Source organism: Felis catus, chromosome E2, assembly GCF_018350175.1.
Source record: "Felis catus isolate Fca126 chromosome E2, F.catus_Fca126_mat1.0, whole genome shotgun sequence".
Classification (NCBI taxonomy): domain Eukaryota; kingdom Metazoa; phylum Chordata; class Mammalia; order Carnivora; family Felidae; genus Felis; species Felis catus.
This window is the reverse complement of record NC_058382.1, coordinates 15,463,787-16,035,054: the sequence shown is the minus strand read 5'-3', so window position 1 is coordinate 16,035,054 and position 571,268 is coordinate 15,463,787. Positions and strand designations below refer to the sequence as shown.

The following is a 571,268-nucleotide window of genomic DNA, read 5'->3' as shown; positions in this document are numbered from 1 at the left end:
CTAGGTATTTAAAACATTAGCATTAAATCCATTTACTGATTTTTTTGAGGGTGAAGCAGGCAGAAGGAGAGGGAGAAAGAGAATCCCAAATAGGCTCCATGCCCAGCACAGAGCCCACCAGGGGCTCAATGCCATGACTGTGAGATCATGACCTGAGCCAAAATCAAGAGCTGGACACTCAACTGACTGAGCCACCCAGGCACCCCTCCATTTACTGATTCTTAATACCTCCCGTAACTATCTACAGTTAGTTAAATCTCTGATAGTCCTAATTTTTATAGCTTTCCTTTTGCTTGATGAATTATATTAAAGTTTTGTTTATTTTTTTCCCTCAAAACCGGTTTGCATTGTTATAAATGATACCTTCCGTATTTTTGCTTGCTACTTATTATTTCATTAACATCTGATGTTTATTATTTCATTTCTTCTTTCTTTGAGTTTCCTTTTTAAAAACTATTTGAATAGAAAAATGCTTTATTTTCAACTTGTTTTGTAGTTAATGTATTTGAAGCTATTAATTTTAGATGTCCATTTTGACATAAAGTTCTTTTTAGTTTTAAATGTTTTCTGATTTCCTTTACAATTGCTTTTTAACCTATTAAAATTTTAAGATTGTTCTGAGTCTCCAAACATATGTGCTTTATTTATTTATTTATTTATTCCAATTTAATTATCTTGTAGTCTAGCAGGTGGGCCATACAATATTTAATCTCTGGAGTATGGGCAATTTCGGAGAAATACTATGTTTCTGCTTGTGAAGAAGTATAAAAAAGTATTTTTGCAGAGAAGCTTTCAAAATATAGCTTATAAATCAAGATAGATGTGTTAAATTTTAACGTATTCTTACTGTTTCTCATTAATCTATCAGTTTATGGACTTATGTTAAAAAAATCTATGATTGTAGATTTGTTAATTTTTCCCCTTGTAATTCCCTCAAGTTGTGCTTTACATACCTTGAGACTATATTAAAGCCATACACGTTCTTCACTATTAAATCTTTATGGTGGAGTATTTTTTTTGCATAGGACATTTTTTCCTTTACTTTCAGTCTTTATTTTTCTTTCAATCTGCTCTTAATGTTTATCTTTTATAAATACTATATACCTAGTTTTGTTTTGTCACCTTTTCTATAATCTCTTTTATTTTTTTAAGATGATTAATTTATTTTTTGAGAGAGAGAGTACACGTGCGCACGTGAGTGGGGGAGGGGCGAGGGAGGGAGAGCGGGGGGGGGGGGGGAGAGAGAGAGAGAGAGAGACTGACTTAAGTGGCTTCACGGATGTGGGGCTCAATCCTACCACCCCAGGATCATGACCTGAGCCAAAATCAAGAGTTGGACGCTCAACTGACTGAGCCACCCAGTCGCCCCTAATCTCTGTCTTTTAATAAGTGAGGTTAATCTCTTTGTATTTATTGTAAGTATGATATTTGAATTATTTCTGCCATCTTGTTTTGTTTTTCCTTTAACATGTTTCTTGTTTCATTTATTCCCTTCTTGCCTTCTATGAGTTGACAATATTTTCTCTTGTACTATTTTTAAAATTAACTTATTTATAAGCTATTGACCTTTTTCAAGTGCAGATTCTCAAATTACACACAGTCTCCTTTTTGCAACAAATATTTTATTACAACTCTTCGCCTTCCTAAAATTAAGTTCACAGGTAGTATAATCCCTCACCATTCATAATTTTTTAAAACTCAGTATAATGCCCTAACTTGACATAAATAGGAACATTAATGGAAAGAAAATTGTAATACAAAAATGCCCAAGACAACTAACATATTGTTACACCTGTATATACACTTACCATAAACATTACAGCTACAAATGTAGACTTCTACACATATGTTGGTGATGTAAATACTGTAAGCAGTGTTGCCACCGTTAATGTGATTTTTCCAAAACGACAAAGCTCATGATAAAGTTCTGAATAGAAAGTGCAATTTTGCCTCAACTGCCTTGGTAGTTACATACCTAGAAAATTTAGTATGTATTGAAACCATCTAAAAAAAAAAACAACACTGTGTTTATATGTAAAATAGGCTATAGGCTCAGGTAATCATTAGCAGGTTTTCACCTATTTAAATATCCAGCAGGATATTAAAAAACTGTGGTGGTGTGGGACAATTCTTCATTTTACAAGAATGTTTTTTGCATTTCAGAACATCAGCATTTGTGGGCTCCCCACATTTAATGGCAGCAGTTGTCCCACAAATGTCCAGCTCCTCATTCTTGGATTGGTTTCACCCTTACTGAGAATCCCTGACCTTCATGAATGTTCAGTAATGTATTCAAAAGAAAGAGAGGGCACACAAGCAGCAGGGGCGGGAGTATGGGGGGCAGAGAGGGAGGGAGAGAGAGAATCCCAAGCAGGCTCCATGCTGTCAGCACAAAGCCCAAAACGGTGCTCAAACTCACAAGCCATGAGATCATGACCTGAGCCAAAATCAAGAGTCAGTCACTTAACCATCTGGGCCACGAAGACTCCCCAGTATTTCATATATTTCTATGTTTATTATTTCTTGTATGAGTTCTTCCTGGTTTCTCTTGTTTACTATTCTTGCACTTGTGGTTTCATGTTCATTCACACTTGTCCATTTACCTGGTATATTCCTCACTCACAGTATCTTTATAATTTGGTCCCTCAAGCAGGTTTCTGCTTTCTTCTTACCTCCTCAGAATGGCTTCCTCTTGGTCAATCATCAATTAAGAATACCTTCATCTGCTACAAACTATAAACCAGGGCAACTTTTCTTATACAACAAAAAAATCTGTGGAGAGACACCCCAGGCTGGAACAACATAACCACGATGTCATCTGTGTCCCAGGTTCCACTATTTCTGCTCTGCCATCCTTAGTGTGAAGTGTAATTTGTCTTATGCCATGTCCCCATATCCCTGGGCAGTAATTGTGGCTTTTTTTTTACACACACACCCCTTTCTTGGGCAACATCCCACACTCTACTTCCATACCGAATTTCCCTTTCATTTCCCACTGGGGGATGCGGTGCCATGCAGAATTGATCCTTATGAGCCTGATGGCGAGGCCATCAGCATTCAAGTGCAGCAGGTCTCTGTGGTACCAGCTTTGCACTGTGTGCCTAGCACTGGCGGTGCCTGTGCCCAGCATCAGCAGCAACTGTTCTCCTTGGAGGGGTCTAATGGCTTAATTCCTGACCACATAGCCTCCAAGCCTCATTCTCTGGCCCTCATACACAGAGAGAATGAGTTATTCAGTATCTTTTAACAAATCCTGTTTGGGGTTAAAATTAGCAAGAGTAGGTTGTTCTGTTTGCATCCAAGTACTGTGACTGGTACAAAGAAGTGGCATTGGATGTGATAGCAAGCAGCAGACCTTAAGGAAATGAGATTATGGGACTGTTTTTGTGGCCTGGTTGGATTCAAAGGCCAGCAGAGACCAAGAAAAACAATTAACAGCTAGAAATAAGGTGGTTACAGTTAAGGGCAGCAGGGTCTGAAGGTTGATTAATGATAATTTAGGCTGGGACTAGGATGAGGCAAGTGAGATACTTGCCATGGGTGTAAAATGTAAAATCACACCAAAAAAACTCAGTAATCAAAATAAATAATATTTTTTTTAATTTTTTTTCAACATTTATTTTATTTTTGGGACAGAGAGAGACAGAGCATGAACGGGGGAGGGGCAGAGAGAGAGGGAGACACAGAATCGGAGACAGGCTCCAGGCTCTGAGCCATCAGCCCAGAGCCTGACGCGGGGCTCGAACTCCCGGACCGCGAGATCGTGACCTGGCTGAAGTCGGACGCTTAACCGACTGCGCCACCCAGGCGCCCCAAAATAAATAATATTTTAACGCAGTATTTTTTTCATTCAAAATTAGTACCCAAAAGCCCCATGAACAAAATATCAGTATCATGCCAAGCCATATTGAAGCCTGAGGCTAAAAGAAAACATTAATACTGATTCTGTCTTTCTTTAAAATTTTGATATTTTGCACCCTACTCTCAATTTGACCCACAGGGACCGTTAGCACTGAACGGACCACAAAATCCAACTTGACCTGTACAGCAGTCAAAATCTAGCTCTGGTGGTGAAGGCCTTGCCCAGTTTCAAGCATGCCAGTAAGACCTGGAGAGTAGAAAATAGCAGCTTTTTAGCTGCATTGGTAAGACAAATGAATGAAGGCGGTAGGAAATAAAGCCCTCAATTACACAGAGACTTGTATTTTCATGGGCTTTCTGCTGCCAGATGTCAGGGTATCTCTCCTCCCAAGGTGAAAGAAAAGTTCCTGAACTTCCCACCATATATCTGTTAAGACAGAGGGACAATGCTTGTTTTCTTTGGATTTTGGAGAGCAGCATGGTTGGGTCTATTTACTCTGTGCTTCATAAGGCTATATGGTCTGAGTGGGACTCAGAGAAAGAAAAGGCTTTGCAGATGGTCCAGGCTGCAATACAAGCTCTTTGACCACTTGGTCCTTAATCAAGGATCCAATGGTATTGAGAATGTCTGTAGCCAATCAGGATGCTGAAGGAGTTTGTGGAAATCCCAAGTAGGAGACACTATGGCAGAGGCCCCTAGGATTTTGGAGTAGATCCACACTCACTTTGATAAGAAATTATCATCCTTTTTTGTGAAATAGCTCTTGCCTTGCATTGGGTCCCTGGTAGAGACTACACACCTATTTATGGTACACAGACAACTGCAACCTGGGTCCATATTATAAGCAGAATGTCATCTGGTCTACCATGTTATTAAGGCAGGATCAACAACATTTCATCAAGTGGAGGGTTATAAATAGGAAAGGCCCAAGCAAGTCCTAAAATGTCTCATACCCCCAGTGTGTGTACTCTCATTGCTACTTCTGCCTCTCTCAGAGCTACAGATTCATGAAGAGTTCTGTATGACCAGTTGCAAAAAGTTGAGCCTGATCTCTAGATAATGGCACGATATGCTGACAACCACTAGAAATATACTGCTGGAGATTTGCAACCCCTCATAGGGAGTTTTATAGACTGATTGGGAAGGGAAATTCACCCAATGGCCAGAACTGGGAGAGCTAAATCTCATGTGTGTTCTACATTTAAAAAAGACAGCATGAGGTATCTACACTGATTCATATCCAGAGGTTAGTTTTGAGGATAAATGGCTTGAAAAGAGCACACTTGGGAGTACTGATAGCGAGTGCATTTGGGAAGAAGTAGGTGGAAGGACCCTTTGCAATGTATCAAGAGAGTGAGAATATTTGTATCTCTTCTCTTTGTCTTACCTCTGTAGAAGTGCTTTGTGATTAAGAGGTGAGGATGACATGCTCTGTGGATATTAGCTTCATCCAGCCACCCCAATGCTTGCTCATTGGGTTCATGAACCATATAGTTATTCACAGTATTAACATTGTGGATTTACCCTTACTAAGGATTACCTCACTACCGTCAGTTTGCTATAGTATCCAACCATGAGCAACAGGATTATGTCATCACCATGTTGACCAGTCAGCTAGATTTCTTCCACATGAAAGAGGTGATGATTTTTTTTCTCCTTACTGGGGTAGATACTCCTTGGAAATTAAATTTGCTGCCAGCTATGGATATTATGAATTCCTTATTCATGATCATGCTTCCCACATAACATTACTTTGGACCAAAGAGCTTCTTTTATAGTGAGAAAAGTAAAGCAATGGGTTGATGCTCTTGAGATTTGCTGGTTTTATTCAGTGCCTCATCATCCACAAAGCTCAGACATTTTAGAGCTCTACTATTCTAAAACTGTTAAAAACTGAAAAAGAGTACCATCTAGAAGACCATACCTTGCAAAGGTGGGTATTGCCCTCACATCCAGTACATGGTCTCATCAGAACCAATATGTGGTATTTTTTTAGGGTCTGGGTACCCAAAATGGAGACTGGGATAGCACCTATTAGTATTAACACCTAATTATCTACCACTAAAATATTTGCTCCCTCCTATTTAAAAAATTACCATCTATGGGCTTTGCTGGTGAGGTCTTAATGTTCAAGGAGAAACTATTCCCTCATATTTATTCCATTGAATTCAAAATTGAGAGTGCCACATAGCCATTTTGGTGTCCTCAAAATCACTGAGTAACATGATATAAAGAGGGTTCAGCATTTAATGATTAATTCTGATTTGCACAAGGAAATAAGGTTCCTGCTACCCAAAAGGCAGGTAACAGGTTTTCCAGGTAGTTTTAAAAGGTTATTGGCTCAGGGCTCCTGGGTGGCTCAGTTGGTTGAGCTTCCGACTTTGGCTCAGGTCATGATCTCACAGCCTGTAAATTCAAGCCCTGTGTTGGGCTCTGTGCTGACAGCTCAGAGCCTGGAACCTGCTTCAGATTCTGTGTCTCCCTCTCTCTCTGTCCCTCCCCTGCTCATGTTCTGTCTCTCTCTGTCTCAAAAAGAAATAAAAACATTAAAAAAAAAAGGTTATTGGCTCTACCTATATTTTCTTTCACACTTTGTCTTCTACAGATTCATAATATATTAGAAATTTATTATTACCTGTCACCCATCCCCCTATTATTTTATAAGGGGCATATTATTTATATCTTAAACAAATTATTTTTATGTTTATTTATTTTGGAGAGAGAGAGAGAGGCAGAGTGTGAGCAGGGGAGGGGCAGAGAGAGAGAGGGAGACACAGAATCTGAAGTAGGTTCCAGGCTCTGAGCTGTCAACACAGAGCCTGACATGGGGCTTGAACTCACGAACCCCGAGATCATGACCTGAACCAAAGTCAGACACTTAACTGACTTAAGGCACGCCATATCTTAACCAATTATTCCACAAGATAGGATTGTGACAGAACCAGAAAATGAATGAACATCACCTAGAAATTCCAAATGTGAAGTTAGATGTATTGACTAATGTTACCTGGGATTCACTCTTTTGGAGACTGCATATTTTGATTTGTACAAGTTACAGTTGCATTATTTGAGGGAGCATTTTTGTTTATTTGCTTGTTTATTTGGTTTATGTTTGGAGGGAGAGTACATACTGATGTTGGGCAACAAAGGGATGGACTGTAGTGGGCATTAGTCATGCCTTCTGGCTGCCTGGCACATTTTGCACACCCTATATTCACGGGGTTTGCTACATTCTGAGACCCATCTCCTGAAGCTCCTAACCAGAAACTCCCCTCAAGGTAAGGTACCCTTGGCTCAGAGAAGAATGATGTGGAGAATAAAGACATACATAGAACTGATTCTGCTGAGCGTCAAAAAGATGCACCAGAGGCCATAGTCCTAACTGCTATATCCCATATCTTTGTTAGCAATACAAGCTGTGGTACCTGCGCACAGTGGAGGTAGAAGTAGCAGTAGGCAATCTGGGCTACTGCAGAATCTTCCCAACTGATCTTCTTGCTTTTTCCCTTGTCTTCTTCCCCTCAACTCATAAAAAGCAGCAAAAGGGATCCTGTTAAAAAGTTAATTAAATGATGTCACTCCTCTTTTCAAAATCCTCTATGGGTCTCATTCACAGTAAAAACTGATGTTCTTGGGGGTGCCTGGGTAGCTTAGTTGGTTAAGTGTCTGACTTCAGCTCAGGTCATGATCTCATAGTTCATGAGTTCAAGCCCCATGTCAGGCTCTGTGCTAACAGCTCAGAGCCTGGAGCCTACTTCAGATTCTGTGTCTCCCTCTCTCTCTGCCCTCCCCTGCTTGCATGCTCACTCTCTCTTTCTCTCTCTCTCTGTCAAAAATAAATAAACATTAAAAAAACCCTGATGTTCTTTTTTAAATTTTTTTATTTATTTTTAAGACAGAGAGAGACAGAGCACGAGTGGGGATGGGGCAGAGAGAGAGGGAGACACAGAATCTGAAGCAGGCTCCAGGCTCTGAGCACAGAGCCTGACGCAGGGTTCGAACTCACAAATTGTGAGATCATGACCTGAGCTGAAGTTGGACACTTAACCAACTGAGCCACCCAGGTGCCCCCAAAAACTGACGTTCTTAGAATGGTCTTCAAGGTCTGCAACCTGGCTCCCTCATCACCTCTTTGACCTCATCTCCTTATCATTTTTATCCTGGCTCACTCTACTCCCACTGCACTGGATTCTTTGATATTCCTAAAAGTCTTTGTATCTGTGGTTCGTTCTTTCTGGACACTCCCTAGACACTCACATGATTCATATAATATTCATGTTTTATAATATTCATAGTATTGGCTACATAAGTTTCCTCTTCTATGAAATGCCTCTTTGTATCTTTTGCTGTTATGTATTGGGTTTGTTACGCTTTACTTTTTTTTAAGATTTTATTTTTAAATAATCTCCACACCCAACGGGAGGCTCGAACGCACAACCCCAAGATCAAATGTCGTATGCTCCACCGACTGAGCCAGTCAGGTGCCCCTTGTTACGATTTACTAAGTGATTTGGAGTTGTTCCTGCTACCAGTCTCCTATAGGCTTGTATTCTATCTGTCCCAGTTTATAACTTATCTTTTCATTCTCTTTACTGTCATTTGAGGAACAGAAGTACTAATTTTAAGATAGTCAAATTTATTACTCTCATATTTCTTTTGTGTTCTGTTTAAGAAATCTATTACCATAAGGTCTAAAAAATATTTGCTGATATTTTTTACTAACAGTTTTATTAAAATTATGTTTTGACATTTGAATTATTAATCCTTCTAGGGTTGATTTTTTCATATGGTGCCAAAACCATTTTCTTTATAGTTTTTGACCTGTCCAGCTTCCCTTCATATGGCAATTTCTTCCTCTATGCTTTTTTTAGAAAGCTTTGTATTTCAGTAAGGCTTTCAAAGTCATTACTCAAAATAACCATAGAATTCTCCTGACTTTCAAATTCTTTCTCTATAGGAATGTCCCCCTTTCTTCCTAATGTTGTTTGTGTGTATCTTCTCTATTTTTTTTTTCATCTTTCTTAAAAAATGACTTCTGATTATCACATTGATTACTCCTTCCCAATTTCTTTGGGAGTATTTTTTTAAAGTTTATTTATTTATTTTAAGGGGGAGGGGGGAGAGCAAGCGTGTGAGCAGGGGAGGGGCAGAGAGGGAGAGAATCCCAAGCAGGCTCCACACTGTTAGTGTGGAGCCCAGTGGGATCCAATCCCACGAACCACAAGATCATGATCTGAGCCTTCATCAAGAGTCAGAGGCTTAACTGAATGATCCACCCAGGTGCCCCTCTTTGGGAGTATTTAATAGGACTTTAGTAGAATGTGATGGAATTAAAGCTTAATTAATGTTTTCAGTCCTCCTGGCATCCTAATTTTAGGTTAGATTTTCTTCTGGATATCACTTTGGTCCATCCCTTAGATTTTTCATGTATATAGTACTATCATTTCCCTCTTCATTCTAAATAGTTCGCAACATCCCATATTATGTTGTCCTTAACCCAAGGGTTATTCAGATGTGTGTATTTTAATGTACATGCATTTGGAACATTTTACATATTCTGTTGTCTGTTGTTGGTTTCTATCTTCATTTTTATGTAGTCTCAGACACGGCATATGTGATATCAGTTTGGGGGCTTTATAATGTCTTTTATGGCCTACTTTTTGGAGAATTTTTATGATTGTTCCATGTATGTTTGAAAAAATGTAATTTTCTGATTAGAAATAAAAATAAAATGTAGATATATATCAAACAAATTAGTTATGTTATCCCAATATAGTCTTATACCTACTTTTCTTCTATTTGATCTGTTTCTGAAAGATATGTTAGTTACTGTGATTGTGAGTTCCTCAAAATTTCCCTGTTTTACCAGCTTTTGCTGTATATATTAAAGAGCTATATTGTTAGATAAATTTTATTAGTGTTGTATGCTCTTGGTAGCTGCATCTTATTAAAACATGGAACATCTCTGTTAATAGTGTTTGCTTTGAAATTTGTATAATCTAATACTATCAACACACCTGCTTTCTTCTTGATAATATGCCCTTGTAAATGATTCTTAAATTCATTTCCTTTTTAAATTTTTACTGTGAAATTTTCACACAAATACTAAAGAAATGAGAACATTATAATGAGCTTCATGTACCTATCAGCTGCTTTCATCATTTACCAACATTCTGTTATTTTTGTTTTATCCTTTTACCCTCCTCAATGAAGTTTTTATTTTTATTTTTTTAAAAAAATTTTTTCAATGTTTTTATTTATTTTTGAGACAGAGAGAGACAGAGCATGAACGGGGGAGGGGCAGAGAGAGAGGGAGACACAGAATCGGAAGCAGGCTCCAGGCTCTGAGCCATCAGCCCAGAGCCCGACGCGGGGCTCGAACTCACGGACCGCGAGATCGTGACCTGGCTGAAGTCGGACGCTTAACCGACTGCGCCACCCAGGCGCCCCGTCAATGAAGTTTTTTAAGCTGACATTCTGCTAGTATTTCCACATAAATCACTAAAAGATTAAGTCTTCTTGTAAACATAATCATATTACCAACAAAATTAACCGTAATTCTTGGGCCTCTGGTAAAAAAGTGCGTCCACTAATAGACTTCCACAGATTTTTCCTTAAACCAGTTTTGGGAGAAGAAAGACAAGCTGGTGAAAGCACAGTCCAACCCTGTAACTGGCCCAGTTTTGAAGCTAAAGCCCAGAGAGGGGCGTAAATAGCCTGAAGATACCCAGCATGCCCACATCAGAGCTTAGGTCTGGTTCCCTCAAAACACTTCCCACCGCTGCGACTGCTAAAAGCCTTTCAGAAGAACCTCCTACCACTGTCAGATAGAACGTCCTGGCAGAAGCCAGTATTTAGCTGGGTTTTAAAGAATGTTTAGGAATTCGCCAGATGAAAGGAATTGTGTCTCTACAACCTCCCCGTCATAAGCACCCCCGTGGACTTTAGGCTTCATTCACATAATAATGACGTTCTTAGATTTTAATTTACAAATAAACAAAAATAGTAGTTTCCCTTAGGTGCTTTTCGTCACACGTTGACGATATTAAAAACTATTATTATTTTTGTAATTGTCGCTACTAATGGAAATGAATGAGGATTCAAGGCTCCATTTCCCTCCACCAGCCCTTTGGAAAGTGCCGTCTTGCCCTGGCGGCATCCCTCAGGAGAGATCTCGAAGTCACCGACAAGTACCTTATATCCCCGGAGGGGTTTCTCCCACAAAAGGCTAAACTACCCTGCCTGCAGCTGACTGCCCATTCTGACATCTATGTTGCCGGTGGTTTCGCCCAGAAACGGGGCTCCCACTCTGACCTCTCCACATTCTCCCCGAGGGTGTCTCCAGAAATCAGATTGTACTGTCGTGACTTCTCCCCTCATCCGCCGATTTCTCCCAGGATTCAGCCGTAGCACATAAGACGTTTGTCCTCATAACTTGGTGATTTTTCCTCCCTTGCTCCCCTCATCCCCGGTGGTTTCTTCCAGCAGAAAATTAACTCTCAGCCGAGCGGTTTATCCCGGAAGGCAAATTAGCTTTTCTAAATATGACACAGAGCACCGTACACCATAGCCAAGACCTCCCTCCTCCCAGAAGCCTACCTCGACCAGAGCTCCACCCCTGTATTCTACGTTGCAATGCCCGCCTCGCGCTGAGAAAACGCGCGGGAGGCCTATTCCTCCGCCGTACGGAATGGACACGCCTCAAAGATGGCGGCTCGCGCTCAGAAGCACCATTAGGCGAGGCCATGTTCTCGGCCCGACAGCGTCTCTTACGGAAACTACGCCATGTTGGCTATTGGCGTATGCGGCTTCCAAGGTAACTCAGAGCATGCGCGATAGCGACTGTCCGTGAGAGGAGGTGCCGAAGGTCAAACCGGAAGCGGAAGCGGTCCTCGAATGCTTTTTCGCCGATGATGTCTGGAGCTTCTCCGCAGTTTAATTCCGAGAGGTCTCTGAGGTGATTTGGTTGGTCGTGATTTAGGGATTCTGGGGGTCCGTGACGGGTGTGTTGTCCGTGGAGTGAATGATGGTGGTTTCTGGGTCTGTGGCATCCGTTGCTGTGAGGGCAATGATAGGAGTCTCTTGGTTCAATGATGGGGATCTTGAGACGAGTGTGGGATTTGTCGGCTCAGTGATGGGAGTCTGTGGTCAGTGACTGATCTGTGGCGTCAGCTATGGGGTTCTCTGAGGGCTATGATGAGCTCGCTTTCTAAGCATTAGTAAGCTGTGGTGTGTAGCATTTTATTGTTCAAATCTAAGTACTGTTTTTTTCTTCAGTTTTAGTAATTTTTTTCTTATAGTCATGAGTTATTTAGAAGTGCATTCTCTATCTCAAATAATGTCTCTGGGTAATGCTCGAATTTAAAAGTTGCTTTACGGTCTGGTTCATGGTCAGTTTTCATAAATGTCATTTCTATTACATCAAAGCAATGTGTGTCCTCTGTTGTGTTTCATATATAGTCTCACAGTTTATCTTGTTTGCTTACCTAATTACAGAGAAAGGTGAACTCGTGGAGGTGATATGTTCACTTGTCCTTTCTGCTGTCAGTTTCTGCTTTGTATATTTGAAATATTATTAAGATCGGTTGTTTATTTTTAATAATAAATATGACTAATAACTAAAAAGATACAGTAACAATTCAAGCTGTCACCAATAATTTATAAAAGGGGTCATTTTCCCAATTTCCAGCGCTGGATTTTTTTAAATTTTTTTTTCAACTTTTTTTAAATTTATTTTTGGGACAGAGAGAGACAGAGCATGAACGGGGGAGGGGCAGAGAGAGAGGGAGACACAGAATCGGAAACAGGCTCCAGGCTCCGAGCCATCAGCCCAGAGCCTGACGCGGGGCTCGAACTCACGGACCGCGAGATCGTGACCTGGCTGAAGTCGGACGCTTAACCGACTGCGCCACCCAGGCGCCCCACACTGGATTTTTTAAAAATAAGTTTTTACTATTCTGAGGTGAAATTATATCTAATTGCTCTAATGCATTTTCCTATTAGTAAAATGGTATCTTTTTGGTTACTTACCATTTAAATTTCCTTTTCTGTGAATTTTCATATCCTCTGTTCAGTTTTTATGTTTCCAGGGCTTTTTTTTTTCAATATTGATTGCTAGATTTTTTTTAATTCAGAGATAATCTATTTTCACATTTTGAAAAAATATATATATTTCTTCATTTTTATTATTTATTTATATATCTTTAAAATTTTTATTTATTTTTGAGAAAAAGAGAGAGAGAGCATGAGCAGTGGAGGGGCAGAGAGAACAGGGACAGAGGATCCAAAGCAGGCTTCATGCTGACAGCAGAGAGTCATGCAGGGCTCAAACTCACCAATCCTGAGATCATGACCCGAGCCAAAGTCAGATGCTCAACCGACTGAGCTACCCAGGCGCCCCTTCATTTTTATTTTTAAAGTATGTTTTAACATGTAATTAGGAAATACCATCTAACCAGAAATATCTGGTTTTTTTCTTTTACAGCATCTGGGTTTTCTCACGTGTGTACTAAAAATTCCTCCCACCCCACCACAATGTTGATACAAACATATACTACTAAAATTTATTTCATTTTTTTAAATACAAATACTTAAAATGTTTAGTTCTGCTGGAATTCAGTCTAATATATAGTGTGTGATGGCAATCTGGTTTGTTTTTTTCTAGGTGGATGGTCAATTATATCAGTGCCACTTATACAATAAATGTTCTGTGCGCACTCAGTTGAATGCCATTTTTATTACATCCATAAGTCAGTACTGTCTGAGCTATTGTTTTCTCTGTTTTGATTACATTGTTTTTATATTTAAGTTTTAATATCTAATAGAGAATGGTAATTGCCAATATTTATTGTATGCCTCTTGCGTGCCAGGGAGATGTTGAATACTTTACAAGCATCATCTCATTTAACTTTTATAACCTTTTTTTTTTTTAATGTTTATTTATTTATTTTGAGAGAGAAAGAAAGTGAGCAGAGGAGGGGCAGAGAGAGGGAGGGAGAGAGAGAGAGAATCCCGAGCAGGCTCCGTGCTGTCAGTGCAGAGCCAGACACGGAGCTGATCTCATGAACCATGAGATCATAACCTGAGCCGAAATCAAGAGTCAGACACTTAACTGACTGAGCCACCCAGGTGCCCTTAATTTTATAACTCTTGAAATAGGTACTTTCATCCTCATTTTTGAAACTAAAATGGAAGTAACTTGTTCGTATTCTCATAGCTGAAAGTTAGCAGAGCTGCAGTTCAAATCTTAAGGAATATTACTCCGTATCTCATTGACCAGTACTCATCACGGGTTTTGTTAAACTTTACGTTCTCCACAGCAGTGGTTCTCAAAGTGTGGTCCCTGGACCAGCAACATCAACATGACCTGGGGACTACTTCAAAATGCTAATTCTTGGGCCCTGCTATGGTCTGAATGTTTATGTCCCCCCAAAATTTGTATGTTCAAATCCAGAAATACCGTATAAGGAGGTGAGATCTTTGGGAACTGATTAGGTCACGAAGGTGGACTACTCATAAATGGGATTAGTGCTCTTGTAAAATAGATCCCACACAGAAGGTGCTGGCTGTGAACCTTTAGTGAGGTCTCTCACTAAAATGTGACCACACTGATGCCCTGATCTTGGACTTTGCAGCCTCCAGAACGGTGATCAATAAATCTCAGGTGTTTATAGGCTGCCCAGTCTGTGGTGTTTCATTATAGCAGCCTGACTGGACTAAGAAAGTTGCTCCCCTAGGCCTGTTGAATCAGAAACTGGGAGTGAGATGGAGGGTTTTTACTGTATCTTAACAAGCCCTCGAAGTGTTTTGAATCCACATTAAAGTTTGAGAGCCTCTGCTCTCTGTGTCTAGTTCAGGGAACTTCACCTTGGTGCCTTGGTGTTGGCAGGAAATGTTTATGTGATGAATATTGAGTATGTGACCATGTGGACATTGTCTTCTAGGTTTCTTGTTGTCTCTGGGGAGCCCCTGGGTTAGATCTTTCTCCAGACTCCAGCCTGCCTCCCCCCAGCAGCTCTGCTTGGATTTACAGATGCCTACCAGGCTTTAGGCTCCTGAGAGAATAAAGTTTGAGACCTACCATGACGATGTCAGCTAATCAGACCTCGCCCCAAAAATCCCTGATCCTGGTTCCAGAGGAATATGACAGTTCATATGAGGTGAGAAGGAAGAATGTCGGGGGTAAGAATTCATCCTGGGAGTAGACACCTCTGATATGTCACCAGAGCCTCTGGGCAGTGGCAGATGGGCCACAGGAAGCAGCCACACTCTCTTACTACCCTGAAGCAAATCTTGATCTTTCTGCCAAGAATAAGAAACACATAGGTATTGTCTCCACATCTAGAGACCAACTGTGTGATAGTGGAGAGGTGAAATGTCAGAAACTGTCTTTTATTCTTTCCTCATGCTATATTGATCTTTTGGCTGAGGATAAACTTCCTGATTAGAAATAATTTTTGTGCACGATGTTGAAACTATTTTATTTCTTCTTAAACTGTGTCTCCCACATACATATTTCTCTATTCTCTTTCTGAAATTTAGATGTTGGTTCTCTGTTGATCATTTTTATGAGCTACTTCCAAAAACTTCTTAATCCTGGCAGATAAAAAATATGAAACTTTGCTATAATATTGATTTTATTCTCTAACCAAGAGCATTAAATTAGAAATAAGAAGTAAAAGACTTTTGCATGGAATTGGGAATAGACTTAATATCACTGAACTATACATTTTAAAATGGTAAATTTTGTTATGTACATTTTACCACAATTTAAAAAAAGTAAAAGGCTAGCAAAAGAAACCCCTATATGTGAAAACTTTGAACATTTTTTTTCTACATAAATATTCTTTAAAGGGAAAACCATAAAATGTCTTAGAAAATTCTTTGAGTTGAATTTCAGTTAAATAAAGAACTACATTTTAAAGTTGGGTGGTGAAGCTAAACTACAGAGGAGCAAATCATAGATTTAAATGCCTTTTTAAGGAATCCTTGAAGTTTAGGGGGGAAAAGACGTAAGATATGAGTAACGCTTAAAACTGAAGAAGTTAAAAAAAGAACTCAATAAATATAAAGTAACAATAAGGAGTAAAAAACAGTTAAGGGAAGAAATTAGTCACATGGAGAACAAAACTAATTGATGAAGATGTCTGATAGAAGCATAAGTGGCTTCTACACGCTGATAATCAAGAACAGAGAGTAAAGATACACTTAAAGAGTGTAACAAAACATCGGAGACAGTTACTGCTTCATCAAAGATTAAAACCATTGTGAAAAAAAAGATTAAAACAATTGTGAATGAATATTATATAAAATCATATAAACAACAGGAATATAGCTTTACAAAAAATAGATGTCAAAATTGGTGGATACAAATGGTTCAGAAGCCTTTCAAGAAATTAAAATGTTTATTGAACACACAGTTAAACGTGGTGGTAAACTTCATGGGGATTTACATTTGCCCCGTATGCCAAAGTTTGGGTAAAGATGGTATCTAAAGATATTTCCAGCCTTGTTTGTGGTATTTGTTTTATTTTGTTTACTACCTTAAACTTGATGCCCAAACTAATCAAGGACAGTAAAAAAAGAAACAACTGGAAATTATGAACATAGATTCAGAAGTCAGATGTATTAATTAACTGAATTCAAGAATACATGAAAACAGTAGCCAAATAGGGCTTATCATAGGGACACATGTGAAGCAGACACTACTTTCTCATTTAGTAGTCAACTCCAAATCAAAGAAGTTAAGATAGTAAAATATCTAAAACAACAATAACAATATTGTGTATCAAAATATATAGCAAAACAGCATTGAGAGATAATTCAGAAAAATAATTTGTGTCACGCAAATAAATGTAAAAATATAGATGAAATGGATGACTTTCTAGAAACATAGTAAATTTCTCACCAAATCTTTAATTACTGTTTTCCACATTTTCACTTTTAGATATTAAGATTTTTAGTTAAGTAATTCTGTTTTTTTATTTTTTATTTTTTTTAATTTTATTTTTTATTTTTTAAAATTTACATCCAAATTAGTTAGCATATAGTGAAACAATGATTTCAGGAGTAGATTCCTTAATGCCCCTTACCCATTTAGCCCATCCCACCTCCCACAACCTCTCCAGCAACCCTCAGTTCTCCATATTTATGAGTCTCTTCTGTTTTGTCCCCCTCCCTGTTTTTATATTATTTTTGTTTCCCTAAGTAATTCTATTTTTAATAAAATTAGGATTGCAGCTTTGGAGAGATTTATTTGCACTGATTTTATTCTGCTTCTTGGAATGTTAAGTTTTGTGTAAAGTGTGTATGTGTGTATGGGCAGATTTTATGTTCAATATTTCTGAATGTTACATAGGCACCTGAAAAGACTGTCTCAGGATACAGAATTTGCTGTCTTATCAATAAGCTATCTTATGTAGTTATGAAGTTTTACAAATGTGGTTTATTTATTTTTTACTTTATCTGTTGGAACTGAGAGATACTAAGTTTCCCACCGTGAATATATTTGTCTATATTTATCTGTAGTTTCTGTGAATGAATTTGGATGCTATGAAATTTGTGCAGTGATAGTAATGACATCTGAAATTAATTTTGGATTATGTTCTTGTTATGTTTAATATTTTTTCCCTAGAATTCAGCCCTATCTGATTGGAGGCTCGTTTCCTTCCTGTTGGCATTTTGAGATACAACTTTTGCTCATCCTTTTTCTGTCCTCGGAGTCCTTGTGAACTTTTTTTGTATAGCATTTAGAAAAGATATATTTTATGTACACTTTTGATAAAGATAGTTCTTTTATAGATCTTTCACCTTAGACCTTGTATTCTTGCTTTTGTTTCTTTGTCCCTTTCAGTAATTTGGAAGGTTTGGTTTCTTTTTTGTATGGTTGGCCCTTTTAGTGTGATCTTTATCACATTAACGTCTTCAACTAAATCTTTTCTCTTGTTTTAGACAATATCTATTAAATTTATACTGTGAAAAATGATAAAAGGTCTATGTTTCCACTTCAAGGATTCTTCTGTTTATTAGATGTTTTTATTAAATTCTATTTTTTTTCTATCTTCCTCTAAAAGTTTCACGTTGCTCAGTTGTCTTAATCTTATCCTTGTCGCTTTTTGTGTTTTCACGTGGTGTTTTACTGCTTTCAGAGAGACCTCCATTTTTGTGTTGCTTTTCTTTTTCACCTCTTTACAGAGTGCTGCCAGTTTATTTTTCAAAAACTTGAATAACCATTTGCTTTAGCCTGTTTTTCCATTATTTCCTCCTTGGACTCTGAGATTCCTATTTATTTTAGGTAGTTTTTTGTTTGTTTTAGTGAATTCCTTGAAATCATGGTGAATGTGTTTTCTTCTGTCATGTGACAATTTATTTCTAGCATGTTCCTTTTAATTTCTTCTTTTTTTCTCTCATTCTTTTTACTTATAGTATCTTTGTACATCAGGAGATGTTTATTATTATCTTTGAATGAGGAGATTTTTTCCTGGACAAACTGTTTATAAGAAGCTCATTTTGGTAAGGAGTCAAAGCTACTAATATAACATCTTCTTTATTCGCCATTAATTCTGACGATGTTGGGTTTGGGGGCTGGGGTTTTGGTGTATGTAGGGTATGACTGTGCCAGTGTGTGAAAGAGAAAAATCGGAGCACATGTATTTTTGCAAGTATATAGGGAACATTTTCAAAGAAATGACAGTGTTTTAAGCCCCATAATCAACACATCATAAAGAAGCAGACTATAATCTCTGAACACAATTAAATGAAGAAATAAAAAAGATAGCTTTCAGATAACATAATTTTAGTCATTAAAAGCCACAGGTATCTAAGATATACTTCCCAAAGAGAGAGATATACTTCTGTATTCCCTTGTCCTTCCTCTATGCTCATTCCCTCCCCTGAATTCAGTGGCCTGCTCTGTACATACAACTCCCAAATCTTTATCTCCATACTATCTCTCTATTCAACTACTTAGTATATACCCTTATATATGTCTTATCACCTAAATTTCAATATGTACAAAATTTAAATCATTATTTCTTGTCTTGTTCCCCCAGCCTCCTCCTCTAATCCTTAAATCCATCGGTGACACCAAAATCTACAGTTGGACTGAACTAATAACTGATATTGGACTGAACTAATAACTAATATTTATTTGAGTCCCTTTTTCTCACCTTCACAGCTGGTGTCAATTTTATCTTCTTAATATCAATTCCTTCTATAGCCTTACTACTCCAGTCTTAAGTTTAGTTAAGTAAGAAATTCATATTCTCTCACATGAATTGTGCAGTGGGTCTCATGACTGATTTTCCACTTTTGTCTATTCCAAATGTTCTGTTTTAAGAATACACTTTCTTCAATATATTTTTTTAAACTTTTTATTTATTTTGAAACAATTATAGATCCTAAAAGGGCATTGCGAAACATACTACAGTGGTGGTGCACAATTCTTTTTTTTTCATTACTGGTTGTAATTTGGTAATATTTTTTGAGGATGTTTGCATCTAAGGTCATGAGAGATAGTGATCTGTAGTTTTCGTTTTTGTACTATCTTTGTCTAATTTTGATATCAAGGTAATGCTGGCCCCACAAAATTATTTGGGAAGTGTTCTCTTTTGTTTTCTGGATAAGACTGTAAAAATAAGGCTAACTCTTCTTTAAATATTTAGTTGAATTCTCTAATAAAGCATTCTGGGCCTGGAGATTTCTTTTTTTCAGGAGCTTTTAAATTAAGACTTTAATTTCATGATTATAGGATCATCTTTTCTGTTCCATAATAGTTGTGTTTTGTTAGTTTGTGGTTTTTGAAGAAGTAATATATTTCTTCTAAGTTTTGGGATCTATTAACATAGAATTTTTATATTCTCTGTATTTCCTTTTAAATTTTTTTTTTTTGCAACTTTTTTATTTATTTTTGGGACAGAGAGAGAGAGAGCATGAACGGGGGAGGGGCAGAGAGAGAGGGAGACACAGACTCGGAAGCAGGCTCCAGGCTCTGAGCCATCAGCCCAGAGCCTGACGCGGGGCTCGAACTCACAGACCGCGAGATCATGACCTGGCTGAAGTCGGACGCTTAACCGACTGCGCCACCCAGGCGCCCCTGTATTTCCTTTTAAATGGCAGCTGCATCTATAATATTTCTTTTCCTTTTTTTTTTAAAGTATTTATTTATTTATTTTGAGACAGAGCATGCGCATGTGCACAAGTTGGGGAGGGGTAGAGAGAGAGGGAGAGAGAATCCCAACCAGACTCCTAGCTGACAGCATGGAGCCCCACTTGGGGCTTGATGTCACAAACCACGAGATCATGACCTCAGCCAAAATCAAGAGTCAGATCTTTAACCGACTGAGCCACCCAGGTGCCCCAGTATTTCTTATTTCGCTACTGACATTGGTGATTTGTATCTTGTTTTTATCTTTGCCAGTCTAATAGCTCAGTCAACAGAGCTTATCAATTTTATTGATTTTTTTCAAATAACTGCATTGTATTTTATTGATTTTTCTTGTGTTTTTTTTAAGTTTTTGTTTTTAATTTCATTGATACCTGCTCTTTATTTTTCTTTCTTCTCCTTGCTTTGAGTCTATTTTGCTCTTCTTTTTCTAGTTTCTTGATTTAACGATTTTCCCCTTTCCTTTTTTCTTAACTGATACATACTTGACATAAAATATTATATTAGTTTCAGGTATATAACATAATACAATGTTTCTATATGTTGTGAAATCATCACCACAATAAGTCTAGTTAACATTCATTACTGTACATAGTTACAATTTTTTGTGTGATGAAAAATTTTTAAGATTTACTCTTAGCAACATTCAGTATACATTACAGTATTACTAACTGTAGTCACCATGCTGTAACATTATAGCCCCATGATATATTTATCTTATAACTGAAAGTTTACCTTTTGACTGCCTTCACCCATTTTGCCCACTACCTATTCCCCACCTCTGGTAACTACCAGTCTGTTCTGTGTATATGTGACTTTAGGTTTTTTTTATTTTGAGTTTCACATATAAATGAGATCATATGGTAATTCTTCTTCTTTCTAACTTATTTCTCTTAGCATAATATCCTCAAGGTCCATCCATGCTGTTGCAAATGGCAAGACTCCTTTTTTACGGCCAAATGGTATTCCATTGTATATATATACCACATTTTCTTTATCCATTCATCCACTGGTGGACACTTAGGTTGCTTCCATGTCTTGGCTATTGTAAATAACACTATAGTAAACATGGAGGGATGCATGTATCTTTTTGAGTTTGTTTTCATTTCCTTTGGATGAATATCCAGACATGGAATTGCTGGATCATATGGTAGTTCTAGTTTTAATTTTTTGAGGAACCTCCATACTATTTTCTGTAGTGGTTGCACCAATTTGCATTTTTTTTAAAATTTTTTTTTTAACGTTTATTTATTTTTGAGACAGAGAGAAACAGAGCATGAACGGGGGAGGGGCAGAGAGAGAGGGAGACACAGAACCGGAAGCAGGCTCCAGGCTCTGAGCCATCAGCCCAGAGCCCGACGTGGGGCTCAAACTCACGGAACGTGAGATCGTGACCTGAGCTGAAGTTGGATGCCCAACCGACTGAGCCACCCAGGCGCCCCTGCACCAATTTGCATTTTTACCTATAGTGCACAAGGGTTCCCTTTTCTCCACATCTTCATCTGTACTTGTTAATTCTTACTTTTTGTTTTGTTTTGTTTTTTGATAATAGTCATTCTAACAGGTGTAAGGTATCTCATTATGGTTTTAATATACATTTCCCTGATGATTAGTGATCTTGATCACCTTTTGGCCTTCTATACGTCTTTGGAAAAATATCTATTCAGATCCTCTGCCCATTTTTTAAATTGTTTCCCCTTTTCTAATGTAAACATTTAGTGCTATGAATTTCCCTTTCAGCATTGCTCTATCTGCATCCCATAGATTTTGATATATTTTCACTTTCAGTTCTATGTATTTTCTAAATTTCTTTTGAGAATTCCTCTGTGATTTATAAGTTATTTAGAAATGTGTTACTTCATTTCCAAATATTTTGTGGCTTTCTGGATAGCTTTTGTTACTATTTTGTAATATAATTCCTTTGCAGATTTTTCTGTTGTCTTTGTTACCGATTTTTGGTTTGATTCCATTATGATCAGAGATGCTATGTGTTATTTTAATTCTTTTATATTTGTTAAAGTTTGTTTCACAGTCTAGGTTATGGTCTGTCTTGGTCACTCTTCTGTAGGTGTTTGAAAAGAATGTGTACTCCACTGTTGTTAGTTGGAATATTCTGTAAATTTCAGTTAGATCCTATTGTTTGTTTCTTCTATATCATCGATAATTTCCTGTCTCCTGTTTCTATAAATTGCTAAGTGTGCGTATTCAGGTCTATATAATTCTTTTTTAAAATGTTCATGACTTTAGGTAGAAATAGCCATTCCTTCAATTATGCATTTACAGATGAAATTTTTTAAATATGGAGGATCATGTTTTTAAAAAACATTTTATTATGAAAAAAGTAAACATATACAAAAGTCAAGAGAATAGTATCAGGAGCCCTTGTATTTCTCGTGCCTACCACCTAGCTTTATTAGTCATCAATATTCTGCCATTTAAATTCCATCTAAAACCACCCCCCCCCCCACTCCCACAGCTGCTAGATTATTTTAAAGCAAATCCCAAACACCATATCTTATCTGTAAATAATTTGACATGCATCTTTAAGAGATGAGAATTCTTTTTTTCTTTCTTTTTGTTTAACATAACCACTAAGCCTTTATCACATCTAAAACAACAGTAATTCCTAGATATCATCTAATACCTGGTTATCATTTGAGGTTTTTAAAACCCATCATAAATATCTTTTTAATATTGGTTTGTTTTAATGAAGGGCCAAACAAGGTCCTCAAGTTGCATTTGGTTAGTATGATTCTGAAGTTTCTTTTAATAAAGAAAAGCTTCCTTCCTATTATTTTTTCTATTGTAATTTATTTATTTATTAAAGTTTATGTATTTTGAGAGAGAGAGGCAGAGAGAGAGAGATAGAGAATCCCAAGCAGGCTTTGTACTGTCAGCGCACAGCCTGATGCAGGGTTCAAGCCCACGAACTGCAAGATCATGACCTGAGCCAAAATCAAGAGTTGGGCACTTAACTGACTGAGCCACCCAGTCGCCCTTATAATTTATTTTTTGAAGAAAGGGGTCATTTGCTGCCTTCTGGGTTTAGCTTACGTTTCAGTCTTAATATTGTTCAGTATGTTTCTCTCACTTCCACTTTACCTGTGAATGATTTGTTAGATTTAGAGGCTGAATGAGATTCAGGTTGGATTTTTCTTTTTCTTTGTTAAGAATACTTAATAGATGGTATAATGAAATCAATTACTATATAATGTCAGGAAGCACATATTTGGTTGTCTCTCTTTTTGTGATGTTAAAATTGATTGTTGAATGTAGATGTTATTAGCTGGTCTATCATTGTAGACTTCTCTTCAGTCTTTCACCTGAAACAGTTAAGCAATTGTTTACTGAATTAGTGAATACTGAATAAATTAATGATTACTGAATAAATTCATTATTTCATTAGGAATTACAAAATTATAATATTCTAATTCTACCCTAACAACTTCATTTATTTGCTAGAATTGTTATGTAAGAAACTTCCTTCATCATTTATTTGGTTATCCTGCAATAGGGATCTTCTATGGAAAAAAGTTCACATAAATCTGATTACCTTAATCACCTTTACTAAAAGTAAAAAAAATCCCTGTTTTATGATCAAACTGTTTTTTCCATAACCACCTTCCTGACATGTCATGCAGACTTCTCTCCATTATATATATATTATTGGTGTTCCCCAAACTCATCATGTATTTTCCTGTCTCCTCACCTTTGCTTCTGTCTTCTCTGGGAAGTGACCTCCTTTACCCCCCATTCTCTATTACACTTATCATATTTCAACTTAAATTCAACTAATACAAACTCACTGCCCCATGTCGAATACACTTTTTCCTTTTTTGGGTCCTCAGTGTGTTGTTCCATTTGAGAGATTTACTTTTTGACACTTAAGTGAACTTGTGTCTATTTTTTCCCTTCTTTTAAATCTTAGGTCTTTTAAGTTGCTGGAAGATTAGAAACATAAATAATCCATTTCTTTGTTCTTAGGACTAGCATAATGGCTGGTCCTAAATTGCTCAGAAACTTATCATAGGTCATTCGTCCACTTGCTAGAAGACTAAGAGAGAGCCTATTCTTCAGTTTTGAAAAATAAGTAATTGACTGACTGTAGTATAGAATAAATAGCAGAAATTCCTTCTTAGATTTCTTTCTCCCACAAAATGATTGTGTAAAACTAGATATTTTAATATGCACCCTGAATGAAATACCATTTTTTAAAAGTTTCTGTACTACACAGGTGTAGGCATTTATCAGAACTTCAAATGGTACATTGTGGATTTGTACATTTCATTGTGTGAAAATTTTACCTTAAAAAAGGTAAACAAACATTATACTCTAGTTAAATGATTTGCATTCTGATGTATTTAGGATGAAGTGTACTGGCATCTACATTTCACTCTGAACTGAATAAAAATGAGATGGATTGATGATAAAAGGATGGATAAATGTATGATAAAACAAATAGAGCAAAATGTTAATGATAGATTCTAAGTGGTTGGGAAACAGGTTTTCACTCTACAAATTCTTTTAAATTTTCTGTATGTTCAAAATTTTCCATAATAAAATGTTAGGGAAATGGGAGGTGAGTTTTTAAAAAGAGGAAATAAATTAATAACAACAAAACCCACATTCCATATTCCTAGTCTCCATCCCCCAAAGCTAACTATTCATATTGAACTGGAAATGTGCCCTTACAGGGATCGGTGTCCTTCAGGGATGTGGCTGTAGATTTCAGCAGAGAGGAGTGGCAGCATCTAGACCTTGCTCAGAGAAACTTGTACCGGGATGTGATGTTGGAGACCTACAGTCACCTGCTTTCAGTAGGTAAGCACAGTTACTCAGATCCACAGTGAGAGTATTTCTGTTCTCAGTTGCTGAATGCTGTGAGATATCTGAAGTATGTAATGTTTTTGACTTTGATTTGTCTAGGGTTCTTTATCCCCTTGGGCATTCTGAACATTACTCTGTTCCAAGAAATAAATGGTTACATTCCTGAAGAACAAAACTTCATTGAACAAGACTATTGATTACATTTTGAAACACAATTAGCTGGATCCAGTCTTTTATCATTTCTCATAAACAGGGTATGAAGTTCCCCAACCAGAAGTTTTCATGTTGGAGCAAGGAAAGGAGCCCTGGGCATTGCAGGGTGAGAGCCCACATCAGAGCTGTTCAGGTGAGTGTGCATGACCAGACAGGTGGGAGAAAGGGGAGCTCTCAGCTGTCTTGAAAAAGACTGGCATCTTTAAAATGCTATTAAGATGACTGTTTTGGAAGGTTCTAATTTTTTTGTTCTAATTTACTGCTTGAGGACCCTTGACATTGGCCTCTCAAATAACTAAATGCTTTCATCATTTCTAACCATCTTCTTTGGCTTTTTGGAGTCTGGATCACATGCTAATCTGCCTCATTAAGGATTTTTTTCTTTCTTTCTGTCTTCCCCATTGTCTATGATTCTTTATGCATTCAGGCATTCATGGATCTGCTTTCTTTCAAACTTACTATATATCACACTCCCATTCCCATAGTCCTCTATCATTTCTTTTTTTCTACTATGGGATGCTTCAGAATATTATGTCCATCCAGGCTCTCTTCCTATTTTCTCCATAGGCACTGACATAAGACTTCTTATTTCCTTTTTCCCCATGTCTTTCACCCAACTGATGACTTGGGGGTAATTGTCACTTAACCTTTAGAAGTACTTTTCTGCTATTTCCTTCCAATATTAGTTGACGTTACACTAACTGGGGTCTCTCTGCCTCATTGCCTGATTTTTGTAAGTGCTTTATTTCTATACTTCACGTGATGAAATTTGAGTTTAATTGTGGTCCGCATTCAGGACACACTGTCATTATCAGTCTGGGTAAAGATTCTCTATGACTGCAGTTTCACTTTTTATGGTTTTGATTACCCACAGTCAGCCATGGTCTGAAAATATTAAATGGGAAATTCCAGAAATAAACAATTTATAAGCTTTAAATTGTGTACCTTTCTGAGTAGCTTTGTGAAATCTTATGCCATCCCACTCCATCCTGCCCACGAGTTGAATCATCCCTTTGTCCAGCATATCCACGCTGTATATACTACCTGACCACTAGTCACTTAGTAGCCTTCTCGTTTGTCAGATTGACTGTCATGATATTGCAGTGCTTCTGTTCAAGTAACCCTTATTTTACTTAACAGTGGCCCCAGAGCAAAAGAGTAGTAATGGTGGCAGTTGTGGTATGCCAAAGAGAAGCCATAAAGTGCTTCCTTTAAGTGAAAAGCTAAAACGTTCTTCACTGAATAAGAAAAAAAATCAGGTTTGGTACCTCTGAGGATTCAGACAGACATCCACTGAGTGTCTTGGAACATGTCCCCTTCCGATAAGGGAAGGGACTCCTGTATTTTGTTTTTTGATTTATTCCCATTTCTTTCTTTTTCCCCACACCCATCTCACTTCTCACTGTAGGCAACTGTTTTATGTGATGGAAACATATTTTTTAATTCGTGCATATTCTTTTAAAATTTAAAGTGACTTGGGGTATGTATTATTATATAAATGTTACTGTGCTATATAGCTTGGGTTTTGCCTTACTTTTTCTACTTCTGTCCATGGTGGATTATGTTCATAAAGTTTATTTCCTCTAACCATTTTATTGTATCCCAGAATGTTCCTATCACCACTGTTACCGCCTCCTCCTCAAATGAGTCACCCTCACCCTCTTCTCTGTGTTCAACTTGGATGATCCATATGACCCTCCCCTCTAGCCTCTGCTAGCTGCTCTTTCAGCTAAACCATCATTCTCCTCTGTGAAGGAGAGTTTAGATTGCAGACTTCACAGCAGAGAATCCATGAAAAAGCTTCTTTTCTACATTGAGAAGGAAGGTGATGCTACAAGTGATATTTTGTTGTATTTCATTCTAGAAGAATTGTGGCAGATTGATGACCAGACAGAAAGCTATCAGCAAAGAGAAAACAAATCTTTAAGCGATGTTGTTTTCATCAAGAAAATACTGACTGCAAAGAAGGATTATGAATATAAGGACATTAGAAAAATAATCCATGTGAGCCAAAACATTCTTTCCCCCAAAAGAGCCCCTCAGTGTGATTCATTTGGAAACGCTTTGAAGCATAATTTAGATTTACATAGTCATTATAGAAACAGTGCATCAAAGAACATGAATAAGATTACTGAATATGGTAAAATTTCTTCCTCTACTGACCCTGAGTGTTCTCCAACAGGAGAGAAGTTATGGGACCATAATCAATGTGGAAATATCCTCAGCTATAAACAAGCATCCTCTCAACATCAAAAAATTCATACTGGGGAGAAATCTTACGAATGTGCTGAATTTGGAAAGATCTTCACCCAGAAGTCACAGCTCAGGGTACATATGAAAGTTCATACAGGAGAAAAACTCTATGTGTGCATTGACTGTGGGAAAGCTTTTGTAAAGAAGCCAGAATTCATTACACATCAGAGAACCCATACTAGAGAGAAGCCCTATAAGTGCAGTGAATGTGGAAAAGCTTTTTTCCAAGTATCTTCTCTCTTAAGGCATCAAAGAATTCATACTGGAGAAAAACTTTATGAATGCAGTGAATGTGGAAAAGGCTTCTCTTACAACTCTGATCTCAGTATACACCAGAAAATTCATACTGGAGAGAGACACCATGAATGCAGTGATTGTGGCAAAGCATTTACACAAAAGTCCACGCTCAAGATGCATCAGAAGATTCACACAGGTGAGAGATCTTATATATGTATTGAATGTGGACAGGCCTTCATACAGAAGACACACTTGATTGCACACCGAAGAATCCATACTGGAGAAAAACCATATGAATGCAATAACTGTGGGAAGTCCTTCATTTCTAAGTCACAACTCCAGGTACATCAACGAATTCACACAAGAATGAAACCCTTTATATATACTGAATATGGGAAGATCTTCAACAATAGTTCCAATCTCATTACACATAAGAAAGTTCAAATTAGAGAGAAATCGTCCATATGTACTGAATGTGGTAAGGCCTTTACGTACAGGTCAGAACTGATTATACATCAGAGAATTCACACTGGGGAAAAACCTTATGAATGCAGTGATTGTGGAAAAGCCTTTACTCAGAAGTCAGCACTCACAGTGCATCAGAGAATTCATACAGGAGAAAAATCTTACGTATGCATGAAATGTGGACTAGCCTTTATCCAGAAGGCTCACTTGATTGCACATCAAATAATTCATACTGGAGAGAAACCTTATAAATGTGGCCACTGTGGGAAATCCTTTACTTCCAAGTCACAACTCCATGTACATAAACGAATTCACACAGGAGAGAAGCCTTATATGTGCGCTAAATGTGGGAAGGCATTCACCAACAGGTCAAATCTCATTACACATCAGAAAACTCATACAGGGGAGAAATCCTATATATGTCCTAAATGTGGAAAGGCCTTCACACAAAGGTCAGATTTGATTACACACCAGAGAATTCATACTGGAGAAAAACCTTATGAATGTGGTACCTGTGGAAAAGCCTTTACCCAAAAGTCACACCTCAATATACACCAGAAAATTCATACCGGAGAAAGACAGTATGAATGCCATGAATGTGGGAAAGCCTTCAACCAGAAATCAATACTTATTGTGCATCAGAAAATTCATACAGGAGAGAAACCTTATGTATGCGGTGAGTGTGGTAGAGCTTTCATCCGGAAGTCAAACTTCATTACTCATCAGAGGATTCATACTGGAGAGAAACCTTATGAATGCAGTGATTGTGGGAAATCCTTCACGTCCAAATCTCAGCTCCTGGTGCATCAACCAATTCACACAGGAGAAAAACCGTATGTGTGTGCTGTGTGTGGGAAAGCCTTTAGTGGCAGATCAAATCTCAGTAAACACCAAAAAACCCATACAGGAGAAAAGCCCTACATCTGTTCTGAATGTGGGAAGACCTTCAGACAGAAGTCAGAGTTGATTATACATCATAGAATCCACACTGGAGAGAAGCCTTATGAATGCAGTGACTGTGGCAAATCTTTCACTAAGAAATCACAACTCCAAGTGCATCAGCGAATTCACACAGGAGAAAAGCCTTATGTATGTGCTGAGTGTGGGAAGGCTTTCACAGACAGGTCAAATTTGAATAAACATCAGACAACACACACTGGAGACAAACCCTATAAGTGTGTAGTCTGTGGGAAAGGCTTCGTCCAGAAATCTGTGCTCAATGTCCATCAGAGTATTCACACTTGAGAAGAACAGTGTGAGAGAACCTCAGTGAGATCAGGTCTGATTGTATATCATTAAATTTGTTAGCAGAAAAATATGCATATTATAAGTAGAAATACCCCATCAAAGTGTCTCACATTATTGTAAAGAATAGGGCCCTGAATGAAGGGGGCCCTTCCCACATTAACACCACCTTCGTTAAACCTTGAAGTGTTCATACTAGGAAAATTGATAGAAGGCTTCTCATAAAAATATGATGGGACATTGTTACCAGATTCTGCATAGGAGAGGTTATATTAAGTCATGTTAATGATAATCCTGTTTACTGTGGAATAGGCAGATTACCAACAGGTTGAATGGTACAACAACATAATGTATATGATAGTGACAGATCCTAAGTTCTGTGAGATGTTTGCTGCAGAACACATTAGCTAACACTGTTTGGGGTGTTTTCTCATTCTTCTGCTGAATCTAACATGGTTGTGTGTGTCCGGTCCCCCATTGAGTATTTCCATCAAGAAAGAGATAACTCAGTAAAAAAGTTCTTTATGTATGCAGACACAAACCTCCGAGTGTATGTTGACCCATTATCCTCTAGCATCATGACTTGTAACCCCACCCCTTATCATCTCTACCACTAAAGTGTATTTGACCCTCATTAGTTCCTAGAATATTGTCTTCTGACACCCACATAATTGCATTAGTGCTAAATACTAATGTCTGCTGACTACCATTATCTCATTTAGCTCCCAACATAGTGTTTTGTGAACCTCCACTACCCTCAGGAAAGCTTCTGAAAAGAATTTTCAGGTCATTTTGGTCAACTTTTCATCTCCATCTCCCTTTTGCTGTCATAGTTCTTCCAGCTTATTTGTCTGCCTTAATGCCCTGACATTTATAATAATAACAAATTAGAAACTCATATTAAAACACACCTCAACATTTGTTCAAGTCTTCTCTGTGTCCCATCTTTATGCCATGGACTCCACAAGCACCTTCTCCCCATATGCCTCAAACATATCAGTTCAGGTCCTGCCTCAGAGCCTTTGCATCTACAGCACTTATATCTGTGTGGTTAGCTCCTTCATGTCTTCCAAAGGCACCTCTTCACAGAGGCTTTCCCTGTGCTTTCCTGCCTGGTTTAAAATTTTGACCCTCTCCCCTCTATCCTTTATCCTTCTCCATAGCACTTATTGCCACGATGCCCTGTATATTTTACTTGTCTGTGGCTCCTACGTTAGAATGTTTTTCTGTTTTGTTCACCACTGTGAACCTTGACCCGTGCCTGACAACAACAGACATTCCATGAATGCACACTGTGAAGTATTGACCCTGCTCATCACAACTTTCCTTTAATCTTTTCTGTATTGCAGCATACGATGCTGCAATGGGGAGAACCAACTTGCCTAAAACACCAGGCTTTTTCAGCTTGTTTTTACCTGGCCTCTGCCTCCTTTCCCCAAAGCTGAAACATTATTATAAACCTTTTGCCTGATGCCAGCCAATTTAAAGAAGGGAAAACTGAGACAAGAAATCCCACATAGATGCTTGGTGTTCAGGATTTCCTACCATGATTGTGAAATTCGCAGCTCCAAATACCCCACCCCAGACCCTCACCTACAGACCCACTCCTCATGTCCCGACAGGACCACAGCTCTAATAGTATGAAGAGGCTGAGAGCAAACAGGGCAGACCTTCCTGGGAAGTTAGGTGTCTGACCCAAGACTGGCAGCAGTGGTCTCTCAAATGCAGGCAGAGGGTCTGACTGAACACTCAGCTGTTGGGCAGCCAAATTGGAAAGAGCAGAATGGTTCCTCCAGGTCAGTCCACTGGTAACAACTGGGAGTGGCAAGTAATGGGGTTGTGCAAGGTGCTGTTGCCTTTGTGAACAACAGCATTGTGGTTGAGGATGGGGACAGAACCTTGTCAGGGGGCAAGGCTGGGAATACTCCAGAACCCTCTCACCCAAATTTGGTAGTGCCATTACTCCACCTTGGATCGATGTCTGATCCATCACTAACTCCCTTCATCTCACCCTTTGACAGTATCTGATGATCCACCATACTCTTATTCCTATCTTAGAACAATGTATGGTAGGTGATCCACTGTTAACCCCCTTTATCTCATTCAGTACTGTATCTAGGGCTTCACTAAATGTCTTGCAACCCACCATTATGCCTCAATTTATGACCGTGTTTGCTGACCCCCTCAAGAGAGTGTCTGAAGGACACCCCCCCCCCACTTCTTACCCCACTGCAGCACAGTATTTGTACACCCATTATCCCTCTTTTAGTCAGTACTACTTTTATCACCCCTCCTTAATTCCAGGAAATAGTGTCCTGGAGATGTCATTACCTCCTCCACAACTAACCTCCAGTATGATGTCTGTCACTTCACTTGTGACAAAGCCTAGTAATCTCCATATTCCCCATTTATTCCCACTTTTCACGTAAGTAGTAACTGATGACCACTTCCTACAATCTTCAGAACAGGAAACTGTGGTATACCCCACCTAATCCAACTATTAATAATATCTTCTGATACTTTTACTACACTTCTAGTAGGATGCTTTGTGATCCCCCTTCATTACTTGTCCATTGCAACAATGGTGACTAATGATCTCCCATTTCCCCATCTAGCAGTGTTTGTAACTGTCCCCAACCCAGCATGTGGTGATGCCCTCAATACGTTCTCTGAACACTGGTGTCATTAACCTGCTTCCCTCCACACAAGTAAGGGCAATGACTGATAATGCACCATAAACTCCACATTATCCATCTGCATTTTGGAGCCTCCACTATCCCCCTCTATAGTACCTACATTAATAACCAGCAAAAAGTCTGCTGATGTCCATTACCTATTAAGAGTGTCTGTGAACCTTCCATTAAACCTTCCATTAAATCCTGGTAGTTTGCTTTTCCCCATTGGTCTCCACTAACATAATGCTGGTTCCCCATTGCCCATATTGCTTCATGAGGCCCCTGTGTGGCTACTGCCAAGTTCTCCAGCATTGCTTCTCCACATCCCCACTGTTTACATGGACGAAAAACCTGGAAGAGAGAGAAGGGATGAGGATGAGGTCCTCGCCTCATAGGCCCCTCTGGGGGAATTAGTGACCCAGAGTGGGCTGGGGAGGATCTGAGGGGCCCAGGAGACCACCAGCTGGGATTCCCATGATGCAACCAGAATAGAGAAAGCTGTGGATGTGGATTCAAATCCTGGTGCCAACACTGATCTGCTGAGGATTCTGGGCCAGTCCAGCAAACCTTCCCCCTGAGCCTCAATTGCCTCACCTGTAAAATGGAATTATTGAGAATGAAGTGACTTAATCAGGGCTGAATAAGGGAGCAGGGCTAGTGGTTACCAATTAGGGTATCCTGTTGTTGTTAATATCATTACTATTTATAAATGGACACAGCATCTGACCAACATCTGCATGACGGTGCCCAAACCTCACAGAGGGAAACATGTTATTTTTTTTGTCAATTCAAATTATTTCTCTTTTATATGTATTATGGTATTATAGTACTGAGATATTTTTAAAGTCAGATTTATTGAGGTGTGGATAATCACCCTTTTTAGTGTAGAATTCTGAGAGTTTTGACAAATGACAATTATGTAATTAACACCACAGTCAAGACAGAGAACATTTCCTTCACTCCCCAGCATTCCTTCCTATCCCTTTTTAGGCAGTCTCCCTACTTCCAGCCTCTTGGAGTCACTAATTTGATCTGTTTCTGGTCTGTATAGTTTTGCCTTTTCCACGGTGTTACAGAAATATATGGGTATCTGTATGTACATATGTATGTATCCTTTTGAGTCTGACATCTTTCATTTTGTGATGTATTTGAGATTCATCCACATGGTTGTATGAGATACAGGTGAAAATAAGCTGATGATAAGATGCTCAACATCATTAGTCAGGAAAATGCAAATTAAGACCGTGATGAGATACTACTACACGCTTAGAATGGCTTAAAATAATTTTTTTTTAAATAGTACCAAAAGTTGTCATGGATGCAGAGCAATGGATACTTTAATGCGTTACTGTTGGGAAGGTAAAATGATATATCCACTCTGGACAAAAATTTGGCAGGTTCTTATAAAATTAACCATATACCATATACTATGAACCAGCAGTTCTGCTCCTCAGTATTTAACCTAGAGAAATGAAAAATTATATATGGACTCAAATGTTGACAGAAACTATATTCACTTGCCAAAAGATTGGAAACAACCCAAATGTAGTGGGTGAATAATTCAATAAATTGTAGGACATACAATGAAATACTACTTACACATAAGAAGGAATAATTTATTGACACAAGTTACAATATGGATGAATCTCAAAAAAGTATGTTTTACCATGTGATAATTTATATTTGATAAAAGATTATTAGATATTAGATTATAAATATAGGTTTGTATAATTTTATATGTGCATATTACTATTATAGTAATGTATATTTACAATATATAGCACATTATATTTATTGTATATTAAAATGTTTATTTATATAATATCTAATATGTATGATTACTGAATTATGTAACTTTTATATCAGACTTTCACACTTCAGTTATTTATATTTTTACATGTTTACATTTAATGTTTATAGTGTAAAGTTATAACTATAATAAAAGGGGCATATGGTCTGGAGAGCCTGCAGTTGTAGCTGGTCAGCATTTTTATTATTTGTCAGCAGCTCAAGCATCAAGAAAGCTTGTTCCACTTTGGACCTTTGCTCAGCTGTGTTCTCTGAGAGTACTCTGCTTCCCCAATGCCCATGCTGCAGCTTGCTGTCCTTTTCTATTCTTTGGAGAACCCCCTGCCACCACCATCTCCACCATTATATGTGGAGTAACACACTTCTTGGGATCACTATTTTGTACTATATTTGTATTGCAAGTACCACTATCTGACCTGATATTAAATGTTTCTGGTTTGGGTTTATCATTCCCCCCTCCCCACTGGACTGTCAACCTCATGATGCCCAGGCTTTGTCTTCTTCCAACTGTGTTCAGGGCACCCAGCACAGCACTAGCACAAAGTAGACACTCAGTATAAGTTTAAGTGGAAAAATGAATGATAGTAATAACATCAAGGTTGACCACGTGCCCCACACTGAGTGAGCTAAACTCCAGGGGTAGGGGATGAGGAAGGGAGGGTGGGTTGGTTACAGTCCCCTAATTCAAGATTTAATGCCCCTCCCCACACTTCAGCACACCTAAGCCCTAACCCTTTCTCACCCAACCACCCCATCCTTCCCGTCCCCAGTGTATCTGACTTGCATACTTCCCCAGTGTCCACAAGGTCAGTGCTGTCTCCGTACTCAGTCTCCTGGTTGCTGTGGGCAGGCCGTGTAAAGTGGGGAGGGACAATAGTGGGGAACCAACAGGCAGGGAACATTCTGTCAGCATCCACCCCAGAACTTCTGTATCCCATCATTCCATGTGGTCTGCCCTCCATGAGGTCTACCTCCTCCACCAGAGGAACCACCAGTGGATATGAAACCCTGAGGACAAGAGGAATGTGGCAGGGCTGAGGTTTCCCAGCCCCAAGCACGTTGCTGGACAATAAATATGACACAATGTGGCAGGTGTTGACATTTATGGCAAGGTTGGGTTAAAGCCATGATTGTCGGGGTGCCTGGGAGGCTCAGTCGTTTAACTGTCCGCTTTGGCTCAGGTCATGATCTCACTATTCATTGGTTTGAGGCCCGCATCAGGCTCTGCTGACAGCTCAAAGCCTGGAGCCTGCTTTGGATACTGTGTCTCCCTCTCTCTCTGCTCCTCCTCTGCTTGTGCTCTGTCTCTCAAAATGAATAAATGTTAAAAAAAAAAAAAAAAGCCATAATTGTCATGGGCACTTGCCCTAATGGCAGGATAGGCTGAGCACTCCAGCCTCAGCCATCAATTGGGACTACTGGTACTGATGTGCTGTTACCTATATTATACCCTACCCCGCCCCACCCTACTTCCCATGCCATACATCATACCATACCATAACCATACCATACACTTACTAACCATTTTACATAATTCCATAACTATATTAATTATATTATTGTACTAAAGTATAATTAACATAATTTAGAAAAGCTCTGTCATTATTTGTACTATGCCTGTAATTATTAAGATACCATGTTTTAATACCAACTCTGATGCTAAGTCCTGTATCCCTTCCGCCTTCTGCCACCTTCAGGTGGCAGTGATGTTTGCACTATATTTACCCCATAGTGCTACCTCTAGAAGTGACGTTTAACCCCCTCTGTCAAATGAGCTCTATTAGATTACTCCCTTAGTGATATTATAATTGTACTATTTTAATATTTATTATAATAGCATTGCTATTAAAACAAAAATTGGTGTTTCCATCCGTGAAATGGGACAATGTAATCACCACTTTAATACAATCATTTGAATTACATTAAGGTTATGACTATAATTGGGGTGCTTGGCTGGCTCGGTTGGTAGAGCATGTGACTCTTGATCTTGGGGTCGTGAGTTCCAGCTCCATGGTGGGCATAGGAATTACTTTTTAAAAAGCTTATGACTACAATTAATGTCAATTCTGAAAACCTATGGTGTGTTCCATTACACTCTGGAAAATGGCATGTTTATAATGCATCCCTGACTACATTATTAATTGCTATGTAACAAGCTACTCAAAACTTAATGACTTAAAACAACAATAAATATTTATTCTCTCAGTTTCTGAGGGCCAGAAATTTGGGAACACCTTAGCTAGGTGGTTCTGGCTTAGGAACTCTCAAGAGGTTAAGTCATACTGTCAGGAATGATGACAATTTTATAAACCATAGGGAAATAGTCCACATATTACAAGGTCTCTGTGAGGTTTAAATGACAGAACCCAGTATACAGTACTATTAGTGATTGATGATGATGGTGATGATTTATTGAGTGCACCAGTCCCTGTTCTAGGCACTTTAAATCTATAATAAATCCATCCACACAACAATGCTTAAGATGGGCTCATTATTCCCATTTCATAGATGAAGAATGTGAGTTGTAGAGAAGTAAAGTGTCGTGGACTCTGGGTCTGGAGTTCTCGCTTGTCCAGCAGGACAGCAGACTCAGGATTGAAATGTGAGAGGCTAATGTCTGGGAGGAGACAAGAGCCTCGAGTAAGAGTTCTTGCTTCGTTTTTATTGGGATCAGAAGGCTTACAAGTGTGATGGATGTGCACAAAGAGACATTGAAACCATGAACATTAACTCATGGGTGTGAGGGAAAGGGGGTTTTGAAGATATGCAGCGTTAGGGGTTTGGATCAATACAAAACAAAATCCTGGCACCAACATCCTTGCACCGGGCAGATGGTTTCTTCATTTATTTTACAGCAGGCATGAGGGGCCACCTCTGTTTACCTAAACTGGCCTAGGGTACAAGAAAGACTGAACATGCTACCTCAGGGTCAACAAGGCATGTTTCTTTTGCTAATTAGCTCCATTCTGGGCAATTTCACCCTGCTGCAGGTTTATAGCCTTGTTTACTAATTTGCCTATGTTGATCCTTCCTTCCTGTGAATGCAGCTTTCTGCTATTGTACTAAATTGGGGGGTGCTTCCACCCTGAATACCTAATCTTGTTTACCTAATCTTGGATGTTTTCATCCTGAGATTTCCTATTCCTCTACCTTTGTCCTATACTGGGGGCCTTTGCCCTGTTTACCTAATCTTGTTTACCCAATCTTTGGTGTGTTCATCCTGTGGCTTTCTAATTCTTTATGCCTTGTTAGCCTATCCAGGGAATTCCTAAACTTATTCCCCACAGTAAAGGAACTTGCTCAAGATAAAAAGCTAATAAACAGCATAGGGGGATTCAAGCCCAAGCCTGTTGGCTGCAAGATCCATTATATTAATCCCCTTGGAATGCTGCCCCTTAAAAGTCATCGTTAGTATAATCACTTACAATTTGAATTATAGTATATACAACTATAGTTAAGGCGTGGTTGTAATACTTCTCTCTGAATAGGCTGGTTATTCCTATACCCCCACTGCACCCCAAGAAATAGTACATCATTAACATCATTATTATCTTAATATTATAAATGGTGTAAACCTGGGGGATTCCTAAGCTTATCCCCCACACTTTACAAAGAAAAGTCACAAGTATTCACACCCTGGAGAGAATGTAGTTATATACTGACCCATCATTCCTGAAGCAGGGAAGGCAGAAGGTCAGGGTCGGAAGCAGTTAAGAGATTGAGGGTGACACAAACTGGAAAATGGCATCAACCTCCCATCACCAGAAGCCTCCTGAGACTGTTTTGTTGACACAACATGGTAATGAATGGCTTAATGACATTAGTGATTATGATTACACCAGTTCTAGAAGCTGTTGAGAAGAAAGGACATTTTCTGTTTCTTATGCTAGAAAGTAGTAGGAAGGCCTAGAATTATTAAACTTGAAACACAGAAATTGCATAGTGAGTGCTGACTGCAAAGTGAGCTCCCTAAGATACTTAAACTGTGGACAGGGATGAAGAGGATGCACACAGAAAGAATTATACTGGGGTTCTCTAGGATGTTTGTTGTTGTTGTTAATTATTATAGCTGAGTACATTGATATTGGGCCTCACTATTCATATCTAAATTATCTGGATGATTTTTTAATATATAGATTTCTGGGCCCCACCACCAGTTTCTGTTCTAGCATATGTGAGCTGGGGACCAAGAATCTAAATTTCTCACAGGTTCTCAGGTGATGGTGATACTGTTGGTAGTCAAGTCACACTGTGAGCAACAAAGACCTAGAGAGGTCAGTGGTTCACTCAAAGGCATAGAGCTTAGTAAAAGGTAGATGGCAACTAAAGCCAGCAAGTATGAGTCTAGAAACTAAGGGATATCTAAGAGAGAGGATGGATGGCAAAAGTTCAAAAAATATCCTCCTGTCAGAGGCCTGGTAATGATTGATCCAAGGAATCTTTCCTGGTCCCCCAGACAACTCAATGAAGTTGAAGAACATGTCTGGGGCAATCAGTCTTTAGTGGTTAGGAGGGCACTGGAAGCAAACTTAGTTGTATTAAAAATGAGATGTTGGACTGCCTAGAAGTGGATAAATGTGATGAAAACCATGACTATGCTTAGAAGAGACAGATGTAAATCTCTGTAAGCCTGGATTAAGCAACAGTTTCTTAGATGACGTTTAAGCACAAACAAAAAACAAGTAAATTAGACTTTACCAAAATTAAATACTTTTGTGAGTCTAAGGACGTTATCAGGAAGATGCAAAGACAATCCACAGAATGGGAAAAATATTTTCAGATCATCTCTCTGATAGGAGTCTAGTATCCAGGATATATAAAGAACACTTAGTAAAAAGACAACTCAATCTCAAAATAAGCAAAGAATTTGAAGACATTTCTTCAAAGGAGACATACAAATGAGCAATAGCCCATGGAAAAATGCCCAACATCATTAAAGAAATGCAAATCAAAACCATAACAAAATACTATCTTGTACCCATTAGGATAGCCATTTTTAAAAAATGGGAAATAGTGGAGTGTCTGGGTAGCTCAGTCAGTTAGGCATCCAACTCTTGATCTCACAACTTGTGAGTTTGAGCCCTGCATCAGGCTCTGTGCTGACAGTGTGGAGCCTGCTTGGGATTCTCTCTCCCTCTCTCTCTGCCCCTCCGCCACACTCTCTGTCTCTCTCAAAAATAAATAAATAAACTTTTTTAAAAATGAAAAATAGTAAGTTTTAGTGAAGTTGTGAAAAAAATTGGAACCCTCACAGATTGCTGACATAGATTTCATATACCTGTTGGCCATTTTTATGTCTTCTTTGCAGAAATGTGTATTCAAATCTTTAGCCCATTTTTACATAGAGGTGCTCAGTGGATTTTGTTTATTGTCTTGCTATTAAGTTGTAGGAATTTCTTATATATTTTAGAAATTAACTCCTTATCTGATATGGTTTGCAGTTATCTGATATTCTCTTCTAGTCCACAGGTTGCTTTTCACTGTGTTATTTCCTTTGCTGTGCAGAAGCTTTTTGATTTGATGCAGTCTCACTGGTCTGTTTTTGCTTTGGTTGCCTCTGCTTTTGGTGTTGTATCCATGCTGTAAAGCTTTCCCTCTATGATTCCTAGGAGTTTTATAGTTTCAGAACTTACATTTAAGTTTTTAATCCATTTTGGGTTGATTTTTATGTATGGTATGATACATAGATCCAATTTCATTCTTATGTAGGTGGAGATCCAGCTTTCCTAACGTAACAATTTGTTAGAGACTGTCCTTTTCCCATTGTGTATTCTTGCCATCCTTGCTGAAGATCAATTGATCTTGTACATGTGGATTTAGTTCTGGGCTCCCTGTTCTGATCCATTGGTCTATAAGGTCTGTCTATATGTCTGTCTTTTTACCAGACCATAATGTTTTAATTACTAAGGCTTTGAAATATATTTTGAAATTAGGAAGTGTAATGCCTCAGTTTTGTTCTTCTTTCCCAAGATAGTCTTGGTTATTTGGAGACTGTTTCCATGTGAGTTTTAGAATTCTATTGTAAGAAAGTAGCCCAGTCTCATTCCTTTGTATGTAAAAAATTTCCCAGCACCATTCATTGAAGAGACTATCCTTTTCGCCATTGTATTTTCTTGGCTCCTATGTTGTAAATTAATTGACCATCTACATGTAGGTTTATTTCTGGGTTCTCTATTCTGTTCCACTGAACTATATGTCTGTTTTTATGCCAGTACCATATACAGTTTTGATTACTATAGCTGTGTAATATAGTTTGAAATCAGGAAGTGTGATGCCTATAGCTTAGTTTTCTTAAGAATGCTTTAGCTACTTGGAGACTTTCAGTTCCATCAAATCTTAGGATCATTTGTTCTATTTCTGTGAAAAGTGCCATTGGAATTATAAGAGGGATTACATTGCATAGTACAGAAATTTTAATATTAATTCTTCTAGTCTAAGAACATGGAATATCATTCCATTTATTTGTGTCTTTTTCATTTACTTTTATCAGTGTCTTACAGTTTTCAATATGCAGGTCTTTCACTTCCTTGGTTAAATTTATTCCTAGGTATTTTATTCTTTCCAATACCACTGAAAATGGGATAGTTTTCTTAATTATTTCTGATAGTTTGCTACAAGTGTATAGAAATGCAAGTGATTTTTGTATATTGATTTTGTGTCCTGCAACTTTACTGAATTCATTTATTAGTTCTACAAGGTTTTTTGGTGAAATCTTTAGGGTTTTCAATAGATATGCTCCTGTCGTATGCAAATAGTGATAGTTTTACTTCTTCCTTTCCAATCGAATGTCCTTTATTTCTTTTTCTTTCCTAATTGCTTTGGCTGAGACTTCCAACATTATATTGAACAAAAAAGGTGAGTGTCGGTCCTTGTCCCTGATCTTAAAGGAAAAGTTTTCAGCTTTTCACCATTTAGTATGATGTTGGCTGTGGGCTTGTCATATATGACCTTTATTATGTTGAGGTACATTTCCTGTCTACCCAGTTTGTTGAGAGTTTCATCATAAATGGATGTTGACTTTTTCAAAGGTTCTTCCTGCATCTATTGAGATGATCATATGATTTCTGTCCTTATTTTTGATAGTGTGGTGTATTACATTGATTCATGAATGTTTAATAATCCTTGCATACCTGGAATAAATCCAGGTCATGGTGTATGATCCTTTTAATGTATTGGTGAATTTGCTTTGCTAATACTTTGTTGAAGATTTTTACACCTATGTTCATCAGGGATCTTGACCTGTAATGTTCTTTTCTTGTGGTGTCCTTATCTGGTTTTAGTCTCCCACTACTGCTGGCCTCATAAAATGAGTTTGGAAGAATTTGAGAAGGATTGGTATTAATTTTTCCTGAAATATTTGGTGGAATTCACCACTGGAGCCATCTGGCCCTGGAATTTTGTTTGTTGGGAGGTTTTTAATTACTGATTCCATTACCTTACAAGTAATTAGTCTGTTTAGATTTTTGTGTTTCTTCACGATTCAGTATTAGTAGATTGTATGTTTCTAGGTATTCATCCATTTCTTCTAGGTTGTCCAATTTTTTTGTGTGTATAATTATTCACAGTAGTCTCTTTTTTATTTTTTTTAAATATTTTTTTTTATTTTTTTTTAACGTTTATTTATTTTTGAGACAGAGAGAGACAAAGCATGAACGGGGGAGGGTCAGGGAGAGGGAGACACAGAATCTGAAACCGGCTCCAGGCTCTGAGCTGTCAGCACAGAACCCGACACGGGGCTCAAACTCATGGACTGCAAGATCATGACCTGAGCCGAAGTCGGCTGCTTAACCGACTGAGCCACACAGGCGACCCCACAATAGTCTCTTATAATCCGTGGTATCAGATGTAATGCCCCCTTTTATATTCTGGTTTTGAGTCTTCATTCTTTTTTTTTTTCTTTTGTGCGTGTGTGTATGTGTTGCTAAAGTTTATATTTTTTAAAAACCCAGCTCTTAGTTTAACTGATTTTTTCTATTGTTTTTAGTCTCTATTTCATTTATTTTCACTCTAATTTTTGTTATTTCCTTCCTTCTACTAACTTCCAGTTTCATATGGTATACTGCATTTCCATTTTCTTTGTCTCAAGATATGTATATCTTTCAACATACATTTTAAATTTCACTTTTTATTTCTTCTTTGATCTATTGGTTGTTTAGTAACATGTTGTTTAATCTCCATATATTTGTGAATTTTCCAGTATTTTTTTCATATAATTGGATTCTAGTTTCATATTATTGTGGTCAGAAAAGATGCTGATATAATTTTAGTCTTTCTAATTTATTAAGACTTGTTTTGTGGCCTAACGTGATCTATTCTGGCAAATGTTCCACATGCACTTGAGGAGAACACATATTCCGTTGCTTTTGGATAGAATATTTTATATATGTCTGTGAAGTCCATCTGTTCTAACATGTTGTTTAAGGCCAATGTTTCCTAATTGATTTTCTGTCTGGATGATGTATCCAGTAATTAAAGTGTGGTATTAAAGTCCCACAGTATTACTATATTACTGTCTATTTCTCCCATTAGGTCTGCTAATATTTGCTTTATATATTTAAGTTCTCCTATGTTGGGTACATAAAGATTTACAAATGGTGTATCTTCTGGTCGAACTAACACCTTTATCATTATATAATTGACCTTTTTGACTCTTATTATAATCTTTGTCTTAAAGTCTATTTTGGCTGATATAAGTATTGCTGCCCCAGCTTTCTTTTGGCTTCTATTTGCATAAAATATCTTTTTCCATTCCTTTACTTTGAGCCTATGTGTGTCCTTTCTCTGAAGTTAGTCTCTTGTAGGCATCATGTAGATGGGTCTTTTTTTTTTTTTTTAATCTATTCATCCATTTACATTTGAAGTAATTATGGGTAGTTATGTACTTACTGCCATTTCAGTTATATTCTGGCTGTTTTGTAATTCCTGTTTCTGTCTTCTCTTGCTCTCTTCCTTTGTGATGATTTTCTGTAGTATTTAGCTTAGATTTCTTTCTCTTTTGTTTATCTACTGTAGGTTTTCACTTTGTAGTTACCAGGTAATCTTACAGAAAACAGCTTGTATTTATAATAGTCTATTTTAAGTTGATAACAACTTAAGTTTGAACACATTCTAAAGCTCTACAGTTTTACTTCTCTATCCCCACATGGTTTTTTGTTTTTTGTTTTTTTGAGACAGAGTGTGAGTGGGGGAAGGGCAGAGAGAGAGGGAGACACAAGATCTGAAACAGGCTCCGGGCTCTGAGCTGTCAGCACAGAGCCCCATGTGGGGCTCAAACCCACGAACCATGAGATCATGACCTGAGCCAAAGTTGGATGCTTAACCGACTGATCACCCAGGCACCCTCTTTTTAAATACTAATAAATAGAATCCTTGGGGTGCCTGGGTGGCTCAGTTGGTTAAGCGCCGACTTTGGCTCAGGTAATGATCTCAGGGTTTGTGGGTTCAAGCCCTGCGTCAGGCTCTGTGCTGACAGCTCAGAGCCTGAAGCCTGCTTCAGATCCTGTGTCTCCTCTCTCTGTCCCTCCCCCACTTGCTCGCGCCCTCTGTCTCTCGCAAAAATAAACATTAAAAAATTTTAAAATGAATAAATACTAATAAATAGAATCCAATAATATAGATACAATACATAATATAGCATAACTCAGTGGAACTTACCCGATTAAAACAAGTTGGATTAACATTTGAATATCAATTAATATAATTAAACACATTAATAGGTTAAAATGCAAAATGATAAGATCACTTGAATACTTAGACAAAATTCAACACAAAGTCATCATGAAAGTTCTTATCAAACCAAGAGTAAGATGGGAATGTACTTTCTCAAATAAAGGGCATCAAAAATCTATAACATCATATTCAATAGTGAAATATTGATGGCTTTCTCCTTTAAATCAGAAGCAATGGGAGTGAATGATATGTTCATAATCTTTATGATGATGGTTTCACAAATATACATCAAAATTTGTCAAATTGTATCTTGGGCCTTTGAGGGAAACTTTTCATACAGTATCTCAAAGGAAAGACACTACTCTGACTGGTTTGGGTTCCTTGCAATGCAATCCCCTATTGATCCCAACACTCTCACTTACTTGGACACCATCCTGCTTCTCTACCCAGCCAGGGTTCCTTCCTTGTTCCAAATGGGAAATCATTGCTGGCTTAGAAATAGCAAGTCATGTTCAAAGAAACAGAGTATTAAAAATGAATATAGTGTCAACTATACTGTAATTAGAATGAATGAATGAATGAATGAATGAATGAATAAAAACTTTTTTTGATTTAGAGTTGGTTTCATTTTTTTTAAGGTTTATATATTTATTTTGAGAGACAGAGCATGCACACAAGCAAGGGAGGGGCAGACGAGAGGGAAAGAGAGAATCCCAAGCAGGCTCCACACCATCAGCACAGAGCCCGATGTAGGGCTCAATCTCACAAACTGCCAGATTGTGACCTGAGCTGAAATCAAGAATTAGATGCTTAACAGACTGAACCACCCGGGCACCCCAAGAGTTGGTTTAACCTAAGCAAATTCAGATCAAATTGTTCATCAGAAAAATGATGGAAACAGCAAATCACCATTTGGCAAATACCAGAGTAATAACTGCTGCATGCAGCAATCATCGTTGGAAACTAAAATAAGAGGGAAGTTATCATGAGAAAAAAGACAGATGTAGAGTCTTCTCAACAAGCTACTCATAGAATGCAATGCTAAACGAGTGGCTTTATAGTGCAGAAGTCTGGAGGACACTCCTATAACCAACTGATTAAAAGTAGCATTGGTTTGGCCTGTTAGTTCAGTTGGTTGGAGCCTGGTGCTAAAAGTATCATTGCTAGTAATCAGATACATGAACAACCTGGTATCATACACTGAAAAGGCCATAACATCACTTCTGTGGTATTCACACTAAAAATATATAATCTTAATCTAATCAAAATATTAATCATAAAATGTCAGACAAACCCAAATCCAGGAATAATCTATGTAATAACTGACCAGCACAGTTCAAAAGTGTTAAGATCATGAAAGAGAAAGGACTTATCTAAGAATGAAGAAGACTACAGAGACATGACAGCTTAAGTGAATTGTAGGATCCTGGATCAGTACAAGTACACTACCATGATAACTGGTGACATTTGAATAAAGTATACAGGCAATTTTTTTTAATTTTTTTTAATGTTTATTTTTGGGAGAGAGAGAGAGAGAGAGAGAGACAGAGCATGAGCAGGGGAGGAGCAGAGAGAGGGAGACAGAGTCCTAAGCAAGCTCCAGGCTCGGAGCCGTCAGCACAGAGACTGACTCGGGGCTCAAACCCATGAACTGTGAGATCATGACCTGAGCCCAAGTCGGATGCTTAACCGACTGAGCCATCCAAGTGCCCCAAGGTATACAGGTAACTTAACAATATTGTATCAAAGTGCACTTTCTGGTTTAGATCATTGTACTGTGCTTATGTGAGTTGTTATCATTAGGGGAAACTGGCTGAAGCGCATGTAGAGTCTTTGCTTATGGCTTAGTTCTAACTCTAGAATAACTTAAAAATAAAGTTTAAAACCTGGGCCTCAGAAAAGCTAGAAGCTTTTTTCATCTAGAAGATGAAAAAATAATGAGAGGGTTGGAATGTCGTCATATTAGGCTGATTTAAGAATCACCAGAACAGGGGCGCCTGGGTGGCTCAGTCGGTTAAGCATCCGACTTCGGCTCAGGTCACGATCTCGTGTTCCCCGTGAGTTGGAGCCCCGCGTCGGGCTCTGTGCTGACCGCTCAGAGCCTGGAGCCTGTTTCAGATTCTGTGTCTCCCTCTCTCTCTGACCCTCCCCCGTTCATGCTCTGTCTCTCTCTGTCTCAAAAATAAATAAACGTTAAAAAATTTTTTAAAAAAAGAGTCACCAGAACAAAGAAGAAAACACCATGGGAGGAAGGTCTTATTTAAATTTAAATATACATGGGGCACCTGGGTGGCTCAGTCCATTAAATTTAAATACATATGGATTCTATTGCTAGTTATTTTGGTAAGAAAAACAAGAGGTTTCACGACATAACTAATGGTTCTTCCTGTGAAATTTCTTTAATATTAAGTGCAAAATGCCTAGAATGTAGCTTTCAAACACAAAAATACCATGGTATGTGTTTCCCTAAAATTTCTATAATTAAAGTAGGAAAGTCAATTACATACATAAAGAGCCAGAGGAAGGTGTGAAAGTCAGTGATAAAAGATATGAAGGTGACTGAGAGAGATGTTATTCCACACAACAAAGCTGAAACCAATTTTCTAAAATAGGGAACATAAATTTAGATATTTAATACAGCCTTAGAATTTCAATGGAGAGAGTACTGTATTTTCTGAATTATAGGGGAACAAATGAACTTACCCAGTGATGATACAAAGTTGCTATAGTCTCCAGCATCACATCTCTGTATAAGTCTCTCTGAGCAGAGCTCAGACATTCCCACTCTTCTTGAGAGGTCTACAGCTACATCCTTGAATGTCATCAAACCCTGAAAGGAAAAATCCATGTAACATCTCTAATAGTAAAACAAAAACAAAAACAAAAAACCCTGTATTTCAGATCAACAATAAGAATATAAAAAAGCATTTTCCTGGAGGGATTCTATAGTAAACAATAGGTTGGAATGGGATCCTTAAAATACACGAAGGGGAAGTAAGGAAATTAATACATCTATGTTGAATATCACTGTGCTTTGGTGTGGATATAGCCTCCTGCTACTGTGGGAAACTTCTGAGTCAGACGTGTAGTGAAGCAAACAAAGTAAAGCAAGACCGTTAAGATCCATTAGTTCTATAAATGCTAAACACCACATTCTTCTGTAAAGGGTTAACTCAGCAGGTTAGGACAGCTCAAACCATACGCATTCCAAGAAAGGACTAGCCTTTGACTAGTTCCTGGAAGGTAATTTTTTTTTTCCTGGAAGGTAATTTCTGAGCCCTTATATAATAGCCTGCCTGATAAAGTATTTTCATATGCCGAAGAACTTGGGCCATAACAATTTGGTCTCTATGGGTCTCCAGGCTGAATAGCTAAGGTCCGATGGCTGCTGGGAGCCCTGAGAGCCAATAAATGGGTCCTGATAGGAATAGACACATAACATTGGACTAGACTTTGCATGGTAGATGTAAATGCTCAAAAAGAACTTGAATAGAAGACTGTATCAGTTGAGACCACTGTGTTATATTTCTTCAGACCAGGAAACACACCTTACACCCCCAGTGTCCAATAATGTACTAAAAGGTACCATATCAGATGGACATATTATGTTGCATATCATCCTCAGAGTAGTAGTGGTTTGATAAAGAACTGGCAACAGGAGAGTAATATACTTGTTAAGACATGGTCTCCATGCCCTCTGCCCACTTAACAGATGAGGTCAGAGAGACACTAGCATCTTCTACTCATCTTTATGTCAAAAATAAAGTCAAGGTTGAAGCTACAAAAACCAGGGCTGCAAACTCCTCAGAGGTCCCAGACATCAATCTGGGGCAGTCCTGTCTTGGGAGGGTTTCTAGGAAGTATAATTTCTTCTATAGAGCTCCCAGAAGGATCCACTCTTCCTCAGGTGTCTCTCCTTGATATGGGGTCTCCTTCAGCTCTAAAATTCTAACTCAAGAACAAAGCTGTGGCTCAGGGCTAATGAATTTTGGCTGTTAATCTCACCCTGTGGAACGATGACTGTGAGAGCATCCCCTGTTCACACCATCACCCCCTTCTGTATCAATCTATCCCCTAACCCTGACTTCACCCCACAAACTCACACTTCATCCCATGCCCTCCATTCCTACAGAGCCAATAATCACAGTGTGAACTATCTGCAGAGAGCTTCCCACATCACACTCAGAGGTTTCTCTGTGGACCTGCCCACCTCATAACCGATACAAATGAAGAGGTTCTTGACCTGCTAATTCCAGGTCCAATGGCCTCTAAGAACATAAACTCAAACTGAGAGAAGTCTCAGAAACATCAAACAGTTTCAGCAGGCATGGGTTGGGTACATGTGTGGGTTCTGGAGAGAGATGTCGCTCTTGGCGTGAGTCTCCCAACACAAAAAAGACCTAGGAATTTAACACTTGGGTCCCTGAAGCTTTGGAGAATTCTGGCCCTCACTCAGAATGCACATGCACTTTCTATGGCAGCTGCTTCCTGGCTGAGCTTTATTCTGGTGGGTGTTTGGCCCTAGCCTTGGCATATGCCCTTAGGTCGCATTATTCTGAGTGATCATGTACTTGCAGGCATGTTTATATTTTTGCTATACTGATCTGTGTGATGCTTTTTCTTGTTTTGTCAAATTGGGGATGAGATGATTAGGATTTGAGACTGCCCACATGTTAGAAGCTTCAAAGAGTAGTTTGTAAGTTTGATTTTTGAGACTTAAACACTATCCTTGGATCCAGCAGATCTAAGATTCCATCCTTTGGAATCCTTCCATGCTTTGATGGGCCAAATTTTTATTTATGTATTGATTAGAAAGAAAATGAAATGGTGACATAATCCTTTATTAATTAGCTTTTTTCTTCTTGGAATTTTTAATTATTTTTTTTAAAGTTTATTTATTTTTGAGAGAGAGAGATAGGGCATGAGCGGGAGAGGGGCACAGAATCTGACGCAGGCTCCAGGCTCTGAACTGTCAGCACAGAGCCTAACGCGGGGCTTGAACACATGAACCGTGAGATCATGACCTGAGCAAAAGTTGGACACTTAACCGACTGAGCTAACCAGGCGCCCCTTGATTATCTTTTTAATGTCTGCAGGATTCAGAGTGACCCTAGTTTTGTCTCTTACTCTTTCTGTCTCTCTGTCCATCTGATGGAAATGGAAAAGTAATGTGGCATGTTTTATACAAGGAAAAATAAATGTAGCATTAGACACAAAAATGAATAATAAATAACCTAGAACTACATGCAACAGCATACAATGGGTGAATCACACAATGTTGAACAAGAGAATTCAGACACAAGAGTATATACTGTGTAATTCCATTAATATAAAATAAAAAGATTGCCAAGCCAATTTTTGCTGTTAGAAATCTGGATACTTTATGATGCCGAAAATGTCCTGTGTCTTGATCTGGATAGTAAAATAAATGGATGTGTTCAGTTTCAAAAAATCCATCCGGCAGTACTTAGGCTGTATGTGCCTTTTAGGTATGTATATTACACGTCAAAGAAATTACTATTACCAAATCAGGAGGGTTTCTGCTGTTTTGCTCCAAAATGTAAAGAGCTTATAAATGATCACCACTACCCTCACAGCACCAAAATGTTAAGCAAACTGAACACCAACTGTGTGTGGACCAGCTTGAGCGTTAAAAACTTCTACAGGCCCCCACTGTCTTGAGTTTGACCTCTGAGAACACCACCACTTTCTCAGAGAGAAAATCGGAGGAAATTCCCCACAAGCTTCTAGCAGAGGGGAAAGTAACCATTTTGAAATATTTCTAGATATTCTGTTGTCCACCTGCCCGCAGGTGATGAGAGAAACAAAGACAAAAGTAGCATGAATTAACCTCCTTACAGCTTACCCACTGACAGACACCTGAAACATGCAGAGCAGAGAGTGACCTTCCTCAAGCACCTCACGGATGCCTTATTTCCTTCATGTTTTTGTTTCATTAAAGACTAAAAGAAACCTTATCTTAGCAGCAGCTAGTCCCTCAAGGTCCTGAAAGCCTTGCTTCCAAATGCCTTAGAACCTTACTTTATCTCATTCCCCCCAACACCTCCCACAAACCTAAAAATATATAATCAGTCACTCCTCACAACCCCAGGGCAGCTCTTTCTGTCCCCGTCCTGTCCCCGTGCTTTAATAAAATCACCTTTTGAACCAAAGACATCTTAAGGATGCTTTCTTAGCCCTTTGCTCAAGAACCCCATCAAAGGGAAACTACCAGAGACTAACCAATGTAAAAGAAGGGAAATAAATACCCAGCCCCCTCTAGCCATCATGTGTCACCTAACGGGTTGGGGGAGGAGTGGTCCTGAGAAGAACTTGTGCAGGTCGCAGCTCAGGGTCGCAGGCAAATTGAGAGAGGAAGACCCAACCATACTAGTCTAAAATGCTTCCCCAACCCCTACATTGACACGACTCATGTGTAAAAACAGGATTAAAGCTGAACAAAGAAAAACCGATGATTATCTCAATTGATCAGAAAATTATTAACAAAATTCAACGCCCTTTCATCATAAAAACATTCAACAACAAAACCCTTCCTAATTACTTTGTGGATATCGACAAACTAATATTAAGGTTTATATGGAGAGGCAAAAGACGGAGAATACCCAATACAAAACGGAATGAGAACTAAGTGGAAGGTCTGACAAAGAACCGTCCAGTCAAATCTTAATATATATATATATATATATATATATATATATATATATATATATTACATTTCTCTTTGGTTATGCTTAGAAAAACTATTCCTACACCGATATTACAAACATACAAAATTTTCACCAGATCACTTTGACATTTAATTAAGTCCACATTGAATATAAAAGTATTAATACTACTTCACTCCTACTCACTATTATTAAATGTAGCTAACACGATGTAGTGAGAAAGCCAGCCCATTTCTGGCAATATCAAAAGTTACTTTCCTGTATGTTATCACCAGGTTGCAGCTACCTTAGGGAACACTACACCAGATCCCCGCCTTGGCCCTGGGGGCCGCAACCAATGACCCAACCTTGAGGCTCTGCACCCACAGGCCTGAGGCTTCGGACAGCTGCCAGTTCCGGATCGCCCTTCTCTGCCTTCTAGCCTAATCTGGACCACCAAGACTCGCACCCTGCGCCCTCGTCTGTTTCCAGGCGAGCCCTACCCGCCCTCGCGTGACGCGTCGCCCGGCCTGGGAGGTTCCCGAGGCCGACTAAAGTTCTAGCTAGGCTGCTGGGACTTGGGCTACTTCTCCCATGAGCCATCACGGCCACGGACAAGCAGGCCCGAACTACATTTCCCAGAGGGCAGCGGTCAAGCGGATCTTCGGCTTCTCTTCCATTTTCGCGCCATTCTGGAGCTGTGCAAGGTGAGTTGAACTCCCCTCGGGATGTAAGAGGCACGGAGTGCCGAGAGGCTGGGCTCTGGACAACCAAGTTCATGAGGGGTGTGGGAGGAAGTCTTTGAAGTATGGAAGCCAGTAGTAGGGGCGACTAGTTGTTACCTTGATCTCAGGCCTGAGGTTCAAGCACCACAGGGGAAGGTGGTGTGTACCGGTGGGGCCAGATTGGGGGTATGGGGGGGCGGGGGGGGGCATGGGGGGCGTGTGTGTGTGTGTGTGTGTGTGTGTGTGTGTGTTAGAAGAGCAGAGATGAGAAGCACAACTTTACTCTAAAAAAGAGATAGAATTGTTTCTTTTGTAATAGTGAATTAGAGAACATGAAATGTTCTTCAGTAAAATAGCTAACATATTAATATAGTATTACAGCATATTATTAAGTTTTTATAGAGATTATCTTTCTCCAAGATATTCATATTTAGTAGGTGATTTTCATACTCTGGATTTTACAATGAGAAACCAAGGCAATCAAATCTCATAGACTCTAAGAACATTTTCACATTTAGAAAATCTGAATAGATTCTGTCTTAAATTCAACAGGATACCTACCTTGGATACATAATTCCTACATTATGTATACTTCTTTTAAGCCTGGACTGATATCATGATGAATAATGGTATGTATACCATCATATAAAGAACCAAATTAACCTGTTACCTACTGTTAGGTTTTTGTGTAGATATTTAATTAATATAAATTCCTAGGAATAGAATTTGGGACAAAAAAATCAGACTCTTGAAGTGCCTAGGTGGCTCAGTCGGTTAAGCCTCTGACTCTTGATCTCAGCTCAGGTCTTGATCTCAGTGTGGTAAGTACTGGTCTCACACTGGGCTCCATGCTGGGCTTGAAGTGTGCTTAAAAAAAAAAAATCAGATTCTTACTAAATGCTTTTAAGATATGCCTAACCATACCATCTTAGTATTTGGGTTGATAAAAAGACTCGAATGACATGGTTGATATTTTTCTGTTCCTTTTAGTAAGTAAGGCGAACACTGAATGGAAATAAATGCATCTAAGTCCACTAGGGAGGTTCAGATACTGTGCCTTGGGAATTCATAAGGCAGTGATGTTACTCAGAGTAGCCGCCACCATCTGCTTACTATCAAATTATGCTGACCTAAAAAAAAGCACTGTGATGGTAGGAATTTCTGTTATAAATTTTTATCTTTTTAAATAGATATAATTCTTTAAGATACACCTTATTTTCATTTATTTGTTTGTTTACCCATCCACCCACTCAGCATGGAGCCCAACACAGGGCTTGGACTCACAACCCTGAGAGCAAGACCTGAGTGGAGATCAAGTGTATTCAGTAGTCTTTAATGTAGTCACAGGGTTGTATAACCAGTACCACTGTTAATGTGCCACTATTAATTATGTATAAATACTTCATTTGTTTTTTTATGTAGTAAAGTGTACATAACAAAGTTTGGGGCACCTGGGTGGCTCAGTCGGTTAAGCGTCTGACTTCGGCTTAGGTGGTGGTCTTGCAGTTTGCAGGTTTGAGCCCCGCATCTGGCTCTGCACTGGTTGTGCGGAGCCTGCTTGGGATTCTCTCTTTCCCTCCCTCTCTGTCCCTTCCCCATTTGTGTTCTCTCTCTCCCTCAAAATAAATAAATAAACTTAAAAAAAGTATACCTAACAAAATTTGACATTTTAACCATTTTTAATGCACAGTTCTGTCGCATTAAGTACATTTGTATTGTTCTTGCAGCCATCACCACCATTCATCCTCAGAACTTTTTCATCTTCCCCAACTGAAACTCTACCCATTAAACACTTCCCATCCCCCATCTCCCCCTAGTCCCTCATCCACTTTCTGTTTCTATTAATTTGACAATTCTAAGAATCTCATATAAGAGGAATCATACAACATGTGTCCTTTTCTTTTAAATATTTATTTTTGAGAGAGAGACAGAACGCGAATGGGGGAGGAGGAGAGAGAGGGAGACACAGAATCCAAAGCAGGCTCCAGGCTCCGAGCTGTCAGCACAGAACCCAATGCAGGGCTCAAACTCACAAACCGTGAGATCATGACCTGAGCTGAAGTCGGCCACTTAACTGACTGAGCCACCCAGGCACCCCAATATGTGTCCTTTTGTGACTAGCTTATTTCACTCCACATAATGTCTTCAAGTTTCATCCACATTGTAACTGGTATCAAAATAATCATTTTTATGGCTGCATAATATTCCCTTGCATGCATATACCACATTTTCTTTATCAGTTTATGAACATTTGGGTTTCTTCCACTTTTGGGCTGTTATAAATGCAAACATTTGTGTAAAAGGTTGTGTGTGTGTGTGTGTGTGTGTGTGTGTGTGTGTGTGTGTGTGAATGTATTTTTTATTCTTGGGTATACACCTAAGGGTGGAATTGCTGGATCACATGGTATCTCCTTCATTACGTGTTTTATTCTTATGATGTTACATTTGGCAGCTTTCTGGAGCATGTGACTAATGGAGTGGGAAATAGTTCTGTGAAGTAAACTTCCCAAAGGATATAGCAGTGAGACCAGCATCAATACAAGACTATTCTCAGAGACTGTCCATATTTTTAGGCAGTAATCCAACAATAAGCATACATAAAAATCTTATAGAACATCATATTACTGGTAACTGAAGAAAACAAGAACCATTTAGCAAAAGAATTCAAATTTACTGTACTCCTCCAAGACCAAGTAAACACTGTTTAAAAGAATGAACTTTGCACATTTTGGAAAACAGCTTCCACTTATAACAAATGTTCATAATGCATATATATTTTAAGACATGGCCATTGAACTGATAACTTCATATACTTAAGTTCTCATCAAAATCAAAATATATTGTATATATACACAGGGGAATATTATTCAGACATTAAAAAGAAAATCTTACCATTTGCAACAATATTGGTGGATGTTACCCTAAATGAAATAAGTCAGAGAAAGACAAGTAGCAATACTGTATGATCTCATTTATATGAGGAATCTAATCCCCCACCCCTCAACAAAACCTGAACTCCGATACAGAGAAAAGATTGTAGTTGCCAGAGGTGGGGGTTGGAGGGTGGGTAAAATATGTGAAGGTGGGAAAAAGGTACACACTTCCAGTTATAAATGAATCATGGGGATGTAATGTACAGTGTGGTGACTATAGTTAATACTGTATTATAATAATAATACTATATTGTATATTTGAAAATTGCCAAGAAAGCAGATCTTCTAAGTTCTCATCACAAGAAAAAAAATAACTGTATGGTGATGGATATTAACTAGACTTAACTGAGGTGATCATTTTGTAATATATAAACAAATTTTGAATCCTGCTATATGCCTGAAACTAATATAATGTCATATGTCAGTTATCTGTCAAAAAATATCTAAGTTTTAGGTTAAAGTCTAATGCAACAGTATAATATCTCAAAAAAGTGGTTACTGAGGCACAACCTTCTTGAGGTTACCTTAGGTATTTTCTGTCAGCTTTGTTTTCTAAGTATCTAGTTATTTGATCCCTGGTGAAATTTTGAGATTTTATGATTCAGATAACATAACAGTATTTTGGAACACAGACACATACACACGTATACACACATATATATACACACACATACACTTTGGCTAAGATTAACCATGTGAACTTCACCTTTCTTCTATTCATCAGTACTATGAAATGTGTACATCAAAAGAAATCTTCAAACATATATGTCATTGAAACAGCAAAGAAACCTGCCTCTTGTATGTAGGCAATTATTACTTTTCAAGAAAAAAAAAAGATCAAGAGAAAAAGACAAGCACTGTTAATGTATGGGTGTTTTGCTTTCTGGACTTTCTCTGTCTACTGAAATCTGATGATCTGTCAGTCTTTCAATATTGAAGTATGCATGTATCTTACAAATAATGTAGTGTAAATATGGTTTCATAATGTGATTTTTCTACTGACAGTATTTCTGGAATATTGTCCATATCTTCATTATTTTTCCCTTACTTCACATTTGGTATGTGATATATTTCAGCAGTTTTTCTGGATTGTTGTACCCTGCCTGACCCAATTTAATGTCTTTTCTAACCTGTATACTTTTTCAACCTGTTCACCCTCACCTGATCCCAAAGCCAGGAAGTAAGGTGTGGTTTGGATGATGTAGGTCCTTTTCAGTCCTGAAAGCCGTGAATGAAGGGGGAAACATGTGTTCAGGGCAGGACTGAGCAGCACAGTCTCAGGTGCAGAACAGCTTTCCCAAAATGGAGCACGGACCAGAAAGCTATCTGCTGAAATATCTGGATTTCCTGGGGATTAGGGGAAGAGTTTCAATTTATCTAAAATCCTTCTAATCTTTTGCAGTTGTGTGTGTTTGTGCTGAAGGAGATATTAAATAAAATGGAATGGAGAAGCAAAACATTTAAGTTGTTACATAGTAACACTAAAGCATGCTTGCTCTCACAATCTCTTTTTCCTTTCCCAGGTTTGGATTCTCTGTTTTTCTCCAGTAGGGAAACCCGTGGGAGAACGGATCAGTTTTTGCAGACATCAAGCTATGACATTTGTAAGTTGGTGTTTCCTTCTTGTTGAAATAATGTGATATAAATGTTTTCATTAGTTGTCCTAGAAGCTTCCTACCTAAAAGAACCCCAGTCAATTATGAACAATGGTTCCAGATAACCTCATGTTCTCCGTATGTGGCCCAGTCTCCTCCAACCAGTGTTTATGTATATACTGACCAGAGTATTCATTATCTCCTCTGTGCCTAACTTATTTTAAGAGCAGTGAAGGGAGAATGAAAAAGTAAAGTCCTGTAAAGAAATGATTTGAGCTTTGCAAGTCAGGATTGTAGTTGATGAATTAGAGATGAGGATCCCATATGGCCAAACTTCTGAAGATTCTGACATTCTCACAGACATGAGTTTTCTAGGTACATGTGACAAAGCCTGGTAATAAATGGTATCTGTCTTAGTGTAGATTGAGATTAATACTTTGTGAGGCTTTTAAAATTGAATAGACATGTGACTTAGTACTTGCAAATATATGAATCATGGGTTTTACTATTAGTTTTTATTTTATTTTGTGAGAGAGAATGAGGAGGGAAGGGGCAGAGAGAGAAGGAAAGAGAATCCCAATAGGTTCCACGCTGTCAGTGGATGATAAGCCTGATACTCAACTGACTGAGCCACCCAGGCACCTGTAGATCATGGGTTTTAGTAAGGAATTTCTAAATGATAAATATCATGACTACTGCTGACTAGATAGGCTGAAACTAACTGACTGATATAATTCTGGATCAATCTTAGTATCCTCTAACTCAGAAACCAGAAGAGTGTTAAGTGAGGGATTGTTGATGGCCATAAAAGAGAATAAAATCATAATTAGTAAGTTAACAGAGATCAAGAACTGTGTAAAGACCCTAGAAATGTCCAACCTAATGCATACACCTAATCATCTCAAGATGATTAATTATAATTCTTAAGTTAGAATGCTATGCAGTCATTCAAAATATTTGTCGAAACAAGAAAACTGTGTGATAGGATTCAACATAAAGAACTTGAGGACTGAAGACATCCCTTAGTTTTCTCAAACTATTGTTTTTCTATTCCTTGTGACAATGTCTTTTTTTTTTTCCAAATGTAGTGTTTAGTCCATTTACATTTAATGTAATTACTGACACAGTAATCCATTTTATTTTGTTTGTTTCCATCTGACTTTTGTTCCCTTGTGTCTCAACTTTGTCTTCTCTTGCATTAAATACTTATTTAAAATTCCATTTTAACTTGTTTTTCACTATGCTTTGTGCATATTTTTAGTGGTCACTGTCTGTATTAAAATATATATTCTAAACTATTCACAGTCTACTTAGAGTTAATATTGAACCACTTCACATAAAGTGTAAGAACCTTGCAATGCGTGGGTCCATTTATAGCCCCTATCTTCTATATTATTGTTGTCATATATGTATTGTACATAGATATGTATGTACATAGATATGTATTGTATCTATGTTCATTTAAGACTATAATACCATGTCTTTAACAACATCTCTATTGACATGTAGTACATGGCACATATTTAAAGCATACAGTTGGATTCAATTTTTTTAATTGAGATATAATTGACATATAACATTATACATGGTTCCCACTGAATTTTTCAACTTTATGATTGTGTGAAAGCAATACCCACACAACCATTTTGTTTTTCACTTTCAATATAGTATTAAGTAAATTACATGAGATATTCAACACTTTATTATAATGTAGGCTTTGTGTTGGATGATTTTGCCCAACTGTAGGCTAATGTAAGTATTCTGAGTTAGTAGGCTAACTGTGATGTTCAGTAGGTTAGGTGTATTAAATGCATTTTTGATTTATGAGATTTTCAGCTTACAGTGGGCTTATCAGGATGTAACCCCATCATAAGTCAAGGAGCATCTGTGTATTAGTTTCAGGTATACAGTATAATGATTTGATATTTGTTTACATTGTGAAATGATTACTACAATGAGTCTGGTTAACATCCATCACCACACAGAGGTACAAATGGATTAATTTTGAAATGCGTATATATTCATATATAGATAATGAATATAATCAGAAAAATGAACAAATTCACTGTCCCCGAAAGTCTTTGCAATGCTTCCCTCCCGGCCCTCCCTGGCCCCTCCCACTCTGCTTCCAGGCAATTACTGATCTAGTGTCTGTTAATAAATTAGGTTGCACTTTCTAGATTTGTATGTAAATAGAATTGAACAATATGTACTTTGTCTTATTTCTTCCATTCAGCATAATTATTTTAAGATTCATCCATGTTGTTGCATGTATCAGTTCAATCCAAAATATGGTTGAATAGTATTCCATTATATGGATATATCATAATGTATTCATCCTTTCTCCTGTTGACATTTTGGTTGTTTCAGTTTTGTGCTATTATAATAAAAGCTGTTAAGACCATTGCTGTGAAAGTTTTTGGGTGGTCCAAGTTTTTATTCCTCTTAGGTAAACTCTTAGATATGAAGTTGCTAGGTAGTATGATAGTTATGTGTTTGACTTTATTTTATTTTTTTAAGTTTATTTTATTTTGGAGGGAGAGAGTGCATGTGTATGCACGAACCAGGCAGGGGCAGAGAGAGAGGGAGAGAGAGGATCCTAAGCAAGCTCTGCACCTGCAGTACAGAGCCTGATGCAGGAATCAAACTCATGGAACATGAGATCATGACCTGGGCCGAGTCGGAAGCTTAACCAACTAAGCCACCCAGGCGCCCCATGTACTTGACTTTAGAATGAATTGCCAAGCTGTTTTCCAATTTTTAAACCTATTTCATAGTCTCCTATTAATGTGTAACAGTTCCAGTGACTCCACATCTTTGTAACTTATTTTCAGTATTTTGAATTTTAGCCACTCCCTTTAAGCCCCCCCCCTTTTTTTTAGCTGAATGTCACAAATTTTGATGTGTTATCTGTTCATTATTATCCAGGTGAACTTCTCAAGCTGTGGGTAAACGGAGAGAGATCACTCAGAGCGGATTCCAGATACAGAGACTTGGAAGGCCAGGGGGCAAGAAAGGATAGTTAAGAGGTGAAGGGGAAATCACAGGAATGTTAATTCCTTTGAATCTAATTAACGAACACCCAATACACAGAAGGCTCTATTCTAGTTGATGAGAACATAAGGGTGGAATAGACAAAGTCTCTGCCTTCATGGGGGCTCTGTTCCAGTGAAAGAAGATGTGTGGAGATAGTGTTTAAGGTTGGAGCTGGGGGTGGGAAGCCTTATTCTTAGGCATTTATATAAACAAAAGGGTGAATTAAAAGTTTGCCTTGATAATGGCAGAGATTTGAGTTCTCCTGAATGAGGAGAAAGGATGAGACCTGACTGTGACCTGTGCATTGAATTTAGAAACACCTGGGTTCCCATCTGTATCTATCCTTAAACACTGATTTGATCTTGATAGTTATCTATCAATTTTCTCATCTTCAAATTTGAGATACAGATACGCACACTCCAAGAGCCTTTTGAAAAAAAATTTTTAAACGTGTATTTATTTTTGAGAGATAGAGACAGAGTACAAGTGGGGGAGGGGCAGAGAGAGAGGGACACAGAATCTGAAGCAGGCTACAGGCTCAGAGCTATCATCTCAGGGCCGGATGCAGGGATCCCAACACACAAACCATGAGATCATCACCTGAGCCAATGTCGGAAGCTTAACTGATTGCGCCACCTGGGAGCCCAAGCCTTATTGAAATCTTAAAAAAAAAGAGGCCCTATAAACTGCCTAACATGTATTTGTTGTTGGATCATTGTTTTGCATTGACTGCCCTCAACATTGTATCTGAAATTAGGAAGATACTATTTTGTTTCCAGCTGTGCTCACTTAGTATTTGGAAGATTCCAGATATTTAACTGAACCTTAGTGAGCCTTGGTTTTCTTGTCACTGAAATGAGGTAAAAACAGCACCTAACTTGTAGTACTATTGCTGTTTGTCAACGGACGTTTGAGAAGCTCTATATGCATAGTAAGAATTAAGAGTCAGGCTGTGGTCTTTCAGCCATGGTTTCAAATATGGATTCCATAGCATACTAGAAATGTATGATATAGAGCAGGTTATTTAACCAACTTCTACAAAATAGGAATAATAATAGAATTCAGTTCCTTGTGTTGAGGAAAGTAAAGTTTAAGATCACTGCCCTTCACGCTTTAAACCCTGACAGTTAAACCCTGACAATGTTTTTGAAAAGTATGTTTTTATATTGCACAGTCACACTCCTTGGCACATGAAGGAATGGCTTGGATTTGAGGTTTGAAATCTGTCAAAAACCTGTACCCAAGAGGCATAGGGAAACCCCAATTTCTGGCACATTACATAATGGCCTTCCTAGTCAATAAATCCATCCAAGGCTATCTGAGAAAAATCCTTATCTGTAGGGCACCTAGTCCAGGAATAGGGGCAGCACCAGAGACTGAAATACAGTAAGTACCTTGAGGTGGCGAGGCTCTTACCTGGAGGATGGCCGCCACACTCCGGGTTCCTCCCACACACCCCTGGTCATTAGGATAGCAGTGGACAGCTGCCCGAGGCCCCAGACATGCCTACACGGCTTCAGACTCCACAGTCCCCTTTGGCTTTCTGGAAAGACCAGCCGATTTACTGTTGCAGCCTCAGCAGGAAGCGCCAGCAGCTCTTTGCAGACGCGGCTTAGCTTGTTTAGGGGCGGGTCCAAAATGCAGTAAAGTCCTTTGAACGTGAGGTGCCCACAGCCAAGAATTCTCTTGAAGGCCACATTTCCCAGAGGTCACTGAGGCCGAATTAACGGGGGGGGGGGGGGTATGGGTGGTGCCCTGGGGATTATGGGGCCACAAGGTGCGATGGTGGTGTCAAAGGAAGAAACCACCGCGGGATGTCCTGTACCCATAGTCGATGCCAGACCTAAACCTGCAGTGAGATTAGAGGTCGAAAGTTTAGAGCTGCGCTAGGTCAGAGGGCCTAGTGGGTAGACACAATGTGTCACATTTGCATGTGCCTGAGAAGCAAAAGAGGGGATTGTGAGACAGGGTCACCGAGGGTGGGAGCGAGCGTGCGGTGTGCGTGTCTATGCGTGTAACAGGCCCGGGTGGGACTCCGGTGACGGTCTATGCCATTGTGACCCCCGAAGGAGTGTGTGATTGTGTGCCTTTGACTAGGAAGAATGGCCTTTATGTGAGCCTGCGCTGTGGCCTCTGTGCATGTCTCTGTGCCCAGTGGTTATGTACTGGCTCCTCTACCCTCTCGTTGCACAGCCACTGTGCAGCTGCAACAAAGAAATGACCCTAAGAGAGGTCACATTTTGCACTAGCATAAAATGAAGGTTTCCAGCAAGAAAGCACACACCTCAACTTGGGGTAGTAAGTTTTAGAGCCTCAAGGTGCCCCTTAGACCAGACTCTTGTAAAGACATTATGGGGCCATCAGAGTCACACACTCTGGTGGAAGCCCTGCCCTTGGTGCCTGTGGGAACAGCTACAAGTCCATGACGGCAGCATTGCCACAGGTCTGACCCCAGGCACCCACGGTGAAATCAAATACAGGTTTCAGCACCCCTTCTGTTTCCGGGTTTGTATGTGAGGTTATGATTCACTTCTCCATTCTTGCCATTCTCCAAAAGAAGCAACACAAGGAGTAGGAAAGAGATGTTGCATTGTAATGCACGTTAAATATTGTTGATGCCAAAAAAAAAAAAAAATCAAACTTCAGGTGAGTTTCCTTGTTCACACAAAAAATTTTTTTTAATATTTATTTATTTTTGACTGGTTTGGGGGAGGGACAGAGAGAGAGAAAAGGAATTAGAGAATACCAAGCAGGCTCTGCACTGTCAGCACAGAGCCCAATGTGGGGGCTCGAACTCACAAACCATGAGATCATGACCTGAGCCAAAGTTGGACGCTTACCCGACTGAGCCACCCAGGCGCCCCACAAAATTTTTATTTGGGTGTGGAACATTTGATTTTCTTTGTCTGAAGTGGGCTAGGTGGAGACAGCCTTACGCCTCCCGTCCCCAGTCCATGATGGAAGTCATCGAGGTAAATCCTCCCTCAACAGTGGCTCTTATTTTCTCTGTCTTCTCCAGGTAATAATCACATATTATTTGAATGTCATTTGAATTATACAGTTGGTCTTTATTTTAGTTGGTGATTAAGCAAGGCAGCAGGGTTTATGGGGAATCACACACCAGATATCTTTGATTTTCTGCGGAGGCCTACTAATCAGCAAATGACAAAGGCATCGGCTTTGTGAAGCTTTTGGAAGGGGGATTATAAATGGGGATTGAGGATAGAGATCTGTGCCAACAGTGGAAGGAATGTGTTCAGGTGATCTCTAAGTTATAATTAGTAGTACTAGTCAGGTGTTAGCTTGTGGTCTGGCAGCCTGAGTGTTTTCAGGTATACCATTGTGTGGATTGTGAGGGGCAACGTGGTGTGATATTGAGGAGGATGGGCCCTGAATATCCAATATTTGGTTTGAATCCTGGCCCTGCCACTTCCTAGCTGTATGAGCTTGGTGTGTCCACACAGCCTCTGTGTTGCACAGTGCTCAGATGTACGTTATAACAGTACATACATCATAGGGATATAACAAAGATAAAAATGTAAAGCTCATGGCAACAGAGCTTGGAACATAGGAGTGTTCAATACATATTAACTGTTGTGATTCTGGGTGATTCCCCTTCAAGGTCCAATAGTGACGACAATATGAAGGTAATTGATGGTTATTTGCAAGGTAAGAAAATTATCCAGAGGCTCAACTGGTTAAAAACAGAGGTTCTTGATCTTCAATTCTTTGATTGCTCTTATGAGCTTTCCAGGGGCCCACAGATCACTTGAAATGGTATTCAGAAATGTGTATTTACTGATTATCAAAGGTAAATATAACCAAAATAATTCAGAAATACTGGTTTGGAAACAAAATGGTAATAATGGGTACAATCTTGTATAAAATGTTCAAGATTACAGAAATGGTTGAGTAAATCCCACTACATGCTATATACATACATGAGATAAAATAACTTACAGCTAATGAAATTATACTTATAAAGATTCTTCATAAGAACGAAAAATAGATAAGGTAATATGAAGCAATATTCATAGCTATGAAAAGTATTACTCAAAAGCATTTTTAAATTGTGTATGAATCTCATTTAACACTAGAGAGTTATATAAGACATTTTGCAAGGTTTGTATCCAAAATGGCATTTTAATTATATATGTGTGAAGGAGACATCTGTATCTACATTTATTGAGACTCTACTGTGTATAAAACTCTTTTCTATCTGCTTTTTACACATTCATTCACTCTGCTAATTCCACTTCCCTGAATTATGTTCATTCACAGAAAAATCTTGATAGTGAAACTTTTGAATTATACTGATGATATTACTCAAGGATTGTCCCAGAAATGGTAGGTGAAATTTATTTCAATAACATTGTTTTTCCAATTCAGAGTTAGAGTTCATAGTTTACTTTATAAGTGGAAAAATTCTCCCTATAATTTTACTTTAAGAGATATGTTGGATAATATTGATGCTGTATTTCCAGGTAGGAATTATATCTGACTGTTGCAGGAGAATCCAGTAACCTAAAGAATTAATGAACAAGCCAGGTGCCTGAATGGCTCAGTCGGTTAAGCGTCTGGTTTCAGTTGAGGTCATGATCTCACAATTCGTGGGTTCAAGCCCTGCATCGGGTTCTGTGCTGACAGCTCGGAGCTTGCAGCCTGCTTTGTATTTTGTGTCTCCCTCTCTCTCTGCCTCTCCCCTGCTTACACTGTCTCTCTCTGTCTCTCAAAAATGAATAAACATTAAAAAAAATTTTTTTTTTAATTTTTTTTTTCAATGTTTATTTATTTTTGGGACAGAGAGAGACAGAGCATGAACGGGGGAGGGGCAGAGAGAGAGGGAGACACAGAATCGGAAACAGGCTCCAGGCTCTGAGCCATCAGCCCAGAGCCCGACGCGGGGCTCGAACTCACGGACCGCGAGATCGTGACCTGGCTGAAGTCGGGCGCTTAACCGACTGCACCACCCAGGCGCCCCCATTGTTAACTTTTCAATCACTTTGTTAAATGTTCTCTTAAGAGGAAGAGTCTGTATTAAATTAAAATAAAATTTCATCATACCTGCCTGGTTCCTTAAATCATCTCATCCTTCTATTATCTGAAATCTGTATCGGTAACATTTAACCTCTATTTCATTACAGATTTAAAGAAAACTAAGGATTTTGTGAGTTTTGCTTATATTTCTATACCATGTGGCCTTTTTTTTTTTTTTTCTTGCAAGCAGGACACTCCATTTCTAAGCCAGATGTGGTTGACTTATTGGAGCAAGGAAAAGAGCCCTGGATGATTTTGAGGGAAGAAACACAAAGACAGTACACAGGTAAGGAGGGCAAAAGGAGGCCGTCAGGGCTGGTAGCAGCCTACATGGTAATGGGGAGGCGTACATCTCTGTGTTGTTTGTAAAGCCCTCCAAGGCACCAAGACTTGTGGAGCATGGGCTTGTGACCTGGGGAGGAAATAAAGGTCTCAACATGAACTATAGAGGAAACTTCAATTTTATTTACCAAGCACGTTATTTCTCTTACATTTCAAACCCATTTTCAGTGACAAGGAATCTCATTTTTCATTAGTGCAATCTTTTACCTGTATGTTGGATTCAACTGCTCTCCAGCTCCTCTTTTATGTACACACACATATCAATGCAATGATAGTGAACACGACTTATCAAGTCCCTGCTCTCATGGAATTTACATTGTATTAGAGTGAGCATAACAGTAAACAGGTAAATAGACAAATAATATTAGGCAATGGAATGAGCTATGACAGAAAGTAAGAAGAGATTGGGCCATTTGAGATAAAGTGGTTGGGGATGACTTTTCTGAGGTGATAACATTTGAGAGGAGGCATGACATAAGGGCCCAGGACATGTGTTTGGGAAGAACATTCCAACCTAAATGAACAGCTTAGAAGACTCAAGAGGTGGCTGGGGGCAGTGAGGGAAAGGAATGAGGAGACTGGAGGGAGAGGGCCAGAGAGAGCTTTGTGAGTTTGAGCAGCACCATTGTAGACCAGAATAGAATGCCTAAGGGGAGCGTAATAAGTAATGAAGCCACACTACTGTTAAGAGTCAGATCATATGAGGTTTTATTGGATTTGAATTGTTAGAAATAATGAGTATTAGAATCAATTATATAATCTGTTTTTATTTAATTAATTTATTTTTTAAGTCTTATTTATTTTTGAGATAAAGAGAGATAGAGTGCAAGCAGGGAAGGGGCAGAGAGAGAGGGAGACACAGAATCTGAAGCAGGCTCCAGGCTCTGAGCTGTCAGCACAGAGCCCGATGTGAGGATCAAACTCACAAACCGCGATATCATTACCTGAGCCAAAGTTTGACACTTACCTGACTGAGCCACCCAAGTGCCCCTTTTTGTATTTAATTAACTTTTTTTTTTAATCTTGTTTTTAAATTTTAAATTTTATATCATTTATTTATTTTTAAAAGTTTATTGGGGCACCTGGGTGGCTCAGTCGGTTAAGTGTCCGACTTCAGCTCAGATCATGATCTTGCGGTCCGTGAGTTCAAGCCCCACATCAGGCTCTGTGCTGACCACTCAGAGCCTGGAGCCTGTTTCGGATTCTGTGTCTCCCTCTCTCTCTGACCCTCCCCCGTTCGTGCTCTGTCTCTGTCTGTCTCAAAAATAAATAAATGTTAAAAAAAATTTATTTTTAAAAGTTTATTTATTTTAGAGAGAGAGTGAGAGAGAATGGGGGAAGGGCAGAGAGCGAGAGAGAGAGAGACTCCCAAGCAGGCCCCCCACTGCCAGCACAGAACCCAATGTGGGACTCAAACCCACAAACCATGAGATGATGACCTGAGCCGAAATCAACAGTTGGACACTCAACCCACTGAGCCACCCAGGTACCCCTAAATCATTTTTTTAATGTTAGTCAGGGGCCTCGGGTGGCTCAGTCAGTTAGGCATCCGACTTTGGCTCAGGTCATGATCTCACGGTTCAGGAGTTCAAGCCCCACATTGGGCTCTCTGCTAATGGTTCAGAGCCTGGAGCCTGCTTCGGATTCTGTGTGTGTCTCTCTCTGCCCCTCCCCTGCTCTCTCTCTCTCTGTCTCTCAAAAAAATTAACAAATGTTAAAAAAATAAAAAATTAAATAAAATGTTAGTCAAATACAGTGACATCTGGGTGGCTCAGTCAGTTAAGCATCTGACTCTTGATCTCAGCTCAGATCTTGATCTCAGGGTCATGAATTCCAGCCCTGAGTTGGTAGTGTCTCAAAGGGGGAAAGGCAAGGATGGATGTTATTGACATGGAAGTTTTGTTTAGGGCCAGTTTTTCAATGTGGACCCTAGGATTGCGTGAAGATCAAGATATAACAGTGGGAAATTAGTGGAAATTACATAAGAATTTTGAGGCTCAGGATTCAAAGAATCCTAGAGCACAAATTCTGTTGATGTTTTCCATTGAAGAGTTGATGGATCTTTCCTGGTAATGAACTTTCTGGTAATGAACAATCAAGCCAATTGCCTGTATAAGAAACTCCAGGAAAGTAAAATTGTGTTGTGAAAATAGTGGGATAATTACATCGTGTTAATGTAGACAGGAGGGTACATTCAGGGATTGGCAGTTCTCTGTGTCTAGGCTGAGTTGAGGGGAGCATGTCCTTGCAAACACCCTGAAAAGTATGCCTAGAGAATCCTTACATCAGACTTTGTAACCATCTGTGGAGCAGCCCACTTCTTAAGTCAGGGCAGTGCCCCCTCTGAGACATTACCAAAGCTCTTTGGAGGTGGTGTTTTCCTTTACCACATAAAGGTGACATGTGTCTTGTTATATTAATGAAAGTGATGGGCACCTGAGTGACTCAGTCAGTTGAGTGTCCAGCTTTGGCTCTGGTCATGGTCACACGGTTCGTGACTTTGAACCCTGTATTGGGTTCATTGCTGTCAGTGCAGAGCCCACTTCGGATCCTCTGCCCCCTTTCTCTCTGTGCCCCTCCCCCACTCACGTTCATTCTCTCTCTTTCTCTCTCTCAAAAATAAGTAAAACGTTTTTTAAAAAAGTGAAGGTAGGGACACCTGGATGGCTCAGTCGGTTAAGTGTCCAACTTTGGCTCAGGTCATGATCTCCCAGTTCATGTGTTTGCGCGGTCTGTGAGTTCAAGCCCCGTGTGGGGCTCTGTGCTGACAGCTCAAAGCCTGGAGCCTACTAAGGATTCTGTGTCTCCCTCTCTCTCTGACCCTCCCCCGTTCATCCTCTATCTCTGTCTCAAAAATAAGTAAACATTAAAAAAAAATTATGGGACGCCTGGGTGGCTCAGTTGGTTGGTCGTCCGACTTCAGCTTAGGTCATGATCTCACAGTTCACGAGTTCAGGCCCCACATTGGGCTCTGTGCTGACAGCTCAGAGCCTGGAGCCTGGTTGGGATTCTGTGTCTCCCTCTCTCTCTGCCCCTCCCCCACTCAAGCACTGTCTCTCTCTCTCTCTCTCTCTCTCTCTCAAAAATAATAAGTAAACATTTAAAAAATTTTTTTAATTAAAAAAATCAAGGTGACTTCTGGATCCCACCCAAGGGCAGGGGCTGGAGGACCAACCATGTGTTGGAGGGTTTCAGTCCCAACCCCCAGACTCTTGGGAGGGGAGAGAAGCTGGAGGTAGAATTAGCCAATGGCCAATGAGTTAGTCATGACTATGCAATGAAGTCTCCATAGAAACCAGAAGGACTGTGTTCTTCTGGGTTGGTGAACAAGTGTAGATATGGGGATAGTGGCACACCTGGAGAGGACAGGGAAGCTCCAAGCTTGCCCTATGTATCTCTTCATCTGACTATTGATTCCTATCCTTTAATAAACTGATTAACATAAGTACACATTTCCCTGAGTTCTATGAGCCACTCTAACAAATTAAAAGAACCTAAGGAGGAGGTCATTGGAACCTCCAATCTATAGCTGTTTGGTCAGAAGCACAGGTAATAAACAGCCTGGGGCTTGTGACTGGTGTCTGAGTGGGGGATGGAAAGCAGTCTTGTAGGGATTGAGCCCTCAACCTGTGGAATCTGATGCTATCTCCAGGTAGGTTGTGTCAGAATTGAGTTGAATTCTCAGACACCCTGCTGGTATCAGAGAATTCTTGGTGCTGGGGGTGGGAGGTAGGGAGGGGAGGAAAGGAGGGGAGTGCTTCTCCACCACCATGTTGGAATTGTGCCGGGAAACTGAAAGAGTTGATGTCAGTAAAACTATATATTGGTGCCAGCTCTTTTCTCGTATGCTTCTACGCTTATGTTAACAGACACATATCTTAAGGAAGACTTTAGTTGAAGGACACATTGGGCCCAGTTTAGTTTCAGTGAATTAAGCACAGGGCCATTCCAATATGCTTCTATGGATAAGTTTACAAACACCTACATCTCAGTGAATGAAGAGGTTACTTGCAAAAAAAACCAAAAAAACTGTAATATTCTTACAACATTATGAAAACCCTTGGGTGATCTGGGCAAAAGATTAACCAAACACTTTCCCATTCTGTATAAGGATTTGGTCTTCTAACTCTGCTTCCTTAAAAACAGACAAGCCAGGGGGCGCCTGGGTGGTGCAGTCATTAAGCGTCCGACTTCAGCCAGGTCACGATCTCGCGGTCCGTGAGTTCGAGCCCCGCGTCAGGCTCTGGGCTGATGGCTTGGAGCCTGGAGCCTGTTTCCGATTCTGTGTCTCCCTCTCTCTCTGCCCCTCCCCTGTTCATGCTCTGTCTCTCTCTGTCCCAAAAATAAAATAAAACATTGAAAAAAAAATTAAAAAACAAAAAAAAAACAAAAAAAAAACCAGACAAGCCAGAATGTGTCGACTATGTTAATCAGTCTCATTATTTACGGTAAAATTGACCCAGTTGCTGAACTGCACCTGGCCAGACGGAGACAACACTGTATTTTGGCTTCCTCTAAAGACAGTATTTATTTAAGTACATTTATCTAAACTAAGTAATGAACGTTTGTACCATACTATTAATACTATTTAATCATAGACTTTGTTCAGATTTTACCAGTTTTCCACAAATGCCTTTTTTTCTGTTCTCCGATCAAATCCAGGATGCCATTTGGTATTAGTCAAAATGTTTCTCTAGTCTTTACCAATCCGTGACAGTTTCATGGGCTTTCTGGTTTTTCACATCCTTGAAACTTGCATTTATTATTTCAGATATTCCTGAAGTCTGCTAGTGGACTGCTATTTACTGATAAGTACATTTTTGTTCATTTTTGGTGACAGTCCCACAGAAGGGATGGCATGATCTCAGTGCATATTAGAGGGTCCATGACATAGATATGTGTTGTTACTGTTGCTGTCAATGTTAAACATTCTGTTAAGGTACTATCTGCCAGGTTTCTCTACTGTAAAGTGGCTATTTTTCCCTTTCTAAATGTTTTTTTTTATGTTTTTGTTTTATTTTTGAGAGAGAGACAGAGTACAGGCAGGGAAAGGGCAGAGAGAGAGGGAAACAATCCTTAGCAGGCTCAGCGTGTCAGCACAGAGCCCGATGCGGGGCTTGAACTCACAGACTGCGAGATCATGACCTGAGCCACCCAGACACCTCCTATTTTTCCCTTTCTAATTGATAAACATCTTGGGGGAGAAACTTTGAGACAATGCAGATAACCTATTTCTCTTCCAATTTTCACTCGGTTTTCTGCAGCCACCAGTGTGGATTTTGCTTGGACTCATTTCAAAATTTTCAACCTCTTTTTCTATGGGAAGCAAATTTTACTATCCAGGATACAATATTTGCACAGTTCTCTTTGCCTTTAGCAGTACAGTATCCAGTCAAAATGATGTTTTCTAGAATTGTTTAGTTCTTCTTCATCCTCTTCAATGTGATTATATTATCCATTTTTTGTAGAATTAGCTCAATTTGTTATTTTAGGTACCTCTCCTGCCCTACATCCTGTTTCATATTTATTTATTTCTTTCAGGTGTATCTGAACTATTACAGTGGTTCTAAGAGTAAGAACTATACAGAAAAGAATTCTCATGGGGCGCCTGGGTAGCTCAGTCGGTTGAGCATCCGACTTCGGCTCAGGTCATGATCTCACAGTTTGTGGGTTCGAACCCTGCATCAGGCTCTGTGCTGACCGCTTGCTTAGAGCCTAGAGCCTGCTTTGGATTCTGTGTCTCCTTCTCTCTCTGCCCCTCCCCCGCTCATTCTTTGTCTCACTCTGTTTTTCAAAAATAAATCAATGTAAAAAATTAAAAAAAAAAAAAGAATTCTCATGAAGTGTTTTTGCCCTTTCAATTTTGTTTTGTTTTGTTTTTATTTATTCATTTTGGGAGAGAGAGAGCACGTGCAAGTGGGGGAGGGCCAGAGAGAAAGAGAAAGAGAGAGAGAATCCCAAGCAGGTTTCACACTGCCAATGCAGAGCCTGATGCAGGGCTGGGACCCACAAACCACGAGATCATGACCTGAACCAAAGTCGTATGCTCAACCAACTGAACCACCCAGGCACCACCCCCCCCCTTCAATTTTGATACCCTGGTCTCATTTTTTCTACCCTATTCCCACTCCTTCAAAGTAAGTGATCCCATCAGTTTCTGGTTTATTCTTCCTGATTTCGTTTACATAGATACTTTTATGAGGTCCCATTCTTACATTGAACCTTAGCATATCTTAGATTCTCAATTACTCCTTGCTGTTTTCCCTTAATAATTTATCCTGGAAATTACTTCTTACAGCAGATAGAGAGCTTCCTCATTGCTCTGTGACTGCTTAGTACTCCTATATGTGGATGTGCCATTGTTTATTCAGTGACTTTCTTCTGTTTAGGCTTTTAGGTTGTTTTCAATGTGTCGTGGTTATAAACAACACAAAAGCAAATAGTCTGGCCCGTATGTATTTTTGTAGTATCATTGGAAGTTTAGCTTCCAGGTTGATTCCTAGAAGTGTGGTTTCTGGTTCCAAAGGTACTTGCTTATGTGTTTTGTGTGTGTGGTTTTTTTTTTTTTAATCTTTATTTTAAGTAGGCTCCACGTCCCATGTGGGGCTTAAACTCATGATCCTGAGCTCAAGAGTTGCATGCTCTACTGACTGAGGCAGTCAGGTGCCCGATGCATATGTGTTTTTGTATGATATTGCCAAAATCACCCCCCAGTCGGGTTTTACTAGTTTGTGTTTCCACCAGCCGTGTATGAGAGTATCTTAACAACAGTAAACATACCTATTGTTCAGATCATAAAAAAATACTCTGAATAAAAACTCAACAACAGAATATATTGTCATACTTTTAACTTTTTACAAACCCAACAGGGAAAAAATGGTATCTCGTTTCAATTTGCATTTTCTTTATGAGTCAGTGAAACATTTTTTCATATGTTTAAGAGCGATTTCTGTCTATTTCATGAGTTGTTGGGTTTGTGTCTCTCCCCCATTTTCTTTGTTTTTTAAAGTTTATTTATTTTGAGAGAGCTAGACCAAGTGTGTGAGGGGCAGAGAAAGAGGGAGGGAGGGAGGGAGGGAGGGAGGGAGGGAGGGAGAGAGAGAGAGAGAGAGAGAGAGAGAGAGAGAGAGAGAGAGAGAGAGAATCCCAAGCAGGCCCCACCCAACTCTGGGCTCACTCTCACAAATCATGGGATCATGACCTGAGCTGAAATCAAGAGTCAGACGCTTAACCAACTGAGCCACCCAGACACCCCTTTATTTTTTAAGTAGGCTCCAGGCCCAGCATGGAACTCAACACAGGGCTTGAACTGAGATCATGACCTGATCTGAGATCAAGAGTCGAATGTTTAACTGACTAAGCCACACAGGTGCTCTTGAAGATTTTATTTTTACGTAATCTCTTCACCTAGCATGTGGCTTAAAGTTACAACCCTGAGATCAAGAGTTGCATGCTCTTCCGACTGAGCCAGTCAGGCGCCCCCGAGAGTGATTTTATATATTAAGAGTATTAGCCCTTTGTCTGAAGTATATGTTGCAAATATTTTCTCCCAGTTTCTCAATTGTTTTTTTTATTTTGATTATGGGAGTTTATTTATTTTTTAATATAGTCAAATTCATCAGTCAGTCTTATTATCTCCGAATTTTGTGTCGTGGTTAGAAACTATCTCAAGGTTAAGGATAAATATACATATTTTCTTCCATTACTTGTATGGTTTTATTTTTTACATGTAAATCTGTAAACCATTTGGAAATTATTCTTGTGTATAAAATAAGGTCCTGGGGCACCTGGCTGGCTCAGTCAGTTAAGCATCTGACTCTTGGTTTTGGCTCAGGTCATGATCTCACGGTTCATGAGTTCTGGCCCTGAGTCAGGCTGTCTGCTAACAGTGCAGAGCCTGCTTGGGATTCTTTCCCTCTCCCTCTCCCTCTCCCTCTCCTCCTACTGCGTGCATGGTCTCTCTCTCTCTCAAAAATAAACTTAAAAAATAAGTAAGAAACATAAATAAAGAAAGTAAGTATGGGTCTAATGAAATCTTTTTCCGTATGGCTACCCCAGTTGTCCCAACACCATTTATTTAAACATCTATCTTTGTTCCCTTCATTTGAAATGCCACCTTTATCAAATAATAAATTTCCATATATTCTTGGGTTGTTTTCTGAGCTTTCTATTCTGGTCTACTGTTTTATTTGTGTTTGCATGTACCAATACTGCATTGCTTTTATTATGGGTACATTGTAGCACATTTTAATGTTTGTTAGAGCTAGTCCTCCCTTTTAGATTTTCAGTGTTTTTCTGCCTATTTTTGAATGTTTGTTTTTCCATGTAAACTTGATTATTAACTTTTCTAACTCCATGAAAAGCTTGTTGGTATTTTATTTGCATTGCACTAAATTTACAAATTAATTTATGAGGAACTGAGATCTTTATAATGTCTTCCAATCCAAGAAGAGGGGTTGTTTCTCCATTTGTTTGAGGCTACTTCTGTGTCTTTCAGGAGTGTTTATAATTTTTCTGAAATAGGTTTTACATATTTTTATTAATTTTATTCTTCAATGTTTAATCTTGTTCTTTACTGTTATAAATCACATTTTCTCTCCCATTTTGTACTTTACCTAGTTATGGTTTTCCAGTAGAAAGACTCTCAATTTTTTCAACAGGTTTATTGCTATATAACTTATGTAACATGAAATCAGTCTTTAAAAATGAACAAGTAAAAAAAATTTTTTTAAGTTTTTATTATTTGTTTTAAATATTTATTTTTGAGAGAGAGAGAGACAGAGTATGAGAGGGAGAGGGACAGAGAGAAAGAGGGATATATAGAATCAGAAGCAGGATCCAGGCTCTGAGCTATCAGCACAGAGCCTGACACGGGGCTCAAACCCACGAACTATGAGATCATAACCTGAGCTGAAGTCAGACGCTTATCCAATTGAACTACCCAGGCACCCCATTTTTAAAAAAATATTCATTTATTTTTGAGAGAGAAGAGAGAGAGAGTGTGTGAGCAGGGAAGGGGCAGAGAGAGAGGGAGACACAGAATCCGAAGCAAGCTCCACGCTCCGAGCTGTCCCCACAGAGCCCTACTCGGGGCTTCAACTCACTAACCATGAGGTCATGACCTGCGCCTAAGTCAGTTGCTTAACCGACTGAGCCACCCAGGTGCCCCCTGCCCCACCCAAATTTTTCTTAAATAAAATGAACAAGTCAGGGATGCCTGGGTGGCCCAGTTGGTTAAGCGTCTGACTTTGGCTCAGGTCATGATCTCCCGGTTCGTGGGTTCGGGCCACCACAACAGGCTCTGCACTGACAGCACTGAGCCTGCTTCAGATCTTGTTTCCTTCTCTCTACCCCTCCCCAGCTTTCGTGCTCTTTCTCTCTGAAAAATAAACATTTAAAAAACAAAAAAAGGGCAAAAAGGCTCTTCCTTAAAGTGAACAAGTCAGTGTTTTTTTGTATAATCACATTTTGTGCAACCATCACCAGTGTATAACCCATCACCCCATGAAGAAACCTGATACCCACTAGCAGTCACTCTGTATACCCAGCATCTGATAAACCACTAGTCTACTTTCTGTCTCTAAATATTGGATTATTAGGAATATTTTTCTATACATAGAATCATGTAATATGTAGCCTTTTATGAATGTCTTCTTTCATAATATTTTTGAGATTCATCAACATAATATGAAGTATCAATACTTTATTCTTTTTTGTGGCCGAATAATATTCCATTCTATTATTTCTTTTGTTGCTTTGCTTTTAGTATCATACTTAGGAAATCATTGTGTTATCCAAGTCTCAAAAATTTACTGCAGTGTTTTTTTTCTAAGCAGTTATTAGTTTTAGTTCTGACATTTGGCCTTTGATCCATTTTGAGTTAATTTTCATGTGTGCTATACGGTGTGAGGTTCCAACTTCATTCTTTTTTATTTTATTTTATTTTTTTTTTCAACGTTTATTTATTTTTGGGACAGAGAGAGACAGAGCATGAACGGGGGAGGGGCAGAGAGAGAGGGAGACACAGAATCGGAAACAGGCTCCAGGCTCTGAGCCATCAGCCCAGAGCCTGACGCGGGGCTCGAACTCACGGACTGCGAGATCGTGACCTGGCTGAAGTCGGACGCTTAACCGACTGCGCCACCCAGGCGCCCCCAACTTCATTCTTTTGTGTGTGAATATCCACTTGTTCCTAACACTGTTGCTTAAGACTCCACTGAGCTTTTTTGGTTCCCTTTTCAGTAATGAATTGATCATAATTTGAGATTTTATTTCTGCACTCTGCATTCTATTCCATTGATCTATATATCTGTATATGCCAGCACCATACTGTCTTGATTTATTGTAGCATTGTAGTAAGTTTTGAAATCAGGAAGTTTGATTTCTGTTATTTTGTTCTTTTTTGTTTGTTTTCAAAATTATTTTGGCTATTTGGAGCCTCCTATATTTCTATATAATCAGATTGTCATTTTCAGCGACAAGAGCAGTTGACATTTTGATGCAATGGATTGCACTGCATCTGTTGATCAATTTGTGGAGCATTGTAATCTTAGCAGTATTGTCCTTCATGAACCTGAGAGGTCTCTCCTTTTATTTAGGTATTTAATTTCTTTCCACGGTATTTTTAAATTGTCAATGTATAGATCTCAGGCTTCTTTTGTTCAACCTATTCCTACATATTTTATTCTTTTTGATATAATTGTAAATGGCATTTCTTTCTTAATTTTGTTTCTGGATTGGTACCCTTGGTCTTATTTTTAAGAAGTTTTACCCTTTATATCCTGGTATACTATTATATCATCTATAAATAGGGATAGTTTTATTTGTTCTTTACCTCTTTTTCCTATCTCTGATTTATCTTGTCTAATCAAATAGTTAATATCTTTAGTACAGTTAAACAAATTTTTTTTTAATGTTTATTCATTTTTGAGAGACAGAGAAAGAGCATGAGCAGGGGAGGGGCAGAGAGAGAGGGAGACAGAGAATCTGAAGCAGGCTCCAGGCTCAGAACTGTCAGCACAGAGCCCAAACCGGGGCTTAAACCCACAAACCATGAGATCATGACCAGAGCCAAAGTCAGATGCTTAACTGACTGAGCCACCTCTTTAGTACAGTTTTGAATAGTTGCAGAGATAGCTTCCTCGATTTGTTCTTGATCTCAGCAGAAATCCCATGTTTCCCCACCTAATAAGATACTAACTTTAGAAATGAGAGAGAGAGAGAGAGAGAGAGAGAAAGAGTGTGTGTGTGTGTGTGTGTGTGTGTGTGTGTGTGTGTGTGTGTGTGTGTATTTTATGTTGTGGAAGTATCCCTGAGCTCCTGTTTGCTTGGATTTTTCTTTGTTAGTATAATATATGGTCTCTCTTGATATTCAGAATTTATTTTGGCCCATATTTTCTTTTAGTGTCTCTTATCAGGTTTAGATATTAATATTTTTTTCATAAAAATTATAAAAGAATTAGGAAGCTTCCCTTCTTTTTCAGTGACCTGGAACACTTTATGGAGCATTAGCTCTATAGCTAAAAGCAGTCATGGCCTTCTGCGACTTGTCTCCCAATAGGTCCTCCAAAAAGGACAAATGAATGAAAAAGTAGTATATCTAGACAATCCACATCCTAGCGTATCTTTAAGGCAAGATACCAAAAGTTCCAGATATCTGTAAGAAAAGGATTAAAGTTAAAAACTCCAGGACACTCTCCCAGTAAAGGTGGTTTTTCTTGCTCTATAATAGTAAAATTAATTAGTATTCAAAGTGCATAACCATGAAAATGATTTTTACATAGATCACCAACTGATAAGATTTTGCCATATCTATTTTATTTCTCTCTACACTACATTTATGGAGGTATTTGAAGGCATGTCTTAGGCATCATGACTTGACCCATGAATCATTCAGCAAACGTCTCCTGAGAATAAGGATAGTTCCACAAATAAGGGTATTTTTTTCTTTTTTTTTAAGTGTATGTGTATATATGTTTGTATATAATCTCTACACTCAACATGGAGCTTAAACTCATGACCCAGAGATCAAGAGTCACATGCTCTTCTGACTCAACCAGCCAGACATCCCAAGGGTGTATGTCTAAAAATTAATATAAATATTTTTCACAGAGAGGAGGTTCTGTTTTACATAATTGCTAAAATTATTCTCAGGAATTATTCTTTATGCATTTATTGACATAATCATGAGATATTTTTTTTCTCCATTGTTCTGTTACTGTGTTGAATTCTGTTTATTGACTGAATTCTGGAATCCAGTTCTAGTCATGGTGTGTTGATATATTATCCCTTTTCAATATTGTTAGATTTGAATTTTTAATATTTCCTTTACGTTTCATGAATGAGATTAAACTATATTCTTACTTTTTAAGATTGGATATAATGATTATGTTAGCTTTATGAATGTGTTTAGGAGAATGTACCCTTTCTCCCCCCTTTTGACATGGTGGGGTTGATGAAATATTCCAGAAAAACCATCTGGGCCTTCAGTTACCATTGTAGATTTTTTTAAAAAACTTACTCAGATTGGGGTACTGGGCTGGCTTGGTTATTAGAGCATGTGACACCTGATCTTGGTGTTGTGGGTTCGAGCCCCACACTGTGGGTAGAGATTACTTAAAAAAAAAAAAGTTTTTTTAAATAATAAAACTCAGATTACACCATGCTAGAATTGTTGAAGTTTTCTGTGTGTTGATTTTATAGAGGTTACTTTCTAGAGATTTATGCATTTCATCCACATTATTAACATAATGGGGTTTTTTTCATGATGTCATTTTACTGCATTTGAGGTGTGGAGGGCCGATAAGTGAGGTCCCTCTTAGCTCACATCCCTGCATTGGATATTGCTGCAGTCTCCTTCCTCTTTATCAGTCTTGAGAGAATCACATTAGTAACATTGCTTTGAAATACAATATCGGCATTGTGGATCCTCTATGGTTTTTGTGGGCTCTATTTTGTAAGATGACTTTTATCTTTCTTTCTAATTTGTTTTTATTTTGTTGCTCTTTTTCTGGCTTCTTGCAATAAATGTTTAGGTGATTCATTTTCATGTTTTCTCACATGTATGCATATCTGTTGTATAAATTTTTTCTACTGTAACTACATTAGATTGGAATGGATGCAGATATTATAATTTGGTTTAAAATTTCTTTGTTTTTAATGTTTATTATTTTTGAGAAAGAGATGGAGTGTGAGTGGGGGAGGGGGAGGGAGAGAGAGAGAGAGAGGGAGACACAGAATCCAAAGCAGGGTCCAGGTTCCAAGCTGTCAGCACAGAGCCCAACACTGGGCTCGAACCCATGAACCGCAAGATCGTGACCTTAGCCAAAGTCAGATGCTTAACTGACTGAGCCACCCAGGAACCCCTTGGCTCAAAATTTCTGTATAAAAGTTTAGGAAATACTACCTTAGGTCTACTATTTTCTTTCTCCCAGCTTTTTGTTTTTAAAATTCATCAAGCCTTGGGGCGCCTGGGTGGCACAGTCGGTTAAGCGTCCGACTTCAGCCAGGTCACGATCTCGCGGTCCGTGAGTTCGAGCCCCGCGTCAGGCTCTGGGCTGATGGCTCGGAGCCTGGAGCCTGCTTCCGATTCTGTGTCTCCTTCTCTCTCTGCCCCTCCCCCGTTCGTGCTCTGTCTCTCTCTGTCCCAAAATAAATAAATAAATAAATAAAAACGTGGAAAAAATAAAATTCATCAAGCCAAATGAGAATATTAAAAACATATACGTAGTTGAGGTGCCTGGGTGGCTCAGTCAGTTAAGCATCCAGCTCTTGATCTCAGCTCAGGTCTTGATCTCAGGAGTTTAAGGTCATGAGTTCAAGCCCCATGTTGAGCTCCATGCTGTGTGTGAAGCCTACTTAAAAAAAAAAAAAAAAAAAAGTGTGTGTGTGTGTTTGTGTGTGTGTATGCATATATATGTTAGTTAATTAGCCTTCACACAGATTTAACTTTGGGTATTAACATTTGCCTTTTTCTCTCTCTATATGCACCTTTCTTCTTGGCTCACTTGATGGTAAGTAGCATTTACCATTAAATTTTACCTCTCAAACACTTCTGTATGCATTTCCTAAAACTAAAGACTTCTATGTAGTCACACTATTATTATCATAGCAATTCAGCCCTACATCTAACATAGAGTCCATATTTCAGTTTTTGAACTTTTCTCCAAAAATGCCATTTGTAAAATTTGTTTCCAGGATCCATTCCAGACTCATATACTGTATTTGGATGTGAGGCTTTGTATCTTACTGTCATCCTACCTTTTTTTGTTTCCCCTTTGAGTTTGATTATTTTGTAGCATCCAGTGTAGTTTTCTCATGGAATATCTGCTTTCTAGGTTTGATGTTTTCTTCTTATGATTAGAATAAGGTTAAACATTTTTACCCAGACTACCGCAGAGGTGGTATGTAATTATCTTTTTTTAGTAAACTTTATTTTAGAATGATTTTAGATTTATAGAAAGTTACAAAGATAGTAGAGAGACTTCTGTATATATCTCTCCTGATTTCTATCATTGTTAACAACATCATTCAGATACATTTGTCAAAACTAAGAAAATGACCTTCATATTAACTAAACTCTAGATTCTATTTGTGTATTTCACCATTTTTTCCATTAATGTCATTTTTCTGTTCCAGGATCCTTCCATTCTGGGTATCACATTGCATTTATTTTTCATGTCTCCCAGTCTCTCTTCCAGTCTCTCCTGGTTTGTGACAGTTTTTTAATCTTTCCTTGTCTTTCAGGAATTTGACTATCTTGACAGACTCTACCAGGTCCTGCAGAATATTCCCTATTCTGAGTCTGTTGTTTTTCTCATACTTACACTGGAGATAGGGGTTTTTAGAAAGACTGCAGCAGAAGTGAAATGTCCTTTTCATTGCATCATGTGCGGGGTACATGATATCCACTGGTGATGTTAACCTTCTTTCTCCCCTCCAAAGTTACTATTTTTCCTTTTCTATACTCTACTCTTTAGAATCAGCTCACTAAGTCTAGCTTACCCTAGGGGGCAGGGGGCCTGGATTGGGAATTAAGCTTCTGTAGGGTAGGAAATCTATATATTTTATCCGGAATTCTGTATAAAAGATTCGTCTCTTGGGGCACCTGGGTGGCTCAGTCAGCGTCCAACTTCAGCTCAGGTCATGATCTCACAGCTCATGGGTTCAAGCCCGCATCGGGCTCTGTGATGACACCTCAGAGCCTGGAGCCTGCTTTGGATTCTGTGTCTCCCTTTCTCTGCCCCTCCCCCGCTTGTGCGTGCTCACTCTCTCTCTCTCTCTCTCAAAAATAAATAAAACATTTAAAAATTAAAAAAAAAAGATTTGTCTCTTCCCCCTTTATTTCAGTGTGGGCTTATCCATATTTATTTTAGACTTTGAGTTACAATTAAATGTTATTTCTTTTGCTTTGAACATTGATAGCTCTTTTAGTTTGGTTCTTGTGTCCATATAATATCCCCATCCTTTTGTTTTTTGAGGATTTCTTTCCTGGTACTGTTTTCAGATTCATTTTGTTTTTTTCCCCTTCCCTGGTCCTAGAATCAGCCATTTCTCTTAAGAGCCCTGGTTTCTTTTACTGGAAGATAGTATTTAGAAACCAAGATCTGAGAACTAGGTATACTAATTGTTGCTGGTATGCCATTGCTTCTATGCCCTCTAAACAACCTAACTAGGGGTGCCTGGGTGGCGCAGTCGGTTAAGCGTCCGACTTCAGCCAGGTCACGATCTCGCGGTCCGCGAGTTCGAGCCCCGCATCGGGCTCTGGGCTGATGGCTCAGAGCCTGGAGCCTGTTTCCGATTCTGTGTCTCCCTCTCTCTCTGCCCCTCCCCCGTTCATGCTCTGTCTCTCTCTGTCCCAAAAATTTAAAAAAAAAAAAAAAAAAAAAGTAAACAACCTAACTAGGTAATAAATGTCTGCATAGTCACCCATGTATATATACATGTATCTGTAATTGTTTTATTATCTATCTGTCTGTATTTACATTAAGCTAAACATGAGTTCTTACTGATGTCTGCAACTCCCATCCAGTATTTCAGGATGCATTCTAGCCTTCTTGTCTCATTTATCTGTAACTTTCTCCTCCAACAGTGACAAAAGTGGCTTCTACCATCCATCATCCATTTACTTATTTGTTGACCCCCAGTGTACATGGAACAAGGCTTCAGAATTGTTTTCCCATGAGAAACAAATTTACTAACTTGGTAGTGCTTATGTGCAGTTCCATTTGCTTTTAATTTTCAGTCAAAACATTGATTTTTTTTTTAATTTTTTTTTCAACGTTTATTTATTTTTGGGACAGAGAGAGACAGAGCATGAACGGGGGAGGGGCAGAGAGAGAGGGAGACACAGAATCGGAAACAGGCTCCAGGCTCTGAGCCATCAGCCCAGAGCCCGACGCGGGGCTCGAACTCACAGACCGCGAGATCATGACCTGGCTGAAGTCGGACGCTTAACCGACTGCGCCACCCAGGCGCCCCAAAACGTTGATTTTTAAAGTTTATAACTATTATTGTAGCGTAGGGCACAGTTTGTTTTGGTGCATTGATCAACTACAAGCACTTCTTAATTTCCCAATATATGTCGATAATATATATTTTTTATAATATTAATTTCTAGTATAACTTGTGATCAGACAACATAATTTGTATGCTTTTGATCCTTTGAAATATGTAGAGACTTGATTTATAGCAGTTTATGGTCTGTTTTTATAAGTAATTTGTGACTGAAAAGGAACTGAATTCTGCAATATTTGGCTTATAGCCATTAAGTTCTAGGTCCACGTTTATTAAATGTCGCACCCAGAGTTTGGATTGTGTCAATATTTGGTTTATTTCAGGCTGTGTTAATAGATGAACACAAAGTTAATAACCCTTATTAAGCAATCCTCCATGTGCATTGTAGAAAATTAGAAAATAGAGACAGGCAAAAGTGTTTTCAAGATATTAAAATACCTTATTCCTACCACTTTAACACAGTGGATATAAGACATACATGCATATACGTGTTCCTCTTTTTATTAAAGAGACATCATATTCTTACTGTTTTATAACCTGATTTCTTTATCAGTGATTTTTCTATTTTATATTTCTATTACATTTTTATTTTATTGCATCTTCAAAACCCAAATCCTATTCATATTACCCCATTTGGCCCAGTCTGATTTGTTCAAATCAGTATCCCAATGCAAGACTGTGCATTGTCTCTTTATCATATCACTGAAATCCCTCTTAATCTAAAACATTCCCTTTATTTCTAATACTAACCCTTTGAAGAGACAAGGCCACTTATGTTGCAAAATTTGCCATCTTTTGAACTTATCTCAGTATTGTCCGTGGTATAGTTTGTTTATTCTCTACCCTTTGTATTTTTGTAGATTGGAAATTATTTTCTCTCTTGAGGGATTCACATTAAACATTTGTGGCTCAAGTACATCATAGGTGGTTATGGGTACTCTATCAAAAGACACAACATGTATTGGATTACACTGTTAGTTTTGGAATGTTAAAACTTTATTAAGCTAACAGCTTGATTCCTTCATCATTCAGTTATATTTTTTGCTTTTGTAACTGAACAGAAGTCCCTCTGATCTTGCTTCGGCATTATGACAGCAATCAGTTCTGCAGCGATTACTCTCTTCATAGTTGTAAGAACGGTATACTTAATACGATTGGGAATTGTAAGGTAGTTGTTTCTTTCAATTCTATCATGATTTCTACAGTTTTTTATTGACATGATCTATTTGGCTATTTGGTTATGTTGAAATATAAATTGATTGGAATGCACAGGAAAATATATTTGAAAAAAAAAGAAAGAATATATTTCATTTTTAGTTGCACATTATTTAATGAAAAAATAACTGGGAAATGGCTTCTGTTATCTGAAAAATAATGTTTTTTTTATTTGAGAGAGAGAGCAGGGGAAGGGCAAAGGGAGAGAGAGGGAATCTTAAGTAGGCGCCACACTCCACGTAGAGCCTGAGACGGGGCTCATTCCTACAACCCTGGGGTCATGACCAGAGTCGAAATTAAGAGTTGGTGGCTTGGGGCGCCTGGGTGGCGCAGTCGGTTAAGCGTCTGACTTCGGCCAGGTCACCATCTCGCGGTCCGTGAGTTCGAGCCCCGCGTCAGGCTCTGGGCTGATGGCTCGGAGCCTGGAGCCTGTTTCCGATTCTGTGTCTCCCTCTCTCTCTGCCCCTCCCCCGTTCATGCTCTGTCTCTCTCTGTCCCAAAAATAAATAAAAAACGTTGAAAAAAAATTAAAATAAAAAAGAGTTGGTGGCTCACCAGGGCACCCCATCATTATATTTTTATCTATCTTTCATTTACTTAATATGTTTAATCCAACATGATTACTTTTCCTGCTTTTTTTTTTAATTTTCACAATTATGACCAAACACAGCATAATATTCAGAAGCGTGTGTTTTTCAACAAAGCCATAAATCTTTTAAACTTTCCTTACTTTTTTAGCCCAAGATTTGTAAGCATTGTCTTGTATCTTCCCTGCCTTGGTCTTGGAATCAAACATTTCTAGGGGCGCCTGGGTGGCTCAGTCAGTTGAGCGTCTGGCTCTTGATTTCAGCTCAGGTCATAATCCCAGGATTGTGAAATCAAGCCCCACATCAGGCTCCACACTGAGCATGGAGTCTGCTTAAGATTCTCTCTCTCTCTCTCTCTCTCTCTCTCTCTCTCTTTCTCACTCTCTCTCTCTTCTCATAAAAATAAATAAATATTTCTTTAAGGATACTCTGATCATAATATTGGATATTTAGAGATGACACTGTAAATGATCAGGGTGCTGATTGCTATACTAGCCTTTTTTTCCTTTTAGAGAGAGTGTGCACGTGAGTAGGGAGAGGAACAGAGAGAGAGAGAGAGAGAGAGAGAGAGCGCATCTTCAGCAGACTCCACACTCAGCACAGAGCTCACCACAGGGCTCAATCCCTTGACCTGAGTCAAAATCAAGAGTTGGAAGCTCAATCAACTGAGCCACCTAGGCGCCCCAACTACTAGCCTTTTTGACATTTTTTTCTATTCCATGAAAATTGACCTGTTTCAGATATTTGTCCTTTGTAGGATAGTTTTTGGTCAATATTTTCCTGTTTGTCTTTCCCTTTCACAATTTTAATTTTTTGTTTGTTCTCCCTTTTGTTAATTAGTTTAGCTAGTGTACCATCACATGTTGATTTTTTTTCCCCAAGAAATACCTTTTTGAATTTGTATGTTGATTTTCTGTTTCCAAACTCATTAAAATCTGGTCTTTTATCTTTATTCTTTTTGTTTTCCTCTCACTTACTTTGATGTTTTTTCTAAGCTTTTATTAGTAAATTATTTATTTAATTTGTGTCAAGGTGACAGCTTTTCTCTGGGCATTAGGGCTGGATGTTGTACCTTCTGAAATGTAGTATTTTCATCTTTTGCCTGGTTATATTTCTCTACTTTCACTGTTTATTTCCTTAGTACAATAAAGATACTGACTCTGGTTTTTTTTATTTTTGACTGCTGACAGCTTTCAAGCCCCACCTCTCCTTCTGCTCCACTTTTGGGGAAGCTGATAAAAAGCCTGAGAGCTCCCTACATTGGTCCCCATGGAAAGTTCAAACCATGCAAACCCCTGCCCAGGAACCCTCAGCCCTGCACCACACCCTAACCAGCATAAAAAAAAAAAAAAAAGAAAACCTAAGTCAATCTCTTTCCAGTCACTCAAGTCCTTTTCAGATGTATTTAAGAACCACTCTGCTCTTTCTAGGAAGCCTCATTATACGAGTAATAAATCGTTTCACACTTACATGATGTATGCATGTCATCATCAGTCTTGACGTCCAAGTCAAAGTTTGTGTGGTTATCCATTCTGCCTCTGCTGGTTGTCCACTACATTTATTGATCTAGCATTTAATTAGTAAAGAGCCTTTAGTTTTCTAGATGGAGTGCTTTTTGTTTTCTGATGTTTCTCTTATTTTCAGTGTTATTTTCTGAGGTCAGAGTATGTATCATTCCACCTGCTATACACATCCCACAATTGAGTCACAGATGAATACTCTTTGCCCTTGACTCATGCCCCCTTCATTGTGCACTGATACTCCTGAGTCTTTTCCTGAATCTCGATTGCCATCTTCCAGCTTATATCTGATATTTCCTTTTAACAGTCAGTCCCAGACGCTCTGGTACCCCAAAACATTCCTCCATATTATAATTTCTTGATTCTCTCCAGCATCTCCACATGGAAGGAATTTCTTATTTGATTTGAGTACATATCTGTGAATTGACTGAAAACATATCAAAATACTTATCCGGGAAGTAGAAGGATGGCTGGTCTTGAAAATAAGGAAAAGGAAGAGAGGATGTGGTAAAGGAGATGAACCAACACAGATTTAGTATATTTAGAATGGAGAAGGAATAACAGCACTGAAGGTAAGCAAGATCAATTAATTATTTAGCACCTATAATACATCATAACCCTGTAATTCAGTGATGAAAAAGGAAGAATTGTGTCTGCTCTGGGGAAGTTTAGGGAACTGTTTAGAATATCAAATAAGGAGGGTCGCCCGGGTGGCTCAGTCAGTTAAGCATCCAACTTCAGCTCAGGTCATGATCTTGCGGTTCATGGGTTCAAGTCCTGCGTTAGGCTATGTGCTGACAGCTCAGAGCCTGGACCCTGCTTCGGATTCTGTGTCCCCCCTCTCTCTGCCCCTTCCCTGCTCACAGTCTGTCTCTCTCTCTCAAAAATAAACATTTAAAAAATTTTTTGTATCTTAAAAAAAAATCAAATAAGGCAATTAATGATATCATAATTGGAAACAAAGGGATGGTGGAAGGAATGAAGTGCTAGAGCATAAAAAGGGAGACATGGATATAATACTTAGAGTTAGCAGGTGCAGCCTTTCTAAGGGTAGGATATTCATTCTGAGACTAAAAGATGAGAAGGGTCAACCTACAAAGTGCTCAGGTCTAAGGATTCTGGTCAGATGAAATCGTCTGTGGAAAGCATCAAATGATAGGGAAGTTTGTACCATATTCTAAATGCTGAAAAGAAGGAGACAGGGCGCAGAGGGGTCGGTGTTTGGACATGATGCCATATAGGAGGAGGAGTCCTGCTATCCTCAGAAAGGGGTTTGGATCGTATTCCAAGAGTAAAGAGAAATCACTGGACAAACCTAGGATGAATTCTTAACTTTTGATCTGTATTTAAATCAGTGATAGATTCAAAATAAAGATGCCATCCAAGGTATTTTTTTCCTCTCACTTCTAATGTAGTTGTCCGTGACACAGGCAGGATATCAGATTTATGACAAGCTTGCCAAAGATCGTGGTCCACACCTAAATTTCAGAAACTTCACTATCTTATATAACTTCACATACATCTCTGAATTCTTGACCTTTCAAAAAGTTCATAACCATATTTTACAATTCAATAAGCGCTTCATTTATTACAAGTGTTGGTTCATATTTCTTTCACAGAAGTCCCATATTCTCTGTATAAGAAATATAAATATTTTTTTGTTTCTTCTTTTCTTTCAGATTTGGATTTACATTGTGAGGTAATCAGCTATGTAGAAATGCCCACGTATGAAAAAGATGTATCTTCTACACAACATCAGAGCATATATAACAGAGAGAAACTCTATGAATGTAAGAAATGTCAGAAGAAATTTAGTAGTGGCTATCAATTTATTCTACATCACAGGTTTCATATTGGCAAAAGACCCTATGAATGCAAAGAATGTGGGAAGAACTTTCATAGTGGCTATCAACTTACCCTACATCAAAGATTTCATACTGGCGAGAAACCCTATCAATGTTCAGAATGCAGGAAGAACTTTAAAAGCGGTTATCAACTTACTGTACATCAGAGATTTCATACTGGTGAGAAAACCTATCAATGTAGGGAATGTGGGAAGGCCTTTATTTATGCCTCACACATTATTCAGCATGAGAGAATCCACACTGGCGGGAGGCCTTATGAATGTCAGGAATGTGGGAAGGCCTTTAGTCAAGGTGGACACCTTAGAATTCATCGAAGAATTCATACTGGTGAGAAGCCCTATAAATGTCAAGAGTGTGGGAAGGCTTTTAGTAGGCGCTCAAACCTTGTTGAACATGGGCAAATCCATACTGATGAGAAACCTTATGTATGTGAGAAATGTGGAAAGGCCTTTAAAAGAGGTCATCAACTTACTGTACACCAGAGTGTTCATACTGGTAAAAAACCATATGAATGTAAAGAATGTGGAAAGGGCTATACCACTGCCTCATACCTTATTCTACATCAGAGAATTCATAAAGGTGGGAAACCATATGAATGTAAGGAATGTAAGAAAACCTTTACCTTGTATAGAAATCTTACTCGACATCAGTGTATTCACACTGGCGAGAATGTAGGCAGTGTGGGAAGGCCTATACTACTGGCTCAAAACTTTTTCAACATCAGAAAACTCACACAGGTGAGAAGCCTTATGAATGTAAGGAATGTGGAAAAGCCTTTAGCTTATATGGATACCTTCATCAACATGAGAAAACTCATACTGGTGTGAAACACTTTGAATGTAAGGAATGTAAAAAAGCCTTTACTTTGTATAGAAATCTTATTCGACATCAGAGTATTCATACTGGTAAGAAACTTTTTGAATGTCAAGAATGTGGGAAGGCCTATAGTACTGGCTCAAACCTTGTTCAACATCAGAAAACTCATACTGGTGAGAAACCCTATGAATGTAAAGAGTGTGGAAAGACCTTTAGTTTGCATGGGTATCTTAATCAACATCAAAAAATTCATACTGGTGTGAAACCCTATGAGTGTAAAATATGTAGGAAAACCTTTACTTTCTATAGAAATCTAACTCTACACCAGAGTATTCATACTGATGAGAAACCTTTTAGATGTAAGGAATGTGGGAAAACCTTTAGACGTAGTTCACACCTTACTGCACATCAGAGTATCCATGCTGATAAGAAACCCTATGAATGTACGGAATGTGGGAAATCCTTTAAAATGTATGGATACCTTACACAACATCAGAAAATTCATACTGGTGGGAAACCCTATGATTGTAAGGAATGCGGGAAGACCTTTAGTCGTGCTTCAAACCTTGTTCAACATGGGAGAATTCATACTGGTGAAAAACCCTACGTGTGTAAGAAGTGCGGAAAAGCCTTCAGATATGGTTCAGCCCTTAAAGCACATCAGGGAATGCATACAGATAATGAAACTCTAAGAACATAAGGAATGTGAGAATGCCTTTAGGTATGGCCCAAACTTTTTTAATATCAGCCAGTTCACAGTGGTGAGAAATTATTGAATGTTAGTCTTTATAGGTATGTCTTCACCAAATGAGAGAATTCATAATATAGTTATGATTTCAGTGTCACTCCTGTTTTAATGGAATATCTGGCTATTTAAACAATGGCAAATTAAACCCTGAATAGCCAAAGCAGTCTTGAAAAAGAACAAAACTGGAGGTGTCACGATCCCAGATTTCAAGATATACTACAAAGCTGTAGTAATCAAAGCAGTATGGTACTAGCATAAAAACAGACACATAGGTCAATGGAACAGAATAAAGAACCCAGAAGTAAACCCATGACTATATGGTCAATTAATCTTCAACAGAGGAGGCAGAAATATGCAACTGAAAAAAAAAAACAGTCTCTTCAATAAATGATGTTGGGGAAACTGGACCACTTTCTTACACGATACACAAAAATAAACTCAAAATGGATTCAAGACCTAAATGTGAGATAGGAAACTATTAAAATTTTAGAAGCCAGCATAGGCAGTAATTTCTCTGACATCATCTGTAGCAACATTTTTCTAGATAGGTCCCCTGAGGGAAGGGAAGCAAAAACAAAAATGAACTATTGAGATTACATCAAAAGAAAAAGCTTTTGGGGTGCCTGGGTGGCTCAGTCGGTCAAGCGTCCAACTTTGGCTCAGGTCATGATCTCACAGTTTGTGAGTTCAAGCCCCATGTCGGGCTCTGTGCTGACATCTTGGAGCCTGGAGCCTGCTTTGGATTCTGTGTCTCCCTCTCTCTGCCCCTCACCTTCTTTCGCTCTGTCTCTCAGGAATAAAAAAACATTAAAAAAATTTTTTTTAATAAAAAGCTTTTGCACAGCAAAGGAAACAGTCAACAAAAACTAAAAGGCAACCTACTGAATGGGAGAAGATATTTGCAAATGACATATCCGATAAAGGGTTAGTACCCCCAAAATATAAAAATTTGCAGAACACACACACACAATGTAATTAAAAAATGAGAAGACATGAACAAACATTTCTCCAAGGAAGACAAGATGACCAACAGACATATGAAAAGATGCTCAACATCACTCATCATCAGGGAAATGCAAAACAAAACCACAATGAGGTACCATGTCACAACTGTCAAGATGGCTAAAGTCAGCAACACAAGAAATAGCAAATATTGGGTGCCTGGGTGGCACAGTCGGTTAAGCGTCCGACTTCAGCCAGGTCACGATCTCGCGGTCCGTGAGTTCGAGCCCCATGTCGGGCTCTGGGCTGACGGCTCAGAGCCTGGAACCTGCTTCCGATTCTGTGTCTCCCTCTCTCTCTGCCCCTCCCCCGTTCATGCTCTCTCTCTGTCTCAAAAAAAAAAAAAAAAAAAAAAGTTAAAGAAATAGCAAATATTGGTGAGGATGTGGAGAAAAAGGAAACCTCGGGCACTGTGGTGGCAAGGCAAACTGGTGTAGCCACTGAAGAAAACAGTATGGAGTTTCCAGAAAAAATTAAAAATAGGATTAACATAGCACCCAGTATTTTCACTACTGGATATTTACCCAAAGAATACAAAAACACTGATTCGAAAAGATGTATGCACCCCATGTTTATTGCAGCATTATTTACAATAGCCAAACTATGAAAGTGGCCCATGTGGCCCTCAACTGATGAATGGATAAAGATGATGTGGGCATATCTACAGTGGAATATTACTCAGCCATAAAAAAAGAATGAAAATTTTGCCATTTGCAATAACATGGATCTACAGGATATAATGCTAAGTGAAATAAGTCAGAGAAAGACATACCATATGATTTCACTCATATGTGAAATTTAAGAAACAAAACAAGGGGCACCTAGGTGGCTCAATTGGCTAAGCATTCAACTCTTGATCTCTGCTCAGGTTACCATCTCATGAGATCAAGCCCCGTGTCAGACTCTGCACTGACAGCGCAGAGCCTGCTTGGTATTCTTTCTCTGCCCCTCCCCAGCTTGCACACGCTCTCTCTCTCAAAACAAAATAAACTTAAAAAAATAAGAAACAAATGAAGAAAAAAATAGACAAACCAAAAAACAGACTCTTAACTATAGAGAACAAACTGATGGTTACCACTGTGGGGAGTAGGAGAGGATGGATAAAACTGGTGAAGGGGACCAAGAGTACACAGATCATGATGAGTACTGAGTAATGTATAGAATCGTTGAATCACTATATTGTACACCTGAAGGTAATAAAACACTATGGTAATTATACTGTAAAAATTTATTTTTAAAAATTTTTTTTAACATTTATTTATTTTTGAGACAGAGAGAGACAGAGCATGAACGGGGGAGGGTCAGAGAGATAGAGGGAGACACAGAATCTGAAACAGGCTCCAGGCTCTGAGCTGTCAGCACAGAGCCTGACGCAGGGCTTAAACTCACAAACCGCGAGATCATGACCTGAGCCGGAGTCGGACGCTTAACTGACTGAACCACGCAGGCGCCCCTAAAAATTTTTTTTAAATAAATAAACAATGACAAGGAAAAAAAATAGGAATCTCAATTTTTTCATGCCTACAACGTGCATGGAATTTTCAGTTAAATTTTTGGCAAGGATACTACATAGGTGATGCATTAAAAAGTATATTAGTGTTGGGTTTTTCCAGTATTAAGGAGGCAAGATGTTATGCTTATAATGGTGACTGGTAGATGTTGCTACCGTAGAGATCTATTTTGTCACTTCCTTTTCAAAGTTTATAATATCATGTATATGCCCTGAAGTAATGGGAAATTTAAATTGAAGTTAGGGCCAGAAGAATGAAAATCAAAGTCCCATGTATCAGTTGGGAAATTGCCAGTCTCCTACTCTTTGGAAATTCAAGGCATGTGGGGAGCCGAGAATGAATGATAGAACTTTGTTTCTGTTCACTAATCTATTTCCAAAACCTATTCAATGCGTGTTACTTTGCTGGCTTGGTAAAATTGATAAAATGATGAATAAGCATTCAATGTACAAAGCTAGAAAAATAACAAACTCTCAGCCAATATAAAGCAACAGTGGATACAAATAAAGAATTAGAGTTTAATGATAGTAATCAAAATAGCATTCTTTCAAACATTTTCCCTGTGAAAAGCAAGGAATACTCAAAGGGTGGACCTATGCCGGGGGACTCCATCTTGTTCTGTGTCCTCCACCTTGAGTAACTTCCCGATCAAAACACGCCCGGCAACCTGCGTAACAGGACTCCGACCCTTCCCCAGCCAATCGGCGGAGGCCACAGCCATTACCTCACCAACTGCCCCTAGACCCCAATAAAACCTTTGTGCTTTTGAAACTCGCTCGCTCTCTCCGGCATCTCACCGTTGCGTCAGTGCAGGTAGGAGATTGAGCTCGAGCTAGCTTGAATAAAGGCTCTTTGCTTTTGCATCGGACTCAGCTCCCTGGTGGTCTTTGGGGATCACGAATTCTGGGCATAACAAATACGTCTAGAAGTACATTTTAGTGATTTGAAGATGAAAGTAATCTTTGGAGGTGTGCCACTGGTCTCAGACCTTGCTGGCTTGATGATTTGCTACAAGGACTCATGATTTAGACTCAAAATTTAGAAAAGTTGCTCTACTTAAGTCTAAAGTTTATTAGAGTGAATGATAATGATTAAATAAAGGGGAAAGATGAGCAGTGTCTGTGAGGCACTAGGTCAACTTCTAGGTGTCGCCTCTTATTAGAATTACATGAGGATGTGCTAATTTCTTCCAGCAATTACGTGTGATAACGCGCTTAGTGCCAAATATAGAAGCTCATCTGAACCTGTGTCCCTGGCTTTTACTAGGGCTCTTGTAGACATGCCGTACCCACATGACTGACCTGAGCTTCTCAATCTCCAGTTCCTCAGAGGTCAAACTGATAATGCTGACTGAGGGCTTTGGGCATACAAAAGCAAGCATTCACCCTAATTTGCATTGTTAGTATTAATTATCTGGTCAAACCAGTACAGCATATCAAGGCAACTATTCCAGGGACTCAAAGGTTTTCTCCCAGAAGCCAGTCAAGGGCCAGTTTTCCTTAACATAGGTCTGCCTTTGGAATGCAGAGTGTTTAAGCACCCTGAATCTGCTGGATAATCCTTTATTGTACAATCAGGCAGTTTTCAGCATTCTGATTCAAATCACTTGATTGCTTAAATACATTATAAAATACCCAGGCAAGAAATGATAGGAAAAAAAATTATTGAGGACATGGAAAATGTCTCAGAAAAAAAGTCAGTAGAAAAATCAGGTTACAAACTATATGTGCTATATACTATTTGTAAAATGTATGCAGGATTCAATATAGAATTACAGACCGTTAGACTTAACTAGGACAAAGAAGTCTTGAGTGTTATAAACCCATATATTTTTTTTCAACGTTTATTTTTGGGACAGAGAGAGACAGAGCATGAACGGGGGAGGGGCAGAGAGAGAGGGAGACACAGAATCGGAAACAGGCTCCAGGCTCTGAGCCATCAGCCCAGAGCCTGACGCGGGGCTCGAACTCAAGGACCGGGAGATCGTGACCTGGCTGAAGTCAGACGCTTAACCGACTGCGCCCCCCAGGCGCCCCATAAACCCATATATTAACAATGCTTACGTTTTTGTTTTCGTCTTGGTAGGGTTTTTTTATTTAAATATATCATAATTTTTGGTTCAGTGCCCATGCCTTACTTGAAGTATATATGTGTGTGAACATTTTTATGTTTTAAGAGGAAGCTATTCTTCAAAGAAGTAGAAAGTTGATTTATTGAAACCATCTATACTTGGTCTTAGACAAATACATTAAATTTGGATTTTTTTCTGTATTGCTTTTGGTTCCTTCAGTTTCTTAGTACCTAAATCTCTAGGATTTCTATATAAATTCATGCATGCCAGATTTGTCTAAACAAACAAACAAAAACAGGTGAAGTCCCTGCGTAGAGTCTCCCATATATTGATGCTGGTCTCGCTGCTACATCCTTTTCCAGATCTTCTTTACAGAAATATTTCCCATGTGTTAGTCATGATATAAGCCAGACAGCTGCTGAATTGTTTCCTTGTTTTGCTTTTTATCAACATGAAACATTGTTTGCCATTCCAACTTTTCGATCAGAGAAAATTCCTATATTTTTAGCAGTTGTGGACATTCACAAGAAAATTGAGTTTCCTGGCAGCTTTGAAACTTAATGAATTCTTTAAGAAGGTATGGAGAACCAAAGTTTTTCCTCAGCAAACTGTATAAAAGCTTTGCTGTTAACTGTCCTGCTTCTAATCTAGAAGAACCACATATCTGATTCTGTATTTTCAAAATAAGTAATAGATTTTCAAAATTATTTAGAAGTATTTGGAATTCTTATGCTTGGAACACTATCCCTATGGTAGAAGTCTGGGCTGGGAAAATACCTTGAAATCAACCTAATAAAGCTTCCGTCTGTTGTCCTGTTCATTCCCCTGCAGCTGAAAATGTTATGGAATTTACTCAATATCCCCTTTTGGTTCCAGGTGATTTTTTTTCCAATTCCAGCAATCACTGAGGCATCTGAGTCTCACATTGTTATCTGGTGCTCAAGGAAGAAGTAAGTAAACCAGCTAGCAGAATGTGATCTTGATGAGATCTAGTTCTCTTGATGTTTAACATGACTTGATAATATGCCCCTTCCAGAAAAGATAATCACGTAGATGTGGCAATCCATGAGTATCTTTTGGTTTTTACTCATTGTTGGCTTTCTTTTCTACTTAAACTAGTAAAAGAGGTAAAAGAAAAAAAAAATAGAATTGACATGAGAGGAGTAGGTTCTCTTTGACTTTGAACAGAGTTCTTAAAATCTTTAGAACTCCAGGCCTTGCCTCCTGCAATGATTCCCTCTGTGATTGCATTTCAAGACTCACTGTCCCAAACTATTAAAAAAATTTTTTTAAGTAATCTCTACACCCAATGTGGGGCTCGAACTTAGCCCTAAAATCAAGAGTTGCGTGCTGCACCTACTGAGCCAGCCAGGCAGCCCTGTCCAAAATTATTAAAAGAAATGGTAATCAGATATAGTAACATAGGATACTGAGAGCCAAAGCAGATGTTACATACTGATAGGTGTTTTTGTTTTTTAACGCACGCCAAAAAATCCTTACAATGCACATACTAGAGTATTCTGGGAAGATTCTGTAGTAGAAAGCACCAGGAATCTGTCCCTCCACTTGAACAATTCCACTGGCAGAATCTGTCTGATGTGATGATTTTCTAGCTCTGGAGTCTACTGAAGACGTAGTTGAAGTCTTGGTTAATTTCAGGGATCTGTGCTCTAAAGATGGTGAAGATGGTAAATTTTACGTCTGTTTTACCACTACAACAACAAAAAATTGGAAAAGCGGCACTTGGGTGGCCCAATTGGTTAAGCATCTGACTTTGGCTCAGGTCATGATCTCTCAGTCTGTGAGTTTGAGCCCCGCATTGGGTTCTGTGCTGACAGCTTAGAGCCTAGAGCCTGCTTTGGATTCTCTGTCTCCGTCCCTCTCTCTTTGCCCCTCCTCTTCTTGCACTCTGTCTCTCTTAAAAATAAATACACATTAAAAAAATTTTTTTTAATTGGAAAAAACACTCTAAAATATCATACTGATTTTTATAGTACAGGTTTATTATGAATATTTAATCTGCTTTTCAGTTCCAAATTTTGAAATACTAATTTTTATAATGAAATTACTAAAGAGCAAATATTTCATGTTTCTTCCTTCTTTATTCTGTATTTTAAGGCCTAAAATTTCACCTGTTGTCTTAATATCTTTAATATCTTAATGTCTTAGCCTCACAGGACCCCCAAAGGCCTACCCGTGAGTTCCCTTGCTCTAACCAGAGATGCCCCAGTCAGTAGGAAAAGCTCTCAGCCAGGTAATCCAAATATTAGCTGGATCAGCTGCACCCTAGTCCTCAACCTAATGGCTTTCACCTCCCTACTAGCCCACAAAATTATTCAAGCAAACCAATCACATCTTCCCATGGAAATAAGGGGCACCTATCTTGCTGCTACAAAATCAGCCTCCCACAGCCCCTGCTGGTTTACTCTGCTCCCTAGTGTAGCCACCCCCATGGTATATGGTGTCGTCCTTCCCTGGGATGTGAGGATATATGATTAATAAACTGCTATCAATCTCATTTATCCAGTGTCTAGATATCATGTGTTCAGACATCTCCAGAACCCTAGGGTGGGACTTCTGTCACCAAGGAAGTGAGGAGGAGGCCAACAAAAAACACCTTCCTACTCATTTGTACTACTGTTTCATGAGCTTTCTGTGCCCACACTGCGTAGGATTTTTATAAAACTCAAACTTCAAATAGAGATGCTAAATCCTGTCCTCAGCCTAGTTTTTATGTGTTGTCTGAAGTTGAGCTACCTAAAATAATCTTAGAAATAGGTCTTTGATTGAAATTTCATTTTGCTGAGTCTACAGATTTAAGAGAAATATTATTACACTGTTGTCCTCTTTATAAGACGTATGAGGCTAAAATTACAGGTGTAGAAGCCTCATTGAACTTGATTCAAAGGAAATAGATGCTTTTTCAGGCTTGGAGAAAGTGGAGCATTAGAATAAGAACTAGGCAAAATGAGTTGTGTTGAGTATGGAAATAAATACTCCATACATTGCTGCGAAAATGTAAGATGGTACAGTCATGTTAAGGAGAAATTTGTCAACATCACAAGTCAAAATTTACATAACCCACTTTTGAGAATTTAATTTACATATCAACCTAAAAATAAGCAAACTGATGTATATGTAGGAATACTGATTAGAGTATTGCTTTTAACAAAGGAAATTCTTTAAAATACTTAGAAGACTTGTTTCTTAAATTAGGGTGTAGCCATACTTTGCACCCTTAGGCAACTGTTGGAAATTATGACACTATGTACTGATTTGGAAACACATTTGTGTGAAGAAAAATACAAACGTATATGCATATAACATATAAATGTACTTGAAATTATGTATATGTGTTTGTGTGTGTGTATATATGTATATACACATATATACATATATACATTTTATAGTAAATGTGAGTATTTGTATGTGAAAATAACTTCCCCGGAAGGATACACACCAACAAAATCAAAACGTTGGAGACTCTAACGTGAGCTACCGTATGACTGAGATAAATAAAGGTTGCTTACCTTTTTAAACGTGTTAATACCTTTTGAATTGCTACACATATATTTCAAATATGTAATAGTGATAAAATTTGGGCATCCTTTGACTAACTTTATATTTCCCATTTGGTAAACTTATGATTCTAAATACATATGGACACAACCCTGATTCTTATGATAGCGCCTTCTTTCTAGATTTTTGAAGTCTGTAGCCCAAATTTATCTTATTGTCCGTCTGTCTGAGACGGAAAATATTTTTCAATGGGATCTCATGACCAGGAACACAAGTTAAAGATGTTAGTTCACCTATGGGCTTCTTTACGGTCAAGCCGACATCATTCACAACACAACAGAAAGGGATGAAAAAATTCCCTGTCACAAAAGTCCGTTTCTGGTGGGCACAATATTGTGAAACGTGAATAAAGTATTTTTTTCTGGATAGTCTTTAAAAGGACCCAAGTTCACTCTCTCTTTCCCTACAAAGAAAAGGCATTATACAGTACAGTCTCACATTATCCACGTTATCTCACCTGGAAACAAAACTTTGCCACTAAACTGTATAACGTGTACACAGTATGTAACCTCCTTTTATCTCAGAAGCTTCAATTCTAAAATGGAAACATAATAGTACCTGTGACATTTCAGGTGTAATGAGGTTTTAGTAAAGAGATACACACCTGAGCATGCATACACGTATACACACACACGTACACACAGTTTGGCTAGACTATGAACCCACGTTCAGATGTTCACACCCATGCAAGCACGCCACGGTCCTCAGGGCCACGTCGCCGATTCTACAAAGCGGATCCTCACACACAGGCCTAAGGCCTCGGAAGGGAAGAGCTCCGCACACCCTTTCTCAGAACTCCCTGGTACAGGACCATCGGGGACTCGCCCTCTCCCCGCCAGGACCAGCGCAGAACACGCCCTCAACCTCAGGTCCGGGGCCCCAGCAGTTCAGTGATCTGCGCCTGCGCACGCCCGGGCCGCGCGGCCGTTCCCAGAAGTCTCCGGGGCTCGGGCGGGGGGCGGACCGCTTTACTTCGGGACTTTTAATGACCCTGCTCTCCGGCTCCCACAGTCGGTGTGGTAACTTGGACACGGGGCTCCTTTGCATGTCCCTTGTTGCGTGCCGCGCGTGAGCGGCCCCGTCTGAGGAAGAAGTCGGCGTGAGTCGCGACGGAAAAGGCTGTGCAGACGTAGCGTAGAGCCCACGTGGACGGGGAGCGGCGGTGAGAGTGGGATCGCGGGAGGCGCTGTGAACACGGGAGCCGGGAGCGCGGGCTGAGTCTTCCCGGGGCTCAGGCTTGTGGGTGCTTGAGCAGCAGAGGAGGGTGCTTGTATCCCTGTGAGAAAGACGGGAAGCGAGTGTGTCTATGTGGGAGGCGGAGCTGGGGGTGCAGACTAGGGTAAGGCCAGGAGAGGTGTGTGGGTGCCCTCGTGTGACGGAGACGTAAGGATGCGTGTCCTTCGTGTGAGCTTGGGTTGTGGTGGCTCTGTGGTGAGTGTCTCTCACACACCGTGGCTCTAGTTTTGCGGCTGCTTCCTGGGACTGTCCTTCCTGGGAGTTCTCCGGGGTTCGTTTACATGTTTGAGAATGTCCGCATTCTCTGAGCCTTATAGGCAAGAACCAGCTGTGGACGCTCTTGCTTTATTGTTTATCTGTATGAGGTTACGGCAGGTGTAGCCATGGAGAGTAGAAGAGAAATGCTCAGCATGGTGGTGACTCTGATTATTCCCCTTCAGGTGTTTGTAGTTAAGCAACGAAAACGTGAAATTTATTGTGACGTGTGTTTACAAGAGACTGAGCCAGAATTCAAGTGTCCGAGAACAGGAGTTCTTAACCAGGCGTCCTTTGTATCTATGGGTGTCGAGGGAACCACAGCTCCCTGAAATTCTGTAGATAATTGCTGCATATATTTGGAAACTTTCATTCTCATGATTCAAAAGGTTTAGACCTGGTTTTATTTAGAATCAAAAAGAACAATTTTGTTATACCTTGTGACGATTTTGCACAAATCAAGAGATTTGATCAAGAGATTGATCAAGAGAATGGGAGTGGTTAAGAAAGCACATGACATCAGTGAGACAGTATTATGCAGATAATACAATTTCTGTTTATAAGAATTAGTCATTATAGGGGCGCCTGGGTGGCGCAGTTGGTTAAGCGTCCGACTTCAGCCAGGTCACGATCTCGCGGTCTGTGAGTTCGAGCCCCGCGTCAGGCTCTGGGCTGATGGCTCAGAGCCTGGAGCCTGTTTCCGATTCTGTGTCTCCCTCTCTCTCTGGCCCTCCCCCGTTCATGCTCTGTCTCTCTCTGTCCCAAAAATAAATAAACGTTGAAAAAAAAAATTAAAAAAAAAAAAAAGAATTAGTCATTATAAAGAAAGATTTAAGTAATTAAACCATCTTCATAGTTGTGGATAATAGTATTCAAGAAAATTTTAAAATAGAATTAAAATTAAAATAGAATGAAATTGAAATTAGAATTAAATTATAATTAAAATAAAATTAAATAGAATTTTGTAAAACCCTTTTGGGAAGATTGTATCCAAAATGACATTTTAATTGGTTATTCAGAGAATAATGGAAGGTATGTAGTCATATTTATTGGACAACTTCTCCGTACTCAACTTTCCTGCCTACTTTACATACATAGTCTTATTAATCTGCAAAGCCTATTTCCCTTCTGTTAATGGAAAAATCTTTATAGTGAAATATATCTGATTATATCAGTGTAGTACAGCTACAGGATATTTAAGAACAGGTAAATGGTGGTTGTTTCAATCACTTTTTTCACAGCTGGCCTCATATGTACAGATTTTTTTTAACGATGTAAATATAGCATCTGTCATAACAGTGACTTAAAATATTTTAAATACTTTCTGATATCTTTATGTCGTATTTATGATGATAGAATAAATGCAGAATTACTGCAAAAGAAATTAATGTCCTAAGAAATTTAAGAAAATAAGAATACCCTTAATCTTACTGCCTAGAAATAATCACTTTTAATATTTTGGTGTATGTGTTTCCAATTTATTATGTGTGAACATTTCTGTGTGGCTTTGTTTTGACAAAACATAATTGGTGAAACAAAAGACGCAGAGTCCTACTCTTAGTTTGAAAAACAAATCTAGCCCAATCATGGGTTTCCTTTTACCTCTGTTAGGGAGGAGGAAATGCCAGGGATCTCCTTGTTTGAATAACATTAAATTTTCACCTTTTAGATATGACAAATGTTACTGAAAATCTTGTAGCACCAAATTACTAAATAATGCATACTTTCATAATTAATAATTTAGTGCTGGACACAGTTGTGCGTGCCTATAGTCCCAGGTACTTTGGAGGCTGAGCTAGGAAGATCACTTCAGCCCAGTAGTTCTGTCCTGTAGTGCGTCATGCCCATAGGGTTTGTGCAGTAACTTCAGCATCAGTATGGTGACCTCCCAGGAGTGGGAGACCACCATGTTCCCTAAGGAGGGATGAACTGGTCCAGGTCGGAGATAGAGCAAGTCAAAATGCCTGTGCTGATCATAATAATTTAGAGATTTAAGGTTACTTACAGAGAAAATAGCACTAAATTCTAATTTAGTGTCTGGCAAGTACAAATAATATTTCCAAAGGTAGTTATTATAACAGAAAATAAAGATTGTAATATAAATCCCCCTATTATGCAGAATAAGATTCACTCATTTGTTATGATTGCATTTTATCACATTCCGATTATAGATATATATATATATAATAATATATACTCTTTATCACTCCCTAATAGCTAGAGAGAGCAAGAAAAACTCCATTCAGCATCATAAACCACACCTGTGTGTGTTTATATAGCAGCTAGGGAGTGAGGAAAGAAACATACTGTCTTTTCCTGCCTGGTAATCTCTCTGTCTCTCTTATGTTACTCATGATTTTATTAAGAAGAATTATTTTTTCTCAAAGATAGGAACTGAAATTTTTTAAAAGTAAAGAGAAAGCCCAAGAAGCACAAATTTTCTATGAGAATAACATGATGCAGCAGAACTAACTTCCATGTATAATAATGGATTAAGGGTAATATAATGACTTTGATCTTTAGTAGTGATTGATAATTACATTAGCCATCTTGTTATACTTTTTAGTGTTAATATGGATTGCTTTGTTATTCTTCAGAACAGTCATAGGTAGTAGGTAATATTCTTTTTTAAACATTTTTTTATATATATTTTTAAGTTTATTTACTTTTGAGAGAGAGAAACAGAGCATGTGCAGGAGGAGGGACAGAGAGAGAGACACACACAGAATCTGAAGCCGGCTTCAGGCCCCGAGCTGTCAGTACAGTTGGGACTCGAATGCCGGACTCGAACTGTGAGATCATGACCTGAGCCAAAGTCAGACATTTAACTGATTGAGCCACCAAGGCACCCCTGTAGTAGGTAATATTCTTAACTTTTCTTTGCTGATTTTGTAATCAACAGAGGCACTGAGGTATTATTAACTCTGACAGCTTAAAGCTCATTTTCAATTCCTAAAATCTGACAACAGAGCTTGTGTTCTTAATTTCAACAGGATATCAGCTACATTACGCAAACCTTTTAAAACCTGCCTTCTTCACTGACTTAATATTGTTTTCCATTATTTCATATGGATTATTAATGAAGCCACAGTATGTCACCATATTGCAGACCATAATATGTTTAACCTGTTGCCTTCTATGAGATAGTTATGTTTTTAATTTTTGGTTATCAAAAATTATTCTTTGATGCACCATGCCTTACATGCTGCTATAGTTATTTCCTTAAAAAATTTCCTAGAAATGGAATTTTATGGTAAAATCAGACTTTTATTAAGTCTGATATTAAGACCTAGAAATTGTAGGATTTGGGGTAATCATTGGAAAGACATAGCTGCTTCTTTTAAAATGCTTATTATCTAAAATGAGGTAAAATCTGAATAGAAATAATTGTAAGGCAGTGTGTGGTGAAGACCACTAGCTAGATTTAGGTGACCTGCCTTGTGAATTCACAGGAAGACACACCAGTCTATCTACAGCAACAGTCAGGATATAAACAAAATATACAGATTCTATGAAATATCTATGGTAATAAGTGGATTTTGTGCTATGACTTTTATAGTCACCATTTTCCTTCTAATTTTGTTAGATGCACAGTAAAACTAATAGGATATCACAAAGCAGCAGCTGTCTGGGGGATATGATGGCTTAGCTGACAGGTTTATAAACCAAATAAACCCTTCTGTCAAGAAGACCTGAAATAAAGCTGTATTGAGATCATCAATTCATACAAGAGATTACACAGAGACGGGTTCCTATATCTTCTAGACAGAACTCCCTCATGCCTGAGAAGAAACGATAACATGAGTTTAAATAGTGAGATCCAAAGGAAGCAGACAAAAGATAAGCTGTTCAGTAAAACAGTCTAAATTTAGATAACAAATTATTTTTTTTGATTTTCTTTTTGGATATCTTCCTGTTAACAAGTAAAGGAAAAATACACCTGTCTTTCAAGTTAACCTGTGGTCATTGTTACAGTAATTATGAAGTAAGCTTTAAAAAAAAAAAAAACAAGGGGTGCCTGGGTGGTTCAGTTGGTTAACCGTTCAACTTCAGATCATGATCTCCTGGTTTATGAGTTCAAGCCTTGTGTCAGGCTCTGTGCTGACAGCTCAGAGCCTGGAGCCTGCTTTGGCTTCTGTGTCTCCTTCTCTCTCTGCCCCTCCTCCCTGCTAATGTTCTGTCTCAAAAACAAACATTAAACATTTTTTAATTAAAAAATAAAAAACAAGATCAAAATAAAAAGATAAACACTGTTAAAATGTTTTATAACCTTCCAGATTTTTTAATCTACTGATTTTAATTTATCACTTTTTCTCTACACTGATTGACGTATTCATATATTTAAAAAAATAATTATATTGGCCAATCTAATTATTCTGTTTAAAAAAATTTTTTTTAATGTTCGTTTATTAATTTGAGAGATCGAGTATGCGTGGGGGTAGGGCAGAAAGAGAGGGAGACACAGAATCCGAAGCAGGCTCCAGGCCCCAAGCTGTCAGCACAGAGCCCTACGCGGGGCTTGAACTCACAAGACTGAGATCTCACAGACTGTGAGATCATGACCTGAGCTGAAGTCAGACGCTCACCTGACTAAGCCACCCAGGCACCCCAATCTAATTATTCTGGACAGTATATCTGGAATATTTTCTCATATCCTTAAATATTTTACCCAACTTCACATTTGATGTCTACTTGGTATTGTAATACAGTGATGGTTTGTCATTTATTTAACTGGTAAGATTTTCTAGACTTAGAGTACAGAACACTGACTTTCCATCTCCAGTGTCTTAACCAACTTTACCCACTTCCTAAAGAGGTTCTCATTAAGATGATATAGGGCTTAGAAGATGAGAATAGAAGGAAGAGGATCTGCTCAGAGCAAGACTGCACTGCCCACTCTTAGGTCTGCATCTGCCTCGCCAGAGTGATGCAGTGGCCAAAGAACTGCTGATAAGTGCACATCTGACTTTAATGCACATATGCTTCTGTTCTTGACTTTGTTCATCAGAGACCCCTGGGATTTGGGGAAGGAAATGACCTTGTCTATAATCCCAATCTACCCAGATTGTGTGTGTTGGAAAGTAGATTTGGAACTTGGAGTGGGAGATCCTAACATTAGTTTATGTCCTGTTGGGAACACTAAAGCAAAACTGGTCTTAAGATCTTTCTCTTTTCCCAGCTCTGGCTTTCTGGATCTGTGCTATTCTGTTAGAGGAACCCTGAAGACTGATCCACTCTTGTAGGCCTAAAACCATGGCCCATGTAAGTTGATGTTTCCTTCCTTGACCTTTTTTAGGGTCATTACATTTTCTAGAGTTTACTACCAAGAAAAGGCCTCACCAATAACCTTTTACCCATCTTTTGTTCTGGTGAAATGTGATGCTAAATTACCCAGCATCCTTTCCATGCGACCTGTTCTAAACTAACCAGTGTTCATGTTATTACTGCAGAGTTATTCAACATGTCTTAAGTGTTCATTCTTTTATCAAGGGCAGTAATGGAATAGTAAAGGAGATATGCCTTTTGAGGTACAGGTTTGTGTTATGTGAGGTTGCACGATAGTGTGGTCAAATGGAAATAATGGTTGTATTTGACCATCCATGAGAAAACTTTGAAATTTTCCAGATTTGGGATTTCCAGGTAGATAGGATAGAAATTTGGTATCAAAGGACTTAAATCTCAGTATAGAGTAAAATCTCATAATTTGTTTGAATTGGTATATGATTGTGATTTGCAAATTTGGTCATAGACCTTGGCAGGAAATCTCTAGAAATAAATATGAAGACTCTTCTGTTGTTGGATGAGACATACTAAATTTAGGTGACATCTGCATAATTCATCCTTCTTAAGTATTCTTAACTCAATGTGTTAGTTATCTATTAGCTATGTAACAAATTACCCCAACACTTAGCAGCTCAAAGCAGTAAACATTTATCTCACAGTTTCAGTGGTTCAGAAATCTGGACATGGCTTTGCTGGACTCTCCTGTCTGGATCTCTTACAAGGCTATCAAGGTGTTGGTCAGGGCTGAAGTCATCTTAAGGCTAACATTGGTGTATCTGCTCCCAAGCTCACTCAAGTGGGTTTTGACAGGATCCAGTTGCTCATGGGCTATTGCCTGGAGGCCACACTTAGTTGAGCAAGTGAGACATCCAAAGAGGGCAAGCAATATGGAATCTATCAGAAATAACATTTTGTCACTTCAGTCATATTCTATTTATTAAAAGCAAGTCACTCAGCTCAGCCCACACACGTGAAGGAGAGTACACAAGGGCATAAATACTAGATGATGATCACTGGTAACGTAAATGGAGGCTGCCTACCATACTCAGCTAAGCTAGCTGTTCAGTGACGGATGGTAGATGGCAATGAGGAAACTATATGTCATAAGTAGTAGGTGAACATAGAATCACAGAATTGGGGAAGACCTTACAAATGTAATACATCCTACCTGTATAAATGATTAAATCCAGTATGTCCCTGAATTATGTCATGTGCCAGAAAGTACATGGGTTTGTCAAAACAAGAGAGAATATTTGTGGTAAGATCTATGAAAATTTAATACTTGAGGGAATTCTTAATTTTATACAAAGTCTGTTTTCTAAAATTGAGACTTCATACTACATTTTGAAAAATATTTGATTAAATTTTCTCTAAAAAGCAAAAATTTTCTTCAACTCATGTTTACTGAGAATTTATGTGACAGATAAAAAAACATTATGCTTGTATTCACTATTTGATTTAATAGTCAATGATTATTATTTTTATCTATTCTCAAATGATTCAGATATTTAAGAATATGCCAGGAAATTTGGTCTATTCCAGCAGGCTTCTTCAAAAATATGTATATATTCTGCTTCAGTCCCCTCCTGTATTATATATTTTTAACCTACATATTTGCTATGTTGCTTTCTTTCTGCAATATAGTACTTCTCCTTCCATCTTCAAAATATTCCTCTAATCTCCCCACTAATACATGGGTTTGCCGTTTCAGAGATCTGTGACATTCGGGGATGTGGCCATACACTTCTCTCAGCAGGAGTGGGAATATCTTGACTCTGTTCAGAAGAACTTGTACCGGGATGTGATGATGGAGAACTATGATAACTTGGTCTCATTGGGTATGTTCATCAGCCTCTAGTAATTTAAGATAATTTAGAAATAGGCATTTTTTCCCACTATGACTTTCAGGGTTGCTTTTAGGAAACTAGATACATTTCTTTGTTGTTATCATTATTATTATTTTTTTTTTTTTGCAAAGAAATAAATGATTTGAGTTTTGTCAGGTTGGAAATTGTAGCTCCATTAAACATTGTTGGGGAGGAAGAATTTTCCTTTATGCTTAGCTAGTCTAAGAATTAAATTTATGTGAGACAGATTAACAGGAGAAAAAACCAGAGTTTAATTATGTGTACACAGAGTCTCAAAAATGAAACTGAGACTTGAAGAAATGATGAAAGTAGTCAATTTTTACACTTTTTAGAGAAAGAGACGACAAACCTGTGAAGAATTGACAGGACAAAGAAAACTTATGTTCAGAGTTTCAATTAGTAAGGAATTCTAAACTGAATTTGGGCTGGGGTAGTAAATTAGTAAAAAGTATTTGGTTGTCAGGGCACCTGGGTAACTCAGTGGGTTAAGCTTCTGACTTCAGCTCAGGTCATGATCTCACAGTTCATAAGTTCAAGCCCCACGTCAGGCTCTGTGCTGTACAGAGCCTGCTTCAGATATTCTCTCCCTCTGTCTCTCTCTCTCTGCCCCTCTGCTGCTCGTACTCTCTTTCTCTCAAAAATAAATAAATATTAAAAAAAAAAAAGTAACAAGGGTTGTTAATAATAGCCTTGTCAGGTCTGAATTCCCTATATCTGTTATAAGGATGTCTTTTTATCTTCTGATACAGAGAGGGTACCTTCCATTAGGAGATTTATTTCTTGCTTTCTGGAGACTAAGTATGGATCATAGTGTTATTTTTGCATTTAACTTTTTTTTTTTTTGTAGACTCCATACCCAGTGTGGGACTTGAATTCATCCCTGAGATTAAGAGTCACATGCTCTAACTGAGCCAGCTAGGCGCCCCTACATTTACCCTTTTTAAAATTTTATTATTATTTTATTTTTGAGACTGAGAGCATGCATGCAAGCAGGAGAGAGGGCAGAGGGAGAAAGTGGGGGGGAGGGAGGGAGAGAGAGAAACTTGAACAGGCTCCATGTTCAACCTGGAGCCTGACACATCTGCATCTCATGACCCTGGGATCATGATCTGAGCCGAAATCAAGAGTCATATGTTCAACTAGCTGCAGGAGCCTTGCATTTAACTTTTAAAATAATCAGTATGCCAAAGTAGCATGTTTCGGGATGGTCTGCCCTTGGCCCCTACAGCGTCTTCATCTTCTCTGTCCAGTGATACTCCTACCTCCTTTGCAGTGACCTCTTTTTCTTTATGAAGAGGATCTTGTTTAGAATTCTCTGGCATTTATTATTATAACCATTGTTAAATGATTCAGTTTTCCTATTTATTTATGCTCAGAATGTCTATAGAGATTACATTTTATTACCCACTTGCAGGGAAATCAGCTTGACACAGGGTCCTGAATTGCTCTCATTGCCCTAAAAGGGCCTCTACAATTTTTTTTAAGTTTATTTTATTTATTTTGAGAGAGAGAGAGAGAGAAAGTGTGAGTTGGGGAGGGGCAGAGAGAGAGAGGGAGAGAGAGAGAATCCCAAGCAGGCTCTGCACTGTCATCCCGGAACCCAACCAGGGCTTGAACCCACAAACCATGAGATCATGACTTGAGCCGAAGTCAGATGCTTAGAGTCACCCATGCACCCCAAGAGCTCTACAATCAAAATAGTGGTGCATTAGATAAATGGAATTCGTTGAAAACTGAGGCATACACACTCTATTTCATAAAAAATTCTTTCTGTTTTGTGGTTGAAAGTTGTAATCTGTGAACATTACATTTAAAATGGAAAGAATATCCTGCAGAGAGCCCTTCTTGTGTACTCTTTGAAAAACAGCAATATCGGTAAAATATTAATAGCTAACATTGTTCTTAGTATGTAATCAGCAACACTCTGAGCGTTTTACACATATGTATCAACTTGTTTGATCCTCCTGACAGCCCTATTCCCATTTTACAAGTGAGGATACTAAGGCACTGGGTTTAAGTGACTTTCCCAAGGCCAGACATAGGTGGAAGGTAGCAAAGATGGGAACTGAACTAAAGCTCCAGATTCTGTATTGTAAACTATGGTATTATGCATTCTCTCAAGAAAAAGAGGATTTATGAGTATATGTTAAAAAACAAAACAAAACTTATTATACCTGATTTCTTGTTCTTTAGTTCCTTTACCCTCTCTTCTCAAAAATCTTATTCAACATCATTTTGACCTTTAGTTTATTATTATAATTTTTTAAGCATCTCTTTTTTTTAAATACTATTTTTGAGAGAGAGCATATGTGGGGAGGGACAGTAGGAGAGGGAGACACAGAAACTGAAGCAGGCTCCAGGCTCCAAGCTGTCAGCACAGAGCCTGATGTGGGGCTGAAACCCACAAACCATGAGATCATGACTTGAGCCGAAGTTGGATGCTTAACCGACTGAGCCACCCAGGCACCGCTATTACTATAATTTTAACTAAGCAATGTTTTGTTCTATATCATGTGCATTTTTTTTCTTTGTAAGCAGAACATTCCATTTCTAAGCCAGATGTGATCACATTATTGGAGCAAAGAAAAGAGCCCTGGATGGTTGTGAGGGAGGACACAAAAAGATGGTGTACAGGTAAGTATGAGCAAGGAATATATCTGTGTAGGTAAAAGCTAAGTGGTTGAGGAGAGACCTTGGAAAACTCCATGTTGGAGAACATACTTGTGATCTAGGGAAGAAATCTATGCTCTGCATGAGCTAGCTACCCAGTGAATTTCATCTTTACCCCCTTAACCACTCCCTTTGTTACTCTTGTCATATTTCCCTCCCAATTCAGTAATGGGCACTGTCCTTCTTCCTCATACACCATTTTGTCTGTATTTTGGACTCAACTGCTCTCCAGATCCTCTTGTGCAGTTGGACTTATATATACGGCTTCACTGCCTAAAGATAAATGCATTCCTATATCTGGCTAATGAAATTCAATTTATAGTGTATTAGGGAAGACATAAAATAAACCTATAAACAAATAAGTAGGTACATAACATCACATAGTGAAATACAGTGTCAAGGAAACTAAGGACAAGACAAATTAAGGTAAGATGGTCAGGAATGCTTTTCTGAGGAGGTAGGATGTGGATGGTAAGGCCCAGGCCATTTGAGTATAAGAGGAAGAGCATTCCAAGAAGAGTAGACAAATGCAAAGGCCTGAAAGAGAATATGACTGTTGTTTGTTCATGAGCAGCAGGTAGATCAGAGTTATTGAATAGTGACTAACAAAACAAAGTCAGTATGTTATGGGGGATCATATCATGTTGTGTTGTGATTCATTAAGAAAAATTATAGTTGTTTTTAAGATTATTTCTAAAGATATGATTTGATTAAATTTTTTGTTATCTTCAATGTTCAAAAATCAAACCTTACTAATTATGAGACTTAGAAATCTAGATAAAATAAACATTAAATGATTTTCCACTTTCTCTCATTTACTTTTTATGTATTTCTTAATTTTTATTTTTTTAATATATTAAAAAACATTTTTTTTTAACATTTGTTTTTGAGAGAGAGAGAGAGCACAAGCAGGGGAGGGGCAGAGAGAGAAGGAGACACAGAATCTGAAGCAGCTCTAGGCTCTGACTCAGCACAGAGCCCGATGTGGGGCTTGAACGTGAGATCATGACCTGAGCTGAAGTCATCCCCTTAACCAGCTAAGCCACCCAGGCTCTCCTTTCTTAATTTTTTTTTTTTTTTAACGTTTATTTATTTTTGAGACAGAGAGAGACAGAGCATGAACGGGGAGGGTCAGAGAGAGAGGGAGACACAGAATGGGAAGCAGGCTCCAGGCTCTGAGCCATCAGCCCAGAGCCCGATGCGGGGCTCGAACTCACGGACCATGAGATCGTGACCTGAGCCGAAGTCGGATGCTCAACCGACGGAGCCACCCAGGCGCCCCTCTCCTTTCTTAATTTTTATTTTAAAAAGTTTTATCCTAATATTAATCTACTGGGAGTTTTTTTCTTTATAGGTTCTGAAATCATTCTGAAATCATTTTTTCTTTATCTCTGCTGTATTCCTGAGCTCTATCATTTCATTTCTCAGTTTTTCTAATTCCGATTTATGTTTTTTTCATTTCATATAACATTTTTTAAAAATCAGAATACTTAATATTGTTAAAATGGCAGGGTGCCTGGGTGGCTTAGTCGGTTAAGCATCCAACTTCAGCTCAGGTCATGATCTTATGGCTCGTGAGTTCAAGCCCCGGGTCGGCCTCTGTGCTGACGGTTCAGAGCCTGGAGCCTGCTTTAGTTTCTGTCTCCATCTCTCTCTGCCCCTCTCCTGCTTGCACTCTGTCTCTCCCTTAAAAATAAATAAACATTAAAATTTTTAAAATATATTGTTAAAATGGCATTACTACCCCAAATCCTATCAGCTTATTTGTAGAAACTGACATCCTGATCATAACATTCATGTGAATATGCAAGGGATTTAGAATAGTCAGAAAATCTTGAAAATTGAGAAAGTGGAATTCATATTTTCTAGTTTCAAAACTTATTACACACCAAAACTTACGGGATGCGTTGAAAGCAGTACTAAAAAGGAAATTTATAGCTTGCATTAGAAAGAAAATTCTTGGGGCGCCTGGGTGGCTCAGTTGGTTAGGTGTCTGACTCTGGATTTCAGTTCAGATCATGGTTCATGAGATCGAGCCCTATGTCGGGTCTATGCTGGCAGCTGCTTGGGATTCTTTCTCTTTCTCTCTGCCCCTTCCCCCCAAATAAGTAAGTAAACTTTAAAACAAACAAAAAAATTAGAAAATTCTCAAATTAAAAACCTAACTTCATACCTCAAGGAACTAGGTAAAAAAGAACGAACTAAACCCAAAGATAGCAAAAGAAAGAAAATAATAAAGAGTAGAGCAGAGGTAAACAGAGAATAGAAAAATAATAGGAAAAAATCAATGAAACCAAGAGTTGGTTCTTCAAAATAATCAACCATAGTGAGAAAATGTTAGCTAGATTGACTAAGGAGGGGACTCAACTAAAATCAGAAATGAAAGAAGGGACTATGAACAATTGTATGCCCACAAACTGGGTAACCTAAGGAAATCCTGAAGACATACAGTCTACCAATACAGAATCATGAAGAAATAGAAATCTAAACAGACTTGTACAGAGATTGAATTAGTAATCGAAAATAAACAGACATGTGAAAAGATGGTCAGTATCACTCATAATCAGGGAAATACAAATAAAACAACAACAATGAGATATCATCTCACACCTATCAGAGTGGCTAAAATTAACACAGGAAACGTGTTAGGATGTAGAGAAAGGGAAACCCTCTTACACTGTGGGAATGCAAACTGGCCCAGCCACTGTGGAAGATAGTATAGAGGTTCCTCAAAAGGTTAAAAATAGAACTATCCTAGATCCTGCAATTGAACTACTACATATTTACCCAAAGGATACAATACTAAGTCAAAGGGATACATGCACTCCAATGTTTATAGCAGCATTATCAACAATAGCCAAATTATGGAAAGAACCCAAATGTCCATTGACTGATGAATGAATAAAGATGTGGTGTACACACACGCACACACGCACGCACGCACGAGTATTACTCAGCCATAAAAAAGAATGAGGGGCACCTAGGTGGCTCAATCAATTAAGTGTCTGACTTTGGCTCAGGTCGGGTCATGATCTCATGGTTCATGAGTTTGAGCTCCGCATCAGGCTTGCTGCTGCCAGCCTGTCAGCATGGAGCCCGCTTCAGACCTTCTGTTCCCCTCTCTCTGCCCCTCCCCTGCTTGTGCTCTTTCAAAAATAAATAAACATTAAAAAAAAATCTTGCCATTTGCAGTGACATGGATGGAGCTGGAGAGTATTATGCCAAGCAAAATAAGTCAGAGAAAGACAAATACTGTATGATTTCACTCATAAGTGGAATTTAAGAAACAAAACAAACAAATGGGTGGCGTGGGAGGAAGAGAGGAAAATCAAGAAACAGAATCTTAACTATAGAAAACAAAGTGATGATTACCAGAGGGGATGTGGGGCAGGAATAAGTTAGAAAGGTGATGGGTACTAAGGAGGGCACTTGTGATGAGCACCAGGTGTTGTGTACATATGTTGAATAATTCTACATTTAAGAATAGAATACTGTATGGTAAATAACTTAAAAATTTGGAAAGAAAAAAATAACCCTGTTAAAGAATTAACACCACTTCCCCTCAAACTCTTCCAAAAATTTGAAGAGGAAGAAGAAACATTCCCAAATTTTCTCTATGAGGGTAGCATTACCCTAATATCAAAGCCAGACAAATCCAGTGCAAGAAGAGAAACCCATAGATCAATGTTCCTGATGCATATTAAGTGAGGCAAAAGTTCTCAACAAAAATACTAGCAAACTGAATGCAACAGCATATGAAAATGGAGTTTTTTTCTGGAATGCAAGGATGATGCCATATATAAAAATCAAGCATGCAATACACCACATTAACAGAATGAAGGGGGAAAAACACAGGGTTATCTCAATTGATACAGAAAAAGAATTTAACAAAATAAATTTTTCATGACAAACACTTGAGAAACCAGGAATAGAAGGAAACTACCTCACCAAAATAAAGGCCATCTGTGTTAGTCCACAGCTAACATCATACCCAGTGGTGACAGACTGAAAACCACAGGGTTTGCTGCATCCTATAAGGTTCACTATATTGTTTTCATTTCCATTTATCTTCAGATACTTTCTAATTTCCCGTGTAATTTCTTTTCTATTGCTAATTTAAGTGTGTGCTATTTCCACGTGTTTGTGTATTTTCTACTTTTCCTTCTGTTATTTGTAATTTTGTTCCTTTGTGATCAGAAAAGACACTCTCATTTCAATCTTTTAAATTTTGTTGATAGTTGATTTGGGTCTAATGTGGTGTATCTTGGAGAATGTACCACGTGTACTTGAAAAGAATGTGTATTCTGCCATTGTGTACAGAATATACACGTATGTTAGGTTCAGTTTGTTTAGAGTGTTGTTCAAGCCCTCTGTTTCCTTGTTGACTGGCCTGGTTCTTCTATTTATTATTGTAAGTAGGATATTGCTACTGTATTTTAGCAAATTAGCAAAGCAATAAAACTTAGACTATATATTCTGTCCTGTTTGTGGGCAGTAGTTTAATTCTCTGAGGCTTTGCTTACACTGGTTTTTGTCCTCATGCATGTGTGATTCAGGTTTAGGCTAAGCTTTTTCAGAATGTTTTCTTCTCTCACTTTCCAGTTTGGTAGTGTTCCTTATCATGATTCTTTTTTTCTTTTTTTAAATATTAGTTTGTTATTTTGAGAGAGAGTGAGAGTTGGGGAGGGCTAGTGAGAGGGAGACACAGAATCCTAAGCAGGCTTTAGGCTCCAAGCTGTCAGCACAGGTCCCAACGTGGGGTTCGAACCCACGGACAGCAGACCAGGAGATCAAGACCTGAGCCGAAGTTGGAACCTTAACTGACTGAGCCATCCAGGTGCTCCTGCCATGATTATTGTAGCAACAAATACGTCAGGGCTTTTACAGCCCATTTTTTTGCCCCAGTATGACTGGGCCCCTCCCTTGTGGCAAGGTTGTGATATAGAAAATAGCAAGAGGGGCACCTGGGTGGCCCAGTTGGTTGGGTGGCCAACTTCGGCTCAGGTCATGATCTCGTGATCCGTGAGTTTGAGCCCTGCGTCAGGCTCTGTGCTGACAACTCAGAGCCTGGAGCCTGCTTTGGAGTCTGTGTACCCCCAATGCCCTCTCTCTGCCCCTCCCCCACTCGTGCTCTGTCTCACTTTCTCAAAAATAAATAAATGTTAAAAAATAAAAAGAAAAAAGAAAATAGCAAGAAACTCACCCTAATGTAGTTTACTTTTTAAGGTTTTCACTCCTCTCTACAGGTCTTTTTTTTTTAATTTTTTATTTAAAAAAATTTTTTTAATGTTTATTTCTTATTGAGAGAGAGTGCGAACAGGGGAGGGACAGGGAGAGAGAGGGAGACACAGAATCTGAAGCAGGCTCCAGGCTCTGAGCTGTCAGCACAGAGCCCGATGCGGGGCTCAAACCCACAAACCACGAGATCATGACCTGAGCCGAAGTCGGACACCCAACCGACTGAGCCACCCAGGCACCCCTTTAATTTAATTTTTTTTAAGTAGGCTCCACACACAACGGGGGCTTGGACTCACAACTCTGAGATCAAGAGTAGCATGCTCTACTGAGCCACCCAGGTACCCCACTACAGTTGTCGTCTTTTGTTTACTCAAATTTACTGACTTCATGTGTTTGATTTTGTTATTTTGTCAAGCATTTTTAGTTGATTATCAGTCAGAGAGGGAAATGACTATAAGGGATTTACATCACTGTGATGGAACTAGAACTTCTTCAATTAAGGAGTTATTTAACAGTGAAATTATATTTCATTTATTTTCTCTTGTGTCATTGTGGACTCGTTGCTTTTTATATTGTTTATATTTATCACAATCATTTTTATGCTACTATTTTCACAGTGTTGGCCAGTCATACTTCTGTAAGTCGTTGACATTTTCATTTCTTTTTTGCCTAAGATTTCTAGGTTCACCTTTTTTGACCTGTTCCAAATTGTTTTCTTTATCTAACCATGCTAGATCCATATAATGGACATTATTTTTAGAAATGATAATTTAGAAGTTAAAGAATACTCATTACAACTATTTCTTTTGACAACTTTTTCTCTTCTATTGTAATTGGTCTGTTTAAGCCTTCTAGGTGATTTTTTGGTGAATTTTGATGAATTTTTCTACAAAATTATCCATTCCATTATTTCAGAAGTATTAGTGATGTATTCAAAGTATTCAAAATTTCAGTAAAATTCATTTTAGTTTTGCATTTCCCCCTTAATCATTTCTTTTTATTTTTTGTTTTTACTTCTTTTTGATTGGTTTGGCTAATGTTTACTTCTTGATTTTTAAAGCACCAGCTTTTTATTTGTTACTACTACACTTTTCTAACTCATTACGTTGTGCTCTTAATTTATTTTTTCTTTCTTTTAGTTTGCTTGTTTTCTAAGTTTTGGAATTGGTTCCTTGACTCATTTATTTCTTCCATTTTAATAGCAACAATTACTTAAATCTTTGAATTCTCTGAGTGCTCAAATTGAATGCCTAAAATTCTGGTATGTACTTATTTTCTCTATTGTACCCTTTCCGTTTTTTTATTTCCATACTTTCCCAGTTTTATTCTGGAGAGGGTACTTCCGTTTCCACATCAAATGTGTTTTGGTTTTCTGGTATTGTTACTAATTCCTGTTGTTACTTGGTTTTGGAGAGAAAGTGTTTGTATTATCTCAGAATTTGGTACATACTATACTTACAAGGATCTACTCCTGAAGCCAAGAGTACACTGTATGTTAGCTGACTTAACAATAATTAAAAAAAAAAAAAAATAAGATGGCATTTCTTGTCCCCAAGTCTCTTCCCACTCATTCAGCACATAGAAATTTTTTCAAGATACCCTTTCATATTTTTTGTTATTCTGCAGGCTATGTCTGTTCAAATATGTTTTTCACATAGTTCCTGTAACTCTTTTTCCAGATTTCTTTGCTCTATAGTTGAGTTTCACTTCTTTTCCTCAAAATACCCAACTGCTCAAAATCCATAAGACTTTTAGCAGGGTTTATACTTCATCCCTGTCTGAAAATTCATTGACAGACTTGTAGAAAAGGACCTGAGAAAAGATATGAAGGAATAAAACAGTTGGAAAATTTGTAGAATGGGTACCTAATAAGAAAAAGCTCAGTGAAAATAAGCAAACAAGAACTTTTATTATTTTATTTAAAATGAGAACAAAGAAATGCACACATGGCTGTGCATTAGAGGGAATGACCACAATATTTGTATTTTATTATTTTTTCTTAATTTTTTTAATGTTTTTATTTTATTTTTGAGAGAGAGACACGGAGCAGGGGAGGGGCAGAGAGAGACGGAGACAGAGTTTGAAGCAGGCTCCAGGCTCTGAGCTATCAGTGCAGAGCCCAACATGGGGCTTGAACTCACAGACTGCAAGATCATGACCTGAACTGAAGTCAGTCGCCCAACCGACTGAGCCGCCCAGGCGCCCCAATATTTGTATTTTAAAGGGAAAATATAGTTGGAGAAAGATCAGGTATAAATAGTTGCCATGTTTTACACACACACACACACACACACACACGGAAACTGATACTGGAGAGAATACATTAAATTATTGTAGTAACGTAATAAATGAGTTATGGAGACAGTAATAATGCAAACTGTATAGCTGATTTTGGAGAATACTCTCTAGAGTATTCATCTTTCATAGGTAATGTTTTTAATTTTTAAAGAAATTTACTATAAAATATTTATGTCCAGGAAAACAAAATGTTTTTCTCATTTCTTTTAGACTTGGAGTCAAAATATGAAATAATCAGCTGTGAAAAAGTACACGTTTATAAAAAACATTCACCTCTTACTCTACGTCAGAAAATTCATACTAGAGAGAAACCCTATGAATGTGACGAATGTGGGAAGGCCTTTAGTCGACATACAGACCTTATAGTACATCAGAGAATTCATACTGGTGAGAAACCCTATGAATGTGAGCAGTGTGGAAAGTCCTTTAATCGTGCATCCAACCTTCTGCAACATCAGAGAATTCATACTGGTGAAAAACCTTATAAATGTGAGCAATGTGGAATGACGTCTAGTCGTAGGATGGACCTTAGAGTTCATCAGAGAATTCACACTGGTGAGAAACCCTATGAATGTGAACAATGTGGGAAATCCTTTAGTCGTGCCTCACATCTTACTCAACATGGGAGAGTTCATACTGGTGAGAAAGCCTATGTATGTAATGAATGTGGGAAGGCCTTTAGTCAGGGTGGAAGACTTAGAATACATCAGAGAATTCATACTGGTGAGAAACCCTATGAATGTAAGGAATGTGGGAAGGCTTTTAATCAAGCCTCTCATCTTGTGCAACATGACAGAATTCATACTGGTGAAAAACCCTATGAGTGCCATGAGTGTGGGATGACCTTTAGTCGTGGTATAGATCTAAGAGTACATCATAGAATTCATACTGGTGAGAAACCATATGAATGTAAAGAATGTGGGAAGGCCTTTAGTCGTGCCTCAAATCTTGTTCAACATGAGAGAATTCATACTGGGGAGAAGCCCTATGAATGTAAGGAATGTGGGATGACATTTAGTCGTGCTTATCAGCTCATTCCACATCAGAGAGTGCATATTGGTATAAAACCCTATGAATGTAATGAATGTGGGAAAGCCTTTAGTCATGCTTCAGCACTTATTCAACATGAGAGAATTCATACTGGTGAGAAACCCTATAAATGTAAAGAATGTGGGAAAGCCTTTATTCATGGTGGAAGCCTAAGAATGCATCATAGAATTCATACTGGTGAGAAACCCTATGAATGTAAGGAATGTGGGAAGGCTTTTAGTCGCACCTCAAACCTTGTTAGGCATGAGAGAATTCATACAGGTGAGAAACCATATGAATGTAAGGAATGTTGGAAGGCCTTTAGTCATATTGAAAGCCTCAGAGTACATCATAGAATTCATACTGGTGAGAAGCCCCATGAATGTAAAGAGTGTGGGAAGGCTTTTAGTAGTGGCCATCAACTAATTGTACATCAGAGATTTCATACTGGTGAGAAACCCTATGAATGTAAGGAATGTGGGAAGGCTTTTAGTGTGTATGGGCGACTTACTAGACACCAGAGTATTCACAGTGGTGAGAAACCTTTTGAATGTAACACATGTGAGAAGTCCTTTAGGCTTAGGTCAAGTCTTAAAGTACATCAGAGAATTCATACTGGAGAGAAGGCTTATGAATATAAGGACTGTGGAAAGGCATATATATGCAGTAGAGAATGTATAGTACATAAGTGATTTATAATACTGAGAAACAGTGTGAATGAAAGGAATATGGGAATACTTTTAGGTATGGTTCAGTTTTTATAAGGCATTAAGCAATTTATACTGGTGAGAACTCCTTAAAATGTAAATGATGTTTGGAATTTTTGTTATGACTCAAATGTTTAGATTAATAAATTTATAATGTATTTTTATATAACAGGGAAGACTTTACTAGCATTTCTCTATTTACAGATTATCAGAATATTCATCTTGGAGGAAAATTCAGAGAATGTGGATATTCCCTTGTTTTTTATGCTTTATTTATAAAAGCTCTCCAGCCCTCATCAATTATTGTTAAATTTGAGGAAACACATACCACAGAAAACCCCTGTTGACCTAACAAAAACCATAGTGATTGTCATTTGATGCTTTACAGCCTGTATGACATTGGGCAAGATATTATCCCTGTGGGAGTCATTTATAAGTGGTGATAACAGTACTTGCATTATAGTGCTGTTTTTGAAATGTAGAAAACTTGGAAAGCTATCTTAAACATAGTCTCTATTCAGTAAGTATTAGATACTATTTTTAATATTATTTGTATTACTATTAGTGAATTATTAAGAGACCAAGTCAATATGGGTGTAATGAACTTAGAAAATCTTTATTCCTAAGTAATTACTTGTGCCTTTTTGAGTTTTAAGTATTTTTTTCTGCACAAAGTCTAGTAGAATATGAAAATCATGAGGATTTAAAACGTGAGTTTTATTGGAAGACTGACATTGATTTGTTTACATACCACCTATGGATGCTTTCATACTCCTCTGGCACAGCTGAATACCTGCAGCAGAGGCCATATGGCCGACAAAGCCTAAAATATTTACTGTCTGGTTCTTCACAAAAATTTTTGCCAGTACCTGTTTTAGAATAACATCCTTGGATTTTTGAAGAGTATGAGAAAGTTGTCTTACTGAATGGTCCCATGTTCTGGGTTTTTAAAATTATTTCTTTGTGGGTCATTTATCCTGTTCTTCTATCTCTAATCGTTCTAGTAAATTAAAAGTTAAATGAAGAGGTTTGAGTCAATGTTGTGAATGTTAAGAAACATATAATGTTGAGTTTCCCTACTTTTAATGATGCTGGATGTTAACACCTGGTTATAGTAATGACTGCTAGATCTCTCCATTGTAGAAATCCATTTTATAGTTACTCATCTGCATGGTAATATTTTATCACCTCCTTTTGCAAATTGATAATCCTCATGTATAAGTTCTGAATTAAACAGAGAATTGAAATTAGGGTCTATTCAGAAAGGAATGATAATGAAATGCTTATATGCCAGAACTTGGGGATGTTATCAGTTTTATTGTACTCATTGGAAATTTAATAAATTGCTCACGGCTTTATCCCCAGATCATACATACCCATTGTTTGCCACTTAGTAGGTATTGACAAAATTGATAAAATAATTAGATAACAATTAATTAAAAATTTGTAGAATAAAAATTTTACAAAGCTAGAAATAAAATGACTTAAATCTAAGCCAATATAAGAAAGCAATTAATAAAACTAAAATTATTAGAGCCTATTGATTATTAATCAGATAGTACTCTAACAGCTTTGGGTTTTTTCTGTGAAAAACAATACATCTAGAAGTAGAGTTTAGTGATTTAGAAATGGAACAGGAGGGGCGCCTGGGTGGCGCAGTCGGTTGAGCGTCCGACTTCAGCCAGGTCACGATCTTGCGGTCCATGAGTTCGAGCCCCGCGTCGGGCTCTGGGCTGATGGCTCAGAGCCTGGAGCCTGTTTCTGATTCTGTGTCTCCCTCTCTCTCTGCCCCTCCCCCGTTCATGCTCTGTCTTTCTCTGTCCCAAAAATAAATAAACGTTGAAAAAAAATTTTTTTTAAAAAAAGAAATGGAACAGGAATCTTGAAAAAATGTTTTTTAACTTTAAAATTTTTCTGTTAGTATGTTAACATTAGATAGGCTGTGATAAATCTGGTCAAGATAAAAATAAGAATGATTACATTATCGTATCATTAATAAGAAAGGCGATATAATCCCAAACACAGAATTTTAAATTAAAAGAAAATGCTGGGTGGCTCAGTTGCTTAAGCCTCTGACTATTGATTTTGGCTCAGATAATTGTCTCATAGTTCGTGAGTTCAAGCCCACATTGAGCTCCATGCTGACAGTGTGGTGCCTGCTTGGGATTCTCTCTCTCTCCCTCTCTGCCCCTCCCTTGCTCATGCTGTCTCAGAATGAATGAATGAATAAATAAATAAATTTAAAAAATAAACAGTAACTTTCAGGAGCTGAACTGATACATTATTAGTAACTCAAGTCCATACTTCACTCAGATTTCCTTGGTTCTTAACCACATGTTCTTTAAAAAAAAAAAAAATGCTTCAGGGGCGCCTGGGTGGCTCAGTCAGTTAAGCATCCGACTTCAGCTCAGGTCATGATCTCACACTCTGTGAGTTCAAGCCCTGCGTCGGGCTCTGTGCTGACAGCTCAGAGCCTGGAGCCTGCTTCAGATTCTGTGTCTCCCTCTCTCTCTGCCCCTCCCCTGCTCATGCTCTATCTCTGAAAATAAATAAAAACATTAAAAAAAAAATTTTTTTTTAATGCTTCAGTTTTTTCCAGCATATTTAGAAATCTAAGAGAATGTATTGTGTTCCTAGGAAAAATGTAATTTATCAAAATCAAGATGATAGTGGATACTTAAAAAAAATTTTTTTTAATGTTTATTTTTGAGAGAGACCAAGCGTGAGCGGGGGAAGGGCAGAGAGAGACTGAGACACAGAATCAGAAGCAGGCTCCAGGCTCTGAGCTATCAGTACAGAGACGGACACAGGGCCCAAACTCATGAGCCATGAGATCACCACCTGAGCCGAAGTCGGACAATTAACCCACTCAGCCACCCAGGTGCCCCTGGACACTTTTAATTTTAATTTTTTTAAAGAAAAAGAAAATAACATCTTTCTTTTAAAATCAGCACTGTGGGGTGCCTGGGTGACTCAGTCGGGTTATTGAATATAGAGATATACACATCTAAAAAATTATGCCCCCAGGCACACCATTAGTACTTTTTAAAAAGCACTATGCAGATGGGGAATTCATAGTGCTTTTTAAAAAGTTTTTGTGCTTAAATAATAAAATACTGAATACTGAATCTCTACCTTTGAACAATGAAAAGCTTATATCAACCAAACATGATTAGAGATCTGTGGTAAAGAACATTTTAAAATATTACCAGGGCGGGGTGCCTGGGTGGCTCAGTCGGGTAAGCATCCAACTTGGACTCAGGTCATAATCTCACAGTCCGTGAGTTTCAGCCCCGCATCAGGCTCTGTACTGACAGCTCGGAGCCTGGAGCCTGTTTCACATTCTGTGTCTCCCTCTCTCTGACCCTCCCCTGTTCATGCTCTTTCTCTGTCTCAAAAATAAATAAACCTTAAAAAAAATTACAGTATTACCAGGGAATCCCCATTCCTAATATTTAACATCTCTAGGCAGATCCAAGGGGAGTGACTCTAAGGTTGGAATTATCAGTCATTATTTCATGTTATTAGTGACGACTGGATTGCAGACAGCTCACTTTATGACCCATAGTTATCTTCGTTTTTCTGAATATACAGCTCTATTTTTCTACAAACTGAAATATATTTTAGCCCAATCTTTATATAAACATACCTCAATAAATTTAAATCTTGTCTTTTGACCATGATACTGTTGTTGACAATTTTTCATAATTACAAAAACAGTGAATAACTGTGCTCCTATATACTAGCATATGTGAGCAGCTGTCTGTAAATACTCAGGCCTAGGTAGTGTACATTTTCAGCTTTGGTAGGTATTGCTAACTTGTTTATTTTTGATGTCTGCATCTGGCAACTCAGTCAAAGACGAAATGTGTTGTATGTTTCTCCCTCTAGTATGTGGTTTAGTTTTTAGTTTTCTAATTACTACTGAGTTGAATATTTCCCACATATTTTTATTGACCAATCATGCTCCTTTTTGTGATTTTTCCTAGTTCTTTTACCCCTTTATCCTTTTTTTCTCCTAATTTAGAGATGCCTTAAAAAATACTCAGTATCCAAATCCTTTGCTTGCTTTATTTGATGTCTTCATTTTTTTCCAGACTTATGTTGATTTATGCTGCTTTTTACTAAGTTCAGTACCCCTCATACAAATATTTTAAATTTTGATTTTTCAGTCCTACCAAATATTCTTATTTCTATTCACAATTTTATTACACTATTTAGTTTCCTAAATAATCAGTTATCTGAAAGTCAAAATGAAAATTCCTTTTCTTAATATTTATATGAATTATGTACTTTTATTGAAATAGCTTTGGCTATATTGTGTAATGGTAGTGATGTCATCAGTGGTATTGTATATTGGTAGCTATGGTGTCAGTGTGATTGTCCTTTATAACCAACACTTCTGTGTCTATTTGTTGCAGATGGGGAATTCAGTAATCTATTGATTCACATCTGATAGTTAATACCATTGTCCTATATAAGTTTGAGAATTAAGTATAACATAAGACAGAATAATTAGTTTTTCAGGCTTCTGGTCTTTTTCTCCAATAGTGCAAATTATATCAATTATTTCATGGTTAATATATTGTTAGTAATTGGTTATGGGTATTTCCATGTTGTACGTTAAGTAGTTTCCTACATAAGAAATGCCCCATTTTTTCCAAATGCCATTTCATTATTGCTTTAGTTATGTACTATTCTTCCTTAATTTATTGATATATTAATGAATATTGATAGATTTCTTGTTTTTTAACCACTCCTGGGATAAGCTAATGGTGTATTATTCTTTATACTGTTCAATATCATCTGTTAATATTTGATTTCGAATGTTTGCATCTATATATGTGAGCTTGTATTCTAATTTCATTGTGTATTTTTCATGTTTGATATTGCACTTATCAGGTTTTTTTTTTTTTTTTATCTTTAAGGTTTAAAGTCTAAAAGATACAATAGAACTTCTCTTTGGAAACTTATGGAGCTTTTTATATCTTATTTTCAATGTTACATCTTTAATTACCTTAAGTATCTTTTTTACATGAGACCCTCATGTATAGGTCAAGTAGCATGTGTTTTTGGCAATCCTAATTGGGACACCAGAGCTCCTCTGGAAGGACATAAAATGTAGTTTGGCTCTTTTACAAGGATTGTATACTTTTCAGCAACCACAGTAGAACTGATAGATTATTTCATGTCTGAGATTTTATAAAGAGTTAATCAATGGAAATATTCACTAGTTAGCAATATTAGAAGTACTACTTTATAAGTAGTTACTAATTAGAAAGTTACTAATTTAGGGATATTTACTATTTAGAAATACTCATATTTGCCTTTGTTTAAAGCCAATTTCTACTCTTTTAATCTATTAGCATTTTATTAAACAATCAGCATTTCTCTAAATACTTGCTCTATTTATATTGCTAACAAACCAAATCTTAAAGGTTTAACAAATGAAATGTCTTTAATTATATAGTGATCAGTTGCAAATATAAGCTCTCTGAACATCTGCTAAAATCAGAAATTTAACTTTTTTTTAATGTTTATTTTGAGAGAGTGTGTGCAGATGCACGTGTATAAGTGGGGGAGGGGCAGAGAGAGAGGGAGAGAGAATCTCAAGCAGGCTCTGTGCTCAAAGCTATGAGCACAGAGCCAGACGCAGGGGCCCAGTCCCACAAACTGCAAGATCATGGTCCAAGCTGAAAATCAAGAATAGGACACTTAACTGACTAAGCCACCCAGGTGCCCCTTAAACATTTTTTCAAATCACCCCAAGTCTGTAAATGTTGAGATGACATTCACGAAAGATTGAAATATTCATAAAACTTATCAATGAATTTACAGTAATTTGTTTTCAAATATATTGCTGTAGATCCAGTTATTTTTTTTTCTCTACTATGCTCTTTTAGTTATATTCTAATACCTTCCCACTTTTTCTTCGTTGGTCTTTTTTCCCCTTGGGAAAAATTTTATAGTTTATAGTTTCAAGATTCTTACCTGACAGACAACGTGGCAGGATCTGAGTGACCAAATAGTTGTTTTCTGTTTACTGGGGCTGGTCAGAGTCCATGTGATCCTTGAACTCCTTTAGTAAAGTCTTTTTTTTTTTTTTTTTAATTTTTCAATTGTGGTAAAAGTACACATAATATAAAATTTACTGTCCTAACAATTTTTAAGTGTACAGTTTAGTGGTATTAAGTACATTCATATTGTTGTGTAGTCATCACCACTATCCATCTCTAGAATTCTTGCAAAACTGAAACTCTATACCCATTAAACAATAACTCCTTTCCCACCTGTCCCCAACGCCTGGCAGCCATCATTCTATTTTCTGTCTCTAGGATTTGAACAATTTTAGGTACCTCATATAAATAGAATCATACATTTTTTTTGTATTTTTGTGACTAGTTTATTTCTAGCTCCCTGCTTTCTTTCAGCTATTGTTTGCATGGAATATTTTTTCCCAGCCTTTTACTTTCAACCTGTTTGTGTCTCTAGTGAGTCTAAAGTGAGTCACTTTCAACAACATATAGTTCAATATATTTTTTTATCCATTCTGCCAAACTGTGTCTTTGATTGTAGAGTTTACTCTATTTACATTTAAAGTAACAACTGATAGGGGCACCTGGGTGACTCAGACTATTGATTTTGGCTTAGGATATGAGCTCACAGTTTGGCTTAGGTTTGAGCCCGCATCAAGCTCTGTGCTCACCGTGCAGAGCCTGGTTGGGATTCTGTGTCTCCCCCTTTCTCTGCCTCTCCCCCACTTGCTCTCTATCTCTCTCAAAATAAGTAAATTTTTTTTTAAATAAATAATAACTGATAAGGACTTGTGTCATTTTGCTATTTGTTACATTCTACTTGCCTTACACCTTTTTTGTTTCTCATTTTTTTTTTTTGCATTATTGTCATCTTTTGTGTTTAGTTGATTTTTTGCATTGAAAGGTTTTAATTCCTTGCCGCTTATTTTTGTTTATATTCTATAGCTATTTTCTCTGTAGTTACCATGGGGTAACATTTAACATCCTAACATTATAACATTCCAAATTGAATTTATACCAACTTAAAGTTTGGGTGTCTTTTAATAAAGGTTGACAGATTCAGTTATAGGATATTTAAATCATAATTTGTTCTTATTATCTAAAATTTTGTGTGATTTTTTCCTCCACTATTAATAATACATCAAACAGTTCAGTTTGCTTTTTAAAATGTGTTCTTTTTTTTTTTAAATTTTTTTTAGCGTTTTATTTATTTTTGAGACAGGGAGAGACAGAGCATGAACAGGGGAGAGTCAGACAGAGAGAGACACAGAATCTGAAACAGGCTCCAGGTTCTGAGCTGTCAGCACAGAGCCTGACGCAGGGCTCAAACTCACGGACCGAGAGATCATGACCTGAGCCGACGTCGGCTGCTTAACCGACTGAGCCACCCAGGCGCCCCAAATGTGTTCTGCTTTTTAAAATTAATAGTTCTTGTAAAAGTAATTGGTAGATATCTCAACTCTTGAGAGATGACTGATTTAGTCTATTGTTAGATATTCTCTTTAGGACATTTGGCACTTTTTTTTTTTTTTTTTTGGAATGTTATGGACTCCTACATCTATTTGGTTATTATTTGTGATCTACCTCATACTGATGACCTGTTGGACGCTCCCCCCCCCCCCCCCCGCTTCTGTGTGGTTCTGAGTGATCATCAGTACTGATCCATTTTTCCTTTACTTAGTACACTTCTTATTGCTTTCATGCCTGCTTGGAATTCCTGGGTTTATTTCCTTCCCTACTTAACACAGATTAGCAAAATTAGAAATGGATATCTGTACTTTCTTTTTTTTTAATTTTTTTTTTTAAACATTTATTTATTTTTGAGACAGAGACAGAGTATGAATGGGAGAGGGTCAGAGAGAGAGGGAGACACAGAATCTGAAACAGGCTCCAGGCTCTGAGCTGTCAGCACAGAGCCTGATGCGGGGCTTGAACTCACGGAGTGTGAGATCATGACCTAAGCCGAAGTTGGACACTTAACCGACTGAGCCACCCAGGCGCCCCATAAATGGATATCTATACCTTCTAAACAAACAACTGATGATGGGGCACCTGGCTGGCTCAGTCAGCACGGTGTGCGACTCGATCTCAGGGCCATGAGTTCATGCCCCATGTTGGGGTGGAATCTACTTAAAAAATTCATCAGGTCTTTTTGCTAAACCAAATCACATTAAACTTGCAGTCTCTATTTGCGCATATATATATAGTATATATATATACTATATATATATATATAGTATATATATATATACTATATATATATATACACACACAATATATATATATATAGTATACTATATATATATATACACTATATATATAGTATATATATATAGTATATATACACTATATATATAGTATACTATATATATATACACTATATATATACTATATATATATACACTATATATATATACTATACACTATATATATAGTATATATATATATAGTATATATATACACACACACACAATATATATATATAGTAAACCCTAAAGACCACCTAAAGAACTAATAAGTAAAGTTGCAGGATACGAAATCAATATACAAAAATCAGTTGTCTGTGTACATGAATAATAAGCTATTAGAAAGAAATTAGGAAAACCCCATTTGTAATTGCATGAAAAAAATGTGTTTTTTTAAGTTTATTTTGAGAGAGACCATGAGTGGGGAGTAGGTGCAGAGCCCAGTGTGGGACTTGAACTCATGAACTACAAGATCATGATCTGAGCCAAAACCAAGAGTTGGATGCTTAATAGGCTAAGTCACCCAGTGCCCCTACCTAGGAATAAATTTAACCAAGGAGATGAAAGACCTGTATACTGTAAAGTATAAGACAGTGATGAAAGAAATTGAAGATACAAATGGGGGTGCCTGGGTGTATCAGTTGGTTCAGCGTCCGACTTAGGCTCAGGTCATGATCTCACATTTCGTGGGTTTGAGACCCGCATCGGGTCTGTGCTGACAGCTCAGAGCCCGGAGCCTGCTTCCGATTCTGTGTCTCCCTCTCTCTCTGCCCCTCCCCCACTCACACTCTGTCTCTCTCTCTCCTTCAAAAATAAATAAACATTAAAAAAATTTGTAAAAAAGATACAAATGAATGGGAAGATATTTTGTGCTCATGTATTGGAAGAATTAATATTGTGTAAATGTCCATACTACCCAAGGTAATCAACAGATTCAATCCAATCTCTTTCAAAATTCCAATGGCACTCTTCAAAGAAATAGAATAAAGAATTCTAAAATGTGTATTGAATCAAAATACTGAATAGCTAAAGCTGTCTTGAGAAAACAAAACTGGAGGCAAGACACTTCCTGATTTCAAACCATCACAAAGCTATAGCCATCAAGACAGTATGGTATTGGTATTAAAACAGACACACAAATGGGTGGAATGGAATAGAGCTCAGAAATGTGCCATGCTATTATGGTCAATTTATGACAAAGGAACCATGAATATACAATGGAGAAAGGATGATTTCTTTAATAAGTGCTATTGGGGAAACTGGACCATGATCTTATACTCTATACAAAAATCAACTCAAAATGGATCAGAGACTTAACATAAGACTTGAAACCATAAAACTCCTAAAAGAAAACAGGGGATAAGCTTCTTGACATTAGGCTTGTGGTTGGATTTGATACAAAAGCAAAGTCAACAAAAGCAAAACAAGTGGGACTACATCAAACATAAGCATCTACACAGCAAAGGAAACCAACAAAATGAAAAGGCAACCTACAGAATGGGAGAAAACATTTGCAAATTATATATCTGATAAGGGATCAGTATCCAAAATATGCAAAGAACTACAACTCAGTAGGAAAAAACAATCCAACTTAAAAAATGGACAGAGGAACTGAACAGTTTTCCAGAAAAGATATATAAATGGCCAATAGGTGCATGGGAAGGTGCTCAACATCATTAATCATCAGGGAAATGCAAATTAAAACTATAATGAGATATTCTTTCACACATGTTATAATGGCTATCATCAAAAAGACAAGAAAGAACAAGTGTTGGGGAAATAACCCTAAGAGTGTGGAGAAAAGGGAACCCTGTGCATTGTTGTTAGAAATGTAAATTGGTAAAGTCTCTATGGAAAACAGTATAGAGGTTCCTCAAAAAATTAAAAACAACTACCATATGATCCAGCAATTCCACTTCTGGGTATTTATCCAAAGGAAACAATATCTTGAAAAGATGTCTGCACTCCAATGTTCACTGCAGTATTATTGTAGTAGTCAAGACATGGAAACAGCCTAGGTGTCCATCTACAGATGAATGGATAAAGATAATGTCACACACACACAGGGATATTATTCAGCCATAAAAAAAAGAAATACTGTCATTTGCAACAACATGGATAAACTTCGAGGGCACTATGCTAAATGAAATAAGAGACACTGTGTTTTCACTTAGATGCGGAATCTAAAACAAAAACAAAAACTGAATTCATGATACAGAACAAATTGGTGGATGCCATAGGCAAGGAGTGGGGAGTGGGTGAAATGGAAGAAGATAGCCCAATGGTACAAGCTTCCAGTTATAACTAAGTTGTGGGGATATAATGTACAGCATGGTAACTATAGTTGACAGTACTGTATTATATATTTGAATGCTGCTAAGCGACTAAATATTTAAAGTTCTCATCATTGGAAGAAATTTGTAATTATATGTGGTGGTGGATATTAATTATACTGATTTGGTAATCATTTCACTATATATATATATATATATATATATATATATATATATATATATATATATATATATATATATCACTGTATATACACCTAAAACTAATACAATGTTATATGCCAGTTATATCTCAACTTTTTAAAAGCCCACAATGAAAGGGGTGAGTCAAAAGGATACAGGAGCCAACTAAAAAAGTTCCCAAAAACTAGAACTGGAACAAATTAAGGAACAAAATACATAAATATAATCATACTGGATTATAACCCAACATAAAAAGTAAATATCCAGAAGTACGTGATATAAATAAATGGTTTAATAAGTAAATGGAGGAGAATAAACAAATCTCCCATGCACTAGAATTTCAAATAATGTATGTAGATAACTCCACCCTCAAGAACGTGCATTATAAAAACTCTCCATTCCCTGCATGTGGGCTGTGCATAATGACTTCATTCCAAATAACACAGTATGGAAACGGGAAAAAGAATTAACTTTACAATGGAAAAATCTGACATATATAGCCTCAGGTTATCAAGTTAACTTCATCAGTGAAATTTTATGTCTGTAGTATTCTACTTGATTTGATTTGATGAGAATGGTACTTTACTTCTGTGGTCTTCCTCCTCCCCCCAAACCCATTAACCCACAATTGAGAAAAATATCAGACAAATCAGCCTCTCATTGGAGGGACATTCTACAAAATTCCTAACTAGTATTCCTCAAAACTTCCAAGGTCATCAGAAGAAAGAAAGTTTGATAAATTGTCACAGCCAGAGGAACCTAAGGGAACATGACAACTAAATGTAACATGGTGTCCTAGATGGGATACAGGAACAGGAAAAAAAAAAAAAAAGACATTAGGTAAAAATTAAGGAAATCTGAAAAATGTTATCAGGTTAATACTTTATCAGTATCGGTTCATTAATTGTGACAAGTGTACCATAATAAGGTAAGATAACAATAGGGAAAACTGGGTGTGTGGTTTATGGGAACAATCTCTGCTATCTTCACAACTTTTCTGTTAAAGTTTACCAACAAAAATTCAACACCCTCATGATAAAAGCTTTCAGCACACTAAGAGCAGAAAAATTTCCTCAGCCTGATAAAAGGAATGTAGGAAAACATACAGCTAACATATTTAATGGTGAACTTTTGAACACCTTCCCCTAAGGTTGGGAATAATGTAAGAATGCCTGTTCTCACTTGTATTCAACATCATATTTGAAGTCCTAGCCAGTGTGACATTATAATAAAAAGAATAAATATGAGAAAAGATGAAATAAAACATTTTTAAAGCAATTATAAGTTGAAGAATTTAGTTCCTTAAAAAGCTAAGTAGCTAAGTAAACAAAAAAATGATGGTGATAAGACAAATCTCCAAATTGGGTCTCTCTGTCTTGACTGACAGCAAGTGTCCTCTGCTTACTGATATAAAACTTTTATTTGCAAATAACGTGCTTACATATGAAAATAACTCTAGAATATTTTTAGAATATTATTGAGTTTATCAACTTCCTAGGATATAAGGTTAATATACAAAATTCAAGTATATTGCTATATTCTACCAACAATTGGAAAATGAAATGAACAATGCCATTTACCATAACATCAAAATTATCAAATTATTAGGGATTAAATCTGCCTAAAAGATGTGTTATGATCTCTATTTTGAAAACTAATTGACTATTGTTAGGATAAATCAAGGGAGACCTAAACAAGTGGGGGAGATTCCATGTTCATTGGATGGTTCAATATTCTTAAAATGTCCATTCTTCCTAAATCTATAAAATTAATGCAACCCCTTTCAAAGATTCCAGCAGCCTTTCTTGAAGAAATTACTAGTTGATTTGAAATTTTATATGGAAATGCAAAGGATCTAGGAGAGAGAAAATAATATTTTAAAAAAAAGCAAAATTGGAAGACACTACCAGATCTTACCAGTCAACAATAATGAAGGTAGTATGCCATTGATTTAAGGACAAATGTTTCAATGGAACAGAGCCCTGAAATAATTACTGTCAATTAATTTTTGACAGAAGAACCAGTGCAAGTCAATGAGAAAGTTTTAACAAATGATATTTGGAACAATTAGCTATCTCTGTGGGAAAAAAGATTGAAACTTGGCATCTTACCCCATACACACAAATTAATTTGAGATAGATCATAGAGCTAAATGTTAAACCCAGAACCATAAGGTTTCTAGAAGAAAACATAGATGGATATCTTTATCATTTTGGTTGGAAAAAGCAAAATTTTCTTGAACAGGACACAAAATGCACTAACCATGAAAGAAATTATATGTTGAACTTCATCAAAATATATCTGCTCGGGGCGCCTGGGTGGCGCAGTCGGTTAAGCGTCCGACTTCAGCCAGGTCACGATCTCGCGGTCGGGGAGTTCGAGCCCCGCGTCGGGCTCTGGGCTGATGATGGCTCAGAGCCTGGAGCCTGTCTCCCATTCTGTGTCTCCCTCTCTCTCTCTGCCCCTCCCCTGTTCATGCTCTGTCTCTCTCTGTCCCAAAAATAAATAAACGTTGAAAAAAAAATTAAAAATATATATATATCTGCTCATCATAAAACATTGGTAATAGACAAGAACATCTTTAAATCAAAATAAAAAGACAACCCAATTTAAAGGGGTGGGGAACAAATGACTTAGACACTTCACAAATGATATAAAAATGGCTTGGGGCGCCTGGGTGGCGCAGTCTGTTAAGCGTCCGACTTCAGCCAGGTCACGATCTCGCGGTCGGGGAGTTCGAGCCCCGCGTCGGGCTCTGGGCTGATGATGGCTCAGAGCCTGGAGCCTGTTTCCGATTCTGTGTCTCCCTCTCTCTCTCTGCCCCTCCCCCGTTCATGCTCTGTCTCTCTCTGTCCCAAAAATAAATAAACGTTGAAAAAAAAATTAAAAAATATATATATATATCTGCTCATCATAAAACATTGGTAATAGACAAGAACATCTTTAAATCAAAATAAAAAGACAACCCAATTTAAAGGGGTGGGGAACAAATGACTTAGACACTTCACAAATGATATAAAAATGGTTTGGGGCGCCTGGGTGGTGCAGTCTGTTAAGCGTCCGACTTCAGCCAGGTCACGATCTCGCGGTCTGGGAGTTCGAGCCCCGCGTCAGGCTCTGGGCTGATGGCTCAGAGCCTGGAGCCTGTTTCCGATTCTGTGTCTCCCTCTCTCTCTCTGCCCCTCCCTCGTTCATGCTCTGTCTCTCTCTGTCCCAAAAATAAATAAACGTTGAAAAAAAAAATAAAAAAAAAATGGCCAATAAGCGCTAGAAAAAAGGGGTCAACACAACTTCACTTGTTCTTAGCCAAAAGGCCGAGAAGCGATGGGGTCAACACAACTTAATCAGCACTAAGTCACAATGAAATACCTATGCCCATGAAAATTATCTATGCCTACTAGAAATAAAAGAACATGACAAGGTGAAATGTTGGCAAGTATGTGGCACAACTGGAATGCTCATAAATAGCGTTGGGGAGTATAAAGTGATACCTCTTTGGGAAAATATTCTTATAAACCTAAATTCCATCCTGAAGTATTTGCCCAAGAGAAATGAAAACATCCATAGTAACACTTATCCAAGAGTGTTCATAGCAGCCTCATTCATGATACATCTACCTGGAGATAATTCAAACATCCATCAACATGAGAATAAATAAATCATGGTGTGTTCATACAACAAGGAAAAACTAATATGCACAATATAGATGCGTCTCAAAAAATATGTTAAGCAAAATAAGCCCCAAACAGGAGTTTACATACTTTATAATTCCATTTATATGGAGTGCAAGAACAGGAAAAACTAAAGGTAATAAAAGAGTGGTTACCTTGAAGGAGGGAGTTGGAAAAGTGACTGGAACAGGGCACAAAAGAACTGGAAAGGGCCATTTGGAAATATTTTACTTTGGTTTGTGTGGTTGTTACAAGGGTGTATACAGTTGTCAAAACTCATCGAACTGAAAGTTTAATGGCTGTACCTTTCACTGCATGTTAATTACACCTCAATAAAATAATTTGAATGTTTAAAATAAAATTTTAAATACACCTAAGGAGCCTTATACTTTATTTCAAAGTTTGTGAAACACAGATTTAGATTACTGCAGAAAGTCAGAAGACAATCACTAGAATGGACCCTAATGGTATTTTTAAAATTATACCAGCTGACCATTTCTAAAAAAAAAAAAAAAATAGAAGTTCCATATGGCCCAGCAATTCCACTTCTGGGTATATACCAAAAACAATTTTAAGATCTTGAAGAGAGGTTTGTACACCCATGTTCACTGCAGCATTACAATAGCCAAAATTTGGGTGGAAGCAACCCAAGTGCCCACCAACAGATAAATGGATGGACAAAATGTGGTCTATACATACAATGGAATATTGTACACCTGCTACAACATAGATGAACCCTGAAGACAGGCACTATGCTAAGTGAAATAAGTCACAAAAGGGCAAATACTTTAAGTTTCCACTCATATCAAGTACTTAGATTCATAGAGACAGAAAATAGAATGATAGTTGCCAGGAGCTGGAGCGGTGGGGTAGGGAGAATGGGGAGTTATTATATAATGGGAACGGTTTTTGGGTTTTTTTTTTTTTTTTTTTTTTTTTGCTTTTGAGAGAGCTAGAGAGCAAGCACATGCAAACAGGGGACAGGCAGAGAGAGGAAGAGAAAGAATCCCAAGCAGGATCCAAGCTCTCAGTGTAGAGCGCAACGTGGGGCTCAATCTCATGAACCATGAGATCATGACCTGAGCCGAAATCATGAGTTGGACACTTATTGGGGCACCTGGGTGGCTCAGTGGGTTGAGCGTCCAACTTTGGCTCAGGTCATGATTTTACGGTTCGTGAGCTCGAGCCCCACGTCGGGCTCTGGTGCTGACAGCTCAGAGCCTGGAGCCTGCTTCAGATTCTGTGTCCCCCTTTCTCTCCACCCCACCCTGCTTGTGCTCGGTCTCTGTCTTTCAAAAATGAATAAACATTAAAAAAAAAGAGTTGGACACTTATCTGACTGAGCCACCCAGGTGCCCCTGAGAACAGAGCTTTAATTTTGTAAGGTGAAAAACATTCTCTGGATGGACACTGGTGGTTGCACAACGTGAATGTATTTAATGCACTAAACTGTACACTGAAAATGGCTAAACTGGTAAATTTTGTTATGTATAATTTACCACATTTAAAAATTATTTTTAAAGTTGTTCTGATATAAATAAGTCAAGCTTAGTTTCTTTTATATGGCTCTATTATTTCTGGGATTGTAAAAAGCTTGGCAAAATTCCCTAGTGTTTAAGAAAAACAAATTTCTTCATTTCCCCGCTGTAGCAAACCTTTTAGTAAACTATTAACGGTTTTCCTTACAGTAAACACAATTTAATACTTTTCATCTTGTTTTCCCCCTCTTCTGGAAATACATAGGATATTTGAGGAGATATTTGATGGGGGGGGGGGCTGTCTTCTTACTCACACAACACTTTTGACATCAGATGTGTGGTTTTTTTCCCCACACAGACCAATTCTCCAATATGAACTTGGTGTCCTGCAGTTCAATTCTGACACTAACCAGAGTAAGCACAGACCCCCAAGGTCTCAGTCCCACAAGACTGCCCTCTGCTTCAGACCCCAATCACAAGTAGTTGGTACCCAGGTTACCCAGAACTGTCTGACTTGGATAGAATTCACGGGCTCCCACAATCCTCTCCTCAGGTTCAATAATTTGCTACAACAGCTCACAGAACCCAAGAAAACAGTTTACTTACTATTGCTGGTTTATTATGAAGGATATGTTAAAGCATACAGCCAGAGAGATACATCAGGGGTGCTCTGGTAGGGTCCTAAGTGAAGGAGCTTCTGCCCCATGGAGTTTGGGTGCACCACCCTCTGGCACATAGATGTGTTCACCAACCTGGAAGCTCCCTGAACCCCACACTTTGGGGGTTTTATGGAGGCTTCACCATGTAGCATGACTGATCATTAACTCAATCTCCAGCCCTTATTTAGAGAATGGGAGAGGTGGCTGAAAGCCCCAAGCTTCTATACATGGCTTGGTCTTTCTAGTGACTAGCCCCTTTCTAGGAGCCCACCAAGAATCATCTCATTAGAACAAAAAGAGTTTCCTATCTCCCAGGAGATTCCAAGGGACTTAGGAATTCTGTGTCAGAAACAAGGGTCAAAGACCAAATATTAGCAGGAGCCAGAAGCAAAAAACATCTATATATAATTTACTGTTTCACAGGAGGGAATTCCCCCATGTGTAAGTATATGTTTTAAATCTTTGGAATTATTCAACTTATTCTGACCTTGCAGACTGCTTTTTGGGGTCTAGTTCCTTCCCTGGAAGCTTGCAGTCTTCTCAAAGTTTTGTTTCTTCCCTTTTCTCCTACCCTTCCCCATTGCACTTTGTGCACCTCTCTTAAGCTTCCAGGGATCTCCCCTGAGCTCTGGCTCCTTCAAGGGCTTCCTGGCTCCTCTAATCTCAAAATCTGCTTCTTCTGCTCATCACTTTTATGCCTTTGCTGAGCATGGGATCTGTTCCCAGGACTTCTTAGCTTCTGTACATTGTCAACTCCAGCTGTTCCCTTTGGGCTCTCAGACCTCTCCCCTGAGATCTGTCTCTTACTCCCAAGCTTCTGATCTGGACTCCCAAACTTTTTTTTTTTTCCTCAGAATTTGTCACTTCCCTCAGCAGTCTGATTTCTGATACCCAAGAGCTCTTGGGCTTCCAAGCACCTCCTTTGTGCTTGAACTCCCCCTCTACTCTTGCAGACTGTCTCCTTGAGCTCTGTTCCCTTTCTCAAGGTATCCTCAAACTCTCTTGAGGTCCCAGGCACCTCCTTTAGCCCAATACACTAAAATGGGTGTAGCCAGAATCACATTTGAGCCTCACAATGAGCCTCATTTGCACATGATAAAACTGAGGCTTACAATAAACAATTGAAAATAAAAAATAAAAAGCTGAGGCTTAGGTGAAATCACTGGCTCAAGATTATATGTCAAATTGAAAGGCAGGGATTCAAATCCTGTTTGAATCTTATAACCCACATTCTCATTCACACACTTAACTCCCATTAAAATAGCTACCTATGATAGAGAGAGAGGGAAAGGGAGGGAGAGAGAACTGTATTCCAGGAATTCTGTTGTTTCACTAAGGTAGTTGTTACTATCACCATTTTACTTTGAGGAAACCAAAAGCTAAGATTAAAGAGCTAATAAATGGCAGAAAAAGAACTGGAATGAGAGTTTTTCTGAATTCAACGTTGGCATTCTTAATCATTATTTCACTCTATTTCCCCCTTATGTAGATGAGAACGCTAAGGCTTAGAGATGTTCAGGAACTACAGATCAAAGTTTATGAAGGGGAAAAATTATGGGTCTTCTCTGCTTCCTCTCAGATTAATGCTAAATAAATAAAAGCCCAGCTGCACCAGACACTCTCCTCCTAGGAACTTTTGAGGGAGGAAATACTAACCAAAGAAAAAAGAGCTCCAGGACAGACTTTTCTATCAAAAGTTGATCAAATGCTGGCCCCTACCCTCCAAAGGATGTACCCACTGACAAAAAACAATCAGTCCTGTGAGGACAAAGATTATGTTTTCTCTGTCTACTTTCTTTTTTTTTTTTTATTTAATCTTTTTTTTTTATATATGAAATGTATTGACAAATTGGTTTCCATACAACACCCAGTGCTCATCCCAAAAGGTGCCCTCCCCAATACCCATCACCCACCCTTTCCTCCCTCCCACCCCCCATCAACCCTCAGTTTGTTCTCAGTTTTTAAGAGTCTCTTATGCTTTGGCTCTCTCCCACTCTAACCTCTTTTTTTTTTTTTCCTTCCCCTCCCCCATGGGTTCCTGTTAAGTTTCTCAGGGTCCACATAAGAGTGAAACCATATGGTATCTGTCTTTCTCTGTATGGCTTATTTCACTTAGCATCACACTCTCCAGTTCCATCCACGTTGCTACAAAAGGCCATATTTCATTTTTTCTCATTGCCACGTAATATTCCATTGTGTATATAAACCACAATTTCTTTATCCATTCATCAGTTGATGGACATCTCTGTCTACTTTCTATGGGGATCCTAGGCTGGGGAAGAAAGAGAAATCAAAATGTTTGTTACAAATGAGAAATGTCATTTTATTCAGTACAAGGTAGCAGGTTTCTGGAGCCAAATGAATACAAATACTTGTTTAGGCCCACCTTGAAGTGGGTACAGAAGGCTTAAAATCTATGGCCAGACTTATTTCCCAGCAAGGTCCCAAAGTCCTAATGTTAGGCCAAATCATAGAGTTGGAGTAGAGATGTTGGGCAGCCTCTCAATAAGGTAAGGACTGACTTGTGGTAGGCTTTTCCAGGCAAGTTCTAGGAACCCATACTGGGCAATGCCCACAGGTTGGATAGTATGCACCTTGCTCTTCCCAGGCAGAGGTACAACATCATGGAACTTGAGAGGACCTGCAGGGGCACAAGAATGACCACAAAACAGGCCACAGAACAACCGTTCACCAAGTACCAGCTCCTTGGCTTTCAGGGCCTTTTTATAGATGGTCTCTTGAGGTTGGAGTGCCTCTCTCTGCAGCAACTGTAGTAGGAGCCTCTGGATTTGGGGGGACTTAAATTGGTACAGATCCATGAGTTGGTAAAACTGTTCCATCCAAGCAGTGCGGTCTTTTGCATATCGTTGCTGCAATGTCCGCAAAACATAGTAGAGTGCCACAAATGTCTCCCATTGAGGCAGCTTTTCCTTTTTCTTAGAGACGGGCTGCGCCTTCTTCAACTTGGGCAATGTGAGGGGCCTGTCTTTTCCCTTAAAAGCTCTGAGATCCTTTTGAAACATCAATGCTAGAGTTTGTTTGTCCACAGAGTCATGGGCACCTGTGAAAATCTCGTGCGCGATAGGATAAAAGTGTTGCATTTCCATCTCTTTGAGGGCATTGGATAACTGCTGTACCCGAGCACTCCTGTAAGGTTCTCCTAAAAGATGCCAGTTTATAGCCTTTGGGACTTGAATCCTCTTGGTGGTTGATGGGAATACTGGTGAAGGGATGGGCAGTACTTCCTTCTCTGCCTTGTGAAATTTGGAGAGCTCTCCTTTCTCCCTCAAGACCTGGAAATCTTTCTGGAATATCAAGTCCAGGGATTTTATATCCACAGAGGGATAGACAGTTGTAGGAACATCCTTTCTGACTGGATAAAGGTTCAACATCTGCTTAACAGCAGAAGATAACTGTTGTGCCTGCTTCTTCCTGTAGGACTCATCTAAGAGAGGCCAACTGAGACGGTGTGGGGTTTGAGGCCTTGTGGCAGCCAATGGTAACACTGCTTCAACAACAGGGAATGGCTCTAGCCGGCTCCATTTTTCTTTTCTTCTAATTGGAGGGATCCCTTTTAAGTGCACTGGACTCAAAACATCCTTATAGGGTTGTGATATGTCTGCATGACTTACTTCTAGGTTCTTCCTGAAGTGTTTAGCAATGGCTTTAAGGTTGTATAGATGCATCCATTTCAAGTATCCCTTTGAAGTGAAGTTTCTGAGGAGCTGGTGCAGTCTTTGGAAACTGTTCCTGGAAAGCTGCTCTCCCGCTTCCAGCCTTATTAAGGCATTGTTAATCCAGTCCTCATCTGAGAAGCTTGCTTCTGAGTAGCGTGGCCTTTCAGCTGGTGCAGAAGTAAGGGATGGGGCTGAGGCTAGGGCTGGGCCTACGACCTGGCCCTCAGTTTTCCCCATTGGCAAATCCCGGGACTTCAAGAACCACTTCCACATGTCACCTTTGGGTCTATGTTCAGGTTTCTGTGGTTTCCTGATCATATCAGATAAATGGGACTCTGGCCTATGGAGCCCTTCTGGGATCTGGGCCTGTAAGCCTGTTCCCCTCCCTTGTAAAAACATACCCCTAGCTTTCTCCAAGAGCACATCCTCTTGTCTTCTCCAAGAACTTGTCTCAGGGTGTGCTCCAAGAAGTTGACTTTCCTGACCTTTGAAATCTAAATGATCCCCTAACACTTTCCTGGGCATTCTCTGTTTTTCCAGAGCTACTGGGAGTGGCATTTTGAAGGGGCTTTTCAGAACTGTTGGCCACATGACTTTATCCCTAAGTGTGGGATCTCTCTTTCCATCAAGCAATCTTTCTTTCTTAAAAGGCATTTTCCTTCTAGTTGTACCTTTTCTTTTCTCAGCAAGAGACTCATCTTCTATTGTTAGCTTTGATAAGCTCACTTCCTCCTTGGAGAGCTCTGTTTTCAATACTCCCTCTTCTGGGAGTATCACCTCCATAAGTCTGCTCTCCCCATCCTTCTGTCTTTCCTCCTCCTTCTCCCTTTTCTCTATCTTCTCCGTTTCCTCCTGGCTCAGGCTCTCCTCCTCCTCCTGGCTCAGGCTCTCCTCCTCCTCCTGGCTCAGGCTCTCCTCCTCCCCCTGGCTCAGGTGCTCCTCCTCCTCCTGGCTCAGGCTCTCCTCCTCCTCCTGGCTCAGGCTCTCTTCCTCCTCCTGGCTCAGGCTCTCCTCTTCCTCCTCATTCAAGCTCTCCTCCTCCTCACTCAAGCTCTCCTTCTCCTCCTCCTCACTCAGGCTTTCCTCCTCCTCCTCCTCACTTAGGCTCTCCTCCTCATGTGGGCCTTCTTTTTTCTTCTTACTCAGCCTCTCGTTCTCTTGAGTCAACCTCTTTCCCTTTCTCCTTCTTTGGGATGAACTTTGTTTTTTATGCTTCTTAGCCAAATTCTCCTTCAATTTCTCTTCACTCAGGCTTACCTTCTTTTTCTTCTTCTTAATTACATATTTCCCTTTCTCCTTCCTGGGCAGAATCCCTTCCTTTTCTTCCTCAGTAATGCTCTCCTCCTCTTTCCCCTTCTTAGTTGGACCTTCCTTTATTTCCTTCCCAATAAAACTCTCAGATAAGCCTTCAAACAGAGTATCTCTGATATTCTCTAATAACCACTTCAGCGGAGTCTTTTTTAGTTTATTCTTCTCAATTCTCCTCAGAAGTTTCTTTAGCTGCTTTTTTCCTAACATATTTTGTTCCTGGACTTCCTTTAATATACTCTCTACCTGGACTCTATCTAATAGTATCTTTCCCTGGACCTTCTGTAGTAACTTTTGGTTCTCCTTCAAGCTCTCTCCATCAGTCAGTGTTCTCTCTTTGGTGGCCAGCCTATCATCTTCTACTTTTCCCTCTTCCTGACCCAGCTCCTTCTCTTCTTTCATTATTTCCCCCTGTTCCTTAAAAAATTCCCACTTCTGGCCATCCATTTCACTCTTCCCTGTCATGAATGATCTCTCTTCCTCACATATTTCTGTTTCTTCTGGTAGCACTATACTCATTTTTCTAATTGTTTTAGCCAGGATCCTGAACAGGTTACTCTCTTTCTTCCTTATATCTTTTAACCTGGAACTAGCCTCTTTTTCTTCAGAACGAATCCCTTTCTCCATATCCAGTTTCCTCACTGCCTGTATTCTCTCCTCTTTGGTTCTTTTACTTTTTTTCTTGGCAACACCCATCTCCTTGATCCTAATGTCATAGGCCAATTCCCTCTCTTCCTGGGACAATTCCTCTTCTTCCACAACTTCTTTCTCTTCCTTAGTTTTTTTCTTTCTCTTAGTTGTGGCAATCCCCTTTCTGGCTACTGCTTTTTTTCTCTTAGCAATATGCCTCTTCTCCTTGGCCAATTCACTGTCTTTCTGGGTCAGTCTTTTCTTCAATGCTTTTTCCTCATTTTCCTGGGACTTTTTCTCCACTTCACCAGCGTGTTCCTCCCTTTCTACAAAAATTTTCTCTTTTACCCAAGCCCGTTGTTTTTTTTTTATCGCTCTCTTTCTCCTCTTTCTGACCCCATATTCTCTCTTCTTGGGCCTGTATCTGCTCTTGTAGGGCTAGTTGCTCTTTTTTGTGGGTCTGTTGTTCTTTTTTGTCAGTGGCTTTCCTGTCTTTCCCAACCCATTTCTCCTCTTTCTTAGCTTGTTTTTCCCCCACCATGGCCCGTTTCTCTTTTTGAGGGAACACTTTCTCAATTTCTTCTATCTTTTTCTCTTCTCCTGGGACCAGTTTCATCTTTTCTCTGGCCCATTGTTTTTTACCCTCAGCCTGTTTCTCCACTTTTTGAGCCAATTTTTCCTCTTTCTGATCCCGTCTCTTTTCTTCCCGGGCCTGTTTCTTTTCTTCTTGTGACCATTTCTTCATCCCCCCAGCTTTTTCCTCCTCTCCGGAGTCTGCTTTCTTTTTTTCCCAGGCCCATTGCCTCTTCTTCTCAGTCGTTTTCTCCTCTTTCTGAGTCCTTCTCTCCTTTTCCCCCTGCTTTTCCTCTTCCCCTAGGCCCATTTTCTTTCTTTCCCAGGATAATTGTCTGCCCTTGGCTTTTTTCTCCTCTTTCTTAGCCTGCCTCTCTTTCTGGTCTTCTTTCTCCTGTTTCCCAACTTGTTTTTCATTTTCTTGGATTTGTTTCTTTTTATAGGCCTCTTTTTTCTTTTTTAACCATTTATTCTTCTCTGTGGTCAATTTAATTTCTTGCTCTGCCAAGCTTCCCCTTTCTGATGCCTGTTTTTCTTCTTCCCCAGACAGTCTCTCCTCTTCACTAGACAAATGTTCCTCTTCCTGGGCTAATTCCCCCCTTTTCTGGGCCTCTTCTTCAACATGTTTCTCTATACCTTGAATGTGTTTCTTCTTTTTGTGGGACTTTTTCTTCCTACCTTTAACTTGTTTCTTTAAGTCCAGAATTAGTTCCTCTTCATCCCACGCCAGTTCCTCTTCTTCCTCACTTGGCTCTTCCTCACTGAACTCCTTCTCTTCCTCACAGGGCTCCTCCTCTTCCTCACTCAGCTCCTCGTCTTCCTCACCCAGCTCTTCCTCTTCCTGGGACAATTTCCTCTCTCCCCAGACAGGCAACACCTCTTCCTGGGGCCACATGTCTTCTTCATGGGCCATCATAATCTTCTCCCAGTCCCACTTACTCCTTTTCAGGGCTGCCCTCCCCTCTTTCTGGGTCACTCTCTTTCTTTCCCCTAGTCGTTTTTTCCCTTTTCCAGTATCTTTCTTTTCTCCTAAAACTAACTTCTGCTCTTCCTTGGTTAATGTCTTTTGTGGATAAGCCAGTAGTTTTTCCTCCCAAGCTATTTTTTCTTTCTGATGAGGCAGTTTCTTCATATCTTGAATCAGTTTCTCCTTACCCTGAATTAATTTCTTCTCTGGCTTACTCAGTTTCCCTTCTTCCTCAGCTATTTTCCCATCTTGCCTGGCCAGTCCCTGTGCTTCTTTTTTTAATTTCCTTTTCTGTAAGGCTAGTTTATCTAAGAAAGCAACTTTCTTTTTCTTGACTTGAGAAAATGCCTTGTCCTTCTCTAATGCTTCTTTTCCCCTTTGTCTTCCCAACTCTGTCACTTCTTCCTCGACAATCTCTTTATCCACCTTTTCTGTTATAGTGGATGGTTCTTCTACCACTCTTTCCTCCAATTCTGAGGAGTCCTTTAAAAGGGGGCAGATCTTTTGGAATAGATCCCAACTGGGCTCTTGGGGAGCAAGAATCACCCGAGCCAAGTCCACCAATTCTTGACCCAGATCCCTTAACATTCCTGGATGGGAACTTGCTATCCTTGAGGTGGCAAGATAGCAAATGTCATTCCGCCAAGACCTGGTGTCTGATTCACCCGTGTGTCCAGGGGCACCAGCCAAACCTTGGCCACCCTTTCCAAGTTTCTTCCTTGTATCTTTTTCTTGTTCAGCAATCTGCATGACTTTTTCTTTGGGCTCTTCTGCAGTCGTCTTTGAAATATCCTTCAAACTTTCTTTCTGTTTCAACTTCGCAGCTACTTTTTCATGGCTTTTTTCCACTGCCCTTTCCCAGAGTCTTTTCATGAGTTCTTGTCTTTCCAGCTTAGGGAATATCTCACCATAATCTTTCATGTCATGTTGATCTATGGCCCTCATAATCTGTGTGGCTTCCACTGCCTCTGTGACTGCCATGTGGCCTCTTCCTTCTTCTGTGGCTTCCATAGCTTCTGTAGCTTCTGTCATGACCTCCTTTGATTCAGCAACCTCTTCAGATTTGGCTGGGCTGAAAGTACTTAGTGGCAGCTCTGGCTCTAAGGCAACATCCTCAGTGTCAATTAGCTCTGATTTCTTGGCCTCTCTCTGTTCACCTTCATCCTCTGAAGGCACCAACATAGAGCTAAATTTTACAAGCTCTGTCTCTCTCTTCTTTCTGGAAAGTCTCAGGTCCTTTTTAACTGCAGAGATATTGAGGAAAATATTTAAGAAAAAACAGAGGCCCTGAGTGGTATCCTTTGTAATATACAGTTCAATGAACTTACATAAGAAGTACAGAGGCAAAGAGGACTGAGGCTTTATGGCACAGAAATGCTTGTCATTTATCCCAGCTTCCATATCCTGAAGAAATAAGACCTTGCTATTTGTTGTGGTATATGTGTTTCCTTCCCAGGAAGGTTACTTTCTATGGAAAAGAATCTCTACGTAATTATGTTCCCACTGATATAATTTCAGATATCTTTTTTTAATGTTTATTTATTTTTGAAAGAGAGAGGAGGACAGAGGATCTGAAGTGGGCACCGTGCTGACAGCAGAGAGCCCTACGCAGGGCTCGAACAAGATCATGACCTGAGCTGAAGTCAGATGCTCAACTGACTGAACCACCCAGGTATCCCCATTTTAGATATCTTGGCCTTACTGACCCTGTCTTTTGGTGTCCTAAGGTGGGCCCCAAATATACCCCATTTATTACCCCATACATACTAAGACTTTCTCTCTTTTCTTGAACATATGTCATTCTTTTCTTTTGTTTGGTGATCTCTTCAGGTATGAATGTTCGTTTGACAAAGGTCTCAGGTTCACCATCCATTGATATGTCTAAAGACAAAGGAGGTTGTTGGTCTCTGTGTGACAAGGTCAGGTTTTCATTTAGCTGCTGCTCCACCCGTGTAAGCAGGCACTGGATGTCGTTAGCTTGGATCCCCAGCAGCTGGTCCAGAGAGGTTTCTCCAATAAGTTCCCGCCTATAAAAGTCAAGAGGAAAAAAGGATGACACCAAGCCAGTGATAAAACTAGATTTGAAGAAGAAAGAGGAAGAGGAGGGAAGGAAGAAAGGAAGACACGGAGAAGGAGGAGGAGGAGGAGAAGAAGAAATTGCAATTGAAGAGGCAGAGATAAAGTGGCCATTTAGGACAGAGTAGTCTGAAGTAAAGGGTTGGTAAAGAAGAAAGAATCAAAGATAGCAAAGAATCAAGTCATCAGGGAGATAAAAGATATTTTTTTGGTTGGAAGGTTTGTAGACTTGAGTCTCGAGGAATCTTAAGGATCAGAAGAAGGGTAAGCACTGGGGAGAAAAGCAAAGAGAAACAAAGAACATAGTGGGAGGAAAAGAATAGAAAGGGTTATAGAAAAGGAGAATAAGCAACCAGATTCTGGAGGTTAGGAGCTAGAAAAAACAGAAGGGGGAAAGCCACTACACAACTTACTGCATTTTTTGGAGGGTTTCTTGTTCCTTCAGCAGGCCTACCAGCATGCTCTTACTTTGGATGCCTGTGACTCTTATCATAAGGTACAAAGCCTTAGCCCGCACATTTTCATCACTGTCCATCAATCCCAGACTCAGTGGAACAGCAAAGAGATGGCTCATGATGCCAAGCATATCTAGCCCCTCCCAGGCTAGCTCACGGATGCATGGGTTGGGATGGAGTGTATCTTCCAGCAGGCGACAGGCAGTCTCAGAGCACAACCTTGGAGACACTTGGTAAGTGGCAAAAATTTGTGCCAGGGCACTAATATATGTCGTGTACTGGTCTATAGAACAGTAAACTGTGAGGCTGAGGATTGCCTCAATTAAATTATTTAGAAGCCCTTCATCAAGTTTTCTTCCTGCCCAATTTCGGTTTATCAAGCTTGTTAGAACATCATAGAATGTTCGTTTCCACCACTTGGATTTATCCCTCTCTCTCCTCATTGAGATGTTCTCTTCTGATAGAGGCATAGGTGACAGTGTCTGGCGTCTGATGGGTTCAGTCATGTCCCAGTCTGTATCTCGGTAGGATGGGTACAGGTCATGGCGTAAGAAGACTGGGGTACCGTCAGGCCAAAGGCAGGCACGGATAACTGAGTTGGGGATGTAGCCATCAGGAGCAAAGGGCCATTGCCGCCCTTTACCAAAGAAGCCATGCAGTTTATGATAGGGGTTCAACCCATTCCAGCCAGCCAGCTGTAGCTGAGCAGGAACCACATGTGGGGGATGATTATGCTTGGGGTCAGGAATAGAAAAAGCAATATCCTTATCCTCCAAAAAATGTAATTTGGGTTCCACTTGAATCAGAGAAGGCATACGTCTCTCTTCCTCTACAACATGGGGCACAGTATTGTCAAAGGCAATGACCCGTTTGTTAACAAGGGCCTCTAGCCCCTGTAATTCCTGCAGCCCTTGTCCAAGATAGACAAATTTGGGTACAAGTACTATTTCAAAAGAAAAGAAGAAGCTAGGCAGAAAGAGTTTAGGGTCTTCTTGTATTTCATCTGGATTATTTAGGATAGCTAGGTGAATCAGCCGAGCAGGAGGGAGCAATTTTAAGCATGATACCAGGTAAAGACTCTGGTTGAAAGTCACAAGCAGGTCACCCCGATTATTGGCAAAGCAGAGTGGACCAAAATGCAGTGCTGAATCCAACTCAGTTATGAGTCTACCATGGAAGTCCCAGATCCGGACTGAGCCGTCAATGCCCCCTGTGACAAAAAGTTTCAGGGAGGAGCAGACATCAAATGAAGTGATGGCACACCGGTGCAGGCATTTTGTCTCTTCAAACATAGAGCTTTGTTTTGATGCTGCAGATTGCAGAAAATCTTGATAGTGCCAGAGACGCCAGCAGTGGTTGTCAGTGATGGCACCCACAGAACCCGGCAGCAGTATCACGTGTTGCAGGGGGCAACTACAGAGAATTTTGCTTATGGACTGCAGAATTACCTTGTTCTTCCACAGCAAAGCTTCTGTCAGGTATACAGTATTATCCATGCCATAGGAACAGAGCAAGGAGTTTTCCTGGGGACCTTCCAGGGTAGACAGGGCCAAAACTGCCCCAGAATGAACAGTCTTTTCTATTCGCGCATAGCTATAGTGGGAGAGGATTCTCACAATGCCACTGTCATGCCCACAGAACATCAGTCCTACTAGGCCCATACCCAAATGGGACTGTGCATAGGCCAGGCAACTTACTCTGTCCCTAGAGTTTACTGAAGTGCATACCATATACTTGGCTGTGCAAGGCGAGCGCGTTGCATCAAACACCAGCACCTCTGAGCTGCCTGTTGCCACAAAGAGCTCCTCATTGTCTGGGTCATAGGCCCAAGCCACAGCCTTATCCATGACAAGCAGAGGCCAGGTGAGAACCAGGAGATCTCCTGTCACTGGAGACAGGAAGCGCAACAAACCATCCTTAGTGGCACACAGGATCCGAGTCCAATTTCGGCCACAGCAGACCCGGTGCACCTGCTCAGGAGCAGAACCACAGACATTGAAGAGGCTATAAAAATAAGGCAGGTGGTGCAGTGAGAAAGCGTGGGTAGTCTGGCAGAAAAAAGTGGTGTTATCAATAAACTGCAGTTGCCGCAGACCCTCACCAATCTCCAGCTGCCGCAGCAAGTTCCCAACGGCAAGGTTCCATTCCCTTACTGTGCCTTCTCGGCCTGCTGTCAGTAAGGTGTGGATCTCTGGCCGGCTGTGAACACATATAACTGATGAGGAATGGGCCTGGAAGCTGTGGAGGAAGTTACCCTGGTCTAGACCCCAAGCATGGATCTCTCCATCCTTGTTTCCAGCATAGAAATATCCCTGAGAGACACAAGTGAAGGAGCAGGTGATGGAAGAGCCACTGCCTATGGGAGTGAACTTTCTTACCTCTTTCAGCTGGCCCTGACCCTGGTGGGTGAAGACCCTTACCTTATTCTCACAAAGGGCCAGGAGAGACCCCTTGGGGCCATTCAGGGAAAAGCCCTGTACAAGCTCATGACCAGACATGGGCACTGTTTGTGCCATCTGGAGGTCCCTGCCATTTGGTAAGATAAGCCAGGTAACCACAGCCCCCAAGGTACCAGACAGCAGCACCTCCGTTTCTGGGTCATAGCAGAGGCAGCTGATGAAGAAACGACAGGGCACTGTGCCCAGGGATATGAATGCTCGATGGTGATCTCCAAAGAGCCACAGGTGCATGTCACCACAGTAAGCAACTAACATGTGGTAGGAACCTGTGTGGACCATTGCTTCAATGGGTGGTACTTGATCCGTCACACAAAACATCATCTTCTCCATTGTTCCTTCTGCTTCTGTATCTTTCTTCTGTATCCAAAGTACTGCCTAGAAGAGGATGAGAGATGAAAGTTGGACCATGGAGGCAGATGATCTCCCAAGAGTAAGGGGTATGAAGGGTTGAATGTTTAGATCGCTGTTCCCTCTTGTAAGACTAAGGAAAGACCAAAGAACTTAACTTTGGGAGTTTCCTAATACTAGGATTTGGGTATAGGATAGAAACATGATTCTTAAGGCTCTTTCCTTGGCCTTCAGTCTGCTTTCTAAGGAATATGAATTCTCTGGACCTGAAACCAGAGGTGAAAAAGATCACTGCATCCAGGTCAGATTGGGAAATGGAGATAGATGTTAAAATGAGCTAACTCAGAATCCCCCTCATCATTCTGAGATGAGGACAGTTGAGGTATGATGAGTATAAAGTGGATTAAGAAGGAGGAAAAAAAAAGGGAGGTAGCTTTACCTGTATTTGGTTTGAATCTGGTTCCACCCAGTTTAAGGAGACGAAATAGTTGATGTTGATGGAGTAGAAGCAGATGAAAGGCTTGCTCTGGGGATGGTGAGGCTCCTGGTACAGAGTCTCAGGCCAGTCACTCAGTACAATCACCTCATTCTTTGGTTTCTCAGCAGACTGAGAGAGAAGAGTGGCCTGTTAAAAGGCCTAAGTCGCCACTCACGCATTCATTTAATAAATATTTACTGAGGATTAGCGGACATTTGTTGTTTTTTCATTAACCAACATTTATTTACCCTACCACTGGAAAGCACTATTTGGGGGAGTCATCCCTCCCTCACCCTCACCCACATCTTAATTCAAAGTACCTCCCAGCCTTTCTCAACCAAGTTTCCGTAAGAAGTAAGCCCTAATGTCCTAAAGTATCCATTCTACATGAGGCATTAATTTCTCCCCTATGCATCTAGAATGTTACTAGTTATGTATCATCCTTAAGAGAAATGAGAAAATAGCCCCTCAAATCTGTTTTCCATGGCTCAGGTGAGGAACACTTCAGAAAGGGTGGTATGTTCTAGGACACACACTGGGGATACGATGCTGAGCAAGAGAGACATGGCCTTAGCTTTCAAAAGATAAAGAGTCCAGTGGGGGAAACAGGTATTACAAAAACAATTAACAAATGTCTGTACACAACAAATAAGTACTTCCAAAGAAAGGAATACAATCCTATATGAGTAAGACAAAACAATCCAACCTTGGCAAATACTCTACCTCAGTTGGAACAACTCTTCAAAGTCCCTGCCTATACCCAAAGTACCACTCCTGTCAGCGTCACACTCATGATACACTGCCTACGGGAAACTCGTACTTCACGGACTTAGAATGCCCATGGCATGCCCGTGGGCATCAGAGCTAGACACTTTGGCATGTCCCTCTTTCACTATTCCGATATGCATCCAAGGAAAACGTATGCTATTCACAACATGGAGTGCTTCAGCTCTAACATTCTGTATTCTGACCCCGTAGGGTGTGTGTGTGTGTGTGTGTGTGTGTGTGTGTGTGTGTGGTGTATTAAGGACGATATATGTCTTTCAACATGTTCACAGTAGGACATGTCCAACATACACTATCTTCCAGTAACAGAGTTTATATCTAGGACATAAGGACATGAACTCCTTGTAGGGATCAGCCCAAACCGAGGCTCATAAGTCTACTTCTGAGGTCCCTTTCTCAGCAGTATAGCTTGTGCTTTACTGCCTCTTGAACACTACTCCATGAATCTAACTCCCCAAGTTTCTCTGCATCCACAAAGGACCTGAGACTATACTGAGGCAACTTAGAATCTCTTTATATTTGTCATATTCAGATCTTTGTGTGTTCTGGGAGAATACAGAACACAATGCTGGAGACAGCTTCCACTGCCATTGCTGGTTCAGTGACAGCAGCAGAGTTGAGAGAAAGGATGCTGGTATCTGAGCTCTCAATCTCCCATCCCTCTTCATTGAATCAGAAGGCTAATTTACAAACCCCTTACTCCATTAATTACCATTCCTCTCCTCCTTTTATGTACAAATGATTCACTTACTGACTCAACAGTATAAAGGGTTTTCTCAGGAAGACTCTAAAAGACTATCTTAAACCCAAGTAATGTATCTGTGCCTAGAAGTACTGTTGCCTACTGTGTATCAATCCCCCTCCTTCTATCCCCGTAAAACTCAGCCCTTGTTTAGGGTGATCATGGCCCCAGAAATTCTGGCAATACAGAGTGGCAACTGTAGCACTCTAAGGCTGGCACAGCTCTGTACTTTCTGACCTTCTCTCTTCTACCTACTTGCAATTTAAAGCTGATACCTGGAAGTACAGGAACTGTCCTGCAACCTTAAGATGATAAGCTAAAATATTAAGGATAGCGAAAAGAAAGAAAAAGAACATGGGTCCTTGACATGTAAAGACAAAGGTATCTCCTGCTTGTTTAATCCATGTGAACTCACTTTTTGGTTTTGTTTTGTTTCCAGCATAATGTGTTTTAATTGTTATCATCTTAGTTTAGAGGGAGGAATTGTTTAGGGGTATGGAAGGGCTCCTCCCAAGGAGGAGCTCACATGCTGCCCAGGAACAGGCTGCCCTGGCAGGGATAATTAGTCCAAGCCCACCAGGTGCTGATCTCCCATACACGTCACCTTTAGATCCTTCAGCATATTATTTATGAAGAGTTTCAAGTCCTTCCACTCAGGAATAAGTCTGGGTGACGGTGCCATCTTTGTGACATTCCAGCACTTTACAGACATCATGGCTCACAGAACCTGTGGGACGTAAACATGACTTAATCACATCTGATGTGAGACTGGAAATTGAGGGAACTGAGAGAGGGAAGAGCAACAGGGAAAGTGAGAGAAGGGGAGAAGCAAAAGCATTAGGAATAGAAGAACCTCTCTTATTTCAGAAAGATTGGAGTGACAATGAACTACTGACACTTGCAGCAATGTGGATGAATCTCAAAAACATTGGTGAGGGGAAGCCAGACACAAAAGAACGGGTACTACATGATTCCATTTAGATGAAATTCTAGCAAAGAGTAATCTGACCTATAGGGACAGAGCAGATCAGTGGTTACCTGGGTCTGAGAGACTGGGAGATTCCTGAGAAAGGGTAATAGGGGACTTTTTGTAGAAGTGAATGGAATCTTCTATATCTTGGTGGTTATATGAGTACACAAATTTGTCACAAGTCATTGAAACATACACTCAAAATGGGCCCACTTTATTAGATGTAAATTATACCTAATAAAATTGATTTTTAATTTTTTTTCAACATTTTTAATTTATTTTTGGAACAGAGAGAGACAGAGCATGAACGGGGGAGGGGCAGAGAGAGAGGGAGACACAGAATCGGAAACAGGCTCCAGGCTCCGAGCCATCAGCCCAGAGCCTGACGCGGGGCTCGAACTCACGGACCGCGAGATCGTGACCTGGCTGAAGTCGGACGCTTAACTGACTGCGCCACCCAGGCGCCCCACAATATAATTGATTTTTAAAAGAGGATAAGAGTGGAGTGGGAGTTTTAGGAAGTCTAGAAATGGAAAAAAATATGGCAAAAGAAAGCTGTCAGGTGAGCTTAGGCGAATCAGTTGCAGCACAGTTGAAAGAATACATGAGCCTGGCTTTGCAACCCTTCCTTTCTAAAAAAAATTTTTTTTAATGTTTATTTATTTTTGAGAGAGAGACAGAGCGTGAGAGGGGAAGGGGCAGAGAGACAGGGAGACACAGAATCCGAAGTAGGCTCCAGGCTCTGAGCAGGCAGCACAGAGCCTGATGTAGGGCTTGAACCCACAAACTATGAGATCATGAGCTGAAGTCAGATGCTTAACCACTTAACCGACTAAGCCACCCAGGCGCCCCCGCCCTTTCTTTTTTTATTAAGATTTTATTTTTTTTTAATTTTTTTTTCAACGTTTATTTATTTTTGGGACAGAGAGAGACAGAGCATGAACGGGGGAGGGGCAGAGAGAGAGGGAGACACAGAATCGGAAATAGGCTCCAGGCTCTGAGCCATCAGCCCAGAGCCTGACGCGGGGCTCGAACCCACGGACCGCGAGATCGTGACCTGGCTGAAGTCGGACGCTTAACCGACTGCGCCACCCAGGCGCCCCAAGATTTTATTTTTTAAAGTACTCTCTGCACCCAGCATGGGGCTCGAATTCGCAACCTTGAGATGAAGAGTTGCATGCTCCATGGACGTGAGCCAGCCAGGAGCCCCACCTTCCTTAATTCTCTTCATTGTGATGCTCATTGTTGTATATACAGTTTTTAGACTTAATTATATCTATCCTACTTTACTACTGAAGCCTTCATGTATATAAGTCACTCACATGTTCAACAAATGTTTATTTGATGTTCATCATATGCCAGGCCTCTCAACCTAGAGCTGGAGATAAAGCGAGGAACAAGAATGATTATCTGCCCGCCTGGAGTTTACTATCTAATATGGAAGGCAGATACTCAACAAGTTATAATAGATGTCAGGTTCTGGCCAGATGCCAGACTAAAATAACCTGAAAGTCTCCCACTTACGAACTTCTAGAAGTTGTGGATAACAAGAGGCTGAATTCCAGGAGCCAGCAATGAAGAGGGGAGAAAAAAGCAAGTAAGTGCAAAGCTGCCTCTGTGATAGTTCTGAGGAGGTATAGTTATCAGAACCCCAAAATGACTGTAATGGCTAGAATGGCTAGGGTAGTGTTGCCCTGACAAAGAGAGGACATAGGACTTGGGCTCATAGGAGATAGGGAGCCAGAACTGAGACCCCTTCATTACCTTGCAAACAGACACTTCCATGGACAGAGCTGGCTTATGACCCACTCTCTGAAAGCTTACACACCTTTAAACTTTTCTCCAAGCATGAGTCAGGAACCTACATACCTCCAAATTCCAGGGGATACCCATCAAGTTCTCCGAAGTGATTCTCTGACATATACCTCACTTGGACTGACAAGAAAGAGGAGCAAGGGGGGGGGGGGGGGGGGGAGAAGAAATACCACAAAGCACACCAACCATTCTCTCTAAAGAAATCATGTAAAATCTAGACCTGAAAGGGCAATAAGCTAAGGGTCATAAAAATCTCCTTTACAATCTTAGCATGTTCTGTATGACTTATCTGACATCTATTGTTCTCTAATGAAATTCCCAGAACACTGAGAGTCACATTTAATAACCTGTTATATGTGTATATTAAAAATGCTAAGGAAGAGGGGTGCCTGGCTGGCTCAATCAGTACAGCATGTGACTCTCGATTTCAGGGTTGTGAGTTGAAGCCCCATGTTAGGTGTAGAGCTTATTTTTTAAAAATGCTAAGGGGGCACCTGGCTGGCTCGGTTAAGTGTCTGACTTCGGCTCAGGTTATGATCCCATGTTTTGTGAGTTCGAGCCCCACATTGGGCTGTCTGCTGTTAGCGCAGTCTACTTCCGATCCCCTGTCCCCCTCTCTCTCTGCCCCTCCCTGCTTGCACACACACTCTCTCTCTCTCTCAAAAATAAATAAACATTTTTTTAAAAAAATGCTAAGGAAGGGGGGCGCCTGGGTGGCTCAGTCGGTTGAGCGTCCGACTTCAGCTCAGGTCACGATCTCACGGTTCGTGAGTTTGAGCCCTGCATCAGGCTCTGGGCTGATGGCTCAGAGCCTGGAGCCTGCTTCCGATTCTATGTCTCCCTCTCTCTCTGCCCCTCCCCCATTCATGCTCTGTCTCTCTCTGTCTCAAAAATAAAATAAACATTAAAAAAAAAATTAAAAAAAATGCTAAGGAAGAGAGCTTTCCTCTGCTTGCTAGAAGGGATGCTGCTGGATTCATGAATTGCTTAATAGAGTCAATTAGATCTTAAAATTTAAAAAAGTACTAAGAAAACTACCAAAAAGAAAGAAACAAATAGAATGTAAGATTGAACCAGTTGAGGAAGGGGATATGAAATAAAAGAAATACATATCAATCCAATGAAAGAAATATACGATGAAACATCACAAGGAAAAAAGAGGTATGACAAATAGAAACAGAGTAATAGAAACAAGTCAAAATATGTCATTATAGAATAAATACAGACTAAGCTCATTTGAAGACAAATTTTCAGATTAGATTTTTTTTTTTTAATGAATGAAGTATAGTTGCATGCTTTTAATAAGGGATGAATCTAAAATGTAAAAACATAGAGGGGTGCCTAGGTGGCTCAGTGGGTTAAGTGTCCAACTTCAGCTCAGGTCATGATCTCACAATTCATGGGTTCGAGCCCTGCATCGGGTTCTGTGCTGACAGCTCAGAGCCCAGAGCCTGCTTTGAATTCTGCTGTCACCTTCTCTCCCTGCCCCTCCCCCACTTGCACTCTGTCTCTCTCTGTCTCTCAAAAATGAATAAACGCTAAAAAAAATAAATAAAATGTAAAAACACAGAAACATTAAAGTATCATTATTACCATGTCCTTCTGTTCTGAAAGCATCTAAAATCAATAAAGAGAATCAAAGATCTTTGCAAACTCAACTTCAGCAAGACCAAGAGATAAGTATAATCTGTAAATAATAAATTACTTATAAAGGCTGAGAAAAACAGCTGAAATCAGTGGCAATTATGACAAAAGAATTGGAAATAAGAAACTATGGAGACAAATTTGAGATGGAGGGAATGGTAATTATGGTAATTTGTTATAGCAGCAATAGAGAAATCAGGCACTAACATTTTTTTTGGGAAAATTTATGCACCAAATACTTTCTGTGTATTGTCTCATTTAATACCAACAACCTTCTGAAGTAGGAGCTAGCTATATTCCCACTCTGCAAAAGAAGTTAATTAGTCTACCTATAGCCAGACAGCTAGTAAGAGACAAAGCCAGGATTCCAACCCAGAATGCGTGACTACAGAAGGCACCCCTTGAACTACTGAGCTACACAACCTTCCTAGAGTCAATGGAGCTCACAGAACTTATATTAAGGGTGTCCAAGGTGAAACAGTATCTCATCAGCTGAGCTCAAATGTGAGCCTCGTTTGTCTAGTTTCATAACTGCTAATTCGCAAACAATCAACAAATACTTGTTGAGATTCTACTTTGTAACATTTTGCTTTATAGTATTTTGCTACCAACTGGGGATCCTAAGTTCAAAAGTAGACACGGTCTTCAAGGAACTTCAGATTGTTAAAACTGGATAATTGCTGTAATGGAGCACCTGAAGGTGGATGAGGCACCACAGAAGGAAATGCCAGCACCTAGCACAGAAATAGCATGAGGAGGTTGCCAGGCAGATAAGGCTTACTCAGACATTCCAGGAGGAGAGGATGGGACAAACACTTATGTATGATTTGTGCCGGAAACTACATAGGAGTTAAATATTCTTACAGCACAATGTTCAAGAAGGCGATAGAAGAAAAATGGCTAGACAGTTAGGAGTTACTATTAAATGTCATACTAAGGAGTTCAATTTTCATATTGAAACACTGAAAAACAGGGGTGCCTGGGTGGCTCAGTCAGTTAAATGACCAACTTCAGCTCAGGAAGGTCATGATCTCACAGTTTGTGAGTTCAAGCTCCACATCGGGCCCTCTGCTGTCAGCACAGATCCCGCTTTGGATCTTCTGTCCTCACCACCACCACCCCCCGCCCCTCCCCTGCTCATGCTCGCTCTCTCTCAAAAATAAACATTTTTTAAAAATTAAAAAAAAAGAAACACTGAAAAACAGTGTTAGCAGGGGAGGGATGTCAGATTAACCTTTCAGAATATGTACTTGTCCAGCCTGGAGCTGGATTGGGAATCAGTCAAGACAACCTGCCAGGAGGCTACTGTGATAGTAGAGATGAAATATAATTAAATATTCTGATGGAGAGCAGAGGGAAAGGAAAAGCAAATGACAATAACAATATATTTAGGATAAAAATATTTGGGGGGTAGGATTTATAGATATTGCAGATTATTTGGGTATGGAGAGTCAGGAAAAGAGAAATCTAGAATGGTTCCTGGGTTTCTGGGTTAGGCTTTGAATAAAATTTGATATGTTCAAACGGGCTAAAGAAGAGTAGGAGTGGGTTGTTCCATTGGAGGAGGTTCCTTTGGAGGAACAATGATCAGTTTGATTTTGGATTTGTTGAGGTGGTTATAGAATATCTGAATGAAGACAACTAAAATGAATGGGTCTGGAGATTGGGTAAAAGGTCTGGGTTGGAAACAAATCTACGAAATGACCAGTCTGTAGGGATTGCTGAAGCTGGGGATCTGGAGCAGCTTGCTCACAGGGGGCTATGCTGCATGAGAAGGAGACTTGATAAGCAGACAATTAAGGGGGCACACACCGAGAAGGAACAACTATAAAGAGGTAAGACGTTCTTCCAGAAACCTGAGGAGGAGAGTTTCACGAAGGTAGGTCACCTGTAACAGAGAGGCCAAGTGAGACGAAGAGTGGATTTGGCGAACGGTACCGGTGTCCATTAAGGGAACAATATCAGCAGAGCAGTTAGTCCTGAAGTCAGCCTGGAAGGAGCTGAGGAATCAGTGAAAAGTAAGACCCTTAGAAAAGCTTCAGGATGAAGGGAAGAGAGGGGTAAGAGGAGAAAGCTAGAGAGAAGGAGAGGGACAGAAGAGTGATGTGGGAAAAAAAAATTTTTTAACTCCAGATTTTTCATTAAGTTCAACAGACATCAAATTATTCTGTCAAATTGCTATAAAAGTTCCTAACTGCTTATTCTGAATTTCTGCACTTGCCTTGCTGAGGACCAGGGCAAACAGCTCCCAAGCTGGCCCCAGAGTGCTTGGGAGGATCACGGTGGCGACTCCTATCTCTAGCTGAACATTTCCCAGCATTTTTCTTCCATCTAGCAACAGTCAACTACCTCACTTTAATTTCTACCACAAGAAAGGTTAAACCCTCCAGAATCCTAGATACAATTCTCAAGGACATTCATGGGAAAACCAAAAGATTGGCCCCTGGAGGGAAGGGTTTTTTTTGTTTGTTTGTTTGTTTGTTTTAATGAGATCATTGAACGTGTTTAAATGTCAGGAGGAAGAAACCATGAAGGAGAGTGAAAATACAAAAAAGAGAGAGCAGGCTGCTACACCAAGCTAATGTGATGAGAGATGAGGGTTAGATTGCACAAGCTCAAAGACTCTCTAAAACCTCCTCTGGTAATTTAGGACTAGGAGCTCTGGGAAAATGGAAAATGCCTGACACTTCTGCCCAAAACCTGAGCTAACACTCCTTTCCACCAGGTTTGCAGTGAGAGGCATTTCACTTTAACCAGTCTTGGCCTCAGAAAGGAATGCTCTTCTCTTTTTCCCTACTAAAGCCTTTATTTTTTTAATTTTTAATTGAATTTTTTTAATGTTTATTCATTTTGGAGAGAGAGAGAGAGAGATAGAACACGAGCAGGGGAAGGGCAGAGAGAAAGGGAGACACAGAATCCAAAGCAGGCTCCAGGCTCCAGCCTAATAGCACAGAGCCTGACACAGGGCTCAAACTTAAGAACCCTGAGATCATTACCTGAGCCGAAGTCAGTCGCTTAACCAACTGAGGCACCCAGGCGCCCCTCTACTAAAGCCTTTTCTTTTTTTTTAATGTTTATTTTTGAGAGACAGAGAGACAGAGCACAAGCGGGGCAGGGGCAGAGAGAGAGGGAGATGCAGAATCTGAAGCAGGCTCCAGGCTCTGAGCTGTCAGCACAGAGCCCAGCTTGAGGCTTGAACTCACATACTGAAGATCAAGTCAGATGCTTGAGTGTGATGCCAGAGTCAGAGTCAGATGCTTAACTGACTGCGCCACCCAGGTGCCCCAGGCCTTTAAAAAAATTTTTTTAATGTTTATTTTTGAGAGACACACAGAGCGTGAGTGGGGAGAGGGGAGAGAGAGACGGAAACACAGAATCCGAAGCAGGCTCCAGGCTCTGAGCTGTCAGCACAGAGCCCCAGGCAGGGCTCGAATCCATGAACCTTGAGACCAAGACCTGAGCCGAAGTCAGATGCTCAAACAACTGAGCCACCCAGGCACCCCAGGCCATGCCTTTAAAAAATAAAGTAAAATAATGAAATTCAAAAGGTTTTATAATGAAGAAGTGCAACAGAACTTCAGGGTGCTATTACTATGAGAAGTGAAGGAGCCATGCTGAGACTGAGGTATAAGACAGACAAAAAAGCAAAACTCGCAAATAGACTTACGTTTACAATCCTAGATTCTGCCACTTCGATGTTTCCTCTTGCCCTTTAGACTTCTCAGACTGAACAAAGTCTTATCTCACCTACAGACACATGTCTTAATGAGCTCAGTGGGACCGCTGCCACTCAATATACATTCTCCAAGTTGGGAAAAACCTATGACTCACGTCGTACAAAATCACAGGCTTCCGGATTCCCTCTTCATTCCCTCCTAGTTCACACACCTTTATCTTCCACAGAAGATAACATGCCCCTATTCTAGAAGAGACAGACTCTCATCACAGTTTTCCACGGAAAGAGTGTCACTAGCTCCAACATCATAATGGTTCAGACTCCCTCAATAACCCCCTCACCCCCACCCCCCACACACGTCTAGTGATACAGCACTAACATTACTAAGAACCTGAAAATCCCCATATGAATGTGCTAAGTGCCAGGACGTAGGAGGAATCTGGCCCTTTGTTATAGTGGAGTGGGGTCACTACAGTGCATTGGGATGGAGAGGGCTTAAAAACTGACCTTGTATGACAGAGTGGCATTCGTTCATATTACATCAGATTACAAGACACACTACTGTGTTGGGGTGGGGGAGGGTACACTGGGAGGAGCTTGGCCTGTTTACACCTGCCAGGAACTGCTTGAAGGGACTGTTGCTGCATCGTCTCCCGTAATGCCTTAAACCAGGGCTGTCAAATAAAATAGTTAAATTTGAATTTGATTCCCAGTTAAACTTGAATTTCAGGTAAACAATATTTGGGACATACTTATGCTTTAAAAAAGTATCAGTGTTTTAACTGAAATTCAGACTGGATGTTCTGCATGTTTATGCGCTGAATGTAGCAGCCCTCCTTAAAAGCACTATTATACACATCTGCAGCCACACAGCTAGATCGTGGTAGGGCCACACACTCCAGGCATGCCCTTGGCTGCTATGCCAGTCACCGGACATGCGGGCATGCGCGCGTGAGGCTCTGGCCTTTATGACAGAGGCCCTGCATCAGCGGCCTGCGTGTGCAGCTGGCTCTGTGTGCTGATAAAGGGTGTCCCTGTGCCCTGTACGAGGGGAGCGCCGGGGCCGCATCATGCCCAGAGAAGCCGCAAAGCAAAACCTGTTAATAAAAAGCAACAGTGATAGGAAACAGAGCAGTCAGTACCTAAATATTTCTCTGGCTTCTTTCTGCACCACCTCTCACAGAGGCAAGTAGGTGGGCAGGGCCGCCACTGAAAGGCAAACCTGAAAGAGATCACCTGGGCCGCCCCGCCTCCCTCCTTCTCCTTTGCCTTCGGTTTAGACGCCTTGACGAAACCGATGTCTGAGCGGGTTGGTCTAGAGCGTGCACGCTGCCTGAGCGGCAGCAATCTCTCCCTTCGGCGCTTTCCTCCGTGAAATCCTCCGCGCCGGCCGCACCGCCGCCTTGCTTGGGCTGGTAAAAGCCACCACCAAATTTTGGCGGGAAAGCACGCGAGACCCATCCGCTACGCGTGCGTGCGGGCGGGCACACGGGTGGAGCTAGGGAGCGCGCGGGATTCAGATGCGCATGCGCGCGCTGGCGCGAAATGGCGCCATCCCAGATGGCTCTGCACGGGACCCCACTTCCTACCCCGGGAGCGCGCGCAGCTCGCTCCGCCTCCTCCGTGGAGTTCCGCCGCTGCCTTCCTTGGTCGCGCACGCGCTCGGTTCCTTTTTTCGAAGGACTCGCGGCTCCTGTGCAGTTCCGAGCTGGACCCTGGAAGGGAGGGACTGAGAGAACAGCGTGAAAGGGTGGCCCGGCGGGAAAAGTGCGGCACCTGCTTTGAGGCGGGAGACTTCGTCCCTCCGGGCAGGGGGATGGAAAGGCACTCGGCGGCCAGCGGCTTCCACCCCCGGTTTGGGCCGCGGAGGCGGAACTTCATTTTCCTACGTCCCTCGTGAGATGCTCCGTAAGCCGTACCTTTATCCATCTCTGCCAGGCACGCGAGGGCTACCGACTAGATTTTACGGGGTGCTGTCGTGTCCTGCAAACTGCAGTTACCAGCATGATCCCTCCAAGTTACGGGAGTTTCGCCTTTGCCTTCAACTGCCCCTTTTCTAGAAAAACTGGAGTATATTATAGATATTTCCTGCTTCCAATTTCTTTTCTCTTGTTCTCTCTTGAACCCACTCCAATCAGACTTTTTTTGCAGCTATCACTCAACTAAGACTGCTCTGGTCAAAGCATTACCAGTGATCTTCATTTTGCTAAATCTAATGGTTGACTTTCAGCTCTTACTCGATTTATTAGCAGCACTTGACAGAGTCGATCTTTAGTACTTCCTTGATAGACTCTCTTAGTTTCTGTAACCTACATTCTTGTTTTTTCTCCTACCCAGTAGTCAGTCCAGCCATCTCTGTTTCCTATCCTGACCTTTCCCTGACCTCTTCATGTTAGAGTTCTTCAGGCTACCGTCCTTGGTCCTCTTCCTTATTCACACTCACTTCCTTGGTCATTTTATCCAGCCTTGTGGCTTCAAGTATCATCTATATATCATCTATATACTGCCAAATTTACAGTTCCAGTCTGGGGGCGCCTGGGTGGCGCAGTCGGTTAAGCGTCCGACTTCAGCCAGGTCACGATCTCGCGGTCCGTGAGTTCGAGCCCCGCGTCAGGCTCAGGGCTGATGGCTCAGAGCCTGGAGCCTGTTTCCGATTCTGTGTCTCCCTCTCTCTCTGCCCCTCCCCCGTTCATGCTCTGTCTCTCTCTGTCCCAAAAATAAATAAACGTTGAAAAAAAAAAATTTACAGTTCCAGTCTGGACCTGTCTCCTGAACTCTAGACTCCTATATCCAGTTGCCTACTACACCACTTCACTTCAGTGTCTGATAGGCATCACAATCTCAATTTGTCCAAAACTGAACTAATGAATTTCTAATCTTCTTCCCAGTATCAACTTCTAACTAACTTGATGGTGCTTCCAGCTTCCCACCTGGTCAAGCGAAAAACCTTGGAATCATCTTTGACCCTTTTCTTTCACATTTATATCCAATCTTATCAGCAAATCCTGATGGCTTTACATCTAGACAGATCCAGATCTGCTCAATATTTCTCACTTCTTTGGCTTCTCTCTGGTTCAAACCCACTATCCTCTAGACCCTCTGAATTATTGTAGTAACCTCCTCAGTTATCTTCCTGCTTCTTCCTGCCCCCATCCTCTGACTCTATTACCACAATTTATTCTCCATCAGAGTGTTTTTTTTTTTTAATGTAAGTTGGATTGTATCAATCCTCTGCTCAGAACCCACCTATGTTTCCCATCTCATGCAGGGTAAAAGCCAAAGGCCTTAAATGGCCCAAAAGCCATTATAAGATATCAGGAATATCTGTATGGTACCCTAGAACTAAGAGAGAGTACCCAAACAAGGACAAACTTGGAAGGATGGTCCCTCTTCCACGACGGGGGTTCAGACCTTATTGGAGAAAGTATATAGTTCAGCTCACTGAGTAGTAAAGAATTTTGCTGGTTTTCCCAGGATGGAGCTGGTCTACAATATCTGGGCAGATAGAAACCAACCCTCTGGAGTGCAGACAGTCCACAGATGGTCAACAGCCAGTGGCATGGGTGTGCAGAAGAAGCAGAGGCTTGCTGGGAACCGTCTAAGCTTCAGGCCAACAGCACAGAATGCGATCCACAGGTTGGGGCCCTGGTTTTCCCATTAGTGCAGGAAGACCAGACCAAGGCTGCAAGGTCACTGAGAGACGGCATGTTCTTGGTGGCTGGCAGTGGCAGGGCTCCTTTGGATATCCTCACTTCTATACTGCTGACACGTTATTCAGTAGCTGGTAATGGCAAGAGAGCCCCATCCTCCAGTGTTCTTCCAGAGACCTCCACTGAGAAAGCTTAATGTTATGCTCAATGCAAAGGAGAGATGCTTAAAGAACTCTATCCATAGGACAGAGCATATATTGAAGGGTAAATTTGAAGTTGAGAGGCAATCCATTGACAGCGTTGTCTCTAACATGACAAGTACTTTAGCATATGCTCAGGTCCGTTTGGTCTTCTCCCATCCTTGCCCCCTCCATTCATGTTGATATTGTTCAATGGATGTTTTCTTTGTTTTATTTGACCTAGCCTTTTAATGCAATAATAATAAGAAACAATGAACAATTATCAAAATATTTGGTGACTCCTTTCTTTCATTTCTCTTGTAGGATTATTCTTTTCTTATTTTTAATCCTTCTTCTAAAACCGTTTTCAAAGTGAGACTTTCTGTGACAAACCTTGTGAAGCCTTGTGAGCCTGAAGTTATTATTATTGTTGTTTAATTTTTATTTGAGAGAGAGAGAGCACGCATGCACAAGTTGGGGAAAGGGACAGAGGGGGAGAGAAAGAATCTCAGGCAGGCTCCATGCTCACCACAGATCCCTATGTGGGTCTTGATCCCACGACTCTGGGATCATGACCTGAGCAGAAATCAAGAGTCAGACACTCAATCAACTGAGCCACCCAGGTGCCCCCTGAAGTTATTTTTTTTTATAAAGTCTTCATTGATCGCCAATTTGGCTATAAACGTGGGTATAAATTTATTTCCCTTCAATATTTTATTCCACAGTCTTCTTGCATCCAAGAGTTACTACAAAGAAAGCTAATGTCAACCTGAACCTTGTTCCTTTGAAGATAATCTAATCTTGGCAGAGTTTGCTTTGATTTTCTTAAAATGCACTATGCGTCTAGATTTGTGTTTTTATTCTATTTCGCAATCTTTTTTAATTTTTTTACTTCTTGGAAATTATAATTCTCTCTTCAAGTATTTGTCACCATTTTTATCTCTTGGAACTCTTATTGTCTGGCTGTGGGCACTTTTATTTCTGTCCTCTATGTCTAAATGGCCTTTATTTTATATTTTTTCTTTGTACGTTTCTGGCTGTCTTCTGGGAGAGCTTCTCAAACTGATCTTTCAACTTACTAATTTCTGTGCTGTATCTATCCTACTTTCTCATCTATTTTGTTCTTTATTTCAGTTATTACATTTTTAATACCTAAAAGTGCCACCAAGTGGCAGTGGGTGTAGGATATTCAGAAGCACTAACTGGTAGGCTAGGCTACTACAACTGATAAAAAATGGAATGTGTAGAATGTCTAGTGGTTTCTAAATCTGGCTGTTCGTTGAAGCCCTATTGTGAGCTCTTAAGAAACAAACAAAGAAAACTCCCGCACTCCCAGACCTAACCTCCAGAACTCCTGCACCGCCAGAGGAACCACTGCCTTTATCCATAGGTCAGGAATGGCAGGAATTGGAAGGATCAGCGGTTGGAAGGGATGTGGGGAGAGTGCAAACCAGAGGGGAATGGCAAGGCACTGCCTCAGTTTATATTATTCTGTGTTTTATATTGCAGATCTCTTCCCTGATTTGCTTAAGAGTATTTATCTTGATTCTTGAATATTCTGTGTTCACATAGTTCTGCTCCAGATGGTGTGTTTTTCCATCATGTTGTCTCCCTCTTAAGGAATTTGTGCTCCTCAGGTTTGTGTCTACTTTGGCCTGGGAGCTCATGTTCTCTTGGGGCAATCAACCTCCCTACCTATTAACATGTACTGAGAAAGGACTGAAAACTAGGGAATGTTGTTGGCAGTTCTGGCGAGTTTGAGGACAGGAGAGGAAAGAGACCTAGAGTGGAGTGCCACAGGCCCCAAATAGCCAGTACTGATTATCCCCATTTGTTGATATTGCACTAGGAAACTTCTCCGATCAGTGTGTCACCTTCAAACCCTCAGGGAGAATCTAGAAAATTTCTAGATTTTTTAAGCATACATTTAAGTCATTTAATCCTCACAAGATGACTAACTGTCCATCAAAATTCATGTTTCTCCTCCCATAGTAGAGAACTGAGGTGAGGAAGGGACTGCCTAGCTAAGGCTGCTCAGCCACTTGCGTTTTAGTGAGACTATTAACCATTCCTGCCAATGGAATATAAACAGAAATGGTAAGTGTTGCATCAAGGCCAACAGATTTGTTTTCTTCACCTCCTCTTTCCTGCATGCAGAGGACTCCCAAAGCCCTAGCAAGTGGTAGAACCACAAGATGGAAGAAATCAGGGTCCCCGAATGATGGATGGAGTATGTATGATCAGGGATATTTGCCGTGTATGCAAAAGAGAAATAAGCTTTAATTTCATTCAGCCATTGAAATGTTAGTGTTTATGTTATAGTAGCTAGGTCCAGATCTGTCCAATAGTCTTCACTTCTGCTGCTTTCTCCATGGTTCAAACCAGCTGACCTCTTTCCTGTGAATTATTGTAGTAACCTCCTCATTTGCCTCTCTGCTTCCATTCCCTAACTAATACAGGTAGGTGTTAGTAATGCACCCATTTTGGGGCGCCTGGGTGGTGGCTCAATCAGTTAAGCATCCTACTCTTGATTTTAACTCAGGTCATAATCTCATGGTTAGTGGGTTCAAGCCCCACATCCAGCTTGGCACTGACAGCACAGAGCCTGCTTGGGATTCTCTCTAGGCCCCTTCCCCACTGGCATGCTCTCTTTCTCAAAATAAATAAAAAAAATTTTTTTAAATACCCATTTTACAGACGCAGAAACTTGACTTCATTGGCAAAGGTAGGATTTTAATCCGAGCAATCTAGTTCTAGACTCTATACTGCTTTCTAAAGTTCTACTGGACTAAAGTCTGTTTCTTTCCAACTGCATTTTACTGAAGACTGCACAGGATATCAGACACATGCTAATATCGTTACTTTTAATTTTTTTAAGTTTATTTATTTATTTTGAGAGAGGGAGGGAGAGAATCCCAAGCAATCTCCATGCTGTCAGCACGGAGCCCGACTCAGGGCTTGAACTCATGAACAGTAAAATCATGACCTGAGCTGAAATCAAGAGTCAAATGGTTAACCTACTGAGCCACCCAGGTGCCCCTTTACATTTTTGAGCCTCCAAACCCACCAATTACTGACTTATAATACGCGTGTGGTCAGATCCCAAGAGATCACAGGGAACTGTGACTATTTTGTGTCTCTGTGTTTTTGTATTCTATAAGATGGTTGGTCAGGTGCAGCCATCAGAGGAGACAGAGGAGAGGCTCAGGAAACCAGTTTATTATACTCACAGTTCCTAGAGATGGGAGGCATGGCACACCACACAGAGCCACGCGAGAAACACACCAGGGTGGTTAGGAGGCAGAAGACAGGACTCAGGGGAAGGCTTAGGCCGTAGTCTTTGTTGGGGATTCTGAGGGAAAGGCAGGGCAGGGCAGGATGAACACTTTAAGATTGGCTACTTTAAATGTTCTCATTAGGTTTTGGACCTAAGAGGTGGTCCCCTGTTGCCTGGCAACTGTCCCTGGCATGATTAAGCCAGAAGAATAGTGCCTCCTAGTCTTTTGTTTACTCTCTCCATTATTACTACATACCTGTTTTTCAACTGCATCAAGGTCTCCAATTGTTGACCTTTCTCCCTATTCATCAGTCTCCTCTTGGCTTCATTTCCTTCTCTATCCAGCCTAGGTACCATGAGCATTTGATTTATCCACTCCTCTGCCAGTGTACTTAATCCTCATTGCCTCTTTTTCCTCCCACTCAGCAAAACCTTCCACGGTAGATCAGCCTAGCTCTGCACATTGACCAAGTGTTGACAATTGCCCATTTTTTTAACCCTCTGCCTTGACTTGACCAAACTTAAGCGAGGTTTCTCTTCTCTCCCAGACAGCCCCTGACATTTAACTTGACCTCATTTCTGAGCAAGCGCTAAAATGCAGAACATCCTCCCTTAACAGCTCTTCCTGCGAATCGGCTATCAGCTGAACACAGAAATATTTCCTGTCAGATGAACCTGATCATGCTTGCTGCTTACCTCCTTACTTGCCAGTTTCCCCATAAAAGTTCCTGTCAGTCCTCCCTATAAAGAAAAAGCCTTTATCTGATTTAACCGCATTTACTGCCCTTGCATCCGTACTTCTATTAAGCACTCCTGGAGAATATTGCACATCCTTGGAGATTGTTGCCTTGCAGACTCAAGTCTTTTCTCACTCCCTGTACTCTCCCAGCAAATGACTTTTTACTTCTCTCAAGAAAGTGAATGTATTATTAGATGGGAGCTCTTGCAAAGATTCTTTGCTTGACCAAACTTTGTCAGGCTCCTGAATCTTCTCCTTGGCCCATCTATGCACTTTATTTTATTTTATTTTATTTATTTAATTTCATTTATTATTTTATTATTTTTAACGTTTATTTATTTTTGGCAGACACAGAAAGACAGAGCACAAGCAGGGGAAAGGCAGAGAGAGAGGGAGACACAGAATCCAAAGCAGGCTTCAGGCTCTGAGTTGTCAGCACAGAGCCCAACATGGGGGGCTCAAACCCACAAACTGTGAGATCATGACCTGAGTTGGAGTCGATGCTTACCCAGCTGAGTCACCCAGGCACTCCACCATCTGTGCACTTTAAAATCCAGTTTTAGGGGAGCATGGGTGACTCAGTCCATTGAGCATCTGACTCTTGGTTTCAGCTCAGGTCATGATCTCACAGTTCATGAGTTCAAGCCCTGCATCAGGCTCTGCACTGACAGCGTGGAGCCTGCTTGAGATTCTCTGTCTCCCTCTTTCTTTGCCCCTCCCCTGCTCACACACACTCTCTCTCTCTCAAAATAAATAAGTAAACATTTAAAAAAAGATTATAGCTAGAAGGAACCCAAGACACAGCATTACTAAGTTACAAGCTATAGCATTTCTCCTGGTAAAATGGCCACTATGATGAGTGCATAGATTTCATAGTTTTAGAACTAAATTTATTGGTGTTCACTGCATTAATAGCTTGGTATATCACTTTCCCAAACCACAAGAGCCAGGACTTGTCTTTGGTCACACGGAAGCTGGCAGCTGATGCATATTACGTTCACTTATTTAAGAAATACTTCTGGCGAGTTTAACTATGTTACAGGCACTGTACCAGGCACTGAGAGTAAGCGGTGAACAAAACAAAGTGATTTTCTTCATAGAGCTGACGTAAAATGGGGAGAGATAGATGATAAATACAGAAATGGCAGTTGCTGAGTACTGTGGAGAAAAATAAAGCAGAGTAAGGAGGACGGAGGATGTTAGGGGGAGAAAGAGAAGGGGCCTCTCTGATAAGGCAATATTTGAACAGAAATCTGAAGGAAATGAAGAATTAGCCATGTGTTTTTCTGGGGGAAGAACATTCTAGGCAAAGGAATCATAAGTGCCAAGGCTCTGCCTGGGAATTGCACGTCACGTTTGAGCAAGGTTGCTGCAGCGTGAGAGGAAGAGTGACAGGAAATGTACTTAAGAGAGGTGAGAAGAGGGACTTTTGCTTTAGGTGACGTAGGCCTTCTAGGCCATTGTAAGGACTTTGACTTTTCCTCTTGGGTGGGGCACAATTGGAGGATTTTGAATAAAGGAAGCAATGTGATCTGATGTCATTTTAAAAGAATCCTTCTGGTTGCTATGTGAATAGAATATAAGAGGTCCAGGGTGTAAGACAAGTGAGACAAGTGAGTTCTTTTTTTTTTTTTTTTCATTTAATTTTTTAATGTTTATTTATTTTTGAGAGAGAGAGAGAGAGAGAGAGAGAGAGAGAGAGAGAGAGCGAGCGAGCGGGGGAAGGACAGAGAGGGAGGGAGATACAGAATCCAAAGCAGGCTCCAGGCTCCAAGCTGTCAGCATAGAGCCCAACATGTGTGCAGCTCAAACTCCCAAATGGTGAGATCGTGACCTGAGCTGAAATCAGATGCTTAACCGACTGAGCCACCCAGGTGCCCCAACAAGTGAGTTCTTTATAATCCAGATAAGATGGAACTTGGGATGGTAAAGCTAGATGGGGCCTACTGATGGATTAGATGTGGGGTATATGTGAAAAAGAGGAGCAAAGAATGATTTCACGTAGCTTGAACAAATGGAAGAATAGAAATTGCCATTTACTGAGAATGAGAAAAACTGGGGTGGAGTAGTTTTAGAGGGATCAGATCAGGATGCTTTAAGTTTGAGGTGCCTATTATACATCTACATAGAGATGTTAAAAAGGCAATTCGATATACTAGTCTAGGATTCAGAGTAGAGATTCAGGCTGGAGAGAGAAATTTGGAATGATCAGAATATGAAAGTATTCAAGGCCAAGAGGTGGGATGTCAGCCCCTTTGCGCCACCTCCTCATTTCTCTATTCGTACTGCTCACTCCCTGGAGTTGTCCAAATCTAGTGTCTCTTGGACCCCAATACAAACTATTTTTTGATCCCATAACTTTTCACTGTGCTTTAGCACCCTCACATCCTCACATCCTTCTTTATCATACTTGCCCATGGTCCATGATCCATCATTGTAACCACTCTCTGGAATAGCCCCTCAACAAAGTTGCCCGTCTTTCCCTGCATAATTTTGAACTAGGAAAACCTCCGCCTTAGTTAAATTCAATTCCCTGCCTACTGCAGGCTTGCATCCGTGCAGATAAACAGCTGGAGAAATATTGACCGTGCTGACTTGTTTCATTGAAATTCTTGACCACTAACCTCAAATAGGAACATACCGCTGCCTGGCAATTTTACCACATGTTCCAAGTCGATTCATTCTGTCACTGTCCTAGATCTCCGTTTCGTTACTTCTCCTGAAACTTCTAGTACCTCCTTCCTCCTTCCCTTAGTTGATGACTTTGCATCCCATTTCAGTGATGAAGTGAGAAACAACCAGACGAAAATTCTTCATGCTCCCACTGTGACATTTATACTCACCTATCCATCCTTCTCTCGCTTACTATAGATGAACATTTTACTCGATGTTCTTATTTAGGACCCACCCCTGTGGTTGCACACCGATTGTTATTACTAACCCTCTCAAGGTTATTACTCTAGTAATTTCCTCCTGTCTCCTGGATCAGTCCCATCATCATATACATATACACTGATATCCCTCATCTTTAAAAAAAAGTCCCTTTCTTGAGCCCATATTCTCCAGCTAGCACACCGTTTCTTTCTCTGCTCCCTTTGTTTTTCAACATTTTTTATTATGGTAAAATACACATAAATTTACCATGGTAACCATTTCTAGTATACACTTCATTATAAGTACATTCATAATGTACAGTCATCACCACCATCCATCTCCATACTTTTAGTCTTGTTAAGCTGAAATTCCATTCCCATTAAAGTATCACTTTCCTTTCCATCTGCCCCTCAGCCTCTGACAACCACCATCCTACTTTCTGTCTTTATGATTTTGACATTTATGATTTTTGTCTTTATGATTCTAAGTACCTCAGATAAGTGGAATCATACAGTATTTGTCTTTTTGCGGCTGCTTATTTCACTTAGCATAATGTCCTAAAGGTTCATCCATTTTGTAGCATATTTCAGAATTTCCTTTCTTTGTAAGGCTGAATAATATTCCGTTATATGTGTGTAACACCTTTTGCTTATCCATTCATCTGTTGCTGGGCTCTTGGATATTTTAGCTATTGTGAATACTGCTGCTATGAACATGAATATCTTTTCAAGATCCTGCTTTCAGTCTTTTGGGTTTATAACCAGAAATGGAATTGCTGGATCATATGTAATCCTATTTTTAATCTTTTGAGGAACTGCCATACTGTTTTCCATAGTGGCTTTACCATTTTACATTCCCACCAACAATGTGCAAAAGTTTTAATCTTTCCGTGTCCTTGCCAATGCTTGCTTTCTTTTTTCTCTTCATTTTTTATTAATAGTAGTCATTCTAATGGATGTGAGGTAGTATCTCATTGTAGTTATGATTTACATCTCCCTAATGATTAGTGATGTTGAGCATCCTTTCATGTGTTTATTGGCCGTTTGTCTATCATCTTTGGAAAAAGATCTGTTCAAGTCCATTGCCCATTTTTTAACAGGGCTATTTGTGTTTTGTTGTTGTTGAGTTACAGGAGTTCTCTCTATATTCTGGATATTAATGCCTTTATCAGATAGATGATTTGCAAATATTTTTGTCCGTTCTGTAGGTTGCTTTTTTATTCTGTTGATAGTGTCGTTTGATGCACACAATTTAAAAATGTTCATGAAGTCCAATTTTAAAGTTAAAAAAATTTTTTTAAATGTTTTTATTTATTTTTGAGACAGAGAGAGACAAAGCATAAGCAGGGGAGGGGCAGAGAGAGAGGGAGACACAGAATCCGAAGCAGGCTCCAGGCTCTGAGCTGTCAGCGCAAAGCCTGACACAGGGCTTGAACTCACGGACTGTGAGATCATGACCTGAGCCGAAGTTGGATGCTTAACTGACTGAGCCACCCAGGCGCCCCTAAAGTATTTTTCTTTTGTTACCTATATCTTTGGTGTCATCCAAGAAATCATCACCAAATCCAAGGTTGTGAAGCTTTTATCATATGTTTTCTTCTAATAGTTTTATTGTGGTTTTACATTTAGGTCTTTGATACATTTTGAGTTGAGTTTTGTATATGGTGTTAGGTAAGGTTTTTCAACTTCATTATTTTACATGGGGATATCCAGTTTTCCCAGCCCCATTTGTTGAAAAGAATATCATTTCCCCATTAAATGGTCTTGGCAACCTTGTCAAAAATCATTTGACCATATATATGCAAGAGTTTATTTCTGGGCTTTCTCTTCTAGTGGTTTATATGTATATTTTATGCCAACACTACACTATTTTGATTACTGTAGTTTGCAGTAAGTCTTGAAATCAGAAAGTATGAATCCTCTAGTTTTTTGTTTTGTTTTGTTTTTCAAGATTATTTTGGCTATTTGGGGTCCCTGAGATTCTATATGCATTTTAGGATAGGTCTTTCTGTTTCTGCAAAAATCATCATTGGGCTTTTCATGGGATTGCGTTGAATCTGTAGGTCACTTTGGGTAGTACTGACATTTTAACAATATTAAATTTTCCAATCTGTGAACATGGAATGTGTTTTCATTTATTTACATCTTCTTTACTTTCCTTCAGCAATGTGTTGTAGTTTTCAACATACAAGTTTTTCACCTCCTTGGTTCAGGTTAGATTGTAACTATTTCATTCTTTTTGATGCTATTGTAAATTGAATTCCTTTGTAATTTACTTTTCAGATTGTTCATTGTTAGTGTATGGAAATAGCAACTGATTTTTGTGTGTTAACTCTGTATCAGGATACTTTGTTGAATTCATTTATTAGATATAACAGCTTATTTTGTGTATGGTGTCTTTAGGATTTTCTACATAGAAGATCATATCATCTGCAAACAGATAATTTTGCTTCTCCCTTTTCTTTTCTTTTCTTTTCTTTTCTTTTCTTTTCTTTTCTTTTCTTTTCTTTTCTTTTCTTTTTTTTAATTTGAGAGAGAGAACACATGCACAAGAGTTGGGAAGAAGAGCAGAGGGAGAGAGAGAGAATCTTTTTATTTATTTTTTATTTATTTTTAATGTTTATTTTTGAGACAATGCGAGAGAGTGCAGGCAGCAGAGGGGCAGACAGAGGGAGACACAGAATCTGAAGCGGGCCCCAGGTCTGAGCTGTCAGCCCAGAGCCCGATGTGGGGCTTGGACTCACCAACTGCAAGATCATGACCTGAGCTGAAGTCGGTCACTTAACCGACTGAGCCACTCAGGCTCCCCTTGAGAGAGAGAATCTTAAGCAGGCTCCACACTCAGCACAGAGCCCAATGCGGGGCCCAATCGCACGACCATGAGATCACGACCTGAGCTGAAATCAGGAGTCAGATGCTTAACTGACTGAGCCACCCAGGCACCCCTGCTTCTTCCTTTTCAATTTGGTTGCCTTTTATTGCTTTTTCTTGCCTAATCTAGCTAGAACTTCCAGTACTTGGTTGAATAGAAGTAGTGAAAACAGGCATTCTTGCCTTGTTTCTAATGTTAGAGGAAAAGCTTTTAGCCTTTCACCATTGAGTATGATGTTTGCTGTAAGTGTTTTATATATGGCTTTTACTATGTTGAGGTAGTTTCTTTCTATATCTGGTTTTATGAGTATTTTTATCATGAAAGAGTGTTGGGTTTTGTAAAATGCCTTTTATGTTCAACTGAGATGATCGTGTGTATTTTTTTTCTTTCATTCGGTTAATGGGTGTATTACATTGATTTTTTTCTTAATGTTTACTTACTTATTTTGAGAGAGAGAGAGAGCAAGAGAGGGGCAGAGAGAGAGAGGGAGAGAGAGAATCCCAAACAGGTTCTGTGCTTTCAGCGCAGAGCCCAACGCTCATTTTTCCTTCTGTTATTGATTTCTGACTTCATTCTCTTGTTGGAGAAGGTACTCTGTATGACATCTGTCTTTTAAAATCTATTGAGACTTGGGGCATCTGGGTGGCTCAGTTGATTAAGCGTCTTACTTCAACTCAGGTCATGATCTCACAGTTCATGGGTGCAAGACCCGCGTCAGGGTCTGAACTGTCAGAGCTTGGATCCTGCTTGGGATTCTGTATCTCCATCTCTATCTCCCCTTCCCCTGCTCACACTTTGTCTCTCTCTTGTCTCTCAAAAATAAATAAAACATTTTTAAAAAATCTATTGAGACTTAACTTGTGGCCTAACATATGGTCTGTTTGGAAAATGTTCCATTTTTCACTTGAGAAGAATGTGTGTGCTGTTGTTGGGGAGAGTGTTCTGAATCTATCTGTTAGATTAGTTGGTCTTTTGTGTTAAGTCCTCTATTTCCTTACTTATCTTCTGTCTGGTGGTTTAGCCATTATTGTGAGTAGGCAGTTGAAGTCTCCAGTTATCGTAAAACTATCTGTCTCTGCCTTCAGCTCTGTCACTTTTTGCTTTATATATTTTGATGGGCTATCATTAGGTGCATAAATGTTTATTTGTTTATTTTCTTTAACATTTATTTATTTTTGAGAGAGAGAGAGCATGAGCCAGGGGAGGGGCAGAGAGAGGGAGACACAGAATCCAATGCAGGCTCCAGATTCCAAGCTGTCATCACAGAGCCCAGTGAGGGGCTCAAACCCATGAACCGTGAGATCATGACCTGGGCTGAAGTTGGACGCTTAACCGAGTCAGCCAGGCGCCCCATAGGTGCATACATGTTTATAATTACTATATATTCTTTTTGTATTAAAACTTTTATTAGTATATATACTATCCCTTTTTATCTCTTGTAACCATTTTTTATTTAAAGTATACTTTGTCTGATGCAGGGCTACCTGGGTGGCTCAAGTGTCCGACTCTTGATCTAAGCTCAGGTTTTGATCTCAGGGTGTTGGGTTCAAGCCCTGCGTTGGGCTCCATGCTGGGCATGAAGCCTACTTTAAAAAATAAATAATTGGGGCGCCTGGGTGGCGCAGTCGGTTAAGCGTCCGACATCAGCCAGGTCACGATCTCGCGGTCTGTGAGTTCGAGCCCCGCGTCAGGCTCTGGGCTGATGGCTCGGCGCCTGGAGCCTGTTTCCGATTCTGTGTCTCCCTCTCTCTCTGCCCCTCCCCCGTTCATGCTCTGTCTCTCTCTGTCCCAAAAATAAATAAAAAACGTTAATAAAAATAAATAAATAAATAAATAAATAATTAAATAAGTAAGTAAGTATATATAGATAGCCACACTTGCTCTTTTGATTACTGTTTTCATGGACTAGAATGTCTTTCCCATCCTTTTCCTTTCAGTCTGTTTGTGTGTTTGGATCTAAAGCAAGTGTCTTGTAGAGAGCAAATAGTTGGATCATGTTTTTTTAACCCGTTCTGCCAATCTCTGTGTTTTGATTGGAGAGTTTAATCCTCTCTCTTTCTCTCTCTCTCTCTCACATAAAAATAAACATTAAAGGGGCGCCTGGGTGGCTCAGTCGGTTAAGCGTCCGACTTCGGCTCAGGTCATGATCTCGCTGTTCGTGGGTTCGAGCCCCGCGTCGGGCTCTGTGCTGACAGCTCGGAGCCTGGAGCCTGCTTCTGATTCTGTGTCTCCCTCTCTCTCTGACCCTTCCCCATTCATGCTCTGTCTCTCTCTGTCTCAAAAATAAATAAACATTAAAAAAATTTAAAAAAAATAAACATTAAAAAAAGAGAAAATGCTACCATAAAATTTTTAAAAAATGAGTAAGTGTATTTATGGTATTAGAAGTCAGGGTACTGACTGTAGAAGAAAAGACATACTAATATCAAATAGGGACAGGCAAAAATGACCTCTCTGGAGATGGATTGAAATTGAAGGTATTGGTGTGAACTCATGGTCTCTAAAATATGTATGTTTATGTAGATAAGCATGTTTATGTGCACATGCATATATGTATATTTATATGTATTTATACATACACATACAGTATTTCCTAGCTGTGTCTGTTGAAAGGGCCACAAAGTCACCCCAGTAGCAATGAGCACACTTAGTGCCCAAGTCTTAATTGTTTCCTAGGGCAATTAATAAATTATCACAAACCAGGCAGCTTGAAACAACAGAAATGTATCCTCTCATGGCTCAGGATGCCAGATGTCCCAAATCAAGGTGTCAGCAGGGTTGGTTCCTTCTGGAGGCTCTGAGGGGGAATCTGTTTGTTGGGGAACATCATCAAAAAGATGTGACAGCTGATTGACCCATGAACTGGACCCAGGCATTCGGAGGCTTCTCACTCCCTCCTCTACTCTTGGAATGCGGGCTCTGCTTGTCTTTCCCAGAGGCTCCCAGAGGCTCCCAGAGGCTGCTCCAAGGACAGAGCCTGGAGATAATGATGTGGTGCTGAAGGCGCTGCATGGTTTATGTGACTGAGCTCAGGGCCTCTTTATAAACTTTTAAACTTTGGGGATTTGGTGGGCAGGATCCATTCATCTTGCTGCTGCCAAGACAAGCCTCATATATAAGTTCCTTTTGCCACCTACCAACCTGGAGTGCCGTCTTTCTTCACTCTCTCTCTGCCCTCTGTGTATAGGGACCCATTTCAGATTATACCTGGGAAGCTCCCAAGAGGGTTGTGAATCGTTCTGTGCCTCTCTCCTGTCTTCTCATGGTTGCTGGCAGTCCTAGGTGCTCCTTGGCTTATCATTGTGTCACTCCAGCCTCTGTCTCTGTCATCACCTGGCCTTCTTCCTTGTGCATCTGTGTGTCTCCAAATCTCCTCTTTGTATAAGAACACCAGTCTTTGGATTTACGATCTACTCTAACCCAGTGTGACCTCATCTTAACTTGATTACATCTGCAAAGACTCTTTCTCCACATAAGATCACATTCACAGGTTCTGCAGGTTAGGGCTGTAATATATCTTTTGAGGGGACATAATTCAACTCACAAAAGAGTTTCTAATACCATTCCCCATTAAGAGGAACCAGGTCACCCCAGAGAAATAGCTATTTCCAGAGCTGGAGAAGGGTGGATATAAGATGAACCTGGAATATCTCGTTATTCCAGGAAGTTATGAAGTGCTAAAAAATAAATGAGGGGGGCATGTTGCAAGGATGCAAGAGTCTGAGGGCTGACTAGAAAATTTGGTGGGAATGCTGCAGTCAGAAAGCCACTTTACAGCCATTGTGGCAATGATTAGATCAACCAGTTAACTAATTAAGAATCATGAATGGATGTTCAATCCAAGGAGAAATTTTGATGAGGAGCCAAATATTTGATTTTCTTGGAGGAGAATAAACAATAAAATATAGTGGAAAAATTGGGCAACACATTCACTAAGTGATCTAAATTAACATTACCAATGAGGAGTAAATGGACATCATGTGCTCCAGATATGATGCACTAGCAGGATGAACATCATCTATACAGTATTCTCAAGAATGCATAATTTTGATCTGTTTATGAAGCAACGCCAGATGAATCCAAAACAAGAAATGTTCAACTAAGTGTGGGGATGGGTAGGTAGGGAGACTATATTTTTCAAAAATGGCAATGTTATGGTCAAAATCCTAGATACAGAAAATAGAATGGTGGGGTGCCTGGGTGACTGCATCCGTTAAGCATCCAACACTTGATTTCAGCTGAGGTCTTGATATCAGGGTTGTGAGTTCAAGCCCCACATTGGGCTTCATGCTGGGCATGAAGCCTACAAAAAAAAGAAAGAAAGAAAGAGAGAGAGAGAGAGAGAGAGAGAGAGAGAGAGAAAGAAAGAGAAAGAAAGAAAGAAAGAAAGAAAGAAAGAAAGAAAGAAAGAAAGAAAGAAAAAGAGAAAATAAAGCAGAATGGAGGTTGCCAAGTACTGCAGGGAGGGGAAGATAGGGAGCTAGTGTTTAATGAATACAGAGTTTCGGTTGGGGAAGATGAAAAAGTTCTGGAGATGGAGGATGGTGATGGTTGCAAAGACGTGAATGTACTTAATGCCACAGAACTGTACATTTAAAAGGTTAAAATGGTAAATTTTATGTCATGTGTATTTTACCACAGTAAAAAAGTGTCAATGTTGGGGCACCTGGGTGGCTCAGTCGGTTAAGCGTCCGACTTCGGCTCAGGTCACGATCTCACTGTCCGTGAGTTCGAGCCCCGTGTCGGGCTCTGTGCTGACAGCTCAGAGCCTGGAGCCTTTCGGATTCTGTGTCTCCCTCTCTCTCTGACCCTCCCCCGTTCATGCTCTCTCCCTGTCTCAAAAATAAATAAAACGTTAAAAAAATTTTTTTTAAAAAGTGTCAATGTTGTGAAATGCAAATAAAGGCTATAGAAATGTTCCAGATTAAAGGATATTAAAGAGACACGACAACTAAATGCAATACATAACTATAGACTGGCTCCAAGAACAGGAGGGAAAGAATGTTACAAAGGATACCAGGTCAAGGGACAACACTGAAATTGGAATTTGGATGGCAGATTAAAGTATTATATCAATTGAATTTATGGAATTGATAACTATACAGTAGTTATGTAAGAGAATATCCTTGGGGCGCCTGGGTGGCTCAGTTAAGTGTCTAGGTCTTGATTTCAGCTTAGGTCATGATCTCACAGTTCGTGAGATCGAGCCCTGCATTGAGGGTCTGCGCTGACAGTGTGGAGCCTGCTTGTAATTCACTCTGCCCCTCCCCTGCTTGCACTGTCTCTCAAAATAAATATTTGTTACATTTATTTTTATTTTTTTAACGTTTATTTATTATTGAGAGACAGAGAGCATGAGTATGGGAGGGAGAGACAGAGAGAGGAGGAGACACAGAATCCGAAGCAGGCTCCAGTCTCTGAGCTGTCAGCACAGAGCCCAATGCAGAACTCGAACTCACAAACCATGAGATCATGACCTGAGCTGAAGTCGGACACTCAACTGACTGAGCCACCCAGACGCCCCATAAATATTTTTTTTAAAAAAGAGAATATCCCTGTTCTTGGGAAATACACACTGAAGTGTTTTATGTAGCTTACCAACAAATAGTTCAAATATTATGTAATACACATACATACACACATACCTGTATGTGTGTGTATACAGATTGAGGTGGGGGTGGAGCTTGGGAGGAATGATAAATGAGGTAAAATGTTAACAATACTTAATGTGAATAAGGCTATATAGGTTTATTGCATTATTTTATTTTTTCAATTTTTTATAAATTTGAAATTATTTCCAAATGAAAAGTATAAAAACAAAAACAAAACCCCAAAAAGTTCATTGCTTTTATTCCATTCTTTTTATTTTTTATTAAAAAAATTTTTTTTAGTTTATTTTTGAGAGACAGAACACGAGCAGGGGAAGGGCAGAAAGAGAGAGAGGGAGACACAGAATCCAAAGCAGGATCCAGGCTCTGAGCTGTCAGCACAGAGCCCTGCGCAGGGCTCAAACTCATAAGCCATGAGATCATGACCTGAGCCGAAGTCAGACGCTTAACCAACGGAGTCACCCAGGTGCCCCACTAAACCCACTCTAGTCAGGCTGTCTATCCCACAACTCCACTAAAATACAGTTGTCAAGGTTACCAATTACATCTAGTTTGCCAACTCCACTCATCAATTCTTGGTCTTTTACTTGACCTATCACTAGCTTTCACACAGTTTATGATTCCCTTTACGAAACGTGTTCTCTGGAGTTCTGGACACCACTCTTTAATGGTTCTTCTCTCACACTCCTGGCTGCTTCCTGTCAGTCTCTTTGGCAGCTCCCTTTTAAGTCTCCCCCTTCTAAACATTGGAGTGCGCCAGGCCTAGAATCAAGCTGTCTCGGAGTTCCTTTGTGACGTCTGGGTCCATTTCCCAATCTCATTCTGGTGTCTTTATTCACTCACCCTAATTTGAGCACATGGTATTCTTCTAGGAAATGTAAGGTCCTCCTCCCTTTGAGGTCTTACCCAAGTTCAATTCCCTATTACCTGTTTCCTGGTTCAGAGCAGTTGATAGCTGTGCACAGTATGGGAAGTCTCTCATACTACCCTGAGCACACATTCTAGGAGAGGGATGTGGGGCTGGAAACTCTATTTTTAAAGTCCTGGAGAGGTCCTAAATGTAATTATCCCTTCAGAAATGAGAAATCTAGGGTCCAGTGAAGGGAAGGCCCTTGCTGTCAGCCATTCAGCTGATTACCGGCAGTATTTGAGCTAAGGCCAAGGTGTCTCTGCTGTCTCCTTAAGTGGTAACTTAACGTGTTTGTTTTAGGAACTTCAAGAACCTGATGAAAGCTACAGACTTTTTCCAGTGGTCAGTGGGGTGTAGCTAGTACATTCTTTTTCATCTAATTTCAGGAGCTTCGTGGCCCCTTAGAGCACATCCAGACCTCAGGTTGCAAACCTCTGCTACATCAGAAAAATCCAAAACGTGGAGAAATCTACAGGATAACTGATTCTGTATCTTCAACAAATCAATAGTGTGAAAAACTGGGGAGAGGAGAGTATAAAATTTAAAGATTAAAAGAGTTTTAGGAAGTAACAGTCAAATGCAGTATGTACACCTTGTTTGAATTCTGATTTAAACAAAGTGTCCCCCCACCCTGGGGGACCACCACCGAAATTTACATAGAGTATAGGATGACTTGAAGGAATTATTCTCTTAGATGTGAAATCATTATGTAAGAGAATTTATTTTTTTAGAGATGAGCATCAAAGTATTTAGGGTTTAAATGTCATGATGTCTGGGATTTATTTTATTTTATTTTTTTATGTTTATTTTTATTAAAAAATGTTTAATGTTCATTTATTTTTAAGAGAAAGGGAGAGAGAATGCAAGCCGGGGAACGGCAGAGAGAGAGGAGGACATAGGATCCAAAGCAGGCTCTGCACTGACAGCAAAGAGCCCAATGCGGGGTTCCTACTCACAAACCACGAGATCATGACCTGAGCCGAAGTCTGATGCTTAACTGACTGAGCCACCCAGGTGCCCCTGGGATTTATTTTAAAATACAAAGAAAAAAATAGATGAAGCAGTTTTTGCAAGAGGTTTATGATTAAATCTAGGAGATGGGGATCTGGAGGTTTGTTTTAATACTATTCTACTTTTGAGATTGAAAAATTTTCATAATAAAAAGAATATACCAACAAGAGGATATCTAGAGTGTCACAGCTAGTACCAAGGTTTTGAGGCTCCCTAAAGACCCAACCATAGGATTCCTGACTCTAGGACCACAGCAGCTAGATTGTGTGTGTGTGTGTGTGTGTGTGTGTGTGTGTGTGTGTGTGTTTTGTCACGGTGTCTTATTTTTGACTGGAGGACCCACTCACTGATATCCTACAAAATGAGTTAGATAGGTATTGCTGTTCCCTTTCTGGGAGTTTCAGGGAATTTGTCCATTTCACCTATGTTGTCAAAATTATGGGCATAGAGTTATTCATAGTATATAGTCCTTATTCTTTTAACGCCTGCAGGGTCTGTAGTGATGTTCATGGCTCTTTCATCCCTGATAATGGCAGTATGTGCACTATCGTCTTTCTGACATAGACAAACAGAGGTCAGAAAGGAAGGATGAAGGATGAAGCATGCAGAGCCAGCTGGACCATCCTTATTTCTGCTGCCTGGTCAGTCATCTTTTTGGGGCTTCCTGTCCCCGCCCATAACTCTTATACTCTCCATGTGGACCTATACTGCTTGACCTCTGAGGTGAATTCGCCTTCTCAAAATGTTCTCTTGCCCTCTACCCCTGGCTTCTCCCACAAAGCTAAACTCAGGTATAGAGAGTAGAATAACAAAGGAGAGCTTGGGATGAGGGGTAGAAAATGGCATAGATGGCTCACCAAAAGCTGATGGAAGGTTCAGCTTACCTGGAGAGAGGCAACTCTGAAGTTCCCATGGTAGGGAAAGGAGATCAGGGAAGGAACACAGTTACTGTCAGGGACAACTTCCTCCACTTTACCACCCCTTCCCTTTAACTTTTGTATCCTTCATCGCTAGAGGGAAGGGATCATGAGATACACTCAGGGTCTCCTCAACACTCATCACACCTGCCATTTGGGACTCCCAGCCATCAGCATGCAGAGCTATGAACAGTGGAGTAGAGTCTGCCTCCACTGCAAACCTCCAAACACGATGCCGGGTCTTCTGATTCTAAAGTCCATTTTCTTTCTACTATATCAGTGCCTTTTCTATTAATGCCAGATCTTCATTCATTTCTGTGCCAGATACTTTCCTTCCTGTGGTCTTTAGGGGGGGATGGAGGGAAGCAAGGAAGGAAGAGGACAAGGACAGACTCTTTTGGCTGAAGGCCTCCAGAGGGTAAGTGCCCAGTGCCTTTTGGGATCTTTTCCCACTCTCAGGAATATATATCTGGCCTCCCTGGCTACCTTTCTGGAGAAGCAATGTTTGAGGAACAGGGACACAAATTACAGGGCCTGCTGCAAATGAGAGCCTCCTCTTTATTCCATATATCAAAGCTTGTTTCTGGAGCTGGGTAGGGAAAGGGCTTTCGCTTGGCCCAAACTCTATGTGGGCCCTAGGGATAAGGGTCTAGATTATGGTGACAAGGCCTTTCTCCAGGTGGGAGTGAAAAGTCCTGACCTCCCATCAGTTCCAGATTAGGGGGTGGGAGCAATGATGTGGGGCATTTCCTTGGTGAGGTGAATATCCGCTTCAGGCAGGCTCTTCCAGGCGAGTTCTAAAATCCCATAGTGAGCAATGCCCATGGGAAGTGTGGTACAGACATTATTCTGACCTGGGAGGGACACCACCTCCTGGAACTCCAGGGGACCCTTAGAGTTCTGAGAACCACCACAAAACAGGTGGTAAAACAACCGCTCCCCAGGAGCTAGGTCCGTGGCCCATAGGGCCTCCTTGTAGCTGATCTCTTGGGACTGGGGCTCCCCCCTCAGTAATAGCTCCTGCAGAAGCCTCTGGATTCGGGGTGACTTAAGGTGGTACAGGTCCATGAGCTGGTAGAACTGTTCCATCCAAGTGGCGCTGTCATCTGCATATCGCTGTTGCAACATCCGCAGAACATAGTAGAGTGCCACAAATGTCTCCCATTGAGGCAGATCTTTCTTCTTCTTGGAGACGGCCTGTGCCTTCTTTTCCAGCTTGGGCAATTTGGGAAACCTGCCTTTATCCTTAAAAGCCCAGAAGTCCTTTTGAAACATCAGTGCAAGGGTTTGTTTTTCCACAGAGGCCCCAGCACCTGGGAACATGGCTTTTGTGGTGGGATGAAAGTGTCTCATCTCCATCTCCCTGAGAGCAGTGGACATCTGCTCTGCCCGTGCGCTCCTGTAAGGCTCTCCTAGAAGGTGCCAGTTTATACCCTTTGGGGTTGGAATCCTTTGGGTATCTAATGGAGGCTTTGATGGGGGGACAGCCAGAGGTTTTAACCAGCTTTCCTTTTCCTTTCCTTTTATAGGAGGGATCACTTTCAGGTACTTTGGACCCATGGGCTCCTTAGTGGGTTTTGCACTTCGTGATTCCAGGACCTGCTTGTGACGGTTCACAATGGCTTCGAGTTGGGCCAGATGTATCCAGTCTAGGTTTCCCTTTGAGGTGAGGTCTTTGAGAAGCTGGCACAATCTGTGGAAACTATCCCTAGAAAGCTGCTCTCCTGCCTCCATCCGTTCTAGGACATGGTGGAGCCACTCTACATCTGAGAGTCTTACCTCAGCGCCTGTTTTCTTAGCCAAGATTTGGGGCACAGGTAATTGCACCTCAGTCTCAGTCTGTCTCCTCAGAGATGGATGATGCCACAAAATCCACTGCCACTTGGGCCCTAGTGGTTTGCCTTGGAGTTTGTGAGCTTCCATGGTCTTCCTCAATATGTGAGATAAACATGAGGTCTTGAAGTCTGGCTCTGGGGACTGCAAAACTCTATCCAAAACTTGGAGAGGTATGGGCTTATGTTTCTTCAACAGTTCTTTTTTATCCAAAAATCTTGACTCTGGAAATGTCCTGGATGTCTCAAGTGTTCTGGCCTTTTCTTCCCAGGATACTTGTTTCATTGACACTGGCACTGGTATCTTCTCTTTCCTGTCCAGAGCTATTGAGATCAGTTTCTTGGAAGGGACTTTCAGAACTTTTAGTTGTATAGCACTGTCTTTGATATCAGGGATTCTTTTTCCAATAGAGGGGATTATTTCTCTTCCTCTTCGGTCTTTTTGTCTTTGTTCTTGAAACTTAGGTAATTTTTCTTTTTTTAAGATCTCTTTTTCCTTGTCTGCCTCTTCTTCCAGTGAGCTTTTCTCTAGTGAGTCTTTCTCACTCAGACTTTCTGACTCTTCCTCACTGATGCTTTCCTCCTCCTCCTCTGATACTTCCTCCTCCTCTGATACTTCCTCCTCCTCCACTGATACTTCCTTCTCTTCTCCTTCCTCCTCTTCCTCCTCCTCCTCTTTTTCCTCCTCCTTCTCCTCTTTTTCCTCTTCCTCCTCACCCTGTTCCTGCACCTCCTCCTCCTCCTCCTCTTTCTCCTCCTTTCCCTCCTCTTCCACCTCCACCTCCTCCTCCACCACCCCCACCTCCATCACCCCTTCCCTTACTGCCCTCTCCTCCACTACTCCCTCCTTCTCCTCCTTTTCCTCCTCCTCCTCCTCTTCCTGCACCTCTTTCTCCTTCCTCTTTTTCTTTTTCTTCTTCTCTTTCTCCTCCTCTCCCTCCTCTTCCACCTCCACCTCCTCCTCCACCACCCCCTCTTCCATCACCCCTTCCCTTACTGCCCCCTCCTCCACCACTCCCTCCTCTTCCTCCTCCTCTTCCTCCTCCTCTTCCTCCTCCTCTTCCTCCTCCTCTTCCTCCTCCTCCTGTTCCTGCACCTCCTCCTCCTCCTTCTTCTCTTTCTCCTCCTTTCCCTCCTCTTCCACCTCCACCTCCTCCTCTACCACCCCCTGCTCCATCACCCCTTCCCTTACCGCCCCCTCCCCCACAACTCTCTCCTCCTCCTCTTCCTCCTCCTCCTCTTCCTCCTCCTCTTCCTCCTCCTCAGACAAGCTCTCTCCCTCTATTTCATCTAATAGGCTTTCCACTTCCTTGGAAAAGCTCTCCCTACTTTCCCCTTGACTGGGAAGCTCTCCCTTTGTTGTAACCACTGTCTTTAGCTCTCTTCTCTTTCTCGACCTTTGTTCAAGCAATGGTATTACCTCTTCTTCCTCTGTTACTGCTCCCTCCTCTTCTTCCTGTATGATTTCTCTCTGTTGTCTGGCCAATCTGCTTTCTTCCTTGGTTATTTCTTCCTCTTTCTTTATCATTCTTTTCATTTCCTTGGCCAGTTTTCTCTGCTTCTTAGCCAGTTTCTTCTCATCTTTGGTTATTTCCAGTTGTTCCTCTGAAAAATCCCACTCTTTAGCATCAAGTTTACTTTGTTCCTTGCCCAATCTCCTTTCCTTTGCAAAGAATGACCTCTTTCTCTTTGTCAGCTCTATTTCTTCCTGGGTCAGTTTCGTTTCTTCTTTGATAAGGTTTTGAAGTGCCGTTAAGATTTTGCCGCTCGCTTTTGATTGTTCCTTGGAAGTGCCCTCCCTTTCTGTAGCCAACTTCCTTATTACTTTGGCCAGCTTCCTCTCTTCCTGGGCATACACTCTCTCTCCTCTGGTATATTCCAGTTTTCCTTTGGCAATGTCCCTTTGCTCTGTGGCCAATATCCTATCTTCATATGCCAGTATCTTCTCCTCTAGTGACAATTTCTTCTTGATTAGTTCTAGCTCATTCTTAGTCAGTTTCCCCTGTTTTAAGGCTTCTTTGGTCTCTCCTGAGAAGAGAGTTTGCTTTCCCTCAGCCAGCCTCACCTTCTCTTGGGCCAGTTTCTTCATTTCCATGTCCAGTGCCTTTTCTTCCTTGGTGCTCTCCCACTCTCCCCTGAGGAGTTTCAGTTCTTGAAATATCGCCCTCTTCTCCACAGCTAACTTCATCTTGTCCAGGGATAGATTGTGCCGCTTCTCAGCCAGACTTTCCTCTAATTGGGCCAGCTTTTTCTCTGCCTTAGCCAGCTTCTCCTTCTTCTGGGAAAGTTTTTCCTTTTCTTCCATCAGCGTCTCCTCTACCTGAACCAGTTTCTTCTTGTACACATCCAGTTTCTCCTTTGCTTCAATTAATTTATTTATGTTCTGGGTGAGGTTTTCTTTGAACTTCAGGAAGTTATTTTTCTTCTGAGTAAATTTCGCTCTCTCATAAAGCAGATTCTCCTTCTCCTGAGCCAGAGACTTCCCCCTCCAGGCTACGATATCCTTGTTCTTTATGAGTTTCTCCTTCTTCTGGACCAATTTTTCTTTTTCCTGGGCCAGTTTTAACTTGTTCTCCATCAGTTTTTTCCTTTTCTGGGCAAGCCTTTCCTCTTCTTCAGGCAGTTTCTCCTTGTCTTTGGCCAGTTTCCTCTCTTCCTGGATCAGCAACTCTTCTTCCAGGGCCAGTGCTTTCTCTTCCTTAATCAGTTTCTGCTCTTGCCAGGCCAGTGTCTTCTCTTCCTGGCCCAGTCCTTCCTCCTCCTCAGCTAACTCCTTCTCTTCCTGGCTCAGTTCTTCTTCTTTCCAAGCCAGCTCCTCCTCTTCCAGTGCCAGCTCCTCCAATTCCTGGGATAGTTCCTTTTCTTGCAATGCCAGATCTTGCTCCTTCTGCTCCAGTTTTTCCATTTTCTGGACTAATATTGTTTTTGCCTCAGCCAGCTTCCCTCCTTTCTTTGCTATTTTCTCTTCTTCTCGAGCCAGTGCCTCAGATTTCTTGGCCAGTTTCTTCCTTTTCTGGGCCAGTTTCTCTGCTTCCTGGGTTAGCTTCTCCTCTCTTTGGGCCAGTTTTTCCTCTTTGTGGACAAACATCCTCTCTGCCTGGGCCATTGTCCTGTCTCTTTGAGCCAGTTTCCCATATTCTCTGGCAAGTTTCCTCTCTTCCTGGGCCAGCTTTCTCTCTTCTTGTGCTAACTTCTCTTCTTCTTGTGCCAGCTTCCTTTCTTCTTGGGCTCGTTTTCTTTCAGCCTGGGCCCGTTTCCTCTCGATATAGGCCTGCTTATATTCTTTTTGGGTTTGTCTCAGCTCTTCTTCTTCTCCTCCTCCTTCTTCTCCTTCTCCCCATTCCTGAAACAATTTTTCTCCCTCCAGGGTCAATTCCTCCTCCTGATCCTTGAACTGTGGCTCCTTGGACCTGGCTGATACCTGTTCCCAGATCTCTGCCCACTCATCCCATCTCAGCTCCCTCTTGTCCTCATCCAGCTTTTTCTCATCTGCGAGTGGCTTCTTTTTATCCGTTTGTGCTTCCTCCTCTTCCTCAAGATGCTTCCTGTCCGAAGCTTCCTTCCATTCATTCCCGGATATCCTCATCTCACCACGGGCCTGTGTCCACTCATCCCAGGACTTCTTCCACTCCTGCCAAGACAGCCTCCTCTCTTCTGTAACTGGTCTTCCTTCTTGTACAACCACTCCCTCCTCTGGTTTGGCCATTTTCTCCACTTCCTGACTCACATCCCTCTCTCCTTTGGCCACTTTCCTCTGTTTTTTATCCACTTTTATTCCCTGCCAGACTGCTTTCCTCTCTTGTTTAAAGGGCTTCTTAAAGGATTTCTTCTCTTCTTTCTTTGATATTCGTTTTCCCTTGGTTAGGTCACCTGGTTCTAAAAACATAACTTTCTTTTTCTTGCCTTTTTTGGAAATCACCTGGGTTTCCTGCAAGTTTGGCATGTTGCTTGCTTCCTTTTGCACTTGCTCATGTGCCTCTGGTATCTCATCCTCCCTCCTGATCACGACATCTTCTCTAATTGCCCCATCATGAATGAAAATTGGTTTCTCCTCTGGCCAGGCTACATCCCAGTTGAGGTCCTCAAGCAGAACGTCACTTTTTTTCTTCAAAAAGGGGCAGATCTCCTGAAAAAGTTCCCAACTGGGCTGCCGATCTGCCAGTACCTCTTGAGCCATGGTCACTAGCTCCATGTTTAGAGCTTCTGACATTTTGGTTTGGGAACCAGATATTCTCAGGGTCATAAGACGGCACAGAGCATCCCGCCATGGTGAGCCATCTCCAGGGGTGGCCCTGTGGCCAGGCACTCCAGAGGCACCTCGCCCTCTGGCCTTCAGCGTCTTCACAACAGGTTCAACCTTTACAGCAGACAGAGATTTCTCAACTGTAACTCCAGATTCTTTTGTCTTCTTCTTGTGCCTCTTTAGGGGCTTCTTAACTTTTTTTTTCTTGCCTCTTCTGTCATGTAATTTCCTCAGCATTTTCAGGGTCAGGGCAGTATGGTCCTTTGGAGTGTCTTCCTCTGGAGGTTGTTGTTCAGCATCTTTTGAAATCTTTAACACACTTACGGTTGAAGACCTTCCAGAACGGATGGCTGTATCCTTCACCTCATATAGTGCAGCTTCACTCTGGTCACTTTCACCCTCTAAGGGACCTGGTGCTTTGCCAGCCCCTTTTATTTTCTTGAGGGCCCGCCATAATTTTCGGGCTGCAGGGAAGATCATGAGACATAGATAAGGAAGGCATGGCATGGAAGGCCTAAGTCACACCCTTCCCACTAATGGCATGAGCTAAGAGGAATTGCCATAAAAGAAGTAGCAACAGAGGGGGCTGAGGCTTAAAAAAAAAAAAAAAAAAAAAAAGGATTCTCCTTACTTTATTCCAGTCCTCCCCCCTCCCAAATCCTATGAACATAAGCCTTGAAGTCTCCCTGAGTTTGGGTAGATTCTTCCTAGGAAAGTTCTTTTGGTGAAAACATCTGTCTACTTGTCTCTAGTCCTACCTGGTTGATATCTCTTGACCCATGTTAGCCCTAACTGTGTTGCCTCTTGGGGACCCTGAGGCATGAACCAGATCACCCCACACATACTGTGCTTTTTTCTCCCTGCTCGGCCCCGTCTTTGGCCTTTGCTGGGCTTGATGGCAACTTCAGATTCTTTAGGAACTTCAGGTTTCTTGGAAAGGGACAAAAGTTCAGAAATTCTTGCAACCTCTAAAGAAAATGCAGGCTTTTTGTCTCCCTCTGACAAGGTCAGGTTTTCATTCAGTCGCTGCTCCACTTGAGTGTGAAGGATTTGTAGATCTGTTGCCTGCATCCCCAGCAGATGGTCCAGGGATTCCTCCCCAATCATTTCCCGCCTATGAAAGTCAAAGGAGATTCCTCTGACATGGTAAGTCAGAGACAACAGGGAGAATGAGAAGGAAAGAACTACCGCGGAACAGGTTAGGGGCTTGGCAAAGTGGCCAAGAGACAGCGTATGTTGAGGTAAAGAAAGTCCAAGAAGAAAGAAGAAATCTAGAAAGCCAGGGTGGCAATGAATGGAGTTGTTTGTATGGGGACTGTAGGGGTAGGAGAAAAGGATGAAAAGGGGAACTTCGAGAAGTAAGGGACACACAGGAGTAGGAGAAGAAATGGGAGACAGGAGTGAGCAGTGGGGATTGTCAGGAGGGTCTAGGAATGGAAAAAGACTATGAAAGAGAAAAAGGACAGGAAGAGTGAATGCACAGGTACAAAGAGATAGTGAAGGAAGGGAAGGGGAGAAGAAAACTAGAGGCTAGTCAAGAATTGCAGAAGGCACAAAAAACTTACTGCATCTCCTGGAAGGTCTCTTGGTGCTGGATCAAGTTTAGGAGTGAGGACTTAGTGTGGATTCCAGTGTCATCCATGAGGCTCAGGGCCTTACTCCTCACTCTTTGGTCCTTGTCCATCAATCCTTGGGCCAGAGGCATGGCAAAGAGATGAGTAATCATTCCTAGACGCTTCAGCCCTTCCCAGGCTAGCTCTCGGATCAGTGGATTGGAATTGGTGGTATCATCCAGTAGACGATGGGCTGTTTCAGAGCGCAGGGCTGAAGACACCTCGTAAGAGGCAAAGATTTGCCCTAGTGCACCAATACAGCATTGGTACTTGAGTGGAGAAGCATGGATCATAATGTTGAGGATTGTCTCCACCAGGCTATTAATAGCTATTTCACTCATCTTTTTGCCCAGCCAACTGCGGTTTGCCGAGTCTGTAAGGACACTGTAGGTTACATCCTTGGATAATCTCATTTCTATGAAGTCTTCATCCTCCTTTTCCTGTAAATATACTCCTCCATCACTTACAAATTTTGCCCTACTGTGCCAGAAGAAGAATTGTTGGGACTTGTCCCATTCTATTTCCCGCATAGGTGAATGCAGGGTGCACTGGAGGAATATTGGACTGCCCTCTGGCCAAAGACGGGCACGAATCACTGAGTTGGGGATGTAGCAGTCAGGAGCCAACAGCCATTTCCGCCCTTTACCAAAGTAGCATCGCAGTATTTGGTAGGGGTTGAGTCCCTCCCAGGTAGTCAGCTGTAGTTGGGGAGGAACCACGTAATGGGAGTGATGAGATTTTCTCACCTCCATCGAATCGGTTTCAGAATCGTGTCTGAAGGCAGACAGTACTATGGGACTCCCTTGCTCATCTTCTATGACATGCGGCACCGTATGGTCAAAGGCAATGGCCCGCTTATTGACCAGTTCCTCCAGTCCCACTAGTTCCTGTTGCCCTTTTTCAAGGTACATATACTTGGGCACAAACATGGTCTCAAAGGAGAAGAAAAAGCTGGGCATGAAAGGCTTAGGGGTCTCTAGCACTTCATCCGGCATGCTCATAAAGGAAAGGCGAGACAGCAGAGTTGGGTGAAGCAGTTTGAGACAGGACACCAGATAAAGACTCTGGTTAAAGGTCACAAGCAAGTCACCCCGGTCATTTGCAAAGCAGAGTGGGCCAAAGTGCAGTGATGAGTCCAGCATAGCTACAAGTCTGCCGTGGAAGTTCCAGACTCGGACAGAGCCATCAATACCACCTGTGACAAAAAGACTCAAGGACAGGCAGACGTCAAAGGATGTGATGGTACACTGGTGCAGAGGCAATGTCTCTATGAACGCCGAGCCTTCCTGTGACTCAGAGGACAGGAAAGCACGGAACTTCCAGAGACGCAGGCAGTTAGTCTCTGTGATGGCACCCACAGAATTGGGTAAGAGTATGAGGTGTTTTAGGTGACAGCTGCTGAGGATGCTGGCGAGGGGCTTCAAACGTACTTTCTTCCCTTCAAACACTGCTTCTGATAGGTGGACGTAGTCATCCATTCCATAGGAGCAGAGCAAAGCGTTTTCTCGGCTACCAAAAAGCCCTTCAGGCAGCGTAGAGAGTGCCAGTACAGCTCCAAAATGCATGAACTTCTCTATTCGGGCACAGCTGTGCTGGGAAAGCACTCTTATCACACCACTCTGGTGTCCAGAGAATATTAGTCCTTGTAGACCCCGACCCAGGTAGAAATGCCCGTAAGCCAGGCATTGTACCCAGTCTTGAGAATCGGGTGAGGTGCACAAGAGATACTTGGCCGGGCATGGGCAACGGGTCGTGTCAAACACCAGCACATCTGCGCTGCCTGTCGCTACAAAGAGCTCCTCTTTCTCTGGGTCATAGGCCCAATCCACAGCCTGGTCCAGGAGTGAGAAGGGCCAGGTGAGGAGCAGAAGATCCCCTGTGACTGGGGACACAAAGCGCAATAAGCCATCGTCAGTAGTGCACAGGATCCGGAAGCAGTTATCACCGCAGCGGACCCGACGCACCTGCTGGGGAGCAGAGCCACAGACATTGAAGAGGCTGTAGAAGCAGGGCAGACGGCGCAAGGAGAAAGAAAAGGTAGTCTGGCAGAAGAAAGTAATGCTGTCAATAAACCGGAGTCGACAGAGCTCCTCCTCGAGTTCGAGCCACCGCAGCAGGTTCCCGGAAGTGAGGTTCCACTCCTTGATTAAGCCTTCCTTGCCAGCCGTCAGCAGGGTGTGGGCTTCGGGCCGGCTGCGGATACAGACTACTGATGAGAAATGGGCCTTGAAACTATGGATAGAGTGGCCCCGAATGAGGCTCCATACTTGGATTTCCCCAGTGTTGTTCCCAGCATAGAGAAAGCCTTGGTCAAAACAGGTGAAGCAGCAGGTGATAGAGGAGCCACTGGTGGTAGAAGTGAACCTCTCAACCTCAGCTAGCTGGCCGTGGCCCTGGCGCTCGAGGACCCTCACCATAGTTTCACACAGGACCAGGAGGGAGCCGTTGGGGCCATTCAGCATGATGTCTTGGACAAGCTCATCACCAGGCATGGGAACCATGTGGGCTATTTGGAGGCCCTTGCCACTCCGCTCAATGATCCAAGTGACAACGGCCCCCAGGCTGCCTGACAGAAGCATTTTCATTTCTGGGTCATAGCAGAGGCAGTTGATGTTAAAGCGGCAGGGCACTATACTCAGGGGTTTGAATGACCGAAAGTGGTCCCCAAAGAGCCTCAGGATCAGGTCGCCACAGTAGGCCACGAGGATGTGAAAGGAACCTGTGTGGACCATGGACTGGATAGGCGGCAACCGTTCAGTCATGGAGAATACTCTCTTCTCGACCATGTCCTCAGTTTTGCTCTTCATCCATACTATAGCCTAGAAGACAGTAAGATGGAAACTGCCTAGAAGAGATAGTAGATGAGGAAAGGGCAGAATAGTCCACTATTTTCCCCCATTCTTGTCCTGAAGAGGACTTGGAAGACTCTAGAGTGTTTTTACCCCCTGGTTATGGGAATTGGGAATACGGTAGAAGCAGGAAGCCTGGGACCCCTTCCCTAACCTTAGCCTACTTTAGGGGAACCAGAAAATCTACTCAGTGAGGAGACTGTAATCGGAGAAAGGATGAGGGGGGAATCTTAGACCTAGGTCACTTTCATCAAGAGGTAGATTTTCCTTTGTTGGTCTGGGGTGAGAGCTTATGTGGGCATGGCCCCTGTAGAATGGGCTAAGAAGGAGAAGAAAAGCTTGGCAGTTTTACCTGTATTTCTTTTGTGCTTGTCACCCAAGAGAGGGAGGCAAAGAAGTTGGCATCGCTGAAGTAATGGCATATAAGCGGCATATTGTGAGGATGGCGAGACTCTCTAAACAGTATCTGGGACCGGTCGCTCAGCACAACTACATCCTTGTTTGAGTCATCCGAAGCTTGCTGGGGAGAGGTATGGCGTAAGTGAAGAGGCCAGGGCACACAGGCACTAAGTATATTCTCACACAAGTCACAACCGAAGCAGTTCCCAAAGTCACGCCTCGTGCCCATTACCCCCCCACATGCACAGCTTTATCCCTTGTAGGACACTCACGCTTCACAAGCGAGCCACACAACACCCAACACAAGAGAGAACCGAACCCCTACAGGGCCTATATGGGCAAATTTCATAGTGTGAGCACAGGGGAAATCATGTTCCCAACATACCTGTTCTCTATGTCATAAAAGACGCATTTAACACATTACCCAGGCAAGGGCACCACCGTATACCTACATTATATGTAACAGAGTGTGACCAAAAAAATCCATGCAGCTTAAAGTTCTTTTTATTTTTTTTATTTTTTAAATGTTTAATTTTAAGAGAGACAGAGCGTGAGCAGGGGAGACGCAGAGAGAGAGGGAGACACAGAATCCGAAGCAGGCTCCAGGCTCTGAGCTGTCAGCACAGAGGCCCACACGGGGCTCGAACTCATGAACCACGAGATCATGACCTGAGCCGAAGTCAGAGACACTCAATCAAATGAGCCACCCAGGCGCCCCCAGCTTGAAGTTCTTAAAGCTTAAAAGTGTATAAAGACTTTTAGGGCACCCTACCTGGCTTTTAAACTTGACAGAGGAAGCTAGTGTGTGTATTATCCCACCGTGATAGAGCATGTGCTATGAAACATGCACCTGGGATGGTTTACACAGAGCCAACCATAGCAAAACTGAGGTTGGCAAATGTTCTGTCCGGTGCCTTCTCCCTTCTCTTTGAGAAAAATCTCTCTCCCCAAAGGGTTCACCTTCCACTATCAAAGTGTACTTGCAAGAGATCCCTAGACTCATTTGGAAATTGATGGCCCATCTCCTACTGTGCCTGCTTCCTGCTTCCATGGAAAAATCTATGCTCCTGTGAAGTGCTCATAACGATTAACACAGATAGAGGCCAATAACAAGTTTATGTCCTACATATACATTACCTTGTTTTTATGTATGATGTCATTTATGAGGTATTTAAAATCCTGCCACGGGGGAATGAGTCTGGAAGAAGCCATCACCTTGATTATTCTGCATCAGGACCGTTGCTCAAAAACCTGTGGGAATCCAAAAGAGGACAGCTTAGCCATTACTACTTTTTGAGGAGCTAGGAAACAAAAATCAATTCATGAACTCATGTTTATTGAACACTCTTTGAATGTCAGGAAATATGCATAAGACCTGCCTTCTCATTTAATCCTGAGGTGCTACTAGTAAGGTAGGTATTATCCCACTTTATAGATGAGAAAACTGAGGCTTAGGGAGGATAAATAAAAGAGTGGAGGATTGAATCTCAGCATTGGCTGTCCTAACTCACTAGGTTATTACAGGTGAAGGAAGCAGGGAGAGGGGCCAGAAAAGAATACCATCATAGGCAAATAACATTTCTTTTCTGCTGGTAGTGTGTCAAGAGAGTATTTTGCAAGGACTAGGAGTAACCAAAGCGTGGTCCCTGGACTTCCACTATGGGGATTCCTAGGGAAGGGGCCATCTTAACATGGAGAGCCCTAGGTTCTGGTCTAGACCTACTGAAGCAGAACCATGGAGATGGGACCCAAGGGCCTTCACTTCTGACAACTTCCCTAGATGTTTCTATGGACATTCAAGTCTGACTACTGAAACAGAAAATTGAGAGGATGGAGCCCAGGACTAAGAGTCGACCCCTCCTTGCACTGCTGGAGAAAGGATCCAGCCATTTGACTTTGCAGGTTTTCCCAGGCTTGTAGAATCAAGTGTCTCTCTTACCCGTGATGCATCTGCTGTTCATCATCCTTTTCCTCATTCCCTTCCCTGTGGCCTTCATGAGGACAAACCTCTACTTTTCCTTCTTGGATTGGGAATCCTACTTTTTATTTTATTTCATTTCATTTATATATATATTTTTTTTTTCAAAAAAATTTTTTTTCAACGTTTATTTTATTTTTGGGACAGAGAGAGACAGAGCATGAATGGGGGAGGAGCAGAGAGAGAGGGAGACACAGAATCGGAAACAGGCTCCAGGCTCTGAGCCATCAGCCCAGAGCCTGACGCGGGGCTCGAACTCACGGACCGCAAGATCGTGACCTGGCTGAAGTCGGACGCTTAACCGACTGCGCCACCCAGGCGCCCCTAATTTATATTTTTAAAGTTTCTTTATTTTGAGAGAGAGCACACAAACAGGGCAAAGAGAGAGGGAGAGAAAGAATCCCAACCAGGCTCCTCACTGTCAGTGCAGAGCCCGACGTGGGACTTGATCCCACGATCCTGGGATCATGACCTGCGCTGAAATCCAGACTCAGCTTAACTGACTGAGTCCCCCCAGGCGCCCCTATTTTATTTTAATTTTATTTTGTTTTATTTTAAAGTTTATTTATTTATTTTGAGAGAGTGTGCACAAGCAGGTCAGAGAGACAGAGAGAGAGAGAGAGAGAGAGAGAGAGAGAGAGAAAATCCCAAGCAGGCTCCACACTCAGTGCAGAGCCTGACATGGGGCTCAATCTCACAACTGTAAGATCATGACCTGAGGTGATATCAAGCATCAGACGCTCAACTGACTGAGCCACCCAGACACCCTGGGAATCCTACTTTTAATAAGCCCCCTCTGTCAGGGAGTGTGGCATTACTGGTCTGACGATGGGCTTGTCTTCCTCATTTGTAAAATGAAAATATCAGTCTTGCCTACTTCACAGGATTGTTGCAAAGATCAAATAAGATAATTCCTGTGAATTCCTTTTTAAGTATACTCTGGAGCAACAAACAACGATTGCTGTTTTTAGACTGGTTTAGTTCTCAGACAAGTCTTTCTTTCTTTCCAAACCATACTTTGTACTTTTCAGTTGCTCTGGAAACGTGACAGCTAAATTTATAGTCTGGTCAGCAGAGGGCACTAGAGGCTATCCTTGTACCTGCCAGATGAAAGAAAACTGATGAACTTTCAGTTTTAAGAAGTGGCTCCTGAAGTGTGATCTCCTAGGCCAGCAGCGTAGGTTATCACCTGGGAACTTGTTCGAGATGCAAATTATCAGGCCCCACACCAGATCTAAAGAATTGGTAACTCTGAGGGTAGAGTTTTACAGTCTCTCCTGCTGATCTTTATGCCTACTGAAATCTGAGAACCGCTTACTTGGAGAGTATTTGGAGTTCTAGATCAGTTTGGCGTGGGCCTCCTGAGGCAAGGTCAGCAGAATCCACCCTCTGGCATGGCTAAGCCTAGACCCTGTGTTGCCACAGAGACTTGGTGGCTGGGTTTGGGGGGAAACAGTAGGCAAAACTTGTCATCATCCTCTCATGTGTAGAGTGGGTTAGAGCCCCCTCCCCGAAAAGTTTTCACACCAATCACTTGATTAGTTCTCAAAAGAATTTTGAGAGGGAGATAATATTCATCTCCATTATACATTAGGAGGAACGTGAATTCAAAAGGGAAAAGGGAGCTGTTGAAGACTACACAGGGTGGATCCAATCCACAGTTCAGATCCAATCCATAGTTCAGGATTCTTCTATCATATCAGAGGAGGAAGAGGTTCTGTCAGCTGATGCTCAGGAAGCTCTCTGACCCACAAACCTAATGGGAACTGGTGACTGTCAGGCACTAGTGTGCCTCTGTCTCTACTGTCCCCAAGGCTGCATGCTGCCCTCCTGCCATATCTTTCCTTATTCTAGTCCCCTGTAACCCTATATTTGCTCCTCTCTTGGACCACATTTCAGGATCCAGTGTGAGCTGCTTCACATCCTGCACATCAGTGGATGTCCCAGTGGGCCAGTCCCCATAGCTCAGATTTACCCCACTGGCTCCTCGACGCCCCAGAGTTAGGGAGAGAGTAGTCATTTGTAACAAATTTGTAGTCACTGTCATCAGTTTCCATTGTTTATAATATCTGCTCTGGTCCAACTTCTCTTGACTAGCCTGCAAAAAGCAAGCGGTTGGGACCCTTTGGGGGCAACATTCCTTGGGGGTCAGTGAGAAAGAAGGCCTTCAAACCCCAAACCTGTATTTTTTTTGCCACTCTCTCCTAACCCACATACCAGCTTCCTCCCGTTACCCTCAGAGGATACCTCTCTCCTAAAGTTCACCCACATTTGGTTCCCTAATCCCATTATCTATCCTTCCAAGCAAATCTGGAGTGAGCTCCAGATGCCTTAATACCAGTAGTCTTGACTTTTTACTATCTTGGTAACCCAAAGATGATCTAATGGGAGAATTCAAGCCCTGCAGTCAATTTAGGGGAGTTTGTACTTGGGGCCAAGGTTTGGTATGCCCTGCTATGGAGACAAACCAGGTCTGTGACTGGCACTGCACCACATACTTGTCTTAGCTGCAGTCCACTCCAAGCTACTTTGTCAGTGGTGGTGGGATGGAAGGCCAGATTTCGGCAAGCTCTGCCTTTGTAATAAAGAGAATTGGCTCTAGGGGGCACTGCACTCCATGACACCATTGGGCCCCTAGGCTCCTTGCGGTCATTCATGCTCTGTTATAGGAAGGTGAGGGCATACAGTTCTTGCCCTGTAGAGCTTATAGTTCAGCAGGGAAGGCAGACACCAAAGAGTTGTCATAAAATTGATTACAGTGAGAAATTCTGAGTAATGGGTTATATCATTCTTTGAACTTCTCTGCAACTTTTAATCTTCTCAAACTTAAATTATTCTATAGATGCAGTTTTAAGAAGGAAAGGAACACAGTGCTGTGAGTACATATAACAAGGAGACTTGGCCACCCAAAAGAAGAGTGATGTGCCCTCTACACACTGAGGTGGTCCTTGCATGGTGGCTCTCACATTAGGGAACAAGGGTGCAGAAAGTTGGCACCAGAAGGGCCTAATTTGGCAGGGGGGCTGTAATGCCAGAGGTAATCCTGGGAACTGACTAGGCATTTAAAATATATTGTTTTGTTTTAATTCTTATAATGATTCTATGACTTAGCTAGCATCCTCCCTTTAAACAACTTTTTAAAAAGGACATGGTAGTCTCTCTCTCTCTCTCTCTCTGTCTGCCCCTCCTCTGTTTGTGCTCTGTCTCTCTCTCAAAAATAAACATTGAAAAAACTTAAAAAAAAATGAACATAGTAAAAAAGAACCAAAAGATACTAAGAAGCATATAATGAAAATGCCACCTTTCACACCTGATAACTTGTTCTTGTTTCCCCTTCACAAAGGTAACCCTGGTTGTGTCTTTTTGCAGGTGTTCTATACATACTCAAGTGTATGTGTAAAAAATATCCTTAGAAATGGTAGTACACTCCATACACTGTCCTGCACCTCTTTCTCACCTAGTATGTCTCAGAGATTAACTCGTATTAATACTCAATAGCTCTGTCTCATTTTTCAGCAGTTGCCAGCTGCATGGTACTTAGCATTTATTTATCCAAACTTCTATTCATGGACGTTGGGCAGTTTCCAACCTTTTGCTATGACAACCTCTGCCACAAATGAGTGTCTTTGTTAATGCCTCAGAGGTTTAATTTTATTTCAGTTTTGGTTAAATGAAATTTTAAAATTGAAGCAATGTAAATGTTTTCTCTTTAAACATAACTTATTTTGGGGCGCCTGGGTGGCGCAGTCGGTTAAGCGTCCGACTTCAGCCAGGTCACGATCTCGCGGTCCGTGAGTTTGAGCCCCGCATCAGGCTCTGCGCTGATGGCTCAGAGCCTGGAGCCTGTTTCTGATTCTGTGTCTCCCTCTCTCTCTGCCCCTCCCCCGTTCATGCTCTGTCTCTCTCTGTCTCAAAAATAAATAAACGTTAAAAAAAATTTTTAAACATAACTTATTTTGGATATACAGGGTTAAATATTAATTTCACCTTCCTCTATTTTTTTAATGTAATAATTAAAATGGCAAATATGGTTGCATTGTATTTCTGTTGGGTAGTCCCGCTTTAGATTGTCACCGTCTGGCGGTGGTCTGATATGCCTACCGGACTTAGCTCCTTCAAGGTAGGCACACTCTCTTCTCGGTGTCCTACAGTCACCCAACCTGGCATGAAGTAGGTGTTTAATACGTTTCTGTTGAATTAATGAGCAAATGAGTGACCCTCTGCCCTCCCCCAGGAATATGTGCTTCCCTGCTTCAAGTCTTACTGAGCATCTTCTTGGAAGAAAGAATGAGGTGGGAAAGGTATCGGATGGGTTTTCTTGACAGAGGACCTTGCACTTCCAGCCAGTTCCCTCGGTAACCCCTATGGAGTTGGAGTGGTATCATCCAGTTTTTGAAAAAAAGGGTCGGATTCTAGATTATGTCAGCAGGTGGGCTAAATCTGAACAAAATTCCTAGGCGGTAGGTACCCAACAAGCACTAGACACCCTCAGAATGTGTGATCAACGACTGAAAGGTGGCTAACAGCGCCTCCAGGGCAGCCCTGTGGGTGGTGGTCCTGAGGCTTCCGTCGAAGGAAGGGCTCTGGAGCTGCTTGCGCAGGAGAGAGGCCACCACATCCGAGTCCCTACACACTCGGGCATCCCTGCCATCCGCGTGGGCAAGGAGGAGGGCGTGTCCTACTCTTCGAGGCTGGGGCTATGCCTATTACCTGTGACGACAGGACCCCCGACAAGGGACGGGTACGGCGTGTGTGGCGACACCCGGGAGCTCCTATGTGAAGGACTAGACCTAGAAGGAGCGCCTAAGGAGCGACCTTGGGGATGCTGCGGGAGGACTCGCCCGACAGAGCAGTTACCCCCCAACCCCGCGCTCCGCAGAGTGTCCGAAGGGAGAGGAGTGAGCGCGCGTGCGCACTGGCGCGCGCCCGTAGGAAAAAGCCCAGCGCGCGCCTCCGCGCGCGCGTTCGAAAGGGGAAAAAAAAAGTCTCCCCCGCGGGAGCCCGCGGCGTTTAGGCCGGAGTTGGCCGGCGAGCGCGCGTGCGCGAGCGCGCACAGACGCCCTCCTCCGCCGCTCCCCTCCACTGGGGGTCTAGCGCACAGCTCCGCTGTCCCCGCCTCTCCTGAGGCTCGCGCCCTCGGGGTAAGTACCTCGCGCCTTGCGGAGGCGGGGGGGTGGTGAATCCGCCGAAGGAGGGCTGGAGGCGGACAGGGCTGGGAGAAAAGGAAAAAGCGCCCTCGCGGAACGAAGAGCTCGGCCACCGGGCTGGAGTCTGCAGAAGACACGCCTCCATCTCTCACGCCCCTCGGGGCTGCGGAAGTGCTCTGGAGACTGGAGCGGCACCGAGGCGACAGGTGGACTACCATTCCCAGAAGGCGGCGCGGGGCTGCGCCTACTGCTCCCGGCAGTACCTGCGCGCCAGGCTTTTTTCAGTTTGCTGCCTCCTAGGGCGAAACTACAGTTCCCAGGAGGCCTCGCGCGAAGCGGCTTGGAAGTGGGCAGCCTGGAAGTCACTCGGGCCACCGGAGCTGGCGGCGTCTCCAGCGAACGGCGCGGGGCCGGACGCCGCGGTCGTGGGGCCCGCGGGGCGGGCAGCCGGGACGCCCAGGTATGTGGTTTCGGGTGCAGGGGTGGCCTCATGCACGGGTGGCGGGGAATTGGGGTCCACTCGGACCCTGAGGGTCAGCGCGGGCTGGGGACCCGGCGGATGGCCGGGTGTGGGCACCGGTTGTTGGGGGCGGCGGCGCCGGACTCGCGCCCTCCGGACCCGGCCGGACCTGTGCCCACATGATTCAACTTTCGAGACGTGCTACCCAGCGCTGTATGAAAGCATGGAGTGGGCGTCGGGTACCGATGGGTTCGCGTCCTGCTTCTGCCACTCGGGAGCTGCGTTCTGAGGAAATCGTACCGAACCTCAGTTTCCCCTTCGGTAAAATGGGGAGAAGAGTGTCTTTTGGTGGGGGATTCTGTTGAGATGTTGAGATATGGCGAATAAAGCATTTGGCACATAGAATGCACTTACTACGTGTTTGCGCTATTGTTGGCTCCCAAGAAATAGGGTGAGGGTATTATCCATAAGCATAGGGTTAGTTGGAGGTGTGCGTGTAAAGGGTCGAGTCCATAGTTACCACTCAGTGCAGGATGGCTGCCGTTAACAGAAATTATTTTGAGAGCTTTGGTTTGGGAGGCAGAGACCCAGATTCAAATTTAGGCTCTGCCATTTACCAGCCGTGTGACCTTGGGCAACTGACTTCACCTCTCTGTGGCTCGGTTTCCCTATCTGTAAAATGGGGATTTTAATAGCAGCCACCTCATAGAGTTGTTTGGAGGATGCAGTGAGAATACTATGTGTAAAGTGCTTAGAGCAGCAGCTGGCACATAGTCAGCGTTCAATAAATGGTACCATTTGTTCAGGCTTTTCCCAGCGTCCCAGAGACCCTTTGAGGGTGGGGCTCTGACTAGATCTAGGTCTGGGCCACAGGGGAGAAGTTGATTTCCTCTTCTACAGCCTCAGGTTCCTCATTTGTAAAATGGGATGACAGTGTCAGTCTCAGAAGGTTGTAAAGATTTGCTGAGATTGTATTCCTAGTCCAGAGCCATCTCTTACTAAGTAACAGCTCTTATGTATTATAATTGTTCTTCTTCAATGTTCTCCATCTGGCCCAGAGACTGTCTAACTGTGGGCTGTGACATGACAGCCCTGAGCTCCCCCACACATTCACTCCCAGCCTCAGTGTCCCATCTGTGAAATGGTAGTCATAGGTTTTTGTGCCAGGGTTGTTTTGATGATTCCAGGAGATAATTCATGTTTAGTGTTCAGCACAGGGCAAGGTGCATAGTAAGCACTTAATAAATGTATCTTGTTTCTCTTAATAAGCCTTTGCTGCTTATATTTATTTACAGAGCAGAGCAGGGATGAGGTTAGTGTCCCTCCCGCCCTAATTTTTATTCACGAAAGATTAAATTGTGGCACATATGTAGTATTAGAGCCTGAGAAGAGATGGTGCCGGCTGGCTGTCATCAGCCCCCTGCTCACCTTTCCCACACCCCCCCCCCCATTCCAGCACATTCACTCTAGTGCTTTCTGTACCACTCCAGTGCTGCCAGCACTTGACTCTGTCTCAAAGCCATATTAGCCAGCTCCACATGTGGGCCTGAGCTTCCTTGATGTCCTCTGGTGACTTTCCCTTGGGCACCATGAACTCAATGTATTTAACCTAAACTCCTTCTCCTCCCAGACCCAGTAGTCACCATCTCAGCAAATGGGCCAATACTGACCCAGTTGCCTAAGGCAGAAACTTGAGAGTTGTTCCTCTCCCCAGCCTTTCCAGGTCCAGCTGATGGGGAAGAAGGATGCCATTTCATAGAAGCACCATTTCATTGGCCTGTTTTGGTCTCCCATCTCGTGGGCACCGAAAGTGCACCTTGGCCACTAAAGATGGCTTTTCTAATAAGGTTGAGTTGTTTCTTTTAGATCACCAAGGATTAATGTGTGTAAAACATTAGTAAGGGGCAGAGAAGACCCTATGGACTTGGCCTGACTGCAGTGGCCACAAGTGTAGCATAAAGGCCTGGTTTCCAGGGGGCCCATTTTTACCAGTGTGGATGAGTGGTCAGTTTCTTTCCCAGAAGTTACACCGTGGCAGTGAATTGAATATCCTGTTTGGGAAGAAGGCCATCCTGAGCATTTGAGGCAGTGCACACAACAGAGAAGAGGCTGGAAAGGGAATTTATTACATTCCTGTGTAGGCTTAAATCTGTTGGCAGAAACCTGTCATTGTGATTTCATTTGATGATGGGAACCCATGGTCTCAATCACATTTATGATGGCCACCAAATTTACCTAAGTGGTTTTTTTAAAATTTATTTATTTTTGAGAAAGACGGAGTGTGAGCGGGGGAGGGGCAGAGAGAGAGAGGGAGACCCAGAATCTGAAGCAGGCTCCAGGATCTATCTGAGCTATCAGCACAGAGCCCAACACGGGCTCGAACTGATAAACTACGAGATCATGACCTGAGTCAAAGTTGGACACTTAACTGACTGAGCCACCCAGGCGCCCTCTAAATGTTTTTTTTTAATATGAGGAAATAAAGCAGTGACTTAAAGAAATCCTGGTCTTAATTTTTAGTGACAACAGCACATGGTTTTTTAGCAGTCTGTGCAGAATGGTCTAAGAGTTAAATGTGAGCCTGTTTTTCAGAGATTGCAGTTGTCAGGTGGTAAATCAAAAATGGAATTTAGGATGCGTAGATACTGGCACCTTTTTTTTTTTTCCCTATAAAACACATTTCACCGATATATTTCAAATTTAGGTTTAAAAAATGACACAGGTTGGGGCGCCTGGGTGGCTTAGTCGGTTGAGCATCCAACTTCGGCTCAGGTAATGATCTCATGGTTCGTGGGTTTGAGTCCTGCATTGGGCTTTGTGCTGACAGCACAGAGCCTGCTTCAGATCCTCTGTCTCCCTCTCTTTCTGCCCCTCTCCTAGTCTCATGCTTGTTCGCTCCCTCTCTCAAAAATAAAGGTTAAAAAAAGTCTTTTTTTTTTTTTAACGTTTATTTATTTTTGAGACAGAGAGAGACAGAGCATGAACGGGGGAGGGTCAGAGAGAGAGAGAGGGAGACACAGAATCTGAAACAGGCTCCAGGCTCCGAGCCATCAGCACAGAGCCCGACGCGGGGCTCGAACTCACGAACCCGCGAGATCATGACCTGAGTCGAAGTCGGACGCTTAACCAACCGACTGAGCCACCCAGGCGCCCCAAAAAAGTCTTTTTTGAAATGGTACAGGTTATGGTAACAGCTTGACCTTGATCTGTTTAACTCTAATAATCTAAATTAAATGTATTTATGTGGGGGTTTTTTTGTTTATTTTGGAGAGACAGACTGTGAGTGAGAGAGGGGCAGGGAGAGAGAGGGATAGAGGATCCAAAATGGGTTTTGTGCTGACAACACAGAACGTTTGAACACAAACCCTGAGATCATGACCGGAGCCAAAGTCGTACACGCAACCGACTGAGCTGCCCAGATGCCCCGAATGTATTTATGTTTTAATAAGAGAATTAAACAGTCATCTCCTTTAAAGTGTTTGTTTTTAGCTTTTAGAATGAGAATCTTTTGGACTAGTTCGTGCATTTGTGCTTTGTTTAAGACTGATACTGTTCTCATTGCTGAAGACTGTTCTGGTAATGGACTTACTTTTACTTTGCCTGTATGGGAATGGGTTGAATTTTGCTTTAAAAAAAGTTATGCAGCGATACACAACGCTTGTTGTAACATGTCAAACAACACAGATGAGTAAAGAAAATAACAGGTGCTGCCCTCCACTCTAAAATCCCTTCCCCCAAAGATAACCATTTATGCAGGCAGTGAGTATTTACATATCCACTGTCAGGTTTTGTAGATAAACACAATGGATATGCTTTCTGCCCTTGGCAATTTAGGTAGCTGCTCTCCCTTGCCTTTTTCTGTGCTTCTAAGGATGCACATACTGATTGTTTTCTTCCTTCTCTTTCACCACTCCCCCAAAAAGGAGGGGTAGGGATCAAGTGTCACATATTTGTAACTTGAGTTTCTCAATTGATGATAGTCAAGTCATTACGTACAGATCCTACTCATTCTTTTTTTTTTTTTTTTAAGATTTTATTTTTAAGTAATCTCTGTACCCAACGTGGGGCTTGAACTTACAACCCTGAGATCAGGAGTCGCATGCTCCACCGACAGAGCCAACTGGGAGCCCCTGACTCATTCTTTTTAACAGCTAGACCCACATTCACATTCTTCAGTATGAAGAGGCCATGCTTTATTCCCCCATTCCCCTGTCACTGGACATTTAGGTTGTTTCCGGGATGTCTTTTATCTTTGCAAAAACACATCCAGTAAGCATTCTGGTACATCTAGTGGCTAAAAGCTCTTGGACCGTGAACAAAACAGACGAGATCCTCACTCTCCTAGGGTGTACATTCTAGCTGGGGAGACATGCAATAAACAAGGTAATTTTAGATGGTTTAAGTCTTCTAGAGGAAATGACAGGCTGAGGGGATAGAGAGTGGCTGATAGGGCAGGCTGGTGGTGAAGAAGAGTTGGTTACATTACCTCAGATGGTACGGGAAGGCCTGCAGGAGCAAGAGGCAGCAGCTGTGCCAAGAGCTGGGGGAAGAACATTCCAGGCAGCGGGAACAGCAAATGCAAAGGCCCAAAGGCGAGAACGAGTTAACTACAAAAACAGGATCGGTGTGGCTGGAGACGGATGAAATCACATTTTTCAAGTTCATGCTACTTTAATTTTTGTAAAATAATAATAGCGCCTTATTTTTTTTTAAAGTTTATATATTTATTTTGAGAGAGAGAGAAAAACACAAGTGGGGAGGGGCAGAGAGAGAGGGAGAGAGAATCCCAAGCAGGCTCCACACTGTCAGCACAGAGCCTGACACGGGGCTCGAACCCACTAACCGTGAGCCCACAACCTGAGCTGAAGTGGACGCTTAACCAGCTGAGCCACCCAGGCGCCCCAGCACCTTACATTTCTTAGTGCTTCGTCTATACTAGTTGCTCTTGTAAGCATGTCATACTTTTTCTCAGCCAGTCCTCACCAAAGTCCAGTGAAGTAGATAAGTTTATGGGACTCACTTTACAGATAAGAAGTCGATTCCGGACTCCAGACTCTGCCCACATGCCACACTGCTGCTCTTCCCAGGCGCTGTTTACTAGGCTGAGGCAAGTTTGTGAAGTGGATTCAGCAGTTCCTTTTGAAGTTGTCTGACCTGCAAAGCACTGTGGACTATATTTAGTTCATCGTTCACAGACAGCAGGGGTGGTCTGGGGATGCTGTGGCATCGTTTCTACTGACAGTAAGACATGAGGGGGTCACTTTCTGTCGGGATGTTTGGTTGGTTGTTTCAGAACGGAAGGCCTGTCCTCAAGTCAGGCAAAGTTGACTGCTTGAGGCGTGGTGCTGAAGGAGAGTGAACAAGGGGAGGGTCCCATTTGGGTGAGCTTTGATGGGGAACTTGGGCTGGTAGGGTGTTTCTGAGCACCAGACCAGCATTTTTGACTGTTAAATATCAAATATGGTCCAGTAACTAAAAAGATACCTGGCTCTGCAGGTGCCCTAGCACCCTGTTCCAGCCACCATGACTGTGTCCATTTTGACTTGATGTAGCCTGGCCTTGTGGGTTGTTAAATATGTTGAACGAAAGCCAGGCCTGGCTAGATGTGAAGACAGCGGTGGATGCATTTTCAGACCAGGAGAAATGTGGAGAACATCTTTATCCAGCATCTATGAAACATTTTGTTCTACCCTAGCCTGTGTGCCAGGCACCGTGCCAGACGCTGACAGTATGGAGTCGAATGAGAAGACACTGGATGTCAGAGGTCTGCAACAACAATGTCCATTAGAAACCCACTGTGAGCTACCAATGTGGACCATATACAGAATTTACATTTTTATAATGGCCAGTTAAAAGTAAAAAGAGGGGCACCTGGGTGACTCAGTCGGTTGAGCACCCGACTTCGGCTCAGGTCATGATCTCCGGTTCGTGAGTTCGGGCCCCGCGTTGGGCTCTGTGCTGTCGGCTCAGAGCCTGGAGCCTGCTTCAGATTCTGTGTCTCCCTCTCTCTCTGCCCTACCCTGTTCTTGCTTTGTCTCTCTCTCAAAAATAAATAAACATTAAAAAAATAAGAGTAAAAAGAAATGGAAGAAACTAATTTTAATCGTATATTTTATTTGATCTAAAATACTATCGTTTCATATGTAATCAGTGTAAAAATTATTGAGATGTTTTACATTTTCTTCCCACACTAAGTCTTCACAATACAAAGTGTATCTTACACCTTTAGTGCATCTCCATTCGCGCCAGCCACATCTCAGGTGCTCAGTAGCCACATGTGTTGGACAGCGTGGGCCTGGGGTATGAGACTCACATAAATCAAGGGTGGTAGTTCACAGTGACAGATCAAAGATACTATCCCTGTTTTATCTTGGTGAATAAAGGTGGGTGAGTGATGAAAAGCATATTAATCACGGGCAGGTATAGCTAACCCCACAGCTGCCATCCATCAAAGGTGCCTTATGGGCCTGGAGTTGTGCTCATTGCTCGACGTGTGTGACTTATGTTCCGAGGTGGCAGGGACTGGTTATCCCTGTTGTACACGTGAGGAAGCTGAGCTCTGGCAATGAGAGGCCACTTGCTCGAAATTAGGAAGTGATGGAGGCTACATTTGAACTCTGGTCCAGAGACCATACTCTTAAATCTCTGTCGGATATGCTGTATTCGTGTTTGAGGGGGATGGGCTCTGAGTTTTGAGCAATAGAAGCCACAGGAAGGACTCGTCACACAAAATGGATCCCCAGAGTTTGTCAGCAACGATCCTTGAGTTTATGTTGGTGCTGGGGTGCTGATGTAGACCTGTGTGACTGTCACTTGCACTCCTTACTTTGAGCTCCCGGTTTGGTGGAAACAGGTCTTCTCTCCTAGGAAAGAGAGAGGACTTTGGAGACTGGGGAGCAGGGTGGGCAGGGACAGTGAGGGAGGCAAGAAAAGGGCCCAGCCTTTTGAAAGGCCATTCTAAACTGCTTTTTTGGGCACGAGGCCTCTTTTCTCCTACTGCTGTGGACTCTGTTCCCCGAGGCTGTGGCCCTCTGTGGGAGCTGTGTGGCATCTTCCAGTGAGCTCAGCAACAGCCGTACTTACCCAGCACGTGAATCTTGCCTTTGCTCCGATCAAAAGTGGCATTGCTGGATGGGGGGAATGGGGGGAGCGATGCCGCAGTGGTTCCCTCTTTCATCCATGAGAGTCATTGTTCTGGACTTGTAATTACTCTCCTGGTTCAGGGTTCCCCATCTCAGGGGCAGGATGAATCTGGACCTCCTACCCAAGTATGGCAGGTACTGGAGATTCTCAGTTTGCTCACGTCCCCAGGTAGTGGCCTGGTGCCAGTCCCTGTCCCCTGGTGATGACTCATGAGGGTTCTAACCTCTCCACAACTCTCCTCTCTTGCTGCTGGACAGTGCCTGGTATGTAAAAGACACTCAGTAAGTGTCTGCTGGTTGAAGTAATGATCCTAGCCAGCATTCACCAAGCTCTTATCGTGTATAAAGGCCCTGCTCTAAGTGCTTTTCTTGTAATTTCTCATTTAAGCCTCAGAATGACTTGATGGGGTAGGTACTGTTATCATCCCCCTTTCCCTGATAGGTCCTGAGAAGTTCATGTCCTAAAGCTGGAGTGTCAAAGTCAGGATTCAAAGCCAAGCCATTGGCTCCAGAGTCCAGGCTCTTGTTTAAGAGCGGTCTGTGCGGTCTCTTGTGGATGGACAGATGGATGAACGGGGTGGGCAAACAGGACCATACAGACTAGTTCCAACCTCTCCACTCCACGTGTGGTCTCTGTTCTCCTGTTCTGGGACAGCCCTTCATCAGGTCTCAGGCCCCTTCGTGCCTGGAGGCTTGAACACCTCTCTGGGCATGAGATTTTTCTATGATTCTGGAACCTGCGCTTCCCCTTTCTCTAACAAACGCTACCTGGATATTCAATATTGTTAAGGAATTCTTATTTTTTTTTAATGTGATAATGATACTGTGGTTCTGCTTAAGAAAAAAGGCCTGATCTTTAAGCATACATTCTGAAATACCTGTGAACTGTTAAGGTGTTCATGATTTGGTTCAAAATAATATGGGCAGGCCGAGAGTAGAGGGAGACTGTGTGTATGGGTGAATGAAGAGATGAAGTGAGATTGGCCACCAGTTAATAACTGTTGAAGCCGACCGATGGGGGATTATTATATTCTCTTTTCACCTTTGTATGTTTGAAATGTCTCATCCTGAAAAGTAAGAAATAAGGACAACGAAAGTCAGAATTTGTGTATTTTGAGCTCAAGTGTAGGTGTGGGGAGTTCCCTGCCCCTGCCCAGTCCACTTGTATGATAAAAACAGGGGTTTTTTGGTTTTCTTGTTGGTGTTTTCGTTACAGGAGTCAGTGGTTGGCCCAAGGCTTTGGAAACCCCTTAGGTAAAGCAATGTCCAGGAGCAGTGAGGACTCTGGAAGGTTCCAGCGGCCGCACGCTTCCCCGGCTGCTCTGAGCGCCGGCTGCAGTGGCGTCGGCTCTGTGAGTCAGTTTTCAGAGGTCCTGCTTCCCTGAGAAATGTCTCCCTGCAGCACCTTGACCGTGGGGCCCCTCCCACATTTTTTCCAAAGACATGTTTCAACAGGAGGCATCAGATCCTCCCCCAATCCTCCCCTCAGGACAAACCTGCACCCAATCCTTCCTTTGATGGGTCTCTGTTAAAGCCCCACATGGAACCAGAATCCGGCATTTGGTTTGCCTCTAGCACTGCAGTGGGAGGCAGGGAAGGTGCCCCCTTTCAGTTCTGACTTTTGCCAACAGAAGGAAAGGGGCAAGATGCAGCTTGTGACAGACAGACGGCGCCTGGGACCTGATGGTATTCCTCTTCAAGCCTACGGTTAGAACTCCTTCATGACACAAGAGTAGAGAGGCCCCTGTCGCATTTGTTCTTTTGGGGACTCTCACTTAGCCTGAATCCTTGTGTGGAAATGGCAGGAAAAGGGGACACCCTTGTTTGGGGGTTTCTGCTTGGTGTTTGCCTCCCAGGTGGGTAGAGATGGTTGCTGTGAACCTGCTCTGGCTCTGATCCTGCTAGAGGCTGGCATGTTCCAGCTCAGGATGAGTTCTTTTCTCCGGTGCCCCGTGTTCTACACCACATGCTTGGTTTGTGGGCAGGGGAGGCAGGAGAGCCCCTGCCTCAAACCCCTGCCCCCAGCATTCTCTTCGGTTCTGCCCTTTCTTTTTCTTTCAAAGGCTCTGAGGTGAGCCCAGTGTGGAGAAACCACTAGGAGCACTGTCACAACTTAGCTTGATTTTCCCGTGTTTCCAGTGTAGACCAGCACGTGTGGATCTGAGGGTGCCAAACCCCAAATAGTGACTCTACATCTGATTTTTCAGCTTACTCATTCAGCAGGTGTTCACTGAGCTGAGCAGTCCTCCAGGAACTGGGAATGTGGCAGTGAGCAAGACAGACAAGCTTCTCCCCTCCTCGGGCTGTCCTTCAAGTGGGGGGTTCGGACAGTAAACAAGAGGGTAGTAAGTGCTAAGCAGAAGAAATTAAGCAGGGAAGGGGGATATGAAGTATTAGGTTGGTAGAAGGTGTTGTGTTGAGGTTTTAGATGGGAGGGCCAGAGAGAGCCTCCCTAGGAGGTGACTTGAGTACAGGCCTGAAGGAGGTGAGGCAGTGTCAGCAGTGGGGGTGTCAAGGCAGAGGGAGCAGCCAGTGCAAAGGCCCTGAGACATGGGCCTGGTAAGATTGAGGAGCTCACAAGGAGGCCCGTGTGGCCAGAGCAGGAGATGAGGGCAGAGAAGTGACAGGCTTGCTGATCTTGTAGGATCTGGTACAAGTGTGTCTTTTCTCTGAGATGGGGAGATATTGCAGGGTTGATTGATTTATTAAATTTCATTAAATTTTGAAAAGTGGCCACATGTGCATGAAACCGAAGGCGCAAAAGTAAGACAGTCACCTCCCTTGCTCAGAGGCCACCACCATTCCAGTTTCTTGCTGATGACCAACTTCTTGACACCGCATTATTGGAGTGAGTTCCCTGGCTTGTATTAGGTTGAGCCATATGAAATTACCTTTTTGCCGTCCAAGAATGTGTGAATATTGGCAATTTTATGAGGTTCGGTGTAATAGCTTCCTTTGCACAGGCTGAGAAATCCGACCAGTGCTTTCCTGCTGCCGGGGTTAGTGGTCGGAGGCCAAGACTCCCCTCCCCCTTTCTGTATCCCACACTGCTCTTTCAGTGACCGGCCCAACAGTGTCAGCAGTGCCGGCGAATGCAGAACCCCGGCCCCACCCACACCCCCTACCCAGTCTTGCTATTAAGCCTGATTAGAGGCTGCCTCTTCCTGCTGGGACCTTACCTGGGGGTGGCGTTTGTCATTCTTTGGCTTTCTGCATCTTGGTGCCACCAGTTTTGAAATCACAGATAACCCCCAGAGGGAAGGGCAGCCCTGAACTCTTGCCAGATGTTTGGCATGACTCACGTGGTGGGGGTGCTCTCTGGGGCCGGGCAGAGCTTGTGGGCATTCTGGATCAGTAACTGGGCAGAGTAGCTGGCAGAGTGTCCGTGGGGTATCTGCTGGGGCTGCGGAGGTTCAGGCTGCGGGAGGAGGTCTGAGGAGTGATGGAGAAAGGCCTCAGCCCCTCCTGTGTGTCGCATCCCTGCACTGACCGGGACAGTCTCACGTCTCTAGAAGCCCCAGGGCCCTGGGCTGGGTTCTGGGTGTAGTAACATAAAGGTAAAGGAGTTCTGGATCCAGCTTTGGAGGAGCTCCGTTAGGAAGTCGTGTCAGTTGGTATGCCTTTGGTTGCAAACAATAGTAATAGCAACAAAAGCAGCACCGAATAGGTAATTTATATAATGTCTACCCTGTGCTAGGCACTGTGCTAGGTAGGCACATCCCACAGAGTGACTCATCCAGACCTCCCAACAATCCTGTAAGAGAAGTATTCATTTTATTCCTCTTTTGCAGATGAGGCAGCTAAATTTAAATAACTTGCCCAAGGTCACAAAGCTAGAGAATGGTAGTGACAAGATTTGGACCCAAGGACTCTTGACTCCAGAGGCCTTGCTCTGAAATGACTTGTGTGCTTCTGCAGTGATTCTCAAACCTTAGCAGACAGCAGAATCCCCTGGAATGCTTGTTAAATTACCGATTGCCAGGCCCCACCAAGAGTTTCCGATTCAGTAGGTCTGGCTTGAGAATCTGCATTTTTAACAAGTACTCAGGTGCTACTAGGTGCTCCTGGGCCTGAGAGGACATCTGGAGTACCACTGATCTATTGCAGTAGGAAACCCAGATGAAATTGGCCTGAAGTCAGATTTATGATCTCATGCAACAAAGAAGCCCATAGGTTGGCGCCACCTTAGTTGATTGACTAAGCACTTCCACAGTGCCTGTAAGCAAGCCCTCTGTTGTGTCACTCTGCCATCCTTGGTTTGTCGCCTGTGTCCTCAGACTCTCCTCATGGCCACAAGATGACTGCCACAGCTCCAGCTGTCACATCCCGACAAGGCTGCATCTAGTAGTAGAAAGAGGGCATCTATTTATCACTCACTGTTTATCTCCAACAAGTGAGGAAACTTTTCCTAGATACTCTGCCTCTCAGATTCCCCTCATATCTCATTGGCCAGCACTGTGGCACGTGACCACACCTGGGCAAATCACAGGTAAGAGCCGATCATAATGTAGTCTCAGGGCTGAGGCTGGAACTGTCCTTACCTGAAGCACATGACTGCTGGGAAGAGAGTGGCTACAGGAATAAAATTGGAGTACTGTTTTTTGTTTTTATGTGTTTTTTTTTGTTTTTTGTTTTTGTTTTTGTTTTTTTTTTTTTGAGTACTGTTTAGGAAAGGACTTGGAGAAAGGGATGGAATTGGTAGGCAAACACCTGGGTCTGCTGCAGAAGTTAGTAAAACAAAGTGGAAGCATTGCACTCATACATTTTCATGTCATTGTACTGACCCGCTTTGTTTTGTAGTTACCTGAATCAGGACATCACTTTTGTTCTCTACTAATGTCCACCTTCGAGAAGATGTACGCAGAGTCCCTGTGCTGTAGGAGCTGTCGGTCTTATCGAGAAACCCAATATTTTTTTTGAAAATAGAGGCAAACCCAAGCTGAGTGATGAGGCAGCAGTCTGAGGGGCAGTGTGCATGTGTTTGAGAGCATTTTCTCTGCTCAGAAACACTTGGCTCTCCCTCCTCTCTCTGCTCTTGACCAGTTGCTGTTCAAAGTGCTCCTCGCAGAGGCTCAGTTTCCCCTCCTGAGGACTGGCTCGGAAGGTGGTTGTATGGATGAAAGGAGAGGATGCAGGTCAGGTGCTTACCCCCGTTGCCGGCACGTGGTTGCTCACAAATATGATCTCTGCTATTAACACATGAGATTTATTAATTGAATAATTAAATTACTATTTAATGATCCTGCCCCCTCCTTCTAACAGCCTGTGAAAGTGACCATTCATTTTGCAGACTGACGTTTCCTGTGGATGCCGATTAGTCCCACTTACGGACAGACACAGTGTAAAGTTACTGCCCTGCCAGACTACAGAGGGACTGAGGAACGGAGCGTGGGCTTGAGCTGAGGTGGGGCTGGTAGTGATACTGACCTCCTAGGTAGTTGGGTGGATGCCGTGCATTAAAGTATGTAAAGCACTTAGAACGCTGCAGTCCTGGCCCCCAGTGAGCACTTAATACACACCGTATAGGTGGTCCTTGGACAGGTCAGGGGTTAGGGGCACTGACCCCCTGCACAGTTGAAAATCTGAGTATAACTTTTGACACCCCCAAAACTTAACTACTAATAGCCTACCATTGACCTGAAGCATTACTGAGAACATACACCTATTTTGTATATTGTATGTATTTTATATGGTATTCTTACAGTAAAGTAAGATGGAGAAAAGAAATGTTATTGAAAAAGTCATGAGAGGGGCGCCTGGGTGGCGCAGTCGGTTAAGCGTCCGACTTCAGCCAGGTCACGATCTCGCGGTCCGTGAGTTCGAGCCCTGCATCGGGCTCTGGGCTGATGGCTCAGAGCCTGGAGCCTGTTTCTGATTCTGTGTCTCCCTCTCTCTCTGCCCCTCCCCTGTTCATGCTCTGTCTCTCTCTGTCCCAAAAATAAATAAACGTTGAAAAAGTCATGAGGAAGAGAAAATACATTTATAGTACTGTACCATAAGAACTACATAAATGGAGCTGCACAGTTCAAACCCATGTTCAAGGGTCAGTGGTATTTTTTTGTGAGTGAAAAGGGCAGCAAGAATCTTTATTCTTCTTCCCTTCAGCTGCCCACAATTACCCCCTATTTTAAGGTATAAGCGAAATCTGATTGAATCTGAGGGCAGAATGTCATGACCATAGCTGATAGTTGTTGAGCATTTTTTGTGGGTTAGGCTAAGTGTTCCCCCATACAGAGCTCACCAACTCTCACACACATCCCATTTTACAGATGTGGCAACTGGGACCCAGTTGGGGCGGGGGGGGGGCAGTCTCTCATCTTGAAAGGGGATCTGGGTGTAGTGGTTAAGAACTGGAAACCCAGAGTCGCTGTGCTGGGATTACCTCTCTGCCCCACCACTTTCTTGCTATGTGATCTCCACGCTGTGACTTCTCTATTTTTGAACTTTCTCACTTGTGAAATAGCAATGATAATAGTACATCCTAGGAGGGTAGCTGTGTGGGCTAGGGGAAATAACTCCTAGGAAGTGCTTAGAAGGGTGCCTTGTGCAGAGTGAGCACCCAGACTCTGGTGGTTGTTAATATCAGGCAAAGCCATTCCGGGCTGTGCTTCCAAAGCTGGCCGGAGGGGCCCAGAGGCGGTGCTTAATCATTAAGCTACATTGCCTCTGCCTCTGCCTGAGTGAGCAGACCGGGAGTCCGCACCGGGAACGGAGCCCACCTTTGGATTGTGAGGTTGTGAATGAAGCGGGCAGGTGCCAGCCCAGGGCAGGGGAGGCGGTGGGCACGGATCCAGCCCTGGCTCAGTCAGTGAACAGGTGGCCCGTTCCTGGATCAGCAGTAACAGGCGAGCCGTCTTTGTTACCTTGGAGCTTTCTCTTAAGCCCATTCAGGTCCTCAGACCACGTGTCTGGTGAGTAAGGAGTCCTTTTTTTTTCCCTCCCCCAAAGGGACTGCTGGCGAAACAGTCCTCTTTGGGAGCACGCCTGTTTGCGCGGAGCTCCTCGTGGGGGAACTCCAGTGGCTGGCGTGTTCCCGCGGCTATTGAATAAGTCGCTGTTAGGAGCTGGCACGGCAGGTTCCCGTTTCCGCATTCCAGACACCCACAGTAGGCCGAGCGGGGGAGGCACCGGCCGGGGGCAGCCTGCAGAGCTCGGGCAGGTGGCCTTGCCGGGTCCCGGCCAGTCACCTGCCAGCTCTGTGATCAGGGCTGCGCTCAGGACGTCTCTTGGGTGAGTGATGTTTGCTAAGTTTCGTAGTAACTTGTAGAGGAGAGAAAGGTAATGATGTGTTTCTTCTTTTCGGGAATTAGACTGGTGGCTTTTTTGTTTTCTTTTCCTCCCCTCCTCTGGCATGAAGTGTTTACCTGTCTGCTCCTAACTGTGAAGAACGGTGGGCGGAGTGTCGAGGGAGTGAGAAGAAAATGGAGGATATTTTCTCCCCGGAGAAGGAACCAATTGGTGGCTGTTGAGCTCCTGTGGGATGCAAACTTCTGTGCCAGGGGCTGTGGGACATCCCGGCCTGGTACAGGGAAGCTGTGTGATCTCAGGCAGGTTCCTTTCCCTCTCTGGGCCTCAGTTTCCCCATCTGATGAAAGGGGAAGTAGGAGCAGTACCCACTCATCTTTCCAGTGAATCGTTATGTAAAGTGCTCACAGCCTGGGCAGGGAGTCGTCCTCAGTGTCAGCTAGCCCTGTGCCCCTGCCCCCCAAATTCCCTGGCCTTATCTTTGACTTCTCAACTGCTGGCCGCACTCCAGCTGCTCAGGCCTCCTTCTGTTCCTCCCTCAGGGCCTTTGCCCTGGCTGTTCCCTTGGCCTGGAACACTTCCCCCAGTCTCCCCAAGACTCCCCACCCCCTTTCAGGTCTCTGCTCAGATGTCACCCTCTCCGTGGGGCCTCTGTCCCTATTAAATAGCACTTTCTCCACCACTCTTAGTCCTTCACTGTGCTTTATTTTTCTTCATGGCATTTATTACTACTTGACATACTTGTTTATTATCTGCCCCTCCCCCCCACCTGTAGGCTCCATAAAAGGGCAGGGACTTCGGTCTTTATTCTTGTAGAGCAGTTCCTGGCATGTGGTAGGTGTGGGATAAATTATTTTATGAATAAATTTATGATATCAGGTGCAACATTGTCCGAGGATGGATGACTGTCCCCATTTGGGGTTTGAGTTAGAATGCCCCCAGACCTGCAGCTGTGGGGGAGGTGGCATTCCCACACCCTCCCTTTGATTCTCATCAGGCCTGCCTGAGGCATCAGGGCCTCTGGCTTCCTGTCCCTCATCCCCTGCAGTCTGGAGAATCCGGGCCCTGCCAGTGGCTCATCCGGGCAGCCGGGATTCATGTGTCCGGGATCAGACAGCCTTGGCCCTGGTGAGAGTTGAGGCTGCGTGCAGGTTAAATCGGGTGGGGAAAGCTTTGTCTAAGACACTGCCCGCACGTGCACACACCTGCGTGTATCTGGAGAGCCCACTTAATCGCCAGGTCCTGTTCAGTGTTTCTGCAGTAAGGTCAGGGAATGCCTTGGAAATCAGAATTAACTGGCCAGGCATGGTTTATTGGTCTTCCCTGCTTTAACAGGCAGTAATTCTCGTTCGGGGGCTGAACGCATTGAACGCATTGTAATTAAATGGCGAACTCAGAGAGTGTGTCGTGGCTGATCCCACCTCATCGTCAGTGCTCTGGCTCCTGGTGTCGGCAGTTGGTTCTGTAAAAGTGTCCTGGGCGGGGCTTCCCCAGGCTCTGTGGAGCGAGGTCAGTGGCCCTCTCGGATTTCTCCGGATGGGATGAGACACCGAGGCACCGAGGTGCTGATGGACTGCCGGCTGCATCATGCACTGCCACACCTTTGGGCCTGAATGTGCCAGGTGTCCAAGGAACTGCTCCTCTAGCAGTTAACTGTGCCCTTTGAGCCCCAGGGGCAGTGGTGCAGTTTCAGTGCCCTTCCTGAAAGACCGTGGCTCTTCATGCTCAAGTCCCAGCACTGCCCGCACTCTGGGCACAGTGCTTACCTTCTCCGGGCCTCTGTTTCCTGATCTGGAAAATGGGAATAATTAATAATTCCCACATTAGATGAGAAGTTCAGGTGAGATCAGGTGACCTAGTCAAGCACTGTATCTGGTGCATAGAGAGCACTCGCTACTTGGGGGGTGATGATCATGAATTAACTCCAAGCTCCTCTTCAATTTTTTTCTGTCCCTAGTTTGTGGACTTCTCTCAAGTCAAGGATGTCAGCATCCTCCCACAGTCCTTTACCCATAGTAACAATCGAGTACTTATGTACGTATCTTTCTACCTTTTCTCCCATGGTTATATAATCCTGTGGAGAGAAATAGAATCCTACAAGGGATAATATTACCTTCATTTTCTTGCATTTTGCTTTTTAAAAAATATTTTATTTTTGAGAGGCGGGGAGAGGGAGAGAGGGAGGGAGAGAATGCAACGGAGGGGCAGACACACACACACACACACACACACACACACACACACACACAGAATCCAAAGCAGGCTCCAGGGTCTTAGCTGTCAGCACAGGGCCGAGTGTGGGGCAGGAGCCCACGAACTGTAAGATCATGACCTGAGCCAAAGTTGGATGCTTAACCAACTGAGCCACCCAGGTGCCCTGCATTTGGTTTTTCTAACATGGCAAAATCATATAGATATGCCTCCAGATTCTCAGGTAGCACTCAGATTTGCTCTTTTTGATAGCAAAAGATGTGTGTAACACATGGTGACGTGGGTGTACCATAATTAATTTGGCTAGACCATCACTGATGTGCATTCCCTTTGTTTCTGTTTTTTTTTCAAATTATTATTTTTATTGATAGCCTTCTTTAATTAGTTTGCAGGCGTCCAACCTGCTTAGCCACCTTGTTAACTTAAGCTCTAAGCCTTTGAAAATGAATATGAAGTAGTATTAGTATAATGATACCTCTTGCCCAGATAGAAGATGTGTTTTCTGAGGGTTCTCACCAGGTCCAGCACAGTGTTGAACTTTCTACTTTAAATGCTTTTTAATTATAAAAGTAAGTAATAGATTCATCACCCTTAATACGGGTTAGTTGTGTTTAATGAGTACTCGTTAACAAAATAACAGAAGGTTCATATTTTTTTTCATTTTAAGGATCTTTGTTATCAATATGCAAGAGATTTTGTTGGGATCTTTGATCGATGGGCACATTTCCTTTTTAAGTGGCACTTTAATTATGGGATATATTTGGCTTTGTGAAACTTGTACAGTGGTGTGCCCAGATAGAGGTTTATTCTAGTTCTCTATTGCTACATAACAAGGCACCCTAAAACTTAAATGCCTTAAAATGACAGACTCTGCTTTACTGAGGCTCATGCGGATGGCTCTTCTCCTGGGCTTGACCGGAGTTTCTTACGCTGCAGCAGACAAAGGGTAGATGGAGCTGGAGCACTCAAGATATTTCGGCCACATTGTGCCTTGGAGATGGCTGGGCCCCTCTCTCTGTAGTCTCAGGATCTCTTCTTCCATGTGGCCTCGCCAGCCAGTAGCTGGACTTAAAACATGGCAGCTCAGGGCTTCTGATGAGCCTTCGTAAGGCATAGTCCAGAACTGGCCCAGCTCACTTTCAGCCTCATTCTGTTGGCTAAAGTGAGTCACAGGTCAGCCCAGATTCAGTGTGGGAGGGACAGTGGAAGACTTGAGTTCCGAGAGATGTGCCCACTGGGGGTCATCTCCAGAGACTACGATAGCCTTCGTTTTCTCACGTAAGGAGAGGTGCAGAGGTTAGCAGGGAAAGGTGGTGCTGCAGCTTACCATCTCTCCGGTGTCCCAGGCTCTTCTTTATCTGCACTGCTGCTGCCCTTAGCCTCGTAGCGAGAAGAAGGCTGTTCCACCTCCAGCCCCACATCCTTGTTACAGGCAGGAGGCAGCAAAACTCTTAAGGAAGGGAGACAGCACCTCTATTGTAGGACACCAAAGCCTTCCCTGAAATCTTTAGCTGACTTCTGCTTGTGTCACTTTGGCTAGAGAACTCCATGACGTGACCACCCCTGGCTACGGGGAAGTCATGGAAATGCAGTTTTTAAATTTGGACTTAACCACCACCCTAAATGAAGTGTCAGTATTGAAGAAGGGAGAATGGACACGAGAGGAGGCATCTAGAAGGGGTCTGTTCAGACAGCTAGAGAAGTGGTGAGGTGGCATCTTGTATTCGTTTATCATCTGTTCAGTAAGTACTTGGGATGAGCAGTGCACCAGGCTTCTTACAGAGGCTGCAAGTATGAGGGAAGGAAGCACAGCTGGGGGTTAAACTGACCAGGATCATTTGTAGGCCTTCACTAGATCATTGCTCAACTCATGGCTGTCCTCCATGTACATGTTAGAAGTTAGACTAGTGAGAATCATAATAACCAGTCTCATTAAGGGCTTCCCTCGTGTAGAGGAGCTGTGAACCAACCCATTCAGTCTTCACAGTGGCCCCATGAAGTAGGCACTGTGATCACCCTTCCTTTTCTGATACAGAAACAGAGGCACAGAGAAGTTAAATAACCTACCTGCCTACTTACCGCAGCCAGGAAGTAGTGCAGTCGACGCGTGATCTCTGGTGGTCTGGCTCCGGAGTCCGTGAACCACTGCGCTGTATTGTGTGAGTTCGTTATAGGTAACATTTCTTGTTGAAATGAATATTTAAGTGATGGCAGAACAAAACATGAAGCAGAAACCACCTACTACTTCATCCCCTCCGCTCCTACCTCCTGCCTCATTGGTCCCATATGTCAGTAACTTGGTGTACATGCTCCCTCACCTCTTTCTAAATATATTCCATTTTTTTAAAGATGGCCTTTGGGCATGCAAAATCAGATTAATCGGAATCCTTGGTGCATGAAACACTGGTGTTTTGGGCTCATGCAAAATTGTCTGTTATAATTAACAGTAGGCTATTAGGACATTTTAATGTCCAAGGAATTTAATGCCCAGGAATTAGGACATTTTAATAACACATGAACCTGTGTGGTACTTCCCATTCCATACCCTGCCTCCTGTCCCAGAGGTGACCACCATCTTGAGTTTTTTATTTATCATTCTTTGTCTTAAAAAGAACTATTTTTGAACTTTATGCAAATGATACTGTACTGTGTATAGTTTGGTGGGACTTGCATTTTTCCCATAGTATTGTGCATCTAAGAGTGATCCAGACTATTTTTGTATAGCTGTAGTTCATTCTGGTTTTTTTGCTGCTATATAATATTCCACTGGCTGAATGTACCACATTTTTATGTTAGTCATTTGCATGCCAATGAACATTTCATTAGTTTCTAGATTTTTTGCGATTCATGGGCTACTGTGAATGTTGTTACACGTTTCCTAGCATGTATTGACATGAATTTCTTTTGGGTGTTACTAGGCACGAGATTGGCGGGTCGTAGGATGTGAGCATCTTTGACTTCGCCAAATACTGTCAGACTGGTCTCTGAACGTTGCCACCAAGGGCTTGGTTTGGTAAAACTTTTTTATTTTTTGCCAGATATGAAATGAAATCTCATTGTGGTTTTGATTATACTCCTCTGAAGACTGATAAGGCAGAATATCTTTTATCTTTCTTCTTCTGGATAAAACTTGCTCATCACTTTGCGGCATTTTAGTATTGATTTGTAGGTGTTCTTTTTTTTTTTTTTTTTTTTCCCAGAGAGAGAGCTTGCATGAGCAGGGGAGGGACAGAGGGAGGGGGAGAGAGAGAGAGAATGAGAGAGAGAATCTTAAGCAGGTTCCATGCCCAGCGCAGAGCCCAACACAGGGGGGCTCGATCTCACAACCCTGAGATCATGAACTGAGCAGAAATCATGAGTTGAACGCTGAACTGACTAAGCCACCCTGGTGCCCCTGTAGGTGTTCCTTATATACGCTCGACCCTTAAACAGTGTGGGAGTTAAGGGCACATACCTACCCACATAGTTGAAAATCTGTATATAACTTTTGACTCCCTAGAAGCTTAACTACTAATTGTACTGTTGACCAGAAGCTTTACTGATAGTGTCAACAATTAACATGTATTTTGTATGTTATACATATTATGTACTATATCCTTAAAGTAAACTGGAGAAAAGAAAATGTTTTTGAGAAAATCATAAGGAAGAGAAAATACATTTATAATACTGTATGAACTATGTAAATGGACCTGCATAGTTCAGACCTGTGTTGTTTAAGAGTCAGCTGTGCTCTGGTTACTAATCCCGAGGCAGCAGCCTATTTAACCTAATTGGAAATGTGGTTCGCATGTCATTATTTCCTTGGTTGTTCCCACCCGTTTACCCTCTCCCCAGCTCCATGATAGCTCTTTGTGTATCTGCAAGCTCACAGTGATTCTTCTTTGGAATAGTTCTCAATTTATGGACGTTTTTATACATTTGTATAGATATAGGACTTGTTCCACTCACTCTGAATGGTCTTTTGATCCCAAGTGTATCAGGATTAGGTTCAATTGCATATAATAGAAAACCATATATAAAACAGAATACAATGGTCTAAGCAAGATAGAAGTTTCTTTCTCTATTACATAAAGGAGCCCAGTGATATAAGCAGGCCAGGGCTACATTCTTATTTTGGACGCAGGCTCCTTCTTCCTCTTGGATCTATCATCCTTGTCCTGCCACCTCATGATTCAATATGGCTGCTCAAGCTCCAGCCATTGCATCCCAGCCAGCAGGAAGGAAGGAATGAAGATGGGCACCCCTGTCTTTTTAAAAAGACTTAATGGAGGGGTGCCTGGATGGCTCAGTCAGTTAAGTGTCTGACTCTTGATTTCGGTTCAGGTTATCATCTCACAGTTTGTGAGTTCAAGCCCCGCATAAGGCTCTGCACTGACAGTGTGGAGCCTGCTTAGGATTCTGTCTCCCTCTCTTTCTGCCCCTCCCCCCACTTGCTCTCTCTGTCTCTCTCTCAAAAATAAATAAACTTAAAAAAAAAAAAAAAGACCTAATGGAAGTTGCACACGATAATTCTACTTATATAGATTCTTGCTCAGAACTTAGGGTACAATACATAGTTGCAAGGAGTCTGGGAAATGTAGTCTTTATTTCACATGCCCTTGTCCTTAGCTAAACATGAGATTCTGGGGGCACCTGGCCTGGCTCAGTCAGTGGAACATGGCACTCTTGATCTCAGGGTTGTGAGTTCAAGCCCCACGTTGGATGTAGGCATTACTTAAAAATAAAATCTTTAAAGATCAGATTCTGCTAAGTTAAAAGGGGAGACTAAACATTGGATCAGGCAGCCAGAGGCTTTACTAGTTCTGAAGTGTTCCTTAAAAATGGCTCTTTTTTTTTTTTTTTTTTTTTTTTTAACGTTTATTTTTGAGAGAGCACAAGTTGGGGAGGGGCAGAGAGAGCGGGAGACAGAATCTGAAGCAGGCTCCAGGCCCCAAACTGTCAGCACAGAGCCGGACGCAGGGCTTCAACCCACGAACTGCAAGATCATGACCTGAGTTGAAATTGGTGCTTAACCAACTGATCCACCCAGGTGCCCCTCCCTAAAAATGGCTCTTAAAGGAGCTGCCAGGCACTAGGATGGTACCTGAAGGTCATGTCGCTTTGGTTCTTTGATTTATTACACAAATATTAATCGAGCACCTGGTTTGTACAGATGCTGTTTTGGGAGCTGGGACGACTGTAGTGAACAAAACAAATGAAATTTGCACCCTCATGGAGCTTATATTATAAAAGGGAAGACAGATAGTAAAGAAAGACATATATAGTAAGTCCAAAAGAGATAATCGGTGTGAAAAAAAATGAAGGTGGGTACATGCAATGAGAATAAGTAGCATGTGATGCTATTAAATCTCCCCCCAATTTTTTTATTTAAAAAAAATTTTTTTTTTTAACGTTTTATTTATCTTTGAGACAGGGAGAGACAGAGCATGAACGGGGGAGGGGTCAGAGAGAGGGAGACGCAGAATCTGAAACAGGCTCCAGGCTCTGAGCTGTCAGCACAGAGCCCGACGCGGGGCTCGAACTCACGGACCGTGAGATCATGACCTGAGCCGAAGTCGGCCGCTTAACCGACTGAGCCACCCAGGCGCCCCACCCCCCCAATTTTTTTAATGTTTATTTATTTTTGAGAGACAGGGCAAGCGGGAGAGGGGCAGAGAGAGGGAGTCACAGAATCTGAAGCAGGCTCCAGGCTCTGAGCTGTCAGCACAGAGCTCGATGTGGGGCTCGAACCTATGAAGCATGAGATCATGACCTGAGCAGAAATCAAGAGTTGGATACTCAACTGAGCCACCCAGGTGCCCCTTTTCAAAACATGTTTTAAGGTTATTTAAGTAATCTCTACACATGCTCCTCCTACTGAGCCAGCCAAGTGCCCCTATTTAATTAAATTTTGAAGACTTTTGGTGCTGTTTGAGAGAGTGGGGTTAGGGAAGGCCTCTTTCAGAAGATGACATTGGAGCAGAGGTGAAGAGAGGGAGTCGCAGAGCCATGTGGGTATCTGGGGGAAGAGCATTTGGGTGAAATAAGGGCCCGTGAGGTTCTGAGGTGAGAAGGTGCCTGGCATGCTTGAGGAACTTCAGAGTGCCTGCAGGGCTGGAGAGTGGGGAGGGAGGGAGAGATGGGGCGGTGGCCGGGGGCGGGGGGGAATGAGAGGGGTGATGGGGGCCGATTGTGTGGGGCCTTGGGGCCACAGTGAGGACTTTGGCTTTACCCAGCCTGACACGGAGCTGCAGGAGGAAGATGTCATCTGATCATTAGCCCTTGGCGGTGAAAGTAATCACGAGCTGCTTTCTCAGCCACCCTCTCGGTTTAATCACCTCTAGACACTGTTTGAGAAAAGTCAATAATAGCTTCAGCTCTTCTTAGCTCATGACCACTCTGGGTTTATTTGTATAGGCTGCTGCCCACCCCCACGGGATTATTTTATAGTTAAATAGTTCAGTTTTTATCTATGAAAGGTAAGATTTTTAAGGACACAGTGACAACATCATGGTCATGATTAAGGTAACTAACAATAATTGCTTGACATCATCTAGCATCCAGTACATTTCAGATCCTCTCATAAAAGTCTTAGAATTGATTTGTTCCAATCAAGGTCCACTGTGGGATTTGGTTCACATGCTTGTTAAGTGTCATTTAATCTGTGGGTCCCCCCGCCATCCCCGTTTTTCCCCCCTTTTTTCTTGGATAGTTTATTTGTTGAGAAAAGCCACGTAATTTGCCCTGTAGATCTCCCACAGCCTGTGTCTGGGGTTGTATTTCTGTGGTGGTGGCTAACAAGTTCTTCTGTCCCTGTGCTTCCTGCAAATGGGTGGTTGGGTTTGGAGACTGGATCAGATTCAGGTGTGAGATGTGCGCACACACGCATATTGGTGTGTGTTCTGGGTAGGGATGGCAGGGCATTCTCCTGGCTGTTATGTGTTCTATCCTCAGCAGGTGGGTAAAGCCTGTGTTCTCTTTCAGTGACGTCCTGTAGTTAATGGCTGTGACATTTTACTTTACTTTTACTTTCAGTGACGTCCTGTAGTTAATGGCTGTGACACCTGTGATTTTACTTAGGGTTTGCAGAAATTGTGACACTCGTAATTCTGTCCTCTTCACTTATTAGCTGGAGTATTCCTTTAGAGAGCAACCTTTCTCATCTATTATTTAGTTACCCTGAGGGTACTGACTCTTTTGAACTTCTGTTTACGTTAGAAATGAGTATTGAACGACTGGGCTGGTGGCTTCTGATCTGCGGATTTTTCCTTCGGTGATCCAAATCCTCTTTGTTTTTGCATCCATTCATTCGATGTGTACGGGCCTCTACTGGCACACCTCATCTTGGATTTGGGAATAAACAGATGAACCGCCACAGTCATCTTACTGTTTGGGCGCAGCTGCTTCGGGCCTTACCTTTGACCAGGTGGGGCCCTGTGTTCGTGTGTGTCACCCACCGTAACCAGGGAGAGATGACTCTAGGCCGTTGTTGACATTTCCATTTTTTGTTCTCTTTCCCTGGCCATGAATTTTTCAAACCTACAGCCTCTAGAGAGTTCTTGTTCCATGCCAGGGGATTAAGCCTTTATGCTTGGGGCAAGAGGTTTTTGAGCATTTGGATTTCTTCTGATCTGAAACTCTCTTCCTAGACAAAAGAACAAAAACTGGCTCTGCTCCACGGAGAGGCTCTCCTTCTAGTAGCCTGGCCAGGGGCGCGCTCTGACCCCAGGCACTGTTGTCTGGGTCATAAATTCTTTAGAGCACTAGCACGCATGAAATCATTTGGATGCCTTGGGATCAGTTACGCATTATATTGCACACTACCTAAGGGCTTTCTTTTCTTCTGGAGATTACAACACATTTACTCCCGGGGGGGGGGGGGGGGGGGGGGGAAGGGCAGAGATTTGATGTAGAATGATGTAGAATTCATTAATTCATTCAGTCACTAACTTGTGCCTTTGGCAAATATTCATTGAGCATCACATGTGTTCCCAGTGCTCGGGTCAGAACCTGAGAAGGCCTGTCCTCCTGGGGTTTTGGTTCACATTGAAGGACACAGAAGAGAAAGTAGTAAACAAATTAATAAGGTATTTCAAGTGGGGCCGAATCATGCTGTGAAGTGATGAAGCAGACTGATGGGAGAGCCACCTGGAAGGCGGAGAGGGCTGTGGGAGGCTGGGGGAGAGCTTTGCCGGGTAGTGATAGCAGCTGAGACCGTAATGGTACGAAGGTGCCAGCCTCTCGAAAGATCTGCGGGAAGGGGTCCTGGCAGAAGGAACAGCAAATGCATAAGTGCTGAGGCAGGAAGGAGTTTGGTGGGTGGAGGAACAACAGAACAGTGGTGTGGCTGGAGCCTTGTAGAGAAGGAGGTGGAAGGGTGGGCAGGGGTGGGAGCCGGGGAGAGGGTTTGGTGTTTATTCTGAGTGTCCTTGCTGTCATTGCCTCTGAGGGAGTGGCAATGGAACAAGGAGGGAGGCAGCCTTCCCCGGAGGGAGGAGAGGTGCCTGGCCTGCAGAGTGGCATTGATGCTTGACAGAAGTGCATGGCCTGACAAGTTGCTAAGGGATTGGTCAGAGCATGGGGAGGGGAGTAGATTTTCCAGGGTTTCAGGCTTTGGGCTGCAGGTTTGGATGGATGGCAGTAATGACAGTCCCCGGCCCCCTTTAACTTGGGCTGGGGTGTCCTACTCACACACGTCTCCTGTAACCCTCTACGGTAGACTCTTACTCCCCATTTCGCAGATGAAGAAACTGAGGCCCAGAGAAGCGAAGCCCTTGATCCTTGTCACTCAGCTACTTGGGTCTGGTTTGGAACCTCGGTGGCCTGACCCACAGTCGGACCTTACTCCCCTTTCTCTCACTCCAGCCACAGCTGTTAATCCATGATGTTGACACAGCCTGTGCCCAGGAGGAGCTAATGTCCTACATTTATGAAACCAGGAAGGGATCAAGTCCACATCGGTGGCCCTTCCACCATCCCCACTAACCTAGATCCTGTCGTGCCTTTTATTACAGTATTTATTACAGGGCAGAAAACAGGGACTTTCTGGGTGCCAACACATACGTAACTTGACACTTGGGCCAGATAAGGTGTATATAGGCCCCGGACTTGGAGCTCCTGAGCCTGCTTAACTGATTGGGCTGAAAGCCTCCTTGCCCATCAAACTCTTCTTATCTCCTCCTCCAGCGATCCACATGTAAAGGGAGCTCACCTCCCACGGGGTGTGTGTCCTGTGTGATACCTCAGCCAGCCACATGGCTTTCCTTGGCATCATCTGGGAGACAGGTGTGAGCCCACCCTCCATCTGCATGTGGAGCAGGTGAAAGGAGGTGCTGACTTTGGTCCTGCTTGGTGCTCCCCTGTCAGTGGCACTGATGGACGCTGATCATCTCCTACTCCTTCTTGCATTTAGGTCGCTTGGCAGAAATTTCATATTGATCTTTTTTTTCTTTTTTGATTTAAAACTTACATCAGCCAAATGCCGATTGTAAACATTTCAAGCAGTGGAGCAGTATGTAAAGCAGAGCATGGCATTTCCTTGTTCCTGTCATGTCCCTGGCACCTGGCCCTCCCCCAAGTGTCTCTCGCCTGCCCAGAGTGACATTAAAGGCGCTCTTCTTGCTGTGCATGCAGTAGATCGTGTTGAAGAGCCTGGGCTCTGGGGCCACGGTTCTTCGGTTCAGACCCCAGCTTTGTCATGTACTGATTTGGGCCTTTACTTAATCATTCTGTGCCACAGTTTCCTCATGTGTGAAATGGTGGTGATGGTCCTAACGTCTTGGCTTGTAAGGATTCATCGTGCTAATATAGGTAAAAAAGTTAAGAGTGGCACCTGGCATGTGATAAGCACTCACACGTTAGCTATTTTTATTACACATACGTATGCCTATAGTTGTTTGTTGTACAAACATTCTCTCTAGGTATGTTGTTCTACAGACGGCACCTTCCTTTAACAGTCTGCCTTGGAAAGCCTACTGTGGCAGTGGGTCAAGGTCAGCCACGCTCTTTTTGATGACTTCATAGTGTTCCATCCTGTCAGTGCCCTGTTACTGGACATACTGCTCACTTCCACCTTCCATATTGTAACTCTGAACATCTCACACACAAAAACCTTTGTTTTCTCCTTAGATTTTTATTAGACAAAGTTCTGGAGTTGGCAATTACTGATACAAAGTATATAAATATGTTTAAAGACTTGCGATATTTGTTGCTGACTTGTCTATTAACCATAGGTATTTCCTTGTTTGTTGCCTGTTTTTCTAGGGGGTAGTTTTTACTTCTTATTGATTTGTAAGGTATCTTTATATTACTGAAGGTAGGAATCATTTGTTATAGGTTGCAGATTTACATCCCCAGTGAGTTGTTTACCTTTTAATTTTATAATGTTACTAAATATCACACTCAGGGTTTTTTTTGTTAATGTTGTTGTTTGCTTTTATGCTTTGGCCTTTAATTTAAGATGAGATAAATACTGTATTTTCTTCCTACTTTATAGTTTCTTTCTTTTTCTTTTTTCTTCTTTTTTTAAAGATTTTAAGTAATCTCTACACTCACCATGGGGCTTAAATTCAAAACCCTAAGATCAAAATCACATGTATAGGGGCGCTTAGGTGGCTCAGTTGCTTAGGCGTCCAAATCTTGATTTCGGTTCAGGTCATGATCTCAAGGTCATGAGATCAAGCCCCATGTCTGGCTCTGTGGTTGAGCGTAGAGCTTGCTTAGGATTCTCTCTCTCTCTCTCTCTCTCTCTCTCTCTCTCTCTCCCTCTCCCTCTCCCTCTCCCTCTTCCCCCCCCCCCCCACTTCTCCCCCACTGCACTCTCTCAAAAAAAAAAAGAAGAAGAAGACAAAGAATCACATGTATAGCTTCATTGTTCACATCCAACATCTGGAATTTTTTTTTTTTTTCTGGTGTTAGGTGGGATAAAGATCTTAAACCTACGCCCTGCCAATAGTTAATCAGTTATCTCTTGCAGTATTGATTGAATCATCTGTCCTTTCCCACTGACTTGAAAAGCTTAGTACAAGCCTGGTCCTGGTCTGAGTGTTTTATTGTTCACCTTCAGCCCCTGCCATAACTCAGTGAAGCAGGTTGGTAATACCCACTTCACAGCGATGAAACTGAAGCACAGAGAGGTGACCTTGCTGACTGTCTAGCAACTTGGATGAGGCATAGTCTGGTTTGGAATAGAGTGGATTTAGTCAATAACTGGCTGCCTTATTGCTAACGTATTTTCAGCGGCTTTTCCTGCAGTTCCTTGGCAAACTTTCCTTTTGTCCATGAGTGATTGTCGTCTTGATGGCCCCTCTGCTGCAGCTGACTGTGTTAGGCCTGCCCCCTGCCTCACTGCCCAGCCGGGGCTTCCACGATGATGATAAATGCCAGTGGAGGTCACAGGCAGGTGTGGGTGCCTCAGATGTTTTATCCTGCAGGACCGCCCTTGATGGGGGCCCAGTTAGGCAGGGCCCAGAATTTTTCTGAGTTCCTGAGAAGTCCACGGTGGCCAGTGTGTGGCCATGTCAGTGAAGGACTCATCTGTCCCCCATGGCTGGGCCCAACCAGGGAAAAAGCCGACGTCAAGGGTGACAACTTGAGTACATGCAGCAGTGGACAACATTCTGGGGCCTTGACTGAGATGAAGAAAAAAAGAAAAGAAAAAGACAGAGGTCTGCCAGTGGGGCTATGGGGAGCTGAGCAAGAAGATCTGGAGCTCTGTTGCTGGATCAGTAGAACTGGTTGCCCACCTGTGTGTCGTGAGGCCTGACATCAGACTGCTAAGCTTTGCAGCTTTGCCTTTTCTTGGCTGGGTGTCCTTGGGCAAGTAACTTAACCTCTCTGTGATTAAGATGAACCTCAGCTTCCTTTTCTGGAGTAATAACGGCTCCTACCCTTGGTTCTCGTGAGGAATAAGTGATCCCTGCAAAGTGCTTGGAACTGTGGTTGGCACATAGTAACCACTCAAACAAAGGTTAGTCATTGTTTCTTTCCTTGTCCCCTTTTCTGTGTTCCTGAGGGCGGGGATAAAGGTTCCAGGAGATGTATAAAAGTGTGTGTAGGCAGATATCATCACTTAGGTATTTCCTGAACACCTACGAGATGGCACACAAATGCTAGGGCCACAGCGGGGCCCAGGATAGACACAGTCCCCACACTTCTGGCCCTGACATTCTCGAGGGGAACTGGACTCTAAACAAACATAAATAATGTGATGTTAGGTAGTGAGATGTGCTGTGAAGAAAACCGACCAGGAGGAAGGCTGGAGTTTTAGCACAGGTGATCAGGGCAGACCTCTGAAGAGATGACTTTGATCAAGACCTGGATATGAGGAGCCAGCCATGGAAACATCTGGGAAAGAACATTCCAGACAGCATAGTAAACACAAAGGCCCTGAGGCAGGAGCTTACAGAGTGCGTTCTAAGAAGTACCAGGAGGCCCTGTGGCCAGAGGGCTATGAGGGAAGGGAAGGTGAGAATGGCAGAAGATGAGCTTAGAGAGGGAGCCAGGTAGGAAGTTCTTGGCCTAGATTCTTTGGGTTGAAAATACACGGGCCCATGTCCGATCCATCCAAGCCTAGAATTCTGAGATGCATCCTGGAGCTTGGGACAGGCATTGTCTGCTGGTGTTGTGATCAGCAGACCTGGGGCCCAGCCAGTCTCCCCTCTCCATTTCCCACCTCTGCCTCTACATTCTCTTTGGTTCCTTCCCTTTCTAGGCTTCTCCAGGCATCAGGGTGTCCCCAGGCTCCTCCCTTAATGGGGTGTCCAGGTCCCAGCCACAGTTGAAGACTTGACTGGCTGTTTCCATCCGGGAACAGGGGTCCGACCCAGCTTTGGTCTGTTGGCTCTCTCTCCTCCAGCGAGCTCTGGCAAGGCAATAAGCATGACACACACACTTCTCATAAAATGAAGACTTTCTTTGCCCACCTGGCCTGGGGCATCATTCCTGTTCTTACGTATGAAGCATTATCACCTTGTGGTGAAGAACCGGGGCCAGAAGGCCTGGATTCAAAGTTCAGCTGCTTGCTAGCTGTGTGACCTTGGGTTTATCACTTCACCTCTCTGGGCGTCAGTTTCCTCACCTGTAAAATGTGGATGGTAAATGTTTCTACCTCAAGGGGCCATTCAGAGCATTAAATAAGTTTACGTAAAGAATTTAGTTTGGGGCACCCGGTTGGCTGTTGATTGAGCGTCTGACTCTTGATTTTGGCTTGGATCATTTCACAGCTTTGTGGGTTCAAGCCCCGCATGGGGCTCTGTGCTGACAGTGTGGAACCTGCTTGGGATTCTCTCTCTCTCTCTCTCTCTCTCTCTCTCTCTCTCTCTCTCTCTCTCTCTCTCTCTCCCTCCCTCCCTCCCCCCCTCCCCCACTCTCTTTTTCAAAATAAATAAACTTCAAAAAAAATTAAAAAAGAAAGTAGTTTGAGCCATAATAAGCACTCAAGAAATATTAGTTATCATCGGCCTTATTTTTCCTCCATGAGTTGGATAGTGCTCTGTAGTTCAAGCTAGGACTTGGGAACAGAGTCTGGAATTGATCCCAGCACCACCCCAACTAGCTCTGTGATCTCGGCCAAGTGAGTAGCTTCTCTCTGCCTCGTAGGGAGAATCACAAGCTGACAGGACTTGTTCACTGCGTGGATGTGTGTTGTCTAAGGTTTGGGTTCTCGTGGAAATGCCAGCGATCCCAGGTGTCTGGGCGCAGTGCAGCCCTGGCTGCAGGTCTCACCCCATAAGTGTGAACTGATGGCAGGGGTGATGTTTGGACCTGCCTCACCTCCTTCACAATGGCTCGTGCAGGGCCCTTCTCTACGTGGCATGGCAGCACAATGCTCCCTGTAAGCACGTCCTTCACCTCTTAGGCTGAGCTCTGTAAGAGCAAACCCAGGTCTGACCTGCCCAGCCCCAGGCCCCCAGCAGGCTGTGCTGAGTGGGAGCACAGAAACACCTTCACCAGGTTTCTTGTCTTGTCAAAGACATCTGAAAAACAGCTCAAGAAGTGTCGTGTTTGTGTCTGATCATACCTGTTCCCTGGACAGTGGCACTCTGAAACCTGGCTGGGAATTGGCATCACCTAGGGACTCTTCTCAACAGTTGGGATTCTCTGGCTTTATTCCTGGAGCATCTGTTGGGGCAGGTGTAGTGGATATCATCTGCTGGTTTGGCCCAACAACCATTCATGATTGTTTTGTGGTTTTCCTTTTGAGGATTTGCTCCCCCACCATCCAGTTTATTCCTTCACTGAGCCCAGCTGTATGTATGATACTACTTTCTCTGGTGGGGGAGGGGGAGGGGGGTGGCAATGAATCAAAAGCCCTGCCCTTGAAAATGAAATGGGGGTAACTATCTTATAAGTTATAAATTATAAGTTATGCAATAGATAACTGTACATTAGCTAGCAGGATTATAGCACCAGCACTTTCTAATTTCAGTAATTACACTGTAATTGAGAGAATATCATTGTTCTTAGTAGACACCCACTGATTTCTGTAGGGGTTAAAAACAAGAACAAATTCATGGAAAAAGGGAGGCAAACCACTATTAGCTGAACAATCATAAAAATGGCTAAGAGATTTATCTTTTTTCAGTTTGGGGGTATTGTCATAAAGGCAGCCCTAACGAAATGCTCTGTTGTACGGAATAGGTTTCTACTCAACAAATCAGTACTTACATTCACAATTTGAGTTTAAAGATTCTGGGGCACCTGGGTGGCTCAGTCGGTTACGCATCTGACTTCGGCTCAGGTCATGATCTCACAGCTCATGAGTTCGAGACCCGCGTTGGGCTCCGTGCTGCCAGCTCAGAGCCTGGAGTCTTCCGATTCTTTGTCTCCTTCTCTCTCTGTCCCTCCCCTTCTCATGGTCGCTCTCTCTCTCTCACAAAAATAAACATTAAAAAGTAAATAAAGATTCTGAAAACTTTAGTATGTAGAATGTTTATAGATTGTTTTCATTTTTTTTTAATATTTGTATTTTTCAATTTCTGGAGAGAACTTTTAGAAACAGGAGTATAAAAACAACTTAAAAAGCGCCTCCCCCACCTTCTTCCGCCTTGCGGAGCATTCTGGTCCATGTGGTTTGGATGTGGAACGGGAGCAGTCCTGGGCCATTCAGACTGTTCTCTTCCTCTCTGCCCCAGTGACTGGCTCAGGAAAGGGCTCATGAGTCACATCAGTCTGTTCAGAATTTATACATGTCTTTGGCGAGAGCTGCCAGGAAAGAGGTGCTTTCTTTCTACTGGGGTGCTGAGTTGTGGAGCATAAGCCTAATGTTGCTGGGAGCCATCCTTGCCCAAAGGGTCAGATGGAAAGAACACTGGAAGTGATTGGTTCTTGATAAATTCTTTGGGTAACTGGAAATTGGAATGACCCCTGAACTTTTCAGTAACGTGAAGCAGAAAATTGCTTTTTATTTTATTCTTGAGCCAGTTTGAGTTGGGTCTCTGCCACTTGCAACCAAGAGTCCTTTAAGTGATTTGGTAATTCTTGTGGGCTCTAGAATCTGTACTTTAAAATTCTCCATAAATGGTTTGTATGATTCAGATGTTTGTGAACCACTTTGCTAGACTTTTCTCTGTGGTGGTCCTGAGACTTAAGGAAGCAACAGACTTGGCCTGGGGAACGTGTTAAAAATATAGAGGCTCTTTTCCACGCTGCTGGTGGTTCTGATCTGGGGCTTGGGAATATCTGAGTTCTGAGCAACATCTTGGGTGACTAGACATACCTCAGAGTTTGAGAACCACTCTGATACAGTGCAGGGATCATGCTCAGCCTAGGGCCTTACCCCCAGAGGGGACCCAGGGTCTTTCTCAAATGAATGAAAGTAGTATGAGTTAAATCTCTGGACAACAGTCCTTTCCTGCCTGTTACCCGGTCTTGCACACTATATCGTGCTTTAAGGGAAATTTGGTTAGATATGGGACCTTTATTAGCATAATGGTTTTTACCTGTGTGTAGTAGCCCCTCTGCTAACTTAGAAAAAGCTGGATACAGTGCATGGTGAAATGTTGCTTCAGATTCAGAACAAAGTCATCTCTTGAAGAAGGGTTTTGCTATAGTGGAAACTATTTAAGAGGGTAATTACTGACTCAATCCCGAGTAATTTATGGTGAATACTTCCCTCACGTGTGTGTGTGTGTGTGTGCGCGCGCACACGTGTGTGTGCCCATACTTACTTGGAGGTGAAGGCAGGGCCACAGCCCTTTTACTTGGGTGAAAGGGAATCTTTTGAGTTGACCCATTGGGCCAGAAAATCCCTTTTCAAATACTGTCTTGTAGCAGCTTTGCTTTTGAGGCCCCCGAGAGCTGAGAGGAAGAGGGTGTAGAGCTTGACTGACTGTCCTGTTTGGCTCTAACCCCAGGCACGTGTGACTTTGCCATTGTCTGGAGTCTTTTCCCCCTCAGGATTTGTACCCCATGCTGAGTTCCTGTAGCTCAGCCACCAGGAATTAGGGCTGGGCTGGCCAGGATTATTCCAATTTGAACTGATCATCTTCAAATATTTTTGTGTTCCCTCAAAAGAATTTTGATAAACCATATCTCCTCGTGCATTATAAAGCTGACATCTAAAATAATTGTGTGGTAACTGTAAAATATTGTTTGTGGGAGAAATAATGTACATATTTTATAAGGTGAGATAAGATGGAGATTGACTGTAATTGAAATATTTTATAATATGGTTAGATAAAGTAGGTTTTTCACTACCTTATTGTATAAAGCACACAGAATCTGAAAGAAAAATCACATACATTTTCCCCTGGGAATTTTTTTCTAGGGGAATCAAAATTTTGATGGTCCTGCAAAACATTCCCTTTAAACGAACCAGGGCCACTAACCTATATATACTGCTTTGAGTATTCTGAATTTAGGGAATCCCAGCACGGGCCAGAATATCCTGTTTTTAAAGCCAAGATTCATATTTAACAGAAAGATGTGTAAGTCAGTGAAGGACAGGCAAGCCTGGGGGTTTAAGGAGCTTTCTTATTCATTAAAGACTACTTCCTCCAAACCATTATTTTCATGTTTTGTGTTGTTTGGCGTCCTAGAGGCTTACACACCCCCTAAGCAGTGCTCCTTAGGATGAGGTGGGCAGGTGATAGTGTAGGGGGATGGACAACCGAGAAGGCAGGCTGGTTTGCAGTCAGATCAGTTTTGGGAAGGGGAACTTGGGGCCATCGAGGATCTGAACATTGCTTCCCTTAAAAAACATTTGTGCCCTTGGATCCATTAAAAGTCTGCATTAAACCCCTGGGGATAAAGACATTCAAGCTTGAACAACGTCACCCCAAAGAATCTGGCTGTCTCTTATCTCATGGGAAGGAAGTCCAAAGGTAGATGGGTTATAGATGGTTGATTGGTTCACTACCATCACCATCATCGCAGACCCAGTTTATCTCATTTCCTTGGTTCTGGAGACTTCTTTCTGTATGCAACCCTAGCCTGATCCCCTGCACTCTGGCAGTGTTGGGCATCCTTGGCAGACAAGACAGTGTCTAAAGGAGTAAGAAGCTGGGCACCTGTCTCCAGAAACCCTGGAAACTCATTCCTTTTATCCTATTGGCCCAGTGGAGATAGGCCAGCCTATCTCCTAGACATAAGTAACAGACTAATATGTTAAGATGTAAAATGCTCAAGAAAAAAAAAAAATCACTTCTTGAATACTAAACAGTTAATATGCTGGCTAAAAAACAGCTTTCACAGGCTTCACCCCGCCATTCCCCTCTGGTCAACAGCATCTCAAACTTGCATCTCCTCTGTTGACCTCAGCCAACCTTTTCGTGTCCACACATGGTTCTGACCTTCTACTGATTGTATTTAAAATGTAGTTTTGAGACTTCCTACTCATCATTTGTTAAAAATGTTACATTGAGAGCATACAATTTTCCCATATAAAAAGTAGATGAAAACACGTAATTATGTACATTCCACAAAGTTTGAATATTAAAAACCAAAAAGATATTTTACTGGGGAAAAAAATGTCAACCTGGAAGACATTCTTTGCAGCACCTGTCATAAGCCCTCAATAAATATTGCTGTTGAGTGAATTAAGTGGTGAGTGAAATAGGAGGAAGTACAGGACAGTGATTGAAGTGACAACTTTTAAGGGCCCTGGAATCAGACCTAAATTCTAATCCTGTCTCTGCTACCTTTCCACTGTGTGTCCTTGATCATATCATTTAACTTATCTGAGCCTCAGTTAATTTCCTAGTAAAAAGAGGATTAACTCAAAGAGTATTGAATTGGTAAGGATGGCTTAGGTTCTGCTGCTGTAACAAATAACCCTCATATCTCAGTGGCTTAAAAGACTTCTCATTGAGTCTCATTAATACCACATATTCTTCATGGTTTGGTGGTAGTCTCTGCTCTACATCGTCTTCATTTGGGGACCCAGGTACCACCATCTGCAACAGATTTACTTATGCAATAAGGGAAATACAGGGGTTTGTACATCAGCTCTCAAATGATCCCACATGGAACTGACCACCATTGCTTCTCTTCATATTTCATTGGCTAAGGCAAATCTTATAGCCACTGCCAACTTGAGGATGGCAAGGAAATGCAGTTCTGCTCTGTGCCTGAAAAGTGAATGAGAAATAATTGTTAGAATACTATCATCTAGGGGTGCCTGGGTGGCTCAGTCGGTTAAGCATCTTCTTCTTGGTTTTGGCTCAGGTCATGATCTCACGGTTCATGAGTTCGAGCCCCATATCAGGCTCCGTGCTGACAGCACGGAACCTGCCTGGGATATTCTCTCTCTCTCTCTCTCTCTGTCTCTCTCTCTGTCTCTCTTTATGTTCCTCCTCTGCTCTCTCTGTCTCTCAAAATAAATAAACTCTTAAAAAAAAATTAAAAAAAAATTAAAGAATACTGTCATCTACTACAATTGCCCTGAAGTTTAAATAAGGTAAATTGTATGAAGCTGTTATCATTAAGCCACAATAAAAGCAGGAAATGTAAGTACTAGTTTGTTATGGTTGATGATGGCAGGAGAATAAATGATTACTACTTTTAGCTTGCAGATTGCAGTGGGGCGGGTGGATGAGCTTGGTGACTAAGGTGCTGGCCTAGGTTCCAATATCAGATCCCCTACTTGCCCTGTTAATAAGAGTAGTTATAGTAGCAAACTCCAGGGGATGTGGTGATTTGATGTTCATGCATGGAAGGGATCAGTCCAGAGCCTGTGCTGGACACAGTCAAAAGTGGGTTGTTCACAAATAATAAAATACCTAGGAATAGGCTTAATCAAGGAAGTGAAAGACCTGAATGCTAAAAACTATAAAACATTGATGAAAGATATTGAAGATGACACAAACAAATGGAAAGGTACTCCATGCTCATGGATTGGGAGAATAAATATTGTTAAAATGTCCACACTACCCAAAGCAATCTGCAGATTTAATGTCTGTATGTACATGTGTATATGTATGCATATATGTATGTACGTACGTATGTATATGTACGTATATATGTATGTATACATATCCATTGTGTGTGTATATATTGAGACTACATCAAAATAAAAAACTTTGTAAAACTTTTTTTAAATGTATACACACAATGGAATATTAGTCATAAAAAAGAATGAAATCTTGTCATCTGCAATAATATGGATGGATCTAGAGATTATTCTGCTAAGTGAAATAACTTAGAGAAAGACAAATACCATATGATTTCGCTCGGGTGGAATTTAAGAAACAAAACAAATGAACAAAGAAAAAAAGACAAACAAAAAAGCAGACTCTTAACTATAGAGAACAAAATGATGGTTGCCAGAGGAGATATGGGTGGGAGGATGGGTGAAATAGGTAAAGAGGATTAAGAGTACACTTATCATGATGAGCACTGAGTAATGTAATGTATCTTGTTGAATCACTATATTGTACACCTGGAACTAATACTATATTTTATACCAGAACTGAAAAATTAAATTAATAAATAAAAATACATTTGTCTGGGGGAAAAAAAGTAGGTTGTTACTATTGTTGTCATCAATATTGCTTTGTTAGGTGGCCCTGAAATAGCCTACGTAGAGTTAACTTAAAATTACTTAGCCACTTGTCTTTTACTTCTTTCTCTATTACACTCTATTTACTCTTTCCACATACCCTACAGGTTTTGACATCATTTCTCATGAGTCATTCATTTCTAAATGATTTGCAAATTTTTTTAACTTTTTCAAACTTAAAAAAAATTTTTTTCTAATGCTTATTTTTGAAGGAGAGAGAGAGAGAGAGACAGAGAGAGAGAGAGAGACAAAGCGTGAGCAGGGGAGGGGCAAAGAGAGCGGGAGACACAGAATCTGAAGCCATCTTTAGGCTCCGAGCTGTCAGCACAGAGCCCGATGCAGGGCTTGAACCCACAAACCATGAGATCAGGACCTGAGCTGAAGTCGGACACTTAACTGACTGAGCCACCCAGGCACCCCCGAACTTTTTAAATTCTACACCCAATGTGGGGCTTGAACTCACGACCCCAAGATCTCAAGAATTTTTGTGTTCTACTGACTGAGCCAGCCAGGCACCCCTAAATAACTTGCAGGTTTTCTTTAATGTTTATTTACTTTTGAGAGAGAGAGAAAGAGGGAGAGTAGGGTAGGGGCAGAGAGAGAGGGGGGGACACACAGATTTCGAAACAGGCTTTAGGCTCTGAGCTGTCAGCACAGAGCCCGATGTGGGGCTCAAACTCACCGTGAGATCATGACCTGAGCTGAAGTTGGATGCTTAACCAACTGAGCCACCTAGGTGCCCCGTGTGATTTGCAGTTTTTGAACATCTTTATTGAGGTATGACTTTTTGCATCTGGCTTCTGTTACTTAGCATAATGTTTTTGAGATGTTCCATGTCTCAGCATGTATCAGTAGTTTACTTCTTTTTTTTTGCTGACTAATATTCTATTATATGGGTATGTCACATTTTGTTTATCCATTCGCCAGTTGATGGATCTTTGGATTATGTCCAGCGTTGGGCTGTTATGAGTAATGTAGTGATGAACATTTAGGTATAAGTCTTTGTGTGGACATATGTTTTCATTTCCACCTAGTAGAATTGCTGGGTCATTTGGTAACTCTTGTTGTTTAACTTTGTAAGAAACTGCCAAATTGTTTTCCAAAGTGACTGCACCATTTTATTGTTAGCAATATATTGAGGATTCCAGTTTTTTCATATTCTCACCAACACTTGTTATTATATCCTAGTGGATGTGCAGTGGTATCTTCCTGCAGTTTTGATTCACATTTCCCTAATGACTAATTGATCATCCTTAAATGTGCTTATTGGCCATATGTATATCTTCTTTGATGAAATAGCTCTTTGAATCTTTTGCTTATTTCTTCTTGAGTTGTAAGAGTTCTTTATATGTTCTAGATAATAGTCACTCATCAGCTAATGTAATTTGCAAATATTTCTCCTAGTCTGTGACTTTTCTTTTGCTTTTTACTGGCTGCTTGGAGTTTATTTTCCACTTGGTGGAAGGCACACGTTACAGGTTGTCAGGAAGGCTCACGTGTGGCTTTGATAGTAAAGTGTGGGGTTCTCTGAATTTCCTTTTTGGTGTTTTGCTGCTTTGATGAAAGAACCCAACTGCTTCTGCTTGCTGCAACCTGTCTCGTTTACTGGGTGGGGCAGGGAGGGGCTCTGAGGAGCTTAGTATATCCTAAAGTCTGGTGGCTGGTGATGGCCACCCAGGACTGGGGCCTGGTGTTGGCTTCACCAGGCTGGCCACCAGGCTGCTTCTTCATGGCTTCCCAGGCCATGCCATAGGTGATCATGCCACTGGAGGCCTGGGGAGATTCCGAGCATTCTGGGGACTCTAACACTGTGGCCATGAACCAGAGAGTGGACTTTATGAAAAAGAAGCTTGCCCACCAGCGACCTGAGTGAGCCTTCGGGGGACTGGCTGGTGTAGGATGGCTTCCCCAGGGTACTCTGTACTTCTACAGGAGCTGTTACTGGAAGTGGAACCCAGGCCAGTGCTGGTAGTAGCTGTCGGTGGCCACGAGTGAACGAGCCGCTGGAGGGAGTGGCTGCCTTTCTGTTGCTTGTGGGCTGGTGGAAACCTGGGCGGCAACCCCCCGCTCATCCCCTGCTTAGGCCCCAGCATGTGGGGACAGGGGCGCTAGGCTATGGAGCCCGTTTGCAGAGGAGACCATAGGAGGAGGCTACACCATGAGACACGGGGTGTATGTGTTCATTTTCGTTTATTCGTTCATTCATTCATTCATTTTGAGAGAGAGAGAGCACGAGCAAGGGAAGGGCAGAGAGAGAGGGAGAGAGAGAGAGAATCTTAAGCAGGCTCCATACTGTTAGTGGGGAGCCAGATATAGGGCTCAAACCCACCAACCGAAACCAAGAATCGGCAGCTTAACCAACTGAGCCACCCAGGTGCCCCAGTATTCATTTTCTAAATGATGTCTTTGGAAATGCAAAAATATTTAATTGCAGTGAAATCTGGTTTATCAATTTATTCTTTTATGGATTCTGTTTTAGATGTCATTTCTAAGAACTCTTTGCCTAATTCAGTATCACAATGATTTTCTTCTGTTTTTTTCCTAGAGGTTTTATAATGTTTAGCTCTTACCTCTTACCTTTAGGACTGTAGTCCATTTGACACAATTTTTGTGTATTAAGTGACGTTAAGGGTCTCAGTTTATCTGTTTGCATGTGACTATCCAATTGTCCCAGCACCATTTGTTGGAAAAAAGGCCATGTTACTACAACGAATTATGTAAGCACTTTTGTTGAAAATTGGTTAACTGTTAATGTTAAGGGTGTATTTCTGGGCTCTCAGTTCTGACCCATTGATCTAAAAGTCTGCCCTATTGCCAGTACCACACTGTTTTCATTATTGTAGCTATTTTTTATAGTTTGTTGATAAATTGGGAAGTATAAACCCTTACTTTTGTTCCTTATCAAAACTGTTTTGGCTATTTTGGGTCCTTGCCTTTTCTTGTAAATTTTAGGATTGTCTTGTTAATTTCTGCATAAAAGCCTACTTGGATTAGATAGAATTCATGTTGTTCTATATATAAATTCGGTGAAAATTCGCATGTTAACAGTAATCTCCCACTCTATGAACATGGGATGCTTCTCCATTTATTTTGATTTTCTTCCATTTCTCTCAGCATTTTTATTTTATAATTTTCAGTGTACAAGTCCTAACACTTTTTGTTAAATTTATTTACTTATTTATTTACTTAGTATTTATATTTGGGAGAGTGCAAGCCAGGGAGGGGTAGAGAGAGGGGGACGGAGGATCCAAAGCAAGTTCTATGCTGACAGGCTGGCAGCAGCAAGCCCGATGTGGGGCTCAAACTCACGAACCATGAGATCATGACCTGAGCTGAAGTCGGACACTCAACTGACTGAGCCACCCAGGTGCCCCACTGTTAAATTTATCTTTATCTTCTGGTGTTATTTCTTCTTGTCAATTGTCATCCTGAAGGACTTCCTGTCGTATTTCTTGTAAATCAAAATTTGGTAGCAGCTAATTCTCTGTCTAGGAATGCCTTTATTTCACCTTGCTTTTTATTTTTATTTTTTTTAACGTTTTATTTATTTTTGAGACAGAGAGAGACAGAGCATGAACGGGGGAGGGGCAGAGAGAGAGGGAGACACAGAATTGGAAGCAGGCTCCAGGCTCTGAGCCATCAGCCCAGAGCCCGACGCGGGGCTCGAACTCATGGACCGTGAGATCGTGACCTGAGCTGAAGTCGGCCGCCCAACCGACTGAGCCACCCAGGTGCCCCTCACCTTGCTTTTTAAAGTATAGCTTTGCTGGATATAGAATTCTTGTTTGGTAGGATTTTTTTCTTTCAGCGTTTAGAATATGTTATCCTGTTGCCTTTTGACCTCCATGTTTTTGGTGGGAAATAAGCTGATTGCATGATGCTTCCTGTGCATGATAGGCTGTTTTTCCTTTTTCTACCTTTGTATATATATTAAATATAGTATATGTTACATTTATGTTTATATGTATCTTTTGCCTCTCTTCCTTTTCTGGGACTTCCATTATGTTCACGGTGGTGCCCTTGATGGTGTCCCACATGACTCTGAGAGTGTTTATTTTTATTCACTTTTCTTCTGTTTTTTTATTGTTTGTTTCATATTGGTAATTTCTGTTGATCTGTCTTTAAGCTCACTGGTTCTTCCTCCTGCCATTTCAGATCTGCTGTTGAGCCCCTCCAGGTGAATTTTTTTATTTCCGTTATCGTCATTTTCAACTTTAGAATTTCCCTTTTAAAAAAATTTGTTTCTTTATTGACTCTCCTTTAATTATTTTTAGACATGATTTCCTTTGTGAACATGTTTATGGTAGCTATTTGAAGTCTGTGTCTGCTAAGTTGAACTTCTGGGCCCTCTCAAAGACGATTTCTGTTAACCACTTCTTCCTGTGTATGGATCACACTTTACTATTTCTTTGTGTGTCACAATTTTTTTAGGTCATACATTTTAGCAACTCTGGATTCAGGTCCTGTCCTTCCTAGGTCTTTGTTGTTGATATATATTTTTTAAGGTTTTGCTTTTAAATCACTTTCCTGGGCCAATTCTTTGGCCTCTGCTGCCTCTCTCTCCTCATGCTTCTGCTATTTTCTTAAAAAAAAAAAAAATTCTTGTCTTAACTTTAAGCATAAGTTACTAGGGGTTGCCTTTGGTTCAGTATGGTTTAATGGTCAGCTAGTGCTTGGTCAGAGGTTGTGCTGAAAAAAAAAAAAAAATAAGGCTTCCACTCTTGGCCAGTGGATGGGTGTGTGGGTTGGGGAATATTTTTAAGTTCAAGCAATTTATGAATCTGCCCCAGCTATTGCTTTCTGCTTGGCTATGTGGTGTCTTTTCTGCATATTCTTAAAGCCTCATGTTGCACCAGGTATATGTGGATAGCTAGGGCCCTCTCTAGTCTCTCCAGAACTTGTGTGCAGCCTTGTATGTATATGCATTCTTCAGATCAGCAGGGATGCAGGGGAGCTTACTAAGACCCACTATGGCTGGCTTGTTCTGTGGATCTGTTCAATTCTGGCTTGTCTGTCTATAGGTCTGCTCCTTGCTCCCACCAGATTGTAACCACAGTCTAGCTGTGATCGTGGTCTTTCCCATTTGTTTGCCACTGAGATTGCTGCTATTTCAGCAATCTCAGCGGGGCTTTTCCTTGCTCTGCTTGGAGTCAGTCAACCCCTACCCCCCTGCCCCCCAGCAGTGAAGTTTTCATGGCTTGCTCTGCTTTGGTCCGATTGTAGCTCCGACTCTAGCACTGCTGGAGTGTGTGATGGGAGCCTGTGATGGGACATGTGACGATCATGTGATAGAAACAAGCTAAGTTAAATACCACATACCTACACTGTGCATACTCGGAAGTTCAACAGTTTCCCTTGAATAATGTTTCTCGGGTTATTGTACACCTTTGATTTCTAGAGTCCTCAGATGGCTGTATTTAACACTTCAGTTTTATTTTTGGATTTTAGAAGAAACAATTTTCTGAGCTCCTCATTTCATCATTCCAGAGGTCTGGTTGGCAGTTTTGACTTTTGATTTTCTGTTTATCTTAAGACATACCCAGAGGTATTTACAAATTTTCAAATTTCAAATGCAAAACCTGGCTTTACTTTGTGATCTGTTGGGGAACTTTAAAAATTGTTTTTGGGGGGCACCTGGTGGCTCAGTTGGTTAAGCATCTGACTCTTGATTTCGACTCAGGTCATGATCTCACAGTTTGTGAGGTTGAGCCCCACGTTGGGTTCTGCACTGATAGCATGGAGCTTGCTTGGGATTTTCTCTCTCTCCCTCTCTCTCTGCCCCTCCTGCTTGGGTTCTCTCTCTCTCTCTCTTTCTTTCTCTCTCTCAGAATAAATAAACATTTAAAAAAACCTGTTTTTGTATTTTACTTTTTATTCTTTCTTACAAACAGTTGCAAACACAAGATATAGAGCAACATATATTATCTAATCATGACCAGTCTTATCTCATTTATATTCTGAATTCACCTTCCCCCTGCCGCCCCGCCTGTTATTTCAAAGCACACACTATATACATCATCTCCTTTCACCCACCAGTATTTCAGCATGTAGTTCTAAAAGGAGGTCTTTCTTTTTCTTTTTTATAAAATTTTTAAATGTTTATTTATTTTTGAGAGAGAGCATGGGCGCATGAGCATGGGAGGGGCAGAGAGGGGGGGACAGAGGATCCGAAGCAGGCTCTGTGCTGACAACAGCCCAAATGCAGGGCTCGAACTCACGAACCATGAGACCATGACCTGAGCCTAAGTCAGACACTTAACCAACTGAACCACCCAGATGCCTGGAGAAGGTCTCTTTTTAAAAAACGTAACCACAATACCATTATTATCGCTAAAACAGTAGTAACTCCTGAGTAACATCAGGTAGAGTTGGGGAACTTTGAAAAATAAGATTCCCGGTCCAGTGAGATAAGACTCGGTGGGGGAAGGTCCAGGCTTCAGGATAGGTTAAACTCTCCAGGTAATTGTGACATGCAGCCGAAGTTGTGAACCATTCTTAGATTTCTCGTTAATCCTTTCCCAAAATTGTTCTTCCTTGATAGTTTAAATGCATTAGAGTCAGAGTATTGTGATAGGAGAGATTCTCTTTTGGAGAATTTAAGGTTTTTTTTTTTTCTTTCTTTTCCTAACATAGAATCAGTTTTTATGAACATTCAATGGATATTTTATAAAGACTGAATCTCATCTGCGTTCTGGTAAAAGAGTTTTATATAAACCTTTAAAACCAAGTTGCTAGTTTGTGTTATTTGAATTTCTCTAGCCTTATTTTTGGCCAGCTTTATCTGTTACTCTCCTAAAAGAAGTGTGTTCTCGCAATGATTATGATTTTGCCAGTTCTTATACTTCTAAATGTTTTAAACATTTAATTTCCTTCATAACTTTTTGCCATGTAGAGTGAAGGAAAACAGCAGACTGTCTCCCTGCCGCCACCCGTCCCGCCAGCTCTTGCATTTTCCAGTCCTTAGTTGCACTTGGAATGTTTTCTGATGTTGGTGTCATCAGCTGTGTTGAGTTGACATCAAATGCCATTTCAGCCCTTCTGTCACAGGCCCTGTCTCTGCAGGGTTCATGTCAGGGACCCAGCCTTCAGCTGTGTCTTCAGTACAGCAGGACGTTGCCGCCTCCTGCCCACCCTCAGAAACACCTGCTGCATTTCTGATCATTGTGTGTGGTAGGCACTTTGGGGAAATACGCATATTAGAAGTGGCAAGCTGTGATTGAACACATGATTTTGCATGGCCCGGGTGTGTACTGGGCTAGTTCTCTACCCACTCCGTTAGTACCATTTGGTCTAGACACAGAGTCCCCCCCACTTCCCGGCTGTGTGATCCATGGCTCACTGTTTTTCCCAAAGGAAGTGCTAATAATTCATTTTGAATTCCTCTTGGGTTTTAATCCTTGGTCCAGAAACGATCTCTTTGAAGAAATGTTCCTCGGGAGGGAGAATCAGCCTTGCAGGGAGCTGGCAGGCAGCTGGAAGGGAGCTGCCCTTCCCAGCTTGCCCCAGTGGCCATGGGCTTCTGCCAGTCACATGTGCCACCTGCTTGAGCTCAACAAGGGATGCTTTGCAGTGACTTGCTCAAGACGACAAGGACAGGTTTGGACAGAGCTCCCTTTCCTTAAGGGAGAGTGACGGGGCCTTGATTTCGTGAGGGCTGGAGGGATGTCATTTGACCAGCTCAGAGTGGTGGGTCGTGGACTCCTGATCTGGGATTCAGGAGCATTCCTGTGTCTTCTGGATGACTTCTGCCACAGGCCTAACTCCCTGTGTGTTGCCCATCAGACGCCAACTCTGTTCTCCAGTCTGCTGCAGGAGGGAGAGGCCGGATCATGTCGTGCCAGCCATTCGGGGTGGGGAAGTGGTTTTGATTTGCCTCCACCCTCCTCTCCAGTGTTTTCTAATGCTCAGAATACTGGCCAGGATTGTCTTGCTTCTGTGTGGCCTCCAGAGACTTGCACCTCTGCAGCCATTCTTGTTTGTTCTCTTCACCTGCCAAGCAGTCGGGGGTCGGGGGTGGGGCAGGTGTCAGTCGTGCAGATGAAAAACAGGGAGGGCTCAGGACTTTTCTATATCCCAGGGTTGAGGGCAGAGCCGTTCCCACAAGGCCAGAGGAGCAAGCACAGTGGTTGGAAACATGGCTTCCCAAGGTGGACAGACCTGGGACTTAACACTGCTTACTGGGGAATTGGCTGCAGGTTACCATGCCCTTCTGGGCCTCAGTTTCCTCTTTGCAGTATTAGTTTCCCGGGGCTGCCATAACCAAGTACTAGAGACTGGGTGGCTCAAACAGCAGAAATTAATTGTCCCGTTGTTCTAGAGGCTGCAAATTAGAGATAAAGGTGTCAACAGGGCTGATTCCTTTTGAGGCTCATGAGGAAGAATCTTACTTCTAGTTTCTGGTGGTTTGCTGATAGTATTTGGCAATCCTTGGCTTCTGCTGCATCACCTTAATCTCTGCCTTTATCTTCACCTTGTGTTCTCTCTGTGTATGTCTGTGTCCAAATTTCCCCTTCTTGTAAGAACACTAGACATATTGGATTGGGGTTACACCCAGTGTAACCTCATTCTAACTTAACCAGCTACATCTGCAGCAACCCTATCTCCAAATAAGGTCAGATTCTAAAGTACTGAAGGTTAAGACTTCAACACATAAATTTGAGAGGGACATAATTCAGCCTATCGCATTGGTCATACTGCCCATGCACCAGGGCTGTTGGGTTATTAGCTCATACCAATAAAGCACTTAGCTCCGTTCCTGTCACATAGTAATTGCTCAGTAATGTTAGTCTTATTGAGGGGCTTTGATGACCTCCTCTCTCGATGGGACCGTTGCCATACCTCCTGATTGACTCACTGCTTCTGTTCAAGCCTCTTCCGTTCCATTCTCCAGAGATAGAAATGAAGTCCTATCATAGCCCATTCGTAAACACTCCAGTGATTTCCCATGTCTAGCAGTCAGGATCTTAGGGCTACAGGGAACAGAAAACCCAACCCAAACTGGTTTAAGGAAATTGAGAGATTATTGGCTTAACATAATTGAAGTCCAGGGGTAATCTGGTTTAGGTACAGCTTGATCCAGAGTTCAGATAATGTTATTACCAATACTGAGGTTTTTTTTCTCCTTGATCTCTCAGATGGTTCCTCTGAGCTGTTTTTACTCATAACATTTAGGGCACCAAATGTGTGGGGTTTTTCCTCATACCAACCGATTCTCCAACTCTCCAGATGCCAACTGGGTATGTTGCCATTCAATTCATTTCTGACACTAACTACCCAGAGTTAGCACAGACCCTGCAGGTTAAGGGCTCAGTCCCACAAGACTGCCCCCACTTCAGACACCAGTAGAAAATTCCAGATTGCCACCTGTACTTCTGACCAACTGGCTGTAAATTGGGGTTCCAATAACCCCCTTCTCGGGTTTGATGATTTGCTGATAGAATGGCTCACAGAACTTAGGAAGACACTTTTCTTACATTTCCTGGTTTATTACAAAGGTTGTGACTAAGGAACAGGCAAATGGAAGAGATGCATAGGACAAGATCCAGGGGAAGAGGCACAGGGCTTCCATGACCATTTCAGGCACACCACCTCCCATGTGTTCACCCACCTGGGAGCTCTCCAAACCTGGTGTTGAGGGGCTTTTATGGAGGTTTCATTATGTAGGTACTGTTGATTAAATCACTGAACGGGGATGGTTAGCTCTATCTCCAGCCCATCTCCCTTCCTGTAGGTTGAGGGATGGGTGGGACTGCCAGTTCCAACCCTTTCACCATGCCTTGATCTTTCTAGTGACCAGCCCCTTTCCTGAAGCTATCTAGGGGCCTCTCAGCCAAGGGTGGCTTTATTAGCATAAATGCAGGTGTGGTTGAAAGGGGCTTGTTAGGAATAACACAAGATGTTCCCATCACCCCTGTCATTCAAGAAATTCTAACGATTTTAGGGGCACCTGTGTGACTCAATCGGTTAAGCGTCCAACTTTGGCTCAGGTCATGATCTCACAGTTCGTGAATTCGAGCCCTCCATCGGACAATGTGCTGACACCTCAGAGCCTAGAGCCTGCTTCAGGTTCTGTGTCTCTGCCCCTCCCCTGCTTGTGCTCTGTCTTTGTCTCTCAAAAATAAACAAACATTAAAAAAGAATTAAAAAAATACATATATAAAAAAAGAAACGTTAAGGATTTTAGAAGCTTTGTGTCAGCCACCAGGGACAAAGACCAACTATATATTTATCACAGTTCTGGTCTCAAGTTGGTTGTTCTCTGATAGTTACAAGATGATTGCAACAAATCTCAGTCTCAGCCTTGAATTATGAGGCTCAAGTCCAGTGGAAAAAGAGAATGAAAGACCTTTCTCGTAGGACCTTCTCCAAAAGTTCTTAAATTCACTGTGTGTCGGCTTAGGTCACGTGCCGCAACCATTACCATTGCCACGACCGGGGGAAGACAGGATGCCTTCGTGGGCTTTGTTAGGCCGGGGTCAGGGCTGGAGCTCCCTGGATATCTATCTCGTGGCCTGAAAGTGGGGGCTGTCTAGACTCCAAGTGAAAATAGCGTGCTTTGTAGGAAGAAGTCCTTGTTGTGGCCTACACGTGCACCATGATGCGGCCCCTGCCAGTCTCGCTCACGGCGCAGCAGCCAGGCTTTCGTGTAGTTTCTCAAACAAGCCAAGCTGTTTTCCTACCTCAGAGCCTTGGTATGTGCTCTCCTCTGACCTTAAAATGCTCTCTGCCTGTTGGCTTGTCACCTGGCCTTGTCCTTCTTTGTTTATTTTTTTTTAAGTTTCTTTATTTATTTTGAGAGAGAGAGAGCATGCATGCACACACATGAGCGTGAGCAGGGAAGGGGCAGAGACAAAGAGAATCCCAAGCAGGCTCAGTGCTGTCCACGCAAAGCCTGTCATGAGGTTTGATCACATGAACCGTGAGATCACCACCTAAACTGAAATCAGGAGTCAGCTGCTTAACTGACTGAGCCACTCAGGCACCCCTGGTCTTGTCCTTCTTATCCCTCAGATCGCATCCTAAATGTCAAGTCTTCTAAAAGGCCCTCCTGGACCATCCTGAATCTAAACTAGGGCCCCTGTTATTCTCACCTGGCAAGCCTTCAGAGAAGTTATCGTATTTAATTATACATCATGTTTACCTTTACATGTTTAATGTCTGTCTTCCCCACAGGAAGGTCAAGCCCAGGCCTATTTATATTCCCTCCCATTGCGTCCCCGATACAGAATAGGTGCTCAAAAAAACCCCAAAAAAACAAAAAAACAAAAAGGTTTATTAAATGAATGTGGTTGGGGCGCCTGGGTGGCGCAGTCGGTTAAGCGTCCGACTTCAGCCAGGTCACGATCTCGCGGTCCGTGAGTTCGAGCCCCGCGTCGGGCTCTGGGCTGATGGCTCGGAGCCTGGAGCCTGTTTCCGATTCTGTGTCTCCCTCTCTCTCTGCCCCTCCCCCGTTCATGCGCTGTCTCTCTCTGTCCCAAAAATAAATAAAAACGTTGAAAAAAAAAAATGAATGTGGTTGAATTGGAATGGTTTACTCATTTAAAATTACTGCTAGCCTGTCACTGAACTGGAGCAGGGAATAATGACTAGCCGGAAGTATTAAAAACCTGAAGGGGAAGTTTTACTAGTTGATTAACTGAAATGCATGCTTCAGCCATATTTTTGTAGGCCTGTTGGCAGTAATGATGCCCAGAACTTCCTTTTAGAGCCTTGGGCCCAGTTGACCTCTCACCTACATCTCCTAACAATGAAAACTTCACGTTCACTGGAGTATGACAGTTAACACATGTTTTTAATTAGTCTGTTAGTCATCTTATATCTGAGGAGGCCAGGGAGTGGAAAGCTAAGGTCAAGTGTTTTGACCATGCTGCTTACACTTCAGAATCTCTGCGAGGAGATTCTTGTCAAGGATGGAAGCCTTGTTCCAGGTCACCCCCTTCTCTCCTAAAGCCACAGTCAGCCTCTTAGTGCAGAGTGAAGAGGTCACCAATTTTCTTCCCTGGCAGAAGGCAGGTGTGGGAACGCTCAAGGATGTGGGGGTGTATCTTATGGAAGAGTTAATTTGGGCAGTCATCAGGTAAAGCAGAAATACTGTAGAGTGAGACCACCTTTAACCTTTCCTTAAGATGTCGAGCATTAGTAAAATAATAGATTTGGCTGCTGTAACAGACCCAGAATAGTAGTGGTGTAAATGAGAGAGCAGTTAATTTGTTGCTCGTGAAACAGTTTGAGAGTGAGCAGCCCGGGGCTGACACGGCGGCTTCGCAGTGTTGGGGGCTTGCCAGTTTGTCACTCCCCATTCCCGGGATGTTGCCCTCATCTGCGTGGTCCAGGATGACTCCCCACCGTCATGGGCATTCCAGCCCAGGGGAAGGGAGGATGTGAGAGAAGACAGAGCCTCCTTTAGTCTTAAGGCAGGACATTTTTTTTTTTTTTTTACCTAAAATTCATACAAAATTTACCCTTTTGAGTGTACAATTCAGTAGTTCTCAGTGTATTCACAAGGTTGTGCCCTATCATCACAATCAAATTGCAGAACGTTTTCATTACCCCCCAAAGAAACCCAGAACCTATTCACTCCCCCTTTCCCCCTCCTCCCAACCCCTGGCAACCACTAATCTACTTTCTGTCTCCATGGATTTGCCTGTTCTGGACCTTTCATGTAAACTGAATAATGCAATATCAGGCCTTTTGTGTCTGGCTTCTTTCACTCAGCATAATGATGGCCAGTACTTCATTTCTTTCTATGGCTGAGCATTCCTTTGTAGGGGTGTACCACATTTTGCTTCTCCATTCATCAGCTGATGGACCTTTGGATTATTTCCGCTTTTTGGCTCTTCTGAATGAAGTGTGAACTTTCATTTATGTATAAATTTTTATGTGAACGTATTCTTCTGTTTTCTTAGATGTATACCTAAAAGTGGAATTGATGGGCCATGTGGTGACTATGTTTTAACTTTTTGAAGAACAAGGCAGAGGTTCTTAATGTTGGTGTGCCAGGGACTTTCTGACATCTACTTCTCAAAAGTGAAAGTAAAGAGGTCATCTCCATCTACCCCTCTAAATTACCGGAGTTCAGTTCCTGAATTCTACCACGCTTCAAAGGGGTGACCAGAAGTCATACACACCTCTTCCACTCCCATCTCATTGGCCTGAATTTGGTCAGGTGACCAAATTGCTGCAAGGGAGGCTGGGAACTATAGTCTTCATTCACATCAGCCATGTGCCTGGCTAAATGCAGGAGTTCAGTTATTAAAGGGAAAGGGAGAATGGGTATTGGGAGAAGAAGTCAATATTACACTATACCCCATGCAGCCAGTTTCTTTCTGAGGTCTGTTCTTTCTTCTGAGAAGCACCTGCCAAAGGAGTTTGCCTTTAGAGGCCACGTTGTATGAAAAATGTGCTTTTTGAAACACTAGATGCTACTCAGAGGGGCAAGCTGCTCCATGATGAACTGAGCTTGCCTGAGGGAAAACATATGCTTGACTCTCATCTCACATTCACACCAGAACAAATGCTCATGAAGTGGAATAGTGGACATCTGTGCTATTTAAATTATTTGTCCTTTTTTAGGGGGTGAGAGGATTGAGGGGGTCAGGTGCATCATTGAATATGTGTGAGGTAAACATTTGATGCAACCTCTTTGTACCTTTTTGCTGTGCCATAGATGTGTGGTTGGCTTCTCAAATGACCAAATGTTGGTATTGTATTGGAATGCTTGATTCTAAGTGTCAGAACTCATCTTAGATCACCCAAGGCAGATGGGGACTGATTTATCAGCTCAGAATCCAAGAAAGTTAGCAACAAAGAGAGTGGGCAGCTTGGGGGTACAGAGGTAGGAAATTGCAGGACACGTATGGCCCATTGGCAAAGTGACCTCCCCATGGTCTTGGTTGTAGGGGTTGAAGAGCAGTGATACTGATGATAATAATGGTAACAGCTGGTCTTTATTGATCACTTACTGTATACCTGGCAGGGTGCATGGATGAATTCATTTTACAGCAACCTTGAGAGCTGGACCCTGCTGTGTCACCATTTTCCTGATGCACAGGGATTAATTGACCCGCTCAAGATCATGTTTGTTTATTTGTGGTAGAGGTAGGATTTGTCCCCAGAGGGTCCACTTGTGGCCTGTGCTTTTAATTTACCTTAGGAGGAAGGAGAGGGGGAAGGTAAAGTGCAGGAGTAGAGGCTTGAAATTCTGGACAGAAGAATGTGTGTTTACTTTCATGCCTTTGTTTCCCCAGTATTTATTTTTAATGATGACTTTTGAGTTTCCATAATTGTGCCATCGCAGTGGTACATCTCCCCCCTCCTTAGCGCCACCATGTAAAAGCTCAAGTGACTACTGATCTCTTTCTCTATCAATTCTAGGCCAGCCCTCAGCCTGGTTTCAGGTTTTAAGAGCCAGTGTTTTACTGTCCTAGTTTTAAACATGAATTTTTAAAAAAAAGCAGTTGATTTGTTACTAAGCACATATTTACGGCGCGTACCAGGTGCCGGGGACACACAGGTACATCATTAAGCAAGTCCTTGCCCTCATGAAATTGACGATCTGGAAGGGAGGCAGAGGATTTAGACACTAAACAAATAACTTCACACACATTGATTGCCACCGTGATAAATACCATAAAGTGGAAATATAGGGAATTTGGAGGGCGTATTAATGTGTGGAGCAAAGGGCCAGACCCGGGGGTCGGGGAAGGTGGCGAGGGGGCTTCGTGAGAAGGTGTGTGTCTGTGCAGAGCCCTGAGGCCGAGAGGGCAGCATCTGGGCAGAGGGGAAGCAGACCACCTCCAGGGTGAAGTTGAAAGGCCTAAGTACTGGTCGTAACCTGCCAACTCCCACTGGACTCTGAGGAGAATGCCTGCTGTCAAGGCTCCGCCCACCCCCTCCCCCCCCACCCCCCACTCCCCCAGCAAGTCGGTTTCCTCATCTTTAAGATGGGAGCAGCGACTTTGGTCATGGTGTCCACTGCGTTGGTTCCTGTGAGGGGTAATTGAATATTGTAGACAAGACCTCTAGAGCTGCTCCAGGCATGCAGCAGGGGCTCTGTGGGTATTAAGTGATTAAACCTTTTATGTTGTGGGACTTAAAAACAGCTAATAGAAAACCAGAATCCAAGTTAGGAAAGTGCTTGACAGGTGGGCTACCAGACATGGTGTGGGGGTGTGAGACGCAACCACTGGATACCACCCCCCGGGAGGCATTCAGAAATGTGTGGAGCCGTTTGGTCTCACGGTAACATGGGGGCCAAGAATGTTAAATTTCCTGCGATGCAGAAGACTGATGTCGTAGCGCAGGATTGTTCCACCCAAAGTGCCGGCAGTGGTCCTCTGGGGACGGCATCCACTAACGTAGCTCTTTTGCTCTCCCTCCTGCTCCTGTTGGATTTCCTTCCCTACATGGAAATATGGCTGCGTGTGTAGGTGCAGGCTGCCCGTGAATGCCCCGGCCACCAGTTCCACCTCCTACAATGTTCACAAGCTGCCCCCACCCTGTGGCACTGGGAAGCAGTGCCGGCTCACTGGCAGGTGTGAAACCAAGTAAATAGTCCTGGTTTATCAGTCAGGGTTCTTGGGTTGCAGGCAATAGAAACCAGCCTGGACACGTGCACTAGAAGTAAGACTGGGGTCAGGCAGCCCTGGGGCATCTTGAGGCAGGTATTCGGGGCCACGTCTTCAGGGCTGTCCTGGCAGAGGAGGAGGCGGTGAGGTGGCAGTGAAGACTGTAGCTGGCGTGAATCCCAACCTCACTGCTGCTTCACAAGTTTCCCAGTCTTTCTGTGCCTCGGTTTGTCAGCTGAAAGGGATAAACGTAGAGTTCCTGCGAGGACCCTGTAAGGTGACACTTGGGACTTTTAAAACAGTGCTGAGTAGAGTATGTGGCTAGATAAAAGCCACTATTTTTATTTTATTCCTGTTATTATTATCATTATTTTGTTATTTGTGTCGTGAGTACGTTATTAGTAGCATTAGTGTTATTTTTATCAGCAGCTTGGAATTCACATTCCTGAGGAAGAGCAGCTGATTGGCCCAGCTTGGATCATGTGGCTGGGCGGGGCCTGTGATTCGCCATGCTGGCTGCCCACTGCCCTACCCCCAGGCCCCTGGTTACTTGCCTGTTTTGTGCCATGGCCTGTGCTGAGCACAGAGGACACAGAGGAGACAGTGGTAACACAAGGTATCTTCCTGACAGGTCTCGAAGTTCAGAGGGAAAGAGCTGGAGAATGAGGATCCTGGTTAAGACCAAGTGCCTAGAACAACACTTGGTCCTTAGGAGGTCAGTAAATAGTTCTTTTTTTGTTTTAAGTTTATTTATTTATTTATTTATTTATTTATTTATTTATTGAGAGCGAGCGAGAGAGAGAGGACCAGCGGGGGAGGGGCAGAGAGAGAGGGAGACACAGAATCTGAAACAGGCTCCAGGCTCCAAGCTGTCAGCACAGAGCCTGACATGGGCTCGAACCCATGGACTGCAAGGTCATGACCTGAGCCAAAGTCGGATGCTCAACTGACTCAGCCACACAGGCGCCCCCCACCCCCAGTAAATAATTCTTGAATGAACAGACACACAGGAAAATGCAAGAAGTTTACGGGAGCACACAACCAAAGCATCTACTCTCTATAGCCACCACTGATTTTAAAAGAAGCTCATGGTTGCACCTGCAGCTTCCAGGTAAAGTGCAGAGGGGCATGTGCCTGCATGTTCTCGCACACAGTAGATGTTTAATAAATGGCCACTGAATGATCTCCTAGGTGTGTAGCCCTGCAGCCCACCCAGTGTGATGGTTGGGGACAGACCCAGAATTGGGGAGCTGGCTGCCTTTTCTGTGGAACAGGATGTGTAGACGTGGCTCCAGGATGCATCTCTGTGGAATGCGGTTGCTAATACAAATGAACTTCCTCACGTCACAAGGCATCTATTATGTGAACAGTTGGATGACTCACTGTGGGCCTGGGCGGGCTCTCAAGGGGAGTTTCATAGCCGCGGTTACGTTTCAGGCTTCCCTTCAGAGAATGGCTTTTCTCCACAAAAAAGACTCTTAATAAGAAAGATAATAATAGCTAGCACTTTCCAGGTGCCTGACACTGTTCAAAGGGATTAACCCATGGAATCCTCATTACGTCCCATGAGGGCAGTATTAACATGATCCCCATGGCGCTGAGACTCAGGGAGGAAAAATACCTTTTGGGTTCCCAGCCAGTGAGGAAGAGAGTTGGTATTCTGGCCACGGTCTCTCACTCCAGAGTTTAGGCTCTTCACACCATACAGTCTCCTTTCTCTCCGTAGTACTGAGTTTAAAACAGTATTTCATTAATTTGCACACGGTACCTCAGTGAAAAATAAAATCAACTTTCTTCCTTCCCCTGAAGCAGTCACAGAAGCAGAAGCAGCCACTGTGGCCTGTCTCCTTTCAGAAAGTCTCTGTGTATGTACGACTACTGTATAAATGCTGGCCAGACTCTCATCAACACCGAGGGCAGCAGGCCACAGTCCACGGGCCATATTTGGCTCCACTGCCTGTTTCTGTAGGACCCAGGCTTTTACACTTTTACATTTTTAACGGTTGAAAAAAAATCAAAAGAACATTTCATGACGTGTGAAATCACACGGCCTTTGGGCTTCCGCATCCATGAATAAAGTTTTACTGAAACACAGCCAAGCTCCTTTGGTTATGTATGGTGTGTGGCTGCGTCCACACCGACAGCAGAGGTGAGCAGTTGCGACAGAGAGCACATGGCCCCCAGACTTAAAGTATTTACTCTCTGGGGGCTCTGCGGAAAGGGTTTACTGATCCTTGCACCACACGCTTTCCTTCAATAGTGTGTCGTAGAGCACTTTCCTTGCAAGGTGACTGTGTTCCCTTCCCCCTCACCCATTTGTTTCATGGAGACAGCTGGGCTGCAAATTGTGGGCCAAGCCCAGGTGTGCGGCAGGAGGTGGGTTGGTTGGTGCATCCACTCACGCTCACCCTAAGCGTTTCTTGGGCACCAGCTGCGTGGCAGGCTCCCGGCTGGCAGCCACAGCAGGTCTGGGCCTGCGCTCGGGAATCCACAGGCACGTGGGGGAGTCAGACATTCTCAGGCAGTCCCACCCAAGGATGCATTCCGGTGCCTTCTCTGACCCTCTCTGTCCATTACTCCTGCTTTGTTTTTACTTGTGACCCTTTTTAAAAATTAGGCCATGCATTTATATGCTTGAAAAGTCCACCTGTGTGTGTGTATGTGTGTGTGGACACACAGTGACAGGTCTTTCCCTGCTACTCCTTTTCCTGCTTGCCTTGTTCCTCCACCCCTTAAGCAATCATTTGTATTAGTTTTTGCATATCCTTCTAAAGTGTTTTAATGCAAATACTGATAATCTATTTTTATACCCCTTTTCCTTATACAAAATGTAGCTAACACCCTATTCTACACTTTGCAGTTTTTTGTTTCTTTTTTTTAAATCTCTGTTTATCCAGTCCAGTGGTTGAACACTAGGGGTTAATTAGGGGAGAGAGAAAGGTGTGTATTGAGGAAGAGCATGTATTGAGAAAACAGCATGAACAGCATGTGTGGAGGTCCTGGGGAGCGTGGCTTCCTCCAGGCAGAGGGAGGGCCTGTGAGTTAAAGCAAAGAGGAGGGCCCTGTTCTGTCTGCCAGGGCCTGAAGGTCGAGGGAGGAACTGTGGCCTTGATTCTAGGAGCACCTGGGTGTGAGGTTCTGCTCTGTTTCCTTACATGCCCTGCTTTTCTCTGTGGCCAAGTGCATGTGGCCTTTATCACGTGTGGCAAAGGAGAGGCCAAGAGTGTCCTTGAGATCAGGTTATTGACTGTGGTTGATAACGAAAGAAAATTTCTCTTGTAAGCTCTTCCTAGGAGTTGTGATCTAGTATCTAGTGGTTTGCAGGCCTGTGCCTCTGGCCTCAAGGGTCCTTACCAATCATGTGACACAGGACAAGTCCATCACCTCTCGTCTTTTCGGTAGACACAGTCACGATGCCAACCACAGGGGTTTTTGGAGGGTGACACACACACCGTGCTCAGTTCCGAGGTTGCTACATAGTAAATGCTCAATATGTGGTAATGAGGGCTTCATTTATTTTTATAGGCTTGACTTGGGCTCACACTTAACATAGCTCACAATGAAGACTTTTGATTTGGGAGCCTGATCACCTGGATACTGATAACCCCTCTCTGCCAGTTACTGTCTACGTTGGGCAAGTAACGTAACCCCTGCGTCTTGGTTCTTTGCTGAGGAGGAAAGGAGTTAACATTTGTATTGCACTTAAAATAGTGCATGCAAGTAGTGACATCAGTGGATGCCAGCTATTATTATTATTATTATTATTATTGTTACTGCACACACTCTGCTTTCCGTTAGAGTCTCTACATTAGACTCTGGGGAACTTAATGTCAGTGATAGCAGTGCCACCATCATTTCAGGGAAACAGTGCCCTTTGTTACCATTAACACCTCACCACTTCCAAAAAACACCCTTCTACAAATACCTGGAGCAAAGGATTGTCAAGAATGGTAATTCCACTAGACTTCTCTTTATATGTCATGGGCCATATAAAACCACGTGACTGCCCTTAACTGCAAGGACGGCTGGGAAATCTAGAATTTTCCTAATTGTCTCTCCCAGTAGAATAGAAATGCGCTATCACAGGGGTGCTCCGTAAGTATTTGCAAGTCTAACCATCAGGAGGGGCTCTCCTCCCAGCATATGACACACGTCCACATTGTTGGGGTTGATTTGCAGAAAGTGACCCCTGGATTGTGGCAGAACTCCTGGCTTCCAACCTGAAGTGCTGGAGGAAAGTTTGTGAGGGACACAGTTCTAAAGCCCCTTGAGTTGTATCCGTCTAATCAGGGCAACAATTATACCTCCTAGATCAAAGTGGAGAGGCAGGCTCTGGGGAAGAGTGCCTAGAGCAGCTGGAGAAAGGCTGTAGAACCGGTTTTTTTTCCGTGCAGGTCTGTTTACCTACTTGCCTGTTTGCCTAGAGGACCATCCCATTGGCTCCTAGAGGCCTTCCAGGTCATCACCTCCCTTGGGCTGGGCCTCTTTTTGCAGGTGGCTGGGCCCCCTTGGGCCAGGGAGTGCCTACTGTGTGTCAGGGCACTGTCCAGGGTGCTGGAGATAACAATAAGTAACACTGTGCACCGACCATGTGACAGGCATTGCAGGTGCTTGGTTAACTCAGTTAACCCTCTCAGCAGCCCCAAGAGATGGGTCTGCATTAGGCCCATTACAGACATGTGAAAAAGCAAGTCTTGATTAAAAAAAACAAAAAAAACAAAAAACTGGGTTCCTGGGTGGCTCAGTTGTTTGGGTGTCTGACTCTTGGTTTCAGTTCAGGTAGTAATCTTACAATTCGTGGGATTGAGCCCTGTGTCAGGTGCTGTACTGACAGTGTGGAGCCTGCTTGGAATTCTCACCTTCTCTGCCCCTCTCCAGCTTGAGCTCTTGTTCTCTCTCTCAAAATAAATAAACTTAAAAAAATCAAAATAAAACCCTTACTTTTCATAATGTTCATTTTTTTTAAATTGAATATCTGGTATTTCAGAATAACATGCACCTTTTTATTGATGGCTTATTTTGTTAGCCTAATTTTTTTTTTTAGTATTTATTTATTTTGAGAGAAAGAGGGGTGGGGGGAGAGAGAGAGAGAGAGAGAGAGAGAGAGAGAGAGAGAATATGAATGAGCCAGGGAGGGGCAGAGAGAGAGGGGACAGAGGATCTGAAGCTGGTTCTCTGCTGACAAGAGAGAGCCCAATGCGGGACTAGAACTCCTGAAACATGAGATCGTGACCTGAGCCGAAGTCAGATCCTTACCCAACTGAGCCACCCAGGTGCCCCTAGCCTGATTTTTTTTTTTAATAGTGTTTGCTTTTCAGAGCACTTTCAGATTCATAGCACAATGGAGGATACCCCCTACCCATGCACGGTATGGGGGTGCATACTTACCCCACCCATGCATGGACCTCCCCTGTTATCAACATCATCCACCAAAGTGGTACATTATTACAATTGATGAACCTACAGAGACATGGCGTCATCACCCAGAGTTCATAGTTTACAGACTCTTGGGGTACATTCCGTGAGTTTGGACAAATGTATAATGACACATACCCACCATTGTAGTACCATACAGAGTAGTTTCACTGCCCTAAAAATCCTGTGTGCTCCACCAGTTCATCCTTTCCTCCTCCTAACCCCTGGCAATCACCAATCTCTTTGCTGCCTCCATTGTTTTGCCTTTCCCAGGATGTTGTATGATTGGAATAATACAGTATGTAGCCTTTCCAGATTGGCTTCTTTCACTTAGTAAATACACTTAAGGTTTCTCTATGTCTTTTTACGGCGTGAGTAATATTCCACTGTTTGGATGTACCAGAGTTTATCCGTTCATCTACTGAAGGACGTCTTGGTTACTTCCAGCTTTTGGAAATTATGAGTAAAGTTGCTACACACATCTCTGCAGGTTTTTACATGAACAGAAATTTCTAACTCCTTTGGGTAAATACCAAGGAGCATGATTGCTAGATCGAATGTTAAGAGTATGTTTACTTTTATAAGAAACCACCAAATTGTCTTCCAAAGTGGCTGTACCATTTTGCATTACCATTAGCAGTGAATGGGAGTTCCTGTTTTCCCACATCCTCACAAGCATTTGGTGTCAGTGTTCTGGATTTGGCCATTCTACAAGGTGTGTGGTGGTAGCTCGCTGTTGTTGTTTCTAAGTAAGCTGTTTGCTCATCATGGGACTTGAACTCATGACCCTGAGAGTCACATACTCTACTGACTGAGCTAACCAGGTGCCCCTCTTGTTTTAATTTGCATTTCCCTGTTGAATATAATGTGGAGCATCTTTTCATATGCTTGTTTGTCATCTGTGTATCTTCTTTGGTGAAATGTCTGTTAAGATATTTGGCCCATTAGGGGTGCCTGGGTGGCTCAGTCAGTTAAGCGTCCGACTTTGGTTCAGGTCGTGGTCTCATGGTTAGTGAGTTCGAGTCCCACGTCAGGCTCTTTGCTGACAGCTTGGAGCATGGAGCCTGATTTGGATTCTGTGTCCTTCTCTCTCTGCCCCTCCCCGACTTGTGCTCTGTCTCTCTCTATCAAAAATAAATAAACGTAAAAAAATAAATTAAAAAAAGATATTTGGCCCATTTTTTAAATCTTTTGCAAATATTTTCTCATAATCTGTGGCTTGTCTTCTCATTCTCTTGACATTCTCTTTAACAGAGCAGAAGTTTTGAATTTTAGTGAAGCCCAGTTTCTCAACTCTTTTTTTCATGGATTATGCCTTTGGTGTTGTATCTAAAAAATGATCACTATACCCAAGGTCATCTAGGTTTTCCCCTGTGTTATCTTCTAGGAGTTTTAGGATTTTTTGTTTTACATTTAAGTCTGTGAACGGTCCATTTTGCATTAACTTTTGCAAAAGATGTAAGGTCTGTGTCTAGATTTGTTTTTCTGCATGTGGATGTTCAGTTCCAGCACCATTTGTCTAAAAGATTATCTTTGCTCCATGTGTCATCTTTGCTCTTTTGTCAAAGATCAGTTGACTGTACTTATGTGGGTCTATTCAGTTCCATTAATCTATTTGTCTGTTCTTTTACTAATACTATACTGTGTTAACTACTGTAGCTTTGGTTTTTGTTGTTGTTGTTTAATTTTTCTTTTAATATTTATTTTTTGAGAGAGCATGAGTGGGGTTGGGGCAGAGAGAGAGGGAGACACAGAATCCAAAGCAAGTTCCAGGCTCTGAACTGACAGCACACAGCCCGACTCAGGGCTCGAACTCACAAACCATGAGATCATGACCTGAGCCAAAGTTGGATGCTTAACTGACAGAGCCACCCAGGCGTCCCTTAACTACTGTAGATTTGTAATTGGGTATTATCAGTCCTCTGACTTTGTTCTTCTTCTTCAATATTGTTTTGGCTATTCTAGGGCTTTTGCTCTCCATGTAAACTTTAGAATCATTTTGTCAATATTCAGAATCACTGGGATTACATTGAATCTACAGATTAAGTGGGAAAGAACTGATATCTCTTTTTTTTTTTTTGAGATGAGGTTTCACTGTGGTGCCCAGGCTGAAGGCACTGGCTGTTCACAGGCATGATCCCACTACTGACTAGCACAGGAATTTTGACCCTGCTCCATTTCCAACCTGGGTTGATTCACTCCTCCTTAGGCAACCTAATGGTCCCCTGCTCCTGGGAGGTCACTGTACTGATGCTGAACTTAGTGCTAACACCCAGTGGGCATCCTCATGCCTCAGCCTCCCGAGTAGCTAGTACTACAGGCATGCGCCACCACACCTGGCTGGAAAGAACAGATACCTTGACAACACCGAATCTTACTATTTATGAACATAGAATATCTCTCCATTTATTTAGTTCTTTGATATCTTCCATCAGAATTTTATAGTTTTCCTCTTGTACATATTTTGTTAGATTTATACCTAAGTATTTCATTTTGAGCGATGCCAATGTACCAAGGTATTGAGTTTTTAATTTCAAATTCCACTTTTTCATTGCTGGTATATAGGAAAGCAATTGAGTTTTTATATTGACCTTGTATCCTACAGCCTTGCTATAATCAACTATTCCAGGAGCTTTGTGTTTTCTTTTGGTTTTTATTTGATTCTTTAGGATTTTCTACACTTATGATCATGTCATCTATGAACAAAGACAGTTTTATTTCTTCCTTTCCAATCTGTATACCTTTTATTTCCTTTTCTTGTCTTATTGCATTAGCTAGGACTTCCAGCATGATGTTGAAAAGTAGTGGTGAGAAGGGGCATCCTTGCCTTGTTCCTGACGTTAGTGGGAAAGCTTTGAACTTTTCAAATCAAGTACAGTGTTACTGGGGCACATGGGTGGTTCTGTTGAGCATTCAGCTTCAGCTCATGTCATGATCTCATGGTTCATGGGATCGAGCCCTGTGTCAGGGTTTGTGCTGACAGTGCAGAGCCTGCTTCGAATTCTCTGTCTCCCTCTCTCTCTGCCCCTCCCCCACTCATGTGCATGCACTCACTCTCTCAAAAATAAGTAAACATTAAACATTTTTAAAAAAATTAACTAAGATGTCATAGACTTTTTTTTTCATTCATTAGTTCACCTAAGCCAAATGTTTGGAAGGTGGGGACCTTGCATCCACATCTCTTAGCCCAATTCTGACCATGCGATAGGTTTTAAAAACATTTCTGAATGAATGAGTAAGTAAATGATGCACGTGGTACAGTGAACAGCTAAACAGAACTTACATGGAGTATCTTCTGGGCAGATGTCAAATCAGGGTTAGAGAGGCACTTAGAGAGGTGGAGGGCAGTGACTGAAAGCAGACTCGAGCCATGGGCTGAGGTTCAAATCTGCAGCTTACTTGCAAGGCAGTGCCATTTTCGGGACTTCAGCGTTCTCATCTGTGAAGTGGGGATAATAATAGGACCTACCCCTGAGGTGGCTGTGAGGGTTAAAAGAGTTGGAATTGTAAAGTGTCTGTCTCACAGGCACATGTGTAAGAGTTATCTATTGCTAGTGGGCCTTATGTGGGAGTTGTGAACAAGAAGAGTGATTGAGTTTTAGCTTCAAGTATGTGGAGTAACAGCAAGCTCGATTCCAGGGGAAGGTGAAGTTCAATCCAGTTCAACCAGTGACTTCAGCCAAAAACAGCTGTCCAGCAATGATCTTGTATTTTATATATAAAATATAAAATTTTATACCCAACTCTGATCAACAAATTTGCTTAGTACAGATCTGGTTATAGAGGTGGGATTGGTGGAGTTGTGAGCAACTATGTGTTCTTTGTGGGAGAAGCTGGGAGAAAGATACAGCTGGGCTGAGTCTCCTGAGAATAATGAGTCACTTTCTCAGATGCCCTGTTTTTCCAGTCTCAGGGAGCACTGCCATAAGCCCTGTGCAGGGGTGGCCTGGGCAGTGGTTAAGGGCCCTGCGCTGCATTTGCTCCTTTACTAAATTGTGACCTTGGGCAAGTGACATCACTTTCTCAAGCCTTGGTATCTGTCTCCGTAAAATGAAGAACAAGTTCATCACAGGCTTATTAGTGAGCCTTGAACTAGTGAAGCACCTTGTACAGTTCTTGGCACATAGTAAGTGTGCATTAAAGCTGCATTAATATTATTGTAATTGTTTTTGTTGTTTTTATTGTTCTTTGGTTGCTGTGGAATATGGCTGGTCCCATACTCCACAAATAGAGTTTACAACTCTAGCAAACTAGAGCCTGTTGTTCTGGTGAACCCTTCCGAAGAGAGTCATCATTTCCTTAAACTGACTAGAAATAAAGATTCATGTATTCATTCAGCAATATTTAGAGGGCTTCTGCTCTGTGTGAGACACTCAACTAAAAGAAGATACTGTGTGATATGAGCAATTAGTGAGAGGGGTACCTTAGTGGGGTTAGGAAGCACCTGTCTAAGGAAGTGACATTTGATATGAGATTTGAAGGATGAAAAGGGGCCAGCCATGCAAAAAGTTGAAAAAAGAGGGTTCCTGGCAGAAAGGACAGCAGGTACAAAGGCCCTGAAGTAGGAACGAGTTTGGCAAGTTGGAGGAACAGAGAAGAGGCTGGCATGGCTTGAGTTGGATGAACAAGATTGAGAATGTGATGGGAGAAGTTTGTAGGCCCTGAGTTTGCTCCCTGAAGCCTCCACTTTCTTCCATCCATGAGAGTGTTTGGAGGAAAGGGCTGTGGGAGGCTGATTTTGGCATCTGGGAAGAGGTATGAGGGGACCAGAGGCCTGGCACCTGCCTCGCTCCAACTTTCTGAAGGCCCTTACTCAGAGACTCCAGTCCATGAGGAAAAGACCCTTTACCCCAGAGCTAGGTTCCCTGATTTAAAAAACATTTTTTAAAAATGTTTTTATTTACTTTTGAGAGAGAGAGTGTGAGTGGGGGAGGGGCAGAGAAGGAGGGAGACACAGAATCCAAAGCAGGCTCCAGGCTCTGAGCTGTCAGCACAGAGCCTGACATGGGGCTTGAACCCACGGACCATGAAATCATGACCTGAGCCGAAGTTGGATGTTCGACCGACTGAGCCACCCAGGCACCCCCTAGGTTCCCTGATTTTTTAGACAATAGTGTGGTTTACATTTTTATCCCAAAGGTGGTGGCTCAGCTGTGCTTTTTTTTTTTTTTAAATTTATTTATTTTGAGAGAGAGAATCCCAAGCAGGCTCTACACTGTCAGCACAGAGCCCTATGTGGGGCTCGAACTCATGAACCGTGAGATCATGACCTGAGCCAAAATCAAGAGTTGGACACTTAATTGACTGAGCCCCCCAGGCGCCCCAAGCCCAGCTGTGCTTTGATGCTCTGTGTCTGAAGCCTACTTTCTTCTTCTCCAAAGTAGGACAACCGAAAGCTAGCTGCCCTGGCAAAGTGCCAGAGAACAGCGCAGCCAAATGGAGCCTGTTTCTTGGGGGGGGGGGGGGGGGGGGGGGGGAGGGGAGAGGCGGGGATTAATGAGCTCTTTCCTTTGTGCCAGAGGTAAGGAAGGTATTAAAATACCAAGGCTTGGTACAATAGAGCAGCAGGTAGACTCCTAGACTTGGGTTTCAGCTCTGACTTCCCCACTTCCCCACCCATGGGACCTTGGGCAAATGATTTACCTGTGCCTTGCCTTTGCTTTCTCGTCTGTAGAATGGGGACAGTAGTTCCCATGCTTCGAAAAGTGCACACAGGAAGTGCTGGCTATAATTATCATCACCTTGCGATTTTACGTCACAGTGAGATGAAGTCCTCTTTCCTCTAGTTGTTCATGAACAGTTAACGATGCTCGGATTTGACTCCTGTTTCTCCGCATCGGCCAGATTCTTGCGCAGAAGCTTGGTGTCTGGTAGACAGCCAGGTCTCGAGTGCCAGAAGCAGCTCTGCCCCTGGGTGGTGGGGCGGGAGGTGGAGGGGTGGAACAGGTTATTTGATGCCAAGAAGCTGAGGGTTGATGGGATATCTGTCGCTAGAGATCGAGGACTGTGTGGAACCTCCACCCTCCACAGTGGCTGCTCCCTCCAAAGGGCCAAAGGGCCAAAGACCCAGGAATGGAGATTTTCTCAGAGCTCCCTCATTTGCATTCACTGAATGTACCTGAGAACCACCTAGGAATCTTGCTTAAATGCAGATTCTGACTCATCAGGTCTGGGCAAGGACCGAGGACCTGTGTATCCAAGGAGCTCCCAGGGGATACCAATGCTGCCAAATGCCCCTGCTCCTTGGACCACGGCTCCTCCCACTGGACCCCTCTCACTGAATCCAGTCTGCATTTTCACCAAATCCCTTGATGATTCACTATTTTTTTTTGCACTTTGAGAGCCTAGATCCAGGGTTTCTCAACCTCAACACTGTTGGCCTTTTGGGTGGAATCATTCTTTGTTCTGGGGGCTGTCCTGTGCACTGTGGGACTGACCACTGACCACGGGATGCGAGTAGCAGCAGCGCCCTGCCCCCACTCGTGACCATCGAAAGTGTCTGCACATGTTCTCTGGGGTAGGGGTGGCAAATCACCCCCAGATGAGAACCAGTGGTCCAAAGCCCTCAAGCCTAGCTGTGCCCACAGATGCAGCAGAGGTCGTGGCTACTTTCATTCTGGGTGGGGTCAGGATCCACACCAAGCCTTCCTACTCAGGATGCATTCTTTAACTTGTTAACATCACCGCTCATTGGCGCAGCACATCCAGGCTGGGCCTTGGGTTTCCACCCACCCAGTGAAGGTGCTAGGTCCTTACTGAGCCAGCCTTAGAGGTGAGGATTTGGGGTTCACTGCTGTGTTTGTTGATGTTGCTTAGAAAGACAACCATGGAGGCCACCCACCTGGCGTCTTGTTTGGCCTGGTGTCTGTTTGCATGAGTAGAGCTCATATGTTTACTTAGGGTTCTGTGTGACGGGGTCAGGGAGGCACCTTCTCTGATGTGTCCTCTGCAGAATTCTAGAGTGGTGTCGGCTCCTGTTTCTGTCACTGCTGAGCCACCCGGAGTGTTTCTGAGTCATTTTATACCACATCTTGATCTCTGTGACCAGATGGACTAGATCACCAGACGCCTGGGGACAGGGATAGAGGCATCTTTTTTTGGTTTGTCAGGTCTGGCAGGTGGTAGGTGCTCTTGTTAAATAGATCTGAGGGCCTCATTCAGTCACTGGATGTCTCTTTGGGGGGCCTCTGGTGTGGCAGGCACCACCTTGGGCACAGCATGAAAGGGGAAAGCGGCAAATTGAGACAATCAGAGGGTTCTCTTCACACAAGACCCTGATCGTGGAGGGAGTGTTTATTGAATTCCGTCTCCTGCCAAGTCCCGAGGGTCTGGAACACTAGTCTCACCTTCATGGAGCTTTCTGTTTGGTCTGGGGGTATGGACGAAGTATAAACATGGAAACAACCAAACAAGCCAAATAATTGCAAGTGGACTGTAATTACTGCTGTCTCATGGCTGGTCAGCAGGTCTTTTGAGAGAGTCTGCTTTTTCTTGATGTGTAGCTGGTGGGTGATCGCAGGGTCTCAGAGGCCCAGTGGACATCTCTACCCACCTAAGGGGTGGGAGTATGTTTTATTGGGTCACTCACACTAATAGTAGCAAACGTTTATATAGCTCTGAGTGCCAGGGCCAATTCTAAGTGTTTTAAATACCCACAACCTTATGATGATGTACTATCATTATTCCCCTTTAACAGATGAGGAAACTGAAGCACAGGGAGGGGAGATAACTTACCTGAGATCCCACAGCTGGTAAATGGCAAAGCTGGGATTTGAACCTAAGCTCTCTGTCTTTAGAGTCCTTGCCCTTATGCACTCTGTGAACGCATTAGGCATTTGGACGGGACCAAGATGGCTCACTGATCGATCTGTCTGGAGACCGGAGGAAGGCTCTGCTGGTGCAGAAAGGGGAGCACCAGTGGCAGACCTTCAGGGAAGAAACACCTCCTCGCACCCCCAGAGCAAAGGCCATGGAGCAAAACCTAACAGAAGGGCAAGGGAGAGAGCAGTGTCACTGGTCAGTTACCATCACCCTGGAAAGACCTGGCCTGGCTCCTGGAGCCCCCCTGCAACATGAGTTCAGTGGGTTCACTGCTGAGGAGGGGGATGTGCTGATAGCTTCCTGGAGACCGTGCAGAGTAGCAGTTACCAGGAAAAGTGTGGCTGCTGAACTCTGTACTGTGCTGTGCTACCCTGTTACAGAGAAGACAGTCCACCCCATTTTCTCGGAGCTAGAGACTGATTTCTGTTAGGGGCTTGCTGGGAACAGGGAGATCTGGGATGGAGGTTGGGTATGAGGCTGTGAAGTCTTGTAGCCAATGGCTTCAGAGTCACACCGTAGGTAACTTTTTCCTGACTCCACCCTATACTAGCTGTGTGACCTTGGGCAGGTGACTTCACCTCTCTGAGCTTCAGGCTCTTTGTTTTTAAAATACCTACATTATTGAGCTGTATGTGTATGGGAGTGGTGGTGTCAGTTCACTGAGGTCATCTTACGTGAAGTGTTTAGTCCAGAACTTGGCACTCCATGAGCACTCAGTACACAAGAGAGATTATGCTGTGGGAGGTAGTGTCACCAAGTGCTTAAGGCAGGGCCTCTGGAACCACCACCTCCCAGCTCATTGGCCTTGGGCCACTGGCTTTAGCCTCCATGCGACTGCATTTCCTTATCCTAAAACAAGGGTAATGTTAGTCCCGTCCTCATAAGGATGCTGTGAGCATTCAGTGAGTCAGTACTTGTGAAGCATTTAGCACACGTTAGCACATGGCCTGACACTCATGGTAAGCCCCGTAAGCACGGGCTGTCATGATGGCCATCAATTAAGAATGTGAGCGTGAGGCCTAGCAACTAGGTGAGGAGAAACCTTCCACTGAATTATGTTATGAATGGGTTGGTTTTAGAAAACTACAGTTTGGTCAGCCTGCTCTCCTTTGGGCATGAGGGATGGTGACGTGAGGTTCTGTTTGGTTGTATCAGAGACTCTTGTCCTCCTTTCAGAGGAGAGTTGGCCTCTCAGGGCTGAGTGACGTGAGCTCAGTGGGGACAGTGAGGAAGCCAGGGAGTGGAGGAGTGCTGTGACCTCCAGGAGTAAAGGAGGGTTCCATTCAGGTTCTGCTATATGCTGGCTCTATGGTCGGTTGTACACGGTGAGAGTGAGCACGAGAATTGACAGACCTGGGTCTCAGGTGTTCCCAGCTACTTGACTTTAGGCGAGTTCCTCAGGCTCGCTCAATATCAGTGGTCCATCAGCGTAGATCTTGGTCAGTGCTGGCTGTTGTAGGGACAGCAGAGTAGCGAAGAGGTCAGAAGGGCAGCCCCAGAGTCAGTCACCTGGATTCAGCCCTGGCTGTGGGACCTTGAGCAAGTGACTTAATCCCTTCTGAGCCTCAGTTTCCTCATCTGTGAAGTGGGAGTAATACCACCTGCTTCACATGGTACCATTTGAAGATCGTGAGTCAATCTGTATAAAGTCCTTAAAGCAGCACATGGCACAGAGAATGTCCTTCATGCATGTTGGCTTTATTGCTGTTATCTTTAACCCATCCTAGAAGACAATGTAAGTAGAAGGTATAAACCATGGATGTGTCCCAGGGGAATGGCGCCCTAATGAGGGAGTTTGGGAGAGATCTCAGCCTCTGGAAGGGTTATTTAGAGCAGGCATTTGAGCTTTTGTGTTTCTAGAGTGGTGCAAGGTGCAAGGGAGAGAGCGTGCTGACTGGGAATGATGTCTTAGTGCCATGGGCACAGGTTTCCCAAGGTCAGATCATAACACTAGATAATTTGAGGTGATGTATGAACAAACACTTTAAACATTTTAATAGCTGTACTTTTATTTTAATGCGTAACAGGAAAAGAATTTCAATAGCACATCAAACCCAGTGTTCCATGGCTATTTCTGCTTTGGGTGAGGCTAACATCGGTATGTAAGCCAAAATAAAAGTGAATACAGTTAAGGAAAAATGCAGAGTAAGTGATAGTACAGGTGGTCTGGGGATAGACATGGCAAAAACGGTGCCAGTGTATATAGATCCTGGCAGTTGGGACACATGACGGTTGAAAAAGCAGCTCCCTCGCGAGGTTGCTGAGCCATCAGGCCCCCGCTGCCCCTTGCCTCTTCTCTTTCGTGCGACTGCAGTCACCTCAGATGGCTGTGGTTCCCTCCATCAGGTGCCAGGCAGGGGAGAAAACGTGCCGAGTATTCGATGCTGGCACCTTCTCTGTCTGCAGTGGAGTGTAGACACTGTGGAATGGCCTTGAGCAGCTAACTGTGATAATGGTTAACAGTCTTTAACCAACACTGAGTGAGTGCCAGCAACACGCTAAGCAGTTTGCATGCACGATGGCATCGAACCCTTACTCTATGAGACGAACTGCTGGTTGGGACACGTTGGGCCTCAGGTAGCGAGATGCCTGGTGATTCTTGCATGAGTGATGGAGACAGTGAATTCTCTCGCTGCAAAGGATGGAGGAGACAAGCTCCGTGGCCGTTGCAGAGGCTCAGTGACACCTTCGAGAACTGGCTGCTTTCTCTCTATTTCATAGCCCCTGTGTACATCCGTTTCATCCCGGTGTTGGTCGTTGTGTGGTCATAGGATAACTGCCCTGGCCTGATGATCGCATCCTTACACACAGCGTCCCAAGCAGGGAATAGTGGCAGGGGAAGAGGCTTTTTCTTCCTGTGTCTTTCTTTTCCAAAGGGAACATGCTCTCATAAACACTCCTACCCCCGATAGACTTCTCTTTATCTCTGAATGGCCAGCCATAAAGGAGCCAGTGATGGCCTCTGGTTACAAGGGAGGCTGGGAAAGTGGATGTCTCCGTAGTGGGAGGCAGCAAGGGACAAGGGTCGGGAGTGACCATAAGCTACACAGCTAAGTGTCTGCTGCAGATGAATACTATTACTAGCTCCCCTCCATAGATGAACAAAATCAAGGATCAGAGAGATGATCCTATAGATCATCCTATAGATGAAAAGATGGCTTGCCTGGGTCTTTATAGAGTTTGTAATGGCAGAGCAGGGATTTGAACCCACATCTTTCCTCCTGCAGAGCCTGTGGTCTTAACCCCCATCTAGTACTGTCTTCGTGGCAGGGGACACCCAGATGGCCATAATGCAGGGTGATGAGTGGTGAGTGGTGAGCACCGAGTGCCGTGGGAACACAGAGGACAGAGATTCTGCGCTGCAAGGTCAGGGGGAGTGAGCTGGAGAGGAGAGAAAAGAGTGTGTAGAAAATCATGCTCAGGGATTGCTCTGGCCTTTGAAAGATAAGTAGGACGCCTGCCAAGTGCAAGGGAAATGGCATGAGGAGGGTGGGCTCCAGAAGGAACCGAAGTGGGCATTGGGACAGTGCATGCTGGGTAGATTAATCAAGGCTCTTTGCATTGTCAGATGAATTTGTCTTGTGTCACTGGGAAGCCGAGAGGAGAGGAGCTTCAGACCTAGCCCAAGTAGGGGGCTCAGACATGTCATTGGGGCTCTGCTCCTATCCCTTGCTCCATTTGACTTCACTGTGCAAACAGGCTGGGTCAAGGTGCAAATCCTCCTGATCTATGAAGCCGGTGGAAAGGGGATTTCTTGTCTTCAGCATCTTTATACAAGCCCCAGGGAAGACTCTAGTTGGGTGTGTGCGTCCATTTGGGCCGCTATAACAAAAATGCCATAGATTGGGGAGCTTATAAACACAGAAATTTCTTTCTCACCATCCTGGACCCTTGGGGCATCCAGGATCAAGGTGTCGACAGATTTGTTGTCTGGTCAGGGCCAGCTTCCTGCTTCATAGATGACCATCTCTTTGCTGTGTCCTCACTCGTGGCAGAAGGGGCAAGGGAGCTCTCTGGGACCTCCTTTAGAAACAGGATTGGCCAGATCACTTCCCAAAAGTCCCACCATCACACTGGAGATGAGGTTCCAGCATACAGATTTGGTGGGGGACACAGATATTCAGTCTGTAGCCGTCGGTCGGGGATGTTGCCCATCCCCGAAGGTGGTGTCTGAGAGTGGGATGAAGGATGAACACAGCCATGGCCTTGCCAGGACGGTGGAGCGGCATGGCAGCATGGTGGAGGGGCACCTCCTGACTGAGGAGGCAGAGCTGCTGGGCATGCCACATACGTCCACTAGTATCTGTGCTAGGTGCCTTCAAGCTTCCGTACTTTAGTTTCCTAATCTGAAAAATGGGACTAATGTTATCATTCCTACCTTGTGCACAGGGTCCGAGGCAGATTCCACTTAATAAGCATCCGCCAGTATGGATAGGGAGTACTCCATGGAACCCAGAGCAATGGCTTTCCTAAGTGGAAAGCCTAAATTGCTACTTCGCCAGGATCTCGTATTACACACTGAAACTTAGATGGCTTGGGTTTGAATATTAGCTCTCGCATATCAGAGCTGTGTAAGCCTGAGTAAACAACCGTACTTCTCTGTGCCTCCATTTTCATATCAGAACCAGGGAGAAAAATGCTTAGGACACTGCCAGGCACATGGTAGAGGTCAGTAAATATTTTTTTGATGAGTGCACGAATGGAAAAGCTGAGTTGGAAGATACCTACAGGTTGTTAGACCTTTTTGGATTTGTATTGCCAGGGGGCCCTCCAGAAAGCCATTACTCCATCGGTAGTAGATGAGATGACCCATTTCCCTACACCTTTGTCAGTACTTCTCTTTTAGGGTCTTGTTTCTCAGAAAAAAATTCATTGTTCTCTTAATCTGTAATGAAACCAGCCTGATGTTATGGACACGTAATAAAACGTCCAAAGTTTTCAGAGCTGCAAACTGAAACATGTAAGGTAAAGTGACGTGATGTCTGGGATTTACTTTACTTCGGCAAGAAGGAACGGGAGGAATAATAGATAAGGAATAAACGGAGCTCGTGTGGCAGAATCTTGGTAATTATTGAATCTGGGTTAGAGTACATGGGAGTTCATTGTACCTTTGCACACTTTTTAGAATGTTAACAGAACAAACCCAGCCCCACTCAACCCCCAGCATACACATACACACACACACACACACACACACACACACACAGCCTAAAGTTGAATAGTGGTGAACAGCTCCTACTGCACACAGGCAGTTCGAGGGCCCATTGGATAAACGACAGTCTTAGCCCTCGGTATCTTCCCCTCATCCTCTGCCTGGAGCCCCTTTGTGGAGAGAGCCTTTGGGCTCAGCAGCTGAAAGGGTAGTCGCTTTCAAGCCCAACGTAGCACTTTCTCCTGTGAACCAGGCATTCAGTGACCTTTTTCTGAAATGAGGGTTTTCTCTTCCCTCCCTGGAGGGGAGACAAACTCCCTGGTGATTAACCCCCCGGGAAAACCCCCTTCAGACGTGGGTGTGGTTTTGCCATTCGGTGGAGGGAGTCATGAGCTGCTCTCTGTGTGCTGGTGGCAAAAACATAACTGGCTGATGCTCCACAGTGACCAGACACTGAGTCCAGCCCCACTAGTCCTCTGAACACACAAGAGAAGGCCTTGCCTGTCCCTGCCACACAGGCTTTGCTCCCAGCCCCTTCTCCAGATTCACTCTTAAATAGGTGGTGGGAGTTTTCCAGCGAGGCTTGTTCCCATCCCTCTGTGGCACTGGGAGTTAGGGAGGGGCCTTCACATCCCATCTGGTGCCGGGTGGAGTCTCAGTCAGTGGAGGGTCAACAGCCCAGGGGCTGACCCTGGACCCTTGAGAAGGGTCATCATTTAAGAATGTCTCTTAGGCAGCCCCGCAGGAGACCCACATGTGGATGTGGTCAGCTGTAGCTTCCGGCTCTCTCACTTGTGCTGAATTTCGGCAATTTCTCATTTCCTTTAGGAAACAGAATGAGTCTGGAGAGAAGTATGAATAATCATGATGACACGCTTGGCAGTAGGAACATTGGGAACCTTGCCCTGAAGCTCAGGGTTGGTGTCACTGTTGCCGAGGTCTTGAGCAGTGTGGACCAGGGAAAAGGGGACGCCTTGAGCCTCATGGCCTGGGTTCAAGTTCCAACACCACCATTTAACAGCCAGATGACCTTGGGAAAGTCACTTAACCTTTTTTGCCTCAGTTTCCTCATCTGTAAAATGATGATGATATCTGCCTCATAGGATTCTAAGGATTAAATTAGAGAATATCTGTAAAATGTTTTAAATGGCCTCTTCTGTAGTAGTTGCTCAATTAATGCTGACTGTGGCAGTTACTGTTATGGTCAGGCACAGTTAGGATTGAGAACTGCTGGTCTGTAGTAGGGGTCAGGTGGAAGCAGAAATTGGAGGAGAGGAACAGGGAAGGCTCCTTCCTCCCCACATCTGTAGTTTGAGGAAATAGGCTTAATTTTGCCATTTGAAAATATTATTTTTCACTTGATGTTTAAAAGTCTCACAGAAAAGCACAGGTAGGAGACTTTAAAGGGGAAAAAAAAAATCTCTCTTTCCATATCTCTCCTATACACACACTGTTCACACTAGAAAAAAAAGACTGGAAGGAAATAAACCAACATCTTTACAGTGGTTATCCCTTGGTGGGAAGATGATGGGTAACTTTATATTCTTCTCTGCACTTTCTTTATTTTCCAAGTTTTTTTTATATGCATATATAAGCATATATTGCTTTCATAAGCAGAAAAAAATATGTTAAAGGTAAGGAATCGTATGAGCTGTGGTTTCTGGGAAGGTTGGGTAGAGTTCTCCCGGGATGTAGCAGGCTGTTTAATGTTTGTGTCCCAAGAAGCATGTGTTCCAGAATTCCTTGATGAGGGATACACTCCAGCTCTATAACATTTCTACTCAAAAAGTTCTTAGTGTCAGAGCCGACTCATTATATGTCCCTCTACCTGTCCAGCCCTGCTTTAGATAGATAGTCACACTCTCTCCTATCCTTCTCTTGAGATGAAAGAACTCCAGTTCTTTTGTGGCTTTGACCTTGAGAAGGAGCCTCGTTTTCAAAGTGGGCGTAACAGTAGTAAGTCCCTCATGGGGTGTCGTGCATCTCAGTTCATTGCCATGTGCATACAAGTGCTTACATGGTAGCTAAAGTTATGAATAACCAAATCGAGAACAAACCAGTTGACTTCTTTATTCAGGAAGCATGGATTAAAGACCTGTTCTGGGCCAGGTACCAGTGAGCAAGGCAGACACAGCCCACCTCTCCACAGAGAGAGGGAGAAACACACAGCCACCCTGATGAGTCCTGTGTCCTAAATGTTCAGGATAGGATTTTTTTGAGCCAAAGAATAGGGGCTTCCCAGAGGCTCCCCAGAGAAGTGAAGTTTAAGTAACATATTCCAGGTGCAAATGGAAAAAATGAATTTGGTGGACATCTCTAGATAAGCTTCGCTTCTGAATGTTTCCAGCTGCGGGCAGGGAGCTCCAGATGGGCGTTGCTATGGAAGCATCTTCCAGTTCTCGCTTCCTGACGGAGTTTATTTCCGAGTTTCCCGTGCCCATGCCAGTTCCCAGCTGTAAATACAGACATGGTGGGGGTCCCTTCTTCCTGCGGTCTCAGAGCTGTGCAGAGAGCGGATGTGGCTGGAAGCCAGCCTGGGAGCCTCCTCCCGACAGTTAGTTGTGGAACCTGCCGTGTGGTGGCTTCTCTTCCATCCAGCCTCTTTTCTCTTTTCTTTGTCCTCTCGTGGGACTGTGCCAGCATGCCCCAGCCTGTGTTTTGAAACTTTAGACCCCAGCTTGTATTTGATGGAGAAATGAGCTCATGAGGGCTTCCTCCGCCACCCAGCTACCGGAGAAGTTGAGTCCAATCTCTTTTCATTCCGATCCCCCACTGAGGCTAGATTTGCGACCCTCCTGACAGAAACTGGGCTGGCTGTTCTTTGGGGACTGTTTATGAAGAAAGGGCTTGCTGACCTGAACAAAGAAACAGCAAACAAGATGGGGGAGGGGTGTAGCTAATTGAGACCTTTCAGTTACCCTTCAGTGCTTTAGAATAATAATTGCTAATGTGTGGAGAATTTACAATGCATGAGGTATTCTTTAAATCATTTCTAATCCTCTTAACAACCCAATGAAGTGTTTATCATTACTATCCCCATTTAACAGCTGGGGAAACTGTGGCAGGGGCAAGTTAAGTCATTGGCCAAATTGCTGTTACTGCTCTTAGAGCACCTTAAGGCCTGTCATCTTTGCGGCTCAGGCAAAAAAAGGATTTAACCAGAGCGTGCTGGATGGTCCAGAAAAATGAAAGCGAAGCCTCAGGAAGGACTGTGTACTAGCCAGTTACTTGGTTGCAAGTAACAGAAACACCATAAACCCAAGGGAAAGGATTGGCTCGGGCAACTGGAAAGTCCAGAGGTGGGGTCACTTTCTGGGCTGGTTGGGCCAGGAGCTCAGGGGCCATCACAGTGACCCACTTTCTTTCTGTCCTTCCATTCTTCCCTCTGATAATTGGGTCATCCTCAAACTTGGCTGCCCTGGAGGTTGCAGAGTAGCTGTCCCACTGGTCCAGGTTTAAGACTATTCCTGGCTGGAGAGAGAGGGGAGGTATCTGCCTCCAGTCACAGTGCAAGACATCAGAGCTCCTCTCTGATTGGACTACCACAGGTCCCGTGACCTTCCCTGAACCAATCACTGGGCAGGGTGGAATCACCAACGGACTGGTTGCTCCCACCCAGAAACTCCTAGAGGAAGAACAGAATGGGTGCTGGGAAGTGGCCAGCCTGTGGATTGGAACCAGAACACAAATGTCACTATCAGGATTCTTTCCCCATGGCTTCCCTCTGCCTGTGTCTGCTGTATTCATTCTCTTATATTTGTGTGTCTGTCTGTCTGTCTCTCTCTCTCTCTGTCTGCCTTTCCTTCTAATGGCTGGGAAACCTGGTTATGCACAGACCAAGTTATACACCTTGCAGTACAGGCTCCTGCAGAGAATAACCCTGTATTCTCTCAGCCCAAGCCCAAAACAACCCAACGAAGAGAAAATATCTCCCTTTCAACTCATTAATCAGGACCAGGAAGGGCTTCTCAAGACAGGCCCCGCTGAGGTCAGGTACTCTCCTTGGGCCAATCAGCTGTAGGCAGGGAGGGGTCATTGTTCAATAGGGAGGTACCTATTGTGGGTACCTACTGTGTCCCCTTCCCAGGTCCTCTGGGCTGGGAGTTATTAAGCAAGACCCTGAGGACAGTGATTAAGCTGTACCTTTTTACTATACGAATACTAAAACTTCATTTCACTCCTGGGCCACTAGAGGATGAGGGGTGTCCCATGCAGTGTCCATGTTTCCAAAGCAGTACCCTGTAGAAAGGCCAGCCCAGCATGCCATGACCCCTGCCTGCCTCCTGCCCTTAGCCTCATCCTGCGGGTCCCTCTGCATCTGCCAGCCAGCCACCTGGCCTGCTTTCAGTTCCTTCAGTGCATGGCATTTGTTCCCTGCCCCTGGGATGCTTCCTCTTCTCCCGGTCTTCCCCCGCCCCTTCCAATTCTGGCCTGCCCATGCAGACCCTTCTTTCAGATCTCTCCTTAAACCTGACTCCCAGGGGCCTGCCCAGGCTGTGCTCCACCCTTCGTCCCTGAGCTGCTCGCCTGTCATCCTCTCAATGGTAGCAGCTCTGTGAAGGCAGGGACTACACCTATTTTGTTAAATAAAGGTGTAACACCTTCCACCAGATACATATCTTACTGAATCTTGCTGAGGAAATGAACAAAATTTTACTAGTAACGTAATAAAAGCAGTAGTGATGGCTAGCAGTGGCTACTTCATAAAAGGTATACTGCTAAGCACTTTTACGTACAAAGCTTTTTTTTTTAAGTTTATTTTGAGAGAGAGAGAGACAGGGTGAGTGTTTGCATGCAGGTGGGAGAGGGGCAGAGAGAAAGGGAGAGAGAAAATCCCAAGCAGGCTCCACTGCCAGTGCAGAGCCCAATGCAGGGCCTGAACCCACGAAATCATGAGATCGTGACCTGAGCCAAAATCAAGAGTCGAATGTTCAACCAACTGAACCACTCAGGTGCCCCTACATACAAAGCTTTTAAATGATTGCTCCCATTTAACAAATATAATAATGACGGTAGTTACTTATCAAGTAGTGAGTGCCAGCCATTATTCTAAGTCCCTTACCTGTGTCATCTCCTTGAATCCTAATGGCAGCCCTCTGAGGCCACGTTGCCCTCATCCCGACTTCACGGCTGAGGTGCGTAGTAAACATAGTTTACGTAAGTTGTTGGGCTTTAGTCCTTTTTCCTTCTTCTTCTTCTTTTATTCTAAGTATATGTGCTGCACAGTCCTTTTTCCTTCCTGGCGTGGGGAGGAAAAGCAGGAAGAGGGCGAGAGAGGTGGGAGGGCTTTGAGTACTGGCGTGAGAATACTTGCCCGGAGGTGACGTGTTTGCCACACTGCCCCTGGCAGCATCTGTAGAACTAGGAAGTGCCCGTTAGACGCAGAAAGGTTATTTGACATAAAAAGGTATTTGTGCGTAAGGCTTGTCTAGTGTTGGGCAGAGAGAAGATGGGACCGTCACTTTGGAGGGGACTTTGGCCGGATCTGTCGTGGTGACCCCCACGCGTGCCTTTCCTCTGTCCCAGCAGTTCCATTTCTAGGACTTGTGCCTACAGGTACTTCCAAGTGTGGGAAGTGATCTGTGTCCAAGGCAGCTCACTACAGCACCGATTGTCAGCAAAGATGGGAGCTGTCCCTCCACGTCCATCCGTAGGGGGCTGGGTGAATTCGGTTGTCTGTACAGTGGAATGCAGAGGCAACCAAGGGAGACCACAGTCCTGAGAGGGAGTACCTTCCCTGTCTGCGGTACACCATCAGGTATGAAAAAGGAAAGAAAAAGGAATGTCTTCTAATAGTGATTCTTATATCAGAATCTGAGGGAAGAGCATAGGTTTTATGAAGGTGCCAGCCCCGGTCAGCCCTCGAGCACTTTTTAAAAAAATTTTTTTAATGTTTATTTATTTTTGAGAGAGAGAGAGAGAGAGAGAGAGAGAGACAGAGCGTGAGCAGGGGAGGGACACAGAGAGGGAGACACAGAATCTGAAGCAGGCTCCAAGCTCGAGCTCTCAGCATAGAGCTCAGCGTGGGACTCGAACTCGTGAACTGTGAGATCATGACCTGAGCCCAAGTCGGACGCTTAACCGACTGAGCCACGCAGGAGCCTCTCAAGCGCTCTTAACTCTCAGACTAGATCCTTCAGGTTTCCACAGCAGATGCTGTGTTCCTGGCTCTGTGTGTGTATATATTTTACACACAGACAGATGTATCCAAAATTGTAATATACGTATGCACGCGCTTACTTCATTACTTGATTCAGGTCTCTGCTTGAACGGCTGGGATACTGCCTCAGGCCTTCCCGAGCACCCTAAAATGGCCTAAAGTGACCCTCCTGTCATTTGCATCTCCTGTTTTATTTTTCTTTACAGCACTTACCATCTGATGTTATGTTTGCTTTTTGCGCCATTCTTAACATGTGAGCTCCTTGTTTTATTGCTATGTCTCAGCATCTAGAGCAGGGCCTGGCTCCTAGTATTTTTTAAGTGTGTGCGGAATGAATGTGAGCAAGTCTGAATAGTGACTGTTTTCCCCATGTTACGGATGTGGACCTGAAGCCCCCCCACCCCCCCAGAGGCCTTGCCGTCTTTTCATGGACCAAACCGAATACCCACTGCTATTCTGACTGGAGAAGAGGCAAGAAATTTGCCCTGGACTGCCATTTATGCTTCTCCATTGACTCACATTTCCTTGAGAGAGGTGGATACAGGCCAGGGTCTCTTCCACTGGGGCCTCTGCTTGTGAAGCACGGAGAAGCGTGCGTGGATAGCTTGGATGATGATGTTCTGGGCAGCTACCTCATGGAGAATAGGTAGAGGGAGAAAGAAACTTCCATTTGGAAGGCCTCCCTCCTCAGGAGGACCCTTCACTTCAGCCCTCTGCTTAATATCATCAGAGTCCAGTTTGCCCAAGGGACACCCTCAGATTTGAGAAGCTGAGAATGTCGCTTATTATTTCTTCAGTATTCCAGTTACTATGACAGCTTTGCTGACATCTTTTAGGCCTCCCTCTGTGCCAGGCACTTTGCCAGTCACTTGATACCTGTTAGCTCATTTAATCTTCCCAACGGTCCTGTCGAGGGTAGAAATTACTGCTCCTCTCCCCTCCCCTCTGTACTGATAAGGAAGCCTGGGACTCAGAAAGGTCTAGTGAGGAGTCATGGGTCACACAGGTGCTAAGAGGCAGTGCTGGGACTTGATTGTGGCTGTGGCTGACTACGGAGCTGGTGCTCTCCTGGCCACGTGGCCTTACTGCTTCTTCATCTCCTTTTGGGAATTCTCCCAGTACCAGAAGGGAAGGGTCTGGTTTCCTATAATGGGGTATGGATTGTTAATTGTGTTGCAGAGCCCTGCTGGCCAGCACGAGGCCTTGATGGGTTGGAGGAAGCGGGTGGAGAGCTTTTGCTTATTTCAGACAGACATTTGCCACACAAATGACCGAACTTCTCTTTCTCGTTGGGATTGGTTTCCATCTTGGGCAGAGGAGAGAGTTGGATAAGTGGCCAGAGGAATTCTGTCATCACCCGATCAGATCTGACCCTCCTCTGCTGATAACCCCTCCCATGGCTCCATCTTACCCAGAGTAAGAGCCAAAGTCCTCACCGTGCCCAACGAGGCCCCACACAATCTGCCCCATTACCTGTGGGTCCATCTCCTCCTGTTCTCCTCACTTGCCCTGTTCCAGGCACATGGGCCTCCTTTGTGCTCCACAGACACCCAGGTATGTGCCTACCTCAGGGCCCTTGTACTGGCTCTTCCTGCTACCAGGAAAGCTCTTCTCTCATACCCGCATCCTCCCTAACATCCTATAAGTCTTTGTTCATATGTTACCTCCTCAGGGAGGTTCTCATCTCTCTTTTCTATTTTTCTCTGTACCACTTAACTAACCTCTTACTTATTCTATTGTTCATCTTCCCCACTAGGATCATTAACTCCAGTGTTCTGTTCACCTGGATTCCTAGTGCCTAGAGCAGTGCCTGGCACCAAATGGGCACTCAGTAAACATTTCTTGAAAGCATGAATGAGCTCCCAAGTACAGAATGGTCCAATCTTGAATTATTGTGCTGGGGGAGGAAATGGGTGTGGGGGTGGTCCTGTTTCCGCTCCTCAGGCCTCAATGAGCTCCTCTCGTGCCAGGCTGCAGCTCTGGGCTCCAAACGCCAAGCTGAATACATCCTAGTTCTCCAAGCTCCATTCAAGCCATGGAGGGAGGGTGTATCTGCTGGGTAGAACTCATGGTCTGGCTGCAGGGGAGGCTGTGAGAGCCAGTTCCTGGCCTTTGTAATATCTGATCATGGGAGGTAGGCCCGGCCTCCCACCAAGACCCATAGGTGGGAAATTCCCAAATCATAAGGAATACTATGGGCAGCCAAAAAGTTTTTAATTCTTTAAACATTTTATTAAGCTCTGTGTGTGTGTAGATGTATAAGCAAGGGCACATGCTGAAAGTGTGTAGCTAGATGAACTTTCACAAACTGAACACACTCATGTAACCTGCTCTAAGAACAGTATTTCTAGCCCCCAGAAGTCCCTTTCCTATTCTATCCCAGTTACTCCTCTCATCTAGGCAAAACCACTCTCTTGATGTCTCACACCTGACTTTGAACTTTATGTAAATGCTCCTTTGTGTCTGGCCTTTCTAGTCAACATTATGTCTGTGAGAAGTCCATATCATTGCATGTAGTTAGATTTCATGCCTATTCACTGTATACAGTCACAGGGAGGCCTTACTGGCAGGAAGAAACCAGCCTTGAGAATAGCTAGAGCAAAATGTGCAAAGGCCCTGGGGTAGGAATAAGCTTGGAAGGGAAAGAAGGCCAGTGTGGTGGGAGCATTGAGCAATGGGTGAAATGGAAGGAGATGAAGTTCGAGGGATTTTTTAAGCAAGAAAGCAATCTGATGTGATTCCTGTTTGATTTGATCACTCTGGCTGTGTGTGGAGAATAGAATCTAAGAAGGCAAGAGGGGACTCCAGGCCACCAGCAGGGATCTGATGGAGTTGTCCAGGTGAAAGATGAGGGTGGTAGCTTGGCTTAGAAAAGAGGAGGGGGCGCCTGGGTGGCTCAGTCGGTTAAGCATCCGACTCTTGGTTTCAGTTTAGGTCATGATCTCACGTTTGGGGAGTTCGAGCCCTATATCAGGCTCCAAGCTGACCGTGCGGAGCCTGCTTGGGATTCTCTCTTCCTCTCTCCCTGCCCCCCCTACCCCGCCCCCGCTGCCTCTGTCTCTCTTAAAATAAATAAATAAACTTGAAAAAAAGACAAAGAAAAGAGGAGAAAAGAAATGGATTTAGGATATATTTTTGGAAACAGTGGCAATAGAACCATTCAGTGAACTTGCCATGGATGCCATGGAGGATGAGGGAAGGGAAGACATAAAGGATTCTGTTGCGTGTCCGCATCAAAATTTGTTGGCTCATCCCTGCTAACAGACACTCAGGTTGTCTCCCATTTTCCTCACTTACAGAGGCCGCTCCAGCCAACACCCACATGTACACATCCTTGCCGAGCTGGGTCTCAAAGGATCAAGGGCAAGGTCATCCAGACAGAGGGGACTGCTCGAGCAAAAGCTGGGGCTTCCCCTACACCAGTCCCAGCTCAGACCAGAGCGTAGGCTGCAGAACGGTAGCAGAGGACCTGAATCAAATGGACTTGCTGCCTGTGTTGAGATGTTCTCCCATGCTCTCCCCAACCACCCCACCCCCCCTTCCCCAGGGCTGCTTTCTCATCTGTTCCCCTCCCCTCTGCAGGTTAGTCCAGAACTTCGGCCAGCAATGCAGTAGCAGGTGTTTATATTGGAGTTGCTGCCATACGAGGGGCCCTTACTCTCTCTGCGAGGTCAGCTTTGTTTTCCTGTGTCATGAGTCACAGTGGGGCTTAAAGCATTGGCTGGCGAGGCCTTTGGTTTGGGGCCAGCTGTAGAGGATGCCTGGCCTGCAGGAAATGAATGAGAAGGCCTCCTGTTTGTATGAGCTTGATTCTTTTGTGTCTTCTGTCCCCCGTTCCCTCCTGTTTCTTGTCTCTGGCCTTGTTCTTGAGAGTGTGGGTCCCTCGGGCAGCAGCCGCTGCAGGCCTCTCTCCCCTTTTCTGAGAGACTTTGGGCATTTGGGAGACTCTAGGCCACTCGGCTAGAGAGGGAGCTCAGCCAGCGTGAGTTTAAAACAGTGTGACCTGCAAGCATCGGAGGAGAGAGAGCCCCCTGCCCTTGTCTGTCTCTGCCATCCGTGCCCTCAGGTCCCTGAAGATCTGGCTGCCACCATGGCTTGGGCTTCTTTTTTGTGCTATGGGGGAGGGCTGGCCAGACTGACGTGTCAAAATTAGCATCTCTGGGAGTCTGCTTCCTACCTGCCCAAGGGCTGTAGAATAGGAGGAATTATGGATCACAAGAAGGTAACATCTGACATGTTTCAACTCATACTAGGTCAAAACAAGAAGGGGCAGGAGGGACAGCCTTGAAGGAGAAAAATATAGGGCATTAGTGAGCTCAGCTAAGTACTCTCCCAGGTTGCTAGAGGACGTGTGAATCATTGCAACCTCTTTATATTTTTTAATTTTTTTTTTCTTCAATGTTTTTATTTATTTTTGGGACAGAGAGAGACAGAGCATGAACGGGGGAGGGGCAGAGAGAGAGGGAGACACAGAATCGGAAACAGGCTCCAGGCTCCGAGCCATCAGCCCAGAGCCTGACGCGGGGCTCGAACTCATGGACCGCGAGATCGTGACCTGGCTGAAGTCGGACGCTTAACCGACTGCGCCACCCAGGCGCCCCTTTTGCAACCTCTTTAGAAGGCAGCCTGAAAAATATTTTTTTTTGTTTTCGAATGAGCAGAATATACACGTGATAAAACATTCAGATGGCACCCAGAAAGTAAGTCTCCCCCTGCCCATCCACTGTAACCTAGTTCCCTTCCCGCGAGGACACCCATTTCAGGTGTGTTCTTCCAGAGACTCCATACAAAACCAAGCAGATGCTACATATACAGCTCTACATCCTGATCTTGGAACCCCTTCCATAATATAACTATACAATACCCATAAGTAGTCTTCAGTATAGCAGTCCTGCTCCTGAGAATCTACCCTGTAGAAAAAAATGACCCCAGTGCCAAAGGATGTTTATTACAGTATGGTTTTCAGGGGCAAACCAACCAACCCCCAGAAATAAAATAAATGCCCATTTTTCAGGGAATGATTGAGTAAAATATGGCACATCCATACTGTGGAATATTAGCTGCCAAAAAAAACAAAACAAAACAACAGTGGGTAAGACCCACTATTAGTTGATTTGGAGGCATTTTTGTGAGAATATTTAAGGGAAAGCAAGATTCAGAGAAGTAAACATGATATCCCATTTATGGAAATTACAATGACGAGTGTATGTATCTGTGTTGTATTTGAGTGATGGTATCACACTCCTTTTCTCTTCCATGTCACATGGCCTTCTTAGCCCAGCGTTCTGTCTGGAAGATGTTGCAGTATCCTTAATTGTGGTCCAGACAAACTTCATACATTGGTCAACGTTAGAGATCCCTTGGGAGGGTGTTCCAGCCACAGGTGGAGAGTCCATGGTGTTGGTGAACCTTCACTGGGACCTCAGACTAGGAGAGGCTAACATGGGTGCTACGTGAAAAGTCCCTTCTACCTGACCATGACAGGCACTTTGACCTACTTCCCTTTCTCTGTAGAATGAATAAAGCAGCGTTTGGTCAGCTGTTTGAAGCATTCATTGCTACCAGATCTGCTGCTTGTAAGAATGACACAGGGGAGGGGCATCTGGGTGGCTCATTCGGTTAAGCATCCGACTTTGGCTCAGGTCATGATCTCACGGTTTGTGAGTTTGAGCCCCACATCAGGCTCTGTGCTGATAGCTTGGAGCCTGGAGCCTGCCTCAGATTCTGTGTCTCCCTTTCTCTCTGCCCCTCCCCTACTCATGCTCTGTCTCAAAAATAAATAAATGTAGAAAGGAAGGAAGGAAGGGAGGGAGGGAGGGAGGGAGGGAAGGAAGGAAGGAAGGAAGGAAGGAAGGAAGGAAGGAAGGAAGGAAGGAAGGAAGGAAGGAAGGAAGGAAGGAAGGAAGGAAGAATGACACAGGGGAGTTACAGAATGGTAAAGTCGAGGCATCAGGTCCCTGGCTATGTTCCAGATGAAGCTTCTTGGGACAGGCAACACAGGTGATAATTTTCCTTGTGTCCACAACCAAGCCCACTGGACAAGAACCAGGCAGTGAAATGTTTCTCACATCCCACTCTTAAACCAGATAAGCCCTACTGCTGGGGAAAGTGGACCTAGAAGGAATGTTCTGGGTGGACACATCCCCACAAGACCGTTGCATCACACCACTCCAGGGGCACTGTTTGCCCTGTGGTTTGTGATGGCGGTGGCCCTGTAGATGTTCTCTATGAGACTTCATTCCTTCCCCTTTCCTACTTCTGGTTCCAGGATGCATTCTTCCAGGGCTCTGGTGTTCCCCTCAGAATGGGTGTGGCTGACAGTGGTTTGGGGCTAATGACCCCTTTGGGATATAACTTGTCTTCTGCTGGTCTTCACTTGCAGTGGGACTTAAAGGGAAAGGCATAAGGGTCAAATTGACCCAAATTCCTCCCCTGACTAGACCACGTTTATTCACACTGCTTTCTCTCCTTCTCCTCCCTCCTCCCTCCCCCCTCTCCTCCTCCTCCTCCTCCTCCTCCTCCTCCTCCTCCTCCTTCTTCTCCTCCTCCTCCTTCTTCTCCTCCCATCCTCCTCCTCCCCTCCTCCTCCTCCTCCTCCTCCTCCTCCTCCTCCTCCTCCTCCTTATGTTTATTTATCTATTTTGAGAGAGAGCACACGTGCAAACCAGGGAGGGGCAGGAAGAGAGGGAGAGAAAAATCCCAAGCAGGCTCCTCACTGTCAGTGCAGAGCCTAACGTGGGGCTTGATCCCAGAAGCCATGACGATCATGACCTGAGCTGAAACCAAGAAAGAATCAGACTCTTAACTCTCTAAACCACCCAGACGCCCCTCCTCTTCTTGACTATATCTCTTGCTCCTCCCCACCCCCACTAAAAAGACAGAGAACACTTCCTGTCTCTGTTTTCTCTCCTACATGTTGTTGATCAGAAGTAAGAGCTCCCTTCTTTCTGGCTTACCTATTTCTCTGTGCCCCTCAGAGATGGAAGGACCTTGTTGTTACTGACTTAGAAGCTTGACCTTGCTTAGGGTGTGTGTATGTATAAAAGGATGACCCTGAGGTTTCTGATTTGAGCAGATGGGTAGCTGGTGGTGTTTAGTGGACCATTCTCTACCAGTGGATGGGAGAGAAACAGGTATGGGTAAGGATATTATGTTGATAGGTAAGGATCCGTGTGCGTATATATACATGAAGAGAGAGAGAATTTAACATCTTTATTGAAAATACAAAAATGTGGGGCGCCTGGGTGGCGCAGTTGGTTAAGCGTCCGACTTCAGCCAGGTCACGATCTTGCGGTCCGTGAGTTCGAGCCCCGCGTCAGGCTCTGGGCTGATGGCTCCGAGCCTGGAGCCTGTTTCCGATTCTGTGTCTCCCTCTCTCTGCCCCTCCCCCGTTCATGCTCTGTCTCTCTCTGTCCCAAAAATAAATAAACGTTGAAAAAAAAATTAAAAAAAAAAAGAAAATACAAAAATGTGCCCCACAAAAAAAGCCAGGCAGTGATTTTGTTCATTTATTTAATTCATTTAACAGACATTTGGTGACCTGCTGTCATTCTGTGCACAATCTGAAGCTGGCAGAAAACCACTTTGGAAAAATTCACGAGACACGTGCATCTTTCTTTTCAGCCTTACGCTTGTGGCCATCCCATCGTCAATGAGGCCTATGTGTCCTTGATTTGAAATTCACATCTTTACCAGCCTCCTCCTTTCCATTCCTCTGCCCTCGCCCTGGTCCCAGCCACTGCCTCCTCTCCTTGGGTATTACAGCGGCCACCTCATCGTTCTCCCTGCTTCTTTTAAACCCTGACCGTCTCTGCACAACAGCCAGAGAAATCTTTCAGAAATGTAGATCGGAACACATCACTCTCCTGCTTCCCCTCATACTTAGAATAAAAAGCATGTGTATGACCGTGGCTCACAGGGCGCTCTGGATGTCTGCCACGTCCTGGAGCGTTCCCTCTTGCACCGCAACCATCTAGCCACACAGGCCTCCGGTGAATTTCCTTGAACAGCCTCCCACATTCGCCTCCATCTCCTGGGATACTTTTTTTTTTTTTTTCCTTAACTTTCATTAGAGACTTTATTATCAACATAGTGATTGAATCACAGTGGCCCTTTGAGTGCCTTTTAATTGAGATATAATTGACATGTCATAAAATTCACTCTTTTGAAGTACACAATTCAGTGGGTTTTGGTGTATTCACAAGGCTGTGCAACCATCACCAGTATCTAATTCCAGAACATTTTCATTGGCCCCAAAAACAAAACAAAACTCATCAGCAGTCATTCTCCATCCCCCCCGCCATCCTCCCCGCCATCCCCTCCTCCCAGCCCCTGGCAACCACTAATCTACTTTCTGTCTGTCTGGATTTGCCTCTTCTGGACATTTCATGTAAACGGCATCATACAATACGTGGTCTTTTGCGACTGGCTTCCTTCACTCAGCATCATGTTTTCAGTGTTCATCCATGTTGTGCATGAATCAGCGCGTCATTCTTTTTATGGTTGAATAATATTCCATTGTGTAGATGCGCTGCTTTTTGTTTATCCGTTCTTCCGTTGATGGACATCCTGGAGACTCTTACTTCCACTTTTCACATGACTTCCTTCTCCTTTCTCTTCAGTCTGGGCTAAAATTTACCCTGGTTTCCTACGTGGTACTTCTCACCATTCGTACTCATACGTGTATTTGTTTGCCTGTTTATTTTCTGTCCCCTGTTCTGGCCTGTAAGGTTTGGGAGAGCAGGGACTGTGCCTGCTTTTGTCTACCAGGTTTCATACCCTAGCGTGCACAGTGTCCAGCCTAGGGGAGCGTTTCATAATTACTGAGTGAGAGGCTCAGGAGATCTCCTGTAGGTCTTATTTTGCCTCCTCGTAGGGCAAAATGGTTGTAATCCGGTTCTGTGAGAAATTCGGTACCTAGCTTTCTGCCTGCTCTTGAGGAGAGATTGAGGGTCCTCTAAAGCATGAGGACACTTTAAATGGTGGCAGGTTTCTTGAGGGGTTTCTCTGGTGTGGAACGCTGTGGCCCATTGGTCATCTGCTGTGTTAGACCATAATATCCTTTGAAAGTACACTCGGCTGCTGGTAGCAGAGACCAGAAATAATAATAGTTTAAATTCCACGGAAGGTGGTGTCTCTGGTGATTAAAATGTCCAGAGGCTGACAGCCCTTGGCTGGTATGGCAGCTCCACAGACGACGTCAGGAAAAGCAGGATCCTTCTGTCTTTCTGCTTTTACCGTCCCTAGCAGAAGGCTTTCGTCCTAAAGGTGGCATCGTGGTCCAATATGACTCCTGGTGTCAAGCTGGTGAGTCTGAATCCCGATGGGAATTGGGCCGCGGGGTGGGGGTGGGGGGTGGGGTTTACAAAATTGTAGTCCACTCCATGTTTCTGGTGAGGAATTTTCCTTGAAGCCCCACAACAACTTCTGCTTACCTCTTGTTGGCCACCCCTAGCTGCAGGGCAGGTTGGGAGATCTTGCATTAGCTGAGCACTCGGAGAAGAAAGGGAAGGATGGCTACTGGGTGGGCAACTAGCACCCAGTAGGTCTGTTTCCTGCCCACAGTACCCTGGGCCCTGGAGCCAGCTTCTCCTCCCTGGCGCGGACCTTCAAGCTTCCTTCCTTCCCTAAGGGGCCAGAATCAGAGCAGTGCCTTTCTCTGTGTGTCCAGTGGAGCAGAGAGTGGGGTTTTGAAGCTTTTCACAGACCTTCCATCCAAAAAATTCACCATGTCACCAGCAATAAGAACAATGGCGGCTCACCTTTATCGAACATTCACTATGTAATAGGTTTTGTTCTAAATATTTTTCATAGAGGGGCGCCTGGGTGGGTCAGTTGGTTAAGCATCCAACTCTTGATTTCATCTTAGGTCATAATCCCAAGGTCGTGGGATCAAGTCCTGTATCAGGCTCTATGCTGAGCGTGGAGCCTGCTTAAGATTCTCTATCTCCCTCTCCTTCTGCCCCTTCCCTGTTTGCATGCACGTGCAGTCTCTCTCTCTGTCTCTCTCAAAATAAAAAATAAAAACCTAAAAAATAAATAAATAAACATTTTTCACAGAGTAATTTATTTAGTCCTCACAACACCCCGGTTATTATTTATTATCCCCATTTTATAGGTGAGCAAACTGAGGCACAGACAGGTTGAGTAATCCTAGATGTTCTTACTAATGATGTTTTTTTTTTCATTCTTCCCTTTCAATATATTATGAATAAGAGGATTAAAAAATAAAGACTGACCTATTTTGGTAGATTGACCACTCTTCCATCTTCCATCTGATTAGCTGAGATCTGTGGGAGTGCTTTGTGGAAAAGCACCCGGCAGTCAACCACATTGACGAGCTGTTTTTATGGAGTGCAGGAAGGGGCTTAACTGTTGGCACATCTAGCAAATGGCTGGTGACAGGAGGAAAAAGGACCCACAAGCTCTGCAGGATTTCGCCAGCCTGGGAGCCTGGGGCCAGCAGACCTCAGTGCAGTTGTGCCAGCGGGCTGGGCTTGGCCCTTAAAATCACAGTCTCCCCGACTGCTCCCCGACAAGTCCATAGGGAGAAAGAAGGCAGCTTGCAGTTCAAGTCCCCCGAGAATTAATTCAGACACCACGTCATCCCTGGATGCCTGTGACCAGTCATGCTTAGTGGAAATCTGATTCCCAAAGTTCATCTCTGAGTCCTTTTGAGACACTTTCAAGTCCGTGTTCGTGGCTGCTCGCACTCTCCACAGCCCGTGGCAGCCAGATCCTGGCTGCGGCAAGATGTTTTAGTCAGGCGTGCATTTGGCTGCAAGTATCGGTCTGAAACGGGCAGCATTGTCATTTCAGTACATAAGATGCCGTGTGTCAAGTAACATCTGGAGGGAGAAGATGTGGCTCAATGGTGTGGCAGAGGGCATGGTCAACACCATGCCATCTCTTGTCCCCTCGTGGCTACAGATGGCTGCCGAACCCACTTTCCCAGGGGGCCAGGGCACCCAGAGAATTCAGTCCTTCTGTTCTGGCAGAGTAGTGTTCTGGAGACAAGTGGGACCCTCTCAAATCTGAGTAGCAGCATCACACCTGCATTCCAAGCTAGTGAAGGGACAAAGACTGTGTGAATGAGTCTTTTTAAAATTTTTTTTTTTATTTTTGAGAGAGAGACAGAAAGAGCAAGTGGGGGAGGAGCGGAGAGACAGAGAGAATCCCAAGCAGTCTCCACACTGTCAGTGCGAAGCCCAGTGTGGGGCTCGAACTCACAAACTGCGAGATCATGACCTGAGCTGAAGCCAAGAGTCAGACGCTTAGCCGCCTGAGCCACCCAGACGCCCCCGAATGCGTCTTTTTGTGAGACGGACACTCTCCTAGAATTCCTGAATGAGAAATCTTCACTTACACCAACATGAAGGTACGCTCCTGTGTTCTCTTCCAGACACACTTGTATTTTGATCCATCTGAAGTCGATATCTGGATGTGGAATCAGATGTGTTTCGGGGCTGAGCCCATACTCTTAACTGCTGTGTTTGGGAAGTGGCATTGTTGGCAGTTCTTGAGCCAGATCAACTAGGTTCAGATCCCGGTGGATTTGTGCCATCTACTTGCTGTGTGATCTTGGGCAGGTTACCTCTCTGTACCTCAGTTTGCTGGTCGGTTAGAAATGGGAAGCTAGCAGACCCTCTTCACAGGGTTGTTCTAAAGGTCAAACGAGTTGATAGTTAACTGAAAACAGTGCTGGCATGTAGTCAAATCAAAGCAAAAACCTCATGCTTTAAACCAGAGTGAGAATTTGCAAGGCCACATGGGTCTGGGAACTCGGCAGGGAATCCCAGTCAGTGGGGGAGTGAAGTGTGTCACTGAGGTTACCGTCTCTTCCTCTTTACAAGAAATTGCCAGCCGCGGTCTCAAAATGTCTGTTCCTGTGTATGCTCCCACCCGCGGTGACTGAGAGTTCCCCTTAGCCTGTAACTTCAATAACATTCGGTGGTGTCAGAGTCTGACATTTTGGCCAGTCGGCTGTGCGTGAAGGGGTCACACGTTGCTGCTTTCCCTCAGCACTTTCTCTGCAGAGGCCTGTCTTGAGCCACTCTACCGCGGAGTTACTTAGGCTAGGCTGGAGGTGGGACAGTGAAGTCCCCAGAGCCCTATAGCATGATGCTTATCCTCTGTGGGGGACAGGAAATGAGGATGTGAGACCCTGGAAGTCAGTGACCCAGCCCTAGTCATATCTGTGGACTGAATCAATCAATGAAAGAACTAGTGCTAAGTCGTTAGTGTGTTATTAATAGAATATAGGTCATAAGAGAAAACATGATTAATTGCAAGATGATCTCAGCGGCTGCCATACAGTGTAGCAGTTGAGGGCCTAGATTTTCCCAAGGCAGAGTCTTTTCTTCGCATAGCAGCTTTTCTTTGTTGGCAGGTGGGTAGAGGCAGTTGAATGAACAGATATTTTCCTAAGTCCCTATTCCAAAGGTGGGATGAGGATGGGCATAATGGGAATCTTCTCTAGATGGAGGACGATTGAACCTCTTTATTAATAGGTGGGTAGGTCCCTGTGGCCCCAATGTGAAGCTTTGGTAAAGTCTAGAAAGGAGAAGGGAGCTCGTAGCAAAAGCCCCCAGTGAGCTGGGTTCTCCTTTACCTAAGTCTTAGTGTCTAGATCAGCCACTTGCACAGCGAGCTGCGCGGAGGAGAAAGGTCTGGCTGCCCCCATGGGCACTTGGTCAGGAGGAGTGTGTGTGCCCCGGGTGATCTTAGAGGGTGGATGAACACTGGCCAGGGTTGTGTGTCCTGCTCTAAGACAGAGAGCACCAGAGGAAGCCACCGTCTCTGGGCACAGGGAGAGAAAAGAGCCGGTGCCTCGTCCTAGCCTTTGGGGCTAGTAATCCTGCCCACTGGAAGGGCAGGTGCCAGCCACCGTCGTAATCTCTGACCCGTCAGATCAGCCACCACTTCTTGACCTGGTCTGCAGGGAGGACCAAGCCAAGGGGAGTGGAGAGGTGTAAGCGAATGATCCTTTCCGTACGAGCTGAGATCAAATCCAAGGGAAGAATAGAAATGTGAGGCCCAGAAGCACAGGAGCAGAAAGGCCCGGGTGCTCGGGCAGCTTTGGGATCAGAGAGCAGCACCCTGGCTGGTTGCCCCTGCAGAAGCATCTCACTCGGAGCCATGGCAGTAATGCCTGCTTCATTAAGATGTCAGTGAGGATCAAAACCAAGGTCAGTAACATGTTAATACTTTGAAATGTGATAGAAGAGATCGGCTTCCCATATGTTACTGTGGAGTGGTAGAACTTCTGTCGGACACTTCCCTGAAAGCCCAATTTTTAAAGCAGAAAAAAAGTGGAGCTGCTGTGTTGCTAAATGGGGGCATGGGGTTCCGCAGCCTCACCCGCTGCCTCCCCTTACCCTCTGCAGTCTTGCCTGGGGACCGCACCTCTGGACCCTCTAGAGAGGCCTGGCTCTGCCTCCCCCTGGGCCCAAACAAGCCACATAAGCGTTCTGAACCTCAGTCTCCTTATCCATCAAGTAGACGGTTCAAACCGGATCAGAGTGTTCTTCACCCAGTTCCTATGGACAGCAGCTTCAGAGCCCTTTGGATTTTTGAAACACAGTACTTTGTGGGGGTATTTTTTCCCCCTCTTTCTGGAGAGACATGACATAGTTTTGTTTTGTCAGCTTCTTAGAAAGGATCGTGTTCACCGAAACATGAAGGAATGCTGTATTGATTTCTGAGGTCCCTTCCGGTTCCATCAGTCAGTGATTTTTGTTGTAAATGACAGAATCTTCCCAGCTCAAACTGGCTTAAACTGCACAAGGAAGTTAATGGCTTTGGGACCTGAAAGTCCCAGAGCTGGCCTGACTGGAGCCAACACTCAGGTATTCTTGTCAGGAAGCTATCCTTCTCCACTTCTGGGTTCTGCCTCTGTCAGCTTTGACTTCTTTCTCCGTTGCCCGCCCCCCCCCCCCACCTCCCAGGTGGCAGAGAGGCCTTCAGCAGCCCCTACCTTCCTTCCATCCCATCCCTTTCCCCCCAGTAATTCCAGCAAACTTTCCAGGGCCTACTCTGATTGGCCCTGCTTAGATCATGTGTCCCTCCCAGAGCCAATTGCTGTGGCCGAGGGGAGGAACCAGTCAGACTGTGAGTCAGGCCAGGCTATCCCCTCACCCCAGCTTCTGTCATCTAGGATTCTGTTTCTTGGCATAAACCCTGGGAAGCGAGATGCGTGGCCCCGTGACCAGGTGGGCTGTTGCTCTGGCGGGTGTGCTGGGATCGATGAGGCAAGTCCGAGGGCCTCTTCCCTTCCCAGGTGGTGTGAAGAGGGGCTCTGGGAGGTCTGGGGTCCTGGCTGAATTGCTGACCCTGTAGCCCACCTTTGCTGCCATTTCCACAACCCCTCAGCATCGTCCTCTCTGCTGTGACCCCTCCCATGTGTGAGGGACCCCACACTGGTGGATATGACAGCTCCCTCCAGTCAGAGAGACGTGGCACCACCACACGTCACTGCTGATGTGACTTTAAAGAGCCATATACATCACTCTAGAGAAAGGAAGGAGGAAGAATGAGAGTGGCAGAAAAGCAATTTCCGCTGTATTTTAAAAGGCAGCTATTAAAATTTTACAGGAGCTTTATTGCAGGGGCTTTCTGATCATCCCAGGAATTTTTTTTTAATGGAAAGTCTGGTGATAAAGGAAATGTTCTGGGTGCTTCTGGTTCCCTCATGCCCTGTCAAGCATCTTGAAAACCACAATTGTCAGGGCTTCGTAGACCAGCTTGGGGGAAAGCCAACTACCCAAGAGACTATTTCTGAGTTTTTAAAGAGTGTGTGTTTTTCTGTATTTGCTGTTTCTATGTATAGTAACTCTGTCTAATTTCATTTTGTGCTTTCCTAAATGCCTTGGTAGTGAGCTATGGGAATTGTCAAGAACTGCACTCAACTCTGCCCTTCTGTGTAATTGAGTCATTTGGTTTTGTGAACAAATGGAAATTCAGGTCAACCTGCTTAAGTGTAAAAAGAAGCATTTGCACTGACTTCCTGGGACATTGTACACTGAATAGCTTCAGGTGTGGCTAGATCCAGAGCCTCACATGAGGTTGCCAGGACCCTGTTTCCTTGTACTTCGTGGCTCTGTATTCTTTTGTGTTGGTTTTGTTGTCAGATAGGCTCTGAAGCAGCTCTGTCTATATATCCAACCAGCTAAGCAGTGCCCCAAGAGAAATAAACCCATCTCTTTCCCTATAGTCCCAGGATATGTCCTGAGACTGCTTTTATTGAACCTAATCACCATGGCTTCAATGCCAGGGCTACCCCGAGCCATCTCTGAGGCAAGGAAAGAGGAGGTTAGTGGCTTTGTTGGCCAGACCTGTATTGTATGACTAGCCCTCCAGGACCCCTTCCCATACAGTGTTCACAAGGATCTGAATCTGCCCCACACTTCCCAGTTATTACCTTCCCTAGGAATCTGCTCTGCCTTTTCCCTATTGAGATTCTTAATCCTGGGTCCATAGACCCTTGAAGGGTCCTTGGATAGAATTTAGAGGATCGCGAAGTTGGCTGGGAAAAAGGTTACATCTTTATTCCCTCTGCCATCTGGAATTTAGCATTTCCTTTTCTTCAGAATGAGAGCCAAAGCTACAGTTGTATTGCAGTACCTGTGACTTTGTCACCACTAGAAATTAAAAATATTTCCATATCACATTACGATTGTTGCAGATATTGCAAAATATCACTTATGCTCATCTGTTTCTAAATTACTATGGTTATTGGACACACCATTAGGATCTTATAATTTAAAGCATTCATAAAAAAGCACGAATATTACTGTATCTCAGATTAGGTTTTATTATACAGATACTTTGATATCTTAATATAATTGGTTTCCTTTATAGCCTTGGGTATTGTATCTTGTTGACTTAAAAACATGATTCTGAGAAGGAGTCCACACTCGTCTTTGGCAGGCTGCCCACAGGGCTGAGAAAAGTTAAGAACCCCTTTGGGTTTCTCCAGGAACCTCTAGGAGCAAGATTATTGAAGATATCCTGATTCCTAGATTCTGGAGAGCTGGCTAGCTACTCGCTAGGTTTCCTTCCTGAGAGCTGGCTGGAGTTTGAGCTCAGCCTTGGTGTTTGAGTAGCGTTTGGGCATCATGCTGTTGGGGAAAGGGAGGCATTATCTGCCTGTAGTTAGCTCTCTCTTCATTGACCGCCATGGCCACTGGCTTAGCCACATGGTCAGGAGTAGGTGAGTAGGCTCTGGAGCCAGGCTTCCTGGGTTCATCCCATCTGCAATATACTTTTGACTGGCCAGGCAGCTTCAGCTAGTGAGTTTTGTTTTTTTTTTTAATCCATTCTGTGCCTCAGTTTCCTTTTCTATAGCATGAATGTAATCATAAACATCTATTTCTTAGGGTTATTGAGAGAGTGAAATGAGTTAGCACATGTCTGCTAGGACATGGCCTGGCACATGGGGAGTGAGAGTCATTATTTAATGGCCATTCCTTATAGGAAGGTTCTGGATTATCCTCTCAGATCTCATCTCCCTGACTTGGTAAACCTGGCATAAACAGAAACATGAGGGTGAACAATACAGACAGTGGAGACACTCATTCATCCATAAAATATCTATTCAAATATGAACAACCATACTAAATATTCAAAAACATAAATTAATAATATACAGTTTTCATGATATAGCCATTCAAATATGAACAACCATACTAAGTACTTTAAAACATAAATTAATACTATAAAGTTACAAGTCAGGACAAGTGCTATTTATCTCTGCTACTTCTCTATTCAAAATTGTCTGAAGGAAATATCCTTATAATGGCCTTCCATCTGCCCCTATCACCTCCCTGCCCTCATCTCCGACCACTTGCCCCCTCACTCACCCTGTGCCAGGCACATGGGCCCCTTGCTCCTCCTAAAATTCTCCATATACATACCTTGCCTCAGGTCCTTTGCACTGGCCATTCCCATGGCCTGGAATGCTCTTGCACAGAAAGTCACACAGCCTGTGGTCCTCCTGAATTAAGGTGTCTGTACTGTGGCCACTCTTGCAAACAGCAGGCGCATCATTCTCCTCAGCCTGCTTAGTTTCCATCAAGACTGCTGACTACTCCCTGACTCGGCATCATGTATTTGTTTTATTGTTTTCCTCCTTTACTGGAATGTCTTCTCTCTGAGGACAGCAGTGTTGTCCTGGTCACTGGTGTTCCCTTGGTGCCTAGCACAGAGCAGGTGTTCAGTAAACATTTGTTGAGGGGGTGAATTTGTAAATGACAGAAACTGCGGCAGGTAGGCTCAGACTGGCCAAAGACATAACCTTGTGTTGTTCTTCTCCACAGATGCACGGTCTTTGACATTGGCTCTCGTGGGACCCTCAAGGGACACTAGTGCCCAGAACACACTGAGGGTGAGTACAGTGTGGCTGTTTGCTTAAATTTTATAACTAGTCCATATAGGTCTCTATTATCTTTAAAAATTACTTGAAAAAGTATTGAGGGGAAAATGAAAGTCTCCTTCACTGTCCTATGCATCACCTGCAAGTCTAACACCTTCCCTGAGAGCTAATTACGTCAGCAGTCAGGTGGGTGTCATGACAGACCTCTTCCCGTGAATATTCCTACTTAACGCACATGCGCACTTACATACTTCGCAGCACAAAGAGAAGAGAAGCCATGCTGTATGTGGGTGCTTCCGCAGCGTGTTTCCCACCATCCCTAGCAGCAGAGTATCTCGGAGATCTTTGTTCGTGGCGCACATCTGTGTATCACACTCTTTTTTAATTCAATTTTTTAAATTTACACAGAATAAAATTCACTCTTTGGCGTACAGTTCTCTGAGCATAAGCACTTGCAATGTTTGTGTAACTGCCCACCACCATCGAGAGACAGACCGGCCCCCTCACCCACCCTGTGTGGATGTGCTCTTCCTCTGTAGGCTGAAGATACAGTGTAGGTACTGACACAGAATTAAAACACGTACATATAGCAAATAGCTGTGAGATAAAGATTTTGAATATGTTATAATTAGGTTTCTGGGGACTTTGCTAGTGAACATCCTGTTCTGTGTCTTTGGCATAGGCAAAGCGATGGCACTCAGTTGCCAGTGGGGCATTCCAAAATGAGGGCGCCAACCTTTGTTGGCAGGATGCCATGCGGGTGCTTGGGAGTGAGGGCGCTGTCTGATCCTCGAAGCACCAAATGCCCCTAATGGTATGGCAGGTGGAGAACAGAAGATTCTGACGTCCAGACTCTGCCCGGTTTGTGTCACCATGATGTGGGCTAAGTTGCAGGGACCAGCGGGTTGACCCTTGGGAACCGAGTGGATCTAGACAGCAGCTTCTCTTCTTGGCTGCTTATTGGGTCTCTTCACCTTCCTTCATCCTGGCCCAAGGCTCTGCCCAGGTACCTGGAGCGTGTTCATGGAACAGTCTCAAGGGGCTGCATTTCCATCAAAGGATGCTTCTCAGCACAGTTTCTTTATTAGCTCTTTTATTTTGAAGGAATTTTAGACCCCAGAAAAGTTACACCAAGCGTGCAGAAAGCTCACGTACCTACCCTTCACCCAGCATCCCCTAATGTCACCATCTCAGGCAGCCTTGGCACACCAGGAAATGAGCACTGGTCCAGTACTGTGAACTAAGAGAGTTTAGTCAAGTTTTGCAGTTTTCCACCGATGTCCTTTTCTTTTCTTTAAAAAAATTTTTTTTAAGGTTTATTTATTTTTGAGAGAGAGAGCAGGGGAAGAGCAGAGAGACAGGGAGACAGAGAATCTGAAGCAGGCTCCAGGCTCTGAGCTGTCAGCACCGAGCCTGACGCAGGGCTCGAACCCATGAGCTGTGTGATCATGACCTGAGCCAAAGTCAGATGCTTAACTGACTGAGCCACCCAGGTGCCCCCGTGCTGTCCCTTTTCTGTTCCAAGATCCTATCCAGTATGCCACACTGTGTTTAGTCGTCATGTCTCCTTATTCTCATGCAGTCTGTAATGGTTCCTCAGTCTTTCTTTGTGCTTCATGACCATGCCAATAAATATGCCTTTGATCGCCTGCTGTTGTGTTCTAGATACTGGGGATTCAGGAGTGAACAAAGCAGAATCCTTTCCCTGTGGGAACGGACATGCTACTGGAGAATAGAACAGACAGACAAGTGAATGTAGGAGAAGTCCGTAAGACAGGAATGGGGCTGCCTAGGAGGAACAGGAGTGATTTTAGGCGAGGTAATCCGGGAAGGCCTCTCTGAGGAGGCCCTGAATAAGAATAAGGCTCCCAACCTAATTCGTCCACCAGCCAGCAGGAGATCTAAATAAATTATCTCGCTTCGAAACAGGGTTTCAGGAATTGCAGCATCAGGACACTGTTTCCTCTCGGTGGGGCAGCCCCTTCTTAGCTCTCGCCCTTTGTTGCCCGTAAAAATGCAAAGCATTGCCAGATCCTCTGACATTTTTTTTTTCCTGATAGACAGCAAAAATGAAGATTTCTTGCTAGTCCAATAAACCCAAATTATGCTACATCAGATAACTTGTAGTGATTTGTGGATGAACATATTTTGTTTACCTTGTATTTATTTATTATTATTATTGATTAAATTACTTTTGTAACAAAGATAACCGATTTTTCATTTTGGTAGTAATGTAGATTCCATTTTATTTTATTTTATTTTAGAGAAAGAGAACACGAGAGAGGGAGAGGGGAAGAGGGAGAAAGAATGCCAAGCGGGCTCCGTATGGAGCCCAATGTGAGGCTTAGTCCCACAACCCTGGGATTATGACCTGAGCTGAAATCAATAGTCAGATGCCCAACTGACTGCTCCACCTGGGGGCCCCAGTAGACTCGTGTGTGTGTGTGTGTGTGTGTGTGTGTGTTTAAGTTTAAAAATGAATTGGTTTACTGGGGCTCCTGGCTGGCTCAGTCGGTGGAGCATGCAACTCTTAATCTTGGAGTCGTGAGTTCAAGCCCCACATTAGGTGTAGACATTACTTTAAAACAAATAAATAAAAATAGAAACGCATTGGTTTAAAGAAAATACTAAGTAAATAATTGCATAGATGGGACTAGATGCAGCTGAAAAGAAGAACAGAACACGGTGACTGAGGCTCGGTAGGCACTATTCTAATTCAGTTTCCCACTCTTTCTCCTCTAGTTCTGGGGTTCTCATCCAGGGACCTGAATAGAGGTCGGCAAACAGTTACCACGGACAGGTGCCCTGAGCCATTTGTGTTATGGTGGGTCCATCAGCCAGGAATGCTTTTAGCTACAAGAACAGAAAACCCAGCTTGCAGCATTTTAAACAACCGAGCATTGATTTCTCTCCCATAACAACAAACCTGAAGGTATTTGGTTAGTTCAGAGGCTGAGTGGTGTCCAGCCTGGAGCTTCTTTGATTTACTCGGCCTTCCCTCGCGATTACAAGATTAGTGCTGTAGCTCCAGTCAGAACAAGGAGGGGAAGGCCAACACCCAGCCACACGTGTTTTCCTTTTCTGGACCACTTACGGATTCTCCCCAAAATCCTCCCACAAGGTTCCACTTACATCTCCCTGGCCAGCAATGTGTCACGTGGCCTCCCCTAGCTCCAAGGAAGGTGGGAAATTTCATTTAGCTTTTTCAGCCTCTCCTGAGGAGGAAGCCAGAGGAAAAGGGAATTGAGAGTGTCAGTCGGGTTAGCCAGCCAACAGTGTCTGGCTCCACAGGGGAAGAGAAACAATAATAATTAACATTAATGGGTACTGACTCTGTGCCCAGCCCTTCTGTGAGCACTTTACATGCATGATCTCATTCACCCCTTGTACCCACCCTGTGAAGTCGCTGCTATGATCTCCCCACAGGAATGACTTGGAAACTGAGGCACAGAGTGGTAAAGCCACCTGCCAAGTCAAGGAGCCTGGGTGGGGACCTTTGCAGTCTGTCTCCAGAGCCCTCGCTCTTGGCATTACACTTGGTTACCTCATAAGAGGTAGCCTGGGGTCCCCAGACTGCTGGCTGTGTGACCTCGGTTTTAAATTCTTCCAGCAGGGGAGGAACAGGGCAGCGTGTTTTCTTTGGGGAAGTTTCGGTCATTACAAAGCTTTCTTGTGAATCACATCCGCCCTGTGCTCTACCTTTCCCTGGTCCTGGTCCAGTCCTGGTGAGCCAGCACCGCACATCTTCCTGGCTTGCAGATGGCTGAGAAGGCTAGTCCTGGCCTCCCCTTTCCAAAGAAATTTTACCTGTGCTTTTAATGCATCTTCCTAGAATGAGGCTCAGACCTTGTTTCCTTTCTTGGGGTTCTGCTGGTCGATTCAACACACATTTAACGTGCTCCTTCTCTGTGCCTATTCCTGAGGGGTAGTAGCCTCATGGCTGGGGGACCCTGCACTTAATAGGGCTCCTCCTTCCAGGAAGGAGGCAAGCCCTCAGTGACAGGGACAGCCCATAGCAGTTCAGGGCTGTATGGGGGAAGCCCAGGGATGGTGGACCCCGGAGGTGGCTAGCCAACCTGGAGGTCATCGGGCTCCTGGAAGCAGCTTTGGGCCTTAGAGAAGAGAGAGATTCATCAAGGAGCAGTTTGCCCTTCTCCACTCCCCCTGTCTTCAGTGAAACTCCCCTTTCTTCTTTCTGAATCGCCATCCCTTCCTCTGTAAAATTAGAGGTTTGGACTTGGGTTTCCATCCATCTGTCTCGTAAACATTGGTCATTTCCCATTTCCTGCTCTTGTGCTGGGCACGAGGCTTACAGGGCGGCCCTCCTGGAGAGAGAGTATTGTGGGAGAGATCTCTGGGTAAACAGCCTGGAGCGATGGGAGTTCTAATAGGGGAAAGCCACAGGACTGTGGGAACTTGGGGGGACACCGAACCCTAACTTGACATTTCAGGGCAAGTTTCTTGAAATCGAAATGGTGAAATCAGGAATGGTTTGACGTGGCAGCCAAGAGCAAGAGCTTCAGAGTCCGGCTACGCGCAGAGCAGGGAGTGTAACCCAGGAGCTTCCTAACCCTTGAGAATTGAAAAGTGATTATGGGGGCGCCTGGCTGGCTCAGTCGGTTAGGCATCTGATTCTTGATCACAGCTCAGGTCTTGATCTCGGGGCCGTGAGTTCAAGCCCCGCATTGGGCTCCATGCTAGGCATGAAGCCTACTTAAAAAAAAAAAAAAAAGAAAGAAAAGTGATTATGAATCTCAAATACTTAAGAGTAGTGCCTGGCACAAAGTAGCGACATAATACATGAGATGGTGGTGGTAGTGGCCGCAGCGGCAGTGGTGGTGGCTTATATGCCTTAGCCTTGACTGTGTGTCCCAGGTTAGGCAGCTTCGTCTCCAGCCCGTAAGATAGTATGCACTAGCTGGTGGTGTTATGATTACTTATTTACCAAATAGGAGTGTTTACCTTGTGCCCAAGCTGGTATGGTGCCAGGATTAGCAGTGCTGTGCTCTGGGGACACGGCTCGTTCAGCTGAGACCTGGCCCAGAGATCTCACAGGAGCAGAGCAGAGTGTCTCTGTTGTGTATTGGAAACCCACTGTTGTTGGCTTCCCAGTCCTTTTCCACCTAACCAGTCCCTGGGCCTTTCAGCACTGGCTGCTAGCACGTGGGCTGCCCTTGACCTCTGCGACCAGAACGCATGGATGCTCTGCTCAGCCCATCAGCTGAATCCCAAATTAGACCTGACAGCGTGATTTATTCTCTGGGATGGAGCTGGAAGGGCAGAACCCCAGTGGGTGATTCCGAGGGAAGGTTGTCAGCCCGAATTAGCCCGGGCCCTTTCATGCAGTCTTGCTGGTTCAGCTTCCTCTAGCTAATAGGGTTTTCCAGGGTGTTGCTGGCTTCTGAGCCTCCTCCTGTCCCCAGGGGCTGAGACTTGACTGTGATCCCTGAGGAGCTGTGTCTGATGAGGGCCCCGAGGTGGGCTCTTTCTGAAGGGAGTGGGGGCTCTGGGTCCTTTCATCGTTTGCATCAGGAATTGAAAGTGGCAATTCCCCAGGGAGTAGTCGGTCTGTCCACACACACCCCCCCCTCCACTCCCCACCCCCCCCCACCACCTTCCTTTCACTGAGGTTCTGTTCTGGCAACAGGCCACGCACAACCTTGATACTCACCTCCCAGTCTGTGATCACCCTTGTCTCTGCGTCTAGCTGCCTTCCTTCCATCTCAGGAATGCTAGCGATAGGCAAGCTTCTGCTGCGATAACAGGTTGACCCTGAAATCCTAGAAGTTGGAAATAACGAATGTCAATTTCTTACTTGTGACACAAGGCAGGTTAGGTTGGCAGGGGGCACTTTACCTTGTACCTCAGAGATGCAGGTCGATGTGGGCTCCAGTCTTGAAGCCTCATGACTAGAACACATAGCCTCCAGGGTCACCGTGGCAGAACAGGGAACTAGAGACTCCCACAGCACAGCACTTAGATGCTGAGGCCCAAAGTGACACAGTTCACCTCCGCTCGCACCCAGAACTAGTTACATGGCTCTGCCTAGCTGCAAGGGGCTGGAAATGTGGAGGTACGTGGGTATTCAGTGAACAGTAAATGTCCTGGACACAACAGTCAGGTGTGGTATTTATTAAGCACCTTCTGTGGGCCAGACCCTTTAGAGCTTTGGCAATACAAAGGGGTCCTCACCTTCCTGGAACTCATTCTCAGTGGAGGAAACAGAAGTTAAGTAATTACAAAAACAGCTGTGTGATTGCATCTGTGCTAAGTGCCCTGATGGAGGAACCAGCAGGGCATATCTAAGGGGAGTCTGATGTGTTTTAGAGAGATCAGGAGATGTCTGTTGTGAGGACTGACATTTGCGAGGAGGCCTGAAGGATCAGTAGACTTTAATGGAATGCGAGGGAGCTCTGGGCTAGAAGAGTTTGACTCTGGGAAGGAACAGGACGAAGGCCATTGTAACTGCAGGGTCACTACAGGGAGAAGTCAGGAGGAGATGGGTATTTGGAACACCTACCTTTTGGAGCTGTTGCAAGAACTGAGCTCAGTCATTGTTTCAGCAAATACTGAGTTCCTGCCCTTTGGCAGGCAGAGTTTCAGGTACTAGGGGCAGAGCAGTGAACAAGACAGACAAATGTCCCTGCTCTTGTAGAGCTGAAGTTCTAGAAAGAGGAGCTAGACAATAAACAAGAAAAGCAAATAAGGTGATTTTACCTGGTTAAAAAAATATATATGTATGACCAATAAATAGGGTACTTTGTAATAGAGAGTGTATAGCTCAGATGTTTTTGGCTGTAAATGACAGAAAACCCCATGCATGCTGGCGTAGACAGTCAGGGAATGTGTGGGCTTCCCAAGTCCAGAGGTTCTTTGGGCTGTCTTTTGGGCTTGTGACATGGGAGCTCAACAGTGGTGTTGAGGACCCAGGTTCCTTCTGCCACAGCTCTGCTGTTCCTGATGCTGCCTACACTTTAAGGCAGGTCCCTTCCACAGTCCTAGTGTGGCAGTTAGGGACACTAGGGGCATTCTCCTTTGGGAGCAGAAGCTTCTGCCAACTGTGTGTGCCCCAGGGACCTCTGCTAGCTCACTTTTGTGGGTAATGAACTGTAAGGGCGGTGGGAGGGCAATGGGGAGGCTGCTGCCATAGTCCAGATGGGAGGCGATGGAGGACAGGACCAAGGTGGGGGGGAAGGGGGGGCAGCTTGGGAGGTGGAGTGGACACGGCTTGCTAATGGCATGGCTGCTCAAGAGAAGGACTGCTGAGCAGACACACACACATACACTGACACAAACGTCCACCTTGCACTGTCTTCTTCCTGTCAAAGCCATGGTACATATTTGCACATTACAGACTCAGAAATCTTGCAGAAAAGATCCTGCATCTTCGCCTGCGAGACCTTATTTTTTAAAAGACACTTAGTAACATGTTCTACAAAAAAATCTGAAAAATCTTGCTTTAATGGTTCTCATCCTCACCGCATATTAGAGTCATGTGAGGAGTTTTAAGAAACCTCAAGGCCTGGGCCCCACCCCAGACCAGTCCATTAGAATCACCAAGGGTGGGACCAGGCGTGGGGTGTTTACTTTAAAGCTCCCCAGATGTTTCCAGGGTGCGGCCAAGGGTGAGGACTACTACTTTATCGTATCCTTGGGTGAGCTTCACATTTATTAACCTGTATTGTTTGTTCGCCTCTCTGATTATCAAAGTAATGCTTGTTGTTTAAAAAGAAATCAAAGGACTCAATCCTCCAAGATGATCACGATTGCAAGCTAATGTGTTCCTTCAAAATCTTTTTAAATACTTGGGCTAAAAAACCACATGTGTCCTATAACATGGTGTTTCCCATCTTTTCAAAGAGTTTTTTTTTTTTTTTTTTTTTTTAAGTTTTGGGGCCTACTTGAAATGTTTAGGGATTATAAATAATATAATCAGCTGTCTACTTATATTTTTAAAGTTTATTGACTTTGTGACACATTTAGAATCACGATATCAAAAATGCTGAAATCTAAATGTTGCTTCCGTCTTCTCACATACTATGAAAACAATGTTACATTCTCCACAGACATCCTTGTCACGAGAGTCACTTTTTGGGCCATTTACACATATTTCTAGCATCCATCATTTTCACGTTCATCTGAAGTGTTTATGATGTGGCACTTCTTTATTTTTTTTTATTATTTATGTTTAAATGTTACTTATTATTTTTTTTAAATTTATTTTTGAGAGACAGAGACAGAGCGTGAGCGGGGAAGGGACAGAGGGAGGGAGAGAGAGAGAGAGAGACAGAGACAGAGACAGAGACAGAATCTGAAGCAGGCTCCAGGCTCCGAGCTGTCAGCACAGAGCCCGACGTGGTGCTCGAACCCACAGACCTGAGCTGGAGTCGGACACTTACCCAACTGAGCCACCCGAGCATCCCTATTGTGGCACTTCTTGAACCTACGTATGATGTTTTCATCGGAAACTGTATCCCAAGCCTCAAGAACCCAGTCATATATATCAGTCAGGTTTTGTTTTTTTTTCCAATTAATTTTCCTTTTAGTTGTGTATGGGTAATTTCTGAAGTATAGGCACTAACTTGCTATGTTACATTTAAAAAGAAAATATATTTTTTAAGGACAGTTACTGAAAATGGGTGAATGAATAAATGTGAATACATAAAAGTGATTACATAAGTACTTGTTTTTGAGTCAGACTAATCATCCCAATATGAATTAAAAATGTCAATTTAGGGAAATTAAATTTCACCCCCACAGCGGCACTTTGCTTCAAGACAGGTTGCCTTACACACACTTTTTTCTTTCCATTTTCAAAATTCTAGTTTAATGCCACTCTCTGTATCATAAGACTTTTACATCCAGTATTTTGTTTAGAATAAGTGGATTTGCTTACAATTATTTGCCCCTATTCTTTTTTGAAAGAATATTTAAAGGACCTGTTTAAGTGACTCACAACACTTGGGATTGTGATGTTGAGCCCTTGAGAATGTTTTCTAAATCTATTATAACATATGCTGCCTTTTTATCGTTATCCAGACCAGCATCATCTAAGTCTTTAGGTGCTAATGTGTCTTTCCCAAATATCACTTTGTTTAAAATAAGATAGTACGAAAACTCTGAAAGACAATTCTTATTTCTGAGCATCATTTTTGGGGGGAAATCTTGCTTTATACTTGGGCAGTTCTTGTAATCAAAGTAAATTAATTAGGTTAAATACACAGAATTAGCTCAGTGGTGTTGGACTTTCCTGCCACGAGCAGTATAGTTGGAGAGCCCGAGCTCTCCGACTTTCCCAGCTTAATCTCATTCATTCATTTATTCATCCACTCATTCAGCATTGATTAATTTCCAGTCAGCTACCCTAAGAACTGGTATAGATGACAGTAGTAAAAATGGCCTGTGCTGGAACCCCAGCCCTCCAGTTCCACCTGTGTGCCTATGGCTAAAGCACTTACCTTCCTGTGCCTCAGCTTCCCCATCTATAAACTAGAGGTAGTAATACTACCTACCTCATAAAATGGTTTGTGGAGAGTCAGGGATTTAAAATACAGATCCATGATCCCAGGTGGAACATGATTGAAACAGACTATCCAAATTATCCAGGGGCACCTGGATGGGTCATTCCGTTAAGCGTCTGACTTCAGGTCCTGATCTCAAGGTTCGTGAGTTCGGGGCGAGCCCTGCATCGGGCTCTGTGCTGACAGCTCAGAGCCTGGAGCCCGCTTCTGATTCTGTGTCCCCCTCTCTCTCTGCCCCTCTCCAGCTCTCTCTCTCTCTCTCTCTCTCTCTCAAAAATAAACAAACATTAAAATAAATAAATAATCCAAATTATCCAGAATTCCAAAACACATCTAGCCTAAGAGGTTTGGAAAGGATTCATGAGGTATGAAAGCACTTAGCATAATGCCTAGCACATAATAAATGCCATGTAAATGGTACCCATTTATTATTATTTAAAGTGCATTGCCTCATCTTCCTTAATCATCATCTTGGAAACGCAAATGATAACCATAGTGAGATAACATTCCACACCCACCTCGATGGCTAAAATAAAAGACGATACAGGAGGAAATGAGGTCAGAGAATTAATGCAAAGCCTTGTAGGGACTGAGGCTTTGTCCTAAATGTATAGTGGGAGGGTTCTGAACACAGAATGGACGTGATCTGAGTCATGTTATCAGAGTCCCTCTGGCTGTGTGTGGGAGCAGGAGTGGGAGCCAGGAAACTAGGGAGGAAGTTCCTGCTAATAAGTCCATGGTCCGGGCAGGAGACACTATGCGGGGATGTAGGCAGGTCCTCATGTTTTCAAGGTGGGGCCAACCGTAAGTATGAACGGACTAGGTGTAGGATGAGAGAGCGGCCGGCGAAAGACGGCACTAAGGTTTTGTCCTCACCACCAGGAAGACATTGAGTTGGGGACCACCTGAGCGGAGGTTTGCAAGGAGAAAGCGAAGGTGGTGTAAAGAATCAGGAATGCACCTTTGGGTCTGTTAAACGTAGGCAGCTGCCCGGGCTGGCTGGGAAGCAGTCGGTATCCTGGTCTGGAGTTGAAGGGAAAGGTCTCTGCTGCCGAAGGAAATGTAGGAGCCCTCAGCAAAGAGACAGTATTTAAAGCCAGGAGACCAGATGAGATCACCGAAGGATGGGTGTTGATAGAGAAGAGAAAAGCTGTCCAAGAGTCAGAGGCTGAGAAGGAGGTATCTGGAGGAGGGAGAGACCCAGAGAGCACGGAGCCTGGAAACAGCCTTGAAAGCTGGGGACATGACAGACAAATGGTTGATGGGCGCAGGTTCAAGAAAGAGCTTTTGGGTTTGTTTTTATTTATTTGTTTTATTCATTTTTGAGAGACAGAGACAGAGCATGAGCAAGGGAGGGGCAGAGAGAGAGGGAGACATTGAATTCTGAAGCAGGCTCCCGGCTCCGAGCTGTCAGCACAGAGCCAGACATGGGGCCCGAACCCACGAACCCCGAGATCATGACCTGAGCTGAAGTTGGACGCTCAACTGACTGAGCCACCCAGGCGCGCCGTGTGTTTGTTTTTAGAACAGTTTCAAGTTTACAGAAAATTGATCTCACAAAGGTATGAAATGGATCCAGCCTTAAAGATAATACAGAATAGTTTGATGTCCCACCCGTGTGTTCCTCCTGCTCTACCCTACCTCCCGATCTTTTTCCAAGACAGGGCCTTGCGCCCACCTTCGCAGCAGACATGAGCTGTGTGAATGTACGGCCCCGCGTGTTCTCTTTGTTGCTCTGTCGCTAGTGCTGAGACCACCACGTCTGACGCACAGTAGCTGCACAAGGTCTTCTATGGAGGAGGGATTAGAACTTGAAGGAGCCCCTGCAATCAGAGGCTGTCACTCCAGAATGTGACAAAAATGTGTCTTCTGGACCTGGGCTTCTGGCTCCTCTGGGTATCTTCCCTCTTCCCACCATGGGTTTTAGGGGGAAGGAATAATCGGGAATGAAACCCGGACATCCGGGTGGTCCCCAAACTAACCATTTACTAAGTGCCTGGTCCCGTGGCGGGACTGACATGGCTTCCCCATCTGTAAATGGGATAATAATAGTATTGACCTCACAGAGCTGTTGTTAAAAGTAATACCATTATTCTGACTTCATGGCACTCCCTCTCTGGTAGGAGAGATAGATATCAAATAATCACTCAAATAACCACATAATTTAAGTGGCAAGTAAACTCTAAGGAAAAGCCAAGGTGTCTTGAGAGAATAGCAGGGTGGGAGGTGAAGGTCTTATTCGAGGCTCGGGTGGGGATGGGAGGGTCCGAGAAGACTTTTCTGAAGAAGTGACCCCCGAGGATAAATAGGAACTCACCCAGGGGCGGGGTGTTTTGAAGCAGAGAGAATAGCCTGTAAAGAGGCCCTGAGATGGTGCACAGCTGAAGTATGTTGGAGGGACCCAGGCCGGTGTGTCCTGGGGTGGGGCAGGGGTCGAGTCAGCAGGCCCAACATGTGGGGCCCAGTGATAGAGATTTGGACTTTCTTCCCACAGCCCCTGGGAGCCACAGAAGGGTTTTAAGGAGAGCAGTCATACTATCTGGTTTGGTTTCGTTTGGTTTCTTCACTCCTGTGTGTACTTTCAAGTCTTGGTGTCCTGACTCCTTCCTCGAGGACCGTTTGTCACGCCTGCTCAAGCCAGGGTCAGGGTCAGACGCTCCAGCCCTCGCCCAGCATGCAGCACCCTGAAGCGTGCTGTCTTCTGCCACTCAGTGTGCAGGGTTGAAAGGAGAAGGTGCCCTGGTCCAGGCTCAAGGATCCTCAGGAAAGACGCGGCTTGTCATCCATGCCTGCCGGGCCACCGGGGGTGGGGGTGGGGGCGCCGCATCGCGGATCACAGCAGCACCGCCTCTGTCTCAGAAAGTCTCTGGGCATTGCTGACCTGTGATCCCTTCGTCTCAGAAAAGAGACCAGCCTGCTCCCCGCAAAGATTGCCTCGTTTCGCCCCACACCTGGAGCTACCGACTGTACCCTCCCTCCCCGGTTCCCTGTTTATTTTGTCAGATGCCAACCAATATGTTGTCTCAGTTCCCTCTCCTGGGCCAGGCCCCGGAAAGAGGTGGGACAGGAGGGGGAGGGGAGTTTCCAGATGACCTGTGTCTCCTCATCACTGCACAGGAAATAGCTATTTTGTGGGCCATTTGTTTTTGGAGGCCCTATATCAGTGCCCCAGCCCCTCAGGGTGGACCCAGGTGAGTCTGCCCACCTCCCCTTTGTCGTTCCACCCCCTCCCCCCCCCCCCACCTTCCAGCCTGGGAATCGTGTCAGATTCCTGGGGTGTGGAGAGGCTCAGGTATCCTGAGCAGCTCCTCTGCGGAGTGACCTCTGCTGGTTGCTGGGTGAGTGGAGGGCCCTGCTGTCCTTCCTCTGCTTGCCCATGGCTGCCTGCTCCCAAAGCAAGGAGGGCTGTGACCTCAGGGGGAGGAGGCCTCCCTTCAGAGCAGTTGGATACATCGTGTCTCAGGAAACCCACAAAGCTTACAGCCTGGGCTCCGGAGCTGTGCCACCCACATAGTTGACAGACTCTTCTAGAGGCTCTTAAACAGATGGGTTCCCCACCCAGGCCTGGTCCTTGCTGTTAAGTGTGTCACAGGTATTGATTAATTTAATCCTTCCCACAGCCCTATGAAGTAGGTACTGTCGGTTTTATAGATGAGGAAACTGAGGCACAGGTAAGCCAGGTCACTTGTCTGAGCCATACAGCTAGAACGTGGCAGAGCAGGACTCAAACCCAGGCCGTCAGGCTTCATAATCACTGTTCTGTGACTGCCTGCCCACTCCCCTGACACTGCACACGCTCTCCTTACCACATCACCCTGTTTATTTTCTCCTTAGCACTTACCAGAATCAGTTTGTTGACTTGTGCGTCACCTGTCTACACCCTTTAGCATGTACGATTGATGATACAAATGATGTGTCTTATTTGTTACTGTAAACCCAAAATAGTATCTGGGATAGTACCAGGCACACGGGAGCTTCTCAGGCAGTATCGGTTGAAGGAACGAACCAAAGTTGCCAGTGAAAAGGATGTGGAGATACTGGATCTCTCATAACTCCACGCACGGGAATGTCAGTGGTACAGCCGCTTGCCAATACAGGTTGGCAGTGTCTTAAAAATTAAATCTATAACTGCGACATGACCCAACCGTTGCACTCTTGGGTGGTTATCTGTCCCTGAGAAACAAGACTAATGTCCACACAGAAACCTATACACAGTTGTTCACAGCAACAGTCAAAAGCTGGAGGCAGCCTCGAAGTCCTTCAGCGGCTGAATGGTTGCACATACTCTTGGTACCATGCACCAGTGTGGATGAACCCGGGGAAATTGTGCTGAGCACAAACTCAGTCCCAAATGGGATTATGCACATGCCATGTAGGACTTCCACGGCTAGAGAGAAGTCAATGCCTGGCCACTAAGCTTCAAAGGACAGACTGACTTTCTAGTTAGGAGTAATGCAGCTGGTGACTTTAAGTTGAAGCCAGTGCTCAGTGATCACACTGAAGATCCTAGGGCCCCTAAGAATTATGCTTCCTCGGGGCACCTGGGTGGCTCAGTTGGTTGGGCATCCAACTTCAGCTCAGATCATGAGTTCGAGCCCCACATCGGGCCTGCTGCTGTCAGGGTGGAGCCTGCTTTGGATTCTCTGTCCCCCTCTCTCTCTGCCCCTCCTCCTACCTCTCCTCCTGCCCCCCTCAGAAATAATAAACATTAAAGAAAAAAAGAATTAATGCTCCATCTATCTACTCTGTCCTCTAATGGAACAACAAAGCCTGGATGACAGCGCATCTGTTTACAACATGGTTTACAGAATATTTTAGGCCCACTGCTGAGGCCTACTGCTCAGAAAAAAAGATTCTTTTCAGAATATTACTGCTCACTGACAATGCACCTGGTCACCCAGTAGCTCTGATGGAGGTGGACAGGAGATTCATGCTGTTTTCACGCCTGCTGACACAATGTCCATTCTGCAGCCCACGGACCAAAGAGTCATTTCAACTTTCAGGTCTTAATATTTGAGAAATACATTTTGGTAGATTCTAGCTGCCGTACGAAGTGATTCCTCTGAGCAAAGTAATTTGAAAACCTTCTGAAAAGGATCCACCATTCTAGATGAAGTTAGAACCTTCGTGATTCATGGGAAGAGGTCAAAATATCAACATGAACAGGAGTTTGAAGACGTTGATTCCCACCCTCATGGATGAATTTGAGAGATCCAAGACTTCGGTGGAGGAAGTCACTGCGGATGTGGTGGAAACAGCAAGAGAACTCGGATTAGAAGGGGAGCCTGGTGATGGGACTGAATTGCTGCGATCTCATGATGAAACTTTAATGGATGAGCAGCAACTTCTTATGATGAAGAAAGGAAGAGGTTTCTCGGGATGGAGTCTACTCCAGGTGAAGATGCTGTGAAGATTGTTGAAATGAAAACAAAGGATTTAGAATGTTACATAGACTTGGTTGATAAAGCAGCAGCAGGCTTTGAAAAGATTGTCTTTTTTTAAAAGCAGTTCTCCTGGGGCGCCTGGGTGGCGCAGTCGGTTAAGCGTCCAACTTCAGCCAGGTCGCGATCTCGCGGTCCGTGAGTTCGAGCCCCACGTCCGGCTCTGGGCTGATGGCTCAGAGCCTGGAGCCTGTTTCCGATTCTGTGTCTCCCTCTCTCTCTGCCCCTCGCCCGTTCATGCTCTGTCTCTCTCTGTCCCAAAAATAAATAAACGTTGAAAAAAAAAAATTTTAAAAGCAGTTCTCCTGTGGGTAAAATGCGTGAAACAGCATCACATGCTACACAGTAATCATTCATGAAAGGAAGAATCAATCAGTGTGGCCAACTTCTCTGTTGTCTTATTTTTCAAAATTGCCACAGCCACCCCAACTTACAGCAACCACCACCCTGATCAGTCAGCAGCCCTCGACATGGAGGCAAGACCCTCCACCAGCAAAAAGATTACCACTCACTGAAAACTCAGAGTTGGTGGTCAGCATTTTTCATCAATAAAGGATTTTTAGGTGTTTATTTATTTATTTTGAGAGAGTGTGTATGTGGTCAGGAGAGGGGCATAGAGAAAGGGAGAGAGAAGAATTCCAAGCAGTCTCCACGCTCAGTGTGGAGCCCAACGCGGGGCTCAGTCCCAGGACCCTGAGATCATAACCTGAGCTGAAATCAAGAGTCAGATGCTTAACTGACTGAGCCACTCAGTCACTCCAATAAAAAGTATTTTTGGGGCGCCTGGGTGGCTCAGTCGGTTGGGTGGCCGACTTCAACTCAGGTCATGATCTCACAGTCTGTGGGTTCGAGCCCCGTGTCAGGCTCTGTGCTGGCGGCTCAGAGCCTGGAGCCTGCTTCCAATTCTGTGTCTCCCTCTCTCTCTGCCCCTCCCCTGCTTGCTCTCTGTCTCTCTGTCTCTGTCTCTGTCTCTCTCTCTCTCAAATAATAAACATTTAAAAAAATTTTTAAGTATTTTAAAATTAAGGTATATACGTTATTGTGGGTTTTTTTTTAAGAGATGCTATTGCACGCTTAGTAAACTATACTATAGTGTAAACATAACTTTTATACACACTGGGGATACAAAAATTCATTTGACTCACTTTATTGCAATACTTACTTTATTGCGGTAGTCTGGAACTGAACCCACAGCATCTCTGATGTGTGCCTGTATGTGGTATCTCTCAGTATCTTACAAGTATATGTGAGTCTACAATGATCTCAATAAAAAATTATGTTTTAAAAAAGTTGCCAGAGAGACTGGAGGAGAGACAAAGGGGGAGCAGAGGGTGGCTGTGGCCAGAGAGGCTAGGGTAGGGGCAGGGCAGAGCACAGCACAGGGCCTCCTAGACCAGGGAGTTGAGAGTTTATCCCGAGGTCAGGTCTGGAAGGGGTTCAGGCAGGGGAGGGACCTGGCCAAATCCACATTTCTGCAGGAAAGATTGGGGTGAAAGAATCTGGTAAGTGGGAGCTGCAAGAAGGGGACCTGAATGTGGGGACAAGTGAACCTGCTGGAGAGCCTTTTAGGGGTGCAGTTGCCCAGCCTCCCAGGGAGAGGAGCAGGGACGACTGCCGGACCCTAACTTGCAGGGAGTTAGGTCCTAACTCCTGTGTTTGGCCACCCAAGTCTGGAAAGGGGCTTTGTGTACAAGGAAGAGGTCCTGGCTCCAGCCTCCTCATTCATGTGGGACAAATGGCTTTATAATAACCCCTGGGCCACCATAATTCCCTAAGAATACATGTCCCTGTGGTCTCCTCACCCCCCCCCCCAGCCCCCAGAGATGGGGAACTCTAGGGGAGGGAACAAAGTACTCAGTTGATACGTGTCATCGGCCAGGCTCTGTGTCTTGTTTGGGGTGTGGGTTACACAAGTATAGACATGTGTCAAAGTTCATTAACCTGTACATTCAAAACAGGTACATGTATGCAATTAAACTTCAGTAATTAAATATATTCCATCAAATAAGGATGATAAAATAGTTCATATTTTTTTACGTTTTTTTTTTTTTTTTTTTTGAGAGAGAGACAGAGTGAGTTAAGGGTGGGGCAGAGAGAGGGAGAGAAAGACAATCCCAAGCAGGCACCACAGTGTCAGCACAGAGCCCGACTCGGGGCTCAAACTCACGAACCATGAGATCATGACCTGAGCTAAAACCAAGAGTTGGACACTTAACCAGCTAAGCCACCCAGGTGCCCCATAGTTCATATTTATGAAGCCTTTTCTCTGTGCCAGGCTCCATGCTAAACACTTGACACGTGTTAATTCATTTTACCAGCACAACAATTCTGTGAGATGGGTACTTCTCGCATTTAATGATGAGGCAGCTCAAGGGAGATCACACGTCCCTGGTGGCAGAGCAGCGATTGGCACCCGGCACAGACAGACTCCGGAGCTCAGGTTCCTTTGGTTTCCCAGTATTCTCACCCCGGCCTTTCCCCGATTCTGATGGGCCGGTGGTACACGGCAGCTGGGGAGGGCTCCTCCTGAGGGCCTCCGGCCACGTGCTGTTGCAGAGAGCCCCACGGAGGTCAGATCTTAGGGCAGCCCAGATCCAGAAGTGCGACCTTTGATTCAGGAACAGAGCCGCTGCGGGAGAGCCAGGCTGGGCTTTCTTGTCCTCTCTCATCCTCGTCCCCAGCCAGCTGGGGATTAACCGCCTGCTGTTCTCAGGAGAAATAGAATACAGGAAACTTGCTGCAGCTCAGCTCGGCTCTTGTGATGAATGAGGGAAGTAACCCTCTGTGGGAGGTTCTTGAGCCCTTGTGCACAAAGGACAGCGCAGCTGGCTGTTTCTGCGGCATCACATGCGTGGTGCCATCTGGGCGGGCAGGGGACATGCAGCTTGAGACCTGTACATAATCTCCTTATGTTGGGATTCAGGGTGTCTCTGATGCCCCATTGTCCTCTTACAGAGATTTCTCCTTGTTAACAGTCAGAAAACGGCTGCCTAGTCTTTGGGTCTCCGTTAGGATGCATTTAGATGCAGGTAACAAACCCCCGGCATCATTTGGCTAAATAGCAAAGAAGTTTAATGTGTCTTAGATGTCCATCGGGCAGTGGCTCTCTGGTGGGTGGGATCAGTAGTTCAAATATCTGTCATCAAGGACTCAGGTTCTCAGCGTTAGCCTTACCTTAGTATGGAGATATAGATAGATAGAGATATATAGATATATCTAGATACAGATATAGATGTACCTCTTTGTCCCAAAATGGCTGCCAGTGACAGGGCTACTAGCTTTCTTGTCCACAGACATTAGGAGAGAGAGAAGAAAAAAGCATCCTTTGTGGATTATAAATACTCCCTTTAGTCCGTGATTGGTCCAGCTTAGGTCATGTACCCCCACCCTTGCCAGGCCAATCACATCACCAGAGGAATGACATACCTTGATTGCCTATAACCAGTTGGGGCCCATTATCCAGGAGAAGAGGGAAGTGGGTACTGAGTAGACAGTCAAACACCTGGCCACAGCTGGGAAAGGCCTCCAGACTCCTCCCTGACCGAGGCTCACTAAATTAAAAAACTGTCAGGCCCAACAGTTTGTGGCATTTAAGAACACAGAAGTATGATTTTCTTTTTTTAGTGTTTATTTTTGAAAGAGCAAGAGGGGTGGGGGTGGGCAGAGAGGGGAGGGGGACAAAGGATCTGAAGCAGGCTATTCGCTGACAACAGAGTGCCCGATGCGGGACTCGAACTCACGAACCGTGAGATCATGACCTGCACTGAGATAAGAGTCAAACGTTTAACCGACTGAGCCACGCAGGTGCCCCTGGTTTTCTTTTGAAGAAGTACAGTGATTTGTGTCCAGTTTGTGCCTTCTGCCTCCCCTTCCACACTCACATAACCCCACAAATGGGGGGCACGTAGAGTTTGTCTCCCATAGACTACTTGTCTTTTGGCAAAAACTGTGTGTTGCCTCCTTTCCCCGTGGGTAAGTTTTTCTTACTTTTTCCTTCATTCTCTCTTTTTCCTTCCATTCCTTCCCCACCCTGAGGTGTGAGTGGTGTGGTCTATAGCTATGTACATATCCTTGCAAAAAGATATACTGAGATTTGAATAAGAGCTTCCAGAAATGGTTTTGGGCTCCGTATATCATTTCTTCCGGTTTTCACCTAACAGCATGTTTTTGAGATTAGCCATGTCACTGTGTGCTCCTGTGTGTTTGTTTGCCCTCTGAACAGCCATAATGTGATGTATATCCGTGACCCCTGACATTTCCAGTCCCCCGTCTTGGCACCCAGGTCACCCCCAGCAGACAGCATTCCGTGAATACCCACATACGTGTGTCCTTCTGAGTCCCTGGGGCTTATATCCAGGAGTTGTGTTATGGCAGGAGACAGACAGACAAGCATCTCTCTTCCCCCAGGAATGGCCAGCCTCCATGAGGCTGCTCTGGCCCACACTCTCCCCAGAGTACAGGAGAGTCCAGCTCTCCCGTTGACTTGTCATCGTTTGCTTTTATTCTGCCTCCTAATTTGTGCCAGCCAATGAAGTTGGGGTCTCAGGTTTCAGTGCGCTTATTACTGGTCTGGCTGAGTGTTACCTCCTGCCCCCTCCTGCACCTGTACCCTGATATAGGCTTCCCTTAGCATGAGTGGCCTATTCAGAGATGAAGGAAGGTGGAGGGCATGGTCATTAGGGGCAAACTCTGGAGCCCAAGCCAGGCTTGGGTTCAAATCCTGAGCCTGCCATCTAACCTGGCAAGTTACTTAACCTCTCTGAGCCTGAGTTTCCTTAAATAGAAAATGGAAATGATAGTGGTATCTATATCCTAAGGTATACTGCAGATTTAATGAGATAATATATATAAAGCATTTTGGACGGTATCAAGCATATATGTGATATGAAAATGTCAGTAGTTAGTATCACTGTCATCATTATTGAGTGTTGTAAAGTTTCTAAACATTCAAATATTTTACTCTCTCTTTTACCCTATCTTTTCTTTTTTATTTATTTACTTATTTTCATTTTCGCGAGAGGACGCACACGAGCAGGGAAGAGGAGCAGAGGGGGAGAGAGAGAGAGAGAATCTTTTTATTTTTAAATTTTTTTAAATGTTTATTCATTTTTGAGTGACAGAACAGAACATGGGCAGGGGAGGGGCAGAGTGAGAGGGAGACAGAATCCAAAGCAGGCTCCAGGCTCTGAGCTGTCAGCACAGAACCCAACGCGGGGCTCCACTGTGGGATCATGACCTGAGCCAAAGTCAGACACTCAACCGACTGAGCCCCCCAGGCGCCCCAAGAGAAAGAGGATCTTAAGGAGGCTTCGTAATATCAGGGTGGAGCCTAAGATTCTCTCTTAAGATTCTCTCTCAAGATTTCCCGACTCGGGGCTCAATCCCAGGACCCTGGCATCATGACCTGAGCTGAAATCAAGAGTAAGATGCTCAACTGACTGAGCCTTCCAGGTGCCCCATTACCCTCTCTCTTCTTTTAATTCACATCAGATTGTCTGCCTATGGAGGCATTTCTGGCTTCTCTCTGCTGGCTTCTTAGGGAGCATGAGAGAGATTATAGTGAAACTTGTACAAAGACAAATCAGGCCTGGATATACTCCTCTGTCCCACATTTGGGCAGCTGGTATCTATTCACTTCCAGGTATGTGATTGTATTTTTAATGTTTAAAAACATGGTATTTGAATTTTAAAAAAGTTCAACATTATAGAGGTGTATGAGGTCAACATTGAAAATGTTGCTCCTTCTTTCCTGGCACCCCCCTCCAGTCTTAGTCCTGGGAGATAAAATAATGATTGTGAACAGTTTGCTGTGTCAGCCGTGCTGTTAAGGGTGTGAACCCTGGACCCAGATGCCCTGGGCCTACGTCTTGGTTCCAGCACTGACTGGCTCTGTGACCTACCCTTTGCTGTTGCCGTCCTAACACAGTGTCGCAGACTGGGTGGTTGAAACAACAGAAACTTAGGCTCTCCGGTTCTGAGATCTCCCGTCTAAGACCACGGTGCCATCCAGGTTGGTTTCCTCTGAAGCCTCTCTCCTTGGCTGGAAGGCATCTGCCCTATTGCTCTTGTTCCTCTGTGCACACGTGGGCCCCACATGTCTTGTCTGTGTCCTGATCGCATCTTACAAGGACATCAGTCAGATTGGATTAGGACACACCCTAATGGTCTCCTTTTAATTTACCCCTATAAAGGCCTCATCTCCAAATACAGTCACATTCCGGGGTACTGGGGTTAGGGCTTCAACATCTGACCTTGACATTCTGTGCCTTGGTTTCTTCATCCATAAAATGGAGACAGTACACTGTGTCTACCTCACTAGGCTTTATGAACATATGATATATAACGTGTACAAAGTGCTGGCACCTGCTAAGTGGTATATTCCCATTTGCACTTGGTGTTGGAATCACTGGGTCCACAGATGTACATGGTTTCAATTTAATTAACTGACAAATTGCCTTCAAAGGAGTTTCTGCCAGTTAGTACCCCCGCCAACAGAATGGGGACCTGTTTTTTCTTGCCTGTTGGTTTTGTTTTAATAATGGAAAATTTCAAACATTTACAGAGGTAGAAAGAAGAGCACGCAGAGCCCACAGGTGCAGACCTGTCACTAGAGCCCTGTAGTTACTGGCACCCCGCCAAGCATGCTTCCTCCAACCCCTTGCCTTTGGATTATTTTGAAGCAGTTCCCAAACATCGGATCATTTCGTTTGGGAGGGGTTTAAACTCCATGCTCACAATGTTCCTGTGCCTTATGGAAGAGAGGAGGAGATTTCCATAAAATAATCCTTCGTTTGTGTGGGGCTTTTCACTTTCCAGCTGCGTCTTCTCCCCCTCAGTCTCAGATGCCCCTAAAATGCAAGCAAGACAGGTGTATCTGTCAAGAAAACAGAATCAAGGTATTTCTAGGGATTACTCTAAGTATTTCAGGCAGAAGGAATTCAACACAGAGATCTTGTGTTAATGAGTGATGGAGGAATAGAGGAACAAAACAGGGACAGGGAGGCAGTCCTGAGACTAGAACCAGAGCTGGAGGGACACAAGGGGGAGGTGGCATTACTGGAACCCAGGGCAGTGGAAGTGTCTGAGACTCTGTCCAAGGTGGAGGTTGAGAAGGAGAAGCACGCCCATTGGCTGAACTTAACCAGGAATCCTGGGAAATGTAGTTCCCTGTGATTCAGAGCGGGACCGGCAATGGGTCAATCAGAGAAGTTGATACCCATTTAATGGTTGCAAAAACCAGAGTGTCTAAATGACCCGGTCAGGGGTATGTTGCTTAGTGATCTGCACCATCCTGGACACTGGGGTCCCTTGAGGCAGCTCTTTGGGCATTGCCTGCCTGGTGCTAGTTCCTGCTGCCTGGGACAGGCCTCCCTTGAGAGGCTCAAGGCCATTTGCCCATGGTTACATTTTCTTCCTTTGCTGGAGGAATCCTTTCCAAACTTCCCCCGCCCTGTGCTCACAAGACACTCCCTTTTGTTCTGTCAGAGGCCTGGGTTGTGCCGTGACCTAATGAAAACCCTCCTGAGAACCCTGTGCCTGTAGGCAGGGTGGCTCTGCTTGCCTGCAGAGTCCTGGGTGGTGGGATGCAGGGAGCCCGGCTGAGGCGCCAATGTCTCGGGCCAGGAGAGAGGCAGAGGAACGTCCCAGCACTGAGCAATGCCAGCTGGCATTTAGCGGGCAGTTGTGCACCAGCCAGGGGCTAGGCTCGTGGGGTGAGAGGTATACTGCACATTCTCCTAGAGCTGCTGACTTTGGGAGGGTGAGGGAAGCCGGGGGAGGGGCAGGGTGCCAGCTCTGTAGACCTGGGAGTTAAACAGCAGTGTGGGGGTAAAATAAAAGTGTAGGCGGTCAGTCATCCAAGAGAGCCCCCAGTCAGAGATGACGAGGATTGCTAACGTTAACTGGGCCCTGCTCGTAAAGCAGGCCCGTTTCAAGTACTTCACGCTTCACATAGATTCACTTCTTGGATTCTCACAGCAATCCTATGAGGAGAGAAAGGCAGAGAGTTAAGTAACTTGCCCGAGGTTGCACAAGCCAGTGTTCCCGGTGATCACCTGCGCTGGGCGCTGCTCTAGAACTTTACCTGTCGACTCCTTTAATGTTCACTTCAGCCCCGTAAGGGAGGTACGTCTGTTATTTCCATTTTATAAGTGGGGTAACTGAGGCACAAAGAGGTTAAGTGACTTGCCGAGGTCATGTGGCAGAGCTGGGACTCAAACTCAGGCAGCCTGCCTTCCGAATCTGTGCTCTTAACTGCTACGCTGCACCTAGTCAAAGATAAGAATTAACATTTGCTTGCAGAGTGCTTTCTACTGTACTTTCTCAGATTTCGTCTCCTTAAAGGGGAGACTGGTCCTGGTAGCCATGTGACGGGCAAGGAAACGGCAAGGATAAAAAGAAGCTGATGGTGATAGCAGCCAGCACACCTCCCTGGCATCCCACCAGGTCCTGTCCACAGAGGGATATCGAAGTTTCCTCCCATGCCCTATGAGGTAAATACTCACAGATGAGGAAACTGAGCTGAGGGAGGGGAAACGCCCGTCGTTCAGAGCTGGGAGGTACGTAGCTGTACTCAGGTCCTGGTGCGTCACATTCTGGATCATTCACCAAACACTGACTGTGTGCGGGCTCTGTGCCAACTGTGCCCAGCACTGTGCTAGTGCTGAGGGACAACAGCGAACAAAACTGTCATTGAATTCAGATTCAGGCAGGACCAATGTCCACCAGCTGCCATCCATTCCGATTGCCTCTTGCCTTTGCCTTACTAGTTTCTAAATATTTTGTATCTCAGCCTGGGATAGAAGTAACAGATACTCAGCAGTTCTGGGATGCTTCAATAGCTTCACATGTCCGAAGCCCAGGTGTGTGCTTCTGAAATCCTCTTAGCCTTTCCTCATGTTTGCAAGATGGTTGCTGTGGCTCCAGGTGTCACATCCTGTCATAGCCATGAGGCAGGGAGCCGGTCAGGACCATGTTTCTGCCCAACCCCACCCCCACCCCCAGCAGACTTCTCGGCTCCAAGCTAGAAAAGTGAGTGTCTGGCTTTTTCAGCATCAATATTGGCAGGTAAGCAAAGGAGAATAGGATTGGAATGTCAAGGGGAGGCCAGTGAGTGTTTGCTCTGGCTTAGGAGGTGAGCTTTACATTCTGCTCAGGCCTGACCCCAGGTGTTTTTCTTCGTGCCAGGGACATTTGTGCAGTTATTCATACAAGGCAGGAGAGCCAAGAGGTTAAGAGCATTGACTCTGGAGTCAGTCAGCAGGATTCTTGGAGCCCAGCTTTGCCACTTACCAGCAGCATGACCTGGAGCTTCAGTTTCCTCGTGTATAAAATGGCAATGATAATAGTACCTCTGGCAAAGGAATGTTGTGCGGATCAAATGGGTTAATCTGCAGGGCACCTGGGTGGCTCAGTCGGTTAAGTGTCCAGCTTCGGCTCAGGTCATGGTCTCACGGTTTGTGGGTTCAAGCCCCACGTGGGGCTCTGTGCTGTCAGCCCAGAGCCTAGAGCCTGCTCTTGATTCTGTGTCTCCCTCTCTTTCTGCCCCTCCCCTCCTCGCTCTCTGCCTGTCTCTCAAAAATAAACACTAAAATGGGTTAATGTGCATAAAGTGCACAGAACAGCACCAGGCACATTGTAGACCCATAGAAACGTTAGGCAGTGTGATCATTCTTTCTCCCGTTCACCAGATGTCATTGAACAGCTCTTGTAGGTGCCAGCACTCGCTGGGAGGCAGGGGAGGAGGGGTGGGGCCTGTCCACAGGAGCTGGTCTCGTCAGATGCGTGTACATGCAGCACCCAACAGGAATGCCAGGTGGATGGCCTCTCCAGACACCACATCGGGAAGAGAATAGGCCAGACAGGGAGGGCACAAAGAGCTTCCCAGGGGGGCAGTGCCAGATGGGCGGGTGGGGGGGAGCGGTCAGGGAAGGCATCACTCAAGAGGCGGCTTGGGAAGTTGTCTAAGGAAGAGGTAGGGTTGATGTGCAAAGAGCAGGACAATTATTGCATGTGGAACCCAAGGCCAAGGCAGGGAGGCTGGGATGCCGCTCCAGGGATGTGTGGTTGGGAATTAGTTGGGAGTCCTGGGGGTGTTTGGCTATGAGTTGCATGGAGAAATCATCTTTGAGTCCAAATTAAAAAAAAAAAAAAAAGATCATCTAGAGTTGGGAAAACCTTTTGGTCATGAGGAAAGGTCTTTGGAAGAGGAGATCCACAGCCTCCGTGATGGAAATAATGGAATCAATAATTGATCACTGAATTAGACACCATGCCCTGTGCTTCATCTTTATTCCTCACTGAGCCCTCCCAGCCTCCTGTGAAGTTAATGGTGGCATTTCTCTTTTCCAGAAGAGTCACTGGACCTTCCCATGCATTTAGTCATTCATTGCTCCTTTAACAGGGATGTGTTGAGCGCCTGCCACCAGCAGGGGAGTGAGCAGCGAAAAGTCTAAGTTTTGTGGAGCTCATGCTTTTGGTGTGGGGGACAGACCAGCAAACTATTAGATGGAGAAGTGAATTGAAGCCAAGCTTTCTCGAAAGCCATGCTGTGAAGTGGTTAGGGATACAGGCTCACATCCCAGCCTTATCTCTTCCTGGCTCCATGTGACCTTGGGCTACTGACCTCCCCTCACAGAGCTTCAGTTTCTTTGTCTGTAAAATGAGGATCTGGGTAGGACCTCTATCAGTCAAGATCGAAGTCTGATACAAGTAACAGGAAACCAACAAGCGGTGGCTTCAATAAGGGAACCGTTTTCTCTCGTACAAAGGAAGACAAGGGAGGATGGGTAGACTGGGGCAGGGCCTCTGGCTGGGAGAGTGGGCTCCTCTGACTCCTTGCCCTGCCATCCTCTGCATGTGGCTTTCAGCCTCATGATCACAAGATGGCTACCTCACCTCCACATATGGCAGCCACATTCCAGAAAGGAGAAGGGTGGAAGGGCTGTGCTGGCTGAGGCTACTCCTTTCTGCTGGAAAGCAGTAGCTTTACCGGAAGATCCTTCACCCACCCCCAGCCTACTTCCCTTTAACCTCTCACGGGCTAGAATGGGATTTGAACAACACTGGAGTCCGTGCAGCCACAAGTATGAGACGTTGAGCATCTGGAGCGGCCCTCTGGTGAGGGTAACAGTATTCTCACACTGAGGGCCTGAGTCCTTGCTCTTGTTGTCCAGAAATGACATTGCTTTGTGCTCAGTTTCTTCATCTACCCATTGGGAGTGGGATTCCCTGCCGTAGGCTTCCTGAGCAGCATCCATGAGCCCATGAAAACCTGGATGGGAAGGAGTTTGAGGCACATCCCACCCGTAGGAGGGCTGGAGCTGGCTTTTGTTTGGAGAGTTGTCAGATTTTCTTCTTTCTTTCTTTCTTTCTTTCTTTCTTTCTTTCTTTCTTTCTTTCTTTCTTTCTTTCTCTCTCTCTCTCTCTCTCTCTCTCTCTCTCTCTCTCTCTCTCTCTCTTTCTTTCTTTCTTTCTTTCTTTCTTTCTTTCTTTCTTTCTTTCTATGTTTATTTATTTTTGAGAGAGAGACAGAGTGCAAGCAGGGGAGGGGCAGAGACAGACAGAGACACAGAATCCAAAGCAGGCTCCAGGCTGTGAGCTGTCAGCACAGAGCCCAACTTGGGGCTCGAACTCACAAACCGTGAGATCATGGCCTGAGCCGAAGTTGGACGCTTAACTCACTGAGCCACCCAGGCACCCCCATTTTATTTTTTTCAGGCTTTCTTCTATGACTGCCTCCATACATGTGTATAAATGTTTAACGTCAGAGTTTATTTAACCATTCTGTTGTTGGACGTTGAGGTTGGTTCTATTTTTTTTTTTTTTAATTTATAACCAGTGCCATAATATTTTTTCTTTATTTCCATTGTTTCTTTAGGATCAGTTCCCAGAAGTAGCATTACAGGTTCAGAGGGTAGGAACATTTTTAAAAGCTATTGCCAGATTGCCTCTAGAAAGGTTCCCTCAACTGTGAACATTAAAAAGGAAAGAAAGAAAGAAGAGAAGGAAAGTTGTCCTAGCAATGAGTGGCCGATTTCATAGTTTCCTGGGTTCCTGTGGAGCCATCGCTTTGGGCTCCTCCTGAGGGCCCGGTGCCCCCTTCCAGCTCTTCTGCCTCAGTGTTAGCATGGGCACCCATCCGGCATGCGGGCCCTGGGCAGGATGTTTGATTACTGTGTTATGCAAACAGAGCTGCAGGCCTTTGCCATCTGCCAGCTGGTCCTCGGGTTGACAAGAGGCTTTGCACCTAGTCAAGGGTCAAGACTAGAGCCTTTCTGGAGCTCACTGTGGGATCACTTACAGGGGCAAGGCTAGGATGCATGCTCCTAAGGGCAGCTTGGCCCCACAGCCCCCGTGCCACCACCCTCCCCCAAGGCCTCCTGCAGGGTGGGGGCAGGCCCTTGCCCCTCTGTCCCCAGCTGTTGTGTGGTGAATTGTCCCCAAATCCCTGCTGTGCGTGTAGCCCCCCTTCCCTGCCTCCCTGAGGGCTAGGAGGAAGTGCACTCTCCCCCAGCATGCCCAGGATGTTTGTACTTGGACAGGTGAAGTGGCTCTGCCGGTTCTGGGAAGCGGAAACCTTTTTTAAAGGAGAGAAAGTGAATTTTGAGCCAGGAGAGCAGAGAATGACTGGGGTGTGTTGGGGGTGGGGGCCGGGCGTGTGTACAAACACACACAGGTCTTCAAAGAGGGTCTTACCTGTTTTTTAAGGTTACACATGTAATAGTACAATCTCATTGTTTAAAAAGAATTCACACAGTGCAAAAGGCTTTAAAGCTTTGTTACTGTGACACCTAACATTTGCACTGAGGAGTATGTAAATTGTAAATACACAGTTTAGGAAACACTTCTAAAGCAAGCACTCATGTAACGCCCTGGTCAAGAAAGAATTTTAGGAGCGCCTGGGTGGCTCAGTCGGTTAAGCGTCTGACTTGGGCTCAAGTCATGATGTCATGATTTGTGAGTTTGAGCCCCACGTCAGGCTCTGGACTGACAGCTCAGAGTCTGGAGCCTGCTTCAGATTCTGTGTCTCCCTCTCTCTCTGCCCCTCTGCCACTTGTGCTCTCTCTTTCTCTCTAGAGTCAATAAATGTAAAAAAAAAAAAAAAAAAGAAAGAAAAAAGAAAGAGAAGTTTGCCAGCAGCCCAGAAGCCTCTGTGTACCCCTCCATCGAACACCCCCTCTCACCCCCAGAAGCCACTCCTCTCCCAGACTTCCATGTCACCATTTCTTGCCTTTTGAAGGTTTGTTCGCAGATGAGAGTACAAGTAACATGGTTTCATTTTGCCTGTTTTTCAACTTTATACAAACAGAATCATAAATTATGCACATTGTTCTGTGTCTGCCTCTTTTGCTCAGAGTCATGTCTCAAAGCTGCATTCTGGCTTTGATGTCAGCACATTTCTGGTACCAGAGTTCACTTCCATTGATACGCAGGCTTTACAGATGCTCATATTTGTGCATTTTGTTTGATGAGTATTAGAAAAAATATAACGAATCCCACACTGGTCTTATTAAGGTTTTAGTAAGTGAGTTGGTTGAAAGGACTAACTTAAGTAAATAATAGTACAGGTGGTCTGCAGGTGTACAGGTGAGGCACGTGACTTTGGGAAGTTTTGGAGCTTCGGAGTCAATGATAGGATCACACACACACACACACACACACACACACACACACACACACGCTGTCACTCCTCTCCCTGGGGTAACCACTTACAGGTAGAGGTTGGCCTTCCAGATCTTTGCTCTGCATCATCCTCGGTGGATATATAGGTATAAAATATGTAGCATAGAGAATTTTTTGATACTAATTTTTTTAATTGTAAGAGGGAGTGTGCCATTCTTCTGAATTTCTTCTGAATACATTCTTCTTGGGACTTCTGGGTTGATTCTCTGATTATAGCAGCCAGTTTCCTTGTAAGATTCTATGTCAGGGTAGGGGTGAGACTGGACAGGGCAGGCATAAATCCTTCCTGGAATATGAGAAATTAGGGGCTCTAACAATGCCACACGTAGCAGTGTTTTTTTTTTTTTTTAATGTTTATTTATTTTTGAGAGAGAGAGAGAAGGAGTGTGGTTAGAGATGGGGCAGAGAGAGAAGGAGACACAGAATCTGAAGCAGACTCCAGGCTATGAGCCATCAGCACAGAGCCCGATGCGGGGCTCAAACCCACAAATCGTGAGATCATGACCTGAGCCGAAGTTGGACAGTCAACCAACTGAGCCACCCAGGCACTCTGGCAATGGTTCTTTTACTTAGCAGACAGTTTGGGATCTGCCTCCTGACTTTTTTTTTTCTTTTTTTTTTGATAATCTTAGCCAATTCCTTAGTTTCTACCCATTCTGGTAATTGCTGGGAACTTGGAATATGGGAAGGAGTTCAGAGGGACCAGGCAGGGGTGCTTGGGTGGCTCAGTCGGTTGAGCATTCGACTTCGGCTAAGGTCATGATCTCACAGCTTGTGGGTTCAAGCCCCACATTGGGCTCTGTGCTGACAGCTCAGAGCCTGGAGCTGCTTCGGATTCTGTGTCTACCTCTCTCTCTGCCCCTCCCCCGTTCACACTAGGTTGGTCTCTCTCTCTCTCTCCCATAAATAAACATTAAAAAAAAAAAAAAAAAGAGGGACCAGGCAGAGTCTGCCTGACTGGGGACACATCATCAGTGGTGAGTTAACGTGGGATTGTGACTCCTGGGCCAGAAATATGTGGAGCTGTGACCATCTGTGTATGCACACGCGTGAGAAACAGACACACACACACATAGGGACATGGACAGATGTGAACAGGGACACAGAAACATGGGACAGCAATGCGGAGAGATGGGGTAGAGATGTAGATAAAGACAGGGACACAGAAACAGGAGACCAGTTGGCTAGTTAACTGGCTATTGGCTTGCTGGTTGGTCGGTTAACTGGATGACTGGTTGGTTCATTACTTACCTGGTTGGCTGGCTAGTTGGTTATCTGGACAGGTGGCTGACTGGTTGGTTTTGGTTTTTCCTTTCTTTTTAATAGACTCAGAAAATACTTGTGGAGGACTCCCCTGATCCAAGCACTGCTTTGGATCTGGAGAAAGAGCAGTGAACAGTGGCTGCGTACATTTGGATGTCTGACCACTACTCCCCACCCCTCCCCCCACGAGGGTGCTGTGAATGCAAGTGTTGAGTTGTTGTTATTGTTGTTTATAAAATCCTGAGTAAGGGTGTGTGCATGCTTACTATGTGCCATTGCCGTGGGGAGTGTACCTTGGGGGGGGGTCATCTCGGGCTCCTCCAGCAGTGCAGCAAGGTGGAGTATTGGGACCAGGATTTGCTCCCAGGATCCCAGCATGAGCCTGATTTCTGTCTGAAAATCACTCAGGGATGGAGAGCAGGCATTTATTGAGGCCCATCCTGCTCACAACTCTATCCCTGATTTTTAGAGATGACTGTGGTTATGGTGGCCATAGAGTCACCCACCTGGTTCCAGCCCCACCTCTGCCTTTAACCTCACTGGGTGATCTGGAACAGGTAACTTGCCCCTCTGAGTCTCACTGTTCCCTTCTGCAAATTGGGGAAAACAGTAGGGCCCTCCCCCTGGGATGCTTTGTGGGCTGAGGGGGGCCGCCATTGTAACCCGTAGCTTCGGGAACCTGACATTGGAGCAGGCCTCCAGTCTGGGTCCGGGTGGCACAAGTGCCCATTTTTGCTCTTTCTTTTGATGACTGGTCTCTCATGCGGAGTGGTCCTGTGAGAGGTCACAGGGCAGACCCTGGAGTCAACAGAACCAGGGGGTCCAGACCCCCGTTCCTCCTCTCATTCTCTTTGTGACCTTGGCCAAGCGCTGTCTCCTCTCAAAGCTCAGCTTCCTGATTTTGAAACGGAGGTGACGAGACCACTACCTCAGTGGGACATTAGGAGACGAGTGCAGTGTTCTGAGGCAAGCACTCCACGCTGGCTGGGGACTGGCCCTCAGCAGCCCCCAGGGTCGGGGGCAGGTAAGGTGATTATTGCTGGCAGATGGTGCCCCCCTGGCTAGCAAGGTTCACTCCCCTCCCCTCCCCTCCCCTCCCCTCCCCTCCCCTCCCCTCCCCTTCCACCACAGGGAGCCTTTCTGTTTCTGTCCACCCCCCCACACCCCCACCAAATCTCCTCAGGTGAGGAGAAGCAGAGCCTGAGATGCCCCCGGTCAGCCCCCTAAGAGCAGGATGGAAAGAACAGGGCTTTAACAGATGTTCTCTGACAAGGATTCCCTGGCTGTATTTAATCAAGATTGTCAAATATTGATTTAATCTCCAAGCCCAACAGATGTGATCTTAGCAGGCTTCGGTGGCAATTAGCTGGGATTAGTTCACAAGTCAGGCTCCGTGCTGACAAGACACTCTTCTAAAGGAGGCTCGGCCTGGTCACAGGAGTGAGCCCGTTGGGGGACATACTAAACACTTCACCACCACCCCAACCAGCAACAGCCGTGGGAGCGGACCCCAAAGCATCACCCCACACAGTGATAGTGGGGACTCTTGGGGCTCCAGGCAGCAGCTGTTTACCAGAAAGTTTCAGAATCAAAATAAATGTCACCGGTACAACAGTGCATGCGGCTTAAAAATGGGCCTGGCTAGAGCCAGTGAGATCCCGGTAGGCACACCCGGCCGCTCAGAGCAGCGATTGTCCCCCTGCTTAAGTCTCCCCCGAAGGGGCTTCCCCGACCCCAGACCCCTCACTCATCCTCCAGCCAGTGCAGCTCTGTCTCATCGTCCCGGTGCACATGCTTGGCCTGGTGCTCCTGGGTGGGCCTGGCACGTGCCCATGCTCCAGGGGGCATCCTTTTTTAACTTTGCGTTTCAAAGTCTCATTTGAAGTGACTAGGACGATGCCCAGAATTGGAACAAGATGCTTAATCCACATGCACTTTGGGGGAGGTGGCAACACCCTCGCCTGACCCACCCGACCCCACAGGGACTCAGAAGGGGCGCCTCCCATGGGCCTGGCTGTGGGCCTCCCAGGAAGGAGGGGCTTGCCCAGCTTCTTGCTCAAGACAGGCCACCCTGGGCCAGCCGGCTCCTGAGCCCAGAGCAACCAGGGCTCCTGCCAAGGCCACATGTGGTTCTATTTGTTTGCCTGAGATTTTCTTTTTATTGTTATATAAGTAAAATTTTAACAGCTAATACTTGTATGTCCCCGTGTGCCAGGGACATTCTAAGTCTCTACGTTCATTAACTCATAACATCCCTAAGAGTTAAGTCCTATTATTATCTCCATTTTACAAATGGCAAAACTGAGATGTAGGAGGCTAAGTGACATGCCCAAGGCCTAGGTAATTAAGTGGCAGCGCTGGGAATTGAACGTGAGTATTCTTTGCTTCCAAACACTGAGCTACAGCCGCCATATCAGGAAATCTCCAGGATCTGATAATAAGTAAGAAAAGCAACTATGAAGGCTGTTTATTTTTTTTTTAATTCGTCTCTCTATGTAAGCATGTAATTATACAAGCATTCAACCCACATCACTTCAGCCAAACGAGTTAGCAAACTAAAAGAAGGCGACATTGTAGTTTAAGGATTTAAGTACAGCCTCTGTTTCACTGAGGGGCATGTGGATACAAGATGGGGTGCCCCTTCCTTCCCTCGGTGGGTCCGGGTACAAGCAGCTTGCCAGGCCAAGGAGGAATCTCCACTGGGAGTTTTCAGACTCCACGAGCCCTAGGGGCAAGGTCGGCGTGGGGCCGATGCAGGGCTCACCTGTGGAGGTGGTGGTCCTCATCCGTTCTGACTCTGCGTCCTGTACAGTCTGGGCTTTTCAGGGCGTGGCTTCCCCCTGCCCATGATTCTCCTCACATGCTCACTTCCAAAAGTGAAAACTTAAAGCCTGAGATGCCCCTACCCTGTGCAGTTGTGAGCATTTCCATGTAGACACAGAGAGAAGGGTCTGGAAGAAAGCATGCAAACCTATTCACAGGGCTCCTCTCTCTGGAATGTGGATTCGGGGCAGGGCCTCATAGGGGAGCCTGAAGAGGGCCTTGAACTTACGGGCTTGTACGAATTCAAGCACAGACATGCAGAATTTTTTTTAAAAGTCGTCCTTTTATCTCCACTCAGGTTTTACTCCTTAGAAGTAAGCACTGTTAACAGTTTGGTGGGTGCCCTCCTAGGCCCTTTCCTTTATAGACATTTATGTTCTCTCTCTCTAATGAAATCTTTTATTTAAGCTCCATTATTTTGTTTGGTTTTATTCTGCAATTTGCCTCTTTCCCTCCACCAAGTGCACCATAGAGAAGAAACTCTGAAGCTAGATTGTCTGCGTTCAAATCGCAGTGACACTGCTTTCCTGCTGAGTAACTTGGGCAGGTTACTCAATCTCTCTGGACTCAGTTGCATTGGCTTTTAAAAAAAAAAAAATTTTTTTAACATTTATTTATTTTTGAAAGACAGAGAGAGATAGGTGCGAGCAGGGGAGGGGCAGAGAGAGAGGGAGACACAGAATCCAAAGCAGACTCCAGGCTCTGAGCTGTCACCACAGAGCCTGACACGGGGCTGGAACCCAGGAACCGTGAGATCATGACCTGAGCCGAAGGATGCTTAACTGACTGAGCCACCCAGGCGCCCCAGTTGCATTGGCTTTAGAATGAGGATGCTGTGGGGCGCTTGGGTGGCTCAGTCTGTTAAGCGTCCGACTTCAGCTCGGGTCATGATCTTGTGGTTTGTGGGTTCAAGCCATGCTTTGGGCTCTGTGCTGACAGCTCAGAACCTGGAGCCTGCTTCACATTCTGTCTCCCTCTTAGTCTGCCCCTCCCCCACTTGCACTCTCCCCCCCACCTCAAAAATAAGTAAACATTAAAAAAAATTTTTTTAATGAGGATGGTGACAGCCTCTCCCTCAAAGGGTTTCATGAGGATTAAATGAGTTCATGTGTGTAAAGCGCTTAGCCTGGTACACAGCGAGCACTCCTCTAAGTACAAGCTGTACCCATTCACTTCCGGCCATGTGGGCATCTTGCACGCAGGACACCTGGCCCTACCTCTGCCTCACTGTTTACTACAGCTGCATTGTGTCCCTGGAGTTGGGGTACCCAAATGCATTTAACCCATCCTCTGCCGCTGGGCTTTTTAGGCTGCTCCCACCTCGTGCATATTACGGCAGTGTGGCGGTGTGGCTTCTGGCATGCGCTGGTGGGAATATCTGAGGGACAGATTCCTAGAAATGGAATTGTTAGTTTAAAATAAAATAGTGTGTTGGGGCGCCTGGGTGGCTCAGTCGGTTAAGTGTCCCACTTCAGCTCAGGTCATGATTTCACTGTTTGTGAGTTCAAGCCCCGCATCAGGCTCTGTGCTGACAGCTTGGGGTCTGGAGTCCGCTTCGGATTCTGTGTCTCCCTCTCTCTCTGCCCCTCCCATGCTCACACTTCGTCTCTCCCTCTCCCAAAACTAAATAAACATTAAAAAACATTTTTTTTAAAGAAATAAAATAGTGTGCACACCTAAAACTTAAAGCACATAATTACAATTCATCCCCTTATTCCCCCCAAAGAAGGGGAAGAATCATTTGATTTACACACATCAAAGAGAACAGGCTTCTCAGGAACTCGGACTCCTGGGACCCCCTCCAGTTTGAGTATAATGATTGTAAGATTTAAAGAGAGAGCATGCTCTGGGTTCTTTGACCTTAAATAGGAAAGTGCAAGTTTTTATGACGTGAATAAAAAATACCTAGTTGGTCTTCTGTCCCCAGTTCCTGGCCCCAAGAGCTTCTAAAACCCTTGGAATTTTCTGAGTGGTTTGGGTGATAGGGGCCTCTTTTGTTCTTTAGAATAAGACCCTTTCAACCATACCTGAGTTTATGCTAATGAGGTGATTCTGTGGACTCCTAGATAGCTTCTGGATGGGGCTGGTTGCCAGGGAAACCAGTCCTGTGATTTGAGGCTTGAAACTTTCAGCCCCACCCCCCTGACCTCTGGGGAGAGGGGAGGGGCTGGAGATTGCATCAGTTCCTGATGGCCAGTGATTTAATCAATCGTGCCCACGCAGTGCGGCCTCCGTAAAACCCTAAACAGAGTTCAGAGAGCTTCTAGGTTGATGCGCCGCATCCGCACGCTGGGAGGGTGGTGCACCCCAAATTCCATGGCAACAGAAGCTCCTGCGCTCGAGACCCTTCTGGACTTCTTGAATATCCCTCCACGTGACTGTTCATTTCTATCTTTTATAATAAACCACTAATAGTAAGTAAAGTATTTCTCTCAGTTCTGTGAGCTGTTACAGCAGAACCTGAGGAGGGAGTTGTGGGAACCCCAATTTGTAACCAAGTCAGGTAGACATGTGGGTAACCTGGGGACGTCCCCCCCCCCCACTGGTGATTAGCATCTGAGGTGGGGGGGCAGTCTGGCGGAACTGAGCCTGTGGGGTCTGTGCTAACTCTAGATAGTGTCGGGATTAAATTAAATTGTAGGACCCTCATTGGGGTCTGCAGAGAACTGGAGAGTTGCTTGGTGTGGAAGACCCACACATCCGAGGTCAGAAACACTGAGAGTAAAAAACAGATCAGAGTAGTACCTGGGGCCGTGGAGGGGGGCAGTGTTGCTCTCCTCTTCTGGGGCTGATGGCGCATTCTCTGCCTCAGGGCTTCCTAATGAGATGTCCGGAAGTTCCATCCCATCCGTTTTGTTTCCTGGGGGAAGCTCCACAGTGGGCCTGTGTATGCTCGGGTTTCCAATAAAGTGGAGGAAGACACGGAGAGAGAAAACAGATTCTTAACCTGAAATCTGCTGAGCTGATGCTGACTTTCTAGAGTTTTTGTCCTTATGAATTGATTTGGAAGATAACTTGCATCATTTGTGTATCCACACAACACGCTCATCTGGGCTGCCACGTCTTTTAGAGCGCTGGGGGCAAAGGTGTGGGAGCCACACTGACAAGGTTTGGGGCCTCGCTGTCCTGCCTGCCTACCAGCGTTGTGACTCGGCCACAGGACCTTTGCCTCATCTCTAAACTGGTCCTGCTAGAAGTCCCTGCTTTGTGAAGTTATCACACCTGTTAATACACGCCGAGTGTGTGTTAGCCTTGCTGTTACTACTGTCATCACCACATCATCACCCCCTACCCTGCCTGTGCAAGAACGCACATAGTAGACCCTATCCCACTGCAGACTCAGAGCTGCTCAGAGTCCCAAGGGGGACCAAAGATACTCAGAGGCTTCAAACTCCAGTGGGCTAACTCCGATAGTCCAGGGGGTGTGCAGACCCCTGGGAACTCACCAAAGGGAGGATGGGGAGGATTGTGTCTAGGGAATGGTAGGAAGGAAGGTAGGTAAAAAAAAAAAAAAAAAGGGTAGGTCAGCAGCACTGAGGACTGAGGGACAAGGGGTGTGGACAAGGCTTCTCAGAGGAGCAGTCCCCCGAAATACCTCCCGCAGTGGTCACCGGTGCCCTTCAGACCAATCATCATCATCATACGTGACCCCCTCAGCCTCCAGCGCTGCGGACCACCTGCCCCTCCCCAAACCACCCCCACTGTTGGGGCCTGCGGGACACCTGCTCCCCTGCTTGCCCCCTGCATTTGCAGCAGATCAGGGCTTGGTGTCAGGCCCTCATCTCTTTGCTCTCTTCCTTCCCCTGTCCTCAGCCCTGGCTGCATGTTAGAGTCAGCTGCAGAGCTTTTAAAAGGCCCTCTCTCAGGCCTGGTGCCCACCCCAGAGCAGCTGATTCAGACTCTCCGGGGGTGGAGTGTGAACACCTATACTTTTACAAAGCTCCCCTGCTGCCTCTAATGGACAGTGGGGATGAGCACTCCCGCCTTGGACAAGCCCACGGGGCCTCGTACGCTGGCCACTCCCAGCTTTCCTGCCCGTGCGTGTCAGCCTCATCCATCGGCATGCCTGGTGCACGGCAGGCGTCCTCTCTTCCTATCACCTGGCACCCCACAATGAGCCCTCCCATTGGGAGCAGCCCCCAGCCCCACCCTGTCACAACGTTGTGTTCCTTTAAACTGCTGACCACCCTTTGAAGTTACCTTGTTTTCTCTCTTGGTTTACTTACTTCTCTGGCTTCCCTCTCCTGGGAGTAAGTCCATGAGGGGGAGGTGTGGTCCTGCTCAGGGCTGTATTTTCTTCGGCACCTACAACAATAGCACATAGTAGGTGTTTGAGAAGTCTGGTGAATAAATGAATGCATCTTTGGTGCTTGGTGTTTGTGAAATGAATGAATGAGTTATACATGCCTGGTCAGTGTTCAATAAAAGAATAAGTTTTTAGTGCTTTTTCTCTTTTGACTCAGTGAACTTTTTGGGTTAAATGATTTGGAAGAATGTGATAGGTGTTGGTCGTATGAATGAATAAGCTGTAAGGACTAGTTCTTACTGGATGAATGAACGACTTGTACCTGCCCAGAAACTGCTGAATTGCCAGGTGCATGCAGTGGGGTCATCATTCCCCCTGAGCCTCTGAGAGTAGCCCTCAGACTTGGTGCCACAACCCTGAAGTGTCCAGAGCTCTTAGGTCTCACTAAGTCCCCATTGCAGTGACTGGATCACATTTACTTGAAGAGGTAATCCCTGGAGCAGATGGGGGCACCCTTGGACGCAGAGGTCTGCTTAGGAAGGAGACCTTGGATACCTACCTGCTCCCCCATCCAAAGGCCTGTGTGAGGGCAGTGTACACACACACACACACACACACACACACACACACTTGCACGTACACACACTCCACACGTTACTTTCAGCTTCCTGAACACGATTCTTCCCAGGGGCAGACACGCTAGGTCACCAAGCAAGCACCACCTACCCTCAGGTCACAGACCCTCACTGAGCTAGCGCTCCTCCTGGTCTGAGGTTGTCATCCATCCACTCATTTATTTAGCAGGTATTTGTTAATGACTTACTGTATGTCAGGCCTGTGCTGGAGAGGCATGCAATAATAAAGATTCTCACATTTCAGTGCCTCACAAACCTTACGTATGGCGGCCAGTTAATTACATGGTAAATGATGTACATACACTGAGGCAGGTAACCCCAAAGAGAAATGCTCTGTAAGAGTGCTCTGAGCACGGGGCACCTGGGTGGCTCAGTCGGTTAAGCATCCGACTTCAGCTCAGGTCATGATCTCGCAGTTTGTGGGTTTGAGCCCCGCATCAGGCTCTGTGCTGACAGCTCGGAGCCTGGAGCCTGCTTCTGATTCTGTGTCTCCCTGTCTCTCTCTGCCCCTCCACTGCTCACCCTCTGTCTCTCTCAAAAACATTAAAAAAAAAAAAAAGGTGCTCTGAGTACTCAGGTTGGGGATTGAACAAGGTTCATGAGGAGGAAAAGTCATGTGGAGAAAGTGATATTTGTCCTGAATCTTGAGAAAGAACTATCTAGGTAAGGGAAAGGGCAACATGGATGGCATGTACAAAGGCCCTGAGGCAACAGGGTGGATAAGCCGTAGGCATGTGGAACTGAAAGAAGGACATTGTGGCTGGGACCCCCAAAGCAAGGAGAAGACGAAAGGAACCTTGAGGGCTGAGGTGAGGATTTTGAATTTTATCCTAAGATTTGAATTTATGCTAAGATTCAAATGTGAATATGAATCCTGAGATTGCTCTGCCTGCTGCATGGCAAAGGGCACTTACGGGACCAAGAGCAGAAGGAGAGGTAATGGGGAGGCTATGGTATATAGTCACCCAACTCAGACTGGCATGGGAGAGCTCCCATGGGAGAGTCAGCAGGATGTGGGGTAATGGATTGGATATGTGAAGGGAGTTTCCAGCTGGAGTCCTTGGATGGAAGGAAGTGCCTTTCCCTGAGATGTGGAAGAAGCCGGTAGCTTCTGCTATTCCTATTCTGACAGATATTGTGGCATACCACTCTGTCAACACCAGTCTTCGATGTATGACTTGATTTGGCCAGTGAGATGTGAGAGCAGTGATATGTGTCATTCCTGAGCAGGAACTGTCGCATAGTTCGGCCATGTCCCTTACCCGTGAAATTGGCCAGGTCTCATGCAAGTGCTGCTCTGTCACCTGGGAGTAGAGCTGACATGAGAAGGCCCTTGGCCCGCCCCTGGTAGACATGCAGTATGAACAAGAAACAAACCTCTGTTGGGTAAGCCCCTAGTACATGGGGTTCTCTGTTCCTACGCCATAACTTAGCCCACCCTGACTATTCTGAGAAGGAACGGGCTTTGTGGATGGGGAGAGATCAAGGGTTCAGGTTGGGAATGTGCAGTTTGCAGTTTGCAGTGCATGTGAAATATATATGTGGTGATGTCAAGTAAGCAGTGGCTACCCAAGTCTGGAACTCAGAGGAGCAGTTGGATCTGGAGTTATTTTGCCCTGTGTCACCAGTGAGGAGAAGGAGAATTAGAGGTCCAGGACTTTGCCCACTGGGCAACCCGCAGGGCTTGTGCTTGAACTCAGGACTGCCTGACTTGAGGAACGAAGCTGCTGGATCAGTCCCAACTCTGCCACCTTGTGGCCACCTGGTCTTGGGCACATTACTTGATCTGTTCACTTCAGCTTCCTTATGTTAAGACAGCGATAATATCTACTTCGTAGAGTTGTGGAATTAAGAGAGATAACAAATGTATAGTGCTTAGAGAAGGATCTGGACTCTAGAAGGATCACATTCATGGTAGCTGCTGTTATAGATGTTGTTTGGTTATGTAACTAAAACATCCAGTGGTGGGAAGTACAATTGTGGTAGCTTTGGGTCCAGCTTGACTCAGACGAAAATGATGACTACAGCTCCCACATCCACCCCCTAACTTTCAACCCCTTTCACAAACGGTTCTTCCTTCTTCCCTCATGGTCACAAGATAGCTGCAGTGATTCCATCCCTCATATCCTCTCTAACTCCGGGTAAGAGGGTAAAGCACAGCCTTCAGCCCTAGGACTCTTGGCACCCATGTCACTGGGTCTCACTGGTTTTGATCAGGTTACATGGTCAAGAAGGATCTCCTCCTCTAACCCACTGGGTGGGAGTCAGAGAACGCAGGTTCCCCAAGGGAAATCTGGGCTGTTTTTGGAAAACAGCAGAGGAAGCAAACCACAAGTGTCTGCCACTGGAAAGCTTGTGTTTTTCCCTCCTGCTCTGCCCTGGGAGGTTCTGCAGACATCGTGACTCCTTCACAGAAGAGCAAGGCCCTTCAGAGCCAGAACATTGAGGCCACTTGTCTGCTGTTTCAGCATCCAAGTTTTGGGGGCCTGATAAGGGAGCACCCTCTCAGCTCAGACTTCCCCAGCTTCTTCACACGTGACAGTCTGGGAGCATTTACACAGGTACACTATTAGGTGCCTGCTCTTCTAACAGACCATGACATTTTTAGGGAGCCAGTGTGGCCAGCCCCAGACGTAAGTCCTCATTGGCCCATGGCAATCAGAATGATCCCAGATTCTTGGCTTGCTCCCAGCTTTCCTTGCTCCTAGAATGGCCATATGTGACCACATACTGGCCAATTAGACATAAAAGAAAGTCTGTTGAGGTAGGGGGAATGTTCTGGCAAACATTCTCCTTCCTGATGAGGGTCAGATGGGTAAGAAGTAAGAACAGTCTCATCTCATCCCTTGCTTTCCCCCTTGCCCATGGTTCAGTGAGAAGGGGGGCTATGGCTGCCAGCTTGCCACTCTGAGGTCGAAAGCCAAAGATGTAAGCTGGCAGCACGCTGAGGGGAGCAGGGGATGATGGGACAGAGGGGGGAAAAGTGCCTAATGTCATTGCAGTGTACCAAGAGTGGAGCTGCCATACCTGGTCTGCTTGTTACATAAGATAATGAAATACCTTCATTGCCCGAGCCACCATTGGATGGTATTCTGTTACTTGCAGCCAAACGCATCCCCACCTGACTCTCTCACTGCCACTTGCTTCTCGTCATACTGCCGTCTCCCATTTTTCCCCATCCACCATCCCCAACTGCCTTCCTTGTACACAGCAGTGGGTATTAGTCAAGGTCCTCCTATGCCAGCAGCAGAAGCCACGTTTGACAGTCTTGGGCAGAAGCAGAATTTATCAGGGGCTTACAGACCACCAGGAGGCCAAGAGGAGCAGGCATAGAAAACAGGCAGGAACCAAGGAATACTGGAGAGAAGAAATTTGTACAGACAGGTGCAGAAGAGAACACTCAGCCGCTGAGCCTGCCCCTGGCTGTGCTTCAGTAATTGGGGGCGTGGGGAGAGGGGAGAAGATACATGAAGGGAGGAACCATAGTAATAGTAGTGGCCATGAGATAGGTGGTAATCTCCCCGCTCTTTCCAGATTGAAATTGAATCACAGTTTCAGTAACCAGTCCATGGCATACCAGGACCCGAACCCAGGCAGTCTGGCCTTCGTTATGGGGGGTTCCCCATCAGAAAGATGGGCATGCTTTTAGGAGGGGGGAGCCTGACAGCAGGCAGCTGGAAAGGGACCATTGTGCACCAGTCCCTGAATCCCAGGGAGGCTGTGGGTATCACTCAGCCTTCCGAGCATCTCCAGGAGACTTGGCTACACCTGCTCCAGGAAGGGAATCTGTGGAAAGACACCAGGGCCTCAGGAACATCTGTGTGTTTTCACAGGAGGGAGCAAAACAGATTGGGGGTTTCTGACTGAGCTGGAAACAAAATGCCATCAGCAAAGCCCATCTGTCGGGAGGTGCTTGCATAAACAGGTCGGGGTCACGTCTGGGCCACTGGTTTTCCCAGCCAACCCAAATGTGGCCTCAAAGGGCTAATCTGCCAGGCTTTCCCAGGCTGACCCAGAGGTGAGACTGCACTGCCAAGCATAAGAAGTGCCCCTGGCCAGGGGCACCTGGGTCAGTAGGTTAAGCATCCGGCTCTTGATTTCAGCTCAGGTCATGATCTCGTAGTTCAGGAGTTCAAGCCCCACATTGGGTCCTACACTGACAGTGCAGAGTCTGCTTGGGATTCTCTCTCTCTCTCTGTCCTTCCCCTGCTTTCGGGCACTCTCTCTCAAGATAAATAATCTTAAAAAAAAAAAAAAGTGCCCCTGGCCAACCCAGAGAGGGGGCTTGGAGTGGGGGAAAAGAGGTCTAATTCCCCTTCCCAGAGGCAACCAATGTTAGCAGTTTCTTGAACATCCTCTTAGAGATCTTCTCTGCATGGTAGTTCGTTGTTGTTGCTGCTGTTATTTTTGTTTTCAAACTGGGAGAAGTTGCATACAATTCAAGATTTCTAGTTTCTGGATTTAAAGATCCTGGGTGGCTCAGTCAGCTAAGCATCCAACTTTGGCTCAGGTCATGATCTCGCCATTCCCAAGTTCAAGCCCGATGTTGCGTTGGGCTCTGTGCTGACAGCTCGGAGCCTAGAGCCTGTTTCAGATTCTGTGTCTCCTTCACTTTCTCTTACCCTCCCTCCCCCCCCCCACTCAAAAATAAGTAAACATTAAAAAAAATTTAAAAATCCAGTGATCTGGCATCCACATTCCTGCAAAGCTTGGTCCCCAGAGCTGAGGCCCACCTGCTTCTTTAGAAGACATCTCTGCTCTCCAGCTCACCCAGGCTCACCTGGCCTTGCTCCTGTCTCCCCTAACCAACCCGACTCTGGGGGCTTTCCACTTCCTTCCTCCTTCTCTGCCCCCTCCCCTGTGTGCCTCCCTGCTACATCTTCAGGAATGCTCTCTTGGGAGCTAGGAAGACAGGTAAACTCTTGCTCCCGACTCCTTTCCCACCCCTTTCTGGTTCTCACTTTCTCAGGTGCTACAGGCTTGCCTCCCTGTTTTGCTCCATGAATAATCTGCTTCATGCTTCCCCCTGGGTCTCTCTCTGCCAGCTCACTCCATACCTAAGGACATGGGTTAGGAAATGCCCCCTACACACACGCACGCACACACATACACAGCCTTCTCCTTCCTCAGAAAGCACCGTTAGTCGTTGGTAGGCTTCCCTTCATAAGGAAGGCTTCATTGGAGAGTTGACATCATACAAGGGAGCCAGCCTGGTTAAGAACCAAGGAAGGATATCCAGATATCCTGGGTGGGGTTCGATATGTCAACAGGACAGAAAAGAAGGCCAGTGTGATGGGATCTAAGTCAGGGATGGGGAGAGGCATCAGGAGACTGGCAGGGACCAGAGCCTGAGGGGCTTGTGGGCGAGCAGATGAATTTAGATTTTATTCTAATTCAGTAAGGAGCCACTGGGGAGATCTCAGCCAAGAAGCGACAGGAGCTGATGTTCATGGTATCTATTAATCACATAGAGTTCCAGAGCCATCCCCTGTCCCAAACCTACCAGTGCTCATGGTGACTCATCTGTCATTTTTACTTCCTTTTTTGGTGGGGTGGCTGGTCAGGCAGATTGCGGGACAGATAGACAATAGTCCAGCCTTTACCTGCAGTACTCACAGGGGGTGGAGGAATGTGTTTAATGACACCACAATGGACAAGTCAGCCAGCCAGATTCTGAAAGTGGGGAACTCCACGGGTTGCATGACCTCATTCCTTCCACAAGTAAATAGCATCAAAATAAAGGTGATGGGGGGGATGGAGGGGGACAGTAAAGAATAGAAGAGACTTAAGAAATATTATCTGCCAAATTAAGAGTAGGGATCTTGTTTGAATCCTGATTTGAGCAAATCAACTCTAAAAGAAACCTTTGAGACACTGGGGGAAATGTAATGCAGATATGAGGTATTACATGATATTGAAGAATTCTTGTTAATCTAGATGGGTGTGATGAGAGTATTTTGGGTTAATTTTTTAAAGGCTTAACTACTAGGAGTGGCTCAGTTGGTTAAGCATCTAGTTCTTGATTTTGGCTCAGGTCATGATGTCATGGTGAGATCAAGCCCCACATTGGGCTCTGCACTGACAGAGTGGAGCCTGCTTGGGATTCTCTCTCCGTCTCTCTTTGCCCCTCCCTCGCTTGCAAGCAAGTGTGTGTGCTCACTCTCTCTCTCTCTCTCAAAATAAATAAACGTTAAAAAAAATAAAATAAAGGCCTTGACTGCTAGATAATAGAAGCGTAAGTATCTACAGGTGAAATGAGCTGATACCTGGGACATACTCTAAAATATTCTGTCAAAAAAAAAAGTGTAGGAGTGGGTGGGTAGATGAAACGGAAATGGCGAATAGTTAACGGTTGTTAAAGCCTGTCGGGTGCTCAATAAATACACTATTCTGCTTTGGGTATGTTTTTTAAAATATTTTGTTTAGGGGCGCCTGGGTGGCGCAGTCGGTTGAGCGTCCGGCTTCAGCCAGGTCACGATCTCGCGGTCCGTGAGTTCAAGCCCCGCATCGGGCTCTGGGCTGATGGCTCAGAGCCTGGAGCCTGTTTCCGATTCTGTGTCTCCCTCTCTCTCTGCCCCTCCCCCGTTCATGCTCTGTCTCTCTCTGTCCCAAAAATAAAAAACGTTGAAAAAAAAAATTAAAAAAAAAAATATTTTGTTTCAGTTTATTTATTTTGAGAGAGAGTGTGTGTGCACAAGTTGGGGAGGAGCAGACAGAGAATCTCAAGCAGACCCTGCACTGTCAGTACAGAGCCCAGTGTGGGGCTCAAACTCACAAACTGTGAGATCTTGACCTGAGTCAAAATCAAGAGACGGACTCTTAACTGACTGAGCCGCTCAGGCACCCCTGCTTTGGGTATGTTTGAAATTTTCTCTAATAAAAAATTTTTTAAATGAGTATAAAGCTGTCACACAAAAAGTTTCTCTGGGAACAGTAACATCACATCTCACCTTTGCCTTCTCTCCTTTTTCAGCATGGCAGGGAAGACAGCCCAGCAGCCTGCTGGCCCTCACCCACATCTACTGCTTGCTCTGTCCTGCTGAGCCGCCCAGTCTGGAGACCCTAGGACAGCACCTGCCTCCTGAGGTTGTCCTGGCTCGGTTGTCCACAGCGATGGTGGAGAACTGGACTCCACAGGCTCACAACCTTCCGGTCAGGCTTCAAGGGCCAGCATCCTTCATCCTGGGACTGGCGGCCCTGAACAATGGCTGAGGGCCGGGGGACCCCATAAAGTTACTCGGCAGCTCACGGGAGCCAGTAGCACTCCAGTGCCCGTGGACTATGACCACCTATCGGCCCATTCCCAGTGATGGTGTGGATCTGGCAGCCAGTTGTGGGGCCAGGGGGGCCGATGTCCTCCCCGGGCCACACACAGGGGACTATGCTCCCATGGGATTCTGGGTCCAGAACGGGGGCATGCCGCAGCCCATTGGTGAGAGCCCAGTCAGCGCCACCACCCGCCCCAGTCCCACCACCCCTGCAGTGCCCAAGATGGGTGTGCGCGCAAGAGTGGCCGACTGGCCGCCCAAGCGGGACGCCCTGAGAGAGCAGAACAACCCAAGCCCCTCACAGGACGCAGACGGCACGAAGGCCACAAAGGTGGCCCATTCCATGAGGAGCGTACAGAACGGACAGCCTCCTGTCGGCACCCCGGCTTCCTCAGTGCCCAAAGCCTTCCACAGACTCTCCAGGAGAAGGTCCAAAGATGTGGAATTCCAGGACGGGTGGCCCCGGTCCCCCGGCAGGGCCTTCCTCCCCCTGCGGCACCGCAGCAGCAGCGAGATCACCCTCAGCGAGTGTGACGCGGAGGACGCGGGGGAGCCGCGGGGACCCCGGCACACAGGGGCCCTGCCCCTCTTCCGCGAGTACGGCAGCACGTCCTCCATCGATGTGCAGGGCGTGCCGGAGCAGAGCTTCTTCGACATTCTCAACGAGTTCCGCAGCGAACAGCCGGAGGCCGCGGGCCCCCAGCCCCTCAGTGAGCTGCTCCAGGCTGATCCGGGGCCCCACGTCCCGGCGGGCGGCGGCGGAGCCAAGGGGGACCCCCGCAACGGGCAGCCCGCCAAGGACAGCCTCCTGGTGCTCCAGCCGGCCAAGGAGAAGGAGAAGGCCCGCAAGAAGCCCGCGCGCGGCCTGGGCGGCGGGGACGCGGCCGACTCGTCCATCTTCCGGAAGCTGAGGAGCGGGAAGACGGACGGCGAGGCCGGCCGGGCCCTGGGGGAGGCCGAGGAGGGCCGGAGCCCCCCGGAGGCCGGCCGCCCGTGGGTCTGCCAGAAGAGCTTCGCCCACTTTGACGTGCAGAGCATGCTGTTCGACCTCAACGAGGCGGCCGCCAACAGGGTGGCCACGGCGCAGCGGCGCAACACCACCACGGGCGCCTCGGCCGCCTCCGCCACGGCCGCCCTCTCGGCGTCGCGGGCCCACGGCCTGGGCGGCCTGGACGCCGCCTTCCCCAGCACGGAGGACCTGAACTGCAAGGAGAACCTGGAGCAGGACCTGGGCGACGACAACAGCAACGACCTGCTGCTCAGCTGCCCGCACTTCCGCAACGAGATCGGCGGCGAGTGCGAGCGCAACGTGAGCTTCTCGCGGGCGGCCGTGGGCTCCCCGGGCGGCAGTGGCGGCGAGGGCCGCCCCGCCGAGCCCGCCCTCAGCGCGCACCGCACCAACGCCAGCATCTCGGTGCTGGAGGTGCCCAAGGAGCAGCAGAGGACGCAGAGCCGCCCGCGGCAGTACAGCATCGAGCACGTGGACCTGGGCGCCCGCTACTACCAGGACCACTTCGTGGGCCGAGGTGACGGGGGGGGGGGGGGGGGGGGGGGGGGGGGGGCAGGCGGGGGGCAGCAGCTTGTCCCCGGGACCCCCGCCACTCGTGCATTCCCTATGTGCGCCCACCCAGCCACCCACCCGGGATTCAGTGAGCAGAGCCTCATCTGGCGCTTAGCTTGACGCCTCACGTGGGGCTCAGCACGCCAAACCCTTGAGCCACGGGAAACAGTAGATCCGCATGTACTTAGCAACCATGTTCTGGGTTCAGCTAGGTGACAGGCACTGTCTAGAGCCTGAGGATACAAGTATTGACTAGCTTAAAATCAAGATCTTGTCTTCCCAGCACTTGGGGGGTGGGGGTGGGGGGGGAGCAAGACAAAAAAAAAAACAAACTTGATTAATGTGCAAAATATATAATGCAGCATAGGGTGGCAAGTGCTATGGAGAAACATAAAGTAAGGGAGAGGGAAATCGTGTCAAGGTCAGAGGCTTCGCTTACAATAGGGAATGGTTTGGGAGGACCTCCTAGGTAGTTAAGTACAGAGCTGAAGGAAGGAGCTGTGTGGAGCTTGGGGACAGTGTTCCCGCACAGGGAAGAGCAAGTTCAATAGTCCTGAAACACTAAAGGAGGAGGGAGGAGGCCAGTGTTGCTGGGACAGAGTGGCTGAGAGAGAGTGTGGCAGGAGCTGAGGGAGAGAGGTGACGAGGCACATAGTGTGGGACTTTGTGAGTCATGACGAGGACTCTCACTGTCTTTGCCCTGAGTGAGATGGAGCCACAAGAAAGTTCTGAGGAGCAGAGAAGGCCCTGAAGTGACTCAGGTGTTCACAGCCTCCTTCTGGGGGACAGATGCTGGGGGAGGGGGAAGCAGGGAAGCCAGGGAGGAGGCTGCTGTAGTAATCCAAGCAGGAGAGGATGATGGACACATCCAGGTTGGGAGCCCATGAGTGCGGGACTAAGCAGGCAGGTTCTGGATCCCCTGTGAAGGTGGAGCTGTTGATGTTTAGAAGGTGTTAACACGAGGGAGACATGGGCTTCCTGCATCATTAGGTTCATTAGTGCTGGTGGGACAATTTGAGGAGACAACACAGCATCGTGCAGAGAACCCAGGCAGCTACAGGAGCCGGGCAGGGCTGGGGCAAAGGGCAGCTCCTGCTCAGCTCCAGCTCACTGTTGTCATGCAGGAAATACAGGCAAACCCAGTGTTGCCAGCCTTTCCGATTTTTCAAGGTTCTCCTGAAATGAAGCTTTTTTTTTTTTTAATGAGGATTCTCCTAATTTTTTTTTTTAATTTTTTTTTTCAACATTTATTTATTTTTGGGACAGAGAGAGACAGAGCATGAACGGGGGAGGGGCAGAGAGAGAGGGAGACACAGAATCGGAGACAGGCTCCAGGCTCTGAGCCATCAGCCCAGAGCCCGACGCGGGGCTCGAACTCACGGACCGCGAGATCGTGACCTGGCTGAAGTCGGACGCTTAACCGACTGCGCCACCCAGGCGCCCCTTGGATTCTCCTAATTTTTAAATGCTGACAACTGTATTGGTTTAGAATTGCTCATAACTGCCAGTGACAGACTTTAACTACATAGAAGCTTATTTCTATGATATAAAAAAGTCTGGAGGTCAGCAGCCCAGGGCTGGTATGGTTACTCCTTAGCATCAGTGGAATGCCATCCTTAGTGCATGGCCTCCAGCCCTCAGGTGGTCTCCTGGTCCAAGATGGCTGCTGCAGCTCCAGCTGTCACATCCATATTTCCAGGCAAAGAAAGAGGAAAGGGTAAGGGCAAAAAGGCAGATCTCTTGTCAAACCACCTCCCTTTAAAAAGCTTTCTCAGAAGCCCCATCCAGCCACTGCTGCTTATTGACCACTCCTATCTACAAGGCAGGCTGGGAAATACAGGTTTTCAACTAGACAAATCCCCTTTTCCTCCCCTAAGAATAGAGGGTTTTTCTTGAAAAGAAGGGCAGAATAGAATGGATAGGCAGCTAGTACTCCACAGCAACTATTTAAAAAAATTGTTTTCAGCCAGTGTCCTAGTCAAACCTAACAAATTTCAGCTAAGTCATTCCACAGGGCTCAGAGTGTGTGCAGGCTCTGGAGCTCCAGCTTTGGAGTCCAGACAGCCCTGGGTTCAGGGTGCCTGTGTCATAGCTTATTAGCTTGTATGACATATTTCACCCCTGGGACTCTGTCCTCACGTGAGGAATGGAGACAATTGTAGCAGCATCGCATGTCGCAAAACAAAAGGACACAGAAATCGAAAATGAAAGGATGGGGAAAAAGAAAGTTCCAGACAGTTGCTAATGAGAAAAGTTGTGAATGTTTGTGCACCTGGCAACCTGGGTTAGGCGGATATAAATGAAAAACAGATAAGGCTACAGGGAGAAGTAAACAATCAGCTGACAGGGTCTCTCTGAAATTCACCCATCTAGTGGACAAGAAATCAGGCTGTAGAGGATTTGAATGACTCAGTCAAAACCTGATTCTACATTTTTGTACCTAGCCAACAGAGAACACATTGTTTCCAACTCACATATAGAAATACCGACACAAGATTGGTGAGGATCAAATAAGATTGTACATTAAAGCACTTAGTTCTTCATTGGGCAGATAGTAAGTACTCACTAGGGAGCTTTATTTAAAAATTTTTTTTTTCTTTCAAAATTGGACTTCTTGGTAGCCCTGGAAGTTTATAAATTCCTCATCGGTCATTGTTCAGTGAGTGCCTGCTGTATGCCAGGAATGCAGGGCGCTGGGTATGCATCGGGAGAAAACAAAACAGAACAAGCCCTGCAGATGTTTAGGAATGAACCGATTATCTGTGGAGCAGATACTGCTTATGCTCTCTGACCTGCTGGGGAGATGGTTTAACCCAGTGCAGGTACTGGTCTGACTGGCATCGTTAATTAACACATTATTTAGGCCTTCGATAAGCTTTTGGTTCACTAAAAGCATCTCATGAGAACAGGAACCATCAGCTAAATATTCAGAGCACCGGGATGGGAAGGAATTTCTGGCAAGGGGTGGATGTTGACTTGAGTCAAGACAGGCTGCCGGTGGGTATCCACCACAAGCAGGAAACACTTGGGTTTCACATTGGAAAATACTGTTTGCTGGAAGGATTAGAAAACAGCAGCATGTTTTAGAGAAAGGGGGAGACAGCTGCTATTTAGGGGAGAGAACACGAGACTTGCTCCATGATTCGGTGGCTCTATTGAGGGAGGGGAAAGAGTAGCGTTTAAGTATCCTAGGTGTGTAGAAGCATGGTTGGATAAAAGTGATGCTTGGGGACTTGAATCGTGGTCCCTTTTCTGTGACAAACATCACGCCCTGGGATGATAAGAGCTAGCGTTTCTTTTGTGCTTACTGTGTACTTGGCTCTGTGCTAAGTGCTTCACGCCTGTTAACCTATTTGATCCTCACAACTGTGCTGAGAGGTGTGTCCAGCCTTACTGCTCCCGTTTTCCTGATGAAAGTGCTGTGGAGTGCCTTGGCCTGGGCCATCCATCTGACCTAGTGGCAGACACCCTGGATTTGAGTCCTGCGAGCAGCGCGGTAGAATAGAATCTTAACCACTTCACAGGGCTAGTTGGCAGCTGAGCTAATGACGGATGTTTGCAAATCTGGGATAACCATAGGCTCTGTTTTACGTGCCAGACACTGTGCTAAGCATTTAATATTTGTAGTCTCATTTCACCCTCCCCTCACATCGACTCGATGAGTTATGGGTAGTGTCAGGGCGCCTGTTTTTCGGATGGAGGAACTGAGGCTCAAAAAAGTTCTGTGACTTGGCTGAGGTGGCACAGTCAGGTCTTGCTGTCAGTCTGTCTGTCGAGTGTGGCCATGACCAGGCGGGAGGTTTGTGTGAGCAGGATCCCGCGGGTTGCCCAAGAACCTGCCCCAGGCATCACCCCTCCTTCCCAGAGAACTCACTCTGAACGCTTCCCTCTCAGAACATGCCAATTACTTTGGTGTGGACGAGAAACTGGGGCCAGTGGCTGTGAGCATCAAGCGGGAGAAGTTGGAGGACCACAAGGACCACGGGCCTCAGTACCAGTACAGGATCATCTTCCGGACCCGTGAGGTAAGTCGCATCACCGTTATTAGTTTACGTAAATTACAGCTCGATAGCCCCTCACCCTCTGTGAGCCCTTACTCTGTGGTAGGTGCTTCCCCTGCTTCACCTCACGCAGTCCTCCTAATAACCTCCCGAGAGCACTTCTGTTCGTCTCTCCATTTTACAGAAGAGAAGACTAAGACTCAGAGAAATGAAGTGACTTGTATGGGCTCAGTGAATAAGGGGCCAGGCCAGGACTGGGATCTTGGAGAGCCCACAATACTTACATTGTACAAGAGATTCACTCTGGTTAGAATAGGAAATAAAGGGAGACGTGTAAGGGATCCTTTCAGGATCATGAGATGTCCTGCAGAATGGAAAGAATTAAGGCAGCAAGCCTCAGGCACGGCAGGAATTGGGGAATCTCAGCCACAGCAGGCACTGCTGTTGGTGCCGCTCAGCTCAAAACACTCGCAGCACTTTCAAGTCTGAGTAGAGAAACCCGTTGTCCTGGTTTGGGCAGAGGAGGTCTTCCCCTAGACTAAATATCAGCCGTGGCTAGGGAGCAAGGCCTGCTGGGGGCATCCTGCTCAATTAGGACTCTCAATTGTAATTGACAGAAATTTACTTCTAACTGGTTCAAGCCAGAAATAGAATTTTTCGGTTTATATAACTGCAAATCCAGGCAGGGTAGGGCTAGCTTCAGGCATAGCTGGATCCAGGCACTCAAATAATGTCACCATATTCTGCCTCCAGACCGCTCTGTTCCCCTAAGCTCTGCTTTTTTGCATAGTGAATGTCATTCTCTTCTCTTCTGCCACCAGCAAGCTCTCTCCATGTCATGGGAAAATGGAGACTGGCTGCTCAACTCTTCTACATCTTTGTACGTCTCCTCCACAAGGAAGAGACACTTGCTGCCAAATCTGTGGGAAGGACTCTGACTGGCTCTGCTTGGATCACGTGTGCTCCACTGGGACGGGGCAGCACACTGTAATTGACAGTTCAGTCGGAATCACCTGGGGGGGCAGTTCTTCTGCCAAGAGGGGCGCTAGGCCAGCAAAAACAGCAGGCTTCCAAAGACCCAAGTAAGGAAGAGGTTTCCAGGAAAGGGGTGGGAGTCAGCTGGACAGGCCCCCCAAAGTGGGTCTCCCTCAGCCCTGCATTGCCCCATCCGCCTCGTTCCTGGCCTTTGCCCAGGTCCCGGTGGGACCCCAGCAGCCTGCTGCTGCCGCCAAGGACTTTGGGTGTGAGGCCAGCCGAGCCTGGACGTCATCCAGACTGGCAGATGGTACACCGAGGGCCCTAGCCCCATCCGCTCACGAAGACCCTCTTGCTGAGGGGGAGTGGGATGACACAGAGGCTTTGTGGCAGCTTAGAGGAGGCAGTCCCACAGCGCCCCCACAGGTCGTCACCAGCACCTCTGTCACCCAGCCCCTCTTCCCTCTCCTCACCTTTCTGGCCAGATGAGCACTGGGGCAGAATGTGACGTGACAGCTCACATGGCATCAGATTGTGTCACAACATCTGGGGAACTGCTGGGTAAAATAACAAACACTAGTAAATAATATTTTATTACAACTGCCGTGACATTGCAGATCTACTTAATAACACTGTGTCGGATGTTTTCTTTACCCTTTATGTACATTCATTCACTTAAGTGTCATGACAGTTCTGTGGTGAAGGCACGGTTGTCCTCATTGACAGATGATGAAACAAGGCCCTGAGAGGTTGAGGGCTTTGCCCAAAGCAGCATCCAGTAAGTGGCAAGGGGAAGAGTCGGCCTGCTCCCTAGCCCCACTCGGCTGCCTCTGGGATTCCACTGACGGGGCTCAAAACTGCACAGCAGACCCATTGATGAGTTACAAACTCAGCTTAGTGCCAGCGCTTTTGTGCTATTGTTTCTTATTAATAAAAATGGAATATGTAGAATGAATTTTTAAAATACCGGCCTGCACTGCATGTACTGGGAGTCATGAGACTTGGGTGCAGGGATGTTGGGTCAGGGTATATTGTTTCTGCTGTGGTTCCTATTCAGTGAGTTTGAAACCGGCTCAGTGCTGCTCTTGCCTTGTGCCTGCTTCCACGCACTTCCTAGCTCCAACACCCACAAAACAAGCCTCCAGTCCCCCCCCACCCCACCCAGGATCGGCATGAGGCTCTTGAGGCCCCAGGACACAGGTCCAGGATTCATCCACACGGCAGAGATTCACTCAGCACCACTACCTGCCATCCCTGCTGCACTCTTGTGGGGGAGGCAGACAATACACACATACTTTGATAAATTACACAATGTGGTAAGTGATGACAAGGTAGAAAGTCAAGCAAGGAAGAGATAAGTGTAAGGGGCGGTTCAGTGTTTAGGCAGAATGGTCAAGGGACGTGTCACTGGGAAGATAACAGTTGAGTAATGACCTGAAGGACATGAGAGAAGGAGCCATGTGGACATCTAGAACAAGAGCATTCCAGGCAGAGGGAACAGCCATTGCAAAGGTGCTGAGGCATGATCACATCTGGCACATTGGAGACCTGGTATGGATTCCTAGTTCAGCCATTCACCAGCTGTGAACCTGTACACCTGGCTTCTCCTCTCAGAGCCTCAGTTTCCCTCTTGGGAATCCCAGTCTTCCCACAGTCCCTACAATCCCTATAGTCATGGATCCAGTGGGGTTACACATTAGGCAGTGCTTGGCCTGGCACTTGGGAAGACCCCAGTGAAGTTAGCCATTGGTAAGGGTCTCAATCTACTGTCCCCTTGTCACATTCCAGGCAGCCCTGTGAATTTTGGCCCACCATGAGGTTCACAGCCACAACCAGGCCTTTTTCTAACCCCACATGCATGCAGGCTCAGCCCCGAGCCCAGCTCCTGGTGGAGCTGCCCTACTGGGCACTCAGGCCTGAGGACCTCATCACCTGAGTTGGAGGGCGGGCAGTGGCCAGCAAGGTTTGCCGTGCCTCTTCCTCAAGCCCTTCCTATCATGGCGACAAGGTGGACAATCCACAGCCCCCAGTAGTAACAACAACAGTATCCACAATAATAGCTAACACTTTTAACACACATTCTTGCCAGACAGTGTCCTAAATGTTTTATATGCGTGAAGCCCAAATCTTCTCAACAGTCTTATGACATGGGCCCCATTATTCCCATTCTACAGATGAGGATGGGAGGACCTCCAGGGAGATCATCATTTGTCAGGGTCACCAATGGCAGAGCTGGGACATGGACCAAAGCTTCCCGGGGCCTGGGCCCAGGCTCTTAACCACTCAGCACACTGCCTGTGGGGTCGAGTTTGAATTCTAGCTCTGGGAATGGACAGCCCTGGGTTCAGTCCAGTTCTGCCACTTACTAACCATGTGACCTTGGTTTTTTACTAACCATGTGATCATGTTGGCTTTACCGCTGGATTCAGTTTCTTTATCTGTGAATGGGCTCTGTGCTGTTTGTTCCCTGTCTCCTAGAGTGGCAGAGAAGGTTCCCATGGACTCGCACACATGAGGTGGTAGCCTGAGGCTGTAAGGCAGTGAGTACTCCAAGTGGTAGATGCTACTATGAGCCTGGCCTGTCACTGTCCCCACCACCCCCCGCCAGGGTCCGAGGGCCATGCCGGGAACCAAAGGTGGAGTTCACGGGCAGAGTTCTATCCTCCTGTCCACATGTACATATCTTAGGCTCCCGTAAACCAAGGTGTGGGGTCCAGGGTGAAGGGCTTGGGCTGTTTTCCAGGCCAGCAGGCTGGCCCGCCCCAGATGGCCACCCCCGGCCGCTGAGCAGACAGTCGAGTGGGCCCATATCTCCCGGCAGATGGGTTGTGAGCGTTGGCAGCACTGAGCTTCCCGCCAGGGCAGGAACAGACTTGGAGCTGGGCTCTGGCATCACACGCCTGAACAGCGCCCCCCTCCCCCCGCCCCGCCCAGCCTGGACAGGACGAGCCCTGGCCTGAGCCCCTTGCTGGCGTGTCTCTCCCAGGACACAGGAAAACCCCAGGCAACCAGGGACGGTCTGGTCTCCAAGCCCAACAAGTCCCCCTTAGCCCAGCAAACCTGAGTTTTTGACTGGCCTTGATTTTGTTAGGGTTAGAGGTTTGGATTTGTCATTTCTTTTTTATTTAAAAAGTAACAGTCGCTCATTAAGAATTTAAGTATATAAGTAAGCGTACAAAGTAGAAAAGGGAGAGTCTCCTATTAAGTGAAAAAAGCAAGTATAATAGTGTGAATCGACTAGGACTTCATTTGTATTCAGTAGGTAACTCTGATCGTCTGTGTGTGTGTGTGTGTTTATGGAAATAATCTCCAAAGCATATTGTTAAGTGGGGAGAAAAGTCAACTATAGCTTCCTATTAAAGGTGAAATGTAAATTCTTAACTATGCATATGGTTTTGTACAAATACATTTGACACGTGTATACATAATAATGGCTAACATGTATTGAGCACTCACTGGATGCCAGATACAAAGCTGAGCACTGTATGTGGATTATCTTATTGAATCTTTACAGCCCTTTGAGAGAGTCATTATCCGCATTTTATAGATGAGGAAAAAGGCACAGAGAAATTAAGCAACTTGCCCAGGGTTACACAGTTAAGGAATGGGTAGAGTCAGGACTTGAATCCAGGCAGACAGACTCCTAAGTGACCTCCCAGGAGAAGTCCCCGACGCGTGCACCCACCGCCCAGCAGAGAAAAATGCATCTAAGTCAGGAGCTGACAAAGAACAACCTGTGCAAATAGAAACCTCCCTGCATACATGGCCTTGAGACTTTTCTATGGCTCGTGTGACTGCTTATCCTCAGCGAGATGATGCCAGATATCGTTGAGGATGAGGTCACACAGGGCCTTGCAGGCTGAGCAGGGTGTATAGATTTTACTTGGAGAGAAATGGGAAGCCACTAGCCCATTCTGCACACAGGAGAGGCGTGGTCTGACTCAAGCTGCTGCAGGAAGAGTGGCCTGGGCCGGGGTGGCAGTGGTGTGGGAGCAGGAAGACCAGGAGGCAGCTATCATCATAGGCCAGGTAGGCGATGATGACAGACAGGACCAGGTGGAGAGTAGAGATGGCCACTCGTTGTGCCCTGCCAGTGCCCTACTTAATCTCCCCAGCAGAGAAGGCAAAGCTGGGAGCTTTTCAAGTAGTGGCTTTTGGTCAAGTCTTCAGAGCCAAAATGTGACAGTAGGCCACCTGTCTCTAGAGTGGGAGAAAGACTGAGGTGCAGGACCATGCTTCTGCTTGGCCCCAGCAGAGGGCGCTGCGGGCCAGTGTCAGCAGGATACAAAAACAGATCCAATTGGTGCATTGATTGAAACCCACAATCCCAGGGCCTCCCAGACTGGCAGGGCAAAGCATCCAACATGGTTGCTTTTCATGATCTGTTTCAAGACTACTGTCCTTAGGATAAAAGCGACCTTTTTTTTTATTAATTACCAAGGCTACAGCTGGGAACTCCAGAACACAAGATCACTCCATTCCTTCCGTGCATGCCTCTTGCCCAGGTCCTATTTGGCAAGCTGTATGCTTAGAGGCAATGCCGTGACACATTATTTTTGCCATCTCTTGTGTCTGTTAACTTAGGACAGGCATGTTTTTCCAGGTACTGCTGATTAATCCTTCTTAGTCTTCTTTTTTTTTTTTTTTTTTTTTTTTTGAGAGAGAGCAACAGAGCACAAGCAGGGAGGGGCAGAGAGAGAGACACACAGAATCCGAAGCAGGCTCCAGGCCCTGAGCTGCAGCACAGAGCCCTAGGCGGGGCTTAGGCTCGTGAACCACCTGAGCTGAAGTCAGATGTTTAGCCAGCTGAGCCACCCTGGCATCTCATCCTTAGTCTTTATATCATAGCTTCAAGTATATTTTGGGTGCTTGTAGCAATCCCCTGAGGGGGGATGTTTTTCCCGGTATTGCCGCAAATACCCTGTCATGCTGCCTTGCTGGGGCTGGAGCTGCGTGCCTGGCCCTGGGCATGGCATCACCTGATGGTCAGCTCACGTTGTGGATAGAGAAGCCTGAGCTGGTACAAGTGAGGACCTGAAGCCACAGGGACTCTCGGGGCTAGCGGGACATGAATTGGTACAACCACTTGGAATACTTGGGCAGTTCAGGAAAATTAAAGATGAACGTGCCCAGTGACTCTGCAGTTGCCCTCCTAGGTAGAAAATGTGTTCATGTGCAATAAGAGGCGCTCCTATGAGTGTTCCTAACAGCGGTGTTCATAGTTGTCCAACACTGGAAGCCGTTTCCGTGCTCAACAGTAGAACGGAATAAATCCGTTGTGGCAATACAGCCGCTTCTCACAGCAACGTGGCCACTCTCATATGCACAGCATTGAGAGAAACAAGCCAGATATAAAAGAATACAAACTGCCTGAAGCTCCAAAACAGGCAGAAATAAATTCTGGAGTTTGAAGTCAGGGTGGAGTTGCCTTTGGGGAGGAGGGAAGGAGTTTTGGGGGGGCTGAAAATACTTTTTTGATTTGGTGGGGATTACCTAGGTGTTCACTGTGTGATCATTCCTTTAGGTATGCTTCCATGTGTTGAGTACTTTTCTGTATGAGGATGTACCTCACAGCCAAAAGTAAAAATAAAACACTGTCAACGGCGAAAGCTGTAAGTTTTGGAAAATTCAGGGCTGCGTGGGAATCCTGGTTTAGTCACTTAGCTGTGGTGACCTTGGAGAAGGCACCTAACCTCTCGGAGCTTCAGTTTTCTTATCTGCAACATGGAGATGAGAAAACCTCCCCCTGAACAGACGTGTGCACGTAATTAGGTAATTACTGTTGTACCACTGCACCTTCATAAATGCGACTTTGTTATAAAGGGATATCAGTTAGAAACTGCTTTGCTTGTAGAGTAAACCTGAAGACCTGAGTAACCATAGCTAAAACAAATAGAGGGTTATTTTAATTCTCTAACAAGAAGCCTGGAGGTGGGCAGCTGCAGAGATTGACTTCTCTGGTTTTCTTGTTGTCTCTTTCCTCGCAAACACAAGATGGCTGCCACAGCCCCAAACATCTTACCCTCACACCAGTGTCCTTAGCAAGAAGAAATGGGCTGGTGGAAAGGGGCTTTCCTTTAACGAAGGGAAGCAATGTGTCCAAGAAGTCCTTCCCCAGCTGAATTCCCCTCACATTTCATTACCTGTAGCTAGTCATGTGGCCAGCTGTAGGAAAAACATGGAAAGCACCATCTGGGAAAGTGAAATGAGTTGGCCGTGATTGGCCTGACTAAAAGTTTTCAATCCTGGCTACACAGCAGAATCATTTGAATGGCACTGAAAAGGTGTGTGTGTGTGTGTGTGTGTGTGTGTGTGTGTGTGTGTGTATAAGTATACATTGGTATAAGTATACATTGGTATAAGTATGAATACACGTGTGCACATGTATGTAGATGCCTGGGCCCCACCACAGACCAGCCGTGTTAGTACAGTAATATGTTCACACGTGTTGTAATGAAGACAGTGTTCGTTGAGGGTTTGCCTTGTGGAGCCTGTTTTATTCATTATACATCTTACTAGCTGACATAATCTGTGTCCCCACTTAAATGCCAGTCGGGTGAAGACCAGTTGGGTCTTTGTTTTGTTTGCCGCACCCAGAACAGGGCTAGGTCTCGGGGGCACGTAGTCGGTATTTGTTGACGGATGAAGGTGTGCTCCATCCGTTGTCTCATTGACTCATCCACTTAATCCTCCCGGCGCTCTTCTGGGCTTTGATGCCGTCACCGTACCCATTTCGTGAAAGAGAAGCTGAGGCCCAGAGATCTGAAGGCGCTTGCTCAAGATCACACAAGCAGGAGGCGGCAAGCTCAAGTCCTGGTCCAGACCCCGGCTGGCCCTGGGACCCAAGCTTCTCTGACCATCGCACACGTTGCTCTGAGACTAGGACACCCTCATGGGCTCTTGTTCCTTCTTGGGTCCTGAGAGCCTCCTGACCTTCTCTTCTCTCCCTCAAACAGCTCATCACCCTGCGGGGATCCATCCTGGAGGACGCCACACCCACAGCCACAAAGCATGGGACGGGGCGGGGCCTGCCCCTGAAGGATGCCCTGGAGTATGTCATCCCCGAGCTCAACATCCACTGCCTGAGGCTGGCTCTCAACACGCCCAAGGTGACCGAGCAGCTGCTGAAGCTCGACGAACAAGGGGTGAGCCGGGGTTCCGGGTGGGGGGCCCCTTGGACCGTAGCCTGCAGCCCCATCCTGGTACCTCTTTCTGTCTTGGTCTTTTTTTTTTTGTTGTTCTTTTTTCCAAGAATAGAAACCCACCTAACCTAGTTTAGGTAAAAAGAGGGATCTCTTAATCAAATTCCAAGGGAGCCAAGAGCAAGAATATGACTGGGTCTCAGGAGGAAAATGGTCTGGGGATGAGACAGCCACCAGGTTTCATGGTGGGGGACAGGCTAGGGGGTGTGTTCCCATCTCTGCACACTGGCTCCCTTTGCTTCTCTGTCCTCCCACAGCTCCCAGAGTTTCTGTGAGAATAACAGCCACATGCAGACCCCAGCTAGCTGACTCTTGGTCCCAGGAGAGCCTCTGGCTGGCCCGCGCTTAGGTCAGGTGTCTGTCAAGGTCCAGTCACCAGTGACCAGGAGAATGAGATACATAAAATAAACATGTGGTCACCGAGGGCCCACTCCCTGAAAACAGTTGACTGCACTGAGCCCTGGAGAATTTCCTTTTGCCAAGTCTTAGCCAGTTCCAGTCCACCTCCTGTGGGCAGCCAGCCAAGGCAACGGTGTCTTAATTCTTGAGAGTGGCATGGCCCTCTGTAGAGAGAACGAGAGCGGGCTGTGCGACACCTTGTTGTGCCTCTCTGGAATGGGAGGGAAGGGGAGGGACAACTGGGATGTGCCCGCCACACCTTTCTCCCTCTTCTCTGGCTGCCGCCCCGAGTTACTGTGTGACCCCAGGAGCTCCTTGGGCACCGCGCCTGAGAAAACCCCTTTTTCCCCTCCCTCTGACGTCTCCGCCCGGCCCGCCTCTGCAGCTGTGCCGGAAACACAAAGTGGGCATCCTCTACTGCAAGGCTGGCCAGAGCTCGGAGGAGGAGATGTACAACAACGAGGAGGCCGGCCCCGCCTTTGAGGAGTTCCTCTCCCTGATCGGGGAGAAGGTCTGCCTGAAGGGCTTCACCAAGTACGCCGCCCAGCTGGATGTCAAGAGTAAGTGGCACAGTGGCCTCGTGGGGGAACCAGTGGGATCCCGGTGGACCACCACCCCACGCCCACCCCAGGGGCAAACGTCACAAGGCCTGATGATACCTGGGTAAGGACGCAGAGCCGTGGGAGCTCTCGGACTCTGCTGATGGGGGTGCAGAGAGTGCGACCGCTTTGGAAAACAGTATGGCATGTTCTAGTAAAGTTTAAAGACCCACCTACCCTGTGAGTCAGCAGTTGCGCTCCTAGACATGTCCTCTGGGAACTCATGCACATGTGCGTTGGGAGATGTCCTGAATATTCATAACCACCAGTGCTTGGATGGTGCCCAGCGTGCACGGGCAGAATTGTGGTATTTCGTGCGGCAGAGAGCTGTGTGGCCATGACAGCAGTGAACTAGAGCTGCAGGCGTCAGCCTGGACGAAGGCCACGTACTTGATGTTGAGCGTGGACAGGGGGCCTCACAAAAGCAGGTGCCGAAAGATGGCTTTTATTCAACAGTGTATTGTCTGGGAGGTTGTTCTGACGTAGGAAAACTACAGAAAAGCAAGGCCGTGATGGACATGACATTCAAGGTAGTGGTTGCCTCCAGGGAGAGTGTGGCTATAACTAGGAAACGATACTCACATTTTCACAAGAGTATTGGCGGCAGGCGGTCTGTTTCTTAAGGCAGGTGCGAGGTACAACATACTCGTTCTGGCATTTCCACACATAAATATGCATCTATATGCATAATATGTTTATATATGATCTATAGGATTAAAATGTGTCCTGGCAGTTTTGGGGGGTTGGAAGAGTGATGTTGTAAATTGGCGTCACGGCTCCCTATGGGAAGGACCCCTTAGAGGTGAGCTGTAGCTGGGATAGTTGCTTAGGCTGAGTCGGGCCCTGAGTGATGGGGCTGTGGCTTGATCACTGGCTCTTCACCTTACCTGGCCATGCCTCAGTTTCCTCATCTGGAGAAGGGAGGCCCAGATGAGGAGACCACGTTTAGAGACATGAATGAAGTGTTAGGCGGGTGCTTATGGCTGTTGTCTGTTGAAGGAAGCAGTGGGAGGAATGAGCCATTGCTCGTTTAGGGGTGTTGGACCAGTGGCTTTGGCGGTCTCTGCCTCCGTTTCCTCATCTGTAAAGTTGTGTTTACCTCGGGAGCGCGGTGTTGAACTATCTTGCTGAGCCCTCGCTCTGTGTCAGACCCTGGACCTGCCCGGCCTCCCCGAGCTGCCTGCATCCTGTCCGCTCCTGGCGCTCTGGAAGCCCGCAGCGGGAGTGGTTCCACTGGTGATTCCTTCGGTGTGGGGGCAGTGTGCTCAGAAACAGGAAGCGGACACTTACTGTCCGCCTTCTCAGACAGGTGCCTGCTCCTGAGGGTCAGCGTCCTGCACGAAGTGACGGCCATAGTCTTTCCCCCCGTCCCCGAGTTGGCCGTGAGCGTCAGATGCTGGCACAGTGCCTCACAGAGAATCAGCACTCGAGGGCACACCAGCCGCTGCCACGTGGCTTCTGCAGGAAGCGGATTTTCTCTGAGGACCCCAAGGAGCGCAGTGCTCCCGGCCAGTCTCCCCAGCTACCAGACAGGGATGCCCTGGGCTTGCAGCCACCTGAAGGTCTCCTGGCTTCAGGCCTGGCTCTGGCACTGACCAGCTGTGGCTTCAGTGCCCTCACCTGTCACAGCTACCCCCCCCCCCAAAATGTGAGGCCTCGAGAACAGGGACTCTTGGGCCTGTTCTACCACTGTTTCCCCAGCACCTTCAGCTAGATAAAGCTTGCTGGAAGAATGGGCTTCCCGGGGTGAACATGACACCCTGGAGTTCCTGGCAACGTGGTTCGTGGGCTCATTCATGCGCTCCACAGAAACCTCCCAGCCTTCCTCCCTGGGCAGTTCAAGATGATAGGAGCATGTATGGGGCACCTGATCTTATGTTGGAGTGGGGAAGGGCTCCTTGAGAACATGGCCTGTGGCCTGAGAAGAGTGAGTTGGAATAAAAGAGGCAATGAAGTAGCCCGAAAGTATTCCAGGTAAAGGAACAGCACATGCAAAAGCCCCGAGGTCTAAAGGCTGTTGTCCAGGGAAGTTCATGTAGAGAGAGGATGAAGTGAGGAAGGCAGGCAGGACCCACCGTGCAGGGCCTTTAGGGCTGAAGCTTAGGGATTTGGGTAAGAGCAACACTGAGTCCTGTTAAGAAAACACTGGAGTCCCACATCCCGAGTTCCAGTCCAGACTTCACTGCGCGTTGCAGTGTGACCTTAGGCAAGTCCCTCCCTCCCTGTGCCTCAGTTTCCCCCTCGGAAACATGGAGCCAACAATCAGATGTGCTTCTGCCTGGTCACAACCCCCTCCCGTTAGAGATAACCAGCATCCTGACTCTCGTGATTATCATTCATAGTTTTGCCACCTATACATGCATCTCTAAATAGCATTTGTTTTGCCTGTTTTTGAACGTAACGTGAATGGAATCACACGCTACGTGCTCCTCTTGTGTCTGGCATCTTTCATTCAACATTGTGTATATGGGCTTCGCCCCTGTGGTGACTGCAGCTCGTTTCATGGTTGATCCATTCCTGTGACTGACATTTGAAGGTGCCTGTACCCATATCCCAGGCGCATGTGTACCTTTTCTCTGGATTATGATCCTAGGAGACGAAGTGTTGAGTCATCAATTAAGCTGATCTTTAGGTTCACTAGATGTTGTGAAAAAGTTTTCCAAAGTGGTTGTACCAATTCGCACACCTGACCAGCCGCATAAAGGGCTCCAGTCATTCTACATCACCGCCAACCCTTGGTACGGTCAGACTTTTAATTTTTTTTTTTACCAGTCTGGTGGGTGTCTAACATAAGGTTTCCTTTTTACCTAAATTTATTTAATTTTAAAGAGTAGAGTGAAGTGAAAACATCAAGCTAAAAACTAACACAGATGGCATGTGGGCTGTGGCACAAGCCCAGAGGTTTGGGAAACGTGGTGCTAACTGGTGTTTCTGTTGCAGCCGACTCTACGGGCACCCACTCCCTCTACACGACATACCAGGACTACGAGATCATGTTCCACGTCTCCACCCTGCTCCCTTACACCCCCAACAACAGGCAGCAGGTCAGTGGGGCCCAGGGCAGGGGTCCCATGTGATTTCCAGTTGGTGCACAACTGAACCCCAAGGCAGTCTCCCTCCCCGCGGTCGTTAGCTGGCTGTCTGGCTGGCATGGGCTCTCCTGCTGCCGCCCGTGGCCTCGGAGACCCTCTGCACCATGGTCACATCACCTGGGGGATGGAGGCTAGGTCAGGTGTCGTTTGAGATCAGTTTTTTCCTAGCTGTTCCTTAGCCACCCTGCTTGCCTGTAGCTATCCCAGCTCCCCTCAAGGTCTCTTGAGTCATCAGGGGTCCTGTGAGAAAGAAGAACAAACCAGTCAATGTTATTTCAACCAGGAGTAACAGAAATACGAACCAAATTGGCATAAACAATAAATGGGTTTTACTGGGTTATGTAACTCTGACGTGCCAGCACAGGGCTAGCGTTAGGTACGGCTGGATCCAGGGGCTCAAAGCATGTTAGGGACCCTTTGAATTTTGCAACTCTGCTTTTCTTCATAGTGACCTTATTTTCAGGTCTTCCCAGGTAGTGGCAGAGATGCCCCCTAGCTGCCCTCGGCTCACATCCCACCAAGGTAGCCACCCCGGGGGGGGGAGACAGCTGTGCCTCCCTGGTGTCCCAGAAACGTTTCAGGGCTGAATCTTGTTGGACTATTCACTTGCCAGTCCCCGGGGCCTGGGGCAGGGAAGGAATGGGCTGACTGGCCGAGCCGGAAGCACGTGCCCACCCCTGGGGATGGATGGTGAGTGGGGTCAGCTCAACTTGAAACGCTGATAGAGATCAGGCAGGTGCTTTCCCACGGGGGAGGGACGTGGCTGTCAGGAGAAGAAGGAAAGGGTGCTAAGTGGGCAAGAACAGCTAATACCTGCTTCCTGCAGCTCCTCTCCTGGATGTGCCGTGCAGATTCTGTCCTGAAACAACTTTTTTCCTAGTTTCTAAAGAACCGAAACCCCACAGACTTGTGGTTCAGCAAGTGTATATTATTTCCATTGGTACAGGTGACGTTGTAGATTTTATAGACCAGCAGTGGTCAGGTGTCCATGGACTCATAAGGTTAACCTGTGAGCATTCTGTAAGAGCTGTGTGCCGTGCACTGCTCTCACACCGAGGACACAGCAGTAGGCCGCAAACGAAACAGGCAAAACCACTGGCGTCGCAGAGCTGACGTGTTAGTGGGAAGGGACAGACCAGAAACAGAAGGAAGAGGGAAGAGCCACCGTGTGCCGAGTGTCGATAAATGTCGAGTGACGGCGGCAGGATAGTAGAGAGAGGGCCTGTCGTGGGGACAGTCAGCGAAGGCCTCCATGGGAGGGAGGTGTCTCAGCAAAGACCTGAAAGAGGGAGCCACATGGAGTTGACTGGGAAGAATGTTTCGTGCCGAGGGAACAGTCACTGCAGAGGCCTTGAGGAAACAAGGCATGTTTGAGGAGCAGCAGGAGGCCTGCGTGGTCGAACAGAGTGAGCGAGGGAGAACGTGGGAGGAGATATCAGAGCGGCGGTGGGGGCAGGTGGCATGGGGGGCATGGGGCCCCCTGGGCCATGTGGGGACTCGGTCTTTTCCCCCCGAGTGAGGTGGAGCCACTGGAGGGCTCTGAGCGAGGAGAGACACGATCCGACCAAGGTCCAGGGCTCTCGCTGGCTGCGTGTGGGGACCAGACGGGAGAGGGGGGCAAGAACCACAGGGCGGTGGGAGGCTGCCGTGAGGGTCCAGGCAGGGCCCTCAAGCCAACTGGTGCCGCTCTCCTGTCCCCTGTTTCCATTCACCAGCTACTAAGGAAGAGGCACATAGGAAACGACATTGTGACGATCATCTTCCAGGAGCCGGGGGCGCTGCCTTTCACCCCCAAGAACATCCGCTCACACTTTCAGCACGTCTTCATCATTGTCCGAGCCCACAACCCCTGCACTGATAATGTCTGCTACAGGTATGCACCTCCCACGTGGGCCCCAGGGAACAGCCCCGGGACGGCCCCCAACCCCTGCACACACAGGAAGTCACAGCAGCCGATTCCCAGCCTCCAGGCAGCGTGCAGAAAGACGGCCAGCAGAGAGCAGCCGCCCAGGTGGGCCGGCTCCTGTGTTGCTTTCTGGGAAGCTCTGTCCTCACATTCCCGCGCCTTCCAAGAGAGCGATCCTCAGCGAGAAAGGGGCATGTCACCCCAGTGTTGATAAGGAGACCATCGGGGATTTGTAGTTGCCTGGAATCTTTTGGTTGCAAGTGACAAAAACTCCTCCTCAACCTGGCTTAAGACAGAAGGCATTCGTATACATCGGCTCCCAAATGACAGGTTCGGGCGTAGCTGGATCTGCTCCACTTTCCTATACATTGCCTCATTTGCTGGCAGCTCTGAGCTCAACATCCTCCCAGCTGCAAATCCAGCAAAAAGAAAGCTTTGCTTTCCCAGGAAAAGAAGCCCCAGAATTGCGGCTCACCGATCTGGTTGGGGGTGAGGTGCCCATCGTAGAGTGAAACCACCCCTGCGCCACGCCTGGGTAGCGGGCACAGGGCTGAGGCATAGGAGTGGTGGCCCAGGGGGAAGTCACAAGTTGGAAGGACGGGGGCAGGGATAGAGCTGTGGTTCTGGTTCGTAGATCAACAGGCGACACGGGCCGCAGGCTCATTCAGCATCTTGCCCAAGCCCCAGTTCTCACCAGCAGAGTGGCCAGCACCCAGAGGCCAGATGGAAAGCACTCTGGGTGTGGGGTGAGGAGAGAGCCCTCGTCCTTGAAAACCAGCTGATCCAGGACCTAGGCCCCGGGCCAAGGGCAGCACTTGCCCCTGGGATAGCACCGCAAGCTCTGGGGAACGGGCAAGGGAGCGCTATTTTCCATTTTCTGAGAACGGTTTGAAATTCAAAAGGTACAAAATGTAACATAAAAAAGCAAAAAAAAGGTCACAGTCTCCCACCACCCAGCTGTCCTGTTAGCGGTTTCTTGTGCATCCTGATGTTTCATACATACACCAGCACGTGCTTACAAGCATTCTTCTTCACCTCTTTAACACGAATGGAGCATAACACACGCTGTTCTGAATCCTGTATTTTCTCACCAACCCTTGAGATCTCTCCAAACCAATACATAAAGTGCTTTTTCGTTCCTTCGTGTGGATGCGTGAGAATCTCCCCCCATCGACGGGCACCTGGGCCGTTTCCTGTCAGCCGCTCTTCCCCTCCATCCGGCAGCGAACAACCTTGCATCCGCTCTCATCGCACTTGTGTCCGACTATACAGATGGGAGAATTCCTGAAACTGGAGTCCCCGGGCCCAAGGGTGTGTGCGTCGTGCGCTGGTAGTCTTGAGGAATTGCCAGAATCTCCCGTTTTCTTGTGTCAGCCGGGTGTATGAGAGAAGGGCGGGGGGGGGGGGGATCCACCGCGTAGCGCGTGTGGTTCAGAACACTGTCCTGGATGTGCCGCCCAGGTGGCTGCTGGGAGCCAGCACACTGCATGGCAGGGCCTCCACGGGGCATCAGGCCACAGGCCCCCTGTGTCCTCACCCCTTTGCATCTGGTACTCTGAGCAGCAGCTACCTGTGCCCACACCTCCGGGCTGTGAGAGCCAGAGCTCACTCGGAGGTCCCACGTTCCTCGGCAGCTGAAAGGTAGCCCTGGTGAGGGAAGATGGAGTTGTTCGCGCATGCACACACACACACACGCACACACACACACACACACACACACACACACCACAGAGGAGAAGGCCTCCCTTTCCTGGCACATCAGAGGCAGGGGGTTGAGCCGGGGGCATGGGGGTGGCCTTTCTCCCCTTCCCACACTCCCACCAGGGCTGTCACGGCAACCTTCCACCAACCCCCCACCTTTCCAGGCCAGCCTTTGCATGGTGTCCAGGATGCTTGCTTGCTTCTGATTCACAAACCCTTCTTGTTTCTTACAATTTAATTTAAAATATTTTTATTATGCAATATTTTAAACATCCTGAAAAGCACAGAAAATAATATAACAGACACCCATGTGCCTACCACCAGATTTAGCAGATGTTAACATTTCGCCATATTTGCTTCAGCTCTCTCTCTTTTCTTTATTTTTAAAGAAAGAAAATGTTAAAGATACAACCAAAGCTTACCCCTTCCCACACCCTCTCCCTTCCTCTCCCCTCCTTCCCTGCAGGCAGCTGCTCTCCGGACAGACCACACCCGGTCCCCTCTGTGTCCCCAAACACATTTCTGTGGCAGCACTCATGCTGTAAAAATGACTTATTAGCGTGGCCCTTGCCTCCCTTGAAGGTAGTAACCCCATGTCACATTCCCCTTCATGTATCTATTGTGACACGGGGCTTGCCGTACAGTGAGCCCTAAAAACATTTTTGCTGGCCGGACAGATGCCTGGCCCAAATATCCTAGGCACCGAGAAAAGAATTGTCGAATGAGTAATTGTGAATATTCTGGAAATACTTACTGAGCTACAGTGACCAGGTGACCTGGTGACGCACCGTCTCCTGGTTGTGGAGGTGCCATCCTTTCCGGTTTCAATGTGCCGTTTCTGGGTGGCACACCAGCATCCCTGCAGCCTGTGGGCTGTGAAAACCCAGTCCGTCCTGCTGGGAAGCAAAGGACCAGCTGTTCTGATTGTCCAGAAGCCTTCAGCAGCTTGTAATTTCATGGTTCTTAAAATCATGAATCAGGACTGTGGGGAAACCCAAAATCCATCACTCTACGCAGCCAAGTGCTGACCGGAGCCGTTGCAGCGCTGTTCACAGCTGTAACGTACAATGCGAACATACCGTTAATTAGAAAGACTGGCGAAGTCATCTGGTCCATCCCCCGTCCTGTAGGCAAGGCCACGCCCACACGGTTTTGCCCAGAAAACCTGCCTGGTTTGTGTGGCCTTTGAAGAACTGCACCCCTGGAAAGTGCCTTTTTCCGTCAAACCGGCACACGCTGTGCATTGGTAAAAATCTGTTTCTTCCTGGTCTGTTCAAGTTTAAATCGCTATTTAAATCAATAGTGAACACCTGTGCTGGTGCTGGGGGACCAGCTAAACTCAGTGTGGCATCTGCCCACATGGCATTCCTGCACTGGAGGAGTGTCACTGGACAGTGAACAGTGGAGGTGGTGAGCAAGGGATCTGGCCTGACCCACCTGGGGTGTGCAAGGGCTCCTTTGACAGTCTCCTGCCCCAGGCGCCTTCCAGTGCTTTCCTCATGGGGCAGCCATGGTGATCCTCGCAGGTTGTCAGTCTGGTTGTCACTTGTTGCTAGCACCTGTGTCCATCATGGACCCTCAGGAAGCAGACCCTCAGGAAAGCGAGGCATCTGGGAACCACCAGCAGCAGGGAGCCATCACCCACCCCTTCGGCTGGAGGTTAGAGAGGATGGGAGAAGTTTCTGGAAGCTAGAGAGAGCTATGGCTCTGGGAGAGGAGGCACCAGGCAGGAGCTATCTATGGCTGTGAGTTGAAGGATCAAGGACTCAACCACAGCCGCTATCCCAGCCCAACAAGAAGGCTGTGAAGAGAAAGAAATTCTTGAACTTCTCTCTCCTGTCACCTCCTGCTGGTGCTTCCTGTTGACCAAATTCACTGGAAGCTGGAGGGCATGGGAACCCAGGTGAAGGTGATAGCCTGCGGAAACCCTCCAGCCAGGGCACTGAGCAGGGCAGAGAGCAGCAGACACCAGATCTGGGGGTGCAGATCGTGATGAGCCAGCCCAGATGGTGAAATGATTGCTTGGTCTCACGATCAAGATGAAAAGCACTAACACGCCATCAAGGCCCTGCGAGGCCTGGCCCCCAGTGACCTTTTGAGCATCCGACTCTTCACTGTCTGGGCTCAGACCACCCCAGCCTCGTCTTTCGCAGTCAGGCGTTGAACATTCAGCGCCCACTGCCTGCAGGGCCCTCCCCTCAGCTCTTCCTCTGGCTCCTACTCAGCCTCCAATCCCAGTGTAATAATCACTTCTTCAGAGAGGCCCTCCTGGGGTCTCCCTGTCCATATCAGGTCCTTCTGTTGTTCTGTCTGTACCCCATTCACTTCCTTTGTCTTTATAAATTAATTTGTAAGTTTGTTTAGTATGCCTCTCTTCCTGGATTAAAAGCTCTGGAGGCCAGGGACTGCTGTATCCCCAGCGTCCAAGAGAGCATCCCAGAAATGCTCGTCAAATAGATGCAGGAATGTTACACTGCCCCCCTTTGTCACGTTGGGGGAGGGTGGGGGCTTGGGAGTCAGAACCCAAACAAACCTTACACTGTGTTTGGGTTCCATGGAATATGTTTTAGTTAGGAATCTCGTTATTTAAAAATTATCCTACGGTGGGAAGAGAAGCATTAGGAAATCTCTCCTAACACAGTACTCATAAGGTGAGGTTTTTGTGGAGGATGAATACAATACTCTAAGAAAATCTTAGCAAGCTGACTGCTCGCTCATTTCCAGCAACTCATACTGCTTTTATTTTCTATTTATTTTTCTTTTTTTTCAGCGTTTATTTTTATTTTTGGGACAGAGAGAGACAGAGCATGAACGGGGGAGGGGCAGAGAGAGAGGGAGACACAGAATCGGAAACAGGCTCCAGGCTCTGAGCCATCAGCCCAGAGCCTGACGCGGGGCTGGAACTCACGGACCGCGAGATCGTGACCTGGCTGAAGTCGGACGCCTAACCGACTGCGCCACCCAGGCGCCCCAACTCATACTGCTTTTAATCATCATCATGTAAACAGCATAGCTTATGGTGTCTCCACCACCCTTTAACATCTTCCAGGCAGTGTCGCGCTCCCCTGCCCCTGGGTGGTGACTCTGGGAGGAGCCGTAGCCTCTCTGCCTGACTTCCTGACTGTAGAAATCGGCTGCTCTATAGCCACTGGAGTCTCCGCTCAGTTTGGTCATTGGAACAACACATCTGAGATACTCATCAAATCTCCAGATTCGACTTCTCAGCAAATTCTCCCACCTCCCAGCTCAGGGCTGCTCCTTCTCACCTCTCCTCTGTTCCATGTTGACCTGTTTCTGGCCTGTCGAGGGTTGGAGCACGAGGAGGAAATGGCAGGCAGGGGAGTGTCCCTGGGACTGTGACCACAGCTGACTGCGAATTCTCTGGGCTCCCTGTCCACCCTCCTGGTCCCCCAGGCTCCTCTTGACTACAGGCTCACCTCAGAGGCCCCTGCTGCCAGCGAGAGTGGGTGCAGAGATGATGGTGTTCGCCACCCAGCTTTCTCCAAAGATGTTCCTTCCAGCAGCTCCCTCTGTAGTTTGCGTAGGGGGTAAGAAGGTTCATTGGTTTGGCAGAACAGGTTTTAGATTATTTCCTTTTTACTTTCTCATCCATTCGCTATTTCATTTCTGTCACCACGGCACCTCAGTTGAAACTGAAGTAGGAAGGGTGCCTTCTAACCTCTCGTTACAATGAATTTTCAAAATAACCCACGTAGAGAAGATTTACAAAGTATGTTAAACAATGTCACACAAATGTTTGAAAGAAGTAAATCACATAAATGTCCTGTATCAGTCAGATGTTCCGATAATAATGCTGCTTAACAAACCACCCCAAAACTCAAGTGGCTCACAGACATTAACATGTCTCTCTGGCCCACACATCCACAGGTCTGACTGGCCTTGGCTCCCGGCCACGGATTGGGTCCAGGTCTGCTACAGGTGTCCCTCATCCGTCTGCGGCCCCCATGGGGCATGTTTACCTCCCGGAGAAGGCAGGAGCGCAGGAGGCATGCCTTGCTTGAAAACCATTGGCTAAATCAAGTTACCCAGGATCAGGAGGGTGGGGACGTACCTCCCCTCAAAGGTGGAGAGGGAGGAGTGAGTGTTTGCCAAACTGTAACCTACCACACAGTTTATATGTATGTAAGATGAGAATAACCGAAATGGAACAGCCATAGGAGAATTCTTCTTTGAACAGCAGTGGATGTTCTAACAGCAGTGGATGTTCTAGGAAGTAAAAAAATGCGTATACACGCCCTAAGTTTCCAGTGTAGCCAGCAACTTACTAGTTAGACGTAACTATTTCCATTCCTACAAAGCACACTCCTGTGTCTGATTGCATGTTTTCTTTCTGAAGCGAATCTCAAGTGCCTTTCTTTCTACCATCTATTTCTCCCTCCTCAGTATGGCTGTGACCCGATCCAAAGATGCTCCTGCTTTTGGTCCCCCCATCCCCAGTGGAACCACATTCCGCAAGTCTGATGTCTTCAGAGACTTCTTGCTGGCCAAGGTGATTAATGCCGAGAACGCTGCACACAAGTCTGACAAATTCCACACCATGGCCACCAGGACCCGCCAGGAGTACCTCAAGGACCTGGCTGAAAACTGTGTCTCTAACACACCCATTGACTCCACTGGCAAATTTAACCTCATCTCCCTGACCTCCAAGAAGAAGGAAAAGACAAAAGCACGGGCAGGCGCTGAGCAGCACAGCGCAGGCGCCATCGCCTGGAGGGTGGCGGCCCAGGACTATGCCCAGGGGGTAGAAATTGACTGCATTTTGGGGATTTCCAATGAGTTTGTGGTGCTCCTGGACCTTCGCACCAAGGAGGTGGTGTTCAACTGCTACTGTGGGGATGTCATCGGCTGGACCCCAGACTCCTCCACTCTCAAAATCTTCTATGGGCGAGGGGACCACATCTTCGTGCAGTCCACGGAAGGCTCTGTGGACGACATAAGGGAAATCGTCCAGAGACTGAAGGTAAGGGAGAGAGCTCGGCAGTGGTACAGCACTTCTGTGGTTTGGCCCAGGCCTTGGGGAACCACCCCCCCACCCCCACCCCAGCCCATTCAGTCAGGCCAGGACACTCACTGGCCCCAAGAGAACCAGAATTGCCACTTACACACTAGGGGGGCTTGTGGGCCCTGCACCTGGGTTCTTTTCTAGGGAAGGTTCGGGCCAGGGATCCAAGGCTCTCCATCGTCATCACCTTGGGAAGACAGAGATGTACTTATTCACTCTAGAAGTGGATAGGAGATATAAGTTTATGCTTACATTCAAAATGTAAGGGTACTTTGAGGAAGAATTAAAATAGAATGAAAAGCTTCCAGGCCACTGAAGGATAGGGCATAAGCAGGGACCTGGGGAGAACATGAGAAAGCACAGTACAAGAAACAAACAAACAGAAAATTATATAGCGGGAATAAGTCCACATCAGTAATCACGATAAACCTGAGTGGCTTAACTTCCTCTGTTAAAAGACGAAGGTTCACAGTCTGGGTGAATTCTTACCCTAAACTCCTGGTAGACCTCTCCGACTCAGACTGGTGGTCAAAGCAAGAGTGACAGATTTCAAGTCGGGTGACAGCTAGGTTGGTGAAGGCTTGAAGCACTGTGGTAAGAAGTACTTGGGCCACATCTGAGCTCTGTGAAAGGGAACGCTGTAGTCAGCAATGGGCTCTTGGTGGGTTTAACAGGAAGGCGGGTCGTGCATGTGAAATAGGGAAGGGTGTGTAACATGGGACCCGGGTTCTAGAGTCAGAAGCCTGACTTCAAGTCCCGGCACTGCCACTGGCCAGCCGTGCGACCTTGAGCCAAGTTCTTAACTGCTGTGTGACTCAGTTTCCCCATCTGAAAAATGGGAACAAAAATTACCATATGTCACGTGAAAGTTTTAAGGATTGGATGAGTTATGTTGCCCAGACAAGCTTGCCTGACTTGGTGGGCTGTGACCTCCAGATCCCACCATGTTCACCCTTCTGGGCCTTTGCACTGTCTCATTAAATTCAGGTTGGATTGATAAGGCCCTGCCCTCAGCTTTCCTCGCCCAAAATTCATGCTTAGCTTTAGGTAACAACATTAGTTTTTGGTAGCAACACAGATGTGGGATCGGAGAACCAGGGCCTCCATCTGTTTTATTCACTTGCGTATGTCCCATGCCTCCATCAGGACTGCCTGGCATGTAGTAGGTGTTCAGTAAATACTAATTGGTTGGCTAGTTGAATGAGTTTAATTGAACCCTGAGTCTGTGCTAATAAGCATTTTACGTGCGTGATCTCACAGTCTTTCACCACCCCATGGAGTGTAGGTACTGTTCGTATCTCCACTTGACAAGATGAGGAAATTGAGGCTCAGAGAGGTATAGATACTCACATAAGGTCATGCAGCCAGCAGATGGCAGACTGGGATCTGAATCCAGGTTTTCCTGACTCCAGAACCTATCTGTGTCCAAACTCGAGACTGGTAGCTTATCGGCATCTCCGCCCAGGTGTCTCTAAGCCCCTGAAACATGTCCAAGAGCAAACTCCTGGTTTTCCTCCCCTGCCCCCCAGAATTTTCCTGTTAACATAAAGGGCAAGTCCGTTGCTCCATTTGTCGAAGTCAAAAGCCTTGGCATCAGCCTTGCTGTTCTCTTCCTCTCACACCCACATCCCGTCTGGCTCCGGTGGGCAGTCTCCAGCCACCCCTCCCCTTCCACAGCCTCCCCCAGCCTCTCCTGGACTCTGCAGTCACCTCCTCCCTGTCTCCCTCGCCTCCACCCTTGCTTCCCTATGTTCTGTCCTCAGTAAGGCAGTCCCAAGGGGTCTGGTCCCATCACTGCTATGCTCAGAACCGTCTGCCCACCCTAGGTGAAAGCCAGAGTCCTTGCAGTAGCCTGTGAGACCCCGCGTGATCTGGCATCCTGTCGCTCTCTCTGCCCTGGATACACAGACCTTTGCTGCTCCCCGAGTGTGCTAGGCAGGCGACCAGCCTTTCCACTGCCCGCACTCTCTCGCTGCAGCCCTTTAGTCACGTGTCATCCTATCAGGGAGGCCTCATATGTAAAATCGCAACCCCCCACCCCGACTGAGCATATTCCACCCGCTTACCCTGGTTTAATTTTCTCCATGGCACTTAGCACCACACAAAGTGTATTTGTGTATTTGTTGTTCACTGCGCTGTCCTTAGCACTCAAGCCCGTATGCAGGGGACGCTCAGTGAACTTGTACTGAACGCATGGGTGCATCACTACCCTATATTAATAGCAAGAGCAAACATTTGTGGAGGGCTGTCCGACCCTGCTCAGTGCCTTGCACGACTTGGCATTTTCTCCTCACAAAAACCCGGTGAGGGAGATACCATTATCATCCCCACTTCACGGATGAGGAATCTGGAACCCAGAGAGAGTTAAGTACCCGGGTTCTTTAATACGAGAGGATTCTTCCTCCCCAAATCCTGACAGCAGCTCACGTTTCTTGTGCAGTGACCGTGCCAGGCACCGCGCCAGGTTACACATTTTACCCACATCCTCTCTGTGCCACTCCGTCCCACACCCACCCCCGAGCCTACTGTTGGCGCAGTGTTTTGCAGCCCGTTACCGCAGCCCTCCTCACAATCTCAGTGCCCCAAAGCCCACTGAGGAACCAGGTGGCCAGGAAGTGATGACGTAAGCCATCTTCTGCGAAGGGACAAGCCCATCTTAAATGACTCATGATGGCAAATCTGTCTGCTGCGCAGAGTCCTCCAGGGCAAGGAGTCCCTGCCCTCCCCAGCGGAGCCAGGAGTCAGACATCCTTCGTTTGTTAAGTTATGCCCCTGTCTCTGAGCCGGACAGTGCTGGGACACAGCAGTGACCGTGATGGGCCGTGGCCGCCCTCCCGGGACTCCCATCTGAGGCAGATACCGAACAAGGAGTTACAAGTGCCGAGAGGTTAAAGAGGAAGTATTGAGGATGCCAGGGAACCTATCGTGGGGAGAGGTCTCAAGCCCACAGGTTGGATGTAGCCCCCAGACATACTCAGTTGGTTACCAAAGCTTAGCATTCAGAAGACTTCATAGAAGTGTGTCTTTCCGGGGGATCTGGCTGTGCTGGACGTGCATTTGCACAGGTCAGCCGAGGCAAGGCCATAAGTGCCCACTTCAGATGGGGCACAAGTGCAGCATTTAGCCACATTCCACCAACTTGCGTCTCATGTACACTGCCCACCGAGTACCCCAGCTTGTGAGCCTGGGATGGGGGGCTCCCTGAGGAAATAACTTTTAAACCGAGATCAGAACAAGAAGTAGGAATCGTCCTGGTGAAGAATGTGGGGGAAATAAAAAAAGGGGGCAGCGGGGAATACAGCGTGGAAGGTAAAAGCAAGAGTTAAAAAGTCAGGTCTGTACAGGTCTTAACATCTGAGAGATAAGCGAAGCAGTTGTACCTGCTTCACAAGTGAGATAATGGTGAAATTGGGCATATGAAGGGCTTAATCAGTGCCTGGCACACACAGATCAGTCCCCAGGAAGATGAACTTTAAAAAGGCAGGGTTGGCCTGGCAGAGGGTCCTCTGAACAGGTATGCGTTTGGTCTCGTAAGGTGTTCCCTGTGCCGTGGGGCCTTTCTAGAATCTTGTAAACGTCAGGAATGCTTCTGTTCTTCAGGTGGGGCTTCCTTTGGTTTGTTAGAAAAGCAAAGGGGACAGAATTGTCAGACATTTAAGAGAGCAGGGGTGCCTGGGAGGCTCAGTTGGTTAAGCATCTGACTCGTGACTTTGGCTCAGGTCATGATCTCACATTTTGTTACTTCAAGCCCCGCATCAGGCTCTGTGCTGACAGTGCCGCTTGGGATTCTCTGTCTTTCTGTCTGTGTCTCTCTCAAAATAAATTAACTTAAAAAAAAAAAAAAAAAAAAGGTTTGGGGCACCTGGGTGGTGCAGTCGGCTAAGTGTCCAGCTCAGGTCATGATCCACAGTTCATGGGATCGAGCCCCTCACTGGGATTTCTGCTGTCAGAGTAGAACCTGCTTCGGATCATCTGTCCCCCTCTCTCTCTGCCCCTCCCAACCCTCTGAAAAATAAATAAACATTAAAAAAAAAAAAAAAAAAGGGTTTTAAGAGACAGCAGCTACAGAGTTCAGTTACCGGCTCTCTCCTCTCTCTCCAAAATGATCGAAAACAACTGTAGTGGGTCGCTACAGGCTGAGCTGCTAAAAGAGACTGAGAGATCCAGTGGCCAAAACAAGGTGGGAGTTTCTTTCTCTTGTAGTTAATGCCCAGGCTGCTCAAAGTGGCAGGGACAGCTCGGGGACTTACACCCCTTTGTTTTGTGACACCTCATTTTCCTTCTGTATTGGTTGGTATGACTCCATATCCCCGTTCCTGTCTGTGGGGAGGCAGAAGGCGTGAGTGTGGAGGGCAAGCAATTTTATTTTGAAGAGCACAACCTAGAAATTCCATCACTTCCACTCCTGTCCTGTTGGCCAAAACCAAGTCATATGTCCATACCTAGCTGCGAGAGAAGCTGAGACATGGGGGGCCTCAGCCGGGTGGCTGTGCGCCCATCCAGATCTGTTTTGCCGTGGGAGGTCTTGGTACTGAAAGGAGGAAGGGAGGAGTGGAGAATGGACGGCAGTCAGCAGCCTCGCTGAAGCCTCTGAGGAAGGTCAGGCCCTCCCCACCCCCTCCTGGGCTGGTGTGGCCTAATTGGTCAGGGGCACAGGCACACCAGACGTTTCTCTGTAACCCACAACCAGATTCTGTGGACACAAGGGTGACTGCTTCAAGGAGAAGAATTTTGACTCCCCAAGCAGAAGTCACGGGCTAGGATGAAGTCAGTCACAACTTTCTCTTCTGATGCACTGAACACCAGGCTTTCCTCTGCAACCGGTTTTTTAAACTTTTTAACTATGGAAAATGTCGAACATACACCAAAGTAAAGAGACTCACCTAGCGAACTCCTGGGCCTTCACCAGTTTTCCGCGATTATCAGCCAGCCCGTGGCCAGTCTTGTTTCTTCCTTCCCTCCCTTCCCTTCCACCTGATTATTTCAAAACAAATCCTAGACATCCTATCATATCATCTGTACACATTTCAGCATTTATCCTGAAAACGCACAGACCCCCCAAAAACAACTGTCTTGTCATTGTCACACATAAAGAAGGAACAATAATTCTTGTCACATGAACAAGTTGGACTGTGAAATCAATTACTGGGTCTCAATCAAGAATTTTTGAGGACAGGATAGGAAAGAAGACAGAGTATTGCAGTCCGTCCCAGTAAGTAAGGATAAGTAGTCCTGTGTGAGGTGTTGCCCCAGTGCTACATTTGTCCCCCACTTTCCAAATTCTCCCCATCTGCGTCAAATGTGGTTATGTCTTCAGGTGAGTCCTTTCCCGTCCACACTCTTCATTTCCTGCTACCTACACTCAGGAATGTGATCGATTTGGATTGCAAGGAATATTTGTGGGTTAATGCACGTGTGAATGCATAGACTGGTTTGTGACATACAACCTGCTTAATGTGCGTAGTGGCCAGAAAAAGTGTGAAAGCCACTGTTGTAACAAGTACATTCAAATACCATAACTTCTAGCCAGGGAATGGCTTCTCACAGGCAATTTGAACTATTACACGTTCTCTTTCCTTAATGCAGTTTTAGGAGAGGGCAGACAGATCTCGATGTGACTTGTTTAATAGCCGTAGCCGTGGCTTGTTAGGTTCTTTTCTCCCAAGAAGAGGAGAGAATCCCTAAGGACATGCTGAAGGGCTGAGGTCCTCTTCCGCGGGTCCTCCTGTTTACAGTATACAATATCATGGCAAAAACCACACGTGGATGAAGCAAGGCCTTGTGTGGTCTGGTCAGGTCCAGGCTGGAGGACGGTCTGAGGAGGAGATTGGGAAGGGGTTTGTGCCTCTGAGAATGAGGAAGTAAAGAATATGGCGCGAGCCCCCACCCAGAAAAGATCCCAGGATCTCTGGTTGGTTGCTCCTCCGGCGTACTTTGTTCAGAGTCACTGTGTCAGGATAAAATAGTGGCTTAGAACAACAAAGGTTTGGGAGGGAGGGGAGGGTAGGTGATGGGCATTGAAGAGGGCATGTTTTGGGATGAGCACTGGGTGTTGTATGGAAACCAATTTGACAATAAATTTCATATATTAAAAAAAAGAACAACAAAGGTTTGTCTGTTGCTCACACTACATGTCCATCTTGGGTTCACCAGAGGTCTCTGCTCCACATTGTTCTAACTCTGGAACTCTAGCTGACCAAACAGCCATTATCTGGAATATACCTGGTAGCTGTGGTAGAGGGGAAAGGCCTATGGGGGGCGGGTCTCACTCTAGCAAGTAAATGCCCCAACCTAAATGACATGACAGTTCCACTCACAGCTCAAGTTGTGACCAAAACAAGTCCCAGAGCCCACCCACCCCAAGGGGCCAAGAAGTATAATCCTGCTATAGCTGGGAAGGAGGGAGGCCAGGGGCCTTTGGAATACATGGCTGGCTCCTGACTGCCACCATCTCTGCAAGCTAATAAGCCATATAGTTGCATATCCACGTTTCGTCTTCAGAAGTCAGGGGTCCAGGCTGAGACTAGGTAGGTGTTTGTGCTCCTATACCCTGGCATCACCTGGGAGAGATGGGAGTCAGCAGGGTCTTTGGCCCCAAAGCGGGGAAATCTGTACAGGGATCGTCCAGAGCTGGCCCCCAAACAGCTTCTGAGGCGAGATCCTACCTGTCGCCTACAGGTCATGACCAACGGCTGGGAGACGGTGGACATGACCCTGCGGCGGAACGGGCTCGGGCAGCTGGGCTTCCACGTGAAGTATGATGGGACAGTGGCCGAGGTGGAGGACTACGGGTTTGCCTGGCAGGCCGGCCTCCGGCAAGGTAGCCGACTGGTGGAGATCTGCAAGGTGGCCGTGGTCACACTGACCCACGATCAGATGATCGACCTCCTGCGCACCTCTGTCACTGTCAAGGTGGTCATCATCCCGCCTTTCGACGACGGCACGCCCCGGAGGTAAGGGCATCTGCCCTGTAAGGTGGGAGCCAGGTGGGGGTTGGCAGCTTCCAGAGAGCCCGCGTGTGCCCCCGCCCCAGTGCTGTCACTCGAGGGCCTTTCTCAGGAGGAAGAGCCACGACGGCAACCAGGTGAGAGTCCGCAACTATCGAGCACATACTGCGTGCCAGTTACGGTTGAAGCTCTGCAAATGCGTACTGTCCCATTTAATGTCTGTAACAGCCCCACGAGGTGGGCACTCTCATCAGTTCCATTTTGTAGATGATGCACACAGCGTGAAAAGTAGCTTGCCCCGAGGCCACACTGTACTGGATTCTCTCCTTCAACACATATTTATTGCGCCCCGAGTATGTGCAAGCTCCATTCGAAGCTGGGGATACAGCAGTGACGAGACAGAGCGCCTGTTCCCTAGAAGTTTGTGTTCTAGAGGGAGGGACAGGCAGTAATTAAATAGATATAATGCAGAACCAGGCAGTAATAAGGCTTAAGAAGAAAACTAAAGCAGAGTAAATAAAGGGCCTGCCCCATGGTGGGAGAACTGCTTACATTATCAGGGAGGGCTCCTGGGTGGAGGCAGCCTTGTGGTCTTCTCTGGGCCAGGGGGTCCCAGACGGAGTGTGGACAGAGGCTCCAAAGTGTGAGTGTGAGTGTGTGTGACACATCTGTCCGTGCAGCACGGAGAGACCAGTGTGGCTGGAACAGGGGTGAGAGGTGGGGGCAACCTTTGGGGGAGCTTATAGACACAGTGACAGGCTCAGGTTTTACTCCATGGAAAGTGGGAAGACAGCGGAGAGTTTGTTTGGGTTTTTTTTTACTGGAACACTTCAAACATATTAAAAGTGTACTGAGCCCCGTTTCAACACTAAGCAACATGTGGCCAGTTTTGGGTTTTCTTTTTTTTCAATCTCTGTACCTCCCTATCTTGGATTATTTGAACCCCTATCTCGTATCATTTGAATCCATCCCAATGTGTAGAATGTATCTCTACTCAATAAGCACCTCTAAAAAATTATGATGATGCTTAAAAATTTTAACAGTAAGTCAGTATCAATTACCCATCTGCGTTTACCTTTCTGTTGTATCAGAGAGATCTTTTTTAAAAATAATTGTTTTGTTGGGGCACCTGGCTGGCTCAGTCAGTTAAGAATCTGACTCTTGATTTCGGCTCAGGTCATGATCTCACAGTCCCCGTGTGGGGCTCAGCACAGAGCCTTCTTAAGATACTCTCTCTCCCTCTCTGTCTGCCACTCTCCCCCTAAAATTAAAAAAAGAAAAATGTTTTTAGAAGAGTTGTTTTGTTAATCAGGCTCCTCCTGTTGTATGTGGTTGATGGGTGTCTGTAGGCTCTCTTGACCTGTAAGCTTCTCCTTCCCCTTTTCTATTCCCCTTGCAGTTTAGTTTGGGAAGAGGCCAGGTTACTTGTCCTTCAGAGTTTCTCACTTCCTGGATTTAGCTGCTTGCATCCCTCTGATGTCCTTTACCCTGTTTCTCTAGCACATGAATTTCCTGTAAACTGGAGTTTGATGTAGAAGCTCGATCCAATTGTGGTTAAATTTCTTTTGGTAACACCACTTCCTAGGTGTGTGTCTGTCAAGAGGCACCACGTGTCTGGTTGGCCCTCCGTGAGTGACCCTAAGGGCGGTCGGAGGGTTCAGATGGTAGCAGCTGACCCGTCATCATGCATTGTCCCCCTCAGCAGCTCTTCGACATGATTGCCTAGATCAGTTATTTTGTCATGCATCACATGGTAGCGAGTGGTGTTCTCAATTCCATCATTCCTCCTTCATTTATTGACTGAAATTTTTCTAAAAAGAATGTTCCTTCCGTAACTATTTGGTTACTCTGAGGTGTAATTTATTATATGGAAAAGGCAAGGTAAATGCAGCTTTCAGAATAATGAGTTGGTACCCTAGCAACCTCCAGAGGTGACCGGAGACAGAAAGAGAGAGAGAGAGAAAATCACTACCTTCCAAGTGCTGGAAACACAGTTGCACAGGAGACAGTCAAGGCCTTGGCCCTCATAGAGCTACCGAATGGATCAGGGCAGGCAGACAACAAACAAGTAAGCAAATAGGATGATTTCACACAGCAGAGGGGGAGGCAGTTGAGCATAGTGGGGAAGGCAGGCTCTACGGTGAGATTACCGAGGTTTGAATCTTAGCTCTGCCCCGTAGTAACTGTGGCCCTAGGCTAGTGGCCTCTTACCCTGTGCCTCGGTTTCTTCATTTGTAAAATGAGGACAGTAATAGGTCCTTTCCCCAAAGGCAGTTGGGAAGTTGGAGAAAAGCTTTGTAAAGCACAGAGAACAGCCCTTGGCCTGTAGGAGGTGCTCTAGAGACACCAGCTGGGAGATACTGGGTGTGAGGAAGTAAAGAGCGCTGCCTGACTTTGGACAGGGTGGTCAGGGAAGGCCTGAAGGTGAGATGGAGCCAGAAGAAAGGCCTTGCAGGGGGGAGTGGCCATTACAAAAGTGAGGACAAAGGCCCTCGGCTTGTTGACAGACCAGAAAGGGGGTCAGGAGCAGAGCGAGCCAAAGGGGAGGTGAGATGAGGGGACCCTGATGGCTACATACATGTGACCTCACAGGGAGGGCTGGCGTCATCCTCACTTTACAGACAAGCAAGCTGAGTCCCAGAGTGGACCCGTCACTTGCGCAGGGTTGTACAGCTACTAAGTGGCCGACAAACCTCAATCCAGGTGTCCCGCCCCGCCGTGTTCTACCGCCTCAGAACGCTGTGCGCATGCCCAGGGGTGGTGGCTCCATCCGCCCCTTCTCGCTTGCTCTGACCTTGGTAGGGGGCAGTTCTGGGCACGGCGAAATCCTTCAGCCAAGGGCTTGGCCTCCCCTCTCCCACCTCCCCAGTCTCCCGGCCTTGGGACTCCAGTCTAACCCCAGCCGTCCCCTTCTCTCAGCCCTCTTGTGGCGCCTTGGCCCGGCCACACCCGCGCCGGGCTCTGCAGGGGCAAGTCGAGCCAAAGTAAGTCCGCAGGCGAGCTCCCCAGCAGACTCCCCCCCCCCGCCTCCCCCCCCTACCTTGCTTCGCACCCACACCCATGCCCACACGTGTGCACACGGTAAGCCAGCCCGCCTGCCGGACGACTCCAAAACTGGAGGTGCGCGAGAGGCCACACAGACTCCCTGGACCTGCAGGTAGGGGCCAACTGAAGCAAAAGTGAAAGTCTGCAAGTTCCTTCTCCAGCTTTGGGGAGGCTTTGGGGAGACCAGGCCAGGGAGGGCATGACCAGACAGATGAGCCCCGCTCCCTGCCCTCATTAGGAGAGCTGTCAGCCTGCCGCCTTTATAAGGCAGCCACAGAAACAGAATCTCCTGTTTGCAAGGGCAGGTGTGGGCCGAGACTTGTGTGGTTTTTGTTGTTCTTCAAATGCAGAGGTGTCTGGCTGACCTCATTTGCAGAGCTGATAATCCCAACTCGGGGGTCTCTCCAGCCTCTTGCTGCAGCCCTGGCCTCTTCTGGCTCAAATGGCGAGATAAGCTCTGAGGGGAGACGCACAGGGATGGGCAGAGGTGCTGTCCCTGCCACCAGCCAGGCTCAGCATGGTGCGCATCTGGACCCCATGCTCTTCAGACACTGAATAGGGTAGAGTGGGTCATCCACACACTCCCAGGCCACAGGACGAGTTCTTGAGTGATCCCAGCACCACTGGCCACAGCTGAGCCGGGCCGGGTAGCTGTGAGAACGTCCCACAGCCTAATGAGATGGTCATGTTGATCTTGGGCGCTTGCACAGGCTCAGGAGGGATGTTCTCATCTCACTTTTCTCTGTCACTTCCTGATGGGGAAGGCAATCTGGGATGCTTTTATCCCCTTTAGTTAGACTCAGGAGCTCCAGTCAGGGGGGTTAGAAACTCCTCCCTGAGAAGGAAAATTGAAACCACACAAGTAAGTAAGTAAGAGAGGTAAGAAAGGAGTCCCCGTGGCCTCCAGCAACTAGGCTGTTGGGAATTGAGGACAAGGAAGCAGTGAGGACAGAGGTCTGTGAGCCTGGGGGCGGTCCTCTCTCAGATGCCTCCTGCATGTGGCTGAGGTTGGAACACGGTGTTTAGTGCAACACTCTTGGTCAAGCACAAGACTAGAAGCAACCTAAATATCTAACCATAGAGGACCAGCTAAGTAAATCCTAGGGCATCCGTGTGATGCAATAGTATTTGATTGTTTAAAAAGAAAAAAAGTGAATTTGTTTGTGCTGAGAGGGCCTGGTAAGAAATAGTAATTGGGGGGCAAGGAGAGAGGGGGGAGCAGGATGATATTTGGAGTTAAGTGTGCTATTCTTTTTATTTCTATTTTATTTATTTATTTAAAAAAAATTTTTAATGTTTATTTATTTTTGAAACAGAGAGAGACAGAGCATGAGCAGGGGAGGGTCAGAGAGAGAGGGAGACACAGAACCTTAAACAGGCTCCGGGCTCCGAGCTGTCAGCACAGAGCCCAACGCGGGGCTCGAACTCACGGACCGTGAGATCATGACCTGAGCTGAAGTTGGACGCTCAACCGACTGAGCCACCCAGGCGCCCCAATTTCTATTTTAAATACTGTTTGCATAGGATCTCTCTGCATAGATATACCTGCGCAGAATATTTCCGAAAGAACAGACAAGAAGCTGGAAGCTGTGGTTGCTTCTGGTGGGTGAAACTGGGGAACAGGGATAAGGGACAGGAAATGGCATTTTATCTCACTTTAATCTTTAAAAGCAGTTCAATAAGTAGGGGCGCCTGGGTGGCTCAGTCAGTTGAGTGTCCAGCTCTTGGTTTCAGCTTAGGTCATGATCTCACAGTTCATGAGATCGAGCCCCAGGTCAGGCTTCACTTTGACAGCACAGAGCCTGCTTGGGCTTCTCTCTCTGCCCCGTCTGCCCCTTCTCTGCCTGCACAAGCATGCTCTCTCTCTCTCTCTCTCTCTCTCTCTCTCTCAAAATAAATAAATAACCTTAAAAAATACAATTCAAAAACCAAATCAACGAAGTGGGTTTCTCAAACTTTTCCATGTGTCAAAATCCTCTTTGGCAACTTGGTAAAATGCAAATCCCTGGGCCCTACCTCAAGGAAGATTCTGATTCAGGTGAGCAGAGATGAGACCCAGGTATCTGCATTCCTCTGCTGAGTTCTCAGGGTGGTTTAGGTGCTGGTAGTTCTCAGACTGGTGGGGAACAATTTGTTCCAGAGCCCCCAGGGAGGTGTGGTTGGACTTGAGAAGATGGAAAGGACACTCACCTCTGAGCCTGTGGGAACAGCAGACAGATTGGCCACAGAATCGGCTGGAGAAGCAACAGCATCAAATCCTGTTTATTAGGCATGTGGCACATGCCAGACTTTCTCCTAATGTTCTAGAATGCTTGCAGCCACCAGCATCTTACAGATGAGGAAACTGAGGTTCTGAGAAGGAGATCGTTCGCCCAAGGCCACGCAAGCTGTAAGTGGCAGGGCTGGGATCTGAACTGGCCATCTGTCCCAGAATCCCTGGCTCCCCACCGCCCTGTGCTGCCTTCAAGATTATTGGATAATGTTTCCCTCTCTGAGATCATGCCCAAGGACTCCTCGCCAAAGGCCAGGCTGTCAGTAACTGGGAGAGAAGTCACGGACCCAAGAAATCCACTCATTGGTTCCCACACCACTCTTCAGTGGGCCATTGTGCATCGGCGTTAAAGTTGTGGCCTTTGGAATCAACTTAACTGTATTTAAATCCAATTTCCACCTCTTACTGGCAGCGTGACCTCGAACAGGTTACTTAACTTCTCTCTAAAGTGCGGTGCAGTGATCAGGATTCTGGTTCCCAACAACAGAACCAACTCAGACTTTGTGAAGCAGAACAGAGCCTTTACTGGCTTCTGTACCTGACAAACCAGGAGACAGAGCAAGATCTAGATGGGGCCAGACGCAGGGACTCAGACGCCCTCACCAGGAATCTTCATCACCTATCTCCTTTTCTGTCACTGTCATTCTCAGGCCATCTCCCACTTGATGGGAACAAAGATGACCCACCCTTCTTCACACCTTCAGCTTAGGACTCCCCAGTGCAGCAGCCCCCGTGAACTAGATCTTTCCCCCAGGAGTTCCAAAAACCATTCCAGAGTTGATGCTGTCTCCGCGTAAGGCACATGACAGTCCTGTGCCAGTCGTGGTGTCCAGAGGGAGAGGAGTTTCTGATTGGCCAGGCCCGGGTGACATTCTCATACCCGGAGCCGAGAAGTGCACGCAGACGTGCTCTCAGGCGACGAGGTGTGAAAGCTGGGACGGCCAGAGCAGCTGTGTGCGCCGCAGCACCGTGATGGTACCCTCATCCGCCTCCACCCGGGCCTGGCATTTCTCCGGGTTCTGCTGAACATTTGTATTGCTGTCATTCCTCACGTGATGCCTGGTGAGGCATTGGTGTCTGCCATCCTACAGGAGCTAATGTTCCTAAAGAACACGGCGTGCCGGGCCCAGGTGCCAGAGCACCTGCTCGGGTCACCTTTTGAAGACTCCCTAGCAGCCACGTCCTGAGCCCCCAGCCACCAAATCCACCAGATCTTTTGCCAGCCCTGAAAGTTCCCTCTAGAGGACTCAGGAGAGCCACAGAGGATCAGCTCGATGAGGGCACGAGAGCTTCCGGGCTCCTCCAGGCTCAGCTCCCACAGCTGTTGGGAGGTGGATTTCGCGAGCGCAGCCCCCTCCTTGGGCTCAGAGCCCCCTCCTGTGCCGCACTGCAGCAGCGGTGGAGAATGCCAGCCCAGCCTGCGGATCTCCCCGCCTCGAGCCAGGAGCACCGCGGTTTGCATGCCAGCCTGGTCTGGGGGGAGTCACAGGCCGTTCTGCATCTATTTCAAGGTTCTGGATTTCGTGGCTTTTTTTTTTTCAATCACCCTGCAAAGTAGGTCACCTGCTCCTCTTCCAGCTGCCTTTGAGCTTCTTTGGAACAAGGCAGATACTATCCTTTGATTCTGAGGGCATCCGCCTTTCTGGCCCCGAGGACTGCTGTGGGGGAAGGGGGTGGGTGCTGAGCCATTCCATGGAGGACACTGGCCCACTTGAGGCCTGGGTGAGGGAGAAGGGTGAGGAAGGAAGGCAAAGAGAGAGTGAGGAGAGGAGATGAGGAAGAGAGGGCCAAGCGGTCAGAGCCTGGGTGTTGGGCCCTGTCCTGACTTCTCCGGGCTGCTAAGTTTCAGATCAATTTAAACGGTATCTCCTCGGCCTTTAAAACAGGCCTTCATGGTTCAGATTTGGCCAGGAAACCCAGCCCAGTGTGACGAGACGGCAGCCTCTCCTGGGCAACAGGCAAGCGTGCTGGTGGGCTGGGGCCCTTCGGAGTAACCGTGTTTTTCTTCCCAGGGGCTGGCTGGAGACCTATGACATGAATACCTCGGAGCCGAAGACGGAGCCAGAGAGCATGACCCCCGGGGGCCGGCCCCCCTACCGCAGCAACGCTCCCTGGCAGTGGAGCGGGCCCGCCTCCCACAACTCTCTACCCGCCTCCAAGTGGGCCAGCCCCAGCACCCCCGGCCATGCCCAATCCCTGAGCCGGCCCCCGAAGCAGACCCCCATGGTCCCCTTCCGGGAGCCCCAGCCCCTGCACAGCAAGAGGTAAGGGCTAAAGAGGGGCGCCACCCTGTCTCCCTCCCGTCTAGCTCCTCTGTGCTTTGCCCTTTTCTCTCTCCTACCCCTTTTTTCCAGTCTCCTTCTCCCCTCAGTCTTTCTCTCCTTCTCCTCCTTCTGCCTCCCTCCCTCCCTTCCCTTAAATTTTCGTTATGAGCCTCTTGTGTGAGGGCCCGGTGCTGGGGAGCTCCATGTCGGAGGCTGGATATCCATCAGACCATGTATGATTAAAACTATATATTTTTTAAAAGATCAAGGGACTGAGAAGCACGAAATTCAGGGTAGTGATTGCTTCCTGGGGGAGGCAGGGAAGTGGAAAGCGGGCCTGTGTTGGTGCATTCTAGTTCTTGGGTTGGGTGGTAGCTTTAGGAGTTGGGTTTTATTATGATGGTGGATACCTTGCAGATAAATTATTTCGAATGTAGTGTTTATTTAAAAATAAAGAAAATTTTCCAAGAAGTGAAGGAATCCAGCTTGCAGAGGGGCATCTTGCTTCCGCAGCCTGTCAGGCCCCGGTCAGGGCTGTGGAAGCTGACCACTGCATCTGTAGTGGGAGAGGGAAGGCGGGGGTATCCTGGTCTCCCACCACCCTCAGGGATGGTTCAGCGGCCGTCCCTCCATCCTGATGGGAGGGTGGCAGATGAAGCCGATGGGACGTGGTTGGACCTGAGGGAAAGGTCTAGCTTCCCTCCTCTGAGAGCAGGAGTATTCTCACTCACCCCTACCTCCTTCCTCCTGTTTTTGTTCCAGGCCTGTCAGCTTCCCAGAAACCCCTTACACAGCATCACCAGCAGGGGCCGACAAAGTCCCTCCCTACCGACAGCCTTCTGGGAGCTTCTCCACCCCCGGCTCGGCCACCTACGCGAGATACAAGCCATCTCCAGAAAGGTCAGAGTCTCTTCACTCTTTCCAAATTAAGGAGTCTGATGAAAGCTGGGGATCCTTCTTCCCCAGGAAATGCACGCACTCTACAAGTTCATTTGCCATTTTCTGGGGTTTCTGGATCCCTGAAGGTCATCGGAGGACCTCCAGGAGGATTGGCTATGTCCTTTCAGATTTTGGGCCAAGCTGTCCTGGGCAAGACTCACTGTTGGCTGTCCTTGTAGCAGAATTTCAGTTGCCATCTTCTTAATACGTGTATCCCTTGTTTAAGCAAGACCATCTGCCTTTTAGCTTGGCCATTCAACGACCTCTCCAGCTCCTCCTCTCCAGGACCAGTCCACCAGCATTACCCAGTTTTCCTGGCCTTTTAGACTTCAGTCCTGTCCCCTTGGACCCGTCTCCAGTCTGACAGCCTGAGGGATCCTCTCAACTCCTCTCAACTCCTCCATGGTTCCCTCATGCCCAGGCTGTCCAGCTGCCCTCAGCCCTGGTGCCCTGTGCCCTCCTTCCTCCAGGATCTCCATCTCAGGGGCAGCCGCCATATTCCTGTGTCCTCAGGCCAGAGCCATGGGCTTCATCCTGGGTGTCTCCCTTCTTCCTCCCCACTACTGCGGTCCATCCATTCAGCCTCCTGAGCAGCTCGGCCCCCCACACCCTCCTCCTCTCCCCAGTGCCCCACCCTGGCCACCTCCCTGAGCCCCCAGCCCTCCGTCCCACCTCCTGTGGTCCACCCTCCACTCAGCAGCCACGAGATCTTTCCATATCAGACCATGCCTGTCCCCTGCTTCAAACCCTCCCACGTGTCCCACGGCCCTCAGGACATAGCCTTAGCTCCTCCCCGTGGCCACCAGGCCCCACCCGCCTCTCCAGCGTTGTGCAGTGCCACATATCACCCTCCTTGGCCACTTGCACTTTCCTGAGTAGGCTGTCTGAATTTCAGAGCCCTCCTCCGTGTTCCTCCCTCTCCTACAGATTCTTCACACTCTTCACCCCACACTCCCCCATCCTGCCAGCTTGAGCACTGATGCTCCTCCTCTGGGAAGCCTTCCCTGAACCTCCCCCAGCACTAGGTGCTGCCACTCTGCCCTCAGTTCCCTGTGTGTTTCCTGACCGTGGGCTTGAGCATTCTCCCTCCATTCTGTTAGCGCAATTAAGAGAACGTGTGTGCGCACACATATCTTCAAGATCTAAGACCTTCCCGGTTTGTCTGTACGTGACCGTCACACAGCACAGGGACTGGCACGTGGTAAATCCTTGGGTGGGGTGAGTGCGTGAGTTTGTTTAGATAAGACCCCCCACCGCAAGAGCAGGGATCTGTCCACTCAGCCAATAGGTCTCGATCTTCATCATGCCTCAGGATCACCCAGAAAGAGGCCTTGAAACAAACATTTCCTCGGCCTCACCCCTGAGGCTCCAACGTGCTAGGTCTGGAGCGTAGAACATACAGGATCGATGCTGCCAGTCCAGGGAACACACTCTGAGAGCCACTGAACTAAACCATTGTTGGATTCTAAGCCTCTGCCGTAAGATTGGGTAAAACATACTTCCTCTTCTGTTTTCTGGCCGCCACCATTGAGCTTTCATTCAGCAGAGGGTCTCACACCTGCTGTGTGCCAGGTGCATAGAGCACTATTTGAGCTCCTCACTTATCTGTGGGTTCCTGTGGTCACTGGTGCTGGCCGTGGGGGAGAGCGCGCCCTAGAAACAAATGTGCACCCTGACAAACACTCTGAGAGTCTCAAGTCTTGGAAGAGGGAGCACAGCCCAGTCCCAGAGGTCAAGGCTGGCTGCCTGGAGGAGGTGACATTTGAACAGGGCTCTGAGAGATCACTAGGAGTTTGCCCCAGAGAAGAGGGAGGAAGTCATTCTAGGCAGAGGAAAGGCCACAGATGTGAGTAAGCACAATGGTGTGGAATACAGTAGGAATGAAGGGGAATCTGGTGTGGGGGGACCATGGGGACGCCTGGGCAGCAGCAGTAGCCGAGGCTAGAGGCTAGAAATGGCAGTTGGTACAAAGTGATTGGGCAAGAACGGAGATGGTAGGAATGATGTTACTGGTAAGTCCAGGGAGCATTGTTTTTCAGAGTCTTGAGGTGCCTCCCCTTTATTGTTATTTTTGAACTTTTTGAAATAAGTATAGATTCACAGGAAGTTGCAAAGAAATGCACAGGGAGCTCCACGAACCCTTCACCCAGCCTCCGCCATATAGTATCAAAGCAAGGCATTGACGTTGGTACAACCCATGGAGTTTATTCAGAATTCGCCAGCCATACGTGTGCATGTGTGTGTGGCGAGGGTGTGTGGCTCTGTGCAGTTTTGTCACGTGTGTGGTATTGCATAACCACCACTACAATGTACACACTCAGCTGTACCATCACCACAAAGCTCCCTCCTGCTACCCCCTTATAGCCACACCCACCCCTCCACCATTTGGCAACCATTAATCTGTTCTGTGTCTCTGTTTACTGCTATTTTATGAATGTTCTATAAAAGGAATCATATAGTATATATCCTTTTGAGATTCTTTTTCACCCAGCATAATTTCCATGAGGTTCATTCAAGCTGTTGTATCGATAGTCAGTTCCTCATAGCTGAGCTGTATTCCGTAGTTTGTTTAACCAACCATTCTCCCATCAAAGAATATTTGGGTTGTTTCTGGGCTTGGGCTGTTACAAACATTCATACTCTGAACACGCATGAAAACAAATTTTTATTTTCCTGGGATAAATGCCCAGGAATACAATTGCTTGCCAAGATATGGAAACAATCTAAGTATCTGTTGACAGATGAATGGATAAAAGAAACACAGTGCATATACACAACGGAATATTATGTAGCCATAAAGAGAGGAAGTCCTGCCATTTGTGACCACATGGCTGAACCTGGGGGTTTTTACACTAAGTGAAATAAATAAGACAGAAAAAGACAAATACTGTATGGTATCACTTATATGCGGAATCAAAAAAGTCAAACTTAGGGGGCGCCTGGGTGGCTCAGTCGGTTAAGCGTCCAAGTTCGGCTCAGGTCACGATCTCACTGTCCATGAGTTCGAGCCCCGCGTCGGGCTCTGTGCTGACTGCTCAGAGCCTGGAGCCTGTTTCGGATTCTGTGTCTCCCTCTCTCTCTGACCCTCCCCTGTTCATGCTCTGTCTCTCTCTGTCTCAAAAATAAATAAACATTAAAAAAAAAATTTTAAAAGAAAGTCAAACTTAGGACGCCAGAGTAGCTCAGTCAGTTAAGCATCTAACTCGATTTCGGCTCAGGTCATGATCCCAGGGTAGGGCTGTGCACTGAGCATAGAGCAACTTGAGATTCTCTCTCCTTCTGCCTCTCTCCCCCGCTTGTGCTCTCTCTCTGTGTCTCTGTCTCTGTCTCTGTCTCCCTAAGAAAAAATAAGTAAAATTAAAAAAGAATAAAGAGAGAGAGAGTAGGTCAATTGGGCTTTAAAAAAAAAAAGTCCCAAACTCATAGAAAAGAGAGGGTAGATTGGTGGCTGGCTGGGGTGGGGGAAATAGGGATATTTTGGTCAGGGGGTACCAGGTTTTGGTTGTAAGGTGAGTACGTTCAGAGGATCTAATGTACGTCCAGGCACGGTGCCTATAGTTAATAATTCTGCATTGTGCACTTGAAATCCGCTAAGAGAGTAGATCTTGGGCGTTCTCACCCCCAAAAAAGGCAACTACGTGAGGTGAGAGATGTGCTAATTAGCTTGATTGTGGCAATCATTTCACAGTGCGTACGTATATCAAATCATCACGCTGTACACTTTAAATATATGAGTTATATTTGTCAGTTATACCTCAGCAAGGCTTGGGGGGGCGGGAGAGATGCTTCTAGAGTGCTACTTGCTCAGCAAATGGAGAAGAGTGTTACTTCAGTGAATGTGTGTGCTGACTGTTCTGCAGCACACGTAGAGAAGTGTTGGGGGGGGCGGGGCAGGGAATACAATCGCTTGCTGTGTGGTAAGCCCATTTTTAGTTTAAAAGGAGCTGCCAAACTGTTTTCCAGAGCGCGCATACCATTTTCCATTCCCGCCGGCAGTGTGTGAATGATCAGGCTTCTCCACATCTTCACCACCATTGGCTGTCGCCACTGGTTTTCATTGTAGCTCTTCTGCTGGGTGCGTGAGGAGACGTCATCGTGGTCTAAATTTGCGTCTCTGTAATGGCTGGTGACGTCTTTTCATGTGCTTATTTATTTGCCAACTGTATACCTTTTTAGGAAAGTGTCCATGCAGGTCCTTTTGCCCGTTTTCTAATCGGATGCAGCATCTTCAGCTTTGGAGAGTTCTTTGTATGTACCGGACATGAGTCCTGTGTCAGCTGTGTGATTTGCAAATCTTTTCTCCCAATCTTTAATTTCTCCTTTTGTCTTTTTTTCTTTTTTTTAATATTTATTTGGGGGAGAGAGCAGGTGGGGGACGGGCAGTGAGAAGAGGACAGAGAATCCCAAGCGGGCTCTGTGCTGCCAGGCTGACAGCAGCGAGTCCCGATGTGGGGCTCAACCTCATAAACCTTGAGATCATGACCTGAGCTGAAATTGGACCCTCAACTGACTGAGCCACCCAGGTGCCCCCATCCTCTCGTCTTCTTAACAAGGATCTGTCACAAAACAAAAGGTCTCAATTTCGACAAGGTCCCAGTTACATTTTTTTGCTCTTTATGGTTCATGGTTTTGTTGTAAAGTCTAAGAACTCTTTGCCTCAATCTGGGTCCTGAACATTTTCTCATTTTTTCTGGTTTTTCACATGTATGTCCATGATCCATTTTGACTTCGTTTTTGCATAAGGTGAGAGGTTTAAGTTGACATTCTTTTTTTTTTTTTTTTTTTTTTTTTTTTTTTTTTTTTGCCTCCTGACGTCCATTCTGCTTCAGCACCACTTCTGGAAAAGGCTGTCCATCTTCCATTGCATTGCTCTTGCTCCTTAAAGCAAAAAAAAAAAAAAAAAAAAAAATCGTTGGAAGGGGAAATCAATTGGGCACGTTTGTGTAGGTCTATTTCTGGATTCTCTAGTCGGTTCCACTGAGCTGTATGCATGATCTCAGTGAGTACTCCCAGTGACTCCACAGGTAGGTACTTCATTATCCCATTTTACAGAGGGGAAACTGAGGCTCAGTGAGGTGAACCCACTTGGTCAAGGTCACTCTTGCAGGAAGTGGTAGAGCTGGAACAGGAACCCAGGCCCATGTGATTCTGGAGAACTGATACTGACCTGTCCTGCCAAAGGTCTCTGAGCTTATCCTCCAAATCAGGTTAACATACACAGTCCCTCCTGGAGTCCCTGCCCCAGGAAACTGTTCAGGCTGTCTGGCATGAACAAGTGGGAAAAGAACACTTCTTTGTTAAACATCAGCCCTTCCCAGCCTATCCCTCTCTTCCCAGGACTCCACAGGAAACCCAGTTCTCAACAGTTTGTTTGTGTGGTTTTTATCTCGGTCAACATCTAGATTCCAAGCTTTGCAAGGTCTGCTAGCACGACGCATCCCCTAAAGCCTCAGAAGTGTCTTTCCCAGTCAGTCACCAGCCCGTGGTAAGAGGCCTGGGAGCAGGCCAGGGCTGTACCGGTGTTGGCCCCAGCTCCTTTCCCCTCTCCTCTCCGCCCAGCTTCCCCAGGACCTCCTGGAACGCTTGTGACCCCTATGTCTCCTGCTGTCTCCAGTGGGCCGGCTACTTGCCGAGTTCATCAAGCTCTTAGAATTGTGACAGCCCTTAGACACAGAATCTGTCTGGTGCCCATCCTGGATTTACTGAGAGGTAGTAAGATGGCCTTTATCAGCCGTGTGAGTGTGGGCAAGTGACTTCACCTCTCCACACCTCAGTTTGCTCACATGTAAAATGTCTGTCCCTGAGCAGTGTTGAGAATATTCAAGGAGGAAACCCTTGCAGAGCACTTAGAACTGTGCCTGGCACATAGTAAGTGCTCCTTAACGGTTATGACAGTTACCACCAAGCACAGCACCTGTCCTGGCAGCGGGGGCAATTGCTGCCTGTGTCCTCAGGAGTTTGCCAGCCTCGTTGGCAGGGTGAACAAACCACTAAGCTCAGCACGGAGCATTAGGACGCACAGTGCAGCCGGCTCAGCAAGCCTGCAGGGGGCGGCCGGACCTTTGCTCAGCAGACCACCTGGATGGCTTTTCTTTTTTCTTTTTCCTGTTTTTCTCTGCCAGCTCCTTAAAGAATGGTGAGGAGGCATTTGACTGCAGGTGACAGAAAACCTAACTTGAGAAGGCGTGAGGCCCTAAAGGGGATTTATTATCACATAGCCCAGAAGGAGGGTGGCTGTAGGTCTGGTTTAGGGAAGTCCTCAGGGACTGACTCCTTTAGTGACCCATGGTGGCTGTTGTGACCCCCAAGCAAAATCAGTGCCCTGCAGAAAAAAATGAAAGAGCTTCTGTTTGCTTTTGAGAGTAAAGGAGCTGAGTCTCTTGGGGCATCTGGGTGACTCAGGGAAACGTCCGACTTTGGCTCAGGTCATGATCTCACAGTTTGTGGGTTCAAGCCCCATGCCGGGCTCTGTGCTGACAGCTCAGAGCCTGGAGCCTGCTTCGGATTCTGTGTGTGTGTCTCTCCGCCCCTCACCCACTCATGCTCTGTCTCTGTCTCTCAAATAAATGTTAAAAAAAAAAGTAAAGGAGCTGGGTCTCTTACCTATCCCTGAACCATCCCCTGTCAGGGCCACATTGGACCCACTTGACTATCTTAAATTTGTCAGGATTTATTCAGGTCACATGGCCGAAGGATGGGCTCCACAGGGGAACCTGGGCCTTACCAGCAGAGACAAAGAAGGTGACAGTTGTTGGTGTGGCAGCCAATAACGACGACATCATCCACCCACCTCACCCACCTCACCCGGTCATCTTGAGTTCACCCACGCATTCCTCCGTCAGTCCGTGTAGGAGACCAGCAGAGCGGCCAGAGCCCTCCCCTCCAGAGACACTCTTGCCCGCGTTCACATCTGTCTTGGTACTTTCTTCCATGGCCATGTAGGAAACCCAAAGCCAACATCCCGGCAGCCCAGCCCTGCCGACCTGAAGGCACTCCCCATCAGGCCTCTTCGGGGTCCGCCAGCACATCAGCTCCTGCCTGAAGATGCCTGAAACTGTAGTTAGTTTCTCACCACAACCAAAACCCTTTATCTTTAAAGTGATGTCATCTTCCAAGAAAAGGTAGAAGACTCTAACATTTCTCAGATGAGGTTGAGAATAGCTCTGATCTTCTCCTCTTCTGGGGATTTTTGCCCAGAGCCAGGCATGGTGAGGTGCCGGCATGTCCGCATTTCCAAGCAGCTTGACCAGGACTTGGCAACGTTTGAAACGGCGCCAAAGGGGACGCGCGCGCGTGCACACACACACGCCCCAAAGAACGGCAGCATAGGTCAGTCATTTTACACTGGGATAATAGGGTTTGTTAGGGAATTACGTGATTGGACAAAGTACAGGTTGTCTTCGTGGAGGGACAGTAGCTGAGTGGTGAAGCATGGTAAAATACTTCCAGCTAAAGACAGTCCGTCAGTTAGGATCAGGTTTAACTGCATAATAGAGAAAACAGTGACTCAGGCGAGACAGTTTCTTTCTTTCCCCAGTGTTGTCAGAGACCCAGGCTCCTCCTCACCAGCTCTCTGCTATCCTTGGCCTGTGGCCTACTGATCGTAAGGTGGCTGCTGGAGCTTCAGCCTTAAGGAGGTGACGAGGCCGAGGCACCCGCAGCACACTTGCAGAGGTTTCTTGGAAGTCCAGTGCACCACTGTTATCACATTGGCCAGGCCTGCAAGAGAGCCTGGAAATGTGGTCTGTGAACCAGTTACGTTGCAGCCCTGGGTACAGCCGGGATTCTGTTCCCAAGCCACAAGCCCAGGATAGATACTGGGGGAGCCTCCGCTCATACCTTCCACTTTCCTTGGGCTGACCCCCGCCACCGCTGACATTTTCTTTTAGTACTCGGGATTTGATGCAGACGTTTTGAGGAAGTGGAATAAACACATCAACACCTCAGTTTCCCTCTGCGGTGAAGCCACATTTTACCAGGCAGTTGGCTGGCTGCTGAGTCAGTATTGGATACTGCTGTGCTTTTTCTTGTTTTGGCTCTGTCTGCCTTCCCTGGAGGTAGTAGAAGTCAAGGTTTGGGGAGGTGGGGATAATACGTATTTTCTTGGCAGGTGGGTGGAAGTGGGTTTTCGGGAAGTCCAGGGCACCCCTGGAGCCCCCCTCTGCTGCCCGGGGGGTGGTGAAGCCTAGGGGTTTAGAGTCAGGCTTTGCAGAAACAGCCCTGGCTTTAGGCTGGTAGGATGGCCCCAGAGACGTCAGTTAACTCCTCTTTTCAGTGTTGGGGGTTCCAGTTTCTCAGCCTCCCAAGTTCCAAAGGAAGCAAGTTGGGGAATCACAAAGTCAGCTTCATTAACAGAGGCTCCGTGACTCTCCCAAAGTGCCGGGCCTGTGTCAGTGGGGTGTTCTAGCCACAAATAACTGAAATTTGGCTAGCCCAAACATTGTGGGAATGCATTATCGCACAGAAAAGGAGGCTCAGAAATAGGTCAGGCTCCAGGGAGGGTTAATCCGGCATTTCAACAACGTCATCAAGGGCCCAGTCCCTTCCGCCTTCTAAGTCTTGTATGCTCAGCATTGGCCTCGTCCTCAGGCTGCTAGCCTGAGGTCAACAGCGGGTCACGGTGTTCTGTCTGGACCCAGCAATACCCAGGTGAAGAAGAGAAGCCATCCTTCCTCGTCAGTGCTCTCAGGAGCCAGGAGGCTTACCTCAGAAGCCCTCCCCTGCACACTTCCCCCATTTCAGTAACAAACACCTGAAAATGTCAGTGACTTAAATCAGCAAAGGTGTATCTGGTGCCCACGCTAGAGCTCCACTGCTGGTTGGCAGAGGACCTCTCGGGACCCAGGCTGCCAGAGGCAGCCACTGTCCCCAGGTCGCTTCCCTCACAGCTTGTTGACAAGACCAGGCCCAGACCCCACCTAGCCAATCTCAAGGGGCCAGGAAGTACGGTCCTCCAGCCACGTGGAGGGCCAGAAGTATTTTCTGAGAAGCTTCTTAACTCTCACAACCTCTCACATCATATCAGCTAAGATTGTGTCGTCTGCCTTTCCCTGAACCAACCCCAGGCAGAGAGAAGGGTTTCAGTCATGACTGGCTCTGATCTGTGGTGGAATGGATGTTGGAGGCGCCCTTGGGATTCATTCCAGGACATAGAGCTGATGCACCTGGGACGTGTGGCCATAGGGAGAGCCTTCTGCTGATTCCTCCCTTAGATCTCAGCCGTCGCTGTGGGTATACAGAGCCAGCCTCCGGGAGAGCCCCTGTCTGCGAGATAACTTTTGTTATTTCATCCACTCTGCTACCCTGTGAAGTAGAAAATGTCATCATCCCATTTTTCAGATGAGAAAACCGCAGCTCATACTAATGAGCACTTGCCTGACCAACGTCACATAGCTAGTAAGGGATGGGACAGGGCTTTGAGCCCAGCTCTGTCTCACTCTGAAGCCTGAGCATACAGCTTCTCTCCTGCAGCGCTTCCTCCGACAGAGGGATGTACGCTGAGTTCTGGCCTGTTGGCCACTTCTCACAGCTCTGTGTGTGTCAGCCTCGGGCTAAGCGCTGGGCACACAGGACATCAGTCAGTCCTTTGAGGAAAGGCCTACTGCGATCACCAGCTTAGGAAAACTGTAGCTCGGGGCTAGGAAGTGACTCTCCCTGGCTGAGAAAGAGGTGGTGGCGAGGTGTGAATCCCAACCTGTCCAGCTCTAGGCCTCCTGTACCTACAAACGCTTCAACCCGAGACGGGCGTGGGGGGCGGAGCTGCTGGCAACACCTCACCCCGTTTCACAGCCAAGAAACAAGACCCCTGGGGAGCCTACCAGTAGGGCCTCCACCCAAGTGGCTTCTGCCCCTCCTTCCTTGAAGGACCCTGCATTGCCCGGCACTCCCTGGCATGCTTCCCGGGCGAGACTCATTCCTGACCCTCAGCTAATAGTATGTTTCCGGGATTACTCATCTAGGATCCCCTCCGCACAGAGCCTCCAGTGTATTTAAAACCCACCAGTGAGCAGGCCGTTGGGCTCAGATGGTTTTTGACACGCCAGCCCTTCACCCTGTGCTTGCTTCCTCTCGCTCCCCTGCAGGTATGCGGCCGCCCCACACCCGCTGCTGTCTTTTGATCCCCACTTCAGCCACGACGGGATGTCCAGCGGCGACTCCTCCTCAGGCGGCTTGACCAGCCAGGAGAGCACCATGGAGCGTCAGAAGCCAGGTAGGGCCTCCCCGGGACCGGCTGCCCCCGCCTACCTTGCCCAGCGGGACTTCCTATAATTTGCGAGGGGGCACACCTCCCCCCTGTCAGCGACAGATAGAACACAAAGGAAAGCTGTTGGAGCCTCGTGTAAGACTAGGGAGGTCGCCCCAGAGAGCAGCAGGGACCAGTGAGCCTGATCCTCCTCTGTCCAGACGCGGCGTCAGCAGATGGCACGCACTCAGGAGCCCGTGTACAGACGTGCGACGTGGAGGTGTCAACCTCCCAGGGAAACAGCAGAGAAGGACTAAAAGTGGTGCTCTCAGGGGAGCAGAACTGATTGTGTTCCGAGGCTTTTCATTACATAAACCCTCCTGTGCTCTTTTCTCACTGTTAGATGTGCAGCACATGCTGAGAAAAGAGCCGGATCATGAGTGGCCAGCATGATAGCAGGTCACAAAGTGAACACACCCACGTCCCACACCTAGGGTAAAAGGCTGAACGTGGCCAGCCTCCGAAAGCCCCCCAGGCCCCTCCCAGCCGGCACCCCCAAAGGCCACCCCTGCCCTGCTTCTCACAGCCAGACTTCGTTTTGCCTCATTATGAATTTCATGTATATGAAATACTCCTGCTGGCTTGATGCGTTTTGTGTGCACGTCTGGCTTCTGTCGCTCAGTACCATGTTATTGGGAGTCAGCCACACGGCTGTGGGAGGCAGTGCAATTTCTGAGTCGTTCTCCATTGTTCGAATGACCCACAACGTATTACTCCGTTCTGGCACTGATGGACATTTGGGTGGCTTCCAGCTTGGGGCTGCTTAGACTAGTGCTGTTGGGAGTGTTCTCATACCGGTCTGTGCTGAACACACGCTCACACTTCCGCCGGGTATATGCCTGCAAGTGGAATTGTTAGATCACATGTTTAACTTCATGCAAAGCTGCCACGCCTTTGCTCAGAGTGACAAGCCATTTCACACTCCCTCCCGTGACAGAGGAGAGGTGTGGCCGCTCCGTATCCTCACCAACCTTTGGTGGACGCATAGTGGTGTCACATTGTGGTTTTAATTTGCATTTTCTGGTGCCTGATAGGACTGAGCATCTTCTGATCTGTTTATCTTCCTATGTATGATTAACTGTGGGCATGTACACTTTGTGGAATATTTGAAGTAGAATTTCACATAACAAACTTGTCCCCCCTTGGAAGTCTGAGAACTACCCGATGAATGGGTGGGTTCAAAAGAAAGGAAAGGAATGAAGTGTAAAAGAGCATTGACATTGGAGGGGGGAGACATGGAGCTGTCCTCTTAGAGAGATAGTCGGGAATTTCCAGGCAGCTCCAGGGGCTGACCGTGTCAGAGTCGCCAGCTCCCTCAGGCATGGTGGGACAGGGAAGAGGTTGTGTGTCCCAGGAGTAGCAGCCTGGGCAATTTCTCGGCCCCCCAGCCCTATGGTTCCCTTAAACCAGGGAAAACAGTTGTGCTTCAGGCAAGTAGGTCGCCATCCCGACTTCGCTCCCTTCTGCTGCCTCCGGGGCCTGCAGACATGGCTGGCTTCTCTCCTCCACACACCCGATCCTGCCAGCCACTGCCTGCAGCCCTGTGCTCTTCTCCACAACAGACAGATTTGCATCTTTCCTTCCCCACCCAGTTCAGAAAAAGAAAAGTGTTGCTTGGCAATTTCATTACACCAAAGTGTAAAATGGAGAGGAAATTTTTCCAACGTTCACCCAAACAAGGTGTCACAGAAACTCACCATTGTCTTTCTCTTCTCTCTTCTGTCCCCTAGGGCTTGGCTCCCCCCTTACTTCCTTGGGACCTTGTTATAAGTTGACTTAACACCACTACCCCCCGCTACACACACACACACACACACACACACACACACACACACACACACACACAAAGAAATCAGGGCAGTCTGTGGTTAGAAATCATCATGAAGCCTAGGGGCGCCTGATGGCTCAGTTGGTTAAGTGTCCAAGTCTTGGTTGCAGCTCAGGTCATGATCTCATGGTGCGTGAATTCAAGCCCCGCTTTGGGCTCTATGCTGACGGTGTGCAGCTTCCTCGGATTCTCTCTCTCTCAAAATAAATAAATAAAATTAAAAAAAAGAAAGAGGTCATCATGAAACCTAGAATGTGCTCAAGACCCAGACAAGGTAATTCATGGTGGAGAATCGGGCACTGTGACAAGACATGGGGATTCACCCAGCCCTGATCAGATGATGTAATCATAGTAACAGCAGGACAGTTTTGCATGCTTGTTACACACCCGGCGCTATACTGGGTACTCTCCATGCCCTCTTACTTCATATTTAATCATCTCAGGAATGTGACAGAGTGGGTACTTTTTACTGGCCCATTTTAGAAATGAGGAAGGTGAGGGGCACCTGGGTGGCTCAGTCAGTTAAGCGTCTGACTTTGGCTCAGGTCATCTCACAGTTTGTGAGTTCCAGCCCTGCATCAGGCTCTCTGCTGTCAGCATGGAGCCTGCTTCGGATCCCCTGTGCCCCTCTCTCTGCCCCTGCCCTGCATGCGCATGCATGTTCTCTCTTTCTCTCTCTCTCTCTCTCTCTCTCTCTCTACCTCTATCTCTATCTCTATCTCTTTCTCTCTCAAAAATAAACATTTTTTTAGATGAGGCATAGGAAGATTGTCACTTGTCCAAGGTCCCTGCTGGTGAGAGGCATAATTGCGATTGAACCAAAGCCTATTGGGTGCTAGGACCCCTCAGCCCCCACCGTCCACAAACACCACCCACAGCCCCTCACCCACAGAGTGTGAATATTTCTCAAGCTTGAGAGCACCCAGGTTGGGAAGGAGGCCCCTGAGTCACCAGCTGCCCGAGTCTGTGCTTGGCCACAGTTGTAGCACATCTGTCACAGCCAAATTCATGTCTGTCACTTGCCTGGTATGACAAGGGAGATCATTCCATCAGGAGAACCAGAAGGTTACCAGGGGCCATTCAGAGACCCAGTGAAGGTCCCCATATCAGGGCCTGTTAAGGACAGAACTGAGGACCCTGAGGCAGCGCAGGAGGGGAAGGGACCTGGTCCTCTATCCCGCTGTTCATTTGACCTATCGCTAATGATAAACACCACACTGGGCACCACAGTGTGAGCCAGACGGGCACGTTCCCTGCCTTCTTGGAGCCCACAGTCTGGTGGAGAGACGGACAGTAGATGGGCACACAGTGATAAATGATCACTATTAAGGCTGAATATCAAGTGGAAACTATAACACAGTGCTGAGACAGATGGACAGGGTTTGGGGGAATCTCTGAGCAAACTACATTCAGGTGAGGCTGGAAAAATGTTGGGAAGAGAACATTCCAGGGAAAGAGAATAATCAAAGACCCTGAGATAGCAGTGAGCGTAGGAGGAACAGTAATGAGGCCGTGGGGCTAGAGAAGTACTGGAGGATGAGGTCAGAGAGGGGACGGGGCAAGAGCATGTGGGGAGGACTTTGTCCTTCGCTCAGAGTGGGACAGGAGCTCCGTCCTTCTGAGCGAAGGAGGAATGGGACTTGGGTGTTCACAGGGTCTCTCTGACTGCCGATTCTTGCAGGATAGGTACAGGGGTGGTAGGGATGGGCAGGTTCTAGATACAGTCATTTAAAGGTAGAGTTGATGGCACTTCCTAATCCTCTACATGGATATGAGAGAGAGGAGACAAGGTTGATACCAGGTTTCTGCCCTGAGCAGCTGAAAGGATCGAACCACATGGACTGAGCAGGAAAGACAGTGAGTGATGCAGGTTTGGGGGAAGATAAGCAGTTGGTCTTGGCCATGTTCAGCAGGAGGTGCCTGGTAGCCACCCCAGAGGAGGTGTTGTGAGGTAGCCATCTATACGGCAAAGGTCTGAAGTCGGGAGAGGTCCGGGCCAGGGACAGAAAAATGGAAGCCACCAGTGTCATAGGTGGTACTTAAGGCTGGCTATGGCTGTCACAGGCTTGGCTCTCTCTAGAAACGTGGTTTCCAGCATGATCTGGCCACCTCCCAGAAACTAATACGTCCGGGCCTGTGGGATGCTCCAAAGAGGAAAACCATCTCCAGAGGTAGAGCAGACGGATGAAGTGGGCAGCCTCCCCGCCACCACGTGGACTTTCCAACCAGAATGCTCTCTGTGGTGGCCCTGAGTGTCCTGCCCAGCCCACACAGAGCAGGAGCCTTCCCCAGGGGAACATGGGCCCAGCGTGTAGTAGTGAGCTCAGGCTCCAACAGGCCTTGTGGGAAGTTCAGAGTCAGCCGTGTGACCTTGGCAGTGACCTCATCTGTCCCAGCTTCAGGTCCCTCCTCTGTGGCGGACATACTAAGTGTCTCTCCTTCCAGCATGGTTTGAGGGTCCAGTGAGGTCACAGCTGCCCAGCCCTCAGCATAGGCCCCAACCCATCATTAAGAGAATGGCAAGTCCTGCTTCTCAAACACATGCTCCCCACCGTTGCCAGTGGTGTCATTGCTGGGGAAGCACAGAGAGAGAGAGTGCAGATGTGGACGGCACACACAGGTCTCAGGCCCTCTCTGTGTGACATTGGACCAGCTACTTGAACTCTCTTGAGTTTTGACATTCCTCACCTTTTGGAAGTGGTACTAATAGCCACCTCACAGTATTCCTTGGAGGACACAGCAAGATGATGTGTGCAAAGCAGTTTTAGTAATACCTGACACAGAACGTGTGTTTAATAGGCACCATTATTGTAATTATTTTTTTTTTTTAAAGTTTATTTATTTATTTTGAGAGAGAGAGTGCACAAGCAGGTAAGGGGCAGGGAGAAGGAGACATAGAATCCCAAGCAGGCTCCGCACCATCAGCGAAGAACACAATGTGGGTCTTGAACTCACGAACTGTGAGATCATGACTTGAGCTGAGATCAAGAGTTGGGTGCTTAACCAACTGCGCCACCCAGGCGTCCCTGCTGTAATTATTTTAAATACAGAAGTGATCAAAAGTGTGGGCCTTGAGGTTAGACCACCATGGTTCCTCTGTCCTCTGTTAGTGCATTTGTGTTTGATAGGTAGTAACTAGCCCTCCACTAGAGGGTTTTGGGGGTTGTTTATTTCTTTGTTTGTTTTGTTTTTTAGGTCAGTTGCTAAGTTCAGGCACCTTGACTACCTGGAAGTTTAGACTAATTTACACCCATACCGGCCATCACGATTTTAAACCTGTTTCACCTTTGAACCAGCAACTCCACTTGTGGAGTTCCGTCCCAACACAATCCCACTCTTGCTCAGGGTTGCATGTAGAGGGAGAGCCACCCAAACGTTGTTGTAAGGAAGAATTGAAAATAGCCTACATGTTCGTGGTTGAGGAAATGATGTCCGTTCAGCATGATGGAATACTGCACAGCCATTAAAAATAAGACAACTTCGGGGCGCCTGGGTGGCGCAGTCGGTTAAGCGTCCGACTTCAGCCAGGTCACGATCTCGCGGTCCGGGAGTTCGAGCCCCGCGTCAGGCTCTGGGCTGATGGCTCAGAGCCTGGAGCCTGTTTCCGATTCTGTGTCTCCCTCTCTCTCTGCCCCTCCCCCATTCGTGCTCTGTCTCTCTCTGTCCCAAAAATAAATAAACGTTGAAAAAAAATTAAAAAAAAAAAAATGACAACTTTATGTTCAGTTACGTGAAGATGTATTACAAGGATATAAAGTGAAAAGCAAGTATAAGTATGCTGTAAAGTAAAAAATCAAATTGTAGAACAGTGCTTAGTGTGATTGCATTTTTGTTTACCAAAATAAGTTATGCACATTTAACCAGCAAAGGATTGCTGCCTTGCATATATAAAGAACCCTGCTTGCCAATAAGATAAAAGTCAATCCTATGGAAAAACGGGAAAAGAGGGCACCCGGGTGGCTCAGTCGGTTGAGTGTCCGACTCTTGATTTCAACTCAGGTCATAATCTCAGGGTTGTGGGATTGAGCCCCACATTGGACTCCACACTGAGTGTGGAGACCGCTTAAGATTCTTTCTCTTCCTCTGCCCCCTCTCCCTCACTCGTGTGTGCTCTCTCTCTAAAATAAATAAAAATGAAAAAGAGAAAAAAAAAAAGAAAACTGGGAAAAAGATAGGAACAAGTAATTTACAAAATAGAAAATCCAGATGGCCAGTAAGGATGAAAATGTGCTCAACCTTCCTTGGGGATGTTGACGGAGGATGGTCCTAAGGTTTCAGTGAATTAACCCTTGTAAAGCACTAGACTGAGGTCTAGCACATAGTAAGTGCTTAGTAAATATTTCATCACTGAGTGTTGTTATTCCCCAAGACATAACTTGATGGGGTCATGGTGCTGTATGAGCTGGGCAGACAAGCTGGCAGAGGGGTGGGACCATTTTTAGGGCCAGATTCATCAGGTGGACTCAGGCCAGGGCCTGAGTCACCTCTAACCGCTGATGTGTCTCCTGTCTTCCTGCAGAGCCTTTGTGGCATGTGCCCGCCCAGGCCCGGCTCTCAGCCATGGCGGGAAGCAGCGGGAGCAAGCACACCTCCAGGCAGGACGCAGCAGGCAAAGATTCCCCCAACAGGCATTCCAAAGTGAGTCTGGGCCCCACCTGCTTAATCCTGGGGAGCCAGGACTGCGAAGCTGGCTGCTTCACTTCCCTGACCACTGTGGGTCTGACAGTGTCACCCGGGTGTGGGCCTCTGAATGCCGTACGTGAGCACATCCTTCTCCTTTGCCGTCCGCTCCAGCAGAGGGGCCAACTGCTTGGTCTAGAGCCAGACAAACGCACAGCCAGCTCTAGCCCTCACCAGCCAAGTCATCGCCAGCAAATCCCTTTGCCTCCTTGTGCCACGGTTTCCCTACGATTACACTGGTCATGGTCAGTGTCTTCACCAGCTCAGGCTGCTGTAACAAAATACCATAGACTGGGTGGCTGACAACAGAAATTTCCTTCTCACAGTTCTGAGGCCGGGAAGTCCAAGATCAAGGCTCAGGCAGATTCAGTGTCTGGTGAAGACCCACTTCCTGGTTCATAGATGGCCTCCTTCTCACTTCATGTGGTGGAAGGGATGAGGGAGCTAGCTCTCTGGGGTCTCTCGTGTAAGGATGTAAATGTATGTATGTGGATTTAATAATCACACTCACGAGGAATGGGTAACTACATATAGGGGTATAAATATGTAAATATGTATAGGGATTTTATAATCCTATTCGTGGGGGCTCTACCCTCATAACCTAATCACCTCCCCTAATGCCATCACACTGGGAGAGGCGCACCAGTGGTCAGCTTGTGGCACTAAGCTAACTGCTCTAACAGACGGTCCCTAAATCTCAGTGACCTCACACAGTAGAAGTTTGTTTCCCTCTCGTATAACACAGTTGGGTGTGGATATTCAGTGAGCAGGCTTTCCACATGGTGATTCTGGAACCCAGGCTCCCTATCCCTTGTGGCTCTGCCGTCCCCCAGTGCCTCAGAGCCCTCTGCTGGGTCCTTGCCTGTGTCTGGCAGGTAGGGGTGGGAGGAAGAGGGGCTGGTGTGCGAAGTCTCTATAGCCCAGGCCTGGAAACGGTATAAATCGTTTCCACTTATATTGCATTGGCCAGCACTCCATCACGAGGCCACACCTCGGCGCAAAGGAAGCTGGGAAATGTAGTCCTGAGTGCCCCAGGGAAAGGAGGTCGTTTTGGTGAGCACTTGGCAGTCTCTTTGCATCCCTTCATAAGGTGGGAATTTGATGGGTACATTCGATGTGCCAGGCCCTGGGACCACAGTGATGAAATGGCCAGATGTGCCCAGGTGCTCCCAAAGCTGACACCCCAGTGTGGGCAGCAAGCAGTAAGGAGATAAACAGATGCATTCCATAACACCAGGACCTGGTCTTTGCTGTGAAGGATAACCAAGGCAGAGGTCAGGGAGAAGACTGTCAAGCACTACTGCTTTAGGGTGAGGTGGTCAGTGAAGGCCTTGTGAGGAGGCCTTGAATGAAGTAAGGGGCAGTCCATGAAGATACCTGAGGGAAGAGCCTTCCAGGCAGAAGCAATAGCAAGTGCCAAGGCCCTGCTCAGAGCACAGTGATCAGAAGGGAGGGGGCAGATGAAGTTAGAGGGCAGAACGTGGGACCAGACTGCACAGAGCCTCAGGGCGAGGACTCTGGCTCTTCCCATGAGTGAAATGGAGCCACAGGAAGGTTCTGAGCAGGGAAGGGACATGAAATGGGGCAAGTGTTCACAGCCTCCCTCTGGCTGCATATAGGCAAACTGGGGGCAGAGGTGAGTGGGAGACAGGGATGGGGCAGGAGGACCAGGGAGGAGGCTGCTGCCATGGTAGGTACAGTGGGAGGTGGTGGTGACAGGCCCGGGGTGGAGCCGTGGAGGTGGAGAAGTGGCAGGTCCTAGATCTCTTGGAGATGCAGGCCACAGGATTTGCTGTTGGGCTGCACACAGGTGCGAGAGCAACAGCAGGTCCCGGGTGACTCCAAGCCTCTTGTGTGGGGCAGCCGAAAGGCTGGAGGTGCCTTTATTGGGGCGGGGAAGAGGGATCCGGGAAGGAAGGTCAGGAGCTCAGCTTTGTATGCGTTGAGCTTGAGCTGTGGACAGCACGTCACACGCATACTGTCACGCCTCCCTCTGAACAACCCCATGAGGCAGGGTTATCAACAACCCAGCTTCACAGGTGTGGAAACCGAGGCACAGGAGAGCTACGTCACTTGTCTGAGGTAACACGCTCAAAAGCAGGGGAGCCAGAGCTTGGGTGTGGGGAGGACCCAGGGAGGGAAGGTTGGCCCCCACTGTGGACTCTATGGATGACACTTCTCTTGCCTTCCAGGGAGAACCTCAGTACTCCAGTCATTCCAGCAGCAACACCCTCTCCAGCAACGCATCCAGCAGCCACAGCGACGACCGCTGGTTTGACCCCCTGGACCCCCTGGAGCCGGAGCAAGATCCCCTCTCCAAGGGTGGCTCTAGCGACAGCGGCATCGACACCACCCTCTACACCTCCAGCCCCAGCTGCATGTCCCTGGCCAAGGTGCCTCGGCAGCCCAAGCCACACAAGCCCCCGGGAAGCATGGGCCTTTGCGGCGGCGGACGGGAGGCCGCCACGCGGTCCCACCACGCAGACAGACGGCGGGAGGTCTCGCCAGCCCCTGCAGTTGCCGGTCAGAACAAGGGCTACCGACCGAAATTGTACTCCTCAGGCTCCAGCACCCCGACAGGCCTGGCGGGGGGTAGCCGTGACCCACCAAGGCAGCCTAGGTAAGACACTGCTCTTCACCCCGGTCCTCCAAGGAGCTCGGACCGCCTTCTGCTTCCCCCACAGTCCTGACAGGGGGGTTCCCCTCCCTACAAGCATGCTGCTTGCAGATGGATGTGCTTACACACTAGTTTGCTTACAGAGTTGGGAGGCTCATGGACCACCCACTACTGCCCATCATTCACCTTCTAGTACCCTGGGTAGAGGGAAGGAAACCCCTGGCTGGCTGTTACATCTGCCTCTGGTTTACTCTGAGCCTCTCTCTTTCCTTCTCTCTCTGCTAAGACCAGTGGTTTTATGCTTTCTGGAGGTCACAGACTGTATGTGTTAGGCGTGCATTCGGCTGGAGGTGACAGGAAATCTGACCCACAGTAGCTTTTAAAAAAAAAATTTTTTTTTTAAGGTTTATTCATTTTTCAGAGACAGAGCATGAGCGGGGGAGGGGCAGAGAGAGAGAAAGACAAGACACAGAATCTGAAACAGGCTCCAGGCTCTGAGCCGTCAGCACAGAGCTCGACGCGGGGCTCGAACTCAGGCAGTGTGAGATCATGAGCTGAGCCGAAGTCGGACGCTTAACCGACTGAGCCACGCAGGCACCCCTGAGCCATAGTAGCTTAAACAGACGGAGCTTTAACAGTCCCCCGATGAGAACTCCACAGAGGGCAGAGCCACTCTGCCCTCCACTGAGGGCAGTACAGCAGCTCAGGGAGGGCCTCAAGGCCTGGCATCCTGTGTCTTCCTCTTCCACCATTCTTACCATACTGGCTGCGGCTCCCTTGTCTCCAGATGGCTGTGGTGCCCCTGGGGGGAATGGGCCCAAAAAACGGAGGAAGATGGCTTCTCCTAGTTCCCTTTCCATGAAGAAAGCAACAGCTTTCCCAGAGCCCTTTGAGCAGAGCGACGTCACAAGGAAGGCTGAGAAATCACAGTTTAACCTTCTGGCCAACACAGCGAAGGGCAGTGGTCTCCACACAGTCCCCCTAGAGGGCTCTTCAGCACAGATTGCAGGACCCCACTCGGAGCTTCTGATTCAGTAGGTCAGAGCACAGCCTGAGAATATGCATTCTTTTAAGTTCCTGGTAGATGGCGATGCTGCTGGTCCGGGGACCATCCTTTGAGGACCACTGGTGGAGAGGCAGGCAGGGGACCAAGGGAGAAAGACCTGACATTGATGTCTGGGGCCTAGACTGCACACACTTAGGGCACCTTATGAAAGCCATGAAATGTCTCTCTGAAGCGCTGAGGTGGAAAACCGTTCAGCAAGTTGCCAAGCTCAGCCTGGAGCACGTGCCCCTCACAGGTCTGCACCCCAGGCAAGGGTCACGGTGCTGTGGTCCCCAGTGCAGACCCCAAAGGCCACAGCCTTCCTTCCATTCCCTGACCGCCCCTGAGCAGGGGCCAGCCCGGGACCCCATAGGGAGTCCTTGTCCCCTTTGGTTTCCTCAGGCCTTTGCCAGCCCTCAAACTACAGCCCCTGTCCACGCAGACCACACAGGACCCATGCACCCAGGCAGTGGCCTCAGACCTTGACCGCAGCCTACAGTGCACTTCTGTCTGTGTCTATGCAGAAATATCTGTGTTTAAAAAAAAAAAAAAAAAAAAAAAAAGGCGAAGCAAAAGTGACCCAAACAGTACTTAGCCTAACCGTGTGTGAAGCACTTTGATGTAGTCTAGTCTGTTCAAAATGTGAATGCAGCTCAATACCTCTTTCAGTGATCTCATGATTTAGCAGTGGTTCTCTGACCGGTTTGGAAACTGCCGTGTTTGAGGGTGCCTGCATTGTGTGGGTACCTCCCCTTGCCCTGGTCAGGGGCCCAGAAGGGTGAGGATGGAGAGGGTGTGCGGCCCAGTGGGTTTAGTCTCTGGTTCAGCCTATTTCCCTAAACAGGTGGTTCTTAATCAGTGAAACTCACGGACTCTGGAACAGCTCTTTCATTTGTTATTTATCCCTTCATTTCACTCACAAATATTTCTTAGGGACCTGTTGTGTCACAGACACTAGGGTGGGAGCTGGGGAGAAATAGTGAGCAAATTCAGATGAGCCCCCCCCCCCCCCAGCCCCTCACCTCAGCCCATCATCCGCTGAGGGAGACAGACGACAATTAGGCCATCACTGAGACACCTGTCAAAGTGCACCCACCTAGAGGGACTCTGCACCAGGAGAGTCCTGGGTGCCGCGGGGTCCCAGGTCTCAGCTCCGCTAGTCCCTGTGCTAGACATAGGCCTGTGTTCGTAAATCTGAGTAACTGTAGGGTTTTGAAATCTGCGATGTAAAGACAGCGGCTCTGAGGAGAAGACTGTGGCTGAAGCAGGGAGTGGGTATAAAATTACCCTGTGTCTGACGGAAAGATTTGCTGAACCCAGGAATGAAGGGAATAAAATGGGAGAGGAGCCCACTACAAAAGAGGGCCCAGCGGTTGGGAGCTTTAATTTGCATACAGACAATTGATGCTAATTGCAAATCATTCTTATCTACTCATTAAGCTGCTTCCTGAAGTTTTCTCCTAGGCAACCAGGCTCTGGCCTGGAACAGCATTTCCCAAAATGGGGTGCTCGAGGTGATTTGGGTGGTATAGGAGGAAAATGTTTTTGTTTTTTGTTTTTTTAACAGATAAATGTTTGCTTTAATGAGTATTAGGAAAGGTGTTACCTGCCCATCCCCTGCTTTTAAGATACTGTCTTGGACAAGTTGAGGGAAATTGAATGAGTTGATTTAAAGAAACATCTGCATGGTAGATGAGAGTTGGACCTCCACCAGGGTTCAAGCCCTCCCTCTTGCCTTGCCTTGGCTGTGTGGCCTTGGGCAAATGACTGAACTTCTCTGGGCCTCGGTTTCTTCGTCTGTAAAATGGGGGATAAATCACATACCTATCTCATAAGGATATGGTAAAGATTTAATGACCTACTGTGTGTAGGACCCTTAGAACCATACCAGGCAGTAGGCCTTGAGCCTGCCTGTCATTAAAATCACAGGGGACTGTTATAAAAAGAGGAGAGGTATGCCTCAAACTAACCAAATCAGAATGTTTCTCCGGGGCCATGCCTCTTTCAGGCAGTTCTGGGGACACCAAGATGGCTGAGACAGCCCCAGGCCTGCCCTCTCGGGGCTCAAAGTCCAACAGGGAAGACACACCTGTTCCCAGAGTGGTCAGGGCCAAGGTGAGGGAAGCACCTGGGATGCGGGAGCCCAGAGGAAGGGCCAGGCCCCATTGTGTGAGAGGCTTTCCTAGAACAAAGAGGCTGCTGCGAGCCAAGGGACTAGGAGGGCAGGGCATCCCAGATAGAGAAGGTGTGCAAGTCCCATGTATGGGCCTTACTTGGCTGCCCTCCCACAACTTTCCCGTCTTGGCGGGGGAACCAAGTTCCCAGTTGGTCGCTGAGCACCTGAGCCCAAGAGGCCCACGTGTGCCTCCACCTGCCACCGGCCGCGCTGCCCCTCACACCGGTCAGCCCACCGGCCTTCTGCATCTGCTCTTGTTTATGTCTTCCCTTGGGCTGAGCTGGGATGACAGCCTGCTATCGAGGGCAGGCACGCGAGCTGCATAGCTGCCCCGGTCTCTGCTTGCACAGCACGTTGTAATGGAGCACCCGTGTTTATTCGCATAGCGAGTGCTCATTGTGTGCCTGGCCCTCTGCTGGGCGCTGCGGGCACACACGGCCCCTGCTGCCCTGGCACTGACCCGGTACCGGGGAGCCAGCAAGCAAATAATGATCAAAGTAATAGATGAACTGTGCTAGGGGAAAGCCGGCAGAGGAGACCCACTGGGATCCGCGAGTGGATACGGTCCGGGACTCAAAGGAGTGTCTGATCTAGCCCAAGGGGCAAAGGTAGGTTCCATGAGGAAGGGTCATTTCTGCCAAAGATAAGAACACTAAGGAGGTGGGAGCAGGTGAGTAGTTTCCGAGGGGCTGATGGTATATTCTTGACCCAGGATGCAGACACATGGTGTCTGCTTTGTAACTGTTTCTTCAGTTATGTGCATATACTTTGTATACTGCTCTGTGTGTCAGCTATTATACAATTTTTTTAGGTTTTTATTTCAAGAGAGACAAAGCAGGAGTGGGCAAGGGGCAGAGAGGGAGAGGGAGACAGAGAATCCCAAGCAGGCTCTGCACCGTCAGCACGGAGCCCGATGAGGGGCTCAAACCCACAAAACCGTGAGATCATGACCCAAGCTGAAACCAAGAGTCAGACACTTAACTGACTGAGCCACCCAGGCACGCCTGTACAATTTTTTTTTTTTTAAAGAGAGAAAGGGGGGGGGGGAAGGGGGGGAAAAGGAAAGATGGGATGTAAAGAGGACGTCTCGATGAATGGGAAGGAGTAGCATGTGCAAAGGTCCTGGGGTGGAGAGGAAGGCGGATGCTGTTAGGTCACTGAACACAGGCCCCTTGGCTCAAGGGTAGAAACTGAGAGGCCAGCTGATGGGAGGTTTTTTGGGAAGTCAGCAGGAGCCAGACCATGCAGGGCCCTGTCCACCACATTACAGAGTTTGGATTCGATCCCAAGAACTGTGGGCAGCAAGGAGAGGTTTCAGCAGAAAGGGTAGTACAGGCGGATTTATGTTTTGAAAGATAGTGCTGGAGATGAGACTGGAGGCAGAGCCTCAGGGACAGGGCTGAGGTGAGATACGAGTGAGAAGGAAGGGGTCTGGACCAGAGGACAGAGCAGCTGCGCCTGCGTCACAAAGTGGCATTGCTAGGACACCGGGAGGGAGGGAGACACAGGTCCAGGATGGTGCCAGGGAGCAGAGAGTCGAGGCTGACTGCTGAGTGTCAGGAGGCTGCTGCAGACGGGGTGGTGAGGTTCTTGAGAAGAGACTGGGGCAGGGCCAGCCCAGGAGGCACGTTACTCTTAGGTAACAGGACGGACGGCCAGGAAGCCCTCTTACAAGGTTGTTATCTTGTAGGAAGCAAGGGATTGACCCAGGCAGAAGAAACCGCAAATGTCACGACAGTGAAGGTGAACTCATTTGCAGTGCTTAAGAAACGGCCAAGCGGGGGCGCCTGGGTGGCGCAGTCGGTTAAGCGTCCGACTTCAGCCAGGTCACGATCTCGCCGTCCGTGAGTTCGAGCCCCGCGTCGGGCTCTGGGCTGACGGCTCAGAGCCTGGAGCCTGTTTCCGATTCTGTGTCTCCCTCTCTCTCTGCCCCTCCCCCATCCATGCTCTGTCTCTCTCTGTCCCAAAAATAAATAAACGTTGAAAAAAAAAAATTAAAAAAAAAAGAAACGGCCAAGCGGGTGTGCCTGGGTGGCTCAGTCAGTTGAATGTCTGACTTCGGCTCAGGTCATGATCTCACAGTTCGTGAGTTCAAGCCCTGCATCGGGCTCTGTGCTGTCAGCGCGGAGCCTGCTTCGGATCCTCTGTCCCCTTCTCTCTCTGCCTGTCTCTCAAAAATGAATAAAACATTTAAAAAAAAAAAAAAATGATCAAGTGGCCAGAGAGGGAGGAGCAGACAGGGCAAAGGGGAGAGTGACAGGAGGTCAGTTGTGCACGGTAGGCCGGAACCCGGTTCTGGCAGGCTTACTGACCATGGTCAGCTGCTGGGATTTGATTCTGAGGGACATGGGAGCCATGGGAGGCATGTGAATGCACAGTAGATTACTCTGGGCTATTTGAAAGGTAGAAGGGATTGAGTTTGCCCGCAAAACTCAAGGACTGCCCCCAGGGGGATGGGCCCTGCCGAGCAGGGAAACACCTATCCAGTCCCTCCCCGTGCTCCGGCCCCGCCATGGAAGCCGCCACAGCCTGTAGCAGCTTGTGCCCATCGATGATTTCAGTGACTTCGCAGACCCTCTCCCCAGACGTTCGTCATGGGAGCCCGGCTTCCAGGCGCACTGCCAGGCGCCAGCGCCTGCTGTGGGCACCGCAGTGGGCTGAGTGATCCCAGGCGGGCAGCCACCTGGCCCCCCGCCCTCTCCTGAGGCAGCACACGCTTCAGAGCTCCCTGGGTTTCCAGAGCTGTGAAGGGGCACTCAGAGGCTCTCCACTCCACGTGGAGCTGGCACAGCCAGGCAGGAAGTACGTGGCTTTGCCTCCCCAGGCTGTGCCAAGAGGGAGTCTCTGGGATGTGCTTCTGGGGGCACAGCTCTTAAAGGTAATGTGAGGGCCTTGGAACCCGCTGGGGTCACACACAACAGAGACCCACTTGGGAGAGTCACAGTCAGCCTGGGAGAGGAACCCAAGCCCTCTAAAGGAGAGGAGGGAGCAGTGCAAAGGCCCTGAGGTGAAAATGTTTCTGTCTGGGAACAGCTTCCCTTTCACCTGGCTGGAGCCCGGTAAGTGGGAGGAGCTGAGGGCAGAAGGGGCAGGCCAGATGGTGCGGGGCCTTGTGGGCAGAGGGGAGGACTCTGCCTCTGCCCTGAGTAAGGTGGAGCCACAGAGAGTCCTGGGCAGAAGCGCGCTGCGATCTGACTCGGTGTTCACAGGCTCTCTCTGGCTGTGTTCAGTGAGGTTGGGCAGGAGGAGACTGCTACAGCGATGGGCGTGGGGGTGGAGGGGGTGAGCATTGGCGGGTTTCTGCATCACTCTGATCCCGTATCCTCCCTGCAGACCTGCCACTTCGGCTCCCAGGCCACTGAGTGGAATGTGGCCACTCGAGACTCCTACACGATAACTGCAGCCACATGCGGGGACTGATTGAACTCTCAAGGTCTTGCCACGCACTAGGGAGAGAGGGCAAGATTGGTCTAGCAGTTAAGGCCAAGCAGTGAGGGATTCCTGGGCTCTGGCCTCTGACTGCCTGCGTCCGGATCACAGCTCCAAAGCTGACCCAACCGTGTGATCTCCATCAGGCTCCTTAGTTTCTCTGAGGCTCAGTTTTCTCATCTGTAAAATGGGAGTAATGATAGGATCTGTGGTCTAAGGCTGCCACAACGAACCTACATCATGCACTGAAAGTACTTAGCGCGGGGCCTGCGACGTAGCTGGGTCCAAAAATAGCAGCTGCTGCCAGGCTTTGTTTGCACGTATTCCATATCTGTCGTGACTGCAGTTGTTGAAAGTACAGGCTTGGGGTTAAAAGCCGGGGTCTCTTGAACCAGACTGGGTTTGCATCCTGGCTCCATCCCTACCAGCTGCATCGTTTGGGGGCAGGTTATTTAATCTCTCTGGGGCCTGGTTTCCCCACTTGAAACAGGGGCTTGGTCGTAGTTCCTGCCTCAGGGGGTTGCCAGGACAACTAAATGAAGATGCTTGGGGCAGGGCCTGGCCATGCTCACAGGCTCAGCACAGCCAGCCCCGTCACTGCCACCACTCTTCCTCCTGCGCAGGGGCTCAGCCACCCTAGGCCACCCATCAAGACTTGAGTGTAAGTGCAGCTCTGATTTCTCCATCCAGCCCATGGTTTTTCAGCTTTTTTTGTAAGCCACAAAACCTTTTCCTCCAACAAAATCTTAAGTGCTTCCCTAAGATAGAACACAGATGAATGCATAACCTCTCCAGTGGAGGAGGTGGGGGTGGGAGGGCCGAGCAGGATGCCCCCGCCCCAGTCCTGGCTGAGCCCAAAGTCCCGGCTTTTAGCCCCTGGGCACACCACGTGAACAGTGCACACAAGACCTCTTGAAGTGGTGCTGTCACTGCCTCATTTCTCAGAGGAGGCAACTGAGGCTCTCTGAGGGGGAAGGACCCGAGCTCAGGTCCCAGCGTGTCACTCAGAGCTGGGATTGGAACTCGGGTCAGGTGGGCAGCACGGCCCATGTTCTCACCCCACCCCATGGTGCCTCTTTGGTCTTCAAGTCACAGCTGAGGCCCAGAGGGGGATACCTGTTCCTGCTGGTGCATCAGAAAGAGAGCATGCTCACTCTGCCGATTGGTGGGTGGGGTAAGAACTCCACCCCGAATGGGGCACCTGGGCTCATGGCCCCAGCTCAGGGTTGGGTCAAAATACACAGCACGCTGGGGGTGGGGAATAGTTCTGTGTTGAGGCCTCACAAAGCTGAAGACAGAGACAGTCATGGGAATGCCTTTGGCTACAAGTAACAGAAAATTCCAGCTTGGCTGAAGGCAGTCTGTTATCTCACAGCACACAAAATGCCAAGTTAGGGGGGTGGCCAGGATTGGGTGATTTATTGACTCAAAGGCCTAAGTTCTTTCTCCTCTTTGTGTTCTGCCTCCGTCAGCCTCCAAGCTGGCTCCCCTCCTTCTCAAAGTGGCTGTCCTTCAACCAGGTAGTCACAGTGTCCAGTGGAAGAGAAGGTGATTTTTCTGCAAGTGTTTTCTGTTTGTTTTTTTAGCAAAGAAATTTTCTCCCAGAGTCACCCAGCAGACAGTCCATATACGCCCTCCCCAAAGTCTCACTGGACAGAAATACAGTACAGACCCATCCATACCCATCCCAGACAAGTGGCCTCACTCAGTCAGGATTTGCCCCCTGGGCGAGGTGTCTGGTCACCTTCCTCAAGCAAACGAGGAGTAAAGTCAGCCTCTGTTTAGAGGTGGAGGGGGGATTAGGCTGACACCCAAAAGGTCTGCTGCAGGACCCGAAGCCAGCCAAGCCCATCTCGAAGGAGGCCGTGGATGGAGCTGGCTGGCTGGCGGACACAAAGGGTGTTCACCTTTTTCCCTTCCTGGTTTAATCATCTCTTGTTTTGTCAGCTCACAAAAGCTGAATGAACATGCCTGAGGGCAAGGTAGAGGAATGTGCTGTAGAAAGTAAAAGTTACGGTGATCTATTCATAGAATGGACCCCCTGTGGCCTTTGCAGAGAGGGGGGTTCGTATGGACTGACAGGGAGAGAGCTACAGAACGTACAGTTAAGGTGAAAGGATGCACAGCAAGCTTATGATCTGCTGCCGTTTATTTTACAAAGTGGGAAGGATACACACTCCCTCTCACACACGTGTGCTTGTGTGCGCACAGCTCCCTGTTGAAGAAGAAGAAAGGATGGGTCTTGGTTGCAGGGAGAGCAGGGAGAGACTGGGGTGTCAGGTGGCACCTCCTTTGTGCCCTGTGCCATTTGTACGGTTTCATTTGACTTTTATTCTGAACACATCATTACTATCTCCAGAGGTAATCAGTTAGTGTAAGCTCCTCCCCGAGATTTTTCTCTAAACCTGCAGCAGCCCAGTTCTTTCAAACATTTAAAAAAAATTTTAATGTTTATTTTTTGAGAGAGAGGAAGAGACAGAGTGCAAGTGGGGGAGGGTCAGAGAGAGAGGGAGACACAGAATCTGAAGCAGGCTCCAGGCTCCAAGCTAACAGCACAGAGCCTGACGTGGGGCTCGAACTCACGAGCCACAAGATCATGATCTGAGCCAAAGTCGGACGCTCAACTGATAGAGCCACCCATGCGCCCCTCTTTCAAACATTTTTGATCATTACCCAAAACAGGGAAAGCATTTTACATTTACAACCCCCCAACGGATGTCCAGAATGAAGCTTCACAAAGCACTTACCCTTACTGATGTTTTTTATTCCAGTCTGTTTGGTTTGGGGGCTTTTCCCCCTTAATAATGGTCAAGAGCCACTCAAATGATTTAATGGCCCACAGTTAGGGAAAAACTGTATGGTTCCTTTTTGTAAAAAAGACAAAACAAAACAAAAAAAAGCTCAATAATCATACAGTGTTACTGTGTATGTGAAAAAAAGAAAGAACAGTCATGCTTTGTACTGTGCCTTGTACTCAGACATCTGTCCTCGTTCATAAACAAACCTACCTTACTCTTTGAATTGGCTGCATAGGTTTTGATCATATGGGGGTACTTGGAACATCTGTTAATCCCTTGTTAAAAGATGTTCAGGCCTGGGGCGCCTGGGTGGCTCAGTTGGGCATCTGACTTTGGCTTAGGTCATGATCTCACGGTCTGTGAGTTCGAGCCCCGCATCAGGCTCTGTGCTGACAGCTCAGAGCCTGGAGCCTGCTTCGGATTCTGGGTCTCCCTCTCTCTGCTCCTCCCCCCGCTCATGCTGTCTGTCTCTCTCTCAAGAATAAATAAAACATTAAAAAAAAAAAAAAGATATTCAGGCCGGGTCTAATTTACTTTTTTTTTTTTTTTTAAGTTTTTATTGTGTTAAGTAGTGGGGCTTGAACTCATGGCCCCAAGATCGAGAGTCGAACACGCCTCCCACAGAGCCATCCAGGCACGTCTAACTTGATTACATACAGTGTTGGCAGTGAACATCCTTGTGTGTGCCTACAAGTACTTGGACAGGCTTTTCTGTCACACGGATTTCTGAGAGGTCAGATGTTAAGCCACTGCCACTCATCCTTCACTTCTCAGCTCAGATGCCCTCGCCTCCCTGGGGAGGCTCCCAGGTCACCCTGCCATCCCTTCCTGGTGTTATACACTCCGTGGCTCCCTGGACAACCCCCCACACACCAGTTTGCAGCTGTGGCCATATGAATAGATGTTGCTAAATTGTAGAAAGCATATCTAGTCAGAGCTTGCTTGTTTTAAAAGAAAAACATTTTTTTAACGTTTATTTACTTTTGAGAGAGAGAGCGCGCGCACGCACACAAGTGGAGGAGGGGCAGAGAGAGAGGGAGACACAGAATCTGAAGCCACCCAGGCGCCCCTGAGAGCCTGCTTTTTTTAAATCCAGTCTGACATCTCTACCTTTTGATTTGGCCATTGAAGCATTCACATTTAGAGAAGTCATTGGTAATTATTGCATTTACATTCCCCGTTTTGCCATTTTCTGTATGTTCACTTCCTTTCTTGCTCTGTTCTTCCTTTACTGCCACCTTTCATGTTAAATAATGTATATTAGTGTACTGTTTGGATTCCTCCTGCTTTTTTCAGCTATTTTTCCCAAATTCTTATAATATGCATCTTAACAGTGTAATTCAAATTTAGTAACTTGGGACACCTGGGTGGCTCAGTTGGGTAAGCATCCAACTCTTGATTTCAGGTCAGGTCATGATCTCACGGTTTATGAGTTCGAGCTTGGCATCGGGCTCTATGCTGACAGTGCAGAGCTGCTTGGGATTCTCTGTCTCCTCTGCCCACGCTCCTCCCTCCCCTCAGCATGCACGCACACTCTGTCTCAAAAATAAGTAAGCATCAAAAAAAAAAAAAAAAAAAAAAGACTTTATTGTTAAAAAAAAAAAAGATTTAGTAACTTAATTTCAATAAAATATAGAAACTTTTCTCCAGTATAGCCACATTCCTTTCCCCCTCTTTTGTGCTGTATTTGTCATTTTATTAAATCTACATTTGTTATAAGCCCAACAATATAGTGTTGCTGTTGTTGCCTTTTATAATCTTATATCTTTAAGGAAGTTGGAGAAGAAATAAAACATAAATCTATAGTCTTTTAAGAAAATTTTTTTAATGTTTATCTTTTGAGATAGAGACAGAAAGACCGAACACAAGCAGGGGAGGGGCAGAGAGAGGGAAACACAGAATCCAAAGCAGGCTCCAGGATCTCAACTGTCAGCATAGAGCTCGACACAGAGCTTGAACCCACAGACTGCAAGATCATGACCTAAGCCAAAGTCAGAAGCTTAACTGACTAAGCCACGCAGGTGCCCCCGCTATCGTCTTATTCTAACCTGCAGATTGACTTTCTTGGATCCTTCATTTCTCCATATGGATTCAGGTCATCATCTGGAGTCACTATCTGTTTTCTTCTTCTTCCTCTTCTTCTTTTTTTCTTTTAGATTTTATTTTTTACGTAATCTCTACACCCATCTTGGGGCTCAAAGTACAACCCCAAAATTGAGAGTTGCGCACTTCACCAGCTGAGCCAGCCAGATGGTCCTGGAGTCATTTTCTTTCAGCCTGAGGACTTCTTTTTATTTCACCAGGCAGATGAGCTGGCAATCAGTTTCCCAGTCTTTTTATCTGAGAATGTTTTTATTTTGCCTTTATGTGTAAAGGATAGTTTTACTGGATACAGGATTCTTGGTTGGCGGTTTTTTCTTTCCACACTTTGAAAATGTCATTCCATACTATTGTTTCAAATAAGAAGTCTGTAGTTGATTATATTGTTGCCTCCCTGTATATGATGAATCCTTTTTCCCTTGACATTTTCAAGGTTTTTATCTCACCGTTTGACTTTGAACTTTTTCTGGATGTGAATATCTTTTTTTTTTTTTTTTTTTTTTTTTTTTTTACTTCAATGTTTATTTATTTTGAGAGAGAGCACAAGCAGGGGAGGGGCAGAGAGAGAAGGAGACACAGAATCTGAAGCAGGCTCCAGGCTCTGCGCTGTCAGCACAGAGCCTGATGCGGGGCTCAAACTCGTGAGCTGTGAGATCATGACCTGAACCAAAGTCCGACCCTCAACCGACTGAGCCACCCACTCGCCCCTGGATGTGAATATCTTTGTATTTACCATTCATAGGGTTTGTGGAGCTTCTTAGATGTGTAGATGATTTTTTTTTCATCAAATTGGGGGAATTTTCAGCCATTATTTCTTCAAATCTTTCTTCTGCCCTTTTCTCTCTTCTCTTTCTGAAACTGTCATTGCACACGTGTTGGTTTGCTCGATGCTATTTCAAAGATTTTGCTATAGCAGAATGTCTTACTCATTGAACTAGGCAGGCAGATGGGAGGAGCCCCAGGCTAAAATGCCACAGAGTCCCTCTTTTCTTACCTGAAGTACAGCAGTTTTCCAAGCATAGATGATTCTTGCATTGTCATATGCCCTTGGTCAATTGCCAGAGTGCTGAAATGGTTGTTTTTGTCAATTTTGTGCTTTCTGGGGGGAGAATATTGGCCAGTCTCCTCATTCCATCATAGTCAAAAGTCCCACCCCTTCATATTACTAAATTGACCTTCGAAAAGGATTTATTGACTTAGATGCCAAAGGCATTACTTTTCTCACTAAGTCCCTCTTACTTAAAATGGAATTGGAATTTTACTTAAGTTTCATTATTTAGTTGCTTGTTTATTTATTTATTTATTGAGAGAGGCAAAGAGAGAGAATCCCAAGCAGACCCTGCACTGTCAGCACAGAGCCCCACGCAGGGACAGAGATCGTGACCTGAGCTAAAACCAAAAGTCAAACATTTAACCCGCTAAGCCACCCAGGAGCCCCAATTTAAAAGTTTTAGGGGCACCTGGGTGACTCAGTCATTTAAGAATCTGACTTCAGCTCAGGTCATGATCTCAGTTTGTGGGTTCAAGCTCCACGTTGGGCCCTGTGCTGACAGCTCAGAGCGTGGAACCTGCTTCGGATTCTGTGTCTCCATCTCTCTCTGTCCCTCCCCCACTCATATTCTCCCCTCCCCCACCCCATCTCTCTCAAAAATAAACAAACATTAAAAAAAAATTTTAAGGAGCACCTCGGTGCTCAGTCAGTTGAGCGTCTGACTTCAGCTCAGGTCATAATCTCTCAGTTCGTGAATTCAAGCCCCTCATCAGGCTCTGTGCTAACAGCTCAGAGCCTGGAGCCTGCTTCAGGTTCTGTGTCTCCTTCTCTCTGCCCCCTCTCCTGCCTGTGCTCTGTCTCTCTCTCACAAAAATAAACATTAAAAAAAAATTGGGGATGGGGGGCGGCGCCTGGGTGGCTCAGTCGGTTTAGCATCCGACTTCAGCTCAGATCATGATCTCAGTTCATGGGTTTGAGCCCCGTGTTGGGCTATGTGCCGACAGCTCAGAGCCTGGAGCCTGCTTTGGAATCTCTGTCTTCCTCTCTCTGCCCCTCTCCTGCCTGTGCGCGCTCTCTCTCTCTCTCTCTCTCTCTCTCTCTCTCTCTCTCTCACAAACATAAACATTAAAAAAAAAAAAAATTGGGGGGGATGGCGCCTGGCTGGCTCAGTCAGTTTAGCATCCGACTTCAGCTCAGGTCATGATCTCACAGTTCATGGGTTTGAGCCCCGTGTTGGGCTATGTGCTGACAGCTCAGAGCCTGGAGCCTGCTTTGGAATCTCTGCCTCCCTCTCTCTCTGCCCCTCTGCCGCTTGCGCGCGCGAACTCTCTCTCTCTCTCTCTCTCTCTCTCTCTCTCTCTCTCTCTTAAAAATAAACATAAAAAAAATTTTTTTTAATTTAAGTTTTAAAAGTCACTTTGTCTCAGTGGAATAAACAGGTGGGTCCCCAACAGCTGGGTTCTGGTCAGCAGCATGAGGTTCACTGTAGTGTTAATTCCATGGGAATCCGGCATTTCAGATACTAAGCTGGGGTTTTAGATTAGATCAGTAGGAATGGTGTCTGATGTATAGCGAGTGCTCAAAAAATATTTGAATGAAGAGGCTACTGAGCAAGCTATGTTTTAAGTAAAAAAAAAAAAAACAAAAAGTTTACAGAACAACATATTAATGTCATTCCAGTTATATAAAAATACAGTCCTCTACCCCCCCAAAAAAATTCTTCATGCTCCCCCCCAAAGTAAAAGGTTCTACCTCTCTGATTGTATTCATGTGTATATTTGTAATGCATAGGAAAAGGGAGAGAGAGAGAGAGAAAAAAAGCACGAGTGACAGAGAGAGAGAGAGAAAGAGAGCCAGCAAACTGTAAACCTTGGTTACCCCTAGAGACAGGTAGGACCCCCACCTCTAGCTATGTAAGTCGTGCCCAGGAGACAGGGAATCTCGGGGTGCATCCACCCACAGGGGGTGACTGTTTTGGATTCCCAGTGGTACCAAATGTGCCAGAAGGGCATTCCTGGGGTGGGATTGGGGGGGGGACCTCCTAGGCAACTTGGCCTTCTCCCTATATAGATTTCTGTATTGGAACTTTCCACAGCAGCGATGTATTTGTGTACCTCTTGTGCAAAGGAATTTTTTTGTTTCCCAAGAGTACATTTAAACAGATCAGTTCTGCATAATGGGGAACATATTTGATTGCTTATTTCTCTTGTTTTTACTTTGCAGTGACGTGAGCTCCAGGGCCGGCTACCCTGCTCAGGTTTACAAAACCGCCAGCACAGAGACCCCTCGGCCCTCCCAGGTGGCCCAGCCCAGCCCCTTCCAGCTGTCCGCCTCCGTCCCCAAGTCCTTCTTCTCCAAGCAACCCGTTCGCAATAAGCACCCCACAGGGTGGAAGAGGGCAGACGAGCCCCCGCCACGGCCACTCCCCTTCACTGACCCAAAGAAGTAAGTGCCTGGACGCCCAGCAAGGCTCTACAAGAGCCAAGCCAGGCGTCTCTGGGTGGGGAAGGAGGGGACACCTCACTCACTCGTTCAGCAGGATGCTGTGCCAGTCCCGCACCATCTCTGTGGACAGAGATTCCCTTAGTTGGGTGTTCACAGGGCCCCTTGGCTGCCCAAGGGGCACAGCCTTCAAGGAGCCGCTATGCAGGAGACGGGGTTTGGGGAAGGCTGAGCAGGATGGAGGCTGAGAAGGGAGAGGGCGTGGCTTCTGGATGGATGAGCTGAAAGGAGAGCCACCAGGGTTGCCTGGCAGACCGGACGAGGGTTAAGAGGAAGGGCGAGGCTGAAGAAGACTCTAGGTCCTGTAGCCGGAAGGGCAGGCTTGCCTTGAGGTGAGGGCTGAGCTGAGGAGCAGGCTTGGCTGGGGAGAGTCCCGGGCGGGTTACGTTTGCGAAGCACAGAAGACATCAAGGAGGAGGCGGGGTAAGGAGTCTGGAGCTGAAGGGAGAAGTCAGGCTGGAGGGGGAAGTTTGGGTGTCGTCTCACAGGGGCACGAGGCTGGAGGCATACCCCAAGGCCGGGAGTGTGGGTAGAGAGGAAGGGGGAGTGCAGGGCGGGGCCAGAGAGTCCTCAGTGTGCAGAGAGTATGCGGAGGAGCCCGGGTGAGGAGCCTGGGCATGATGGGCTGTGAGCTGGGCGTCGCTTTGAGCCTCATGGAGGTCCCCCAGGGTGCAGGAGAGAAGGGTAGGGTGGAATGGGAGGAAACTGTGTGCTCAGCTCATTTGAGGCATTTTGCTCTGCTGGAGAGCAGAAGAGAGCAGAAGAGTATGCATTAGGGAGGGATTTCTGTTTTAAGTTAGAAGATGATACCTCACATTTACTGAGTGCTCACTGTGTGCCAGTCTCGGTTCTAAGCTCCTATACGTGAATTAGTTCCCTGAGTCCTCACAACAGCTCTGTAAGGCAGACCTGCTATTCACCCCATTTTACAGATAAGGCAACTGAGGCCCCGAGCCACTCAGCTGGTAAGGGACAGAAGTGGTCCAAGGCTCCTCTTCCATTGGGTGTGGGGGGATCTGCCCTCCTCCCCCAGTTCTTTGTAAAGTCTTTCATGACCTGGGTGGACCATTCAAATGTGTGGATGACGCAGAGCTCAGAAGGAGACAGGTGTCGGGAAGACAGAAACGTGACCCTGCAGATGTCCGCAGGAGAGCCTGGGCAACTCACACCGAGAGTCCAGTTCACACGCATCACTCACAGCCAGGGACACGCGGGAGTCTAGGCTCTGACCCTCCGCTCACCTCCACCCCCGGGCTGGATGACGAGGGCTCCGTTGACCAAGCACACAAGTACCAGGCACCGGCTGCGGCATGTGCTTCGCCGAAACTCCTGCGCAGACCCTGCTCGGTGGGCTTCCTCCCTCCTCTGCCCTCCCATCCCCCCGCTCGCCCCGTCCCTTCTCCACTCCACTGGCCTCTGCTGCACCTCATGCTTGCCAAGGCTAGGCCAACCTCAGGGCCTTTCCGGGGGTTCTCTAGTGCCCGGAAAACTCCCCCACCCCCGCCCCCGATCTCAGGGATGTCTCCGGGAAGCTTAGTCTGATGCCACCTCGTCAGATGGGCCTTCCCGACTGGACCTGGCCCCGGCCGTCATTCGGTCACTTTTCTCGTTCTCCTGGAGAGCCGGTGCCATGTCTCGGCTGCCTGGCGCTCCGGGTGCTCCTTCAGTGAACGTACGCGCCATGCATCTCGTCGCGTTCTCGCTGCAACCCCATAAGATACTACGAGACCCCCACTGTTCAGGGTGGCCAGAGGGTCGGTCCCTGCTGACCCCCTTCTGCTCTTCCACCACGGCAGCCGCTCTGGCTGTCCTTTCCCTGCGTGCGTACCTACTAGGGCCGCGGCAGTGAGGTGCCACAGACTGAGCGGCTCGACTCCAGAAATGTACCGTGTCACGGTTCAGAGGTCAGATGTCCGAGATCAGGGCATTGGCCGGGCCGGTTCCTTTTGAGGGCTGCGAAGGGGAACCTGTTCCAGCTGGTCTCCCAGCTGCTGCAGATTTGCAGGCCACGTGTTGGACTCCGTGGTCTGTAGATGCATCTCCCCAGCGTCCGCCTTCCTCTTCACGCAGCCTCCTCCCTGTGGGCGCGTCTCTGTGTTGGCGTTTCCCCCTTTTATAAGGACACCAGTTACTGGACGAGGGTCCATCCTCATTGTCTGAGACCCTATTTCCAAATAAGGTCACGCTCTGAGATACTGGGTTTGTACTTCAGCATCTTTGTGGTGGGAGGGGACCCATAACCCCACCTCTCAGGTCTTAACCCAGACACGCCATCCTTAGGGAAATTCGTTCAAGCCCACACCAGGCTCATCCCTTCCACTGACCTCATGCTTCTTCCCTTCTGCGGCACCTGTCCCAGGGTACATCAGAGCATCATTTCCTGGCGGCTGGCTTCCTCTCTGTCCCCCATGGTGGACTGAGAATTCCAGGAGAGCAGAGGTGCCATGAGCCCCACCCGGGGCCCAGTACACAGTAGGTGCTCAGATGATATGCCTGAATATGTGATAACACTGAACAAACAAAAACCCACTTTTCCCTATGATAAGACTCAAACATACACGTCATTTTTATAGATGTGTAGGTTTGTATAAATGTATGTATGTAAACCAAGTATATAAAATATACATATAAATATCAAATAGGGGCGCCTGGGTGGCTCAGTCGGTTGAGCGACTGACTTCGGCTCAGGTCATGACCTCACGGTTTGTGAGTTCGAGCCCCGTGTCGGGCTCTGTGCTGACAGCTCAGAGCCTGGAGCCTGCTTCGGATTCTGTGTCTCCCTCTCTCTCTGCCCCTCCCTCGCTCATGCTCTGTCTCCCTCTCTGTCAAAAATAAACAAACATTAAAAAAAAATTTTTTTTTAAATATATATCAAATATTTGGGGGCACACATAAAATAGTTCCATGGCTTCTTATAATATTCAATAATTTAGTTATAGATACATTTTTTTAAAGATTTTATTATTAAGTGATCTGCACCCAACATGGGGCTTGAAGTTACAACCCTAAGATCAAGAGTTACACGCTTCATGGACTGAGCCAGCCAGCTGGATACATTTTTTAAATCACATGCAGAAGATAATATGTTAATTTACAATGATTGCTTTTGTCCACACACTCGCATTTCATAAAGTTGTTTTATTCAATTCTCTCTGAGCATTTTGGAGATAGTGTCTTTATCATTGTTAAAGATACTTCTAAAAAAAAAAAAAAAAAAAAAAAGATACTTCTGAGTCACCTAACCTAATTTTCCAGAAAACACCGTCTTCAAGCTAAATTATTTGAGGTTAAACATACCTTTTTTTTTCCTGCCTATGAAGCTGTCACTGAAATTTAATCCCAAGGCACAAAAACTCATTTGCATAACTTATTTACCTCCGTATGTTAATACCCACTTTACCAACTACTGTCAGAAGCCCTTCCCCTACATTAGCTCATTTAATCCTCACTATGCAAGTACTTTGCATCCCATTTTCCAGATAAGAAAAATTGAGGTACAGAATGGTTATGTTACTTGCCCAGATTCACTCAGTTAGTTAAGGTTAATCACTGCAAATGTTATGTTCGTTCGTTGTGTAATTTGTCCCCACAAGGTCACCACATATTATGAGCTCATTACCCACCCCCACCAGGAGTAATTACCAAACCTGTCTTTCTTTCCTTCCCTTTTCCTTAATTCCGGTCAAAGACCTCTAACACGCCCCATGGAGAAGTGCTAATGGCCTCATCCAACGCAGGGGTGCTCCCTTTCAGCCAGGCTGCTGGGCTCAGGCTGTACAGACCCAGCCCCATTGACCCTCCTCACGAGAGGGATCTGTTCTTACCTCCCATTTCCAGATGAGGAAACTGAGGCACAGTTAGAAGTACATAGCCAGGTTACCCAGCTTTCTAGCTGAGTAACAGAGCCAGGATTCATCCCTGGCAAGGTAACTAACCATCAGAGTGTCTTGTCATATAAACCACCCAAGAGGACTCCTGTCCAGGGCAGTGACTCCTATTTCCTGAGGACTAATTTCTTGGACAGAGCAGTGTCCTCTGTATTTGGGCACGTGCTCTAGTTGACCAAACGATGGAGGAAGCTAGTGAAGGACGGAGGATCTGTGCTGTGTCTCTCGTGCTCGGCCCTTCTGCTGCAGGCCCTGGTCAACACTGGGGGAGGGACCGGCCAACAGTTCTGCCTCAGGAGATGGCCAGACACCCCTGTTTTGACCACTTAATTCTGCTGGCCATTACAGAACAGCGTGAGGGTCAGGATGGGAATCCGTCAGCTGCCGACCCCCACCTTAACCCATCAGTTTCCCTCTCTCTTTTTTTCTTTTTTTTTTTTTTTTTAGTTTCCCTCTTTTTTTTTTTTTAATTTTTTTTTTCAACGTTTGTTTATTTTTGGGACAGAGAGAGACAGAGCATGAACGGGGGAGGGGCAGAGAGAGAGGGAGACGCAGAATCGGAAACAGGCTCCAGGCTCCGAGCCATCAGCCCAGAGCCCGACGCGGGGCTCGAACTCCCGGACCGCGAGATCGTGACCTGGCTGAAGTCGGACGCTTAACCGACTGCGCCACCCAGGCGCCCCAAGTTTCCCTCTCATTAAAGTGGGGTGACGGTCATCCTTAGCTCCAGGGTTGTGAGGATTTAGTGAGTTAATCCATTTGAGCTTCTCCCCACCCCACCGTGTTTCAGCAGCACAGAGCTTAGCAGGTGAGGGTGTGACCACGCCAACGTGTTTCTCTACCGGCAGCGGCAGGAGATGCAAGGCTGGAGCTCAGATTGGGAGGTGGAGTCAGCAGCCCCTAGCCGTCCTGGGCATCTCCTCCCCGGCAGGCTGATCTTAACCCAACTGAAGGGACGGCAGTGCCCCTGTGGGCTAGAGTGGCCCCTGGGCCACCCTAAGAAGCCTCCCTCACAAACAGGCACAGCCAAGAACAGGCCGCCGCTCTTCCAGGGAACGGCCATACTGACACCACGTGTCTCCACTAGTCAGCGACATTACACAGGGTTGTTTGGACCTATACAGGTCGGGCCCCGCCCGACCCTGTCCCTGCAGACTCTGGGCCCAGTAAGGAGGAGGCAGGCCCTAGCGAACAGTTTCTGTTGTCACACTTGAGGACCCAGGCCCCAAGCATCCTCATGTAGGGCCCCTGAGGGGATGAGGGGAAATCCCGTGTGTGGGGCCAGCCTGGATACCAGGAGCGAGTGAGCACTCGGGGTGATGGGCAGTCCCTGAGTCCGACCGTCTCAGTCCACATCCCAGCTCCACCAGCACCTGTCGGCATCGGTGCCCCCACCTGTGGGGGTGAGGCGATGGTAGAACCTCTCTCTCACGGCAGCCGTGAGGAAAGAATGCAGCCACACACGAGACACCAGCACCGGGGCGAAGGCCCAGCAGCTCACCAGGAGCTGCTGCTACCACGACCCATGCACGGTCGAGCACAGCTTCCATCATGAGTGAATCTCACGGTGGCTCAGAGCATCCGGCAAATGTGGATGCTGAGTGTCCTCAACTCACTGTGCCTCAGTTTCCCCAGCCTCAAAAGGGGAGGACAGGAGTACCCATCCTAGAGGTGATGTGAGGATTTCAGTGAATCACAGGGAAATGCCTGGTCACTGTTGGCTGGGCTGACAGGCACTGGCGTCTGTTGGTTGACAGCTGGCCTTCGGGCTCCTTCCTTCCTCGGATTTAGGTCCAGCTCAGTGCAGCCACCAAAGGAGCAGGGGAAAGTCTGTCCCCAACATCCACCCCCCACTCCTCCCCACGGCAGGGCAGGCCGCCGCTGCTTGCTCCTACAGGGCTCTCCCAGCCATCCTTCCAGGAATATTCTCCCTCCGCCTGAGGTGCAGACCTGCGGTGTGTCCTCGCCAGCCATGCTGGCACAGCCCCCAGCTCAGACAGGCTGACAGCGGTGCTAATTAGCTTAATTAACTTGGCCCCGAGGGAGCCGCCCCAGTTGGAGGCCAGAGCCCAGAGTCAGCTGGGAGCAGGCCCAGCCAAGTCAGAGCCGTTGGTCGCCTTCCACCCCTGGCCCTTGTGTCACAGGAAAAAGGAGTTGCTGTTGTCTGGCTCCTTACTGCAGAGCCTTCTTTGTAAGTTGCCTTTCTTTTTTCTCCACTGCAAGTGGTTTAATTCCACGACACGGCAAAGTCGCAAGTTCAGGCAGCATGGGCAAATTAGAGATTATGTCCGGTGCTGCAGGGCAGACATCGAGAGAAGGCACATCCTTCCTGGCGTTTTCTTCATTTGAACTTTGAAAGGTAAAACGTGCGCAGGATAAAAACCAAACTAGTACAAAAGGGTTTGCAATACAAAAGAAGCTTCTCTCCCTTCTATGGCGCCCAGCGGTCCAGCGCCCCTCCCCACATGCAGCCATAGCTCTGTTTCTGCTGCATCCTTCCTGGAATGTTCCAAACATGATGAAGCCCCTGTGATTGTGTGTGCTTCTTCCCTCACCCTCCTCTTCACTTGCCAGTATGGTTCCCCGTCTCTACCCTTCTGCCTTTTTCTCTTTCTTGCTCTTCTCTTACCTCGGTGACAGTTCCATGTTAGCACCAAAGAGGGGATCTCATGCTTTTGAATAATCAGAGAGCGGTCTGTTTTGTCCTCAGGGGTCATTAGGTTTTGACAACTACGGAGACCAGAGATCTTGAGAAAAAGGAAAAAGATCAGAATGTGCAAGCCCGGTTCGTTTGGCTTTGTTAACCTGGAACTGATATCACTTTAAATTATTGCTTAGAATTTGCAGTGTAGGAAATACATTGGAAAATTCTTCCAGGAGGAAAAGAATTAAGAGCACAAATGATAGATTTGACTCTCCAAACTGAATTCCGTCGTCCTTTTCCCCTTTAGGCGCGTCGTGGCAGCACACAGTGTCAGGCCGCGGGACCTGCAGCAGATGAGATGTGTTGCCGAGTTGAGGGTTGGGGGAGGCGGTCGTAGCAGGATGTCCTCTGGTGAGCCAGTCTTCCACCGCAGAATCAGGAATGCCCCCAGGAGAGTCCTGGAGGTCCTGGGAGTTGGGAAGGCGATTTTGCAAATAAACACAAAGGAAACAGAGCAGGGAAGGAATACTTGTGTTCGTTGGCTTAACTTTTTTAAGATATCTCTGTACTTTTTCCTCTTTCATAGAAGTCATTTAAGCTTGTTGTAAAAGGAAGGAAGAGGGGTGCCTGGTTGGCTCAGTCAGAGGAGTATGCGACTCTTGATCTTGGAGTTGTGAGTTCAAGCCTGACCATTGGATGTAGAGATTACTTAAATAATTTTTTTTAAGAAAAGGAAGAGAGGGGGCACCTGGGGTGGCTCGGCCAATTAAGCGTCCAACTTTGGCTCAGGTCACCATCTCTCACTTCATGAGTTCGAACCCTGCGTCAGGCTCTGTGCTGACAGCTTGGAGCCTGGAGCCTGCTTCGGATCCTGTGTCTCCTTCTCTCTCTGCCCCTCCCCGACTCACGCTCTGTCTCTTTCTCTCAAAAATAAATGAACAGAAAAAAAAAAGGAAGAGAGGAAGGTTGGCAGGAAGGAGATAGGCAGGTGGGTTAGTGGGTTGGTTGGGAGGAAAGAAGGTTGGTTCTGTGTGATTCACACTGAACAGCTACTTCTGAGTGCTTGCAACATGGCAAGCCTTGTTCCCCACACAGAACAGGATGTAGATGGCTGCAGGTGAGGTGGGAGTGGGACCACAAGCACACAAGTGCCCACGACAAACTGCCAGGAGGTGAACAAGTGAAACAGCACTCAGGATTGTGCGATCGAGCACATCTGGGCTGGGAGGGAGCGCCAGAGGGCTGAGTGGTCAGGGAGGCCTCTCTGAGGAGGCAACATTTGAGAAAAGCTGGATGGGTGAAAAGCTGCCATTCATGGGAAATGCCGTTGAGGACACTCTAGGCAGACACAACAGCCAGTGCAAAGGCCCTGGGGCAGGAATGTGCCTGGCATGTTTAAGGAGCATTGGGAGCATTGTGTGGGAGGAGATGAGGGCAGAGGCAGAGCAGGGCTTATCGTCAAGGATCTCATGGCTGTGGTGAGGCACATTCTTAGAAAGTGAATCCCCCAATGGTACCCATCTTTTGGAGTTGAGAGTTTGGTAAATTTTAATGTATCAAACTAAGCTGTGTGTAAACTTAGTTACTGCTAAAAATGATTTCACACTATACATACCACTTCTTTATTTCTGTGCTGTATCTGAGAGAACCTCTTCCGGTGCCCTGTGGATCAGGTCTGCCTCTCTTACTCTGGGGCCATCGTCCTTCTCTGGGAGGCTTCACCCTTCCCCTTCCTGAAGGACATCCTCCCAGAAGTAGAGCCCCTAGGGCCGAGAGTATGCATGTTTGAAAGTGTTCTGCGGGGGGTTTTGCATCTGTCCCGGAGGACAGCCTTGTAAACGGTGCCCCTTTTTGCCATAGACAAGCTGAGGTCCCAGCCGGCTCCCTCTCCAGGAGAGATGGGCACAGCACATGACATGCCCTGCGCTGAGTCCCACACATCACCCCCTTCCTTGCAGGGGATTCTGGAAAATGGCGAAACCCCCTTGGCATGGGGAGGGGTAAGCCCCCTTCCAGCTCCCATGGGAGGAACTCATTGAGGGCGTATGCGCTTTCTGTGTCTCTTTTTTGGATCTAAAGCTTTTCATTTGCCCAGAGAGCACACTTCAGAGAACACCGTAATGGAGCCAGCATTACCCTAGACCTGGAATTCTAATTTGGGGAGGAATATGACCTGAGAAGAAAAAAAACTCGCCACCCTATCTTCCTTCTTTTGTTAAAATCCCAAGGTGGCAGCTGAGAAAATGAGAAAGGAAATACAGACTTCAAAACCCTCAGGAGCCCTAGACATCTTATTTCTTCCTGGGTTCAAAGACTTTTTCTTTCCTGAGTTACAAAATTGTAAAGTCCAGGTGTCACCTTTTTTAAAATAGTTGTTAAAACGATTATTATTGCGATAGCCTGCGATTAATAAACAGAGACAGTTCAGAAGGGTATCAGAACCTTCGCCTCGGCGAGAATCCTGACTCCTCCACTCACAGGGGCTGTGTGACTTTGGACGCCTGTTGTGTAGTTACTCTAGTCTCTTTGTACCTCAGTCTCCCATCTGTAAAATGGGAGTAACAGTCATAGTGGCTCCCGGGGAGGCTGCTGTGCAGATTCAACGAGTTCTCGTGCATGGAGTCCTCGGGATGGTGGACGGGGCCCGGTACACAGTGAGGGGCTGTTAGCTGTCATTATTTCCCTCCTGGTGACACCTCTGGTCAGGGACCCAGTTTTCACCAGGAAAGTCAGACCTGAGCCCAAAGGCTGGGCCAGAGTCTGAGAGCTAGAGGAGGCCTCAGGGGAAGTCCCAGGAGTGGAGGACGGGGAGCTCCAGGGGAGCCAGAGGATGACGGCCTGTGGGGCCAGCAGAGGGGTCAGGGGAGCAGTGGAGGAGCGTGCGCAGCTCGGGGCCAGCCTCCGGTAAGCAGTTGGGAATGCTTCCCAAGCATTGGCTCTGTCGGGTGCCAGCCGGCACTTTCTAGCAATCCCCACAGTGCTGGGAGGTCAGCACGTTCTCCAGAGGATCGGAGAGGTGGTGCGATGTACCTGCAGCCTCTCAGCAAGAACGACTCAGACCCAGGCCTGTCCGCCTCTGGGGGCTCCTGCTTTTATTTTAGCCCCAGGCTGTGCCTCAGTGGCTTTTAGATGGCAGTGTTCTGGAAGGCAGCATGGGGTCAGCTTTGGGTGCTGAAGAAGATGGTGATTTGAGTGACCCGGGCTCACAGACCAACTTCTGGAACTGAAGGCCCAGTAGAAAAATGGGGATGGTGGCCATCAGGGGGCCCCAGGGTCCTGCCCCGGGTTCAGGTGCCTGATCTCTGGATCTCCCCAGCCACCCCATGATTCGTGAACTCTCTTAGCCCATACGATGGGTGAGGAAAACCAAAGTTAGGGACATCTGACGATGGACCCTGGGGGCCCCAGCCAGAGGTCTGCTCTCCGTGGCCCAGCACTCACCCCATGGGGACCTGGCTCCCAGGAGATTATCCCTCTGTGAGACGCCATGGGACCCCATCTCTCTTCTGCATTTGGAAGCCCTGGTCTGGGCCACCCTCATCTCTCACCCCAACAGCTTGCAGGAACTTTCTCACCGTCTCCCTCCTCCCACTCTTGGCCCCACTTCCATGAGGGTCACTTTTCCATCCAGCCACCGGAGTGATCCTTCTAAAACACAGATCAGGATCTCACACTCACCAGTTCAGAATCTCAGAGGCTCCCCAGGTGTAGTCCCAGGTCTCCTCTGTGGCTCATTCCTGCAGTTCCTGCAGGATCTGTCCCGTCGCCTCCCAGACCTCCCCTCACACCACCCATCCCCTCCCTGTCCCCTCACTCAGGCCACCCCGCCTGTGGGCCCCTCCACTGCTCACTTACCAAGCTTGAACCCCTCGTAGCCCAGCACCTGCTGTTTCCTCTGCCTGGCGTGCTCTTCCACCCTGTGGGCTCCCTCCTGCTTCCCCCAGACTTCTGTCCATATATTCATTGTCAGTCTCCCGGACTGGAGGTCAGCGCCATGTTCACTGCTATGTGAACAAGGCATGGCCCAGAGCGGGTTCCCAGAAGATAGAAACACTTGCGGGACGAGTGAATGGTGAGAATAAACGCTGCCCCCCCACCCCAGCTCACCTTCACCAGGTGACACGGAGAAGGCTGTGGCCCCTCACCCGGTGGCGGTGGCAGCCAGCCTTGGGTCGGGAAGCAGCTTGAACCCCCACCCCCCCCAAGACCCCTCTGACCCCGATCCTGTCATTCTAGGCAGGTGGACACCAACACGAAAAACGTCTTCGGGCAGCCGCGGTTGAGGGCGTCCCTCCGAGACCTCCGCTCCCCACGAAAGAACTACAAATCCACCATCGAGGACGACCTGAAGAAACTCATCATCATGGACAACCTGGCGCCGGAGCAGGAGAGGGACGCGGGAGTATGTAGAGGCCGCCCCCCACACGCACACACGGTCTGGCGGGCCGGGCGGTCATGGGAGGGTGAGGGAGGAAGACAGGGCCCCCTGCAGTCACTCTGGCCCTCCCTGCCCATGGCCTCCACCTGGGGCACTGCCAGTCCCGTCCGGGTGTATGTAGCTTCGTAGTCAGGGGTCGGGTCGTCACATTAGTCAGGGACCTAATCGCAACGTAAGCCAGCCTCGGTAGGCACGTGGGGCGTTTCTTCCACACTAGGGTAGCTCATGTGACTGGGAAGGGATGCTCTTAACTGGCTCTCATGTCCTTCTCATGGAGCCCAGGCCGGAAGCAGCCTCCACCCACCCACCCTGCGCGGTCCAAGAGTGGAGGCGGGGTTCCCAGGAAAGTCAGGCTCCCTTAGCCACTGCTTCCCTTCACTCTTGTGCCCGCCTACTTCTGGTTGGCTGTGCTCTCCTGTGGGCCCAAGCTGGCCCCAGCGGTCCCCACCGATGACTGGCATTGCCTTCCCTGACCTTACCTGGAATGGGAGAATGGCATTGGCCTCTTGAGGGCCACAACCAAGCGGGGCGTGACTGGGGGAGGAGCTATCCCCAGGGGAAACTTGGGATTCTTTGAGCAGAAAGGGGCAAAAGCAGATGCTGGGTGGGTCAGAAACACAGCCATCCAAGACGGGAAGGTGCCCGAGGACAGTGACCGTGAGCCAGGCCACGACCGCGGCCCATGACCCACCCTGTCTCGACAGCAGTCCCCACAGAAGAGCCTGCAGCGGACGCTGTCAGATGAGAGTCTGTGCAGCGGGCGGCGGGAACCCAGCTTCGCCAACGCTGCCAGCCTGGAGCCGGGCCTGCCCAGCGATGTGCTCTTCAGCAGCACCTGCGCCTTCCCCTCCAGCACGCTGCCCGCCCGCCGCCAGCACCAGCACCCCCACCCCCCTGGCGGCGGCAGCCCCAGCACCGTCCCTGCGACCGGCAACGGCTTCCCAGAGAAGAAATGTGAGCCCGGGCCCCTGGGGCTGGCGGGGGAGTCTCCCTGGCGATGGGAAGCGGCGGGGGTGGGGGGGACAGTCAGCACTGGAGATCCTCAGTGTTGGTGTCAGCCATGGTAGGGAGGCGGGTGCATAGGAGTTTCAGTCGGGTACTGATGGTGGAGCACAGGGTGTCCCACCGAGCAGGGGATTGTCGGCCAGGCACCTGGGGGGCCACCTAGAAGTCTGGAGTGCCCCAAAATTGGAGTCATCTGAGGCCAGAGAGAGGGTGTCAGCACCCCCTGCTGCAGCCTGGAGGGCCGTGTGGATCAGGCCTTACAGTTGCTGCGCCCCCAGATCCTGTCCCAGCACCAAGCAGATGGCTTCGCGAGTGTTTATTTACTTACCTGATTCCCCCCAAGTCTGCCAGCTCTTGGAGGGAGGGGGTGTAGGGATATGACTCATCCATCCTTTGACTCATCCAGCGACTGCTTACTGAGCATCCCCCACGAGGGGGGCCCCCATCAGAACCGGTGCACCATTTCGGGCTGGCCCTGCCTTTGGTCCACCCTGCAATCCCTCATTCACAACCCCAAACACTCTACAACTGAGAGGTCATGCAGAAGTTTGGGCCAAGCTCACTGAGCAGCAAAACCCAACCCAGACGGACATGAGGCTATGTATTTATTGTTCTTCTTTACCCCATCTGGTGTGAGTGAGCGTGAACTTCACTGCAGAACGCTGTTGTGTTGGATACGGGGTGCTGCCCAGCCCTTCTGGGTGTGGTATGTTATAGCACCTGCACAGCTTTCTCCGATTCAAACAGATCTTGACTTCGGAGATGTGTCCCCAGGGGTTTTGGCCGAGGGCTGTGTCCTGTATTATTGGGATGGAGCCTCCCAAAGCCTCCTCTCACTCAGTCCCCATCTCTGCTCGAGGCGAATCTACCCCTCACTGCATTAAACTGAGACTCAGATTAATACGTGGAAAACGCTTAGCACAATCCCTGATATGCAGGGAAAGCAGTAGCTATTTATTATTTTGTTAGCATTCTACCGTCTGGAGCAAGCATTTTAATCCATCGCGAGTCAGGCTTGTACCTCCGGACTGCAGAGCAGGGCTAGAACGGAGTATTAACAGGGACCTTCTAAACCCCAAACCCTCATGGGGTTGGGCTTAGAGCAGGGTCATTGTCAGGCCACGCAGTCCAAAGGCAAGTGCCACTACCAGACAGTGTGAATGCGGGCGAGACGCCTCGCTCTGAGCACAACGCAGGGTCATAACAGCACCTCCCTCCTGGCCAGTTGGAGGTGAGGCTGGGAGATGATCCCCATGACACAACCCGGCATGGTGCTCAGCAGGAGGACATGTGGTCAGTCAGGCCTGGCCTTTCCTGCCTGAGCCACCTCCTGACCTCTCGGTGCCTCACGGCAGTCCTCTGTCCACTCCCCTTTGGCAGCTGTGAGGCATCAGCAGGCCGAGGCCCGGGGCCTACAGCTGGCACGTGGGACTCAGCCGATGGCTGCGGCAAATGCGGCCGCTGGTGCTGTCACTCCCAGGGGCCTCTTTCTCTGCCTGGCCTGCCACACGAGGACCCAGCAGCTCTCCCCACGGTGACCCTGCCATAGCCAGACACTGTCCACGCCCTAACGACCTGGATTTATGTCTGCGGGCTGGCACTGCGTCCTCCGCTCCACACCTCCGGAAGCAGACTTCTGGCCTGTCCCCTGCCGTCCCATCTCAGGGCCAGCTTCCGAATCCTGAAGCTCCCCCTGCACCCTGGCTCACACTCACATCCCCTCTTCAGGAAGTACTTTTGCAAGTGCAAAATAGGTCCAGGGGCTGCCGCTTGTTCCCCTGCCCCCACAGCCTCACCTGGTCCCGCCCGCTCTCCTCTCCCTCCTGGGCCACGGCAGCCTCCTCACTGTCTCCCCGCCCCCCGCCCCCACACGGTCCGTCTTCCACACACAGCCAGAGAGAGCCCGTGAACACCTCTGTCGGGTCACGTCCCTCCCTGCGCAGAGCCACCTGAGTGGCTCCGTGTCACTCAGAGCAAAAGACAAAGTCCTGACCCACGAGGCCCCACAGTCCAGCCCCATCGCCTCTGATTTCACCTCCTGCTACTCTGTTCCTCTCTCTCTGTCCCCACCCTCGTAAACACCCGAGACTCCCACCCCTTTTCCTGCTGGCACGTGTCATCTTCTAATAATTGTATTAATCGTTTGTGCTGTAACAATTCTGTGATGTTACACGCTACAGAAAGTTTGTTTCCTTCACGTTGTCGTTCTCCCCCATCTGCCGTCTCCACTCTTCCTACCCAGCCACCATCTCAGCCTCGGAGCTCTCGCTGGCCGATGGGCGGGACCGGCCACTGCGGCGCCTTGACCCCGGGATGATGCCACTGCCTGACACGGCCTCTGGCCTTGAGTGGTCCAGCCTGGTAAATGCAGCCAAGGCATACGAAGGTAGGCGCCTTCTGCCCAACCTGTCCCGGTCCCTACCGACCCCCTGCTGTGTTCTAGAAGGATCAGTGGAGGGCCTTGGGGCTTTGAAGTGGGACACGCTCAGGATCCAGAATTAGGGGGAGCAGGGTTCTCATCCTGCCCTGTCACTTATTCACTGTGCAGTCCTGGGCAATTGTCTTTGTCTCTCTGATCCCGTTACCTCATCTACGAAGCAGGAATGTGACCTGTGCCCACTGCCCAGGGCTACGGTGAAGATTACAGGAAACTGTGTGTAAAACATGTCAGGCACAGAACAAGCCCTCAAAAGACAGTGCCTTATATTGTATCACCGGGCAGACTTACAATAACCCAAATTGCATTTAGATTTGCTTTGGCTGCAGATGGCAGAAAACCCAAGTTAACAATGACTTAAATAGGCAAGGTTTTTATGCAGGTTAAAAGTCCTGAGGAGGGTGGTGTGGGCCTGGTGTGGCACTTCCACAAATTCATTAGGGTGCAGGCTCCTCAAACCCTCTGCTCTGCCATCTCCAGGGAGCCTTACCCTCATGGTCCAAAATGGCTGCCAGAGGTCTGGCCATCATGTCCAGCTCCAGCCAGCAGGGGAGAGACACATCCCCTCCATTTAGGGACGTGTCTCTAAGCCTGACGCTCCCCCTGGACTTACTTCCCAATGACCAGAGTATCACACACAGCCCCACCTAATAGCTTCAGGGCAGGCTGGGAAATGAGGTCTTATGCCCAACTAAAATTTGGGATTCGTTATTATGGAAAAAGGGAAAACAGGTGACAAGGGACAGCTAACAATCTCTGCCATTTCTTTCCCACGTGACTTGGGCGAGCAGCTTTATCTTTCTAAGAGTCAGCTGTAAAATGGGACTTCTGGTGATCCCTAACACACACGAACATGTTCTTCCGGCTCATTTTTTTCAGTATTTTTCAGACTATAGCTTTGCTGTCCTTCCTCCAGGAGGCTCTCCCTGATATCCCTTAGTCTGGATTAGGCACCTGCTCTGGGCTCCCACAGCCCTGACCCCTCTGCCTGTGCCTCCTCCCTCCCGGCCCTGACCTCAGGGCCTCCGCTGTCTAATGAAGGGTCTGTGTCCCCACTGGACTCTGAGGGCAGGACCTGGGGCCAGCTCGGTCACTACTGGCTTCCCAGCATGGGTCTGGCTCAGCGCAGGATGCCTTAAACCAGACCCATATGGTACATGACCTTCATATTTCCATGTTTGGGCTAGTCCACCTCTGGCAGGTGGCCCTGGAGGAAGCTTCCCTCCTACTGTGCAGTCTCTCCCAGTCACTGGGGGAAGGCAGTCAGGCCTCTGCTTATGGGTAAGGTGGCACAGGAGAGCAGTCAGGGAAGACCAGGCCAGGCCTCTGAATCACCGGGAGGGGAGTGGCTGCCAGCAGGGGCCCAGTGCTGCAGGCAAGTTTGACCCTTCAGAGGCCTGACGCTCTCTTGGTGGGGGAGAGGGTTGCTCCGTGTGGCGTTTCCAGGAGGAAGTGACCGCGGGCCACCATGACGTTACGGAGCGTCTCTAGGGAGCCAGCACTTTATCACAGACATCACTTCTATTCTCTAGTGTGAGGGATGTGTTAGGATTCCCGGTTACAGATGAGGAAACTGAGGCTCAGCCACCAGAGTCACCTACCTGGCCAAGGGCACACAGGGCAAGGATTTAAGCCCGGACCTGAACGTTTTCCAGAAAGATGGGCATGGTTTCCTTTATAGAAAAGGAAACTGAGATGGCTCTTACACTTTTAAAAATACACTCAAGCTCTCTCCTAATAAAACAGATGCAAGTCACAACTCACTGAGCTACGCGTCCTCACCAGTCACAACTGCAGAGATGGAGTTCGAGAGCACGGCTTGCGGGGGAGGGGAAAGGGGCCCCTCGCACGTGGCAGGTTCAGTGTAAGGTGGGTGCGAGCCCAGTACCTGCTGCCAGAGTGAAAATGCACGTGCTCTTTGTCCCCACAAATCTCGGGGGTCTTGGCATGGGGAGGCCTTTCCTCTAAGTGTGACCCAGTTGACCATCGTCCCGTGGTGCCTCCAGCCCGGCACACACTTCATGCTCACCCACTCTCTGAACAGCTGTGGTGGGAAAGCAGGGATAGTTTGGGGGACAAAAAGGGAACTGCATATATTATACTGGTTCATTTATTGATTCCACAAACCAGACGCTGCTGGCCCCAAAAGTTTCATGTGCCCCCCCCCCGCCGCCACCACCACAAGTCACGGGTAGTGTCGGGCTGAACATTACTTGGGTCCGGGACTTTGGGAGGGAGGGGCAGAGATGGGGCCCAGCAGAGGATGTGAAAAGTGAAGGCACGGCGGTCTCCTGAGGGAGGTGAGGGCAGGCATGGTTTGAAGGCAACGCACAGCCCACTGCCTGGGTTTGAGCCCCAGCTTCGCTGCTGATGAGCACGGTGGCAACCGGTCCGCCTCTGCTGCCTCAGTCTCCTCATCTGTAAATAAAGTCAGATGATATTCCTACTGCAAAGTGGTTGTTAGCGTTAATGAATTTACGTAGGCTCACGGCACTTGTGTCATCATGGGGCGCCTGGGTGGCTCAAGTCAGTTAAGCGTCTAACTTCAGCTTACGTCATGATCTCACAGTTCACGAGTTCAAGCCCTGCGTTGGGCTCGGTGCTGACAGCTCAGAGCCTGGAGCCTGCTTCAGAATCTGCATCTCCCTCTCTCTCTCTGCCCTTCCCCCATTCACGCTCTGTCTCTCTCTCTCAGAAATAAAACATTTAAAAAATTGTTTTAAAAAAATGAGTGGCACCATTTATAGCACCTGCATATTCCTGAGGGCATTTGGGTTTTCAACCCCAGACTCAGGGTCCAGGAAGAGAACCTAAGGGCCTTTATCAGCTGTCCTCTCCAAGTCTCCACAGGGGCCCCAGGCGATCTCACAGCTGCCTGTGGGGGGAGGGGGGACCTCATTCCCTGGGTTTCCTGAGCAATGGGCTCTTTTTTTGATGGGTTGCAAGGGGAGTGTGGGGGCCATGTCCCAGGAGGAATGCAGGGAGAAGTGCCAGGGCCACCTCCTCTCCACCCCCGTCCCCCCCCCCCCCCCCCAGGGTCCAGGCATCCTAGGGCCAGGATCACTGGTTCTGTGGGAAGCAGCTGAGAAGCTCCAAGCCTCTCCCTGGAGACCCAGATGCCAGCAGATGTCTGGAAGGCAGAGCTGTCCAGACACTCGTTCCCAGCTGTGGGCTTATGAGAGGGGCTGGGGCAGCCAAAGCCCCCTCCCCGGTGGCCACTCCATTTACCCCCAAGATCAAGCCCTGCATTGAGCTTTGAGCTGACAGCTTGGAGCCTGCTTGGGATTCTCTCTCTCCCTCTCTGCCTCTCTCCCACTCACTCCCACACTCTCTTTCTCTCTCTCTCAGATAAATAAACCTCAAAAAAATAAAAATGCAGGTGCTCAGGTTGGGACCTGGGAATCAGAGCTTTAACAGCCATGTGATTTCTTTTCTCTCCTCGGTACCCATGGTATTCTGTCTTCTCTTTCTGCTTTTGAAATTTCACAGAGCTTCTCAAAACTACAGTGCAAATGAATCCCCGTGTACTTCTCACCCAACTTCAACCCCATCCTCTTTTGGCCACTTTTTTCATACCATTTGTTTGTTGATGAAACCAGGTCATTTATGCTGAATTTGGGTGGTTACTCTGTCACACTGCCATTTAACTTGTTTCTGTCCCTTGCATTTTGTATAAACTCGTCACTAGTCTACAGGCTTGCTCAGCATCAGGATGAGATTTTGTTGTTAGCGTCAATCTGGTTTGGTTTTTTTGGTTGGAGCCCATCCTAAGTGCGTGATCTAACAAAAGTGATTGGGAGTGTCACGGAGGTCTGGGTGGGAGGTGTGCTGGGAAAGGTGGTTGGTCGGTGGGGCGGGGGAGCAGAGGGAGGAGGCACTGGAAGCCCTGCTGACTCCTCTCCCCTCTCCCCTGTCTCTGCCCGGCAGTGCAAAGAGCTGTCTCACTCTTCTCCCTCAACGACCCAGCTCTGAGCCCGGAGGTCCCACCTGCACACAGTCCTGTCCACAGCCACCTGAGCCTGGAGAGGGGGCCCCCAACCCCCAGGACCACCCCTACCATGAGGTGAGGTTTTCCTGGGAACACCTGGTGGCCCAGCAACTCGGATCCCTGAGGGTGGCCGGCCTGCCCCGTGAAGGAGGGGGACACCAGGCGGATGAGAGACAGCAGCTGCTTGCCCATCCCCCACGCCCCCTCGGCACAGCCAGGGGGGCGTCTCCCCTGAGGGACTTGGGAGTAACCCACACACCGGAACCCAGAGGTGACCTTGTCCGGGTTAGCCTGGTCCTCGTGGGTGGAGACAACGCAGCGTCATCCATATGGTCAGTCGACCTCCAACTTCGAAATACCTCTGAGTGGTGCCCCCCACTGCGTCCTCACCCGCCCCGGTCTCTTCCTCCCTGCCTTTGATCCCCCCCCCCCCCCCCCCCCCCCGTCTGCCCCTGGGTCTCCTCCGCACATTCCAGAATTCTGCGGATGGCCACCTGATAGTTACTGTTCGCCTCTCCCCTGGCACGGCCCGCTGGGCCAGCTGTGGAAGCGCTGACAGAGGTCCTACCCGCGTGAGGCTTCCCAGGGAGAGAAGAGGACATGGGTCATCGCACGTTTAGTGCAACAGACTTGACCGCACTGGGTTGGCAAAAAATACAAGGCAGGCTCACACCAGAGGTGCGCTGTACTTTATGGGCAAATTAAGTAATTTTCGAGGGAAATTTTGACTCTCCTGGGTTTTGGTGTTTTGTTTTTGTTTTTGACTCTTCTTCACACCCCTCTTTTCACTGGCTTTAGAACTCAACCTCCACCAGAGATGTGGCCCGACTGTAATCACGGGAACTCGGCACTTACAAATGTGCCAATACAGTGAGGGCAGGAACAGGCTTGGTGTGGAAAGGGCAGGACTGTGGGCTCTGGGCGAGCTCCTGGATTCCCTCCGCCCCTGAGCTGACCCTCTCCCACCTGCCCTGCAGCTGCAGGCCCCCAGGAGCCAAGACTGTGGTGGAAAGAAAGGGCAGGAGGGCTCAATGTCTCCCCTCTCGGCTGCGGCTGCGGCAGCACACCCTCCCCCGCCCCCCACAGTGCCTAGTGGAGCTCCCACAGGGAGGGGCTGCCCCTCCCCTCCTCAGGGGCCGGGCAGGCCAGGGCTGGGTTCCAGGGTGCAAGGGTCCCCGCCTAAGCCACAGTCTCCCCCTCTGCCCAGCGGGTAATGACGAGGTGACCTCCCAGACTACACTGGGCGTGGAGCTCTGTTAGATCGAGACTGTGCACAGCGCAGGGCGGGCTCTCTGTCACGGGGGCGCCGTCATCGTCTTTGTCAGTGTCCTCCATTCCCGTCCCCGAGGGCAGGCCCCCATGTTCAGTGTCCCGTGGCAGACACCGTGCCCAGGTCTGCGAGGTGCTCAGTGGATGTGTCTGTGAGGCGGGTTCTGGTTTTGCTCTGTGTGAGGCGCTCACACCTAAAGCACACGCGTGGTTCAGGCCCCGCGGGGGAGGCACACGTCAGGGCGGGCGCATGCACAGCCTTCCACAGGCTGCCACAGCCCCCTGTCCACATCCACAGATGTACCGTCTTTGGGGAGGGCGCGGCAGGGAGGAGGGCTGGCTCCTTTCTGGCTTCCCCCAGAGCCTCCCTCCAGGCATCCCTCAGGACCCCAGCAAGGAAAGGACTCTCCAGAACTTCGGGGACAGGAGTGTCCCGCACCCCCTGTTCCTCCGGAACCCTCCCTGGGGGCCGGTGGGCCTTGGGTCTCACCCTGTCCCTGTCTTTCCAGCGAGGAGCCTCCCCTGGATCTGACAGGCAAGGTGCACCAGCTGGAGGTGATGCTGAAGCAGCTGCACACCGACCTCCAGAAGGTAAGGCCGCCAGGCGGCCGGCCCTCGCGGCGCGCCCCCCCCCCCCCGTTCCGCCCCCCAGACACTCGGGTGTGGGGCCTGGGCAGCGAGGCTGCGGCACCTGTCCCCACCCGACCCCTTCCACGCTGGGAGAGACCACCCAGCTTTGAGTGTCGTCCTGAGTAAAGAGTAGAAGGTGACCGTGCCACGGGCTGGGAGACGCATGGAGGAAACCCGCCTACGGTCTCGGAGGAAGAACACATTGGCCCCAGCCTTTTTGGGGGGCAGCGGGATGATATTTATCAAACAATGTAACTGTCTACCTTGTTGACCTAGCAGTTCCACTTGTGGGAGTTTGTCCAGCAGAATTTCAAGCACAGGTACAGAGATCCATGAGCAAGGATGCTCATTGCTGCTCTGTTTGCAATAAAAAAAATGGGAGCCGGTGCAGCTGTCCCTCCACGGGAGAACGGTTATATAAAGGACAGGACACCCATGCAGTGGAATATTCTGCAGCCAATTAAAATAATAGCAGGAATCTGTGTATTTACTCACATACAAAAGAAGTCCAGTAACTTAAGTAAAAACTGAGCAAGCTACAGAACTATTTCCTAGAACATTGTCATACTTTAAAAAAAAAAAAAAAAATTAACATCCACAGGGCAGAGGGTTATCTAGAAGGCAACGTTCCAAATTGTTCATCATACGTACCTCCAGGGTATAGAAGAATGAGGAGAGAAATAAGGGCAGAGAACTTCCACTTGTTGCTTTATATACTTTTGGGCAAAAAAACAAAAAGGTGGCAGAGTATAATGTGGAAGCCTCAAGCACAGGAATCATAGGGGCCCAGGTTCAAATCCGACCCCACCATCTAATACTGCCTGAGCTTGGACAAGTCAGCGGCCTTCAGATGTGACATGTTCTGGAAGGGCGTCTCTGAAAGGCCAAGGGAGCCTGTACGGCGGGCAGCCTGCGCCCGCGTCCCAAGCTCCCCACTTTCCGTTAGGAGAGGCTGGGTTTCCTCTCTCAGGAAACTGAGGCTAACAGTCCCCGAGTCCTTAGATGGCCATGAGGGTAAAACGGGGTGGTGGGTAACTACAGTGAGGTCTGTTGGAAGAGTTGAGGAAGTGGGTCCAGAGAGATGAGTCAGTCTGCCCACGCTTACGAAGCCGCTGAGAAGCAGAGCTGGGGCTTGAACCCCTGGCCGCCTGGCTCAGGAGGCCTCGTCTGTGCCCACCCGCTGACGCTGGCCCCACTCCACAGGAGAAGCAGGACAAGGCCGTGCTGCAGTCGGAGGTGGCCAGCTTACGCCAGAACAACCAGCGCCTGCAGGAGGAGTCACAGGCCGCCAGCGAGCAGCTGCGCAAGTTCGCGGAGATCTTCTGCAGGGAGAAGAAGGAGCTCTGAGGCGGCGAGCCGCCCCCACCCCTGCCCCGGCCAGCCACGGGCTCCCGCTCTCCTGTCTCCCTTGGCTCGTTCCCAGTTGCGGGTATGACCACGATAACCCAGCCAGGGCCCCACCGCCCTCCTCGTGGACACGGAAACCCTGGATGGCCGCAGGCCCCACCCCGGGCTGTGAGCTGTGGTCTGCTCAAGGTCCTCCTGCCCCACAAGATGACATGGTCTCAGGCCTCCCTCTGAACTGCCCATCTCTGGTCCCTGGGGACTGGACCGTGCCCACGCCGCGCCCAGGAGGCCCATCTAGCCTCTTCCTAGGACCAAGCCATCAGAAGCTGTAGGAAGGGGAGAGGGAGGGCAGGTGTGTGTCTCCAAACCCCGCAGCTCCAGGAGTCCACAAACCAGGTTTCTTCACCACGTGCAACAGAGTTTGGGCTTGTGGGGCCAAGCCCCCTGCATGAAAAACCAGTGTGAAACTGGCCCGTGCTTCCCCTCGGCCCCAGAGAGATGAAGGCCTGTGTGGAAACTGGCCAGGGGTCTCAGTCCCAGTGCACTAGCTCCAAATGGCACGGACAGTATCCCCTCCCAACCTCGCTCTTCCAAAAAGCAGCCAGGAGCACTTTGTTAGAGTTTCACTTCTTTTCTTGGGACCCTGGATGGAGAGAGGACTCCCCCAGCATCCAAAGTCAACTTCTTTGAGGGGAAACTCTATTTGCACACTCGGGACTGTTTATACCGTCTTTTTTCTATCCGCCCCTCGACCGCCAAAGGCCACAGCGCCCGGGCCATGCCACCTTCCAGCTACTGCCCTGGCCCCAGGCAGCGAAGCCCTGTCTCTCCTCCCCAGGCCCTGCCAGCTCCGACCACACAGCCAGGGCCTCTTCCGGGCACCAGGAGGGGCTCCACGCAGCCCTCCGGTCAGGGCTGAAGAGAAAACAGCCTGCAACTCCTCTCTGGTTTTGTTTTCCCTTCGCAAGCGGACGCCCGGACACCCTCACTGTGCTCCCCGGGGAGTGCTTTGCTGTGTGAACCCCCCCATGAGACGCTGGTTCTCTAAAGGCAATAAGGGGCAGCTTGCCAGGCAGCCGAGCCAGAGTGGTACTACGCTGTTCACCCAGGAAACAGAGTTTCTTTTTTTCCTTTAAAAACAAAAAAAATATATATATATATATATATATTTATTTTTTCATGTAGAGTTGCGCCAGAACAAGTCTGTATGGCCACAATCTGTGGATTCCCCCAACCTCAAGCTGAGGATCAAGGTGTGTCCCCCGTGGACTGGGACTCAGTGGGAGGACTCAGAGGGATAAAGTCAGGGTGGGCAGGTGGGTGGGCTTGCCCATTTTGGGAGGCCCCAGGCAGGGGGAGCTGGCCCGGCTCCGAGCAGCACCCTCTGGGCTGGAAGCCAGCAGCAGGTCGTCCAGCCTTTGTCCAGAGACACCCCGCCCCCTGCTTTCTCTTTGGGGCCAGAAACCTCAGGGCAGGGGACTCTGGGACTGCACAGGACACAGAGAGGTGCCGGGCTGGACAGGGAGGTGCCACACTGGGCCGGCCGGCTGGGGCAAGAGAAAAGGGCGCTCCTGTCTCCCTGTGATCAACCTCTGACCCCAGCCACATCGCAGTCCCTCGAGAAGCCCTCAGATCTGCCATCTCCTGTCCCTCACCTGTGGTGTGAGATGAGGGCTTCAAGGTGGGACCTGCTTGGTCCTCAGTCCTGGCCAACTACTGTGATCTCTCTGCCCCTCTTCCCCACCCCTTTTTGGAAGGGTTCTCCAGGACCTCCCCACCGCCCTTTCCTCAGACCCTAACCTGGAGGCTGCCCCCCCCCTCTTTTTTTTTAAGTTCTCCTCATCTCTTCAGATCATTTGAATCATTTTGGGGACCTAATCATGTACATTGACAAGTGTAAATTATGATTTTTGGTTTTGTTTTCTGTTATTTTTTAAGGATCTCTGCAAAACAAATCTATTTAATTTGAGGTTAGTGTTCAATCTGAAGGCTTGAAGATAGCAGGGTTTTTTTTTCATATGCTGATTTCATTTGGATTTTTTATTCTTTATTGTCTTTTTTTTTTTTTTTTTTTTTTTTTTTTTTTTTCCTATCCCTGTCTTGAGATTTTTCTGGCATGTTTCTGGAGGTTTCAAAGGAAATAAATGTTTCATAGAAATGGCTTGTGTGTTCACTAGCTGGGCAGCTGCCTGGAGTCACTGATGGGAGGGTGTGGTCCAGCGTCAGCCTCCTCCCCCATCCCCCTGGTCCCAAACGCCATCTCTCTCCCTCTCTCTCTCTCTGTCTCTCTCTCCCTCTGTCTCTCCCTTTGTCTCTCTGTCTCTGTCTCACACAAACACACGCGCGCGCGCGCGCGCACACACACACACACACACACACACACACACACTTCCCTAAGAACCAGCCTTGAAACCCAAATGACAGGAATCCAACACTGAGAATGTAAAAAGTCCTTAAGTTAAAACGGGAGCTTCTACTGAAGAAGTCATATACTGGAGGCCAGAAAGCCAGACCTAGCCCACGGAGTTGCGCTGGTTTTAGATTTAGTGGTCAAACTTTTAAAAATCTGGAGGTTGGCCATAAAGCCGGATTTCCAGCTTAGTAAATCTGCCCTTTGAAAGCGAACTCAGAAAGAACCAAGGGGCCCCTGTCTCCTTTGGCTGCGGTCTCCCCAGGCCACACCCTCCTGGTGCTGGCTTATTTGCATGTCCCCGCCCCCATCGGTGGGAGTAGGCCTCCCGCTGCCAGTCAACTGGTTGGTGGTTTCGGGTGCAAATCAGCCCCTGCTTCCAGGCCAAGGGGAGCACAGTGAGGTGGGGGTGTCCCATGACCGCACCCCTGGGTCAAGCCTCCCTCTAGGGGCTCTCCTAGCTGGGGAGAGGCCTTAAACTCCTGGCCTGGATCTGCATCTGCTCTGGTGAACTTGCGGTTTGACCTGGGGATCAGGGTCCAACCTGATTCTCAGAATTTTCTGAATCTCAGAATTCCACGTGAAAATCCAAGGTCTGGACTCTTGTGGGAAGTCCGGATCTGAGAAGCTGCCCAGCCTCTCGACAGGGCTGGCCAGGTGGCTAGATCTTCCTGACCCACCCCACCTACTTACCTGTCATGGAGTGTTCCATCTCTGAGCTAAAACCTGATGCTCCTGACTCAGCCTCTCCCCTCCCCCCCCCAAAAAAAATATCTTTTTCCAAAACGGGTGTATATCCTTTTTCCAGAGGAGGTGGACCAGCTATTTCCACATCTAAAAACTCTAGAGTGTTCCAGACACTCTCCCAGTCTCCGCCCTTCTTGAGGCCCCATCTCCTCCCCATTCGGCCCTCCCCCAACCGGCATGGGAACCATGGAACAAGCTGTTCTCACATTCTCTCCTGGAGCCTGTGACACACACCAACGTCCAACGCCCCGCAACTCGCACCCACACTGTGCCCTGCTGGTCCCTTCCCCATCTTGATCTTGCCCCAGTTTCCAACTTCCTCGGTCATCCCACGAGTGCCCTCTTGTACCCTCCCCCCCATCTCTCTCCCTCCCATCACCCCTGGCTCTCTTCCCCAGCCAACCTCTGAATCCTTTATACCTTTGGCTCTCTCCACGTTTCTCTATTGTCCCCCACATTCTTTGTCCTCCTCTCCCACGAAGTCTCATCTCTGTGTCATTGTCCTGAGACTTGGCCTGTCCCTGGATCCTGACTGTATCTCTCTAACCCCACATGTGCCTCCCTCTTATTCTTTGGCCTCTCTCCTAATTTATGTGCCCTGGTTCTCTACCTCCCCTCATCGAATCTCTCCCGCTTCCCTAAATCACCGGCTCCTTCCTCCTCCTGTCTCTCCCTGATGTCTCCCTCTCCCACTGAATCTCCATCTCTCTTCTGTTCTCCCCCCTCCCATCACTCCTGTGGCTCACTCATCTACCTCTCTCTCCAGATCTATTTCTTCCCTCTCCTGCTCTTTTTCTGATTCTCTATAAATGCGTGGCTCTGTGTCTCTCTCCTGATCTTTCAGTGTCCTGGTTCTCTCCTCATCCCACCTCGCCCAAATCTGCCTCCCGCCCAACCTCGCGTGCGTGTCATTCTCTCCTCGGTCCTTTCCCCTCCGCTCTTTGCCCCACATCCGGATGGGGGACCCCAGGGGAGGTGCTCCGGGCACCCCCACCGCCTACCATAGCCCGGGAGGGGCGGCCTCTTCATCTTTCCAGCCCTTCCCCCAGGCCCCAGCTCCCGCCTCCCCCCTCACTGCTGCTCACTGCAGCTGCAGCAGTCCGTTGCCAGGGCAACCACAGCTGGCTGGGCGGGAGCCCCCTCCACCCCATCCCCCCTCTCCCTTCCCCGGCAAGGCTGGGAGGAGCTGGGACAAAGCCAGAGAAAGGCGGGGTGCAGGGGGGAGATGGAGGGAGATGGAGGTCGGGCCGGCTCCAGCTGTTAACCTTGGTCAAGTCTCCCCCTAGGAGGCCCCCATCTCCCCTTCTTGGTGGTGCCCCAGTCCAGCCTGGAGAACGAGGCAGTCGTGGGCAGAGGGGTCAGGCCCAGTTTAATACACAGAACAAGTTAATTCACAGCAGAGGCAGGCAATAAAGGAGACTCGTTTACAAGGGGGGGGGCATGCCTGGATTGGGGGAGACCCCCCCAAACCCACCACCTCCCCCCACTTGCAGTCTCAATTTCCCTTTTTTTTAACCCGAACAACAAACACACACAACCACAAGAAACAACCACGCCCCCTCGCTACCCCCAAAATGGCCAGCGAGGGTGGCAGGGGGCAGCCCGGCCTGGCCGGTGGGGAACTGGAGCAGGGGAAGGGGGAAAAACTAGTCCGTTGTAGAGTCTGTGCTTCTCATTCCAGCAGGCGCTGGGCAGGGGCCCGCCTTGCCCGCCTTGCCCCCCCAGCCGACGCCCACCAGCCAGGGCAGGCGGCAGGCACAGAGCGGGCAGGGTGGGGCTCTCAGGGAGGGAGCAGGAACGGAGTTCAAAACCATGGTTCACGTCATGCAGTATCCACGGTGGGCACCAAGAGGGGGCGAGGGTGGACACCACACCCACCTGCCCTGGGCACGAAGGGGGATGGTGCCCACATTGGGTGAGGAGGTGGGACAGCTGCAACTCCAGAAACTGGGGGGGTGGGGCTGGTAGGCAGGAAGCTGGCATAGACCGGTGCCCAGTGGATGCGCTCGGCAGCACCCCCTCCACCCAGCCAGGCCTTATAGGACTCTTTGTATATATTAATTTCTTTTTTCTTTTCTTTTTTTTTTTTTTTTAACTTTTTGACTTTTTCTTTAGAAAAACGCTGTGTCCGTGCCCCGGGCTGGCATCTACCACCCCTCATGCCCGCCCAGAGGCGGGGTATGGCTTTGAGGGGAGCAGAAGCCCCCGGTGCCCATTCGCCAAGGGATGGGGAAGGAGGGAGGAAGGGAGAGGGGCCCTGCTGGGCCCACCAACCCACAGGGCAAACATTCCACCTGCACAGAGGGAAGGGGGTGGCCCCGCCCCCTCTCGGGCTTCCCCTGTCCCCCTCCACTGTGGGGCACTGAGGGCGGAGAGAGCGAGGAGGAGCTCCGAGAGGCAGATAGGTAAGCACCACCCCAGAGGTCCGGGTGAGCCAGAGCCAGGCCTAGGTGAGGGTGATGTAGGCAGAGGCCTTCTCTTTCAGGTGCCGAAGACAGAGGTGACAACTCCAGCTCCCTGTGGGGGTGGCCAGAGGACAGGGATTTAGGCCCGGGTCCCCAAGAGGCTGACCCAACTTCCCAGCCAGCAGACACGGTCTTTGGTCTTCACCAGCCGGAAGACAGCTTTCCGACCCACCCGCCCCCGGGGTCATGCCCACCTCTTCTCTCACCTTCCGGGGGCTCCGCCATGGGGGGGCTCAGGCAGTACATGTGGTAACCCCGATCGCAGTCGTCACAAAACAGCAGCTGGTCCTGGGGGGTGAGACCCGCCCAGCTGGCACCCTGGGGGCACGGGCACCAGAAACCGGGGTGGGGGGCTGGGGCAGGGGTAGGTCAAAGGGCCGGGGAAGGCGGTCCCTCCCACGAGAAAGGGCTCCGAGACGGGCTTCGCATCACGGAATCTTTGCGAAACCCTGCTTGGCCAAGCAAAACACCCCTGTGGTCGGCCGGTTTGCAACTCGCAGTCTGGGTTTTATAGATTCTGTGGAACACTTCAAACGCCACCGAGATGGTCTGACACCAGCTCTGGAAGCAATGGACGTTGGGTTCGGTTCCCAGCTCTACTAATTTCCTAGACGTGACCTCGGGCACGTCACGTCCCCTCTCTGAGCTCAGTGTCTTCTCTGCGGAGTGGGAACGAGAGCACCTACCTCGGAGGGTGGTTGGGAGGAGTCAGAGAGATGAGGAGCACTAAGTGCCGGGCTCAGTTAATGGACACTAAGCAATAATAATAATACAGGTTACTAGTGTTCACCAGGGAGGGGCTCCAGGGAAAGGCTTTAGGCCCGACTGGCAGAGGCGGAGGTGCCGGACGGGAGGCCACCTGGGGGCATGTCCCAGGGGAGGCGGGCGGGCACTCACGTCGTTCTCCGAGGTGCCGCACAGGCTGCAGGACTTGCACTCGATGCACTGCCAGCGGTAGGTCCGCACGGCCGCCGTCATGTTCACCGTAAACTGTAAACATGAGGGGTGTCCTGGGGGCCAAGGGGCAGGGATGCAGTTAGGGCTCATCACGCCCCCGGTGGTGACTGACCCCCCCCCCCCGGGGAGGAGACGGCTCGGCCCCCACCCCTGGGTCCTAGGGCCGGAGGAGCTCCCGTGGCCCACAGCCCGACCCCACCCCGCGCACGGTGCCCAGCGACCGTACCGCAAGCAGCGCTGCCGCGACCGTGGCCACCAGTCTCCTACCAGCCACCATGGTAACCACATTCTGCTCCCCAGAATACCATGGCAACCGCATTCCATTACCCGCAGTGCTGTGGCAACCACTTTCTACCACCCACAACACCCGGGCCGCCACATTCTGTTAGCCGCTGTGCTGAGGCAGCCACATTCCATTACCCACAGCAGAGTGGCCGACAGGTTCTGTTGACCACAGTAACGCGGCAGCCACGTCCTCCCAGCCACGGCGCCATGGCAACCGCCTTCCGCAGTGGGGTCCCCACGCTCTGGGTTCCCCGTGACCCAACGCCCGTCCCCCAGGACGGGCGAGCGACCGAAGTGTTCCCGGCGGTACCGCGCGACGCCGATCCCACAGCCGTCGCACTACCCCAGTGCGGAGACCCCCTCAGCCGCCACCCGGTGCCACAAGTTACGTTCCACGCTACCCCGTTGCCGTGACAACCCTATCGCACTCCCCGTGATACCATGACAACCACAATTCATTACCCACCGTGCTGAGGCAACCACAGTCTATTACCTACAAGCCCACCCTGGGAAACCACATCCCACTAACCGCAACTCCACGGCAAGCGCCCTCGGTTATCCACAGTGCCCAGGCAACGGCCATCCATTACTCACTATCACGGTTCCCTACCCACAATGCCTTGGCAACCACCTTTCACTGCCCCTCGTGCCATGCTAAGCACGTGCTACGACCGGCAACGCCGTGACGACCGCATCCCATTATTCCCAGAGCCTCTCTGACCACCCCTCCCCCTCCCAGTTTCCCAAGGTCCTCAGCAGTTGAGTCCACTCCACCAGCTCTGGATCCCCCCAGCCCCAGGCCGCACTTCTCCGCCTCCCAGCCTCCAGATCGGGACTCCTGGCGTCCCCTCCACCCGGGCCCCCAGCAACCTCAGGTGAGGGTATCACCTGATCGCCCACAGTCAGCACAGGAGATGAGGTCCTCGGGACACCCCGTCTTCTTGGAGCCACCCAGGCAGAAGTCACAGTAGCCGTTGGGGATGACAGTGCCATCGGGCGCCTTCTTGGCTGAAAGACAGCAGGCGGTGGGGGGGTTGACGTAGGCGGGCGGGGGCACCTACTCAAAGGCTGCTGCACGAGTAGGGGCAGAGGGAGGCGTCCCTACCTGTGTGTTTCCTCTGTGCCTCAGGGACCCAGGCCAATTCTTTGTAAAACTCTGGGGTTGGGGGGACAGAGAGAGGGGCTCTCACCATAGGCAAGGCTCCACCCTGCCCCCCAGCCTCAGCCCCAGCCCCGGGGTGGACCCCTTTATCCAGGCATGGGGGAGGTAAGGAGAGAGAGTAGCTACCCCAAGTTGTGGCCGCGGCAGAACGGGGATGGGAACCCAAATAATTCTCATCAGGAGCCCCGAACTCTTTGAGGACAACTCACTCTTTATTAGGCAAAACTGGCAAATAACAGCTTTAGGAAGAGCCCCCCTGCTTCCCCTTTCTACCACACAACCAGTGCCAACTAAGCCCCGACTAGATAAAAACTGGGGGTACCACTGGCCAAGATCTGATATGCAAACAGACGGATGTTCACAAGAAAAATTCTGAACACAGAGGTGCCCGGTGCGTGGTGGGGACGGGGTGAAGAGACCGCCCTCTCCCACCAAGAGGTGGGTGTGAAGACAGTTTCTCCGCTGGCGGAGCCTCTCCCGAGCCCTCTCCCATCCCTCCGGCTGTCAGGGCTGCCACGAGATTGGCACGGGCAGGCGCCAAGGGCTCCCAGGCCACAGACCCTGCCCCTTAGCCAAAGCTTAGCGGAAAAGGGAGAACGGGAGGCAGAGAGGGAGGGGAGTCATCTATCACCCCCCTCCCCAAGCTCTAATTGAAACAATAAATCAGACCCAGAAATATTACGCCCGGCCGGGAGCGAGGGAGAGATGGTTGGTTGCCATGGCAACCCCAGAGCCAGCATCCCCATGGTCGGTGGGGGGAGGGGACCGCTGAGCTGGAGATTTTCCAGAAATGTCTAATGTGCCCCCTCCCTCCCAGGCTCCTCAGCCCCCACTCCCGGGGCCCCTCACTACCCCACAGCCCGCCTGCCTGCTCACGTTTATGGTTGTTTTTCCGGTGGAAGGGCAGGGCGTGGCGCTCGGCGTTCTCCTCCCCCTCCTCCTCAGCCAGGTGGGTGTGGGTGTAGTGGTAGCTGAGCCCTGGCCGGTTCTTATACCGTTTCCCACAGACTGGAGAGCGAGCAGGGAGGGCCGGTCAGCCCTCCCAGCCCCTGCGGCCTCCACCCTGGCCTCGGGGATCACACCTCCCCCCTCTGCCAGAGGCCTGAGCATCCCCTCCCGCCGGGCTCTAGAACAGGAGGGAGGGGGCCAGCAGGGGAGAGGTCCCTAGGCCCCACTCTCTCTTTCCCCCTCTTCAGAAGGACTCACTATCACAGACATACGGCTTGTCTCGGTCCTCCAGGGATGCGGTGTCCTGGCGTTTCCGGAGACCCCCGATGCCATATGCCTGGGGGAAGAGGCGGGATGAGGGGCCAAGAAGGGAGGCAACTGAAAGAGTTTTCCTCACTGGAGCCTGAAAGGTGAACCGCAGCTCTGCCACTTCCTGACTATGGGCCTCGAGTAACCCCCTTGACCTCTCAGAGGCTTCCTCATGGGTGTGAAGGAGGCTCTGACCCACTATACAATCTCTGTTTTGCCAATGGGTTCATATATCTGAGCCTCAGCGTCCTCTTCTGTACGATGGGTATAAAATCCTCTACCCCTTCAGGCTGCTCTGGGAATTCAGTGAGGCCAAACTGGGTTAGGGTCTGACCACGATAAACGCTCAGTGTATGGGATCCGTCACTGAGGAGAGAGGTGAGGGAGAAAGATTTGGGGGTGATACCTTTCCTTTAGCCCTGTTCTTCCTCCTGGGAATGTCATCCTCCAAGTCTTCCACCTCGAGATCATGTGGAAACTCCAGCAGCTGCTGTTTCTGGACACCAGAAGGGAGACTGAGGTCAAGAAAATGGGGGATGCTGTCCTTCTCTGTGGGAGTTGCGGACACAGCTGGAGACTGGGGGCACAGGGCAAGCAGGGAGGTCTTCCGAACAGAGATGAGGTGTGGAAGGATGCGACTTAGGAGGCCCGAAGGCCCTAGGGAACCAGGGGAGATCAGAGAGCGGGAACAGGGTGCGCCAGGGCAGGTGGCGGGGGTGACAAGGCGGCCGGGGCCCCTGAGGGGTGGTCCCACCTGGCAGTCCATAATGGTCTCCTCCTCCTTCAACTCAATCTTCTTCTCCCCTGTCTCAGCACACAGTAGCGCCTCAAGGACAGGCCCTTCGGGGAGGCCACCCTCCTTCTTCAGGGGTGCCTCACAATCTGGGGACAAGGCCATGGTGGGGAGGTCAAGTGGGGAAGTTGTCCCTGGAGGATTTCTCAAACTGCCCAGGTTGGGGAGCCATGCCCTTTGCTTCAGGAAAGAGGTGTTCCCACACTCGACCAGCAACAGACTCAAAGATTCAATCACGCATACTGGGAAGGAGGCCGAGACCTGGGAAAGACACGGCCAGGCCCTCGGATCCGCTCAGACACACTCAGACGGAGACACGCCAGACCCTCCCTCGCTTACACCTGGATGCACGTGGAGAAACACAGATTCTCAAACAGGGTACACATGGGAGATACAGACGGATCATCTGGAGACAGCCAGACACACAAAGGAGGAGATACACCCAGACACTCAGATACACCCAGTCACGTAGAGGAAACATATCCAAACCCTGGGATACGCCCAGAGACAATCAGAAAAAGACACTAAATCGTCAGCTATACCTAGGTCCGCGTAAGGAACACCCAGCCAGACCCTACCAGACATGTGGACACACACAGGGGAGATACAGACAGACACATCTGGAGAGAACTACTCAGATGGACACATCAGACACACCCAGAAAGACAGCCAGATGGACACTCCATGGCGCCTTGATCGGCTTAGGTCAGCAGGCTCTGCTCTGGTGGCAGGGTACCCGCTTGGGATTCCGGCTTTCTCCCCGCCCCTCCCCAGCCCGTGTGGGCACTCTCTAGATAAACAAACAAACAAACTTAAAAAAAAAACCCACACAGATGGACACTTCAATATACCTGGACCCACACAGAGGGGGGAAGAGAAAGAGCCAGTGACTCTAATAGTATTGGTCACATTCAAGAAGCGATAAGGCCAGACGGTCTGGTTGGACCAGCACACGTGGGCAGAGATACACCTGATATACCAGATACTAGGGGAAGAGATTCTCCCAGACATTCCAAAGCATCCAGACACTCAAAAGAAGAGACACCAGACACCCCGATGCACTCAGACACACCCAGAAACGGCCGGACACTCTGGGAGACCAGACACACACGAGATGAAACGAACCCTCTAATGTCCTTGGAAACACCTAGAAAGAGACACAGATACTTACATCCACTCCACTACCGACGCAAAGGTTACCACCAGACACTCTCACACATGCACACACACTCAGGCGCCCACAGGAAGAAAGACAGCCGCACAGCAACACATCCCAGTTCACCGGGGAGGAGCCACCTAGGCACCTAACGGATAGCACCGGGCCCGGAATACACCTGGGCCCCAGTAGGAGAAGACACATCCAAGTCCAAAGCAGTCACTCAGGGAAAACTGGAGAATGTCTGGACTACAGCCAGACACACACCTGCAGACACTCGCTAGAAGGGAAATAAAGGCAAATGCTCAGAACCACACAGGCGTCACCACACACGGATCAGCGTTTGCCCCGGGCCCGGCTGGGGCCACCCCGGGCACAGGATGGAGCTCCACCCACCGATCTTGTACTCGCAGGGCCGGAGTCTGGGGTCCTCCAGGATGTTAAGTCTCCGTTTCTTTCTCCAACAGCGCGCGGGGTACGTGTAGATCTGTCCCGGGGCCAGACCTGCAGGTGAGGAGGGCGGTGAGGACCGAGAACGCCGCCGCAAAGCCGCTGCCCCGCCCCGCCCCACCCCGCCCCTGCCCTCCCAGCGGGTACCAGGGCCGCGGTGGGTCTTTTCCATCCAGATGTAGCAGTTGTTCTGGGCCACGCCGGTCTGCGAGTCGAGGAAGGGCAGGCGCAGGCTGCGCTCAGCGCACAGGCGCGCGTTGTAGCTGCGGCAGTGCTCAATGGCCTCGCGGTAGAAGTCCTCGCCTAGGCTGTGAGGGCGAGGGAGCGGGCGAGTGGCTGTCACCAAGGGCAGGAGCGCCGGGTCGTCCAGCACCCCTCCCTCAACGCGCCGCTCCGGAATGGGTGATCTGACTCCTCCAGTCTCTCCCCTCCTGTCGCTCCTGGACTCAGGAGCCCCCAACCTGAGACCCAAGCAGGCCCGGAGCCAACCGGTAGATACACACACATAATGTAGAAACAGACAAAAATACACCAAGACCCATCCATACGTGCACATATCAAAATACACAACACAAACAAATCACACAGGATTCACACACAAAGAGAGACATATCCCAAAACTCACAAAGGAGAAACAGACAAATCTCACATACGTGCACACACAAATATCTACTGAAAAAAACACAAACATTGCAGATACATAGTGTGGGACAGACACAACACACATATATCCACGCACAAATACACATCACATATCCAAAGACACACAACATAAACAAAGCACCCACACAAAGACACACAACATGCAAACAGATCACAGACACCACACTTCACACACACACTCATGCAACCAAAGACACACACATACACAAATGTTAGAAGAAATGTTAAAACAAACTACCCACATGAGCACCTACACACATATCTAAAGACACAACACAAACAAATCACACACGCACACACGCACAATGTCCAGGCACACTATACAAAGAAATCGCACAGATTCATACAGGACACACACGTACACACAATCATAAAGATACACGATATAGAAACCAACATCTAAAACACCACATATCCAAACACAAAGATATACACATATACAATATAGAAACAGACAAATCCACCCATATTCACACAAAAATGTACACATAAACACACGCACAACTACAAATCCAGTCACAGAACACAAATGATGCGGCTTCAAAGGACATGTACATACACTCAAAGACCCAAATGTCCCGATACCTGGTAGACTGAAAGATATTAAACACATATCCACACACATATCCAAAAACACACACACACAAAAAAAACAAAAAAATAACAGTACAAACAAGTGACACACACTCCACACGCCAAGACAAAGGTAGTGTGGGCTTCACTCAAGTTTACCAAGGCTCCCGCACCTCCAGGCCATTTCACTCTCTCCCCAACCCCGGGGGTCGCCGGGCGGGACATGACCCCCTTCCCCGAAAAGGACCCGAAGAGGACTCCGAGCTCCCCACACCCTCCGCTCGTCCAGGAGCAGCGCATCGGACACCGTTCTTGCCAGAGACCCATGATCGCACACATCCGCACCCCCGCGCAGCACGGCCCACGGTGACAGCCCCCCAGACACCCCTTCGGCCCCACCCCCGGCCGCCACACACACACGCCCGCGCAGACCCGCCCGCGCGCCCTCCCCCACCTCCCGCCGGCCCGCAGCACCTCAGGGGGCCGGGGATGACCGTGGCCATCTTGCTCCCCGGGTCCTGCCCCCAGCAGGTCCCCGCCGGGTCGGTCCTCCCAGCGCTCGGGCGGGCGCTGAGGCCGCCCATCCATTCATTCCCGCGGGGCGGGAGCACCGGGACCACAGCCAATCACGACGGCGGGGCGGGCCCGCCCAGGCCATTCTGGGAGTCGTAGTCCCGGGCCCGGGGACCCGCGGGACCCCGCGGGGAAGCGGGTGCAGAGGTGGGGCCCAGGGAGCGCGCAGTCACTCACACACGTTCGCCCAGACGCACATCTAGTCTCCCGGGCAGACACTCACACATGCACACCTGGACTCGCACACACCCACATACGGCAGTTTACACACACATTCACACGTATACTCACAGCCTCCCACGTAGACTCACGCACACTTCACTCCCACACCTTTACAGACTCACGTACATTTACACTCACACAAACACTTCAATGCCCTGAGACTTAGAGATACCTAAGAGGTGCCCATACAGACGTCCACCGGCTAAACCTGCGCTTAGCTCACGGACACCTCCCCCTCCCCCCTCCCCCCTCCCCCCTCCCCCCTCCCCAGTCCCTCCCAGCTCCAGAGAACCCTATCTAGTCCCTCCAGGGCTGTCACTCTCACAGTGACCCCGCCCTGCTCTATCCCTTCCTTCCGCGGGCTAGACCGCACAGTGCTACTTTGCAGCGGGAGCCACACCTTGTGGATTCAAATCCTGGCTCTGCCATTTGGTGGCCATGTGGCCTCGGGCAAATGACTTAACCTTTCTGGGCCTCGGTTTCCCTCACGTGTAAAATGAGGATGACACCTCATTGGATTGTCGTAAGGATTAAATGAGTACATATGTGTGAGTGTTTTTAAAAGGTACCTGGCAGGTAGTAAGTGTTCAGTAAAACTTCACTCATTCCACAAAGAGGATTTGATATGTAGTTAAGGTGTAAAATAGCCAACCATTCTAGAAAGAATAATACCCTGGGGCGCCTGGGTGGCTCAGTCGATTGAGCGTCGGGACTGCCGCTGGGGTCAAGATCTCACAGTTTGTGGGTTGGAGCCCCACGTGTTGGGCTTTGCGCTGATAGCACAGAGCCCGCTTCCACGCGGTCTCCCTCTCTGCCCCTTCCCCTGCTCACACGCGGGCACGTGCGTGCACGCTCTCTCACAAAAATAAATAAGCTTTAAAAAAAAGAAGATGGAGGAGGGGGAGGAGGAGGAGGAGGAAGAGAAGAAGAGGAATGCCTGGTACATAAAAGATGCTCAGTATTTGTTGAACGAGTAAATATACTGAGTACCCATGATGTGTCAGACACAGTTATAAGTACTTGATTCACTGGTGCAATTCTCATAATGACCCTCTGGGGTGAGGCTATTTTTACCCCCCATTTTCCAGATGAGGAATCTGAGCCCCTGGTGGCTCTTTGAAGGTGGGACTAAGGGAGGGACTCACTCGCCTAGATGTCTGTACCCAAGTCAGTTTTTACTTCCTTCTTTTTCCCACTGTCACTCACACAGACTGTACCCTAAGCGATCCCCAGATAGTGAGCTGACCCACCAAGCTGCACCAGCACTCACCTGGAACCCCCCCTGGTCCAAAGTTTGTGTTCAAGTTTGAGCCCCTGTGTGGATTAAAAACGCCCACAAATGTCCTTGTCCACCAGGGGGCTCTCCGGCAGACAGACTGCATAATAGCCTTCACCTCTTTTGTCACTTGATGCCCCTACCTACCCTCTGGTGAGAGACACCTCCAAGGTCTTCCATACTTATCACTTCTAAACACACACACACACACACACACACACACACACACACACACACCTCTAGTGTCTCAGACCCCTTCCACAAACCACAAACCCTCCCCCATCTCCCCCAGCTAAGGCCTTGACCTTCCCCCTCCCCTACCCGCAACAGGACAGAGTAGGTCTCTGCTTCATATCTGGTTGAGAATAGGTGGCAAGGAGAGTAAGCCGGGGATGCTTACCTGGAATGGTACCCGCATTCTCACTCTGGTCTTCAGGCCCCTCCCCTGGTTACCCCCTATCGCATCCAGACTAAGCCCTCCCCCTCTGCCCAGCAGCTCAGCTCAGAGAATGCCCTTGCCACCTTCCTCTCTCACCTCCCACCACCCACACATGCTTACACTTGCTCCCCACACCTCCAGCCTCAGACACCCCAGCTCACTCCTGCCCCACCCCAGAACCCTTGCATCCATTTGATCGGTTTGGAGGCTGAGTGTAGAAAACTCCATCACCTCCCCGGAGGCCCTTGTCCACCAGCACGATTGAACCCCCCCCCCAGACCCAGGCTGAAACTTGCCTCCCTTTCCCTACCGCTAGTAACCCTCACAGATCCCCCTCCCACACTTGAACTCCCCTGCCCCCACCCCTGCAGACGCCTTAGAAGATGAGAGCAAAGAAGGGCACTGGCACCCGCACCCTAACTTTGCCCAGGCCCCCGCAATGCCCTGTGTGGGAACTGGACCGCAAGAGAAATCAATATTGATGCTATGACTACTAATCACTACATTTAGGCAGGGTCAGGCTCTGTACTAAGTGCTTCCCAAAGGTCACAAGCCCCATGGGATAATAGGCTCTGTTAGGAGTCCCCAGTACACAGATGGTAACACTGAGGCTCTGGAGGAGGGGGAGAAGGGAGGGGGAGACTTAAGGGCTCAAGATGAGGTTTGAAACCAGGTAGTCAGAATACCCAGCCTCGCACTCCCTCCAGCCTCCCACTCCCAAGGGGATTTGGCTCCATTCTTTTAGAAGCCGGTCTCTGCCCTCAACCCCGAGGACCTGTCTGAAGAGGGGAGCAAAGAAGGGCAAAGCAGGGCGCTGGCACACCCACCCCAACGCTTCCTCTGACCTCCTCCAAGAGGTCCGGCCAGGGTCAGAGGGAGGAGGCCAGAATGCCTGTAGATCCACCAACCTGCACAGGAACCCTGTCCCAGCCAGCTCGAGGGTGTTCCTCGTGGGGCACACCTCCGTCTGTGTGTTAAGACAGAGTGAGGGAAGCAGAAGGGTGTCACCGTCACACACCTCCTCACACTGACCCCGGCTCCGCACACGCCCTGCAAGCTCTCCTGCTCACCGCAAAGCCACACGTGTAGGCGCGTGCCTATTAACCCCCGCCCCACTCCTCTCCCAACAGCCCCCCCCCCCCCGCCAGAAACCAGAAACAACTGGGGGCCTAGGGTCCAGCCATCAGGCCCGGCCTTTGGGAGGCTGGGGGGCGCTCCCGGCCCCTTCCCCCTCCCCACCCCCCAACACGCGCTGCTCAAGGTCAAGGCGGCGAGAGCAAGAGGTTGGGGGAAGGGGGGGAGGTCGCCACAGTCCCTTTGTGCGGCGCCGCGGGCGTTCGCCCTCCGCCTTCTCCACACCCCCCCCCCCCCGGGCAGGGGCGGAGGGGGAGGGGAGTGCCGCGCTCGCCAGCCGGGGAGGGAGGGCGGGAACGGCCGCGCGCCTGTCACTCTGAGCCCGCTGTCACCGCCGGAGGAAAGGGGGTGGGGAGCGCTGGGACCCGGGAGTCCAGGATCCCGAAGAGGGAGCGAGAGAGAGAGATGGAAAGACAGAGAAAAGAGGTGGCTAAGAGAGGAGAGGGATGGGACAGAGCTAGGCTTGAACCCGGGCGTCCAGGTTCCCAGCCACCGGGCCCAGGAGGAAGCTAACGCTCGGAGGAGGGACGCGGACAGGGAGAAAGGGAGGGAATCCCCCGAGATTGAGGGTGCTGCCAGCATCCTCTCCCGAAGCATCCGGTCCCAGATGCTCTGGTTAGATGTGTATGGGCGGGGAGAGGGAGGAATCCCACGGTCTAAACTGACCTGGGCGTCGGAGCTTCTAGGTCCCGAAGACCCGGGGAGGAAAAAAGGGAGCCAGCAGGGATCCGACCGGGAACCCCGACGTCTCAGCTCCCACCCTGCGGCCACGCGGGCCGAGGTCCCCGGAGAAGGAGAGAGGAAAGAGAAAGGTGCTCTGCTGAGGGGGAAGGAGGGTGGTGAAGACCCCGGAGGCTGAGGTCTGGACTTGGGCGTTCGTACTCCCAGCCCTATGCCCCCCGGCGCCCCCGGAGACACGGAGAAGGAGAGATGGAGGAAGAGGAGAGGGAAGCCCCTACCCCCACTCTGGGTGGGGAAACGGCCTCCGCCACCCCCCAACCCGCGCCACATTCCTTCACTGACAGCGACAAAGAAGAGACGCCCCCGCGACCCTGAAGGGGCTCCCGCCCCCAACCCCAGGGGGCAACAAGGGGCGGCAGGTCCCCCCAGCGGTGGGGGGGGACGAGCTGGAGGGCCCCCATTAAACTACCTTCCGCGCGCTGCGTCCCCCTCCCCAAGAGGCGGGGGAAGGGCCAGGGGTGGGGGGCGGGATGGAGGGACGTGAACGGCGGGGACACTCACGACTTGAGCGGGTTCTGAATGGCGGTGGCCATGGCCCGCTCGGCTGGGCCGCCTCCGGCCCGGGGCGCTGCTGCCGCCGCGCGCGGGCCCAGCCCGGCCTGCGCCGCCCGCTCTGCCGCCCAGCGCGCTACGATTTCATTCATTCTTGGGGCTGCGGCGCGAGCTGAGCGGGGCGGGCCGGGGGCGGGGCTCGGCCAATCCCCGCACCTCCCGGCGCACGACGGGACGTGGAGTCTAGGGGCGCACAGCGGCGCCCGAGGGCGCCCCTGACCGGACTACACGTCCCAGGGGGCGCCGGGAGGACCACACGCCCATTGGCTGCTGGGGATACAGGGCGGGGCTGGGCTCGTCCCAGAGCATCTTTTCCTCCTCCCTGGGGGTGCTCCATTCCCACCTCGGGCTCTCCATCCACCAGGAACCGCGGGCGCGGGAGCAGGCGGCCCCTGGCTTCTGGGTCTCCCCAGGGTATGTGGATGACCCCAGGATCTGTTGTGTGTTCTTGTCTATGCCTGCTTGTCTGGGTGTCTCTTCTGTGTAAGCCAGCCTGTAAACAAGCACAGAGGTTAATCAGTGTCTTTGTTCACTTAATCAGTGCTTGCCAGGTGCCGGGCGCTTTTCTAGGCACTGGGACACAGAGCAGTGACCAAAGTCGCTGCCCTCAAGCAGCTCACCTTTTAGTGGAGAAAGACAAGATGACAACGAAGAAAATAAATAGACAAAATCAATTCAGAAAATTATGAATGCTATAAAACGGCTTCTCTGAGAAGATGACATTTGAGCTGAGACCCGAGAAGTTCCAGCCAGGAGGCAGGAGGGGAAAGGGAACGCGCTTTGACAAGTGCAAAGATCAGTAAGAAAGCTGGTGTGATGGGAGCAGAATGAGTGAGGGGAGAGACAAGGTTGGGGAGAGGGCAAGGACCCAGATCATGTAGAGCCTTGTAGGACATTACAAAGAAAATGGATTTTGTTCTAAGTGCAATCAATCATCGGCTCTCTTCTTTTTCACAAGCACACACACCAAGCCCATCAGCAAATCGTGTTATCTCTACATTCACAAAGCGGATCCAGGATCTACCCACTCTTCTCCCTTCACACCCTCCACCTGGTACCGTCCACCATTGTGTCCTGCCTGGACAACCCCATGTCTGTTCTCCCCATGGCAGCCAGAGTGCGCTACCTAAAACATATGGCGTCACAACGCTCTTGGGCTCAAAACCTCCGGGGGCTTCTTCCATAACTGGAATAAAGTGCAAAGTCCTCAGTCCGCCCTCAATGCCCCAAGTGATCCCCTCCCCAACCTTCATCACATTTCTAACCTCATCTCCCTCTTTCCTTCCATTGGCTAACTTTGCTCCAGTCACACCGGCCTCCTCCCTGTTCCTGGAGCATTCCAATCCCATGTCAGCCACAGGATCTTTGCACTTACTGTTCTCTCTGCTTAGAATATTCCTCCCTGATATCCACATGGCTCCATCCCTCACTTTATTCAGGTTTTTGATTAAATGTTACCTCCTCAGATCGAACCTCAGCTAAAATAGCATCCCCCATAACTCTGTCCTCTGAAATGCCTTTTCTTCCAATATATACCATAGTTTGTCATCTTGTACTAAATCTGTTTAGTTATTTGACTTAGTGTCTGTCTCTGCCCATTAGAATAATAGCTCTGTGAGGGCAGGGATTGTTGTTCCATCCACTGCTGTCTCCCCAGTGCCTAGAACAGGGCCTGGAAAACAGTAGGTGCTCAATAATTATTTGTTGAATAAATAAGTGAATCAACTAGTTGTCATGCTCCGTGTGTCTCCTCACCATCTAGCTCTGAGGCACACAACTAGCGGGGACAGAGAGTCAGGTGGGGTCCAGACTGTGCCCCACACAGACACTTGGACAACCTGAGTGGGGGGTGGGGTGCTGCATTAAGGAAACCTTCCCAGCAGGGGGTCTAGAGTTAAAGGCAAAGAGAAGGGAGAGGTTAGCAGGCACATTCACTCCTTTCTAGAGGATTATGGTCCCCAGCTCTGTGTGGGCAGGCTGGACACAGCCGTGCTGGCTCTTCCCCGGGCTCTTAAGCTCACAGTCCAGTGGGATAAGAGACCCATCACCACACAATGGAGGAGGAAGAGTGGAGGAAGCCCAGGCAGAGGGGTCGAGGCTGGGATAGAGAAGCACAGGCGCTGTGGGAGCCCAGAGGAGCCTCCTGACCCAACGTGGGGCTTGAACTCATGACTCTGACATCAAGAGTCATATGTTTGGGACACCTGGATGGCTCAGTCAGTTGAGCATCTGACTTCAGCTCAGGTCTCGTGGTTCACCAGTTCGAAGCCCCGCATGGGGCTCTGTGCTGACAGCTCAGAGCCTAGAGTCTGCTTCAGATCTGTGTCTCCCTCTCTCTCTATCCCTTCCCCGCTCACACTCTCTTTCCTCCTCTCAAAAATAAATAAACACTAAAAAAAAAAAAAAAAAGTCGCATGCTGTACAGACTGAGACAGCACCCTGGGGGGGGGGGGGTGCCTTTTGTAGGAGATTCCACGAGAATCCTTCCCAAGTCCTGACCCCTTGCCCTCTCCAGACACAGGGTAAGTGTCTGTTCTGACATCTTGGGGTCCTGATGTCTACTCTTCCCGTCACTGGAGTTTTGGGAACAAACACTGTCCCTGGAAGTCCCAAACTTTGGTCACTTCACTTAACCCTGGAGCCCAAGCATCTGGCCACCAGAGGGCACTGTGGCTCCAGTCTTTGTCCACACGGGTTGTTCTGAATCCTCAGACCTGGGACAGATACCCAGGTGGCAGTGAGGCCACTAGTGGAGACCTGGTCCACCCACCCTGAGCCTCAGACCCTGCCCAGCACCCGGCCACTGGTGTCTGACATCCTAGCCCAAAAGCTCCTGTGGAATCACTAGGAGACCCTCTGTTCCAGACTCCTGGAGGCCCTCCCTGGGCTTCTGAGGAAGACGCTATTGCTAACCTCCCACCCCACATCCCTCTCTTCCCCACTAATCTTCCGAGTATCCAGCCCACCCCTAAACCTCCCTTGGGATGTTCAGACATGACCTTCAGAAGTCTCCTGACCGGATGTGGATATCAAAGTATAGACGCTGGGTGGTTCAGTCAGTTAAGCGTCAGACTTCAGCTCAGGTCATGATCTCACAGTTTGTGGGCTCGAGCCCTGCATTGTGCTGAGAGCAGAGAGCCCACTTAGGATCCTCTGTCTCCCTCTCTCTCTGCCCCTCCCGCGAATGTGCTCTCTCTCTCCCTCTCTCAAAAAAATAAACACCTGGGCGAGGGGCACCTGGCTGGCTCAGTCCATTAAGTGTCCGACTCTTGGTTTTGGCTCAGGTCATGATCTCACGCTTTGTGAGTTCGAGCCCTGCATACTCTGTGCTGACATCGTGGAGCCTGCTTGGGATTCTCTCTCTCTCTCTTTCTCTCTCTCTCTCTCTCTCTCTCTCTGCCCCTCCCCCACTTGAACTTTTTCTGTCCCTCTCTAAATAAATAAACTTAAAAATTTTTTTTGAAGTACAGAGGAGGTGAGGTTGGGGATCACACAATACCAGGGCAACCACCATAATGATCCATAATAATAACAACAATGATAAATAATGTACAGTCTCATTGGTCTCTTCCTGTGTGTCAGGACCTGTACTGAGGTGGGTTTTTTGTGTTTGGGTTTTTTTTGGTTCTTTTTTTTTTTTTTTTTTTTTTACAGGTTTTACATCACTGAATCACACCGACCACCCTTAGGGAGCAGGACTTATCACCTCAGCATCAGACAGGCAATTTAGGCTCAGAGAGACAATACCCTCACCAAGAGCTCCTACCCGTCAGGACAGGGAGAGCTAGGATTTGAACCCAGGTCTGACTCAGAAGTTAAACTCACCTTTCTTCCCTGCGCTCCTCTGAGCCAGGGGACTAACCGATTTCCTGTGTCAGAATCCACTCAGGCATTCTGTGAAAGTGCCATCCCTGCCCAACCCCGCCCCCCAAGCCCCCCCCCCCCCCCCCGGTCCTAGAGATTCAGGGTCTCTGTCAACAGCCCCCACCATCCGTCCTGAACCAGCCCCCACATCTCTCCAATGACCTCATGGCATGAGAACCACTGGGTTAGAGCGTGAGGACAAACACAGAGAGAAGACACGAAATACAGCTGAAGGGATGACCGTCAAGAACTGGGCTGCCGCGGGGCCTGGGGAGGGGGGTCACAGCACAAGCCACAGAGCCGAGAGTGGATGGCATGGGCTCCGTGGGCCAGTGTCCCGTGCGCCCCTGTGGCTCTGCGGGAACTTCCTCAATCTTTCTGGGAGTTCAGTTTCCTCATCTATAAACTGGGATTAATTATTCCAGCTTCACGGGTTTGTGGTGAGGATGCTGGGGGTCCACGCAAAGCACTTAGAACAGCGCCTGGCACACCCCACGCGGTAAATACCCTCTGTGGTCCTCATGCCATAAGTTCCTGTGGCTGAACACCTACTGTGCACCTCACCTGGGCTCAAGGTTTTGCACAGCAGCCTGGCGGGGGAGGGGCATTATTCCAGCCGCCCCCCACCCCCCACCCCCCATTCTCTGGTCAGAGATCACAAATACATCTCAAAGGCTGGACTTGAACTCGGGTGTGCCGACCCCAAAGCACCCTCTGCGGGGCCCTGACGGGGTGGCTGTGGGAGGAGTCCTGGTCCCTGAGCACTCTCACGTGACCCTTGCAACAACTTCTGAGGTGCGAGCCGGTGAGACCGCGTCAGGTAGGGAAGGAAGGGAAGGGGAGGGGAGGGGAAGGGGAGGGGAGGGGAGGGGAGGGGAGGGGAGGGGAGGGGAGGGAAGGGAAGGGAAGGGAAGGGAAGGGAAGGGAAGGGAAGGGAAGGGAAGGGAAGGGAAGGGAAGGGAAGGAAGCCCGAGGAGGGCTCAAAGGATAATGGAATGCTGTTTTAGAAGGATCCCCATGGTCGCACGTGTGGGACAAACTGCGGGAGCAAGGAGGGAGCACAGAGACCGGCCAGGGAGGAGGCTGAGGAAGTTCTGGCGGGAGGACTGGGCAGAGTGGGGGTGAGGAGGAGATGAGACGTGGCAGAACTTGGCTGCTGTGACAAATGACTACAAACTCAAGGGCTTAAAACAACAGAAATTTCAGGGAGCCTGGGAGGCTCCGTGGATTAAGCCTCCAACTCTTGGTTTCAGCTCAGGTCATGATCTCACAGTTCATGGGTTCAAGCCTCACATGGGGCTCTGTGTTGGCAGCATGGATTCTCTCTCTCTCTCTCTGCCCCTCCCCCCACTCTAACTGTCCCTGTCTCTCAAAAAACAAATAAACAGTAAGTAAAATAACATAACATAACATAACATAACATAACATAACATAAAACATTATTCCTTCCCCTCCAGTTCCAGAGGCGCTAGGAGAGAATCAGGTGGGTGCCTCTCCCAGCATCCGTGGCTGACGCTTGTGACCGCCCACCCTCCACCCTTCAAATCTCCCTCTGCCTCTCTCTTACACGGACCCTCCTAATTGCGTTGAACCCACCAGGATAACCCAGGATAATCTTCCCTACCTCAAGATCCTTAACTTCATCACGTCTGCAGACTCCCTTCTGCCACGTGAGGTAACATAGTCACAGGTTCTAGGGATTAGGACACAGACATTTTGGGGGCCATTTCTCTGTCTACCACACTACCCTGTTGAAAATCACAATCGGGGCACCTGGGTGGCTCAGTCGGTTGAGTGTCCGACTTTGGCTCAGGTCATGATCTCACCGCTTGTGAGTTCGAGCCCCGTATCGGGCTCTGTGCCAACAGCTCAGAGCCTGGAGGCTGTTTTGGATTCTGTGTCTCCCTCTCTCTCCGCCCCTCCCCTGCCCCCAGTCTGTCTCTCTCCCTGTCAAAAATAAACATTTTAAAAAATCTTTTTAAAAAGAAAGAAAACCACAACCTTCCCCTCCCCAGCACTTCCAATCGCTTTGCTGTGTCTCATTTTTTCTCTTTGCTTAATTTTTCCCATAATTCTCATCACCTTCTAATATGTAATTCACTCATTTATAATATTGTTTATTATCTGTTTTGCCCTGTTAGAATGTAAGCTCCTGATGTAGGCAGACATAGAATAGGTGCTCAGAAATACCTGAGACTGAATGAATAGGTTACTCTCCAGATGCCTGGACCATGAGCCGCCCCCACATGCAGTGCATGGGGGCCCTATTTCCCCAGGCCTAGCCTAGTGTTTATCCAGTTCACTTACCGTGTGTTACCACGCACTCCATGCATGCTTGCTGGTCTGTTCTGTTGGTCAATGCCACTGCCAACACTTGGTATCATCCAGCTTGCCTGCTTGCTTGCTTTTTCTTTCTTTCTTTCTTTCTTACTTCCTTGCTTTCTTTTCCCTTTCTTTCTTCTTTCTTTCTTTCTTTCTTTCTTTCTTTCTTTCTTTCTTTCTTTCTTTCTTCTTTCCTTCTTTTTAAAGATTTTACCTTTAATGGGGCTCCTGGATGACTCAGTTGGTTCAGTGTCCAACTCTTGATTTAGTCTCAGGTCATGATCCCAGGTCGTGGGATCAAGCCCCACGTCAGGCTCCAAGCTGAGTGTGGAGCCTGCTTCAGATTCTTTCTCTCTCCCTCTGCCCCTCTCCTCTGTTCACACACTGTTTCTCTAAAATAAAATAAAAACTTGGGGCAGCGGGGTGACTGAGGCGTTTGAGCATCCGACTTCGGCTCAGGTCATGATCTCACGGCTCATGAGTTCCAGCCCCGCGTCAGGCTCTGTGTTGACAACTCCAAGCCTGGAGCCTGCTCCGGATTCTGTGTCTCCACCCCCCTCCTTACCTTCTCTGCTTGTGTGCTCTGTCTCTGTCTCTCAAAAATGAATAAACATTAAAATAAAGTAAAATAAAATAAAATAAAATAACAAGACTTTAAAGATTTTACCTTTACCTAATCTCTACACCCAACGTAGGGCTCAAACTCATAACCCCAAGATCAAGAGTTGCAGGCTCCTCCAACTGAGCCAGCCAGGTGCCCCGGTATCATCCAGCTTTCTAATTTTTGCCTGATCAATAGGTGTTAACTGATGTCTCATTGTTGTTTTATTTTTTTGTTAAGATTTTTATTTTTAAGTGATCCCTACACCCAATGTGGGGCTCAAACTTACAACCCTGCTCTGCCAACTAAGCCAGCCAGGCACCCCTCTCCTTGTTTTTGTTTGTTTATTTATTTTTGAGAGAGGGAGAGAGAGAGAGAGAGAGAGAGAGAGAATGAGTGGGGGAGGGGCAGAGAGAGAGGCAGACACAGAATCCGAAGCAGACTCCAGGCTCTGAGCTGTCAGCACAGAGCCCAACGTGGGGCTTGAACTCACCAACCAGAGATCATGACCTGAGCCAAAGTTGGATGTTTAACAGACTGAGCCACCCAGGTGCCCCTCCATAGTTTAATTCTTTACATTTAGGTCTTTACTTCATTTAGAGTCTTTGTGTGTGGTGTGAGGTAAGGATCCATTTTCTTTTTCTCCATAGAATGTGCAAGTTTTCCTAAAGTCACAGTGAACAATCCATCCTTTCCTCCATGGAATGGCAATGCAACCTGTCTCGTCTTACGTCCCTAAATGGGCCTGGGTCTGCCTGTGAGTCTGTTCTGTTCCTTTGGTGCATGCACCTGTTCTTGTATCCCACTGTTTTTATAACTGTGGCTTTGCAGTTGGTCTTAATATTTGGTAATGCAGAATCCCCTCTTCCTTTTTTTTTCCCTCAGGGGAGGGGCAGAGAGAGAAAGAGGATCTCAAGCAGGCTCCCAGCTGACAGTGAAGAGCCTGATGTGGGGCTGGAACCCATGAACCATGAGATCATGACCTGAGCCAAAATCAAAGTTGGACGCTTAACCTGCTGAGCCACCCAGGCACCCCTAGACCCTCCCTTCCTTTTTAATGTTGACTTAGCTATCTGTATACCTTTATTCCTCCATATAATTTTTTAAATATTTATTTATTTTTGAGAGAGAGACAACATGAGCAGGGGAGGTGCAAAGAGAGAGAAGGGGACAGAGGATCCAAAGGAGGCCCTGCACGAACAGCAGTGAGCCCGATGCGGGGCTCAAACTCACAAACCATGAGATTATGACCTGAGCCGAAGTCAGACGCTCAACCGACTGAGCCACCCAGGTGCCCTGTGCCTCCATATAAATTTTAGAATTGGTTTATCAAGTATTTAAAAAAAACATTTTGATTAAGATTGCTTTAAACATGTGGACTAATTTTGAGAGAATTGACATGTGGATAATATTAAGATAGCCTATCTAAAGATATGGATGGTCTCATTTTTTTCAGAATACCTTCTGTATCCTTTATTGACATTTTAATTTTTTAAAAGTAATCCCTGTGCCCAACGTGGGGCTCCAGCTGATGACCCTGAGATTAAGAGATGCATGGGGCACCTGGGCAGCTCAGTCAGTTAAGCGTCTGACTTCAGCTCAGGTCATGATCTCATGGTTGGTGAGTTCAAGCTCCACATTGGGCTCTGTGCTAACAACTCGGAGCCTGGAGCCTGCATCAGATTCTGTGTCTCCCTGTCTCTCTGTTCCTCCACTGCTCACACTCCGTCTCTCTCTCAAAAATAAATAAACATTAAAAAAAAAAAAGTTGCATGCTCTACGGACTGAGCCAGCCAGGCACCCCTAAAACTTTGTTTGAATTGGTTATTACAGGGGCACCTGTATTACAGGTGGCTAGGTTGAGCTTCTGACTCTTGATTTCAGTTCAGGTCATGATCTCACTGTTCACAAGACCAAGCCCTGGGTCAGGCTCTGCGTTGACAGCATGGAGCCTGCTTAGGATTCTCTCTCTCTCTCTCTCTCTCTCTCTCTCTCTCTCTTCCTCTGCTCCTCTCTCTCTCTCTCTCTCTCTCTCGAAAATAAACGGGGGAGGGGCGCCTGGGTGGCGCAGTCGGTTAAGCGTCCGACTTCAGCCAGGTCACGATCTCGCGGTCCGTGAGTTCGAGCCCCGCGTCGGGCTCTGGGCTGATGGCTCAGAGCCTGGAGCCTGTTCTGTGTCTCCCTCTCTCTCTGCCCCTCCCCCGTTCATGCTCTGTCTCTCTCTGTCCCAAAAAATAAATAAACGTTGAAAAAAAATTAAAAAAAAAATAAACGGGGGAGGGGGGATAACAAAAGAAAGAAAGAAAGAAAGAAAGAAAGAAAGAAAGAAAGAAAGAAAAACATAAAAAATAAACACGAATTGGTTATTATAGTGTTACAGAAATGATCCTGATTTTTGTAGGTTGATCTTATATCAACCATGATAATCTCTTTGCTGACTTGCTGCCCTGTTTATTATGAGGATGAAAAGTATTTCTAAAACATTTTAGTCAATTGTGAATACCAGCCGAATCATTGATAAAAGCCCATTTCTAATATTTATCATTCTAATTAGCAAAGCCTCTGGTGTTGATCAGATGGACGAGTGCCTGGTAGCAGCTGCGTCTGGAGCCTGCTCTTTTAATTAAAATCCATCTGACACCTTCTCCCCGCACCCCCGCCGCGTTCCCAGAGTAACTAACCTCTGGGGTGCAGTTTAAAACCAACTCACATGGCCACGAGGGGGCGCTGAGACCTCACTTCTATACGAGGAGGCTTACTGTGTGCGGAGAGAGAATGTGGCCACCAGGGGGCACTGTTTGGGGCAAGCACCTACTGTGTGCCCGACACTGTTCCAGACATGAGGACAGCCATACTCAAGGCAGGCAAGGAGCTAATATTCTGAAGGTTGGGGAGTATAGACAGACAATAAAATAACAGATTATGTCAGGGTGTAATAGATTCTATGGAGAAACTAAATCAGGGTGACAGGATAGTGACAGAAGGCGTGGCTCCTTAGATAAGGGGCTCACAGAAACCTCTCTGAGATTACATTAAAGGAGGATGAGGGACCCTCAGAGAAGAGTGCTCTGGGCAGAGGAAACGTGTCTGTGGTCCCGGAGGGAGTGAGGTGGGGAAGCGGGAGAGTGCAGGGAGGAGTATATAGGGGAGGGCTTTGGCTTTGTTCTGAGACCAAGGGAAGCCCACGGAGGGGTTGTGATATGAAAGATCTCCAAGGTGGGTTGTTTTGTGAAAAAGAGCAAGGTTGGGGCAGAATCTAGGTTCCCGCTTGTTTGGATTTGCATAAAGAAATCGTAGAACAATACCTAGAAATTGATTTTAAAAATGATGAATTGGAGGAAAGCGGAAAAGGGAAGGGAGTGGATGGAGACAAAGGGGAGAGCGAAGGAAAGGTGTTATCTGGCTGCTGAGTGGGAAACAGACAGAGGCAGGGAGCCTGGTGAGGAGGCAAGTGGGGCAGTTCAAGGGTGGCAGGTCAGAGACACGGTGTCCTTTGGGGCTTGAAAATCAGTGTTCCCAAGGTGCATCTTTGCTAGCCAGGGATGACGCTCAGCCGACTGAGCCACCCAGGCACCCCCTCAGATATCCTATCTAAAGGGCAATACAGGGGCACCTGGTTGGCTCAGTCAGTTACACATCTGGCTTTGGCCCAGACCTTGATCTCATGGTTCATGAGATTGAGCCCCATATTGGGCTTTCTGCTGTCAGTGCAGAGCCTGCTTCAGATCCTCTGTCCCCCACCCCCTGCCCCTCCTCTGCTCACACTCTTTCAAAAATAAAATGAACAGGGGCGCCTGGGTGGCGCAGTCGGTTAAGCTTCCGACTTCAGCCAGGTCACGATCTCGCGGTCCGTGGGTTCGAGCCCCGTGTCCGAGCCCCGTGTCGGGCTCTGGGCTGATGGCTCGGAGCCTGGAGCCTGTTTCCGATTCTGTGTCTCCCTCTCTCTCTGCCCCTCCCCCGTTCATGCTGTCTCTCTCTGTCCCAAAAATAAATAAAAAAACGTTGAAAAAAAATTAAAAAAAAATAAAATGAACATTTAAAAATAATTAGAGGGGCGCCTGGGTGGCGCAGTCGGTTAAGCGTCCGACTTCAGCCAGGTCACGATCTCGCGGTCCGTGAGTTCGAGCCCCGCGTCAGGCTCTCGGCTGATGGCTCAGAGCCTGGAGCCTGTTTCCGATTCTGTGTCTCCCTCTCTCTCTCTCTGCCCCTCCCCCATTCATGCTCTGTCTCTGTCCCAAAAATAAATTTAAAAAAAGTTGAAAAAAATTAAAAAAAAAATAAAATGAACATTTAAAAATAATTAGATAGGACATCTCAGGAGTATGAGCAGTCACTAACACTGTAGTATGAGTTAGTCAACCTCTTCCTGACACTAAAGCATAGCACTCACCGCTATGGTTTATAGGACCATTGTAGGGTAGGAGTTGAGTAGCTGGGCTCTGGAGTCAGGTGCAAGGGACTGAAGACCAGCGCCACTTTCCAAATGTGTGACTTGGGGCACATGATAGCACTAAACTTGGCCTCAGTTTCCTCATCTGTGAAGTCCCCATTTTCCAGATGAGGAAACTGGGAAGCTCAACACACGGGACACCCAGGACTTTAGAACCTAAGTTTTGAGCACAGACCACCTCCACAAAACGAGGAACCAAAAACAGGTTGTGAGAGGGAAGCTCAAAGGGTTCCGTGGGCCCCAGAGGATGTTCTGGGAGATGGGCCCAGGTGATCGGATGCCAGGAGGGATACCCCCATCTTCCACACATTCTCTATACATTTAGGTGGAGGAAGGGAGACACTGAAGCCTGAAGTCTGTCTGTGTAGGGACAGCAAGGCCACCTGAAGGGCTGGACAGGCAAGGTGTCCCTGCATTCCCCTCTTCTTCAGCCACGTCTTCTCTTCCTGCCAGAGCTCAGACCCCCTGGGATGGGTGCCTGATCCTAGCTGGGCTGCTGGGTGGCACGGGGTAAGGACAGGGGCTGGGACCTCAAATCCAGTCAGTAGTAGAGGCAATATGTGAAGTGTGCTTTGCCCTGGGGGGGGGGGGGCGGGGGCAGAGATCCCCTCGCTCTGGCCCTGGCCCACCCCGTACCCCGACTGTACACAGCCAGGACTACGGGTACAACTAGATCTGCTGTTAAAATACTGAAATACTTCTAGTTTGGGTTAAATAGCTACCACAACTTCTGAGCCCTAGCCCCTCCCCTGTAACCCTTCAGGCCTCCCCCTGCTCCAGCCTAGGGGCCTCCCTGATCCAGCTCCAGGGGACTTGAACATCCTGATTAGCCGATGGCCCTGCCAATATTTGGTATCTTCCCCCGGCTTAGCCTCAATGTCAGTCCCTCCACCTTGCACAAGGTTCAGAGTCCTCCGATATGGGTACCCGTTTCACACAAACTCCCATGCATCCTTCAAAGCCTTGCCTCAATGTCACTTTCTTCAGGAAGCCCCCTTAAATTGGTCTGTTCATGGCGTCTTGTGGTGATGTTGGGCACGTTTGGTTTTGCACGTCTCCCATGATGCAAGGACCACAGACCATCATTCCCACAGGAACCCTGAATGACACCTACTGTGGCCTTGCTGGCTTGTGCTGGGCCGACCAAGGCTGGCGGGGTGGGGGAGGTGGGGAATGACAAGATGAGTCCCGGGGTGGGGGGCAGGGGTGCAAGGTCAGCAGGGCCTGTTCTCATGCTCTCTGGCTGAGGAGTGAGCCTCCATCTGTCGGGCCAGCTGCGGGTGCTGGGACACGAGGAGACGCAGCGGGAGAGAGGGAGGTGTTGGGGGAGCTCGGGGAAGCCCAGTGATCAGGGAGAGGAAAAACAGGCACGCGGTGTTGTTATAGAACCATTACATACAACTTAGAAACAAGCCAGGACGGTGTGGAGTGAAGGGGAGAAGGGAGGGGGCCGCAGAGGCGAGAAGGTCAGGGTGGCGCGCTCCGGGCCAGGTCCTGGAGGGGGCTCAGGCTGCTGTCACCGGAGGGGCTGGGCTGGCGGAGACCTGGCTGCTTGTGGAGGCCTCGAAGCTTCACCAGCAGCTCCTGGACGAAGTCCTGAGGACAGGGCAGGGGTCCTGAGAACATGGGGAGGGGTGGGGCCAACCCCACCCACCCACCCAGCCCCCATTCCCTCTGACCTGGTCAGTGAGAGGGAGTGGGGGTAGTTAGGGAGGGGGACGAAAGGCAGAGACTGGGAAAGAGAGAGGGAGACACACAGAGAAAGACAGGGAGAGAAACAGAGAGAGTCGGAGAGAAACAGTGAGAGACACAGGGAGAGATAGAGACACAGACAGGGAGAGAGACAGAGACCCAGAAACTGGGACCAAGACAGAGACAGAGACAGATGCAGGGGGAGAGACGAAAGGACGGAGAAGAAATAGCCACAGAGAGACATCAAGAGGTTTCTCAGGCCAAGAGATCACCAGGAGGGTCTCCAGGGACAGAGGCCTTCGCTCCAGGGCAGACAGACACACAATGACGTTTGTCCCTCAGGCAGCCCAGAGCCATTTAGAGAAACATGAATATTTTTCCCTTTTAAAGCAGGGAAGGAAGTGGGAGGGGTTGGGCCGCTCAGCTTCAGGGCCTGCAGGGATGGGAGGGCCCCAGAGGTGGGGAAGGGAGAAGCAGCCCAGGGAGGGGAGTAGGGGATACCCGGAGAGAGGCTGAGCCCAAAGACTGGAGGCCCCAAGGAGAGAACGGCAGAGGAAAGGCAGAAACCGGAGACAGATGGGGAGCGTCTCAGTGGGGAGGAGATAATGGGGCCCCAGTGGCAGATGGGGAGAGAGGAGCCAGGGTGAGGAAGACAAAGACACCACTGGAGATGAGAAGAGGGCTGAGCGACACAGAGGGCTCCCCAGAGTTCCCCCTGACGACCCTGGGCAAGACAGCGCCTTCCCTCCTCCCCAGGGACCCCCTTTTCCACCAGGATGCAGGGGGCCAGAACAGGGCCTGCCGCGTGGGAGGGCAAACTCACCTCTGTGGGGTTCTTGCACGACTTCAGGAGTCCCTAAACACCCCAGCCCCCCCGCAAAAAAAGAGAAAATAGTAAATGACTAGCACCTAGTCCCCTTCGGCCCCTTCTTTCCCAACAAAGCCCCGAGGCAACAAGACAAAAGGAAGTCAGACTCTAGGGTGGACTTCCCATTTGGTTTCAAGAGAGGAACATGGCCCAAGGGTCTTACAGAACAAGGAGGGGCGGAGGGGGCGTGGTGGAGGGCGTTAGGGTAGAGTCCAGAAACCAGGACCAGCTCTGAATCCAGAGAGGGCCAGAAGGTCACACAGTACTTCCTGTCTCTGGGAGAGCACAGGTCCTGACAGCAAGGTCAGAGCAGTCAGACTGCTTGGCCTTGACTCCCAGCTCTGCTCTTTCTGAGCTGGGGCCCCGAGCGAGTGATTAAATCTCTGGGCCTCATTTTCCTCATCTGGAAAATGGGAGATAATTATAGTGATAATAACAAAACGGAGATGATAAACCCTTGACAGCGTTTGTGAGGATAAAATGAGTTAAGGGCAAAACAACTGGAACAGTGCCTGGCACATACTAAGTGCTCAATAAACCTGGTAACTATTGCTGGGGCGGCAGCTTTCCCCCCCAACCCCACCCCCACCTACCTGGATCTTCCGGCTTCTCTCCTCTTCACTCTCTAATTCCAACAATTCATCAATGTTGACCTCATCAGGCATGTCTGCCTCCTAAGGCAGGGAGGGAGGGGTTGTCAGGGTCCCTTTCCTGTCCCTCCCTCGCCTTTGTCCAGGGCTCTGGAGAAGCCCCACCAGCCCCAGGGCCCAGCTGGCGTGTTCTGGAGCAACAATGTGGCAGTCAGGGACAGCACCGCCAAGGCGGGACATCTGGGTGTTGGGGGGAGGGGGAGGGGTGACAGATGGGTTGACAGAGGCCAAGGGGCCTGTACCAGCTCAGATGCCTGGGCCCCAGGGCCCAGAGAGCCTTGGGGCTGGCACAGGTCTCTCCTCTTGGCCCCTGTTCCCATAGTGGGAAACAGGCCTGGTCGAGTCTTGGAATGTCAGATTCTGGGATTCAGGAGAGGGGCTGGCTCTGCCCTTTCAAGGAAAAGTCTAAGCACTAGGTGTGGGGGAGGGGAGCAGGCAGGCCAGAGCCTGCTGCTGGGGGGCAGCCCCTTGCCCAAGAGGACAGCAAGGGTGGGTAGGGCTCAGGGCAGCCCCCAGGGCCAATAGCGTGCCCTGGTCAGTCCAGAGAGGTGGCCACCAAAGCCCCCCAGAGTGGGCGGGCGGGATGAGCCACGAGCCCAACTGTAAGCAGCCAAGAGGGGGATTTCTAGTATAGCCTCTTGGGGCAAAGAGCCAAATGCAGGCTCATTATCCCTGTGGGGGACAGAATCCAGCTGTCAAAGCAAGAGATCCCTGAGGCTACAGATTTTTTCCTCCCCCACCCAAAGTGCTTCTGACTTCACTGTGGACCTCAGGGCTGGCTGGTCCTGGGTTTGTGTGCGGAGAAGGGGCAAAGGCAGGGAGAGTCTAGAAGTGTGCCACACAGCCTGTGTGAGGCTCTGCGTGTGAGCCAGAGCCCGATGCCAAGGGGCTGGGGCCGGCCCAAGAGGCAGAGGTGTGCGGCCTCATGTGTGTGTGTGTGTGTGTGTGTGTGTGTGTGTGGATTGCACGGGGGCCTATGGTCCCGTGACCGGGAGGCGTGTGGCTCTGGCTTAGCCGTGTCATCGTCAATGTGTCATGGCAGCTATAGCGCCCACTGTCTGAGGATGTCACCTATCGCTGGCAACTGGACTTCTCTGTCCACTTCCAGGAGCCTACCCGCATGTCAGAACAAAAGGGCCCCACGTCACCGTGAGGGGCCATGGCTCCTTCCGCCTCCAAGCCGTGCTGAGGAGCGTTTGTGCATCCTGCCGGTGCAGCGACACAACCATCAGGTCCCCGTGACTGCGTTTTTGTGTTGCACGGTGTTGACTTCAAGCAGAGACTCCAGCCCAGCGTGTGAAATGTCTGTCTGCGGCCTCTGCGTCAACACCTCGGGCGGTAGCTTCGGCCCCGGGTGCCCACGGACAGGACGGCGGTAATTTCTGCCGTCGGGCATCTGTTTCTACCTGTGTCGCTTGTGTGGTTTTCTGTCCGGGTGTAGCGGTCATTCCTGTGATTGTATGTCTGTGAGTGGCTGTCGCATCTGCCATTGTGTTTGCCACGTGGTTATTGGTTTTGCTTGTAGGAGAAAATGGGTGGCTGTTAGTTGAACCGTTTGGTGTCCCGGGGTAGGTGAAGCTGGGACCGTCTGTGAATTGCTACACTGTGTATCTATGAAGAGCTGTAACCGGAGCCCTTTTGTGTGGTTGTCGTTGTAACTGTGTGTCTGCATGGGGCTGTGGCCTGTGCCAGGATGCCTGTGGGTGCCTGGAATTACGGCACACGTTGATCTGCAGGTGACCACAGTGTGTGTCCTTGAGAGTCTGTACGTCTGTACCTGGCTGGTGCTTCTGTTGGTGTGTCTGCTAGTGGCTCTAACTTGTCGCTGTGCACGTCTGTAAATGCTGTTGCTTCCTTTGCTGTGCGTCTCCTCGTCTTAGTATCTTCCCCGTCACCATATCTATGTTTGGCTTTAAGACCTCCCCCTCCCCCAACTTTTCTCCAGATATGGCAGCTCAGGCTCTGCAACTTTGCCTCCTCACCCCCCCCGTGTGCTCAATCACTGGCCTTCCCTAGGTGTTTGGACACATCTCTGGAGACCCAAGTGTGTGTCCGTGTCCACAAGCATAGTGCCATGGAGGGGAGACACTAGGGCCAAGGAGTCCCATGAGTGCCTGGTCCCGTGCGTGCGTGCTCTTGTGTGACCGAGGCCAGCACAAGCAACCAGAGACCCGAAGGGCGTAGAGGGTGCGGGCCCGGGGTCTGTCGGTCCCTCCCCCCACCCCTCCATCCCCCTCCCTGCCTCACCCTGCCGCGGTACAGCTCCTCCAAGCGCCCGTCGATCCACTTCTCCACGTCCAGCCGCCGCTGCAGCTCCCGCCGGTCATACTTGACGGTGACACGCGCGTGACGTTTCTGCAGCCCCCCGGGGCTTCCCCCCGGCCCGCGGGCCCGCGACGGAGACTGCAGCTTGCTCAGCACCCGCTTGCCCAGCCGCTGAGCTGCCATCGCGGTCCTGGCCCCGGCCCCCGCGCAGCACTGTGCGCTTTCGCCAGGCGCCCAGGGGGCCTCTTACGGGCCGGGGCGGGGCCGGCCGGGGGCGGGGGCTCGGGCTCGCCCGGGGGCCAGCTCCGCCCCAGGCGCCCGGACCTCAGTTTCCCCGCCTGCAGCGCAGGGACTGGTCTCTGCACCGAGTAAAGCCCGCAGCCGTGCACGGTCTAGGTATGGGCGCGATCCCGGAGTCCCAGGCCGGGGCCGGGCGGCTGGGGCTCCCGGGGGTGGGGGGGGGGGAGGGGGGGGCGGGGTCCTGGGACAGGCTCTTGGGGACCCGGCCTTTCTGCGCCCCCTGGCGATTGCAAGGGACGGTGCAGGAGCCCGCATGCCATCTTTCTCTGCAAGGGAAAATGGAACTAGAGTACTCACAGCACATCATTTGTTCGTTATTTCAATTATTCCTTCATCCACGCAGCCTTTCGTTCATTTATTCACTCATTCTATTCAACAAGTGTGTATTCGTTTGACATCATGTCATCTGTTAGCTTCTCTCTCATATCAGGCTCCCTAAGCCCGATAGCATCCAGATGGGTAATAACCACTCAAGTTATTACCAGGCTCCTCCCCGACACCCTTCCCTACGGGTTTCTTGGTGACCTGTGCACAGGGAGGTGGCACCTGTTCCCTTCAGTCCTCTCAACTTTATATATATATATATATATATATATATATATATATGCAAAATCTCAGTAGTATACACACACGCGCGCGCACACACACACACACACGCGCGCACACACACACACACACACACACACACACACACCAGGCACTGTTCTAGGCACTAGAGATAGAGAACAGAAGACAAGCCCAGTCCTCAGGGACTTGATATCCTCGTGGTGGAGACAGGCTGTAAATACAATAAGTAAGCACGATTATACAGCTTATTAGAATATGATAAGTTCTATGAAGAAATACTAAGCAGAAAAGGGGAAATGGAATGAGGGCGGGGTTGCAATTTTAACAAGGGCGATCACAGGAGTCCGTTACTTCACCAATATTCCCACTTCTTTTTTTAAATTAAAGAAAATGTTTATTTATTTTTGAGAATGAGAAAGAGAGCATGAGTGGGAGAGGGGCAGCGAGAGGGGGAGTAACAGAGGACCTGAGGTGAGTTCTGTGCTGACAGCAGAGAGCCCAATGCAGGGCTTGAACTCACGAACCATGAGATCATGACCTGAGCTGAAGTTGGATGCTCGACCAACTGAGCCACCCAGGTGCCCCACCAGTATTCCCACTTCTTTTAAAGTTTTTTTTTTTCAAGTTTATTTATTTATTTTGAGAGAGAGAGTGCACAAGCAGGTAAGGGGCAGAGAGAAAGAGAGAGAGAATCCCAAGCAGGCTCCGCACCATCAATGCAGAGCCTGATGTGGGGCTTGAACTCATGAACCATGAGATCATGACCTGAGCCGAGATCAAATAGGAAGCTTGACTGAGTCACCCAGGCACCCCCAGTATTCCCACTTTTAATTTTAAGCAGCAAAAATGATACTTTAAAACTTAAGTTTGGCCATGCCCCATCCCTGCTTAAAACTATCCTTAAGTAGGCAATGGTTCCTTAGCTATGACACCAAAAGCATAAGAAGAGAAAAAATAGATGAACTGGACATCATCAAAATTAAAAAGTTTCGTGTTTTAGAGGACATAATCAAGAAAGTGAAGAGACAACCCACAGAATGGGGGAAAAAATGGAAATCATATTTCTGATAAGGTACTTGTATCTCAAAACATTTTTAATGTTTATTTATTTTTTGAGAGAAAGAGAGAGGGGGGAGGGGCAGAGAGAGAGGGAGACACAGAATCTGAAGCAGGCTCCAGGCTCTGAGCTGTCAGCACAGAGCCCGATGTGAGGCTCGAACCCACTAACGGTGAGATCATGACCTGAGGCGAAGTTGGATCCTCAGCTGAATGAGCCGCCCAGGGGCCCCTGACTTGTGTGTAAAATAAAGAAGTGGGGGGGCACCTGGCTGGCTCAGTCAGTGGAGTGAATGACTCTTGATCTCGGGGTTGTGAGTTTGGGCCCCATGTTCAGTGCAGAGATCACTAAAAAACAAAATCTTTAAGGGGCCCTGGGGGGCTCTGTTGGTCGAGCATCCCACTCTTGATTTCAGCTCGGGTCATGATCTCACAGTTTGTGAGTTGGAGCCCCATATTGGGTTCTGTGCTGACGGCTCGGAGCCTGTTTGGGATTCTCTCTCTCTCCCTCTCTCACTGCTCCTCCCCACCTCTAAATAAATAAATAACTAGGAAATACCAAGTGTTGGCAAAGATGCAGAGAAATCAGAACCTTCATACGCTGATGATGGGAATGTAAAATGGTGCAGCCACTTTGGAAAACAGTCTGGCAGTTCCTCAAAAGGTAAAACTCAAGAGTTACTGTACGACTGAGCAATTCTACTCCTAGGACTATACCACAGAACTGAAAGCATATGTTCACACAAAAACTTGTACGGGAATGTTCATAGCAGCGTTGTTCATAATAGCCAAAAGGTGGAAACAATATAGCCCATCAACTGATGAATGGATAAATAAAATGTGGTACATCCATACAATGGACTGTTATTTGGCAATAAAAAGAAATTAACTACTAGGGTGCCTGGATGGCTGCATCACTTAAGCGCCTGACTTCTGATTTCGACTCAGTTCATGATCCCTTAGTTTGTGAGATTCAACCCTACATCTGGCTTAGTGCTGACAGCACAGAGCCTGCTTGGGATTCTCTCTCTCTCTCTCTCTCTCTCTCTCTCTCTGCCCCTCCCCATGCTCTCTCTTGTGTGCTTTCTCAAAATACGTAAATAAATAAACATTAAAAAAAAAGAAATTAAGTACTGACACATGCTAGAGCATAGATGAACCTTCAAAACATGCTAAGTGAGGGGCACCTGGGTGGCTCAGTTGGTTAAGTATCCGACTTCGGTTCAGGTCATGATCTCACATTTGTGGGTTTGAGTCCCATATAAGGCTCTGTGCTGACAGCTCAAGAGCCTGGAGCCTGCTTCAGATTCTGTGTCTCCCTCTCTCTCTGCCCCTCCTCTGCTCACACTGTCTCCCTCTCTCCCTCTCAAAAATAAACATTAAAAAAAAAAAATGCTAAGTGAGAGAGACTAGATTCAAAAGGCCACATGTTGTATGATTATCTGTAATATCCGGAATAGGCAAATCTACAGACAGGAAGTAGATTGGTGGTTGCCCGGGGATGAGAGAATTGTGGGGAAGGGGAGCAACTGCTGCCGAATATAGGGTCTCTTTTGAGGATGATGCTATTTTCTCAATTGATTGTAGGGTTGGTTGCATAACTTTATTAACATACTAAAACCCTTGAATTGTACATTTTAAAAGGGTAAATTGTATGGTATGTGGCTTATATCCCAATAAAGCTGTTATATTAAAAAACAAAGAACTCTCCATAGCTCCCCATTGTCCTGGGGCATTCAAAGCTCTGCCAAGCATGGGGTGTCTCTCTGAATCAGATGGGGGTCCCCAGTGTGGGGCAAGGATCAGGTGGAAGCCAGTGGCTCAGAGGTGAAAGGATTCACCTGAGGCGGAACAAAGGCGGCAGAACTTTATTGAATAGGCCCCAAGGGAGCAGGGGTCAGGACAGCAGAGGAGAGGCTGTCTGCAAGGAGGCAGTGGGTGGGGGCGTATTTAAAGTGAGAAGGTGAGGAGGTATGGGGACATGTGGAATTTTCTCTTTCTTAGTAACGGTGCCTGGTTGTCAGGAGCCCATTGGTCAGGTAGGGCCTACGGGTATTTTGAGGTGCGTCTCCCGATGGGCCCTTCTGTATTCAGCCAGGTGGTCGCTGTGGGCCCTTTGGCCTTGATCAAGTTTCCATTGCTGGAACCTGTTGTCTGAAAGCAGCCTCTATAAAGTGTGGTCCCATCTCACACCTTTGCCCTGATAGTTCCTTCCATCAGGGAAGCTCTTCCTGAGCGTGAGATCAGCAGGGTTCATTCCTTCATCTCCCTCAAATGTCATCTGTGCCGTAGGGTCTTGTCTGACACCCTATCTTATATTGTAACTCCTGTGCCCCTCACCTGGCTCTGTTTTATCCGTAACATTACATTTTAGCATTGTATACAATGTACTCATTTTATTTATTGTCTGTTTTGCAACTGATGTGCCAAAGGGCAATAGGTGTGGCCTACCAGAGTACAGGCAGAAAGGGGGTGCACTGTCCGCAGAGATTTTAAAAAATAAATGAAAACTGGCCAAAAGTTGGCCCAGTTTTTATGACACCATGCGCTGACAAATTCTAAGCAGTAGAATAAAGCGATAGAAAGAATCCTCCAAAATAATCCAAAAATCTTTCATCGGTTTACTTGTAAACAATTGACACAATTACTGTTGAGTTTTAATAAGAGGCTTCCAGTTAAGATATTTTTATTACTGTATACTTTAGTAAACATTGTATTCGTAATAGTTTTCTACTGTTACATAATAAACTACCACCAGCTTTGTAGCTTAAAACTTACTGTTTCGTGGTTTCTGTGGATCCAGGCCAAGCATGGTTTAGGGGGGCCCTCTGCTCCACCGTCTCACTGAGCTATAATCCAGGTGCCAGCCAGGGCTGCTGTCTCATCGGAGGCTCAACTGCGGAAAGATCTGCTTCCAATTGCTTGACTTAATCAGGATGAGGTCTTCATTTTCTTGCTGGTTATCAGTTTGGGCTGCTCTCTCGCTCCTAGAGGTGAAGCCCTTGCCATGTAACTTTCTCCATAGGTCCTCTGACTATGTGGCAGCTTATTTGTTTCAAAGCCAGCAAAAGAGAGTCTCTCTCTCCAGTCCACTAAGAAGGAGTCTTGGGAAAAAAAAAAAAAAAAAAAAAAGGAGTCTTGGGGTGCCTGGGTGGCTCAGTCGGTTAAGTGTCCGACTTTGTCTCTTTGGGAATCCTCTGTCTCCCTCCCCCACTTTCAAAAAAAAAAAAACACATTAAAAAAAGGAGTTTTATGTAATATAATCATGAACTTCCTTTGCCATATTCTATTGAGGAGAAGCAAATCCCAGGTCCTGCTCACCCTTGAGGGGAGGGGGGTTATACAGCCCATGAGTATGGGGGCTACCCAACATCTGTTTGCTGCAAAATTCTGGAGAAGTTAATGTAGAGAATTCCCAGGGTGACTGCTGGCTCAGTCAGTAGAGCATGTGGACTCTTGACCTCAGGGTCATGAGTTCAAGCCCCACAGTGGGGGTAGAGATTACTTACTAAATAAATAAATAAAGTTAAAAATAATTTTAAAAATAATTTAAAAATATGGAGAGAGAACTCCCAGGTATACAGTTGACCTCTGCCATATGAAGATTCAGGTACATTTTGATAGTAAGTTCATAACAATTTGGTATCATTTGGGCTTGTACAGTTTGAGTCTCCAATCTCTGTGATTCTACATAATCTTTCATTTAAGTGATAATAGATTAGAAACTAAAATGATAGCACAATGATTGTAAAGATGAAATTATTCTGTCATTCTACATATTCTTTTGAAATTTTTGTTTAAAATAGTGAATCGGTATGAACTGCAAAATGCAATGTAAGTGAAAATTTTCATTCATAAATGAAATATTTTACTGAATTGAGTAATATCTTTCAAATTGAAATTTATGCATTTTCAATTGTTAATTTTAAAACTAAAGAACATGTAAAATGGTGATTCTTACATGATTCTTACTGAAATAATTTTCTGGTAGTGAGGAAGAGGTATAAAAAATTATCCACAGGGCGCCTGTGTGGCTCAGTCGGTTAAGCATCTGACTTCGGCTCAGGTCATGATCTAGTGGTTTATGGGCTTGAGCCCCCTTGTTGGGCTCTCTGCTGTCAGCATGGGGCTTGGAGCCTGCTTTGGACACTGTGTCTCCCTCTCTCTCTCCCGCTCACTCTCTCTCTCTTTCAAAAATAAATATTTACAAAATTGTTTAAAAAGTTATCTACTCCAGGTGTCAAATATGCTAGTTCTACCACTGTTGCCAACATTACGAAGTGAGTTTCACCACGGCAGGAGTTTTACTTTGTTCACTCTTGTATCTTCTCCAGCGTTTACAGCAGTACCTGGCTCATGGTCGGTGCTCAGTGAATATGCGGAATGAACAGACAGATGCGTGAATGAATGGATGAATGAACCTGTGACTCCTCTCCAGCCTCAACCCTCACCATAGTCCTGTCTTCCAGCTCAAGCTCTGCCTTCGTGGGATGGGATGGGGGTCGGGGATTTGGGTGCTAGAGAGACTTTTGTCCTCACATTCAGATTCTTGACCCTGGGTGCTAGGACCTCACTGCGAGATTAAAGAAGATGGTGGGCAAAGAATCTTTTGTTTTTTAAGTTTATTTATTTTGAGAGAGAGAGCTCACACATGAGCAGGGAGGGGCAGAGAAAGAGAGAAAGAGAGAGAATCCCAAGCAGGCTCTGAGCTGTCAGCGCAGAACCCGATATGGGGCTCCAACCCACGAACCATGAGATCATGACCTGAGCTGAAATCAAGAGTTGGATGCTTAACCGACTGAGCCACCCAGGTGCCCCTAATTTATTTGTTTATTTTAGAGAGAGAGAGAGAGAGAGAGAGAGAGAGAGAGAGAGAGAGAGAATGAACTGCACTGTAAGTGCAGAGCCCCATGTGGGTCTTGAACCTACGAACCAAAAGATCATGATCTGAGCAGAAATCAAGAGTCAGACGCTTAACTAACTGAACCAGCCAGGTGCCCCCCAACAAAATTTTTTAAAATAAAGATAGGGGCACCTGGGTGGCTCAGTCCCTTAAGCGACTGACTTCGGCTCAGGTCACGATCTCTTAGCTTGTGAGTTCCAGCCCGGCGTGGAGCTCGGTGCTGACAACTTAGAGCCTGGAGCCTGCTTCAGATTCTGTCTCTGGCTCTCTTTGCCCCTCCCCTGCTCTCTCTCTCTCTCTCTCTCTCAAACACAAATAAACATTAAAAAAAAAAATACAGTAAAGAAAATAGTGGGGGCGCCTGGCAGGCTCAGTCAATAGAGCCTGGAACTCTTGATCTTGGGGTTGTGAGTTCGAGCCCCAGGTTGGGTGAAATTACTTAAAATCTTTAGAAAAAAAATGCACAAAACTGCTTAACCTAATTAAGGCTCTCCACGTATTATTATGACAGGAGGGAGGCTGAGTAGTGGGAGTAGCCCTGTATCCCTTAAGGCACTGTTGTCTTTCTTGCCTCAGGACTTTTGCGTTCGCTGTTCCTGTTGCTTGCAACGTGGAATGTTCGTCCGTCAGCCCTTCTGATCCTTCAAGGGTTCATTATCAAAGCTGCCTTTTCACTTCCACCGCCCCAGTCCCTGATCATTCAGTCTGCGCTTCCCCGTCACTCCCCCACTCTAATCGCTCCCCCACCCTATACTTCTGCCATCACTACCCTCGGCTGTTCCAGTCTGGTGAGGAAGGGGCCAGTCTGACGTGGTCACTGTCGTATTTCCAGTAACGCGCCAAGTAGGCGCTCAGTGACCGCCGGCATTTAGAAAGGAGTAAATTCCTCGCCCTCAAAGGGGGGCTGAAACGAGGCGGGCTTCCAAGCCCGGAACCACAGGTTCTGCACCCTCTCCTCCCACCCCGAGGCCCAGCCGAGGAGCGAGGGTACTCGGACGTCCCCAAACCTCGGAGCAGGTAACAGGAGCCTCGGGGCTCAGCAGCGGGCTTGCGTTTCCTCACCTGCTAGGTCCTACCCCCGGCGGAGCCGGCGCAAGCCCTGCCCCTTTCCCCCAATCCCGGGGCCAGCGCAGGTGCTCCGGGGGAGGAGGACTGCCGCCCAGGTGCCTGCTCCCTGCGCCTGCGCTCTGCGTGCTCCGCCTCGCCAGGTGCGCCCCGCCCCCTCCCCGGCCGGCCACCTTCGGGAGCTGCTTCGAGGCGCCCGCCATTGGCTCTACCGCCCACCGAGCGCTTGTGGGTGTGGTGGGGGTCTGAACGGTGGGAGAGTCGGCGAAGTGTCGCCGGAGGCAAGGGACGAGAGAGAGGCGGACTGAAGCGTCGTGGGCGTAGCGGACACACCGTCCGCGCACCGAAGGTCCGACAAGGGGTAGTCCCCGAGACGCCGGCGGGAGCGCCAGGGCGGCACCTCGCAGACCCTCTGGGAGCGCCAGCACCTGAACACGAGGCTCCCCAGTGCGCGTGCGCGGCAAGGGTCTTCCCGCACCTGATCGCGAGACCCTAACGGCCAGCCGCTTGAGGCTTCGCCTGCGCTGCCGGGTGGAGCCCGTCATGGCGCAGCTGTGTGGGCCAAGGCGGTGCGGGGTGCTCCTCGCCCTGCTGGCCTCGCTGCTCCTTTTCGGGGCTGAGGCGGCCGACGGAGAACGTAGCGTCCACGGTGAGGGCCCGGGAGGGGCTCCTGGGAGGAGCGGGAGGCAGAGAGGCCGGGGGCGGGACATTAGGGTCTGGCGGCTGCGTTGGGGTGCGAAGGGCCTTGGGTAAGGTATGATCAGGGCGAATTGCTGGGAGAGGAAATTGGGGGCGACCTGGTGGAGCGGGGGCGTGGTGGAGCCGGCCGTGGGAGATTGAGTCTGGGGAAGAGGTTTGGGAGCCTTCGGGAGTGAGGACGAGCGGCGGAGCCGGGGTTGGTGAAGTTTCCTGCGGGTGAGGGAGGAGACTAGGGCTATTGACCAAGAAGGAGTGGCACTGGCCAACAGGAAAAGGGTGAGAGGCTCAACAGAAGACCAGCCACTTCCTGTCAGAGGAAAGTTCCATGGCCCAGAAAAGCCCAGGGAGGCCCAGCCTGAGAGGGTGGGGGTTGGATTAGGTGACGCAGTTTTAGCCTCTGGGAAAAAGCCCCCTCGCCCACCTCTTTGGATATTGGACGACAGCCTCCCGAGAAATTTGCAGTAGAGCGCCTCCAAAAAGAAAGGTATTTCAAAGGAAGGAGAAGCAAAGCAAAAATGTTGGAGGGGAGAAACGTTACCAGGGTGCAAGACTGGGCCCTTTGGTACAAGAAGAGTATTGGCGTTGGGAAGCTGGGGTTGGGGTTGTGAAACTGGTCCTTAGAAGCTGGCGGAGAACAAGGCCGAGTGTTAAACCTCTACATTTTACGGAAGTTTGGCCTGAAACGTCTTTTTGAACAAGTGTTATAATCTCAACTGCTTCAGACCAGGACAGCCAGGCTTTGGGTGGTGGTGGGGGGGGGGGGGGGGGAACACTTTTGAAAGAAGAATTCATTGATTCAGCAAAACTTATTGAGCCCCTGCTATATGTCAGGGATGATGCTGGCACCGGTGGCACATTTGTAACTTCCAACAAGCCAGGTCCCTGCACTTGGAGAGCTTATATTTTGGGGGGGGGGGGACCGAGACAGTGAGTAGGTAAACATTTAGATAAAGAGCAGCCACCACAGTATTAAGTTACTAAGAAGTAAATGAACAAGGTGAAGTACACAACAGGATGGTGTAAGATGATGGGGGCTGCTTAGCTCAGGTGGTCAGGGGACGTCTCTCTGAGGAGGGTGACATCTTGAGCCCTAACAAGAATGAGGAGGCAGCAGCCACACAAGCACCTTGTGGACGAGAGTCCAGTTGGAGGTGATGGAGTACAAAGGCTTTGAGGTGGGGGGCAAGCCTGGGGGTATTCAAGGAAAAGACAGAGAACCATCATAGCTGGAGCAGGAGGGGGTGGGGTGGGGAGATAATTGGAGGAGGATATGAGGTGGGAGAAGTCGGGAGGAGCCAGGTGGCTTTATAGGCCAGCATTTTGGGTGGGAAGGAGAGAAAGGATGTGTGCACACCAAGTCATCACCTGTGGTGACTTCAGAAGACTGTTAATGTCCCTACACTGGAGGCAGGAAAAATGAGCTAATGGGGATATCAAGGGTTGGTGGGAGAGGATTAACTCTGTAGGTTAAGGAATCAAGAATACAAGCGTTGGGGGGCGCCTGGGTGGCTCAGTCGGTTGAGCGTCCGACTTCAGCTCAGGTCATGATCTCGCGGTCCGTGAGTTCGAGCCCCGCGTCGGGCTCTGGGCTGATGGCTCAGAGCCTGGAGCCTGCTTCCGATTCTGTGTCTCCCTCTCTCTCTGCCCCTCCCCCATTCATGCTCTGTCTCTCTCTGTCTCAAAAATAAATAAACGCTAAAAAAAAAAATTAAAAAAAAAAAAAAAAGAATTCAAGCGTTGGGGCGCCTGGGTGGCGCAGTCGGTTAAGCGTCCGACTTCAGCCAGGTCACGATCTCGCGGTCCGTGAGTTCGAGCCCCGCGTCGGGCTCTGTGCTGATGGCTCGGAGCCTGGAGCCTGTTTCCGATTCTGTGTCTCCCTCTCTGTCTGCCCCTCCCCCGTTCATGCTCTGTCTCTCTCTGTCCCAAAAATAAACGTTAAAAAAAAAAATTAAAAAAAAAAAAGAATACAAGCCTAGAATTTGACAGTACTTCTGGACTTTATTCAGTGATGTGATTATGTTAGGATGTGCCTTCCAGTTACCTGGCCTGGATTTTCTCAAAACTGAGTTTATGGTTAACTTCTTGCTTGCTCTGAGCTCCCGTGTGTTGTTTAATCCTTGAAACAACCTGGTTTGGTGGTGAAGTTACAGGTCTTGCCTCAGGTCACACAATAGTAATGGACAGAGTCACGCCTTCTCTTTTCCCAGTGGCCTTTCTGGTTGCTGTAGATGGCTGGACCTCCTGACCTTTCACAAGTACTGCTGTCTGGCTGTGTGAACTAACGACCTTGCTTATCTGAAGTTCTGTTTGTTTGAAAGCTTTCAGATAGTTTAATTTGAGGCAGGAGGTAGTTTTGATTCCCCACCCTGCTTTCTTCTGATTGCTTTGATTTTTCTCAGGCAGCAAGGTCTTCCACTAAGAGCGAGGAGTTTCTCCAGCCACTTGCAACTGCATAGGTGCCACTAGATGCGTATGAGGCCAGGATGGTTCGAGGGTCACCTACCTGGGTAGGGAAATCACTGAGAATGAGAGGCAGCATGGAAGACAGTGAACTGAGAGCTGAAGTCATGAAGTGAGGAGTAGTGATCTCAGTTAGCAGGTGATACACAGGGTGGGGTATAATCTACTTTAATGATGAGATTAATAGCTAGGGTTTGAGAGGGCAGGAGGAGAATGGTGTAGAAGCAGTTCCAGGAGCAAGGAGCCCTACTCTCTTGGAAGGGCACAAGAGAAGGCATGTCCTCAGGGGAGAGCGGAGTTTGGTTAGAGTAAGAAAGTGACGAGAATGTTGAGAAAGAAGATGGAGGAAATGAAAGATTTTTGCTTACAGTAGTTGCTAAGTTCTGGAAACCCCGGGAGTTAGGGAGAAGAGAGATGGGAACAAAACAGGCTGTATGGGGACAAGGGGGGTAATTCAGGAGTCTGTGGCTGATGTGATAAGCAGGTGATAGGAGTGTCATGTGGTTTCAAGACTGACAATGTTGAGCAGGTGCTGGGTGTTGGAGGGTGGATAGGAAGGGGCATGGGATGTAGTGACACTTGGAGGCTAGACGGAGAGTGTCCTGACTCCAGACCTCTGCCGATGGAGGTGGGGAAGAGCTGGTGCTGCTCTGGGTGTTTCTAGCAGTCAGGGAGAGTGCCAGTCTGCCGTGGAAAACACACAGATTATAAACTGTTCATTCCCAAGAGGCCTCAAACAGGCTTTATGTGACTTGTATAGTTTCTAGAACTGGGGAATTTTTTATGGAAAAATTTGTCTTGGGGCTCTGCCTGAAAAATGTGAAGATGAGCAGCACCAGGTCAGTGTTCCCACATAGCACCTATAGTGCTCCTTTGGAAAGGACATAGACTACTCTCCCTCAGTCTTTATGCACTTGGCCTGCCCACTGTATCTCTAAGCATTTGAGTTGTGACACCACGCCCCCCATCTTAAGAATATGCCCAATTTAGGGGCGCCTGGGTGGCTCAGTTGGTTAAGTGTTTGACTCTTGATTTTGGCTCTTGGTTTTTGCTCATGATCTCACGGTTTGAACCCTGCATCAGGCTGACAGTGCAGAGCCTGCTTGGGATTCTCCCTCTCTGCCCCTCCCTCACTCACTGTTTCTCTCTCTCTCAAAAATACATAAAAATAAATATTAAAGAAAATATGTGCCACACTTAGTAAATGGAGGTCAAATAAAATAACAGCTCCTTATAAATTGTACAGTGTGGTATGTGTGTGTGTATCATCGCTGTTAGCAAGGGAAAAGCCCTTATCAGGTGGGCACATATGTGTGTGATTTTTTAAATATCGTCCTAGATGATAAATCCTGTTACTTGGAGTGCCCCAAAATACGTAATTTTAATTTTGATCAGTACAAGGGCAGATAATACATTTGGCCCTTGACCAGCACAGGGTACAGTTGAAAATCCACATGGAACTTTTGATTAGTTCCCCCAAAACTTAACCTACTAATAGCCTGCTGTTGACTTATCAATAATATAAGCAGTTAATTAACACATATTTTGTATATGTATTAAATACCGTATTCTTAGAATAAAGTAATCGAGAGAAAAGAAAACGTTATTAAGAAAATCATAAAGAGGAAAGTCAACTGTGTATTCCTTTTCAGAATAGAACCTCAGCAATTCCTTTGGGAAGTTTAAATGTAGTTCCTGCTGTCAGTAACTTTATGCCTGAACGTGGGCATCAGAACTCACATTAATGGTTACTGGGCTCATAGTCCTTTGTTGATTGTTCTTGGGAATTTCCACTAGAGAAAAGTACAGCAGCCTTCATTTGAGAGCCTCCACTGCACTTTCAAGTGATCTTCAGTTTCCATCAACCTCTTGGGTTAATTACAGTTCCCCCAGAACTTTGACTGAATGGACGAACTTTCCAGCACTTCTCCAGTAAGCACGTTATTAGTCACCACTCCTTACTCTTCTCTTCACCCCCATGGATGGTTGTAAACTGAGTGGTTGGAGATCTGACAGATGAGAGCTAACGTGCAGTTGGTGTTGGTGATCAGCTGAGGGTTCTCCAAAGTAGCGTCTTGTATTTTTGCCCTTCACAGAAGAAGCACTTGTTTTGCTTGCTGTCAAGACAGTTTGGTTCCAGGACAGTCTGAAATATTTATTCATTGATTTATTCAAGACGTATTTATTGAACACCTACCAAGTGCCAGGTACAGTAATTTCAGGCGCTGGAAATAGCACTGAACAAAACAAATGACCTCCTGATCCATGGCACCTACCTCGGAGAGGAGGACAATACAGTAAATAAACAAACAGTGAATATATATGTGGTGACAAGTACTATAAGAACAGTAAGATGTGGTTTGGTGTGTCTTAGTATTGAAAACATGGCCTTTGAGATACAAATGATAACAGTCTCTAAAGACAATGAGGGCCTTACTTTCAGGTCCACTGAGGGCAACGCAGCCCCTTTCCACCAGAAACATTCCTTTGCTCTGGTCAGCATTTGAGAGCTTGGCCTGTGATAGAGAAAGCAAACTTCTCTTTCACCTGGCTCCTGGAGCACTCCTTGTTTCACCTATCCCCAAAGTCATTGCAACTCTCAGGCTTGTCTTGAGGTAGTTGGCCTGGCAGCCGAGCCTCTGCTACGTGCTGAGGCTAGACCGAGGCTAGCTGAGTGGTGAGGTAGCCCGTGATTCATGTGAGAGGGGAGAGAAGCCTGGAGGGGTCACACTGAAGTGACTTCATCAACCCCAGGAAGCCCGGTGGCCTACTGGTGACATGACTAAGGCAGATTTCACAGATGACCCCAGAAGTATTAGCATGAGGATTATGGGTGTCTTTGTGCAGTCCTGGTCACAGTGTCCTTTCACGTGTTGTTTCTGACAAGATCTTTTGAAAACTGAAAAGGAACGCTGGAACATGGATGCTGAGTCCTGGTAACTTTGAAATTATTTGAAGTACATTTTCCATTATTAGAAATCCATTTTTGAGATGAGGGCAAGAATTTAAGCTGTTTTACACACTAGTGTTTGAGATGGATCTCACCAAAAGGGTCCTGGGTCCATGGCTTCTGAAGTCCTTGAGTTCATAGGTCATAGTTTGTGTGTGTCTTTACGTCTGTCATTTAGAGTCTAGAGCATGCCCTTAAGCAGGTGAAAAAATACTAGATTTTATCAATAGTGACCTTTCAAATGGCCACTGCACATAAATAAATATACGGTATGTCCGTGGTATTGAAATTTAATGGGGTGATTAGGGAAACATTTCTAAAAAGGTCTTTAGGGGGTGATAATGGAAAAAAATTGAGAAACCGTTCTAAGGAGAGGATTTATTAGTTTTGATCAATATGTGAAAATGGACCACTATTCAGAAAATGTTAAGAATCCTTGAATGTGAATTAAAAAAAATTTTTTTTTAATGTTTATTTATTTTTGAGAGAGAGACAGACAGCATGAGCAGGGGACAAGCAGAGAGAGAGGGAGACACAGAATGCAAAGCAGGCTCCAGGCTCTGAGCTCTCAGCACAGAGCCAGATGCGGGGCTCAAACTCGCAAACCCTGAGATCATGACCTGAGCTGAAGTTGGATGCTGAACCGACTGAACCGCCCAGGTGCCCCTCCCTGAATGTGAATTAACAGGGAGTCCCACCCATTAAAGACATTGAAACTTTCCTTCCAAGTTATTCAGATGGGCTACTGTGATTCTAGTTATAGATTTAGGTAAGGGTAGAATTTATAGTCTTGTTTGAGTGATGAATATGAGGTGACAGTGGGTAGGAATGGTGGTTTGCATGGTGTTGGTGTTTATAAAATAAATGTAAACTTATGTATCAAAATGTTATATCTAAAATACCAAGATTTTATATCTAAAACAAGATTTTATGAGTCTTATAATTTAAGTTGGGTTTGTCATTGTAAATGTTCTTTCTTTATAAATACCTAGCAGTTATTTTGAAGTTTCTGAATTACTTATCCTAATAATGACAACTTCCAGGCACCCAAACCTAGAGGAGATGGGTAGTTTTCTGTACTGAAAACAGAAGCACTTAAGTGTGTAGAACCTGCGCAGCTAACCAAAATACGTGGATTTATAGATCACTTTCAAATAAGGCTGGTCACAGAATAAATGTCAACTTTGGAATTTGGCATGGTAGAATTAAAACAGCCAAGAGTTCATCTCTGATATTCAGTACTTCTCCACTTACACAGAACTTTTAAAATTCTCTCGGTCCTTGGCGAAAGATACTTGAAGGTCCAAATGGGTAACCAGGGCATTTGTTTTTTATTTTCCCCAGGCTCTGAACTCTTAATCTCCAGTAATGTGGAGTTGCAGGACTTTGATCCATGTGATAGTTTGCCATTGTCTTACTTACATTGTGCAGATAAGGGATGGTGTCACTTTAAGCATGGAAATGGTCACACAGCAGAGAAACAAAGGGAGGAGTGATGATGGTTGAGTTGGTTTGATCAACTCCAGGCTTGAGGTTGTACTTCTGGTCTTCCTTATCCCTGGGTCGCATCAGTCATCATATTCGGTTGGACTTTCTAGTGAACTGTGTCATTCTTTTTTATCTTCATTCCCACTGTCCCTTTATTGGTCTGGCCTTCATAAAAATATAATATCTACTACTTATTCAAAGCTTTGTGCTTATAATGTCCTTTAATCTTTAACACTGTTTATGTTTTTGGCCCGTGTGTCAAAGATATTCCTCCCATTTGAGTTGTTAAGAACTGCATCCATCCGCACCCGCAGAATGTATCTCAGTGGAGCCTATGGAGGAGAAACTGACTGAGCCTCCTTACTTTACTGCTAACCAGTGAATTCAAGTTTCAGTGAGTGAATGCCCTTTCCCAGACAAGTTGCTGTCAAAGCAGCCTCAAGATTAATAAATAGTGCATTCCAGACCAGGCGATACAAGTCTAGATGTCACAAAAGGGGACTTTTTGCTAACAAATTTGCCGAAAAAACACTTTTATACTAACTATATCCAGAACATGTGTAAATCACACAGAGAGACCCTCACTTCATCTTGGGCTGAGTTATATTTATAATGTCCTCAAGATAGTTCTCTTGCTCACATTCTTAGTTTTACCCTAAACGAAATGGATTTTAAAGAGAAAACTCTCCTGTTTTCTGCAGAGTATTTCTGACACCAGATGAATGGGCTTTTCCACATCAAGCAGTTTTCCAGTTCTAAGTGAACACCTATTTAACTCACTTCTGACACCGACTCCCTGGAGTTAGCACAGACCCCGAAGATTACCAGCTCAGTCCCACAAGACTGCCCCCACCCCCATCTTCAATTGAAAGTCCTAAGTTGTCACCTGTACTTCCGACCTACTTGCTATAAATCAAGGGTTCCCACAACCCCTTTGGGTTCAGTAATTTGCTACAATGGGTCACAGAACTCCAGGACATACATTTACATACAGATGAATGGCCAGATGAAGATCTGGAGTAAAGTCTGGGAGGGTCCCCAGCACAGAAGCTTCTGTCCTCATGGAGTTTAGGGTGAGCCACCCTCCTGGTACATGATGTGTTCACCAACCCATCTCTCCTAACCCCTTCAGTTAGGGTTTTTTTACTGAAGCTTCATCCTGTGGGCATGATTGATTAACTCAAACTCCCTTTCACCTCCTCTTCCTAGAGGATGAGGGTGGGGCTGAAAGTTCCAACCCTTCAATCTTGCCTTTGTCTTTCTGAAAACCAGCCCCCATCCAGAAGCTATATAGGGGCCCCCCAGCCACCAGTCATCTCATTATCACTCTAGAGATTACCAGGCTCTTAACTCTTGTGTCAAGAACCCAGGCCAAAGACCAATTACTAGAACAAAGGTGCTCCTAGCACTCAAGAAACCACAAGGATTTTAGAAACCTCTGTGTCTGAAGGTGCAGTTGGGGGGGTGGGGGGTAGTGACTAAATCTATCTCTTACTATGTCACAGATACACTGGATTCACAATCAGAGCTTTGCTTTATCTTCCTGAGCCCCCCAAGATTCTTCCATTTATATATTCCAAGCTTCTAAAATCTGCAGGATTTTTTTTTTTTTTTAAACCAGCCAGGCCTAAATCAGTGAACATGTGGCTTGCTGAATTAAAGAATACGGGTTTAGGGGCGCCTGGGTGACTTAGTTGGTTGAGCATCCAACTCATGATTTCGTCTCAGGTCATGATCCCAGGGTTGTGGGGTTGGGCTCCTCGCTGAGTGTGTAGTCTGCTTGGGATTCTCTTCCTCTCTCTCCCTCTCCCTCCCCTTCTCCCCTCCCCACCTCTGTCCCTCTCTCCTGCTTACACACAGGCTCTCTCTCAAAAAAAAAAAAAAAGAATATGGGGTTTACACATTTTCCAGCTTTATTGTTAGGTTAGTATGTGTTTATTGAATGTACTGTTGTTCCCATGTTATGAATGAGGAAAAAAACAGGGAGGTTAGGAAGACTGCGTTAGGTAAGACAGTGGATAGTAATGGCAGCCAGGGATCCCTCCACACATAGATCCTTTACCAGAATGAGGATCTGTCCTACACACTTTTTCCAATGACTTTCATATGTGTCACTCCCCATACCAGAACCTTTGGTCATTTCCTTTGTACCTTGTGTTGGCTTACAAGCCCTTTGAATTTCAGGGCTTGTAATGTGATTGAAATATTTTATGTTATGTGATTTTTTTGACTTTTGTTTTTCTGCCCAAGCGAGCCTTGTTCTAATTATAAACCCCTGAAGGGCAAAAGACCGCATCCTCAGTCAGTGCTTTCTAGGGATGACTACTCAGCCCAGTTTACCTTGGAGGGTTCCAATTTATGCCACTTTATGTCACAGAGTGACTATTAAGAATGCCCCCTTTCATTCTGAAAAATGTCCTCATCTGGAGGGTACATTGTATGGTGACCCTGTTTACATACAATAGCTATTCACCAAACACTTGTTGCTTCATACTGCTCAAGATCCTAAGGAATTTAGCACATTCAATTTTATTTCTCATGTAGTTTAAAATTTTTTAACCAAAATTTTTATTTGTTTTATTTTAATTTTTAAAAATGTTTTATTTATTCTTGAGAGAGAGAGAGAGAGAGAGAGAGCGCCCGCGCACACACGAGCAGGGGAGGGGCAGAACTAGAGAGGAACACAGAATCGGAAGCAGGCTCCAGGCTCTGAGCTGTCAGCACAGAGCCCAACGTGGGGCTCAAACTCACAAGCCGTGAGATCATGACCTGAGCCGAAGTCGGACGCTTTACAGACTGAGCCACCCAGGTGCCCGTTTAACTGAAAATGTTACACAGCAGGGACCATATTCCACTATCCTGAAAAAACCACTGCTGACCCTTAACAACAACAACAACAACAAAAAGTAACGTATTCACAAGATTAGAATACTCACACTGTGTATTCTGGATGGAAAAAAACTGGAAAAGCCTCTCTCCCTCCTTCAGTTCCTTTCCTTAAAGGTAAATTCATACACGTGTCTACATTAAAAGTTTAGAAAGCAATTACAATACATAAACCATTCTCCTGTTTTTCTCCTTCTCAGTCTTAGACATTTTTCTATACCAGCACACACACATTTGCCTGTCTTTAGCAGCGCTGTTATGTGCATGTCTTACAAGTTACTTAACCAGCACAAATAAGATGTCTTGATGGTGAATTTTCAGCTGTTGTAGGTCTGTGAACACCAAGCCCTCTGGGAATGTGGTAACCGTTGCCCCTGTTGTTTGAAACACTTGGATTAAATGACTCTTGGTTGCTTTCTTTGCTTTTTGATACTGAGGAGTGAACTGTGCTCTTATTTTTTGTGTGTAAAATAAGATTTTCAAATGTCTGAGAAGTATTATAGCAGGTAATTTCTCTTTCATCATTGTCTTTAGAATTTTAAGTTGCTTTAATGGAAAGAGTAGTGCTGTTTTTAGCAATGGGAGGGTATGCTACAGTGTTCTTGGCAAAGGAATAACCTGAGGAATGCGTGGTCAGTGTTGTTATAAGAAATGTGAACCCTAGGAGTCTATTTGATAGCTTCTGACTGCACGTATAAGGCTTGCTGAGTTCTATAATGACAGGGTGGAAAATCTGAACTGGGTGTTTTTATAAACACTCTCTAAAGAAGAGATTAAACTGTATCATGGTTGCTGCCTGCGTATGGCCTAAGAGCTATTTACATTTTTTAATGTTTGAAAAAATCAAGAGTCAGTAAAAGTTACATGAAATAAAATTTTAGTGCCCATAAATAAGGTTTTACTGAAATGACAGCCATGGTCATTCATTTTCATGTTTGTCGAAGGCTGCCTTCATGCTACAATGCTGCAGTTGAGTAGTTAGAACAGATTGTGACCCACAAAGTCTGAAATCAAGGCAGTCCCTGCTTTGCATGGTTTTTGACACGCACGGATTTTAGTTACCACAGTATATTAACTCTGGGTACTTGGATAAAGTACAAGTTTCAGCTCTTCGGTCACAGATCACTATGTAAATGACATATATGCATGGTGATTGATCACTGTATATCTGTTACTCAGTTTACACACACAGCAAATCATGTGGTTTTCTTGCCTCCTTGTTTCCCAGTAATAAACCCGTGTTACAGTTGATTAACCTGTGGTTAATCAATAGAGGGAATTGACCAAAAAAGATGAAAAGTGCAGCAAAGAGAAAAAGTGGTAATGCTGGAAGCAAAATTCCAGTGGAACAGGGGCACCTGGGTGACTCAGTCAGTTGAGCGTCCGACTTCAGCTGAGGTCATGATCTCGCCGTTCATGAGTTCGAGCCCCGCATCGGGCTTGTGCTGACAGCTTGGAGCCTGGAGCCTGCTTTGGATTCTGTGTCTGCCTCTCTCTCTGCTCCTCCCTGGCTCACACTTGGTCTCTCTCTCTCTCAAAAATAAATAAACATTGAAAAAATGAAAAACAAAAAATTCCAATGGAGCGTAAGTGGAGTGATAGAAGAACTCGCTTACTTTGGGAATGTTGAAACTGCCTTGATTTGGAAGACTGGATATGCAGCCAGAGAAGCCTAGTGAGGGTCCACTTATCAACAGAAACAAGGAAAGTGGTGACAAAAACAATGATGTTCCAGTGGAAGTACCACTGCAAAAAAAAAAAAAACCCACAAAAAGTAAAGCAACTCTCAGAGCAGTTGTGATATTGAAAGAAAAAGGATAAAATGTTGGGAGCTGATCCAAACCTAGAAAGTGACAGTTCACTAAGACTAATTGAAACAATGCTTGCTCCGTTATCAGAAGTTCTATGACTAAAGACCATCACAAGCACTGTTCAAGCTACTCTTGGTAATTTTTTTTTTTTTTGCAAAGAAATTTAAACACTTTAATTCTCAAGTTTCTAATGTTTTAGCCACATTGTACTAAGTAAATATTAATTTTACTGTTCATTCTATACATTTTTAACCCACAATTTTTAATGTTTTGACAAACAAGTTTAAAGGTCATAGAAGTTGGTTTCCATACTTTCATGCAAAGCAAATACTGGCTGTGTTCACTATTTGGCCAGGTATAAAAAATGTTCTCTGAGCTCTGCTCTAGATAAACAGATGGGTGGGAGGAAAAGGACCATTTTATGAGTGACTTCAGGCTTGTGAGATGATCCCAGGCTTTTTGGCCTGATCTCAGGCATACAGTGAAGCAAGAAGTCAGGGTTGTTCACAAAGCTGGAGGCATCACAATTCCCAACTTCAAGATGTAATACAAAGCTGTAATTATCAAGACAGTATGGTACTGGCACAAAAACAGACACTTCGATCAGTGGAACAGAATAGAGAACCCAGAAATGGACCCACAAATGTATGGCCAACTAATCTTTGACAAAGCAGGAAAGAATATCCAATGGAATAAAGACAGTCTGTTCAGCAAATGTTGTTGGGAAAACTGGACAGCAACATACAGAAGAATGAACCTGGACCACTTTCTTACACCAGACACAAAAATAAACTCAAAATGAATGAAAGACCTAAACATAAGACAGAAAACCATCAAAATCCTAGAGGAAAAAGCAGGCAAAAACTTCTTTGTTCTCAGCCGCAGCAACTTCTTACTTAACATGTTTCCGGAAGCAAGGGAAACAAAAGCAAAAGTGAACTATTGTGATCTCGTCAACGTAAAAACCTGCACAGCAAAGGAAACAGTCAGCAAAACTAAAAGGCAACTGATGGAATGGGAGAAGGTATTTGCAAATGAAATATCAGATAAAGGATTAGTATCCAAAATCTATAAAGAACTTTCAAACTCAACACCCAAAAAACAAATAATCCAGTGAAGAAATGGGCAAAAGACATGAGTAGACACTTTTCCAAAGAAGGCATCCAGATAGCTAGCAGACACATGAAAAGATGCTCAACATCACTCATCATCAGGGAAATACAAATCAAAACCACAATGAGATACCACCTCACACCAGTCAGATTGGCTAAAATTAACTCAGGCAATGACAGATGTTGGTGAGTTTGTGGAGAAAGAGGAACCCTTTTGCACTGCTGGTGGGTATGCAAACTGGTGCAGCCACTCTAGAAAAGAGTGTGGAGGTTCCTCGAAAAATTAAAAATAGAACTACCCTACGACCCAGCAATTGCACTACTAGGTATTTTTCGAAAGGATACATGTGTGCTGTTTCGAAGGGATGCGTGCACTCTAATGTTTATAGCAGCGCTATCAGCAAAATGGGCACTTGGGTGGCTCAGTCGGTTAAGTGTCTGACTTCAGCTAAGGTCATGATCTCATGGCTTGTGAGTTTAAGCCCCACATTGGGCTCTGTGCTGACAGCTCAGAACCTGGAGTTTGCTTCAGACTCTGTGTCTCTCTCTCCTTCTCTCTCTCTCTCTGCCCCTCCCCTGGTAGCACTCTGTCTCTCTCTCTTAAAAATTAAAAAAAAAAATAATATAAACAACAGATGGACATAAGGGAACGGAACCAAAAATAATATAAAAACAGGGAGGGGGACAAAACATAAGAGACTCTTAAATATAGAGAACAAACTGATGGTTGCTGGAGGGGTTGTAGGTGGAGGGATGGGCTAAATGGGCAAGGGGCATTAGGGAGGACACTGGGTGTCATACATAGGGGATGAATCACTGGAATCTACTCCTGAAATCATTATTGCACTATATGCTAACTAACTTGGATGTAGACTTAAAAAATAAATTAAAAAAAAATAGTCAGGGTTCTTTAGTCTGTAGCACCCATGGGAGTAAATAGCGTGTCAAAGGCTAGACTCCTAGGAGAGTTCTTTTTGCTTGTTTTAGAAGTAAACTTAATCTGTGTATAAACACATGAATAAAAGAAAACACCAAGTTCAAGGCAGTTGTTTATTCAGGGGAGAGAGAGAAGGTGGGATTGAAGTAAGGGGTATACAAAGGTTAGAATTTGTTAACGCTGAGAAGTAGATACACTTGTGTTATGGTATGTTCTCCAGTTTTCAGAATATTTGAAATGGTTTATTAACTTAATTTTTTTAGAGTAGGCACAGCTACAACTATACATTTTTGGAGAATTAGATACTGTCTCAAGCCTGTAGAGTTAAATGAAATTGGTAGTGCCTGGGAGCCTAAAATTCCTATGATGTCCTTGTTAGCAGGTGACAGCAGGTTATTCCAGCCCATTGCACATGGAGTAAAGGTGTCTGAGCCTTTGGCTTGTTGTCTTGGTTAAAGCTCTAGTGACTTTAGAACTAGAGGAACCTGTTTTTCATGGCAAAGACCAGGCTGTTTGGCAATTTAAAAAATTTTTTTTTTTCAACGTTTATTTATTTTTGGGACAGAGAGAGACAGAGCATGAACGGGGGAGGGGCAGAGAGAGAGGGAGACAGAATCGGAAACAGGCTCCAGGCTCCGAGCCATCAGCCCAGAGCCTGACGCGGGGCTCGAACTCCCGGACCGCGAGATCGTGACCTGGCTGAAGTCGGACGCTTAACCGACTGCGCCACCCAGGCGCCCCTGTTTGGCAATTTTATAATAGGCAATGTTCAAAATGCCTGTCAGGGTTTGGTAATTTAGGTTCATATTTCAGATAATATGTGATTTTTAACCATTTCTGATGCTTTTCCAAGAGAATGTTAACTAGTTCCTAAAGGCAGGAATTCCATTTTTACATATTCTGAAGCGAGTAGATACAGATTTGGTGCTCTGCAGCTTTTTTCCATTTTTCTTACTCTGCATTTTGAAAACTTACAGGATGTATTTCATTTCGCACTAGAATTTGTGAGCGTACAAATAGGACCTGAGGCATTTTTCATGATTGTTTTCCAGTGCTATTCTAAGACCAATATATTGTTTTGTCATCTCTTAATAGTAATTTTTATTTCTAATATTTATTACTAATTTTTATTAAATAGTAATATTTATTAGGGAATAACTTCCTGAAAGTTTGTCCTACCAGGTGCCCCTCAGCCTTGACCAGTGGTGCTGTCTGTGACCTTGTCATTAAGTGTGACTGTAAACCGGCCCAGCAAAGGGCCTGGCCTTTTGAGCCCTCAGATTGTGATGAAGGCCCTGAGGAATGTTTTGGCTTTTAGGCAACTTCAGTTTCATGTTTTCCCCCACTGCCTGTTACTATAGTGGCTTTTTCTTTCTGTCCATCTGAGGGGTGGTTATGTTAATACTCAGGCTCTGATTGGACCACTATTAAAAATAGTGTACATAATGTGCCTGGCATAATGCTTAGTGAAGGCAATAGGTGGGGTTTCAAAAAATAAGTAAAGCTCTACATTCTTTTTTCCTTTTTTTTTTTTTTTTTTTGTTTTTAAGACTTGTTTGTTACTTTTTGATAGTGCGAGCTGGAGAGGGGCAGAGAGAAGGGGAGAGAGAGTCCCAAGCAGGCTCTGTGCTGGCAGCACAACCTGATGTGGGGCTCTATCCCATGAACCACGAGATCATGACTTGAGCTGTTAAGTAATCTCTACAACAAACTTGGGGCTTGAAATCATAACCCCAAGAATTGCATGTTCCATCAACTTAGCCAGCCAGGTACCCCCATTTTGGTTCATTTTGATTTTAACCTGGATCTACCAAGGTACAGTACTTTAATTAAAAGTAATTTTTTTTTTTTTTTTAAAGGAGGATGATAAGTCATGGAAGCCATGTTACATACTAAAGTATTTCTGGCTTTTTGTACAAGCCTTTTGGAGAACAATGAAAGGGAGTGGAGAATGTATGACCTGGGCTTCCTAAAAGAACATTGCCTCCTTTAAAACAAGCAAACAAAAACAAAATTATTTATTTATTTATTTATTTATTTATTTATTTATTTATTTATTTATTTATTTAGAGAGCATGTACATGAGCAGGAGGTGGGGGGCAGAGGCATAGAGAGAGGAGAGAGGAGAGAGAGAATCCCAAGCAGGCCCCGTGCTGTCAGTGTGGAGCCTGACCCAGGCCTGATTCCACAAACCTGAGCCAAAATCAAGAGTTGGCACCTAACCAACAGCCACCCAGGCACCCCCCAAAATTCTTTTTCATGAGTTCACTTCTTAAGCCTAGTGAATAAAAATTTATATCATAGAGGCTTAAAAGCAGATGAGTTAGTAGAAGCATGTGACAAAATGAGAATTTTCTCCATTTGACAGGGTGCTTCCATATTCAAAGAAAGGATCTGTCTTGACACAGTAGGGTGTGGTTAAATTTCATCTTTATTGAACCTAGCTTCAGCCAACTAATCTACTTTGAGCTCTTCTAATGAAATTTGTGTAAAAAAAGAGAAGCTGTTTTTATTAAGAAATTTTCAAATGTATACAACAATAGTGAAAACAGTTCTTTTTATTTATTTATAGTTTTTTTAATGTTTATTTTTGAGAGAGACAGAAACAGCGTGTGAGCGGGGAAGGGGCAGAGAGAGAGGGAGACGGAGAATCTGAAGCAGGCTCCAGGCTCTGAGCTGTCAGCACAGAGCCCAACGTGGGGCTTGAACTCACCAACCAGAGATCATGACCTGAGATGAAGTCAGATGCTTAACAGACTGAGCCACCCAGGCGCCCCTGGGTGCAAGCAGTTCTGTGAGCCCACGTGGACTATCGTTCAGCTTCAGTAATTGTCCACACTCTGTCTTTACAGGCTTACTGTATTTTTAGTCCCAAGTTTTCTCTTAATAAAGATACATTTCTGAATTCCCCTGTGCAAAGGAAAAAGTGAAGTCTCCCCCTCCCCCAGTCCCCTCTTACCCCACCCAGGGAACCTAAAAATAAGGCTGTTTTCTGAAACTTAAACTATGAAGTCAATATGTGGTCATTAAGAGCAGATGTGAGCAGCTGTCTGGGACATAATGGTCTCTCAGCCTTGCAAGATTTGTTAGGAAGGGACCATCACATCTACAGAAAGAATGTTCCAGTCAGAAAGAAGCAGCAGTCAGTAGCAGCAGTCAGGAAAGGAAGTGTCACAGAGGCACATCTTGACTGTGTTTTCTTGACCGAGGTGTGTCCTGAGTTGTCTACTGTGTGGTTCTGGCCTGCCTGGTAGATCCTGATGGAGAAGGATGTTCATAGGAATTCTGCTGTAGACTTTTCCTTACTCTGACTCCAAGTGACCTGCTCCATTTCAGCTTGCTTTCCGAGGTGGTATGCTGGTTCACATATACATCCAACCTGCTTGACAGTTCGTCAGCATCCTCTTGTGTGCTTTGCTAGCAAGGATCACCGTCCCTGCATCTCATCAGCTGGGGCGCTAAGAGTAAGTGTGTGAGTTTACAAAAATAAGGGCCAGATTCTGGGCAGTGTGGACTTCACCAAGGTAACTACTATCCATCCCTAGATAGGCTTTTCTTTCTTCTTTATACACTCAGCCTTCTCTACCCGCACAGAGTGTGTATCCGGCTCCCTTGCTTAGGAAAAGCTACCGAATTCCCACCCTTGATACAGTGGTCTCCCCGTTGCATTCTCTGTTATGGTGTCTGGTGGTTCCCACCTGGCTGCCTTGAGCTTTGTTCGACATTGTGTCATGTTTTTGTTTTAACTGAGATGTAATTTACCTGCTATACAGTTCACCCATTTGAAGTATGCAGTTCCTGGGGCACCAGGGTGGCTCAGTTGAACATCTGACTCTTGATTTCAGCTCAGGGCATGATCCCAAGGTTGTGGGATTGAGCTCCGAGTTGGGCTCTCTGCTGAGCGTGGAGCCTGCTTGAGATATATTCTCTCTCTCTCTCTCTCTCTCTCTCTCTCTCTCTCTCTCTCTCCCTCTCTCCCTCTCTCCCTCTCTCCCTCTCTCCCCCTCCCTCTCCCTCTCCCTCCCTCTCTCTCCCTCTCTCCCCCTCTCTCCCCCTCTCTCCCCCTCTCTCCCCCTCTCTCCCCCTCTCCCTCCCTCTCCCTCCCTCTCCCTCCCTCTCCCTCCCTCTCCCTCCCTCTCCCTCCCTCTCTCTCCCTCTCCCTCCCTCTCCCTCCCTCTCCCTCTCCCCCCCCCACCCTCCCTTCCTCTCCCTCTGCCCCTCACTGTGGCTTGCACTCTTTCTCTCAAAAATAAAAATAAATAATATTAAAAACAAAGTGTGCAATTCCTCCCTTGGGTTTTTTGTCAAAAAGACTGTCCCTGAAACTGCTCAAGAGGCAAGGACACAAAGCAGTCAGTGATCTCCAGGGTGCTCGGCTTGGCAGGGTACTGGATAGGCTGTTGCTTCTTCTGTAGCAGTTGGGTCCTCCCTGCCTTGATGTTGTTTTCAGTTGTGGTTCATAAGTGGATCCTGTGGCTCTTGTCCATCTTGTCTTGTTCCTAGCAGTGCCGCCTCGGACATTTGACAGCCATGGGGGTTGAGTGGATCATACACCAGAGAACCCTTTTCCTATCATATTTTCCTTGGGCCTTTGTTGATTGTGTATGGTTTTTTGTTTGTTTTGTTTTTGAGAGAGAGCAAGCTGGCAGAGAGAGAGGGAGAGAGAGAATCCCAAGCAGGCTCCATGCCATCTGTGCAGACCCTGACACGGGGCTCAAACTCATGAACTGTGAGATCATGACCTGAGCTGAAATCAAGAGCCAGATGCTCAACCAACTGAGCCGCCCAGGTGCCCTGATTGTGTATGTTTTGTGATCTTTGGCATGTTATCAAAAGTATCTGCTCCAGGTGCACAATCCACTGATTCTGGTTGTGTTATGGACAGGAGGTGCCCCTAATTTTTTTAACTGCCTTATTAAAGTATTTACATGCCATAAAATCAGTTATTTTAAGCATACAATCCAGTGATTTTTAGTATATTTACAGAGTGTACAATCATCTCCACAAATTAATTTTAGAATATTTCCATCATCCCCAAAATATCCTTGTGCCCATTTGCAGTCATCACCATCCCCCAGTCCCCCAGCACCAGGCAGACACTAATCTACTTCCTGTTTCTCTTGATTTGCCTTTTCTGTACATTTGTAAGATTCTACTCGTATGAAGTGTCCAGATAAGGTACTTTTTAATTGGTGTTTTAATGGATGGTTGCTTTCAAATTAACAGAAAATTTCTTCAGAATATGCTTTTTCTGCTGTACTAGTTACCTGTGATTTATTGGTGTGTGTGGGAGTTCCTTGAGGTGTTTGTTTTGCCCAGTACTACACCCTTTTTTATCCATAGATTGATGTTTTGTCGAACATTTGGTTTCATGCCCATTAGACGTAAGACATATTTTGGGGAAAAACAAGATCTTGCCCTCTGCTTTTGAAAGCTATCCCCTAGTTAGTGAAGTAAACCTAACAAACATGAAAACAATTAGAGGAGAGTAAATGACAGCTTATAACTTATTTGAGATGTTAATTGAACACCCTGCCGATTGGAATGCCCTTCTCTCAGAAGACAGACGGGTGGAGGCCAAGGAGTAGGAGAGGTGGTTTGGACTCATGATCCCAGAAAGATGATAGGTGGTACTGGTCAGACATTGGATCACATTGTCAGCTCACTCCCTTTTCAACTTGCTTTCCATCCTCCTGATTCCTCCAGGAGAAAGGCTCATTTTGGTGCAGGAGATACCTCCAGCACTTGCTTATCTCTCTCTCTCTCTTTTTTTTTTTAATGTTTGTTTTTATTTTTGAGAGAGACAGAGACAGAATACGAGTGGGTTAGGGGCAGAGAGAGAGGGAGACACAGAATCCGATGTGGACTCCAGGCTCTGAGCTGTCAGCACAGAGCCTGACACGGGGCTTGAACTCATGAGCTGTGAGATCATGACCTGAGCCGAGGTCGGACGCCCAACCGATTGAGCCACCCAGGCGCCCCTCGTGTGTCTTTAATAAGTTGAGGCAGGGACAAAATCAACGTGCAACTGAAGTATAGTTAAGTTGGGTGGGTTGGTGTCTTTGTTATTAGGTGATGTGTTTCTTTCCTGTGCAAGGAAGGAATCACTAAGCCTAATGGCAACACTTTAGAAACCACTCACGACTCACGGAGAATCTGTGCTGGATCCTGGGCTCTGGGAAACAGCGGGCCTCCTCTTACAGGTCTGTGCATGTTCTCCGTTGGCAGGATTGCCCTGTGAATCCAACTGGTCTCTCTGCTTTGTGTTTTAGAATTCTGTCGAGTTTCGAAGATAGTGGGAAGATGCCGGGCCTCCTTCCCTAGGTGGTGGTACAATGTCACCGATGGATCCTGCCAGCAGTTTGTGTATGGCGGCTGTGAAGGGAATAACAATAATTACTTGACCAAGGAGGAGTGTCTTAAGAAATGTGCTGGTGTCACAGGTAAGACAGTGGTCCTTGGGGAAAGGGCGTAACTTAGAGACCATTTATTAACTTGGGTTGTGGATGCCTTTTGCATTTTGCTAGTTCTTCACAGCTAAACCTGGGGGATGTTTTTAAAAAGCAGAAGAAAGGCCCAGTTTGAAGGTCGCCCACATAGTGGTTTCACAGCAGTATTCTCCCTCCTCTTCCCAGAAGGAGAGTAGGCCACAGGCTCGAGCTGGGGGAGGGGGACATGACCACCTCTTCTCCCTGACTTCCCTTCTCCCACTGCTGAGTGTAAGTCCGCCACCAGGCCTGGCATAGGAGAGTCCTCCAGGGCCACTCAGACAGGTTGCCCTCCTTGCTCCCTGGGCATTTGGGTTATTTTTACCTCTGGGGCAAATGCCTTGAGGAGCTTACCCAGCCAGCCAAGTTGTGAGTCAGATTAAAAGCAGAACAGACTTTCTGGAATCTGTCCTTCTCCCAGCCCTTACCTGGGAGGGACTCAGTGGAGTCTAGAGAATGTTGACTTTGAGAGCCTCATAGTTTAAATAAGAACCTAAAGCCCCACAGCAGAGGGCACTGGCTCCACACTGAGCCGTGAGGGCCTCCTTGAGGGCTGTGGCAGTGAGACATTGGTCCTCTGGGGTTTGATCCCTTCCAAGTGCTCTAGAGACCTGAGGATTTGGCTAGCCGATAAAACGTCATCAGCGATCTCCCTAACGTTGTTACGTGACTTTTCTCATCCTTTCTTGATGGCACGGCATCACTGCTCAGGCCCTGGATCAGGATTCTGTGAGGACGCACCGGTGCCCTCAGTACTCCCACGTGCCGCCAGCCTGTGCGCCTTGGGCCAGAGGCAGGTCCTGCATCCTTGTTGGGTTTCATGTCTCCTCACTCACTGGCTATAATCTCTCTTGGCTTTGAGAGCCATTCAGAAGTCAGATACGCTTATTAAAGTTGTGTATAAAGAGGGGGAAACAACAGTGGCCTTGGCTGTGGCCTGAGGTTCAAAACATCGTGCTTGAGCACACAAGTCCACAGCGACCGAGTGCCTCCAGGAACCGTTTACTGATCTTTGTGTGCCGCTGCCCAGCAGACACTCAACAAGTATTTGGATGGCTGAGGGCTGGGTATTGCTTTTGGATCATACAGGCTAGTCCCTCACCTTTTGGGAGCAACTGGCAACCTTACCAGATGGTGACTGAGGAGAATACCATTTATTATATTTTTTTGTGGTCAGCTGTGACCGGTATGGGAGCAGGAATTAAAGGGAAATATTTTTGCTGCCTTTTCTGTCAAGAGTTGACTGTCGCAAATGTACCTGCCTGTTCTAGTTTCTCTTTACTTTTTCAGGAAAACAGTTGGAAGTTTTAAGAACACAGGCAGTGAACAGTGGGCACTCAGGATGTTGCCATGAGGGGTCACGGGTGGTTGTGTTTGCTGGAGAAGGCAGACAGCTGTCTCCCTAGAGGCGGGCCGGAGTCTGAGGGCCCAGAAAGCTCATTTGTTGGCACCTGAGTGTGGCTCCACCGCATGTGTTGTTGAAGCACTCTCTCGTGAGTCTCTCGTGAGTCTCGTGAGGAGAGCTGGAGCAGCCAGGGCAGCTAGTCACAGGGTCTTTTGCCAGCATATTCTCTCCCAGGCGGGTAACCTCTATGGGAAGCCGAATGAGAATGTCAGTTTATTAATTTATAATGAGAACCAGAACTACCCCGGGGACCAGACACTTGAGTCTCTGTGCCTGCTGCACCTGTAGTCCACGTAGGTGAGCCTCTCAGGCAGAGTCCCAGGAGGTTGCTTGATGTGGACAGAGGCAGAACAAGGGGAGCTGGTTTGTGATGTGAGTGTTCAATGGCATCAGGTTAGGCCGGCCCCGCGCCTCCGCACAAGGTCTGCAGGGACCAGCGGGGAGGCAGAGGAGCCAGGTTCTGTCCCTCCTGGACCCTGCCCACACTTCGTTGTACTTCCTTAGCGGGCTAGCCTCTCCACCCCTCCCCCCATAACTTGGTGTGTATGTGTGAGATAAGACATACGTACCATAACATTTACCGTTACAACCATTTAAAAAAAAATTTTTTTTAAGTTTATTTATTTTTGAGAGAGAGAGAGAGAGAGAGAGCGAGCGAGCATACAAGGCGGGGAGGGGCACAGAGAGAGGGAGACACAGAATCTGAAGCAGGCTCCAGGCTCTGTGCTGACAGCTCACAGCCTGATGTGGGGATCAAATCCATAAACCATGAGATCGTGACCTGAGCCGATGTTGGATGCTTAACCAACTGAGCCACCCAGGGACCCCCCGTTATAACCATTTTTTAAGTGTACAGTGGCATTAAATACATTTCACACTGTCTCACTTTTTAACTTTTTTTTTTAATATTTATTCATTTTTGAAGTGGGGGCGGCGAGGGGGCAGAGAGAACAGGAGACACATCAAAGCAGGCTGTAGGCTCTGAGCTGTTAGCACAGAGCCTGACGCGGGGCTCGAACCCACAGACCGCGAGATCATGACCTGAGCTGAAGTCGGATACCCAACCAACTGAGCCACTCTGGCGCCCCTATGTACTCACTTTTTTAATTCATTAGGTGAGTTAATGCAGTTAAACAGATTATTTGGTCTGGGAGGCCATTCTGTCTTTTTAGAAGTCACTTCATACATCTTTGCTCTGATTCCCAGGGAGTTGATCTTAAAGTTTCACCCACAAGGGCAGTCTTGGTTCCTCATTTCCAAAGTTCTAGCAGGCTTGTGGTCTAGCATGTACATCAAAGGGCCCACATAAAGGAGAAACGGGAGTCACTGTGAGAGGTGCATGGGACCATGGCTGCTCAGGGACTCTGTTTGTTTTGTTTCACCAGGCAGTCTTGAGGTGCACTTTCTCACCGTGTTGTTTGTTCCCTTGTAGAGAACACCATCGATGATCTGGCCACCAGCAGGAATGGAGCAGATTCCTCTGTCCCAAGTGGTAGGTCCTTAAAACAACCGAGGTTATGATGAGGGCTATCTGGACCATGAGGACATTTGCAATTTGGGAGCAGTACAAGGGCTTCCGCCTCCTGGTCTATTTATCCAGAATTGGCAAACAGGGCTTCTGCCTGGGCTGCCAGCTTTTGGCTCCTTTCTGGCATCCTTACGCTGGGAGTTCACATTGTCCAACGGGCAAAAGGGCCGCGGGGTTCTACATTGCTTCTGGGTTGGCCTCTGCTTCTTCCTACAGGACAAGGGACTGTGGATGTTGCTGTTGCCTACGGCTCAGGCCCCTTCCTTCTCTCTGAGCTGGCCTCTGCCTGCTGTGCTGCCTTCACTGCCCCACCCCACCCCACCTCTCCTTCCCTGATCTGTCTCCTTTGTTCTCTGTCCTCCTTGCTGTCTCCCTCCTGTGCTGAGTCCTCTGTCTTCTGCCATCCCCGCCTCCATTCCCACTGCAGTCCTTGATCCTGAGCTTTGTGTTAGCTTGCTTTGTAGCGCTGACAGCAGCTGCCCCATTCCTCCTTTATGCTTAAAGGACTCTGCATGTATCGGGAGCCTGGGGTGAGTGGTCCAGATGCACTGGCAAGTCCAACCCAGCTTTCTTGAAGGCCAGTTCCCAGGCAGTGGGCTCCGCTGGGCAAGACTTGCTGTGGAGGGAGGAAATCTGCGCCCCCCGCCCGCCCCATTTGAGGACAGCTCCCGGGGCCAGTAGCCATACACTGATTGCAGCCTTGGCTTTGGCCCTCTGGTTCTGACATCGGTGCTCACGTGTGAGTGAGCATTTATTAGTTCAGTGGTTGGCTGGCTTGTTAGAGTCACTCTCCAGTTTTGCTAAGCCAGGAATCCTGTGACTGTCCCAGCCATTGCTTTGTCTGGGTTCACTGTTTATTCACAGGAAGGCCTCCAAGGTCATCCAGAATCTCAGGCACTGGCTTGATAACTCTGGTTTCCATCCTATTTCAGAAGAAAATATCCCAGGAGAAGGAGGGGCCTCACTATGTCAGAGAATGAATGAACAAGACCATGTTCCTCATCGCCCCACAAATTGTGGCTGGGATTAGTTTGCGTAGTAACCCCTGAGGCATAAGGCAGGCCTCTCCATCCAGCATTCATTCCGGTGTGTGTTGTAGAGCCCGTTAGGAGTGGGAGGTGACAGACCTGACCGTGGAGGGGGCTCCATTCCTGGTGGGTGCCAGCGTGTCGTGCTCCCTCAGTGGGCCCCGTAGACTCAGTCCCAGCCAGGCTATGTGTCCTGTGTCCAGCCCAGCCTCCCTGATCTGGATGTTTGTGTTTTAGTTCCCAGAAGGCAGGATTCTGATGACCTCGCCAGTGACATTTTCAACTACGAAGGTATAACTTTTAAAAAATATTTATGGGAAAAAACATGTTTTCTTACTTCGTTGGGAATTGAGACACACTTGAGTATTTCCACTACAGAAGTTGTAGAGCAGAGCTTCCTGACCTTTCCCAGGTGGTAGAACCCACAAGGATGCCCCAGGCCTGCAGGAAGTGGATGTGCCACAGCATGTAGGCGGGAGCTTGACTTTAGAGAGGCGATAGATATGGTGTGAGGCTCTGCCTCTCACCACCCGCATGGCTGTGGGCAGATCACCGTAGCTCTGCCTCTGAGTCCCCTATGACAGATCTCTTTGAGACCAAGAACAGTGCCCGACTTAGAGTGATCTCTATAGCAACAGAGTCCGGCTGTAAAGAGAAAGATATCTGAAAACATGGAGGAGTGTCAGTTGGGCCAGACTGGCCACGTCTGTAATTTATAAGTTCCTTTAGCAGAGGGTTGTTTCTCTGTTGGCAGCAGTGTGACTGCTCTGGAGCATTCCAGCTTTGTTTCATGCCTGGGCCCTGCTAATCTGTACTCCTTGGGTTGTGTCGCTCTCAGAATACTGCACTGCCAAAGCAGTCACTGGGCCTTGCCGTGCGTCCTTCCCACGCTGGTACTTTGATGTGGAGAAGAACTCTTGTGACAACTTCATCTACGGAGGGTGCCGGGGCAATAAAAACAGCTATCTCTCCAAGGAGGAGTGCATGCACCACTGCTTTGGTGAGCCTGGCTGATTCCTAAAGCCAAGAAACGGTGGGTGGATGAGGCCACTGGTCCATTTCCCCATCCCTAAAAGGAAGGCCTTGGAAGTGCTGTCCGTTGGACTCTGCCATTCTCTGGCGCACTTGTGGGGAACAGGTGGGCTTTGGGCCCGGCTGTTGCACAGACGTGTCCTAAGCCCCCATCAGGGTGGCAAGGCCCTCAAAAGAGCTGGAAGAAACCCCTCAGAAAGAGCCTCCTAGGCACACCTAGTTGCTGGCAGCTCTGGGGGGGGAGGGCTGTGAGCTGACCTGAGGTTGTGTATTCTCTTCTAGGCAAGCAGTTGTATCCTGTCCTACCCCATGGCACTAAAGGTAAGAAGCCTCTGGCCCTCCTCCACCTGCTTTCCCTGACCAAGCTCAGCTGTATTTTTGCAGGCTCTTGTTGTCCTCACACGTAATCCTTCACTGTAAACACCTTTTTCGGTTGAGAGTCATGTTTCTGCACGAGAATGGTCAGGCAGCTTGGAACATATGGTGGATGTTTGTCCCACTATGCAGTGCAATAAATGGGGGCTGAAGGGAGGCGGTCTCCGCCCAGGCAGCCCCAGGGTGACTGGAGGACAAGTCCTACTATTATTGTAAGACTTGTGAGGTCTGCTGCACATGGGCCTGAGACTGGCTCCAGGTTTGGAGGGAACTTTGCCGCTGTGGGGTGTACTGAGCTGGTCCCTGGTGACAGGAAGCCGCAGAGCCCTTGCTGTGTGTAGGCAGAGCGAGGTAGGGCCAATGCTGTTGTCCCCAAGCAGTCTGGTCTGACAAGACACCTGGCCTCCTCTCACTTTTGTTTCTGATTGTGAGCTTGAGTCACGGATGGTAGTGTTTGCACAAAGGACCTGCTACACTGGTTTGACCTCTTTCCACCTATTTCCCTGTTAAGGAGCCCTGACCTGGCCTGCATGTCTGCTGTTTTAGAGGAGGAGCGAAGCTAGAATCTGGTTTGCCAGGCGCGGGGGTGCAGAAAACAGCCCGGGTTTGGAAGGTTGGGGGTACAGAAAGAATTGCCCCTGTCAGTTCTGTAGCCAGAAGGGGAGAGGGAGCCAGGGAGCTGTCACAGAAGGCCACATTCTTTAGGTGGGGCCCCACCTGAAAAAAAGCATCTTCGATGACCAGTGAGACTGCAGTGGAGCAACCACTGTTAAATTTACCTGGGCAATTAGCACGAGGGTCCCCTCCCGGCCCCGCTCCGAATACGCCCTTGCCTCCACCCTTACTTCATTCCATAGGCAACCAACCACCCCAGCCACCTGCAGGGCCACATCTTTCTCCAGCTGGTCAGTGTGCCATGTGAACATAAAACCTTGGGGTTTTATGTTCACACACTTGCCAGAGGTGTGTGATTTTTACATCATGGTACACAGTTTTTGGCTTGGGACTCCTGTATGGGTTGTCCTGAGAGGTGGTAGGAAAATACAGAGTTGAAGTGGGGTTTCCTTGTTCAGAGAGAACACAAATACCCACTCTGTGTGCACATAGCACGACGCTTCCTTTTTTCAGTAACCTGCTTCTCCAGACTCTAGAGATTCCTTGAGGACTCCCCTGGCGGGCAGTGCCAATTGTCCACACCCTCCCAGGTGGGAGTCACAGGGGGTCTGGCAGAAGGGCTGCCAGTCCTTACCCTTCGTGAGCTGTGTGCTACCCTGCTCTGGCTGTGGTCCTTCTCATCCTGCCGGTTCTGAGGCCTTTTTCTCCTCCCCAGTGGTGGTCCTGGTGGGGCTGTTTGTGATGGTCCTGATTGTCCTGCTGGGGGCCTCCGTGGTCTGCCTGATCCGGGTGGCACGGAGGAACCAGGAGCGCACCCTCCGCACCGTCTGGAGCTCTGGGGACGACAAGGAGCAGCTGGTGAAGAACACCTACGTCCTGTGAATGCCCTGCCAGCAAGAAGCCGCCCTTCCTCGGGTGTCCCTGTTGATGAAGAGAACCTGGGAAGGGAAGGGAGACAAGTGCAGAATGTGTGTGTGCTTTTTAAAGTAGAGTGATTGGTTTGTATTTGTGCGATCATTAGGGCTTCGGGTCTGTTTATTTCTCCAGAAGGTCAGAGGGCTGCTTCCCGGTCTCCCGGCTGGGCCTGCTTCGAAAACCCTCTCAGAGGTGGGTTCTGTCTCACGTTGCAAGCGGTCTGGCCCCAAACCAGAGTCGGCTGCTCTTCAGTGTAGTTCTTTGCCCCAGGTATTAGTTTTCTTTGCTTACCTTGAATCCTGTAGTGTCTTTTCCCATCACAGAAGTAATGTTTTAATAGTTTTCTTTGTTCTTTGATTTGTGTGTGTGTGTGTTTTTTAAGTAAGCAGTAACAAATTTTTTTTTTATTAGGCTTCTGAAAGGAAGAGAATAAAATGTACAAGCTTAATAAAAAGGGCCTTCCCTTAAATTTCAGCAAGTGTTTTTTTTCTTTATGGGACTGCTGATTTAAACTCTACCAAAATTAACACAGAATACTATGTAAGATGTCCCATTCTAGAAATGAACTCCTTAAAAAAAAATCTCATCTTTCAGATCTTTCTGAATGAAATGCATCTTACATTGCAACTGAATGCCTATAAAATTTGACCAAACAGGGGCACCTGGGTGGCCCAGTCAGCTAAGCGTCTGACTTTGGCTCAGGTCATGATCTTATGGTTTGTGGGTTTGAGCCCTGCCTCAGGCTCTGTGCTGACAGCTTAGAGCCTGGAGCCTGCTTGGGATTCTGTGTCTCCCTCTCTCTCTGCTCCTCCCCTGCTCACACTCACTCTCTCTCAAAAATAAACATTTTTTAAAAATTTAAAAATTTGATCACTTAGCCTTACCACCTGTGGTAATCTCTGATATTTCCTTATTCTGTTTCACTTTTTGAGTGCCTGAGTGGCTCAGTTGGTTGAGCATCTGACTCCTGATCTCAGCTTAGGTCTTAATCTCAGGGTTGTGAGCTCAAGCCCTGCATTGGGCTCCATTCTGGGGGTGAAGCCTACTTAAAAAAAAAAAAAAAATTCTAGCCATACCCTACTGAATTGATTTGTTTTTAATAATTTTTTTTAAGTATATTTATCTGTTTTGAGAGAGAGAGAGAACACGTGAGAGGGAGAGAAAGAGAATCCCAAGCAGGCTCTGCACTGTCAGAACAGAGCCCGATGTGGGGCTTGAACCCACAAACCGTGAGATCATGACCTGAGCCAAAGTCAAGAGGCAGACGCTTAACCGACTGAGCACCCCAGTGCCCCAATTTTTATTTTTTTATTTTTTAAATAATGAGCCACTATGAACTGTAATCCACACCTTGAGGGTACAGGAGGGTGGGAGTGAGGATGCATCCTATCCAGGGGAAGACAGACCTTCCTGAGATTGGAGTGGTTTTGACTCCAGTCCCTTTGGCATCCATGGTTTTCATCTTTTCCTGTAGCTCTGCAACCTTCCTCAGGTCTCCCAAGTGCCCCTGCAATGAAATGAAGACAGGGTACTGCCTGGCTGAATTTGGCTTCCAGACTTGGCCCCAGTTGTGCCTACCTGTGAGTGTTCCCTTCCTGTCTCTAGACTCTGGAAGCCCTTCCTTCCTCCGCATCTTCCAAACATATAGTCCTGAGCATGGAGCAGCATCAGGGCGACCCATGGGGTCAGGCAGGCGGTCTGGGGCTTCTACCTGTGGAGGTGACTCAAGGAGGTAAGGTGGGCCTCAGTCCGGGACTGGATAGAGGTGACAGTTTTGGAAGTTGCTTTGGTCCCCTTCCCTTCACCCTTCCTAAAAATCCCCTCAGGCTAAAAAGTTCACATTCTGTGCATTAGGGTAAAGACTTGCATCCCGTTGGGCTTAGAAATGTATTTAGAGGCAAGTTGGGCAAAAGCCTTCCTCATTTGTGGAAGACCTTGCTTGTTGGTTCTGGCCTCTCCCTGCCAAGCATTCTAGGCAGCTTGGCAGTCTAGCCTCGGAGATGATGGTGAGCAGCCGAAACCTGCCTGCCATGTCCCAGATAAATTGGGACCCAGCTCTGGGAGAGCCTGTGGTCCAGGCAAAGAGGACCTTGAAACTGGGAAGAGACTCTCCGCCCACTGTTCCAGGTGTGCAGCAGCGAGCAGGCCGCTCAACTCCTCTGAACCTCCAGCTTCCTCACCTGTGCCGTGGGTGGGGGTGAGGGCCACATGAGATCACAGGTATTAGGTTGCCCAAAGTAAGTGCTCAGCAGGGGCGCCTCCTTCAGGGGGCTGGTGTCCACCTCTGCCTCCTCAGTAGCCAGCAGCTCTCCCCTACACCCCCCTGCCACCCCATGCGCCACCCTCAAACCCACTCATGGCTTCCTGTGTGGGACCTTGAGTCCAATGATGCCTCTGGCTGAGCAGGAGACCTTTCCACCTACATAAGCAAGAGTTGTCTCTCCTTCATAACTGAGTCACGTGAAAGAAAAGAGTTGGTTTTGGATTTTAAAAGAAACTGTTGGGAGTCACTTTAATTCTTCCGCAGTAGGAAGATCATCAAGTGAATTCTCTTTAACACCGTCAACACCAGTTGAGCTTTTGTAGGTTTTTCATACAGTGTACTCTTTGTTTCTGACACAGAAGTTGTCACTCTGACTCACTTGTGCGGAAATGTGTCCCATGCGTCTCGTGGTTTGGGAGGCCCCCACGGCCCCACTTGCTCCCGGCTGATTGACTACATTGGACCTCTGGACCCCCCTTGGTCTGCCCGTGGTGTCTCACTATCGCACTGTTCCCGTGTGGTCAGTCAACTCCTGCCGGGCCACTGTGGCCCTTGAAACTAGACTGTGCCTGTTTTCGACTCTCTGGACCATCTACAGGCTAACAGTATTGGCTAACAATGTTTGTTGGAAAGGCTGCCCAGCAGTGGGCCAGTAGCCAAGGCATTCAGTGGTCATTTCACAGCCTTTGTCATCCTTGGGCTCCTGGTATCACTAAGAGGTGGAATGGACTTTTAAAAAATCAACTCAACAAAGACCTGTCACTGTCTCCTCCTGGTGTATACACTTTAGTAAGGCCATTTGTTCACTGACTGTAGCTGTCCCTAGAATGGGACCATTATTTCTAGGCCATCTCCTGGGTAAAGACCAAGTCAAAGGGGCTGGGAGCTACATAAACTGTTTTGAAAATTTGGGATTCTTTCCTCCTCACTGCTGCATATGGTGCGTCTTTCCCCCCTAATGTCAAGCCCTCCTGATTGGTGCATCCTCTTGGGGGGGGGGGGGAGGGGGGCAGGCCGACCACAAGGGCCCTCAGAGATTGAAGTTAATTTTGAAGAGTCTGCTTAGATTCTCCCTGGGATGACTGGTCCTGCATCATGAAGACTGGGACCACTTGGTCGTTGAGTGCCCTACATGCCAAATCTCCTGCAGTGGTCCATGTCGTTGCTGTAACTTTGTAAACATGCTACTAGTTCATTCTCATGTGACCTTTACAAGCAAAAGGTCTAAGGTGTGAGTAGGTGATAGAAGAGGTGACGCTATTCCTACTGGGACATGGGGTGCCTGGGGGGCTCAGTCAGTTAAGCGTCCGTCTTCAGCTCAGGTCACGATCTCAGCTCATGGCTTCAGTCCCTGTGTCAGGCTCTGCGATGACAGCTCAGAGCCGGGAGCCTGCTTCTGATTCTGTGTCTCCTCCCTCTGCTCCTCCCCAGCTCGTGCTCTGTCTCTGTCTCTCTTTCACAAAAATAAACATTAAGAAGCAAATTTATACCTACTGGACAGGAAACCCTCAGGGACAGAACACCTTAGACCCTGATGGTAGGAGCTGCAACCAGTGCTCCGTCCTGGAGGTCCAACACCACAGCCTGCCAGTCACCTGGCCTGCTGAACCCTGCACCTGGCAGTGTGGCCTGTCCTGGGCGATTCTGCTGTGCCCGGTGCCATCAGCAGCAGCTCCTGAATGTGATCCCCACCCTGCACGTTTACACACACACGGACCTGCACAGACTCGTTCCACTCTGGCTGATAACAAAATCACACACTTCAGATGCCCAGGGAGCCGTGGCTTATGCCGTACATAGTGATTGAGGCTACAGTACTCCGTGGCACTGCCCGTGTGCTGGTGTCCAAGTCAGGTTTAGCCAATCCTGAACCAGAATCAGTGCCCTGTGCTCCAGTAATCCGTGTGTTGACATGTGGGAAAGAACGAGCCATAATGTCTCCCCATTGGGCACAAGGGTTGCTTTTGGGCCTTGTAATTGGTAATGACGCCAAAGAACCGAGGTCAGTCTGAAGTCCCTCGGGTGGATCCTAATGGATGATAAGATTAGTGTTGGACTCCATCCTGACGTAGGCCCTGCTGATTCACAGCTGGAGGCTTGACGACAGGCCGGCCTCCTATCAACAGGACTCACCGCTGCTTGGAGTCTTGTTGAGATTGCTTTAAATGCTGCGTGAGACAAACAGTGATTCGATCTCGGGTTCTGTTAGATGATTAATCAGGGTGGCATACTCGTGTGAAAATTCACCAGGAACCAGGAGGGGTGGCTTGTCAGGAGAGGTGTGTCTCATGCGGCTACAAGGCTTCCTGGGCGTGCCAAGAATATGTGACCCTGCCAGCTGGTTACCTGGGCCACTTCTCAGGGTTGGGTTTGCAGGGAGTGCCTTTCGGGATGAGGTAATGGCTCCCTCTAGGACAAAGAGCAGGCTTGCTTGCTGCTTCCTGTGAAGCAGAAGGTTCCCCAAGCTCTGCTCTTGTAATGCAACTCATTGCCCACATCGGGCAAAGGACCCGACACAAGCTGATGCTTTAAGCTGCTTGCCGTAATAAAGCCTCTTGTCACTGACCCAGGAATCTCAAGGCTTCTGCCAGCATTTTGGAAACAGTTACAGGCTGACTTACTAGCTTGTAAATAGAGTGAAATCAAATCCCAGACACAACAGTCAGCTGAGTGGTGGCCAAGCCTGGCTTTCCCTGGCTGTCAGCCCCTTGGCACATCCCAAAGGGTGGCCCATCAAGACGTTCGGATCATTAGTTTTCCAGAATGTACAGGGCCAGTGCAGCACTTCTGTGGGAAAGTAAACAGTCTCTACATACTGTGTGCTTAAAGTCCTCCATCTCCTGGGATGTGGTTAAGTTCAAAGAAAATATTCCAGAATAGGGATTATGATGTTTATAGCACCAGGACACTCTGTTCATGTCAACTTCAGGGAAGAGATGAAAGCAGACCTTGCACAGGAGTTACTTTTCCAATGAGCAAGGTCAGTCCTCAGATGAGGAGCACAGGACCCTCACGGAGGACTGTATCCCAGCAGCCCACTCCCCCTTGGCTTCCCTGGCCACTAAAGTTGGCATCCAGCAACCTCTTCATAAATTGCAGTGATTAAATAAAAGCTTTAGGGCCTCCGTGACTCTCCAAAGAATGTCAGCTGGAGAAACGTTAGAGGAAGGGTAAGCTGATTTAGTAGTGAATGACCATATTGCAGGACAGTTGGGGACACAAGTCCCTTTTTCCTACAAAAAAGGGGTTGCTTGCACCCTCAGAACCAAGTCATTTTAGGCAGAAATAATGTGGAAACACAGGAGGGCAGAGCTGTTAAGAGGCAGGGCCAGGGGAGACATAAGCTACTGTCCCCGCACCTGTTAGCATGGTACACAAATACTGAATGGAGGGATTATTTTCTCAGAAGCAGGACAATCTTTAGCCCTCACCTGTTTCTCATCAGGCATTTGTGTTCACCTTCCAGGCTTTAATCTGGTGTCCATTTGTCAATCTTCTGGGTTAAAGCAAGGGAGTAAGTGTATATTCACTGCCACCAATAGGGAGTAGTGACAGGATCCCGCGTCTGTTTTCCCTCTCTTCCTTCCAGGAAAGTCCCCAGGTTTTACCTCGGTACATGGCTACCCAGCTAGGAGCTGGGAGATCATCATAGTCTCCCCTGCAGCTAGACGTGACCATGTGTCTGACCTGGCAAGAGGGATATGTGCTATTTCCGAGTGAGGTCCTTAAAGGAGTTGGTGTGCCCTCCATTTGCCCTTTCCCTTCCCAACAACCCAGTGATGGAAGCCAGCTTCCCTGTATGTCCAAGGGCATCCCTGGAAGGATACAGGACAGAGGAAGGAGCCCGGGTCCCTGAGTGATTCTGTGGGAGAGAAAAGTGAAGCTATCTCGTTAACGCTTTCTGCTCTTTTCCACACCCTAACTACAATACAGTTAGTACAATACAGTCAGGAGTGAACAGAGGGGAACTTGGAGGATCAGGCCGTGCCCTTCCCCAGAGCCACTCACCCTCCCCACAATCTTAGCAAAGTAGTAAAACGCCAGCCACTTCATCTTGTGTCTGGAAGGCCTCCCACTACTGCTCTGCAACCTACTAGCTCAGTGTCGTTGGGTGTAAAACCATCTTTTTGAGGTTCAACTGCCTCATATAGAACATGGGATCCTACTGCCAGTTTAATGAGTAATCTTAGGAGATTGTGTTTGTGAATAATACAAACTACCGTTTATTGAGCATCTACTTACCTTGTGCCAGGCAAAACCATCACTTTCCGAGGGAAGTCTTCCACCGTACAGAGGGCAGAACAGGCAGAGTGGTTGACTTAATTGTCCACAGAGCGAGAAGAGAGAGAGGACTCACCTGTGAGCAGACTGACCTCCACAACCCACGCTCATAGCCACTCTGCCTGCTGTAACCTGCCATCGCATTAGTAGAGTGCCTGGCATCAGGTAACCTCGCTAATTCACCAACTGACAGCACGCACCCTTTCTGGGTGCTGAGCAAAGCAGACAAGGTCTCCAACCCACGTGGAATTTATGTTTTGCTTGGAAAAACATTTTTTCTCATATCCTGCATCTAGTTGTGGGCAAAGCCACAATCATGATTCACCACCTCTTCTCACTCAGAGTAAAGATCAAAGATCTTTGATGTACAAGTCCCCCCACTGTCCATCCCTCCCGACCTACATTTCCCCCTCCATTCTCACTGCCATTCTGAACTCCTTGCAGCTCTTCATCACACAGGTACATTCCTGCCTCAGGACCTTTGCACTTACCATTCCTGCTGCCTATAACACTTAATGTGCTTGCATTTGCTTACCTCCTCATCCAGATCTTTACTCAAAGCTTTCCCTGTTCTTATCTGAAATCCAGCCTCTTCCCAACAGACCATGTAGTTATTACCTAGCCCCCTTTTTAGCAGCATTTTTCTTCTTAGCACATATTACTTTTTAAAACGTAGCTTTATTGAGGTGTGAGTTACATAAAACTCACCCATTTCAAATGTGCACTTCAGTGGTTTTTAATAATTTTACCAAGTGGTGCAATTATCACCATCAGTCAGTTTTAGAATGTGTTTTCATCCCCACCCCAATAAGATCTCTCATGCTCAGTTACAAAGTCAGTCCCCGTTCTCCACGCAGCTAGCTCCCAGCAATGGCTAACCTGCCGTCTCAATAGCCCTTCTCGGAACACTTCCCATGAGTGACATCCTACAATACGTAGTCTCTTGTGTCTGGCACCTCTCACCTCGCATGTTTTTGAGGTTCACGTGTGATGCGGTATATGTCAGTTCATTCCTTTTTATGGCTGAGTAACATCCCAGTATAGATACATTTTATGTCCATTTACCAGCTGATGGGACATCTTAGTTTCCATTTGTTTCTAACATTCTGTACATTTTACGGGGCGCCTGGGTGGCTCAGTCGGTTGGGCGTCCGACTTCGGCTCAGGTTATGATCTCACTGCTTGTGAGTTCGAGCCTTGTGTCAGGCTCTGTGCTGACAGCTCGGGGCCTGGAGCCTGCTTTGGATTCTGTGTCTCCCTCTCTCTGTCCCTCCCCTGCTCACACTCTGTTCTCTCTCTCAAACATTAAAAAAAAATAATAACATTCTGTACATTTTACTTTGTTTCCCCCACTGGAATGTCAATTCCATGAGGCTGGAATTTTTGGTTTTGTTACCTCTGTATCCCCAGCACTTGGACTGCGCCAGGCACATAGTAGGTACTCAACAGATACACGATGAAGGAACTGAGAATAAGGATAACTCCAGATAGAAGTAAGCAAGGACTATGCTGACCATCAAGCAGGGGAAAGAGGTTAAAGGGACGGGCAACGTGGAGCCGGCAGTGAGAGCAGGCCCCTCTGAGGAACGCACTCCGGAGCAGAGGCCGCAGTGCACAAGGCTGATCACCCCCCGTTCATCATCATCCCAGGGCCTCAGTCATCACTGCCACCTGGATGCCAGCCTGCCGGCTCCTGCAAGTATGGCAGCCCAGCTCCTGGTGGCAGGGCTGGGCCAGGGAGGGACCCGCAAGGACACAGCCTCACAGCAATGGGAGCAGATGGCTCAGGTCTCCCAGCTTCGCCCTCGGACCGACTGGCCAGGCCCAGCGCGAGGAGGGCAGACTGGATTCAGGGGCTGTCCCTTCCCCTGAGCGTTCACCAGGTGAGCCACAGGAACCAGGCAGAGCCTTGGCCGTGAGCCACACTGTCTGGGTGTGAATCCCACTTCTAGCCCATTCGTACTACATTGCCGTTCATCATCTTACGTCAATGTTTGGTCCCTCGGTTTTCTCATCTGTAAAACAGGGGTAATAACAATACCCACCTTTTAAGTGAACAAACCAAAACATTATTTTACAAGCACTTACTCTGTGCCAGGCACAGTCGTAGGAAACTAATCTTTTTGATCCTTACTATAACCCCATATGGTAGCTGCCATTTACAGATGAGGAAACCGAGGCACAGGGAGGCAAAGCAACTTTCCTGAGCTCACACCACTACTTAGTGGTACAGTGGGGCTTCGAATCCAGCAGGCTTATTCCAAGTTCATGCTCTTCACCCCTTTGGACACTGCTGCTCACAGAGCCATCCATCCAGGGGTTGTTGAAAGTGACTTCATGAGTGTGAAACCTTTGGAACAGTGCCTGGCATGTGGTAAGTGCACAGGGAGTGTTAGCATTATGACGGGACATAGGGCGCGGGGAGGCACCCTCCCTCTCGTTCCTTCAAAAGCAGGCATCTGACCCTTTTGAGGGAAGCAGCTGACAGTTCTAGCCCCCTCCCCAGAAGTCTACAGCTAGCTGCTCATACACTGCCCTCCCAAACCCATCCACACAGCCCCCCCTCACTTGCCAAGTCCACCAGGTGGGGTGGAAATACAACAATTAACTGACGAAATCCCCATTTCCCACAGAGAAAAAGTTGGGTGGTCCTGGGGAGGGGCTGTGAGTCAAGGCTAAGGACTCTGAACAAGGCTGGGTGGGGCTCCGCAGAAGTCCTTGGGCAGGCAGCTCCCATGCTCCTCCCCACACCCCTCCCTCTGCCCTCCTGGCACTACAAAGGCCCTCCTGGCGCTCCCCACATACCTTCTCTCACCATGGAGTTCGACCTGGCTGCAGGTGCGCTCCTGGGAGGTGGGGAGTTTGAGGGGCAGGGGGCCAGATGGAAACCCAGAAACCTCCTCCAAGGGCGCATCTCCTTCGCCTGGACCAGCCCACCCGACTTCTCTCTCCACAGCCCTGGACTCCACCTCCAAGAAGCCACAGGGGACAGCCCAGGTGGGAGACCACAAACACAGCACCCCCAAAGTGCAGGGCCCGTCAGAGGCCGGGGCGGCAGATAAACCGAAGGTAAGTCACCGCAGGACCAGGCACGCGCCTCCCGGTGTGAAGGTGGGGTGTTGCCATTGAACCCAGGGTCCCGCGAGCCTTGGGGCTTCCAACCTGGGGGCGGGGTAAGGGGTCCTGGCCTCACTGTCCTGCCTCCAACTAGCATGGCCACGGTCACCGCAGCTCCTCAGACTCCAGCAGCAGCAGCAGCAGCTCCGGCGACTCGGACGTGGAAGCAAAGGTAAGAGGCTTTCCCCGCTCCCACCGGCATTCCAGGTGAGGGCAGAGTCCCGGCCCACATGCCGGGCGATCGTTCCACCGGTGGAACCGTCTCTCTCCTCTCCCATCCCCACCGCCCTCGGCCCCACAGCCTCACGCTGCCGCGTCGGACAAGCACAAAAGCACAGCCGGCAAGGTCAAGAAGCCCAAGGTGAAAAAGCAGAAGAAGAAAGAAAAGGCGAAGAAAGAGGCTCCTCACTGACCCACCTGGGCGGGGGGTCTCATTAAACCTTTTCTCGGCCGGACGGCCGCCTTCCGGTCTCGAGGTGCTGTGGTGTGCCGGCCCCGCCCCGCCCGTCCGTCCCCCTGCCCCGGCCTGGCCTGCCCCCTGCCGGGCAGCCGCGCGCGCCGCCAAGGAGAGGCCGCCCACGCCGTGCCCATCACGGTTTATTGTTTCCTGAACAGCGGCCGCACTGCGGGGCGGCCTGTGCAGCTGGAGATCTCAGCACCACGGCGAGGGGAGGGGGCGGGGTCTCGGGAGGGGGGCAGCGCCGGTGCCAGGGCGGGGGCGGGGCCCCCGGGGGCGACGGGCAGAGGGGAGGCGGGCGCGGCCGCCCGGAGCAGCAGCTGGAGGCGGGGGGCCGGGTCGCCCTCACCGCACCAGGTGGAAGGTGAGCCAGTACATGAGCAGGGGCTGCGCCGCCGCCACGGCCATGGTCAGGTACATGCGCAGCTGGTTCCTGGCGCCGCGCACCGGGACCCCCTCGGCCGCCGCCTCCGCCAGGATCTTCAGCCGCAGCGTCCGGATCTGGGGCGGGAGGGGGTTCACCCTGAGTCGTCGGCCAGGGCGGGGCGCCTGGGTGTACTTCCAAGCCCTGCCTCTCTTCCTCCACGGGGGTGGCTGGGCTCAAGTTTCTGCTCGTGGGGAGCTCGGGTTCCCCCCAAACCTCCAAACAGATGGCGAGGACTTCCTCCTACCCAAACCTTGTGAGAAAACGTGAGGGTTCCAAACTCCAACGGCAGGAGAGTCCCCTGAGTGAGATGGGGACTTCGTGGGGCACACCCTGCCTGAAGAGGTGGCTGGGCTCAGCCACGGCTGCTGCCACCGGCTTATGTTGGCCCGAGGACAATTTTCCAACACAAGCCAGGATGCTTTTTTTTAAAAAAAAAAACTTTTAAATAATGACATCTAAGTCAAAGTTTATCTGAGGGTCAGACTTGGTCAGTTTTTGCCCTCTGCTCCTCACATATGCTCACACTGCATCCTCCCAGGACCCTGAGATGCAATTATTCCCCTTTTTGCAAAAGGGGAAACAAGGTTAAAGAGGGGAAGTGATTTGCCTGGGACCCAGAGAAGCTACTGCCAGGGGTACTGAAACTTTTTTCATCCAAACAGACGTTGTGGCAGGAAAGCCCACCATGTAAGGAGTGTGGAGTGAGGGCAAGAGCCCACTTTAACAGCCCAGCGGGGCTCATTCTCTTCCTTCAGGCCCAGCTTGGACACCCCCTCTTCCAGGAAGCTCTCCTGACTCCCGGGCTCGGGTAGCCACTCCAAGGCTGCTCAGTGCAGCAATGTGCCTCTTGTATCAATTCCCAACCTGACATCCTCTGCTTGGATGCCTCCAGGGGATCCCAACTCTGAGGGCTTGTGCCCTCAAGCCTCATCCTCCCCTGAACCCCAGCTCACCATGAACACAAAGATAGACACGCAGCACCAGCCCAGCACCAGGTAGTATCCAATCTTCCCAAAGAGCAGGCCCATAAGGACCCCGCCAATCATCCTGGGAGGAGAGGGGAAGGCTGGTCTGAGGGAGAGGGCTCAGGGCTGGGGCTGGCAAGGGGGAAGGGGGAGGGGTACTTACCCAACATATTTGTAGCCCAAGAAGGCCACCAGATCGATAGTGGTGAGGTCGGTGTTGACAGTGACCAGGTAGAGACTGAGCAGGATGGCCAGCACCTCCAATGTCAGCCAGGCCAGCGCAGAGCTCGCCTGCAGCCCCAGGAGGTCTGGGGAGAACCTGCCGGCACCAAGCTCTGTCACTTGGCTGACCGGCTCCCACCCTCCCAGAGGATCCACCTGCAGACAGCCTGTGTTGGGTGGGTCTAGAGACTCAACGGTGACCAAGATGGATCTGGACCCTGCCCGCATGGAAATGTCATTCCAGGGAAGGCTGACCTGTCCTCAGTGACAGCCCAGAGAAGCGAGGGCTGGGATGAGGGAAGCACAGGGCAGGGGAGTTGCTGGACCCAGGTGGGAGAAAGTATCAGAGAAGGCTTCCCAGAGGAGAGGATACCTGAGCTGAGGCCTGGAGGAATAAGCAGCTGACTGGGGAAGGAGGGCCACGGTCTCTGCCATATCCCCAGTGCCTCAACAATTAATGGATTCTAATGACAATTGTTTTTGATGCCACAAAAGAAATGAACTGGGGCCTAGGAGCAAGAGGTGGGGGCTTGGCCCAGGCTGGGGGATGGAAAGTCTTCCCCGAGTAAGTGCCATCAGAGTGGAGACGCAGCAAGTGAGCAGGTGCTGAGCAGGTGACGCAGGGAAGTAACATACTCCTGAGTAAAGGCCCCAGAGAGGCAGCACCAGGCCCTCTGGAGGATGGAAAGAGGCCCAGAGTGGCACAGCAGAACGAGGAGGGGCAGAGCGAGGCTGTGTGGAGGCCGTGGAGTGCCAGACTAAGGGGCCAGGGCTTGATCTGGGGAGGGGAGAGCTACGGGCAGCTTCTGAGCAGGGTGGGACTTGGCCAGGCCCGCATCCCAACAACATCCTGAGGGGATGTGGGCAGGGCAAGCTGGTTAGGAGGCAGTGAGGACAAGCGTGATCTGGTGATGGAGGCTAAGAAGGAGGATGGAGTTAGAGTTGTCCACTACAGGTGTGGTGATAGGCTACACATGGGTGGAAAGCGAGGGAGGAGGGCAGGCTGACTCTGAGGGCGACACCAAGGGCCCTGTGCCAGGCTGACTGGGAGCACGGTGGGGCTGCCCTGAGAGAGGAGATCCAAGACACCTTCCTGACTGCCCCTCAGCCCCCCAGCCCTCACCCCGCTCTGCCTACTCCAGGCCTCCCTTACCTATCCTGGGTCCCCAGCGCCAGGCCAGCCACCAAGACATAGGTGATGAAAGCCATAGCTGTGGGAGGCAGACACACAGACACGGGTCAGAGGAAGACGGACCATCCTGGGCCACTAGGCACCTAAACCTCTGCCCCAGACGTGCCCACCCAGAGGGAGGAGGGTGCCGGGCGGTGCCGGGAAGGGTGAAACCTGGAATGTAGAGGTCAGGAGCATTGACGTCAAAGCGGGGGGCGACTGGTGTGTCCTGCTGGTACTGTACTTCCCAGTCCTGTGGGGAGAGTGGGGGGAGCAGCAGGACCCCCAGAGCTGGGCTCCTGCCGCGCGGCCTCCAGACCCTCCCTTGAGGCAAACCCACCCAGCCTGCCCCTCCCTCACACCGGCCAGCCTCTGACTCACCCTGTACCCTCCACCCCCACCCGGAGGCCCTCCCTCCTCAGACCGTGTTCCCCTCGGTGGAGGCAGTGCTGACCTGGTGCAGGTAGGGGAAGAAGAGCAGGCCTAGCTTCTTGCCCACGTACATGGTGTCCACGGCAAAGTAATACTTGAGCTTGGTGACGGGGATGAAGCGGTCAATCTGGGGGGAGGGAGAGCCCAAGCCTGAAGCCCCGGCCTCATGGCCCCCGCCTTTCCCCGACGCCCACCAGCCCAGAACTCACGTTCTTATCCACCAGCTCCTTGCCCTGTGCGGCCAGGCTGCTCCCGTAGGCCATGGCCATGTTGGACACAGGATCGGCCAGGAAGGCCTCCTGGGGCGATGCAGAGGCTGGCACGTAGCCCAGGCCTCCAGGTGCCCGCTGGGCCCCATAGCCCCGGCTCTGGGCTGAACTTGTGTCATCGAAAAGCTGGTGGGGGTCAGCCATGCCCGGCTGGGACACCGGGATCCTCCGCTTTGACGCTGCAGGGGAAGAGTGGGGAGCCTCACTCGTTCTGCAGGTGCTCTCCTCTCGCGGCAGTGAGGCGCTGGTTTTGGTGTCAGATGGGCCACCCAGTCAAGTGCAGGCAGGCTCTGTCTGCCCGTCATGTGTCCATCCAAATAACAGTGACGATACGTTGATGGCTACTATATACTTGGCCTACTGTGCACAGAATCCTGTACCAAGCCTTTTACCAACAAGGTCTCTGTGTCTCCCTTCATGCCCTCCTTCACTTGTTCGCTCCAGCCACACGGGCTTCAATGTTCACCGGAAACACCAGGCCCGCTCCCACCTCACGGCCTCTGCTCCGGCCATTCCTCTGCCTGGATGCTTCCCCCCTCCCCTCCGCCAGGTCTTGGCTCTGTGGTGCCTTCCCACCCGACCATCCTGTCTCCAACCGCATGTCCCTTGGCAGCAGGGACATCCCCTGCCGCCCACCCCCTTCCCTGCTTCACTTACATCGAGAACTCAGCGCCGGCTGACATATTAGCTGTTTTATTTTGTTCACTGTCTCCCCACTAAAATGTGTGCCTCCAAGGGGCGGAGCTTCGTCTTGTTCATGCATGAACCCCTCGCCCCTAACACGGGGCTAGGGCAGGTGCCTGACAAAACCCTGCGAAGTAAGAGGCTATCTCCACGTCACAGATGTGGTAACCGAGGCTCAGACAGGGGAAGTGACTTGTGCAAAGGGCCACACTGAGTGAGTGACAGAGCAAGAGTCTAGCCCAGGCGGGCCTGATAGCTAGGACAGTAACTGAACCACGCACGAGCACTCAGCACATACCAGGCTGTGTGCTCAGCACTGCGGATGAATTCATTCAGTCCTCACGGCAGCCCCACTTTGTGCCAGTGCTATCACTGTCCCCATTTGACAGACAGGAAAAGCGAGCCCCAGAGAAGTTCAGGCCCTTGCCCAAAGTCACTCAGACGGTATGAAGCAGAGCTGGGTGTCAGGTCTGGAAAAAGTCCCTCTGGCTTCCTGTGGGGAACAGACTGGGGTGGGAGGCAGGAAGAGGGGAGGAGGGAGAGGTATGGGAGCAGGATGGGAATCGGGATGGAGGGGTGGGACAGTGATGGGGAGGGGGATGGGCTGCTTCTGGCCAGATTCTGGAGGGGGTAGGGATGGGGCCTGCTGGAGGTGGGCTCAGTTAGGGTAGGGTAAAGAAGAGGGAAGAGAAGGGGAATATGGAGAGGGCGGATCTGAACCCAGCACTCTGGCTCTGGGGCCCCAGCTCCTCAACCGCAAGCAATGCCACCACAGCAGATACTTACGGAGCTCCCCCTATGTGCCAGGCACCCTTGTGGGCACAGGGAAAGGGTAAGAGGGTTACAATGGGATGGGGGAGAGGAGTCAAATAATCTGTGTCCTGGCTTTGCACCTCAGTTCTCTCTTCTGTAGAACAGAGTTAATGGCCCAAGACCAAGGGACACTTATAGACTCCTCAGCTCCTGGCCTGGCACATAAAAAGTGTCAATTCCTGTCACCTGTTATGGATTACTAGTCCCTCAACTCTTCCTCTCAGTTATCTGCAGCCTGAAAACAGACCCAGGTGTGCTCAATCCCACAGCAAGCGGCACTGGCCTGGCCCCTTATCCCCAAGGCCCACTCTCCTTTCCCCTCTCCCACTTCTGAAAGTTTTGGTGCAAGCCCTTCTTCCCTCCCCATCACTCCCCAAGCCCTTGATATTTGGGGTTCTGGCCCCACTAGCCTCCTAAACACCCCCCTGCACTGCCGGGCCAAGACTGTTAGCCACTGTCATCCGACCCAGGCCCTCGGAAGCATTCGATGCCACTATCCCAAATGCCAATCTCCAACTCTCTGCTCCCTTGGTTTCTGAGACGCTGTACCTAACTCCTTCTCTTTCCTGAGCCCCACAAACACCTCCTGAGCACCCCTACGTCTTAGGCTCTGCTGCAGGCATGGTGGATATAGCAATGATCAAAAAGACAAAAACTCCTGGGGCACCTGGGTAGCGCAGTCGGATAAGCGTCTGACTCTTGGTTTTGGCTCAGGTCATGATCTCACAGTTCACGGGTTTGGGCCCCACTCTGGACTCTGTGCTGACAGCGCAGAGCCTGCTAGGGATTCTTTCTCTCTCTGCCCCTCCCCCACTGTCTCTCAAAATAAATAAACTTAAAAAAATTAATTAAAACGACAAAAACTCCTGCATTTGCGGAGCTGACGGTCTCGGGATGGGTCCCTCTCCAGCCTTGGCTTATTTTCAGCTCTCTGAAACATGCGGCCACATTTTCCACCCTTCTGGCTCTGCCTCTCACCTAGAGCGACCCCACCCACCCACGTGTGCCTTGGGCCCTGGGCTCTGTCTCCAGTTGCCACTTCTCTCCTGGCTCCACATCCATGTGTGGCCAGTTCCTGACCATGCCCTCTGGGTGCCCCTGGGGCCTCACGTCAGTGTCCAAGCCCCTGACTCCCCTTCTTTCTGACATCCAACCGACTAGTTGCTGGTTCTCGCCCACTGTGGCTCGGTGCTTATCCTCCCTTCTCAGACCTTGTCATCTTGAGCCTGACTTAGATGTCCTCCTACCAGGTCCCCCTGCCTATTCTTGCCCCACCAACCTTCTCTCCGTCAGCAGCCAGATTTTAAACGCAAAAGAATATTTCATGTCCGCTGCCGAAGATCAGTCCCCACTGTGCTGAGAATAAAAGCCACACGCATGACCCAGCTACGCCAACCACCCTGGTTTGCTCCCTCTCCTGGGGCTCACAGTGCCCAGTCGCACTGGCCTCTCGGGCCCTGACTCTGCCAAGCTCCTGGCCCACACAGACTTTTGAACATGCACGGCTATCCCTTTGGAACATCTGCCCACGAGTAACACCTGCCAAAAGAGCACTCAGGCCTCAGCTCAGGTGTTTCCTTTGCAGAGACCTTCCTCACTCCTCAGTAGAAAGCACCAGCCTCACCTTGTTCTCATAATATCCAGCGTTCTTTTTTCCCTTCTGAGCATTTACCACATTTGCTAACTATATATACATTTGTCCACTTGTTTACTGGGTGCAAGCTTCCAACGCTTTTCCTTCCCACCACAAATCCCCTTCTCCGGTCGAATTCCTCACAAGACATACCTCTTTCAGGAGGCATCACTGACACGCCCAGCCTGGGTCACACGCCTTACGTGGACTACCACAAACCCTCCATCCCGGCCCTGACCCCTCTGCCTGTGCTTCCCCCATCAGGTTACCATCACTCTAAACTGCCGCTGTCTTCTGCTTTCTACTGGTAGTGCATGAGGACAGGAACCAAGGCTGTCTGGGCACTGCTGTGGCCCCGGCAACACCCACCACAGGGCCAGCCAGGCACCTTATTATTATGGTTGAAGACAGGAATGAGCACATGGTGCCTCTGAACCCCCATCACATCCTGGATTATTCCCTTTACAGCCCTAAGTACTCCCCAGATTTTCTTGCTGACTTGCTTGTTCCCAGTTTAGTGTCTGCCTCACCACTAAACTCTGAGTTGTAAGTTAACAAGGACTAGTGCTATGCTAGTTACTACCAGGTACCCAAATTCCAGCAAAGGGCCTGGCACAAGGGGAGCTGAGGCAGGACATGCTGAAAGAATAAATGAGATGTACGCACAGTCACGGAGATGAAGAAGAACTTAAAGAGAGATACAAATTAAGAAAAACGGGAAGGGGGGTGAACAGTCTAAGATATATAGGTTCAAATCTTATGTGAGAAGTAAACATGGCCCTCTGAGCTCACGAAGGGCTTGAACGCTGTCCTACGGAGCGTGGGCGACAGCCGGAGGCCACGGAAGGGTGGGGAGAAGGCAGCTCGCTAACTGCAAATGAATGAAAGTCGTCTTTTCCTGCACACCACACATTATCCCGCCCAAAGTTTTCTTCCAAAGGAATTTCCTAAAGAAAAGAAGAATCGACCCCAACGCGCCCCCTACCCGGACCTGGCATCTTAGCGCTGTGCACACCCTGAAGCTCTAGATCCCTGACCCCGTGACCTCCGACCTGCAGCGACCTCGCCAACTGCCGCGGCAGCCCCACCACGCCCCCCGCCAGCCCGCCCGATCTCCTCGACCGGCCACGTACGCCACTTACGCTGCCGGGGCGTCCCCGCCGCCGCCAAGCCCGCCGGGTGCATCCTTCACCGCCGCAGCCGCTGCCGCCGCCGCCACCGCCCCAGCCGCTGTTCGAAATGTGCCCGCCCGGCTCCCGTAGCCACGCCCCAGCGACGGCGCGACAGCCAATAGGCATAACGATCGCATAGAGGCCACGCCCCTCGCGGAGGCCTGGACCAGTTGGCAGCGGGCAAGAGGCGGGGAGCGGAGACCCGTGGTGTAAGGCGAGAGTCAGCACTAAGACGGGTAGGTGGGCGGAGCCGAGGACAATCCAGGAGTAGGCGGTCTCGCGCATGACGAGAAATGTAGGTATCGGGAGAGGAGACTTCTGGGAAATGGAGTTCTCTATATAGACGGACGCTCAATTTGGATCACAGAGAGCACTGGAGAGCCAGAAAAGGGTGTGGAGCAGGAGAGGAGAGATCCATTTGTGTTCTCGAGGGCCTAAGAGGAGTTATGCAGACTCTTACGCTTGTACAATTAAAATTACAATTTTAATTTTGTATTAAAGTGAATACATAGAGTGAGAAGAGGACACCCAATAAGTCAGGTAGGAAGAACCAGGGGTCTTTCTTTAGAGGCATCTTTAGACATTTACCCAGAGATTCATAAAAATGCTCTTGCGTTGTGACCTGGCTTCCCCTGTCTGCCAAAACCACTCTGCAACCTCCAGCAACACATCACACACACCCGCAAGTGAGGAGCCTTAAAAGTTAGGTTTCCTCAGTCTTCTCTCTGTCCCTCAGTCTCCCCCTTTTCTGTCCCTCGGTCTCCTCCACTTATCTCAGGCAAAAATAATGGTAGAAGTGACTTCTGGGCAGTGATAGCACTCCAGAAGGATGTCAGCAAGCGTCCCTGTTACTGTGGCTTTCCCTTTCCTCCTCTGAGATCTTGTCTTTTCTAGGAAACTTGAGGACTGTTTCTGGTTTCTCAGTTATGAGTCCTGGCTCATTCGCGGTCCTTTTACATGAGTGAGGCTCCCCCATTCCCCTTCTGCACCTCTGGCGTAGCATCTATCCCTCTGGCTCCACTGCCATTTCTTCACCTTCAGTTCTCCCTTCTAAGTTCTTCCGTGACTATTTTGTAATGTTCACAGCATTTTATTAATAAAGCAAGTGTTTTGGCTTCCCGTTGGCCTCATATTTACCCCTTACCAGTTTTGGGATTAGTCCATTTTTAAGCCTAAATATTCTCGTCTGTTTAATGGGCATAATATAGGAGAGGATGAGGATTCAGTACAAGCCCACTGTGTACACAGGACCCGGCATATTGTAAGTCTTTGATCACTGGCAGCTACAGTTACTGGTTTTATTATCAAGTGTCTCTTCCTGTGGGTTGTCAGCCTCAAGTTGGGCTCTGCCCCTAGAACTGCCACAGTTTCATAAATAGAACCAGCTAGGGTGTGTCTGAGCTGGGCGCTAAGCCCCACTCCTCTGCCATTCTGATGTGGTGGGGATCCTGGCTGCCCTCCAAAGGCCTGAAGGGAGAGTGCTGAGTTACAGCTGGAGGGGGATGTGAGGAACAAACAGGGAACAGGGAAGGAAAAATTTCCCCTTAAACAGAGGTGTGATTCTGGTTCTGCCAGAGACCCCTGCTCACTCATATTCACCTCTTTTTTTTTTTTTTTTTTTTTTTTTTTTTTTTTTTAAATAGGCTCCACACCCAGCACAGAGCCCAACACGGGCTCTGAGACACACAACCCTGAGATCAAGACCTGAACTGACATCAAGAGTTGGATACCCAATTGAATGAGCCACCCAGGTGCCCCTAACTTTTTTTTTTTTTTTTTTAACCAAATTACCTTTAATGTCTCAGCTCAGATATCCCCTTCCTCGGGTAGTTTTCTTGACCTCCCCAAACTGGATCAGGTTACCTCTTTGGGTTCCTGTGGGCTCCACAGTCCTTTAGGCTTCCCCCATCCCAGCTCCAGTTACTCTCCTGTGCTTCCCTGATCACACACCTGACCCTCTGGGCTGTGGCTCTGTTGAAGCAGCAACAGGGGCTGAGAGCTGAGAGCCCCCTGAGGGCAACGTCTAGAACTTGAGGACAAGGTCTAGAACTGTCTTGGTCGCTGCTGTATTCCCAGCAACACTCACCAAAGGGTCAGGCACAAAGTAGGCGCTGAGCAAAGATTTGAGCTAAGGCACCCCACTCCGTCCATGGGGGCACAGACGACGCCTGCCTCTGTGGTGTCCCTCATTATACAAGCGTCCCCTCCGGGTGGACGCAACCAGAGCACGACGTGGCGAATGGAGCAAGGACTGGATTTCAGTTTGTCCTCTTGTCCCCTCAACCACGAGCCTGGATGCAGTGCGCGATCTTTGCCGCCCGGCGCTATGGCCCTGAGGAGTTGGGGAGCAACTTCTCGGTCTGCGAGAGGAAAAAAGTTAGGCTTTTCTCTAACATAGGGAGCCGCGACTCCTGGGCGGAAGAGAGGGAAGGAATGGAGGGAATAGAGGAACCCCCACCCCCCCGCCCCCTCCGCCCTTCCCGTCCCGTTGGACTCCCGGGTCCGGGAACGCGCGGCTCCGCCCTCACACCTGGCGCTGGGGCGTGCCTCAGTTTACCGGAGGCGGGGCGTTCCTCCACCCCCGCCCCCCTCCTTTTCCCTCTTCCTCTTCGGGGCGCTAGCAGCCGCGCCTCGAGCACTGCCGGAACTGAAGCTGGGCTCCTGGCGGCCCGGAGGAGGGGGCCACGTCAGCGGGGCGGCGGGGGCCGTGCGAGCGCCGGTCGCGGCGGGCGCCATGCGGCGGGGCGCACTCCTGGCGGGCGCCCTGGCGGCCTACGCCGTGTACCTGGTGCTGGGCGCGCTGCTGGTGTCGTGGCTGGAGCGGCCGCACGAAGCTCGCCTCCGGGCCGAGCTGGAGACGCTGCGCGCGGAGCTGCTGCGGCGCAGCCCGTGTGTGGCCGCCCCCGCCCTGGACGCCTTCGTGGAGAGGGTGCTGGCGGCCGGACGGCTGGGACGCGCCGCTCTCGCCAACGCTTCGGGGCCCGCCAACAACTCCGACCCCGCCTGGGACTTTGCCTCCGCTCTCTTCTTCGCCAGCACGCTGGTCACCACCGTGGGTACGTGAGCGCCGCCCCACCTGGGGACCCGGGAGTCATCACGAAATACTCTTACCCCAGCGGATCACTCGCAGTCCGCCCTGGAACTAGAATCCCCTGGAACCCCCCCCCCTCCCCCCAACGAGGATCCAGGACCCACACCGGTGGGATCCGCCTCCCTTGGGAAGCCCCCATCCAAGCCTTTCCTCCCAGCAGGAAACCTCCCCCGTCCCAGTTCCCTCCTGGACTAGGGCTGCCCTCAGAGTACCTTCCAGGGAGCATCTGGGACCCCATTCCTCTGCCCGAAACCCCTTGGAGCTCCATCCGTCCAGTCCCCTCTGGGCCTAGCACTACTTTCAGAGACCTCTAGCGAAGACCCAAGACCGTCCATCTGAGACCCTCTCCCCCTCTGGACCCGGACCTCAACCACACAAGGACCTCTGCCCTTCTCTCTGGGCTCAGACCGCCATTCCCTCCAACACTATCTCCTGAGTCTCCAGATAGGTCCTTCCGGGATGCCCCTTGGGAAATCTTACCCCAGCCCCCTCCTGACCCTGGTGCCCCAGCGAAGACCCTGAATCTCCACACCCTCTCAGGGCACCATCACTACAGACTTTACTTCCAGTACAGACCCCTCAACAAGGACCAGGGCCCCGGGTCGGTGATTTCCAACCCCTCTGGACCTAGACCAGTCCCCAGCAAGGGCCCCCATCCTCCTCCAGACCAAGGACCACCCTCATCCTCATATTATCCATACTCCCTAGCAGGCAGCCCTGACTGCAGACACAGGACCCCTCCATCTTGACATCTCCCCTGTACCGGGAGCCTCCAAGGCAGGGTTTTCCTCCCAGAAGGGCCACCCCCATTCCCTGTGTACCTGGGACTTCCAATTCAGCAGCTCCCAACTGTGGATGTATGAGAGGGACCCGTCATGGTGGGAGCTAGAGCACCTCCAGGAAGGGCCAGTGACCTTCCAACCAGAAGCTGGTCAGCCAGGACTTCCACCTCTCCAGTCCCAAAACCAGCTCCAGCAAAACTTCTAGCACTTTCCAAACTAGAGACTCTCCATAGGAGCCTCTTTGAACACCAGAACCCCTAGATGAGACTCTCACCACTCTCTGGACCCTTGTAACCCTCAGTAAGAGCCCCAGAGCCACCTGGACCTTCTCCCAAGGACCCCAGCGCCCTCTGCACACACTGTCTTTGAGAGCCGCATCCTGCTTCACACACCCCCCTCCACAGGAGGCCAGCTGAGGGACTGTGCTCTCCATACCTGCTACCCCTGTCCTGAGACTCCCCTGCCCACCCTGGATTGCCTAAGAATGGGAATCTTCTGGAGATCTGACACCCCTCCAGTCTTCTCCAGACCCACAAATGGGACCTCCATCTCCACCCCAACACTGCCCCAGCCTGCTTTGGGCCTGAAATTCTCCCTTCTATCAAGGATGCTCCAGGACCTCAGCACCCTGGAACCCTCCCCAATATCCACTCATGACCATTACTGCTTTCCACCCTTCACACTCTCCTCCAGGACCTGGGACACCCGTCCTGCATCAGGTCCCCTCAAGCATCCTTGGGCTCAGAAGCCCCCTTGCCTGACAACTCCTGTCCTGGTCCCATTTGTGATTCACAAGATGTCCCCACTGGTGCCTGTCCCCTCCTTCCTCTGAACTCAGGATGCCAGCCCAAAACAGGATCCATTTCAAACCAGGGCACTGGGACTACCCAGATCCCCTTCTCAGAACACCACCGCCCCCCCTGCCTCCACCAGATGGAACCGACCTCCTCCCCCAGCCCTACCCTGAAAGTCCCTTCTTGCTTCGTGCCCAGACCTGGGAAATTCCTTTGTTCTCAGGTTCTGCGGGTCCTCCCCACTGCCCTTACCTAGCCCCCAAACTTCCTCTTTGTCTCTGCAGGGGATTTGGACTGGGGGAGGAGACTGCAACAGGCCCAGACTCTTAACTCCCCTTCCTGCCAGAAGTAGCAGGTGGCCTAACCTTTGGTGCCACCCATTGTGTGGTGCCCATTGTGTGGACCAGCAAGCCAGGACCACAGACAGCAGAGCCAGGATGCTTCTCCCAGACTCTCTTCTACCAAGCTGGCCGGGCCGGCCCGACCTGCTTCTGGGCTTCACTGGTCACATCAGTGTCTCCCTTTGCCTCCTCCCAGATCCTGGCTTCTGACAAGTCGCCCCAGGCAGGACAGGTGCAGAAGCCAAACTCAAGGCAGGCACATGCTGGCTTCGGTTCCCACTCAGCTGCTGCTCCTCTGGGCCTCAGTGTCCCCCCTCATCTCTTGAATGGAGATCATCGATCACACTCCCCACTTCACAGTAGTAGTGAAACCCATAGAGTACTTAGCACACACTGGCTTTAACTAGGTCAGTGCAGCAGCCTTGTGGGGCAGGTGCCATTTGCGGCAGTAGAAACTGCAGTAGAAATTTTTCAGCAGTAGAAACTGAAGCCCAGAGAGGTTGGATGATTTGCCCAAGACTACACAGCTAGGAAGGCGTAGAGAGATGTGAACTGAGGCCATGAGGCCTCAGAGCCCCATGCTTTTAACCGGTACACCATGCTAGGTTTCATAGGCTTGCGTGAAGAAGGGTGATATTCCTGTGTATTGTGAAAGAGAAGTTTATTCTTTTTTTTTTTTTAAGTTTATTTATTTATTTATTTATTTTGAGAGAGAGCACGAGTGGTGGAGGGGCAGAGAGAGAGAGGGGTCAGAGGATCAGAAGCAGGCTCCGTGTTGACAGCAGAGAGCCCCGTGTGGGGCTTGAACTCAGGAACCATGAGATCATGACCTGAGCCGAAGGCAGATGCTTAACCTTAATTGACTGAGCCTCCAGGTGCCCCCAAAAGTTTATTCTGATACTTGTTAAAAATGGTAAGTTACTGGGGCCCCTGGATGGCTCGGTCGGTTAAGTGTCCAACTCTTGATTTCGTCTCAGGTCATGATCACAGCTCAGGTCATGATCTCACGGTTTGTGAGATCAAACCCCATGTCGGGCTCCACACTGAGCAGAACTTGCTTGGGATTCTCTGTCTCCCCCTCTCTCTCTGCCCCTCCCCCACTTGCTGTCTCTCAAAAATAAACAAACATTTTTAAAACATGGTAAGTTATTGCAATAGGGGAGTGAGACTGACCTCAATTCTGAATATAGCAAAGACAGCTGGAGATTTAGAGCCAAGAGTGGAGTGAGGGGTCAGTGGATAGAAAAGTTACCAAGAGGCGACACAAGGGGAGGGGGATTCTTAGTAAACTGGCTTAGGATCTCTGCTAAAACCGGGCCTAGTCAAGAAGAGAGCTCAGAGGAACCTGGCTGCCGTTTGGTCAAGGAGGGAGTCCTTGCGGTGCTGGTAATACCTGAGGTTTACTGAGCCTTGGCTATCATTGTCATTGTTGGTGAAGCCAGGAGGCCTGGATTTATCTAGAGAGGTAAAAACCACAGCGTCTCTGGTTTTGCCTTAGGCCAGCGTCTTTGGAGGAAGACCTGGGGCCTGGAATCCATCCAGGCAGCCTTGCTGCGGTTGAGGCCAGGCCGGGGTGGAAGAGTCAGCCCACCCGGAACTGGGAACTGGGAACGGGAGAGAGGAAGTGAGCGTTACACTCATGCTAACTCTTTCCCTGCCCTTGCTAAGTGCTATGCCCAGTTCCAGCCTGGAAGGATTATTGCAACTGTGCTTGAGGAAAGGGATTGTTTTGAGCCCATTTTGCGGTACTCGGAGCAAACTGAAGCTCTGAGGGAAGAAACTCCTTGGCCAAGGTCACACAGGGAATAAATGGCAAAGCACTGAGTTGGACTCTGCTCTGTGAAGTAGTCAGTTGAGGCTCACAGCCTCCATTCTATGCTAACTCCATGATGTCTCTGTTTATAAGGTTTTTGTGTCATTAGCAAACCTGTCATTTCAGCTGGGCCACTGGAGTTTCTCCATTCAAATCCTTGTAATTAATGAAGGTTGAAGCCATATGTGAGGTGATAAACCTCACATAACAGTTGCTTAAAAAGATGAATGTTTGTTTCTGGCTCATATTCAAGGTTGTCGGTTCAAGACTGGAACGGTGCTGCATCATTAGAGACCCTTGTGCTCCTCTGTGTAGTTTCCATTCACAAGGTCACCTCATGGTCCAAGATGGCTGCTCAACCCCAGCCTTCATGTCTATGTTCCAGCCAACAGGAGGAGGGAGGAAAGAAAGGGGATAGGCATTCTCCGCTTTTAAAGGACACTTGTTTTTAAGTTTTATTTATTTTGAGTGAGAGAGAGAGAAAGGAGGAGTAAAGAGAGAAGGAGAGAGAGAATCCCAAGCAGGCTCTGCACTGTCAGTGAAGTGCCCGACGTAGGGTTCGAACTCACCGACCACAAGATCACAACCTGAGCCGGAATTAAGAGTCAGACGCTTAACTGATTGAGCCACCCAGGCGCTTGAGGACACTTCCTAGAAGTTGCTTGCTTCTCTCATGTATAACTCATCGACCAGAAATTATTACAGAATCATGTCGAGCTGCACAGGGGGGATGTCTTTATCCTAGGTGCCCATGTGTCCAGCAAGACCCAGAGGATCCTTTTTTACCCCAATTTTTTAAAATGGTGGTAAAACATACATAACAAAATGTACCGTCTTAGCCGTTTTTACGTGGACAGTTCGGTGGTATTCAGTACATTCATATTGTCATACAACCGTCACCACTCTTCATCTCCAGAACCCTTTTCATCTTGCAGATCTGAAACTTACAGGGCACCTGGCTGGGTCAGTCCGTAGAGCATGGGACTCTGGTTCTTGGGGTCATGAGGTCAAGCCCCATGTTGGGCTTACTCAAAAAAAACCACACACACACATACTGAAACGATACCAGTCAAACAATTATCTCCCCATTTCCTGCTCTCCCCAGCCTCTGGCAACCACCATTCTAATCTTTCTGTTTCTGTGAATTTGCCTACTTTAAGCACCTCTGACAAGTGGAACCCTATAGTATTTGTCTCTTTGTGATTAGCTTGTTTAACTTATAATGTCCTCAAGGTTCATTCGTGTTGTAGTATGTGTCAGAATGTGCTTACTTAAAAAAGTTTTCTTAAATGTTTATTTTTGAGAGAGAGCCTGCGTGCGCATGAGCGGGGCAAGGGGCAGAGAGAAAGGGGGACACAGAACTCTACACTGTCAGTGCAGAGCCCAATGCAGGGCTGGAACCCATGAAATGTGAGATCAAGACCTGAGCCGAAACCAAGACTCAGACGCTTAACCCACTGAGCCACCCAGGCACCCCTCAGTTCTTTTGAGTATATCAAAACCAGGGACCTTTTTGTATGGAAGACAGGGGCAGATGAATGTCTGCTCCTGTGTGGGGTGTTTCCACATTTTCATTAATCACAGGGTTGAATCTGTGGTCTTTGGGGCGAGACGTTTTACTGTCAACGTAAACCAGGGCCCTTACCACCCCAGTCACACTTCTGACCCTTTGGTTTGATTTTTTTGTAAAATGAAAAGAGATTTTATTTGAAAAAAAATTTTTTTAACATTTATTTATTTTTGAGAGACAGGGAGAGCGTGAACAGGGGAGGGGCAGAGAGAGGGAGACACAGAATCGGAAGCAGGCTCCAGGCTCCAAGCTGTCAGCGTGGAGCTGGGTGTGGGGCTCAAACTCACAGACCATGAGATCATGACCTGAGCTGAAGTCAGACGCTTAACCAACTGAGCTACCCAGACGCCCCAAATAAAAAGAGATTTTAAATTATACATTGCCAAAGTAAGTCGGTATCTCCAACACCTGAATTCCCCTTTATCATCTTTCTGTTTTTTTTTTATATATATATAATTTTTTTAAATGTTTATTTTTGAGAGAGAGAGAGAACAAGTTGGGGAGGGGCAGAGAGAGATGGGAACACAGGATCTGAAGCAGGCTCCACGCTGTCAGCACTGGGCCTGATGTGGGATTTGAACTCTCGAACTGTCAGATCATGACCTGTGTGGAAGTCGGAGGCTCAACTGACTGAGCCACCCAGGTGCCCCCATCTTTCTGTTTGCAGCACTCACACCCACGCTAACCTTCCTGTGTTCCCGCAGTCCTCCGGTGACCCAGTGGGACTTGGCACACCCATTTTAGAGAAAGAGATACTAAGGCTCTGAGCCAAACTAGAGCCTGCACCCTTCATTCATTATTTTGACTATTGATCAAGTGCCCACTATGTGCCAGGTACCAGGGCTATGGCGGGGAACAAAACAGACAGAAGCCCCTGCCCTCCTGGAGCTGCACCCTAGTGGGGAGACACTAAGCAAATAAGGAAACCACATAGTATGTCAGAAGGTTGAAGTGCTATGAACACAAACCAAAAATAACAACAGTTAGGGAAGAAGGTATAACAGTTCAGGTAAGGTGGTGAGGGAGGGGAGGCCTCACTGAAAAAGCTGACATTTGAGCAAAGACCTGAAGGAAGGAGAGGGAACCAGCCTTGGGGGAAGAGCTTTCCACGGGGGAAGGAACAGTCAGTGCAAAGGCCCTGAGGTGGGAGCCGTGCTGCCTCGTTAGATCGTGCGGGGTCTTGTGGGTCATGATGTCCTTTTACTTGAGTGGGATGGAGCCAAAGGGGGGCTCTAAGTGTGGGAGGATCATGACCTCACTCAGGTGTTCATCGGGTCCCTCTGGCTGTGTGTGGGGAACAGACTCCTGGCAAAGGTCAGGGGAGAAGGGAGACCAGGGAGAAGGCTGCTGATTAGACAGGCCCAAGGTGGGGCCACGGGACTGAGGTGCGGTAAAGCGAGTGGGTTCAGGATCTATATGAAGTTTAAGACAACAGGACTCACTGACAGGTGGAATATGGATGTGAGTGAGAGAGTCAAGGACACGAGGCTCACGGCCTGAGCAGTGGAGGGTTGGATGTGCCGTTGATGAAGTTTTAGGGTGATGGGAGAGGGGGTTGGAGCTGATGGCCAAAAAAGAATTCTTGAAGACATCTTTGGTACAAAAAGGTGATTTCATTAAAGTACAGGGACAGGACTCATGGGCAGTTAGGCTAACTGGTTATATACCATGGACTTGGGGGAGGTAAAGTCAAAAGGGAAGTTTCCAAAGAGACTTTCATATGCTCAGGAAGACTCACCGCTTACTGGAGGCCTAGCTATTGTCAAGCTAAGGTTGTTTTTCCCTCCAGCAAAGCATTAACATTAAGACAGTAGGGAGTTCCTGAACTTTAGGCCATTGATGGGATTGCCTCTTTCTTATAAACTGTTGGAGACTCTTTCCAGTTTAACCATTTGATTTTTGTCCTTTCCTGTTTTGGGGTAGCCTGGAGCGTCCAAGGAATATCACACATACCCCCCTAGCGGCAGGGGGGGAGGGCAGGTAGGCTAGCTTGTACTCGGCCCTCGGCCTGCCCTGTGTTCCCTCATCACCATCACTTGAGATGATAGACTGTGGGAGGGACAGTTTCCAGGGTGAGATTAAGCGTCCCTTTAGGGTGGCCGCGGACTCCCAAACGGAGGTGCCAGGCGGACAGAAGGCTTTCCCCTTGCTCCCGCAGGCTACGGGTACACAACGCCGCTGACCGATGCGGGCAAGGCCTTTTCCATCGCCTTTGCGCTCCTGGGCGTGCCGGCCACCATGCTGCTGCTGACGTCCTCGGCCCAGCGCCTGTCGCTGCTTCTGACCCACGCACCCCTCCTCCGGCTGACCACGCGTTGGGGCTGGGACCTCCGGCAGGTGGCCTGCTGGCACCTGGTGGTCCTGCTGGGAGCCGTAGTGACCACCTGCTTCCTGGTGCCGGCTGCCATCTTCGCGCGCCTCGAGGAGGGCTGGAGCTTCCTGGACGCCTTCTACTTCTGCTTCATCTCTCTGTCCACCATCGGCCTGGGTGACTACGTGCCCGGAGAGGCCCCCGGCCAGCCCCACCGGGCCCTTTACAAGGTGCTGGTCACAGGTGAGTAGAGCGGCCGGCCGGGGACCAAGGGTGGGGCACGGCCTTGTCCCGGAGGGTCTCGGGGGGCCCGGCCCTGTCCCGGGGGTCTGAGATCCCCCGCCGCCCCTCCGCCGTCTCCGCAGCCTACCTCTTCCTGGGCCTGGTCGCCATGATGCTAGTGCTGCAGACTTTCCGCTACGTGTCCGACCTTCACGGCTTCACGGAGCTCGTCCTGTTGCCCAGTCCTTGCCCCGCCAGCCCCGGCGAGGATGACGACGATCGGGTGGACATCGTGGACCCGCAGCCGGAGTCGCAGCAGCAGCTGGCCGCCGGCTCCCACGCCGACTACGCCTCCATCCCCAGGTAGCCGAGGCCGGGAGGACCTGGCCCGCGGCCGAGGGGGCCACGTGCCTGGCGCTGCCATCCTGGACCGTCCGCGAGCGCGTGCCCAAGCTCTCGAGGCACTGCCACCGGCCGGCCGTCCTCTGTTTGACGTGTCCCTGTCCCAGGTTCCACCGCCACCGCCTCGTTCTCCCCCCCCCATCTCTCCCCCCCCACACCCTGGGCTCTCTGGCTTCCCTCTCACTCTCCTTGTGTCTCATTCTTGTACTGACTCCACCTGCCTCTCCCTCAGCCGCTCATCACCTGCCCCTCCTAGCAGGCTCTGGGCTCAGACCTCATTTCGGGCACTCGACTGGTCACTACACTGTGGGCAAGCGGCTGCCCTTGTCTGAGCGCGGATGTCCTCGTCTAGTCAAATGGAAACGATACGTCCACTCATCCCCAACCCCCTCCCGTGAGCAGGCCCAGGCTGAGCGGTGCTAGGGACACTGCAGTGGCTGAGATGGCCCCGGGCCCTCCTCTCACGGGTTCCTAGTCCAGCGAGGTGGACAGACCTGTCCCCACACAGTGACGACCCAGAATAGGCAGGACTGCGGTGGGGGAGGCAGGGTGGCCGGCAGCGCGTTCGAGAAGGCCCGGGCAGAGCGGGCAGGGCTGAGGTGGATGGAGGAAGCACGGGGACTCTGGCCGATCCAGCCCGCAGGGTCAGGGAGATCTTTCTAGAAGAAGGGTTAACAACTCGGCCCTGAAATCTGAGGAGTAGTCAGGGGAAGAAGGTGGACCTTGTTTTATCTCAAGTGTCCCTGGGGAGCAAGACCCATGTGGCGAGCGCGGGGGTTGGGCCTGCGCCATAGAACCCTCCTCGGCAGCCTGGCCGGCAGGAAGCTGAGACAGGATCCGAATGGCACGGACGCCCCCGGAACAGCTGTTCCCGTTTCCCCGGCACTGACTGCGTGAGTACCCTGGGCCCTGGAGCCAGCCTGCTTGGGCTCAGACCCCAACTCAGCTGTGTCGTGCCGCTGTCCTCGGGCAGTCACTTCCCCTCTGTGATTCTCAGTTTTCCTCATCTGTAAAATGGCAACGATCGCAGTAGTTACTCCGAAGATGACTTCACAGAGGCTGCCGTGTTATGCTGGGACGCTTTCTTTGGCCAGGTTCCGTTCAGGGTCCTTTACACACGAGGAAGATGATGTCATCATCCTTTTCCACAGATAAGGACACTGAGGCACTGGGTGTGGAGGTCCCTTGTCTTAGACACAGAGCTGGGAGGGGACTGATTTTCTGTATACTGCCCCCAGATTTGCCTCCTTCCAAGATGGTACATCAGTCATAGTTCTTGGCGCCACAGGCCCTTCTACTCAACTGTTACCCCTACCAAGCCCCGTGGAGGTTACAGAAGGGATAGGGCGTTTGAGCTGGACCTCGATAGCATTCAGGAAGAGAGGACACTTGGAGGCATTCCAGGCAGAAGGAACCATGTGTGTCTAGAGGGAGGAAAGCATGTCAGATATCAGCTTCCGGCAAGTGGTTTACTCCAACTGGACTATGGGGTGAACGGGGGAAGGAGAGGAGGAGCGGTGGACCTGCGTGCATCTTAAGTATCCTTAAATGACCAGCTTGGGAACTTGGCGTCTTTCTCGAGGCTACTAGAGAGCCATGGAAGGATCTTGAGCAGGAGAGGGCTATGGTTAGGTTTGGGCTTTAGCTGCTATGTGGAGGTGGACCAGAAGGGGAAGACTGGGGCCGGGTGCACAGGGGAGGCTGGGACGGGAACGGAGCGGGAGATGATGGGGCTGGGCAGGGCTGAGGAAAGGGGGAGACGGGCAGTGGAGGTCATGCTCGGGAGGCCAAGTGGACAGGCCTTGTGTAGGCCTTACAGACTTGGGAGGGACAAGGCCAGGCAAAGGCCCCAGGATGGTTACCTGCCCCTGAGATGGGAACCTGGGAGAAGACAACAGGTTTGAGGGGAGACACTGAGGCTTGTTTAGAACATGGTGGGTGTGAGGGGCTAAAGGGACATCCAGAGGAAGGCATCAGAAGGTCACAGGAACCTCTGGGCAGAGCCTCAGGGTGTAGTTGAGGCTGGAGACAGATGGGGGAACCGAGGCCCCGAGTGTGGGTGTGGCAGCCATGGGTGGGAGGAAGAGAGAAGACCCACCTTGAGAAGTCAGCCTTTGGGAATTTATATATTCATGTCAGTAAGGAAACGCTTCGGATGAGCACTGGGCATTATATGGAAGTGATGCATCACGAAATTCTACCCCTGAAACTAAATTACACTATATGTTAACTAACTAGAATTTAAATAAAAACTTGAAACATTAAAAAAAAAAAAGGGAGAGCTTTGGGCCGCAGGTAACAAGATCCTGACCAGCACTGGCTGAGACAATGAGATGATTTCTATTGCCCATCACCAGAGTTGGGGAGAGCTCTGGGCAAGAGACAATCCACAGCTCCAGGAGGGTCTTGGGGCCCTAGGTTCCCAATCTCCTTGTTCAGCAGCCCTCAGCTGAAGACTTGGCTCCACTTGGGCTCTTCTCATGGCCCCAAAGTGACCGCCACAGGCCTGGGCATCACAACCAGACACAGTAACTTTTAGTGCAAGAAGAGGGGGGCATCTCTCCCATATTGTCCCTTTGGAAGCAAGGAAATCTTTTTCCAAGTGCACCTCCCCAAAGACTTCCTCCTCTATCTCATTGGTTAAAATTAGCTCACATGCCCATTCTGAACCAATCATTGGCCAGAGTGATGGAACCGCCATGATTAACTTGGATGCCTCAGGATTCCCCTGCCACCCAAAACTGAGGCTGGGGCTGAGATTTTGGTCTGGAGGCTGGTGAATGTGGGAACAACACTGGGAACAACACTTCTTCTCTTTTGTTGTTTATTTATTTTTGAGAGAGAGAGAGAGCAGAACATGAGCGGGGATGGGGGGCAGAGAGAGGGGGACACAGAATCTGAAGCAGGCTCCAGGCTCCAGGCTCCGAGCTGTCAGCACAGAGCCCAACCCAGGGCTCAAATTCACAAATTGTGAGACCATGACTTGAGCCAAAGTCGGACGCTTAACCCACTGAGCCACCCAGGCGCCCCGCACTGGGCTTCTATTAGAAAGGCAGAAGGGGGAGAATGGGCAGATGTTGATTAACTGGCAGTCAGGGTCATCATGTACAATTGGGCAGGTTGGGAACGACCTAAGGGATGTCCGGATGGCAGAGTGGAAACAAACAGGGGCTGAAGTTCAAGCCTGAAGATGACCGAAAGGGGCTTCTTTTTCTAGTTAACATGAAGGCCCCATATGGCAAGCAGTGACCCTTTTTTCCCTTAATGTTTGTTTATTTTTGAAAGAGAGGGCATGAGTGGGGGAGGGGCAGAGAGGGGGGGACAGAGGATCTGGGGCGCGGGGTGGGGGGTGGGGGAGGGGGGGTGGGGACAGCGCAGGCTCTGCTCTGACAGCAGAGAGCCCAATAAGGGGCTCGAGAGATCATGACCTGAGCTGAAGTCAGATGCTCAACCGACTGAGCCACCCAGGCGCCCCAGCAGTGACCTTCCAACTGGTGTCCTCACACAAGAGAGAGGAGCTTACAAAGGAGACAGAAAAAGGAGACCCATAGAGGAGTAGGAAAACCAGGAGGGTAGGGAGAATCCGTAAGAGATGAGAGAAATTTAAGGAGAATTCACCATTGTCCAGTTAGGCTAAAAAGTTACACAAGATTGTTTTAATAACAGTGATGGAAAACCCATAGGACTTACTATGTGCAGGGTGCTGTTCCAAGCTCTTGATACATAATTTTTTTAACCTTCTCAGCAACTCTATTAGGTACATTTTCTACATGTGACAGTGGAGGAAAGGAGGCCCAGAGAGGTTAAATAGCCTGCCCAAGGTCACACAGGAAGTGCAAGACTGGGATCTGAGCAAAGTTTTGGTTGGTCACCTTGTCCCCCAGGAGCTCGGAAGACATCTGCTGTCTAGCTCTCTGCCTGCTTCCTGGCTCCTCGTGGTCCACCTTGCTGCCAAAGTCAGCAGCTGGCTGGGGAAGGCAGTCACTTCTCACCTTGCAGGAGGTGCCTGTGTGATCTGCTTCTGCTCCTCACTGCGTCTCCTTCTAGATTCCTCTAGAACAAGAAACCAGGCCCCGTTCAATCCAACACACGGCGGGGGCGGGGGGGGGGGGGAGCGTAGGCTAAAAATTCAAAAGGTACAAAAGAGTGTGCAGTGGAAAGTCAGTCTTTCTCCTACACCCAGGCTGTGTTGACCGATTTCTCAGGCCTTCTGGGCAAATAGCAGCAGTATCCATGTGTGTGCATGTGTGTGTCATTTATTGTTTCCTTCACTCTATTCAGGTGGTACCTAGTATGATAAGGTGGTTATAATTGCAGACTTTACAGGCAGAGTCCCTGGGTAGAAGTCTTAACTCTGTCACTCTCAAGCTCTGTGACTTTGGGCAAGTGATTTCACCTCCTTGTGCCTGAGTTTGCTAATCGGTAAAATGGGATGATAACAGCACCTACCTCATGGACTTCTTGGAGAGTTAAGCAACTTAATATCTGTAAATCTCTCAGACTAGTGTCTGGTGCTCAATAAATTGTTGACTAATGATTACTGTCTTCATCTCTGCACCTTAATTTTTTACATTATATAAGTCATATATATCTATGTCTATCTATATCTTTTATATACTTTTTAAAGTTTATTTATTTTGAGAGAGAGAGAGTGAGCAGAGGAGGGGCAGAGAGAAAGGGGGACAGAGGATCCAAAGCAGGCTCTGTCCTGACAGCAGTGAGCCTGATATGGGGCTCGAACTCATGAACTGGGAGATCATGACCTGAGCCGAAGTTGGACGCTTATCCAACTGAGTCACCCAGGCACCCTTATATACTTTTTCTAGCACTAGTCTCATTTCTGCACCTTGCTTTTATCACCAACCCAGTAAAATTAGGAGATCATTCCTGAGACATACGAGTAGGTCTCACATCCTTTTTCTATGTCTGCAGTGCCTCCTCTAGGACACACATCCCATAAATTACCTTAACATCTCACTAATGGACATGTGGGTGTTTGCCAATCTTTTGCTGACATAAATGATGCTGGTCTAACAGAGGAACCTCCCCCTGGTAGGGCTGCATTCCTGAGTGGGGTGTGGGGAGGGGTGCCCTCTGCACCGAAGCCTCTGTGACTCTGTTCATGAGTGTAGAAGGGCTCAGGTACATAGCTTGTGAGTTTCTTCCCTCAGATGAATTCACTCCTCTGTGGCCTGTGGGGCTGGGGCAGTGGGGATAGACTTCCATCAGCTGTCCTTTACATAGAACATCTGTTCTGTGCTGTGTTGGACAGAGTTGGGAACAACAGTGATGGAGAGAACCCTAGGTCTTGCTCTCATGGAACCTGTGATTCATTGGGAAGCAGTCATGGCCTAGTGTGGTCAGGGGAGGGATGGGGACTGGTCATATATTACAGACAAGACGCCAGAGAAGGGAAGTGGTCAGCCAGTGACAAAGGATGGAGTAGTGTTCCAGAGGGTGCTACTGCGGGGAACACAGCCTGGAGGAGAGAGAACAGGCTGATCAAGGATATTCAAGTCCCTCCGTAAGACTAGCGGTAGAGGGCACAGGTCTATAGGGAGAACAGAAATGAGCTGGATGGGAAGAAGAAAAGGGATGAGATTATGCAGCGCTCCGGAAACCAAATGGATTATTTCCCTGAGGTCCTGGGGAGACGCGGAAGGCTTAGAGAACTATTTCTCAAGGTGTGGTCCTCAGACCATCAGTATCAGCATCACCTGAAAACTTTCCAGAAATACCAATTCTCGAGCCTCACCTGAGACCTACTGAATCAAACTCTGGGGGGTGAAGCCCAACAACCTGTTGTGTGTGTGTGTTTGTGTGTTTGTTTTTCCCAACATGTTTTTTGTTTTTATTTTTTTTAACCTTTATTTTTGAGACAGAGAGAGACAGAGCATGAATGGGGGAGGGTCAGAGAGAGGGAGATACAGAATCTGAAACAGGCTCCAGGCTCCGAGCTGTCAGCACAGAGCCCGACGCGGGGCTCGAACTCACGGACCGCGAGATCATGACCTGAGCCGAAGTCGGACGCTTAACCGACTGAGCCATCCAGGCGCCCCCCAACAACATGTTTTAACAAGCTCCTCCAGCGAGTCTAATGCACGCTAAAGTTTGAAAATCATAGATTTAGGGTAAAGTCAGCTTTGCAGTTCATCAAAAAGTCATGGTCTGAGTCCTTAACTGTTAGGCATCAGAATACAAGTGAAAATTGTTAATCTACTGAATTTATCTGCCAGACACTCTCCAATGTTATCTTCCAGACTGCCCACAACTCCATGAGATGGTTGCTTGCGTCCGTGTTTTGTAGAGGAGGAGGGTGCTAAGTCGCAGTCGGATTCATTCCCACAAGGAAATCAAACGTGTTTTTAAGAGACTTTTCTATACAAAAGCCCGATTGCGCAGAGGACGAGGAAGGGCTACCAGAACAACCAGCGGGAGCTCCCTGAGGACCTACCCATCACAAACTCTTGTCTCTAGCACCCTCAGCCCCCCAGGCCTCGTGCACCAGGGTATTGAGCCCAGCTCTCACCGCGCCACCAAATCGCAAGCGCCGGTTGGGACAAGCGTTACCGTGGAGACAGGCGCGTGGGGCCGGCAGGTCTCGGGAGAGGCGGAAGTAGGTGGTGGAAGTGTGGGCGGCCATTTTGAAACCGGGCAAGAGGGGCGGGACTGGAGCGGCCAAGTGACGGTTGACCGGTTTTAACTAAGTGACTGGTACCGCGGGGCGGGGAGAAGAGGGAGGTGCCTGGGGCCACCCCAGGGAGGGATGCGGGGGGCGGGGGGCGGAGAGAAGGGGAGGGAGGGGGGAGGCGAGAAGGGGAGAGGCAAAGCAAGGGGAGGGGAGTCCAGGGACCGAGCATCGGAGGGGAGGGGAGGGGCGGAGAAAGGGCGGGGCGACGGGCAGGGAAAGGCTAAGCCCAGAAGCGGAGAGATGAGTAGGGGCGAAGCTGCAAGAGGCGGGGCGTAGAGCCGGTCGCTGTCCAGGGCATGGAAAAGTGTCGTGAAAAGAGAGAGTGGGGTGAAAAGGTGTCGCGTCTCGGGGGGATGGTGAGGATAGAGAAAGTGCTGACCGACAAGGTAGCGCCGGGGTGGAAGGAGAAAAAGGTGCAGGGCGAGGAGAAGGCGCGGGGCGAAGGGAAGGCCAGTGGCGAGAAGAGATCCCAAGGCAAAGAGAGGGTCTCTAAGGGGGGTGGGCGTGGCTTTAGGAGGGGGCGGGGCGAGGGGCAGGATCGAGAAGAACAGCTCTCCAAGGACCAGGGGAAAGGGCGGGTCGATAAGGAACGGGTCGAAGAGCTAGGATGGGTCGAGGAACACGGGCGCAACAAGGCGGGGAAGCAGAGGGAGGAGCAAACTCCAGGAGAGAAAAAGGGGCGGGGACAGGGAAAGGGGCGGGGCGTGGGGAAGGTCTGGGCCCAGGATCCGGAGAAGGGAGAGGCTAGATACAGGACTCGGTACCAGGGTAGGGCCCGGGCCAGGAGAAAGGGGAGATGCGAAGAGATGTGGGGGGGCGGGGCAAAAAGTGGGGGCGAAACCAGGTGCAAGTGCAAGTGCAGGTGCACGACCAGAGGGAGCAGCAGGACTGGAGAAAGTAGGTGGGGCACAGACAAAGTCAGAAACAGTAACCGAGACCCGGTGAAGAGTAGGGGCCAGATGCAGAGCGGAGGCGGAGCAAAGAACAACTACAGGGCGAGTTTAAGGGGTGAAGCGAGGAGGCGAGGCGACACCAGGAGCAGGGGCGTGTCCAGGAGCAACAGTAGAGGAGGGACCTGGACTAATAGTAGAGGTGGGATCCAGAATAGGAGCAGATACAGCACCTTGGTCAGGGGCGAAGTCTGGAGTAGAAGCGGAGCAGGAAGCAAGTGCAGGGGCGGGGCCAGAAGCAAGATCAGGGGCGGAGCCAGAAGTAAGAGCAGGGGCGGGGCCAGAAGCAAGAGCAGGGGCGGGGCCAGAAGCAAGAGCGGGGGAGGGGCCAGGAGCAAGAGCAGGGGTGGGACCAGGAGAAAGAGCAGGGGTGGGGCCAGAAGTCTGAGCAGAGGTGGGGCCAGGAGCAAGCGCCAGGGGAAGCTCAGGAGCATGGTAGCATCTCAGAAGACGGCTTTCCGGCGCAGTCTTGCTGGCGGGTGTTGACCCCCCCATTCTCCAGGTTCGAGCCACGTTGCGCGCTGCCCCGCGATGTACCCTGCTGGCCCCGCGTGGCCGAAACTCCGAGTCCTGCGGGCCATGTGGGCACTACTGGCGGTGCTATTGGCACCGGGGAGGCTGTGGGCGAAGGAGGATATCCAGGAGTGTATCTGGCACGTTGTTCTGATCAAGTTCGAGGCGGTAGGCGAGGAAGGCAGGAGCGACCGCTTTTTTGATCTAGAGCCCCTGGAGACGCTGGACAGTGTGTTCAGCCTGCTGGTGGATGCACCCACCGACCAGAACGAGGTGAGGGGACTGGGGTCAGGTGAATGGGAGAGGTCATGGATCCGCACCCCACTGGGCTCTGGACATTTGCCCAACCTCTTCTTGCAGAAATACCTGGGCTTCCCATACTACCTAAAGATCAACTACTCCTGCGGTGGAGAGGTGAGTGCAGCAGAGGTGAACTCATTCTGTGTGGGCTCAGTTTCCCCAATCTGTAACATTTTAATAGTGGTGGCACCACCAGACCCTGGGGACCCTAAGGATTCAAGAAGATTCCCAGTATCCCACCAGACACATAGTAGGTGCTCAAGTAAGCTTGGTTTTTTGGCCATTAAAAAAATCGAGATGTAACTCACACAAATTCAACAGTTAAAGTGTGCAATTTAGTAGTTTTTAGCATATTAACAAAGTTGTGCAACCGTTACCATTATCTAATTCCAGAACACATTCATCACCCTGAAAAGAAACCCTGTACTCCTTTCCTCCAGCTTCTGGAGACCACTAATCTTTCTGTTCCTATGAATTTACTTATTCTGGACATTAAATGTCAACGGAGTTGTACAATAGGTAGCCTTTGTATCTGGCTTCTTTCGCGCGCATGTTTTCAAGTCTCATCCATGCTGTAGCATGTATCAGTATTTCCTTTCTATGGCTGAGTAATATTTCATTGTAAGGATGTGCTACATTTTGTTTATCCATTAATCAATAGATATCTGAGTTATCTTTTTGGCAATTATGAATAATGCTGTTATAAAGATGTGTGGTACAAGTTTTTGTGTGGACATATGTTTTCAGTTCTCTTGCTGGGTCAAATGTTAACTGTTTCACTTCTGAGGAACTGCCTGATTGTTTTCCAAAGCCCCTGCACCATTTTACATTCCCATCAGCAACGTATGAGGGTTCCAGTCTCTCTAAATCTTCACCAACACTTGTTCATCTTTTGGTTATAGCCAAAAGATGTGGGTGTGAGGGGGTATCTCATTGCGGTTTTGATTTGCATTTCCCTCACAACTACTGATGTTGAACATCTTTTCCTATGCTCACTGGCCACTTCTCTATCTTCTTTGGAGAAATATCTATTCAAATTCGGTGCCAACCTGGGTTATTTGTCTTTTTATTGTCGCATCGTAAACTTTCTCTATGTATTATGGATACTAGTTCCTTATCAGATGTATGATTTGTAAACATTTTGTCACATTGTGTGGGTTGCCTTTTCACTTACTTGATGGTGTCCTTTAAAGAACAAAGGTTTTATGTTTATTGAGATAAAATTCACATACCATAAGATGGCACCAAAGTTTTTAACCTTGATGAAGTCCCATTTATCAGTATTTTCTTTTGTTGTTTGTGCTTTTGGTGCTGTCTAAGGCTATGCCTAGGTCATGAAGATTTACTCGCGTGTTCTAAGAGTTTTAGCTCTTACATTTAAGTCTCTGACCCATTTTGTGTTACTTTTTGTGTATGGTGTGAGGTAGGGGTTCCAACTTTTGCATGAATATCCAGTTATCCCACTACCATATGTATAAATAAATTGTCTTGGCACCCTTGTCAGAAGTCACTTGACCATAACTGTAAAGGTTTACTTCTGGGTATAATTCTGTTCCATTGCTCTGTATGCCTGTCCATATACCAGTATCACATAGTCTTGATTACTGTAGGTTTGTAGTAAGTTTTCAGATCAGGAGGTTTGAGTCCTCCAACTTTGTTGTTCATTTCCAAGATTGTTTTGGCCCAAGTAAGCTTTTTGTGGACAGTGGAGGGTTGTGGCCTAGAAGCGAAGTTTTGGTGGCAGCAGGCCAGGGTTTGAATCTGCCATTGACTTAACATTTCCTTGGAGGAAGTGTAGCATGATAGTTAATACTGTGGGCTCCAGAGCTGGGCTGCCCGTGTTCAAATCCCAGCTCTGCGACCTAATAACTGTGTGATCTCTGGCAAATTACTTACTTCTCTGTACCAAAGTTTCCTCGTCCTTAACAAGGATGCAATAACGATCATACCCACTCGACAAAATCATTAAATATGTGACAGCCACTGAGCGCAGTGCCTGGTTCATAGAAAGGGCTCCGTGAATGCTAGCAACAAGTTTGTAGAGTGTGACCCTGGGCAGACAGTTTTACTCCACGAATCTTCTCTCCTTATCTGTAAAAGTGTGATAATAATACTTTTCTCTGGCCATTCAACACCTTCAACGAGTCAGATTCTTTTTTTTTTTTTTTTAAACAACATGGGGGATATAATGATTAACAACATGGCTAGATTTTCCTTATGGATTCAGGCTACCAGGGAAGCGATCGGCAAATAAATATATAAGATAATTTCTGGAGAGTCATCAGGGTGAAGAAGAAAATAAAATGTCCTATGTTAGAAAGGAGGGTGTTACGGGGTGGTTGGAGAAGGCGTCTGAAGAGGCTTGAACAGAGACCTGAGTGATGAAAAGGACGACCATGCGGAGACTTGGGGGAAATATCCCAGGTCAGGAGAATGGCTAGTGCGAGGGCCCCGAAGAAGGACAGAGGCTGCTGTGTGTGAGGAGTCATGAGTGAGGGGACAGTGGGAGGAGGTGGGGCAGGGAGGTGATGAGGGCCTCGTGAATCACAGGGAGGGCTCGGCTTCCACTCTGAGTGAGATGGAGCCCGTGAGGAGGTTCTGAGCAAAGGAGGGCCCGATGGGACTCCAGCGTTCCCAGGCTCCCTCCTGCTATGTGGGGGTGGGTGGGCAGGGCAGGGGCAGGGAGACAGTGAGGAGGCTGACTCAGGGTCTAGGCAGGAGTTGAGGGTGGACAGGACCAGGGTCACTGCTGACAGGAGATCCCTGCCTCACCAGCACCTGCTACCCTGTGGTTGAAAAACTCGGAGATAGGGCAGGGACAGGTACCGTTGGCAGGGTTGACAGGGGCCTGGCTGAGGCATTCCTCGGGATAAAGGGCTGTGCAAAGGCGGCTGGACCCATTAAGTCTCTCTCCCTGGTCTCATAGGCCACCCCCTGCCCACAGCGTCTTGAATGCACCTTTTTCTTGGGGCTGCCTCCAAGCCTTTGTTCATGCTGTTCCACACACCTGGCACACCCTTCTCCTTCTGTCCTTTCTTCTGCTCCCTAAGCCCTGACTGCCTTTCTCCACCCAGCAAGGGTCCTGGCATTTCCAAGAGCTGGCCCTGACTGTCTCCTTCCCCTCCTAACCCCCGCCCCCCCCCCCCCCGTTCCTTTCTGTGTAACTGCCCCATCCCCCCTCACCCACAGGCCCCGGCCGCCAAACCTGGCTATCCTCTGACTGGTGGGGATGGCAGAGTCAGATTTCTACAGGGGGGCTAAAGCCTCAAGGGTGGGACTGGGACCCCTGGAGTGAGGGAGGCTCATTCCCACTTTCTCATTTGTGCACATCCCACGCCGCCATTCTCTGAGTGTTTCCTACATCCATGTCCTGTCTGAGGATGATGGCCCTGGCCTCACCTACTCCAGGAACACCTACGGACTCCCTTCACGGCCCCTGGCCCCTCTGCCTGTCTCCTAGCCTGGTCTGTCACCTCCCCAGCACACGGCCTACACCTTGTTCTCCGACCTTCCCATGGTGGAGACTGTTCTCCCACCCAGTCCGAGAAGATGGGCTGCTAAAGGTGGGCTCAAGGCAGGGGTACCCAGAACCTCTCTTAAAGACACATTTGCGGGGCCACCTTGCCCTCAGTCCTCCGAGGCCCAGGTCCGCAAAGGCCACCTGACAGGGCTGAAGCCCTTGGTGCTGGTGACCTTCCAGTCCCCAGTCAACTTCCATCGCTGGAAGATAGAGCAGCTACAGATCCAGATGGAGGGAGCCCCCTTTCGCAGCAAAGGTGAGCCTGGAGGGCACCCGGAGGGGCCGTGGCCTGGCAAGGGTGTGGGGAGCTTGCTGGGGGCCTCAGAGGGAGGCTGATGTCATCAGAGGGGCCCGTGGCCTGGCGGGAGCATGGAGGTTTTAGGGGGCCGCGGTGGGGTCTGTGACCTGGAGCAGGGACACGAGGAGTTACAGGGAGATCCCAGTGGTCTGCGGCCTTGGTGGGGGGCCACTGGGAGGCCCGGCAGCCTCAGTGCCCACTTCCTACCAGCAGAGCGGTGCAACGCAGAGGAAGTGTGTGCCATGAGCTGGTACACGCCCATGCCCATCAAGAATGGCAGTGTGGTCATGTATGTGGATGTCAGCAGCAATGGCCTGGGGCCCTTCATTCAAAATAAAAGGTGCCCTTTCCCGAGTCCAGGGCAGCGGGTAGACTCTGGGAGGGTCCTCCTAATCTCCAGATCCCCGAAGAAGCCAGGAAGAGACCAAAGGGAGGGAGCAGGGTAGGGAGGTGGTTGTGAGCCCCTGAAACTGGAACCCTCACCTGTGCCCTGCCCCACCCCTGCTGCCAGGTTTCACGTGAACATCAACGGCTTCTTGCAGAAACAGCAAGATAACACGCTCCAATTCACTGTGGGAAACGAGGTGAGGGGCCCAGGTGGTAGAGAAACGTGGTAGAAAACGTGGGTTAAAGACAGTAGGCCGGGGCCCCAATTATTTCCCACACAAGCGGGAGACCCCACTTACAGAGTGCTCACTCTATGCCCGGCCCCAGGTGGAGTGCTCCACTAAATAAACAATCACCTTCGGTCTTCGCAATGACTCCGGGAGGGAAGGTACTCTCACAAACCCATTTTCAAGAGGAGAAAACTGAGGCCCCCAAAGGGATGGAGCCATTTGCCCACAGTCTGTCAGCACATGGAAGGAGACTTGAAACTGTGTCTGCCTGTCTCCTGCACCCATAGTCTTTTTATTTTTATTTTTTTTAACGTTTATTGTTGAGAGTGACAGAGTGTGAATGGGGTGGGGGGGGAAGCAGAGAGAGAGGGAGGCACAGAATCTGAAGCAGGCTCCAGGCTCTGAGCTGTCAGCGGCGAGTTGGATGCGCGGCTTGAACTCACACGCTGGGAGATCATGACCTGAGCAGAAGTCTGACTCTTAACCAACTGAACTACCCAGGCGCCCCTCCTGCATCCAGAGTCTTGATCATGGTGCATCCATCCATTCATTCATTCAGCAGTTCATTCGGTGAACACACAGACCCAGATAGAGCTGAAATTCTAGGGGGAGAGACAGACACCATATAGCAAACACGCAATCAAGTAAATTCCAGAGTAGATGAGAAGGTGGTAAGTGCTCTGGAGAGCGTTCAGAGGCAAGGGGATTAGGTCTGTGCAGGAAAGGATCGCACGGTTAATGGAATGGTCAAGAAAGGCACAACTGAGGGGGTGGACATTTGAGTAAAGTCTCGGAGGAAGAGAGGAAGGAAGCACGTAGATAGTTGGGGGAGAGCATTTCATATACACGGAACAGCCAGTGCAAAGGCTCGGCGGTGAGCATGTGCCCGGGGAGCCTGAGAAGCAGTGAGGAGGCCCACGTGGCTGGGAGAGAGCGAGCCAGGGGGAGAGCGGTGGTGGATGGCGTCAGGGAGGTGACAGGGACAACTCGTGTGGGGCCTCATGGGTCAGGTGAGGGCTTTGGCTTTTACCCTAAATGAGATGGAGCCATGGAGGGTAGGCGGAGTGTTGAGCAGCCCTCCCGCCCCCCGCCCCCCTCCCCCGGCAGATCTTCAATCTGATACCCCGGTACTTCATCAATGTCCCGTCGAGGCCCCTGTGGCACACCGTGGGCCAGACACCCGTGCTCATCCTGGGTGGCATTCCCGATGAGAAGTCCGTCCTGCTGACTGACACCAGCTTCACGGACTTCTTTCTCGTGGAGGTGAGTGGTGCAGGGAAGGCGCTGGGCCTCAGCCCTTCCAGAGTGGGCCCCGGAGCTGTGGAAAGAGTCCCTGAAGCCATAGCAGCTCCCACGAGAGGCAGAGAGCGTGAAGGGAAGACACAAGCCTCTGCCGCCAGACCCTCTGGCTCCAGATCCTGGCTCGGCTCCCCGCTGGCTGTGTGACCCTGGGCCAAGTGATCTCACGTACCCAAGCATCATGCCCTCTATGTCCATCTATGTTGTCACAAGTGGCAAGGTCTCATCTTTTTATGGCCGCGTGATATTTCACGCACATATGCCTGTGTGTGTGTGTGTGTGTGTGTGTGTGTGTACCACGTCTTCCTTATCTGTTCATCTATGAACGGACCCAGACTTCTTCCGTATCTTGGCTATAGTAAATAATGCTACAATAAAACATAGGGCGCATATATTTTTTCAAGTTAGTGGTTTCATTTTCTCTGGGTAAACAGTAGGGAAATTGCTGGATCATAGGCTAGTTCTGTTTTTCATTTTTGGGGGGCCCTCCGTACCGTCTTCCACAGCGGCCGCACCCTTGTGGTTTTGATTGGCATTTTCCCGATGGCGAGCGACGGTGAGCACCTTCTCATGTGTCTGGCCATTGTGTGTCGTCTAAAAACGTCTTTTGCGAGTCGGTGTGTTGTCGGTGTGTTGTTGGTTTGTTTGAAGCAAGTGTTTGAACCAACGCACTGCATTTGGCTAAGGCTCTTGTACTCTTCTCACCTGTACGCCTGCATCCCGCTCCACCCGCTCCCCCTCGTCGACCGCCTTCTTTTCAAGCAGTGAAAGCACCAGGGCTTTCACCCTATGGGATCTGGCCGCTGGCTTCGTCATGGAGTGGATGCACTTGCTCCTCTGGCCCCTGTGTGGCTCAGGCTGCCGTAAATAACAACACTGCAGACCGTGGGGCTTAAACAAGAACTTGCATTCTCACCGTTTCCGAGGCTTGGAAGTCCAAGATCAAGTCCCCGGCTGGCAGCAAGTGCTTACATGGCCTTCTCTCTGTGCGCACGAGAGCAACCAGACAGATCTCTGGTGTCTCTCCCTCTTCTCATGAGGAGACCAGTCCCAGAGGATTAGGAGCCCATCCTCGTGACCTCAGGGAACCTTAACTATCTCCTTCATGGCGGGGTTAGAAATTGGGAGTGGGGACGCAATTCGGTCCATAACGCCCCATATAGTTTCTGCCCGGAAACTGGTGTGGGGCTCTAGAAGCGTGATGGATTTTAGTTCAGCCTTTTAGGCAACAACGCTCCACTGGTGGTGCTTCCCCACCGTTAGTGAGCATCGCCAGTGCTAGCGATTGGTCAGTGAGCTCAGACAGCGTCAGCCCGACAGCCAGCCGTGTTCAAGGTAAAATAGGGTTGTTTCACATGTGCCCCGAGCCAAGCATGCGATCTTTGGGATCCACATAGGTGCAACCCCGACTGTGACCTGGGGGACTGAGGTTGTTTTGCACCGTTGAGTATGTTGTGCACTGCCAAACTCTGGGGAGAGACACAGAGTCCCAATTGGCTCTGACCTGGGTCACCTGCTTTCCTTCCCCTTGTCAGGGAAGCGCGGCCACAAGGTACTACTTGACGGCGAGCAGGGAGGGAGCCCTGGGGGCAGGTGTCTGTCCATCCCAGGCAGTTTTCAGAGCAGCTGTGTCCCCTGAAGGCAGGCCGTGGGGGGGTGGGGGGCCGAGGCAGGCCTGCTCACCGCTGACTCTGACTCCGCTCCCCCACAGTTGAACATTGACAGTTGCTGGGTAGGCTCCTTCTACTGCCCTCAGGCCAGTTTCACCGCCACCATCTATGACGCCATTGCCACCGAGAGCACTCTCTTCATTCGGCAGAACCAGCTCGTCTACTACTTTACGGGCACCTATGTCACCCTCCACGAGAGCAACCAAGGCAGTGGTGAGGGGGTCCCTGGCATCTCAGGAAAGGGGTCCTGCCTGTGGGAGTCCCGGGGGGGGGCGCCTCAGGGAACCCATCCACTGGATGCCCCCGGGACTGGAATTGCGTGGGTGGGGAGGGGGGCGTTGGAAGGACTTTCCAAGGTCCTTAATGGTCACCACCCACCCTATATGGCTTTTTCCTACCCTCTATATGCTGGTGTGAGGCTTTCCTCTGGACCTGTGAGCGAGCAGAGGGTAGAGGGAGGTGTGAGAGGGAAAGAAGGGAGCAGAGAGAGAGAGAGAGAGAGAGAGACATGTGCGTGTACACACACACACACACACACACACACACACACACACACACACAGAGTGTCAGAAAGGCAGAGAAAGACATGCCAAGAGAGATGCATAGCAAAAGAGAAGTTGGGGAGGTACCTGGGTGGCTCAGTCAATTAAATGTCTCACTTCAGCTCAGGTCATTATCTCACGGTTCATGAGTTCGAGTCCCTCGTTGGGCTCTCTGCTGTCAGCACAGAGTCCACTTGAGGTCCTCTGTCTCCCTCTCTCTCTGCCCTTACCCCGCTTGTGCTCTCTCTTTGTCTCTCTCTCAAAATAAATAAATAAACTTAAAAGGTTAAAAGAAATTTGGGGGATGGGAGAGAGGCCGGGAGGGTCAGAAAGGCAGAGAGAAAGTAGGACAGGCAATTGCAGAGGAAAAGCCTGAAGGAGACTGATCACGAGGAAAAAGAGAGACTTTTGATTCAGCCTTATCTTTTATTTATTTATTTTTAACGTTGATTTATTTTTGAGAGAGAGAAGAGAGACAGAGTGTGAGCGGGGGGGGGGGGGGCAGAGAGAGAGGGGGACACAGAATCCGAGCACAGCCTTATCTTTTAAATGATACCCAAACCCTTCTAGTTCTTCTCAGCTTTCCCCCCTAAGTGAGGGATGTCATTTTATAGGGTTACAGAAACTCGTATTATAGCCTGCATTTCATTAGTTAAGGCCCGTTCCCAACAGCTTCATTTTTCTCCCTCTCTCACTTAGGACATTGACAGTAGGACGAACCAAATTAAAATGGACTTAAGTCAAAGAAAGGGGTGCTGGGGCTCCTGGGTGGTTCAGTCCGTTATATGTCTGACTTGATCTCAGCTCAGGTCTTGATCTCACACTTGTGAGTTCAAGCCCTGTGTTGTGCTCCCTGGTGGGCATGAAGCCTACTGAAAGAAAGGAAAGAAAGAAAGAAAGAAAGAAAGAAAGAAAGAAAGAAAGAAAAGAAAGAAAGAAAGAAAGAAAGAAAGAAAGAGAGGGAGGGAAGAAGGAAGGAAGAAAGAAAGAAAGGAAGGAAGGGAGAGAGAGAAAATAAAAAGGAAAGAAATACAATGAGAGAAAGGGAGGGAGGGAGGAAGAAAGGAAGGGAGAAAGAAAGAAAGAAAGAAAGAAAGAAAGAAAGAAAGAAAGAAAGAAAGAAAGGAAGGAAGGAAGGAAGGAAGGAAGGAAGGAAGGAAGGAAGGAAGGAAGGAAGGAAGGAAGAAGAGGGTGTTTTTGGCTTAGATAGGTGCACTTGATTTCAGGTACAATTGGATCTAGGTGCTCACTGTAGCTTAAACAGGCCCCTCCTTGTGATAGCCTTGGTGATTGCCCCCCTCCACCTAACAACTGTGGCCTTCTATCCTTTCAGGGGCTCCAGGAAAGAGCATCTCTTTGTTAGTGGTTGCGAGCCAGGACTGTCTCTGATTTGTCCGGCATGGTCACATGCTCAGTTGAACCCGCTGCTCTGGCCAGGGGAATACGAGGGCGGGGTTAGACTAATCTATACATCGAGGACAGAGTATGAGCAAGAGGGATTTACTCAAAGGTACTGGGCCCTATGCCAGGGGGCCCCTCAGACCCCGCACGGAATAGCCATTAAGGCCGTGGAAATATGGATGAGGGTCAGGTCCCAGGTCTATAGACATGTGTCTGAGGTTCCGTGCTGGCCCCACACAGGGAGCTGGGTTCGTGTGTTGGCCAACGAGTGCATCAAGAAGCTGTGCCCTGTATATGCCCATAGCAATGGCTCAGAGTACGTCATGGCCCTCACCACTGGCAAGCGGGAAGGCTACGTCCACTTTGGGACCATCACAGGTAAGGGCTGGGGCCTCTGGCGGCCCAAGGGACCAGTCCATACCCTGGCATCTGTGAGAATTCCAACCTCTCGCGCTCATCCCTCACCAGGCGCCTTCAGGAGGGGTCCCAGGCTGGAGGTCGTCCCTGTGAGTGGGAATGGGTTCATGCATCTATAGGGGTGGGACTTGGGTGTGTTACGTATCTTTCATGACGTGTGTGGCTTCAAAGGACAGAAGCCCAAGCCAAAAATCGTCTAGGCATAAAGAATTTGTAGACTTAAACAAGTGAAAAGACTAGAGTCCAACTTCCGGCGTGGCTAGATCCAGGGGCCCCCAGGGTATGTCATCAGGATTCTATCTCTTGGCAAGGTAGCATAGCACAGCGATTACAGCACAAGTCTGGGGAGAGATCGCTTGAACACACCCGACCCAAGTCACCTGTGGCTTTGGACAGGTGACTTAACCTCTCTTTTTGGTCTCGTTTTCCTCATCTGCAAAATGGGCCTAAGGATTATATTGGCACCTGCCTCATTGGGTTGATGTAAAGATTAAATAAGTTGGCCTGTGTAAAGGTCTTAGAACGGTGTTAGGGACACGGTGGCTGCTCTAAAAGGGTTTATTATTATGAACCCTGGGATTTGGCCTCATTCTCAGGTAGCTACCCCTCTCCTGGGGGCTAAAGATGGTCCCAGGAGCTTGGGGCTCACCACGTCCCCGCAGGTGGAGTCACCCCAAAAGAATGAAAGCAGCCTCTTCCATTAGCTCTAGCAGGAATCCAGGGTGCACTCTGATTGGCCCGTTCTGGGTGTGTGCCCGGACCTGAGCCAGTTACTGTGGCCAGAGACAGACCTACTCTGGTAGGTCAGGTGTGAGTGAGGGACAGGTCAGGGTGAGACCCGCCCCCCTGTAAATCCCAAGGACTAAAGGGGGCGGAGGCACCGGCACCAGGCCACCCTGGACGGTTGGAGACCTGGCGTGGTGGGATGCCCGACGGGCTGGGAAGGGCCTGAGCACCGCCCTGCCCTGCTCCGCAGATGGCCGCGTGTCCTTCGAGTTGCTGCCCCGGCAGCGGTCTGTGTGCGAAGGGTTACAAGGTACCTAGCTCCCAGAGACCTCTGCGGCGGGCGGGTGTGGGGATCGAGGGTGTGGCAGAGCAGGGAAGGGGGGGAGAGGTCCGTGTGAAGAACGGTGTCTTGGGAGGGGTGGAGAGTCACAGGGAGGGGGTGAGGGTTAGGGAGACCAGGGAGAGGGGCGGGTCCAGGGCTGCTCTGAGCCGGCCCCTCCTACCCAGTTATGAACTGCTCCATAATTTGGGCCGTGTTCATTGCTGGAGACTACAATCTACTGCTGCTGGTGCAGATGGAAGACCCCACCACCAGGAAGTATTTCCAGGTGGTCAGCTACGACCTGGGTAATTGGGATGCTGTTGGGGGGCTGAGTGGGAAGGGGCAGAAGCCCAGATTGTGAACCTCCTGCCGGTCTGTGGGATCCGTGCTAAGGCAGACAGCGGGGCCTGGGTAAGGGGTAGTGGTGGAGAACAGACCTGGGGGGATGGAGAAACAGAGGAAACCAATGTGACTGGAACAGAGGGAGACTAGGGAGGGCGGGAGATTGGAGACGGGAGCAGAAGTCAAATCTGAAAGGGCCCAGGGGCTCACAATAAGGAGATGTAATTTTATTTTACCTGAACAGAGAATAGGGCTGCCAGGTACAGTCGTGCAGGCTGCACACTGTACTCTCCAGCCAAGAAGTCAGAGGAGGCAAGTCCTGTGCCCTGACATATGCATTTAAAGAAGCCCTAAGGGCTAACAGGCCCAGATGAGAAGCCACTGGAGGGCTTTTGGGAGGGGGTGGGAGGCTGGTGACTTGCCCAATTTCAGGTTTTGAAAGCTCAGAGCCTCAGGAGGTTTTGCCGTGTTCTCCCCCGGTTGTAGTCGGTAATTACCTGGCCATCCTCTACACCATCCCGGAATTCATCCCTGACGGTAGGAGGGGAAGGCAGGGGGGCCTGAAAAGTGGATGAGGGCCGGGAGGGACCTGGATGGCCCTCCCCTCACTGCTGTGTCCACTCTGCCTCTCCCCCGGCCAGCTAGGGGCCTGGAGTTTCTGATGCTCCTAGGGACAGAGTCTCATACCACCTTCCTGATGGTGCCCAAGGGCATGTTCTACAACCAGTACAGCAACCTGCTGTATATCTGGGGCAACTTCCTCCTGCAGAGGTACGAGGCCGGACGTATTCTGCCTTCTCAGCCCCATTAGGGCGGGGGTCCTTTCTGAAGCCATCAAGTTGTCAGAGCATGCCTAAATTCAGAAGTTACCGGGATTGGGATGGGGGACACACGGGCTGCGGGGGTGGTTAGGGCTAGGATGGGGAAGCTGATATTTTAAAGACCTGAGAGGCCTTTCTTAAATGAAACCTGACGTTAAGGACCCAAGCTGTGTGAAAGGCACTGTCTGGGGGGAAGGTTCGGACACGTTGCACCCCTCCGGAACTTAGGGGCTGTTGGCAAACCGCTGGATGGGCCAAATGCTCCTGTCTCCAGATGGGCGGGTCACCCAGAGGCTTGGGAGCAGGACCTGGAATCCCAGGCTTCCTTGCGTGTTCTCCTGAGGCTGGCAGAGAGCTGAGTAAACAGTTCTCGGGTCATGTTAGGCCTGGAGTTGGGGGAAGCAGATATCCTCCAGGGGCCTCGCCTGGGTGTCCCTCGCTCCCGTCTCTGCCCCCGCAGCTATAACTATGAAAACTTCATCTACCTGGCGGACTTCCCCAAGGAGCAGTCCATTAAGTACCTGGTCAACTCGTTCCGTGGGGACATGGCTATTGTCACAGAGACTGAGGAGGTGGGGTACCCTGCTCCTCTCCCCAAACCCCAGCGGTCTCCCTTTTCCCTCTGTCAGGGGAAAAGGGTTCAGGGGAGGAAGTGTCCTCAGGGATCCCGCGGAAGGGCAGCTGAGGACCCTGGAACTCAAAGAGAAGTGGTGTTTTCTTCCAAAGTCTTTCAGCAGAGTTAAGGACTCAGAGTCCTGATCTGATTTCCACAGAGGGCCCTCTTTCTTTCCATCATGTGGTTCATTTCATAAATATTGAGTGCTCACTGTATGCCTGACCCAGCGCCAAGGATACAGTGGTGACTGGGTCAGCCGTGGACTTGCCCTCAAGGGTCACAGGCCAACTGGGAAGACAGAGTGTTTCCCAGAAAGTAACGATTCAGGGGAGGCAGGGCTGCAGTGGGGAAGATAGTATCTCAGGACAGATGTTCAGAAAGGGGGTGGGGCCCAGCTTCCAATTCAATCTGTGTGTGTGTGTGTGTGTGTGTGTGTGTGTGTGTGTGTGTACCTGGGAGGGCTTCAAAGAGGAGGCTGCGTGGAGGAGGGACATCCTTAAGGTTGGACGGACTCCTCCAGGCTGAGTCTCAGAAGGGGATGAGGTCTAGAGTCAAATGTGTTGGGGGGGGTGGGTATCAGTGCGGAGATGGGAAACTGAGGCCAAGGGGATAGTGGGTCCCTGGAGGGTGCAGAATGAGGAGAAAATAGGGCTTGCCCCTAGGAACCCTGGCCTGCAGGGGTGTATACATTAGGAACACTTCAGTTTCAAGTCAGAGCCACTCCAGCCAACGAAACGTTGGAGACAGTCATGGCGAGCGGGGGCTGGAAGCAGGGGTGGCTGGGTTCTGGGAAGTCGAGATGGCATTATAGAGAGAAGGTATGCGAGCTTACCTGGCCTCACCCCCAGAGAATGGGGCCACCACGCCGGGCGGAGAGGTGGGGCCAGAGGTCCCCGCGGCCCTCACACATACCCACCTGGCTGTCGCACCCCAGATCTGGTACCTCCTGGAAGGCAGCTACCGGATGTACAAGCTGTTCCCATCCAGGGGCTGGGAGGTGCACATCAACCTACAGGTGATGCACCAGTCCTCCGTCTACACCCCCAATGAGACCATGGTCACCCTCTTCTACGAAGACACCAAGCTGTACCAGGTGCCAGGTGGGGGGGGGGGTCACGTGGGAACATGGGGAGCCTCAGGGCGGCTGGCTGACACCAGCTTACCCGGCCCTGCCTTCCTGCCGCAGCTAGTGTATCTGATGAAAAACCAGCAGGGCCAGCTTGTCAAGAGACATGTGCCCGTGGAGCAGCTCTTGATGTACCAGCAGCTCAGTAATCACTACTTCTTTGAGCGGCAAGGGTGAGAAGATACTGGACCACAGAGCTGGGTGTGGCCCACACAAAGTCCCTATTCCAGGAGAGAGAGGGAGCCACCCCCAGGGCGGTGATGGGGGAGCTTAGGGTCTCTGGAGGCTCCAAGGAGGGGCCTGACTGAGACTGAGGGTGGTGGGAGCATCAGGGAGAGCTTCAAGGAGGAAGAGGTACAGGAGCTGTGAGCTAGAGGGTGAGGAAGAGTTAGCCAGGGGACAAGATGGAGAAGGGGTTCCAGGCAGGAGGGGCCACATGTGCAAAGGCCCTGAGGAGGAAAGGAGGTTGGGCGTTCAAGACTGAGAGAAAGTACAGTGCAGACAGAGTGCAGTGCTGGTGGCAGGGTGGACAAGGTGAGCCTGGTGGTCACAGGGAGGGTCCTGGGGAGCCATGATGGGACTAAAAGGAGGGACTGCATGGCCAGATGCAACTGCATTCAGTAATGATCTATCTGGTCACCTGAGAGGAGCCCGGGAGGCAGCTGGGAAAGGGGTCAGGGAGAAAGGAGGTGGAAGAAGGCTTGAGTTGGGAATGGGGAGGAGGTCTAGGAGAAGGTCCAGAACGCCCGCCTGAGGGACCCAGGGACGTCCCGGAGAATCTGTCCAGGGGCATCGGGGGCTGAGGCTGAGCAGGAGGGTCAGGGCTGGATTAGACCCTGATGGCAGCGCAGAGATGGGAGGCGGACCTGGGGGGCTCGCGGAAAAGTCAGCCGCCCCCCCCCCCCCCGTCCGCCACCCAGGAGCCACCTGACGCTCTCCTTCACCAACTTCTGTCCGTTCTCGGTGATGCGCCTGCGGGACCTGCCCAACCCGCAAGTCTACTCGCGCCAGGAGCGCTACCAGGCGCGTCCGCCGCGCGTCGTGGAGCCCTCGGGCTTCCACAGCGAGAACTCGCTCGCAGTCTACCAGGGGCTCGTCTATTACCTGCTTTGTCTGCACTCCGAGTACCACAAGGTGGACGCCTGGCGGGGGCCGGGTCTGGTCCGAGGCGGGGTGAGGAGGCTTAGAAAGCAAGGGCTGCGTGGTCAGAACGGCTGTGGAGGCCGGAACCGCCTGGGGGAGTCTGAGGCTAAGGGGGCAGGGGGAGCGGGCGAGCAGGGCCTCGGAGAGGTGGCTTTAGGAGTGTGGCTGCGGCGTTGGACGTAGGGCTCGGGAGCAGGCCAGGGGCTGTGAGCTTCGGCTTTGGGTTAGCGGCCGGCATGCCGCCTGCCTGGGGACCGCTGTCCCCGCTCACGGTGCCGGTCGTCCCCGCAGCCGTACGCCGACCCGGTGCACGACTCCACCTGGCGCTGGTCGAATAAGAAACAGGACCAGGTGCGTGGAGAGGGCTGGGAGTCGGGGGTGGGGGCGGTGTCCGCCGTCAGGGTCTGATTTTGCCCCACATCCGGTCCTCCAGGATTACTACTTCTATCTGGCGAGCAACTCGCAGAGCCCGGGGAACGTGTACATTGACATGGCCAGCTACGAGAAGATCTACGACCTCAAGGCCGACTACGAGCTGCCCGAGCGCATCTTCCTGGACAAGGGCACCAGCTACGTCTTCTCCGTCTTCCTGAGCGTCGGAGGGCAGTCGCTGGAGTTCACACCCGAGCGCGGTCTGTGGCGGAGGCCGGAGTGGAGCTCGAGGGGCGGGGTCTGCGAGCCCGGGGGGCGGGGCCTGGGGCGGGGTCTGGGGGCGGGGCGAGGCCCTAACCCCGCCCGGTGCTTGCAGTGCTCACCTCCGAAGAGCTGAAGAGCACAGTGGATCTGGGCGTGGTGCTGGCCGACCCGGGCTGCATTGAGGCGGTGGTGAGACAGAAGTTCCTCATTAACCGCAACTCGGTGCTTTTCCGGGTGAGACTACGCGGGGAGGGCGTGCCGAGGTGGGGGCGGAGCGACCGGCGCCGGGCACCTTTCGAACCGTCCCCGGGTCCTCAGGCAGGGTTGTTGACGCCTTCATTTCTGCCCCCAACCCCAGGTTACGCTCAGTGATAAAAGGTCTTGCTTTGACCAGGGCCTTAGTGGACATCACCTCTTGGAGACCTCCATGTTGCTCAAGGTTCGGTCCAAGTCTGGAGGGGAGGGATACGGGAGGAGGGAAAAGGCCGAGCCCGCGGGGCCCACCATCATCACCGGCTCTTACCCACAGGTGGCGGGCGCGGTCGGACATTGCTTCCAGAACACACACCAGGGACCCCGCATGCAAGTATTGGACTTTGGGAGTACTGGGCCCTGTGCTAGGAGGGAAGGGATTGGGTCGAGACCCAACAGGACTGATTCTGAGGCTCCCCTGGGAAATCCCACTAATGCATTCATAATTTCTTCCTTTTCGTTCATTCAGCCACCCACACATCCACTCACTCTTTTCATCCACTCATGTTTGCAGAAAGGGCTGCCTTTGTGGTTGTATAGATTGCACCCAGGCTTGTATGTTCCTTCTAATATTTTTCTGCAGGGGGCAATAAAGCAACTGCGACACAGGACTTTTGTTCCCAAATGGCACAAAGGAGTCATGTGAGCCAGCTTGGCCCTTCTTTCACATGTGACTCTTCATTTCCCCACTCACATGTGCGTTCCTCACTCCATGGGGTCCTTAGTTCCTCGCTTGCTCACACATGCAGTGTCCCTTTTGCGCAGAGACAGACACTGAGGCTCAGAGATGTGCAAACATCTGCTCAGAGTAACCCAAGGAGCTAGTAAGTGGTAAAGGAGGGACCTCACCCAGATGCTTCTTCTCACCCACTTCCTTGCCCACTCACCAGCAGACAGACTTGCTGCTCCTCCCTCCTGGCTTGGTATGGCCCAGGACAGGAAATGGGGTTTTAGGGGTGCCTGGGTGGCCCAGCCAGTTACGCATCCAACTCTTTTTTATTTTAATTTTTTTAATGTTTATTATTTGAGAGAGAGAGAGAGACAGAGCATGAGTAGGGGAGGGTCAGAGATAGCGGGAGACGCAGAATCCGAAGCAGGCTCCAGGCTCTGAGCTGTCAGCACAGAGCCTGACGTGGGGCTCGAACCCACAGACCGCGAGATCATGACCTGAGCATCCAACTCTTGATTGCCGCTCAGGTCAGGACTCACAGTTTGTGAGTTTGAGCCCCACCTCAGGCTCCATGCTGACAGCTCAGAGCTTACTTGGGATTCTCTCTTTCCTTCTCTCTCTGCCCCTGCCCTGCTCATGCTCTCTCTCTCTCTCAAAATAAAGAAATAAACTTTAAAAAATTTAATAATGAAGAAAAGGTTGTAATAGCCCCCAACTCCTTTGCAGGGAGGGAGGAGAGCAGGGAGGAGTGGCTGACCTCAGCATCCAATAAGTGTTTCCTGATATCCTTAGTGATATGCATTATTTTCCTCCTTATCATAACCCCAGAAGGTCAAAGTTAAGGTCCTTATTTTTGACCCAACAGATTCCTTCTGGGAATCTAATCTGTAACATACTGTTACAGCAAAAGGTTGGAAACAACCTAAATGTCCACTAACAGGGAAGTGGTTAAATAAATCAGGGTGCATCCATGCAATGGAAAACTATGCAGCTGTAAAAAAAAAAGTTGGGGGGCGGGGGAACAAAGATCTCCATATACTGATATGGCATAGTCTCCAAAACATATTTTATTCTTTTTTTATGTTTTTAATTTTTTTTAACGTTTATTTATTTTTGAGACAGAGAGAGACAGAGCATGAATGGGGGAGGGGCAGAGAGAGAGGGAGACACAGAATCGGAAACAGGCTCCAGGCTCCGAGCCATTAGCCCAGAGCCTGACGCGGGGCTCGGACCCACGGATCGCGAGATCGTGACCTGAGCTGAAGTCGGACGCTTAACCGACTGAGCCACCCAGGCGCCCCTCTTTTTTTTATGTTTTATTTATTTTTGAGAGAGAGAGAGACAGCGAGCACAAGCAGGGGAGGGGCAGAGAGTGGGGGGACAGAGGATCCGAAGCGTTTTTTGCTAACAGCAGTGAGCTGGATGCGGGGCTCGAACTCACACAACCATGAGATCGTGACCTGAACTGAAGTCCGATGCTCAACCAACTGAGCCACCCAGCCACCCCAAAGTGTTTTTAGTCTTAAGAGAAAAAAGCAGGGTACAGAACAGTTTGTATAAACTGGAGGAGGTTAATTGAGAGCATATATTCACACTGGCTCTTATTTGCATGAAGAAAGTGGGAAAATAAATGAGAAAGTCCTTATAGTGGTTTGCTCCCCTGGGGATGGAGGAGAGGCAGGACAGTTGGGGAACAGGAATGGAAGTGAAACTTTTCACTGTGTGTGTGTGTGTGTGTCCATGTGACCATGTTACCCATCTAAAAATTAAAGTTTAAAGAAAACCTATCAGTACTTTTTTTAACAGAATATTTATTATTTATTTTGAGAGAGAGAGAGAGGGAGAGAGAGAGAATCCCAAGCAGGCTTTGCACTATCAGCATGGAGCCCAATGAGGGGCTCGGACTCATTAACCGTGAGGTCATGAGCTGAGCCAAAACCAAGAGTCAGCCGCTTTCAACCTACTGAGCCAGCCAGGCCCTCCAGAGAGTGTGTATTTGGAAGTCTTGGAGCCTCTCTCTGGCTCCCAATGCTGGGGAAAAAAATGGAGACTGAAGCTAATTGATGAACCGTGGGTCCCTGATCTGTAAATATGTTGGATGAAGGAAAGAACAAATTAATTTGCACATAATAGGTGCTCAATCGGGGCGCCTGGGTGGCTCAGTCGGTTAAGCATCCGACTTCGGCTCAGGTCATGATCTCAGGTCATGATCTCACGGCTCATGAGTTCGAGCCCCACGTTGGGCTCTGTGCTGACGGCTCAGAGCCCGGAGCCTGCTTCGGGTTCTGTGTCTCCCTCTCTCTCTGCCCCTCCCCCACTCGTGCTCTGTCTCTCTCTCAAAAATAAATAAACATAAAAAAATAGGTGCTCAATCAAATTTGGCTGGATGGATAAAGGCTGGGAGCATCTCTCAGCAGGCCCCAGAGATGGGCCTCCCTCCATGGGGGAACAGGCTGGCGTCAAGGGGGTAGACCGGGAATAGATTTCACTTGGTGCACACAGAGCTTCTGCATTCCTTCCACTGGTGCTGGCTGAGTGCCCACCACATGCCAGCATTGTTTTAGGTGCTGGAATTAGAGCCGTGAACAAAACAGAATTCCCGGCGTTGTGAAGCTCGTGTTCTGGCGAGGGAAAGTGTATTTGTTTCCTGGGGCTGCCGTAACAAATTACCACAAGTTGGAGTGCTTATTCCGTCCCAGTTCTGGAGGCCAGAAGTGTGAAATGAGGGTTGGTTTCCTCTGGAGGTTCCAAGGGAGTCTCTGTTTGCATGGCCTCTCTCCTGGCTTCTGGTGGCTGTTGGCAATCCTTGGCTTCTAGATACATCACTTCCCTCTCTGCCTCTGTCTTCACAAGGCATTTTCCTTGTGTGCCTGCATCCAAATTTCCTTCTTCTTCTTTTTTTTTTAACTTTTTGAAAAAGTTTATTCATTTCTTTTGAGAGAGAGAGAGAGAGAGAGGGAGAGAGAGAGAGAGAGAGAGAGAGAGAGTGTGTGTGTGTGTGTGTGTGTGTGCATGTGTGTGCATGTGCACGTGTGTGGGAGGGGCAAAAGTCGAGGGAGAGAGAGAACCCCAAGCAGCTTCCCCACTGTCAGGGCAGAGTCCAACGTGGAGCTCGAGCTCACGAACCGAGAGATCATGACTTGAGCTGAGATCAAGAGTTGGAGGCTCAACTGACTGAGCCACCCAGGCGCCCCTAAATTTCCCTCTTCTTATAAGGATGCTAATCTTTGGATTAGGACCCAGCCTAATCTGATGTAACCTCATTTTAACTTGATTACACCTGTAAAGACCCTATCCCAAATTAGGCCGCCCCGGCAAGCACCAGATCAGGAGTTCAACATATCTTTTTGGGACACACAGTTCAACCCACGGCAGAGAGCCAGACAATAAGGAAGAGAAACAAAAGATATTGTGTGTCAGAAGTGACGAATGGTTAGGGGGAAATAAGCAGGCAGGGAGCATGGGGGAGATTAGCATTTTGGACATCTGGATGGTATAAGGGTAAGAGAGAGAGAGAGAGAGAGAGGTTTCTAGGACAAGATTTTAGCCTGAACATGGAGGGATGAGGTACCATTAACAAAGATGGGTTGTGGATAAACTGAATCTGAGATGCCCATTAGACCTCCCAGTGAGTGAGTGGCTGAGAGCGGTAAAATCTTGGGCCCAGGCCTAGCATGGGAAGTGCTGCTTCCTCTATGGCCACCAACCCCTCTCCAGTCACTGTCAAGCCCAGGCCACAGTCTTTGGATGCCCATGTCCCTTTGGCGATTGGATAGAACCCTTGGACCCTACCCCCGAAATGGGCCAGAGGCTGTTCATTCTGAAGACAACGTCATAGGAATTCCCTGACCCCTGACCCCCATCCTGGGCTCCGCTTCCCTTATATATCCCAGGCTCCTCCCCGTTCTCTTTTATGAGAATTCAGGCCCAACCTGAGCCCAGTCCAGTCCGCCTAGGGGTCGGCCGCTCCACAGGTATGGGTGTTAGTGGTTTTGCGCGTCTTTTGCTGGAGGCAGCCAGAACCAACCTGTCTCAGTTCCCATTCCATCTCTACCATCACAGGCCTAGCTTTGGGTGAGGAATAAATGGCTTGACCTCTCTGTGCCTCACTTTTGCCATCTCTGAAATGGAGATATTAATACTCCACCATGCCAGGCTTGTTTTGAGGGTTGAATTTGAGTTCGAAGTGCTGGGAACATCACCCGGTGCCTTGTACACAGTAAGAACTACATAAACTTTTGCAGTTATTAGAGTATTGTTTTAATAATAATAACGATCAGGGGCGCCTGGGTGGCTCAATTGGTTAAACACCCGACTTCACTCAGGTCATGATCTCACAGTTCGTGAGTTCAAGCCCCACGTCGGGCTCTGTGCTGACAGCTTGGAGCCTGGAGCCTTGGAGCTTCAGGTTCTGTGTCTCCCTCACCTGCTCACACTCTGTCTCTCTCTGTCTCTCAAACATAAATAAACATTAAAAAATTAAAAAATAATAATAATAACGATCAAATGGCAATGGTGAGGGTGAGCCTGGCAGGAAGTGGTCCTATGGAGGGGGGGAAGGGTGTCCTCCCCGTCCAGCTCCCCCCCCCACCGGTCCCCCCCTCCCCAGGGCCGTTCTGCTCCCACTTAGGGCAACTTGATGGTCCCAGTGCTTATCGGCTGCCCTCCGGGCAAGCGCCTGGCCTTCGACATCACCTACACCCTGCAGTACAATCGTCTGCAGAACAAACACTACTTTGACTGCGTGAGGGTGGACCCCGAGATGCCCTGCTTCCTCTTTCGTGATGGTGCGTGTCCAGTCCCCTCGCCTCATTTGTTCACTGTCCTCTGTCCCCAGCACTCGGCCGCCTTCCCTCACTGCTTGCTCACCTCCTCACTCCTCCTCCGCTCCTCCCCTTGGTCCTCTCCTCTCTCCTTCCTCCCCTCCATCCTGCACTTCTCCGGCCAAAAGCTAATTTCTTCACCTCCTGGTCTCCCTCCGACCCCACAGTCTTCTACCCTTTCTTCTTGATCCAAGACTTGGTGACGGGAGATTCGGGCAGTTTTCAGGGCAGGTAAAGACATAGCCAAGCCAGCGACTGACGGGCGTTGGGGTGGGGGGGGGGGTGTGGGAGTGGGTAGGGGGACAGAGTGCGGGCTGGATGGTAGAGGTGATGCAAGACTCCAGACACCGAAGCCAGTCCCCGCACCTCTTGACCTGGCAGCTATGTGCTGAAGGTGGTAGGCGGCGGGCCCACCCTGGACACCATCAGGGAATACAGCGAGGAGGAGATTTACCGCTTCAACAGCCCCTTGGACAAGTAATTTCTGTGGACCCGGGCCCATAACCGCCCTCCTCCCGCAGACCTCTCTTGCTTCCCAGCCACAGACCTCACCCTTGCTGCAAGCACCACCTACCTCGGTGTCTGGGGCCCTGCCCCAGGAGCAGGCGCCTATGCTTGCCCCGCCCACCCCACTTCGTGAGGCCCCGCCCCCCTGAGGCTCCCCCGACCCCTTCCCTCCACCGCTGACAGAGCCAGCCTCTCTCTGCACCTGCGGGGAGACGGGGCTCCCCTCTCCCCGCCCCCCTCCCCAACTAAGGTTACACGGTCCTGCGCAGGACTCACAGCCTCATCTGGACCACCAAGAACACAACGACCACCAAGGACTCGGCCTTTAACATCATGTCCCATCAGAGCTTGGGCATCGAGTGAGTCCACGGCCTGGCTGCTGGTCCCTTTATCCCCCACCTGCCCAGAATCTGCCTGGGCTGTGCATCCCTTCTGCCTCTGGGAGATCTTTTGAGCCTCAAGCCCGGCTGACCGTCTTCGTGTTCCTCAAATGGGGCTGACTGTCTGCAGTGCTGGGCCCTCTTACTCTTTCTTCAGGCCGTAGTTCAGATGTCCCTTCACGGGAGGTGGGGGGCTTTTCTGACCATTCTGAATGGGGTGTTGGCTCCCACGTCCTCCTGTATTTCCCCCTTCTCACCCTCACGTCTCTGCTTGTGCCTGCCCCATCTGAACCTGACCCCTCTCGGCTGTCACTGTCTCTGGTGTGGTCTGTCTCCCTCATAGGTCCAGGCCCTGATAAGACTGAACAGTATTTGTTGAATGAGACAATGAGCAAATTCATTCATTCAGTCATGGTAGGCATGTATTGGGATTTGAATGGCGGTCATGATGAATGAGGAAAACAATGGAGGGACAGATTAGCATATAGGGACTCAACAACGATTTTTGATTCAGTGAAAGGAAGAAAATGCTGCCATGAGCAAGTGAGGGAAGCGAATGAATGAGTGGAGCAACGACTTTCCCCCTAGTCAGTATTCAGCTTGCATTTATCGAATAAATGAATAAAGGAAAGAATAAATGAACGGAGATGTGACTTTGTGCCCAGGAGGCACTCAAGGTATATTTGTGGGATGAAGGAATGAGAGCAGCAAGGAATAAACGAGGCCTTGGCACATGATAGATACGCCAGCCATACACTAATGGAGGAATCACAGATGGAGACGTTAAGACAAGAGGAAATGAGGGAGTCAACAGCCTGTCACGTGGTAGGCACGGAGTCAGTCTTATCGGATGAACGAATGAAGGAGCGAATCAAGGAAGAAGGCATGAGGTCGCACCTCTCTGGTGCTCACCCAGAGTTTGTGGGCTGGAGGGAGGAATCAGAGGTTGGCCTGTGCTAAGCATGATTTGTGTCGCATGTTGCCTGAACTCGGGTCCCCAGGTGGCTGTGTCTGGAGAACTCCCCATGCTATGACACCATTCCCCATACCATCTTCGCCCCTGAGTTCTTCTTCAAGGTGCTGGTGAGCAACAGGTGAGCCAGGCATGTGTCCCAGGGAGACTTGGGGGCTTCCTATGGGGTGCCCGACTCCTCCCCCAGGCCTGAACCCCATGCCCCCGCAGAGGCGTGGACAAGAGCACATACTGTGACTACCAGCTCATCTTCCTGCTGCACATCCACGGTCTGCCACTCAGTGCTAAGCGGGCCTTCTTCATCCTCATGGTGAGTGGCTGTGAGGAGCTGCCCTGCTGGGGGAATGGGGCTCTGAGGCCGCCCAGCCAAGCCTGTCGTGCGGCGTCTGCAGGTGTCATCCAGCGTGTTCATCGGTCTGGTGACCCTCTACATCATCTTCTGCCTCCTGTTGCCTGTTATGGTGAAGGCCTGGAACAGCCTCCGCTGGAAGATCAACAACATCATCATGTCAGAGTCCTACTACACCTACACTTCCCCTTCTAGAAATTGCAGTGGGACATCTGAGACCAGATCCACGGTCAGCTCCAGAGTCGGCTCCAGTGACAGTTCCAAAGTGGCAGAGGCGAACCAGCGTGCACCTGAGCAAACCTGGAAGAAGAAGCCGTTGGTTACCTGAGCCACTTGCCTGCCCCCATCTCCACCCGTGCTCTTCCCTCACTTCCTGGGCCACCTTGGAAATGCATCTATCACCCATCCCAGGCCCTTTTTTGTTTTGCGTCAACTTTCACTTCTTCAGACCTAAATCCTCGTTTCAGGATTAGCCGTGGGCCCTTGTAAGGACTCACGTTCAGTTAGTTTGTACCACACAGCCATATAGGTCATTAAAGTCAAAATCCTTCTGGGCCACCTGGTAAATAGCGGCTTCTGTGTGTGCCTGTCGACTCCGCCCCTCCTCGGGAGGCCCGCAACCTCCCTACTCTCCAGCAAGGTCTTCTGTGACCCAGGCGTGTTGCTATGGCTTGCATACGTTCTGATTGTTCAGTGCCCAGGTTTAGTGCCGGTCATTAAATCTTTTGAATTCCAATCTCTATTTAGTGTCTAGCTTAAGGAGGGCACTCTGGAGAGGTTAGGATTTTTGATTTAGTTGCAAGTAGCAAAAATTTCACTCAGATGGCCTACATAGAAATGGTAATTTATGGGTTCTAATAATATAGGCTTCAGGTCAGTTTGATGTCAGTTCAACGTCTATAGGACTCTGGTTCCATTTCTCTGTAGCTTTCTCTGACCTTCCCTTCTCTGAGTATGGTCTCTAACCTCAGGCTCGCCCCCCCCTCACAGTCTGAGGCTGCACATCCGCATATTTTATTGTCCAGAGGAAGAAGGGGGTGGAGCCCAACATTCCTAGGCAAGTCCCAGTCAGTCACTCAGATTGGATGGGGGTGGGTCCTGAGCTTACCACTTTACTACTCACGCTGCCAGAGGTTTAAGCCAATTGGAGCCCACCCCTGGAGCTGAGGGCAGTCCCACCCTAACCTCTTGATTAAGTGTGAGGAAGGACAGTCCTTGTAAGGAAAATGCGCTATCAAGAAGGGAAAAGACCAAAGGCAAAACACCAAAAGCCAAAAAACCCAAGAAAACAACTGCACCTTGTACTCTACCCCCTGTCCACCTAACAAGCTCAACGTCAGCTTCCCCAGAGATCTTGGGTGAAGTGACTATGGAAGCTCTCTGACCATACCCCTCTACTCCCCTGTCTGGGAGTAGAGGCCCAGGGGACGCATACTCTGAGGGGCATTAGGGCAGACAGCTGGACCAGCTTGTCCGTGATGAGATAGCATAGCTCCAGAGCAGGCAAGGCCACTGAGGTCACGTTTTGAAGCTTGGAAATTATCAGGGGAGTACTCAGAGCCGAAAGGCCAAAGGATATGGTTAGATGTAGAAAGATACTCCTGTAGAGGACAGCTCAGACTGGAGCAGAGATCCCAGGGAGGCAGTAGTCCAGAGACCTGGGCAGAAGAGGATGGGGCCAGACCAAAGCCTGGTGTAGGGTGGTGAGGAGGTGGCAGGTGGGAGAGATGCCCAGAAACCCCAGTGAGCAGGCCATTGGGCTAGAGGGCCACGAAGGAAGTGGGAGCAAAGGAGGCATTTAAGAAAAGGTCCAGGGCTCTGCCCTCAGGACTGAGGGATAAAAAGGCTGTCCCTGAGATGGAGACCAGGGAGAAGGAGGTGATTTGGGGGACAGACTGAGGCCTTTGGGGTCATGGCCAGTATGGAAGGGCTGAGAGACTTCTGGAGGACACCATCCAAAAGGCTGCAGGAATTTCAGATCTGGGGCTCAAGAGGGAGGTCAGGGATGGTCAAGCAGTATAGCACAATAGCAGTTAAAGACTCATCTGTCAACAAAATGAATTGCATTGATGCAATGAGGGAAAGTGTAATATCCTGTTTTGTGCTGTCTTCGTCCACTCAGGCCGCTATATCAGAATATCACAAACTGATCAGCTTACAAACAACAGAAATTTGTTTTTCACTGTTCTGGGGGCTGGAAGTCTAAGATCAAGGTGCTGGCAGTTTCAGTGTGGGGTGAGAGCTTGCTTTCTGGGTCATAGATGGCCATCATTCTGCTGTGTCCTCACCTGGTGGAAGAGGTAAAGGAGGTCTCTGAGGTCTCTTAGGTCTCTTTCATAAGGGCATTAATTCAATTATGGGGGCTCCTAAAGGCTCCACCTCCTAATACCATTACATTGGGGGTTAGATGTCAACATGTGAATTGGAGGCAGGGACACATTCACTCCATGGCAGATCTCTTTTCTTCAGCAAAATATACTTTCTCCTCAAGGGCACATGGAACATTCTTCAGGATAGAGGATATGTTAGGTCATAAAACATATCTTAATAAAACTAAAAATACTGGGTTAAAGTGTCCTATTAAAAGGCAGAGACTGGAAGATTGAATTTAAAAACAATGATCCAGGGGCACCTGGCTGGTTCAGTCAGTAGAGCCTGCGACTCTTGATCTCAGGGTTGTGAGTTCAAGCTCCATGTTGGGTGTGGAGATTACTTAAAAATAAAATCTCTAGGGGCGCCTGGGTGGCTCAGTCAGTTGAGCACAGACTCTTGATTCCAGCTCAGCTCATGATCTCACGGTTCAAGGGATTGAGCCCAGCGTTGTTGGGCTCTGCGCTGACATCAAGAAGCCTGCTTGGGATTCTCTCTCTCTCCGCCCCCCCCCCCCCCATCCCCAGAATAAATAAACTTTAAAAAGTATTTTAAAAAATAAAATCTTTAGGGGTGCCTGGGTGGCTCAGTCAATTGAACATCCAACTTCAGCTCAGGTCATGATCCCGTGGTTTGTGAGTTCGAGCCCCATGTCAAGCTCTGTGCTGACAGATCAGAGCCTGGAGCCTGCTTCGGATTCTGTGTCTCCCTCTCACTTCCCCTCCCCTGCTCATGCTCTGTCTCTCAACAATAAATAAACATAAAAAGTTAAAAAAAAATACATAAATAAAAAATAAAATCTTTAGAAAATAAATAAAAACAATGATCCACCTTTATGGAAATAAAAATGATTATAAGAGAATATTATGAACAACTGTACACCAACAAATAAGATAACTTAGATGAAATGGAAAATTTTCTAAAAATTTAAAAACATAAAAACTACTAAAAAACATAAAACATAAAAACTGCTAAAACTGACTCAAGAAGAAATAGAAAATCTGAGTATATTGAGAAGAGGTAAGGAGATTGATTCTGTAATTCTAAAAATGTTCCAACAGGGGGCTCCTGGCTGGCTCAGTCAGGTTTGACCAGCGCAGGCTGATCTCAGGTTTATAAGTTTGAGCTCCATGTTGGGTGTAGAGATTATTTAAAAATAAAACATTTTTTTAAATGTTCCAACAAAGAAAAGCCTAGGACCAGATGTCCTTACTGTTGAATTCTACCAAACTTTTAATGACAAATGATCACTAATGCTTATCAAACTCCTCAGAGGAGAGAACATTTCCTAACTTATTCTTACCCTCACACCTTTATAACAAAGCCAAAGACATTACAAGATAAGAATATTAAAGGCCAATATCCTTCATGAATATAAACATGAGAATTCTCAACAATATACTACCAAACCAAGTTCAGCAGCACATTAAGAGGATTACATACTATGAGCAAGTGGGATTTATCCCTGCAATGTAAGAGTTCAAAATACAAAAAGCAATCAGTGTAACACATCACATTAATAGAATGAAGGAAATAAAATTATTATTATCTCAATTGATGCAGAAAAAACATTTGATAAAACACTCTTTTATGATAAAAATACTCAATAAACTAGGATTAGATGGGAACTTTCCTTAATATGATAAAAGCAATATATAGCAGTCCCATAGCTGACATCATACTCAGTAGTGAAAGATTGAAAGCCTTCCCTTGAGATCAGGAACAATCAAGGATACCCACTTCTACTTAATGTAGTAGGGGAAGTTCTAGCCAGAAGAATTAATCAAGAATTTGATTCCTTTCCCAGTTGGAAAGGAAGAACTAAAGTTATCTCTGCAGACAACAGAATCTTATATGTAGAATACACACCCCCCCCACACACACAAACTGTTAGAGCTAATAAGTGAATTCAGCAAACTTGCAGTATGCAAAATCAACACACAAAAACCAATTGCATTTCTACACACTATCAATGAACAATCTGAAAAGGAAGTTTCAAAATAAACCCCAATTCTATTCACAACATCAAAAAAGAATAAAATATTTAAACATAAGTTTGTACAAAGAGGTAAAAGACCTGAATATTGAAAACTACAAAACTTGGCTGAAAGACATTGAAGAACACTTAAACAAATGGAAAGACATCCCATGTTCATGAATTGGAAAACTTAATATTGTTAAGATGATGGTACTACCTGTATTCATTTGCAAGCGCTGCCATAACAAAATACCACAGATTGGGTAACTTAAACAACAGAGATTTATTTTCCCACAATTCTGGGGCTTAGAAGTTTAAAATCAAATTGTCGGCAGGTTTGGTTTCCGAGGCCTGTCTCCTTGGCTTGCCAGTAGCTGTGTTCACATAGTCTTTCTCTATGTGGTCACATCCCTAGTGTCTCTCTGTGTGTACAAATTTCCTCTTCTTAATAAAGACTCTTGTCAAACTGTATTATGGCCCACCCTAATTGGTCTCATTTTAACTTAATCACCTCTCTAAAGGCCCTATAGCTAAATACACCCACACTCTGAGGTACTAGGTATACATTTTGAGGGGATATAAGCCCATAAGAAGACCCAAAGTGATACACAGATTCAATGCAATCTCTATCAAAATTCCATTGGCAATTTTGCATACATAGAGAAACCCATCCTAAACTGATATGGAATTTCCAAGGGCCCTAAATAGACCAAAGTATCTTGAAATAGAGGAACACAGTTGGGGGTGCCTGAGTGGCTCAGTCAGTTGAGCATCTGACTCTTGTTTTTGGCTCACATCATGATCTCAGGGTCATGGGACTGAGCCCTGCATCAGGCTCCACCAGCATGCTGTTTTGATTACTCTAGCTTTGCAGCTTTGAATTAGGAAGTATAAGTCCTCCAACTTTGTTCTTTTTTTTTTTTTAATTCGAGAGAGAGAGAGACAGAGACAGAGTGTGAGTGGGGGAGGGGCAAGAGAGAGGGAGACAGAATCCGAAGCAGGCTCCAGGTTCTCAGCTGTCAGCACAGAGCCTGATGTGCGGCTCAAACTCGTGACCTTCGAGATCATGGCCTGAGCTGAAGTTGGACACTTAATCGACTGAGTCACCCAAGTGTCCTTAGAGCATGTGACACTTGATCTCAGGGTCGTGAGTTTGAGCCTCACGTTGGGTGTGGAGCCTATTTAAAAATAAAATCTTAAAAAAAACCATAGTGAGATATCTCATCACACCCATTAGGATGTTTATAATAATTTAATTTTTTAAACATTTATTCATTATTGAGAGACAGAGAGAGACAGAGCACGAGCATGGGAGGGGCAGAGAGAGGGGGAGACACAGAATCTGAAGCAGACTCCAGGCTCTGAGCCATCAGCACAGAGCCCAACGTGGGGCTTGAACCCATGAGCAGTGAGATCATGACCTGAGCCAAAATCGGACACCCAACCGACTGAGCCACCCAGGTGTCCCAAATGTCTATAATAATTTAAATAACAGGTACAACAGGGGTTTGCAAGGACATGGAGAAATTGGAACACTTGTACAGCAGTAGTAGGAAAGTAAAATGGTTCAGCTGCTGTGGAAAACAGTTTGGTGGTTCCTCAAAAAGTTAAACATAGAATTACTATATCAACCAGCAGTTCCGTTCCTAGGTTTATCACCCAAAAGAATTGAAAACATGCTGTCAAACAAGTACATGTACATGTATGTTCACATCAGCACTTTTCACAAGCCAGAAAGTGAAAACAGCTCAAATATTCATCAATGGAAGGATAGATAAACAAATAGTGGTATACCCATACAATGGAATATTATTTGGCCATAAAAAGGATGAAATACAGATACATGCTGCAACATCTATGAACATGAAAAAAAAGGCTAAGTGAAAATAGCCATATACATAAGGCCACACATCAAATGGCTCCATTTATAGAAAATACTTAGAACAGGTGAATACACAGAGACAGAACACAGATTGGTGGTTACCAGGGGCAAGGAAAAAGTAGGGAATTGGAAGAAATTGCTTAAGAGACATGGTGTTTCCTTTTGCAGTGACAAAAATATTTTGGAGATAGAGGTGGTATTTGCACAACGTGGTGAATGTACTAAATGGCACTGAACTGTTCACTTTAAAAGGGCTAATTTTATTCATGTGATTTTCACTTCAAATATATATATATATATATATATATATATATATATATATATATATAATGGTATTTACCAAGGATAAATATAGAGCAATAGAATATAACAGATGACTTAAAATATTGATGATTTAAGAGATTATTGAAGAGCTTTTAATATGACACAAATGTCTTTCATTTTGGTGGGAAAGCAATGGTTTATTTAACAAACAATTCCAGAAAAATTGACTATGGAGATGAAATCAAATTTAAATCCCTACTTCACACCATTAGCAAAAGTGAATTCAAGATTAGTCAAAATTACATGTGGAAAAACACAATTATTTTAGTAAAAGAAAAATTAGAGAATATTTGTTTTACATTGGCATGGGAAGAACTTCTAAGCAAGATAGAAAATACAAAAGTCACAAAGGAACAGTTACATAAATTGACTATATAAAAATACAAATCAATGGGGTGCCTGGGTGGTTCAGTTGGTTGAGTGACCTGACTTTGGTTTAGGTCATGATCTCACAGTTTGTGAGTTCCAGCCCCATATCCGGCTCTCTGCTGTTAGCACAGAGCCCGCTTCGGATCCTCTGTTCCCCTCTCTCTCTGCACTTCCCCTGCTTGTCCTCTCTCTCAAAAATAAAAAATAAACCTAAAAAAAAATTAAGGGGCACCTGGCTGGTTCAGGTGGTAGAACATGTGACACTTGATTTCAGGGTTCTGAGTTCGAGCCCCACATTGGGTATAGAGATTACTTAGAAATAAAATCTTTATAAAAAAATAAATAAAAGGACAAATAAAAATTTTTCATAGCGCAGCACCTGGGTGACTCAGTCAATTAAGCACCCCAACTTCAGCTCAGGTCATGATCTCACGGTTGGTGGGTTTGTGCCCCATGTTGGGCTCTCTGCTATCAGCACAGAGCCCACTTCAGATTCTACCTCCCCCCCCCGCCCCTCCCCTACTGGCACACTCTCTCTTCTCTCAAAAATAAAGTTAAAAAATTGCATAGCAAAAGATAAGTAAAAAATGTATATTCAGAAAATAAACAATAG

The 571,268-nt window shown here is 47.0% G+C and overlaps 12 protein-coding genes and 2 long non-coding RNA genes across 63 annotated transcripts; 7 read left to right on the top strand and 7 right to left on the bottom strand.

Annotated features, from left to right (window-relative positions):
* Positions 1–13,996: 13,996 nt before the first annotated feature.
* LOC102900592 (zinc finger protein 27) lies at positions 13,997–87,278 on the top strand. The gene is given in 9 exon segments (XM_045047009.1): positions 13,997–15,021; positions 24,719–24,845; positions 25,105–25,197; positions 26,929–29,274; positions 55,264–55,344; positions 62,683–62,718; positions 63,599–63,694; positions 85,267–86,115; positions 86,118–87,278. Coding segments are annotated over 9 exon segments (4,557 nt in total). The 5' UTR covers positions 13,997–14,943; the 3' UTR covers positions 86,969–87,278.
* An 8,923-nt stretch (positions 87,279–96,201) lies between these two features.
* On the top strand, positions 96,202–116,112 carry LOC111556200 (zinc finger protein 420-like). 4 transcript variants are annotated; one of them, XM_006941310.4, is made up of 5 exons: positions 96,202–96,341; positions 101,850–101,932; positions 103,665–103,791; positions 106,360–106,455; positions 114,238–116,112. In XM_006941310.4, exons 2-5 carry the CDS (start codon positions 101,924–101,926, stop codon positions 115,746–115,748), a joined length of 1,743 nt encoding a protein of 580 aa, XP_006941372.3. In that variant the 5' UTR covers positions 96,202–96,341; positions 101,850–101,923; the 3' UTR covers positions 115,749–116,112. The 4 variants fall into 4 exon arrangements, with proteins under 4 accessions (XP_006941372.3, XP_011288156.3, XP_044901404.1 ...); XM_011289854.4 differs by having other exon boundaries at positions 106,357–106,455; XM_045045469.1 differs by lacking the exon at positions 96,202–96,341 and adding an exon at positions 96,347–96,457 and having other exon boundaries at positions 106,357–106,455.
* Positions 116,113–134,624: 18,512 nt separating this feature from the next.
* Positions 134,625–155,242, bottom strand: LOC101097194 (WD repeat-containing protein 87-like). The gene is given in 7 exon segments (XM_045046159.1): positions 134,625–138,246; positions 138,248–140,725; positions 141,249–141,508; positions 141,971–144,846; positions 145,259–145,426; positions 147,430–147,552; positions 154,922–155,242. Coding segments are annotated over 6 exon segments (9,312 nt in total). The 5' UTR covers positions 147,508–147,552; positions 154,922–155,242; the 3' UTR covers positions 134,625–134,794.
* A 22,263-nt stretch (positions 155,243–177,505) lies between these two features.
* On the bottom strand, positions 177,506–194,797 carry WDR87 (WD repeat domain 87). The gene is made up of 9 exons (XM_045046374.1): positions 194,592–194,797; positions 189,041–189,154; positions 187,857–188,024; positions 184,608–187,474; positions 183,888–184,156; positions 180,010–183,506; positions 179,815–179,853; positions 179,686–179,760; positions 177,506–179,418 (listed from the first exon to the last, which is right to left on the bottom strand). Exons 2-9 carry the CDS (start codon positions 189,113–189,115, stop codon positions 177,685–177,687), a joined length of 8,724 nt encoding a protein of 2,907 aa, XP_044902309.1. The 5' UTR covers positions 189,116–189,154; positions 194,592–194,797; the 3' UTR covers positions 177,506–177,684.
* A 115-nt stretch (positions 194,798–194,912) lies between these two features.
* On the top strand, positions 194,913–434,330 carry SIPA1L3 (signal induced proliferation associated 1 like 3). 9 transcript variants are annotated; one of them, XM_045046368.1, is made up of 24 exons: positions 194,914–195,488; positions 248,262–248,345; positions 289,494–289,561; positions 292,292–292,481; positions 334,135–335,955; positions 339,885–340,015; positions 347,923–348,111; positions 348,953–349,127; positions 352,107–352,210; positions 353,974–354,131; positions 360,270–360,846; positions 367,567–367,841; positions 375,165–375,416; positions 376,179–376,316; positions 386,438–386,565; positions 392,946–393,064; positions 395,299–395,726; positions 410,486–410,707; positions 421,532–421,697; positions 422,438–422,687; positions 424,981–425,124; positions 429,103–429,238; positions 430,942–431,023; positions 432,266–434,330. In XM_045046368.1, exons 5-24 carry the CDS (start codon positions 334,443–334,445, stop codon positions 432,407–432,409), a joined length of 5,331 nt encoding a protein of 1,776 aa, XP_044902303.1. In that variant the 5' UTR covers positions 194,914–195,488; positions 248,262–248,345; positions 289,494–289,561; positions 292,292–292,481; positions 334,135–334,442; the 3' UTR covers positions 432,410–434,330. The 9 variants fall into 9 exon arrangements, with proteins under 9 accessions (XP_023100827.2, XP_044902303.1, XP_044902300.1 ...); XM_045046365.1 differs by lacking the exon at positions 248,262–248,345; XM_023245056.2 differs by lacking the exon at positions 292,292–292,481.
* Positions 265,913–272,938, bottom strand: LOC111557998. The gene is made up of 3 exons (XR_002738418.2): positions 272,698–272,938; positions 271,081–271,257; positions 265,913–268,873 (listed from the first exon to the last, which is right to left on the bottom strand). It is a non-coding gene; the product is annotated as an uncharacterized LOC111557998 (long non-coding RNA).
* LOC111557997 lies at positions 318,312–332,872 on the bottom strand. Of its 2 annotated transcripts, none has more exons than XR_002738417.2 (4): positions 332,665–332,872; positions 326,507–326,585; positions 325,026–325,172; positions 318,312–318,480 (listed from the first exon to the last, which is right to left on the bottom strand). It is a non-coding gene; the product is annotated as an uncharacterized LOC111557997 (long non-coding RNA). The 2 variants fall into 2 exon arrangements; XR_006590507.1 differs by lacking the exon at positions 318,312–318,480 and adding an exon at positions 321,926–322,408 and having other exon boundaries at positions 332,665–332,868.
* A 2,582-nt stretch (positions 434,331–436,912) lies between the features above and the next one.
* DPF1 (double PHD fingers 1) lies at positions 436,913–450,301 on the bottom strand. Of its 10 annotated transcripts, none has more exons than XM_019819594.3 (12): positions 450,214–450,301; positions 444,239–444,399; positions 444,038–444,145; positions 442,447–442,574; positions 442,099–442,188; positions 441,642–441,720; positions 441,312–441,443; positions 440,379–440,429; positions 440,162–440,281; positions 438,929–439,041; positions 438,226–438,349; positions 436,913–438,083 (listed from the first exon to the last, which is right to left on the bottom strand). In XM_019819594.3, exons 1-12 carry the CDS (start codon positions 450,243–450,245, stop codon positions 438,013–438,015), a joined length of 1,209 nt encoding a protein of 402 aa, XP_019675153.2. In that variant the 5' UTR covers positions 450,246–450,301; the 3' UTR covers positions 436,913–438,012. The 10 variants fall into 10 exon arrangements, with proteins under 10 accessions (XP_019675153.2, XP_019675154.2, XP_019675152.1 ...); XM_019819595.3 differs by having other exon boundaries at positions 438,238–438,319; XM_019819593.3 differs by lacking the exon at positions 450,214–450,301 and adding an exon at positions 445,802–445,976.
* Positions 450,302–462,876: 12,575 nt separating this feature from the next.
* PPP1R14A (protein phosphatase 1 regulatory inhibitor subunit 14A) lies at positions 462,877–467,399 on the bottom strand. 2 transcript variants are annotated; one of them, XM_045046446.1, is made up of 4 exons: positions 466,959–467,399; positions 464,655–464,735; positions 464,017–464,049; positions 462,877–463,117 (listed from the first exon to the last, which is right to left on the bottom strand). In XM_045046446.1, the coding sequence occupies exons 1-4, from the start codon at positions 467,157–467,159 to the stop codon at positions 463,073–463,075; spliced, it is 360 nt and encodes a 119-aa protein (XP_044902381.1). In that variant the 5' UTR covers positions 467,160–467,399; the 3' UTR covers positions 462,877–463,072. The 2 variants fall into 2 exon arrangements, with proteins under 2 accessions (XP_044902381.1, XP_023101272.1); XM_023245504.2 differs by having other exon boundaries at positions 462,877–463,097; positions 466,959–467,374.
* Positions 467,400–475,015: 7,616 nt separating this feature from the next.
* On the top strand, positions 475,016–503,070 carry SPINT2 (serine peptidase inhibitor, Kunitz type 2). The gene is made up of 7 exons (XM_003997831.6): positions 475,016–475,516; positions 495,483–495,653; positions 498,536–498,595; positions 499,897–499,950; positions 500,498–500,659; positions 500,974–501,012; positions 502,397–503,070. The coding sequence occupies exons 1-7, from the start codon at positions 475,411–475,413 to the stop codon at positions 502,561–502,563; spliced, it is 759 nt and encodes a 252-aa protein (XP_003997880.1). The 5' UTR covers positions 475,016–475,410; the 3' UTR covers positions 502,564–503,070.
* An 8,758-nt stretch (positions 503,071–511,828) lies between these two features.
* Positions 511,829–512,712, top strand: CE2H19orf33 (chromosome E2 C19orf33 homolog). The gene is made up of 4 exons (XM_011289859.4): positions 511,829–511,978; positions 512,097–512,209; positions 512,352–512,429; positions 512,559–512,712. The coding sequence occupies exons 1-4, from the start codon at positions 511,876–511,878 to the stop codon at positions 512,667–512,669; spliced, it is 405 nt and encodes a 134-aa protein (XP_011288161.2). The 5' UTR covers positions 511,829–511,875; the 3' UTR covers positions 512,670–512,712.
* A 125-nt stretch (positions 512,713–512,837) lies between these two features.
* On the bottom strand, positions 512,838–520,599 carry YIF1B (Yip1 interacting factor homolog B, membrane trafficking protein). Of its 7 annotated transcripts, none has more exons than XM_011289940.4 (8): positions 520,473–520,598; positions 516,141–516,379; positions 515,954–516,058; positions 515,674–515,752; positions 515,482–515,539; positions 514,270–514,425; positions 514,095–514,188; positions 512,838–513,215 (listed from the first exon to the last, which is right to left on the bottom strand). In XM_011289940.4, exons 1-8 carry the CDS (start codon positions 520,513–520,515, stop codon positions 513,060–513,062), a joined length of 930 nt encoding a protein of 309 aa, XP_011288242.3. In that variant the 5' UTR covers positions 520,516–520,598; the 3' UTR covers positions 512,838–513,059. The 7 variants fall into 7 exon arrangements, with proteins under 7 accessions (XP_011288242.3, XP_023100991.2, XP_044901988.1 ...); XM_023245223.2 differs by having other exon boundaries at positions 520,464–520,590; XM_045046053.1 differs by lacking the exon at positions 520,473–520,598 and adding an exon at positions 516,858–517,042.
* Positions 520,600–522,974: 2,375 nt separating this feature from the next.
* KCNK6 (potassium two pore domain channel subfamily K member 6) lies at positions 522,975–534,103 on the top strand. The gene is made up of 3 exons (XM_019818921.3): positions 522,975–523,558; positions 531,052–531,447; positions 531,570–534,103. Exons 1-3 carry the CDS (start codon positions 523,237–523,239, stop codon positions 531,791–531,793), a joined length of 942 nt encoding a protein of 313 aa, XP_019674480.2. The 5' UTR covers positions 522,975–523,236; the 3' UTR covers positions 531,794–534,103.
* Positions 534,104–537,905: 3,802 nt separating this feature from the next.
* Positions 537,906–564,299, top strand: CATSPERG (cation channel sperm associated auxiliary subunit gamma). Of its 22 annotated transcripts, none has more exons than XM_023245100.2 (29): positions 537,906–538,542; positions 539,972–540,255; positions 540,343–540,396; positions 543,914–544,058; positions 544,314–544,440; positions 544,612–544,684; positions 545,825–545,980; positions 547,728–547,899; positions 549,870–550,007; positions 551,023–551,082; positions 551,280–551,399; positions 551,869–551,973; positions 552,078–552,207; positions 552,718–552,829; positions 553,808–553,966; positions 554,060–554,172; positions 554,920–555,172; positions 555,434–555,493; positions 555,576–555,774; positions 555,891–556,012; positions 556,137–556,217; positions 556,308–556,364; positions 561,331–561,487; positions 561,691–561,754; positions 561,905–562,000; positions 562,300–562,389; positions 563,412–563,504; positions 563,594–563,693; positions 563,776–564,299. In XM_023245100.2, exons 2-29 carry the CDS (start codon positions 540,001–540,003, stop codon positions 564,058–564,060), a joined length of 3,576 nt encoding a protein of 1,191 aa, XP_023100868.2. In that variant the 5' UTR covers positions 537,906–538,542; positions 539,972–540,000; the 3' UTR covers positions 564,061–564,299. The 22 variants fall into 22 exon arrangements, 18 of the variants coding, with proteins under 18 accessions (XP_023100868.2, XP_044901945.1, XP_044901946.1 ...); XM_045046004.1 differs by lacking the exon at positions 537,906–538,542 and adding an exon at positions 538,704–539,287 and having other exon boundaries at positions 563,571–563,693; positions 563,776–563,943; XM_045045999.1 differs by lacking the exon at positions 537,906–538,542 and adding an exon at positions 538,705–539,287 and having other exon boundaries at positions 544,314–544,389.
* The last annotated feature ends 6,969 nt before the right edge of the window (positions 564,300–571,268 follow it).

What these genes read in the sequence shown, in the direction of transcription:
- LOC111556200 (XM_011289854.4), top strand. An exon ending in TGATAACTTGGTCTCATTGG is followed by an intron (nt 103,792 to 106,356) that starts GTATGTTCATCA and finishes TTTCTTTGTAAG; the next exon opens with CAGAACATTCCATTTCTAAG. An exon ending in CACAAAAAGATGGTGTACAG is followed by an intron (nt 106,456 to 114,237) that starts GTAAGTATGAGC and finishes CATTTCTTTTAG; the next exon opens with ACTTGGAGTCAAAATATGAA.
- WDR87 (XM_045046374.1), bottom strand. Translation starts at nt 189,115, where the DNA reads ATGGCTTCTTCCAGACTCATTCCCCCGTGGCAGGATTTTAAATACCTC. An exon ending in ACATCATACATAAAAACAAG is followed by an intron (nt 188,025 to 189,040) that starts GTAATGTATATG and finishes ACCTCTCCCCAG; the next exon opens with CAAGCTTCGGATGACTCAAA. An exon ending in AGGAAGAGGAGGAGGAGAGA is followed by an intron (nt 179,854 to 180,009) that starts GTTGTGGGGGAG and finishes GAGGAAGAGGAG; the next exon opens with GAGGAAGAGGAGGAGGAAGA.
- SIPA1L3 (XM_023245055.2), top strand. Translation starts at nt 334,443, where the DNA reads ATGACCACCTATCGGCCCATTCCCAGTGATGGTGTGGATCTGGCAGCC. An exon ending in CCCCCAACAACAGGCAGCAG is followed by an intron (nt 352,211 to 353,973) that starts GTCAGTGGGGCC and finishes TCCATTCACCAG; the next exon opens with CTACTAAGGAAGAGGCACAT. An exon ending in CATGGAGCGTCAGAAGCCAG is followed by an intron (nt 386,566 to 392,945) that starts GTAGGGCCTCCC and finishes GTCTTCCTGCAG; the next exon opens with AGCCTTTGTGGCATGTGCCC.
- DPF1 (XM_019819593.3), bottom strand. Translation starts at nt 445,911, where the DNA reads ATGGGCGGCCTCAGCGCCCGCCCGAGCGCTGGGAGGACCGACCCGGCG. An exon ending in CAAGCCGTATGTCTGTGATA is followed by an intron (nt 441,444 to 441,641) that starts GTGAGTCCTTCT and finishes CTCGCTCTCCAG; the next exon opens with TCTGTGGGAAACGGTATAAG. An exon ending in CCCGGAAGGTGAGAGAAGAG is followed by an intron (nt 438,084 to 438,225) that starts GTGGGCATGACC and finishes CCACCCCCACAG; the next exon opens with GGAGCTGGAGTTGTCACCTC.
- PPP1R14A (XM_023245504.2), bottom strand. Translation starts at nt 467,159, where the DNA reads ATGGCAGCTCAGCGGCTGGGCAAGCGGGTGCTGAGCAAGCTGCAGTCT. An exon ending in AGAGAAGCCGGAAGATCCAG is followed by an intron (nt 464,050 to 464,654) that starts GTAGGTGGGGGT and finishes TGGGGTGTTTAG; the next exon opens with GGACTCCTGAAGTCGTGCAA. An exon ending in CGTGCAAGAACCCCACAGAG is followed by an intron (nt 463,098 to 464,016) that starts GTGAGTTTGCCC and finishes CCCTGTCCTCAG; the next exon opens with GACTTCGTCCAGGAGCTGCT.
- SPINT2 (XM_003997831.6), top strand. Translation starts at nt 475,411, where the DNA reads ATGGCGCAGCTGTGTGGGCCAAGGCGGTGCGGGGTGCTCCTCGCCCTG. An exon ending in GAAATGTGCTGGTGTCACAG is followed by an intron (nt 495,654 to 498,535) that starts GTAAGACAGTGG and finishes GTTCCCTTGTAG; the next exon opens with AGAACACCATCGATGATCTG. An exon ending in GTGCATGCACCACTGCTTTG is followed by an intron (nt 500,660 to 500,973) that starts GTGAGCCTGGCT and finishes ATTCTCTTCTAG; the next exon opens with GCAAGCAGTTGTATCCTGTC.
- CE2H19orf33 (XM_011289859.4), top strand. Translation starts at nt 511,876, where the DNA reads ATGCTCCTCCCCACACCCCTCCCTCTGCCCTCCTGGCACTACAAAGGC. An exon ending in GGAGTTCGACCTGGCTGCAG is followed by an intron (nt 511,979 to 512,096) that starts GTGCGCTCCTGG and finishes CTCTCTCCACAG; the next exon opens with CCCTGGACTCCACCTCCAAG. An exon ending in ACTCGGACGTGGAAGCAAAG is followed by an intron (nt 512,430 to 512,558) that starts GTAAGAGGCTTT and finishes TCGGCCCCACAG; the next exon opens with CCTCACGCTGCCGCGTCGGA.
- YIF1B (XM_045046052.1), bottom strand. Translation starts at nt 516,963, where the DNA reads ATGCATGAACAAGACGAAGCTCCGCCCCTTGGAGGCACACATTTTAGT. An exon ending in GCCGGCGCTGAGTTCTCGAT is followed by an intron (nt 516,380 to 516,857) that starts GTAAGTGAAGCA and finishes CTTCCCCTGCAG; the next exon opens with CGTCAAAGCGGAGGATCCCG. An exon ending in TGTCTATCTTTGTGTTCATG is followed by an intron (nt 513,392 to 514,094) that starts GTGAGCTGGGGT and finishes TTTTCTCACAAG; the next exon opens with GTTTGGGTAGGAGGAAGTCC.
- KCNK6 (XM_019818921.3), top strand. Translation starts at nt 523,237, where the DNA reads ATGCGGCGGGGCGCACTCCTGGCGGGCGCCCTGGCGGCCTACGCCGTG. An exon ending in CACGCTGGTCACCACCGTGG is followed by an intron (nt 523,559 to 531,051) that starts GTACGTGAGCGC and finishes TTGCTCCCGCAG; the next exon opens with GCTACGGGTACACAACGCCG. An exon ending in TTACAAGGTGCTGGTCACAG is followed by an intron (nt 531,448 to 531,569) that starts GTGAGTAGAGCG and finishes CCGTCTCCGCAG; the next exon opens with CCTACCTCTTCCTGGGCCTG.
- CATSPERG (XM_045045996.1), top strand. Translation starts at nt 538,816, where the DNA reads ATGGAAAAGTGTCGTGAAAAGAGAGAGTGGGGTGAAAAGGTGTCGCGT. An exon ending in TGTGTGCGAAGGGTTACAAG is followed by an intron (nt 551,083 to 551,279) that starts GTACCTAGCTCC and finishes CCTCCTACCCAG; the next exon opens with TTATGAACTGCTCCATAATT. An exon ending in TCGGGCAGTTTTCAGGGCAG is followed by an intron (nt 561,755 to 561,904) that starts GTAAAGACATAG and finishes TTGACCTGGCAG; the next exon opens with CTATGTGCTGAAGGTGGTAG.